General features: G+C 40.9%; 5 protein-coding genes and 2 long non-coding RNA genes across 8 annotated transcripts; 3 read left to right on the forward strand and 4 right to left on the reverse strand.

Annotated features, from left to right (window-relative positions):
* The first annotated feature begins 55,167 nt into the window (after positions 1-55,167).
* On the forward strand, positions 55,168-411,080 carry LOC134209478 (uncharacterized). 2 transcript variants are annotated; one of them, XM_062685461.1, is made up of 9 exons: positions 55,168-55,983; positions 129,513-130,891; positions 312,755-312,943; positions 313,075-313,955; positions 314,019-314,151; positions 324,561-324,794; positions 408,957-409,081; positions 409,386-409,584; positions 409,648-411,080. In XM_062685461.1, exons 2-9 carry the CDS (start codon positions 130,021-130,023, stop codon positions 409,695-409,697), a joined length of 2,682 nt encoding a protein of 893 aa, XP_062541445.1. In that variant the 5' UTR covers positions 55,168-55,983; positions 129,513-130,020; the 3' UTR covers positions 409,698-411,080. The 2 variants fall into 2 exon arrangements, with proteins under 2 accessions (XP_062541445.1, XP_062541446.1); XM_062685462.1 differs by having other exon boundaries at positions 313,099-313,955.
* Positions 66,968-110,329, forward strand: LOC134209067 (uncharacterized). Its single transcript, XM_062685048.1, has 2 exons — positions 66,968-67,772; positions 110,171-110,329. The coding sequence occupies exons 1-2, from the start codon at positions 67,440-67,442 to the stop codon at positions 110,327-110,329; spliced, it is 492 nt and encodes a 163-aa protein (XP_062541032.1). The 5' UTR covers positions 66,968-67,439.
* Positions 72,190-83,838, reverse strand: LOC134214609 (uncharacterized). The gene is made up of 4 exons (XR_009979849.1): positions 83,543-83,838; positions 82,828-83,473; positions 82,271-82,452; positions 72,190-72,577 (listed from the first exon to the last, which is right to left on the reverse strand). It is a non-coding gene; the product is annotated as an uncharacterized LOC134214609 (long non-coding RNA).
* LOC134218533 (sericin-2-like) lies at positions 80,023-80,601 on the reverse strand (the record flags this gene model as incomplete). Its single annotated transcript, XM_062697656.1, has 1 exon — positions 80,023-80,601. A coding segment is annotated over one exon (579 nt), but the record flags the coding sequence as incomplete, so codon positions are not given.
* Positions 411,081-420,927: 9,847 nt separating the features above from the next.
* LOC134209479 (uncharacterized) lies at positions 420,928-436,405 on the reverse strand. The gene is made up of 4 exons (XM_062685463.1): positions 435,887-436,405; positions 422,227-422,410; positions 421,988-422,159; positions 420,928-421,929 (listed from the first exon to the last, which is right to left on the reverse strand). The coding sequence occupies exons 1-4, from the start codon at positions 435,938-435,940 to the stop codon at positions 421,068-421,070; spliced, it is 1,272 nt and encodes a 423-aa protein (XP_062541447.1). The 5' UTR covers positions 435,941-436,405; the 3' UTR covers positions 420,928-421,067.
* Positions 436,406-460,286: 23,881 nt separating this feature from the next.
* Positions 460,287-461,051, forward strand: LOC134214610 (uncharacterized). Its single transcript, XR_009979850.1, has 3 exons — positions 460,287-460,341; positions 460,418-460,493; positions 460,568-461,051. It is a non-coding gene; the product is annotated as an uncharacterized LOC134214610 (long non-coding RNA).
* Positions 461,052-477,736: 16,685 nt separating this feature from the next.
* Positions 477,737-479,963, reverse strand: LOC134209481 (cuticle protein 8-like). The gene is made up of 4 exons (XM_062685464.1): positions 479,808-479,963; positions 479,506-479,649; positions 479,236-479,428; positions 477,737-479,167 (listed from the first exon to the last, which is right to left on the reverse strand). Exons 1-4 carry the CDS (start codon positions 479,811-479,813, stop codon positions 479,085-479,087), a joined length of 426 nt encoding a protein of 141 aa, XP_062541448.1. The 5' UTR covers positions 479,814-479,963; the 3' UTR covers positions 477,737-479,084.
* Positions 479,964-505,812: the final 25,849 nt, after the last annotated feature.

The following is a 505,812-nucleotide window of genomic DNA, read 5'->3' on the forward strand; positions in this document are numbered from 1 at the left end:
AGGTACACAAAATGACTGAGACAGATAGGTGATGGGTGGATTGAATAGGGTGAGACGGAGTGACATCGTGCGAAACGTTCGACGTATTCGAAAATGAACTTTTCAAACCTACTAAAACTTGTATCACCTGACTTGAATGAATTCATATGGCTCGACGATATAATGATACAAAATTCTCAAATTTGCTTTTTTATATTATGATGCGTTCTTCAACAACAGACTATATTGACAAAAAGACAGACTATTTATTTGACTCGTATAACTTTAGCATCAGACGTTACTTAAAACTCAGATATTAGGATGACGAGATACATTCTCCAAAACCCCGTTTCTTTCTGTAAAATAGAAAGGAAATTCTTAAGCGAATATGTCTGATTGACATAACAAAAATTGAAGAGAAGAAGAAAAAGAAGAAGAATAATAAGATCATATTGTATAATTTTCGGATGTTTTGTAATCATTTGTTGTCACGGATACTTCTCAGTGATTATTCCCGTCGAAGCAATGCTCTTCACATATCATTGTAAGAGTTTTTATCTAAATTAGGATCAGCATTAAAATGTTAAGAATGGCCTTGACCTCTCACAATTCAATTTGCTTTTACCCGATTCAGATTAGACTCATTATTTGATATGGCTGCTTGTAGTGTTGCACTGGTTAATCCGGCTCGCACTTTCAGACACATATTTGACTTTGTCCTCTCAGCGATCGGTTTATCTTTTTCTCGCTCGAATGGTGGTGTAAAATGACTCAATTGCATGTAAAATAATGGTGAACGCATGGTTGTTTGTTTTTCTTTATGGATACAGGTAAGGTAGAAGAATCGCAAATCGTTAAATTTGAGTGAATATGAAGGTATTTTGCTCATGTTTTCCAATGGAGCTTAATAATGGATAACTAATTATGAATATTGTAACGGTAATATTGATTCATAACTGTCATACAACACATTATATGAGTGATTTTATAAGTGAGGGTGCATTATACACTGTTCTCCCCTACCTGCACGGGATCTCAGCAAAATGTTGAACTTTTACCGAGAATCGCACAGCCGCACAGAAGGACCAATCTTCAAAAAGACGGTCAAAAACCATTTTTTCAAAATGATCCAAATTGATAACTTGAGTCATGGGTTGTTAGTAGAATACTTGACGATGATGTCTACATAGTTTTCAGTAATTTTATTCGGGTGGATCTTACCTTTACAGTCAATACAAGTTGAGCATGTTGTCGATTTTTAATTCTGTTAAATCTTGTAACATTTATCTTACTGCTTCATTATGTTGGCCACAACGTATACATCACCCAAACCTATTATATTTGGCACCATTACAAAGTGTAGTCCAAAAACTAATAAAGCCACGCATATACGTTCGTAAATTATTTTTGATCGCGCAGAAAGTACTCGGTCTTTATTATGTATGAAAATATTATTGTATTATCTTCTCACTGTATTCATTGTAAAATTCAACAGGGTACCAATCGTTATCCATCAATGAAATTCACAGTGTAGCTTCATTTTTTTGTCAGGAACTCAATCCTGCTGAAATTGGGTTCCGCCACCCTCCGCCCGCTCAGTTATTTCGGTTTGACTGACAGTGATCGTTTCGGTCTTGCCATTCAATTTTGATAAATATAGCAACGCACAATATGCTTTCTCTTCTCCTTCTACTTCTCATTTGCCCCTATACAATGGTGCGACATCAGGGGTCGAACACTTATTACGTAAGCGTTATTTTTGGGTTTTTCAACACCCCTCCCTTCATGTAAGATTTCTTACGTACAAATGATTTTTTATTTATAGGTAAAACGACAGATCCCCCTCCCCCATAAGGGCATGCGTAATTAGTGTACTTCCTCCTACTACCATTTGTTCTTGTCTCACGCATACTTTAATTAAGGACATTCCACATGATCATGAGTTTTTGCAGGCACTTGCGCACTCATTACAGGCACTAGAAAATATTGTTAAAGGAAATAGGACAAACTATCAAATCATGTAATGTTTAGTCGCAATGCAGGAAGAGTATATTATTTGACCCCAACATCTAATTTTCCATACTTACTCTGTAAAAAGGTCATGAGTTTTTCACATGAACCGTAATATCAAAAAACGATTTGCGCCTCTACAGCTTTTCTTTGTGTAGGGACGAAACAAAATCCATTCTATATGTTTACAATTTCTAATAATGGAATACATTTTCCGTTAGCACTGCAGGCGGCAGAAATTGGTAATTAAAGATAGCAGTTAATACCTATGAAATTGCTCATAGCAATGGAACTCTACACTGGCGGCACCAGCCATTGATATTTGATGACGCACCACTTGGTGCAAGCACGTTGTCTTTGAGAACGTTAGCGTGCTGGCGACGACAGGTGCCCCACCTCTCGTTCTGGTAGTGGATCTCTAGCTTACGGGTCGGTGATGCCGAGTATTCAATGAAATATCATAATATGTGGCCTGCTAGACCATTTTATTCACTTCTAACATTTTTGACCGTCTTTTTTGGAATTGGTCCCACTGTGAGCCGTGCCCCAGCAAACATGTTTTTTGCCGAGATTTCTGTCAAAATTGCTGAAAATCAGCAAACAATTTGCCGAAAATCAGCTAACAAACGTCATTTTTGCTGAAATATCAAACCGTCTAAGACGAATTAAGTACTGTCCATTTAATTCCACCAGTTAATTTTCGTTATCTTTGCAGATACGTATTTCGACCACAACTGTGTGGTCGTCTTCAGTGTCTTGTACTTGACTCGACGAAGTCTGCAAAGATAACGAAAATTAACTGGTGGAATTAAATGGACAGTACTTAATTCGTCTTAGACGGTTTAATACATTCCACTAAACGAGCTTAATATATTTTTCTGAAATATCAGTTTTTTACTTTGCTGGCGCACGGCTGTGCGGATTTTCGCCGAGCTGCAGAAATGAAAACTAAGTGTGTGGGACGGGACTTGTAAAGAGAAAAAACTGTAATGTTATCTGCTGTCACGAAACAGTCAACAGCTGTCACGAACTGTCAGATGCTGTCAGCAGCCTTTTGTTTGAAAGTATTGGTATCCCATTGGTACAGGATTTGGTGCCCCATGCATTTTCAAAAGAACGGGAATTTCGTTTTCCGTGCCCAAATCCTTTGAATCCCGCCCCTTCAAAAATGCATGGGGGATTTAATCCCGTGACACGTTTTCCGAACTGTAAACCAGCCTTTAACCTGTTTTTTGCCTTAATTTGAAGCGCATAGTAAACATCTACCAAAGAACCATTATTTCTTAGGAAATTCGTTTGCTTCAGCCACCACTAATGCCCGGACATGATGCAACGAACGGGAAATTCTAAATCTCAAACAATTGCAGCTCCATTCTTAGAATTAAATAGCACACACCACTGTACTACCACCGATTGATTTTGTTCGCTTTATCGGAGAAACTCCCATTCGAAAGTTCCCCAGTTTATGAGGAAGTGATAAGTTTTCTCTATTAACTTCCGCTCCGGTGCATTCGATGCGAATCCCAAAAATATAGAGAGAATGGGTATGTTGCACCGTTCTATGGTCGAAACGTATATGCTCTTGGCTGGTTGGTTGGTTTTTCCCATATCCTAATGATGTTTGCGGATGTTTCTACTGTAGTTGATTCCGGCTGGTCTGGTTGCCCGTATACGGTATTTGTGTGCGATGGAAATTCCGGTTCAAACAAAGGGGAGAAGAATTGAATTTTATTGCCGAAAACAATAATCGAAACGAGGAGAATGGAGTTTGGTGTTTTTTTATTAGGTTTAGAGTATCATGATGTATCGTCTTTTTTATTTCGGGTATATGAAAACACAAGACAACTATCACAATATGGATACCGTGGGGCATCGAAATCCGTGCACTTAAGCACCTTATTATATGAAAAAGTCATCAGAAAATAGGAATCGAATGTAAATCAAACGTTTGTCATTGACACAGGAGCATGAAGGCTTCTACTTTTGAAGTGTTTCACATTTGCTCATTAAAAACTACGAAAAACATGATAAAATAATGAATAAAATCAACTACTCCTGACTCGAAATCCGTCCACCGTGGACGGATTTCGAATCAAAGGATCAAAATCCGTACAGCTATTTTGTAACTAAATATTCAAATTGAAGCAGTCTGATTGACTATACCACCACTGTAAATAGTTCGATACGCACCTTGAGAAGCGATCCCTTCGATTTGTATTCAGCTCATCTTATGTAATAATTCGCAATCAGCAATTAAAACACAGTTACTTTTGGTGCAATTATGCTCTACCCGAAAACAAAATGGCGGCAAAAACTCCGCGTTTGGTGGGTGAAGATTTGTTTTGATTTTTGTTGTTTTAATTTTAAAGCCTTCTTTCCATTTATATGCCCTAAAAGCTTACTGCCAAGTATCTGAACAGGATAAGATAGATTATTTCTTAATTAATTATCTTTAATCCCCTTTAATTTATTGATATCTCATGAGGTGGACGGATTTCGGTGCTGTACGGATTTCGGTCCCGCACGGTATAACTTTTCATCATTTAAAAAAAATGTTTGCAAAACTAGCAACTTAATTATAGTTTTTGGTAATTTCTTATATACAATTGATAGAAAATCTTATAGCCGCTAGTTGTGTATAAAAGTTAATGTTGTACTGTTTTACATACTGTCACTTGTTATCTGGCCAAGTCACTTTCATTTTCACTCCCAGATGTCTATCACTGTGTATGAGTTTCCAAATCAATGCATTTAATACCTCACCCTCTCATGCAACTTTGAAATATGAAGTATCATTAATAGCGTTTCAAAATCTGATATACAGGTTCTTCTGTATATCTATATTTGATTCGAGCTTTGTCAATCCGGGCACCTATGTCTGAATGTCTCAGGGATAAAATCTTCTGATCAGATCAGGGGTTCGTCGCTTCATACTTTGGCTCTTAACCCGTTGAAGTCATTTGCATAAATGCACATATGAACCAACTAAATCAAATGAAAAATTTGACCGATTTTTTGTGAGACGGACTGTCTGAACTATTTTACATCTTTACATTTCTATGCCATCTAACGTCAAACAAATTGATACGAAGCAATACATCAAATCCAAATTGAGCTGCTCTCATCCATTAATCGGAAAGGACAGATTTATTCATCAGCTCAGATCGAACGTGACATTTTTACACGCAGTCAATTAATCTACTGAAACAGGTCCGGAGAAATCAGCTGGTAGTTGGCAGAAACAAGTTCATTCCGAGCACTCTGAATGCACTTATCCGATTCACTGGAGAGAACCGACGACGGGGAGAAAAATGTGCGACCCCATCCGCCGTCCGTCGTCGCGCCAGGCGGCCGCGAAATTGCAGCAAACTGTATGTCATTTGACAGAGGTTCGCAAGTGCATTATGTCATAGTTATTGAGGTGCTTGATGGACCCCAATGAATATGATATAGTGCACTTGCGAACCTCTCTCCAGCGCAGCGGTTGGAAAGGGTTGCAAATTCGACCAAATCGTTACCAAGGGTGATCCTGACCGCAATGCTGTTGTCCCATATTGCTTGGACAAACGGAGGTCAGGAAATCTTCTTTTGTTCTGTGGCTTTACATTCCAATTTATACTTGGCCTGACCTTTTCAACTTAGTATTCAATTAGCATTTCCTTGTTATTAAATGAAAGTTTTTCTATGGCCGCCATTGCATGAGTATGAATCTTAGGTGGCAAGTACAGTGGATGCACTGAATATCCTTTCTTGTAATTTTCCATTTGGACAAGCAGTACACCCATTTGGAAAAATAATAAATAATAAAGGTTACCACCTAGAAGTCGATTTTATGTGTTTTATAATCCTTTGTGTGTATGTATTGCTTAATTGCGGGCCGGAGGATGTGGACTAGCGTAAGGGTTTTGGTTTTAGTTGGTCCGGTAAAAAGGATTCTGTGACACCCATCCCCATACTACCTTAGTTAACCTCCTCAGGTGTCTGTTTGCAGTTTTCCGGTTAACCTTGCTAAAAAACCCTACAGCTTTTATTCTATTCCTCCTGGTTAGGATGGCCTTTACAGTTAGAATATTTGGACGGCATCTGTGAGTTGTTATCAGCGACAGAAAATGTTCGGCATGAAGAAACAAAATCTTATAACAAACCTGGTTTCTTGCACTCCCGACCATTGGTCATCGGAACATTCTCCCTTAAAGAGTTCCCATTTGATAGTGGTGGGAGTGCGACTTCTATGTTTTCCTAAGCAGCCAAAGTATCATCTGCATCGGAAAATTCCTCAACAGCTTGAATATCTGCGTAGTACCTTGTTGTTAAAAAGCGGACCCTCCCTTCACCAGCGGAATAGGCCTAACGCAGCCTAAGGTGAGCACTGTCTTCGCGGTTTGCTACCAGGAAGTAGCTTACATCTACTATCTTCTATCTTCTTCTTCTATATAATAAAAATGAAATGGTCTGTGTTCGTATCCGCATAACTCGAAAACGGCTGGATGGATTTTCTTCATTTCTTCAGCAGATATGTTCGATATCGTTTCCGACGGGTTTATATGATATTTTCTCATGCGAAAATTACGAGTTACATTGAGTAAATCGTAAAAAAGTAAAATTAAGATTCGTATGGAAATTTCGTACGAGCATATTCGCCTACTATGCAGGACAACGTCTGCCGGGTCGACTAGTCATTAATAAAACTAATAAAATATTGTTTATTATTGTAGGTCGGAGGCGTTACCTTTCCACATGCGTCATTGTGATCTCTCTCCAGTACTCGACTTGTCGATGGTATCGAACCGTTGAATAACAATCGTTTTCGGCACAAGGTTCGCAGATAAATTGCTTGAATTTCTTAATTCTATCCATACCGATCACCATTTTAGATTTCTTCAACTTCTCCGGATTCCTTAGTCCAAGATGTTCATAAGGTTGATGCCATAGCATAGTTCGAGCTTCTCAACCTTGCTGTGACGTCAGAGCAGTATCCTTCTTCCTCAACATACGAAAATAATACAAATTTCGGTCACCTTGTGTAATATTGCCTTTCTGCTTGACAGTTTACTCTTCTGATTCCACATTTTACCAGTTTTGTCAAACACATAATATTAAATTTGAGATTCGGAACGAAGATTACTTCTACAGCCTTGATTGGAACATGTTATTCTTGGATTACCAATCTGCCAGATAAACTTCCACCTTTCGCTGTTGTTGATTCATCACGTCAAATATCATGTGTCAACTTTCTTCACTATCAATCATCCAATCTAGTCAGGGTTTGCAGAAATTGCTCTCAAAAGATAAAGAACAACGATAAAAGAAAGGCAAAAACTGTTCCGAATCATAACAAGCCATGATTACAAATTTATTAAACTTGTATACTGCCGTCATACGCATATTTGTCCCATGTTTGCTGGGATTTCCTATATACATGGGACAGTTATGCGTATAACGGCAGTATACAAGTGCGAAAAAAACTTAATCGGATAGGCAGCTCCCACAGAAAAGTGACCTTAAGCTCATCGTTTAGGGGTAGCAGGACCAAGGGCTTGACGATCCCTCCAAGGCCAACTGCGACCTCGGATGTGGTGGGGTTCGACAGTGAGCTTTGTCTGCTCTGTGAGCTCTTCTATAAAAAGCTGCATGTATCCGCAAGCAGGCTCCACCAAAGCGACCGTGTGGCGCTCAAAGCGGACAACCCAATCCCTGGTGTTAGGTGGGACACTAAACAGACCTAACACGATGGCTCTCCGGCGAGAAAGGAGGTTTGCGCAGGCCCAATAATCCACCTTTAATATTTATCATTACAAACGATATAAGTCATTATACGACTCGATACAATCGGCAAACTTAGGCTCTCCTTAGCCTAGCGGTAAGATGCACAGCTATAAAGCAAGACCATACTGAGGGTGGCTGGGTTCGATGCCCGATGCTGGCCTAGGCAATTTTCGGTCTGAAAATTGTCTCGACTTCCCTGGGCATGAAAGTGTCATTGTGTTAGCCTCATGATATACGAATTCAAAAATGGTAAGTTGGCTTAGAAACCTCGCGGTTAATAACTGTGGAAGTGCTGAATGAACACTAAGCAGCGAGGCGGCAATGTCCGAGTGGGGATGTAATGCCCATAAAAAGAAAAAGAAAACAATCGGCAACGACCTAGGTGACGAATCTAGGATCACAAACTTCAAGTCGCTAGGTTTTGCAGGTTTTACGACGAATTATATCTCTGCAATTTCGACGTCGTAGCGCTACAGGAAATCGGCTGGACAGGACAGAAAGTGTGAAACATGTTGGAAGCCGGCTTCATAGTGTTGGGCAAGATGCGCCAATGCGTGATTGAGTGGCAGCCAATCAACGCTAGATTGTGCAAGCTGAGGATAGAAGGCCCTTTCTTCAACTATAGCATCAGCAAATTGCATTGCCCATACGAATGAAGACCCGACGACGAGAAAAAAGCTATGTTCTATGGAGAGCTGAAGAAGACATACGATGGAATATTGCAAATATTGTATCCAACCACTACCTCGTTGCGGTATGCATGCGGTCAATACTCTCGACGGTGTGCAACACGTGGCAAAGCCGAACGCTGCGGCTACACATTGGGCGGAACAAGACGATAGACTAGCTCAAGACTACGCGCAGCAACTGGAAGTGGCAGCTAGGTGCAGCTTTTTTTTGAAGATGGCTGGAGCGTACGGTTAACTAGGTTGGCCGCCGCCAAGGGCGCCAGCCCTCCCATTCTACTTAGTCACACTTGGTCGACAACTAAGAAGCTGGAGATCGAAGTATGTCGTGATCTGAGATGAAAACTTCAGTTTATAAAGAAACAAGTAAACACGTACAAACTATTCTATTACTAATTCAACGTGAAATGAAATGAATAATAAAACTGTTGTCATCATAGTCAGAATTGCAATGAAGAAGTACAAAAGAACATCTCAGCATTCGGTAATTATTGATTGAATTTTATTCGTCTAGTTAATTTTTGGTTGGAAACATATTTGGTCACACTGGAGCTGCCCGTCGCGTGGATTTTGGATAATTAAATTAAATTAATTAAATTTTGTGCGAGGGCATTCAGCTCCGAGGTGTCTTATCTCATCTCAGGACGTGATAGTGAAAAGACTTTTTTTCTCGTGTCAAATATTCCCCAATTTTTCAAGCTAAATTTGTTAAAAAGTGGTCAACGCATGGAAATGTTTTTTCCTTCTCACAGCCCATGGACGTTTTGAGAATATGTCTTATCTGGCGCAATCGCAGTTATCCAGTCAAGAACATCCTGTACTGGACACTGACGAGTTGTTAATACAGGTGTTTATCGGGTGCGGTTATTAGAGATGAAAATTTTAAAACCGACGTATAAGCTGATACGGAGAGGATGTAGTTAATCCATTTCCGTTCGTATCTGGGTGAGTACATATGGAAGGAAAGTAAGTAGCATTTTACCAGCTTTTTTATTTAATTGTTGTTTTATTTAATTGTTCAAACTGGGGAAACACGAACTCCTTCATAAAAATTTGTTTTGTTTTTATTTTCAAACGATCCAGTGATTTCGAAACATAAGAATAGTTTTAGTCATTTTTAATTTATTTAAATTATCTCGAGGATGAAAAAGTTTTAAGTTTCAAGTAAAAAAGTTTTCTTCTGTATATCAACATTTTTACCTGGAGCAAAGATTTGATTTGCTTTAGATATATCCTTAAAGAATTACAAGCATATCCTTCAAAATTTAAGAATTCTTCTCCAGATTTTGACGCTATAATATCTCCATATTCTATTAAACTGACTACATTTATGCAAAGTAAAAAGAAAATAAATCATATTCATTATGCAAGAATCGTTACCAGCGGTGGTTTTTCCATATACAAAATTTCCCCTAAACTTAATGTTCTTCACGTCTAGTTCTTTATCATGATTGTTCATGTGTGTTTTCTATTTGAAAATCCATTTCCGTTTATATAAGGAGTACATTTGGAAGGGAAATAAGAAAGTCATTTGAAAGGGTATAGCCATTGGAAGTTTCAATTTTCAGTTAAACTTATTTTGAAAAAAATGTTTTTCTACAAATGTGAGCTACAAAATTAAAACAACTACGGCATAAAACCAAACACTCACCAAAGATTTGATTCGATTGCGGAATATCACTCACAGGCAGTTTCAGCGTACTGGACTGCCTGAGCTTAAGGCACGCTGCAATCGAATCACAAAAATACCAAGGCCAGAATGGTGGACCTCAAAAATAACGATTTCTCGAATAAGATCCGCACTATCCAATGATTATGCTAAGCCCTTCTGGAAAATGACCAAAATACTAAAATCTAAGCCTCGGCCCATTCCATCTTTGATTCCAGTAGGCTCTAAGGATCGCTTGATAACTCCTGCAGAGAAGGTCGCTGAAATTGGTCGTCACTTCGCCTGCTCACACAATCTTGGGCAGAACATCGTCAGTCCACACGATTCCGTTCTTTGAGCTTCTCTCGATGATCTTTAATCAGAGTCTTCGGCTCAGCTACTTCCCATCGTCCTGCAAATCAGCGTAAGTCATCCCCATCGGGAAGCCTGGGAAGTATCCTTCCTCCCCCAAATGTTATCGTCTCATCTGCCTTCTCTCAGGATTATCCAAGCTATTCGAAAACGCTATTCATCACTGGTTACTCGAGTCTGCCGAAAATCTCAACATCTTGCTCAAGGAACAGTTTAGTTTCCGTCGCGGTCGGTCAACCGTACACCAACTGAATTGAGTTACCAAAGTCGTCAGACGGAACAAGTTTATTTGTTTATTTGTTTTTTTTTTGTTTATTTGTTTATTTATAATTCATCTGACATTCAACAGTCTTAATGAATAACATGAATATTAGCTTAAATTAGGTTCTGTCTTTTTAATCTATTCACAAACTGGGATGTGGAAATTCCGAAATCGAATGCAGCTTCAATCGATGAAAACAAACGAATCATGCTACATATGGGCTGATTATATCCAAATAGAGTGCGATGAAATCCAGTGTGCAGCAATGTCCGCTGTCTCAGCGTTCTTCCAGGTACGCGAAATCCAATCAACGAAAGGGGTATGGGAGCAATCGATTTCTCAATTCAGCAACTTTACAATAAAAGTAGCCTGCTGAATTTTCCGTCGCCGATCCAAGGTATCAAGACCAAGCAATTGGCATCGTTCGGGATAGGCAGGAAGATTCGCGGGGTCTCGCCACGGAAGATGTCTCAATGCGAGCCTGATGAATCGTTTTTGGATACGCTCGATTCTCAGATTCCATGTTACGTCGTTTGGCGCCCATACATGGATGAGCTTTCGAGAATTGACCTTACAAGGGAGCAATACAGTGCCTTTAGACAATGTGGATCAGTGAATTCCTTTGCAATTTTATTCACAAAGTTGACGATTGGCTTTGGAAATGATCGACGCATAATGGGCGTGAAAACTGAAATTTGAATCCAATACAACGCCCAGTTCTGTTATGTGGTCCAACCTCTTGAGGCAGCAGTTATCGATGTAGTAATCAAATATTATCGGATCCTTAGAGCGATGGAAAGTCATCACAGCACATTTTGGAACGCTGATCACAAGCTTATTTTCTTGACACCATAGAGCAAACCTATTAATCAGCGTTTGTAGATGAGAGCAGTCTTCAATACAGCGCACTACCATGTATATTTTCAGATCATCGGCATAAATCAGCTTGCATCTAAATCCGAGAGAAGTTGCTACGTCGTTGAAAAATATGACAAACAGTAACGGTCCCAGATTGCTTCCTTGTGGGACACCTGAAGAACAGGTGAACGGTGAAGAAATACCAGCTCCGTACTTAACTCGCAGTATTCTGCCAGACAGGTATGATGTATACCATGCAACGAGTCTATCCGAAACGCCCAATCGCGACAATTTCCGAAGGAGTATCTTGTGCTCAATTTTATCAAAAGCCGCTTTCAAATCCGTATATATAACGTCCACCTGCGCTTTTTATTCCATTGCTGTCATACAAGTAGTCGTGAAATCAAGCAAGTTTGTACTAACGGATCTGCCGGGCATGAACCCATGTTGCTCGTTAGAGATATAAGTCTTCGTTGCGCGCAAAACGTAGTCACTAACCATGACTTCAAATAGCTTTGAAGCGGCACACAGACTAGTGATTCCACGGTAGTTTTTGACATCACGACGATCTCCACTTTTGTGTACCGGAAACATATAAAAATGTTTCCAGCACATGGGAAAACCCCACTTTCAAATGATTTGTTAAAAACAAAGGCAAGCGGTTCTGCAACAGCAGTAGCACAGCGACAAAGTATAGCAGCAGGAATACCATCCATTTTTCAGCTTTTTAGCGGCTTGGATGACCATAGCAGGAGATATTTCGAAAGTATTCAGATCCACAGTAGTGTCCAATGGAACGTTTGTCGTAGCAAGCTCAGCCTCAACGTCAGATGATTCCGTCTGGAAAACAGATGCGAAGTGTCTGGCGAATAGATCACACGCTTCAGATTCACTTGTCGACTCACTATCCTCATAATTAACATTAGGAGTGACAGACGTATTCTTCCTCTTACTATTAACGAAGCTCCAGAAAGATTTAGGTTCACGACGTAAATTATTCTGCACTCTTAGAACATGACTTTTATACAGTGCAGCATTCAACCGTCTGTAATCGTCACTAGCGCGTTTGAAATTCAATCTTGCAAAGGTCGAATGATGAATTCTCAAGTAACGATGCCAACGTCTTCGACTGCGCTTTAGTTTTTTCAGTTGAGGCGTATTCCAGGGAGGGACCGCCGGTTTCCTTTTCATAGGAACATTTGCACTTAACCAATCACAGATTGCATCGCTGAATTTAGCAGCCATATTATTCACATCCTCACTGTCGTAAATAAAACTTCATTCCAGACCAAACAGGTGAGCAAGTAGGAGGTCAAAGTCAATTTTGCGATAATTTAGTTTTTGATCGAATCTATTTGCCTCTTGAAGAGGCAGTTGTCTGTTGCCAGAAACATCACAGCGGACGCTAAGTGGTGGATAGTGGAGATCGACTACTAGCAAGGGATCATCTGCAGCATGTACCAAAATACGACTGTGTATTGGAGCGAAAATCAAGTCGAGTGTACGGCCTAAACTGTTGAGTTGAACATTTGCATGGGATAGGTTCAGGAAATCCATTCCATCTAGCAAAGCGGTTCCTGCTGGGGTTACAGAAGATGAATTGTCAGGACGGATTCCGTTTGTCCGTTTGGACGGATTCAAGTTTGTCACAAAAACATGCGACATGGCCTTACTCGATGTGTAGAAGGTATTCGACAATGTATGGCATAATGGCCTGGTGTACACAAACTACAACGCTACAATCTTCCCAGCTACCTAGTAAAAATCATCAACAATTACCTGTCGGCCAGGACATTCCGGGTCTCAATCAGAGACTCCAGAACAATGGTAGTGTGATCAGAGCGCTGGTGGCAAAACTCCAACGAGGCCTGGATGCCCTGATAGAGTACCTCACCAGCTGGAAGATCTGTATCAACGCTGCGAAGACCCAGGTCAACACTTTCCCTCACTTAAAATCCCCTAAACATGTTCCGCCTGGGGACTGTAAAATCATCGTCAACGGAACGACTGTGTAATGGGCCAAGGAGGCCGACTACCTTGGCTTAACCCTCGACAGCAGGCTTATTTTCAGGCTACAGGTTGACAAGACAGTGACAAAGTGTAACGTTTTTTTTTTTAAACTACTGTACCCTTTGATCAACCGTCGGTCGTCATTGTCCCTGAAAAATAAGCTTGCTGTCTACAAGCAAATCATCCTCTCTGTGAACGAATATGGTATGCCGATCTGGGAGAGCTGCGCTAAAACCCATCACCTCAAACTTCAACCGGTCCAAAACAAATTCCTGAGGATGATCCTCAACACACCTCCCAGGACAAGAACATCCGAGGTCCACCGTCTGGTCGGGATGAAAACCTTACATGATCAGGCTCCAATTAGGGCGCTAATTTTAATCTAGGTTATCAAATTTTCAAATTAACTAATGCCTCCTAAAGGCAAACTTGAAAAATTAGACGTACGATAAACCTTTTTTTCTTTTATAAATTATAAATATAAAATCACAACAAAGCTGAAGGGCCAAAAGGCCAAACACTTAAACTGTAAATATTTGTTGTATACTAAAAAAAAAATGAACTGAATTAAATAAAAAAATCGACCAGCTATGGCAGCTAGTGCACGAAATACGGTTGATCAAGGCGACGATGGATCGGGTGATGTGCGTAGTTCGAGCTTCAGGGGCATTCTCGAGTCCCTTTGAAACGCACACAGGGTTACGTCAAAGGTGATGGTCTTTCGTGTCTGCTATTTAACATCGCTTTGGAGGGAGTAACACGACGGGCAGGGATTGACACGAGTGGTACGATTCTAACGAAGTCCGTACAGTTATTTGGTTTTGCCGACGACAATAGCTCGCCACCGTACCAAACTGACTATCTACAAAACTTTCATTTGACCAGTAGTCCTCTACGGACATGAGACCTCGACGATGCTCGTCGGCGACAAACTCCCTCTTTAAGTTTACGAAAGAAAAGTGCTGCATACCATCTATGTTGGGGTGCAGATGGCGGACGGTACGTGGAGTAGGCGAATGAACCACGAGTTGCATTAGCTGTTGAGAGAACCATCTATCGTTCACACCGTGAAAATCGGACGACTGCGGTGGGCCAGAATGTCAGACAGTAATCCGGTGGAAATGGTTCTCTACAACGGGAACAAGAAGGCAAGGTGCGCAGCGAGCAAGGCTGATCGATCAGGTGAAGGACGATTTGCGGACCCTTCGTAGGCTGCGTGTGTGGCGACGTGCAGCCATGGACCGCTGAATGGAGAATACTTTTATGTACTGCACAGGCCACTCTGACCTTAGTCTGAGCTTGAGCTTGAGCTTGAGCTTGATTGACTGCTCGTAGTTGCTACTCCATTATGACCAGATCAGCTGTTCTTGCACAGGGAACCAACAGATGTTTGCTTGGGACTAGCACACATCTTCAATGTACAAGTACTGGTGATCTCATTTGTTAGGTCATACTGGCGCCTGCCACGTCAGAATGCAAGTCAATGTAGGAAGGGAGGAAATGATGATGCAATCACTCGCCCACTGCAAGCCGAATATACCTCTGCACTTGCCACGAGTTCATGCGGAATTTGTTGGAATTTCTGGGTTAGGTTGGAGAGGCAGAGGTCCGTCTTGGTTAACGAGCTGCCAATGTGATAGATAGGAGAAGGTAACTGATGGAATTTCTAATTGGATGTAGGAAACGAGCTCTATAGTTCATTTCCAATTCTAGCAGATTACTGTTAGAATACTCAAGTTGAAGGTATAGGAAAAATGGAAACGGTATGAAAGTCCATTTCCAGTTCTAGCTATTGCTAGAACATGAGAAATATAGAGGAAGATACAAAGTAGGAGAATGGAACGGACCTGGGATTGAACCCACGACCTCCTGCGTATGAGGCAGAAGCAGTAGCCATATGACTACCAAGCCCGCTACCACTCTGACCTTAGTCTGAGCAAACAAAAATAAATGTATGTCCTAGGGGCAGAGCCGTAGCCTTGACTCCCAGCGCCCTTGACGAAACGGTTATTGGGCGCCCCTTACTTTCATGCAAGTTCAAAACAAAAAGCATTATAAGAGCTAGGATATTTTTGAAATCAAATTTAGCCTGGGTTCTTGCTCATTGCTCGATCCTGGGAAATGAGAAAGCGGACTCTTTGGATGAGGTAGGCGATATGGAAGGTAATGTTTACGATTGGAAAATAACCTTAGATGATTTTTTTCCTATTAGTTCGTCAGGAAACCTTGATCAGCTGGCAGCAGGAATGGGAAGTTTGGTAGATGGCTGTATTTAATCTGATCTAAAGGAACATCTCCGGGTCCGAAGAAAACAACCAAAGGAAAAGGAAAAGGTTGGCAGGTCTCTGTCCTTTCGGTGTTATCGCCCAAGTAAATTGTTTTGTTCGTTCCGTTACATAACCAAATTGCGAGTCTTTCTGATTCGCAAAACTAACATTAGTGCATAAGAATCATGAAAAATTGTAATTAAAACTTGACACCGTAATGCTTAACGGCAAATGAGCCTTCCAAATAAACGAAAGTATTTTTATTATTTTTTTCGCGTGGTGGATTTAATAAATGTTTGCTTTATGAATTCCTGCATATGTTCCAGTAAGTAGGAAGTAGGGATTATAAAAAAGACCAAAATATTTTCAATAATCCTTGTTTTATAAATTTTAACGATTTTCTGAAAGATTAAATAAACCTACGCAAATAAAAAAAACTGGATCCAATATCGCATGTGTTACCGACAAAAAATCCAGACTTCTTTGTTGTGAATTCACGCACTAGTGGATCGGACGTAGTCGCATCAAGAAAAACCCTACTTTGGAGTAGATCGAATGACCTTTGGAATTACCATTAGACCTTGGTCAGTGGTTTGAATTGGTAGAAGATAAAAATAGCGATTGGACCAAGACGAATCAAGAAAAAATCAACTCTAGGTTCGGATCAAGATATATCAATTCATGAAGTGGTTAGTTGGGTGGCATTGGTTGACGAGGTCAGGCCAATAAATTTAAACTTTGAAGTAGATCAGTTGCCATCATTACTGAAATCCCTTGACGCAGGTTCTCGGATTCAGCATGTTTTTCGTTAAGTGTTTTTTTAAGCTTTACCAGATTATATAGAAACAAATAAAAAAAAAAACAAATTCAAAATATAAGGCTTGCTGGCGTTTAATCATCTTTCTCTTGCACGCTCACAGAGCGGATAGGATTTGTTTGAAAACAAATCCTATTTGCTCTGTGAGCGTGCAAGAGAAAGGTGACTAAACGTCAGCAAGCCTTATCATCAAATATTCAACGGCTTTGCTCGTTTTTTACCATCATAAAAGTGTCTGATTTAGAGCAATCGAAAATGTATCAAATGCTATCGTTATGGTCCGTTTTTGAACCTCAGATAGTTTGCCTGCATAAAATGAAAGATTTCATCTTAAATTCAAACAAACTCCGAGTATCTATTATTTTGAAAACGGCTTAGTTTTCTTAGTCACGAACAAAAATTATACACGGTTTTTACAGTCAACTCTGTGTTTCGCCTTTGGCGTATTGAAGTCCTCATTTAGGGCTTCTTCCCCAGAAACTTGTTCCATTCTTCTTTTCAATTGTATTTTCTGTTCAATTCAAGTTCCATTTCAAGTGGTATCCAATCGCGTGAAAAGATTTGTCATCATTTTCAATAGTTCTGGATTTTGGCGCCCCCCTAAGGCCAGGCGCCCTTGGCGGGGGCCAACCTGGCCAACCACACGCTACGGCGCTGCCTAGGGGTAGTGTACCGGTTTTGGCCACCTTAGTGCCTAATTTGGCCAACCCTGAAAATTGCATGTTTTCCCATAACTATCGACTCAGTTTCCACAGCGAAGGAGCGATACATCTTCTGTTACAGCTAATAAAACCCTCGGAAATTACTTTATTTTCAGAATTATGCGAGAAACTGGAACATGACTGGAACATGACCAAAAGTGGTACAGCTACCCTTTTTGTCCTTCTCTCTCCCGGCACCACTGCGTTGACAGTTATAGCACAGATAATTTGTACTCAGCTATTCTACACTAACGGTCGCACATTCTTTTGATACAATTACACAAAGATTCGACTAAATCCATCTAAACTTTGGATTTGAAAGTGTGGGAAATAAACGCTCCATTTGAAAACCTTTATTTACCAATTTGGGCCCTCCTTAGCCGTGCGGTAAGACGCGCGGCTACAAAGCAAGACTATGCTGAGGGTGGCTGGGTTCGACTCCCGGTGCCGCTCTAGACAATTTTCGGCTTGGAAATTGTCTCGACTTCCCTGGGCATAAAAGTATCATCGTGTTAGCCTCATGATATACAAATGCAAAAATGGTAACTTGGCTTAGAAACCTCGCAGTTAATAACTGTTTTTTTTTTCTTGAGCAAGGGTAAACGGAAATCTGCAACCAGACACCTGAGGAGGTACTCAGGTAGTGTGGGGATGGGTATGTCATGTAACTCTTACCCGACCCACTAAAACCAAAACCCTTTCGCCAGTCCGTACCCCCGGCCCGCAATTAAGCAATACATCAGGGGGGGACTATTGAGAACGCTCACGCCTATGCTAACGCACTTGACGTCAATACACACAACATCGACTTCAAGGGTGGCTACCTCACCACCCGTCGATCGCAAGCTATGATAGTAACCTAACGGTCCGTATCATAATCTCGCGTTGGGGACGAGCACCCCGACAACAACCACCGCGCGTGAACCGCAATGACCTCTATATCTACATACTGAGGTCCCCGCAGCCCACCCGCGACATGTTGGTTGTCGGGATGAGCAAGGTGTTCACTGCATCACAGGTGCGCTTACTGCACTCGTAGGTTTTGCTCAAGACGCCACCACCGCTGCAGTTTCGACATGATCTGTTGAGATGCTGTGTTCACCGCATTCCATATAGCTTCTTCCCGGCACATCCTCTCGACGAGGTTGTCCGGGGTTGTATCCATACCACTAATAAGCAGCATGGTATTGCGTTCTACCTCGAATCGCGGGCATGCGAACATCATATGCTCTGCCGATTCTACCTCACCTACACATTCAGGACACTCCGCAGAATCTGCGAAGCCAAACCTGTGTAGGAATTTCTTAAAGCAGCCATGTTCAGACAACACCTGTGTTAGGTGGAAGTTGACTTGACCATGCTTCCTATCAACCCAGTTGGACACATCTGGAATCAGTCTGTGGGTCCAACGACCTTTGACTGCGGTGTCCCATGCTCTTTGCCATTTGAGCAACGAAGCTGCTCTCTTGGCACGTCGCACTTGCACCGAGTCCCTTTCGTTGTAGCACTCCACATCCTCCTCTAGGAGTGTGTCGATCGGCATCATTCCAGCTATAACGCACACCGCCTCATATGATATGGTGCGATATGCGCTCGCGACACGTAAGCACATCAGCCGGTGTACTCTGATCAATTTCTTTACATTGTACTCGGCTTTTAGTGCTACGGCCCATGCCGGCACGCCATAACGGATGATAGACAATGCTACGCCAGCTATCAGCCTACGCACTTGACTATGCACCGCCGATCTGTTGGACATCATTCGTGATAAAGATTTTATCGCCAATGAAGCCCGCTGACATGCATAATCGACGTGGCTCGTAAAATTGAGCTTATCATCGATCATCACGCCCAGATGCTTGAGAGACCTCACGGAGTTAACTGTGCAGGTCCCTACTCTTATCCTCGCCTGTTGTAGCCCATGACGGTTATGCACTACCACAACTTCTGTCTTGTGATGTGCAAGGGACAACCGCCTCGAGTTGAGCCATTCCTCCACTCTGCCAATCGCGTATGAAGCCTTCAGTTCGACTTCGTCGAGAGTGTCACCTGCTACTTCTAGCATTACGTCATCCGCGAAGCCTTCTATCTTTACTCCGGCCGGGAGACTTAAGCGCAATACTCCGTCGTACATAATATTCCACAGAACCGGTCCGAGGATCGATCCCTGTGGAACACCCGCGGACACTACGATCGACTTTTGACCAGCATCAGTGTCGTATAACAACACCCTATTCTGAAAACAGCTTTTCCGTATCCTGCACAGGTAATCCGGAACTCTCGATCGGTGCGTTTAGTCAGCTATTGCTTCCCACCTAGCATTGTTAAACGCGTGTTTTACATCAAGTGTAATCAACGCGCAGTACCTAATACCTCTTCTGTTTAAACCTCTCGCTATCTTGGCCGTATCCGTTACCGCTCGAATTGCTTCGATGGTAGAACGGCCCTTACGGAAGCCATACTGGTTGCTAGATAAGCCACCAGCACACTCTGTATAGGCCGACAATCTATTCAGAATGACCCTCTCTAGCAGCTTTCCAGCTGTGTCGAGTAAACAAATTGGTCTGTATGCCGAAGGATCCCCGGCTGTTTGCCAGGCTTCGGTAATAGCACCAATTTCTGCCGTTTCCATCGATCTGGGAAGTTTCCTTCGTCCATGCATCTCTGGAGGCAGCTCCTGAACATATCTGGATTGGCAAGAATGGCGTGTTTAAGGGCCAGGTTTGGAATACCATCCGGGCCTGGCGCCTTATTGAGCTTAAGTTTTCTTGCTGCTACGATAAGCTCTTCGTTAGTTACTAACGGTACCACGTCAACTGACTCGTACGGTGTAGCGGGCCAGTCCGATGGTTCATGTGTCGGAAACAGTCCCTCTACTATACTGGCTAACAGCTCTGGGGATCTTTCAGGAGGTGTGCTATTGGTCCTAGACATCACTATCCTGTATGCATCGCCCCACGGGTGTCATTCGCCATCCTGACCAGCTGTTCGAAGCAGGCTCGCTTGCTACCTTTAATCTCGTAGTTCAGGGCTCTGCTCACTGTCCCGAATACCCGTCGTCTATCAAGTCGCTCAGCGTCTGTTCTAGCACGTCGCAACCTTCTTTTAGCTTTAAGACAGGTTCTACGAAGATCTGCAATCGTGTCAGACCACCAGTACACTGGTTGTCGATTTCCTGGGGGCTGGGTCTTCCTTGGCATCGCCACGTCGCAAGCACGTGTAAGTACTTCCGTCAGGTCGTTACCGCTTAGTCCTGTAGTCCTACTCTCCCAGCGCAGCGCCTCCACCAACAGCTCTTGGTTGAACTGTGACGTGCGCCATCCGGGATCCGTTGCACCACCTCTTCTCGTCGTAGTTCTCCGGGTATACTCGACCATAAAACGTACTTCCTGATGGTCGCTAGAAGTATGACCCTCGTGGACCATCCATCTCGGTTCTTCAGTCCATCCTGCGCTGCAGAAGGTGACATCGATACATGAATCACCGCTCGGTCCTCTGAACGTTGGCACTTGACCTTCGTTCAGCAGAACTACGTTCAATACCGCTAGTGACTCTAACAGGATATGACCTCTAGCGTTAGTAAACCGGGAACCCCAGTCCACTGCCCACGCATTGAAGTCACCTGCTACAACTACTGGTTTAAGGCCAGTTAGCTTCGCCGCAAGAATATCAACTACCCTAGTGTACTGCTCTATACTCCATCTAGGAGGACAGTAGCAGCTACAAAAGTAAACACCGTTTACCTTTGCTATGACGAAACCCTCATCGTTAGGCGAAGATATTATCTTCTGGATGGGGTAGCGCCCACAAGTCCAGATTCCCACCATACCGGACTTGTCCGCAATCCAGCTGCCGTTTCCAGCAGGGATGCGGTATGGGTCAGACAGCAAGGCAACATCAGCTTTACACTCGATAACCGACTGTTGTAGCAGCAGCTGGGCCGCCTCGCAGTGGTTCAAGTTTAGCTGTGTTACTTGCATGTCTGGACCCTTCTAGAGGCCGGACAGGCCTGCGCACCGGTGAGATGCCTGTTGTCTGCCCCCGTAGGACAGATCAGGCATCTCGGTGCAGCCTGGCAGGTGCGAGCCTGGTGGTTTTCGGCTCCGCACCTACGGCACAGCTTACTACGGTCAGGTCCCTTACAGTCATAGGACTTATGACCGTGGCCAAGGCACCTGTAGCAGGCCTGATTGGGTTGGCTTGTGCTCAGCGAGCACACCGACCAACCCACCTTCAACCTTATCCAGCACCTTCTTGGCCTCAGCCATAGGTACTTGGAATGAGGCAACCTGCATTCCCGCAAAGCCTTTGCGTAACCGAATCGCGGATTCCTGGATCTCGACATTACACTGATCCTTCAGTGCGTCTACCAGGTCTCCGGCTTCGGTTATTTCATCCATGCCCTTGCACTGGATGTTCAGGACTGGGCACAGGGCTCTAACCTGGACCCTGTCGCCCAGGACCTCTTCCGTCAACTTTTATACTCGGAACTCTTCCGAGTAGCATCCCGCTTCAGGACGAGAATCATCTCGCCTTTGCGCGTTCTTCGGATGCAGTTGACATCCCCTCCTAGACTAGAGAGCTTCTCGGTGCCTCTCATAGTCTTTAGGACTTCGGCGTAGCTTTTATCGTCAGCCTTGACAATGATCGCTTCACCTCTATCCTTCCGCTTGCCACTCCCACTAGAAGGCGCACCCTTTTCCTCACGGGCTCTACCCTTCTTGGCGGTGGCTGGATCCTTTCCCTTGGTCGCACTCCTTGCGACCTGCTGGCGGCTTCTTTTCGCCTTTTAGGATTCACTACCTTTGACCATGGTAGTTCTTCCTCTCGGCAGTCCTCTGGTATCTTCCTAGGTGGAGGTACCATTTTCCTCTCGGTCTCCACTCGGACCTTTTCTGCGGTCCGTGCCGAGGCTTTATTAGCTACTTTCAGGTCCGCCTCCTGCGTGACCCTACTAAGCTTAGGAGTTGCTCCGCTGTTAGCCATACGCCGTTTAAGTTCTGCAGCCTGGCTCTCCGCCAGCTGCTTCCCTGCCTCCCTCCCTGCCCTCCCTGCCTCCTTCGAGGCCTTCTTGGCTTGGCTAACCGCCAATTCCTTTTCTTCAGTAAGAAGACGGATCTTGTGCTCCGCCTCCTTACTGGCTTCCAGCAAGGACTTCCACTCCGACTTCGCCTCCACGACTAGAGCGCAGAGGGTCAGTACGGCCTGTTTTAAGTCCTTACTATAATTTACTCGGTTGTCCAGGAAGGACATGATTACGTCCGAAACGTCCGTAATCACCTCCATCGTCTGGACTCCATCCTCGCCGTGGTTAGTCATCACCGAGTTAATGACTTTGGTCAGAGTGGGGCCGTCCATCTTAACATCCACCGGCACCTCTTCCGACCCACCACGTGCTCCGCCATCGCCTCCCCCCGGCGATCTTTGGGGTGACCGATCAAGGCCACTGCGCCTGGCGAAAGGGTTCTCCTTGTCGCCATTCGCCTCACCTCCTTCCTTCGATTTTGTAATTTTTAATGGGAAACTCATGTCTGTTGGGTCCCCCTTGCGGCTGCTGTCGAATCCTGTTGGTGTAGTCGCCTTCGCGATCCCATGGTTATCTATACATACCTTGCGGCATGCAGGGAGGCCATGCGAGGGTTGACACTTTCGTGTTCAGAGCCAGATCAGCGCTAGTCAGGAAGGAGCATCTGAGCCTACTCCCACTCAGCTACCAGCTGAGCCACAGGATTGTACCGCGTGCCGCAAGGCCTGCCACGGTTTTAGGGGACGGAAGACAGCCTGGCCATTAGCCCATTCGCCGTTTCAGGTCGGTGTCACCCGGCCTTACTAAGAGAATAGAATAACCAGACTACCAGCCCTTGCGTTCACAATATCTCAATATCCAAAAACAAGACCAATAACATGCAACCAGTATACCATAATCAGGATCTTACTGGGATCAATCCTGATGTGCCAATGGCACTCCCTGGGCTTGTGCTTTTGAAGCGGCACACAGTCGCTTTGATAGAGTCTGCTTACGGGCACTTGTGGTTTTTTGGGAGGGATTTTAGCAGAGCCCACTGCTAAATCCCACCACGCCCTAGGCAGTTCTCCCTGACTCGCAGACAGCTGGGGAGGGGTCGTCAAGCCCTTGGACATGGTCCATGCTGTCCCTTCTGTCCCTGCTGCCCCAGTTAATAACTGTGGAAGTGCTCAAGTGAACACTAAGCTGTGAGGCGGCTCTGTCCCAGTGTGGGGATGTAATGCCAATAATAATAAGAAGAAGATTTACCAATTTCCATCAATAGAGTTCAACCAATATTAAGAATCACGTTTCAGGCTAGTAAATACCTGAACAAACTTCACTCGCGGAATATTCCCACTTCGGTATCCGGCGGAACGCAGTACAAATTAACTTGAAACAATTTCAAATCTGTTCTAATTCTGCACATAAAAACATGTACCAAACACAAACACACTCCGCAAATATCCAACATAAGACCGAATAAATTCTGGTTCCAAATGGCACCAGCTAAACTAAAAAAAAAACTTGAAAGAAGAAACGAAAAATTTAGCCATCAAAAAATATAGAACATAACCGGCCGCGTACAGAGCCTAAAAAACTCAGAACATTTCCTTTGAAACAAAAAGAAATGAGAATTCTGATGATTTTCTTAAGGAAATGTGAAACAGTTTCATGGGGAAATATGATTGAATTTCCTTAAAATAATAAGCAGAATTTTCCATGTCAATTCAAAAAGAAAACCTTGGAGAAAGTCAGATGAATAAGTCATGAAAATTTGGCGAATTTTTACTGCTTATAATTTGAAAATATAGAAAAATATTATTTTATTGACTAGTCGATTGTCCTTGTCCTTGTATGATAATAACCAGTACTGCTTTAGATTCTGCATTCTGAACGCAACATTTAGATATAGTGGTACGGACACCTTCCAGCAGTGAGGCTCTGTAAGAAACGGTTTGAGAAATCATATGCCATGTTCCGCCGTGAGTCTCAATGTCTCGGCGTCTCAACTTGTGTGCTGTCGTGCCGTTTGCCATTCCATCGATCGAAATGCAGTATTGCCAATAATAAAATCAAACGACAGTAATTATCTGCATTTTCACTGTCGGTAATTAACTGTCCCGGGAGAAGATATGATTATTGCACCGAATGTCGACTAAGACTAAGACCCCACCAAAACCGTACACGACGATGATGAAGAAGACGGCAACCACGAGAAATCGCGTTTGATGGAACAGCACAATAAGGGCTGCTTCCTGTGCGCACTGATTGTCTTTTATCCACGTGCGGCGTTCCAGACGCTTAGTTAGTTACTTGCTACAAATCGTTTCCCGAAGTAAGAACAAAACAAACTGCACGAAAATCAACTCCATCTATGCAAAACGAGCAGCCATATAATCCAGGTGATAGAACACACCATTCGTTTAATTTGCTAGCTCGTTAAAATAGTTGTTCGGCTTCTTCGGTTGGGGGCATTGTTGGTTCCTCTCTAGGCCGTGCTGGACGGCGTCCTCTTCGTGGCAGGAGGGCCGATATACCTACGGCCAGCAGAGATCGGCGGGACAAGATTTGTGTTTGCATTCTGAAAACTTTTCTTCGTGTCTGCGGTTTATGACCCGAAACCTAGCGAGGATTTAGTTCGCAAGTCGTTACTAGTTCGCTGGCAAGAAGAAAAATGGTAACATTGTGCGACTTCAATAGCTTCCCATGTTTGCAGAGTCGTGCGCGTCAATAACCGGTAGCATACTTGTACAACCTTCGTTAAGCGCGTGTTTTCGTTACGCCGATTTGTACAATGGGTCTTATCGGTCGTTTAAGAAGCGAAGAGGTTCAGGGATGTTGTGGATAGCATGTTTTTGAATTACACCCCCTTTTTATGTTATTGGAAATATTGAATTTTTGTCCGAATCCCAAGAGCTGGTTTGATTTTTGATTTGATGATTTATTTTTCTACAAATGTACAGATTTTTTTATGTGGCAGTTTCATGGGAATGACTTCCATAAAAATACTGGAATTTCATTAAACATTCAGAAATCAAGTAGAAAAACCTTTTGGAATTCCAAAAAGAGATTCTTGTTAGTCCACATAAAATCAGGTAATTGTTGAATTATTTTGTTTCAATTATACATTACAATACAACTAAAATATCTTTGTCAGTTTTTCATACGACAATCAAAAGTTTTATCGGAACATCCTAAGACTCGCATTTACTCTAAATCCTCGCTTCAGATAAAATTCCCAACCACTCCAATGCTTCACTCCTCAAATCAAATACCATCCATGACTCAACAACAACGTCTTCCCCGCCGATCGATCTCAACATCCAAACGGAAAAGGTCGTGACAGTCTGCGGGCCATTATTGCATTGTGCGGTGCATCCATCCCTGAAGCTGACTTTCTGGCCCCGAACGAACGGCACTCTAATGGTAGAGTTCGGTTGATTTATGTAAATCTATGTAGCACACGCAGCAAGCAACACCGCATCGGTGTGGTGCCGACCGACGATGGGAACTGACCACCGATGGCCGATCTAGGGTCCTACGGGTCTTGCACCTCCCTCAGCCTTATCCCGAACCAGAACGTTCTTCCGTCGCTATTATTTCGCAGTTGCAATTGCATTTTCTGCCTTGGCACGTTTCTGAGGTGACGCCTGCCATCGCGCGCCGCCGCCGCCGTTGTCGTCATCATCGTCCCAGTCGAGAGGTTGATTGGTGAAACCGTTAGGTTTTGCTTTTTCTTCACGAAGGTCTGGTCCCAAGAGAAGGATTCGGCTTGTTACTGTGTTCTTGCTATTCTTCTCCGATGGGGAAGACTTCTCCTGGTTGCGAAAGCAAGGTCCAACTAAGTGCTAATCAAATAGACAAATAAATAATACTCGGTGGATTACGGTTGTCCTAAAACGACCGTCGGCTTTGGCAGCGTGGATCGGGGCGATTCAGACGGTTAAGGCGATTGTAAAATGGCGTGAAGTCACGAGGCTTGCATGTCACGGCATTAGATTTTGCAGAGAATTTCGAGGGGAGAAATATAAATGTGGAAGTGAAATAAAATTAATCTTTTGGGATCAAAAACGGGGTTTTATGTTTTCATCCGACGTTTCGGACACTTGTATTGTGCCTTTTTCAAGGAGTTAACTATGATCCGTTTTATTGTCACATTAGCCCTCAGCATAGGACCTATTTGTCACCACAATTCGTTTGCCCTGTCTTGTGTGAGGTAGGGCGGAAAATTTGAATTGACCCGGCTCGCAGAAACTTTTTGGTGCACTTTTCTGTTTGGTGCAATAAAACGGATCATAGTTAACTCCTTGAAAAAGGCACAATACAAGTGTCCGAAACGTCGGATGAAAACATAAAACCCCGTTTTTGATCCCAAAAGACTGAAAGCCAAAACCTCAAACGTCGCCATCTTAGTCGAATCAATTAAGAAAATAAAATTAATTTTAATATGAGGTGGTATTTGGGAATAGAATGACCTCCCGAAATAACCTGCAAGCTATCGGGCTTCGAAACACCAAACTACTTTAGAAGGATGTTTCATTCACAACAGAAAAGTATTGGAAATTCAACGGCATACAAAATAGAAATTAGGAATATTGACAAATAAATATTCGATAGTCAATTCAACAAGATTTAATTTCACAAAAACAGTATAAATTTAATTTTTTTATTCATTTCGATTCAACATAGTAGAAGATTGAAACATGCATTTATTTAAGTATTGGAAATATGTGCAGGAAAAAGTAGTTAATTCAACTAGTGTCAAAAGGGTATACTCCGTTATGCATATGTACGTTAGGCATAACGGACGTTAGGCATAATGGACTTTAGGCATAAAATGACCCAAAAAACAGCCTATGACATAAATAAGGCAAAATTATACCAAACGTCCATTATGCCTAGCGTTCATTATGCCTAACGTCCTTATGGGCCTCTTGAAAGGAGGCTTCCGGGCCTCTTGAAAGGAGGCTTCCGGACCTCTTGAAAGGAGGCTTCCGGGCCTCTTGAAAGGAGGCTTCCTGGCTTCTTGAAAGGAAGCTTCTGGGCCTCTTGAAAGGAAGGTTCCGGGCCTCTTGAAAGGAGGCTTCTGGGCCTCTTAAAAGCAGGCTTCTGGGCCTCTTAAAAAGAGGGTTCCGGGCCTCTTGAAAGGAGGCTTCCGGGCCTCTTGAAAGGAGGCTTCCGGGCCTCTTGAAAGGAGGCTTCCAGGCCTCTTGAAAGGAGGCTTCCGGGCCTCTTGAAAGGAGACTTCCGGGCCTCTTGAAAAAAGCGAAGACCACTTTATCAAGAAGACTGGCAACACAGCCTGAAATCGGGCGACATTGTTAGCAGCGCTGTCGGTGAGCCGAGGTGGTACTATGTATGTTTGTGTGAGTGAATTGACACTGTAACCTCAGTTACACGATCAATCAAAATACATTAAAACCATATTTAAATTATGCTAAAAAAAAACTCTCGAGAAGTACACTGAGATTAAACGTATTTCAATTTTATGAGATCAGCATAACTTTAAGCCAAATAATATTCGGAATTTTGTCTTGAGCTGACGATTAAAGTGCCGCGCTCTATATCAATTTCCGTACGGACCCGTTAATTTCCTTCACATTTCGACTGAAGACTGTTTTCATGATTTGATTTGAAACAATTTACTCTAGATTTTTCTTAATTTTTATCATTACCTTGCCTAAAAACCCAAAAGTTCGAAAAGGTTCTGCTATCCTAGACATAGTAGATAATGAACTCTTCACTCAGAGACTGAGTGAAATTGTATTGCCGTATCTTTTTATCTCACAAAAATCTTACTAATTTTTCGTAAAAAGTGGAACTGCTCAAATTTTGATTAGTTCCACTTTTTACGAAAAAATGAGAAATATTTCCGCCAGAAATTTCACTTAGTCTTTGAGTAATTTGAAACGGGCGTGTACAGAAATAGTACCAAATAGTTTTCAAAATTCTTAACTTCGAGAAAACCCGCGTTAGATGTTTTTCGCCATACAAATTTCCGGCGGTTAACTCATGCTGACTGTTTGCACATATACATTAGCGCCTGGCAGCTGCGAGTAGGAAACCAGTCATTGCTAATAATTCATTGAGAAAATTCAGATGATAGATAACAAAAATTGATGTAATATACAGAAACGGCAAATATTGAGAATGTTACTTCACTAGCCGTGATTATGCTACCTTGGAGCAAGCCAGAATTTTGACAGATTAATAATTTTCCGATGCAAATAAAACTCATTTTTATCGCTTTTCAGTTTTTGATGTTTCTACCGTTCCAATAGGTTCAAATTCGTTTTTAAATTACAACACTTTATTTTGTAGACAAACGGATAAGAACACAAAAAAGACCCCAAAGAAATAAGTTTAAAGCATATAAAACTAAGTAAACAGCCTCAATTTTAAGCTTACACTCTGACTCTCTCTCTCTTGATTGATGTTAAGTACTAAGGAACTGTCCATGCGAGATTTTCATACAAATAATAATTTCGTGTGTTGTTGTGTTTTTTTTGTTTTTTCTAAATTGCCACGAAAAACTCTTTTTGTTTCAAACTCATTTTCACGAGGAATTTTTCTGCCTGTACAAAACTGAGCTGATTTGTGATTCCGTGTGGTTTGTTTTGTGAATTGACAGCTATATTCCATTGCAAAAAAAAAGGTGAGGGGTTCAGCGACTTTTGCTTGTGTTGGTAGATCTTCAGCAAAATAAACATAAAAAAGAAATTTTGTAACCCGGCGAACCAAGCGGCGAGGGTTCGTGCTGCCGGTTGACTAATAGCCAGAAGCAAGGCAATTAACTAAGGGCATAATCGTGGATGGCCAATGTAAATTGATTGGTACTGGCGATTTACGAAAATAGTTAGTATACACGCTTTATGACAATTCTTTTGGCATATTGCGATCCCAAGTATTGTATCTGTATTCGCGATGTCGACACAATTTAGAGTAGAATTCTACTTTTCCCTACTGTGGAAAATATTTTTTCTAGAAGTAATTTGTTGACAGCTAACTAACACCAGCAGACATCGACTTCCCCCGCACCTTTATTAGATCCCATTTACTTTTGTCACCTAAGATCACTACCACACAGATAACAAGCTACCACTTTAACTCAGAAGAGGCTCTGTCGGCAATGAAGTTGACCGCTTGTATGGAAAAATGCCAGAGCTGCCAGTCTTCTTGATAAAGTGGTCTTCGAAAAAAGGCTACCGGGCCTCTTGAAAAAAGGCTACCAGGCCTCTTGAAAGGAGGCTTCCGGGGCTCTTGAAAGGAGGCTTCCGGGCCTCTTGAAAGGAGGCTTCCGGGCCTCTTGAAAGGAGGCTTCCAGCCTCTTGAAAGGAGGCTTCCGAGCCTCTTGAAAGAAGGCTTTCGGGCCTCTTGAAAGAAGGCTTTCGGGTCTCTTGAAAGGAGGGTTCCGGGCCTCTTGAAAGGAGGCTTCCGGGCCTCTTGAAAGGAAGCTTCCAGCCTCTTGAAAGGAGGCTTCCGGGCCTCTTGAAAGGAGTATTCAGGGCTTCTTAAAACGAGACGTTCAGGCCTATTGAAAGAAGTCCTCCAAGCCTCACTGAATTAAGCTTCCGAGTCTCTTGAAATAAGACTTCCAAGCTTCTTGAAAGGAGGCCTTCAAGCTGCTTGGGATTAGGCTTCCAAGAAGCGTAGAAGGATGCTTCCTATCTTCTTGCAACGAAACAACTGAGCTTTTTTGAAAAAAAAAAAAATCATATATTTAACATATTATTCAACATTTCAATTTTTTTTATTATAAATATGTTTTGATTAGAACTGTAATACGTCTGCCATTACGCATTTTTGTTCGAGGTACCCCCTGGGGCCAGCGAAGGTACCCATGTACCCAAGGTTGAGAACCGCTGTCCCAGGGGAACAATAGGTAGGGATTTTAAAAACTGTTCAGCAGCATGTAAGCATAAAAGCATATGGAGACGCATGGTACATTTGTGCGATGATTCATCTTATGACTAAACTTTTTATGCAAATTTCATAACATCCGTCTACTATGTCAAGTCTATGATCAAGTCTACTAGCATTTGTATGGAATTATGGGAAGCCTGAACCTAATTGCATGATGGGAAGTACATATTCTTGGTTCACATGTCGAATACTGCGATCAAGAAATCATTACAGTCAAACCTCCATGAGTCGATGTTCTATGACTCGATATCGACTCATGGAAGCAAATTGCGCCATATTAAAAAATATTTTCTGGGTTACTGCGATGGTCCCTTCAAACAGTTTTCCTCGGATTTTCTTTTCCACATCTCGATATTTCTATAAGTCGATGGTCCCTTCAATATCGACTCATGGAGGTTTGACTGTAGAATCATTTCAAACTGCAGGTTCCCGGGCGTCTTCTAAGAGTTTTTCACAATTCTTTCACGGTTGTCTTATCCATCTTATCTAGTTTTTTTGTGGTTTGCTTGTTTTAGAGATTCTCAATGTTTTGCTAGATCTGCTGTGATACGGATGCTGTAATGTAAAATGTAGAAAAATTCGATTTACCAAATTCAGTATGAGTAAAATTTGCTTTGATTCAGAAGATTAATTATTTTAATACAAAAGAACCTTATAACGGAAATTAATCCAGTTCGTCCCGGCAAGTTAAGAGGCCCTTGCGTATTAGGTGCAGTCCAAATTAGTTTGATGCAGATGCTCTAGGTTCTTTAAATTGTTCTGGAATTCGGATCAATTGGTTTTCAATGTCAACTACGCCTGCTATGCAATGAAAATCAACCCAGCATGTCAATACAACTTCTTAAATCCCATACGTATTATGTGCAGACCAAACAAAAATGATTATTATTATTACGTGGTCCTCTACGTATTTGTGCAATATACATTGCCGATAATTCTTCGTCGCAATTACCCGGTAGTGGACTGCTACCATGAATCCTATTGTTTCTGAGAAGAGTTCACGCTGTACCAGCCACGTATTCGACGCCGATTCCAGCTCCAGTTGATGGGGGTGCGTTCCATGCAACTCCTTCTGTTTCCACGATGCGATAATCTCATTGACAGTTTTGATGTCACAATTCAGCTGATGTAAGGCACACTGCGCCAGATGTATGGCACTGAATCCATGGTCAGCTTCACACACCGCGATAGAATTCGAGGCGGTTCTGTTTCTCCACGAAGTATTTTCGCAACTGCTGAATCTGGGAAACACATAGTGCTTGTATATCGGTTACGCCTCTGCTTCCTACTGTACGTGGCAGGGTGACTCTCTCATTGGACGAGGATGATTTTGAATCGCGCATGTGATGTTTGATAAACGCCACTCGTACTGCTCGTTCTAACACCGCCAAGTCAGTCTTGGTCCACTTCACCACCCCGAAACTGTTTGTCAACAAAGGCACGGCAAACGTGTTTATCGTCAGAAAAATATATTAAGCTCGTTTAGTAGAATGTATTAAACCGTCTAAGACGAATTAAGTACTGTCCATTTAATTCCACCAGTTAATTTTCGTTATCTTTGCAGATACGTATTTCGACCACAACTGTGTGGTCGTCTTCAGTGTCTTGTACTTGACTCGACTCGAGTCAGCAGATACGTATTTCGACCACAACTGTGTGGTCGTCTTCAGTGTCTTGTACTTGACTCGAGTCGAGTCAAGTACAAGACACTGAAGACGACCACACAGTTGTGGTCGAAATACGTATCTGCAAAGATAACGAAAATTAACTGGTGGAATTAAATGGACAGTACTTAATTCGTCTTAGACGGTTTGTGTTTATCGTGTTTATACTTCAAAAACTGTCTTCAAAAACTCCGGTCGTTCCGGATGTGGTTGTAGAACTCCCTTTCGTTGATGTTGAACATTTGGTTTTGCTCCTTCCTCTTCATAACGTCGCAATCGTTTAGCAAGAGCTATCAACTGCTGTGCATGGGTTTTGAGGATTGCAGTTATGTTCGCCTCAATGAGATCACGATATTCTCTGGGTTTCACAGTTTCAGCAACACTCCGAGCTAGCCTCTTTGATCGATTCCCCTGCTAGTAGTGTGTTAATCGACCAATCTTTGACCGCAGTGTGGCGATGCGGGTCTGCAGACGTCGCATCCACGCTGAATTTTGTACTTTGGGGCGAGCGCGTCCATCACTCTCACCTTGCGGGTGCGTTCGTAATCCCAACATCCTTACAGTAGCCACTGCAGCCGAATACACGATAAACTGCAGCTCTTCAAGGTTCTCCACGGTTTTCAAGTACTGTGACAAAGTATCCTGATTAAGGATGCTTACTGCATTCGTCAACCGAGAGGAGTACTGCAATTCGGGTATCCGATGGCAGGACCTGAGATCTGTCCCACGGACCTGTGTAACTGCTGTGCCCATATGATTGACTAGTTCGTCCTCTAATTGCTGTCGTTGCAATTCCATTGTTGGAGAGAAACGGGAAAACGTGGGAAATCAACAAAACAACTCCATAAGGATTTATTTAGCCTAAATTTATTTCCAATGTTCACATCGCCTTAAAAACATCAAAAGCGTGGAAATGTTTCAATGGGGTTTCCATTTAGCAGAGCATTTTGAGCTTTCACTTCTTCATACCAGTATCTGCACATGACCCCTCATCCCCTACAACACCAAACAATTGGGACGAGCATGAGAGTTTTCTACTCAACCGGTTCGACACCCAAAGCAGCCCTAGTCCGAGGCCGCCAAGTCATCTGATTCTGGTCCGGGGAGACACGAAGAGCCGTCCAAGGAGGAAGGGAAGGCCTTCCGAGCTGTTAGAGGCTCCCTGCTGATGACCCTTTTAAGGCTAGTGCCCCTTACATTTACAGGAATAACATCGCCAGTGTCAAACAGCCATAGAGGAAGCCAATTTCCTTCACCTCCTGTTTGCTGCAAGATCATGGAGAGATCAGTTAATCGCCGTTTGCACGAAAAGTTGTTAACTACACTTTTGATAGTCATCGTTAATCGTTAAGTCAGTAACCATATTGTGATTGAATCTGTCTATATATATTATATTCATATATTATTATATGTATTATATTATATAAGTAACTGTGATCGATGTTCAATGTGTGTTGCTCAGGTGAGACTCAAGTCTTCTCTTGGTGTCATGATCGTCGGTTTATGTAGCCTTGGAGATCCATGGGGAGGCAATTCCCGCGCCAGAGGCCTGGAGCTCGACGGAGACGGAGGTGTTTTTTTTACTAATTTTATTTGCTAATTATCTATTACATGCATTCATCTCTTAGACTAGGTGTTCCGTGTTTTCTTACCACTATCATCCTTATTTGCTATGTTACAGTTTTAGTTATTATTAATACATTTAAATTGCTTATGGCAGTTAGAATTTTTCCTCTGGTTGAATTGAACCATGTAGGAATTACAATGTTTTCAACTTAAACTAAACTTAACCTAATTTATACTAAGGGTACAAGTTGCAATAGAAGTTGCAATAGAAGATTGCAACGATTTTTGTCTAAAATTGGAAATTATTTTGTTGGACATTTGTTGCAATGTCTCAATATTAGAAATTCTATGGAGTTCATTGGTACTATACCACGGAGGCAACTTCAGAATCATTTTCAAAACTTTATTTTGAATCCTCTGAAGTGCCTTCTTTCTGGTATTGCAGCAACTAGTCCATATTGGCACAGCATACAACATGGCAGGTCTAAAAATTTGTTTATAAATCAAAAGTTTGTTCTTAAGACAAAGTTTTGATTTTATGTTTATAAGTGGATATAGACACTTAATATATTTATTACATTTGGCTTGAAGGCCTTCAATGTGATTTTTTAAAGTTAATTTTTGATCTAGCAGAAGTCCTAAATATTTAGCTTCGCTAGACCAATTAATTGGAACCCCATTCATAATGACAATATGTCTGCTAGAAGGTTTCAAATAAGAAGCTCTCGGCTTATGTGGGAAAATCAGATTATGGGATCATAAGTTATGGCTAAAGTACGTCTTTTCTCGCAAAAAAGCGTAAAAAAGTCAAAACTTATTGAGAACGGATTTGTTTTCAACAAGTTGCATTCAACGCAAAGTCCTGTGTCATTGCTTTCTATAGAAAATTGGGCTGGTCGGACTATGCGAAAAGAAGTTATGACTAAGGGTATGCGATAACACACTTTTTCCTAACGAAACGAAACGAAACAAAATTTAAAATGTCTATGTTGATTCGGATCGAAACGAAACGAAATATGGATTTACTTTCGAAACTTCGAAACGAAACGAAATCAAGGTTCATTTGATTCGAAATTTTTCGAAACGAAACGAAATTTAATTTTTTTTCCGCGGAATTTTGATTAAATTGGTTTTACATTATGTACGAAATTCAGATTTCACTTTTTCGAAGTCAAATAACTTTTTTACGACCAATAGAGTTATAATAACATAAGAGGCAGTTTGTGATAAATCACCGCATTCTTGCCGCATATACCATTGGCGATAAGGCAATAACCCAGCATTTATGCCGCTTTCACATCAGAAAGTATAAAAAAATATAGAAATTGTGGGATTTTTCATATACGGATCAAATTTGGTTTAAAAATTTTGTTCACTTAAGAATAATGTAATTATGCTGAAGCATACTTCATGTTGTCTTGTCAGCGTGGCTTTATAGTATTGAGCTAATTCAAAATCAGAAAATTAATGCTTAAATTAATTTTTTTATTTAGTGGGATACTCAATTATGCATCCACATCTGCCAGGCGCATACACAGATAGAGAATTGATATTCGAAAAGGGCGTAACAGCCAAAACTTTTTCCTTCTTATTATTCGTCTACATATATATATATATATATATATATATATATATAGCATACATTTGCTCACTAGAAGAATCCTGTGCATCTCTCTAAAATGCACAAAGATATGTACTTCAGAATGAATTTCACAGACCCATAGTCTTATATACAATCAGCTCGAAGAACTGAGCTATTGTCTGTGTGACCTTGGCATATGAGAACAGCTGTTATGGTCAGTATGAGCTAAAAGCAATGAGAACAGCTGTTATGGTCAGTATGAGCTAAAAGCAATGAGAACAGCTGTTATGGTCAGTATGAGCTAAAAGCAATCATAAGTAAAGAACTTTCAGCAATTTTAATGATCTTTCAAACCGTTCTGGATTTTTTTTTTCCAAATTCCATGCGAAATCAAGAAATGCCCACAAATCTTCAATGTTCCTTACATATTGTGGAAATAGTCAAAGAAGAGCTTAGCTTGATTAACTGTACACATCGTAATTGTTAATCATGATTGTCCGAGAAACAGTAAATATGCACAGCTCATCAACAAAATAGAATAACTTTTCTCACGAGCGACTCACAGATAAGGTTAAGGGCTTATTCGAAAGCGAATTTTCCAAGAAATTCAGTGAGTGATGTTTTATAGACATGAGACACTTCTGTATGTAGTTATTGAGCTGGTTTTGCCCCAATGTCCCATACATCAAAATATTTCATAATTTGGTACTTTTATCTTTCAAAAATTACACTGAAATTCTGTTTTTCTCTTCAATGTAGATCCATACATAGCACTATACATATTTTGTTGGAAAAAGTTGAAAATTTAGGGGATTTTGGGGTCAAATAATCATCAAACTGCATCTATGTAAATTTTTCATGTATTCTGTAAAAAAAATTATACCCAAGAAATCATTTGCACTATATTACGTCGAATGATCATTTAGGGTTAATATACGGTGATTTAAAAACTTGTAAGCGCTGATGTAGCTCTACATATGGTCAATTTTGGTGAAATCTACAGCCTATTGATTATTTAGATATTTACAGACAATAGCTGATATTATTGTCATAATTTTTTTTAACAGAAATTGATACCCTAAAAAAACAAATATCCATATATTACATTAAAAATGGATTTTTAAGGCATTTTGGGACAAATAAGTGAAAAAATTCAATAATTATGTATTTAAAAAAAAAAGCTTCTGAGCTCTGATCCCTTGGATTTTTTTTTTCAATGCAATCTACGAATATTTGTTATTTCTATAGTATCATTGACAAATTATAATTGAATCAATGTTACTCCATCATTTCTTAACCCAGAATAATTGAGCTATATTATTTTATAAGGGGAATTGGGGTGAAACGTCATGAGAAAAGAATATTTCCTATCTATTCCTATCTATTATCACATCCACTAATATATTTACTCTTATCTAGTTGTGCAAACGGGTATGGTTTGGGAATGATCGGCACTTTTCAGAAGCATTTAAAAAATTGGGTTTTACCCAATAAATCACAAAACAAAACACTTGCGAAATGATTTACTTCATTAGTAATTGTTTCGCAAAAAATTATTAATGTCTGTAGAACATTTTGGGAGAATAATAATATTTTTATTAATTTTTACAGAATACATAAAAAATTCACGTAAAGTGCAATTTAATACTTATTTAACCTCAAAATCCCTTAAATATCCAACTTTTACCAACAAAGCATGTATGGATCTATAATAAAGAGGAGAACACATCTTTAGTACAATACTTGGAAGATAAAAGCACGAAAAATATGATAAACTGTGATTTATGGGACATTGGGGCAAAACAAGCTCAATAACTACATACAGAAGTGTCTCAGGTATATAAAACAACTCTCACTGATTTTTTTGGAAAACTCCCTTTCGAATAAGCTCTTAATCTTCTATGTGCGTCGTCCGTGAAAAATGTTATCCTATTTTGTATAAAAAGTTACATTAAATGAGCTGTATGACCCCTAAATACCCTATAATTCAATATTTTTAATGAATTATATGATTATTTGTTATTTTCATTATATCATTGGAAAATATCAATTAAATTAACATTACTACATCATTTCCTTGCTCAGAATCATTGAGCTACATTATTTAATTGGAAATTGGAGCAAAAATTAAGGAAAAAGAGTATCTCCAATCACCTCCTATTTATGATCACATCAAGACCCTCATAATATGACTATTCTTGTCTAGCTGTGCTATCGGGTATGGTTTGGAAATGTTTGGCATCGGTGCTATTCAAAAGTTTTTAAAAATCATTTTTTACTCACTAAATAACCAAATAAAACATTTGTAAAATGATTTATTTCATTAATTTTTGTTCGGCAAACATTTGTCAATATCTGTTCAACACTTTGAGACAATAATATCAACACTTATCTGTAAATATTACTATTTTTTACAGAATACATGAAAATCGCACATAAAATGCACTTTGATGCTTATTTGACCCCAAAATCCCTTAAATTTCCAACTTTTACCAACAAAATATATTTAGTGCTCTTCTGTGGATCCACAGTGAAGAGATAAACACAATTTTAGAACAATGTCTTAAAGATGAAATGACAAATAGTTTGGAAACTCGCGATATATGGGGCATTAGGGCAAAACGAGCTCAATAACTACATACAGAAGCGTTCCACGTCCATGAAACAGCACTCACTGAATTCTTTGCAAAATTCCTTTTCGAATAAGCTCTTGATCTCTTCTGTAAGTTGTTCATGAAGAAAGTTATCAATTTTTTCCACCTTTGAAATCGAATTTCCCCATTGTGCATTGCATATCATATATATAATAGCCCTGTGTGTCTGTCCGGTGACTAGCCAACGAGACGCAGCACGCGGGGAAATTCTCACAAAAAAATAAAATATTTGCAACTTCAATTCTTTTTCACTATCAGATGCAGAAAACAAAACCAGTGACAACCTTAGACAACCAGACACAGCATTTGATGAAAAAAAAATCACAGACAACAGACGTTGAAAATTTTGAAAAAAAAAACGCTTGCCATGGGCGCTACTGCGTCCACAAATAAACTAGTATCCTTATGAGAGCATTTAGGGAAATCCAATAAATCAATAAAATAGAAACCTACCCATAATGTTGTAATTTATTCCCTAAACTTTTTAAATCCAACTCAAACTACAGTTTTGGCGATTATTTTTGTGTGTCTCATTTTTATCAAGTACAGTCTTCATCTGAATTTTGGTGACATTTTAAGCAAAATCGAACTACGTTCAACCGGTACCGGTGCTGGTAATTTATGTTTAAATGAAAAACGATTTTTTTAGTTTAAATCTCTCACTCATTGAAAAAAAAAGTTGTGATTTCGATTTCATTCAAAAAAAGATTCATTTTGATTTGATGTTTATGGAATACATGATGTTACATTTGTTAAAACTTATTATATTTTGTCTGCTAATTCAACTTGAGTTATAAGAAATATAAATGTTTGTGATATCCAGATAAAAATATTTATTATCATTGAGTTACTTTATGTACGCCAAAATCAACTGTTGTCAACTAAATATTAATATCTACTTATTCAGACTCATTATAGATGTCATGCTTGTTACCTCGCTGTGCATGGAAAAATAGTCTGGCATGTTGCATCATGAAGGGCACGATCTTCTACAAAACTTTAAAAAATATAATACTGAAGTGGATAGTATCTGCGAGGATATTGAAAATATGACGCACTCTAATACACATTGCATGTACTATTTTCTTCAAATTCGAAATCTGTTCAGATGTGACCGAGCTTGTCAAATAATTATAAAATTCAGCACCTTCTGCAAGCGCTCATTCTATGCCGAACTTTATGGATTTTCTACGCTCGAATCTTTAATTCATAGCTTCCAGACCAGCAGACAGGTGGGTATCCGGCGCTGTAGGTTCGCGGAAGGCTTGTTTATCCAAACCGCAACGTGAGCGCAACAGGCGTAAAATTGCTGCCTTTCCTTCGCATGGGTACTATACGCTCTCTGTGGTAGGTAGGTACGTACGCCATGCGATGCGACGCGACCCGATGCTCCGCGCGCCGCCCGGCCGGAAGACGAGGCAAGTGGGTGGAATTGTGCGTTCTCGCTCAGCTGGCGAGCGAAAGGGGAAGCGGGTGGCATAGGGAATGGCATCGGAGAGAGTAAAGTATTTGCACTCGAGTGCGTGGCGCGACCAGACACAATATCTCACCGCCGCCGCCATCGCCACCGCCATCGCCGGCTCGTACCGACAGTTGCTGTACTGATTGGTATTACTTCGAAGAGGATAAAGCGGCAAGAAAAATGTGTGTAACCGGCGAGACAGCGTGTCTGTATTATTTATTTATGAAAGTGTTGTGTTTTTGTTTATGGAGGCTTTCGGGAACTCTAGAAGCGTACGGGGAGAACGTGGCGATATCCGCCGATACCATGCCACGCGGTGATTAGATTGGTTCAGCTTGGAGCACTCACTGGATGCAGACGGCAATGTTCTTGAGTGAGAACCACGTGGTTGCATCGATGTAAATTTCGTGTCTGCAGTATTGTTAATTTATTGCATGCATGAGAGATAACAATTTGTTCTGAAATCAAAATCATTTCTTCAGCCATCAAAATAAATTATGAAGTTTAGTAAAGAATCTCATTCTCATAATGCCAAGTGAGTTGCCACTTGCCACGTGAGTTAGTCTCCCACAGAGAAACTTTCATCCTGTTGCTTGGAATCGCGTGCTCTCCTCCATTTTTGTATTGCTCCCAATGTGTTGCTGATACTCTTGAAGTGGATGATGACGATGATGCCACGCGACAAGTTGATATCGTATGGAGTTTTTTTGCCAACCCAACATATTATCACAAAAGCATTACAATCAACCTCGGAAGGGAAACACGTTTGTTTTTGACTTTCAAGACTTTTGGTTGAATTCACTGGAAATTTCAATCTATTTTTATTTTATTTTTATCTTTCTCATGCGACGTACGCCATTTGATCAGATTGTTTTAATTTTGTTAAGACTAATTTCACATACTCATGAATTCTCCCCATACTGGTCATGATTGCACATTAGTAACACTCGCATTTTTGTTCACATTGTGAAAAGCCTGTGACTGGATCAGATAGCTCAATTTATTGCATCTAATCCCAGAACAGTAAAATGGGCTGTACTATCTTGCTTATCTGTGGTAAGCTGGGAATGATTGAGTTTGTGGGCAGGATTGACAAACGATTTACAAAATCAACCAAAATGTAAATGTTACAAATATACGATCATGGGCAGCATAGTTTAAGCAACTATCTAAATTGCGTGGCAGTGAAATAGTTCTTGGATGAACTATGCAAAGACAATATACAATTGAATTGAACTTATCGAAGAAGGCCTTATGTCAACCTCAACTGAGAGCTACATCAATGGTAATCAAGCAATCGAGGCAAGTAGTTGTCAGTCATACAAGTTGAGCCATCAGAGCCAGGAAACTCCAGCTTGCCTATCATCATCATAAACTTCACATAAATCACGTTACTTTCTCTGTATATGTATTGATACCATCTTATGTAGTATCAAAGAAAGCTATTGAAAAGTCCTTTACCTGCATGGAATATCTTTTTGTGAAATTTTTACAATATTTGAAATTGAACAAAAATGATAAAAATTTACTAAATTAATGGTTTTTGTGTGGCCAGTGGAGATATATCAGCTTCCACACTGATATTCTTCCCTCCCCCTTCATACGGGAGCTTGGCAGAAGGAAGGTCGTGTGATATGTGCCATCTCAAATATTGCCCCCGGCTGGCTTTCAAATCGACTTCTATAAAATCTAACGGAACTATCAATTCTATACTTTCGCCTCTAATTCTATCATGAACATGTGCGTCTAAGTTTGGAAGATGATATTAGCATTTCCATATCATTGATAAAAATTTGTTTATTTCGCCTTACTTTAGAAGGCTTAAATCAACAATTGAATGTATTCTAATTAAAGGTATGCGATAACACACTTTCCTGGTGAAACGAAATGAAACGAAACGAAATTTAAAATGGCCATGTTGATTCGAAACAAAATGGAACGAAATAAAGATTTTCTTCCGTGATTTCGAAACAAAACGAAATCAAGGTCTTGTTTCATTCGAAATTTTACGAAACGAAACAAAACTTTAATTTTTTTGGCGGAAATTTATATTAAATTTAAATTGTATTTGTATCTATCAAACATTGTTACTATTACATGTGAATGAATATATAAAATTATCTTAACTTATCTATTTCAATATTTATTACATTTATTAAAAAAATACTAGCAAAATTTACATTGATTCAATTGCAAACCACACCAAACTGTGAAGGCTTGAGATAGGTTCACATTGGGTCTAGCTTTATAGTCGAGCTACTGATCTTGCACTAGGACTTGGTCATCATATTGCTAATATTCATCAAACAGATTTTCTTCCTATTCGAATTGATGAGCAAACATTTGATCCAGCTGTGCCTACTTAATTTGACTACATTCAGTTAAATGCGATAATTCCCATACATGCAGCTACAGTCAAACCTCCATGAGTCGATGTTCCATGACTCGATATCGATTCATGGAAGCAAATAATGCCATATTAAAAAATATTTTCTGGGCTACTCTGATGGTCCCTTCAAACAGCTTCCCAAGGATTTCCTATTCCACATCTCGATATTTCCATGAGTCGATGGTCCCTTCAATATCGACTCATGGAGGTTTGACTGTATCCAGTTTTCCACGAGCAGGGATGGTCGCCAACTTTCCTGTGGGTTAGTTTCTGATTCGATGTTTGTGAAGGTCATCTGCACCTACTGTGTCGTGCATTGTGACCAATGTGGTAAATAAAAAGATGTGGATCAACATCATCAACACCTACTTATTAATCCCATTGGTCAGAATGCTCGGAACAGTGGGTGCAGCTGACCTCCACAAACGTCAAATTTTGAAGTACTGCTTTCAGTTTTCAAACTGGAAGTGCCTTAGGATGTTGAATTTTGCCACTATTGATCTGTATCAAGAAATCAAAAGATTCGGTGTCAATTTGCTCACAAACAGTTTTTTTTGTTTTCTCGGAATTGTGAAAAATGGATATATGAAGTTTCTCAAACAAATTATTCAATTGGCCTTGAAAGGTAAAGGTTCCCCCAAACACACGCGACACGGCCATCGATACGCGATTCTATCGCTTGACAAATGCGATTCTGTCGCCGTTTCGCCATATTAATTTGGGCCACCCTAATGGGCATACATCGCAAGAAGGACACTTTTGAATGTTCTAATATTTATGTGAAAAAATAGCAAAAAATGGTTGGCCCCTTTGCAAAAGGTATTCTAGATCCATTTTGGAAAAAAAATGTTTACAAGCAACAGCAACCCAACGATAGTTGTCGCCGTCGCGGCGATGAAATCGCTTAGGTCTGGGGAGTCAATGTTTTTTATTCTGTGTTCTTCCTGGTCAAGTCACCACTCCACTATGGGGAATCAGGTGGCCGAAAATCAAAAAATCGACTTTCTCTGATTCGTAATTCAAGTTGACCTACTAAATGCTAATGCTTTGGAGCATTAAACCCCAGCATATCAGCACTCTAAGCCATATGGTTATCAAGATATAGGCATTAGAGCCAGACACTTTCTAGTTCTTGAAAAATCAATTCATTATTCAACTGTCAATATCTTCGGCTACAGTAGCTCTTTTCCAACTCTTTAAAAAGTTTTTGAAAGCTTGTTTCATGGACTTGCGAAGAACGGGTTAGTTATGGGAAAATAAGTAGTGAAACATCCGAAAATGACCCGGAGAAAAAAAAAAATTTTCATACAAAAAGTTCCATACAAAAAAAGTTTCTCAAAGTTTCGCTTAGCGACTACCACTACGACTTTCTTTGGACCTCCCAGAAGGCATTAAAACAAATTCCAGCTGCTTATGGCTGCAAATCTGCGATTCCGATCACTTTTTCGAAAAAAAGTCATTAATTTTGAAACATTAAATGTAATTATTCTCATAATACACGGCAGACTGTGATGGGCTGGATACAAATCCCATGCGTATGACAAAAGAGCATCAAGAACAGTTAAAATAGAGATAGTAGATAACACGAAAAGTGTCGTAGGCTTCGTGGTAGGCCGTGTACATGATAGCTTATGCAGCTATATGATACTCCATTTGGCGTAGGCTCACCAAGAGGAGGCAACTCATTATCTATCAAGTATCAAGCAAATAAATATGAAAAAAAAACAATATACTCTTGAGGGTTACGAAAATACTCTATGCTTCATTTGAAATTATTTCATAAAATGTAAAATTTTGATATTAATTAAAATCCAATATGTGAATACAAGAAGCAAAAATGTCTGTATCTAAGGACATCTTTCGATAATTATTGGTATGTACCTAGGTGAAATAAATAAACAGAACATTTATGAATGTCTATCTGAGTGCATAGTGAGCTGTGATTGCGAAGGTAAATCGTGTGAAGTGTTTGTACTTATTATTTGGTGAATCATGAATTATAGGCAACTCATTGAAGTATTTAGAGCTCACGAGGGGCGTCAGGTAGATCGCGTTGAAAAAGCTTTGGAATATATCTGCCAAAGCTTCGCTGTGGATAAACAAAAAAAGAGTCAACTCCATACAAAATTGAAAAATCTGCATTTGAAATTTGAAAAAAAAAATGGCAGGCCGCATCCCGGTCCAAAACTTACTTAAGCGCAGAAGAATTAATGGCGAGCTAATGGATCCAAGAGAGGATACCATAGAAAAAGCGCTACTGGGAGCAAGAAGAACTGCCTACAACAGAAGTGATACGAGTATGGTGAAAGTGATAGGCCATATTTTAAAAAACCGAGATCACGCTTCCAGAATGTACACTACTCTAAGTGATTCTCATGGAATGATGTCCGATGAAGAAACTTTTGAATATTTTCTCGATTGTGATATGAGTAAATATGTGTACGAACAAACACATAAAAAAAATCCTGCAAGATTTCCTACTTACGAAGTGATACCAAAAATGAAAGCGATATGTTCTCCTCCGCTGGATTCCATCGAAAAAACGGCAACAAAAATACAGGTAATGAAAGATAGATCATCTCCCTTGAAATGGAATAATATATGTATTCATATTTTTCTTTTAGGTTAGAATACAATCGCTAATGCAACATACTGTAGAACGAATAGTGAAATCATTGAAACACGAAATCAATCAATATATGGATGAAAATAACCAGGACTTTGTCGAAATGGTCCTTTTAAGTAGTTGGGGTATGGACGGATCTACGGGATACTCGCAATACCATCAATCATTCCCAGGTACGAATCAACAAGATGATTCAGATGTATTTTCAGTGACAACGACTCCAATACATTTGTATTTACTAAGTAATCGTAAACATATTTTCTGGTACAACTTGACCCCACAAAGTATTCGTTATTGCAGACCAATTATGCTAGAGTTTGTGAAGGAATCGAAGCAAGTTGTGATCGATTGCAAAAACACCATAGAGAGAGAACTAAGTGAATTAGTTCCAGTTAAGATCGATTTGGAGCAGGAGAAATATGTTTTGGTTGACTTCGATTTTGTCATGAGCATGGTGGATGGTAAAGTTCTAAATTACATAACTGGTACGTCATCTATGCAAAATTGCCCAATTTGTAAAGCCACTCCAAATGTAATGACAAGCCTAGAGGTATTATTTTTTTAAAGAAATACTTGTACATTTTTAGAAACTGTTTTGTTTTCAAATATTCTAGGAGTTTGAAAAGGATATACACCAGAGTTAGGGACACTTATTTATGGAATATCTCCATTACATGCATGGATGCGATTTTTCGAGTGCCTTCTTCACATATCTTACCGAATGGATTTTAAAAAGTGGCAGGTATCAAAGATATTAAAGGAAGCGTACTTGAAGAGAAAACAACTTATACAGAAAAGGCTTTATGATAGCTTTGGTGTGAGAGTCGACCAGCCAAGGCAAGGTGGAGCAGGATCAAGTACAACTGGAAACATTTGTCGACGAGCGTTTTCGAATCCAAATCTGTTAAGTGAAGCATTAAATGTCAACGAAGAGCTAATTCACCGGTTCTGGAACATTCTGATCGCGATAAACTGCCAAGAGCCAATCAATCCTGAAAAGCTAGACAGTTATTGTAAAGCAACCTACCGGTTATATTTGCAGCTGTATGATTGGTATAAAATTCCTGCTACGGTGCATAAAGTCCTTGCCCATGCTGGGGATATAATTATTCATTCACCAGCACCACTTGGAATGTTGACTGAAGAAGCAGATGAGTGTCAACACAAGCACTTAAAAAAAAGTCGGACTCATCATGCCAGGAAAGCCTCAAGAGAAGAAAATTTACATGACGTTTTCATTCGTGCTATGAACTCGTCGGATCCTTTGATAAGCTCCCTCAACTTAGGTAAGCGACTTCAAAATAAATCTAATCTGGAATATCCAGAAGATATTCAAAGTTTTTTAGTGACTGAAACTTCTTGCAATACAACAGATTCGAGTACAGAAAAATATACCATAGCAGATATTTTAATCGATCTTGAAGAAATAAATGATGATTTTGTTGAGGATGTTCATGTACATAATGAATAAATAAATGTTGTTGCAGTATACTTATATATCTTGAAGCTTTTATTGCATGGAGTTCGTTTAGCTTTAATAGAGCTTTATATTGTATTCCCTTTACTTGTTTTACGGGTTAAGAGCCTGAACCAATCTGAAAAATCCTACAAAGACAACCTGTTACGTATGTAGATGCAATGGCCTGTATTTGACGGAGTCCTTGTGCAACTTAGAACATCTGTACAACTCAATTCACATAAAAACAGTATACAATTTTCTAGTTTGAACTCTACAGGTCTGCGCTGCAATAAAATTCACATCTATAGACTGCTGTGTACATGAGACATTCGTAGATAAAAGGGATATATTCCATAGAGATCAAAGGTCTGTATTCCAGGGAGTTTGGAGACCTTAGAAGTAATAACGACCTGCAAAACAAGTATTTCACATCTTTTAGACAATAATCTACGATATAAGTGTGAAATATTGCAGAAATGAAATGAAAATATTTTCGGCCACCTACTTGTATGGAGCCGCCCCATAGTGCACTCTAAACGATAATACGATTGATCGCGCATTCCCAAAAAGCAGTAAAATTATATTGCCGGAAAACTCACGCAGATAAAACGCATTTTAACTGGTAGCTATCTGGAATCAACGCACCTGGCATCGACTAATCAACATTCTGGTATAGATAATGGGTGGAGGCGCGTGGTACATCGTAAGTTAGTGCCGCTAGGGCAATTTGCTAAATCGTCAGATGTTTCATCAAGGTGGAAAATCTCCATTTTTTGCCCCTCCCTCAGCGTGGAGAATTATCCACATAAATTTTCAAAAATTTGTATGAACCATTGACATTTGCCAAAACCTCCCTCGTCCCTAAACTGTCCATGTTGTATAAGGACGGCCCCGAAGTGCAAAACTATACACGTATTTGTTGATTCATGATGGGATGGCGCAGTAGAGGTTAATAGAAGAAAGGTCTATGTAATGTATATAATATAATCTTCAACACAGAATTTATTCAGCGGCGCTGCCGAAATTTTTGTATTTAGATGAAATTTGTTTCGAATTCCGCGAAATTTCGTTTCATTTCGTTAAAAGCAAGTTTTTGTTGGCGAAAGTTTTGGATTTTAGCGAAACGAAACGAAATCGAAAAACCAGGGGACTCATTGCGCATACTCTTTCGTATGACAGTTTGCATGGTTGCTCGTTCCAAGATGCCACCCTAGATTTCCGAAATAGAAAAATCAGACGAAATGTTTCGAAATACCTGAATATGTTCTGAATATGTTGAGATGTTCAATATTACCCATATCTTCTTCTTCTTCTTCTTCTTCTTCTTCTTCTATATACATAAAAATGAATTTCTGTCTGTCTGAACCTTATAGACTCGAAAACTACTGAGCCGATCGGCGTGAAAATTTGAATGCAGAGGTTTTTGGGGCCGGGGAGGGTTCTTAAAATGGTTCGAGACCCCTCCCCGTTTTGGAAAAGGGGGCTCCCATACAAATGAAACACTAATTTCTTCATAACTCTTGAATTAATCAAGCAAATGGAACCAAATCTGGCATGCGGAGTTTTTGGAAGGGAAGATATGTTTATGTGGTGGTCCGAAACCTCTCCCCTTCTGGAAATTCTGCATAACTCAAGAATTAATCAAGCAAATGGAACCAAATCTGGCATGCGGAGTTTTTGGAAGGGAAGATATGTTTATGTGGTGGTCCGAAACCTCTCCCCTTCTGGAAATTCTGCATAACTCAAGAATTAATCAAGCAAATGGAACCAAATATGGCATGCGGAGTTTTTGGAAGGGAAGATATGTTTATGTGGTGGTCCGAAACCTCTCCCCTTCTGGAAATTCTGCATAACTCAAGAATTAATCGGAAAATAGATCAATTCTAGGCGAAACGAAGTTCGTCGGGTCTGCTAGTTATAAATAACGAGCATGCGGAGAAAGACAGTGCTATTTCCCGCCATATACAATGCCCAAGAACGGAATTTGATAATACCGAACTGGCTGCCAGGTGAAAGCAACACTTCGAGACTTTATTGAATGGTGGAAGTTTATTTATTTATCATGGCAGATGGATGTTCCGCAAACGTGACCTTTAAATGGTCTTGTTGTGTAGTGGTTTTTACGCCTATCTTGAAAGTAGGAGGTTCGAGTCCTTCCAAGACACATGGATTCTTTTTCGCAAATTTCATATCAATTTGTCCATTTCGAAACATGTGTTGTGCACAGCCAAAATATTTAACAAAAAAAAAAAGATTTGTTGTCTGTGGTTGAAATCCACCTTTCTTCCCATAACTGACGTTTTACGAACCGAATTCCATTTTATATTCGATAATGTTTTGATGATATTCATAGCTTTAGAAGATCTTTTTTATTGTAATATAGTCTATTATTAATAGAAAAAGATTAACACTGAGAACAGAACCCTGAGGTATACCATTTTCTAATTCGTATGAAGATGAAAATATGTTTCCCTGCAATACTTCAAATTTGCGGTTTTTAAGAAAATTTATTATAAAACTCAACATATTCGCATCGATTCCTATTGATTTCAATTTGTTCAAAATTATTCTATACCATGTTAAATCGTAAGCTTTCTCCAAATCAAGAAAATATTGCATCTAGCAGCACAATCGAGACTTATTTGGTTGCAGCAACTCAAATGTGACTTAATTCGGTTACATATGGGTCACAGAAACTTTTGTGCAACATGTGTGCTGCTCGGTAAGCATGCCGTCTTCTCAAGAAAGATTGTTGCATATATCAGATTCTAGAATATTAAGAATATCAACCGTATAACGACCGCGACGGAAACCATATTGGGGATTAGATAAGATATTATTGGATACGATATACCAAAAAAGTCTTTTGTTGATAATTCTCTCAAGAATGGATTTTTACACCGGGTTTGATGATAGGGATCATAATAGTAAGGGTATGCGATAACACGCTTTTTCCTAACGAAACGAAACGAAACGAAATTTGAAATGTATATGTTGATTCGGATCGAAACGAAACGAAATATAGATTTACTTCCGAAATTTCGAAACGATACGAAATCAAGGATAATTTATTTCGAAATTTTACGAAACGAAACGAAATTTTATTTTTTTCCGCGGAATTTTTATTAAATTGGTTTTACGAAATTCGGATTTCACTTTTCTGAAATCAAATAACAATTTTGCGAAAAAAGAGTTTCTAGACCATTATTTGAAAATGGCGTAACAGCCAAAAATTATTCCTTTTGATTCTTTGTCCACATATATAGCTATATATGTAGACGTGTGTAGACGAATAATCAGAAGGAATAAATTTTGGCTGTTACCCCCTTTTCAAATGTTGGTCTAGTTATAATATCATTATAATAACAGAGTTCTAATAATTGTGATAAATCGTCGCATTCTCGTTTATGTACCATTGGCGATAAAGCAATACCCCAGCATTTGTGCCGCTTCAAAAGGAATTCATCGTGGAGCGTTTGCTCCCGAATCTGATCAATTTTATATCAGTTCAGTTTTATGTCAGTACGTATTTAAAAATATAGAAATTGTGAGACTTTTGATATACGGATTAAAATTTTGTTCAAAACCTTAGGTTCACTTAAAAATTGTGTGATTATGCTGAAGCATACTTCATATTGTCATGTCAGCGTGTTTTTATAGTATTGAGCTGAGACAAAATAAGAAAATGAATGCACAGATTTTATTTTTTATTCAGTGGGGTACTCAATTATGTATCTACATCTGCCAGGCGTATAAAGAATTTATATTACTAGACCAACAGGCGTAACAGCCAAAATGTATTCCTTCTGATATTTCGTCTATTCATTTTATTTATTTATTTATTTATTTATATTGAAGTTGAGCCTGAAATCTAGCTGGACGCGAAAGCTGACTCTTGTGGTACTGGCGGCAGACATATTATAATCGAAGACAGACGGACTTCTCGATCTATTGAACGACTTCATATATAGCATACATTTACTCACTAGAAGAATCCTGTGCACTTTTCTAAAATGCACAAAGATGTGAATTTTACAGACCCATAGTCGTATCGTATATACAATCAGCTCGACGAACTGAGCATAAGAACTGCTGTTATGGTCAGTATGAGCTGAAAGCAATCATACGTAAAGAACTTTCAGCAATTTTAATGATCTTTCACCTCGTATAAGATTTTGCTTTGCAAATTCCATGCGAAGATCTTGAAATGCTCACAACTTTGCAATATTCCTCACATATTGTCATAATAGTCAGAGAAGAGCTTAGTTTGGTTTCCAATTCATGGCCAATAACGATGCTGGTCACGTCCTTACAGTCAATTCGGGATAAGGAGAGGAAAATTAGTTTAACATTCATTCCCTAGTAACATTTTGGTTTTATGCTGGTTTTATAACACTTGAAGAGTAAATTATGGCCTTCAAGAGCGTTAGAAAACTTAAAATGTTACTTGGGACTGTTATAAGAGACCGAGGAATGCTCTAGATCTTCGTGTGCGCTACGGGAAAGGAATCATTGGGTAGTTGAGAAGTTAATTCATGTGAATCCATCTTGATAAACCACTAAATATTTATTGAAAACGAAGTTATTTGAAAACAAGAAGACGAAAACTGTGTTTAAAACCAATCCAACGCAACGCAAGATCAATGTACTTCGTTTAATCAGCTTCTACAACACGATCGATTCGACACTAAGTAATGTTGTGCTCTTCGATGCAGACATTAGTTTTATCACTTCGCGTTCTCTCACACTAGCTGGCGTGATCAGCATCAAAACTATCAATTACACAGTGGCTAAACAAATTTCTGCTAAGTGAGATAATTTGTTTTTCACTTCGCGCAATCATATTGTGCAAGTCAAATAAATATCACAAAATTTAAATTTGAATCTTGGAAACACTGAAGACGTTTTATAGAAGAAAACTATACATACGTATGGGCCCAGTAAACACAATATCGTATAACAAACAGCAAATGAAGTCGCATTTGCGTCCATCGGTAATCTGAATCGCATTGTATATCAAACTTTGTCAGATTATTGTCGAAAGATGTTGTATTGAATGCATCGTATACGATAATTTTTACCGTAGTGAAAGTCAATCGTAATTGTGCGAATAAAAACTCGTAATGACTTATACTCCTTGCAATATCATATATCAGTGCGAATGAATGTCTATGTGAATCGTAATACAATCGAAAACACTTCAGTCCAAATGGCTTGTAGAAGTTTCAAGCAGTTGTGATGATATAAATTGTGTAGTTTATGTTGGACAAAAATCCGAATCACTTCAAGATTTGCAGTATGATGCAGTGGTAGAGTATCCGCCTGCAAATCCAAAGATCGCATGTTCTTCGAGACTTGGTGTGCTGGTAAGATTTTTTTTATTTTTCATATTTTTATGTATAATCGTAATACTGGTCTCATGATGTCGGGAAAAATCGTATAATAAAACTCGTATGTACCTATATCGCCTCCACTTTGGTACGTATATAGCCAATCTGTGCATTATATACGATTAAGTTGGTTCTTATATAATAACCTATATCAACAGATATAGGTACCAAAATGTTGACTGGGGGGTTATGTAGTAAGCATTAATAGAAATTTTTCGTAAAAACTAAAGTTTGGAAATCAGCTTTATGATTTTATTCAGCGGCGCAGCCAAAATTTTTGATAATATAAAGTATGATTTTAGTTTAAATTTATTTCGAAATTCCGCGGAATTCCGTTAAATTTCGTTAGAAGCTAGTTTTTTCTAGCGAAATTTTTGTAATTTTACGAAACAAAACGAAATCAAGAAATCAGATTTCGCAGTGCTCAAATTCCGCGAAATTCCGCGGAATTTCGTTTCGAGCCACCTGAAACGAAATTTTTCGAAATACCGCATATGCTTACATAATAGAAAGTCTCCATTCGTCAGGAAATACTTTTTGTGTCCATATGCGGTCGTAGTTCTTTAACAAATACGTTTTATAAGGATGAGATAAATGCTTTAGCATTCCATAACAAACCAGATCGAATGCAGGGGAAGAACCTTTTGTTAAATTCAAAGCCGATTGAAACTCGAGTTTTGTGAAAGGTTTGTTGTATGGTTCAGTGTTATCTGTTATCTTGAAGGAATTTTTTTTCCACAATAGATTTATGTTTTTTTTTTCAAAGATGGAGAGTGGTTGTCAGAAGAAGAAACATTTGAGAAGTGCTTCCCTAGAAGCTCGACAATGTCCATTGGGTTCGAGATGATGGAGTTGTTATGTTTTATAGATGATATTTTATTGGTTTGATGTCTTTCATTGATGCTTGAATGCTTTGTGTAGAAATATAAGCTGTGATTTCTGTCTTTTAGAGCCTTTGATGTAGAAGAATTCCACCAAGGAACGCATTTTTGTCCACAATGTGAGATGTGAGTTTTTGTTTACAATGTGAGAATTCTGATCATCGATTTATTTGTCAAAAAAATGTCTATAAACTTGAGTTGCGAGAGCTTATTCCGATCAGTTGTTTCTAAAATCCAATGGGGTCGTATTTCATCTGCTATGCAAGTATTGAGTGGTGTTAAAAGAACTGGGATCTGACGAACTTCAATACACCACATCGTGCTCGTTATCAGACACGAAGTCACATATATGAATATCGAAATTTCGAAAAGAAGCTGCTTTACTCTATTTTAGGTGTGATTCTTGTAAGCAAAAAACGTTTGGATGAAACTTGGCATCCAAGAGCTTAATTTCTTGACAAATATTAAAAAAAGCCATTGCAATTCCATTAGATGATGAAGCTTTTAGAATACATTGCTAGAGAGGGAAACACCGATATGATATTCTACCACTGCCACTCGAGGACGATTGAATGCCTTTCTTTCGCTTGGCATCATTTTTAAAATCTACGAGATCATTCGTGTCTTAAGCGGGAGGGCGAGAAACTATAGTTACTTGATAGCTCATGACGTTAGTCCTGTTCCTATTATCGAGCACTGCACCAGGGTCCGATGAATTTGTCGATGCGAGTTGTCGAGTGTCTGCATGTCGCTGTGGTGAGACCGATAGGGAGCTCTGAGAATTCTGAGAAAAGATTCCTAGCTGGGTCTCTGGATCTGATCTAGAGCGTAGGCTACCTACCTGACTGACTCTAGCCACTTCGCTGTATGTGATATTGTTATTAGGAATTCTGATCTTGTACAACTGTCGAGCCTCCCTGATACTCACATTTTCGGTAACTTTCATTCGCGTTATTTCTTGTTCGGTTTCAAATACCTTGCATTTGATGATGATGTTTGATGTTTGATGAATGTCCGAAATACTGGCATTTGCAACACCTTATCGGAGGCGGAATGAAAAGATGCACAATGAGAACGTGATATCCAACCTTAACTGTCTCTGGGATACCGGTGGACTTGAATGTGATGACGTAGCTGTTGGTTAGGATTCGCTTCATGACGTCGACTTTGCAAACTCCTTGCTCCTGTGACTCTTCCAGTATCTCCTCTTCAGTAGCATATCTCAAATCTGCACACGTAACATGATGATGTCTTTCGTCTGATTCAGCTTCGGTTCTCTTCGACGGTAACCTCCATATCGAACAACATCTTACATCCAAGACGTTGGTTCGCCAGGCTGATATGTCTGGTTTTGACTAATAGCGCTCCGTCGCGTAGCTTGATGACGTTGAGTGGATCTCCACAAGCACTTTTGGTTCCTTATTGAACAAAGATTGAACTAACCTTCTCGAAAGATTCATATTTCCTGTCCACGCGTTTGATGATCACGAATTGGGAAGCGTATGAGATCATTTTTTTCTTTTTTTCCTCCTTCTTTTGGAGGGGCCATTTTGATGGGACGAATCCTTGCCGATTAGTTAGGTTATGTGAATTTTCACCGAAAACAATAAAAAAAATAACTCAAATGAGTTGCATTGGTGGAAATAAAAGAACGCATTAGTATCCGTTTATTATTCTGAAGAGCATGAATTATGGCATTATACTAGAACACAGTTTTTCGGCGAAACTGATACGGCTAATTCGTGTTACGTTGGACCGATCAAAATCAAGTGCTAGTGTTGTGGATGAAATTTCAACATTATTTGTTACTTTAGATGGTTTGAAGCAGTGATGCACTCCAATATAGCGCTCGAGGGAGGGGGAGCTGGTGGGCAAAGAAGCGGTGCCATTATCACAAGTTCGCATAGGGTACTGGGCGGAAGACATCGATATTATCAGGATTAATCGTCGTGGAAGAGGCTGTTGAGCCTTTTAAGAGAAAGACAGCAAGGATTGGACTCTCGATCGATACCAGCGAAACGAAGTAGGTACATGATCGCTGGCAATCAATGTGGGTTCATTACTGGTGGTGGTTTGAAGTTGTAGAAGAATTTGAGTACCTTGGAACTCTAGTGACGTGCGATAATGAAAAGCGTATTGTAGCTGCGAATAAGACTCATTACGGACTTCGTAACAAGCTTAAGTCCCGTAGTCTGCGAACGAAAACGAAATTTGCGCTGTATACTCCTCTGATTCTTCCGGTGGCTTTATACGGCCATGACACATGGACGTTAAAGGAGGCTGATCGGAGAGCTTTCGGAGTATTTGAGTGTAAGGTGCTGCGGACAATTCTCGACGGTAAACAGAAGAATGGTATCTGGCGACGTCGCATGAAGGGGTAGACTTAGCGGTGGGAAGACATATGTCAGATCGTTACGGCACATTCGTATTTTAGAAACCTTTTATACAAGAAACGTTAAAAACAATCACTTTAGATGTTCTGTAATATGTAAATGAACCCTTATGGTTAAAATAACAAGTAATAATTTGATTTGAATCTATTAATTGCTTGACTGTGCATATACTCAATGCATCATAACGTATTTGTCCCAAGAAATACTTATATGTATTAATTTTTCGAGTATCTACGTGTCTCGATGGGTTTCGAACTCACAACCTCCTACTCTCTAGATAACAAGGAAAACTTCACAACAAGACTATTTAATGTTATCGTTCGTATCCGTAGAGTCAATAAATTTTTCAATCATCATCATTTACTAGATGCCGGTATTCACAACTCGAGAATCCAACCCGTACTAATAAAAGCAGAAGCTCTCTGCTTACACAGTGCAGGCTCTCATGTGGCCCGTGACAACCATTAAAGCGATGATGATATGTCACAGGGTGATGGTACGAATGCAGTATGTCGCACAATTCCGCGTGCACCATCTTCCCTCGCTGCGACGATGACTATAACGACGCCGATGAGGATGGAAGGCAAAGCTAGAGGCTAAAAGCGGACTAAATGCCGATTTTTGCACTGACTGAACTGCGAGCTGAGACCCCCGTCCGCGCGCGTGTGAGAGATACACATGTTTGTTGCTGATGCTCGACGACGTCGCCGACGCCGTCGTCGTCGTGGGCCTGTAGACTGTTGAATCTTTTTAGCGTGCTGCCTGCCAGTAATCGCACAGTTTTCCTTCGACCGTTCGTGGGGTATAATCTCGAATCTCGTTCCTCGAGCGGTAGCGACAGCAGCAGCAGAAGCAGCACTCTCTGTTCGGGTTCGCGTAATACCGCGTCTCGTAGTTATAGTACGGTTCTTGTGTAGTGCGGTCGACATCGAAGACGACAACGACGACGACGGCTGGCGAGTGTTGGCGCGCGCGACCTTTTTTCCGAGTTTTGAACTTTACGTTCCGGGAGTTGCCGCGTGCAGTTCTACGGTTCCCCTGGAAGACGAATGACGGATGTCCGCCGTTCCAGCAGTTAGAGTGTTCTTGTTAGTTGAGACTTGTGATGGTGATATGTGCTCGTCGATTCTAACCGGTCGAATGATAGTGCGGAAGATTTCCTGGTACCAAAGCAGAAGACTATCCCAGTACGAAGATCAACTCCGTTTCAGTTATGTCAGCTGTTTTGTCAGAATGTAATGTGATGTGAGCTATTTCATGTGATGGATTTTCCCACTGGCCTTAGTTATGATTTGTGTTGACGATTTGAAGGCACAGCTTACTGAACTGTGATCGGAACGCCCAGAGACATTTCAAATCGGAGAAGATCGCGTGTGGTGCATTTTTCTGTTGCTTCTTTTTTCTGATTCCCGTTCATTCCACGTTCGTAAATGCGCGGATTTTCATTGGCGGCAGTGGAAGAAAAAACACCAAATAGCGAGTGACAGACGGGTGACGCAGGTTCTTCGATGCAAAATTGTTTGTGACGACGACGTGAAGATGCTGGTGGTAATCGTCGCCAAGTAGCTGAAAAGCAGAGAGCAACGAATGTGGTGAAAATTTCTTTTCAAGTGAGTTTCCATTCCCGGGAGAAGACAGCCTAGTATAGTACCAAATTATTGCCAGAAAAAAAATGCATTTCGTTCGACTCTTTTTCTGTGTTTCTTCTGAACGATTATGGTGTTTATTTAAATGTAGCAGTTCTCAAACATTTTTTAAATATTAATATTATATATAATTACACATGTTATCTATCATCGATATTCCCTCTAAATATATGATTAAAAGTATTTAATTGGTGGAGAAAAAATTGTAATATTTGGTGATTATTTGTTTTGTGCTTGTGCGAAAATGAATGTAACTAGGAAAATAAATGTTTTATGCGGATCATCAAGAAAGATATTTTTTCACAAATTTAGACTATCGAAATGGTCTCGTAAGTAGAACCAAATGCAAGAAACTGAAGAGGATCTACTATAGAGGTTAAATTACAACAATCACTTGTAAACAGAACTCAGAATGTGTGGAAAATTGATGCATTGCAAAGATTGAATTTTGACTTCCAAAGTTTCCCAGTTGAACAGGAAAAAAAAAATCTATCCATTCTCAAGTGACGTGTGGTCGTATAAACACCAAATATGATTTGTAATATGTTATTTTTTCTAGTTTTGTTCAATTACAAAATAGTAAGTTTTTGGATATATATCGAACAAAATGCTATTTGTTGGAAACATGTGAGACTTATTCGAAAATCAAAAATATCACGATTGTCTTCGGATCAGAATGTACTTAAGTTTATTATGGCGATTTACTTTTACAGGTTTTGAAACCTATGTCGGTATTCAGATTCCTTCCGAGATTACTTGCCGTCACCATATACAAGACATTGTTCGCAGATTTTGAGGGCAAATATAAAAATAGTCAGAATACTACTTTTGAAATATTTCTTTATTACAATACCATACTATCAAAACAATTCATCTGCTTTTGTAACATATCTGCTTTAGTAACTTTTGAAGGCAAACCAACACCTTCAATTCATTGGTGAAGGCTTCTGTTACCTGTTGATGATGTTGCTATCAAGATTCGTCAAATCGACGTTCGAATTTTGTTTGGAAAAGTAGATAAATCCTTTTGATAATTTGTCATGGATTTCCTCTTTTCTTGTTAACTATGGCATCTTCAGTTTGTGATTTCCGAGAGATTATCCAAATTGTTCAGAAAGAGAAAGAGACTAACACCGCTAGGTGGATTAATCAGCTTTTTTAACAACTTTCAAATGTTGTTCAAAACCGTAACAGATGGCACGCACTAATGAAGTCATTCCGAAGGTTTTGGATTTCGCCCTTTAAAAAAGAACAAAATCTAGACTATGTGGTCCTTCATTTTAGATACAAAAAACAATCCACTGAATTCAGGTCAGGATAGCTAGGAGGCCATTCTTCTGTCTTCGGAAAATCCGTCAAATGCTTATATACCTTTTTGCCTTTCTCGTATACAAAGTATACGTAAAGGCTATAGGATCACTCCAAAACCTATTTTGATAGAAGGCTCGGAGACCCATAGTGTTCTATACCAATCGACTCAGCTCGACGAATTGAGGTGATGTCTGTATGTGTGTGTGTATGTGTACAAAAATGTGAGCCACACTTTTTGGTACTTAGCATTATCCAAGATTAGCATTAACAGATTGCAATCGACGCGGATTGCGGTCTAGTTGTTTCCTATTGAAAATTGGCCCGATCGGTCATTGCGTTCCAGAGTTGTTCAAAAAACATTGTTTTTTGCCAAGGGTCCCCCCTTGAATTTTTTTTTCAAAGACATTTTTTTTTAAATACTGTTGCAGTGCATTCAAATAACCGCAAATAAATATGAATAGATGAAAAAGGTAAAATCTATCCCCCTAAAGTGCTGTTTCAACCTCTCTTATTCGCTCTTCTTATATTTTCAAGGCGCCAGAAAGGCACCACCAACGCTAGGTGGATTGATCTGTTTTTTTTTTATTCCGGTTTGGGTGCGGTATTATTTGAACTATTGTAGCATTGGCAATGAAGTTCCGATTGCAAAACAGCTCTGTTTTCAAGCCGTCTTCAGTGTCTCATAAGCAGTGTCAAGTGTGATGAAGTCGAAAAACGCATCTGTAAAGACTACAACGTGGTGGAATTAAATGGAACAGTACTTTAGATTTTAGATCATCTCCAGTAAATCTCCAGTTCGGTGCTTGGCACCAATTACAACACCATTTTGATCTATTAAAATTCACATGCGTTCCTTGAGCTACCTACGTGTTGATCACCTACGGTTAAAATTAATCTCGAAATTTTCGATCAACTGCCTGCGAAATATCTAAAATAAAAACTTCTTCTCAAAAATTAGAAATAGCCTGTAAAGAAATCATGGTATAAGCAATAAATAAATATAGAATTTCCCCAAATAAGTCAAAAGTTACATAAACAAATAAGAATTTTCCACAGAACAAAAAAAATAGCACTTTTAAAACCAAAAGACTAAATTATAAAACAAGAATTTTCCATAAGAAATCAAAATTATACATTGAAAAAAAAATAATAAATTTCCATTATTTATGGAATTTTTTTTTATGTATTATTTTGATTTCTTCCTTTGTCTTCTTTTATAATAGCAATGTTTGCTTTTAAAAGTGCAAATTTATTTTTATTTTGTGGAAAATTCCTGATTTTTTATGGAAATATTGAATTATTCAAGGAAATTTTATATTTATTTATTGCTTATACCATAATTTCTTTATTGGCAATTTCCTAATTTTTTAATGAAAAATTTCAAAATTTTTGTGGAAATACTATTTTGCTGTCCATGAGGAATTGGTATCATAGCGGTTTTGAATAAAGTTTCAAATCGATTACCTTTATCGATCATCGATGTACCGCATAAAAAGCCACGCGTCTCCATTAGTATGCTTGCACGTTTGCTCTAGTTTTTTTTGTTTTTTTTTTCTATCTTGCACTCTCTGGCTGCTCTCTGGTGCTAATAGAAGCACTGTGTCCTGATTGATTAGGCATTTTTGAACTGCATCCCCGCTGTAGGGGTGAAAACATCACGGTTCAGGAATTAAATGGTAGGGGATGGCCCACCAGGCCTTCTAAAGCTGTTTTCTAGTTGTAGTACCTAATATGCTGAAATATCGTATCATTTCGTTTTAAAAATTTGTTTCGAGAAATAGACTAATATGGGGGGAGAGCCGTCCACCGAGTCACCGAAGATTTTTTTGCCCCGCAGCCACTGTTTTTACCCGGCGCGTTGCTGTAATTTTCTGAACAAAAACTCAGAGGTAGTCCTCACTCAGAATTTTGGGAAGATGTCTACTCTAGGAATTATAGAGATTTCCTGCTTATTAAAAAAAAATCCCAGGAATTAAGCCGTTACAAATATTTAATTAACATTTTGTCCTCCGAAAGGTCAGGGGGATAATAAAAAATAAATATTAAAATGAAAAAAATAGATAAAAAAAAACACCTCGGATTTGTTAAAGAATGTTTTGAAAATCCTCACATTATCCGAATTTTATTTTGTTGCCCCCCCAGGGGGGGGGGGAGGAGACATAATAGTTTTTAAATATTTGTATCGGCCTTATGAAAAAAACATTCAAGATTCCTAAAAAACTCCATCTCTATGAATTCAAAAAAGTCCTTTCCGTAGAAGACTAAGACTAAGACTTCACCAGGAATTCTTGGGATTTTATTCTCCAAGAATTTTGATTTTTTCCACCTAATGAAATTTCGAAGATTTCTGCCTACAGTAATCCCTAGGCAGTTCTGACGAATTTCATCTACTAGAATTTTAGGAAATTCCTCCGCCAAGGGTTCAGAAAATTTGCTCCATTCAACCCCGATATTCTGGGCGATAATTGTGAATTCAATCTCTAGAATTTTGTTAATTCGAATTCTGGGAAGTTACTTTCTCACGAATTCTGGAGATTTGCTCTTCCTGAAATCCCAGGGATATTCCTCTCCCGTTATTCTTCATCAATTTTGTGAAACTTCTCCTCCAAGGATTCTGGTAATTTGATCTCTCCATCTCCCGATATTCTGGTAAACTCCTTGTTCATAAATTAAGAGAAACCTCTGCGCTAAGAAATTGGAAGAATCCCTTTTTCTGGAAAGGATTTCTACTCTTTTTCCATCTTCAAGAATTCTAGAAAATTCCTTACCCGAAAGTTCTGAGGAATTCCTCCCCCAGAAAAGAAGGAATTCTTACTTTAAGAACTTCGGAGAATTTCGAACCTCGGTATTCAGGAGAATACCTCTTTTATGCATTCTGGGGAATTTAGGCTAGATTTCTAAAGAAATCCTCCTTTTCAAGTTGTAAAGAAATCTTTACTCAGGAATTTCGAAGAATTTCATTTTAAGCAAATCTGGAGAGTTTTACCTTCAAAAATTTCATCTTTGTGGGTGATCACTCTTTTAAGATCTTTGGGCATTCCATCCCCCAGGAATAACGAGGAACCCACTCTCACTATCCCCCCACCCACGAGTTCGGGGGAATTGATCTCCTGATTATTTTGAAGAATTCTCCCCAGGAATTTAAGGAAGTTCCTTCTCCTGATATTCCGGAGAATCACATATCCAGAGATTTTGATGAGTTCCATCCACTTAAATTCCGATAAAGTTCTTCGCCAAGCTATTCGGTAATTTTATTCTCCCAAAATCTTGGAAAATTATGTATTTAGGAAATCAAGAGAATTCCTCATCTAAGAATTTTGGGGAATTCCTTAACCAGGAAGTTATTTCTCTAGTAAATACTGGGAAATTCCATCTCTAACAGTTATGATGTCTATGAGTTATGTCTTGCTGCAGATATTGTCATAAATTCTATTACCAGGAATCCTGAAAAATTGGTTATGATTTCCAGGATATTTCTTCAACCGTTCTGTAAATTCTTACTTAACGATTTCTAGACATAGTTATGAGGCATCAATTGTCTATGAGTTTGGAGACTAATCCACCCCCAATGATTTTTGAGGATCACTAACACCCCTCTTCTTCTCAATACTGATATTATTATGAATTCTGAGGAAAACTTCTCTCTGTATTATCTGTGGAAATCCTTTGTAGAATTCTGTAACATTTCACATCCAAGAATTCTGGAGAATTACATATTCAGAAATTTATTCTACAAGAATTCTGAGGAAATAATCCCATCAGGAGTTCTTGAAATATCTTATTAGATTGTTGAAGATGTCGTGCAAGAATTATCTGTTATCCTCTTCTTCCTTTGCATCCCGTACTGAAATATTTCTCCTCCGCAGCCTTGTGTTCCGAAGGATTTCGCACAATTATGAACTGCAAAGTTTTAAATCAAAGATGCCATTTCGTATTCGTATTTCATGAGGCTAATACAATGGTACTCTCAAGCCTACGAAAGCCCAAACAAATTTAACATATTTGACGGAGAAATTCGAAGAAGGGATGGAGACAAAACTTTTGGAAATATTACTAATTTTCTTTCGTCCGTTTTAATATTAAATTTTTGTCCCAATGTTTAGAAAAACTATGTTCTCACCTTGTTGGATGACAAGCATACAACGTGGCCTCACTCCGTCGTTCAACCGTGTGTGTGTGTGTGTGTGTGTGTGTGTGTGTGTGTGTGTGTGTGTGTGTGTGTGTGTGTGTGTGTGTGTGTGTGTGTGTGTGTGTGTGTGTGTGTGTGTGTGTGTGTGTGTGTGTGTGTGTGTGTGTGTGTGTGTGTGTGTGTGTGTGTGTGTGTGTGTGTGTGTGTGTGTGTGTGTGTGTGTGTGTGTGTGTGTGTGTGTGTGTGTGTGTGTGTGTGTGTGTGTGTGTGTGTGTGTGTGTGTGTGTGTGTGTGTGTGTGTGTGTATGTGTTTGCACGGAAGCCTTAGCTTCTAGCAAATATTATATATTAACAATATAGCCCACTCTTGCTAAAAACAGGCGAACGCGACGAAAGCGCTCCAACGGATGGCGGTCTAACTATCTATTCACAGCAACGCGTGCATCATTGCTTTTATATCAACGCGTAGAAGCGTAACGTAGCTTCCAAAAACATGACAACAAAACATAATATTAAACGTCATGTCACTCTTAACATCAGCCCGAGCCACCGTGAGTATTCTGGGTCTCTCTTCCTAACTAACAGGCTTTAACCCGACATGCTTTAAAAGTTTGTTGCCCAATGAGGACATTTAGAACTTGCGAACATAAAATTTCCCGTAAAAGCCTTTCGGTTAGCTTATGGAGTTACTACTCCACGATCAATTTTCAGATGTTTCGGATAGACATATAACAGATCAAATATTCAAAGCATAGGTGGACCAACAGAAGACGTTAATGGCCATCTTCAAGATAGTTGGAATATAACAAACAAGGCGGCATAATCTTTCATACATATTTATTCATACATTACAATAATTAGAAAAGGACAGGAAGCTCCCGATGCGTCTGTTCGGGATCTGCTGTGGCACATTGATTGATAAGCATGCATGAGGAAGGAAAGGTATGTAGCTAATAGTCAGTTACCGAGGAAGGAAGACAACTTTCCTTGTTGGGTGCCTTAGTTTATTTTCCGGAGTCTCACAGACCCGATCTTTGTATGGGAGTCTTACTAGGGTAACAAGTTACCAAATCGTTGCAAAAAAAGTAAAAAAGTCCAGTTGCGTCTAAGGTCCTGACATCTGTACTGGAATATCCCAGAGGTGACAAAGGCCATTAATGTAGACTTGGAGTAAACGTACGTCGAGACATCCTCTTCGTCTTGACTTCTGCAGATCATACCACCGTTTCACTTCACGAAATATGTATCTTCCACAGCTGCGGGAAAACCGGGTAAACGACAGCATTAGAGTCAAAGGCTCTCTCCCATTGTTTTTTCTTGTCACTTCCGTCTTTGTGTCTTCATTTTGATTCTCCTTACAAGTAGGAACAAATCCAAATCGGAGGAGCATTACCATCAAGTTGTAACAAAACGACTTGTTCTTGAACGTTTTGGTTTTCGAAGCGTACGCCATCATCTCGGCAAACTGCCTGAAAAACTTTACTGTTGAATTGAGTTCATGAGGAAGCAGTGACATTTCAATAACAATCAATAATCAGACCTATCTTGATAATTTTTACTGCAATGATCTGACTTTTTACCACCAGTTTGCGTTGCCGTCAATAAAAGTTGTTCGCTAGTAGCATGTAGGTATGTGATATATTCTAGAGTGGACTATTTTGTACTTTAAAATCTTAAGCCTTAGACAACTTTTCATGTAGAAATCCTTTACCGATTTTCTCATAACAAATTTTATTTGACAAAAGGGTGAAGCCTAGTTGACTATTGACCTGTGTGCCGATCTACTTTGAACCAGCGGCGGCAGCGACGGCTCGGATCGGCGCACATAGGGGTATTTTGCCAATCTAGCCGGAATAAAGTTGATTTTTGAAAAATGGCTTTTTCGTAGTGTAAAAATATGGGAAAAAAAATAGCTGAATAGTGTAGGACCTGCTATCTGTATACATTTTTAATTAGGATGATAATTTGACTGCTACGCTTTTTAAAACTTTGCGTTCTTTAACTAACATTTTTAATTTTGCGACTTGCTTTCTCATACCACGAAATTGATTATTTTGGTGTTCATTTTGTATAACCCTTATGGACTAAACACAATTGATACGTTTGCGTGCGTTTTGACAGTTTTGCCATGGGAAAACTGTCATAACGTACGCAAACGTATCCATTGTGTTTGGCCCATAAGAGTGAAGCCAGAGTAAACGCGAAATACGATGCGACGCGACGCGACAGTGCAATTTGACAGCCTGTTGATGATGATTGTTATTCTTTTTACGTGAGTCAAATCTTGCGCAAATTTGCGCCATTTTAAAATCGGGGACTCGAAAGTTGTGATACAATTGAGATTTTTCTGTGAAATGCAAGTTGTTTCCATGGGCGATTTCGACTAATTATATGATAGGGTAACCAACTTGATTTGAACCCCTACACATTTTGGACCCTCCTGGCGACATTTTCTTAATATCTGAACTAAAATCAATGCCGCTGCTAATTCCCCCATTGGCTTAAGAAAAATGATATTGTTCAGCATTTGATATTGTCTCACTGGTTTCCCATTCGAAAATAGCGATATTTAGATGGAATTCTGAGGAAATCAGTTTGCTCAAAAAGGCGAGCGTTACAATGCGTTACGCTTAAAAGTATACATCACTGAAAATCTCAGAACGCACACAATAAGTTTTTGTCAAAATTGTGAATTAAAAACGGCGGAATCTTCTCATTGGTGTATTCCAATCGAAAGATAAGACTTTGGTTCGGCTCTATTGAACAAAGTAAATTAGAAATTCGGCTTTGAAGAGGCTAAATTGGAGGTGTCCAAAATGTGTACATTTGGGGGTCCAAAATATATTGCACTGTCCACAACGAAGAATATTTTCATTTCAGAAAATGGTTAATCTCACCGGTTTGTCAATAACTGACGCCCATTTCGAGTTTCTATTTCATAAATAGAACTTTCATCTTTGAAATGATGTCATTTCCGTCCGAATCGAACTTGTATTTCAATTGATATAAGCATATATTGGGAAGCACTTCCTCTAGGGGTCCAAAATATTACAAAAGATTATTCATATTTACGAGATTTTAATCAGCCGTATCGCGCATGGGGTAAAACGACTCATAATGTATAACGACTGGAAGGAATGCATTTTGATGGTTGAGTATTCACAACTTTAATGTCAAATTCATTTTATAAATCCAATACAATACAAGTCTTTCTGTTATTATTTGACAAGTTGCTAAAAGGCTTCCAAGAAGGTTGTGATTTGTGAATGGCTCTAAAACAATAATATAAAATAAAACGATAAAAACAAAATTATCATTCAAAGTATTGAGACGTTAATCTAAAAATGTCTGAACAGAGTTCTAAAAAACTGAAAGTACACTGAAGTCGGTTTTTACACGAGGGATACGTTTCATGTAAATCAAAACCACGTAAATTCCGAAAACCACGGTAAATTCTAAAATCAGCGTATAACAGAAAACCGCGTAAAAATTATTTCGTCAAAAATCGATTTTTCACGGTTTTTATGGGGCTTTCGATCTTATCCATTTGCTCACTCACCTAATCAGTCACTCACTGCTTCACATGCTTCTTTCCTCACTAATTGATTAACTAGTTCTTTTACTAACTCACTCAATCACACGTTTCTTTTCGATCATTAAATTTTTTACACTCTCATAACCTGACTAAATCTTCACTCACTCACTTATTCATTGACTTGAATACTCACTCACTTACTCACTTATTTACTTACTTATTCACTCACTTACTCACTCACTCATTCACTCACTCATTTACTCACTCACTTATTCATTCACTTACATATTCTCTTAATTACTTGCTCATTCACTCACTTAATAACTCTCTCATTTACTCTCTTACCAACTCTCGCATTTGCTCACTCGCTCACTTACTCACTCTCTCATTTACTCACTCACTTACTCACTTACTATTAATTACTTGCTCATTTACTCACTTTCTCACTCCCTCATTTACTCATTCACTCACTTACTCACTCACTCATTTACTCACACTTAATCACTCACTCACTTAAGCAGTCACTCATTCTCTCATACGATTCTATCTACATTTATTGATTTTCGCGTCCGTTTACTCATTTATTCATACTCTAATGAACTTCTTCTTCCTTTCACTTGTTCGCTTACTCACTCACTCACTCACTTATTTGCTCAATCACTCACTTACACACTCAATTACTTACTCACTCACTCACCCACGCACGTGAGAAATCTATACCCTCGTCAACAAGCATTTTGCTCGGATTCTACATACAGTCATAAATTTAGTATACGGAAAATGTACTGGGGAAGCTTTTTACGTAATTTGTTTCAGTTTTTTTTTTTTTGCATTTGGAGCTAATAAAGCGTTTCGTTTATCGCTCGAAATAATCTACAAAAAAACAAAAAATAAGTGGAATTGAAAAACTCGTGGAATTTGAAATGACCGAAAAATTGATGAAAACCAACCGCGTAAAAAGCAAGCTCGTATATGAAGGTTATGTTATGCTTAAAATTGTTTTTATATCACAATAAACAAAAAAAAAAACAAAGTAATTTAAGTGGTTTCAACAAATAAAATAGTTTATTCCGGCTAGATTGGCAAAATACTCCTAAAATTTTCCCTCAAACAATAGGTACATAAATTTGAAAAAATCTTTCGAAACTTCTTAAAAAATATTCTGAAAATTCCAGATATTTTAAAGCATTCCTTCGAAAGTTCCCCAAAAATCCTTTCAGGTACTTTTTTAAGAATTCCTTATACATTTCACCAGAAATTTCTTCAGGAATACCTTTCGGGAGGGAGTGTAATTCGGAGTAAAAATCCTGAATCGTGCCTTCTTTAGCCTAGCGGCTACAAAGTAACGCCACGCTGAAAGTGGCTAGATTCAATTCATAGTACGGTGGTGTTTTTTTGCTACTTCCATATGGCTATGAGCATCGTCATGTTAGTTTTTTGACACAAAAGTGCAAAAATCAGTGAATCGGAAGTGCTAAATGAACACTAAGCTGCGATACGGCAATTTTTCAAATAGGGATGTAATGCCCACAAAGAGGAACAAAAGAAATTTTGCAGGAGTTTCCCAATTCAGAATTTCTGAGAAATGTATTATTAATTCTTCAGCACATATGTGTAAAGGAATCCCTAGAACTCCTAGAAGGATACAAGGAGTAGATAATTACTAACTTCCAAGAGTTGTCAGAGAGAGGAGTTATCTAGAATAATATCTGAGCTTATGTGAGTAATTCACCAGAATTCTCAGAGGGGGGATACCTAATATCTGAAGGAGGAATTCCTCTTGATTTCTGGGAGAGGGATTCCCCAAAATTCATGCGAGAAGAATTGTCATGAGATTTTGAAGTGTCAATTCCAAAAAAGGCTGAATAAGTACTCCGGAGAATGTAGCAGTCAGGAATTTTGTAAATATTTTTTGTACATAAATACCTGTAAATAGTTCTCATAAGATAGGTTGTAAGAAAGGCAATCTATAAATCGCCAATAGTTTAGGATAACAGATCCCTTAACATAGGCAAGCGGGCATTTATCAATTAGCCAGGCTCTCCAAGGTCGAGGCCATTTGTTTTCTGGATAAGGTGGGAGAGGGAAAGCAGCACAACTTTCGTGTCAGATTATCCATCGTACCAATAAGGTCACGATTATACACGAAGGGAGTCGGGAAATGACGTATTTCCGGTTGTGTCCGAGCCCACCTACCTTGATCTGAGGATTCACAGGCCCAATCATTTCGTCCGTGATCATCCAATAAGTTGGAAGTGTCCGCGTTGGTTTAGTAATGTTTCGTTGTGCATAAGTATGTACCCTTAAGTGACGTTAAGTGTAATTAATTAATTGAATAATTTGTTCGTTTCATAGTAGGCCAAGATTAAGTGTGCGTTGCAAGATTGTGTGCGGTAGTAGGAAACAATTATAAAGATAAAGGTAAATTGACGTGCTCATAGTGTGATGTTTAGTGCTTGTGCTCATATTGTTCGTCCAGCCAGATTGGCGTGTATTTTCCCACCCGCAGCAATCACCTCGTACCCCAGCGCGACATTTCTCCCCGACGGACGAAACATTCCTGGCGATCGTCACCTGCTAGAAGCGGACCGATCCGTCGCCATATCGGTCCGAGGGAAGGCCAGGGGACCTCCACGTGGACGAGATCCACCAGCCGGCAAGCAACCGCCATTCTGTTGCGTCGGCTTCATTAAGAAGCGTCATCGCCGGCATCAACAAGCCGGGAGCGTCGACCCCACCGGCAGGTCATCGACTGGGTCAGTAAGCCCATACAAACCGGTGAGTCAACAAACCTTTTTTTGATTGGAGTGCGGCGTCCGAGGAGGGCGCCGCGGAGGAAACGTTTTTTGTGCCAGTCGTAGACTGATGACCCAAATGTGCTGCTAAAGCCAAACCACATTTCGCGAGTCGCAAAACCCACCGACTATTGCTTGGGTCCGCCATCACGGACCCGTGAAATTCGTGCGTGAGCCCGTTTTTGCCACCACCGAAAATTATCGTCGAGTAGCAGGAGCGCAGGCTAGTTAGCAGCTGCGCTGCGAGATAAAATGACGTCACTGTAAACATCAAGCACAGAGCACACAGTCAGAATATAGAGAGAGCTAGGGAAGAGAAAACGCACACAAAATAGGAGATAGACATGAATGGAACGAACGAAACACAAACCCCGAACCAATATGTGCCCCTGTTAGTATAAGTAAATAAATAACTGTTATTCAAATAAAAGTTCTATTTGTCTCCCTAGCCAATTAGTTGATTAATTGTGTTTAACGTCACAGCGCGATATTGTTTGTTGTTTTTCCGTGTCCCGTCCTCTTTGCGAGTTTGATTGTGGTTTGTTAGGGACGATTCAAATATGACGTCCACTACTTTTTGAGATTTCTAGACCCCCCCTCCCCCCTCTGTCATGCTTTTTTGTATACCTAGTATATGCAGTGTCACAAAATCTTAGACCCCCTCCCCCCTAAAACCTGTGACATCATTGTTGAACGACCCCTTATGTTGCTTCCAACTCATTGATGGTTGTTGGTGAGAGGGAGAGTCTGCCGATGATGAGAGGCGCACTCCCACTTAGAGTGTATTAGGTTCTGGTGGGCTCTCACCGACTCTTTGAGTGTATGGTGTGGCTGTACGGTATAGAGGGAGGATAGGGTGGACCCGATTTGGCACTTTTCGTTGTTGCTGGCTGGACCGATCCATAAATCCTTATCGGGAAAATTAAAATGGACTCGCCTTGAGAGAGTCTCATCCGGGCAAATTAACTTGGGCCGTGGTCTCCTTAATGGAGTGGCGCTTAAGCCACGTGCTTTTTACGACGGATCGCTCCGTGCCGGCTACAAGAATTGCTGTAGAATTCTTGGAATTCTTGAAAGAGGAATTTCCCAGAGTTTCTGATGGGGAAATTCTATAAAAATTCTTAAGCAAGAATATTCTACAACTCTCGTAGAACGACTGGAGATTTCCTGAGAATTTAAGAAAAAGGAAAACCTGTGTGCTGGGAGGAGGTCAGAATGAAGTTCTATAAATTTTTTTTTGGTGAAAGAATTCCCCATAACTCCTGCAGGGGTCCTCAGAAATCCTGGGTAAAGAGTTTCCCAGAATTCCTAGAATTAAGTAAGAATTTTCTGATAATTCGAAAAAGCCGAAGTTTCCTTAAATCATGGAGAAAGACATATCCATAATTTCTGAAGGGGTAAATCCTCAGACCCCTGGGAAGAAATTCGCCAGAATGCCTAGAGAAGGAACAACTGCATTCTTGCAATATAAGTTTCCCAGAATTCCTGGAGAATAAATTTGGCAAATTTCCTGAGGGACGATTTTCTCAGATCTAAAGAAGAGGGTCCTCAGAATTCTTGATGGAGCAAATTTCTAGCATACTTGGAGTCACAGTGGTAAAAATTGTGTTTTAAATGGCATACTATGTTCAGAAAGTATATATTCAAGTATATATCAAGAAGTATCATTTGAGAAAAAAATATTTTTGATTAATTCATCTAAAAGTGAGATAGAAATTTAATTTTTCTCAAAATTGGTTGAAACAAAATGGCATCTTCGGGAAAGTTATTGTTGTCCGTTCATCTGGCATGCGAAAATAGTTAAGTCCATTCAGAAAAATACATTATTGGACAAAAGAAAAAAACTCTTGCACTGCCTGCCTGCTTAAGTGGCTGCTAAAAAAACGAGTCGAAGTAAGTTTCCATGCAAGTTTATTGCGTTTATCAGTTGAAGAAGTGCACAAATCTAGCATAATGTAACTAAAATATGCTTTATGCACTTTTATTTCTAAAGATCTCTTTACAAAACGATGTACTATCGCTGTGGGATTGAATAATTTGCGTGATAAAGCAATAGCAACGTTACATCCTGGGCGAACATTACCTCCTGTTACCCAATAGAAAAAAAATCGTTGGATTTGAAAAAGCTATATTTGCACCTTTAGAAATTGATATTTTGATAAATTTATTTAAGTATTAATTGCTTCCAAGCTGTTTAAATATGTCTAATATAATTACCTTTAGGGTATTTTTGAAAACAAGTAGAAATTTGGTCAATCGTCGATCATCCTAGCTTATCCATTATCCATCACACACTTAAATGTTTTTTCGTCGTTTGATGTTTTGTTTACCGAATTTAGTCGGTAACAGCGTATTTTTACAAAATTTCAATAAAAAATTGATTCTGTAATTTGTAAGAATTATTGACGAAAGCTATAAAAAACTGCAGGACAAACTGAAGAATATTGTAATCGACTCCTTCATCGGGGGCCTCAATGCACAGTGGTTAAAATCGTGTTTCAGTGCATTTTTATAAAAGTAACTTTATTATGCGATTTAGCGCACTGAAATTTTCGAGACATTTTATCAGTAGAATTCCGCTCAATCCAATCCTCAATGATCAATCCCCCTAAAAGTGAGATAAAAAAGTTTTGTTTCCACCTTACAACATAGGTTTATGTCTTCGCAAAAATTGCAGCAAGAGTATTCCTGAAAAACGTTGTTAAAGGCGCCAACCTGGTATTTTCAATATTTTTGTAATTTTTGGAAGTGGAAGTGGCTTCCGTGCCTTCAAAATCACGGTAGAAGCAATCAATAAATAAATGTAAAACTTTCCCACATGAATCAAAGTTCCAATAAACATAAAATTTATATTTGTCCAACGTTTCGACACGGGGTTGGTGTCTTCATCAGGGGAAAAATATTATGTTTGTTCCTTGTCTAATGTTTAGTCTTATTGTTATTGATTGTTATTGTAAGATTAAACATTAGACAAGGAACAAACATAATATTTTTCCCCTGATGAAGACACCAACCCCGTGTCGAAACGTTGGACAAATATAAATCTTGTTTTAATCCTTAAAGACTGCGTAGCCGTTTTGAGTTAAAATAAACATAAAAAACAAAATAGTAGTTTGTGCAACCAGTTGCAAAACTCGATTTTTTCTGCACTCGTAGTATTCATCCAACTCGGCAAGCTTAGTTGGATAAACGTACAACTCTTGCTGAAAAATTATTTTTTTGAAATTGTTGCAAAAACTACTATTAGGGTATCTGTTCCATTATTAATAACATGCACCTATATCCAAAATAAGAAACAAAACAATTAGCGCTCCAATTTTTTGTTTTCGAATGGTATTGATTTGGGTACAATGTATGAATTCAAGGAGCAGTTCCCCTCCTTAACCTGAGAAGGTTTACGCTGGACTGAAAAGCGTAGGTAGCGGAAGTTTTACACTTTATTTTAAGTTGAACACGTCCAATATCTGTCGAGACAAATGAACGGATGTGCGGGTCGGTTTTGAATTTTTTTTCGTGATTTTCAAAAACGAAGAACATTTTGCATCATAATTTGACTCCTCCTTGCGTAGGGTGAGAAACGCTGTCCCATGGCATTTTTTGCTCCGTCCCGGCAGTTTAAAGTGTCGTGAAATATACAACACGATGTTTTCGTGTTGTCGTTTGAAACAAGCGAACCGATTCTCGGCCGCGTAAATGTGCAGCAATGGAAAGCTGCGTAAGGATTTTATTGTTTAGAGTTGCACATGTGGCCAAACACACGCGGTTCTGGTGGTGTTGACAAAGTTAATATGTAGGTACCGCCCCGGTATTGCGTCCGTCCGGAGCGTGTACGCATATTTGTTCTCTGGGATGTTTTGATAACAATGTTCGCACCCGTCGTTGTTTGTAGTAATCGATGCCACTATTCGACAAAAATTGATTTAACACAATTACACATGTCAACGACCGGTCGAGGAATTGCGGCGATTTATGGTTTGCATATTTTGGTAGCTAGGTCAGGGCAGTTTTTGTGGTTGGGAGCGCTTTATGGGTTACGTAGCACTGTTTTATTTATTGTAATACGATTCAAATGCGTATGAAAACGGATTTTTGTTGACAACGAATGTTTATACAGACGCAGTGTTAAATTATTCACAGCAAAAAAAGTTGTTGAATATTACATCGAAATCGCTGCAACCAGCTGAATCCATCGCTTGTTGAATATTACACTGCGCGATGTACTCGACAGTCTGCTGTGTAATAAGCAGAAACGATGTAATTTCTTTCGATGTAATAAATAAAACTACGTAAACGATGCGATGTAACATAATGTGATGTACAACCGTCCGACGTATATATGGATTTTCCACATTGGTATTTTCGGGTTTCAATCATGACTTTATTTTTATTGATACATTGCACATGCAATAATATTTATTTATTCTTATTTTTCTATTATCTATTTCACAGTTACGGAAGAAAATTTATTTTATGTTCACAGCAGATTCTTAGATTGGATTTCACTGCCGGTAACCGGATCACTCATAGACCGGTGGCATTGCACCAAATTGCACGTCGATTGGAAGCCTAGACACAGGTTTTTACTACGAGCCGCTAGTATCAGCCCGCATGATTCGTTGCCCTGATCGGTCTATCCGTAGCAATTAACTGGGATGGTCGTGGGTTCGCGAGTAATCGTAAACACGAAAGCCGATCCGGTGAAATGGCATTGCGACAGGTGGGCAACTTCTCACTTGAAACACGCAGATCACAGCACACATCACATCACAGTCTTTCAAACTTCAGATGCTGAAATACAAAAAAAGTTCAGTTGGGCTAGTAGAAGCGATATTGATTTTAAGACGGTTCATTGAAGAGAATTTATAGTATGTTCTAGCATGTTCTGCTTCAAGGGAACATCCAGAACGCAATGTAAGATTTCTCAGAATTCAGAATGCTTAGAGGAACTATTAGAAGGATTTTCACGGGAAGGATTTCCTGGAAGTTTTTGACATGAAATTCTTTCGAAATGAAGTAGTTCGGTAGTTCGAATCCTTCCCGGTCTCCAAAGGGAATTCTTCTCGGATTTCGAGGAGAATCCTTATCGGATTTCGAAGGAAATCCTTACCGAATTTCGAAGGAAATCCTCACCGGATGCCGCAGGGAATCCTTCTTGAACGGCCTCTAACAATGGTACCTGATATATTAATAGAATTTCGTCGAATGCACAATGGGAATTTATATTCAACGACTGTCCTAGGAATTACGAATGCGATGGCAGGAGTATGTACATATTATCATTGCAACGTATGGTCACATGGCAACGAACTTCCAATAAATCTGTGTGCCGATTGAAATTTAATCAGCAGTGGCGTGATAGATCACTTTCAGCCGTTTGCGACGGCATGGCTGCGTGGGTTGTCGAGAAATGATTTCATGCTGCAAAAATTCTTCAAAGTTTCACCGAAGCTCCGCTGAAGGTCTTCCAGGAATTCCTCCGGTAGTTTCTCCAGGCATTCCTTCGGAAGTTTAGCTATTCTCCCGGAAGTTCTTCCAACGATTCCCCCGAAAGATAACAACATAACTATAACAATTTCTCCAGGGATTCCTCTGGAAGTACAGCAATTCCCTTGGAAATTCCTCCAGCAATTTTCGGGAAGTTCCTCCATGAATTCCTTCAGAAGTCCTCCAGGAATTGCTCCTAAAGTTCCTCTGGAAATTATTTCAAGAATTCCTCCACAAGATCCTTCCGGAAGATCCTCCGAAAGTTGATTCAGGAGTTCCTCCACCAATTCCTCATGAAGTTCTTCCAGGAATTTCTTCGGAAGATCTTGCCGAAATTACTCCGCAAGTTTCTCCAGGAATTTCTCCAGAAATTCCCCCGGAAGCTCCTCCATGAATCCCTCCAGAAGTTCCTCCGAAAGTTCCTATAGGATTTCTCTAGAAGTTCCTTCAGGAATTCGCTAGAATTGTTAAGAAAATTATTTTGAGCTTTTAAGTGGAATGTCTTCACTTGTCATAAGGCGAGTTTGTACAATCCCATTTAATTCCACGACTTAATTGTACCTTGACAGATACGTATTTCGACCTCAACAGTAAGATCGTCCTCAGTGTCTCGTACTGACTCGAGTCAAGTACGAGACACTGAGGACGACCTTACTGTTGAGGTCGAAATACGTATCTGTCAAGGTACAATTAAGTGGTGGAATTAAATGGGATTGTACAAACTCGTCTTATGACAAGTGATTCGCTAGAAGTTCCTACAGGAATTCCTGCGGCATTTTCTCCAGAAGTTCTTTTATGAGTTGCTCCTGAAGTTCTGTCGAGAATTCCTCCAGAATTCTACTTCTACTAGAGGAAGTTCTTTCAGGAATTCCTCCAGAAGTTCTTTCAGGATTTCCTCCGGAAGTTCTTCTAGGACGTATTCCAGAAATTCCTCCGGAAGTTACTTCATGAATTCCTCCGGAAGTTCACCCAGTTCACCAAAAGTTCTTTAAGAACTTCCTCCAGGAATTCATCAGGAAGTCCCTTCATGAATTCCTCCGGAAGTTCATCCAGTTCACCAAAAGTTCTTTAAAGACTTCCCCCAGAAGTTTCTCCGCAAGTTCCCGAGGCAATTCCTCCGAAAGTTCATTCACGAATTCCTCCGGAGCTTCCGTCAGCACGTTCTCCAATAATTCCTCCGGAAGTTGCTCCCTTAATTCCTCCGGGAATTTCTCCGGAAGATCTTACAAGAATTATTCCAGAAGTTCCTCCAAGAATTCCATCAAGAATCCTCCGGAAGTTCATTCAGGGATAGCTCCGGAAGTTGCTCCAAAAATAACTCCGAAAGTTCCACCAGGAATTTCTTCAGTAATTCTGCTACGGAAGTCCCTCCAGGAATTCCTCTGGATGTTCCTCTAGGATTTTTTTCGAAGTTCCTTCAGGAATTTCTCCGGAAGATATTTCAAGATTCTGCCAGGAATCTTCCGAAATTTCATCCAGAGATAGCTCCGGAAGTTTCTCCAGCGATTCCCCCAGAGCATTTTTTGAAGAAAGTCTTGAAGGAACTTCCAGATGAATTCGTGAAAGAACTTTAGGAGGAATTGTCTCAGGAACTTGCGGAGTAACTTCCGGAGGAATTCGTAGAGTAACTTCCGGACGAATTCCTGAAAAAAAAATTCGGAGGCATTTCTGGAGGAAGTTCTTAAGGAACTTCTGGTGAATTCCTGAAATAACTGCCGCAGAAACACCTGAAATAATTGACTGGAGAAAACTTCCTGAAAGAACTTCGGGAGCAACATCTGAAAGAAGTTCTGGAAGAACTTACGGAAAAGTTTCTGGACGAATTTTCGAGAAAATTCCTGGAGGAACTTCTGGAGAAATTTTTGAAAGAACCGGATGTATTCTCTCTGAAGAAACTTTTGGAAGAATTCCTGAATGAGCTTCAGGAAGAATTCCTGACGGAAATTCCGGAAGAATCCCTGGAGGAACTTCCGAAGGAATACCTGGGGAACTTCCAGAGGAATTTCAGAAGAAATTTCCGAAAGAATTCCTGGAGAAATTTCCGAAGGAATCACTGAAGAAATTTTCGGAGGAATTCCTGAAAAGCCTTCGGAAAAATTCCTGGAGGAAATTCCGAAGAAGGAACTTCCAGAGGAGTTTCTGTAGGAATTTACGAAGGAACTCCTGTAGGAACTTTTAAAGGAATTTCTTGAGGAACATTCCTCATGAATTACTGGAGAAGCTTTCAGGTGAAGTTCATGGAGGAACTTTTGAAGGAGTATCAGGAGGAGCTTCCGGAAGAATTTTTAAAGGAACTTTCGGGGGAGTTTCTGGAGGAAGTTCAAAAGTAATTCCCGTAGGAACTTCCGGAGGATTCCCTGGGGGAACTTCCGAAGGAACCCCTGGAGGAACTTCCGTTTTTTGAAAAGACCATTCTTGGTCACAAGTACTTTACCTACCGTTTTGGGACTTCCGGAAGAATTTCTGGACGAACTTCCGGAGGAATTCCTGCATGAACATCCGGAGGAATTCCTGGACGAACATCCGGAGGAATTCCTGGACGAACTTCCGGAGGAATTCCTGGACGAACTTCCGCAAAAGAATTTCTGGACGAACTTCCGGAAGAATTCTTGGAGGAACTTCCGGAGGAATACCTGGAGGAACTTTCGAAGGAATTCTTGGGGAAACTTCCGGAGGAATTCCTGGAGGAACTTTCGGAGGGATTCTTGGAGGAAATTTCGTAGAAATACCTGGAGGAACTTCCGGAGGATTTCCTGGAGAAACTTTCGGAGGAATTCCTGGAGGAACTTCCGGGGGAATTCCTGGAGGAACTTCCGGAGGAATTCCTGGAGGAACTTCCGGAGGAATTCTTGAAGAAACTTCCGGAGGAACTTCCGTAGAAATTCCTGGAGGAACCTCTGTAGGAATTCCTGGAGGAACTTCTGTAGGAATTCCTGGAGGAACTTCCGGAGAAATTCCTGGAGGAACTTCCGGAGGAATTCCTGGAGGAACTTCCGGAGGAATTCCTGGAGGAACTTCCGGAGGAATTCCTGGAGGAACTTCCGGAGGAATTCCTGGAGGAGCTTCCGGAGGAATTCCTGGAGGAACTTCCGGAGGAATTCCTGGAGGAACTTCCGGAGGAATTCCTGGAGGAACTTCCGGAGGAATTCCTGGAGGAACTTCCGGAGGAATTCCTGGAGGAACTTCCGGAGGAATTCCTGGAGGAACTTCCGGAGGAATTCCTGGAGGAACTTCCGGAGGAATTCCTGGAGGAACTTCCGGAGGAATTCCTGGAGGAACTTCCGGAGGAATTCCTGGAGGAACTTCCGGAGGAATTCCTGGAGGAACTTCCGGAGGAATTCCTGGAGGAACTTCCGGAGGAATTCCTGGAGGAACTTCCGGAGGAATTCCTGGAGGAACTTCCGGAGGAATTCCTGGAGAAACTTCCGGAGGAATTCCTGGAGGAACTTCCGGAGGAATTCCTGGAGGAACTTCCGGAGGAATTCCTGGAGGAACTTCCGGAGGAATACCTGTAGGAACTTTCGAAGGAATTCTTGGAGGAACTTCCGGAGGAACTTGCGGAGGAATTCCTGGAGGAACTTCCGGAGGAATTCCTGGAGGAACTTCCGGAGGAATTCTTGGAGAAACTTCCGGAGGAATTCCTGGAGGAACTTCCGGAGGAATACCTGGAGGAACTTTCGAAGGAATTCTTGGGGAAACTTCCGGAGGAATTCCTGGAGGAACTTCCGGAGGAATTCCTGGAGGAACTTCCGGAGGAATTCCTGGAGGAACTTCCGGAGGAATTCCTGGAGGAACTTCCGGAGGAATTCCTGGAGGAACTTCCGGAGGAATTCCTGGAGGAACTTCCGGAGGAATTCCTGGAGGAACTTCCGGAGGAATTCCTGGAGGAACTTCCGGAGGAATTCCTGGAGGAACTTCCGGAGGAATTCCTGGAGGAACTTCCGGAGGAATTCCAGGAGGAACTTCCGGAGGAATTCCAGGAGGAACTTCCGGAGGAATTCCTGGAGCAACTTCCGGAGGAATTCCTGGAGGAACTTCCGGAGGAATTCCTGGAGGAACTTCCGGAGGAATTCCTGGAGGAACTTCCGGAGGAATTCCTGGAGGAACTTCCGGAGAAATTCCTGGAGGAACTTCCGGAGGAATTCCTGGAGGAACTTCCGGAGGAATTCCTGGAGGAACTTCCGGAGGAATTCCTGGAGGAACTTCCGGAGGAATTCCTGGAGGAACTTCCGGAGGAATTCCTGGAGGAACTTCCGGAGGAATTCCTGGAGGAACTTCCGGAGGAATTCCTGGAGGAACTTCCGGAGGAATTCCTGGAGGAACTTCCGGAGGAATTCCTGGAGGAACTTCCGGAGGAATTCCTGGAGGAACTTCCGGAGGAATTCCTGGAGGAACTTCCGGAGGAATTCCTGGAGAAACTTCCGGAGGAATTCCTGGAGGAACTTCCGGAGGAATTCCTGGAGGAACTTCCGGAGGAATTCCTGGAGGAACTTCCGGAGGAATTCCTGGAGGAACTTCCGGAGGAATTCCTGGAGGAACTTCCGGAGGAATTCCTGGAGGAACTTCCGGAGGAATTCCTGGAGGAACTTCCGGAGGAATTCCTGGAGGAACTTCCGGAGGAATTCCTGGAGGAACTTTCGGAGGAATTCCTGGAGGAACTTCCGGAGGAATTCCTGGAGGAACTTCCGGAGGAATTCCTGGAGGAACTTCCGGAGGAATTCCTGGAGGAACTTCCGGAGGAATTCCTGGAGGAACTTCCGGAGGAATACCTGGAGGAACTTCCGGAGGAATACCTGGAGGAACTTCCGGAGGAATACCTGGAGGAACTTCCGGAGGAATACCTGGAGGAACTTCCGGAGGAATACCTGGAGGAACTTCCGGAGGAATTCCTGGAGGAACTTCCGGAGGAATTCCTGGAGGAACTTCCGGAGGAATTCCTGGAGGAACTTCCGAAGGAATTCCTGGAGGAACTTCCGGAGGAATTCCTGGAGGAACTTCCGGAGGAATTCCTGGAGGAACTTCCGGAGGAATTCCTGGAGGAACTTCCGGAGGAATTCCTGGAGGAACTTCCGGAGGAATTCCTGGAGGAACTTCCGGAGGAATTCCTGGAGGAACTTCCGGAGGAATTCCTGGAGGAACTTCCGGAGGAATTCCTGGAGGAACTTCCGGAGGAATTTCTGGACGAAATTCCGGAGTAATACCTGGGCGAATTTCCGGAGGAATTCCTGGACGAACTTCCGGAGGAATTTCTGGACGAAATTCCGGAGTAATACCTGGACGAATTTCCGGAGGAATTCCTGGACGAACTTCCGAAAGAATTCCTGGAGTAACTTCCTGATGAATGTCTGGACGAACTTCCGGAGGAATACCTGAAGGAACTTTCGGTGGAATACCTGGAGGAATTTCCGGAGGAATACCTGGAAGAAATTTCTGGAGGATCTTCCGGGGAAACTTCCAGGGGAATTCCTGGAAGAACATCCAGGGGAATTTTTGGAGGAATTTCCAGAGCAATTCCTGGAGAAATTTTCAGAGGAACTCTTGGAGGAGTTTCCAGAAGAATTCCTGGAGAAACTTCCGGATAAATTTTTGGAGGCTTCACCAGATGAATTCTTAGAGCCGGAGGAATTCTTAAAGGGACTTCCAGTGGAATTCCTGAATGGACTTTCGAAGAAATTCCTGGAGGGACATTTCCAGTTCAAGCGATTGCTGGAACATTAGAAAGATACTAAGTAAGAGAATGCAATTCCAAACCGAATACTATTGGGATTCCGAACTGGAGAAACTGTGGGTCTCCAAATGTAATCTTGCTGCGAATCCGAACGGAATCCTATTTTGATTCCGAAAAGAATCCTTCTACAATTCTGAAATAAATCTTCCTTAGATTACGAACGGAATGATCCACTGGTGAAAGCCAAATTCCGAAAATTTTCAAATTTTCAAAGAACCTTCGATTCTGTTGATATTTTGAAAGGGAATACTTCTATGCTTGTCATAAGACGAGTTTGTACAATCCCATTGAATTCCACCACTTAATTGTATCTTGACAGATACGTATTTCGACTTCAACAGTAAGGCCGTCTTCAGTGTCTCGTACTTAACTCGACTTCAAGTCGAGTCAAGACGGCCTTACTGTTGAGGTCGAAATACGTATCTGTCAAGATACAATTAAGTGATGGAATTCAATGGGATTGTACAAACTCGTCTTATGACAAGTGAAGACATTCCACTAAAAAGCTCAAAATAATTTTCCTAATACTTCTATGTTTCTCTTGATTTTTTGAACGAAATCCTTGCGATTCTGAATGGTATCCTTTTGACATTCCGTTCAGAATCCTTGTGAGATTTCTAACAGTTCTTCTGAGATTTCGAACAGCATCCTTGTTGGATTCCGAACAGAATCTGTCTGCGATTCAGAAAAGATTCCAAAGAATTCCCTTCGAAATCCCAAAAGCATTTTTATCGGAGGAATTCCTGGAGGAACTTCCGGAGGAATTCCTGGAGGAACTTCCGGAGGAATTCCTGGAGGAACTTCCGGAGGAATTCCTGGAGAAACTTCCGGAGGAATTCCTGGAGGAACTTCCGGAGGAATTCCTGTAGGAACTTCCGGAGGAATTCCTGGAGGAACTTCCGGAGGAATTCCTGGAGGAACTTCCGGAGGAATTCCTGGAGGAACTTCCGGAGGAATTCCTGGAGGAACTTCCGGAGGAATTCCTGGAGGAACTTCCGGAGGAATTCCTGGAGGAACTTCCGGAGGAATTCCTGGAGGAACTTCCGGAGGAATTCCTGGAGGAACTTCCGGAGGAATTCCTGGAGGAACTTCCGGAGGAATTCCTGGAGGAACTTCCGGAGGAATTCCTGGAGGAACTTCCGGAGGAATTCCTGGAGGAACTTCCGGAGGAATTCCTGGAGGAACTTCCGGAGGAATTCCTGGATGAACTTCCGGAGGAATTCCTGGAGGAACTTCCGGAGGAATTCCTGGAGGAACTTCCGGAGGAATTCCTGGAGGAACTTCCGGAGGAATTCCTGGAGGAACTTCCGGAGGAATTCCTGGAGGAACTTCCGGAGGAATTCCTGGAGGAACTTCCGGAGGAATTCCTGGAGGAACTCGCGGAGGAATTGCTGGAGGAACTTCCGGAGGAATTCCTGGAGGAACTTCTGGAGGAATTCCTGGAGGAACTTCCGGAGGAATTCCTGGAGGAACTTCCGGAGGAATTCCTGGAGGAACTTCCGGAGGAATTCCTGGAGGAACTTCCGGAGGAATTCCTGGAGGAACTTCCGGAGGAATTCCTGGAGGAACTTCCGGAGGAATTCCTGGAGGAACTTCCGGAGGAATTCCTGGAGGAACTTCCGGAGGAATTTCTGGACGAAATTCCGGAGTAATACCTGGGCGAATTTCCGGAGGAATTCCTGGACGAACTTCCGGAGGAATTTCTGGACGAAATTCCGGAGTAATACCTGGGCGAATTTCCGGAGGAATTCCTGGACGAACTTCCGAAAGAATTCCTGCAGTAACTTCCTGATGAGTGTCTGGACGAACTTCCGGAGGAATACCTAAAGGAACTTTCGGTGGAATACCTGGAGGAATTTCCGGAGGAATACCGGGAAGAAATTTCTGGAGGATCTTCCGGGGAAACTTCCAGGGGAATTCCTGGAAGAACATCCAGGGGAATTTTTGGAGGAATTTCCAGAGCAATTCCTGGAGAAATTTTCAGAGGAACTCTTGGAGGAGTTTCCAGAAGAATTCCTGGAGAAACTTCCGGTTAAATTTTTGGAGGCTTCACCAGATGAATTCTTAGAGCCGGAGGAATTCTTAAAGGAACTTCCAGTGGAATTCCTGAATGGACTTTCGAAGAAATTCCTGGAGGGACATTTCCAGTTCAAGCGATTGCTGGAACATTAGAAAGATACTAAGTAAGAGAATGCAATTCCAAACCGAATACTATTGGGATTCCGAACTGGAGAAACTGCGGGTCTCCAAATGTAATCTTGCTGCGAATCCGAACGCAATCCTACTTTGATTCCGAAAAGAATCCTTCTACAATTCTGAAATAAATCTTCCTTAGATTACGAACGAAATGATCCACTGGTGAAAGCCAAATTCCCAAAATTTTCAAATTTTCAAAGAACCTTCGATTCTGTTGATATTTTGAAAGGGAATACTTCTATGCTTGTCATAAGACGAGTTTGTACAATCCCATTGAATTCCACCACTTAATTGTACCTTGACAGATACGTATTTCGACTTCAACAGTAAGGCCGTATTCAGTGTCTCGTACTTAACTCGACTTCAAGTCTTACTATTGACCTTACTGTTGAGGTCGAAATACGTATCTGTCAAGATACAATTAAGTGATGGAATTCAATGGGATTGTACAAACTCGTCTTATGACAAGTGAAGACATTCCACTAAAAAGCTCAAAATAATTTTCTTAATACTTCTATGTTTCTCTTGATTTTTTGAACGAAATCCTTGCGATTCTGAATGGTATCCTTTTGACATTCCGTTCAGAATCCTTGTGAGATTTCTAACAGTTCTTCTGAGATTTCGAACAGCATCCTTGTTGGATTCCGAACAGAATCTGTCTGCGATTCAGAAAGGATTCCAAAGGATTCCCTTCGAAATCCCAAAAGCATTTTTATCGGAATTGAATAAGGACTTGCTTCTAAATATTAAAACGATTCGTTTTAGGAATCCCAAAACGATTATGAAAGGATTACTTTCGGAATTATAATAAAATTCCTACCACAATCCCGAAAGGATTCGTTTCACACTCGCAGGATTCCTTACGATTTTTTTAAAAGATTCCTTGCAAAATCTCTCTCTTGGGGACTTTCTTAGTTCTTTGGAATCCCAAAATATTAAAGTACAAAATACAAGGTGATTATGCCAACAAAAAAACACAGTCAATTCAACAAAATATGCCAATTCAATTATATAGGTCTAGATTGCTAGCTCAATAATAACTATATTTATAATAGAAAATATTTCTTACATACCCAGTGCTCTTAAGTTACTCTGGCAAAGCGGTAAAAAGATAACCGCTAGTTCAGTGCCATGCTGATAACGGAAAGATGTTGTCCTTCTTGCCTCGACCTTATAAAGCCTGATTGGTTCTGTTCTGCGACGAGAAGCGGTTCGAGCAACACAGCACCTGAATAGCGAAACATCCAGAAGTATGCTAAAATTAAAGAAATATTTTAAATATTTACATTAAACTGCAACCATTTTAACAATATATCGTGCGGAAACACAACTTAGTTAACAACACAGTTTAGTTAATGAGAAGACAACCGAGCAAAAGCCTGAAGGATGATCTCAGTTCTTTCAGCCATGATAAAACTCAACTCAAGTTCCGGTTCTCAAGAGAGAAACAAAATAGAATAATCCCATTTTCAATCTCCAATATACATACTTAATCTATTCCCTCTTGTAAAACCGGATTCAATAGATTTCATTCAACAATTTTTTTTGCTACCTTAATTTGTTGCTAAATTAAACGACGTTTACTTAAATAATAATTGCAACAATATTCCACCAAAAAGTGGGTACTCACGTGGTAAGGCTGGCAGAGCGGAGTGGGTCATACCAGGGATGAGCTGGTGTTCCTTGAAGTTGATATTATCGAATGCCATTGCTTGATTAGTTTCGTAATAGAACGGAGCTCCAAGAAAACGAAATGTAGTCACGTACCAACAAGCCTGTCGCGGGATTGTCAACTCAATGACCGTTACTGCCGCCTAGGATGTATCCGCTATCTATCGTCAGTTTACTGCCGTCGGTTTCTTGTGTTCCATCGTCATCTACAATTTCATCGACTTCTTTCTAGGTTAGTGGGTTTTTGGGCCATCCATGTCCGGTTTACCATCGTCCAATCCTGAATCCTTGCCCGGGGGCTTATGCGTAGTCTCAAAATTTTTAGTCGCCTGAACGGGAATGTTTCTTCTCCCATGTCTGACTTGCTATCGTCGTTCATCCCAATCATGCCGTTTTCAACGGGTCGTTTCTTGGCCTTCTGGTGGGGACAATTACCGATAGATAATACACTTTTTTTTGTATCTCTGGCACATTGGAATCTGGTTCCGATGGTAGTGTTTATGTGGCCACTCGCTTCACCTCATTGACGGATTGTTCACTTGATTCCTCTTTCTCGGGTGGAATAATTCATGTAAAACCGGATCCGACGCAAATACGATGTCGATCTATACAGGATGGAACGGAGGTTAAATTAGAAAGTTTTTTCATGTTTTTTCAATTCACAAAGTACTCACCCATTTTTCAGAAATTACCACGAAGAACTTAAAAACGTACTACTTAGTGTTTTCAACTTGGTTTTCAATTAAAGACGCTACAGTGACTTTAATATCAATACATATTAGATTCTGATCTGCTACCAAACAAAAATCGCAGTCAGAAACAAAATGGCACATTTCGGTTCCTCAAAGTGCGCGAACGAAAAATGAGAAGTGTTGCTAGATTGAAAATTATATCATCAACCAACACAATATTACATTTAATTTGTGTAATATGACACAAATTAAATAGCATCAACTGGTTGCATATAATTCTGTGTAATATTCACCATTTTACCATTTGAATATTACACAGTTGCAATGTAATGGAATTTGGTGAATTTGATTTCAGTGTAATATCCAGCTGATGTAATATTACATCGAAATGGATGATAATATGCATTCAAATCCCTACGTTACATCGGTTTTTTCGTACATTGCTTCGATTACATCGGTGGATATTACATTATTTTTTGCTGTGTTGTTGTTGATTAATTTTGTTAAAAATAAGGATTATTTTGACAGGGTTTTATAAAGTTTCCCTAAAGGATCGTACAATATTTTTGAATTTGCTCGAATCGCTCTCTAATGTTGGATTAGTTTCGAATCTCGAAAATTGGCTATTTCGTTATTCATCGTTAAAAAAATCACATCTGTACTATCAAACAACTGCCAATATTACCAAGCCAATAATATGGAAAAAATTATCAACCTGAGTATTAGCTTCTCTGATAACAATTTTTACGTCATACATTGTGACACTCTCCATAGGCTCTATCGAGTATTCATGAGACATGTCTGTTTGGGAGCTGGTCCTTACCTTCCTTCAGACGTAGACTGTGTTTGGATGGTTGGTTGATGATTTCTGGTAGCTGGGATAGACACAAGCTTTAGTGGATTTTGGCGGCATTCTGTTACTTATCCCTGTGGGTGTTTCGGTAGGTTTCTTTCCAGTTTTGTCCACAACAAAACTTCAATGTTCAACACAATTTATTTATTGTTCACTAGTCGACCCGGCAGACGTTGTCCTGCATAGTAGGCGAAAATGCGCGTTGAAAACGCCCCATGCGACATTCCCATACAAATCTTTGTTTTAGTTTTTCACAATTTACTCAACTTTAGTCATGATTTTTGTAGGAAGAACTATCATATAATCCCGTCGGAAACGCAAACGAACATATCTGCTGAAGGAATGAAGAAAATCCATCCAGCCGTTTTAGAGTTATGCGGATACGAACACAGACTATTTCATTTTTATTATATAGAAGATTACACATTACATTCGCAACACAAACTACTGCACTGCATTTATTCAATCTAAACATTTATTCTTGCCTTAAGTTTCCATAGATTTTAGTTTCAGACCCCGTCTGATCCGAAAGGCAACGTATTTAACTTAACACTATTATAGTGTTGACTTCGTGTCGGGGTAAGCTGCAATCGGCTTCAAGGTTCCCCCAAACACACGCGACAGGACAGTCACGACGCGATTTTATCGCCTGGCGACAGCGATTCTGTCGACGTTGATGTGGAAGCGTAAATAGATATATCATTGCCTGCAGCGACCAAGCTATAGAATCGCGGCGACTAGTTGTCGCCGTCGCTGCGATGAAATCGCTTAGGTCTGGGGGAGCCTTCATCCTTCTTATGAAGCGATTCACAATTGAGCTCGTACACAACAAGGGGTGCATCGATTGTTTGGTCGTTGATCCATAGACAGTATAGTTAGGTATTCAAATTTTGATTTTTTCGCTTCTTTATGCTTAAACGATGACATTTGCCATATTAATAATCATCCTAAGTTTCTAGCTAATTTAGTTGTAATTGGACTGAGCACGCACAGTTTGAAGTTTGGATGAAAATGACTATGATAACAGTAACTTTTGACAAAATTCGTTCCACAACGTTGTCCTTTAAGATCTAAAAATATATGAATACGTTGACAACATAGAAAAATCAGCAAAGGAAAATATCGTCTTTGTTGCGAAACGATTTGGTGCTGGGATGACAAGTTATTAGCCTGTTTTGGCTCAATTTAGGAAATGGGCATTCCGGAGGTCTCCAAGATTGTGGCTGGAATAATCCCGAGTGGCCCTCAAAATATCATTCCCAGCATTGTTTTGTGAAATCATGGAATTTGAGGTGTCCCACTACCTGCTTTGGCTCAAATTTGGAAATTGTCACCCGCGCAGAAGCCATGAACAGAATAACAAAACATGATACGGACTTGATTGATATAAGAGATAAAAGAACAGACATCAATATTAAAAGTTTGCACCGAAATATCATTTAAATATCAAGATATGCTATGGATAGAAACAAACTAATGGCACATGATATTGATCACATATAACAAATAGCACAACTTGATATCATCATAATATTTCAGTGCAAAATATTGATATTGTCGTCTGATCTTTTATCTCTTATATCAATCATGTCCATATCGTATTTTGCTGTGTTATCAACATTTGATTTTATTGAGCTATTTTCGTCTACTCGGGCACTTCTTGCGGGAACAATAATTCTGGAACCGTACTGAGGACTATCAGTATGAAGCAAAAGTTGGGATCAATTAGGATCGTAGGCAACTTGTTGCCAAGGAATCGGTTAAGAAATGTGGTTTTTACAGCAGTTTTATTTTTTGAAAAGCCTTCCCTGGTCTCAGGGGGTACCTGAGACAAAAATGCATGATGGCGGATATTGTATTGAACTTCAAAATAAAAATGATGAAAAAATCATTGATTTTCAATCTTAACACAGTTGTGATACAATTATTCATAATGTGCTTGTTGAATAATTCACAATGTCAACTTTTTAGAGGAACTACCATCCGAAGCGGCTTGTTTTGGTACTTTGAGAGTTCCTTTTAGCATAATAAATAACAAAGTGGAGCACAACGCGGGTTTTCTTCGAAATTGAGGCTTCGTCATCCACAACACATTTTGGCACATACACCCAGGTTTTTTTTTACGCCGTTGGAGTTCATTAACTTCTCGGTTAACTAGAATTTTTAGAGCTTTTCAAATACCATCTAATTTTTCTTTGATTTTTTGTGAATTTTTTCATGGGGTTAACTCATTGTTTCATTGACGCTGAAGGTCTTAAACGACTAAAACCATACCGTGTAAAAAAAACCTGGGTGTAGATGCTGTTTGAAATCCTTGAATTAAACATCGGCAAAACATACTTTTGCATATAAACAATAAGTACGGATCCATAAAAAAATGAAAAACGATCCATAAACAACATCTGAATGTTCCGTAATATGCTACTAGAAATCCATAAAATATTTCAGGAGATTCCATAAAGAATAATTTTTTGATCCATAACTAAGCTAAAATTGAGCAATTAATAGGAAAATATGTTCCATTAACATGATTAAAAAAAAAAACAATACAATTCTTGCTATTTTCCCATGAACGTATGACAAAAGACCCATAAATCTTTGGAAAATGATCCATAAAAAACTATATTTTGATCCATAAAAATTCAAATTTGCACCATTTTTATCGTGATGATGATCCATGATTTCAATGATATGATCCATAATTCTAGCCATTTGATCCATAACTTTGTTCAAATGATCCATAGTTTGGTTGATATGATCCATAAATTTTGCTAAATGATCCATAGATTTTAAAACATGTGTGGATCAATAATTATAGTTTAATTGGCCTTCTTTCAAAGCATGGTGGATCACATTATCAAAATTATGGACCATATGACCAAAATTATGGATCATCAGGAAAATTAAAATTGCGCAAATTTGAATTTGATCATAATATAGTTTTTATGGATCATTTTCCATGGATTATGGATCATAATATATTTTTTTATGGAATTTCCCGAACTATTTTATGGATTTATTATAGCGTTGTATGGAACATTCAGATGTTATTTACGGATCGTTTTTCATTTTTTTATGGATCGTTTTTGCACATTGAACGGTGCAAAGTAAGGGCTGCTTTAAACATCAATGTCTCAGTTCTAGAGTTGAAAAATATACCTTCGGACCATAACTGGATTTAAAAACAATGTTAAGTGGGAAGTATCGTGATGTAACGAAATCCGTACAACACTTAAATTCGTTCACTTTATGAAATATCTATGTATAAAAAGTGGTGTTTGAAGTAAATAATTGATAAAAAAAACTATCTTATTCTGTTCAAATACTTGACAGTAAACTCTTTTGCCATTGAAGTAAAAAGTAGACTTTGAAATTAAAACACAAATCAAAAACAAATCGATACCCAGTAAACGCAAAGTTTCTTGTGTCATATGTTTGCGTGTTGACCATAATTGTATCATAATGACTGTACTTAAACTGCAAATCGCAATGAATAGAGTAGGTATGATCAGCGCAATATATATCAAATGGATCCCTTCTCAAGGTGCGTATATTGAACTATCAAAGCGATGTTCCAGTGAACTGGTCTGCTTTTAACCCTTATGTGAGTGACGGGGTACCCGGGTACCCATTATGATATTGAAAGTTAAATAACTTTTTGTAGATAAGTTCGAATACTATGAAACTTTCTGACATCTCGTAGAATGTTGATACGAAGCGATGGGCAAAGTTTAAGGTCCAGGTTGCGATTAGAGCGCTTATTAGGGGTCGAAAGCTATTTATACCCCTTAAACGGGTGACGGGGTACCCGGGTACCCAATCATATAACAGAGGGCCTGTATATTTATATGAGTGTATGATTTTATGAATCTTTGCGTATGTCACTGGGACAAAGGCTCCTCAAGTGCATGTACATATTTTTGGAGGTGTGTGTGTTTTAGAGGCCACCGGGTGGCCACCTGGAAGATCCGGAACATCCGTAAAAATGGTCAATTCGTAAATTCCATCGTACAGCGACGGGATTTTTTTAGAATTATTTTTTACTGAACCCTGAGTATGGAATTGATGATTCGACCTACATACGGACCATTGTGTCCACTGGGTGGTCCCCTGGAAGATCCGGAACATCCGTAAAAATGATCAATTCGTAAATTCCATCGTACAGTGACGGGCCTTTTTTAGAATAATTTTTTGCTGAACCCTGAGTAAGGAATTGATGCTTCGACCCACATAAGGACCAGAGTGTCCACTGGGTGGTCCCCTGGAAGATCCGGAACATCCGTAAAAATGGTCAATTCGTAAATTCCATCATACAGCGACGGGATTTTTTTAGAATTATTTTTTACTGAACCCTGAGTATGGAATTGATGATTGGACCTAGAAACGGACCATTGTGTCCACTGGGTGGTTCCCTGGAAGATCTGGAGCATCCGTAAAAATAGTCAATTCGTAAATTCTATCGTAGAGCGACGGGATTTTTTAATAATTATTTTCTGACGAGTCCTGAGTATGGAATTAATGCTTTGACCTACACACGGACCATTATGTCCACTGGGTGGTCCCCTGGAAGATCCGGAACATCCGTAAAAATGGTCAATTCGTAAATTCCATCGTACAGCGACGGGACTTTTTTAGAATTATTTTTTGCTGAACCCTGAGTATGGAATTGATGCTTCGACCTACATACGGACCATTGTGTCCACTGGGTGGTCCCCTGGAAGATCCGGAACATCCGTAAAAATGGTCAATTCGTAAATTCCATCGTACAGCGACGGGATTTTTTTAGAATTATTTTTTGCTGAACCCTGAGTATGGAATTGATGATTGGACCTACATACGGACCATGGTGTCCACTGGGTGGTCCCTTGGAAGATCCGGAACATCCGTAAAAATGGTCAATTCGTAAATTACATCATACAGCGACGGGATTTTTTTAGAATTATTTTCTGACGAGTCCTGAGTATGGAATTAATGGTTTGACCTACACACGGACCATTATGTCCACTGGGTGGTCCCCTGGAAGATCCGGAACATCCGTAAAAATGGTCAATTCGTAAATTCCATCGTACAGTGACGGGACTTTTTTAGAATAATGTTTTGCTGAACCCTGAGTAAGGAATTGATGATTGGACCTACATACGGACCATTGAGACCACTGGGTGGTCCCCTGGAAGATCCGGAACATCCGTAAAAATGGTCAATTCGTAAATTCCATCATACAGCGACGGGATTTTTTTAGAATTATTTTTTACTGAACCCTGAGTATGGAATTGATGATTGGACCTACATACGGACCATTGTGTCCACTGGGTGGTCCCTTGGAAGATCCGGAACATCCGTAAAAATGGTCAATTCGTAAATTCCATCGTAGAGCGACGGGATTTTTTTAGAATTATTTTCTGACGAGTCCTGAGTATGGAATTAATGATTTGACCTACACACGGACCATTATGTCCACTGGGTGGTCCCCTGGAAGATCCGGAACATCCGTAAAAATGGTCAATTCGTAAATTCCATCGTACAGTGACGGGACTTTTTTAGAATAATGTTTTGCTGAACCCTGAGTAAGGAATTGATGATTGGACCTACATACGGACCATTGTGTCCACTGGGTGGTCCCCTGGAAGATCCGGAACATCCGTAAAAATGGTCAATTTGTAAATTCCATCATACAGCGACGGGATTTTTTTAGAATTATTTTTTACTGAACCCTGAGTATGGAATTGATGATTGGACCTACATACGGACCAGAGTGTCCACTGGGTGGTCCCCTGGAAGATCCGGAACATCCGTAAAAATGGTCAATTCGTAAATTCCATCATACAGCGACGGGATTTTTTTAGAATTATTTTTTACTGAACCCTGAGTATGGAATTGATGATTGGACCTACATACGGACCATTGTGTCCACTGGGTGGTCCCCTGGAAGATCCGGAACATCCGTAAAAATGGTCAATTCGTAAATTCCATCGTAGAGCGACGGGATTTTTTAATAATTATTTTCTGACGAGTCCTGAGTATGGAATTAATGATTTGACCTACACACGGACCATTATGTCCACTGGGTGGTCCTCTGGAAGATCCGGAACATCCGTAAAAATGGTCAGTTCGTAAATTCCATCGTACAGCGAAGGGACTTTTTTAGAATTATTTTTTGCTGAACCCTGAGTATGGAATTGATGCTTCGACCTACATACGGACCATTGTGTCCACTGGGTGGTCCCCTAGAAGATCCGGAACATCCGTAAAAATGGTCAATTCGTAAATTCCATCATACAGCGACGGGATTTTTTTAGAATTATTTTTTACTAAACCCTGAGTATGGAATTGATGATTGGACCTACATACGGACCATTGTGTCCACTGGGTGGTCCCCTGGAAGATCCGGAACATCCGTAAAAATGGTCAATTCGTAAATTCCATCGTACAGTGACGGGACTTTTTTAGAATTATTTTTTGCTGAACCCTGAGTAAGGAATTGATGCTTCGACCCACATAAGGACCAGAGTGTCCACTGGGTGGTCCCCTGGAAGATCCGGAACATCCGTGAAAATGGTCAATTCGTAAATTCCATCGTACAGCGAAGGGATTTTTTTAGAATTATTTTTTACTGAACCCTGAGTATGGAATTGATGATTGGACCTACATACGGATCATTGTGTCCACTGGGTGGTCCCCTGCAAGATCCGGAACATCCGTGAAAATGGTCAATTCGTAAACTCCATCGTAGAGCGACGGGATTTTTTAATAATTATTTTCTGACGAGTCCTGAGTATGGAATTAATTATTTGACATACACACGGACCATTATGTCCACTGGGTGGTTCCCTGGAAGATCCGGAACATCCGTAAAAATGGTCAATTCGTAAATTCCATCATACAGCGACGGGATTTTTTTTAGAATTATGTTTTGCCCAACCCTGAGTATGGAATCGATGCCTTGACCTATATAGGGACCATTGTGTCCACTGAGTGCTCCCCTGGAAGATCCGGAACATCCGTAAAAATGGTCAATTCGTAGATTCCATCGTACAGCGACGGAATTTTTTTAGAATTATTTTTTGCTGAGCTATGAGTATGGAATTAATGCTTTTACCTACACACGGACCATTTTGTTCACTGGGTGGTCCCCTGGAAGATCCGGAACATCCGTAAAAATGGTCAATTCGTAATTACATCGTAAAGCGACGTGATATTTATTAGAAGCAATCTCTGCCGCAACATGAGTATGGAATTGATGCTTTGAGCCACATGCGGACCATAGTGTCCACTGGGTGGTCCTCTGGAAGATCCGGAACATCCGTAAAAATGGTCAATTCGCAAACTGAAGCGACGTCACGCTGGGGTCATTAGACTTCTAGATAGCTATAGTATAGTGAACCTATCTCAAATCAACGGCATATTGAATGAGAACAACCGTTCTTTAGATCTCTGTTTTGTTAGCGGCCGCGACTTTGCTCCCTTTATTTGTTCAGCACCAACAGCTCTAGTCAAAGACGTTCCTCATCATCCTCCATTACTGATTAGTATCGAGAATGTTGTTCGTGAGAATACCACCAATTCATCCCTTGTACAATACGACTTTCGGAAAGCCGACTACGATAGTATCGGTAGTGTACTGGCTAATGTTGACTGGAATCATATTCTAAACCCCGTGGACGTCAACCTCGCCGCACAAACTCTTTCTCACGTCTTGGCATATGTCATTGATAGACACATCCCTAAAAATATTGTCCGAGGCGATTCTCGAATTCCGTGGATGACTAAAGATCTTCGCTTTCTGAAAGGATAAAAAAAAGCCGCTCTAAAAAGGTTCACTAGATTCCGTACACTGCCACTTAAACGTCATTATGTGAAACTTAACTACGAGTATAAGCGTTTGAGTAGCTCCCTCTTTCAACGCTATCAAAGGGGAATTCAACGGAAGTTCAAATCGAATCCTAGATCTTTTTGGAAGTATGTGAATGAACAACGCAAGGAGGTCGACCTTCCCTCTACCATGTTTTTCAATGGTGAATCGGCAAGCACAACACAACAAATTTGCAAGCTGTTCGCCGCCAAATTTGCCAGCGTATTCGAAATCGGGAGTATATCCGTAGATCAGATTTCCACAGCAGTGGCTAACGTTCCCTTGGCCAACCAAACTCTTAGTTTTGTTGATGTTGATAGAGAAAGAATCATGAAAGCCGCTTCGCAGCTTAAATCTTCTTATAAGCTAGGACCGGATGGCGTTCCATCGATTTTTTTGAAGAAATGCATTTCCTGGCTGCTGGATCCGCTGCTTAAAGTATTCCAGTGCTCTTTCGCGACCACCCAGTAGACACAATGGTCCGTATGTAGGTCGAAGCATCAATTCCATACTCAGGGTCAGGCTTGTAAAATGTCATCTGCATGTCATTTGACTAATTTGTTAATAACTTTCTTCAGAAGTAAAATTCACATCATAATTTAAGATGTACTCATAAAGCTTGAGTAGGGCTATATTTTTGTTCAAGGGTACATTGCTCTAAATATAACATCTAAGGCTGGAGAGTGAAAACTCTTCAAAATGTCACGTGTCATTTGACATAATGTCATTTGAATGACATTTTGCCTCCCACGCCTCAGATTACATATTTACAGCAATGTCTTGTTAGACAAAGTTGTAGGCACATTTAAGCGCTATAAGTTCGTCATATATCAAGAATCAATAGCTAACTTCTGAAAAAAGTTTCGGAAAAATTATACAAACAAATGCAAATGACATTTTACAACACTGCTCAGGGTTCAGCAAAAAAAACCTTCTAAAAAAGTCCCGTTGCTCTACGATGGAATTTACGGATTAACCATTTTTACGGATGTTCCGGATCTTCCAGGGGACCACCCAGTGGACACAATGGTCCGTATGTAGGCCAAAGCATCGATTCCATACTCAGGGTTCGGCAGAAAATGGTTCTAAAAAAATCCCGTCGCTTTACGATGGAATTTACGAATTGACCATTTTTACGGATGTTCCGGATCTTCCAGGGGACCACCCAGTGTACACAATGGTCCGTATGTAGGTCGAAGCATCAATTCCATACTCAGGGTTCAGCAAAAAATAATTTATAAAAAATCCCATCGCTGTACGATGGAATTTACGAATTGACCATTTTTACGGATGTTCCGGATCTTCCAGGGGACCACCCAGTGGACACAATGGTCCGTATGTAGGTCGAAGCATCAATTCCATACTCAGGGTTCAGCAAAAAAAAACCTTCTAAAAAAGTCCCGTCGCTCTACGATGGAATTTACGGATTGACCATTTTTACGGATGTTCCGGATGTTCCAGGGTACCACCCAGTGGACACAAAGGCAGGAAGTGGGTCAAAGCATCAATTCCCTACTCAGGGTTCAGCAGACAATGTTGCTAAAAAAATCCCGTCGCTGTACGATGGAATTTACGAATTGACCATTTTTACGGATGTTCCGGATCTTCCAGATTACCACCCGGTGGCCTCTGAATTCACACAGTTCTCTGAAACTACACTCACACACAAGCGCATACATAGACACAGCGATACACACCAACATACACACATACAAACACCCACAGACACATAAATGCCCATTGTAAGGCAGTTGGGTACCCGGGTACCCCGTCACCCGTTTACGGTGGGAAAAATCGTCACTCACATAAGGGTTAAACATTCAGTCTAAAAATAGCTGTACGAATTTTGATATTTTGATTCGAAATCAATTCACGAGAAACGGATTTTTTTTATTGTCTTTATTAAGGAGACTTCCAGAATTTGAATTCAGCAGATGTTGATTTTGTTTATTATTTTAAAATGTTTTTCGTAGTTTTTAATGCGTAAAAATGGATGTCGTATCAAGGAAGACTTTTACATGTGCACGAGCGCAGAGTCCCAAATGGTATCACGCTTGTGATGCGAACATCATTTATTATTTATTTATTCAGACTAAAGCCGAAGTGGTCTGTGCGGTATATAAGAGTCTACTCCATTCGGCTCGGTCCATGGCTACACGTCGCCAACCACGCAGTCTACGGAGGGTCCGCAAGTCATCTTCCACCTGATCGATCTACCTTGCCCGCTGCGCACCTCGCCTTCTTGTGTCCGTCGGATCGTTGTCGAGAACCATTTTCACCGGGTTACTGTCCGACATTCTGGCTACGTGCCCGGCCCACAGCAGTCGTCCGATTTTCACGGCGTGAACGATGGATGGTTCTCCCAATAGCTGATGCAACTCGTGGTTCATTCGCCTCCTCCATGTACCGTCCGCCATCTGCACCCCACCATAGATGGTACGCAGCACTTTCCTTTCGAAAACTCCGAGTGCGCGTTGGTCCTCCACGAGCATCGTCCAGGTCTCGTGTCCGTAGAGGACTACCGGTCTAATGAGCGTTTTGTAGATTGTCAGTTTGGTACGGCGGCGAACTCTATTCGAACGGAGCGTCTTGCGGAGTCCAAAGTACGTACGATTTCCAGCCACTATGCGTCTCTGAATTTCTCTGCTGGTATCATTTTCGGCAGTCATAAGTGAACCCAAGTACACAAATTCTTCTACCACCTCGATTTCGTCACCACCGATGCAAACTCGCGGTGGGTGGCTCACATTGCCTTCTCTTGAACCTCTTCCTATCATGTACTTCGTCTTCCACGTGTTAATGACTAGTCCGATCCGCTTGGCTTCCCTCTTCAGTCTGATGTAGGCTTCCTCCATCTTCTCAAAGTTACGTGCCATAATATCTATGTCGTCGGCGAAGCCAAATAACTGGACGGACTTATTGAAAATTGTACCACTCGTGTTAATCTCTGCTCTTCGTATTACCCCTTCCAAAGCGATGTTGAACAGCAGACACGAAAGACCATCACCTTGCCGTAACCCTCTGCACGTTTCGAAGGGACTCGAGAATGCCTCTGAATCTTGAACTACGCACATCACCCGATCCATCGTCGCTTTGATCAACCGTGTCAGTTTATCCGGAAATCCGTGTTCGTGCATTAGCTGCCATAGCTGGTCCCGATCGATTGTATCATATGCGGCTTTGAAGTCGATGAATAGATGATGTGTGGGCACCTTGTATTCGCGGCAATTTCTGCAGTACTTGGCGAAAGGCGAACACCTGGTCCGTGGTTGAGCGCTTACTCATAAAACCCTCCTGGCACTGCCCCACGAACTCCCTTGCAATTGGTGCTAGTCGACGGCATAAAATTTGGGAGAGTACCTTGTAGGCAATTTGATTGCGCGGTAGTTGCTACAATCCAGCTTATCGCCCTTTTTGTAGATGGGACACGCGACACCTTCCATCCACTCCTGCGGCAAGGCTTCCTCCTCCCAAATCTTGGTAATGACCCAGTGCAGCGCTCTAGCCAGTGCCTCACCACCGTGTTTAAACCGCTCTCCTGGTAGTTGGTCAACCCCAGGGGCCTTGTTGTTCTTCAGCCGGCCAATCTCCTCCTGGATTTCCTGGAGATCCGGAGCCGGAAGTTGCATGTCCTGCGCGCATTCTCCCAGGTCCATCACCATACCGCCATCTTCGTCTGCCACATCGCCATTCAGGTGTTCTTCGTAGTGCTGCCGCCACCTTTGGATCACCTCACGCTCGTTCGTTAGAAGGTTCCCGTTTATATCCTTACACATATCAGGCTGTGGCACGTGGCCCTTACGTGAACGATTTAACTTCTCATAAAATTTTCGTGTGTTATTAGCGCGGTACAGTTGCTCCGTCTCTTCACGGTATCGATCTTCCTGCTGGTGCTTTTTCCTCCGGAAAATCGAGTTTAGTCTGTTCCGCGTTCGTTTATATCGTGCCTCGTTCGCCCTCGTGCGGTGTTGCAACAATCTCGCCCATGCTGCATTCTTCTCTTCTACTAACTGCTCACATTCGCCGTCATATCAATCGTTCTTCTGATCCGTGGGCACCGTGCCAAGTGCAGCGGTTGCGGTGCTACCAATGGCGGATCGAATATCTCTTCAGCCATCTTCAAGAGACGCTGCGCCTAGCTGCTCTTCTGTTGGGAGTGCCACTTCCAGCTGCTACGCGTATTATTGGGCTAATCTACCGTCTTGTAGCTGCCCAATGTTAAGTCGCGGCGTCCGACTTCAACGCGTGTTGTACACCGTCGAGAGTTTTGAGCGCAGGCATACTGCAACGAGGTAGTGGTCGGATTCAATATTCGCACTGCGGTAAGTGCGGACGTTCGTGATGTCGGAGAAGAATTTACCGTCGATTAGAACGTGGTCGATTTGGTTTTCCGTTTCTTGGTTAGGTGATCTCCATGTGGCCTTGTGGATATTTTTGCGGGGAAAGAAGGTGCTTCGGACTACCATTCCGCGGGAGGCTGCGAAGTTTATGCATCGTTGGCCGTTGTCATTCGATACGGTGTGCAGACTATCCGGTCCGATGACCGGTCTATACATTTCCTCCCTTCCTACCTGAGCGTTCATGTTACCGATTACGATTTTGACGTCCCGCAGTGGGCATCCATCGTATGTCTGCTCCAGCTGCGCATAGAACGCTTCTTTCTCGTCGTCGGGTCTCCCTTCGTGTGGGCAGTGCACGTTGATGATGCTATAGTTGAAGAAACGACCTTTTATCCTCAGCTTGCACATCCTTGCGTTGATTGGCTGCCACCCAATCACACGATGGCGCATCTTACCCAGCACTATGAAGCCGGTTCCCAGCTCGTTTGTGGTGCCACAGCTTTGGTTGAAGGTAGCCGCTCGATGCCCGCTTTTCCACGTTTTCTGTCCTGTCCAGCAAATCTCCTGCAGCGCCACGACGTCGAAGTTGCGGGGATGTAATTCATCGTAGATCATCCTGTTGCAACCTGCGAAACCTAGCAACTTACAGTTCCATGTTCCAAGCTTCCAATCGTGATCCTGTATTCGTCGTCTAGTTCTTTGCCAATTATATCGAGTCGCATTATCTCTTATATTGTTCGTAATGATTGGTTTTCCAGGCGGATTATTGGGCCTGCGCAATCCTCCTGTCTTGTCGGAGGGTCGTCGTGTCAAGGCTGTTTAGCGTCCCACCTAACAGGACTTGTGCGCTTTGAGCGACACACGGTCGCTTTGGTGGGGCCTACTTGCGGATACATGCAGCTTTTTATAGGAATTCAACAGGGCCCACTGTCAAACCCCACCACATCCTAGGCAAGCCCCACAACTCGCAGATGGCCTGGGGAGGGATCGTCATGCCCTTGGGACGAAATCCGTACAACACCTAAATTCATCCACCTTATGAGATATCTATATGTATATAAAAGGGTGTTTGAAGTAAATAATTGATAATTTTTTTTATCTTATTATCTTGTCATAAGACCTTGTCCTGTAAGACATAAAACCTAAGACCTGTCATAAGAGTTTGTACCTTCCCATTTAGTTCCACCACTTGATTGTACCTTGACAGATACGTATTTCGACCTCAACAGTAATAACTCGTCTTAGTCGAGTCAAGTACGAGACACTGAAGACAACTTAACTTTGAGGTCGTGTACGGATTTTCCCCTGCATAACATCAAAGTTCGGCAATAAAACCAAATTTTCTCAGAAACGAAAACCAATGTCCAATTAATTCTAGAAATTTTAATTCATGTCCCAAACGATTTATGAAGATTTTTTCTTATGTTTAACTGATAGTTTGGTTTTAATTTTTTCAGGTTTTCTTTTTCTACTGTCAACATCGCCCAAAAATGATCAACAATTAATTTTCAAATTTCAACAGCTCTGTCGAAATACAAAAACTTTTGAAGTTTTACTGGCAGTATGAGAATAAACTTGAAAATTAAATAGAGAAAAATCTCTGAATAACGAACAGATCAAATATATTTTTGGATTGAAGTTAAGTAAAAAGTTTCCTGGAGCATTTGCATGTAACTTAAAAACTACGCCACAATTCCGGCTATAATTTGAACCTCCAAAAAATTTTTTTTAAGGTTTACCTCAAGCAATGACAAAGCCTCAGGGGGTACCACTCATCAAAAAGGTTGAGAACCGCTGGTGTATGTCATTGTGATATGTTTGATTTTAATGCTAGGTAGTGAACTTGTCTTTAGAAATAGGATTAAGATACTTCAGCATGTGTGGTGTTGAACCAAAGATGAATAAATAAATTAATAAAAACAATCAGACCCTTAGTAAGTCACACCACAGTTGTTGTTACTCATTGAGAAACAAATGGTGTTGCTAGAGTCGTTTGACCGAAATAGTCGTTTGGTTAAAAAGGGCTTTTTGGTCGAACGGGTCATACGTCCAAAAATGTCGTTTGGCCAAACAGGTCATATGGCCGAACATGTTGTTGTGCAGAAAGATACTTCTGATCAAAAGTTTCATTTTCGCCAATCGGGTCAAACGGAGGAAAAGGTCGTTAGCTGAACGGATCATAAGCCCATAAATATAATTTCATCATCATGTATCCTGATACTAAAAACTAACAATATGAAAAGTTTGACATGATCAAGAATAATCGAAAAGTGAGAACTAAGAAATGAGACGTCTCATTTTGGACTTCTCACTTCTCGCTGCAAATATTTTGCACAGTTAGGAGTAAGAAATGGGTAGTGAAAGTCTCCTTTTTTCTTCCTTCCCACTTCTCACTGTGCCAAATATAAAGTGCGAGGAGGAATAAGGAGCAAAAACTCGCATTTCTTATTCTCATTTCTTTACAACATTTCTCACTTTTCTCAAAGAGGAAGAAGGAGTGAGAAATTTCGCTTCTTTGACTTACTTCTCAAATATTTTATCAATCATTTTACACTTTTGACCTGAATATTATTCGGCATCGACATCTGACCATTGGCTCTTTCTGCCGAACTACAATTTCGGACAAACGACTTTTTCGGCCAAATTACATGTTCGGCCAAACAGCACTTTCGGCCAAATGACCCTGTCTGCTTAACTACCATTCAAGGCCAAACCGAATTTTCGGCTTAATGAATTATTCTGCCAAACGACTTTTTTGGCCTGTCGTATGTCGCGTTCGGCCAAATGAAATTTGATTAGCTGACGTTCGGCCTAATGTGTGGCTTTCGGCTGAATGACTTTCGGCTAAACGACCCTTTGCGTCATAGAATGCAAAGAGGTTGTTTTGTTCTTTGTTAAAACAAAGAGAAGTATAACCAGGCGGAAAATGGGAACATTAGACAAATTCAGTCCAATTTTCATTTGTTGATTCTCTTCAGAACCCACTTGACAGCCTTTGTTGTTTCAAAAAGATATGGCAAAAATAAACATGAGCTATCCTAGGGTTGCAAGCCTCTAAAGACACGTAGATTAAAAGAATGCCCATATACATTTTATTTGTACATTTATCTAGTTCTATGGATCATGGGGCCTTTTTTGGTGGATCATATTAAGCTTTTGAGGATGCATCTTCTTCTTCTTCATTGGCATTAGATCCCCCACTGGGACATTGCTGCCTAGTAGCTAAGTGTTCATTAAGCACTTCCACATTTATTAATTGCGAGGTTTTTAAACCAAATAACCATTTCTGCATTCGTATATCATGAGGTTAACACGATGATACTTTTATGCCCAGGGAAGTCGAGACAATTTCCAAGCCGAAAATTGTCTAGACCAGCACCGGGAATCGAACCCACCCACCCTCAGCATGGTCTTAGGTAGTAGGTAGTTTTCTCACTCTTTCTCATGAATGATATTAAAAACTAGAGAGCTACATCGACTCAACGTGTGCTGTTCCGTGGAAGAAGCCAACTTTGAATTGTTTTCACCATAGTCCTGGGTGAGTGAAAATAACATAAATGTTTAGTTGGTGAAACCTCATAGTAGGTGAAAATTCTACACGGGAATAAAGGTAAAGTACTCACCGGATTTTTTTTCGCATTTTACTTATTTATGGTATTTTCCACGCAAGGGTGGATTCGAGTGAAAGGAGCCGTAAGGTGAGTTGTATCGCGGTTCCGTGTAAGCTTTTTGTATCACCAAGTGCCTGAAGGCATATGTTTGCTGGTTCTTTTACTATCATGTTTTGAAATTTATTTATATTCAAATAGAAACTGGATTTTGAACTCCAGAACGCACGATTAGGATGATTTGGGAAATCGATTCGAATGGTGGAACCATGTTTGCAAGAAATATCGATCAAAACAATGCCGTAGGATCAATGACATGTTATAGTTAATATGAAGTCACTCGAGTCAAGGAGGCAACCAATATTCAAGGACATTTGCGTAGGAGAGAAAATGTTTCACTGTTTTACAACATTGCACAAAATATCGCGAATAAAATAAGCCACAAAAAGCAATAATCAAAGTGGATGCAATAATGCGCCATCAGTTGTCAGAGAATACCCCTAGAAACGATTTAGCTATATCGTAATATCCGAAGACATGTGTCCGATCAATGGCCATAACACCTTGTTGACCAAGAAAATGTAATCGTTGTGGTGACGACGACGACGACGATCTTTGACGCCGAACCCTGCACGTTGTTGCTTGGAGTAGTAATATTTATAGAAACGCACGCCGTAGATATTATAGGGGATCAGCAGCAGAAATAAAATAAATAAATTGGAAAAGAATGCTAAATATTTTGATGCAGAGAAGAGAGTCAGGCACGGATGGGGACGTCTTTTTTCTGCTTGGCCGCGGAGAAATCTATGTGCAGGTTGACACCATTCACCGCTCGTTTGGTCAGTCGCTTTTGCTCTCTGGTTCTATCATCCACGGTGGCAGATGATGGGGCCAGAGTAAGTTGTGAGCTGTTTTGATAATTACATTTGTCACCGAGATCATTATATGGCGTCTGCCTCGCCATAAAATAGCTAGAATTCCTAATTGGCTACATACGACTAGAACAGACATTCCAACCCGTAAACAAGCCGATGCTCACACGCTGCTATCCATCGATTACGCTTCGAAACCATTTCGATGTCGTCGCTTCATTACGCAATGTCTGCCGGTTTTCCTGTTTTTGAATAAAAACCGATCAACAAGTGATTCATAACTCATTCTTCGCCTTCTTGTCCTTCGTATAATTTTCGTTTCATCGCCGCAGGTTCGGGGAGAAGAGGTCTAAAAGCGACTGGTGATCTACATTACCTAGTTGTAGAATTTTAAGGGGTATCCCATCAATAAAGTATGTAGCTTCAATTGGGTATATAAATTTGAGAAAGATAAAATCTACAACAATGAAACACAATGTCAAACTCACAATGTTCCTAGTGATTAGTGTTCATTCAATAGAGACTTAGTTCGAAAATGAAACAGTTGCTCCGACTAATATGGTTTTTAGGTCATATATTATGACATAATTAGCAAAACATTTTGAAACAGCCTCAAAACTGCATAATGGCTCATACTCCCATAATGATTTCTGTGTTTACATTTATAATAGGTTCTACACACCAAGACTTTCCTCCACATTCACATAATACAGAGTTTATTCAATGCACAACTGCATTCATCGTCTTTGCATGTCGGTACCGCGCGCTGAGCAGCGAGCGACAACAACAAATTCGTAGTGTAAACAAAACTGAAAACCGTTCCCGACACAAACATCGTCGCATAAGCAAAGCAGTGTGCAGAAAACAAAAATTTGCTGATGCTTCCTGGTCCCTTTTCATGAGCTACATTCCTGGCTCACGACAAGGATGCTACAATAGGCTGGTCCACATGAGTTTCGCATCTCTCTTTATTAGAGTAGAATTCCATACGATAAGCTTAAGGTAGGACAATTTATGCAATTGTTTATCATGTCAGTTGGACAAGTAATCTTATGTCCAGCAAAATCGAGAAATGCTTTACCCAAATACTTCCTAAGCTAGACCCGAAAAGAAAAACATTAATATTATAGATAGGAATGTGAGAATCAATAGTATTTTCAACATTTAAATAAAAAACCCAATGATATTGCAAACAAAATGCCCTAGTAATACTAATCTATGATATACCATGCGCTTCCATACGCATCTACGCTCTGTTCATATCAAATCGAGAAAGGTAAACGGTACGTCGTTCCCTAATTATTGCTAACAGACGATTTGTGTCACTAACTAAGTAAAAACCATTAGTTAATATCTACTGTATCAATCCGAGAGAACAATTTTTTTATTGTTGCATTTTCATCCAAAACCAAACAATGCGTGTTTAAATGCGACACTCCATAAAGATAAACTGACATTACTGAAACTAAGAGAAAAAATCAAGCATTAATTAACGAAAAGTAGGACACCTCTGATATTTGTACCTTGGTACAAGGCAACAAGAAAATGATGTTTAGGTTGTAATGTCCACACAGTAAAAGGTCTTCAAAAAGTGCATGATATATATCACAACTCTTTCCAACAAGCCTTTGGATGTCTATGATGAAGGTATGTTATACCAAGCTTGCTGCATTTCAACACACCCAAGGCCTTCCAATACGTTCTTGAGTTCAGGTCGTCAGATTTACCATCATGTAGGAAAGTATGCCAGGTTTCACGCCAAGCTCAGGTCAGTTCTTGAGTTCGGGTCTTCAAATCTATAACCATAAAGAATTTAGCTATTGAAAAAAGAAAAAACTTTTCGAAATGTCGTCAAATTTAAAAATACACATAACTTTTGATATAATACGTATTCAGTCTTTTGTTATATTTGTACAACCGCCGTTATGTAGAAAGATTTTAAAAGGCTTCAAAAATCGGCCATAACCGAATTCAGATTAGACCTGTGCGCCGCCGTCAAAAATGAGTCGGCACTGCGCCGCCGTCAAAAATGAGTCGGCGCTGCGCCGCCGCATACAAATTTCCCACGCCGCCAAATATTTTTTACCACGCCAATAGCTATGGTTTAGTTAGCCAGTAGTTTCATAGGTTTCATACATTAAGTCAAAAAAGCATTTTTACTGGTAAGTTCACCCAACTGAGATTATATTAGTAAGTATTTCCTAATGAATTTCGAAATCCATTGACATTCAAAGAAATTGTCTGCTCGAAATTACCTGAATTAACCGAGGGACTTCCGAAAGAACTCCATGAGGAACATTCGAAGCAATTTTCCTGAAGAATATTAATGGAACTTTTGTAGGATTTTCGGGAAGAATACCTGGAGGAACTTCCAGGGGAATCTCTGAAGGAACTTCTTAATGAATTCCTGGTGGAACTTCTAAATGAAGAAGAGGAGAGGAATCCCTGGAGGGATTTCCGGAGGAATTCCTGGAGTGACTTCCGGAGGAATTCCTGAAGTGACTTCCGGAGGAATTCCTGGAGTGACTTCCGGAGGAATTCCTGGAGTGACTTCCTGAGGAATTCCTGGAGGAACTTCCTGGAGGGACTTCCGGAGGAATCCCTGGAAGGACTTCCGGAGGAATCCCTGGAAGGACTTCCAGAGGAATCCATGGAAAGACTTCCGGAGGAATCGCTGGAAGGATTTCCGGAGGAATCCCTGGAAGGACTTTCGGAGGAATCCCTGGAAAGACTTCCGGAGGAATTCCTGGAGGGACTTCCGGTGGAATTCATGAAGGGACTTCCGGAGGAATTCCTGGAGGGACTTCCGGAGGAATTCCTGGAGGGACTTCCGGAGGAATCCCTGGAGGGACTTCCGGAGGAATTCCTGGAGGGACTTCCGGAGGAATTCCTGGAGGGACTTCCGGAGGAATTCCTGGAGGGACTTCCGGAGGAATTTCTGGAGGGACTTCCGGAGGAATTCCTGGAGGGACTTCCGGAGGAATTCCTGGAGAACTTCCAGGGAAATCTCTGAAGGAACTTCTTAATGAATTCCTGGGGGAACTTCTAAATGAATCCCTGGAGGGACTTCCGGAGAGGAATCCCTGGAGGGATTTCCGGAGGAATTCCTGGAGTGACTTCCTGAGGAATTCCTGGAGGAACTTCCTGGAGGGACTTCCGGAGGAATTTCCGTAGGGACTTCCGGAGGAATCCCTGGAAGGACTTCCGGAGGAATCCCTGGAAGGACTTCCAGAGGAATCCATGGAAGGACTTCCGGAGGAATCGCTGGAAGGATTTCCGGAGGAATCCCTGGAAGGACTTTCGGAGGAATCCCTGGAAAGACTTCCGGAGGAATTCCTGGAGGGACTTCCGGTGGAATTCATGGAGGGACTTCCGGAGGAATTCCTGGAGGAACTTCCGGAGGAATTCCTGGAGGAACTTCCGGAGGAATTCCTGGAGGGACTTCCGGAGGAATTCCTGGAGGGACTTCCGGAGGAATTCCTGGAGGAACTTCCGGAGGAATTCCTGGAGGAACTTCCGGAGGAATTCCTGGAGGGACTTTCGGAGGAATTCCTGGAGGGACTTCCGGAAGAATTCCTGGAGGGACTTCCGGAGGAATTCCTGGAGGGACTTCCGGAGGAATTCCTGGAGGGACTTCCGGAGGAATTCCTGGAGGGACTTCCGGAGGAATTCCTGGAGGGACTTCCGGAGGAATTCCTGGAGGGACTTCCGGAGGAATTCCTGGAGGGACTTCCGGAGGAATTCCTGGAGGGACTTCCGGAGGAATTCCTGGAGGGACTTCCGGAGGAATTCCTGGAGGGACTTCCGGAGGAATTCCTGGAGGGACTTCCGGAGGAATTCCTGGAGGGACTTCCGGAGGAATTCCTGGAGGGACTTCCGGAGGAATTCCTGGAGGGACTTCTGGAGGAATTCCTGGAGGGACTTCCGAAGGAATTCCTGGAGGGACTTCCGGAGGAATTCCTGGAGGGACTTCCGGAGGAATTCCTGGAGGGACTTCCGGAGGAATTCCTGGAGGGACTTCCGGAGGAATTCCTGGAGAACTTCCAGGGAAATCTCTGAAGGAACTTCTTAATGAATTCCTGGGGGAACTTCTAAATGAATCCCTGGAGGGACTTCCGGAGAGGAATCCCTGGAGGGATTTCCGGAGGAATTCCTGAAGTGACTTCCGGAGGAATTCCTGGAGTGACTTCCTGAGGAATTCCTGGAGGAACTTCCTGGAGGGACTTCCGGAGGAATTTCCGTAGGGACTTCCGGAGGAATCCCTGGAAGGACTTCCGGAGGAATCCCTGGAAGGACTTCCGGAGGAATCCCTGGAAGGACTTCCGGAGGAATCCCTGGAAGGACTTCCGGAGGAATCCCTGGAAGGACTTCCGGAGGAATCCCTGGAAGGACTTCCGGAGGAATCCCTGGAAGGACTTCCGGAGGAATCCCTGGAAGGACTTCCGGAGGAATCCCTGGAAGGACTTCCGGAGGAATCCCTGGAAGGACTTCCGGAGGAATCCCTGGAAGGACTTCCGGAGGAATCCCTGGAAGGACTTCCGGAGGAATCCCTGGAAGGACTTCCGGAGGAATCCCTGGAAGGACTTCCGGAGGAATCCCTGGAAGGACTTCCGGAGGAATCCCTGGAAGGACTTCCAGAGGAATCCCTGGAAGGACTTCCAGAGGAATTCGTGGAAGGACTTCCGGAGGAATTCGTGGAGGACTTCCGGAGGAATTCCTGGAGGGACTTTCGGAGGAATTCCTGGAGGGACTTCCGGAGGAATTCCTGGAGAACTTCCAGGGGAATCTCTGAAGGAACTTCTTAATGAATTCCTAGGGGAACTTCTAAATGAATCTCTGGAGGGACGTCCGGAGAGGAATCCCTGGAGGGATTCCTGGAGTGACTTCCGGAGGAATTCCTGAAGTGACTTCCGGAGGAATTCCTGGAGTGACTTCCGGAGGAATTCCTGGAGTGACTTCCTGGAGGAACTTCTTGGAGGGACTTCCGGAGGAATTCCCATAGGGACTTCCGGAGGAATCCCTGGAAGGACTTCCAGAGGAATCGCTGGAAGGACTTCCGGAGGAATCCTTGGAAGGACTTTCGGAGGAATCCCTGGAAAGACTTCCGGAGGAATTCCTGGAGGGACTTCCGGAGGAATTCCTGGAGGGACTTCCGGAAGAATTCCTGGAGGAACTTCCGGAGGCATTCCTGGAGGAACTTCCGGAGGCATTCCTGGAGGAACTTCCGGAGGAATTCCTGGAGGAACTTGGAATTCCAGGGACTCCTGGAGGAAAAAAAAATTGGAGGAATCCCTGGAAAGACTTCCGGAGGAATTCCTGGAGGGACTTCCGGAGGAATTCCTGGAGGGACTTCCGGAAGAATTCCTGGAAGGACTTCCGGAGGAATTCCTGGAGGGACTTCCGGAGGAATTCATGGAGAGACTTCCGGAGGAATCCCTGGAGGAACTTCCAGAGGAATCCCTGGAGGGACTTCCGTAGTGTAAAAATAAGTGAAAAAGGTGGAGGCGATATAGGCGCATTCCTCCATTTGACTGCATGCAAAGTGCACGTATATGGCGTTCACTTTGTACACTTATTCGCTATGATATACGATCTTGTGTTTGCTGGGTTTTGCAGGGACTTCCGGAGGGACTTCCGGAGGCATTCCTGGAGGAACTTCCGGAGGCATTCCTGGAGGAACTTCCGGAGGAATTCCTGGAGGAACTTCCGGAGGAATTCCTGGAAAAACTTCCGGAGGAAATCCTGGAGAGACTTCCGGAGGAATTCCTGGAGAGACTTCCGGAGGAATTACTGGAGAGACTTCCGGAGGAATTTCCTGGAGAGACTTTCGGAGGAATTCCTGAGGAATTCCTGGAGGGACTTCCAGAGGATATTCCTGGAGGGACTTCCAGAGAGGAATCACCGGAGGGACTTCCGGAGAGGAATCCCTGGAGGGACTTTCGGAAAGGAATCCCTGGAGGGACTTCCGGAGAGGAATCCCTGGAGGGACTTCCGAAGAGGAATACCTGGAGAGACTTCAGGAGAGGAATCCCTGGAGAGACTTCAGGAGAGGAATGCCTGGAGGAATTTCCGGAGAGGAATCCCTGGAGGAATTTCCTGAGAGGAATCCCTGGAATGACTTTCGGAGAGTAATCCCTGGAGGGACTTCCGGAGAGGAATCCCTGGAGGGACTTCCGGAGAGGAATCTCTGGAGGGACTTCCGGAGAGGAATCTCTGGAGGGACTTCCGGAGAGGAATCCCTGGAGGGACTTCCGGAGGAATTCTGGAAGGAAGATCCAGAGAAATTCCAGGATGAACTGCTGGAGGATTTCTTGGAGGAATGTCCAGAGGAATTTCTTGATGAACTTCCTAACGAACTTGTGTAGTAGCTTCCTGAGGAATTCGTTGAAGAACTTTTGAAGAAAATCTGGGGAAAATTTGGCGCTTGAAACAGGTTCACGCCGACCCACGCCGCCGCCGATCACTAATGGCGTGACGCCGCCACGCCGCCGCCGATGGCTGATCTATCACGCCGCCGCCGGTAAAATTTTAATCGGCCCACAGGTCTAATGCCGAGAACTTTTGAAGGTATTCACTGCGTAGTTCATATGACCTAACCATTAGAACGTTTCGCATCTAATGTGCAGACCCTTAGAAATCATATGATCTAAATAAACCCTTTGATATGTTCAGCAGAAAAACCCGGGCTTGGTTTGAATTACTCATTACGCTTCTAAATGATTGTAGATCTGACATTGAAGCCGAGGACATTTTGGATGCCGTTACTTCATAGGTCTTACAATTTAAACTTCAGAACGTTTTGCGATTTCTAGAATGCCACTATCCGACATGCAAAACATTTTTGCAAAATCGTCTGATATGATTCTGTCTGTCAGCTCGAGGTCATGAGAATCGGTTAGCGCATTACTGATGTCGTTTTCGTTTTTGAGGTGTAGCGACACCGTTTAGTGCAGCATTTTGCACGGCAAAAACGAACGTTTTGAGTGCAGTTGGGTTTGTTTGTTATGGATACCTGTTGGATACCATAAAAAGAAAACAATAACAGCGTGAGAAACTTGACAATAAACAACACTAGACGGCACACGAAAACTAAAAATGAACATTTTCGGTGCAAAGTGTAGCACGAGTGTAGCTACACCGCAAAAACGAAAACGACATGAGAACGAGCACTTTGAACGAGGTGAGTGTCGTCCCGGCCATTTACGGATTAATTGGTTGCTGAGATCAAAACGAGTACAGTACCAGATGCTCCAATGTGTCAAGTTTGTGGAAGAGAATAAGGTGGTTGGGGGGGGGGGGTGTTTGTGAAAAATGCATTTTCAGTGCAAAACGAAAACAAACCGGCTGGCTCTCCCATACCTAAAGCCAAGAAGGCTGTAAGCTAGATAACCAAATTAAATTAAATTTATTTTCTCTGTTGTTTGTATTTCACACACGAATTAACGTCACGTTTGTTTCGATAATATGAATCAGTCAGTGGTCAGAAATTCCGAAAAGTACAATGCAATCAACCTCATCAACCTCAACTAAATCAACTAGAACAAACTATATGGATACATACATACATACTAATGATCAATACATAAAATGATAATATTGAAGCTAAAGTAAACGCGAAATGTTAGTGGGATTTTTATCAAGTTCTCGCAGTGCAAAATAGAGGCAAAATGTCTTAGCGTTACTTACATACCTACGATGTATCGTGCGTCTCCACACGGATCCACGTACTGTCCATATAAGAAAGCATTTAGCCGACGCATGTTGGATTGTGCCACCACAGTAAGGTTGGAACTGAATTATTCAGTTGTCGGAAATTAAATTTATTATATTTCGAATCAGTCTATTGCTACAAGCTACAACATCACGAGGACGGACGACAACGACGGTTACGACGCAGTCGCATGCACCGCATTTTCGATTAGGCAATTTGATCCGATGTGGCGCGCTGGAGGAATGTTCCTGGCCGTCACATCTGCACTCCTCCACGCTCGTTCCTGTGCAGCACTCATCCTCGCCACTTCAACACATGCAAGCGTCGGTTTGGTGGCGACATAGTCGGCGTGAATGAGTGCTCCAGCACTTGTTGCGTCACATATTACGTCGTTTAGGACGACATGTTATTCACTCGGCTTGGACCTCAGTATGGAAGGGGGCCAATCCTACACGTACCTTTACAGGGGAATACAATTTGCTGTTTACATTCTGTAGATTCAGGTTATCCGTAATCCGATACCGAGGAATTTGATGTACACTTACAAGCGAACAAATAACGTCCGTTCATGTCAAATGGTTCGTGAGACATAGGTCCCGGGTTAGTATGGACAAGAATGGCTTTCTGCTGTTGTTCGTCTGCGGTTGATTAAGATGCTATGCACATTGGTGTAATGATGTAGCAGTCAAAGTTCGAATAACAGGTTGTGTACGTACATATAATGTTATCCTAGCGTTAATGACTATGTAGTGGGCGCAACGACGTGCTTATCAAATTACATTATCTTACAAGGTTGGATTCTTTTACGAATCATTGTCATCAGAATACCAACCATCAACTTCTTCAGCTTGCAGACTGATAATTAGTGTTGTATAGATGGATTAGATCAAAATTCTTTTTTAATATCCCGTCTTTTTTAATTATATATAATTTGACATAATTCAGTCACATTGTTTAATCTAGTAAAAAATGTTCTAAGTGTCCACTCTTTGGCTAGAATATAACACGTTCAGAAAGAACGTGACCGACCCAATTCCAATGATGGTGGGTGAGGCAGTCCAGAAATCGTTACAATTGCTCGGTTGCATTCATGTTTCGAATCGAATCAAGGCCCTTCCGTAACGAGCAACCGTACCGAGAGCGATCTAATCCGCAAATTCATTTTTTGATCTAACCGCCTTGCAGCCTCTCAGAATTGAATACTGACCGAGTCAAATCTACCACCCAATATATTACTTCGGTGCCCGCGGTGAATGCGATTGCTGGAATGTGGTTTTGCCTTTGGTAGTAACCCGCCTGTAGGCACAAGTTCTCTTTTTAGTTTGGCGCTCTTGTAACGTGACATTCGGAATAAATGAATTTATAAACTTTTCACAGGCCACAACTTACGGACGAGCTCGCGTGGCTCGTGGCAGAACCGGGCAGGACCAGGCAGACCAGACAATCCAACGGCGTGCTGCCAGTAGCGCTCGCCGTCAGGCGTTTCGACGGCGGACTATTCTTCGCCGGCGACAACAAAGGATCACAATGGGATAAAATAATATAAAATGCTTGGAATCTCTCCGAAAGTTCTTGATTGTTTTCGATTCCGATAGTGGATGGAGTTTGGAGTTTGATTGATTTTTTGCCAATTAAAAGGTATGGTAATAGCAATTGGTGTTCATGATAGATTTAGAAGCAAAAGTATGGAGTTGATAGTTCCGTTAGGATACGACAGGGCATGAAGAATGTTTTTATAGAAGTATATTTGACATAATTCCCGTAAATAATACAAAATTTCAATAGGTATGCCGCATTATTCAATATACGAAAACAAGAATAGAATTTTTCAAACAAGAAAACAAAATTAAAGTTTTAATTCCATCCAAATTATTAAATTTCGCTGGAGTTAAACATAAATGTGACTTCGTAGGTATATTTAGGGAAGCAATACTTGAGCAGCGCCTAAGTATGCACTTTTTTGTCATCAATTGAGCTCCAGGAATGCATTTGAGCATTCCTTCAGGAATTCATACGGAATTTTCTCTGAAAACTCCTCCAGAAGTTTCTTCAGAAATTTTGTGACGGAAATCCTCAAGTTTTGTTCCAAAATTTAACATCTATTAGTAATTTCTTCGGAAATTCTTCCAGAAGCTTCTTCGGGAATTCATCCAGGAACTCTTCCTGAAATTCCTCCGGGATATTTTCCTGGATTTTTATCGGGAATACATCCAGAAATTCAGGATTTCATTCTGGAATTCTTTTTGCAATTCCTTCAGAACATCTTTCAAGAATTCCTTCAGGAATTTCTCCATGAACTCGTCCAAGCATTTCCCCGGCAATTCTTCCAGATATTTTTTTCCGGGAATTCCTTCAGGTACTTCTCGGGGAATTACTTAGGGAATTTATCCGAGAATTCCTCCGGGTATTTATAGGCAAAATCCTCTTGGAATTCCTTCGGGACTTTAGTCGAAGTTTACTCCAGAATTTCATTCGGGAATAAATTTAGGAGTCTCTCCTGGATATCCTCCAGGAGTTCTTCAGAACAAACAATTCCTCCACAAATTCATCTGGGAACTCTTTCAGGATTTGTTACGGTTTATTTTATCTTACTTGTTAGTGACAATCATCTGGGAATTTCTCCATTTACTCCTCTTGACATTTCTTTGGAAATTTCTTCAGAAACTTTTCCATGAATTCCTTCAGGACTTCGTTGTGGGAATTCCTCCGGAAGTTTTTCTGGGAGTTCTTCTGGGAACTCCTCCATGAGTTTTTCCAAGAGATTTTGAGGAAGTGGCCACATTTTGATCAGTACTGAAACGTGGCTTGTGACTCCATGAGTTTCATGATTTTTCTTGTCATAGATGTCATGATTTAGCAAAACAACCGTCTAAGACGAATTAAGTACTGTCCATTTAATTCCACTAGTTAATTTTCGTAATCTTTGCAGATACGTATTTCGACCACAACTGTGTGGTCGTCTTCAGTGTCTTGTACTTGACTCGACTCGAAGTCGAGTCAAGTACAAGACACTGAAGACGACCACACAGTTGTGGTCGAAATACGTATCTGCAAAGATTACGAAAATTAACTAGTGGAATTAAATGGACAGTACTTAATTCGTCTTAGACGGTTTAATACATTCCACTAAAAGAGCTTAATATATTTTTCTAGCAAAACAAGTTCGAAGCAATGTATGGTGAGGGCATTGACCCATCTGGCGACTCGAGAGTGCTGGTTCACCGTTGGAATCCTTTCGTTGTTTCTCATAATGTAAACAGATGGAATAACCCTCAGAAGACTGCTCTATGTATATGTTTTGCAAAATAATAAAGTTTGATTCGCTGCAAGCCAAAATAAAATATGGCCACTTCCCCCTGAAAATCAACATACTGAAATGTGACCAGTTGGGTCAAATGCCGTCAGAAGACAACCATTTGAACATGCCTTGCAAAATCATAAAGTTTGAGATGTCGCAAGCCAAAATACTTCAAACATGTTCCGTCTTAGAATTGTGGAATCACCCTCAATTGCACGGAACTAACCAGCATCACCGACTGTCTAGACTTGTCCCTCAGCAAACATTTTTTCAGGCAACAAGTTGAAAAAAAAACGAAGTGAAACCTTCAAAAGCTTGCTATCAACAAGCAGATCATCCTCTCTGTGATAGAGAACGACACGCCGGTCTGGGAAAGCTGAGAAAAAAACCAACATCTAAATCAGTAATGAGCTGAGGTTGAATTAAATAATCATTAAAATAGAGACGTAAAACACCATCATCTGAAACATCAAGGGGCTCAAAACAAATTCCTGCGAGTGATCATGAATGAATACCCCTCCCAGAAAATGGGCATCTGAGATGGTCACTGTCACTGTCTGGCCGGGATAAAAAAAATGAACGCTTTGGTAAGGTTATAAATCGGTTTAGGGTTCGTTGCTTGGTTTCTAACCAGCCCATGATTTGAGAGCTCATCATCAACTAAGTTATCTAATTCTTATTGCAAATTTATACTATAGATAGTAGTTTAGTTATCATATTTCAAACACATATGCCCCTCAAGCCCGGAATGGTAAATTTAATTTGAATTTAAAATATTATTAAATAACATTAACAAAAAATGAGATTCAAAGTTAATGAGCCAAACCGGTCAAGCACTTTAAATGTATGAAAAATTGCAAAACAAGAAATGCACATATGTAGTAAACATTGAATGTTATTACTACCGCAGGTTGATTGAATAGCAGCGGAAATTCTGTCAGATATCATTGAAAAATTAGTCGGAATTTTCCCAGCAGCACTATTCACGTTAATTTGATTGCTGCAATGCTGCAGTATCTCATAAAGGTACGAAAAAAATTGGGAATATGCGAGTGTTCCTATTCAAATTCCTCTTTGTTTCTCTTCCTCTTCAAATGGAAAGGGTCCGTTCACAAATTACATAACGCTTTAGGGGGTGGGGGTACCTGCCAGAGCGTTACAACCCACACAGATTTCAGAACTCTTTCATACAAAAAACGTTACGAGACGGTTGTGGGTGGGGGTTGAAAATGGTCAATTTTTGTAATTAGTGAATAAACTCAAAGTTTACAGAAGGCAGGTCGATTCAATCATTACAAAAATTGCCCTCCGCTCGTCCTTAAAAAAATGCTTTTCTATATCCATATTTTCAATGTCGACGTTTCCTAATGGAACTTTCCAATCTATACTTTCGTTTCTAATTCTGTCATAAAAATGTACGTTATATAGCTCATTATTAAAAATCATTTATCAGTATTGAGTTTATGACGTTGGACAACGTCTTACTCAAAGGTACTAGGTGTTAAATCAGAATCTAAAATTGGGGACCGTCACGAAATCATGTGAGATTTTGAACTTTAATGGAGCCTTTATATGTTGAAGGATTTTCGAGATTTATATATCAATCGGCTCCGCAACTCTTCAGCAATTTGTCATTTCAATGAAAGTTTTGATTATTGATGATAATCTATTGAAAAATTAAATTCTCGTCCTACCCAGTAAAAATATCAGAACAAACTAATCCCATTCATGCATTCCCAACACGGACATCAGAATGATGTAAGTTACGGGGCTCGTGACCCACCATTCCATTTTCTCCGGGCGAGTGGTCATGGAGAGCGGGAACAGAGAGCGCACAGAAGGATGGCGTTGGTAGCGGTCCTAGCTTTGTAGGGTGTCAGGCCATTTGACCGAATGCCGTCTGACCGAATGCCGTTTGGCCGAATGCCGTTTGGCCGAACGCCATTTGGCCGAATAGTTAAACAAATGACCTCAAATTACAAGTAGCAAAAAGTGAGAAATGAAACATGAGTAATGAGAAGTAAGAAGTGAAAAGTGAGATGTGAAAAGTGTGAAGAGAAAAGTGAACAGACAACTGAGAACAGAGAACTTCTTCCTTCTCTTTTCTTCTCCTTCTTTCTCCTTCGTCCTTCTTCTTCCTTCTCCTTCTCTCTCCTCCTTCTTCCTTCTTCCTTTTTTCTTTTCCTTCTTCCTCCTCTCTTTTTCTTTCTTCCTTCTTCATTCCTCTTTCTTTCTTCTTCCTTCTTCTTTCTTATTCCTCCTTCCTTCCCCCTTCTTCCTTCTTTCTACTTTCTTCATCCTTCATCTTTCTTCCTTCTTGCTTCTTCCTTCTTTCTTCTTCCTTCTTTCTTCTTCCTTCTTCCTTTTTTCTACTTTCTTTATCCTTCATCCTTCATCCTTCTTCCTTCTTCCTTCTTCCTTCTTCCTTCTTCCTTCTTCCTTCTTCCTTCTTCCTTCTTTCTTCTTTCTTCTTTCTTCTTCCTTCTTCCTTCTTTTTTCTTCCTTCTTTCTTCTTCCTTCTTCCTTCTTCTTTCTTTTTTCTTCCTTCTTTATTTTTCCTTCTTCATTCTTCTTCTATCTTCTATCTTCTTCCTTCTTCCTTCTTCCTTCCTCCTTCTTCCTTCTTCCTGCATCTTTCTTTCTTCTTCCTTCTTTCTTCTTCCTTCCTCTTTCTTCTTGCTTCCTTCTTTCTACTTCCTTCTTCCTTCTTACTTCTTCCTTCTTCCTTCTTCCGTCTTTCTTATTTCTTTTTCCTTCTTCCTTCTTTCTTCTTTCTTCTTCCTTTTTCCTACTTCCTTCTTCCTTCTTCCTACTTCCTTCTTCATTCTTCTTCTATTTTTTTTTCTTTCTTCTTCCTTCTTCCTTCTTCCATCTTCCTTCTTACTTCTTCCTTCTTCCTTCTTCCTTTTTCCTACTTCCTTCTTCCTTTTTCTTGCTTCCTTCTTTCTACTTCCTTCTACCTTCTTCTTTCTTCCTTCTTCCTTTATACTTTCTTCTTCCTCGATTCTTTCTTCTTTCTCTTTCCTTCTTCTTTCTCTTTCCTTCTTCTTTCTCCATTCTTCATTCAGAGAATTCAAACTATTCGGCCAAACGGCATTCGGCCAGATGGCGTTCGGCCAAATGACCCTTTCGGCCAAATGGCATTCGGCCAAACGACATTCGGCCGAACGACATTCGGCCAAACGGCATTCGGCCAAATGACCCTAAACCCATTGAAGGGGGTGGTTCCTGCATCTGTAGCAGTTAAGCGACAAACTATCGAGTGGCTATCGTCGGCGTCAGCGGCACTGCAATGAAATTTTCTGGCATGGTTCTGGATCTGGTTTTGTTGCAAGACCAATAAATTGGTTCTTTTCAGGGTCACAATTTTATACAAGGGAAGGTTGTTGTGTTGTTGTTCAAAGTGGAAAGCGCTTTGCAACGCCAGAAAATTGCCGTTCGTAGCAGAATCACGAGGGAGAGGCGCATCGGAGGGAGATGCTATAAATATTTATTCGCAAAGATAGCATCAGTGGACGCCAAGTGAAATTTTCTCAAGATATTGAAAATAAACCGATTCTCAGGATCACAATTTTGTGGAAGCGAAGGTTTAGTCGAGACGAATTTGGTTTAAAGAGCAAATTAAAATCGCTTAGTGACAGCAGTATGTTGCCGTCGGTAGTTAAATCACGAGCGCGTGTCAGAAGGAGAAGCTGCAAAAATGTATTCGCATGGATTCGAGTGATGATGATCGGCAATAACTCTTTTCACTTTTACTTTTAAAATCAAGTCGGTAATATCACTCTTCTAGTGATTATTGTGGCCCTGAAAAGGGCTTTTTGGTTTATTATATCAGTTTTAATCCGCTTCATTTCCTCAGCGACACCAAGCTAAATGTTACTCGGATGCTGTTGGCATGTGAGGAAATCGATCTATATAGGTAGATGTACTTTGATTTCCTCCGCCAGCGCTACCATGCAAGAGGAGGAGGAGGACGCTGCAGAAAATTATACAATACTTTTAGTTGACACTAAAATCGTAACCATAATGAACTACAATGCGTATTGTGTCCCTAGCAGCACACATGTTCCACTTAGGTTAATGCAACTCATATATAACCAGATTTAGTCACAAACAAGTTGCTGTAACCGATTTTGCCTGACTTTTGCTGCTCGGGGTTACAATAATATCCTTACGTTGTCCAACGTCTACCTTGCGGTCATGTCTTGTAAACAACCCGTCTGATTTTTTTCCGGAATTTTCATCAGAAAGATTTCTTTGGAAACTTCTTCAAAATTTCGTTTGAAAATTCTGCCATCGTAAATTCTCTACGAGCCAGGGTTCGTAATGCTCACTCAATCTCAGGAGCACATGATTTTCCCTCACGAAAGTTTTCGGGGAGAAATCACCTTTCGGGAAAGAAAAACAGCATGGAGAGTGATAACAATTTTTCGCTAGCTTCGATTGCCACTAAACGTTGGTTTGCTCTTTTTCTTTCATATTCGAGTCTTATCGTGACATCATCAATGCAAATGGTATTAGCTTATGTGGAACAAATAACTTATCGCTTCCATTCAGATAGCGTGGTGGTGTGGCTAAAGTAGGCGCATCCCAACAGCTATTATTGTTTCTATTCTGGGTTCGAATCCCGGCGCGGCCATACAATTGTGTAATTGTTCTGCGATAATTCTCGCGAAAAGTGAGTAAAAGGTAAAAGTAATGAAACGAAAAAGGAATTTCATCTAATAGGCAAGATGTTCGTTCATCTTCCAATGCTTATTCTAGAGAAAAGATTGATGGGTGAAAGATGATCCTCAACATAAACAACGAAACAAGATTTTCACTTGGCCCGAAAAACGCTTGCTTTGGTCTCATTGAAACGAAAAGTCGAAACTTTGCTCGTAGCACTTTTCATTTTTCATTTTCGTTTAAAGGTTTTGAAAATTAATCGTATTTAAATGAAATGTTAGCTAGAAAGCTATTTATTTTAATGCATTTAGCTTAGATGCCATAGAATGGTGGAAGAGTTCTGATCGTTTTCATTTTGAACGAGTCCCATTGTGCGGTCGTTGCACGTCTAGTCATTCTTCCGAACGAAGCCAGTGGTGCAATGTCGTCGTCCCAAATGCAGAGAGAGAGAGGACGGTGATTGTTTTACTTTTTTCCTCCACCGGTCGGTCGGTTAAAAATGCATCCAGTTTATAAAGGTTTTTAATTGAATTGCAAGTTGGTCAACTTGTGGCTCAGCGGTGGGTTTTTCGTTGGTGCCCTACCTCAAAATGATATACGTAACGCTGGTATGCACTGTGCATCGGACAGTGGAGTGTGCTGGCCCAAATGCAGTCTGTAGTCGCCGTGTGGCTGTTGCATCCGACGAACTTGAACCTAAATGCAGTTGGTGCCGTAGCAGTAGCCGATAGAAGGTTGAATTTGAAAAGCATGGAAAAAATACGATGTAAACGATGGAGCGAAAGAACCCAGCGTTAGATGGACGTTGAACGTCACTAGTTATAAGGGACAGGAAATATTTGCAGAGTAAAGTTATACCTTGTACCATTTGTATGCTTGTTATTGTGACACTAGAGCATAATGGAATTTAAAATGTGGGTTTCTAGTTTATTGGGATTTTCGATTTCGGATGTTTGGTGAAAACAATGAAAACTGTCTCGTGAAGAAAACTGTATAACAAAACCATTATTTATAAAAAATGTATTACTGTGTTTTGAAACTAACTAGGGGAACTGTCCCGATCTCCATCTAACTGAACATATATTCATCTCATAGCCAAACAAAAAAAATAAGGCGCCAATTTCTTTTTGACAACATACGTGCTCACTGCTGAAAAAAATCACAAAAATAAGAAATAAATCAAATACCTTTCCATTGTTTTGATTTTGATGGGATGAACATCGGAGCCATGAGATGAAATCCAGGAGCACTTCCCCTAGCTTTATCTCATTAATAAAACATAAAAAACTCGAACCCAAATCCAAACCTAAATCCAATATTTTGCTACTTTATCAGTTATACGAACTTATGCAATCAGCATACAGAATCTTTCTTTAGGTCATTATCTAGTTAAAGTTTGATGATTTGAACATACAGATGAAAAAAGAAGCGGGTAAGCCCGTCACATTATAAAATAACCCTTAATTTTGTTTTTTTTTAAATGAATTTTTCATAATTAATTGTACGGAAACGGCAGGTGTTACCGCCTGCCAGTTGCAATTTTGTTTACCCTTGTAAAACGACAGTATTAACATAATATTGGGTACCTTAATGCTTATGAAATCGAAAAAAAAGAAAAAATCGTACTCAGTTAAAAATTCTGAAATTTACACGCTATGGAAATATTTTAACTCAGATTTTTGTGTTTAATAGCTTTCAATTTTACATCCAAATTTTTCTTGTACGCAATATTGAATACATGCTCCATAGTAACGACGACCTGTAATTTTAAAAAGTGATGGAAAAATGAGTCGAATCGAACGGAGCCTTTTTGTTACATCAGATATGCTGTAACATTTTTATACTGTGTAGATTTTCTAGATCGGATCAACAAGCTGATCATAAGTATCTAGTAAGCAGGGTTTCAACTTTTCGTTTCAATGAGACCAAAGCAAGCGTTTCTCCGGCCAAGGGAGAATCTTTTTTCGTTGTTTATGTAGAGGATCATCTTTCACCTATCAATCTTTCTCTACAATTACCCTTGGATGATAGACGAAAATCTTGCCTATTAGATGAAAATCCTTTTTCGTTTCATCACTTTTACCCACTCACTCACTTTTCGCGAGAATTATCGCAGAACAATTACAAAATTGTATGGCTGCGCCGGGATTCGAACCCAGAATAGTAACAATAATAGCCGCAGGGATGCGCTTACTCTAGCCACACCACCACGCTATCTGTATGAAAGCATTAGGTTATTTGTTCTACATAAGCTACTACCATTTGCATTGAAGATGCCACGAAAAGACTCGAATATGAAAGAAAAAGAGCAAACCAACGTTTGGCGGCAATCGAAGTGAGCGAAAAATGGTTATCACTCTCTAGGCTGTTTATCTTTCCCGAAAAGCGATTTCTCCCCGAAAATTTTCGTGAGGGAGCATCCTGTGCTCCTGAGATTGAGTGAGCGGATCGAACCCTGCTAGTAAGTAGTAGTGACTAAAATAGAAAATTCCAATTGCTTATCGATAATAATCTTAAGTTTCAATGAAATTGACAAATTGCTGGAGAGTATCCGAGTCGGTTGATATATAAATCTTCAAAATCCGTCGAAAGATAAAGGCGCGCGTAACGCTCTCGATTTCCAAAAATCTAAATGACATCCAGTATAGTAAAGGGAGACGTAAGTCCTACGTCAAAAAACTTTTATTTCAAGACAAAATTTTCAAAACGACTTATCTGCTTTTGTAAACAAAAATTCAAACGACGATTTGACGAATCTGATAGCTCTCCCACGCAAACCAGCACCATCAACAGGTAGCGTTTGAAAATTTTGTCTTGATTTGTCATCATCAATCAACAAAATTTCTTAATACTATGGGCTTAGAAGTTGTTAAAATTTTCAATCGGGTATATAGGAAAAAATCCTTTTTGGGCATTATTCGATTTGCAGACCAAGTTCGGGGAATCTTGCAATGAGTATACACTAGGGTGGCTCAAATTAGTATGGGAAAAACTTTTTCCAATTTTTTTGATGGGCCGCCCTCTTATTCGGTTCTATTTGATGCCCTGATGCTCTGGACAAAATTTCAGCCAAATCGGTCAACGTTTGGGCGGTGCTAAACTCATTGGAAGTTTATATGGAAAAATGTATGCAGAAACATCCAAAAACAGTGAATTGCAGTTGGACGGCCCAACTTACGATGAAGAACTATGATACTCATTCAGAACTTGAAGAATTTAATACAGAATGTTATGCAAGAAACCGCGAGAAGATTAGAGTTTGCCCGGCTAAGTTATTAGTATTTCTCTGAAGTAGGGTTTGAGCAAATTTCGTTTCTTTTACCTTTGAAAAGAAATAAATTCACCCCTACAACACTCCAGTAAAATGGTAATATCTTTGCCTAATAAACTCTAATCTTCTCGCGGTTTTCAGCATAACATTTTGTATTTAATTCTACAAGAACTGAATGAGTATCATTGTTCTTGATCGTAAATTGTGCCGTTCAACTGCAAATCACTGTTTTTGGATGTTTCTGCATACATTTTTTCATATAAACTTTCAACGAGTTTAGCACCGCCCAAACGTTGACCGATTTGGCTGATTTTTTTCCCAGAGCATCAGGGCATCAAATAGAGCCGAATAAGAGGGCGGCCCATCAACAAATTTGAAAAAGTGTTTTTTGAGCCACCCTAGTATACACGAATGTGAAAATCAATGGATTGATAGCCGACTCCCAACTGGAAATACATCCAGGTAATATGTAGTAATGAATATCGATAGCGTTCCTACTTACAGGAAATAGTTTCTACCAAAACCATATCTTCCTAAGTTGGAGTCGTTACTTTATCTTCCCAACAAGGAGAGGGCAGTTAGTACCAGTCCGGCATCGCAGTTGACAATTCCAGCTTCCGCTGGGGAGATAATGCCATTACGTTGTAAACAGTTGTCCCCGAGAGTATACGAACGGGACGTTTACAATGAGCACTAATGCAGGTTCTAACGCTTCACTAGGTCTATGCGGCCTAATTTCGCCGAACGAGCTATCCGTTGGCTTGATCGCTTGTATGCTGTCTTATCGAACGTTCAACTCCGGTCGTTACCCAACGAAGAAAGAGGCAAAGTTTTACGGATGATATTTGCATATCTGTCGTCAATGCACGCTGGAAGTGGATTGCCCAATTATAATATATCTCAACCTCACAAGGCCCTAAAGCATGTCGATTATAATATTAATGGGCTTAGTCTATGAGAGTCTCGGCAATCCATTCGCAGAGACCAAACCAACGGTGGGTACTGGGATACAGACCGGGCCAGAAGTTAAACCCAGCATAGTCTTGCTTGGCAACGACGCATCTTCCCGCACGGCTAAGGAAGGCCTCTCAGAATATGTAGAAATAGTTTTCAAAAATTATGATGCTCAGGTGCAGGGCTACATTATATCTGACAGACGGGCCAGACATAATGAAGAGATTATCTAAGTTTACTTTGTTAAGGATACGTTTTTATGAATAATCTTTTATTTTTTCCTTTCGCCTTATACCGAGAAAACGTATTCATTTGGCTTTGTTTTTTTTTTTAATTTCTTTATTGAAGTGATTTTTTTTTAAATAATTGTAAAGCTTATCACTGCTTTCGCTTTGTACCGGTCAGCCGAATCCATTCAAAGAAGGCATTCCACCTCCCTTCGCCGAATACCGGGCAGGCGCGTTTTTTAAAGAAAGCATAATCAACACCTTTCGCTTCATACCGGGCAGACGCATCCATTTGAAGAAGGAGTTACCCTCCATTCACCTTATATAGGGCAGACGCGTTCTTTTAAAGAAGTCATTATCAACTCCTTTCGCCTTATTTAAGGCAAACGCATTAATTAAAAAAAAAAGCGTTACCCCTTTCGTCGCCTTATACCGGGCAGACTCAAATGAGCTGCACACAATTCATTACAGCACTTATTTGAGTGCTATAATGATAAATTAACATCAGAACAGTAGTTATATGCGGAGAATTAATATTCGAGTAACGCCTAACAATTTACTCTTTGTCATCATTATTTATTTATTTATTACCAGAAAGTCTTCTCCATTCACCTCGGTCCATGCACTTCCACCACGCAGTATGCGGAGGGTCCGCAAATCGCCCTCCGCCTGATCGATCCACCTTGCCCGCTGTGCACCTCGCCTTCTTGTTCTCGTCGGATCGTTGTCGAGAACCATTTTCACCGGATTACTGTCCGAAATTTTGGCTACGTGCCCGGCCCAAGGCAGTCTTCCGATTTTCGAGGTGGAACGATGGATGGTTCTCCCAACAGCTGATGCAACTCGTGGTTTATTCGCCTCCTCCGCGTACCGTCCGCCATCTGCATCCCACCATAGATGGTACGCAGCACTTTCCTTTCGAAAACTCCCAGTGCGCGTTGGTCCTCCAGGAGCATCGTCCAGGTCTCATGTCCGTAGAGAACTACCGGTCTAATAAGCGTTTTGTGGATAGTCAGTTTGGTACGGCGGTGAACTCTATTCGATCGGAGCGTTTTGCGGAGTCCAAAGTACGTACGATTCCCTGCCATGATGCGTCTCAGAATTTCTTTGCTGGTATCGTTATCGGCGGTCACCAGTGAGCCCAAGTACACGAATTCTTCAACCACCTCGATTTCGTCACCACCGATAGAAACTCGTGGTGGGTGGCTTACATTGACCTCTCTTGAGCCTCTTCCTATCATGTACTTCGTCTTCGACGTGTTGATGACTAGTCCAATCCGTTTAGCTTCGCTTTTCAGTCTAATGTAGGCTTCCTCCATCCTCTCAAAGTCACGTGCCATGATATCTATTTCGTCGGCAAACCAAATAACTGGACGGACTTGACTGAAAATCGTACCACTCGTGTCAATCCCTGCTCTTCGTATTACTCCCTCCAAAGCGATGTTGAATAGCAGACACGAAAGACCATCACCTTGCCGTAACCCTCTGCGCGTTTCGAAGGGACTTGAGAATGCCCCTGAAACTCGAACTACGCACATCACCCGATCCATCGTCGCCTTGATCAACCGTATCAGTTTATCCAGAAATCCGTTTTCGTGCATTAGCTGCCATAGCTGGTCCTGATCGATTGTATCATATGCGGCTTTGAAGTCGATAATAGAGATGTCGCAAATTAATCGATTACTTCGATTAATCGATTCATCGTTGTGATAATCGATTAATTTTGAATCGATTATTACCCAACGATTAATCGATTCAATAATCGAGATGAATCGTGAGTAATCGATTAGTTACTAATCGATTAATCAGAATTTTACGACATCATAAGGATGTCGAAAATTAATTGATTATTTCGATTAATCGATTCATCGTTGTGATAATCGATTAATTTTTAATCGATTACTATACAATGATTAATCGATTCAATAATCGACAAGAATCAAGAGTAATCGATTAGTAACTAATCGATCAATCGGGATTTTACGACATCTCTAGTCGATAAATAGATGATGTGTGGGCACGTTGTATTTGCGACATTTCCGTTCACCCATAAATCCCGCCTGGTACTGCCCCACGAGCTCTCTTGCAATTGGTGTGAGTCGGCAGCATAAAATTTGGGAGAGTACCTCGTAGACGGCGTTCAGCAATGTGATTGCACGGTTTAAACAGCTCTCCTGGTAGTTGGTCAACTACAGGGGCTTTGTTGTTTTTCAGCCGGCCGATCTCCTCTTGGATTTCCTGGATATTCAGAGCCGGAAGTCGCATGTCCTGCGTGCGTGCTCCTAGGTTCATTACCATACCGCCACCCTTGTCTGTCATATCACCATTCACGTGCTCTTCTTAGTGCTGCCGCCACATTTGGATCACCTCACGCTCGTTTGTAATAAGGTTCCCGTTTATGTCATTACACTTATTGGGCTGTGGCACGTGGCCCTTACGTGAACGGTTCAACTTCTCATAGAACTTTCGTGCGTTATTAGCGCGGTACAGTTCCTCCGTCTCTTCACGGTCTCGATCTTCCCTTTGGCGCTTTTTCCTCCGGAAAATCAAGTTTTGTCTGTTCCGCGCTCGTTTGTATCGTGCCTCGTGCGTTTTATACACCGTCGAGAGTTTTGAGCGCAGACATACTGCAACGAGGTAGTGGTCGGATTCAATACTCGCACTGCGGTTAGTGCGTCCGTTCGTGATGTCGGAGAAGAATTTACTTAATTTATTTTAATAACGTTGTCGATTTGGTTTTCCGTTACTTGATTAGGTAATTTTCATGAGGCCTTATGGATATTCTTGCGGGGGAAGAAAGTGCTTCGGATCACCATTACGCGGGAGGCTGCAAAGTTTATGCATCGTTGGCCGTTGTCGTTCGATATAGTATGCAGACTATCCGGTCTGATGACCGGTCTATACATTTCCTCCCTTCCTACCTGAGCGTTCATGTTACCGATAACGATTTTGACGTCCCGCAGTGGGCATCCATCGTATGTCTACTCAAGCTGTACATAGAACGCTTCTTTCTCGTCATCGGGTCTCCCTTCGTGTGGGCTGTGCACGTTGTTGATGCTATAGTTGAAGAATCTGCCTTTTATCCTCAGCTTGCACATCCATAAAAAAGTAATAAAAAATTGCACATCCTTGCGTTGATTGGCTGCCACACAATCGCGTGTTGGCCCATCTTTCCCAGCACTATGAAGCCGGTTCCCAGCTCGTTGGTGGTGCCACAACTTTGGTAGAAGGTAGCCGCTCGATGCCCGCTTTTCCACACTTTCTGTCATGTCCAGCAGATTTACTGCAGCGCTACGACGTCAAAGTTGTGGGGATGTAATTCATCGTAGATTATCCTGTCGCAACCTGCGAATCCATGCGACTTGCAGTTCCATCTTCCAAGCTTCAAATCGTGATCCTTTATTCGTCGCCTAGGTTGTTGCCGATTGTATCGAGTCGTATTATCTTCTATGTCGTTCGTAATGGTTGTTTTTAAAGGCGGCTTATTGGGCCTGCGCAAACTTCCTGTCTCGTCGGAGGGCCGTCGTGTCAGGGCTGTTTGGCGTCCCACCTAACACCATGACTTGGGCTTGTGCGCTTTGAGCGCTTTGACCCGGACACAATATGAATCATTTGCCTTGCATGCTCTGATATTTTTTAGAATACATTGCTATTTTTGTAATCGGAGTTAGATTTTCCAATATTTTAATAAAATCAGAAACTACGATAGCAAAAAAACGAAATTTGCTGTAGAAATAATGCAAAATTACGAAATGAAAAGTTAGTAACAAAATTGTTTTCTTTTTATTTAGCTGACAATTTTTTTTTCGGATCTTTGTCATTATTATCTCCGACAAAAACAAAGCTTTCTCGTTGGTTCTCTTTTGTCGCTTTTTTCGCATGCGCGTTTCAGAAAAAATGATTCCCTGGTTACATGACTATATTTTGCTGAATTAGCTCGTGGAAGTGCTCAAATGTGTATTCTTTGCGCCTAGTAATAAATGAAATAGTTTGATAAACATGACTTCAAAATTTTCAAAAGCAGGTTCATCTTGGCTTGTCGAAATATGCAATGTGGCACTATAACATGAAATCTGATTGCTCTCTGCAGCATCATGAATTAATGCCTATTCTCATTTCGGCCGGGCCGGACCGGGGCCGGGGTGAGAAAGCTTTCGAATTTATGCTGGGATATTTGCCAGTACACATTGCGCCGGGTTATCCCGGCCGGGTGAATTGTATACACGCACACTAATAATATTCGAATAGAAAACGAACGTCAAATTAAATTAACGAAAACAAAACAACTTTATCGATCCACATAAAGGCGATGGTGCCTTTCTCGAAAATTATAAAATGTAATGAGAAAAGCAGTTTGGTGGGGTCGAAATCGCGCTTTAGAGAGACAGATTTATTAGTTTCATCAATTCGCATTTATTTGAATTCAATTTAATGCAATGGAATGTTCGAGGGAATGTTCTGATATCCACATAAAAGTGAATTCAATTATTCCACAAAGAACACATCTTTATTAAAAGACTCCTCTGGGAATTCCTCCCAAATTTCTCTGATAATTCTTCTTGAGAAAATTCCGCTGGAAATACTTTCATTAATTCCTTTTTTGAGTATTTATCCGGGAATTTCTCTGGTAGATATTCCGAAAATTCATATGGAAATTCTTCCTAAATTTCTCTGGCATCTGCTCCAGAAATTCCTTCGAGCATTCTTGAAATGTCTCCTTAAATTCCTGTATTTCTCCGAGAACTCCACTGGGATTCTCCTGGTATTCCTTCCAGAATTAACGAAGGAATTACCGCAATAATTCCCAGATTTTCCGAAGGAATTCCCAAGAGAATTCTCAGAGTAATTTGGTAAAATTTTCAGATCAAATACAATTTGAGAAGAATCCCTGAAAGAATTCGTCTGAAAACCACTCTTACTATTTTCTCTAGGAATTCTTGCTGAGTTTTTCTGGCATTAGCTCCGAGAATTCCTTCCAAAACTCCAAAATTTATCATAGAAATTTTTCAAGAACTGCACGGGGAATTTTTCGGGAATATCTCTGGAATAATTCTTAACCTTCTGTCTGTGCTCAAAAAAACTTACGTTGTCTGTGCTCTGGGGTCAAATTGACCCCAAATTGAAATTGATATAACTTTTTTAATATTTGGCCAATTTTGGATTTTTGGGGCTGTTTTGAAAGATAATTTAATCGTTACCAAAGATTGCCTATTGGTGGGCGGGTACATCGCGGGGAGGGGTTTTAGTGAACAAGGGTATAAAACAGTGATTTTTTATGATTATTTTACTTATATCCGAAAATCCTTCCCATTTTGAACTGCACCTTTTTTTAAAAAGGCTATGCAGGAAGGCATGTGCTTGGCATGAGGCGTTTATAAGTTTAGAACTCGGCCGCCAGGAGGTGGTATATTTGAATTCATTATTTTAGACTACTCAAGATATTCTGGTATATAGAATTCTCCTCAGTGTAAATATTCTTATCGCACAAATTTAAAAATGGAAAGAAGTGCTCATTATATTGAGCACCGCTTTGTAGTGCTAGACATCCTGAACAATGTTGCCGAATACAACTTGGGTGTAGGTATGAGGGATCTTAAGCTAAAGCAATATTTCATATATGCAAGAATATTGCAAGTACACTAGCGTCGCCTATTTGTAAATTTCCTAATTATTTATTTCGTTACATGGCAGTCTATTCCCACCAGACGAGCTTTGTTACAGACGTCATCTTCACAAATTTCAAAATTTAGCGATAAGAATATTTACAATGAGGAAAATTCCATATATCGGAGTTACTTGAGTAGTCTAAAATAATGAATTCAAATATACCGCCACCTAGCGACCAAGCGCTAAACTAATCAATGCCTCATGTCAAAGCACACGCCTTCCTGCATAACCTTTTTGAAAAGGTGCAGTTCAAAATGGGTAGGATTTTCAGATATAATAAAATAAGCATGAAAAATCACTGTTTTTGTACCCTTTTTTACGGAAACCCCTCCCAGCGATGTACCCGCCCACCTATAGTCAATCTTTTGTAACGACCTGAAAGATGATTAAATTATCTTTCGAAACAGCCCCAAAAATCCAAAATTGGCCGAACATTAAAATAGTTATAGCAAATTCAATTTGGGGTCAATTTGACCCCAGAGCACAGACAACGTAAGTTTTTTTGGAAAAAGGACACTGTAGCCCATATTTTCAAGATTTTTCAAGCGAATTTGCACATAGGAGACAGATCTCGGCGAGTTTCACCAAACTACCAAAAATTAGGAGAATCGGTTGAAAACTAAAAAAATGGCAGCCACTCAAAGTGGCCTGGGGTCATATTGACCCCAGAGCACAGACAAAAGGTTAAAGGAATTCCCGGACAAGTTTGCGAAAAAAATTCAGGAGGAATTCCTAGAATTTTCAAGGGAACTTTAAGAATTTCCGAAGGAATTCTCAGAAGAATTTATCTTCGCAGAAGAATTTAGTAAGAATTTTCAGAGCAAAGAAATTTTCCCAAAGGAATTCCCGAAGAAATTTCCAAAGAAGTTCCTAGAGGAATTCCCAAAGGAATTCCCGAAAGAAATTCAGAGAAATTCCCAAAGGAATTTTCCAAAGGAATTTTCCAAAGGAATTCCCAGAGGAAATCCCAAAAGTATTCCCAGAGAATTTCCCGAAGGACTTCCCAGAAAAATTCTCAAAGGAATTCCCAAAGGCATTCCAGAGAAATTCCCAAAGGCATTCCAGAGAAATTCCCAAAGGAATTCCAAAAGGAATTCTCAGAGGAATTTCCAGAGAAATTTCCAGAGGAATTCACGGAGGAATTCCCAAAGGAATTCCCAGTGGAATTCCCAAACGAATATCCAAAGGAATTCTTAAAGGAATTCCCAAAGAAAATCCCAAAGGAATTCCCGTAGGAAATCCCGGAGAAATTCCTGGACGAATTTCTGGAGGAATTTCCAGAAAAATTCCTGGAGAAATTTCCGGAGGAATTCCTCGAGGAATTTCCGGAGGAATTCCTGGAGGAATTTCCGGAGGAATTCTTGGAGGAATTTCCGGGGGAATTCCTGGAGGAATTTCCGGGGGAATTCCTGGAGGAATTTCTTGAGGAATTTCTGGAGGAATTTACGGAGGAATTCCTGGAGGAACTTACGGAGGCTTTCCTGGAGAAATTTCAAGTAGATTTTCCGGAGGAATACCCGGAGAGATTACCAGATAAATTTCTGGAGGAATTCCGGGAGGAATTTCTGGCGGAATTCCGGGAAGAATAACTAGAGGAAATCCTTGGAGGAATTCCGAGAATAATTTTCGGTGGAATCCCTGGAAAAATGATGGAGGTATTTCTTGAAAAATTAGCGAAAGAAATCTTGGAGGAATATTCGAAGAAATTCCTGGAAGAATTTCCGAAGGAATTCCTAGAAGAATTTTTAGAAGAATTTCTGAAAGGATTCCTGAAGGAATTCCTGTAGGCCTTTCCGGAGGAATTCGACGGTTCATTTCCGGAAGAAATCCTGAAGAAATTTCCAGAGGGATTCGTGGAGAAATTTCCAGAAGAATCAATAAAAGAATTCCTGAGGAAACTCTCGAAGGAATTTCTAAGAGACCTTCTAGAAAAATTCTTAATGGAGCTCCCGGAAGACTTTCTGGTGGATATCCTCGAAGAATTCCTGGAAAGATTAGAGGAGGAATTCCCAGAGGCATTCACGGGAAAATTCTTGGAGGTGTTTTCGGAGGAATTGTTGGAATAATTGCAGGAAATTCGATCAAGGGAACTCCTGGAAAAATTCCAGCAGCAAATCTCAGAGGATTTTCTGGAGATATTTCCTGGCGAATTTATGAAAAAAAATCTTGAGAGAACTCGCGGAAGTCTTTCTGGTGGAATTCCAGGAGGGATGCCAAGAGAGATTCCAGGATAAATTCCCGGAGGCACTTGCGGAAAAAATCTTGTTATTGGGGGAGTTGTCAGGGAAATTATAGAAAGAATTCCTGGAGGAATGTTTGATGGAAGACCCGGAAGAATTCCAAGAGGAATTGCTGTAAGTGTTCGTAGAAAAATTTATAGAAGTATTTCCGGAGAAATTGCCGGAGACTCGTTGAAGTAATTCTCGGCGGAATTTTTCAAATGATTGTCGAAGAACTTGCTGCAGGAATTGCGCTTTATGGGAATTGGCAAGAATGATCATGAAGATTAAACTAGACTATACAATTTTGGTACAACTTGTGCTAAAAAAATCATCTTTTTGCAACTAGTTGCACAAACTACTATTGTATGTTACTTTATATTATATGAATTATCTCTTTTTCATCTGATTTCAGATATATCGCGAATTCATCTTCTACTCTCACATAGCTCGACAGAAGCTAATCAAATTGAGAAGCCGATGTTCAAAGAACCTACATTCTCCAGCATACCGTAACAGTGTAATAGCTCATAATTTAGTGGAAGCGTAAATAAAATCCGTGGTGCGTATTTTATGTGACAGGCATTGGTATTTTTGCATTTTGACTGGCGAGGAAAATACAAACAGAGTTACTTCCGTAAGAATCAAATAATAAAGTCACGGACACTTTTGACGGAAGTCCAGCAATTGGATTAATGACATAAAAATAGCTCACGTGGTACGCTATGTAGGTACTGGGGTCTAATATTCTTCCAGTCCGGTTCTTATGGAAGGGGAAATCAGTTAATAAGTTGTGAAGATTTCGTTCCGGGTGCAGTGTTAGACGACCTTGCATGGCGATGGAGATATGGAAGATCAAACTGTTCCGGTTCGGCGAATTTGATTAATACTATAAGGTAAAGTCGCACGCACCGTCGAGTTGAATGAAAATCAGCGACCAAATACAGTTCGAAAAACTGGAGCACAGCGGGGGAAGAAGATGTTGCCGCCGGTTTGCCAAGTTGCGACCTGTGAAAATGAGCGTTCCATCGTCGTCAGTCGCGGCAGGGCTAAAATTAGACAGTGGCATAAATTATGTAAAGTGTGCGGCTGCAGTCCAAAATAACGCGTCGATCGAGCCAATTTATCGCCCGAACTGCAAATCCCACAGTCGAGCGCCAGTTTTGCTGGAGAACTCGCTCGATAGTAGCAGCAACAACGGTAGCATTAGCATAAGTGGTCCCAGTGGTGACGACCTACTACAACAAGTACAGCAGAAGCGGCAGCAGTATCCAGAAAACTACAACAGCAGTCCCCAAAGTAGACCTCGGGGTCGTCGTCGCGGACGTCGACGGCCAAAGTGTGTCTGGATGTGGCGGCGCTGGTTCAACTCCCTTCCTTCCTTGGTTTCCTCTCTTCTAGTTTCCGTTCCCGCCAAACCATCCATCCATTCGTCACAGCTGCGAGCGCAGCAAAAGAGATGCAAATCCCAGAACTCCTACCGCCAAATTGGAGGCTGTAGCACCGGCAGCGGCATCATCGTTAGCGGCAGTGTTGCTAGAAATGTGCTAGAAGAAAAAGAAGAAGAAGAAGAAAATGGTAATCCCAGTGCGTTGATGGGTGATAGTGATTGTGAAAGTAGTGATTATAGCAGCAGCAGTGTCCGCAGCAGAAGGCAGCGATGGAAGCGGTCAGCGGCGCGGAGTTGTCACCAATCGTCGACAACATCGGTGCTGGGCCGTATCCTCGGTGGCATCGATGTGAAGTTGGTGCTGGTGATTATGGTGCTAATTGGCGTTATTGATTACTCGGAAGGTAATTTTCTTTGCTATTAGCTATATCTCATTATCCATATGTTTGTTCATGTCCCTATGCATGGTCACACGATATGTTTGCACTTTGCAGCTTATGATTACAGGGGACTAGCTAATGAGGCAAATAAGTAGGTAATTGAAAACGAGATGGATGGATGAATAAATATGACACTTGAGATTGCATTGAGAAGGTGACGTTGAAAACATTGTCTGTGGTTAGGAACGAGAAGTATAGCATCACCGCATGCAGAGGCTTAGCTTTGAATCACCTCGTTTTGCCTTGCTAAATCTTATGAACTTTTTGAAGCATATAAAAAGTTGAGTAAATTATACGATTGCCGTTGCTATTCGTGAAAAAACCTGTTAAGCATATCACGTTTTGTAATTTTTTTATTCCATGGAAAGCACGAGTCAGTTCGATGAGATAGGAATACGAAACTGCTTCTCCGATAGCTGTCCATGAAAATGTATCTAGAAAGATGTAAAATAGTCATGTTTTGTTATCACAACACCAATGCGCTTTCATATGATGCCTCAAATTGCTAGATACTTGTAGTATTGGAGTGCACGTGTACAGAGTTTTGCATGGTCAGAACTACGCGTTATTGTTTTTACTTGGATGGAAAATATATATCTCAGAAGCATGACACCTACCTGAGCTTTTGGAATCTACTTACGGAATGCACTTGGTCAGCTATATTTAAAATAAAATCTCCAGGTGGAATCGCTGGTTTAGAAGGAAATAATTGAACTTCTTTAGAATTCTAATACCATCATACTACTACGAAAAGAAAAGCATAATATCGCATTTCGAGGAAAAGTATATAATTTGAAAAAAGTGAATCAATAGTCAGTAATAAACCCAGAAATATAAAAATAAAACTCATGGCATTAAGAGAGAGAAAAATATGCAGAAGACATCATTTCTTAGTCAACATTAACATAGCTCTGAGAATTCGAATTGACTTGGTATTAAATCAACTAACGAGATGCCAATAAATGTCAATCTTAGAAATCTGAAATAAAATGCATAATGCTTGAGATTTATTGTTTAAATGATCATATCGAGTTAAACACCGCATTTCAACGTACTTTTTGTTCAATATGTACAAATGAAAAGTAAGAATAAATGATATCACAGTTCACCATTTCATATCAGAAAGACGAAACATGATCAACCTGTGGTGTTCAGTGAAGTGCACGTCATGGTGCCAGCGTGTAACCACGCGACGACCGATGACGACCCGTTCATCAGGTGCGGGAGGACGCCATCCGGAATCGTGGTTTACACTTTTTTTTTATTATTTTAATTATTTTGCTCAACGGGTCGAACCGACCGACCTGGTGCAATTTCCACCTTCCTGTTTTCCTTTTTTCTCTCGGTTTATCGCGTTCGGGTTTGGCGTGCACTTCGAGTGTTTGTTCGTTGCACTCTTGTCGCAAACGTTACTTGCCAACAACGCCGCTCAGGCAGGCAGTACCAGTCAGTGCCCAGTGGGGTTGGCTCAGGCAGGAAGGAGAATGCCCGTGTGTCGCTCCTTTATGGCCGCGTGCCGATATTTTCCCTCTTCTTAGGAGTGTTCATCTTGAAATTTTACGCGAAACGGAATAAGAGGCCAGAGGTGTGTGCGCCGCAAGTTGCATGTGCAACGGAGAGTGCAACGACTGACAGACTGCAAAGCGCGACGCATATTGTGCAGTGAATTAAATCCAACTACAAAACGAACGGTGCGGTGACGATGACTGAGCCACGCGAGTGCTCTCACAGTTAAAAATCACTTGGGGAAACTCTATGAAGAGGACCTGTCGTCGTGGAAGGGTGGACACTATCTCTATCGTCGTAATAATTCTCCACCCCTTCTTGCCTCAGCTGAAACTGGTGCCAATGTTTATTTGCCAAGTTTTATTACACGCGAGAGTGGCATCGTCCCCACTTTGGGACCATTATTGTCGTAGAGAAGCCACTTATTATTTACCGTCATTCTTGGGGATGTCATATCGCCGGAGAGATTTTTATGGACCTCCAAGTGGGGTGCCCACCGTCCAAGTAACGTGCTGTGTGCCCACAGTCGTGCCTCGCAGAAATATGATGTTTGAACATCAATTAAGGTTCATTGTCTGGTTGGGTTAGTTCTGCAAGCGCAGAGGCAATACCAGAACCATAAAATGATACGTGCCACTTTGAGAAATTTTACAATCTTCTGCGAACACCTTTTACACTGGCTGTAATTACACCAAATCTATTGAAATCAACGATTAAATCGGCGACGATCGTTTCGAACCGGTTCTCGGCGCCGACCTCAATCTGCATCGAATCATCACCAAACGACATTATCATTATCGTCGCGCATGTTCACTACAAATTGCATTGAAAAAAATCAAGATGTTCAGTTGAGGTAATTGAAAGAAAACGGCCAATCGGTGGCTGACTGCTTACGTACGGGTTGTGGCCCTGCTGCTTAGTAATAAGCTTGAGCGCTATATGCGACTGTTTGCCGGTCTCTGGAAAAGTGAGAATTCAGAAAAAAAAACTAGCAACCTACTGCACAAACAGATCGTTTGCAGGAAAAATTGAGAAAAGTTTCCACTCCTTTCGAAAACAAGCGAATAAATCAAAATGTGTTTGACTGGAGTTGTAAGTCATCGTAATCGGTGCATGAGCGGAGATTTATCGACAATCCTATGGTGATGTAATAGTTAACTCGATTTTTTAATATTAAATATTTGAACCACTTTTCTAGGCATAATTTTACTAGTTAGCAATCATTTAACTAAAATATGAACTATGAGAAGTGCTTTTAAAAACTTAAAGTCGCAAAAATGAAATCCTATAAGTTCTAAAAAAATTACCAGATGGCAGCTAGCCGAAGGTTTCAAATATTTCCGACCAGTATAGAAATGATGGTAGATGGAAATAATAAACATGAAATTTTCCTAAATAATGCAAAATTTCTTTAAGCGCATGAGAACTTCTCAAAAACCAATAAAGTATTAGAAATTCTAAACGAAAAAAATAAATTAAAAAAGAATAATTTTAATAAAAAAAATTCAATTGAAAAAAAAGAATTTTAATAAAAACCCTGATTAATCCATCAAGCGGTGTGGGGGCCTTTCTCGTGCAAAAAAATAGGTATAAAAATATAATTGAGTATTTTTTTGCGTGTTTTGGGCATAAAAAATAGTATTTTGGCTCAATCAAAGTTAATTGCCTATTTCCGGGGATTAAACCACCCGACTTGGACGTTAATTTACAATGTTATGAAAACTCATATGTGAATATGTACGTTATGTGGAAGATATTGATTTGGAAAATGTTAGAGGTAACCACTTCCCTTCCCTTCTTTTCCTTCGACGGAGGTCCTTCGTAGCTTAGTTGGTTAAAGCACCAGTCTAGCGTACTGTAGGGTTCGAGTCCCATCGAAGGGAATGTGGTTACCTCCAATACATTTTCCAAATCAATATCTTTCACATAACGTACATATTCACATATAAGTTTTCATAACATTGTAAAGTATTTTGGCCATAACTTCTGATCCCATAGTCCGATCTGGCCAATTTTCAATAGCAAACAATGGAAGACACAAGATTTCCCGTCGAATGGTGCAAGCAATTCAGACAATGCTAAGTTCCGAAAAGTGTGTCTACAAAACTTGTACACATACACACATACACATACATACATACGCACATACAGACATCGGGCTGCGAAATGGTGAGTTGACATCTGGGAATGAGCGACCTACACAGCTCTGGTCCTCACAAGTTCCAATCTCACGATTCTACGAGTCTCTCGATGACAATTGACCGCCAGCTAAGGGTTTTGTACTTAGCTGGTAGTGCAGTAAGGGCACTGTTGTCCTTCTGACATCAGCTTGAGTGAGGGGGTGCTACCAAGGGGACCATCGTCCCTAACCCCTAATCCCAAGACGTTAAGCGACCCGTGCCGAGGGGATGCATAGCCACCCAAGCAACACCTCTTGTTTCTCAGCGAGTAACAACAACTGTGGTGTGACTTACTAAAGGTCTGACGTATGCACAACGCGTCGTATTTGAGGCATTCCACGGGGGCATGTCAGTCGATCCTGAGCGACCATTTCGAAAATATTTGAAACTCTGCACAGTTTTTCAATTTCATCTAAATCGTCATTTTTCGATATCAAATCTTCATATTGAGTCACGACTAACTTTTCAAAAGGGTGTATGTGAAAATGGTTCAAAAATATTTAAAAAGCTGCACAGCAAAAACGGAATGTTCGATTGTTATGATTTTTTCAGCAAAGTTAGACAACTAAATGGTGATTCTTAAGAAAATGTGCACAGTAAAAAAATTTTTGCCTTTAAAAATATCATTTTGTCACAAAAACTCAAATATCTCAAAACCCTATCTTTTTCGAACGTATTTTTTTAGGAAAACGGTCCATTATATTAGCTATCTACCATAAAAATTTGGTGATGGTAAACTAATAAACAAAAAGTTATGACATTTCAAACATTTCACAATTTTCAAATTTAGTAAAAAAATTTTTTCTGTGTAAGTTATTTCGAGAATTGCAGTTTGATGCAGATTTTATTGTTAAGGGACGTGATTTAAACAAGTTGTTTTCATGATATTTTGATTTAATTATTCATAGCATCTATAAGAAACTTAGACACGATCCAGTGTTGTGATCAAAAGTATTGATAGTGTCATAATTTTCATTGCACGTGACTGGCGAAAAATTCTTTTAATAGTGTTGAAACCTGTTGATAATAACGTTGATAGAAACATATCAGAAATTACTATGTCTGAAACTTGATTATGCATATGTACAACATGTGATAGATTTAGTTCGGAAAAGGTATTGGAGGGTAACCGCCCCTTCGGTGGGGTTTGATCCCACGACCCCAGTTCGCATGACAGGTGCTTTCCCTACTAAGCTACGAAGGACCTCCGTCGTCCACCGCAGCTTAGCGGGTACTGATGAAACCAAATTCCCAGCACCAGGTACCAGCCGATCTCTCGCAATACATTTTCAGAACTAACTCTCTCAAATGTATTTTTGTACACAATGTCAACCAAGTAGGATGAGTATTTAATATTGTCCGGCTCCTACACACTTGCTTCATCAGCAACGGCGCTCAATGAAGTAGGGTTGTGTGAGGTGTGCCAGTTTGGTCGTCAGATCCCAACACGACCACACAAGCGAAGAGAGATCGCCACTCGAGATCAGTACATTCAAAGTTAATTGCCTATATGCCGGGTATTAAGCCACCCGGAGTGGAAATTAATTACTATGTCTGAAACTTGATTATGCATATGTACAACATGTGATAGATTTAGTTCGGAAAAGGTATTGGAGGGTAACCGCCCCTTCGGTGGGGTTTGATCCCACGACCCCAGTTCGCATGACAGGTGCTTTCCCTACTAAGCTACGAAGGACCTCCGTCGTCCACCGCAGCTTAGCGGGTACTGATGAAACCAAATTCCCAGCACCAGGTACCAGCCGATCTCTCGCAATACATTTTCAGAACTAACTCTCTCAAATGTATTTTTGTTAGTTCTGAGAGAGTTCTGAGAGAGTTAGTTCTGAAAATGTATTGCGAGAGATCGGCTGGTACCTGGTGCTGGGAATTTGGTTTCATCAGTACCCGCTAAGCTGCGGTGGACGACGGAGGTCCTTCGTAGCTTAGTAGGGAAAGCACCTGTCATGCGAACTGGGGTCGTGGGATCAAACCCCACCGAAGGGGCGGTTACCCTCCAATACCTTTTCCGAACTAAATCTATCACATGTTGTACATATGCATAATCAAGTTTCAGACATAGTAATTAATTTCCACTCCGGGTGGCTTAATACCCGGCATATAGGCAATTAACTTTGAATGTACTGATATCAGAAATGTTATTTTTAAGACAAAAGCTGCAAAATCAAAGATTTATATACACGTGTACGTCTATAGTTTACCTGCAAAAAATATACCTCTTAGAGAATAGACTTTATGATCGGGAGGAAACGGGTATCTTCAACAACAACAAATGCATGATAGGTACATACCATGACAATGCTCACGAAAAAGCAAAAAAATTACTACTACTAAGGTTGTTAAAGATCTTATTAAAAGTGATTTTGTTTATTGAAATATTACGAACAACATGAGTAGCCGCTTTCTCAACTGTTGTAGGCCGTTTGATGGAAAAAAGTGTTCAAAAGAGTTACGAAATCTCACCGAAAGCACCATAGATAAACTGAAAGCGACTGGTTATGCTCCAATGTCCACATTGAATACAAATTTACGCATTTGCACGTCCTGCCGTCTAAACGTTGACAAAAGAGAAATCTGTATATCATCGGTTGAGCAGAGCGCAGGAAGTTCGAAAACGACAGCAACTGAGGAATTGCCAGATGTATCGACAACAACTGAGGAATTACCAGAAGTATTAAGTGCTGAGAGCCTTGCCACCGTACCATCAGCGAAATCTGTTTCAACAAATCAATCGGAAGATGAGTGTATCCAAAAGGTCAACATCGAACGCTTTAACGAGGGCATAGCTGGGATAAAAGTGACTCTGATTAAATGGAGTAAGATGGACTACGTTTATTACCCGGAGAAAAATACCGTGAAATAAACGAAGCTGTACGAAGAAACCTCTTCAAATTAGGGACCTATTGATGTGGAAAATACAGACTACGATGAGGTAATTATAAATATGAAGGAAAGGTTCTCGAATGCAGCCACGACAAGGAAAGAAAAATTATTGATTTTGTCGATGCTGCCAAGTTCGTGGTCTATTCAGGATGCCATTGATGAGTTCAAAACCAATAGAAATACAGTAAAAGAGGCAAAACAATTGAAGAATAACTGTCTTTCAACCAAAAATACTAGGTCTAGTACTGCATTAACAGATGAGACAAAAGAAATAGTAGTTCAATATTTTGAAGATGATGAAGTAAGTCGAGCTATGCCTGGTCAAAAGATTATGTATCAGTAAAAAGATGGAAAGCGTCAAGCAATCCAAAAACGATTAATGATGACGACTTTGAAAGAAGCGTACACACGCTTCAAGGAAATTCACGATAATATTAAAATAGGTTTTCCTCATTTGCAAGCCTTCGGCCAAGGCAATGTAAGCTTCTTTCCAATTCAGGAACACATAATGTGTGTGTGCACAACCCATGAGAATATTAATCTTATTTTACATAGTTTGAAAAGAATCAATTTAACAAAGGATATTAAAATGTTAACTGGTAGTCTTTTGTGTGAAAATACAACATCAAATTGCTATCTACGATCTTGTTCGGATTGTCCAGATTCTTCATCATTGGAAAATACTTTATTCGCTGAGTTTGAAGAAAAATATATTGATCAGTTATCATTTGAGCAATGGGTGACCACGGATAGGTGTGACATAGAAACTATTGTAAAACCTGTAGATGAGTTTGTGTCATATTTTTGCTTGAAATTAGAAAGTTTAATCCCTCACGATTTCATTAAAACAGAACAATCCAGCTTTTTAAAAATACGAAAAATACATTACAAAATGGTGAATTTTTAGTCATTTGTGATTTTTCTGAAAATTACAGCTTTGTATTGCAAGATGAAGTGCAGTCCCATCACTGGAACGTACAACAAGCTACAATTCATCCATTCGTTATTTATTTTAATGGAAGTACGCAAATTGAACACTTAAGTTTTATTATAATTTCCGAAGATTTAAGACACGATTCAGTATCCGTAAACTTGTTCATTGAAAAATGATTAACTTTTTACGCGTTGATAAGCATAAAGAAGTCAAAAAGATATATTTCATGTCTGATGGAGCAGCGTCGCAGTACAAAAATCGTAAGAATTTTTCGAGCCTATGTCAATTTAAATCAATGTACGGAATTGATGCAGAATGGCATTTTTGCTACATCACATGGCAAAGGTCCTTGTGATGCTATTGGAGGAACAATAAAGCGCATGGCCACAAGAGCAAGTTTAGCCAAAGAACGTGAGCATCCAATTAAAACTGCGAAAGAACTTTTGATTGGGCAAATCGTAGAAAAGAAAAGATTTAACCAAATTATCATTTTGTTTTACTACTACTGAAGAGTACGAAATAAAGGCTTCAGAGCTCAGCGAGCAATTTAATAACGCGAAAACGATCCAAGGAACCCAAAAATTTCACTGTTTCATTCCATTGTCGGAAAATAAAATTAAAGCAAAACTATACTCAAACTGTGCTGATAATAATTCAAAAGTGTTCGATATTTTAAAAAATTTGAATAAACATAAATAAAAAATAAGTATTAATAAACTGTTTTCATGATATTATAACCCATACCAAAATTCAAACCCAAAACTCTTAGAGTTTCTATAACAACATTGTGTAACTGCCACATTTAATTTAATACTTAGGATAATATTAATTCATTTTTATTTATTTATACATATAATATTTATACATATAATATACATAATATCGATGAATACATAAATATTGAATATCATACAAACAACTTGTTTAACTCACGCAAGGCCCTTAACAATAAAATCAGCATCAAACTGCGATTCTTGAAAAAAAAAAATACACGGGAATTTTTTTTTGTTTACTATATGTGAAAATTGTGAAATGTTTGAAATGTCATAACTTTTTTGTTTATTAGTTTACCATCACCAAATTTTTATGGTAGATAGCTAACACAGAACGAAATTATGAAAAGTAAACTGCGCGTAAAACTTGCCATGCGGAAAATTACACTATTCTTCGCCGAAATGGCCCTCTTCCCAACAAGATTGCACACAACTTGCATGCAATATAGACGATTCACGTCAAATATTGTATACATTTAGGCTATATCCGTGCTGGAATTACGCTAATTATGACGTTCCATTTATGTGCATGATTTTTAGCGTAAATTTCATTGGATTTTTCTATCTGTGAATATAATGGACCGTTTTCCCTAAAAAAATTACGTTCGAAAAAAGATAGGGTTTTGAGATATTTGAGTTTTTGTGACAAAAATGATATTTTTAAAGGCAAAAAATTTTTTTTTTTACTTTGCACATTTTCTTAAGAATCACCATTTAGTTGTCTAACTTTGCTGAAAAAATCATAACAATCGAACATTCCGTTTTTGCTGTGCAGCTTTTTAAATATTTTTGAACCATTTTCACATACACCCTTTTGAAAAGTTAGTCGTGACTCAATATGAAGATTTGATATCGAAAAATGACGATTTAGATGAAATTGAAAAACTGCGCAAAGTTTCAACTCAATAGAAAATCATGAATTAAAAATTTTCTTAAATTTTGATGCTGTTGCTTGGAATCGCTTTGTAACTTCATTGTACCTTATACGGAACATGCAGGGGACTGTCAAAACTAAAATACTGCTCAGCTGAGCTCAAAGTGTTTTGCAACATTTGAGAAACATTGTCGTAACAGCAATGAACCGAAGTGTTATTAATTCTGCAACTTATCTGTTTTGTTTCTGATATGGAACACATCGAATTTTAAACCACCCAAGAAGTCAGATGAGTAGAATATTGCGACGCCTCTTAAACGGAAATGAAACATTGTGATTTTCTGAAACTGGGGAGTGGCTTTAATGTGACTCGATGTATTGCCAGTGTCTTCAATGCAATTTATTAGGAACAAACACCTATTTGAAAGATGTTGCGCGTGCTGCTTGGGCAGGGGGTGAAATAATGAGCTAGGCCTTTAACGGAGCCTGTGGGGTACCTGGGCACCCTCCACAGTAATTCTCCCTCACCGCGTCATGCTGGGCTCTGGCGTGGTGGACCTCTTTTCCCGAGCAACTCGTGGGACCAAAATGCAAAACCAAGTCAATTCTTCAATTAGTGGTAGTAGTGTAGGCGACAACCCCTTCGCAAGAGGTGGGTTGTTCAGGTCTCCGCTTAGGAGGTCAGAGGCAATAGTTGGCAGCCCAGTGCGCAGCGCCAGCGTGGGTCACTTTACCTTCTCCCCGGCTACGCCAGTAGTGGTTATGGACGGCCCATGGCTTGCGAAGGCGATGAACCGCAAACGCGAAGGGCTTTCGACCTTTGAGGTGGCGACGGAACAGCTGGACGCCATAATCGACTTTGCGTCATCGAAGCATAATATCAGCAAGGACCTCAAGGGGAGCTTGCTGAAACTTCGAAAGTCGATGTTGGACGCCAAGCTGGAGAGGGCGGTCGGGACGGCCAAGTGCGAACCCGTGAAATCTGGAGTCGAGGTCTACCCAGGCTGAGGCCCAAGAATTCGCGGACTCGGGAAAGGTCGAATAGACCGAGGGCGTGCCAGCGAAGACGGTGGTGCCAAAGTCTACCCAGACTTAGGCTCAAGTATTTGCGGGTACGTCGGGGGTGACTGCTCCAACGGAGCAGACACAAAAACGGGGGAGACAGTCTCCAGGGGATGAGCTCCCTGGGGACCGCTTCAAAACGCGGAGTGTTACTACCCCGAACAAGGGTAGTGGGGCTGGGAAGCTGAACCCCGGCCAGGTACCTCCAAAACCGGGAGAGGAAGGACCTGGAAACGTCCGTCCACCCAGGAAAGACGGTGGTAAGGGGTTACGGCAGGCTGAGAGCTCTCAGCCGCCCCAGACCAGGGAAATAGAGGGGGATGACGCCCCCTGGACCCTCGTCAAGAACAAGAGGAAACCGAAGACGTCAAGGGCCGAAAAGAAGGCCCAGGCGAATGAGGATAGCAAAAAGTCTAGGGTAGGCGCCAATCGCTCCAGGGGTGATGCCCTAGTCATCAAGACGGACAAGGCCAAGTACTCGGACGTCTTGAAGGCGATGAGGAGTGACGTCAAGCTTGGTGAACTCGGCGCCGATGTACGTCGAATAAGACGCACCCGGACGGGCGAGATGATCCTCGAGCTGAAGCGGGGCGTCTCGCAAAAGGGCGCCGCCTACAAGAAGTTGGCGGAGGAATTCCTAGGCGAGACGGTTAAGGTGAGGGCACTCACGACGGAGGTGAATCTGGATGGGATCACCGAAGTCGGAGAGCTCGTCACGGCACTGCGGCGACAGTGTGAAGTGGAGACGCCCACCGCAGCCGTTCGGCTACGGAAATGTCCGGCAGGGACACAGGTAGAGGGGATGGACAAAACAATTAGGATAGACAAATTTTGGGTAAAATTGGATGTGTTGCAACTACCTTAGTTATCATCCGATTTTGACAATTCAGGCATGCCTGAACTAGAAAATGAATGCAGTTTGACGGTATGTCCATGGAACCGACTATGACCACCGGATTCCGGAGATATTCCGGGTTTTTCGGAGGTAGGTTCAAAACCGTAAATTTAAGGTGGATATTAGGAGAAGTTGTGGTTGAAAATTTAATAATATTAGTAACCACAAATGAAGTAGGGCTCTTGCTGATTGGAACCATATATTGAGATTTGGAATCGGACCAGAATCAAGTGAGATATGGCCATTTCTTTATAATCGGTTTCGATCGATACTTATCAAAGGGGCAGGCTGTAAATTCTTCTTCGATACTAGGTCACTGGTCACAATGATAGTCACAACACGTTTTCTCGTTCGTTTCTGTCCCGGTTCGAAATCACGCAGTTGGTGAGTTTGTTTCACTCGACGGTAGACTTATCCCGTACAACTTAGAAGTTCTTCCATTACACAAGTGGAGACTGAAACTGTAATGAAATACTGCGTTTATTACGGAGACGACGTATATTATGTCCCACTTGATCGCGCACTCAAATTGAACTGACGAAATCTACCTGCTAAGCTATCTATTACGATATAATGGATTCTCTAATCTCTGAGCATTCAGAGAGATCAACTGGTTGTGTATATCAGATACAATTAGAGGCTGCAGTTTTCCTATTCGAGAGTGAGTTACATTCTCGCGCGCATCAGTTATGCTGATGCGCGTTGCAGAGTGGACCAAAATACAAAACATGATACCTTAATTACGAGAATTTGTATGCAAAAACTTCCAACATTTTACACAGGCCACAACTTCATTTGAATCTCGCTTTATGATAGATCGTCCACTATGATTTTATTCCAGAAGGCTTCTAATGTGTCAAGAATGAAAAACCAATTGAATAAACGGATCCTGGAGTCGCTGGGATGGCCCCGGGAACCTGTAAATGGGTACATTTAAGTTTTAGCACCAAAATCAGTCATTCGACGGCTATTTTGTCATGGTTTTCGATCAGGAAGCGAAGTATGCATATAAAATGGTCCATTGATGGCTCTTACCGCTTCCAGGATCTGCGCATTGGCCCCGGGGAACCTGTGGAAGGGGACATTTTAGTTATAGCACCAAAACCAGTCATTCGACGGTTTTTTCATGGTTCTCGATCAAGAAGTGAAGTATGAATATAAAACGACCTATTGACGGTTCTGACCGCTTTCAAGACCTACGGATTGGCTCCGGGGAACCTGTGGAAGGGGACATTTTAGTTTTAGCACCAAAACCAGTCATTTGAAGGCTTTTTTTTCATGGTTTTCGATCAGGAAGCGAAGCATGAATATAAAATGGTTCATTGACGGCTCTGACCACTTCCAGGATCTACAGATTGGCCCCGGGGAACCTGTGGAAGGGGACATTTTAGTTTTAGCACCGAAACCAGTCATTCGATTTTCGATCAAGAAGCGAAGTATGAATATAAAATGGTCCATTGACGGCTCTGTCCGCTTCCAGGACCCACGGATTGCCCCTGGGGAATCTGTGGAAGGAGACATTTTATTTTAAGCATCATAACCAGTCATTCGACGGCTTTTTTCTAGTGGTTTCGATTAGGAATCGAGAAATGAATATAAAAGTGACCATTGAGGGCTCTGATCGCTTTCTGGACCTACAGATTGACCCAGGGAACCTGTGGAAGGGGACATTTTAGTTTTAACACCAAAACTAGTCATACAACGGCTCTTTTTTCATGGCTTTGGATCAGGAAGCGAAGTATGAAGTAGGCAGTAATTAAACTGAAAAAAAAATGATTCGGGTAATATTTTTAAAATGATCCTGGCATTTCATATTTATACTTCGTTTCCTGATCGAAAAACGTTTATTTTCACAGATAACCCCGGGGCAATCAGTATTTCCTGAGAGCAGTCAGAGCCGTCAATGGTCCATTTTATATCCATACTTCGCTTCCTGATCGAAAACCGTAAAAAAGAGCCGTCGAATGACTGGTTTTGATGCTAAAACTAAAATGTACCCTTCCACAGGTTCCCCGGGGCTAATCCGCAGGTCCAGAAAGCGGTCAGAGCCGTCAATGGACCATTTCTTGTTCATACTTCACATTCTGATTGAAACCCATGAAAGCCGAGAGCCGTCCAATGATTGGTTTTGGTGCTAAAACTAAAATGTCCCCTTCCACAGTACCCCGAAGGCAATCCGTAAGTCCTGGAAGCGGTCAGATCCATTAATGGTCCAATTTATACTCATACTTCGCTTTCTGATCAAAAATCACGAAAAAATAGCAGTCGAGTTATTGGTTTTGGTGCTGCAACTTAAATGTTCCTTTCCACTGGTTTTCCGGGGGTAATCTGTAGGTCCTGAGAGCGGTCAGCGTCATCAATGGTCCATTTTATATTCATACTTTGCTTATATGAAAGAAGAGCTGTCGAATGATTGATTTTGGTGTAAAAACTAAAATGTCCCCTTCCACAGGTTCCTTGGGGGCAACCAGTAGGTCCTGGAAGCGGTCCTGCTGGAATCACTGGCCATGTTGGATGTGGACTTGGCTTATGTCGGTACCAAAAGTACCTACAGCTGGAACGGGGCCGAGTCGATTATCGACGTTACGTTCTGGAGCCCTGGCCAAACGAGTAGTTCGAACTGGAGGGTAGATGATGGCTACACTCACAGCGACCACCTGGCGGTTCGCTACAGTATCGACTATACGGCAAGCAATCAGCGGACGGAAGAAGGGGCGAGGCCTAGCCCTCGTATGTGGAAGACATCATACTTCGACGACGAGGTGTTTAAGGAAGCGCTCCGCCGCGAGCACAATACTCTCGGTCTGAACGACGAGCAGCTGGTAACAGTACTCTCGCGTGCATACGATGCCAAAGTCCACCCTAGGAATGGGAGGCCACCGGCTTACTGGTGGACTCAAGCAATTGCAAACCTGCGCCGCGCCTGCCGACGGGCAAGGAGCCGGATGCAGCGAGCACTCACAGGAAGAGGAGCGTGTTGAACGACGGGTTGCGTTCGTGGCTGCTAGAGCCACTCTGTTGACTGAGATTAGATCAAGCAAAAATGCCTGCTTCGAGCACCTGTGTCAAAGTGCCAACGCGAATCCATGGGGTGACGCCTATAGGGTCGTAATGGCCAAGCCACGTGGGGCGATAACCTTAGCCCCTACAGAGCGGTTTCCAGAGATGCATGAGAGGATCATCGCTGGGCTCTTCCCACGTCACGACCCAAGTCCCTGGCCTCACATTGTGGAGCTGCCATGGTGGCCGACGAGGGAAGGGTAACTGTGGCGGAACTTGCGGGGATTGCACAGTCCCTTAGTGTAGGTAAGGCGCCAGGACTGGATGGTATTCCGAACCTGGCCACCAAAGCGGCCATTGCTGAGCCTCCCGAGTTGTTCAGATCTGTCATGCAGATATGCCTGGACGAGGGAGTCTTCCCTGAAGCATGCAAAAGGCAGAGCTTGGTCCTATTGCCAACGGCGGGAAAACCACCGGGGGATCCGTCGGCATATAGGCCAATATGCCTGCTTGATACGGCGGGGAAGGTGCTCGAGAAGATCATCCTCAACAGGTTGTTGATACGCACGGAGAGTGCGGATGGTCTATCGAGTAACCAATTTGGCTTTCGAAAGGGTAAGTCGACCGTAGACACTACCCTAGCAGCACACATATTCCACATAGGTTATTGCAACTCATATGTGATCGAATTCAGTCACAATGAAGTTGCTGCAACCATTTTCGTCTGACTTGTGCTGCTCGGGTATCTTGTCGGTTACCAAATCCGCGGAGATAGCTATCCAGCGTAAGAGGAGGGGAGTTCGCTATTGTGCAGTAGTGACTCCAGACGTGAGGAATGCTTTCAATAGTGCCAGTTGGGCAGCTATTGCAGATGCGCTTCTGCGTCTTGGAATTTCCGAGTACCTGTACAAGATAACCTTAGGGATTCCGCAAGGTTCCATGTACATGTTCCATGTACGACGGTGTCTTGAGGTTGAAGTTCCCGGTGGGCGTGGTAATCGTTGGCTTCGCTGACGATATTACGCTGGAGGTCTACGGCGAATCGATCGAAGAGGTGGAGTTGACTGCAGCTCACTCGATCGCAATTGTGGAGGAGTGGATGAGTTCCAGGAAGTTAGAACTGGCTCACCACAAGACTGAGGTGGTTGTTGTTAACAACCGACAGTCGGAGCAACACGCGGTGATAAGGGCAGGCAACTGCGCGGTCACCTCTGAACGATCCATCAAACTCTTGTGGGTAATGATCGACGATAAGCTCACCTTTGGTAGCCACGTCAATTACGCCTGCAAGCGTGCCTCCACAGCTATAGTGGCATTGTCCCGGATGATGTCCAATAGCTCTGCGGTTTATGACAGCAAGCGCAAGCTTCTGGCCAGCGTTGCTCTGTCCATATTGAGGTATGGGGGGCCAGCTTGGGGCACGGCCCTGCGTATTAATTGCTGCAGAACGAAGTTAGAAAGTACGTATAGGCTCATGTGCCTAAGAGTTGCGAGCGCGTACCGTACCGTGTCGCACGATGCACTTTGCGTCATCACCGGTATGATGCCTATTGACATCGTTATCGGTGAAGACATAGAGTGCTTCGAAATACGCGGGACGAGAGGCATCCGTAGGACTGTCAGGTTGGCCTCAACGGTCAAATGGCAGCGTGCGTGGGACAGTTCCACTAAGGGTAGATGGACACATAGGTTGATACCGGAGATAGGTACGTGGGCCAAGAGGCGCCATGGGGAAATCACTTTCCACCTGACCCAGGTCCTTACAGGCCATGGTTGCTTCAGACAGTACCTACACCGGTTCGGATACTCGGCCTCGCCTGAGTGTCCGGTGTGCGCAGGTTTAGAGGAAACGGCGGAACACGTGTTGTTCGTGTGCCCGCGTTTTCGCACAATGCGTGACCACATGCTTGCCACATGTGGTCTGGACACTACCCCGGACAACCTAGTCCGGAGAATGTGTAAAGATGAAGTTGGCTGGAACGCCGTTTTTATCGGCTATCGTCCAAATCGTCTCGGAGCTACTCAGAAGGTGTCGCGTGGACTCGAGGAATGGCTAGTTCAGGCGCAAATAAGAGGTGGTCCAAGAGTTCGGAGTCGGCTTCATGGGTCATACCGGTGCCCTATGGTCGAACTCGATCCATTTATTGAACAAGTGGACGCGCGAAGAACAACATGGTATCGTCGCTTTAACGGCGTCGGTAAACCGGGCGGGTTCCGAGCCCGAGGACGGAAAGGGGTCCTCGTCAAGGCTGGGGCAGGCGTAGGCACCGCGTCGGCAAGTCCCTCTGTGTATTGGCGAATGGGCCCTATCGCAGTGGGGTCAATTTGGGGTGAACGCGGCATCATCATTCGTGATACCAGTCGTGCAGAGGGAAGCAGGCGCGAAGTCGACCCTTCTCACCTACCGAGGACATAGGGCGTGGTAAGGCCACCTGGAAAGCCGGCAATGCGCTGGCACGATACCAAGGTGTTCTTCTAAAAAAGCGGGACAAGGACACGCAGCTAACCTCTAGGGTGCGTTGTGCACAGGCCACTCTTTGAAGCATTACTTTCTGGTTGTACCGAAGGGACGATGGGCTTGGCGGCAAGGGAAACGGTTTAGCGGGTCGGGGATGCAGTCCTGCCTCCCTCGTTTGCTGTTGGAGGTGGTCCCTAACCCCACACTTCCTGGACAACCCAGGATTGAGCAGTCAAGTTCGTTTTTTGAGTAATTATGTGGTCTTTCGGTACAACTTTGTTGTACGAGAAAGGCAAAAACCAAACTTTCCATTGAAAAGAAAAAATTCCATAAATTAATCAAAATTCGCAATACCTAACTATGATTTTTTTTTAAATTTTCCTGATGAAAACATTATTTAAAACTTGTTTGTTGAATGTTTTCATGTGAAGACGAGTTAGCTCGAAGCAACGAACTTCCAACAAAGTCTTCCGTACATGTACACTTGGAGATCACCACTGGCGACGCCAGAGTTCTGGTAATGGTGGGGTACCAGCATTTTTAGCGTAATTGGTTCATTTATAAGTTGGCGTCAGTAGTAAGAACTATAATTGGAGGCGTTAATCAGGCAAGCGATGAATCAATTAAAAATGTCAGACAGTTTCAAATATTACGAAATTTTTATTATATTTTATCGGATACCAGCGGAAATTCAATTAAAAAATCCTTTTTAAAATTCGAAAATTTCAAAGCAAAAATCCTTTCAACAAAATTTTAGAAATTTCCGAATTTACTTCGGAGATAAATCCAGAAATTTCTTTGGAGACCCCTCAATCTTTTGAAAACCCAAAGAAGCAAATATAAAAGAAATTCTAAAATTTCTTCTGAAATTCCTTTACGAATTCTTTTAATGATTTCTTAACAGATTCTTTTAGATATCACTTTCGAAAAACCTTTCAAATTCCTTTAAAAACATCTTTGGAAATTCGTTAGAAACTTCCTCCAGGAAATCCTTCCTAAATTCTTTTAGTGAAACTAAATAAAATTTCTTCCGAAATTCCTTCAGAAACTATTCCCAAAAAAAAAAATGTATGAAGAAATTTTCTAAATTTTTGACACTTCCTTCTACAGCTCCACTAGATAGCCTAAAATGTAAAAGAGGAAAAAGAGCACTCTTGGTTTCTCATTCGTGATCCGTGAGCCGTAGTTGAATGTAAATATTGCGGATCTTTTCAAAAATTTCCATTTTGCGGATTCCGTAAAGTTCTTCCGCAGCTGTCAAAGTTCTACCGCAAGCCTTAAAATCTTCAATACACTGAAACAAAAATATGATATTTGGCGTTGTCATCGTAGAATGCCATGCCAAACAGCAGAGCGAAAGTATGAAGTGACAGCTGCGGTACTTTAAAAAATGAACCGTAAAGCGGAAAGTTTTCTCTGGAACAGCAATACTATACGGATACAAAAATCGAACATTTCTCACACTACTTAGACTGACGGATACCTGACATCAATTCATCAGAGAACGTCAAAAGGTTCGATAGATTGGAAAGACTTCCGGTGCGAAACACAAACAGTACGTACTTTCTCTAAAGTATCAATCAATTGTCATACCATGCACTGTTGTAACAGGCTTTGGAAGCAGAAAGCAATCCCGCATTACACGAAAAAGTTCTCAATGGGTATTTGCGCTTCTCCGTGCAAAAATAAAACCTCTATCCAGAACTAGTGCCAGCTGTTGATCCCCATAAATAAACATTACTTCACGTCGACGGTGGTGATGCCGCCGAGGACGACGACGATAAACGTATGTAGCTGGGATGGCAAGTTCTAAAGTGCAGTTCCTGCATCTATCACTGTCGGAGGCGGTAGGGCGGATTGGAGCGTCAAGTGCAATTTGTTCAGCTGCCACACTTCGGCTCGTACATTAGGCCAAAAGTCCGCGACACTCCATCTCGGCGGTAACGAACGCTGCTGTTGGCTCCTGTCAGCAGCGTGGCAATGAATTGATGGAAATTGACAAACTGACTGCAACAGAACCAGCTGCAGCCTGAGCGCCGAAAATGCATCGTACGTAGCCGCCTCCAGCGCCGCTGACGGTGCTGTGGAGTGCATTCCAACAAAAAATTGAACGGCAAAAAAACGGAATCAAAACAAGTAGAGTGCAAATAAATCTACTGCACGGATCAAGTGAGTAAGCGGTTTAACTTTGTTTATGCAATTGAAAATTGGCAACCGGAGCGCCCAGCTGAGGGAGCCGGCCTTGAGCTTGTGCCAATTTTGGGTTTCACTGGGTGTGTAATTTTCGCTGCGCTTGAACTGTTAAACGGAGGTAATGTGACGACGCACGTGGGGTTAGTTGCTCTAGACAGAGTATTGCACTTTTGCGTCGCCACTGACTGGATTGGTATGGCGGATATCGGCACGGAATAGATGATAAAAAGACACTCAAGTGTATGATGTGCGGAGTTACGGAGAAATGGTGTTCTGTTCTACAGATTCAGCAGTGTTAAACGTTTAGTTGCTCTCTAACATGTATTGAGCAGAAAGCAATGATTAATCATTCCATAAGCAAAGGATACTATACTGCAATTAACAATTGGGTAGGTATCCTTCTGGAGGAAAATGCGTGTTCAAGGTCGTAATCCGTGGCCAATTTGATTACACTCCTATCCTGGAGTGATCATATCCAAACAGGGGCCTGGCAAATCGATCAAAGTGCGATCCTTCAGTCTTAAGCAGAGCCAAAGGTTTGGGTTTGAACTCGATTGCAGCATATACATACCCGGAATTAATTACAACACATATGCTGATCTCATACAAATTGCAATTTACAAATATACAAATTGGATTTTTCCGGGCATATAAACTATTTTCTGGAAATGAAAAAAGAAACTCTAGTATGAACAGCGTTTCTGAGTTATATATAACGATGATTGCAGAAGACTGCAATTACGCGATGTAGTGTGATGCAATTCACACTTGTGCTCTTTTTTTTCCTCCCAGGGTACTATATCTTGAGGTTGCCAACGTTGTTTACCTCTTCACTTGTAGTCTGCGCCTTGGTACTACTCATTCGTAGCAAAGGAAATAATTTTCAGCACAATTTGCAATTTTGAAAAGCATTTTTCTTCTCTATTCAGATTCAACAAACTACTTCTGGGAAAATCTCGAAATGATCTGGACTGCTCCAAACGTTTGTTTGCAACTTTGTGCAAATGCATTCGTGAACCGGTACTGCCAGCAAAGTGCATTTTGTTTTGAAATAATTTATAATCACGCAATAAATAATGCCTCCTCGGGAGAATAAATCATCACTACAATCTGAGTTCAGCTTTGCGAGAGGAATGAAAAAAAGCGACAACAACGAAGACACGACCTTACAGAATATTTTGACTCATTCATTCTTAAGTAACCACCGCGACATCCAACCGGCCGGTTAGGGTAAAAATGGTGTCTTGAGCATGCGACTGTATTTTTAAACACATTTATTCCCATCATTCGACTATAATTTAAATTGGTTTTTCGGAATTCAACCTTTCTGTCTGATCATATAGCATTAGAGATTTTTGTGAGTTTTCAAAAAAGGGTTGAAAATTAAAATAAAGCCCAATGAACAAACTATCATTCTTACCCTAAGCAAGACGACAACGGGGACAACGACGACGGCGGCTGGCTGCGGCCGATGCGATGGTGATGATGCAATAAAGCAGTCAACTCGCGCTCTGACTCGGCTCTGCTGGTGGATTCCTCCTCACTCCCACTCATAAGTGGTCAGAGTGTCTGTCAGCAGTAGGGCCCGCGACCGTAAGTACGTAAGAAGTCATTTTATTACCCTTTAGAGCTGTATACGGAGAGAAAAAACGGCAGAATCACGAGAGATAGGTACACAGCACTTATTCAGCTGGTGGAAATAAAATTCGCTGCAGCGGATATTGTCAGACGGTGCGAAGATTATGACGACGTTTACGTTGCCGTTATTGCATCCACCATATCCGAGAACTAAGGTAATTGACTTAGGAAACAGATTCTGTGCCAAACCCAAACTAAGGAATAATTTGATAAATGTTTGTTAACATGTGTTGTTGTTCTCATTTTTTCATGTGATGAACTTATCAATAGGTAAAAATCACAATAATAAAGAAGAAGAGAAAGAAAATTCACTAAGAGAACTGGCTTCAACAGGTCTTAACAAGAGATCGCTGAGGGTTGGCGATAAAGAGGACCATGGTAGGTCGGAGGAAGTGCCCGTCAACGATGAACGGCGTCACTTTGAGAGAGGGTGGTCAAGGAAGTTATGACCAACCATGGAAGGAGGGTGACCCAAAAATGGATGTGATCCCAGATGGCAGCTAAATAAAATTTCAATTTAAAATTAGAAATTTTCCATAAACAATTAGGAAATTGCCAATAAAAAAATCAGGGTATGAGCAATAAATAATTATAAAATTTCCACAAATAAAACAAAATTTCCATAAACTATTAAGAACTTTCCACAAAACAAAAATAAATAAGCACTTTTAAAAGCAAAAATAGCAATTATAAAAGAAGAATTTTCCATAAAGAAATGAAAATGTTCCACGAAAAAATACAAAATTTCCATAAATAAATCAATATTAGCAATAAACAATTACAAAATTTTCCACAAAATAAATATTTTTTTTTCCATAAAAAAATAAAAAATTTCCACAAAATAATATGGAAATTTTGTTTTATTTGTGGAGATTTTATATTTATTTATTGCTCATACCCTGATTTCTTTATTGGCAATTTTCTATTTTCTTATGGGAATTTTCTAATTGTTTAGGGGGAGTATTTATTTTAGTCGATCCCAGATATCATGGATGTGATTATGTTTCTTTTAGAAAACTGGGGTATTACATACAGTGCTGACCCTCTGCGACCTATGTAGTGGTGGTGGCAAAGAAAGAGTTCAAGTTCCTCATCGATGAAAAGGAGTTGGCAGTGAGCAAGGCTGAGAAGGTTGCTAAAGAGACGGAATGTAAGATCCGTCCCGTTGCATAAGAGAAACAGCTAGCGAAAACCCATATCCAGCAGTTGTTTCGACGTATGGTCGTTACAGGTTCAATTCCCATGCTGGCTAAGACCATGCAGGTTGCCGACCCGAAAAGAATGAGAAAACCAGTACCACCTGTGTAGCCAAGTATCTTGAAAACTTTTCTCTCTAAGATTCTCAGAAGATGCCTACAGGCCAGAGAGCACAAAAAAGACCACGAAAGGACTTTTTTCCACTTTCGTTACCAACGCAATTACTGCCGACTTACCGAATTGATATGCAAACTGACTACTGCTGGTGAATAACCATGTATAATGAACTTATAGAAACCTTCACCTTTTCCAAGGTCTTCAAAAGAATTGATGTAAGACTGATCGGTCTGTAAGACTTAAAGCTATGTCCATTTAGAATCCGGAATAATAAAATCATCTGTATCTCGGTAACGGATTGACGTACAAATAAGGCTAATACATTAAAACAAAGGTAATTTACTGTACTAAAAATTATGGTACAAATCATTTCTTTTTGTTTCTAGTGAAAATTTGCACCTTGATCTTTATTCCTCTAATCAAAAGTTGCACACCTCCGAAGTCAACTTCCTTGGTACATTTGTTCCACATTTTGGTCATCTGTGTCGCGTCGCGAGTTATTTTCCACCCACCAGCTTTCGCTTCATTACTGCCCAAAATGTCTCGATGGGCCGGAGCTGTAGGCAGTTGCGTGGATTTATTTGTGGGAAGTTGCGTGGATATATTTTATCGATGAAATCTTCGTTATTATCGCGGTACCACTGGATGACTTCCCGGCTGTAGTGGCAACTCGCCAAATCTGGCCAAAACTTCAAGGGACCTTTATGGGCCTTATGGAAGGTAGACCGCGGTTTTTGAGACATTCCTCCTTGTACAGCTTCGAGTCCATCGTCTTATTCGTCACAAACACTTAGGTCTTTGCTCCACAGCTGCATATCCCTTGCCAAAATCATCTGTTTTTTTTGCAAGTTTGTCCAAAAAGCAAACTTAAACTTCGCAGGAACTACTCCTCGTGCCGTCACCATGTAGAATTTTTGGCTAGGAAGCTGTCCGAAATCCATTTTGACGTAGGTTCCATCGTCGATGAACAGGATTATCAACGTGAGTGTGCAGATTTTTTTTCTCCTTTCAGCTTCCATCTTGAATATTTTTTGACTCGCTGCACGAAACATCATGAAATTTATACCACAGCAAGTGGGCGCCTAGGTAGACAAACCGCTGTAAAAGAATTCTGGCAGCGGTCACTTCCGTGCCGCTGCAATACAATAAATGATTCCGGATTCTAAATGGACATAGCTTTAGGATGCGTCTTATCTGGCTTCCCTATTTTTGATATAAACATAAAATTTACCAGTCTTCACCTTGAAGCAATATAGATTAATCTCAGGATTGCCATAAATATCTCAATTGGCTATTAGTGTTAACGCAGGAAAAACACCATCTACTCCTGCAGATTAAAAAGTTGGGAAAGATCTAACAGCTGCTACCACCCTGGGTTCCGTAAATATTTCATCAGCTATTTTGGGCTTACTGTTCTTTGCTGTATCTGATGTACAACACTTACTAGGGCTCAAACGATTGAAGTTCATTTGTTCCACACAGCCCGTATAGACTCCATCACTGCGCTTCAGATTGCCAAGCTCAATAATGAGATCTTTTGCAAACGTTTTGTGAGGCCTTGCAATATCAGAAACACTACGTCAACTTATTCTCGTACTGATGCGGGATGCTACGCGTAAGAGTTCAGTATACGAACAGTTGACTGGGTGATAAGGTTCAATTGAGAGCCTTCTACTCAGTAGAGGTGATCCAGTGCAAAAGACGGAGATCTGTAAATAGGACGCACTGATCAATGTGGTTTTGCTTTGGAACACTGGTAGCCTCATTTGAAGAACCTTTGGCGATACTCCAGAATGTGCTGAATAAGGCCAAGCTGAAGATTGGTCAGGTGAACACAAACTTACTAACTCAGGTCTGTTTAAGGTGCTTCGGCTACGGTCATAAACCTTATGAGGGCCTGACCGAAGTAAGTTATGCCGGAGGTGTGAAGTTGAGGGTCACCAAACACGCACCTTTCAGACCACAGTACTTGGTCTGCGCTCCCTGCGTACACAACAAGCACCTTTCTGGTGGACTGGGCTGTCTGGCTTTTGGACGAACTTGGTCATGCAAATCGCTCAGTAGAACTAAAACCTGTCCACGTTAAATTTTGGACACCCATTTTCCAACGCGATTTTTAAACATTTTCACAAACTACGGAGACAATCCATTTACATGACAGCTAAATATATCCAGTTTATTTGCTGCATTCAGCATGTTTTAGCTCACGTCCAAATTGATGAAATGGCGACAAATCGATTAAACATAATTAAACTGTCCCAAATCTAACGTGGACAGGCTTTAAAACCACAATAGTCAGTCAATATGATATTGCTTTGCTGTCCGACCTGTACCGCATATCTTCTGGAAATGGTAGCTGGATGGCGGATAAGTTCCAATGTGATTCCAATGTGTGGGCAGAGGACTAGGGCTTCCGGTTTACTAACGTAAGAGGACACATCGAATAGGTTGGTCTATCTTTCGGAACGCTACAAGAAATTTTGTTTTGAATTCTGCTTTTGTAGGGGAACAACACCAAAGGAGGAGCGAGAATGCCTGCTGCAGATGCTGTCTTGGTCTGGCCTGTGTCTTGGCCTTACAAAGTATACGGAGCAAACGGTGAAAGCCATCCACAGAAATTCCCATACTATCTAGCAAAACTACAAAATGCCAAATAACGACGAACAGTATGCAAGTAAACTGTTATCCACGGTGGTAGCATATAACAGTGGTCACATAATGTAGGCATACATTAAGGATCAAATGAAATTTGAAATGGAGAACATAAATACTACTTTGAACTAGTTCGTAGTTTTAATTTTTTGCTGATTGTTCTTAAATTTAACAATACTTCTTTATTTGCATTACACCAACCATTGTGACATGTGCCGCCTCGCAGCTTAGTGTTCATTTAGCACTTCCACAGTTATTAGGTGCGAGATTTCTAGGCCAAGTTACCATTTTCGCATTCGTATACCATGAGGCCACGATGATACTTTATGCCCAGGGAAGTCGAGAAAATTTCCTAGACAAGACTGGAAATCGAACCCAGCCACTTTCAGCATGGTCTTGCTTTGTAGCAGTGCATCTTTCCGCACGGCTAAGGAAGGCTCCAGATCTATTCCGAATAAACCTTAAAAACATTTAAAACTGGCAGTAATTTTAGTATAACTTTTACTATTTTTATCATATGAAAAATGTTTTTATATGAAAATTTTCTTCGAAGCATCAGAAAAAAATGTGGTGCTTGGATTTAATATAACTTGCTTCAAATAAATAAAAAAAAACAGAATAGACTTTTAGGTTAAAAATATCCTCTTAAATAGTAAAAAAGTCAAATTTTCACCGAAGAAATATTTCAATCGACACAGATCCTTAAACTGGAGGAAACTATGATCTAACGGCTTAACATCCGAGGTGCATTCACTTTGCATAATAGTTGCCTTTAAACATAGCGTGTGATATTATGATATTATAATTAAAAAGTGTTTCCCTCTTCATTGTGAATTCACAAGAAGGCATCATACATATTTTCTTGGTAAAAGTTGGAGATTTAGGGGATTTTTGGGTCAAATAATGGATAGTCTGCACACCGTATCGAATGACAACGGCCAACGATGCATAAACTTCGCAGCCTCCCGCGGAATGGTAGTCCGAAGCACCTTCTTTCCCCGCAAAAATATCCACAAGGCCACATGGAGATCACCTAACCAAGAAACGGAAAACCAAATCGACCACGTTCTAATCGACGGTAAATTCTTCTCCGACATCACGAACGTCCGCACTTACCGCAGTGCGAATATTGAATCCGACCACTACCTCGTTGCAGTATGCCTGCGCTCAAAACTCTCGACGGTGTACAACACGCGTCGAAGTCGGACGCCGCGGCTTAACATTGGGCGGCTACAAGATGGTAGACTAGCCCAAGAATACGCGCAGCAGCTGGAAGTGGCATTTCCAACGGAAGAGCAGCTAGGCGCAGCGTCTCTTGAAGATGGCTGGAGAGATATTCGATCCGCCATTGGTAGCACCGCAACCGCTGCACTTGGAACGGTGCCCCCGGATCAGCGAAACGACTGGTATGACGGCGAATGTGAGCAGTTAGTGGAAGAGAAGAATGCAGCATGGGCGAGATTGCTGCAACACCGCACGAGGGCGAACGAGGCACGATATAAACAGGCGCGGAACAGACAAAACTCGATTTTCCGGAGGAAAAAGCGCCAGCAGGAAGATCGAGACCGTGAAGAAACGGAGCAACTGTACCGCGCTAATAACACACGAAAGTTCTATGAGAAGTTAAACCGTTCACGTAAGGGCCACGTGCCACAGCCTGATATGTGTAAGGACATAAACGGGAACCTTCTTACGAACGAGCGTGAGGTGATCCAAAGGTGGCGGCAGCACTACGAAGAACACCTGAATGGCGATGTGGCAGACGAAGATGGCGGTATGGTGATGGACCTGGGAGAACGCGCGCAGGACATAATTCTACCGGCTCCGGATCTCCAAGAAATCCAGGAGGAAATTGGCCGGCTGAAGAACAACAAAGCCCCTGGGGTTGACCAACTACCAGGAGAGCTATTTAAACACGGTGGTGAGGCACTGGCTAGAGCGCTGCACTGGGTCATTACCAAGATTTGGGAGGAGGAAGTTTTGCCGCAGGAGTGGATGGAAGGTGTCGTGTGTCCCATCTACAAAAAGGGCGATAACCCGATCAAGAATGCATAACAAAATTATAACAGGGGGAGTTATTTATTTCAGAAAAATAATGTAACAAAATGTGTTCTACTAGCTATTAACATCGAACATAGATTCAAGTTATGCTAGAGGTGATTACCTCCGCTTTTTCCCAACATCAAAAATTGTAGGCAATTATTTTGTGTAAATATACATAACTAATGTTGTTATAATTTTGATATGAAATAAAACTGGCCGAAGACACATTTTTATCGAATTATCTAATTATAACACACGTTGTTTTAAATAACAACCATTGATAGAATTGAGTTATAATTTTGTTATGTATTCCTGATCGGGAAGCTGGATTGTAGCAACTACCGCGCAATCACATTGCTGAACGCCGCCTACAAGGTACTCTCCCAAATTTTATGCCGTCGACTAGCACCAACTGCAAGGGAGTTCGTGGGGCAGTACCAGGCGGGATTTATGGGCGAACGCTCCACCACGGACCAGGTGTTCGCCATTCGCCAAGTACTGCAGAAATGCCGCGAATACAACGTGCCCACACATCATCTATTCATCGACTTCAAAGCCGCATATGATACAATCGATCGGGACCAGCTATGGCAGCTAATGCACGAACACGGTTTTCCGGATAAACTGACACGGTTGATCAAAGCGACGATGGATCGGGTGATGTGCGTAGTTCGAGTTTCTGGGGCATTCTCGAGTCCCTTCGAAACCCGCAGAGGGTTACGGCAAGGTGATGGTCTTTCGTGTTTGCTATTCAACATCGCTTTGGATGGGTAATACGAAGAGCAGGGATTAACACGAGTGGTACAATTTTCAATAAGTCCGTCCAGCTATTTGGTTTCGCCGACGACATAGATATTATGGCACGTAACTTTGAGAAGATGGAGGAAGCCTACATCAGACTGAAGAGGGAAGCTAAGCGGATCGGACTAGTCATCAACACGTCGAAGACGAAGTACATGATAGGAAGAGGTTCAAGAGAAGACAATGTGAGCCACCCACCGCGAGTTTGCATCGGTGGTGACGAAATCGAGGTGGTAGAAGAATTTGTGTACTTGGGCTCACTGGTAACTGCCGAAAATGACACCAGCAGAGAAATTCGGAGACGCATAGTGGCTGGAAATCGTACGTACTTTGGACTCCGCAAGACGCTCCGATCGAATAGAGTTCGCCGCCGTACCAAACTGACAATCTACAAAACGCTAATTAGACCGGTAGTCCTCTACGGACACGAGACCTGGACGATGCTCGTGGAGGACCAACGCGCACTTGGAGTTTTCGAAAGGAAAGTGCTGCGTACCATCTATGGTGGGGTGCAGATGGCGGACGGTACGTGGAGGAGGCAGGGGGCAGCAGGGACAGCAGGCACAGCATGATGTCCAAGGGCTTGACGACCCCTCCCCAGCTGTCTGCGAGTCAGGGAGAACTGCCTAGGGCGTGGTGGGATTTAGCAGTGGGCTCTGCTAAAATCCCTCCCAAAAAACCACAAGTGCCCGTAAGCGGACTCTATCAAAGCGACTGTGTGCCGCTTCAAAAGCACAAGCCCAGGGAGGGAGTGCCAACTGGCATGTGGAGTGTCCCTACTTCGGTAGGGTAGTGCGTGAGCTGCTTCGGCAGGGAGTGAGTGATCTGTTTGTGCTGAGGCATGAGTGTCATAGCGAGTCGCCGCCGCTATGGCCACCTCGAAGCGCAGCAGAAGTCTGAGTATGGACTGCACATGCTAAGGTAAGAGTGTCGTAGCGTAGTATCGTTGATTAGTCCCCACATACCGCTATCGACACCTCGAGGCATGGCAGTGGAGTGTTAGAATAAGTTGTGGAGTGTACCTACTTCGGTAGGGTAGCGCGTGAGCTGCTTCGGCAGGGAGTGAGTGATCTGGTTGTGCTGAGGCAGGAGTGTCATAGCGTGTCTCCGCCGCTATTGTCACCTCAAAGCGCAGCAGAAGTCTGAGTATGGACTGCACATGCTGAGGCAGGAGTCGAGGTATCCCATCGACACCTCGAGGCATTGCAGTGGAGTGTTAGAGTGAGCACCCGAAAAGGGTCACATGGAGCGAATGGTCTTTGGAGAAGCTGCTTCGGCGGCAGGGTAGCAGTGGGTTGTACCCACACACCTACAGTTGTGCACATGTGGTGCATGGGGAGTGTCCCTGCTTCGGCAGGGTAGCGTATGGTCTGCTTCGGCAGTGGTGTGATTGATCTGCTCGTGCTGAGGCAGTGTGTCGTAGCGCAATATCTGTAGGCCCAGGCAGTTACCGCTATTGACACCTCGAGGCATGGCAGCGGAGCGTCCGGGAGAGCATCCAAGTAAGACTCAAATGGAGTGAATGGGGTGCGAGCACCCAAGTCAGTCTCGCGTGGGACGAGTGCCTGTGTGAGCGATAATGAGTGAGTACGCTTAGTACTGCCGTCCCCCAGAAGTAGTACTGCGAGGTAGTTCCTGGGGAAACGATGGTGGAGCCCAAGGGAGTTTAGTCGGTATTACCGGTATGGTCGAGTCCGACACTCCAGTACACTTCCGTGTGGTAGTTTGGCAACTACAATGCACGTGTACTGGGTTAGTGTGTAAATGCATTCTCCCTTGTAAAAAAAAAAAAAAAAAAAAAACGTGGAGGAGGCGAATGAACCACGAATTGCATCAGCTGTTGGGAGAACCATCCATCGTTCACACCGCGAAAATCGGACGACTGCGATGGGCCGGGCACGTAGCCAGAATGTCGGACAGTAACCCGGTGAAAATGGTTCTCGACAACGATCCGACGGGCACAAGAAGGCGAGGTGCGCAGCGGGCAAGGTGGATCGATCAGGTGGAAGATGACTTGCGGACCCTCCGTAGACTGCGTGGTTGGCGACGTGTAGCCATGGACCGAGCCGAATGGAGAAGACTCTTATATACCGCACAGGCCACTTCGGCCTTAGTCTGATTAAATAAATAATTGGGTCAAATAAGCATCGAAGTGCATGTTACGTATTGTTTTACACCCGGTTCTTATTTTACACGGGTGGGTTTTAGTTGATTACGAACTTTAGCGTTGATGAAACTATGAGTTAACCCCATGAAAAAATTCACAAAAAATCAAAGAAAATTCAGGTGGTATTTAAAAAGCTAAGAAAAATAAGGTTAACTGGGAAATTAAAGAATACCAACCGTGTAAAAAAAATATTGGGTGTATATTTAGTGTAAAAATAAAGTGTCAATGTGGTATTTTGCAGGAGATGATAAGACATTTCCTTTTTGTTCCTTCTCGCCCAACTTCCCATAAGAAATATTATGGTGGTGTTTCCTCAGTGAGCTAGGAAATAATGAAGTTTTGTTTTTCAAATCAATATTTTTCAATTATACTTTGAAACAATTATTCAAACTAAACTCCACTATAGAACAATGTTTAAATAAAATACTCGAATATTAGTTATTTTTAATAGTACAATTGCCAACTATCAATTAATAGTAGTTTGTGCAACTAGTTGCAAAAAGATGATTTTTTCAGCACGAGTTGTACGTTCATCCAACGAGGCTTGCCGAGTTGGATAAATACTACGAGTGCTGAAAAAATCGAGTTTTGCATCGAGTTGCACACGCAATTTTTTGCAATGACGAAAAATGGGCTTTAATATGATAAATCTATACCAAAATTGTACAATCGAATCTGCTCCATCATTCATACCAATAAATTATGTTGCGGCAGAGAACAATAAGATTCCATCTTATCGTGCCAAATTGCATAGCTTGAAAACCTATGAAGCGATGGATGCAATTGCCTTTGGAAAATTGTGATGTTATGTCCAACAAACCATTTCATTTATTACAAGACGCTTAGAGTACACTATTTAAACACCCACCCAAACTAATTCAGCTAAATGTAGACATGTAACTACTGTCCCAATGTAGGTTTTTCATTATAGCACCCAAATGAGTACTATAATGAATATTATGCAACCCATTTGAGTTGCATAATGGTCATTAAAGCACCCATTCTGTTGGTATGGAAAAGTAGGCCGTTTTATCACTCAAATGACAACTTTAAACCAGGTATTATGATCAGGAATTGCAAAAAAAATATTACACCATCATTACCTAGCTCTTTACCATTCATAGGGGAACTCGGGCAAAAAGGCAAGAAAAAAGAGTATTTCCCGCCACCCCCTATCTAATACTACTTCGACAACAAAATAATATGACTATTCTTGTCCAATTGTGCTATTGGTAATGTTTTGGAAATGTTTGGCACCGGCGCTATTCAGAAATTAATTAACCAAATAAATACCAAAACAAAACATAAAGGAAACAAATATACTTAATCAATTATTTTTAAGCAGATACACCTGTGTTCAGAATAATAGCAGCGGAAGCCGTTTTTCATACAAAATGGTCAACTTTGACAAGCTGTAACTTGGTACCCTGATGACCGATTGAGCTAAAATTTTGGCAGTGAACTAAAAATATGTTGAAATTTACACATATTCAGTATCTTTTTTTTAAATGACGCGTTCAAAAACTACGCACTAGGTCAAATTGTTCAAAATAATAGAAGTTTTTATTTTTGATATATGTATTGGCGAATTCAAAAAACCAACTTTATTGTACGAGAAAGGCAAAAACATATTTATAGTATAGTATCATAGAGATAAAATGACGAAAAATTTGAAAAATCATAATAAATGGGACATTGGGGTAAACGAGCTCAATAACTACATGAAGAATTGTCCCACGTCCATGAAACAACACTCACTGAATTCTTTTGAAATTATCTTTTGAATAAGCCCTCGATTTCCTCTGTGTGTTGTTCGTGAAAAAAGTTATCATTTTTTTCCACCTTCGAAACCGGGTTTCTTCAAACTGCATTGTCTGATATTGGCCTCCGTGATAACCTTGTTGTTCGCGAAATTATTGGCTTGTTTTTTTTTAAGTTCTGAGTAACGTACAAGAAAACGTCTTGATCAACCACGCGTTGGCATAACATCTTTGAAGCCGGACTTGCGAACTTCTGCAGTTCTCTTCATCTCACCGGCACTGTATTGCTTCTTTTTATCATACATATTTACTAGAACATATTTACACAAGCACGAGGGACAAGCGCACAAGTTTTGATTTTTTTTAAATTTGATTAAACATAGCCTACTAACAGCTAGTATACATGGACAGCATCTGTAATCGTCTTCTTCTTCTTTTCAGTACGTATGTTGGTAATCGTTTCCGACGGGATTATATGATATTTCCTCGCACACAAATCATGAATAAGATACAGTAAATTGTAAAAAACTAAAATTAAAATTAGTACGGAAGTTTCGCATGGGCAGTTCACATCTAGACTAGTATACAATGTATCATGTAACACGCAAGTGGTTGCTGTTTGTTTTTAAAGTTCTTTTTTGAAATATCCTACTAAAACTTCTTTTAATATTGAATAATCTGATTGGCGATGCATTTTGAATTATTAACCAATTTCAAGTCTGCACCTGGCCTGGCCGTTTTAATTTTTGTGTCATATTTATGATATGCTGCAAATCTTAATGCTGACAAGAAAATGCTCGGGATTACAACTGACATTTCCAGGATGCTTTTAAATACTGGCTGTGCATGTGGTAAGACAAGACAAGATAGTTAGTGTTTGTTTGTGAGTAAGCGAAACAAAAAACCGTTGCAATCTTCTATGGCTGAAAGGCCCGCGTCAACTGCAAACAAAGATTTTTGACACCCTGGTGGTAAATCAGGTAAGTCAGAAGTAAAAATGTTATACAATATGGGACCCATTATGCTGCCTTGGGGAACACCAGCTCTTACAGGTAATCTATCAGATTTAGAATTCTGATAGTTTACATGCATTGAGCGATCTGATAAATGGTTTTGGATCAGTTTAATAATGTACAGAGGAAAATTAAAATACATCAATTTTACAATCAAACCTTCATGCCAAACACTGTCAAATGCTTTCTCTATATCAATCGAAATATTTCTGGCTGTGCATCCTTATTTAACCTCAGGTTGAGATTCAATAAGGGTTGCTGATTGACTTTCCGATAATTAACAACATGATTAAGCAGCCGTGATTTGCTCCTTATTTCCAATTTCATGCCCGTTCTTTTTCTACTTTCCTCGCGTAGCATGAACAATTAAACAATATTCGAAATATCGGAACTAATTATTAGAATAGAAGTTGCATAAGTCACATCACTTTCCATGGTGCATCCCGATCTATGTTTCCAATTACCCTACCCAACTAATAAAACTTTTTTTTGTCTTTATTAACGAGACTTTCAGCCCTAGATCACAATATATATTTATTTTGGCCTTTGCTTGCCTTCTATTTTGACTATCTCTTTCGTCAACTATCTTCCTCGCTTTCCATTTTGTTAGTAGAAAATGCATTTTAGACATAGCTAATTCTTTAAAGAGTGGTAGAAATGCTAGTACCTATTAGGTTGCGTTGGTAAGAAAATAGATCAGAGTGCGTTTTTATATGATATGCAGATTGTCCGCGAGAATCATTTTGATCTACTTGTGCGGTCGATATGTGAGGAGACTTTATTAATAACAATGCTGTACTTTATAGCGCGTAATTTGCGCTAGCAGTTCCGCTCACCGATTCGTGACCCAGCTCGAAAAACGGACAGCTCAAAGAGAACCGTCCGTCGCTTTTAAGATGCCCGGCGAAACCCAACCTCAGGGCGGGTTTTATTATGTGTCTGAGTTATAAGGGGACCATCTGTCGGGAATAAGGGAAAGATTCTGCCTCAAGGAACCCGAAGAAAAAACTGATGCTAACCGTCGTTCTACCAAAAACCCACAAAAACACCACTCACGAGTTATCCTCACCGGACGGACTTCTTCTCTTCCCAAATCGTATGACCGTCTAGGACACGTGAGTGCTGAGGCTGATTTACCGGGCAGCCCAACCTGGAGTACAACACTGAACAAAAATCAGAACAATCAGAACAATCAGAACGACGCGAAAAACATGAGAAATCCTTCGGACTACAATTATCGTTACATGGAAGCTTTACTTAATGGAAACGCATTTATTCAACGGAAACAAGACAGATATACATTTATTGCGGTTTCAATTATCCTAGGGTTTTATTCATATTCGTTCCTTCCTCACTCTCTACTCTTCACTTCCTTCTTCCCTCTTTCTCTTCCTAGGTTCCTACTTGTGTGCGGTTTTCTATTTTTGGATCTAGCGATGGCTAGCCTAGGCTATCGTTTGTGATTATCGAGCTCGTGTGTGTGTGAAGATATGCATGCATGCTTATTTTCTACTCACGGTACCGTAGTCCTTGCAGCTTCCCGGCCGGCAGGTGGTCCTATACCGACGAATGGTGGCCGGGGAGATGATAATGAACTGCGCTTAAGGGGATTCCAAGACGGACGGCTTCCGTGCTGGTGCTGCGAATCACGCCGACAACGGAGTATGGCGCTCGCATTCGACGCGGGGACGTCGATTTCGTGGACGGTTTCCACGGGTTTGGATTTACAAAAAAAGCCTTTGCTCTGCCGGAGAATCGAACCTCCCTTCCGAGATCTCCCCCGATCCGGGACCCTTGACGATGAAGCGTGGGGTCGAGAGCGCGCTTGGCGAAAAGTTGCGGTGTGCCGAGCTGGCCTGGATATCGATAGAATCGATCCTAGACAAGAAGCCGTCGAACGGCTGTTTCGACGCAATCAATTAAAAATCTCCACACAAACATCACAATGAATTTACCTTTTCTACACACAAAAAGTTGACCGCACGTCACCTTTGACCCTAATGTTGAACTTTGGGCTACACGGAAGGAACAGAATTAACGTTAATTTTAATCTTAAGACTTCTCACATTTAAACGTACCAAATTAAACACACCGCGACACTAAGTACATATAAGTACTAACTACTCGCACTCTCGCCTCTTCCACGGTTCAAGTCAAAGTGAACGAGTAGAAGTCCAAAAAGTCCTCAGATTAAATGCGTCTATCACGGTCTTCGTGGCCGGAAGTGCGTCAAATCCCCGAAGTGATTCAACGACCTTTTCGAACAATCAACCTTTCCTTCGTGTCACCTGAAGCTACATCTCTTTCACACTTATGCCGTCTGGATAATTCCCCTCATTAGCATCGCACATGCGTGCGGACCAGTTAAAAAAGAGAGAATGGTTCGGGATTGAACTTTGGACTTTTCGAGCTAGATCGGTTTCGGTGGTGGCTGGGGAACGATGGCTTGACTGTTATAATTTCCTAAGGCAACATTCTTGTATGCCAATTATGCGGATTTAAGTAGGGGTGCATTTTATTCGGAATGGGGACATTTATTATCGCAATATATTTTAAGTGAACTATGGGAATCAAGTGTATTTAGCATTGAACGAGCATTATAATAATGATAAACAAATTTAACACAAAGAATAAATTAACATTGAAGCATCCAAAATATGATAACAATTTAATATATTTATAATAATAGCAAATAATATACATTTAAATCTAAAAATAATATATACAAAAGTGACCATGCTACAACTTGAAAACATGCTTCAGAGACGTTTAAGTAGGGGGAAAGACGGCTTTGGCAGGTTTTGTTCTATTATTGGCAGGGGGTTTTTTGTCGACCAAATTTTATGAAATTTGGCCACAATGTTCTTTGATATGCAAAGAATGTTTAGGCAAAATTTGAGCATAGTCAGACATAAAAAACCCCCCTGCCAATAATAGAACAAAACCTGCCAAAGCCGTCATTCCCCCTATGTAGGAGTATCAAATTCTCTGTCGGAATTGAGTGAAAAAAGTAGGTCATGTTTGTTTGTTGCTTGAATGACAAATGTTTAGCATTCAGAGGTCACGTACAGTAGTGATTTATTTAGTAGGCAGAACGATCGGCCGGTCATCATGCAATTTGTTCTGCTTTGTGCGGTTAGCAGAACGATCGACCGATCATCGAAATGTTGTTCTGCTTTGTGCGGGTGAGTGCATTAATTAGATAGTGAAGATTCAGTTCGCGTCAGAAAGCAGAACGATCGGCCGGTCATCGAAAATGTGGTTCTGCTTTGTGCGGTTAGCAGAGAGATCGGCTGGTCATCGACATTTTTGTGCTGCTTAGTGCGGTCGGTAATTAAAATCATTAGTGTTCGTTCGATTATATTTTGAATTGATCAAACTACACGCTATACACGGCATACCGTTTACCAAAACGAACCCTGCTACAATACCTACCCCATATATCCAACATCCCAGTGATTTCTCGTGGAAGTGCAGATGACTCGTCGGCTTCCATCAAAGCGAGTATCACGTCAACAATTTCCTACCTATTCCCTTATTGACCTGCATTCGGACACGGCCAGCGCTGGTATTGCTTATTTTTGGGTCACCAGTTCTTACACATTGAAGATGATGTTAGTCTCAAACTTCATCTGTTGGTTCTCTGTGTAATTACAGCTGACTTGGCAATAACGGAGTAGCAATTGTGGGCGGTCAATCATGCTCATGCATGCTCTATTGCTCATATCCTACTAAAACTTCTTTAAGTGTATAGATGGACGGAGTTGAACGATGCACGGTATTTTCGATAGTTTACGTCCGATGTATTGCTTTATTGCTGGCCAGACTAGTGCAATGGGATTTGTTTTTTCCGGACTGGGAATTGAACCCAGTCACCTTCCTTTGTAGCCGTACACTTTACGGCACGGCCAAGGAAGGCCCCCTATATGTTGCTGAGTACCGTATTACTTTCGAGCAAGACAACGAAATCTATGCGTTTCTTTATTTGGTTATCATTGACTACGTGAAAGTCTTCCCCCTGCGAAAATCGTCTGTGCCATCCTCGCTTTTATGCGCAAACTGATGTTTTTTTCCAAGTTGAAAACTATCTTACGTGCTTACGAAACAGTTATTCTATTAATATACTAGAAACAAGTTAGTTGAATATTAAAAATCAAACAAAAATGGAAAATAAAACTCAAGCAGAAAAAACCGATAACAACTGTTCTTCTCCCATCTTAACACCATCTACGGCGTAATAATTTCTCTTAAAAATCCTTGAACCCTTTACGAAATTCTCACTTAAACACGAAACCGAACCTGCCTCAACACAAAACACACACCGCCGACCACGGTCGGTCGATGATGAATATTGGCCTAATTTTTCATTCTCACATACCCTCTTCCTGGTGGGGGGCCGCCCATCGTTGCCAGTTTCAGCGCGCGTAAGTCGACGTGTATCTTTTACAACGAAGTCATTAAGCGGGAAGAGAAGATGGTGTGAATAAGCTTTCCGATTTCCATCCTTTTCGCCGCCGCTATCACCCGACCCGCTTCATGGTTGGGCACAATACCCCAATGACAACGGGGCGAGGATGTCGAGGATTGAAAAACAAGAATCTGGTTCAGTGGGGAAAAACGATGAAAAACCTAGATTTCTGCTTCTGTGCCACGTTCGTTTTCAAGCGCGCACACCACTTCCTTGTAAGTCAACATACTTCCACTTGTGGTGTGAATTGCTTGCCTGCTTGGCCCTCATTGCCACTTGCTTTGAAATATGGAAAGAACTCTTGCACTCTTGCCTGTTCCTTTCAAGTGAATTCACTGCATTGCATCACTGCAAAGGAGGGCATGTCAGAGCAAGTTCTCTAGCTTCAGGCAAGGATGTTCTACATTTCTTTGCCTTTGCCCCACCGCTCACCAGACGATGTCCATCCCATCCGCCAAAGCCGCATACCAATCAGTTATCTGTCTTCCGACACATGCTATGCGGCTTGCCACGGCGTTACATCTTGGGAAATCTCCTCCCACCTCGGCCACCCGAACAACAGGCAAGAGTCTTCGTGTTCAAAACTACTAAATCACCAAGTGAAAAGAAAAGTGTCATGATCGTAACATTTTTCTCCACCTTTTGGTAGAACAGATTTTTCCCACCGTACGCTTGTGAGGGAATCCTCATTGAAAGATAAAATCTCAATTTAAATTCTCATTATCCCTTCGGGGCTCGAGGTTAGATGATGGCTACACGATACGGATTCGTGCGGATGGCGTTAAATTAGGTAAGAAATGTGGTTAGCACGGTGAGGAGTCAATGGTTTTTGAATTATTTCTAATATTTATGTAAAAAGTAGAAATAATTTATTAGATTTCACATTAACTATCGGTCGTTTGTTTCATCTGATAAAAGTTTCCATGCCGGTTGGGAGTTTTGGCAAGTCGCCAACATTTCATCATGACTATTATTATTTTATTCCATTTTCATATGTGTCATTGATTGACATCCCGTCTCCGACCATTGGAACTGTCGCATAAAATAATTTATAACGAATTGCTTGAAATAACTGTAGGCCAAGGATCTTTTCGATCATTTACTAATCTGGGTTCTATTATTTAATAGTTTGGATAATGGTCTATCAGCTTGGTTGATTCTTTACATGTTTGTTTGATTCTCTAAAATGATTTTACAACTGAAGGGATGCTTCTTAAATATGCTAGTTACAGTTTGAAAATGTTGATTTTAGTATAAGTTCAATTGTAGAGTTCATCAAAAGATTCCATACAATTATTGTGAAATTGTTAATATTTCATTTAATAAAAAAGGACAACACATATATCAGTAGTTCATATCTCAGTACGAGAAAAATGTTTCCGAATAATGTTCGTTATTTTGTAATATTGTGGTAGAAAAATAGAATTTAACGAAATAAGAGTAAGAGACTTAAAGAACGAACTTAAATAAACTACAGTCACCAATAACTAACTATTATCTTGCTTATCTCTAGCTGGAATCATAAATTTGGATTTGATTTGTATTTGAATTGGGTTTGAATTGGATTTGGATCGGATTTTAATTTAATTTGAATTAAACTTGGATTAGATCTGGATTGTGATTTGAACTGAATCTGGAATGGATTTGCATTAGGATGGGTTCTGGATTTCTTTTTTCTCCGGTTTATTTTGTGTTGGAGCCAGTAGTCTTGTTCAACCAGGCGTTTTGCCACACTTTTTGAATATTTCCATATTTGGTTTCTCTGTTTGAGGCATGTCCACTATTTATTCCGAAGAATTTTTGACTGCCGATTTCAGCAGGTTTATACGTGCGGACTTTTCATTCGCTTCCGGTTCAGTTTAGTTTTCCTTGGAAATAGCCACTATGGCCTTACGTCTTGCGCTGACTGTTTAACCAGCGTTTTCTAGCAGACTTCTTCACTTCATCAAACGTCGATTTTTTATTTGTATCATTTGTTTGAGAAACTGCATATATCCATGTTAAACTATTTCGAGGAAACAACAAAAATCTGTTTTTGAACAATTTGGCACCGAATCGATTTCGAGTTCAGTGCGAGATTTCTCTTGTTTCGGACAGCAGAACGATGGCACGATCGGACGAAATATTGTGTTCTGCTTTGCGCGGCCGGTAATAAAAATCAGTTCAGTGCGAGATTTCTCTTGTTTCGGACAGCAGAACGATGGCACGATCGGACGAAATATTGTGTTCTGCTTTGCGCGGCCGGTAATAAAAATCAGTTCAGTGCGAGATTTCTCTTGTTTCGGACAGCAGAACGATGGCACGATCGGACGAAATATTGTGTTCTGCTTAGCGCGGCCGGTAATAAAAATCAGTTCAGTGCGAGATTTCTCTTGTTTCGGACAGCAGAACGATGGCGCGATCGGACGAAATATTGTGTTCTGCTTTGCGCGGCCGGTAATAAAAATCAGTTCAGTGCGAGATTTCTCTTGTTTCGGACAGCAGAACGATGGCACGATCGGACGAAATATTGTGTTCTGCTTTGCGCGGCCGGTAATAAAAATCAGTTCAGTGCGAGATTTCTCTTGTTTCGGACAGCAGAACGATGGCACGATCGGACGAAATATTGTGTTCTGCTTGCGCGGCTGGTAATAAAAATCAGTTCAGTGCGAGATTTCTCTTGTTTCGGACAGCAGAACGATGGCACGATCGGACGAAATATTGTGTTCTGCTTTGCGCGGCCGGTAATAAAAATCAGTTCAGTGCGAGATTTCTCTTGTTTCGGACAGCAGAACGATGGCACGATCGGACGAAATTTTGTGTTCTGCTTTGCGCGGCCGGTAATAAAAATCAGTTCAGTGCGAGATTTCTCTTGTTTCGGACAGCAGAACGATGGCACGATCGGACGAAATATTGTGTTCTGCTTAGCGCGGCTGGTAATAAAAATCAGTTCAGTGCGAGATTTCTCTTGTTTCGGACAGCAGAACGATGGCACGATCGGACGAAATATTGTGTTCTGCTTTGCGCGGCCGGTAATAAAATCAGTTCAGTGCGAGATTTCTCTTGTTTCGGACAGCAGAACGATGGCACGATCGGACGAAATATTGTGTTCTGCTTAGCGCGGCTGGTAATAAAAATCAGTTCAGTGCGAGATTTCTCTTGTTTCGGACAGCAGAACGATGGCACGATCGGACGAAATATTGTGTTCTGCTTTGCGCGGCCGGTAATAAAAATCAGTTCAGTGCGAGATTTCTCTTGTTTCGGACAGCAGAACGATGGCACGATCGGACGAAATTTTGTGTTCTGCTTTGCGCGGCCGGTAATAAAAATCAGTTCAGTGCGAGATTTCTCTTGTTTTGGACAGCAGAACGATGGCACGATCGGACGAAATATTGTGTTCTGCTTAGCGCGGCCGGTAATAAAAATCAGTTCAGTGCGAGATTTCTCTTGTTTTGGACAGCAGAACGATGGTGCGATCGGCCGAAATATTGTGTTCTGCTTTGCGCGGCCGGTAATAAAAATCAGTTCAGTGAAGGATTTCTCTTGTTTCGGACAGCAGAACAATGGCGCGATCGGACGAAATATTGTGTTCTGCATTGCGCGGCCGGTAATAAAAATCAGTTCAGTGCGAGATTTCTCTTGTTTCGGACAGCAGAGCGATGGCGCGATCGGCCGAAATATTGTGTTCGGCTTTGCGCGGCCGGTAATAAAAATCAGTTCAGTGCGAGATTTCTCTTGTTTCGGACAGCAGAACGATGGCGCGATCGGACGAAATATTGCGTTCTGCTTTGCGCGGCCGGTAATAAAAATCAGGTCAGTGCGAGATTTCTCTTGTTTCGGACAGCAGAACGACGATCGCGCGATCGGTCGAAATATTGTGTTCTGCATTGCGCGCCCGGTAGGCCGGTAGTTAGTTTGTACTACTTTTCGCGCCCGATTCATGGCTAGGTAAAATCACTGTGTATAAAGAATGACACGGTCGTATCGCTTATCAGAGTGAATCCAGATCCAACGATGCCTACCAATTAACTGATAATCCTTCCTGTGGTTTTTGTGGAGACGCAGAGGTAAACACGGTCTTCAAATAGCAAAAACCACCTACTAATATTCCTTCCTTTTTCCTAACTGACTACAAGGACGTGGCCGGCGCCGTTATTGATGATTTGAATTTTAGAGTCACTGAAACTTGCACAATGAGAATGCTTGAACAATCCCAGTCAATCATTCAGTTGATTCTTTGTGCAATTTCACTGATTCTGGTCAATCACGGAGTAGCAACCATAGATATGTGTAGTCAGTCAAAGCTAAGCTAAGCTAAAGCTAATTTGGCACCGAATCGATTTCTCCGATACAGATCAATAGTTTTTGGCAAAACTCAATAACCTGGGCCACTTTTAGTTCGAAAACTGCAAGCAGTAATCCATAAGATGCTGGGTCATTAGGCTGAAGGCCGTTAGGCCAAAGGTCATTAGGCCAAAGGCCATTAGGCCGAATCGTCATTAGGCCGAACGGTCAGTAGACCGAATAGCCATTAGGCCGAATGGCCATTAGGGTGAATGAGCACTGGGAAGTGACTAGTGCGAAGTGATGAAGAAGTAGAACGGAAGAAAAAAAAGGAGGGAGAAGTAAGAAGGAAAAAGGAAGAAGTAAAAATGAAAAAAAAGGAAGAAGTAAGAAGAAGAAAGAAGAAGGAAGAAGGAAGGATGAAGAAGGAAGAAGGAAGAAGGAAGACGGGAGAAGATGGAAGAAAAGAAGGAAGAAGGAAGAAGGAAGAAGGGAGAAGAGAGAAAGAAGAATGAAGAAGGAAGAAGGAAGACGGGAGAAAGATGGAAGAAAACAGAAGAAAGAAGAAGAAAGAAGGTAGAAGAAAAGAAGGAAGAAGAAAGAATTAAGAAGGAAGAAAGAAGAAGGAATAAGGAATAAGGAAGAAGGAAAAAGGGAGAAGAGAGAAGGAAGAATGAAAAAGGAAGAAGGATGATGGGAGGAAGATGCAAGAAAACAGAAGAAAGAAGAAGGAAGAAGAAAGAAGGAAGATGAAAAGAAGGAAGAAGAAAGAAATAAGAAGGAAGAGAGAAGAAGGAATAAGGAATAAGGAAGAAGTAAGAAGGAAGAAGAAAGAAGGAAGAAGGAAGAAGGAAAAGAGAAGAAGGAAGAAGGAAGAAGGAAGAAGGAAGAAGGAAGAAGGAAGAAGGAAGAAGGAAGAAGAAAGAAGGAAGAAGGAAGAAGGAAGAAGGAAGAAGGAAGAAAGGAGAAGGAAGAAGGAAGAAGGAAGAAGGAAGAAGGAAGAAGGAAGAAGGAAGAAGGAAGAAAGAAGAAGGAAGAAGGAAGAAAGAAGAAGGAAGAAGGAAGAAGGAAGAAAGAAGAAGGAAGAATGAAGAAGGATGAAGGAGGAAGTGAGAAGGAAGAAGGAAGAAGGAAGAAGGAAGAAGGAAGAAGGAAGAAGGAAGAAGGAAGAAGGAAGAAGGAAGAAGGAAGAAGGAAGAAGAAGGAAGAAGGAAGAAGGAAGAAGAAGGAAGAAGGAAGAAGGAAGAAGGAAGAAAGAAGAAGGAAGAAGGAAGAAGAAAGAAGGAAGAAGAAAGAAGGAAGAAGGAAGAAGAAAGAAGGAAGATGGAAGAAGGAAGAGAGAAGAAGGAAGAAAGAAGAAGAAAGAATTCAGAAGAAAGAAAGAAGAAGGAAGAAGGAAGAAGGAAGAAGGAAGAAGGAAGAAGGAAGAAGGAAGAAGGAAGAAGGAAGAAGGAAGAAGGAAGAAGGAAGAAGAAGGAAGAAGGAAGAAGGAAGAAGGAAGAAGGAAGAAGGAAGAAGGAAGAAGGAAGAAGAAAGAAAAAAGGAGAAGAAGAAGGAAGGAAGAAGGAAGAAGGAAGAAGGAAGAAGGAAGAAGGAAGAAGGAAGAAGGAAGAAGGAAGAAGGAAGGAAGAAAGAAGAAGGAAGAAGGAAGAAGGAAGAAGGAAGAAGGAAGAAGGAAGAAGAAGGAAGAAGGAAGAAGGAAGAAGGAAGAAGGAAGAAGGAAGAAGGAAGAAGGAAGAAGGAAGAAGGAAGAAGGAAGAAGGAAGAAGGAAGAAGGAAGGAAGAAGGAAGGAAGAAGGAAGGAAGAAGGAAGAAGGAAGGAGAAAGAAGGAAGAAGGAAGAAGGAGGAAGGAAGAAGGAAGAAGGAAGAAGGAAGAAGGAAGAAGGAAGAAGGAAGAAGGAAGAAGGAAGAAGGAAGAAGGAAGAAGGAAGAAGGAAGAAGGAAGAAGGAAGAAGGAAGAAGGAAGCAGGAAGAAGGAAGAAAGAAGAAGGAAGAAGGAATAAGGATAAATGAAGAAAGAAGAAGGAAGAAGGAAGAAGGAAGAAGGAAGAAGGAAGAAAGAAGGAAGACAGAAGAAGGAGAAGGAAGAAGGAAGAAGGAAGAAGGAGGAAGTGAGAAGGAAGAAGGAAGAAGGATGAAAAAAGAAGGAAGAAGGAAGAAGGAAGAAGGAAGAAGGAAGAAGGAGGAAAGAAGAAGGAAGAAAGAAGAAGGAAGAAGGAAGAAGGAAGAAGGAAGAAAGAAGAAGGAAGAAGGAAGAAGGAATAAGAGGAAGGAAAAAAGAAGAAGGACGAAGAAAGACGAAGAAAGAAGAAGGAAGAAGGTAGATCAAGAAGGGGGAAGAAAGAACTCCATATTTTTCACTTTATGCTTCTTTTTGCTTATTCGGCCTAATTGGATCCGAGTGTGCCATGGTTGTGAACGCACGTAATTTTGTTTGCGCGTCGGTGTGTCTCGTGTTTGGCATTTTGCAAGATTCGGCGGATAGTGAATCGGGCTACGCCACCCAGCCGATTCAGTGTTCTATTGATGGTGTTTTTTTTTTCTATTGTGTTAAGTGGATATCGTGGATATTAATTACGATCGAGAAATGTATGAAACCCGAAGCGCGTGTGTAGTTTTTATATACAAATGGTGCACTAGCAAATTTAAAGTGCTGTTCCTACAGGCTTCGAACTGCAAGACGAAAGATTAATTTGGTGAGCGTGTTTCATGTTGTTTTTCCTTTGTAGGCTCTATTTTAAAGAGGGTGGTGGGATCGAAAGGGGTCATAAGGACGGGCTTGTGCTGTTCCGTTCGGTTCCGCTACTTTATTGTGCCTTTGGCGGATGCGTGTTTCGGCCTCGGCGGTGGGGCCGTCTTCGGTGTCTCGTGCTTGACTCGACTTCAAGTAGGTACGAAGTCGAGTCGAGTGCGAGACGCTGGAGGCGGCCTTGCTGTTGGGGTTGGGGTGCATATCTGTCGGGGGTGCAGTGGGGTGGTGGAGTTGGATGGAGTAGTGCAGGCTCCTCTTATGACAAGTAAATACATTCCACTAAAATCTAAAAATAATTTTCGTATCGAGAGAGGTATTCTTTCTGTTTACTTTTTTTACTTCTACCACAACTAAAGTCTTTTCTCACAACACGCCAATAAATCCCATACTGCCCATGATTTCATAGTTGACGTATCAACCATTCGAAATTTCAGCGAACAAAATTTATTACGCGTTTACTAGGATAATTCAACTGCTGCAACATCGTTACGTTGCTTGTTCCAATGCTCATTTAAGTGCTTACGGGTTGAAATATTTTAAATTTGCGATTTTCATCCCTAAGTTATTCGAAATACATGCGAAAGTGCAATTGTTGTTACGTCAACTATGGAATCATGGGCAGCATAACCTTTCAATTCTTCGATTAGTAGGTACAGTTGGGATAAAGTGCCTAATAGTGGACCCTCCAGCCATTTTTGCATTATTACAGCACAATGTAAACATTTTGTTATAAAATTCCATCGGTTGAACCTACATTACAGTCCTATGATATGATTACATGGATTGGAAATGCTATGGAAAGTAAAATTAGATGACTTTTTACAATTCTATAAAAAATAAACACGAGAGTGCCCATTATATGAATATTTTGGAGATCCATAATAAGAAAGGAGAACGTCCCGAAACGGAACATAAAAATCAAATGAAGTGTCGACTATAGGAAGCAATTTCTTATCATGGACTCCCAGGGGGTCTACTATAGGGCGAATTCAGTCAGACTTTAAAATGTTAATTTCGAAGAATAACGTCGAGTATTTGAGTATTTTATGTATGTATCGTGAAGAGGAGAGTCAGAGCTTGATATAAGATATCACAAAAAATTAATATTTTGAAAATTTCCACTCATTATGCCAGGAAGAGCAAAATTTTGCTACTGTGGGGTCCACTATTGGGCATTTTACCCTAGATCAAAAGAAATCTTCTCTGTGGCTTTGAACAGTGAAGTGCTTATGGAACAATTAGCAAGATCTGTAACACACACGTCATTTGGAATTGAGATAGTTGTAGATATTGATACATTATATCAAAATTCATTCATTCGATGTTTCAAGGTATCAATTCTTCAACAAATACACACAATAGAAATACTAAATCGCTTTATATCGCTGCAAGAATTTTGTCAAATTTTTACTCAACAATGTCAAACAATTACACATTCATCTTAACCGATAATAATTATAGACCAAATAGAATACTGGAACATGTTTATAACTTTTTTTTCTACGCTATCTATCTCAGGTTTTATTTTTTTACTGCTCCTTGAATTAATCTCATGTACCCATATCAATCACCATCAAAAACAATGAATTAAAGCTCAAACTGTTTTGTTTTCCTCTAAATGGCTCTACATTTCAAGATTTTGGCCTGTTTTTCAACATATTAGTGTATGCATTGTCCTTGTCACATAAGATACATTTATGCCCAGGGTGTCGAGAATGTTTTCCACCCGAAAACATGATAGACCGGGATCGACAATCGAACTTGCAATCTACGGAAAGGTTATCCCACGCATTTTCTCGCAAGGCTTTTTTCTTTTCAATAAAAAACGACACATATTGCGACGAAATCGCTCATTTTACAAATATGTATGATTGATATGGGAACATGTTATTGTTAATGAACCCAATACTCTACATGTTTTATATATTATTTCATTTGATGTTTCTTCCTCTCCGCTTTACATTTCTTACGTAAGTAGTGTAAGCTGTAATCAAAGTATGATATCTATCATATGTTCTTGCAGTGCAAGAACAAGAAATGAGCTAATACTCGTTTCTATACTAAGTAAAACTGTATCTTAATAATTCTGTCCATGTTGTAGTAGTATCTGTATGTTTATTGTCCACAGTTTCATAGATCATATCACATACCAATGTGAATCCAGACCTATGTTACTTTAATCCTTACCCATCCTTACCAACAACGTCCAACTCCTGTGACATTCGTGGAGATGCAGAGGTGTTCTCGGTCTCTAGTAACAACGAATGTCACACACACACACATTCCTTCCCTTCCCCGATGACCATAAGGACGTGGCCGGCGCCGTTATTGACTCTTTGAATAACAGAACTCTCGCATTGTGCACATTGATGATGTGAAAACATTCCTAGCCTCCATCTATTGGTTCCTTGTGCAACTCCGATCGTTCTGGTCAATCACGGAGTAGCAACTACGAATTGTATGGTCATCCTGCTCATGCTCATGCTCATGCTTTTTGCTTATTCGGCCTAATGTCCGTTCGGCCTAATAACCTTCGGCCAAATAGCCTTCGGCCTAACGATCTTCGGCCTAATGGCCTGACACCATCCATAATTGCACTTTGACGTAAACATAAGTAGTTTCTAAAAAAACGAAAAAAAAAAATCATATATATAAAAAAATCATATATATAAAAATTTTTCGTGTCTAGCTAGAATACGTATTTTCGGACGATGATTTGTTTTCAAGGGAGTATCCTCTAACTGGCTCAATGTAATTATTATTATTTAATCAGACTAAGGCCGAAGTGGCCTGTGCGGTATATAAGAGTCTTCTCCATTCGGCTCGGTCCATGGCTACACGTCGCCAACCACGCAGTCTACGGAGGGTCCGCAAGTCATCTTCCACCTGATCGATCCACCTTGCCCGCTGCGCACCTCGCCTTCTTGTGCCCGTCGGATCGTTGTCGAGAACCATTTTCACCGGGTTACTGTCCGACATTCTGGCTACGTGCCCGGCCCATCGCAGTCGTCCGATTTTCGCGGTGTGAACGATGGATGGTTCTCCCAACAGCTGATGCAATTCGTGGTTCATTCGCCTCCTCCACGTACCGTCCGCCATCTGCACCCCACCATAGATGGTACGCAGCACCTTCCTTTCGAAAACTCCAAGTGCGCGTTGGTCCTCCACGAGCATCGTCCAGGTCTCGTGTCCGTAGAGGACTACCGGTCTAATTAGCGTTTTGTAGATTGTCAGTTTGGTATGGCGGCGAACTCTATTCGATCGGAGCGTCTTGCGGAGTCCAAAGTACGTACGATTTCCAGCCACTATGCGTCTCCGAATTTCTCTGCTGGTGTCATTTTCGGCAGTCACCAGTGAGCCCAAGTACACAAATTCTTCTACCACCTCGATTTCGTCACCACCGATGCAAACTCGCGGTGGGTGGCTCACATTGTCTTCTCTTGAACCTCTTCCTATCATGTACTTCGTCTTCGACGTGTTGATGACTAGTCCGATCCGCTTAGCTTCTCTCTTCAGTCTGATGTAGGCTTCCTCCATCTTCTCAAAGTTACGTGCCATAATATCTATGTCGTCGGCGAAACCAAATAGCTGGACGGACTTATTGAAAATTGTACCACTCGTGTTAATCCCTGCTCTTCGTATTACCCCTTCCAAAGCGATGTTGAATAGCAAACACGAAAGACCATCACCTTGCCGTAACCCTCTGCGGGTTTCGAAAGGACTCGAGAATGCCCCTGAAACTCGAACTACGCACATCACCCGATCCATCGTCGCTTTGACCAACCGTGTCAGTTTATCCGGAAAACCGTGTTCGTGCATTAGCTGCCATAGCTGGTCCCGATCGATTGTATCATATGCGGCTTTGAAGTCGATGAATAGATGATGTGTGGGCACGTTGTATTCGCGGCATTTCTGCAGTACTTGGCGAATGGCGAACACCTGGTCCGTGGTGGAGCGTTCGCCCATAAAACCCGCCTGGTACTGCCCCACGAACTCCCTTGCAGTTGGTGCTAGTCGACGGCATAAAATTTGGGAGAGTACCTTGTAGGCGGCGTTCAGCAATGTGATTGCGCGGTAGTTGCTACAATCCAGCTTATCGCCCTTTTTGTAGATGGGACACACGACACCTTCCATCCACTCCTGCGGCAAAACTTCCTCCTCCCAAATCTTGGTAATGACCCAGTGCAGCGCTCTAGCCAGTACCTCACCACCGTGTTTAAATAGCTCTCCTGGTAGTTGGTCAACCCCAGGGGCTTTGTTGTTCTTCAGCCGGCCAATCTCCTCCTGGATTTCCTGGAGATCCGGAGCCGGTAGAATTATGTCCTGCGCGCGTTCTCCCAGGTCCATCACCATACCGCCATCTTCGTCTGCCACATCGCCATTCAGGTGTTCTTCGTAGTGCTGCCGCCACCTTTGGATCACCTCACGCTCGTTCGTAAGAAGGTTCCCGTTTATGTCCTTACACATATCAGGCTGTGGCACGTGGCCCTTACGTGAACGGTTTAACTTCTCATAGAACTTTCGTGTGTTATTAGCGCGGTACAGTTGCTCCGTTTCTTCACGGTCTCGATCTTCCTGCTGGCGCTTTTTCCTCCGGAAAATCGAGTTTTGTCTGTTCCGCGCCTGTTTATATCGTGCCTCGTTCGCCCTCGTGCGGTGTTGCAGCAATCTCGCCCATGCTGCATTCTTCTCTTCCACTAACTGCTCACATTCGCCGTCATACCAGTCGTTTCTCTGATCCGGGGCACCGTGCCAAGTGCAGCGGTTGCGGTGCTACCAATGGCGGATCGAATATCTCTCCAGCCATCTTCAAGAGACGCTGCGCCTAGCTGCTCTTCCGTTGGAAGTGCCACTTCCAGCTGCTGCGCGTATTCTTGGGCTAGTCTACCATCTTGTAGCCGCCCAATGTTAAGCCGCGGCGTCCGACTTCGACGCGTATTGTACACCGTCGAGAGTTTTGAGCGCAGACATACTGCAACGAGGTAGTGGTCGGATTCAATATTCGCACTGCGGTAAGTGCGGACGTTCGTGATGTCGGAGAAGAATTTACCGTCGATTAGAACGTGGTCGATTTGGTTTTCCGTTTCTTGGTTAGGTGATCTCCATGTGGCCTTGTGGATATTTTTGCGGGGAAAGAAGGTGCGTCGGACTACCATTCCGCGGGAGGCTGCGAAGTTTATGCATCGTTGGCCGTTGTCATTCGATACAGTGTGCAGACTATCCGGTCCGATGACCGGTCTATACATTTCCTCCCTTCCTACCTGTGCGTTCATGTCACCGATGACGATTTTAACGTCCCGCAGTGGGCATCCATCGTATGTCTGCTCCAGCTGTGCGTAGAACGCTTCTTTCTCGTCGTCGGGTCTCCCTTCGTGTGGGCAGTGCCAGTTGATGATGCTATAGTTGAAGAAACGGCCTTTAATCCTCAGCTTGCACATCCTTGCGTTGATTGGCTGCCACCCAATCACGCGTTGGCGCATCTTACCCAGCACTATGAAGCCGGTTCCCAGCTCGTTGGTGGTGCCACAGCTTTGGTAGAAGGTAGCCGCTCGATGCCCGCTTTTCCACACTTTCTGTCCTGTCCAGCAAATCTCCTGCAGCGCCACGACGTCGAAGTTGCGGGGATGTAATTCATCGTAGATCATCCTGTCGCAACCTGCGAAACCTAGCGACTTGCAATTCCATGTTCCAAGCTTCCAATCGTGATCCTGTATTCGTCGCTCAGGTCTTTGCCGATTATATCGAGTCGCATTATCTCTTATATTGTTCGTAATGATTGGTTTTCTAGGCGGCTTATTGGGCCTGCGCAAACCTCCTGTCTCGTCGGAGGGCCGTCGTGTCAGGGCTGTTTAGCGTCCCACCTAACACCAGGACTTGGGCTTGTGCGCTTTGAGCGGCACACGGTCGCTTTGGTGGGGCCTACTTGCAGATACATGCAGCTTTTTATAGAGGTTTAACAGGGCCCACTGTCAAACCCCATCACATCCTAGGCAAGCCCCACAACTCGCAGATGGCCTGGGGAGGGATCGTCAAGCCCTTGGACATAGTCCCTGCTGCCCTGAAACTGGCTCAATGTTTGAGGGAAGGAATTTCCGTTCAAAAAGCACGTGGTAGCTCTCTTTGAGGGAGAAAATAGCATGATTTAGCCAAAATTATTTCATTGTTCTGTTTACAATTGCTTAAGCATTTGCAGTAAACGGAGAACAAAAGATACTGGCAACGATGGCAAAGAAACTCATCACTCGTGCAGCAGATCGGCGAGAGAATAACAGCATCACCGACCAATCACGACTCGAGGAGATCAAAATAAACGAACTCCAGCTGATTCAGGATGATGACAACATGTGCGGTTTTTGGAACAACATTGGAAACTATCTTAAAAGATTTATTGTACGAAGGTTACAAATAAGCAGAATTCGAGTGATGATCTTGGTTAACGAAGAATGTGAAGTACACAAGAAAAATAAGACAAATATGACAAATAAGACAAATAAGACAAATAGGACAAATAAGACAAATAAGACAAATAAGACAAATAAGACAAATAAGACAAATAAGACAAATAAGACAAATAAGACAAATAAGACAAATAAGACAAATAAGACAAATAAGACAAATAAGACAAATACAAGCATACTTCAATAGTACATACCCTCGATAGTGCGTACCCTCGATAGTACGTATCCTCGATTGACCGTACATTTTACCTCGATAGTACGTATAAAAAAACTTTTTTTTTTCGTTCAATTTTCTGTACGATTTTAGTAAAAATTTGAATATGCTTTGATCATGGCACATGCGGGGGTCCTTCATATGTTAAGTAATAATTTCACAACTGATTTAAACATCATCGTGAGCTTATAACGAAATTAGTAGCAAAACTTTGAAAAAGCAGCGTGTCATAAATGCTTGCCAGTCTTACGTAACACATTGCGAGGTTTCTATCCCATTGAGCGAACGTAATTTATATTATAGCATGGTAGCTGCTCAATGCTCGTAGTCCCGTTTATATGGGAAAAAAATGGAAAACTGCCTAAACCATTTTTATTGTCAGCTGCGAACGCATTGATCAATCTTGATGAAATTAAATAGGGACACGGCAGGTATTTTCGTCTGTTCGTCATAGTCTCGAAAACCAATAAAAGAGACGCTTTTTTGTAAAACTCATACGTACCAAATCGTAAGCTTAGGAGGAACGTTCTGCTATAGTGGAGTTCTAGCAAATGTACGCTGCTTTCGTTGGTTTTAGCCCCTACGACGATGGACGGAAATACCTGCCGTGTCCCTAGCATGTAATTAGAAGAGTGGCTCTGCGGAATGCAACTTGTTGCGATAAAATAAGTTGAGTCTAAGTACATGAAAATCGTGTGAGTTTTTGAGGTTGAAAAAGTGACCATACAGACACACAAACATACACACACACATACATACACACACTCAGACATCATCTCGATTCATCAAACTGAGTCGAATGGTATAAGAAACTTTACTATCAGAAGTTCCTGTAAAAAGTTCGTTTTCAGAGTGAAATGATAGCCTTTCGGTACAACTTTGTTGTACGAGAAAGGCAAAAAGGCAAAACAAGTGTTTGCGAGTATTTCGCATGGTCTACTTCTTGTTTTGTGAACAAGATTCACAGATTTCCACCACTGGTCAAAACTCTTTCAGAATTACCTACAAAAATTCCTCTGGAAATTATTTAAGGGATTCTCCCGGAAGATCCTGCAGCCATTCTTAAAATTTCTACGGGTACTTCGCTTAAAATTTCTATAAAAAAACATCCAAAATGCCCTTCAATATTTTCAGAGATTTTTTTCCCAGGAATTCGTAGCAATATCTTAAAACAATAACCCCGAAAACTCTTCGAGAAACTCTCCCACTTTTTATTCCAGAATTTTACCCAAGTATTCTCCCAAAAAATCCGTCAATAATTTCCCCGGAAATTATTTCAAGAACTTCTTCAGAAATCTTTTGCAAAATTCTCCCGAAAAGTTCTTCAAGAATTATCCGGGAATTCGTTTCGGAATTCCCACAGAATTTTCTCAAGCTATTCTGTAGAAAGGGGGCCCTCCTTAGCCGTGCGGTAAGACGCGCAGCTACAAAGCAAGACCATGCTGAGGGTGGCTGGGTTCGATTCCCGGTGCCGGTCTAGGCAATTTTCGGATTGGAGATTGTCTCGACTTCCCTGGGCATAAAGTATCATCGTGTTAGCCTCATGATATACGAATGCAAAAATGGTAACCTGGCTTAGAAACCTCGCAGTTAATAACTGTGGAAGTGCTTAATGAACACTAAGCTGCGAGGCGGCTCTGTCCCAGTGTGGGGATGTAATGCCAATAAGAAGAAGAAGATTCTGTAGAAAATTCCTCCAAGAACTGCTCCGGGAAGAACTGCTTTTCCAGGAAGAATAGGAGTATCCGAAAGGGTTTCCCGAAGAATATCCTAAAGTAATTTTAGAAAAAGAAAATCGCTATTTATTTCTTGGTTTGAGTTTGAGTTTCGAAATATCTTCATGGATTTACCTATGGATTTACCTCGGTTAAAGAGAATATCTGAAACAAATCTAGGAGAAATTTGAAAATAAAAAGTTTTTTGAATGAATTTACCAAGGAATTTTCATAGGAAAGTATTTATGATTGTCAAAACAAATAATTAATAAAGTTTTGAAATAACTTCAAACTAAGATACGAAAAAATACTACTAAATACTAAAATACTATTTCAGAGGGCGTTCTTGAAGTAATTCCTTAGTTTCCTGAAGAACAATCCCACATTTTCAGAAAAAAATCATCTTTATGTTTGGCCGTGAATGTGTTCAATAGTGGCCATATTGCCAAAAATTATGCCACGTCGCCCTTTTTGGCCAGAGATCCACGCTAGTTGCAGTTTGTGAGTAGATCAACATCCAATGATTTAGGTTTAAAGTCATACTGGTCCGTTGTGTACTGTATCTAATATAGGGAGAGTTCATTGTAATAACGTGAGGTGATTTTCGATGAAGATTGAAGCTTCACACTTCGTGTGTTAGTTTTAGATTGGCAACCCACCAAAACACGTGTCACAAGATGAAACCGGCGTCAATAAATTCATTGGTATATTTTATTTCAGGATCGCATTTGGGTTTGTTCCAAATCTAGGTAGATCCTTTTTTTCATTTTTAAATATTATATTTTTAAACCTTAATTTATGTGAGTTTCGGCTCGTAGGCTGTTCATCAATTACCACTGTGAAATGGTTTGAACTAATTTTGTATTCATTGTAAAATGATGTAAATTCAAAATAAAAAAAAATTATATTTTAGTGAAATTTAGCTGAAGACTAAATGTTTTGAAAGAGCCGCAATAGCATATGGAGCTCCATGCATACCATATTGCACAAAATTAGAAGAGATCTTACTATCCCACAAAACGTTGAGGCTTGAAAGTTTGCATCATAAATCTACAACCACATTCCCATCATTTTTCAGAGATCACAATGAACTTAATTGCCCAGACAATCTTGTCCACTTATTCTTGGTCGACACGTTGCAACCATCTGGATAAATTTGGCCACACACGCTCGTTGAGGGGTCGTATCTGGAATGACGTGAAATAACCTAAACCAACAACTTGCGAATAAAAACAGCCAAACCAACCCAGCCATATTACGCAATCGTAGTATTACATTATCCGTGCTTGCCTACAGAGCAGCAACGAGCGTTGCGGTCGTCGTGCCTTTTCGCCAAAATTCTTTCTCGGCTGGCGGGTTTTACTGTTTTTGGAGAATGAGGCATCTTATGAAAACATTGCTTAAAACAATATAACAATTCAGATATTTTCGAATATTTTAGATTTTTATCTGTTTCATAAAGTCAAGTACAATTAAATGAAAATGTTGACATTGCTTTCTGAAAATATTGATAATAAATGTCAAGAGAATGTTATTGAGAAAGTTTGTTTCAACTCTATAAGTGGATTACCGGAGCGGACCTACGGAAAGTATTTAGGTCTGTCTCGACAACGTCCCATTCTTCTCACCCGCTGCCACCTGCTGGTGCGAAGATATCATCATGGAATCTGATTTTATGGGATTTGACCAACGCAATGCATCGCAAAAAATCCAAAGAGCAGAAAGTAACAGAGAAAGGCAGCAAAAAAATAATAAAAATTGGCGGCTAGCCGCGTGATACCGCCTTTCACGACGGCCATCGAAACGATATTCGATGGGTGTGAACAGCAGCGCAAGTGGCCAGGCGAAACCGGAGGAAAATTAGAATGAATTTGTTGCTGGAAGCTTCACAACACCGTCGTCAGCGTAGAAGCCGCCGTACGTCCTCTCGAGCCTGGTGAGTCGATCCAAAGCGCCACTTATGCTGGCCGTGCTCCTCGGCTTCCTCCGGTTGTTGCCGTCTCGTCACCCGCATGGCTCGTGCACACTTTCTGTCGCTGGTGGACGCATGTAGGCTAGCAACATCATCACCGCCGGAACGGCTCAGACGGTACTTTTATAAATATTTAACGAGCAGGAGAGACGACATTGCCAACGATGACGCCGCGCCGGCAAGAAACGAACGAACGGTAGGATTAGAGTACACACACCTTGTGAAGCCTGTTGCTCTTTTGCGGACCATGTCGGTGTACCTCCTGGCTCTGGCTGACTTTCCGTCATTACTACGGGTCAGAGATTTTCTGTTTCCCAAAGGACGTCCACCGTATCTGCTGTTACTTCTGTTGTTGATACTGGCGTTGCTGCTGCTGCAGGGCAGATTTGCACGTATAAGCACATTTGCATGCATAATTTGTGCAAATGGGACTATTTTGGGCATGAGAACACAAATCTGGCTGCAACTTCTTGGAATGATTAGCAGGACGTCCACAGCAGACATCAAGGAGACGCTCTTGTGCTATATAACGTATATAATTGCTCGTGGTAATGAAATTAGGGCCAGACGCGTTTGTGTAACATTTGAGTTGCTTTTTTCCTGCGAGGATTTTATCCGATTCATCTGAATGAGAATAAATTCGTCACCAAATAAAAAAGTTGTGAGCATTCAGGAACTGGGGAATAACGATTCATACATGTACGATATGTATACGATAAACCGTGATCTATGGTAAATATTCTAACTGTTGTGAAAGATTTCTACAATGAGGCATTATCCGAGCATGATAAATTATCTCAATAATACCTAGTCCTTTTATCGATACCCTACACCAGCGGTTCTCAACCTGGGGTACATGAACCCCTGAGGGTATCTTTGATGGTCCCAAAAGGTACCTATGATTGGAATGCGTAATGACGGATTTAAAATCTGAAAACATAAATGCAACATAATTGCAAATCGATAAAAAATCTTTGCATAGTTATTATACATGTAGACTAGAAGGGAAAACAGATCCTCTTGTTTCGACAGATCCGATCTGTTACTGTCACATTTCAAAAGCTAGCAAGTAGAATGTTTTATCTCCTCATTCCAGTACATGAACGTTATTTTTCTCCAAAATTGTGTACTAGTAATAGCCTTCAAGCAGGCGAATTTCTCAGAAGAAGATTTGACCCCTCTATCTATATTCTACGTTTTGGGTTGTTTATCAAATAATCAATTATTGTGAATGTTGATATATCAATTCTTTTCTACAGAATATTCTTTAGATACTTCTTGTTAAAACATTCAGGTACTTTTTATTAAAAAAGGAAGGGAAGATTTTTTTCTTCTTCGGATCAAAATTAAGCATTCCGAAAAGATCTTCAAAATGTCGAGAATTAAAATTTACCGAACAACGCACAGAGACGTTTCTGTTGGAACTCTTTAATAAATTGGAAGAACGCAGAGTGAACAGTATAATTTATTGATATTATCAAAACCTATAGAATCCTGCCCACCGCAACCAGCACAGTGTATGAGGGGCTGTTGGACTAAAGATGAAAAGGACAAGTGCCTAAAATCTAGAATGTAAAGTTTCGGAAGCTTCCATTTGAGAGGCATGAAGGCATTTTTCTGGAAAGCTCATAAGATTTGTTGCAAGGAACTTGAAAGCCTTCTTCTAAGCGTTTCAGAAGCCTTCTTCCAAGCTGCTCGTAGGCCTCCTTTCAAGAGGCCCAGAAGCCTCCTTTCAAGAGGCCCGGAAGCCTCCTTCCAAGAGGCCCGGAAGCCTCCTTCCAAGAGGCCCGGAAGCCTCCTTCCAAGAGGCCCGGAAGCCTCCTTCCAAGAGGCCCGGAAGCCTCCTTCCAAGAGGCCCGGAAGCCTCCTTCCAAGAGGCCCGGAAGCCTCCTTCCAAGAGGCCCGGAAGCCTCCTTCCAAGAGGCCCGGAAGCCTCCTTCCAAGAGGCCCGGAAGCCTCCTTCCAAGAGGCCCGGAAGCCTCCTTCCAAGAGGCCCGGAAGCCTCCTTCCAAGAGGCCCAGAAGCACCCTTCCAAGAGTCCCGGAAGCACCCTTCCAAGAGTCCCCGAAGCCTCCTTCCAAGAGGCCCCGAAGCCTCCTTCCAAGAGGCCCGGAAGCCTCCTTTCAAGTGGCCTGGAAGCCTCCTTCCAAGAGGCCCGGAAGCCTCCTTCCAAGAGGCCCGGAAGCCTCCTTCCAAGAGGCCCGGAAGCCTCCTTCCAAGAGGCCCGGAAGCCTCCTTCCAAGAGGCCCGGAAGCCTCCTTCCAAGAGGCCCGGAAGCCTCCTTCCAAGAGACCCGGAAGCCTCCTTCCAAGAGACCCGGAAGCCTCCTTCCAAGAGACCCGGAAGCCTCCTTCCAAGAAATCCGGAAGCCTCCTTCCAAGTGGCCCCGCAGCCCCCTCCCAAGAGGCCCGGCAGCCTCCTTCCAAGAGGCCCGGAAGCCTCCTTCCAAGAGGCCCGGAAGCCTCCTTCCAAGAGGCCCGGAAGCCTCCTTCCAAGAGGCCCGGAAGCCTCCTTCCAAGAGGCCTGGAAGCCTCCTTCCAAGAGGCCCGGAAGCCTCCTTCCAAGAGGCCTGGAAGCCTCCTTCCAAGAGGCCCGGAAGCCTCCTTCCAAGAGGCCCGGAAGCCTCCTTCCAAGAGGCCCGGAAGCCTCCTTCCAAGAGGCCCGGAAGCCTCCTTCCAAGAGGCTCGGAAGCCTCCTTCCAAGAGGCCCGGAAGCCTCCTTCCAAGAGGCCCGGAAGCCTCCTTCCAAGAGGCCCGGAAGCCTCCTTCCAAGAGACCCGGAAGCCTCCTTCCAAGAGGCCCGGAAGCCTCCTTCCAAGAGGCCCGGAAGCCTCCTTCCAAGAGGCCCGGAAGCCTCCTTCCAAGAGGCCCGGAAGCCTCCTTCCAAGAGGCCCGGAAGCCTCCTTCCAAGAGGCCCGGAAGCCTCCTTCCAAGAGGCCAGAAGGCCTCCTTCCAAGAGGCCCGGAAGCCTCCTTCCAAGAGGCCCGGAAGCCTCCTTCCAAGAGGCCCGGAAGCCTCCTTCCAAGAGGCCCGGAAGCCTCCTTCCAAGAGGCCCGGAAGCCTCCTTCCAAGAGACCTGGAAGCCTCCTTGCAAGAGGCCCGGAAGCGTCCTTCCAAGAGGCCCGGAAGCCTCCTTCCAAGAGGCCCGGAAGCCTCCTTCCAAGAGGCCCGGAAGCCTCCTTCCAAGAGGCCCGGAAGCCTCCTTCCAAGAGGCCCGGAAGCCTCCTTCCAAGAGGCCCGGAAGCCTCCTTCCAAGAGGCCCGGAAGCCTCCTTCCAAGAGGCCCGGAAGCCTCCTTCCAAGAGGCCCGGAAGCCTCCTTCCAAGAGGCCCGGAAGCCTCCTTCCAAGAGGCCCGGAAGCCTCCTTCCAAGAGGCCCGGAAGCCTCCTTCCAAGAGGCCCGGAAGCCTCCTTCCAAGAGGCCCGGAAGCCTCCTTCCAAGAGGCCCGGAAGCCTCCTTCCAAGAGGCTCGGAAGCCTCCTTCCAAGAGGCCCGGAAGCCTCCTTCCAAGAGGCCCGGAAGCCTCCTTCCAAGAGGCCCGGAAGCCTCCTTCCAAGAGGCCCGGAAGCCTCCTTCCAAGAGACCCACCTTCCAAAAGACCCGGAAGCCTCCTCCCAAGAGACCCGGAAGCCTCCTTCCAAGAGACCCGGAAGCCTCCTTCCAAGAGACCCGGAAGCCTCCTTCCAAGAGGCCCGGAAGCCTCCTTCCAAGAGGCCCGGAAGCCTCCTTCCAAGAGGCCCGGAAGCCTCCTTCCAAGAGGCCCGGAAGCCTCCTTCCAAGAGGCCCGGAAGCCTCCTTCCAAGAGGCCCGGAAGCCTCCTTCCAAGAGGCCGGAAGCCTCCTTCCAAGAGGCCCGGAAGCCTCCTTCCAAGAGGCCCGGAAGCCTCCTTCCAAGAGGCCCGAAGCCTCCTTCCAAGAGGCCAGGAAGCCTCCTTTCAAGAGGCCCGGAAGCCTCTTTCAAGAGGCCCGGCAGCCTCCTTCCAAGAGGCTCGGCAGTCCACTTCCAAGAGGCTCGGAAGCCTCCTTCCAAGAGGCTCGGAAGCCTCCTTCCAAGAGGCTCGGAAGCCTCCTTCCAAGAGGCCCTCCTTTCAAGAGGCCCGGAAGCCTCCTTTCAAGAGGCTGGAAGCCTCCTTTCAAGAGGCCTGGAAGCCTCCTTTCAAGAGGCCCGGAAGCCTCCTTTCAAGAGGCCCGGAAGCCTCCTTTCAAGAGGCCCGGAAGCCTCCTTTCAAGAGGCCCGGAAGCCTCCTTTCAAGAGGCCCGGAAGCCTCCTTTCAAGAGGCCCGAGAGCCTACTTTCAAGAGGCCCGGAAGCCTCCTTTCAAGAGGCCCGGAAGCCTTTTTTCAAGAGGCCGGAAGCCTCCTTTCAAGAGGCCCGGAAGCCTACTTTCAAGAGGCCCGGAAGCCTCCTTTCAAGAGGCCCGGAAGCCTCCTTTCAAGAGGCCCGGAAGCCTCCTTTCAAGAGGCCCGGAAGCCTCCTTTCAAGAGGCCCGGAAGCCTCCTTTCAAGAGGCCCGGAAGCCTCCTTTCAAGAAGCCCGGAAGCCTGAAAGGAGGCCTGAAAGCCTTCTTTCAAAAGGCTCGGAAGCCTTCTTTCAAGAGGCTGGAAGCCTTCTTTCAAGAAGCTGGAAGCCTTCTTTCAAAAGGCTCGGAAGCCTTCTTTCAAGAGGCTCGGAAGCCTCCTTTCAAGAGGCTCGGAAGCCTCCTTTCAAGAGGCCCGGAAGCCTCCTTTCAAGAGGCCCGGAAGCCTCCTTTCAAGAGGCCCGGAAGCCTCCTTTCAAGAGGCCCGGAAGCCTTCTGTCAAGAGGCCCGGAAGCCTTCTGTCAAGAGGCCCGGAAGCCTTCTGTCAAGAGGCCCGGAAGCCTCCTTTCAATAGGCCCGGAAGCCTCCTTTCAAGAGGCCCGGAAGCCTCCTTTCAAGAACGAAAGGACGAAGGACGAAAGGTCGAAGGGTCAAAAGGTCGAAGGGACAAAAGGTCGAAGGAACAAAAGGTCGAAAGGACAAAAGGTCGAAACAAAAAAACTGCGTCAAAAGGTCGAAGGACAAAAGGTCAAAAGGACGAAAGGTCTTTCTTTTTTCTCCCTTCTTTCTCATTTCTTCTTCTTTTTTCCTTCTATTCTCTTCCTTCTTCCTTTTTCCTTCCTACTTCCTATGTTTCCTTCCTTCAATTCCTCCTTTCTTACTTCTTTCTTCCTTCTTCCTTTTCTCCTTATTTCCTTTTTTTTCCTTTTTTTTCCTTCTTTCTTTCTTCTTTTTCCCTCATTTCTTCCTTCTTTCTTTTCTTTTCCTTCTCCCGAGAAGCACAAGTCAGACAAAATTGGTTACAGCAACTTGATTGTGACTGAATCTGGTCACACATGAGTTGCAGTCACCTATGTGAAACATGCGTGCTGCTAGGGCTCTTTCTTCATTATTTATTTTATCTTTCTTTCTTCTTCCTTCTTGTTTCCTGTTTTTCTTTTTTCTTTCTTCTTTCTTTTCTTCTTTCTTCCATTTTCCATCCTTATTTTTTCCTTCTTTCTTTCTTATTTCTTCCTTATTTCTCTCTTTTTTGTTCTTTATTACTTCCATCTTTTATCTTTATTTCTTCTTTCTTCATTATTTCTCTCTTCTTTGTTCCTCATTTTTTCCATCTTTCTTCTCTTTTCCTGTTACTGGCTTCCTTCTTCTTTCATTTGTACTGCTTCATTGTGTCTTCTCTCCTTTCTCTAACTACCTTCTTTCTTCCGTCTTCTATTTTCCTTTTTTCTTCCTTCTTACTTACGTCCTTCTTCCATCTTCTTTCTTCCTTTGTTCTTTTTTCCTCTTCTGTTCTTTTTCTTTCTTACTATATATGCTTCCTCTTTTCTTCTTTCTTCCTTTTCACTTCCTATTTACATCTCACTTCTTACTTCTCCGTTCCTCACTTCTCACATCACATTTCTCACTTGTCACTTTTTACTTCTTATTTCTTCCTTTCCATTTCTCACTTCTCACTTCTCACTTCACACTTCTCACTTCTCACTTTTCACTTCTCACTTCTCATGCTTACTACTTCCATCTTGCATCTCACTTGTCACTACTCACAACTCTCATCTCATTTCTTGTCTTTTTGTTCTTTCGACCTTTTGTCCTTCGACCTTTTGACCTTCGACGTTATGACACATATTCGACTTTTTAACCCTTCGGCCTTTTGTTCATTCAACCGTTTGTTCTTTCGACCTTTTGACCCTTCGACCGTTTGTCCCTTCGACCTTTTGTCCTTAGACCTTTTGACACAGATTCAGGGACCGATGAAACCATCGACATAGGGAGAGATATCGAGATATAGAACATCGAGATGTAGATAGTCGACTGTAGTTTATATACTACTAATGGGTAGTCAGCAGCAATGAATAAACAAGACTTTTTTCAAATTATGCAGCGTACGACATATTCAGGTAATTCAACGGTTATTTAATAAGGTATTTTATGAGACGTTTCGCGGTGGCCAGATTATTTACTTTTAATGTTATGTTTTGGTATGATTCTGCGTCAACATTTCGTTAGGTCCGAACACAAAATAATGTTTGTAACGTTTTACTTTTCATTCGTGTTTTCTTCAGCATTTCATGTTTAGAATGCAATGTTATGAATAATCTAACGACATGTTTAAGAATCATATGTAAAACCTTGTACTAAAGTCCTGGTAGTCGAAAAGTAAAATAGGTAGAATTGATGATAGGACCCATCGGAATGTTCAACCCGAAATTACCAAACAAACGGGCTCCCACTAATTGTCAAAACAGATAAATACGAGAAAAACAGCTGTTTCGATCTGTCTCATAAAATGCCTTATTCAATAAAACAAACGCTGAGAATAACAATGACTGGGTACAATCAAATATCACTTCAGTTTTGTTTCTATTGTTGCCCGTTTTCAAAGCAATTATGTATTTTTTTTTTTTGTGAACCTAATTGTATTAAGTTACATCGATAGAAAAAGTCATAGAAAATATAAACTCTTTTCAAATGATGGTCCACATTAACGTTAGATTATGTTAAATTGCTTCCTAAACAAATTTTTATACGTCAAAAATGTGTCGTTGGTTGATAATAGTGTTGGCACGGCTTGCAACGTAAAAATAATCAGTCACGGTTTTACGAGCAGTTTGCTTGTTTATTCGGCAAAAAAGCTTTAAAGCTAAAAACTAATTCTCGATTAACTTTTCAAAAGGACCTAAGTAACATTTTTTTCGTGAATTAATTTGAATAGCGCAATTAACAGAACAACATGAAAGCTTTTGATTGCAGTACTCAAATTAATTCATGAAAAAATGTTACTTAGGACCTTTTGAAAAGTTAAGCGAGAATTCATTTGCTTCACAATTTATAGATAAGTGTTTGCAATACTCACAATTCAGTGACTCTGGGAGTATCTAGTCTACGTCATAAACCGTTCTGTGAGCCCTGTGTCAGCCCTAGTTTAAGTAGTATGTAAGGTCTTAGTCATAAGTTCAACTTTAGTTTTAAGACTACTCACAATTACGTATTTCGTTTAACTTATTTAAGGGGTAATTCAGGTTTACACAGGAATTTAATTCAATAGATACTATCTTAGGGCAAGTTATGCATGTGACCTAACCTAGAAATACAACAATCATTATTCTCATTTTGCATGACAACGAAACTCCGTGATTAGCTCACTAAGATCATTATTTGAGCTTGTTTGCTAAGGTCAACAAACATTTTTCTGCTTAACTTCACTAATTTACTTTAACGCAATCAACGTTCGTATTGGTATTCTTTAGTTCTGTAATATTTTCTTCGTTGACGTCTCCCTGTCAATCATACGCACACCGACAGCGCCGTACTGACAAGTGATCCGTCATTTCTGCGGCATCCCTGTGGTTCCTTTTTGCTGTAACCCTACGTTCGTAACGCCTCCCGTTACAAATAGGCTACCTATCTGCAGAAAAAAAATCATCGATTTCTGAGATGAGTTTTTTTTTTGTAATATCGATTTTAATTTTTAAAACTATTTTTTTTTTCATTGTAGAAATCGGTTTTTTATTTTTTGGATATTTTTCCAAAAAACTTTAGTGAATTTCACGACAGTCCGCCATACAAAACTTTTTTGTAGGTCTCGTAATTTTAGAGTTACATCGATTAAAAAAATCAATGAAAAAAATTAGGCCCTCATCAAATGTTACTTTTGATAATTTTTAAAATACCAAGTATGCAGAGTGGCTTAGAAATACCATATCTTTATGCCAAGTTTCATTCGATTCTGAGATGGTGCTGCCAGGGTTGGCGTGAAATTCGTCAATAATGATGTTCTATTAAATATACCGTGCGTTGATTCACTGTACAATTCCACATGCTCTGGTCAATTATGTAGTTGAAACTTTGTCGTTTTTGAACTGATCACTATTTGGGCTAAAAGGCGGCTGCAGCAAAACCAGAATATCACATAATGCGCGATCGAAAAAAGACTGAGATACGTCTTTATTGGAACCTGGATCTACGCTGGAAGCCAGCTTCATGTTATCAACTTGCCGTTCTGCTTTTTGCCTTTCTCGTATACTAAGTATACGGTAAAGGCTATATGATCGCTCCAAAAACAAACTTTTTATAGAAGGCCCGGAGACCCATAGTGTTATATACCAATCGACTCAGTTCGACGAATTGAGGTGATGTCTGTGTGTGTGTGTGTGTGTGTGTGTGTGTGTGTGTGTGTGTGTGTGTGTGTGTGTGTGTGTGTGTGTGTGTGTGTGTGTGTGTGTGTGTGTGTGTGTGTGTGTGTGTGTGTGTGTGTGTGTGTGTGTGTGTGCGCAAAACTACTCAACAAAATGTCACTCATTTTTCGGGCACTTATCCTCAACCGATTTGCTCGTAACAAGTTGCATTCAACGCAGAATCCTGTCCCATTGTTTCCTTTTTGAAATTGGCCAGATCGAACTATGGGATCGAGAGTTATGGCCAAACTACAAATTCATACAAAAAAAATCGCGTAAAAAATGTCACTCATTTTTCGGGCACTTATCCTCAACCGATTTGCTCGCAACAAGTTGCATTCGACGTAGAATCCTGTCCCATTGTTTCCTATTTGAAATTGGCCAGATCGAACTATGGGATCGAAAGTTATGGCCAAAATACAAAATCATACGAAACAATCGCGTAAAAAATGTCACTCATTTTTCGGGCACTTATCCTCAACCGATTTGCTCGCAATAAGTTGCATTCAACGCAGAATCCTGTCCCATTGCTTCCTATTTGAAATTGGCCAGATCGAACTATGGGATCGAAAGTTATGGCCAAAATACAAAATCCTACGAAAAAATCGCGTAAAAAATGTCACTCATTTTTCAAGCACTTATCCTCAACCGATTTGCTCGCAACAAATTGCATTCGACGCAGAATCCTTTCCCATTGTTTCCTATTGAGAATTGGACAGGTCGGACTATAAGATCGGAAGTTATGACCAAAATACCTTTTTTCATAAAAATCACAAAAAATGTCACCTATTTTTCGGACACCTAACCTTAATCGATTCACACGCAACAAGTTGCATGCGACGCAGAATCCTGTCCCATTGTTTCCTATTGAAAATTGGCTAGATCGGACTATGGGATCGGAAGTTATGGCCGAAACACCATTTTAGCCTTTTTATACGAAAAGGCTGTATGTTCGCTCCAAAACCAAACTTTTACAGAAGGCCTGGAGACCCATAGTGTTATATATCAATCGATTCAGCTCGACGAACTGAGATGATGTCTCTGTCTCTCCCACTTCATACGGGAGTTTGGCAGAAAGACGGTCATGAGATTTATATCATAACAAATATTGCTCTCCGCTCGCGTGATGGGAATGACATTTTCGTTTTCTTTTTGTGTAGTCGGAGCTTCAGTTCAACTAACATCCAAAAGTGATATCCTTAAAATATATACGTGAAATAAAACAGGGTTATGTACGTCAAAAAGATTGGAAAAGGAAACAAAAATGTCGAAATTCTTATTAGCATATTGTAGATCAAGCTGAAAACCGAACCGAGGTCCCGCGAAATCGCATTTTCTCGCATTTCCGGATATTGCAACTGCATCGCGAGTAGTGCGCAACTGTGCCATAGTCGGGCACCACTCGCGATACAGTTGCGACATCCGGAAATGGGACAAAATATGATTTTCGGTTTTCAACTGGATCTACAATATCTTTGCCATAAATAATCTGATTTTCATAGAACGGACAAAGAAATTTGTCTTTTTTACCCTAGCCACTAGCTCATCTTTTTTCAAGCACACACATTTTACCAAGGTCGAGAAAGGCACCATCACCGCTAGGTGGATTAATCTGGGTTTTTCATAAGAAATCGTGAATTAGATCCATAATGAATCATAATGGTCTATCAAATCCTTATGCATAGAAGCGGAAAATAAATTATATGTTGTGCACACGTGTCGCTGAATAACGTGTCTCCCACAAGAAAACATGACAAACAATTTCAAGTTCAATTGATCTCTCACGTCTCATCGCCAGACCAGACACTAACAATTGGCGGCCAAAGAAGCGCATATTTCACTCTAAAATGCGTGGGTGCCACCCGAAAAAAAAAAACTCAATAAAATTGCCAGATTAAGGCGAGCATTCAACGGACGGAGCCCAGACAAGACAACTGACGAAAAAATACAAACCGTGAATCAGACAATCATTCCCCGTCGTTTAAAGCACACTACAATACACATCAAAGGAGAATATATGAACAACAGGGCGGGAAGAGTAAAAAAATCGCGCCAAAACAATCATCAGTGCGACTGGTGTCGCGGTCGTCGTCGTCATAATCAACTCAGCCGCGTATATCCGCGAATGCTATGCTGGAACGATCCATTCAGAGGTGATACTGCTGGGTAAGAGCATGCGATATTTCGATTGTGATAGTTTGAAGACGAATCAGGTCTGGAGGAAGAATATCTGTTTGGGTACTGCGCTTATTTTCATTTTCATTTTGAGTAGTGTTTTGTCAATTTGTCAAGTATCAAACATATTAAACATAAAACTCCTCAGAGGCAATCTTGATTTCTCCGAACGAACGTCTGCAAAACTATTCTTTTCATTTATCTTTCACTTTCTTTTTTGTGCGTTTACCTTCCTTAAAACAAGTTGGATTCGATATTTTCTATTGGAAGTCGGATCGGATCGGATTATGTGTGGGCCAATATAAAATGTTTATACACAAACTCACTGTTTTTTTGTTATTCCTGAACAAATTTTCGTGCAACAAGTTGAATTCGACTGGAAATTTTGCAATCAGTATAAAAATATTAATAATAATTATAGATTTATTTTACATGGATGCTGTTAGCCTGTAACACTTTGGGTTTTTAGTTAAGATTGGTGTTGCACTGAACGTAAAATAAACCTGTCATAAGAAGAGTTTAGTACTATTCCATTTAATTCCACCACGTTTGGTCATCTTTACAGACACGTACTTCAACTTCAACTGTGATGCTGTCTTCGGTGTCTCGCACTTGAATCAATTTCGACACTGAAAACGGCCTCACCGTTTACCTCGAAATAAGTATCTGTAAAGATTACAAAACAAGGTGCAATCAAATGGAATAGTACTAAACTCTTCTTATGAGAGGTGAAGACATTCCCCTAAAAGAGCTTAAATAAATTTCCTGTAAAATAAAAAGGGTTGTTTTTTGGAAAAGCGTATTGATTGGTGACGACCTTGTTTGGAATTGGTTTTGTATATGTTTATCACATCGAAACATTTCCATCGAACGTCGTATACCCTTAATCGCGGGACGTTCCGGTCAAGTGCACAGGGCGTGCGAGAATTGTCGCGAGCAAGAAACGAAAGAGACGCGCGCGGGCTTTGTGTAGCAACAAGATGAAATTTAAATTTAAATATTACCCCCTCTCTCGCCACAATATCGACTAGGTTATGGTTATTGGTGGTGCATTGACGGCCGCCAGCCAAGCCTTGCGGAGAGGATCAACAGCTGTAGGAAGTCACCGCCACGAATGGCCAGCACGCTGCGACGATTGCAATATGTTTAGTGGTTCGATGATTCGACAATTCTGGTCGATACCGAATTGCAAGAAGTGGTATGTTATTTATAATCCTCCGTATGAGATTCCAGTCGGTGCTGGGCCAGACAGCAGTGTAAATATTTAAATTATTGACCATTTTTGCGGCTAATATACATATTTTTGGTTGAGTTTTTTTTTGCATTTAATCGGAATCGGTGATGATTGTTTAGTGTACATATGTCTCGAGCAGTTGTTGTCGCGTTAAGAAGACTGTTTGCGGTGAATTGTGGCAATTATTCTCAAGCCGACATTGAACATGTATTCTATTGACCTTGACCTTGAGATAAAACTCATCTTGTGAAATTTATTGACTTTATTCAGATTAGAAAATCGAATCGCAACACGTCTATAGAAGAGAAACGATTCTTACAATTTAGTGTGGTGTAATTCTGTCATAAGTTCCAAACAGATGTGCTTTTTCTGAATTGAAATAATTTTAACGGTATATGTATACATACTATAGTGGCTTGTTCGTAAGACGCGCGGCCACAAATTAGACCAGGCTTGATTCGAATCCCGATTTGGTCATCTTATCTTCTTGACTTACTCCACCCAATCAGCAGCTATTAGATTTTCCTACAATTCTGTATGAGATGAGAACCTTTCAAAATCTGAACAGGCATAACAGGGCATATGCGACATTTTCAGTTTCTTATACAAAATCGAACTTTTTTATGATTTTATACAATACTTGTTCAAGAATTGTAGGTTCTCTACCATGCATCCTATCCTCGATCTAACGTCGGCTCCTGAGAATGTATGAACTCCATAGATTTTATTACTAATACCCTCATTTCCACCATTGGAAAATGGACCATAGGGTTTTTTTTTGACAAAAAATGTTTAAACTGAATCCGTTGACTCCTGATGATAGATGGAATACAATTTTCTGGTCCGAACCTCCATGTCAACATAAAAGTCCATCCAAATGCATTCTCTTCTGAGATTGTGCCAAGTTCACTTGGCAAACACGTTCAATCCTCATTACAATCCAAATACAACCCCGCCGTCATATCGTCACAGACAAGAATGCAGAACATTCTTCTTTTCCCCCAAAATTCCAGCCGCATCGAATCGAATTATGTATGTGTTCGGTCAGACACGCTCAGGCTGTCGAATGCATCACGCTTTCGTACATTTTCAAGGTCGTCTCGTGCCGCGGCGGCAGCGTCGGCGGTAAAGTCCCGCTTTGGTGTGGCTTGGATAAAGATAGACACTCCTACCCTGCCGCAAATCCCCTCAGCTCAGCTGTCGCAGCACCACACGTTGGTGGCCCAGAACGGTTCGATGTGTTTACTCACAACGCTTTCTTCGACTTATTTTCAAGACCGAAATATGTACTCCCAGCCGTTTCTTTGATGGTTGTCTTCGCACTCCCACCTCCACCCACTTGTTGTGGTGGGTTCCGCCGTTACATAATAGGACAAAATGGAAGAAGGGTGACCAAAATTTAAAAAATGTTGATAAAGGTATATCATTCTGTTCGACCAAATGAGGTGATGTCTGTTATGACTGTATGTATGAATGTGTGTATTAGGGTGGCTCAAAAAACACTTTTTCAAATTTTTTGATGGGCCGCCCTCTTATTCGGTTCTATTTGGTGCCCTGATGCTCTGGACAAAATTTCAGCCAAATCGGTCAACGTTTGGGCGGTGCTAAACTCATTGGAAGTTTATATGGAAAAATGTATGCAGAAACATCCAAAAACAGTGATTTGCAGTTGGACGGCACAATTTACGATCAAGAACCATGATACTCATTCAGTTTTTGTAGAATTAAATACAGAATGTTATGCTGAAAACCGCGAGAAGATTAGAGTTTATTAGGCAAAGATATTAGCATTTTACTGGAGTGTTGTAGGGGTGAATTTATTTCTTTTCAAAGGTAAAAGAAACAAAATTTGCTCAAACCTCACTTCAGAGAAATGCTAATAACTTAGCCGGGCAAACTCTAATCTTCTCGCGGTTTTCTGCATAATATTCTGTATTAAATTCTCCAAGATTTGAATGAGTATCATAGTTCTTCATCGTAAGTTCTGCCGTCCAACCGCAATTCACTGTTTTTTGATGTTTCTGCATACATTTTTCCATATAAACATCCAACGAGTTTAGCACCACCCAAACGTTGACCGATTTGGCTGAAATTTTGTCCAGAGCATCAGGGCATCAAATAGAACCGAATAAGAGGGCGGCCCATCTAAAAAATTGAAAAAAGTTTTTCCCATACTAATTTGAGCCACCCTAGTGTGTATGTATGTGTACAACATTTTTCAGATATTCACTGGCTGAATGACTCGCAATAGGTGCCATTCGATGGGGAATCCTGTTGTTTGCTATTGAAACATGGCCAGATCGGGCTTTTGTGATCCAGATCCTTTTGAGCTTCCGATCGAAATCTTTTGGAATTCGTCTGAGCTTCTGGTCATAACCCCCCCCAGAGAAAAAGGGTCGTTTGGCCGAAAGGGTCGTTTGGCCGAAAGGTTCATTTGGCTGAAAGGGTCGAAGAGACGTCACACTACTCACTTCGCGCTCCTTATTTTTTACATTGAGAAGTAAGAAATGAGGAATGAAAATGAAGACGTCTCTCTTCTTCCTCCTATTTTCTCACTTTTCAAATGATACTTTCGGCATAATGACCCTTTCAGCCAAATGACCCTTTCGGCCAAATGACCCTTTCGTCCAAATGACCCTTTCGGCCTAATGACCCTTTCGGCCAAATTACCCTTTCGAACAAATTATCATTTCGGCCTAATGACCCTTTCGGCCAAATGACGCTTTCTTCCAAATTACCCTTTTGGCCAAATGACCTTTTCGGCCAAATGACCCTTTCGGCCAAATGACTCTTTCGGCCAAATGACCCTTTCGACCAAATGACCCTTCCCCGTGTGCACTAATAAAGATCATGAGTTAAATTAATAGATTTTTTGAAATTCCTGATCATAATATCTGGTTTACAGTTCGTTTTTGAGTGATAGAACGGTCTACTTTTCCATACCAACGAAATGGGTGCTTTTATGAAAAACCAACATCAAAACAGTAACTACATGACTACATTTCACTGAATTAGCTCGATATTTTCAGCACTCGAAGTATTTATCCAACTCGGCCAGCCACGTTGGATAAACGTACAATTCGTGCAGCATCGTGCAAATCATCTTTTTGCAACTCGTTGCCCAAACTAATATTTGCCATTGTGGATTTTTGACAGTGTAGGCTACCGATCGCAATTCTTTTTAGCTTCTGAACGGAATTCTTTTGGGTTTCCTAAAGGAATTCTTTTTGGCATCCAAACGACTTTTTTATGGGGGTGGCTTTTTGGTCACCGTTGATTATGATGATTTATTTGCTTATGGCATCATGGGTTAAACAAACGCTAATAAAAGATTAAAAAAGGAAAGTTCGCAAAAAAACATAAACTTCATTTCAACAAACTTTTCGTCTTCGGAATAATAAAATCGTTTCAGCAGGATTCCAAAATGAGATTTTTTGTGCTTTCAGAAAAGTCCTTTCGCGATTCTGAAGAAAAATCTACTAGGACTCTGACCACAATCCTTCGAGGATTATTTTCGGATTTCCAGCACAAACTGACAACTTTCCCAAGGTCAAACGGGCTCTATTTAGAAGAAATATTTTGAAATTATTTGAAAAATATTTGAAAGCCTAAGATAATATCGTTCGGAAGCACAAAACGATTTGGTCTAGATGTTCAAAAGCACTCCACTTGGAAGTTCAAAATTATTCCGTTCGGAAGTCCAAAAGGATTTTTTTCTCGTAAGTCTTAAAAGCAAAAAGATTCCTCACTTTCTTTCAGGAGGTCAAAAGAAATATGTTTAAAAGTCCAAAAGATGAAATTCCAACGCCAAAAAGAATTCCATTCGAAGCCCAGAAAAAATCAGTTTGAAAGTTTGAAAAAAATCCGTTCTGAAGCTAAGAAGGATTTACCCAGAAGGAAGGATCCCAGAAAAATTGCGTTCAGAAGTCCGAAAAACTGCGTTCGAGAGCCCAAAAGAATTTCGACGTAAGTCTAAATAAATTCCCCTCGAAGCCCATTATTTTAAGAAGGATTCCAAGCATTCAAACGGAAACCTCTTGTGCTTCAAAATGGAATTCTTTTGGGCTTCTGAATGGAATTATATTGGGATTCTGAATGGCGTTCTTTTGGGCTTCCGAACGGAATTCCTTTGAACATCCAAACGGAATTCTTTTGAACTTTTGAACAAAATCCTTTTGGGCTTCTAAACAGATTTTTTTGGGCTGGAGACTTCCAAACCGAATTCTTTCGGGCTTCCGAACGAAATCTTTTGAGCTTCCGAACGGGATCTTTTTGGGATTCCAAACGGACTTTTACTGGGCTTCTGAACAGCACTCTTTTGGGATTCCGAACAAAATCCTTCAGCGGAATCTTTTGGGGCTTCTAAACGGATTTTTTGGTCTTCCGAACGGGATTCTTTTGGTCGTCTGAACAAAATTATTTTGGAATGGAATCATTGTGCACTGGGGCTTCCATTTTTCCCAAGAATCAACTACCCGGGAAATAAAATAATAATTTCCCGGGATTTCCCGGGATCCCGGGAAATGAAAAAAAAAAACTCTCTAAACTAATCGTAGTTTAATTTTGTCGATTTTGTAATTTCGAAAATATACATTCGACATCAGTGATGCTTGCTATTTTGTCCTCAAATGATTAAAAAGTTGTTGAATGCCTGAGGAAGTTTTGTTCAGTTCGAAATAAGTATCAGCTTCTGCTCTGGCTCAAGAGTTAGATCTACAGTGTCCTGATTAGCTCCGCTATGTGCTACTTTTCCATAATTTAAAAAAAAAACTTTTTCAGGTTGTATCAGCATTTTTTTCAGTTTTTGGATAACAACGACTTTGACAGATTCTCTTCTATTATTGCCAAAATATTCCTAACATGAACTATTCTTATAAGGGGTCGTACACTAATTACGTAAGCACTTATGGGGGGAGGGAGGGTCTGCCATTTTCTTACGCTCCATATGAATAAAAAAATATTTGTGTGGGAAAAATCTTACATGGGGGGAGAGGGGGTTGAAAAAACCAGAAAAAATATTTAAAAAAAATATTAGTATACGGCCCCTAATCGACGACTTTTTTTAGTGCATAGAATCATCTGGTCAACTTTGAAGGATAAACCATTTTTATTCATGTACGTCCACTGGAACACATTTTCGTCCACTTGAACACATTTTGTATTTAAAGCAAGTGAATGGAATATTTTAAATGAGAATTCTTCCATTCGAAATAAAAAAGAGCTTTCAGGCGAGTGCTAGATTGTCGTACTTTAATGATCCTGACTATAATTTTTTTTTCAGTCAAACTTTGCTTGTAATGGCGAACAGCACCTAAAACGCATCAAATTGCAAAAGTTTAGCGAGTATTTGTTGGAAGACAGTTGTAATGATCGCATACTAAAGTACTAAAATCAGTTTTTCCATCAAGATCTGTTAGTCCACCAATATTATAAAATATTTAAATGAAATATTTCAGAAATATCTCAAAATACAAACGAGTCTTCGAAATATGAGTCTGTTTGGGAATTGAATCAAAAAGGATTGAAGGTCTTGAAAAAAGCTTTGACAATAATAGGACAAACCTGCCAAAGCGGTCACTGCTATTGCCTGAATATCTGCGAACATTGGTAGCTCTGCTGTTTCACCACAGACACTAAATTTTTAATTCGACTTCACAACGATTACCGAGTTTTTTTTTCGGATTCTGGAGAGAATTCTTCTGAGCTTCCGAACTGGAAATTTTTTGACTTCCAAGCGAAATTCTTTAGGACTTTTAAACGGAATTCTTCTGAGCTTTCAAACGGAATTCTTTTTGGCTTACAAACGAAACTCTTGGGCATCTGAACGTCTTTAGAGCATTAAAACTTTTGGGCTTCTTTAAGGCTCCCGAACTGAATTCGTTTGGTCTTTCAAACGCAATTCTTTTTGGGCTTATGAGACGAATTCTTTTGAAATTATGAACGAAATCCTTCTGGGCTTCCGTATGGAATCTTTTTGGGCTTACAATCGGCATTTATAGTTCTCTGAACGATTTTTTTGGTTTCCCAAACAAAACCCTTTTGTGCTTCTAAACGGAATCATTTTGAGCATCCGAGCGGAATCTTTGTGGGCTTCTGATCAGATTTCTTTTATGGTTTCGAACAGAATTTTTTCGATCATCCATTCGACTTACAGACGGAATCTTTTTTGACCTCTAAACGAAAGTCTTTTGGGCCACTGAAAGAATTTTGTCTGGGCTTCGGAACGTAATTTATTTGGGCTTCTGAACACCATTCTCTTGGGTTTCTGTTCGGAATCCCGATCGGAAACGTATGAACTTCCGAAAGGAATCCTTTTGAACAAAACACTTTTGGCCTTCTGAACTGATTTCTTTTGGGCTACCGATCGGAATCCTTCAGAGCTTCCGAACGGATTCTTTGGGCTTCAAAACGGTTTTTTAGGCTTCCGAATGCAAATTGGGTTCCAAATGAATTCTTACGGACTTTTAAACGAAATCTTTCTGGGCTTCCAAACGAAATTCGTTTTGGCATCCGAACGCAATCTTCTGGGTTTCTGAACGGAATTCTTTAGGTCTTCCGAGTGAAATCCATTAGAGCTTTCGAATGTAATATTTTTGAGCTTTCAAACCGATTTATTGGGCTTCAGAAATGAACAGATTTTTTCTGAGCTTCCCATTGGAATCTTTTTGGGCTTCCAAACGGAAATCTGTTAGACTTTCGAACAACATCCTTTTGGACTTTCAAATGGAATCTTTTGGGCCTTCTAGAGAAGGGTTCAAGGTTTCAAAACTGATTTATTTTGGGATTCCATACGGAGTTTTTTGGAGCTTTTCAGTTCTTTTGGGCATTTGAACCAAATTCCGTTCTAATTGTTAGCGGAAGTTATTCTGGCATTATAATCTCGGATTTCTTTCGAAATCCCGAGACAAAATCGGTCTGAGAAAAAAAATTATCGGAAGCAATGCAATTTAGACGGAATCCTACAAAGTATTATTTTCGGATAACAGTTATCGAATTAGTTTTGAATCTCCAAATTCCAAAAGAATTCCATTCGAATTCCAGAAAAATTCAGTTTGATAGTTAAAAAAATGCGTTCAGAAGCTCAGAAGCATTTCATCAAAAGGAAGGAAGCCGCCAGAAGAATTTTGTTCAGAAACCCGAAAAACTGCTTTCGGAAGTCCAAAAGAATTCCGTTCGTAAGTCAAAATAAATCATTTACAAATCCAATTATTTTAAAAAGGATTCCGAGCGAAATCTGTTCAGGTTTCATAATGGAATTCTTTTAAGCATTCAAACGGAATTCTTTTAGGTTTCTGAACGGAATTATATTGGAATTCTGATTGGAGTTCTTTTGGACTTCCGAACGGAATTTCTTTGGGCATCCAAACGGAATTCTTTTAAACTTTCGAACGAAATTCTTCTGAGGTTCCAAACGGAACCCTTTTGGGCTTCTGAATGCAGTTCTTAAGAGCATTTAAACGAAATTCTTTTGGGCTTTTATGCAGAGCACTTTTGGGCTTCTGTACGAAATCCTTCTGGGCGTCCGAACGGAGTATTTTTAGGATTTTGAATGGAATTATTTTGGGCTTCCGCACGTAGTTATTTTTGGGGCTCCGAATGACATTTATTTGGGCTTCTGATCGGAATTCTTTTGATCTTCCATACGGAATACTTTTGGGCTCACAGACGGAATTCTTTCGGGCATCTGAACGTAGTTATTTAGAGTATTCGAACGATATTCTTATACGCTTTTGTACGGAATTATTTTGGGCTTCCGAACGAAATCCTTCTGAGATTTCAAAAGGAGTATTTTTAGGCTTCTGAAAAGAATTTCGAAAGCCATTCTTTTGGGCTTTTGAAATCATTTTGAGCTACCGAACGTTATATTTATGGGCATCATAATTATATTCTTTTAAACTTAAAAAAAATTCTTTTGCGCTTCTGAAAGGAATCATCCGGGCAGAGTCTTTTTGGGCTTCCGAATGAAATCTTTTTGGGCTTCTGAACGCAATTCTTTGAAGCATTTTAACGAAGTTTTTTTGGGTTTCTAAACAGATTTTTTTTTCGTTTCCGAACGAAGTCCTCCTGAGCTTCCGACCGGAATCTTTTTGAGGTTCCAAACGGACTTCTTTTCGGCTTCTAAAAAATATTCTTTGGGCTTCTGCACGCAATTCTGCAGAGCGTTTAAACGAAATTCTTTTAGGCTTCCAAACGGAATTCTTTTGAGTATCCGACTTCAAAACGAAATTTTGGACTTTTGGGCTTTTGAACGGTCTCATTATGGGATTAAAAAAATTTTTAAGCTCTTTCAATGCAAATTCTTCATGACAGGCATTCTGGACTTCCAAGCAAAGTCTTTTTGTGATTCCGAGAGTAGTTTTTTCAGGGATCCGAATAGAAATCTTTCTGGTCCAAGCGGAATCCTTTCGAGCTTCTAAATGGTATGGTTTTGGGCTATTGAACGGAATAAGGTTGAAAAATCGAACAAATTGTTTCGGAGCTTCTGACGAAATTATTTTGGGCTTCTGATCGAAATTCTTTTAATCTTTTGAACAGATTTCTTTTGACATTCCGAGCGGAAACTTTCGGAGCTTCCGAACGGAATCTTTTTGGGATGCTAAACGGAATTCTTTTGAGCACCCGAAAGAATTTTTGTTTTGGTTTTCTGAACGGAATTATTTTGGATTTCCGAGCGGAGTTTTTAGGGCCTTCAAACGGAGTTCTTATAAAGTTCCCAACAGAATTATTCTGAGCTTTCGAACTGGATTCTTTGGGCTTTCCGAGAAATTCTTTTGGGCTTCCTGTCGATTTCTTTTTGCATTTGCAAACGAAATCCTGCTGGACTTCCCAACCAAATTCTCTAGGGCTTCCGAACGTAATATTTCAGAGTTTTTGAACGGAAAAGCAGAATAGGTATTTTTGTGTTTTCAAACGGTTTTTTTTTGGGATTTCGAACGGAATTCTTTTTGGCATCTGAACAAAATTATTTTGTACTTCGAAATGGATTTTTGATGGGCTTCTGAATGGAATCACCGTGCGCTTCAAAGCAGAGTCTTTTTGAGCATCCAAGGGAGTTCTTTTCGGATTCTGAACAGAATGTTTCTGAGCTTCCGATCCAAATAGTTTTGACCTTCCTATCGGAATTCTTTTTGGCGTACAGGCATACATTTTTGCGTATCTGAACGCAATTATTCAGAGCATTTAAACAGAATTCTTTTCAGCTTCTGAACAGAATTCTTCTGGGTTTCCGAACGAAATCATTCTGAGCCTCCAAACGAAAATTTTATGGAGTTTCCAAACGGAAATCTTCTACGGTTTCTGAACAGAACCCGTTCGAGCTTCAGAACGAAATCTTCTGGGCTTCAGGATGGATCTTTTAAGACTTGCAAACGGAATTCGAACTTCCGAACGGAATCCTTTTGGGCTTCTGAACAAACCACTTTTGGGATTCCGAACGAAATTGTTTTTGGCTTGCTGGGAGGAATTCTTTTAGACCTCTGAACAAAATCTTCTTAGCTTCCGAACGAATTTTTCTGGGCATCCGAACAGAATCTTTTTAGGCTTACAAACTGTATACTTTTGAGCATTTGAACGATTCTTTTTGGGTTTCTGAATGGAATAATTTTGGGTTTCCGATCGGAGATTTTCTGGGGTTCCAAACAAGTTTTTTTTTGGGATTCCAAACAGAATTCCTTTCTGCTTTTGAAATGAATTATTGGGGACTTTCAAACCGTATCATTTTGAGCATCCGGTCAAAATATTCTTGGACCTACAAACGGTATCATTTGGGACTTCTAAACGGAATTCTTCTGAGTTGCCGAACTGAATTCCTTTGTGCTACCGAACGGAGACCTTCTGAGCTTCTGAAAGGATTTTATTGTCATTCAAAGGATTTTTTAGGCTTCCGAACCCTTTCTTTCAGTTTCTTAGGAATCCGAACGATTTTTTTTTGATTTCCAAATGAAATTCTTTCCGGCTTCCAAACGCAATTGTTTGGGTTGAAAATCCAAAAGGATGTCGTGCGAAAGTCCAAGAGAATTCCGTTTCAAAGTCCAAAAAGATTCCGATCAGAAGCTCAGATAAATTCTATTCGGAGCTCAGGAAGAACTCCGTTTGGAAGCCCAAAAAGATTCGGAAATGCACAATAACTCTGTTCATAAGCCCAAAATAATTCCATATGGAAGTTCAAATGAATTCATTTCTGAAGCCCAAAATTCGGTTTGGAAGCTCAAAAAGATTCCACTTGACAGCTCCGAAAGATTTCATTCGGAAAACCTAAAGAATTCCGGAATTCATATCAAATATCAAGCTTGTTTGACAGAAAAATACGGGTTCCGTTTACGTATCTTGACTTTCCAAGGCATAAACTGATTTATATTTATGAAACAAATTAAAAATTTGAAAATATTTTTTCCCGATTTTGTCACATTTCTCATTTTATCATTCGTAAATTCACTAGGGAGTAATAAAATCGAGATATTACTGTATAATGCAAGCGGGGAAGTGCCTTCGCTCCTAAAGCCATTTGGCTGAAGGCCACTAGGCCGAAAGCTGTTAAGCTGAATATGTTATTTGGCCGAGCAAACCATTATGGCCATTATGCATTAGGCCGAAACCTATCTGGTTGAATGCCATTTTAGCCATGCCATCGAACAAGTCAAAGTTTGATTGTCGTTTTACTGATTCATATTGCCGAAAATTACAATTGGCTGAAATCAGTGTGAATAGAGAAGGGAGACATCTTAGATTTCACTTTTCAATTTTCGCTTCTGTCAGTGAGAAGTTTACGTTTACGCTTAATGCTAAATATTTATTTTTATCTAGACCTTATTTTCGACCAAACGAAACCTGGCTACTAAATCTGGCCTATTTTTTGGTCAAATGTTTTCTGCTTGCTTGTTTGGCTTAACGCATTTTTTGGCCAAAAGACCTGTTTGGCAAATATGACCTGTTTGGCCATTTTCATCCGTATGATCCCCTTGACCAAATGATTATTTGGGGCCAAGTGATCTGACCAGCATGACACATTTTTTCGGCCCTATGATCTATAATTCGTTCGGCCAAACAATAATTTCGGCCGTATGAACCGTTCGATGAAAAGACCTTTTTCGGTTAAACAAGTTTCTTTCAGCTAAATTGCTTATTCGGCCAAACGTCTTGTCGTGAAGAAACGTCTTTGACGTGAAGAAACACCAATACTTATTAGTGAATAGGTCACTAAAGTCTCTGCAGTATGAAAGACGATCGTATTTGATAAGGTCGAAATACAACGGTTGTATGCAGCAACATTTTTTACAGAACTATCCCAATAATAGAAATATTATTTTCTATTCTGACCACTTTTCCATGCATCCCCGCCCTATAGTGCGTACGTAGATTATATAGAAGTTGTGGAAGACGATCCTGTTCTTCTCTTCTGAGGAGGACCTTTTATGGATAGGAGGCGAGCGCTGAATGAACAGTGCAGCAGTGCGAACGTAAGGGTATCCAAATATTCGGCAGACGGTTTTTTTTCTTCGATGAAGTCTGGCGACGAGAGCATGCTTGATGGCTCTTCGCTTTGGCTCGTCTTCATCCTTTTTTTTGCCGATGAAGTGAAGGACCGGGGAGCAACGTAGTCTGACATCAAACAGCCGTAGCATCCTTCGGGTGACAATCGATTTAAATTCTGTCAATCGATTATTATGTCATCACGGGCGGTGACATTGAAAGGAGTTCCACTTTGGTAGTTTATTTTAGTCGCTCTTGAGTTGGAAGGATTTATCCCCATCGTCGTACACTTTTCTCTCTTCTCCTCAATGGCGAAAGTTTTTGCTGGCGCTTCGCACGGCTTCAATACGAAGTCTTGCCGTAGGGTTTTCGTCTTATTTTTAAAAGGATAATCAGACTAATTAAATTATAGACGGCTGGGACTTTTTGGTCAACGCTTAGTATGAAAGCATACGTTCCTTTACTACCCTTCTAATCTTGGAGGATAATTGATATTATCAGTAGTCTGATTATTCGATTTAAGGAGCAATTATCTGAAGGCATGATCTTTGTTTAATATTTTTCAACAAGTATTTCATCAAAAAGTCAAAGTTATAATTCGTCACAGTATTGTATTTAGTTTCTACTGGTTGTGATGTGATGAGGACTTTCTGTGCTGTTTGTTTTTGAATGTCATTTATTTTAAAGACAAGACTCTTTTCAAGCGAATAAAACGTAGGTGTCTATACTGTAAAGCCTTTATATGCTTCATAGTTATAATCCCCTTGGGTATCATTCCAACAGACATTGAACGCAAAACAATCTGGTCGCGACGGTAAAGATGCGAAATTATTGTACTCGTTGAAAAATGCTCTACAATCATCTGACTGCTGTCCGGCAATCCCTCGGGAGCTTGTTGCTATTTTTCTCCTTAAAGATCGCATCTCTTGTGCGCTGCATTCAGACATAACCGATCCCATTGAAGGAACACCGGTTATTTTCGATCGCCGTTCAATGAAGGTAATTGTAGATCCGCTGCAGAAAAAATACACCCCAGAACCTCCTTTCCCATGTAGCTGATCGCAACAGGTCTGATGATCGACGGGATAATCCACCCGAAGGGAATTCCACGACGGGCGGCGGCGTGGCGCGATCGCTTTCCTATTTCAACCACAACCACTGTTCGATCAGCCACTCAGTCGGCCCTCGATCACGTAAACGATGCTGGTTTTCACAATGCATCTCTTTTAATTCAAGCCGGGGCAAAAGCATAAATTCGTTCGAAACGTGATAAACGTAAGAATTACGTTGTCGAGGTCAATATTCAGGGTGCGACGAAGACGCCACATGTCCGGTTGACAGTCGTCGCCGGTCGGATAGTTGTGAAACAGTTGGCGCCGATCACTTGCCACGGATGACCAACGTCCCAGACAGGCAGGATCTGATTCCATCGTCCAGGTTGGATACGTTAAAATGAGAAAAACAACGATTTACTAGCGGCGGCGAACGGGCCCGGTTGTCAATCGCGTGAGAAGGCTGGAAATTGGCAGCAGCAGTCGCCAAGGTGGCATACATTTGACAGCTGATGTAAGTGGCCTTGGGAAAGTTCATCTTCTTATTTCTCAACTAAGGCACATTCAGTTGTTGAGCCCATGTTATTTATAGATACAGATAGCTATCTATCAATTATTTCTAGCTATTACTATCTATTATTTCGCGCTCGGTAATACTGGGCCAAGATCCCTCCATTTTACGTTCAAGATGATACAAGATGTAGAAAACATTGCAGCTCATGTTGTAATATTCTATAAGCGTGAACAGGCAGGTGGAAATCACGTTAATACGTACAGAATTCTGTTTTCAATCGATTTTTTTTTTCGTTCGTATTTTTGGTCGTGTGGCTTCAATTTACCTCCTGAATAAATGCAATGTGCTTAAAAAAAATCGAAATTAATCAAAGAAAAATCAGATGGTATTTAAGGTACGGTTAACATTGAAGATGTGCGTAAAGCTGAAAAAATGTAAATCGTGTAAAAACAGAATCCTGTGTTCCTAATAGAAACAGTTGATTTGAAAAAACCAAAATTGCGCATTTATCAATGATAAGTTGGTATACCATAGGACTATACCTATACCAGCCCTGGATTCATTGAAAACAATGTCAGGGGACATATGGGAAATGTTACGTTTTCCATACGCTTTTTTTGTCTTTATTAGCGAGACTGGCTCGTCTTGGAGATCCAAGCAAGTTATGAAATAAAAAGGACGCGAAAAAAAATCTGACGTTTTTTCTGCCGCTTGTAGCTAATCACCCAAATGTAAAAAAAAACTAAGTGGAAGTGTAATGATTAAGGTTTTAAGAAAAGAGTGAATAAACATTGTTTACATATGATAATATATAAAATTTACGGTGAATAGTGAAAAACGTAAAACAAGTTCGCCATTTTGTGCCCGGTTCGCGATTGTGACGATTATGCTCATGCTGTTGAAGATTCATGGAAACTCCGGTGAGATCCACCCTAATTTAATATCTTTATATTTTAAAGGATTGACAAGATTTGATTTCAATCCTTATTTGTTAACATAAACAGAAAATCCTTTAATATAATTGAGTATTAGACATCAGATTACGATTGGTTTGAATAAAAGTTTGATTGAGAGGGGTGTACGTGGAGTCCACATGTGTTGTGTTGCCGTGGATCGCATATCTGTCCCATCTTTGCTGGCTTTCCTATTCATATGGGACAGATATGCGATTCTAGTGTATCTAGTGTGTATATATGTGGCAGTGTATCTATGTGAATCAGGTATTTATGTGAACCGATTATGGAAAAATGGAATTTTATTAATGATTATGCGCATGACATTTACATTTTTTTTTAAATTTGCTGATTTGTTCCCTATTTTATATTTTATCTTGTTGTTTTTAACGCTAGGAATTAGGGGTAAATTTTATAATCTTTGGAACTAAAGAAGGATTCCATATAGTTTCATTTCAAGCTCTGTCGTAGAATTTGAATTCCTAAAACAAAGGGGTGCCATGAGACTTCGCGGTTGTGGCATCATTTAGATACGACAAAAAATATTTTCTATTCATTCATTATTTTAATTTGTTTCACATGTTGATTTAATCTTGTATCTATATTTATCATCATTATGTCCTATATTTTCAATACATATACACATTAATTTTCAATCAACTAATTCCCTGCCCTTTGGTTCAGAAAGGGTAAGGGCGCGTTCTGCCAACTTGGTCGAGGCAGATTTCAAGTGTGAACAAGTTACTACATGGACGTTCTAAAGTGCCTGAATGAAATGTGTAGCTTGTGAGGAGCCCTTGAAGATGTGATGTTGGATCAGTATCTTGATATTAATCAGAATTTATAATGTAAATTATTATAATTTTTTTAATAACACTACTTTATTCCGTTACGTATTTAGTATACTTGAGTTTTAACTAAAAACACAATGTCAGTTTTGATCACAAATACAATGTCGGTAGTAATTACAAACTTATACTTATCAGTATTTTTACTTGATTCACTATCCTAATTAAAAACTCCGATATAATAATATTCATAGTTTATCGCGTGTATTCAGAATGTTTTGTTCAAAATTACAAGACCTAATAATGATCCATAATTTACATCCGCTGAACCATTCTGAACGGCCGTATTGAGAATATCACCTATAACATCTTCTCTGCTTAAATAACAGACGCGAGACGCCTGATGCTGGATTATCTGATTTTCCTCAATCTCTGGTACTTGGCTTCCCGGTGGAACTTATATTGAGTATCCTTCGGAAAGAATCTGTGCCCGGGATGGGGGAGTCAATTAAGGCAACATTCATTTGAACAGTGACTTGTCTTCGTGGGCGGGGACTCGAGCTCGAGTGTCGATTTCGGGAGTCTGGTGGCGCTCTCGCGCGAACCAGCACTGTCAACAGCGAGACCCTCGCGTGCGTGTTGATGGTATTGGTTTGCATGGGAGAGCTGTTGGATTCGTCGGGTCGTCGTTTGGGTCTTTGTTTGCGGCAGCGTATGGGTAGTTTTGAGACTTTGGTCTTGAAATGATATTCTCAAGCATTTTTCTTACATTATTTCTCCCTCCCCTCGGATAGGTTATCTTGCCGCGATGGGTGGGCTTATGCCATTAGCACTGATATGGCAAACAAAGACATATCCTGTCGTGGTGATATCACATGTTCACTATTTTTTGTTTAATGCCGCGTCACATATAATCTGGCATTGATGCACTGATTTTACGCATGTGCATGTGATTCAACGGACATCGTATCTTGGAGCCTTGAATGGTGGTGCAGACAGGTAGAGATCCTTTTCATCAGTAATAATGATCTCTGCTGTGCGGCAATACTTTTCAGAGGCGTTCCCTGGTGATGATGAGTCGTAGCCACGCTTAAACATAGCTAGGTAAGAATTAACCAGTAGAAAATATCATCAAGACATTCTGCATTTTTTCACGTTTGCTTAACTCTTAAGCGGTGCTTACTTATACGCTTGAACTAGGATACTCGCCTGAGAGGAGGTGACCTTTAGCAATAGAGACAATGAACTGACATCAAAACGTAACATAATCTACAATGAGTATAGAATTGAACTGAATAACGTAGGAAACATAAGATAACTAAGACAGACAGAGTAATAATGACACAGTGCGAAACATTCGACATAATTATGACTAGATTAACAGTAGATCCATAGACATAAAGATCTACCATAAGACTTCCTAACCCTATCAAATTCGGAGGCGATTTCGAAGCTTTTGAAGACCAACAGGCCCATAGCAACAGTATTCGGTGTTGTTAAGTTGAGAATTTTTGATAATTGCTGGACGCACGTTTCTGAAGTGTGGCCTGATAAATAGACTAAATAGATTCCAAAATAAATTTTAAACGAGTCATATTTATCAAAATCTAGTGCGTTATTATTGTTTCAAAATGCACTGAGTTTTCTCTCTTTGTCATCATATCTACAATAAGACTGACTCTCGCGATAGATTTTAAGCTTATTATTTTTTGAGCTTCATTTGTTTGATAGAAACTGCAAATTTTGAAAAAAATGACTGACTAGTTTTTGTTTGCGTTAACATTGTAGTAGGGATAGTAGTGATAATTGCTGATCTCGATGAAATTGTGAAAAAAATGGTTGTTGATATGAAAATGGTGATGTTGTGTGGTTATGCAAGTGTTAGTGAAAAGGTTAATGCACAAGTTGGTCTTGGTGATGTAGACATAGTGACAGAAGAAGCCAGGTTAAAGATAGAGTTGATTTGGGATGGGAACATGTTCGCAGTGAGTATGAAGAATGAAATGCAATATTGAGTTGAGGTGCTAGAAGGGGGAATTATTTTATAATTATACTAGAAATAATGTAAAATATTCGGTACATGTCCAATGAAAGCTAGTAGAAGTGTCGGTTCTTATATGATATATAACAGCGCTGTTTTGAAGATCGATTCATTGTGTGTGTGTGTGTTCATGACTGTAAATAAGATATTTGTGATGACAGGGACAATAGTAATTATGATAGTGATGGTGGTGAAAACGATAATAAATGATGCTACCGGGATTATTTTGTAGGAAGCTATTTGAATCAGGCCTTAACAGTGACCATTTGAGCAACGTAGCTTAGAAACGTCTGTTAATGATCAAAAATAGAGGCGCGTAGAAGCAAATTTAATCACCGGATCAACAGGGAATAGACCTAGTGTTAAGTTGGAGTGATGAGTGATAGTTATAATGGTGAAAACGGTGATAATGTTATTGAAGGGGACTATTTAATAAAACTATTTGGATCAGGCCTAAAACAGTGACCATTTGAGCAACGTGGCTTAGGAACGTCTGTTATTGATCTAAAATAGAGGCTCATAGAAGCAAATTTAATTACCGTGGGGAATAACAGGGATGGACCCGGAGTAGAGTTTGAGTCGAGAGACTGCCAACGGGTTACATGAAAAAAAAAGAAAAAAAAAAAATAAAAAAATATACACATTAATTTTCAATCAACTAATTATATTCATTTAATACACATAATAATTATGTTCATTCAATTCATTATATTAATTAAACGAATGCACGGACTAGAACGAAAATAAATATTATCCTAAATCAATAACTCTTTCAATAGAAGGACACCGCAAGATTGAATGTCCTTACGAAACAGAAAATAGAAGCCATGCTTATTCTTCATATTTTTATTATTATTTTGAATATTCATATATAATATTTATATTATATTATTATTTATTTTTAAACCCTTTTGTTATTTAATTGACAGCATCCGATCTTGATCTAAGGAAATAATAGTTTCGGCGGTAATTTGATTTTTTCTTTTATACAATACAAATAGATGCAATTTATTTATATTGTTTATAATTACATCGTTTATACTGGCAACTGAAAATGTATATATCAATTGGGGGTGTATTAAAGCTGCATTCGGAAGACGTTGGCAACATCCGTGTAGATGGATACTTTACTTCAAAGTTGTAATGAATTTGCCATTTCTTTGAGGATTTAGTGCATCTTATAAAATCTTGTATTATATCATATGCAAATTATTATTTTTTATCATATTATATTAAAACGTAGGTTGGATGAAGAAGATCCGTGATCCAACAAATATAAAAATAAGTAAACTCTAGTATAAAGCATATTTTTATTTGACCCTACATGACTAAAACATTTGAGTATTTCAGCATTCCATGGAACTCCTACTTTTACAAGGCGATCTTCACATTATTTTTGTAGGGGGAATGACGGCTTTGGCAGGTTTTGTTCTATTGTTGGCAGGGGGGTTTTTTATGACTGATTTTGCTCAAATTTGGCCTGAACATTCTTTGCATATCAAAGAATATTGTGGCCAAATTTCATAAAATTCGGTCGACAAAAGCCCCCCTGCCAATGGTAGAGCGGAACCTGCCGAGGCCGTCTGTTCCCCTATATAATTAATGATTAATCCGAGAAAGTGTAAATTTGTTTCTTGTCCACTCGTGATTCTCCAGTAAGCAGAACGATCGGTCGGTCGTCGAAATTTAGTTTTGCTTTGTGCGGAAAGCAAAACGATCGGCCGGTCACCGGAATTTTGTTCTGCATTGTGCGGGTGAGTTAACTAATCAGAAAGTGTAAATTTGTTTCTTGTCCAATCGTGTTTCTCCAGTAAGCAGAGCGATCGGCCGGTCGTCGAAATTTAGTTTTGCTTTGTGCGGAAAGCAAAACGATCGGCCGGTCACCGAAATTTTGTTCTGCCTTGTGCGGGTGAGTAAGTTGATCAGAAAGTGAAAATTTAGTTCGCATCCAGTTGTGTTTGCTTTAATTCAAACTACACGCTATACACGGCAGACCGTTTACCAAAACGAACCTTGCCACACTTCCTACCCCATATATCCAACATCCCAGTGATTTCTCGTGGAAGTGCAAATGACTCGTCGGCTTCTATCAAAGCGAGTATCACGTCAACAATTTCCTACCTATTCCTCAATTGACCTGCATTCGGACACGGCCGGCGCTGGTATTGCTTATTTTTGGGTCTTCAGTTCTTACACATTGAAGATGATGTTAGTCCCAAACTTCATCTGTTGGTTCTCTGTGTAATTACAGCTGACCTGGCAATAACGGAGTAGCAACCGTGGGCGGTCAATCATGCTCATCCTCATTAGCGAGACTGGCTCGTCTCGTAACCTTTCCATATGTGAGTTACTGACACTAAATCGGTCTGAATTGTGCTTCCAGAGCATTTTGAAAATAATTGATTTTATAAACACCAGAACAGGTGAAAAATACTCTGATTTCGGTTGAATTGACTGAAATAAAGAGAAGTTGTTAAAATACCAAAGGTATGAATATTAATCTTCCCTTATTGAAATTTGACATCTTGTATTGCTTCTGAGTTTGAACGAATAAATTAGGTCCGATTTATTTTGAATAATGTGCCTTTCCAAACATTAACTACAACCAAATGTCTGATTTTTTGCAAAAAAAAAGTATTTTCTGCCGGCTTCAGACGTAACAGCGGCGAATGATTCATCGCTGACGGTGAATTCTTTCTAAATCAAAGCACTGTCCATCTTTTCTAGTTTTTGTTGAAATCAATTATTTCCGATCACTAACGATAACAAAACCACAGTCAAAATCCTTTAAGAAAATTTCACTTGGAGTCTACTGACGCCGAAAACGACCACTTGATGTTTTATCGCTGAATTCCTATACAGACGTCATCCTGCAGCAAATAGCCGCTGACGGCCGCCAATGGGGCCGATTCCGATGCTATCGAATTTCCTGCAGTCATAATGAGATTGTGCTTTGTAACGTGCAGAAAATTTGATTCTAAAAAGGACCGATTAATTTGCAATAATGTTCCTTTCAGTCACGAACCTCATCAAAAGTGTAAAATAGTGGTCCTGAAAATGATCGATTTATTTTAATTATGCGCCTTTGCAATTGCTAGCAGCATGCTCAAAATGTCACTAAAGTGCTGCTCTCAAAAATCACCACTTGATGATTTCCACAAAATAACAAAAGGCGCCGTCTTGCGACCACCCTGATTGTGATTCTTTTCAGATATTTCCTGTCTGGTTTATTTTCACTCTTTCCTTGTTTTATGTCAAATTTTTGACCCTGAAAACGAGCTATTACCTTTTACTGCTGTGTCCGCTCGTCGCTTGATCAAACTGAAGATTCTAGCAAATCCGCAAATAATTACTTAATTTTGTCGTCTGTGCTTGCGATGCACGCACGTGATTGGTTGGCTTACCTGTTTGGTAAATAATTGAAATTCAATATGTTTAAATCACTATATCATTGAATCGCTCTGGATCGAATGGCCCAGAAGATTGAAAATATTTCAAGAAACAGTTGAGATATCAACGTTCAAAAACTAACATATTTTTGTGGCGCTCTTCTATTTTCGCAATCGCAAAGTGCACCTCGGTATAGTAAACACAGACGTAGTCTTAGGTCAAACCTTTTTGTCGGAAAATCCCAATTTAGTGAAGAAATAATATCGTAATGTTCCAAGTTAATCAAATAAATCTTTTAAAATCCAGCTTTTAACGCAGGTCATGCTACACACGTAACTCATTTTACAGTATTCGGTAAATTTTACCGAAATCTCAACAGCAGAACTGTTCGGTAACTTTTTTACAGATTTTTTGTAATTTTTTTCCATTGCTCAATTGTCAAAATCACCGAAAATCAGTAAAATTATTTACCGAACAGCTCTGCTGTTGAGATTTCGGTAAAATTTTACCGAATTCGGCGATTTATTTTAAGTGTGTATAATTTTGAATCACCTTTTTCTGACGTTTTCTAGGGACACGGCAGGTATTTTCGTCTGTTCGTCATAGTCTCGAAAACCAAGACGCTTTTTTGTAAAACTTATACGTACCAAATCGTAAGCTCAGGAGAAACGTTCTGCTATAGTGGAGTTCTAGCAAATGTACGTTGCTTTCGTTGGTTTTTGCCCCTATGACGATGGACGGAAATACCTGCCGTATCCCTATGTCAACTATAATTTTTCTAATTTGGTCTTTGAAATTAAAAAAAATGAAATTATTACTTTGATTGTTGCTTTTGACTGTGATTGATTATTGACGACGGTAGTTTTCGGCTCTTTCAGTCTTCATGACAAGCTAAAACGGGTTTTACGTCTACTTCCGACGTTTTGGTGTTCATTACACCTTCTTCATGGAATAGAATAGAGGCTTTGTTTTGTTGTACTTATGTGTGCCGTGTCCGACTTATTGCTGTCTGAGAGTTTAAATTGTTCATAAAGATGTTCATAACAACAGCAATATATTGGACATGACACAGTCGCTGTTATAATTTCGTTCCAGCCATTCAGGGCCACACATTTTGGCGATCCTGTCAGTCTATTTTTTGGATCCTGTCGCTATGGTTTGTGGTTTGCAAAATCACAAGACGCGTCTCGAAGACCGTCGGAAAATGGTTTGTGGTTTGCAAAATCACAAGACGCGTCTCGAACACCGTCGGAAACTCGTTTGTGGTTGCGCGTCTGAAAGACCGGTGGAAAATGGTTTGTGATTTATAAAGCTATAAAGCGTGTCTGAAAGGTGGCCGAAAAAAATATATTGTGAAACTACAAGGTGCGTATGGGAGACCAACGGAATCTAGAAAATCTCAAAGTTCTGCGAGCATTGATTTTGGTTAAAACAAATTTAGATTTCATGTAGCCACTTGACGGCATTAGTGTACATGAGACTACCAGTTGAGTAATGATGTAACGATATATGAGAGAAATCATTGTTTTGGTATTAAAACCATGATGTTGAGACAATTTTATTTTGATGAGCAGTTTTCAATGGAGTTAACCGGTTGCTCAAATGCAACCGATGTTCATCTTCGTCTCATTCAAATAACGAAGGAGAAAAACAAGCATTGCATTCTATACTAGAAGATTTTTTTGCGTTTTTAATGAGAGAAGAAGGGGAATGTGTGATTTGAGTAAAATGCCTTCAGCGTGTGTTTATAGATTCACACCTCAGCCCGTCAATCGGCGAGTAGCAAGCCATGACTCTGTCTCTTCGATTCAGATCCCGACGGCGTTCACACTCATCCACGGACAGTCGCTGTTATAATTTCGATCCGGCCATTTAGGGCCACACACACTGACGAAGGTGTAATAAATACCGAAGCATCGGATAGTAAACGTAACACCCGTTTTAGCTTGCCATAAATACTGAAAAAGCGGAAAAACACCGTCGTCAATAATCAATCACAATCCAATACAACAATCATGAATCAATGTGACAAAATGGCCGATATTACAAAAGTCCCTTTCTATAAATCAATGGAACACGACTACGGTGCCAATGTCAAGAAATTCTTACAGTAAAACATCAGGAAGATTCGAATGTTTAGGTAATTGTCTTTAGTTATATGATTTATAGATAAATTTACATCTTTTGGAGGCAATTCAACAGCTGTTAATAATTGACCAAATCATTAAAAAATATTGTTTTATGTCATGATGCAACGATATTAGACTCAAATGTATGGAAAGGAAAGGTCATTGAGTGGACAGCATTAATCAGGAATGTCTCCCGAAATAATGTATCGGGGCTGACTCGCGATTTGGGCGTATTTTATTTAGTAAACAATTATTTATTTATTATTTATTTAATCAGACTAAGGCCGAAGTGGCCTGTGCGGTATATAAGAGTCTTCTCCATTCGGCTCGGTCCATGGCTACACGTCGCCAACCACGCAGTCTACAGAGGGTCCGCAAGTCATCTTCCACCTGATCGATCCACCTTGCCCGCTGCGCACCTCACCTTCTTGTGCCCGTCGGATCGTTGTCGAGAACCATTTTCACCGGGTTACTGTCCGACATTCTGGCTACGTGCCCGGCCCATCGCAGTCGTCCGATTTTTGCGGTGTGAACGATGGATGGTTCTCCCAACAGCTGATGCAATTCGTGGTTCATTCGCCTCCTCCACGTACCGTCCGCCATCTGCACCCCACCATAGATGGTACGCAGCACTTTCCTTTCGAAAACTCCAAGTGCGCGTTGGTCCTCCACGAGCATCGTCCAGGTCTCGTGTCCATAGAGGACTACCGGTCTAATTAGCGTTTTGTAGATTGTCAGTTTGGTACGGCGGCGAACTCTATTCGATCGGAGCGTCTTGCGGAGTCCAAAGTACGTACGATTTCCAGCCACTATGCGTCTCCGAATTTCTCTGCTGGTGTCATTTTCGGCAGTCACCAGTGAGCCCAAGTACATAAATTCTTCTACCACCTCGATTTCGTCACCACCGATGCAAACTCGCGGTGGGTGGCTCACATTGTCTTCTCTTGAACCTCTTCCTATCATGTACTTCGTCTTCGACGTGTTGATGACTAGTCCGATCCGCTTAGCTTCCCTCTTCAGTCTGATGTAGGCTTCCTCCATCTTCTCAAAGTTACGTGCCATAATATCTATGTCGTCGGCGAAACCAAATAGCTGGACGGACTTATTGAAAATCGTACCACTCGTGTCAATCCCTGCTCTTCGTATTACCCTTCCAAAGCGATGTTGAATAGCAAACACGAAAGACCATCACCTTGCCGTAACCCTCTGCGGGTTTCGAAGGGACTCGAGAATGCCCCTGAAACTCGAACTACGCACATCACCCGATCCATCGTCGCTTTGATCAACCGTATCAGTTTATCCGGAAAACCGTGTTCGTGCATTAGCTGCCATAGCTGGTCCCGATCGATTGTATCATATGCGGCTTTGAAGTCGATGAATAGATGATGTGTGGGCACGTTGTATTCGCGGCATTTCTGCAGTACTTGGCGAATGGCGAACACCTGGTCCGTGGTGGAGCGTTCGCCCATAAAACCCGCCTGGTACTGCCCCACGAACTCCCTTGCAGTTGGTGCTAGTCGACGGCATAAAATTTGGGAGAGTACCTTGTAGGCGGCGTTCAGCAATGTGATTGCGCGGTAGTTGCTACAATCCAGCTTATCGCCCTTTTGTAGATGGGACACACGACACCTTCCATCCACTCCTGCGGCAAAACTTCCTCCTCCCAAATCTTGGTAATGACCCAGTGCAGCGCTTCTAGCCAGTGCCACACCACCGTGTTTAAATAGCTCTCCTGGTAGTTGGTCAACCCCAGGGGCTTTGTTGTTCTTCAGCCGGCCAATCTCCTCCTGGATTTCCTGGAGATCCGGAGCCGGTAGAATTATGTCCTGCGCGCGTTCTCCCAGGTCCATCACCATACCGCCATCTTCGTCTGCCACATCGCCATTCAGGTGTTCTTCGTAGTGCTGCCGCCACCTTCGGATCACCTCACGCTCGTTCGTAAGAAGGTTCCCGTTTATGTTCTTACACATATCAGGCTGTGGCACGTGGCCCTTACGTGAACGGTTTAACTTCTCATAGAACTTTCGTGTGTTATTAGCGCGGTACAGTTGCTCCGTTTCTTCACGGTCTCGATCTTCCTGCTGGCGCTTTTTCCTCCGGAAAATCGAGTTTTGTCTGTTCCGCGCCTGTTTATATCGTGCCTCGTTCGCCCTCTTGCGGTGTTGCAGCAATCTCGCCCATGCTGCATTCTTCTCTTCCACTAACTGCTCACATTCGCCGTCATACCAGTCGTTTCTCTGATCCGGGGTTTGATCTCTGATCTCTGATTTAGTAAACAAACATTGTTTTATTGATTCCGAAGAATGCACGCATGTTACTCCAAAACGAATTCTCTTATCTGATAGAGGAAAGCCTATTCTGTCGGAAACATGCGGAGGCTTTCTCAGAAAATGCTTGCTTTAGCAGGAAATTTGTCTTCCAATGTTTATTTACAAAATAAGTTAGGCCTAAATCGCAAATCAGTCACGATATGTGTTTCTACTCTAGTGTAATCAAGTAAAGACATTCTTCATCCTCACCCGCCAGAGTAATAATTACTGCTCGCTACGTTCCCACACAATGCGCACGTGTTGGTACTGTTCCAAGTTTGACGACGCGGCGTATATCATCTTCTTCTTCTTCTTGGCATTACATCCCCACACTGGGACAGAGCCGCCTCGCAGCTTAGTGTTCATTAAGCACTTCCACAGTTGTTAACTGCGAGGTTTCTAAGCCAGGTTACCATTTTTGCATTCGTATATCATTTGGCTAGCACGATAAAACTTTTATGCCCAGGGAAATCGAGACAATTTCCAATCCGAAAATTGCCTAGACCGGCACCGGGAATCGAACCCAGTCACCCTCAGCATGGTCTTGCTTTGTAGCAGCGCGTCTTACCGCACGGCTAAGGAGGGCCGGCGTATATCAATAATGAGTGATTCCTCTGAACTTTCTTGCATAAGGCACTTGTCTTTAAACTCGATGGATACATCCACCGTCCAGGTGGAGAGCACAGAAACGATTGACCAGGTTCAGGAATTGGCTGAACAGGGTTGTTCCATTTTTATGAAAGCCTAGCTTACCAACAACCAGGCGGCAGTCACAACCGTGATTGGTTTTTCGAATAAACGATAGTGGTATGTGATGACAATTATAGATAGTAGGATCTATAGATGAGCGAAAGCATGACTGAGTCGATTTTTTTTACCGTGCACGAGCGCATGTGACGTCACAGCCCTTAACGTTTCCATTGAAATCGTGACGTCATGCTCGTTTGGAGACACGTTTGACAGTTCGTTTGGAGACAGAGGATTTATCTTCGCTCATCTATATATTCCACTATCTATAATGACAATGAATGGTCTTTTCTCAAAAAGAAATACGGTTTCCCTGTAGTAACCGCGGGTAACGTAATTTTTGGTGATTATATTATGGCATTGCTATTTCGATATTTTGAGAGGCATTTTTATTATACTCAATACGGCACGAGCAAGGTACCATTACCGTGAGGTGGATTAATATGTTTATTTTCAGCAAAGGGATCTCGAACGACGTAGTTTCCACACTACTCTGTTGCAAGGTATCCTAATTCCATGGTCTTTATATAACCAAATATTACTGCCTATACACGAAACAGAGAATCCTTTAATCCATCTTCGTTCAAAAGAGCTCACTTTTAAGCACATTTTCTATTACATGAAGTAATTTATTTACGGCTGCATATGCTTCTGAATACGACCTATGCAAGTTATATTCCCGCTACATAAGTTTAAAATTCCTTTATTTTTTCTGCTTACGAAATGATGTCCGGCAATCTGGAAATAAATGTATTATCATAAATATAATAGCCCTGTTTGTCTGTCCGGTGACTAGCCAAACAGACGCAGCACGCGGGAAAATTCTCACAAAAAATTGACACTTCAATTCTTTTTTACTATCAGATTCAGAAAACAAAACCAGTGACCAAATTAGACAACCAGACACAGCATTTGATGAAAAAAATCACAGGCAACAGACGTTGATTTTTTTTTTACGCCGTGAATTAATGAACCATTTATATTTAAAAAAAAAAACACTTGCCACGGGCGCTACTGCGTCCACAAATAGACTAGTTTTATACATAATTACATATTATAAACTAGTCGAACCGGCAGATATTGTCTTGCATAGTAGACGAAAATGTGAGTTGCAAACTTCCCATGCGTAATTTCCATTCGAATCTTAATCTTAGGTTTTCACGATTTGCTCAACGTAACTCATGATTTTCGCATAAGGAAATATCATATACAGGCCGGACTCGATTATCCGGAGTGTTGAAAAAAAATGTCACTCCGGATAATCGAGCCATTTTTTGTTGTCGCTGAAAATTCAACTTTTGCTCGAAAAATCTTTATTCTAGTTATTTAAAAGCTACTAAAATATCCCGTTGGTCCGTTCATGGGTTCTGTCTACCGTTAGAGGTCAGCGCCGATCCGAAAATCGTCGGCGGCGGCGTTTGTCATAATTTTGGTCGGCGAAGGCTTGGCTATTTATTTATTACGTTCGTCACGTAAATCTTTTTACCAGGATATTTTTAGCGGTTATAGTAGCCGTTTTTTACTAAAATATTTTTAAGACATTAACGGGAGAATATTTTTATTTCGGAAAATCTAATGAACTATCCTAGGAGATTCTTCCAAGTTTTTCGAGTTTTCAACAGGAAATGAATGACAGGAAATTGTTTAGAAGTTTTCCTTTCCTATGTGGAAAACGGTTTAACGGTACGACCAAACTAGTCATTTGGCTGAAAAAGCCATATGCTCTAACAGGTCGTTTGGTCGAATAGGCCTTGTCGTCGAAAATTCCATTTGACCGAAACGGTAGTTTAGCAGGAAGGACAATTTGGCCGAAAATGTTATTCGGCTGACCGGATTATATGGCGAAAAACGTCGACCCGTTTGGCCATGCGCCACAAATGAGCTGTCGGAGCAAACGTCTTTTTCGGCAAAATTATCAGTTCGGCCGTATGATCTTCACCCGTACATCGCTTTCAGCCAAATGACATTTTTGACAAAACCGTTTTCGACCTTATGTCACCTCGTACGGCCAAGCAGCATTTTCGGTCGCACGATTTTTTTCGGCAGCTCGGGCAAACAACACTTTCGGCCACATATTCATTTTGGCCAAATGGCCCTTTTATGCTAAACGATCTTTTGGCCTTCTTGGCTAAATGACCTATTCGATTAGACGACTTTTCAGCCGAATGACCAGTTCGGCCGAACGACATTATCGGTCATATGTCTATTTCGACCAAATGCCAGTCGAGTTTTAGATTAATAACAAATTCGGCCAAACAACAAACGGCCTTTTCCCGTCAGACATTTGTTTTCAACAGGAAATCCTTGGAAATTTCCGTAGGTAGTTCTATGAGATTCCCAAACGAAATTCTTTATTAATGACCCGAGAAATTTCTGGAATTTGCACCTGGTGGGCTTCGTGGCCTTGTGGTTAGTGACGTCAGTCGTCTAAGCGTATTTGCAAGCCATGGAGTGTGAGTTTGATTCCCGCCCTAGTAAGAAGAAAACATTTCGTGAAGTGGAAAACGCTGCGCTGGTTCACTGGGTGCTGTGTGAATGTCCTGTCCGTTGTCTAATGCTAAGTGTTAAGTATTCAGTCTGTGCGACCTCTGGTCAAAAACGGTTATCCTGTCTTCATTTTTTTCAAATTCTACAAAAAGATCTTCCAATTTTTTAAGGAAATTTACTCAGAATTTCAACGGTAGTATTTTCGAGATATCGAAGGAAATTCTTAAGAATTTATAATAAAAGTTTTTAGTTTTACGAAAAGCTTTTTCGTTTTTTCGACCAAAAATTGTATGGAATTTTCAACAAAAATAGCTCTTTTCACGAGAAATCCTCTGGAGTTTCAACGGGATTGCCATAAACTGTCGGCGGCGACGGCGCACACCTCTAACCACCGTGTGGTCCTCCGGGAAATCTGGAGAATCGTTGTGTATGGATCACCTTGGCCACCGAGTGATTCTTTTGAAAATGAAAATATTCATTTCATCATTAGGAAAGATCCATTAATTACGTAAATAATGGCCATAAATGGCCATTTTCAACCCCCCTCCCCCCTATGTCACACTTTTTATATGAGGTATCTGAAAAATTGGTATGGATTGTCACACTTTAGGAAACCCCCTCCCCCTCTAAGCGTTTCGTAATTTACGGATGTTTCCCAAACACAAGGATTTTTCAGCGCCATTTGTTGTTACTATGAATATAGAACTGGTGTTTTAATCCATACATGGACCACCGTTAATGAAACTAATATTTGTTCATATAAATAAGGAAACGGTTTGGCACACCATCCCATAGCTCCTATTTCCATCCCATCAAAAACAAAGCAATGAAAAGAAATTTGATTTGTTTCTTATTTTTGCGATTTTTTCACCAGTGAGCACGCTTGTTAGCAAAAAGAAGCGACGAGATTGGTGCTGTATTTCTTTGTTTTGCGATGAGATGAATATATGTTCAGTGAGATGGAAAATGGAACAGTTCCCCTATATAAATATAAATTTCATATAAATATTGTTCACAAATTACGTAACGCCGGAAGGAGAGGGAGGGGGTCAGGCCGTGCGTTACGATTCATACAAACCAATTAAGCCTTCCATATAAAAAGCGTTACGAGGGGGAGGATGGAGGTCCAAAATCTTCAAATTTAGCGTTACGTTATTTGTGAATAAATCCATTCCGGATATTCCGAAGGATTATTTGGTGGCATGAATCACAATGTCAATGCTGTACTCAGAATGTACATACGAATGCTTTAAAAAATATCGGTGTTTTTAATTGAAATTCTTTCACAAAACCCGTAACGCTGAATTTGAAAATTTTGATACCCCACCCTCCCTCTCGTAACTTATGGAAGGCTTATTTTTTTTTGTTTACGGATCGTAACGCTTGGGCTGACTTCCTTTTTTCCCCTAAAGCGTTACGTAATTTGTGCAGTCCCTTAGGAAAGCGAGAAAGTCAGTATCATTACTATGTGTTTTGCACATATTGGATACGTTACGGATACACAAAGATAATATTTCTATTTTTGTAAAATGGGTTAAAATATTACTCCGGATAATCAAGCCATTTCCCCCGGATAATCGAGCCTCCGGTTAATCGAGCCTCCGGATAATCGAGTCCGGCCTGTAAACCTATCGGAAACGATAACGAACATATCTGTTGAAGGAATGGAGACCATCCACTCAGCCGTTCTCGTACGGATACGAACACAGACCTTCACTCAAGTCCCGGAAAACTGATGAATAGTTTAGTTTCAGAGCTCTAAAACGGAAGTGTTCGGAATATATTTAAGTCATGTCCGGGATTTGAGTCGAAACGGTAGTTCTTCTTCTTCTTCTTCATTGTACACATGACATGCCATGGTTGAATAACCCCTCATAAGATTTATGGCTAGCGTAAAAGGCTGGATAGATTATAATGCAAATTATTTCGTATAATTCTATTTGTATAATTATTTTAAGCAATAACACGCATTTCGAAACGAATAGATGATATTTGTACTTTATTCGTTTGTGTCCAGATAAGAATAGCATTTCATCATTAGGTGTATAATAGAGCTCCCCCCACTTGGCGGATTTTACGCCTGACTGCATCAATGCAGAACCGCACCGACCTCGCCAGAAATGCAGTAAAGCCAAAATCTTAATGTTCGCTCTTTCATTGAAATGGTATAAACATTGCCAGATTGCCGGAGCGCCGCCGACCGGGTGGCGGCGGCTGCAGTTGGCATGGCCATCAGTCAACTTCCTACGCGTGCAGTCTGTTTGTACTTCCAGCCCAGTCGCGTGTAGACGGGAGCGGCAAGATCTCCTGGCAATCGCGCAGCACAAACAAAAAATTGACATTGCGTGTTGCACAATCCGCATGTAATGTGTCAGAGCAGTTGCAGTAACGTCATTGCCGCCGGGGGTGGGCGGATTGTGTTTTTGCATTTATATTTTTTTCCCATTAGAGATGACTTACGTAAGTTCTTTCAGCGCGTGGTTATTCGGGATATCGAGGAGATCGATGCGCAATCGAATGAATTCGTTTATGATTGTGAGTGCTAAGATGTCCATCTGCTACTCGACATCAGATTCTGGGTTTATAGTTCAGTAAAACATGCTGTTGAACATCACATACTAGACTAACTGAAATGGCAATCTTTTAGTCGGTTTGTCGCTACTTCTTACTAACAAAATTGTCACGATTGCGGCCATGTCTGCTGCATTCAAGTAGGAGCACACCGTTCAAAAAGACTGCCGACCGCCGCCGTCATCACAAACGGCGACGAGCCTTCCGCGATAAACATCTTCATTCATTTCTGTGTGCTCATTATCTTATTTTGTATAACCAGCAACGAAACGTCGCACAGAGGTGGACCTTCGATGAAAAATCGGGAAAATCTTGAAATAATTGTTTTAATTTGTATTTTTTCAAATGTGGGAGGGATCAAATGAAAACAAAGAAGAATGAATATTTCACGGTTTTATAAAGGTTACTGGAAACACAGATCTAAAGAACTATCTTTTATTTTAAAAACGCGTGTTTCAACAAATATAACATTTAGTAATATAAAATCTAATTTTTAAAGGGGGAAACATCGATAAGTTAAACGACCTATGTATGAGTAGTAAAATGGATATATGGAGTTGATAAAAGACGAGTCTGAGATTGAGACCGGTACCACTGCTTATTAGACGAAAATATTAGCAACTATTCCATCCAGATTTTTACTTTTGCTATTTGAGCATCATTGGTTAAGTTGAATTATATTCAGAATTTCCCTTTCGTATAGTCCTTAAAGCATGTGTGAACAACTAATAGTTGTCACTGTATTTTATCAAACTTCATTTCTTTTTCTCGGATAGTAGATTTTTAACGTCCATAAATAAATCAGTGAATTTACTCATGTTTATTGCTAAAATAAACTATTCTCCAAGTCTTCAAAACAATCCGATCCATGCCACTTCGAGCTGTACCCCCAAAGCTACAGGTTTGGACCAACATGCTGGCAGTGAACAGAAAAAAATGAACATAAATCATAGACTGTGAGTTCGGGCTACTAACAAAGTTTAGGAATGGCAAAAGACGGAGACCAAGATGAGCTGTTCAACAGAGTGTGACAACAAACGTGCTCGGTGCTCGATGGCAGTTTTGTATGAGTTTCGCACTACAATCACTATACGTCTCGGCAGGGTTTGTCGGTGTACCGCAAATTATAAATGCGCGTTTGGAGCGAGCAGGCAGGTTATTAAGCTTCTGTTTCTTATCTTGGGTGTAATCTAAATATTACCTTTAGCGGTGATTTTCGACTGTTGACATAGTTCGGTAGAAACGATGTTGAGCGAATGTGTTCAAACTTTAATTAGGAGCGGGGTTCTATGTAAATGAACATAGATTTTCGTAGATAAAGCATCACAACAGATTATGGTTGAATTTGAGAACATTACGAATCAAAGAACATGCTAACTCGAGATTTCAGCACTTCGATAGATGGATGGGTATGGGGATGCATCCCTTACATTCACGAAATATTCGAAGAACACTTCTGCTGAACATGTGCTTAAACACATCGTAGGTAATACATCTTCTTCTTCATCATCGTCATTACATCCCCCACTGGGACAATGCCGCCTCGCAGCTTAGTGTTCATTAGGCACTTCCACAGTTATTAACTGTGAGGTTTCTAAGCCAAGGTACCATTTCTGCATTCGGTTATCATGAGGCTAACACGATGATACTTCTATGTCCAGGGAAGTCGAGACAATTTCCAAACCGAAAATTGTCTAGACCGGCACCGGGAATCGAACCCAGCCACCCTCAGCATGGTCTTGTTTTGTAGTCGCGCATCTTACCGCACGGTTAAGGAGGGCCCCTTGTAGTTAATAAATATAAAGGAAAAAAAATGAATAACACTTCAAGACTAGCGAATAACGTTAATAAATTGAAAACATTTTATTGATTTTCTAAATAATTCCCAATTTATATCACAATTTTGAAATACCTAGATCAAACTATTATTGATTTTAACCGTTTCTTATTTTGTTTCATTCCAGGTATTCCCAAGCTGCTATACAAGCAAGTACTCTCAGTGTGTTTCTACCTTAGTCGTTGCCATTGCACAATAGTATTGCATTTCATAAGGAATTTTATAAGTGGAAATATATTATCAGATGATTCGAATAGTACTAATTCGTCTTATGACAAGTAAACAATTTGCGATGACTTCCAAAGCATCAACTATTGTTTACAGCGTGTTGAGCAAAACACGAGCTATCAAATAGCAGTAGTGAGCAAACGTCCAACGTGATCGAGGATAGAAGAAAATAATGAAAACTTATCAACGCGGAAATTTACACAATTTTGATAGGATATTTACTCTTACTTTCATCTCCTTAGTGACTGAGTAAAATTTTATTTCCGTCTCCTCTATTCTTATGGAATTTCTACTCAATTCCCGTCAACAGCAGGGCTACTCAAAGTTTTGAGTAGTTCCGTATTTCATGGAAATTGATTAAAATTTCAGTGGGAGAAAAGTAGAAGGTTGTATCCGAGACACGACCGCCAATTTGACGAAGGATTTCGTAAAGAGTAAAATATGTATTCAATTTTGAAATTATTCAAATGTTTATTAACGCTGATGGGATCGTTACTGATATCATCGTTGAGAACTGCAGTCATCAAACAGTTGTGGTTTGCACTTTGAAGAAATTTTTTCTTGAAACAGTATCTATAGTGGGGAATATTGGCCGTGGAAGAACCGATTTATTTTCAATAATGCGCCTTTCCTCTAACAGCAACAAAACAAAAATCTCGAGTATAATTTGAATAATTTATATGTATTGCTACTGACGCTAACGTGAGCCACTAAGGCATTTTATGAGACAGATCGAAACAGCTGTTTTTCTCGTGTTTATCTACTTTGACAATTAGTGGGAGCCCGTTTGTTTGGTAATTTCGCGCCGAACATTCCGATGGGTCCCATCATCAATTCTGCCTGTTTTACTTTTCGTCTACCAGGGTTTTAGAACATAGTTTTTCATATGATTCTTAAAATGTATCGTTAGATAATTCATACCATTGCATTCTAAGCATGAAATGCTGAAGAAAAGATGAATGAAAAGTAAAACGTTACAAATATTATTTTGTGCTCGGACCTAACGGAATGTTCACGCAGAATCATACCAAAACAAAACATTAAAAGTAAATAAACGGGCCACCGCGAAACGTCTCATAAAATGCCTTCTTGATAACTAAGGGACGTCACATTTTTGCACCGTCGTCCTCCAACGAGCGTCTGAGAATCTGTTGTTTATGACAATTTTCTGTCGTCGTCGAGCCTTGACGAAAATTCAATCAAAACTCAATTCTGTCGGCGATAGCAGTCTTAATAAGGAACAAATACTTTGTTGCCCCTACATACGACGTTTCGGTTAATTTATTCAACATTCTTCAATAGGCTGACCAGATCATTTCGTTGGAAAAACGGGACAAACGCACTTGCAAAACGGGACATGTCAAAAACCACAAAATTCAAGAGCTGTGGAAATTTTAAAATTTATGGGCCTTATTTTCATTTTCCGTGTGAATTTTAGAGTAAATTTTTTACCACCATAACTTTCTACTAAGTATCTTAACTAACATTCTAAGCATTAAGTCAGTTGTGGAAAATTATTGACCAGAAAATATTTCACTCTTCGAAGGGGCGCGGACAAAAAACATGAAGAAACAAAAAAATTATGCATTTTTGTATAATAAAAGAAAAATTGGTATTTTGAAAATTTATTTTAATTCACTCTTAAACATGCATTAAGGTCTATTACTGACTAATATAAAAAACTTTTCCAAAATAGTCAAAGTATCCTTTCTGGTTTACAGTTCGGAAAACGTGTTACGGGAGTTGGTCCCTCATGCATTTTTCAAGGGAGGAAGGGGAGTTTCGTTTTCCTAGCCCAAATCCCCTTAATCCCACCCTTTAAAAATGCATGGAGAACCAAATCCCGTGACACGTTTTCCGAAATGTAAAACAATGTATGCAAGGGCATTAGAAAGATAAAAAAAATATCAAAAGACAAATTCGAAAAGAGTAATAGGGTGGGATTATTGACTTCCCGTGTCAAAACCCTTTTCCATGAATAAAAGAGAGGACTAATCTGCGGATAAGAATAACATGAATCTACACAAGGGAGAAACATTAATAAGAAATAGTTTTGATTAGTTCCATGAATATGGTTGGCACATGTGAATAAATATTAAATCTAATCAATTTATTAATCGAAATTGATTCAAATGATGCTAAAAGTAGCATTACATCTTTGGTAATCTTGTCCATTAAATACGTTCTCATATGCTTCCAAAAAGGCCCACACATATGGAAGCTCCTGATCCGTAAAATAACCTTAAAGTACGTGAGAACCGAAATCCGACCAAATGTTCACTCGTTTTGAAACTGAATGATTCTTAATTACTGTGCAATTGCTTATTGAACACTGCTGCGAGGCGGCAATGTCCCAGTGGGGCAGAGGCGCATCCACGTTCCGAATCGTGGATAGGACAAATTGGAAATGTCGATATGGGTCGATTTCTGGGATTAGCTTTAGATTGAATCGATTCGCACAAATTCATGGGTGTTACAATCTTAATTTTTTTTTATGAGAGTAGCATCACTTCCATCCGTTTCCACAGAGAACTGCATCCGTTACCCCAGAGGTACAGAGAACTCTACGACCTCTCATAGTTGCCACGGGAGGTTTTGGAGCTGTTAATGTGGAAGGTATAACAGTAGGGTTCGTTTCGGTATAACGTGAAACACAGAAAGAACTAAGACAAACAGATTAATAAAGGAACGAGCTTGCGATCGAGCCCACGATCTCCTGCTTAAAGGCAGTAGCGGTTGCCACAAGATCAATTTTAGTTTGTGTCCTGAATCGATGCACATTTTACCAATATTGCCGCTTAAAGCTTAACAGTTACTGTCCCATGTCCAGTCCATCCATATCAATTTGAGACAGATATCCTCGCGGTAGCAACTTAATCAGTTCTAAAAATAATCAGGACTTGAAAGCATCTTTTCGGACAGAATACGGTACATAATTTGACAAATTTCTTACCATTTTCAGGACAAATATTGTTTTTCCAAGATTGTGTAAGGATTGCTCAGAGGCATGACATACATCTTTGACATACATCTTTCCTACGATTATTAAACATTTTTTCAAGTAGAGGTCATGGATTACAGAAATTTGAATAAATATTCAATGGGCTCAATCAATTTATTTGATTTTTTTTATTAACATTCAGAAATGGATATGAATCTACAGATTTAAAGCAAACTTCCAAGAAATGGTATGATTGTCTGAAAATCTTTATGTGACCTCAGAATTTATGACGGAGCAGATCTGTTTGTGGTTCCTCAGTTTTCAATGAATCTTTCGAAATTTTTAGAAAACTTTTTCTGTGGGCTTCTTATAACCCATTTAAACGAACTTTATTTAACTATTATTGATTGTTGATTTCAGCAACAATATTTTTACCTCTGGAAAACTTTTAGACCAAAGATGTTTTCGATCATTTAGTAATCTGGGATCGATAATTTAGAAGTGTGTCTATTACTCATTCCAGAGGCTGAATTCTATAATGTGTAGTATGGTGAAATTCTAGTGCGAAGGTTTTCTACAACTCTGCCTAGTAGTTCGTTGTTTACACTAATTGCAGCAACTAAAACTAAATAATTGATATTTTGTTATCATCTATTGTAAGTTACTGCAACTAGCATTTTAACTTCGTTTTTAGTTGAATTCAAAGAATGACTTGTTAGGCAGAGTTGTAGAAAAACCTCCACGCTAAAAGTCCAGCGTACAACACATTTTGGAATTTAGCCTGTGGTATAAGTTATTGACAAGCTAGTATATGATCGAGCCCGGATTGCTAAATGATCGAGCACATCCTTGCTTTAAACATCCTGAGCGCTTTCGGGATTATAAAGTGTCTAAAGTCCTAAAGAACAATCAGAGCTCTATTCCTTTAGAATCCCCGATACGTCTATGATTATTCTAAACACTTCGATTAACTTTGAAATCACTATATGATAACGCACAGATTATTGCCAGTCAATGACTTCATATGTTCCTACCATAATCATGAGTAGGACAATGCTTTGACTGTCCCACCCAGGCAAATTCATGCGTAGGACATGTCCTACTTGTCCCACCCACTCCCGGCGCCACTGCAGTGGGGGATGTAATGCCAATGAAGAAGAAGAAAGCAGATTTAAAAAAAATATAAGATGTAAGATGTAAAGATGTAAGAAAAAAATCGAAAAAGAACTTAATCTGGAAATTAGGGTAAATGCCCAATAGTAAACCCTTCAGCCATTTTTGCATTATTACAGCGCATTTCGATGATTTCTGCTGCCTTCGGCGTCGTTGCGACAGTACTGTGCAGTCCTCGTGTCCTCTCTTCGTGGAACCCATATTCAACTAAGTGTTAGAGCTCAGCCCGTAAGTTGCACGATTTTGATGTCTGTGGTTGCGATGCACATATGGTCGGGGTTCTGCCAAATAACACCAAGCGCCAATGAAAAAATTCCATTTTTTTGCCGAGGTTATAGTATAACAGATTCAATTAATCACAAATCGCATCGGACATCGTTCAACGCCATAATTGAGGATATCCTACAACAAATCTACGCAAGAATTGACATAAAATACTTTCCGTTTTCCTTTTGCGAACAAAATATCACAAGATAGTCAAAAGGCCGCTTGGTGCGTTTTGGCTGAACCCCGATGTATGATGTATGAATGTAAAATTTATGTTAATGACAAACAATATAAGGTACACTGGGGGAAGTGGAAAAGGAAAAATCGATAGTGCATGTTTGAATTAGTGTAAAACCAGTTTAAATGATCTAAATGCGTTCAACCAAAATGGGCTATCAAAAACAGTCAATTTTGCACCAACTGTGCGGTAATTCATACCATTTTGGTGGCTTGAAATTTATGGAAATAGATTTTAAAATTAGGAGTTGTTTTTCCACTTACCCTAGTGGGATGGGGTAAGTGGAAAACCCATGTTACCTTGACCTTCAATAGTGATGAGTAGTTACATATAACTAAAATCAATACGATAATTGCTCTGAGTATCTTTTGTGGAATAATTTCATTACCTTAACGGAATAAATCCTCAAGCAATTGTCGTAATAGCTAGGGGAGGACTGGTTTTGCCTTCTCGAACACTAAGTGTACGTAAAGTCTATATGTTCGCCCCAAAGATGGACTTTTTAAAGGAAAAATGGGACTTACAGGGTTATAAACTAATCAACTTAGTATAACGAATTGAGATGACTGTATGTGCGTATTTGTATGTATGTGTGTGCGCAAAGCACGTACAAAATTATCAGCTATCCTTAAGCACTTGTCCTTAACCAATTTGTTCGCAAAAAAATTGCATTCAACGGCGAAATTTCTTATGAATAAAAATTAATGTCAATTATACAATATATTTACCTGTCAGTGCTATTTTTAACTTTCTTATACATTTTTTTCATATGTAAAACATGTGAAAGGCATCAATATCGATATGTGGATTAATCAGGCATTTTCTCATTTATATGAGTCCAATCACCACTGGAATCACAATGATAACAAAGAATGAACATATTAAGATTCACAGCTATCGAAATAAACCCTGGAGGGAAGAAGAAAATTTCGTTATTAGAACATTATCCACTTCCCCCGCATTGTTTGATACCTGGGGTAAGTGTAAAATCTTTGAATTATTTGCTTTCTTGGTACAAACCACTACCAATTGAATGGGATTAGTTTAATTGTATTATAATGGTCACCTGTGATATAAATTCACTTGAAAAAAGAATAATTGGTGCAAATAGTGTGTGGCATTGGACAGGCCTATTATCATGAACAGGCCTATCATGCATGTGTCAAATGACAGATCCTGTCAGTCATCGTGAGTATACACATTCACGGCCGGTCGATCCCATCTTCCTCGCGAGTGCAGCAGTACAAACATGATGGGTGACAAATATGCGCGATGTTGGGGCCGATGCCCACGTAGCGTTTGTTCAACGCTGTGTGCACGTGGCGTTGAAAAAACGCAGGTGTGCATCGGTGCGGCGACGCTGCGTTACCGCTTTTTCCCGATGCACACATGCGTCCTGTTAACGCTGTGTGCACGCAGCGTTGAAAATACGCTACGTGTGCATCGGGCCTTGAATTGCACAAATAGGAATTGATTTTATGAATGCAAAAATCAACTTTTCCTTAAACCTAAAATTACAGTTCAAGCGTTAACCGTGTTAGTGTATGTATTATACAAATTTCAACATAGTATTAGTGTGAGCATCAAAGTATATTCTTGCATAATGTTATGATGTGGTAAAAACTGTAAAGTATGTACAATTCCAATTTTTCAAGCCGATTTTTACACTTACCCCAGTGTGCCTTATGTGTTCAAGTACTAGAAGCTCCAACCATAGCACATATTAGGTTTATAGATGTTAAGAGTACGAAAGCGACAGACAGCTTTTTTTATTGAAAAAGACCCATTAAACGGGCTGAACGTCGGGCAATGTATATGTGGACCCGTTTCATTTTCAGACTGAAAAAGCCAGAAGACGTGAATGTGTCAATAAAGCATTTTAGGGGCACAAAAATTGGCAATAAACCACACATATATTTGTAATTTTTGAATGAGTGTTTGTGGTATTTCTCGGTGTTGCACTACCACAATCACAATTTTTCGGACGGAAAGAGACAGACGACACACCGCTCAACTTTTCTTGAGTTTTAAAAAGCTAATTCCGCGGTGACACTTTTTTTAGTAACAGGCTTGACGGTCACAAGGCTGCTCCTACTATATACGCCGTATATAGATACGCTATATATAGACTATATAGACCGTTTCCATATCTATCCTATAGGATAGATAGATAGATACCTTCAACTTGCCCATTCTGGCAGTAACTGGCATAATTAAAACTTTAAATGAATGAAAGCTCATTTCTGAATCAATTATTTCTCTTCTATCACATTGGCAACCCGATTACCATGACGAAGCTCTGCCAATATACCCTCAACCCCCAGATTCCAGTAAAATGGTAAGTTTAAATTATGCCGTATTGATCTTTCAACGTGAATTAGGCTATAGAAGCATCGAAAAACAAACAAGCTGAATGTTGATATAAATTGTGATAAATAATCCTAAATTTTACCAAGCAAAGTATTCTTTCTGAAGTTCATCAAACAAAATTAGGCGTTCTCTAGACAACATTTAAGAAACTAGCTGCGTGATATCATTTCTTCTTCTTCTTATTGGCATTACATCCCTCATTTGGACATTGCCGCCTCGCAGTTTAGTGTTCATTCGGCACTTCTACAGTTTTTTTGTGTCTTTATTAAGGAGACTTTCAGCCCGAGGCTGGCTCGTCTCCGCACTTCTACAGTTATTAACTGCGAGGTTTCTAAGCCAGGTTACCATTTTTTCATTCGTATATCATGAGGCTAGTACGATGGTACTTTTATGCCCAGGGAAGTCGAGTAAATTTCCAACCCGAAAATGTCCTGGACCGGACCGGGAATCAAACCCAGCCATCTTCAACATGGTCTTGCCGCACGGCTAAGCTCCTAAAGCTCCTAATATTCTAAAACTCTTAATATAATTTATAGATCAAATATCAATCAGGTTTAACCTGTCTCTGCCAGATATCTTTTTGATAAATCGTTTCCTAGCTGATGCGGGATTTTGCTCAGTTGTTACATAGAAAAAGACACAGATTCTAACACAAACGAAAGAGCTGGTGTGCAACAGCCAACACAATCAATGCAATCAGCAGATGCAGCGATATTATCTACCTACTACAGAAACAACACTATGGATAGTACTTTGCCATCAGCATCACGTTGCTCGTGATATGTTATTACAGTTTTCTTGATACCGACTGACACTGCCCAGGATAACATAATTGAAAAATAGAGCTCCAACAGCTCGGGCTACATATCCGCTGAAGAATTCCATTCTCATCCTCTCCAATTGTTTGGTGAAAGCAGCACCGTAAATAAATGTTACATGATACTTACGGCGAGTAGCTGCAGGAATGCACTCACCTAGACATGCAATCAAGATGAATGACGGAAGATTGGCTTCATAATAGATTCTTTTGAACAGTCACTCAATTACTGCAATATCCCCAATGCATAAGGCCGGTTCATATACCTTCCGACTACGGACTACTACATGGAGCATTTATTGTTGCTAGAGAATAGGAAAGTCACTCAGATTACTTACTGCCGGCCGAGGCAAGGCACCTACTCTCCAAAGGCTCGTGCCCTATCTAACTGTTGTATGAGGAAACTGTGCTCAAATTGAGTTTGACGGACTTTTCAAAAGCTTGATTAATGGGCTGCTGCCTATTACTAGACGGGCGGCGAGCGTCGCGTCGGTGGCCGTTCGTTGGCGTTCGAGCATGTGAATGGCTAAGTGTATGCAAACAGGCAGTCAGTCTGTGTATCGATTTAAGAGCTACTGTGGACATGATTAGCCGGAGTGCACCCCGCATGCAAATTAGCTGGGATAATTGAGGTTGAGATGCAATCAACCCGCATTCGAATGCAATTGAGTAAAAATGTGTTGACATGCAGCGTTGGAGATGTTCCCACTACTCGGCGGCGATTGAGATCTACGCCCGTCGGGTGAAATGCACAGATTTTTGCTTTCGTTGCGATTTTATATTTTCACAGTTTTGCGCGATTGCTATATTCTATAGGGAATGTTTGCTACAATTTGCTATAACTTTGAGCTATTTGTATGTTGATTTGAAATTAAATTAAAGGCACGTGAAATACATGGTGTAATGATAGAATCCTTATTGAGCTTATTGAGGTAAAGGAAACATATCTAATTTGAAATTGCACCTATTTCCATCCCTTACGTTAAATACATCTGCATTTTCATTCAAAATATTTGATTTAGACCATGTTTTTTTCTATTTTTATATAAGGTACCTTGGGGCAAGTGGGACCTAAAAAACTCAAAGGTACAGCCCAATCGGGTTGTACGCAAAGGTGACGTAGGGCTACGTAGCTATTCGAAATTGATGGTATTTGCCATAATAATTTGTGTCTCTTTGATGGCCTTTGAAACTCCAATCGTTTAATTATCATGACTCAACGGTCGCATCGCCGCTGAAGCCACTCGGCTGGCTTTCAGGGGAGGACATCACAATCCTAGAAGGCACTATCCTAAAAAATGTCCGAAATAAAGGAGAAATAAACAGAATCAGAAGTGGCGTAAATCAAACGCAAATATATTTATTTGCAACTTTTGGTTTTCGCTCGCGATGGAAGCGTACGTGGCAAAGTGAGGAGAACTTCAAGAATTAATTACATGCAGTCCTTTTCAGGACTTAAACTATTAATCCAAGAAGAGGTATTGGCATCTTCATAGGTTTGGCTGTCGTCGGCGGAAAGTGAAATTTTCTGGCAAGATTATAAGGTTTTGTTTCTGTTAGTCATTGAAATTGATTTTTTTTCCAGGCCACAATTTTATACAAAAGTAGTTCAATCCAAGATAAATTATCTTGAAAGTGCAAAACTTAATCGTTTACAGAATCACAAGCTCTCGGATATTATCTTGTTGAACGGAAGGGATGATGCAATAAATTTGTTTTAATGGATGAAATCACTCTCACAGCAACCAAGCTATCGCGCTAAACACCGATGCCACCGAAACAGTCGCTTGTCGGAACCTTGCGTTGAAAGTGACCGTCAGCCACTCGATGATTTTTCGCTAAGTCTCCACCATTTGGAATAAATTTTCAGCATTGGCACTGGTGCTGTGTCTGCTCCGCTGTATCAAATCTTGTTGAACCGCTCTTTGCGGAATCCCGAACAAAATGGCTCGCGCGCGCTGGAAAGCAGCTTTCTTGTGTTCAATATAATAAGCCCGTTAGCCCCGCCCCTTTGTCATCTAATATGGGTGTAAATATGATGTCCACTTTTGGGCCCTCCTTAGCTATGCGGTAAGGCGCGCGGCTACAAAGCAAGACCATGCTGAAGGTGGCTGGGTTCGATTCCCAGTGCCAGTATAGGCAATTTTCGGATTGGAAATTGTCTCGACTTCCCTGGGCATAAAAGTATCATCGTGTTAGCTTCATGATATGGTAACATGGCTTAGAAACCTCGCAGTTAATAACTGTGGAAGTGCTTAATGAACACTAAGCTGCGAGACGATTATGTCCCAGTGTGGGGATGTAATGCCAATAAGAAGAAGAAGATGATGCGCACTCGTAACGATTAATGAAGGGGCGGAGCTAATGGGATTAATTCATCAGATACAAGAAAGCTGCTTTCCGGCATAGGCAAAGATGCTTTCGAAGCATAGGAGAGAATGACAAATTCTAAGCATCTTGTGGAATTATCTCGCAAGATTCTAAATTTGGTTATGGGCTGTTGGTTATTTAAGATGCGTATCGTTGAGCAGAATAACAACAGAAATTTGACTCAAGCCGAAGTTTCTTTATATTACAAAACATTATCTCTTGGCATCTGTCGGTCCGAGCGACGTTCGCCGATGGGTAATTGCTGGAGATAGTTCTCACAAAGGTGGCGTCTGCACCGATTTTATACAAAAGCTACCATTTACGTAAATCAACGTAAAATCAACGTTTATCGCGTTACGTAATATTTGAACAGAACCTTATCCATAATGCGTATTATTGAGAAGAGTAACAACAGAAATTTGATCCAAGACGAAGTTTCTTCAATTACAAAACATTATCGCTTGGCATCTGTTGGTCAGAGCGCGGTCGCCGATGAGTGATTGTTGCAAATAATTTTTACTAAAATGGCCTTTTTATCGATCTGGCTTTTGGTATTGTTTTTATTAGTCATTGTAAACGAAGTCGATTTATTCCGGTCCACCATTTTATACAAAACAAAGTTGATCCGAGTCGAACTTTCTTCAAAGTGCAAAACTTAATCATTTTGGCGACGACTAATAGATGCCTTCGGTAGCAGAATCGCAAGCGCGCGTCGGCGACTCGGCGTGATGCAATAAATTTGAATGGATGGAATCACTAACAGAAGTCAAGCTACCACCCCAAACGCCGATGCCACCGAACCTATCCATTTCGCATTTTTTTTTATCCAGAAAATGCTGGTCCTGCGAAGAACCAATTTTCTTTCCCCAATGCGCCTTTCCAAGAACTAACTGACGCCACAATTTATAATAAATCGCCACTGGTGACGCGGGATCGCAACAGTGCTATTTTTGTAGTCAATTCTTTTTTCATATATAAAATGCTGGTTCGTTTGAGGTTGAATAATCTGCAGCAACACGTCGACGATCATCACCAATGTGAGGGTTTTCCGTTGAAAATTCATATAAATGTAAAGAAGCGTTGACTCATCCCTGATCGAATGATCTAAAAAATTGGACATCCATCGAGAAACGGCTGAGATATAAAAGTTTAGAGTATATCATATTTTCGTAACGGTCTCCGATTTTTTTTTTTTACCGACCATACCGGTAATACCGACTAAACTCCCTTGGGCTCCACCATCGTTTCCCCCAGGAACTACCTCCCAGTACTACTTCTGGGGGATGGCAGTACTAAACGTACTCGCTCGTTCCCGCTCACATAGGCACCCGTCCCGTGCGAGACTGACTTGGGTGCTCGCTCTATCGCACCCTCAAACACACCCTTACATACTCTGTTGCACCTCTGTCATGCCGTGCGGGTCTAACTTGTGTGCCCACCTTTCTCCTGCCATGTGGGTCTAACTTGTATGCCCACCCAAACCCTTGATTCATGCTCATACACTCCATGCTTGCACACACGCTAACGCTCCTATGGGTCTGACTTGTGTGCCCACCCTTCTCATGCCGTGTGGGACTAACTTGTATGCCCACCTTTATCGTACCATGTGAGACTGCTCACCTCTTTCATTCAGTTCGCGCTGACACATACTACTCGAGTCATTCGACCTAACACTCCCTCTGGCATCCCTTGTGGGACTCTTCGCTTAGGTTCCCACTTCTGACATATCATGTGAGTCTGACTCACCTCGTTCATGCCATATGAGACTAGCTCAACACGACTCAACTCATTCCTTTCGTACCATGTGAGACTGACTTGGATGCACCCCCACACTCCTCTGCCACGCCGCGGGGTATCAGTAGTCGTAGGAACCAACATTCCTGCGCTACTCCCAGCGCGGCGTGTGCAGTCCATACATACACCTATTCATTCACCCTTCTGCCATGCTTCGAGGTGACGATCTCGGTTGCCACCCGCTGCGCCATTACCTCTGCATGGGCAGACCATTCACACACTTATTCGCGTTCGGCACTTTCGCTCTAACTTACCAATCACAAGTTAGTCATGCTTGTCGATTGTTGCTCGGCGCGCCAGATTCTCTGCAAGCTGCAGGCAATCTGAGTGGTTGCAGTCGAGACTGCGTTCCACTTCTCCACCGCTTGACACATCCTTTGGATAAGATTATCCGGAGTTGTGTCCCGGCCGCAAACGTCTAGCATTGCTCTTCTTTCGACGTCGAAACCAAACCTGTGGTGGTACTGTCGGAAACAGCCATGGCCTGACAGGAATTGTGTCAGATGGAAGTGAACCTCCCCATGGGGTCTCCCCACCCAGCTTGATATGTTAGGAATCAGCCGGTGGGTCCACCTACCTTTCGAGGAGTTATCCCACTCGCGCTGCCATCTGGCAACCGAATTCACCCTGGTACGCTCGCGGGCTCCTCTGGTGCCACGTAGGTCAAAACACTCCTCGTTCTCCCGGATGACCAGCCCGACTGGCATCATACTCGCTATCACGCAGGATGCGTCGCGCGATACCGTGCGGTAGGCCGATATCACCCTGAGACACATCAAGCGGTAGGTGCTCTCCAGTTTCTGCAGGTAACTGGTTACCCCCAGTGCTTTTGCCCAGGACGGGCCGCCGTACCTAAGAATAGATGCGGCAACACCTGCCAGTAGCATACGTCTACTGGCGCACACCTTGGAGCTGTTGGACATCATCCTCGATAATGCCGCCACAGCAGTCGAAGCCTTCTTGCATGCATATTCGACATGGCTACCGAAGGTAAGCTTGTCGTCTATGATGACCCCAAGAATCTTCAGACTCCGCTTTGAAGTGATCGCGACGTCTCCCACGTGTACAACTGCATGTTGTGCCGACTTACGGTTGCTGACGATAACCACCTCCGTCTTATGTTGAGCGAGCTCAAGGCCTCTCGCACTCATCAAGTCCGCCACAGTGCTGTTCGCGTGTTCTGCGGTTAGCTCTACTTCGGGGATTGACTCCCCGTAGACCTCTAGGGTTACATCGTCAGCAAAGCCGACGATCTTCACACCAGGAGGGAACTTTAGCTTCAGAACCCCGTCATACATCAGGTTCCATAGTACCGGGCCCAGGATTGACCCTTGCGGGACTCCTGCGGTAATAGGAACACTTTTCTGACCGGCATCGGTCTCGTATAGCAGCACACGGTTCTGGAAGTAGCATTCCAAGATCCGGTACAGTCCCACCGGCAGGCTAAGCCGGTGTAACGAGAGCGCGATGGCATCCCAGCTTGCGCTGTTGAATGCGTTCTTCACGTCCAGTGTCACCAACGCACAGTATCGAATTCCTCGCCTTTTCCGTTGGATCGCTACCTCTGCAGTCTTGAGGACTGAATTGATAGCGTCCACCGTGGACTTACCCTTCCGAAAACCAAACTGGTTACTCGACAGGCCATCCGTACCCTCTGCGTACGGGGTGAGCCTGTTGAGGATGATCCTCTCGAGCAGTTTACCCGTCGTGTCGATCAGGCAAATTGGTCTGTACGCCGATGGGTCACCCGGAGGCTTCCCGGCCTTCGCCAGCAGTACCAACTTCTGCCTTTTCATCTCTCAGGGAAACAACACTCATCCAGGCATCTCTGCATAGTTAGCCTGAACATGTTCGGGTTCGCTATGATCGCTGCCTTAAGTGCACTGTTTGGAACTCCATCGGGGCCTGGAGCTTTGTTCATCGCAAGGGTGTTAGCCACTGCCAGTAACTCTTCGTTCGTCACCGGAGCCACCATTTCGGCCACACTCCCAGCGCCTTGCAGCGCAGGAGGAGGCCAGGGACTTGTGGCTCGGGACGGGAAGAACACTTCGATAATCCTCGCCAACCGGTCCGGTGACCGTTCGGGGGGTGAAGAGCCCCCTTTGGCCATCACGATCCTATAGGCGTCACCTCACGGATTCGCATTGGCACCCTCGCACAGGTTGTCGAAGCACGCTCTCTTGCTGCTCTTGATGGCCTTGTTAAGGGCCAGTCTCGCAGCTTGAAACACTTCCCGGCGGACCGCTCTTTCCTCCTCGGTGCGGGCTCGTTGCGTCCTACGTCTAGCATTGAGGCAGGCTGATCGTAGGGCTGCAATTTCGGCACTCCACCAGTATACCGGGCGTCTGCCATTTCTTGGCAGGGCTTTCCTCGGCATAGTAGCGTCGCACGAGCGTGATAGGACAGCTATCAGCGCATCCCCGCTTAGACTGTCGGTGTTGGCCTCCAGTCCCAGGGCCGCGGTGAAAACTTCGCTGTCGAAGTGATTGGACTTCCACCCACGGACCTGACAGGGATCACCCGCCCTCGGACGCTGCACACCATAATTGATCTTGAAGCGAATTGCTAGGTGATCACTATGGGTGTAGCCCTCGTCTACCCTCCAGTCCAGGTCCGAGACCAGACTGGGGCTGACAAACGTTACATCTATCCATGACTCGACCCCATTCCTACGGAATGTGCTACTGGCTCCGTCATTGACAAGCACTGCGTCGAGTTTTGCAAGTGCCTCGAGTAACGCTTGTCCCCTCTGATTGGTGCAGCGGCTGCCCCATTCCACTGCCCAAGCATTAAAGTCTCCCGCTATAACGAACGGGCCCCAACCTACTAGGTCGGCCGATAGCCTGTCGATCATCTGGTTGAACTGTTCCATTGGCCACCTTGGTGGGGCGTAGCAGCTTCAATAGAACACCCGTTGATCTTGGCTATCGCGACACCCTCCGCGGAGGAGTGTACAACCTCTTGAACAGGGTACCTTCCCGTTGTGCAGATTGCCGCCGACCTAGACCCGTCCGCCACCCAGTTGCCATTGCCGGCAGGGACGTTGTACGGGTCGGACAGGAAAGCGACATCGATCCTCGACTCCGAGACCGCCTGCCACAGCAGCTGCTGGGCAGGTGCACAGTGATTCAGATTCAGCTGGGTTACTTGCACGGCTTTTCCGATTGGCTTCTCCGAAGGGACACAAATTTGGTCTCCGATTTTCGAATGGGTAAAGTGTACCCCAATATAGAAAAGATAGACGTAGTCCTACGTCAAAACGCTAGTTCAGTAATATTGTTATCGCATACTCAGAAAACAGTATATTTCAGAACATAAACTCTTTTTCGTTATATGATTCCGTTATTAAAGTGTAGACGTGTTGGAAACCATTTACATATTCAATTACAAAATATATTAGTAGTGAAAGAAAATACAACCAATGTGCCAATACCTGACTTTCTGGAACGGACACTAATGCTAGGACTGAACTACAACGTTTCACTACGAGAGAAATTTCCCTACGTCAAAACAATTGCCGACAACGACAAATCGATCAGGTTCAAAGATAACGCTGATGATTCGAGCTGAAGTTGCAACCGCAATTTCAAACTTCATCAACTACAACAATCAACCTCGCCATCACCAACAGAAGTGGATCGTTAAAGATGTGTTGAATTGTGTCAACTATAGGATCCACAACATACAAATTGGCCCAATTTCTGTCGAACATCCTTGGGAAAATTGTTGGAAAAACGGACACCCACGTACTGACTGACAGCTTCACTTTTGCAACGGAAATATCAGAAGCACAGATAAATGAAGATGAAATAATGTTCTCTCTTGACGTCACATCGCTGTATACCAACGTACTGAAACTAATATGAAAAATGTAGATATAATGTCTATATTATTCCTAAGTCGTAGCATTTTCAGGTCATGAATGGAGGTTGGTTGCTTGTCGGACTTTTGTTTTTGCAACAAGAAAGGGTTTATATTGTTGGCAGATATGAAAATAAGACAACTGCAAATTTACTGTTTAATTGTCTGTTGTCTTGCTTTCCATTCGCTTACTTTTTTACCAAATGTGTTAGGTAGAAATGATAAGCAAATCTTTCTTCACTTTTCAAATGAATATTTCTGTGTTTAGTACATACATTATTGTTGAGGAGCAGTGTTGGTAAACACTCAATTTCTCAAATCTCATCCACGATTCAAATCAAGCGCGAGGCAAACCCCACCCTACTCATGGCCCAGAGAATCGTCCATGATTTGACTCGCTTTCGCACTCGCATTGGGTTTTGACACTTTTTGGGGCTAATTCATTTTTTGGCAAATGAGCGAAACGATGCTACTCTGCGTGAAAAACTCATGCGCGATGCTCCCCCGGCAGAATCGCGAGTGAGTCAGCTCGCGCATGAGGCTTCGGTGAGTGAGATTTGAGCATGATTCTACGTACACTGATTACTACATAAATCAGTACTTTAAAAGTAACGTTTTTGTTCAGGCGATGCGCAGTGTTGTAAATTTGTAGTCGTACGATATTGCCAATTTAATGGCTTTAAGGCTTTAAACTATTTTGCCTCCCTCACCCTCGGATTTTTTTTTTTGCCAAAAAATAATATTTTGAGGGGGCAGCAAAATAAAATTCGGATAATTTTGAGGATTTTCAAAACATTCTTTAACAAATACGAGCCGTGCGGTAAGACGCGCAGCTACAAAGCAAGACCATGCTGAGGGTGGCTGGGTTCGATTCCCGGTGCCGGTCTAGACAATTTTCGGATTGGAAATTGTCTCGACTTCCCTGGGCATAAAAGTATCATCGTGTTAGCCTCATGATATACGAATGCAAAAATGGTAACTTGGCTTAGAAGCCTCGCAGTTAATAACTGTGGAAGTGCTTAATGAACACTAAGCTGCGAGGCGGCTCTGTCCCAGTGTGGGGATGTAATGCCAATAAGAAGAAGGAAGAAGAAGAAGAACAAATACGAGGAGTTTTTTTTATTTTTTTTTCATTTTAACATTTATTTTTTTTTAACCCCTCCCCCCCTTGTCCTTTCCAGTAGGACAAAATGTTAGTTAAATATTTGTAACGGTCTAATTAAAATATTTAAATCGTTTTCGATGTCATTAAAAAATATTTTTGTAACAAGATAAACATTGTCGCTGTCGTCGCTGTCTGGAACATCTTTTGCTGGCGAAGATAGGGGATCTAAATGTCAATGAAGGAAAAATACATACGATTTAACAGTTAGGTACCACACATGTTTCGGACAGCAGAACAAAGGGAACCGAAGAGAACAATCTTTATCTGGTAACTAAAATATCTTTTATGCCATTCCATTCCAGTGTGGAATGGTTTAATGAATAAGCTGCGAGGCGGCAATGTCCCAGTAGGGGATGTAATGTCAAAGAAGAATAGATGTGCGTTTAGTGAATAGCGATTATACATTAGCCTCGGTATCACGCGTTTGAAGCCTCGATAAAATCCTTCCCTTTGAACTACGCTTGCGCAGAAACTTTAGGAATTATGGAAAATAGCCACCTTCAAAGTTCATTGTTTGTCCAATGCCACTGCTAACTTTGAAGAATGCTTTGACGAACTAATGGAAAAAACAAGCTTTTAGAGATTTGACTATCCTAAACCTTGAATTCCTGTGTGCCTACCTTTGCTAGCGAGTTTAACTTCTCATTGTCTGCACCAAAACACGCACCAGCTCTATCTTATCTTCTTTTCATCCTTCGAGCACTTTTCTCTCCTTTTTCACTCACTCACTCACTAATGTGTCCAAAGCGGCTTCGGGACAGAAGGTCGAAAGGCAAAAGGTCGAAGGACAGAAGGTCGACGGACAAAAGGTCGAAGGGACAAAAGGTCGAGGGGACAAAAGGTTGAATGGACAGAAGGTAGAAGGTTAATAATTTAAAAATCTTCAATTAGGGGGAATGACGGCTTTGGCAGGTTTTGTTCTATTATTGGCATGGGGTTTTTTATGACTGACTAGTCTCAAATTTGGCCTAAACATTATTTGCATATCAAAGAATATTGTGGCCAAATTTCATAAAATTTGGTCGACAAAAACTCCCCTGCCAATAATAGAACAAAACCTGCCAAAGCCGTCTTCCCCCTTATGTACACATGAAAAAGACAAAACATAATACGACATCAAGTTTGGAAACAGGCTTCTAAACCCAAATCTAGCTTAGAACTTAATCAATTTACAGTGAGCATGTAGCAGCCACCGGGCGCGCATTGTATGATTTTTTAAATTTTTTTTAGTTCTCGGGACCGTGTTAGATCGTGCTCTTGTAACACGTGTTGCTTCTGTCAAAAGAAGCACGTTCCACCATAATTTGCAGAAACTACTCCCCAGTCGAATAAGATTTTAAAGTGGAGACGATATACGTTCTTCTTCTTACAACTTGTAAGTATATCGCCTCCACTATAGCATCGTTTATGCCTTTATATGCCAGCGCCGGACACCTCCCAATACAGGACACTTCTAAAAAAAGCACTTGCAGACATCCCTCCATCATCTTATGTAGTACAAAAGAAAGGTATTGGAAAGTTCTTTACCTGCATGGTATATCAGATCCTCATGTTGTAAACTTTTAACAAAATTTGAAATTGAACAAAAATGTCAAAATTTTTCATGTTTCGCCTTATTTTAGAAGGTTTGAATCAACAATATTAAAATCAATCGAATGCATTCTGATTATGTTGAGATGGTCAATATTAATCATATTTTAAATAGCGTTCACGATTTGTTAGATATATAATGTATATGTGGTGCAAAATCAATTTCTGTATCTGATAGCTGTCCCCCGGGTCTGGACACTGAGTTTTTTTTATGTGATCAAATAGCCATTCTTTGCACCTGTTTTGTTGAACTTACTTCAATTCAATTGTTTTTTTCTTGCTAAGGTATCAGAAAGAAGAGGTGTGCCCCGCCGCGCCACGCCGCCGCTGGCAGTTTTTGCATCGACGCGCTGATCTATATTTTTCCACGCTGATTCAAATTTGAAGAAGTCCGCAGAATTTTCCGTGGAAATTTAGAAAATTCAATCGAATTTCCGTAGAATTTTCCGAATGATCCCAATATCATCACGTTGGGACTCCAAAGAATTTCTCGTAAAATTACCAACGATTTCCTAGAAAATTACCGTTGAAATTCTGAAAATTTCTCGGTAAAAACAAAGAGAAACTGTGAGTGGGAATTTCGAAGAATTTCTGAAATAGACCTTTTAAACCTAGGAGGATCGTTCGGCAGAAAAGTTTGGCCCAAAGCCACAAGGCTGAAAGTTGTTAGGCCGAATACCATTGACCAAAGTCTAGATGAAAGTTATTTGATCGAAAATGTCATTTGGTCGACGACCCTTCCTTGTTTTGAATATTTTCCCATGGAACTTTCGAAATTTTTATTATGGACAATGCAAATAACTTCCCGTAGAAATAAAAAAAATCCTTCCGAAAATTTCCTAGACCTGATCGGGAATCGAACCCAGCAACCTTCTGCATGGTTTTGTTTTATGACCCTGACTCGTAAATTACTTTAAAAAATCTTTAGAAAATGCCTCCAAAAATTCTTTCGCAATTTCATCCAGAAATTGTTTTAATCATTCAATCAAAAATTCCTTCAGGCATTCCTTCGAATATTCCTCTAGGAAATAAAATCGGAAATTCCTTCAAAGAGGGCATTCTAAGAATTGCTTCGCAATTTCCCTCAGGAATTCCGTCGGAACTTCCTCCAGAATTTCATACAGAAATTCCTTTCCTTCGTAAAATACTTTGGAGATTTCTTCAGATATTCTTTTAAAATTTCTTCGAAAATTCGATCGATTTTAATTATGTAATTTCATTAAAGGAACTATTTTAAACTTCTTAAAAAGTTGTTCCGGAAATATGTTGGGGATCTTAATCGGAAATTCCTTCAGATCTTCTTACGGATATTCCTTCTGAAAATTCGTCAAATGATTTTCTGATCCTTTGTAAATTATTTTACGTGTATCTTTAGAACATTCCTCGGAGATGTTCTAAGGAATTCTTTTGGAAATTCGTTTGGTAATACAGTTGAAGAAGAATAAGAATAAAACTGCTCAAACATAGCAGCCAAAAAACCGGTAGTATAAGTGTCAAACCGATGTTGTTGATGCAACCAATCATACACTACAACATGATTGACAACATATGCCATATTAAACTATATTTAGAAAACACCTTAAGGAATTGTTCTGGACATTCCTACAAAAAGTCCTTTAGAGGTTCATTTGGAAATTCCGTTATATATTTCTTTGGAAATTTTCATAAGTTCCTTTAGGAATTTCGTTGGAAATTACTTCTGGAATTCCTAGAGGAGATTATTTCCGGTATTTATTTGAAAATTCCTCCAGTAACTTCTCCGGAAAATTTTCGTTTCTTTTAGCATTTCTTCTACAAATTCCTTTGAACCTTCGGAAATTCGTTTAAAATTTCCATAGTAATTGATTTTGAAATTCCTTCGGGAATCTATATATATATATATATATATATATATATATATATATATATATATATATATATATATATATATATTTAAATTAATTTTATTATTTGATTTTTTTTTTTGAGAGTTCGTTTGAGAATAGGGGAAGTGGGGAAGGCCGGTTTTGGCCAACTTAGTGCCTAATTTGGCCAACCCTGAAAATTACATATTTTTCCAAAATAATCGATCAGTTGAAAGCAGCGTTGAATCGTGAGGGATATACCTCTTGTTGGAATTAATAAAACCCTCGCGAATTGCTTTATTTTTGGAGTTATTCGCAAAATTGGCCAAATTAGGAACATAGCCAAAACCCCTACCTTTGGAAATTCTATTTAAAATTTTTCTAGGAATTCCTTTTTGAAATTCCCTTTATGTTCTACTGCGAGAATTCCTTAAAGAATCCATTCGGAAATTCCTCCTGAATTAACTTTATAAATTCCTCCAGGAGTTTATTCGGGGGAATAATTTAGAAAATTACGCTAATAATTGCTAGGACACGCCTTGATTCCTTTGGAAAACCATAAGAAAATTTCTTTGAAAGATCTTCCTCAATCTTGAAATCGTCAATTATTTTGTATTTTCAAAATACATTCCTGAAGAATTTCTGAGGAAATTCTCAAAAGACGTAGTAGTCGTGTGGACGAAGAATTTTCCATGGCAATTTAAAAAAATCCCGCGCCAATTGGAATGAATTTCCTATGGAAACTCCTAACAAGTTGCCACTGAAAGCCATGAATTTTTTTTCTCATTTTGAAAAATCTCTCGCGGAAAATTTCTGGTGAAAACTCCAGTTCAGTGTAAATTCGACAAAATATTTTGTTGAGCATTCTAGTGTACTCAACCGGAACTTTCTGAGAATATTCCAAACAATTTCCTGTACATAATTTGGAACTATTGCTCATGAAAATTGTGGAAAGTTTCTTATGTAAATTCCAAACAATTTTACTTGGGAATTACAAAGAACTGCAAAGTAGTTCCTGTGGAAAATTCGAAAATGATTTCCAATAATGAATATTTTGGAAAAACTTAAACAATTTTCTGGAAAAGATGCTCCCGTTGTTTTTTTAAATATCCCGAAAAAAAATTGTGTCCGAATGTGCCCGTGCTTATGTGTCCGGCATTGAGGGATCTCCCCCTAAGAGCTTGTGTTGACTGGGGCGGCACGCATTGTGTGGAGTCTGCGAGTGTACGTTTGAGTGAAACACGGCGAGTCAAGTACGAGAGACTGAAGGTCGAAATACGTATCTGTAAAGATAACAAAACGTAGTGGAATTAAATGGAAAGTACTAAACTCGTTTTAGACAGTTGAAGACATTCCACTAAAAGAGCTTAAATATTTTTTTTGTACTTTCGACCTTCGGCCTTTTACCCATTTTTTTTGTAAAATTTGTTCATTTGTGCATAAGATAAAAATTAATTTACAAAATTATTACTTAAGCGTGTTGAATTACAAATTCTAGAGATCCTATATCTATAGCATTATTACATTGTGCAATAATGAAGACATATTGAATAAATATTTTAAATTTTTTTAACTTTTTCCATTTCATTATCCCTAATAGTTTGGGTCGCAGGAGCTCTCCTATCGAAAGTCTTCGCCATCCATTGAGCAATGATGAAATTTTGCCTTGCAGCAAACTCCAAGCTGCTTGGACTCGTACACATTCGCTGAGTTTGTGTTCAAGTGTCTCAAGTGCACCGTTGCAGTGCAGGCAGTTTTCTCCGTCGGCCCTGTTTATTCGGAACATCAGTCTCCGATGATCCAGTTTCGCGTTCACCAGAAGGTAGAGGGTGCTACGCTGGGTTGAAGACAGACCTCGCATTGCAATATTTGTCCAAATTTGTTGCCAATTCTCCGTTGGATGCTCACGCGATATTTTCGGTTCTTCTGTTTGCTCAACGTAAAATTTGTGAATATTATCGGCGGATGGATGTTCTTGGATCAGTGGAGGGAGTAAAGGATAGTTGGAAAGGATCAGCTTTAAACATGGACAGTCTGCGGGTGGGTTGGGATTGACTTGGGAGAGGAGGGATTTGTAAAAGGAAGGGAATCGATATCATTCATATGCCTGTTTAGGAGTAGAGCTTTGCATTTAAAAGCAGGCAAATGTAGTTGCATACCTCCAGATTTTAAATTCCGCGCGAGCTGATGCATTGGCACCCTTGCTGGAATTCCACGCCAGAGGAAAAAACCCATCGTCGCCGTCAGCTTTGCGGTGTGTACAGCATTCGGTGAGAGAATCGAAGCGAGATACCAGATCTTCGAAGAGATGAAAGTGTTGAGCAATATTACCTTTTGATGCAAGGTGAGCGTGCGCTGTGAGTGTAGATGCACTAGCCGAGCAAATTTGCCCACTAGCTCATTCCAATTTAGCTTATTCATCAAGCGAACGGAGTTTGTAAAGGTCACTCCCAAGATGCGAACAGTGTTTTCACTTCGCAGCCATGGTACAGTGAGTGGCATATCATTAGCGTACCCAACTGATATCGACGAGGATTTCGTCAAACTTAGCGTTCGAAGAGATGGAATGTTTCCCTCATACAGTCGAGCCTTGTTCTGCATGTGGAAATCACCGACACATCATCGGCATACGCAACCACGAGATCTGGCCCACCCAGCATCTCGAGTCGTTTCATCAGAGGGTGCAGGTATAACACGAACAGATGCATGGAGAGTGGGTCCCCTTGTCGAACCGATCTCTCGATTGGGAACGGTTCTGATAGATGTCCATTAACAATGAGCCGTGACGATGAGAGTTCTCCTATTTTGGTGAGCAAGCGTACGAAATTTGGATCGAAGCCGAGTGAGCACATGTTCCGAGCAATGAACGAGCTATCCACGAGATCAAAAGCGTGCCGAAGATCGAAAGAAGCCAGAAGTCCCCGTTGTTTTGCGGTCCTTGATAGCAAGAGTAGCTTGAAATATATTGCGACCAAAATTAGAGCATTTTTGGCTATCGCTGATCACATGGTGTGTTCGCATAACGTTTTCGAGACGCTGCTTCAGAACCCGGGAAAAAATTTTATAGTCGCAATTTAAGAGAGATATCGGGCGATATGCATGGGCCGTTTGATCATTTCCTTTTTTCTTCACCAGAACGATCACGCCGTTGACGAATTCGGGCTGGAAATCTCCGGCAAGCGCTTCATTCATGACCAATGTTAGTTCTCTCCATATAATTTCAAACGTTCTGAGGTAGAACTCACGTGGTATAGAGTCTCCTCCGGGAGATTTGTTCCGGGCTGCTCGTTTTGATTGCTTCGAAGATGTCAGCTGGTGTTATTTCCTCCATGCATTGGTTGTTCGTCGGATCGTTCTCGGGGATCACCCTTTCGCACAAAATGTGTTGTCATCCGCTTCTTCTCTCACATCAGCGGAATATAGCGCACGGTAGAATTCAAGCAGGTGCCTTTCGATGGTTTCGGATCTATCGATAATGTCGTTGTTGTCATCCCGTAGCTGTGTTATGGTCGTTCTTTTTCCGCCTTTCGCCTAGATGAAACGCAGAGATCGGCTCCCCGGATACAAAGGTCTCATTGATGCGCATGAATGACTGGGAGAAATTGCGTTGCATACCTAACATTTGTGCCTTTATCCGATTTATCACTGACAGCAGTGCTGGATTATGGTGATAGTTGTCGTATGCTTGCCGTAACTGAACATATAGTTGTTGATGTGCTCGATGAAAGCCGTCGAAAGCTTCCTTCGATTTCCACCGGAAAAACGATTTTATTTTCGGTTTCGCACACGACAACCACCACTGCATCCAAGACGGAAAATTACGTCGCTGCCAAGTCCAATATTGCCAGCGCACTTGGAACTCTCCTATATTTTCTGCGGTCAGAATGTGGGGACGGAGAGACCAGTAACCACGACCAGGTTCCCGTCCAAGATGTGGAAGACAAATTCTAGCGGTCAGTGCCTTATGATCCGTGAAGGAACAAACTTGTGTACGTTGACTGCAGATGGGATCTTAGGCTCGGGCTGGCGTACATTCGATCGAGGCGAGACGACGAATTATGCGTAATGTACGTATAACCAGCTATGTTCGGGCATACTTTTTCCCAAACGTCAAGAAGTTGAAGCTGCTGTATGATAGCGAGGAGAGCGGGGCTGGGATTGGAGCCTGTGGCATCGCATTGCCGCAAAACACAGTTGAAATCTCCTGCTAGCAATATGTGTTCGGTTGGATGACGAAGGTAATATGCCAACGTATTGTTGTAGAAGTGCTCTCTTTACGCACGCAGGGCTGTGCCGGACGGTGCATAGACGTTACAAAGTGTTGTACTTTGTACCTTCAGGGCGATTAGCCTCCCATATAGGCTCTTCTTGACGTTTGAAAATTGTATATGCTCTTTGAGCGCGATTGCTGTTCCCCTTCTAGTGTGATCTACATTGCACACAATGTTATAGCCTGGTAGAGCGAGCTGTTCATTTTCTACTTCTTGTAAAAAGCAATATCGATCTCCAGCATTCGAAGAAAGGTTCGGAGGGCATTTTGTTTGGTCGTGTTTGCTATGGTATTGATGTTTACTGTGGCGATGTTATAGCTGTTGAAAGCCTTTACAAAACCGAATCTCCCTCCTCGTTTGCCTCGTCCCCATCGTTGTGTCGAAGCTTTTTACCCGACGGACGACCACAACGACGCTTGCTGCTTGTTGAGCCCGAAGAGATGCCGGTTTCGTTTCCATCGCTAGCTGGACGCATAGAAACTCGGCTTGATGACAGAACGGTCTGTTGGAGCGCCGGCGGGGGCATGAGATTGCTGCTTTGCTCGACAAGACTTTCATTTGTCGGCTTTTGGACGTCCGTGGTTGTAGTTGTAGAGCTCGAAACGGGCGGCTTCGCGGCGGCAGGTAAATCGTTCGCGTTTGCTCTCTTTGTAGACAGCGGCTGGGATTGTACGTTCGTTTCTCTTGGCTTTGCTGTAAACAGCTTCGCGAACGACGGCTTGGGCTTCGATGGACCGGGCTTTGTGCAGTAGGAATTGATGTCGTCTCTTTTGTCACAATGGCGTAGGATTTCTGTACAAGTAGTTTCTCATTCTGTACACATGTGATGCCATTGAGTACGAATTCGATACAGTATTTACAGGTGTGTAGCTGCCCGAAGTAAACTATATTCGTCGTCTGCCCGTCTATTGTTATGTAGCTTTTGGTGTTGCGCTTCATCAACATTCTTACAATCCGAGTACCCGTCGGTAGCCCAGCGAAGAGATATTTGCTATCCCATACCTGGTCGCAGATTGAGAGCACCTCTCCGTAGGCGCTGAGAAACTCGGATATCTGCTCGTTTGTGATATCCTCCGACAGATCGGTCAGCTTCACCTCTACAGCCGCATCTTCGAGTGTGATACGTAGTTTGTAGACTTTGCCATCAACCTCCGTCTCGTGCTTGTTGTCGTGCTCAGCAACGATGTTTTGGGCTAGCTCCAGGTTGATGACCTTCACAAATGCGCAACCGAGTGCTCTACTTGGCTGCAGTCGGACAACTTGCTCGCGTTGTAGGCCTAATGTGGACCCAACAAAATCGTGAAGCTCTTCGAAAGACGGCTTCTTCGGCACGTTCGCATAATCAATGCGAAACGTGTTTTCGCGTCTAATGCTCATCGCAACACTATTCGCGACGAGAGAAGAACGCGAAACGATAGATGATGGAAAACTAAAGCGATAGAAAATATAATCGTGCGGCTTCCAGCAAAACGCGACTGTACTGCTTGGAAGATGAGCGCAAACAGCGTCATTCGACCTTTTGTAATTACTTTTCCGCCATGTTGTCAGATCCAAAAATGGTGAAGACTATTTATCCAGATTTGGGTACAATTGACTCACATTCATTTTGATATGTTTACGCAGATTACGCAGACTACAAACATCAGATAAAATGAAACATCCACTCAGTAGATTCTGGTATCCGAGTACAATACATAGGGCTATGAATTTCTAATGGTTTAATGTCAGAAAAGTTTTCCAATATCACAAAACATACCTCGCTATGAACTTTGAATTAAAAATCCACGCTTAAAAGGTTAGAGAAGGGTTATTCAAAATTCATAGCTGCCCAGAGCAAAGTTATTGGATACAACATTTACTACAGAGAAAGATAAGAAAATTATTTTGAGCTTTTTAGTGGAATGTTTTTACCTGTCATAAGACGAGTTTAAACAATCCCATTGAATTCCACCACTTAATTGTATCTTGACAGATACGTATCTCGACCTCAACAGTAAGGCCGTCTTCAGTATCTCGTACTTGACTCGACTTGAAGAAAATGATCGCAGCTACACTATTCATACTATGCGTAGGTATAATAGGAGTACTACCCGAGAAGTGGTGGAGATACGTGGACGACATTTTCAGCATCATCAACCGGAAGATCTACCCAGGATGTAGGAAGCGATAAACAACGTGCATAAAGACATCAAAGTCACCCACGAGGAGGAAAAGGAAGGTAAATTACCTTTCTTGGATCTACTGGTTATCAAGGGAACAAATGCAACATTAGACTTCGAAATCTACAGGAAGCCCACCAACACCATGAGAGAGTCATCCCATACACATCAAATCATTCGTATCAGCACAAAATGGCAGCTTTTCATCACATGATCCACAGGATGCAGACGATTCCCCTGAGCGAAGAAGGAAAAACGAAGGAGCTACAACACATCTTGGAAACAGCGAGGATCAATGGATACAAGGAAAGAACAATACAAGCAATCATCAACAAGAAGCAGAGGAACCTACGGAAAAACGAACTGACAACACTAACACCGATCGATGAACCGCTGAAGAGGGTATCGGTCCCTATGATCGACACATCACCCACCAGCTACGCCATCGACTGAGGAAATTCGGCATCGATTTAGTATTCTCCAGCAGAAGCAATCAACTGAAGACACTGTTGGGCTCCACAAAGGATAGAGTAGAAATGTTAAATAAGGCCGGGGTTTATCAAATTAATTGTTCACAGTGTGATAAAGTATATGTAGGTCAAACAAAAAGATCGTTAGATGTAAGGTTCAAAGAACATATTGCAGAAGTAAGTAAGGCTAAGAGGGAAACTGATAAGGGATTAAATTATGAGTTTAGGTCTAAGGTAGCTGAACATATATATAAGGAAAATCATTCAATTACGACATCAAACATTAAAATTTTAAGAAATGTCTCTTCTCCGTGGAAACTTGATGTTGCTGAGAGCTTGGAAATCTACCGACAGGTACAAACGCGGTTGTTGAATAAAGATCAAGGAAATGGTAGCTCCTGGCTCTTCAAGTTTATACCTAAGCATTAAGCGCATCAAGCGAGTAGAAATAAGCACCGTAGTAAGATAAGTACCTAGATAAATTATTATACCTACGCATAGTATAAATAGTGTAAGCTGCGATCATTTTCTTCAAGTCGAGTCAAGTACGAGACACTGAAGATGGCCTTACTGTTGAGGTCGAAATACGTATCTGTCAAGATACAATTAAGTGGTGGAATTCAATGGGATTGTATAAACTCGTCTTATGACAGGTACAGAGAAAGATTGAACACAGCATTCATTTAAGACAGTGAAATTAAAATTTAAATTTCCAATCATTCCACGTGGAGCCAAATCGGCACCCAAAAGGCGTTTCTTAGATTTTTTACAATTCTATACATAAGAACCTATTACATATTACCCTGATTTGGACTAATGTATAGAATTGTAAAAAATCTAACAAACGCCTGTTGGGTGCCGATTTGGCTCCACGTGGAATGGTTGGAAATTTAAATTTTAATTTCTCGGTCTTAAATAAATGCTGTGTTCAATCTTTCTCTATAGTAAATGTTGTGTCCAATAACTTTACTCTGGGCAGCTATGAATTTTGAAAAACCCCTCTCTAACCTGTTATATGATCTTTCTATGAATTATTAGATCTGTCATTGGAGTGAAAGTGAGGTTGTTCAGTGCAACAAATACGTACAAGAAAGGCAAAGAATTGCGGCACCACTAAACAGCTAAATTTATGCTCTCATTGTTGTAGGACGTGACCCCAAATCTGTCACTACAATTACATCGACCGAACCATGAAAGCTGATATCTTCCCCGCATGACGACGTCGACGGCACGGGCGGACGTCAATCGATGGCACTATTCGCGAATCACGTTCTGCTGTACATTCACATATAACCCACGGTAGCGAGAGCTACGTACCGTTCACCCCTCCAACATCGCAATGCACACGCAAATAGTCATTCATTGAGACGGTATCGTAGTGGAAACCACGTCGAGCTACTGAACTTACTGAACTCCATTCTAGCAAAACAACGATATGAACTCCTTTGCTCTATTATCCTCCCTACGATGACGATGGCGATGCACTGCCATGGCGTTCGCTGCTGGCAAATTGTCTCCCGGCATCTCATACAATAAACGAGGAGGAGTGCAGCTGCTGCAGTGACCCCGCATCCAAGACGACGACGACGCTGAATTGTGCATCAGATTGTGCATGGATTGATGGCTGGCAGTAGGGTTAAGCATTAGTTTTCGGTGAACTCTGATTTCCGTCAAGATTGGATATTTGCGTTACGTGTGTTTAGGGCCATTGGGACAGATAATGACCTCCGTAAGGATCGAATATTTTTTTGGTATGAAAACTGAATATGCTCATACAAAATGTTAAATTTTGATAAATAATTGGAGGTGACTATTGAAACTCACATCACCTAGTTAAAAATTACAGTCGCATCTCCACATCTCGATATTGAAGGGACCATCGAGATAGCGAGAAAAGAGGAATGGAAGGACAATTGGTCGGGGTTCAGCCAAAACGCACCAAGCGGCTATTTGACTGACTTGTGATATTTTGTTCATACAAGGACTACGGAAATCGTTTCATATCAAGTCAAGCGTACATTTGCAATAGGATGTCCTCATTTATTGGATTGAGGGATAACCGATACGATTTGCGATCAATTAAATCTGCTAAATGAAAGCTTGGGCTGAAAAATGGGTTATTTTTCGTTGACGCTTGGTGCATTTTGGCTGAACCCCGACCAATTAAAATGGGTGCTAGATCCAAAAAAGCTCGTTGCTATGAAAAACGACAATAAAACAAATGCCTTTTCTTATTATTGATGTGTTTGTTATTGTCCAACGATGGTCTAATAGCCTGAAAATTTGAACATATCGACATGAGGAGAGTGAATCCAGAACAAACTATGATCAAAACACATCGAGATAGAGAGATACCGAGATAGGTTATCGAGATGTAGAATGCCCAAATGTATGTAGATTGAAGGGACCGAGGAAAATATCGAAATATAGAACGCTTAACGCCTACAACTGATATTATTAAAATCCACCCCAAAACTACATAGATCTTGACAACAGTGTCGGCTAGGTAGTTGTGTGAGTGCAGAACTTGGTCATAATCATCAACACCAAGAACACGACTATCACACCTAGAACCTAGGTCAAGACTTACGGCATTATTTCCCATCCCAGGGAAGGCGCAACCAGATCATTTTTCTCTGAAGAAACAACTTCGATTCGGCCGTCCGACCTTATTATTTATTGTTCCTACAACGAAACGAATATAGGTTCGCAACCCCATCGCACGTTACTACGACCTGCACTCGTTCGGTTGCCTTTTCTGCTCATTTGCCCATTTGCGAAGATGATGACACGAGGGCAACCTGTTGAACATGAATATTCCACTCGACGCGATACGATGGATGACTCTTGATGAAGTGAAGCAGGAGGGCGAGTGCCTCCGGCGCCGCAATAATCGTCCCACCCTGCAAAAGGGAGGGCCGCTGGAATCGTTATTTAATTCAGTCCGCATCAGATGAATAAATCTCAGGATATTTGTTTTTTTTTATGATTCTACCGGATAGTTCATATCTTGGTGCATATCTTTCCGTTGATTTCGATTTATAAAGACCGGTATCAAGAACGAAGGCGACAGGATAATTGAAATCAATCAATAGATTTTATGTTTTATATTCAAACACTCGGCAACAAATCTTGTTTCAGGATTAACGTAGTAACTGTGTGCTTTTTGTTGCATATTGCAGCATTATAATTTTAAATTTTCTATATGGTCTTTATATACAACATGAATAAAAATAAAAGTAAAAAAAATGTAAATCTCATGTACCTATTAAATATTTCTCCATCGCTATAATTCCTTATAACACTAGGATTCATCCAAATTCTCAAATGCCTATATTTTTATCACCAATCTTTTAGCCAAGAGATGCATGACCTATTCGGCCAAATGACCCGTTTGGCCTAATGGCCATTTTGGTCAAATCGGCCAAATTACCCTTTCGGCCAAACGACCCTTTCGGCCAAATCAATGGGTCATGACTTTCGGCCTAATGGTCTGTTCGGCCAAATGGTATATTCGGCCAAACAACTTTCGGTCGCTTCCCCGAAAGGCATCATTACCGCTAATAGAATTATCTGGGTTTTCAACAATAAATATATTAATTTTGAAACCAAAAATATGGATCAGCCAAGAAAAAAAGATTACTTATCAGAAAATTATAAGGATCGTACCCCGTTTGGCATAAAGTCGTTTGGCATGTAATAAATCCGTTTGGCATAAAGTCGTTTGACTATTATGGTCGTTTTTTCATAACGGCCGTTTGGAATAACGGTCGTTTGGCATAATGGTTATTTGGCATAATTGCTATTATAGCTTTGTGATTGATAAATAACATTAAGCCATTCAGCTTCGTTGATTCTACCATGAAACATTGGACACATGATTGTATGACGTGGCAAAAGAAGAATAAAGAAGGTTCCTGTTAAAACAGAAATATTTCAAATGTTGACACACCTACTAGCAAGAAAAATCTTCTTTGAATTAATTTGAAATCGGAGTTTTATTTTTCATATAAGGAAAACCTGTCGACTGCGCATTTCTCCTTTTCATGAGTTTTTTTTTCTTCTTCTCGAATGGCTTTACATTCCAACTAGAACTTCGCTTGCTTTTCAACTTAGTTTTCTATCAGCAATTCCAATTGAAAGTTTTTCTATGCCCATCATTGCATGGATATGTATATCTTGTGTGGCAAGTATAACGGATACCCCAAGCAGCTCAACTTGTTTCACTACTAACATTTCACTGTGTTACAGCTATTCGGAAAGAAACAATATTTGCGTATGTGCCATCAAATATAACTCTCTTGCAATCTAAAAAGCGCAAGAGGTGGAGCCTATGGAAACATCTTTCGATTGCAGTAAAATTGCAATAATGTTGCAAAATACTACACAGATAGAAAAATTGGTTGAAATTTACACGAAAGTAATGCACATAAAGGGAATGCCAAAAAGAGGGTAATTTTAAACGATATTTTCGCATGAATGTATGCAATTTGTATTGCATTATGCCACTATTTATTCGATTAAGTGGCATAATGCTATACAAATTGCATACATTTAGGGTAAAAGTGAAGAAAAAGATTCATGTATGCTCAGAATAGTGTAATTTTTCGCGTCTGTATTTTTTACGCGCTGATTAGTTTTCATTATTTTTTTCTGTGTACAGCAAAAAAAATTAAATCTATCTATCTTCTATCTATCTATATCTATATTTATATCTATTATTATTATTTGTTTATATTTATATTTATTAATATATATAAAACTCAATGTTTGTTTGTATGTTCCAGCATAACTTCTGAACCCTTTGGCTGATTTCAACCAAATTTGGAGCACACATTCTATGTTAGAGATGCTCTTTGGAAAAGGGGGGTTGGAGGGGTATTGCTTAGTTATTGATCAACTCATTGTATCTTCTGAACCCTTTGGCCGATTTCAACCAAATTTGGAACATACATTTTTTATCTTAAGGAACGACGATAGGGGGGCTAGGGATGCACTTTGGAAAAGGGGAAAGGTGTGGCGGGAGGTGTATTGCTTAGTTATTCGTCAACTCAGTGTATCTTCTGAATCCTTTGGCCGATTTCAACCAAATTTGGAACGGCAAAACATACTTTTGCATATAAACAATAAAGACCATATCCATAAAAAATGAAGAACGATCCATAAATAATATCTGAATGTTCCTATAAATACTGCCATAAATACATAAAATAGTTCAGGAGATTCCATAAAGAATAATTTTTCGATCCATAACTAAGCTGAAATTTAGCAATTAATAGGGAAATATGTTCCATTAACATGGTCAAGAAAAACAATACAATTCTTACTATTTTGCCATGAACATATGACAAATGATCCATAAATCTTTGGAAAATGTTCCATAAAAAACTATATTTTGATCCATAAAACTGATGATGATGATCCATAATTTCAGTAATATGATCCATAATTTTAGTCATATGATCCATAATTCTGGCCATTTGATCCATAACTTTGTTCAAATGATCCATAGTTTTGGTGATATGATCCATAAATTTTGATAAATGTTCCATAGATTTTATAAAATGTGTGAATCAATTAATATAGTTTCATTGGCCTTCTTTCCAAGCATTATGGATCACATTATCAAAATTATGGATCATATGACCAAAATTATGGATCATATTACTGAAATTATGGATCATCATCAGGATAAAAATTGCGCAAATTTGAAGTTTAATGGATCAAAATATAGTTTTTATGGATCATTTTTTAAAGTTTTATGGGTCATAAAAATATTCTTTATGGAATCTCCCGAACTATTTTATGGATTTATGGTTTTATGTAAAATTCAGATGTTATTTATGGATCGTTTTTCATTTTTTCATGGTTCGTTTTTGCACATTGAACGGTGCAAAGTAAGGGCTGCCATTTGGAACACACATTATTTATCTTAAGGAGACGACGATAGTGTGGTTAGGGATGCTTTTTGCAAAAGGAAGGGTATGGGGGGAGGTATTGTTGAGCAATCGATCAACTCAATGTAAGTCTTGATCCCTATGACCGATTTGAACCAAATTTGTATCAACTATTGTCTGTCCTAAGGAAACAATTTTAGTGGATGTGGGTAAGTCATTTTAAAAGGGGGAGGGTGTGAGAGAGGGGTATCCAGTATTTTGCGCTCGATAATGGCGGATGAGTGTGTGCCTTCTTGACATTCGAGAGGTAGAAAATATTTACATATTTTAATCAATGTAGGCTTTGATTTATTGAAAAACATTGGCACTCATCGGGTATCAACAATCGTACAAAATGTCAAATATTTCCTTTACGGTATTCATGGGTTTGGTTTTTCTCTAGAAGCCACAAAATATGATTATAATTAGTGTTTTTTAAGGGAAAGAAAGTCTGCAACCAGCCACGTGGGTGATGCTGTAGCCAGGAAGTGTCAGAATGGATTCACTGTGTTCGACTCGTTAAAACCAAGTCCCTTTCCACTAGCTAGTTGCATCTATAGATAGTGGAATATATAGATGACCGAAGATAAATCCTCTGTCTCCAAACGAACTGTCAAACGTGTCTCCAAACGAGCAAGACGTCACGATTTCAATGAAAATGTTAAGGGCTGTGACGTCATATGCGCGCGGGCACGGTAAAAAAAATCGACTCAGCCATGCTTTCGCTCATCTATAGATTCTACTATCTATAGTTGCATCCAGCCAGCATTCTGGCAGCACCTGTGTCACAACACTCCTCAAGCAGCTGTTGGCTGACTGAAGGTACCTCGCTACCAACATCTCTTCAACATAAAAACACCATCTATACTGTGTGACGCTTACTGATCGTTAGCTCTGTTACATTTGGCTACAAACCAATATTAACTGTATCAACTCATTTTTGCTGATATTTGTGATATATTCATTTCCGTCCCAAATAAAACCAGTAGAAAACTCTGGAAAGTAATTGTTGCTCTGATTGCGGACTGTGACTATTATTTCGAATCGGTACGAATATATGTCTAATCCATTTTTAGTATTCTGAAACGAAACATGTAAGCAGCCAAGAGCCGTGATAACTAGGAAATTGTGCACAATTGGCCTTTTTTATTTATTTTAAATTCACAGCTAGTGTACCATTTTAAACCTAGGGGCAAACGTTATGACGGGTATTTATAAATTATTTATAAAAACTATATCCTTTGCAATTATTCACCTTGCTTGATTTTTGGTTAACTTGGAACCACTATTAATAATTTACAATCATGATTACGGGAAAGTCAGTCGCTAGGTGCTTCTGGTGCGATTACATTATTTGGCTACCGAGTCGGTGACGAGATCCACTGAATTGAATGGATGAAGAGAAAAGAAGTAGTTGGTTTGGGGAAGGGGGAGACGTTGGCGAACGCTTCGTAAGACATTCAAAAAAGGAGAATAGCCATTTTTGTGCATAAGAAAAGCATATTTTAGTGACTGAGTTGACCAGTAAAGAGTTTTTTTTAAGTTCCAACCGGAAACATTTTGAACTATTGTGGTCTCGAAGGAGACATTCGGGATGAAGTTCCCGTGCAGCTGAAGTGCAGGTGATTCGTGATCCAGAACATTTCCCCGACGTCCGAACGCCCTAAGACCCGGAATCTCAAAAAAGGTTTTGAGCAGGGTTCTTATATCAGGGTTCACTCACTTTGACAGTAGATGGGAGAGACTAGCGCGGGGGGGGGGGATTCATTTTCAGTGCAAAACATAAACAAACTCGGTGGCTGCCTCATATAAAAATCCAAGATGGCTGAATCATGTAATACTGCTACACCTGTTTGTATTCACCTTGGTCTGGGGATTGCTGCCGGATTCCTTCCGAAACGGAGCTTTGCGGTTCTTGGGCCAAAAGAAGGTCTTCTAAAGCAGTAGATTTCTTGTTAGCTTGCAATTATCCCAAGAGTTATCCTAAAAAGAAAACAAAATTATTACAAAAAATGCATAATCCTAATCAAATCCTTGAATGTACACAATGGAAAATATTTGACAATCGTTTGTTTGTTGATATCAGATGAGTGTGTTTTCCAAAGAGTTAAGACCTAGATTGATTTAAAAATTTAAATATTTTCTACCTCTTGAATGTCAAAAAGGCACTCACTCGGCCGCCATTATCGAGGGCAAAATACTGGATTGTTTAGTTATCGATCAATTCAGCATAACTTTCGAACCCATTTACCGATGACCACCAAATTTGGAACCCATATGCTCTGTTTAAGGAAGACTATATCAGACTGGCTAGGAGTGCCATAGCTGTATGAGAGAGAGGGTATACAGTCACTCTCAAAATTGAGCGTACAGCAAGGATTAGATGAATATATTCGAGAATTCCAAAGGAAATTTAATTGTTGGCTCGGTTGTTTTTAATGCATTTCAATATTCATCCCTTCCTTCAATGTATGCGCACATAAAATGGTTTAAATTTTTCTCTAAAGTTCATTTATTTGAAAATTATCTCAAATGCGCCTATTAGATGTGACAAAATTGAGCGTACAGCGAATGTTTTGCTATAAAATTTCTTATTATAAAAGCGATTAATGTCATTTAATGTTATTTTTCATGATTATATTTATAATAATATTAAACATTCAATGTTTTTGAATTAAACCATATTTTGGTCAAAATGGCGAACAATTAAGATGTATAAACAATGCTATTTAACAATTCAATGCTGCTGGGCAAAATAGATGCTTTAAGATATGGATTTCACCGGCATCGTGTCTTATATATGATAGATAATCGAAATCGAGCGAGACATATGATAAATTTAGGAAAAATCAGTCGGTAAATGATGAAAACAGATGTAAACATACAGAGAAAACGACAAATGTTGGGAATGGCATATTTCAAATTAAGTATAACTTTATTTAAAAGTCGATGTATAGGTAGCTTATAAGCTCAGGACACTCATTAATAATAATATTAATAAAAGAGCAGCACACGGATACATTATAAGATGTCATTTTATATTTGAAGACTCAGTAACCGTAGGGACAAATTTGGTTGAATCATTTAAATTCACCAAGATATCATTAAATAAGCTGCCGAACTCTTAAAAAAGTTTATTTTTACTCGCCACATGGAAATCATCCAATTGTATCCCTTATGGTAACAGATCGTGGAGTTTAATCCAAAATTAATTATGAAATTACGATTTTAAGCTATATTTTCAATATTCAATCAGAAGTGCTCTACGGGGTTGAAAAGCTGATTTTATGTTCGGTACCTTAACATGCACCTTGTACTTTTTAGAATTCGACTGTGAATGATTGGATTCAATAATACTACTCTTAATGATAGACCTGAGACAATAATCGAGCTTTAAAACAATTTAAGTTAAAGACATACTAAATTTGAAATATGTCATTCCTAACATTTGTCGTTTTCTCTGTATGTTTACATGTGTTTTCATCATTTACTGACTGAATTTTCCCAAAATAATCGTATGTCTTGCTCGATTTTGATTTTCTATCATGTATAAGATACGATGCCGGTGAAACATACAAAATAAAGCATCTATTTTGCCCAGCAGCATTGAATTGTTAAATAGCAATGTTCTTACCTCTCACTTGTTCGCTATTTTGACCAAAACATGGTTTAATTTCAAAACATTGAATGTTTAAGTAGCGGATGTTTATTATTATAAATATAATCATGAAAAAACAATATTAAAATACATTAATCACTGTACGCTCAATTTTGTCACATCTAATAGGCGTATTTTGAAATTATTTTCAAATAAATGAACTTTAGAGAAAAAATTTCAACCATTTTATGTACGCATACATTAAAGGAAGGGATGAATATTGAAATGCATTAAAAACAACCTAGCCAACAATTAAATTTCCTTTGGAATTTTCGAATATATTCATCTAATCCTTGTGTACGCTCAATTTTGAGAGTGACTGTATATAATATATATATTGAACGAATACAAACAAAATTTGTAAACACGTATTCTCTGCCCAAAACTATTATAGAGAAGCTGGGAAAAACTTTCGAAATGCGGGAGGTTATTGGGGTTGGGTATTGTTTAGAAAACGACTTAATATAAAATCCCTCTTATTTAGATCTTTTTTTTATTCAAGTGATTTTTTAATTTGAAATTAAGTTCATCACTGACCTTCTTATTTAGTTTATTCGAGGTTCTTTGACATTGACATTGACAAAAATTTTCATAGAAAGCATGCATTTTCTGGGTATTGTTACCCTTCATCGGAATCATGGTTTGCCCAGTGAAAAACTATGATTAATGTGTTTCCTTCTGGATGGGGGATGTGATTGCTTCTTTAAAAGTAGGCATTTTCCCGGAATAAGGCAATGGTGAGTGTGATCCCTTCTTTAAAAATGGGCGTTTGCCCGGAATAAAGCATCGGTGGATGTTTTTCCTTCTTTAGCAATTGACGTTTGCCCGGAATAAGGCTATTCAAACCAACGATCCCTTTTTCAAGATCAGTCAATGCTTCCAAAAGTCTTCTTTTAATCGAACGATGAAGTATCAATAAGTTAACACAATTACTCTGTTGACCAAATGGTTTTATCCTTTTCTGATTGTGAAAAAAAACTGAAAACCAAACTGGCAATTCCGAGCAAGGCCGGGTACATAAAGCTAGTAAAAATATAAAACTGGATTCGATTTATGGATCTTGTGATTGATAGTCCTTCATTCTACCACAGCACCATTCAACACTTCGAAGGGACTGCATGTTGACTCACCATAAAAACCATACGACTATGAAGTTTTGAACTCGGGTTTTGTGTTACTTGATTGCACCATCACCGGAAAAAAATGTGAGTTGTCAAAACGTTGAACGATGATAAATAAAACATGAAGACACACTCAACTTATCTGCAACTTAATTTTAACATACAAATACATTTTGAGAGACGCATTAAAGTTACATGGTAAAAAATATGCAACTTGATGATTTTGTTTCGTGTTTGCAACATAAAGTGCAGTATTCTATGGTCGTTTGTTTCCAAATGTCAAACACGTATTGAATTGCAATGTTAATGAAACATTGATCACAAATCGGAAGGTTATATCATTCAGCAGTAAATTTAGTCAAGATTTAGATACCTAATTCACAATAAGTAATTGCATTAACAGAAAGTTATAATTTATTCATTTCTTGGTTAAACTGATCAATAATACCCCGGCGATCAAAGAGACCCTGGATAATGGTACCTACACCCAACCAGCGAATGGCAGATTCTAATACAGTTCTGCATAAAAACCTTACAGAAATTGTATAATAATTTGGCATATACAATTTTGGAAGATTTTTGTTTTGTTTGTATTCATCAGAAAGTGCTGAACATATATTTTTAACTATTTATCATCGATAATTGGTAAAATGTTTAGAAATAGGTAAAGCAACCAATCACGTACATGCATTGCAATCACAGACATCAAAATCAAGCAACTTACAAGTTTGGATCTAATCCAAGATTTCACGCAGAGCGAACAAAGTAGCATGATGGCGCTGGTAGCATTTTTAACGGAAAGCCATCTCATTGGTAGTGGTCGTCGGCGTAGTTGCTGCAGATCATTCAACCTCGACAAGCAAGAATTTTATGAAAAGAGTTGATTGCAAGAATGGCAATGGCGATGCTGAAAATTTATTCCAAATTGTGGCGTCTTAGCGAAATCTCGTCGAGTGGCTGTCGGACAATAACAGCACGAACTTTAATTTCAACGCAAGGTTTGTCGTCAATTCATTTCAGATCAACTTTTTTTGTATAGAATGGTGGACCGTAAAAAAATCGATTTACTTTCCAATGACTAACAGAAACAAAAACAAATAATCTTGCCAGAAAATTTCACTTTCCGCCAACGATAGCCAAATCAATGTAGACGCCACATTAGTTGAAAATTTTGTTTAGCTGCTTCAATGTTTGAAAAAGCGCATTATATAAAAGAAAGGTTTTTTTTCCGGATCGTCATTGTCATTTAAACGGATAAATTTGAAAACTCTTTTTGGATAAAACGTTTAAGTTCTGAAAAGGACATTGTGCAATCAATTCTCGAGCTTCCTCTCACTTTTCCACCGGCGCTAAAGAAAACGAAACACGTATGCTTCCATCGCGAGAGGAAACCGAACGTTGCAAATAAATATATTTGCGTTTGGCTTCGCACCGCTTCCAATTTAGCTTATTTTTAGTTTATTTCGGACATTTTTGAGGATGGTGTCTTCTGGGATTCTAATGTCTTCCACTGAAAGCCAGACGAGTGGCTTCAGCGGCGATGCGGCATATGAGTCGTGTTAATCCCTTTTCCACGGTTGGAGATTCAAAGTCCATCCAACTGGGAGCTCCTATTCGGCTTCTTGATTCGGTTGACCCCCGATTAGTTCGCTCAATTTTAATAAACTATGATGACAAATACCATCCATTTCGTAAAGCACACGCACTCCACACACGCTCCGACATGTTGCACAACTTTTACTCCGCCGCCAAGAGATTCGGCTCGGTTGGAGTAAAGTCGGAGCGTCTGTGAGCAAGTTGTACGGCTGTTGAACAGTACAGACGGTCCAATTCTACCCCGACCGAACCAAATATCCTGGGGCGGAGTTAAAGTTGTACAACATGTCGGAGCGTGCATGGGGCGAGGCCCCTTAAGCCAATTGATTTTCCATATGAATGAATGGAGACGCATGGTAGCACATGCATCTCGCTAATTAACGCAGCTTACCAAAGAATCTTATGGTGAATCTTCGCCGAATTCACAACATTTGGCGCGAATATATTTGCATGCGTGTATTGTTTGTCGGACAGCATTGTTTGATACACTGGTGGCTACCACCTCAAAGGTAGAGTAAGTGCAGGCGTCGTTTCACGTGATCTGAGATTGATCACTGGGTAGACGCTGCACTGTCTTTCAGGTGGAAATATTTGCCATTATGTGTGGAGAATCAGTTTCCGTAGGATACCCGTTTACCCTTTATAAAAATCGGCGGGCTTTGCCAACAGTTCTAAGAATAGATGACAGTTCTTTCTAACTGTTTTGCTTACTCAAGAAGTATTTAAAATCCTGAGATGGGGTCACGATTAGATGCGATGGCATGTTGTTAGAATCAACCTTCTTCAAGCTTCAAGTAGAAGTCTTATCTGCAGCATATGTGCCGCACCCCCGACGACGGTACAGAATAAAGGTGAATACATCACTAACGCCTTTGAAGTATTTCATGCCGTGAAAATTCCACTTAGTAAGACAAATAATTCTGTAGTAATAAAGCATTAATTTAACGTTTGACGGCTTTGCTATTTGTCTTCATAGATCGCCACTTAAGGCAGTCTTAATTAATTCTCACCTAAAGCACGCAACAGCAACAGCCAGGCAAGCAGGCCCTACTGAAAACATCGCCAACTCCCACGATCGACTGATCTGTGGGGAAAATATAGAAACATTGCATCTTATTTATCTGTTATTTTTCTTAAATGACCCACCCGAGCAATCGCTGTAAATTCGATGAGACAAACCCCATTAGAACGCCTATTAACGTACAATGTATGTCTTCTAGGGAAGCAGCCTCCGATACTTCGGTGCAACAGTTATCCAATATCATTGTAGGTAGATATCTGTTTTGTTCCATTTCTGTCACCAACGGAAGCGGGGTGGTCCAGCGTGGCCGGTACTCGGATGAAATCTCGAATTTTAGTACACTGGATTTTGTTTTTACACGATTTACATTTCCTTAATCTTGCACCCATCCCAAACGTTTAACGCATATTAATTACCATGCGATTTTTCTTTGAATTATTAAGGATTTTTTGAAACATGTTGCAAAGATTTTGGTGGCAAACTGAAGTCATACGATCAAAACTATGAGCGAAAAAAGAATCCTGTGTATAGGCAACTTGCTAAAAATCATTCACTGATCAGCCTAGGCAGGTTTCATAAGAACATGCACAAGACCGGATAAAAGTGATAGTACACGCCTGAACCTACCAAATAAATTAATTTAAAAAGTAGCTGTCGAGTCGATGAATGGGTACTCCTGCAGATCACAAGCAATCAGTCTCCCTAAATTGTCTAGGACTTGTCAAGCTATATTCTTATCTATCGACTAGAAGCCCGCCACTGTGCGGTGTCAGAATCGATTAAAAACTACCCACCTTCAGCGTTCAATTAGACTTCGATTCATCGTCGCCCAACGTCATCCGGCCCCTCGTCCTGTAGCCGTTAACCGGAGCGTCAAATAGTAATTGGAGCGCGCCGACAAACAACCGCGTGCGCCAAGCCGGCCGACTTGTTGACGTACGTACGAGTCGCCTGTGCTGTGTAGTTTCCATTAAATTAAACTGATCACCGTGCCGCGTCAGTCAACACGTTCGCGGTTTGCGGTTCGACACAGAGGGATGATGCACGCTGCAAATTGCACTTCCTTCCCCTTAGGAGGATTGAAGAAAAGTGCAAAAACTACATCCACACTTCACACGCTGAACATAGCACAGCATATTGCTCGCGGAATCGAATGACGATGATGAACGCAGAACACGGAGGAGACGCACGGTCTGCCAAGGTTAATTGTTTGAAAAATGAGATGAACGTTGTCAATTTGCCCATCGAACTCTCGGCGAACGGCTGACACCGCACCGACATACGACATGGGCGGACGATTCGCGGTTAGGACGCGCTCGGTCGACCCTAATGAGAGTAATTTTAAATTGGCGCTGTGAACTTGACTGTTTATGCGTCGGAAAGCCTTGGAAGATGCAACGAATGGAGTTCATTCAGAAGTGTGCAAGTGAAGTTAAGCTTTGCAGTTTTGCGTTGAGATCAACCTATTTCTATGAAAATATGAATATTTCTTGGAAAATCTTAGGAATGGGTAAACGAATAACGGTCAATGTGCTCCCCAAACAAATCTTCTGATTTTACGATGATAGCAATTAAAAAATGTACACTGTTAATGTGTTTACCATTGATTTGAAAATTTGAATGAAAAACCTAGCGCTACCCTACAAAGATAGCGAACAGAAATGAAGCTGACACCCCAGTACTGACCCAGCGAAAGAAAATTATTACCTCCGATACATTTTTCGAAATAATCATTTGACATACTGTGCATATGCACATCGAATTTTCAAACATCGGTTAAAATGATAATGTTATTCTTATCAGCAAGTTTGTGTCAGTATTTTATTGTGAGAGGGAGAGTGAATAAAGCCAAATGTGCGAAGATGACCGCCGTTTAAATTAGTGTACTTGAGGCGGCCTACTTTTCCAATTAATTTACCGTTGAGCCCGTTGAGTATAGAAATCGGAACATGTACAATCCTTTTTCCATTCCGACCACTGACTGGGGTACATGTCAAACTCCATGATTTTACAATATAAGTACACTGAAGCACATTTAGGCGGTTTTCAATCCACCTCCCGGATGTTCCCGGAACCTGCTTCCTGGGAAAAGGCCACTTTTCGTTCAATTTCAGAGCCCTTCTTGTCAAACTTCATGATTTTACAACATGAAGCCAGTGGCGTAGCCAGAAAATTGGTCTGGGGGGGGTTTTCTGAACATTTTTTTTTCGAAAAAAAAATTTTCTTCCAAAACTTTTGCCTTTGGGGGGGGGGTTTTATACCCAAAACCACCCCCGTGGCTACGCCACTGCATGAAGCACATACATTTCAGCGGTTTTCGATCGAACTGGCCATCTTTCCGGTGTTTCCGGAACCCGGCCCCATTGGGGAAGGGACAATTATTAGAAACCATCTTCAAAATATACTTCGTTAATCTTCGTACATTAGGTAACAGACAAGACAATTTTTTACCTACAGTTCTACCTACACACCATATTTAAAGTTAATGAGCAATGTTTTTCTTCAGTCGATAACAAACACTGAAGAAGTTTCCAAGTAGGAAACGAAATGCGTATCTGCTTGTTGATACATAAAAGTTAATAGTGGAAGTAAATGGAAGAATAATAGTCTTTTAACCTTGTAGCATTTCCCCTAAGACGCTCTAAAATAATTATTCAAGAAGATAAGATTGCTTATCACATATAACTATAGTTACGAGCTTATTTCGAGTTATTATACTTGTTTTGAGTGCTTTTTTGGCAGCTTGTTGTAAGTTCAAAAATTTATGTTGATTTTATTGTTGATATTTTATAAATTTTTAAAAATAAATTTCGATTTTAAGGACGGCTACGCAGTCTTGAATTATTGAAACAAGATGTATATTTATCCGACGTTTCGACACGGTGATGGTGTCTTCATCAGGGGAAAAATACGGTATTTTTTCCTAGTCTATTGTTTAGTCTAACATTAACTGTTATTACTGCTGGGACTCCCTCTGAGCTCCGCTACCAGCTGTGGCCCTCTGAACACTGTTTTAGGGTCGGCTCGGATACCGATCGGGAATGCAGAAGACACTATACTCACTATTCACAGTATTTATTCTTTGCTCTGGTACTTACAATAGTCTGTGTGTGTGTTCGTGTATGGTTGGACCGGCTGGCGAAGGGCTGCGATGGGGAAAGATACGATGACGTTCGCTCATCCGAGATGGGGTCGAGCTTGGGAGGGTGCTTCGGCTTGCTTGGTGGGTTACCAGTCGGTGTTGCTTGGGCTGCGGTTCCCACGCGGTCGATCGAAGTGAGAGGGCGACGCCGAAGACTACAAGCAGCGTGCTACTGGAGAGCGCTGCCGACGGGAAGGTGGCACTATCGTCTGAACGCCTATGGTGATTGCAGACACTGCGCCCGAAGGGGGTGGCAAGCGGGTAAATCGCAGTCAGTCCAGGTTGTTCGTCGGGTCTCGTGCTCTACACGTGCCCTGGGATCGCCGTGCCTCAAATATCGGCTTTTCCGCCCGAAGCGAGCTATTCCGGAGCTTTGGCGAGTAAAACCAATGGGTCCTGGTTGGATGGAACGAATAAGGGGGTCCTAGTATTGGGCTTATGAGTCCTTGAGCTTAGCTGTTTAATCGTACCTGATTCCTTGCTATAAAACTCTTCTTCTACTTTCTTTCTTTTCCACTATATTTAACTTTGAACTCTTCTAAAGAAAACTTGCACTGTACGTCTAGTGACTTTGCTGGTCAACGTGGAAAAGAACGAAGCTTTTTAAAAGGACTATGTTCGGACCAACCTTTTCCTATTTCAATAGAAAATATACCTTTTCATTTTCCACTCTTTCCATATCGTATCAATGTTTCCCTTCAGCTCCTTCATCCATTGTGAGAGTTTTTTGTAAAGTGTATGTGAAATGTAGGTATACATTTGATTTAGCCGTTTACAGAACATGTTTTTAGGAAATACATTTATTAATAAATTGGCGATATCATATATTTAGATTATTCCTAGTCAATAATTATGCTTATCGGAGCATCCTATTAATTATGTATCATCAATTAGAATCAAATAAGAATCATTAATTTATTGTTTCGAAATATCTCATTGTATTGAATGCATTCATACCGAGCAGTAGTATGACATTGAGTTGCTATTCTGCTTGATTGAGTTCTTGCTCCACTCTCTTGCTGCTTAGGCCTTTCTCTTAAGGTGAAACTACCTAAACGGTAACACTACTTTACGACCCCCCTCAAAATAAATCGTTGACGAAGTCAAGTGTGAGATTTATCAAATGAAGCTGGTATTCAAACGTACATCGTCGTTGCTGGAGGATTGACGTGATTTCTGTTTGGCTATATACTTTTATTCGTAAAAATTATTGCAATTTTTTTTTCGGCGATTGATATAGTGATTGTTAATTATTCCGGAGCTATGGCATGAGGACTTTGTGTTTCTTCGAGACGTAACGCAGAATGAACCGGTTCGAGAAAGTTCTGCTGTGCATCTAATTGAAAGTGGGCATTTTTCGGTTTTACTCATTCATCTGTGTTATTTCAACGACGCGAATTACTCTTTACAAAATACACAAAAACCTCTAATTATGATCTCTTGTGAAAATGGCTAAACTGTTTATGCAGTCGATGCACCAACTAGACGAGCAGTTTGTGCTTCATTAGCTCACGTTTCTTAAAGCTGTGACCTTGACCTTGACCTCGACTGAATGTGAACTAATCCTAAGACTACCTAATTTATCATACTGTGAAAATTTTGTCGAATTGTAAATCTTCAACTTCAAATCTAGTTTATTGGAATCCCTGGCTTTAAGTCAGCTGCTGAAAAGATTCCTAAGTTTTTTCCAGACTCATCTTCGAGTTCATATGAGCTCGTACCACGCTTGGAAATTATCCTACATGGAATATAGGCGGGCCCCAATTTAGCATTGAAATTTTCACCTGCTGCAGATTGGGCAAAACTCCTTCGGAAAACCTTTTGACCTACTTTATAGTTTGGTGCCGGCTTATGGTACCGTAAATTGTAGTTGTGTGCACTCCTATCATGAGCTTTCCTCAAATTGGATATGACCAAATCGTAGACCTTCTTGTCTACATTCAGCCGGTTTTCGTGTCTTTCGCTCTCCGAAATGTCTCTGGTGATAGCGTTAAGCCTGTGCTCGTCACCTCTGGCAACAATTTCGTGACCAAACAATATGCGATACGGCGAGAACCCTGTCGATGAATGTATGGTGTTATTGAGAGTGTGTTCTACTTCGGATATTTTTGTATCCCATGTTTTCTGATCCCACTTTACGTAAGTGCGGATACAGGAATTGGTTGTCCGGTTTAACCGTTCTACAGGGTTGACCTGGCTATGATGCCTAGCATTGGTTCAATGGACAACCCTGTAGCTATCGAGAAACTCTTTAAATTTCTTGCTAAGGAGACAGCTAGCGTTATCACTGATTAGGATTTCCGGTACCGAGTACCTACGAAACCAGTGCTCTCCAATTAGTTTTATAACAATACCAGTACTAATCTTTTTCACAGGGAAGAGCAAAACCCACTTCGAAAACAAATCCATTAGCACCAGTAAGTGACTATTACCTAATTTGCTACGCGGGAGGGATTGAATAAAATCGATGGCGAGGATTTGACAGGGCTTTGTGCAAATTCTCTGTCTTCCCATCTCAGGGATGTTGAGAAACGCACGCAGGCTTACACTCTTTGCATGTGTTGCATTTTTCGACGTACTTTCGGATACTCGATGCCATCCGAGGCCAAAAGTATCGTCGACGGATTTTATCCAGCAATTTCTCATATCCAATATGGAATGCTTCGTCGTGTTCGGCTACGAGAACTTTCTCACGAGATCCTCGGGCACACAAAGCTTCCATTAAAAACGTAGTCTAGTGCTTCAGTTTTTGATGGGACAAATTTGTATAGCTTACCATTTTCTAATTTATAATCTAGATTTCCATCAGGACTATCACGGACTTGTTCAAACAGACGGGAATACCATTCGTCTGTTACTTCTATTGCTTCCACCGCGCGTGACAAGGCATCGGGGATAATATTATCTCGACCGCGACGATGACGTATCTCCATATCATAGCTCTGGAGCTCAATGCTCCAGCGGCTCAGTCTTGAGGAAGTTCTCCATTTACCTTTCATGATATGTGTCAAGGCAGAGGCATCGGTCACGACCGTGAAGTGGGTGAAGTGGTGGTATCATCAATTAGAATCAAATAAGAATCATTAATTTATTGTTTCGAAATATCTCATTGTATTGAATGCATTCATACCGAGCAGTAGTATGACATTGAGTTGCTATTCTGCTTGATTGAGTTCTTGCTCCACTCTCTTGCTGCTTAGGCCTTTCTCTTAAGGTGAAACTACCTAAACGGTAACACTGTCTGGTGAGGATTTTTCTGGTACATAACTTTGATAACACACAATTTCAAAAACATTGACACTAACAGATAACGCGAATTTTCTTTCGGATACCGCCTCATTGCAAACCCCCTTTTTTCCGTCTATTGACTCGAGAATGCCCCTGAAACTCGAACTACGCACATCACCCGATCCATCGTCGCTTTGATCAACCGTGTCAGTTTATCCGGAAATCCGTGTTCGTGCATTAGCTGCCATAGCTGGTCCCGATCGATTGTATCATATGCGGCTTTGAAGTCGATGATTAGATGATGTGTGGGCACGTTGTATTCGCGACATGAGCGTTCGCCCATAAAACCCGCCTGGTACTGCCCCACGAACTCACTTGCAATCGGTGCTAGTCGACGGCATAAAATTTGTAAGTGGCGTTCAGCAGTGTGATTGCGCGGTAGTTGCTACAATCCAGCTTATCGCCTTTTTTGTAGATGGGACACACGACACCTTCCATCCACTCCTGCGGCAAAACTTCCTCCTCCCAAATCTTGGTAATGACCCTGGCAGCGCTCTAGCCAGTGCCTCACCACCGTGTTTAAATAGCTCTCCTGGTAGTTGCTCAACCCCAGGGGCTCTGTTGTTCTTCAGCCGGCCAATTTCCTCCTCGATTTCCTGGAGATCCGGAGCCGGTAAAATTAGGTCCTGCGCGCGTTCTCCCAGGTCCATCACCATACCGCCATCTTCGTCTGCCACATCACCATTCAGGTGTTCTTCGTAGTGCTGCCGCCACCTCTGGATCACCTCACGCTCGTTCGTAAGAAGGTTCCCGTTTATGTCCTTACACATATCAGGCTGTGGCACGTGGCCCTTACGTGAACGGTTTAACTTCTCTTAGAACTTTCGTGTGTTATTAGCGCTGTACAGTTGCTCCGTCTCTTCACGGTCTCGATCTTCCTACTGGGGCTTTTTCCTCCGGAAAATCGAGTTTTGTCTGTTCCGCGCCCGTTTATATCGTGCCTCGTTCGCCCTTGCGCGGTGTTGCAGCAATCTCGCCCATGCTGCATTCTTCTCTTCTACTAACTGCTCACATTCGCCGTCATACCAGTAGTTTCTCTGATCCGGGGGCACCGTGCCAAGTGCAGCGGTTGCGGTGCTACCAATGGCGGATCGAATATCTCTCCAGCTATTTACAAGAGACGCTGCGCCTAGCTGCTCTTCCGTTGGGAGTGCCACTTTTAGCTGCTGCGCATATTCTTGGGCTAGTCTAGCGTCTTGTAGCCGCCCAATGTTAAGCCGCGGCGTCCGACTTCGACTTCGTTTTACTTTTAAAAATCAAAATGTTTACTCAAGCGCATGTCATGTATCGGACAAAAGTCTGGGTTCACGCAATAATAAGTTTGGGGTTACTCTCCTGATATGCGTTTTAAGTCAATTTTAGCCGAATATTGTCTGAAGTACAGTTGTTGACCTTTTGTTTGGAAACTCACTTTTTTAAATATGTATTGTTATATCAAGATTAACCTTCCTACAGTGCTCAAAAATTCACTCTTAGGATGTTCGGATCATATATGATCAATATATGATCAACTCGAATTTGACATAGCAATATCTCAGGCATTTCTCAGCGAAATTCACATGTTTATATACCCAAAATGATCGTCAGCTCATCAATTTCTCGAAATCATCGGCCACACCTTCTTCTTCTTCTCATTGGCATTACATCCCCACGCTGGGACAGAGCCGCCTCGCAGCTTAGTGTTCATTAAGCACTTCCACAGTTATTAACTGCGAGGTTTCTAAGCCAAGTTACCATTTTTGCATTCGTATATCATGAGGCTAACACGATGATACTTCTATGCCCAGGGAAGTCGAGACAATTTCCAATCCGAAAATTGCCTAGACTGGCACCGGGAATCGAATCCAGCCACCCTCAGCATGGTCTTGCTTTATAGCCGCGCGCCTTACCGCACCTGGTAGACCAATTGGGCTGAAATACAAAATGATTAGGAGGACTTTTGAACATCCGGTTTGGTCATATATAAATTGTATGCATGTCCTCTAACTAAGTGCCTGTATGGATATGATGTAAGAAAAGCTTACAAAATTCTTAGATTCTTATACAATATTTGTATTAGAATCTAACATTTCCGCATATGCTCAGTTTTTATACAGATTTTGGTTAATTCTTATACAGAATTGTTGGAAAATCTAACAACCGCCGGTTGGGCGTATTACTCCATACTGAAGGGACCATCGAGCATATAAAAGAAGTCGAGTCAAGTACGAGACACTGAAGACGGCTTTACTGTTGAGGTCGAAATACGTATCTGTCAAGATACAATTAAGTGGTGGAATTCAAAGGGATTGTACAAACTCGTCTTATGACAAGTGAAGACATTCCACTAAAAAGCTCAAAATAATTTTCTTAACATATAAAAGAAGGTGAAGAGCAGCCTACATTTCAATAGAGAACACATTGAGTAGGAGAGGGTTCACTGTATGATTAATATAAAAAAAAAAACAAAATATATAGAGATGATGGGTTGACTATGTTCAAACAATATAATGAACTATATTTCACGGAGAGTGAACGGACGTGGACATCTGCACATAAAATCTGGATTACTGAATGACATCACAGCGCGTGAGACGATCTACTGTTCTGCTTCTGTTTCTACTGTACACGCTAAGCTTCCAATTAATAGATCCTAGATGGTTGTTAAAATTCTATGTGGGTTAATTGAAGCTTACCTGCCACAAGATGAGTTAGTACCATTCTATTTAATTCCATCACTTTGAAGTGGTGCAATTAAATGGAGTCGTACTAACTCGTCTTATGATAGGTAAAGAAATTCCACTAAACAAGCTTGAATAAATTGTTTCCAACTCAAAGCTTTTATTTTTTCGATCAACCAAGTCACCTATTCTGATCTCAAAGATATTAAACATCTTTGCAACCTCCACTCCCGAAACACCTATAAACGTGCAATATTTAATGAAACAACGTCGAGCCCACATTACGCCCAGATATCAATTAGGAGTGACTTGTTACAAAAAACTTTGCAGACTTTATTGACGGAGACGGCGGTATCCCCATGCCGCTGTGAGGATGAAACTTTTCCGTTGGTCCTGCCGCCTTCGCCGACACCCTTAGTCTTCATTATTCATTTTCCCAAGGTACAGCTTCATGATTCTCTAATATTTGACTGCTCCAAAGTCGCGTCGAGACGAGACGACGATGACGACGGCATGATGACGAAAACATTTTCCCCGCCAAAATGCCTCCACTTTTCCATTTGCCGCACAGGCGCCCCTTCCGTCAGGCGGCAAATATGTTGTGTAATAGATTTGAAATTTTCAATTTATTCCCATTCAGCCGGGAGGCGTATAAAAGGGAAAACTTTTCCGTCTGCTACGCTGCTGTGAGCTACCTCTGCGACGAGACCACTGAATGGAGGGAAAACTTTTAAGGCCCCAGCATTTTCCCCACCCGGTCAGTCGCAGTCGACGGCTGGATCGTATCCGGTCCCAGAATGGTCCCAACTGAAAGCAGGTAACTGGGTGAGTGAGTTTGTGGAGTAGTGTGGAATGATGTCAGTTCGGAATATTTGCTCGACTTTCTTTGATCCGATTGAGAGCCCACAGTAGGGGTTGTCAGTGTTGCGAAGAATTAGGACAGAATAAGGTCGACGATGAGCCGTGGAGGCGCCTGGCGTCCCAAATGATAATGGTCTGCAGTTAGACAGTTGCTAGCGGCTCGTCATCGGAAGTTATTACTCAGATTATTGTCAAAGGCAATTCATTCACTCAATTACCAACGGCGAAGAGGACGACCTAACGATGGAGACCTTTTGTTGGTTTTACATAATTTTGAGCCTGTCTCGAAGCAGTGCTTCTTGGGGTTTAACACTTGACTGCAAGAAGACGTAAATTGCGTTCTAAGTGACTGCAGGGAAGATTTGTTGCTGCGAGGTAGATTTATGACCGGTGGAAGAGGAGAACTCATAAAGTATATTTCATTTCTCCCCGAGTGGGACTGAGGTTGCATTCATTTGTGGAGAATTCTCGTCACGTTTCAGCGTGGTTTTTCACTGACAGTGGTAAATCAAATCGCGGATGCGAACTCGGTGGTTAACATTAATCATATTAAGGAATGACTAAACTTGGTTCAAATTCTAAAACGTCTGCGTCTGGTTTCAGGCCGCGCCCTGCAATTTTATGCCGTTTTGTTATTATTCCATGAGTAAGAACAGATAAGTCATTTGAACAATGCTATGGCATCTCTTCTCATTTGGTCCTACCAATGCACTTCTCATATCTAAGATATTATGCTCAACATAGTATTTCTTGATTTCTTGTGCAAAAGGTAAAAACAGACTACAGGAATTTTTGCAATTCTAACCTGTACAATATTGTGCGAAAAAAATGACACTCTTTATGTCTCCTTTACTCAATCTAAAACAATTTCATTATTATTTGTCAGTGTTGTTACAATTATGTTGAAATTGTGTGTTCTCGAAGTCATGTAGCAGAAAAATCCATATCAGTCAGTAATCTTTAGACTAAACCATAGACTAGGACAAACAGAGTACTATTCCCTGATTAAGACACCATTTCTGGGCAGAAGCCAAGAACAGAATAACAAAACATGATATGGATTTGATTGATATAAGAGATAAAAGAACAGGCAACAATATCAAAAATTTGCTCTGAAATATCATATATGGATAAGAACAAACGATATGCTATGGATAAGAACAAACTAATGGCACATGACATTGATCACTTATTACAAATAACATAACTTGATATCCTTATGATATTTTAGTGCAAAATATTGATATTGTCGTCTGTTCTTTTATCTCTTATATCAATCATGTCCATATCTCATTTTGCCAGCTTATCAACATTTGATATTATTGAGCTATTTTCGTCTACTCGGGTTGCCGTGTCAAAACGTCGGATAAATAAACATCTTGGTCTAATCCTTCAAGACTGCGCAACCATTCTTTAAATCGAAATTATTATTTTGTTTTTATCTAACGGCTTCAAATCAATATTTTTAAAGAAATTTACTAATGTTCGAAACGTCGACGTCGACGTCTGGTCGAATAGAACGTTTGGCCGAATAGGACGTTTAGCCGAATATGACGTTTGGCTGAATAGGACATTTGGCCGAAGAGGTCATTTGGCCGAATAGGACGTTTGGCTGAATAGGACGTTTGGCCGAATAGGACATCCTCATTTCTCACTTTTCATATGACCTATTCCGCTAAACGTCCAATTCGTCCAAATGTCCTTTTCCACTAAATGTCATATTCAGCCTAATGTCCTATTCGGGCTAATGTCCTATTCGGCCAAACGTCCTATTAGACCAAATATCCTATTCGGCCAAACGTCCTATTGGCCCAAATGTTCTATTCAGGCAAATGTCCTAATCGGCCAAATGTCCTATTCGGCCAAACATCTTATTCAGCCAATTGTCCTATTCGGCCAAATGTCTTATTTGGCCAAATGTCCTATTCGGCAAAACGTCCTATTCGGCGAAATGTCCTAGTCACTTAAATGTTCTCTTGTCATAAGACGAGTTAATACAATCCCATTGAATTCCACCACTTAATTGAATCTTGACAGATACGTATTTCGACCTCAACAGTAAGGCCGTCTTCAGTGTCTCGTACTTGACTCGACTTACGAGACACTGAAGACGGCCTTACTGTTGAGGTCGAAATACGTATCTGTCAAGATACAATTAAGTGGTGGAATTCAATGGGATTGTATTAACTCGTCTTATGACAAGTGAAGACATTCCACTAAAAAGCTCAAAATCATTTTCCTAACTTAAATGTTCTATTCGGCCAAATGTCCCATTCGGCCAAACATCTTACTCGGCCAAATGTCCTATTCGGCCAAACGTCCTATTCGATAAAACGTCCTGTTCGACCAAATGGTCTGTTCGGCCAAATTGTGTATTCCGCCAAACAACTTTCTGCCTAGTGGCCTTGGGCCAAATGGCATTTGGTCCAACGGTATTCGGCTAAACGGCCCTTCCCCCAACAGATTTCATCGGATGCGAACCAAATGATCTATTCGGGCAAATGTCATATTCGGCTAAATGTCGGACGCGGAATCTTGTTCCATTTTTCGCGCATTCATCTCAACCGAAAGACTTAGACTCGACGAGGAATTCCGCATTTCAGTTTTCGATAAGCTTGATCGGTTATATGGGTTCAAAGGTTTAAAGGGTTCAAAGTTTGTGGTTAAAATACACTTTCATGCGCAAAATACGTTTATAAAACTCATTATTTTTTCGGGCACTCATCCATAACCGAATAACTTGGTTCACTACCATTTTTAATGATAAAAGCTATCGCACGTTTACCTAAAAGTTAGAATTCGGTTGCTCGGACGATAGGAAAGATAGAGAATTATGAGTTCTGCAGTTTAGTCCAAGGTATCTAACTAATTGCCCACTTTTTGGGAAGTTTCCGGCTCAACCCACTCGTATTTACAAACATTTAAAATACATCGTAGATACCTGTAAAATTTTTAACTGTCTAAGACGTGTTTAGTACTTTCCATTTAATTCCACTAAGTTTTGTTATCTTTACAGATACGTATTTCGACTTCAACTGTGAGGCCGTCTTCAGTGTTTAGTAATTGACTCAACATTGGTCGAGTACGTATCTGTAAAGATAACAAAACGTAGTGGAATTAAATTAAAAGTACTGAACTCGTCTTAGACAGTTAAAGACATTCCACTAAAAGAGCTTAAATATTTTCTGTGAGTTTTTAGCAAAATCTCAAGAGCAAAATTGTTCGGTAAATGTTTTTACAGATTTTCGGTGGAACAAAGAAAAAAAATCACAAGAATAAAAAAAAATGTAAAGAAAACTGAAAGGCAGGGTGAACTTGTGCGACTAGAATATAGATGAAAAAACTCTCCCAAACATCATTTTGAGGCCTGTTTCATTGGCACATTAAAAAGTTGGTTAGGATTATGCAAAGGGCGAAAAATTAACAATGGCAGGTATTGCTTTTAGTAGCTGCAATCTTCCAGGAATGGCAGTCAGAAGATGAGTTTTGAAAAAAATAATCAGGGCTTTCGGTCATTTCCGATCCAAATTACACCTTCTGTTAGGGACGTATTGTTCGAGTGGTTCGGACCTCTTTTGAGCAAACTCCGTTAGTTGTGGTACATGAAGTTGCTAAAAGTTAAATTTTTTTATTATAATAGGCGCTGAAATCTTAATAAGGTGCATATATACATCGAGTCTAACCTCCAACTGTCTATCTCACAAACAAAATACGTTCGATGCTTTTGCAACCTAACACCTGTAGTGCATGTTTATTAATACTAGTTATTTTAATGTTATTTTGTTGTTGTACTCACTATTTAAATGTGCTGTTCTAATCCAATAATTTTAATTCAACGAATATAGTGTAAGTTTAGTGTTGAGTTTGTCATTCACAATCTATCTCAATGTGCTCAATTGGTGTTTTTCCTATATCTGCTTCGATTTTTCATCCCACCAACTTCTTGACATCGACCGGTGTTGCTTTTACAGGCTTGTCCTGGTTCCGCTAAAGATTTCACCGGTTGCGTTACTCCCCTTGAACTTAGCAAGAGGAAGTGGTTTGGAGTTAGTGCTTCCTCCTGGTTTGGATCCACCGGAACAAAGGTTAGAGGTCTAGAATTCACGATCGATTCTGCCTCCACGATAAGAGTCCCGAAAGTTTCCTCATCTGGAATCCTAGTAGTATACATAGCTTGCAGGGCTGTCTTGATAGATCTAACAAGCCTCTCCCATGCTCCGCCCATGTGTGGCGCCGACGGTGGAATGAAGCACCATCTCGTAGTAGAGTTGGTGAACGTCTCTGCAAGCTCAGCATTAACATTGGTCAGCTCTATTCGTAGATCATTACTGTCAAAGCTAGACAAAGCTAGTACCATTATCGCTGTGAACTCCGTACTGAGCGAGTGAACCACTTCTAAGTGCTCGGCGCGGATGGTCAGGCACGTAAATAAAGCGACCCACCTTTTGACGGTCGCCCTACCTACGCGAACTGCTAGGGGGCCACAGTAGTCCAATCCTACGTACGAGAAGGGTCGCGTAAATGCTTGTGTTCTCGTCTCAGGAAGCGGCGCCATTCGCGGCACAGAAGGTGCCGTTTTTTCTCAACCGACATAAATTGCAGCGTTTCGCTACAATCCGTATCAATGTTCGAAGTCCGGAAACATGATACCGCTGCCGCATCTCGTTCAGAACGGTCTCTCCGTTTGCGTGCAAATTTTTTCGATGATACCATTCCACCAGCAGCATCGTAGCCCAACTATTCTTGGGAAGAATGATAGGATACATGGTATCGTACGATACGAAAGACGACTTAGGAATGCGGGTCTCCGACCGCAAAATTTCGGCAGCTTCTACGAAGGGACACAGCTGATACAACTTGCTAGTAGTATTACTTTTTTTTACCGCAACTGGTGAGCTCTGCTGTGCCATCTCAATAGTACGAATTTCTTCCGCATACGCTTCATTTTGAACTTGCTGCCAGATATTAATTTCAACCTCAGCCAGCTCCTCACGAGTTAACGCCCCATATTGCAACTGTTCGCCTCGTAGTATCTTCTTAAATTATTCAGATATCGCAGAACATACGCCGTGGTACACCATAAACGGTTTCACATAGAAAAACGAGACCACTCGATAGTACCAATTATTCTGACTTCTTGGTGAACCTCACAAGTCCGGATCTCGTCTGTTGTCTCATATTTACTCTGCTTATCTACTGGCCACTCGATTTCTACATGATACAAAAAATTCAGGCCCCCGAAACCAACGGCTATGCGGTAAAAAGCAAGGACCGTTTCCCCACTTTGTGGCGTCATCCGCAACGTTTTCCTTAGATGGGACCCAGCGCCACTCCTGTTCGGTTGATTCAGTTAGGATTTCTTCAACCCTTGTGTGCCGATCCGGGAAGTAGCAACGAGCAATGCGAATACAAACCAATTGTTCACACAACTTTGTCCACTGCCACAAGCGCTGACACAGCTTCTCGGGGATAGGTTCATCCCACTCTGTCTTCGCTCTCCAAATATCCTGAATTAGAATCTTGCCGTGAATGACAAAGAATGACATGAGTCCTAAAGGGTCAAACAGACTCATCACCACTCGGAGAACTGTGCGCTTGGTCGGACGCTGCTGATCTACTAGCATAGTATGAATAGCAGAGCTGAATAGCTGAACTCATCTTGCTCGGGGCTCCATAGCATTCCGAGAATCCGTTCCGTAGCACTGGTTCTATCTAGCACGAGGTCCTTTTTTGTTGCTGAACTGGTTTCACCGACTCGTCTGAGTACTTCTCCGGAGTTTGACATCTAGTTTCTGATAATAAACCCACCCCGAAAATGTACGGTCCGTACTAAGGGTATGCGATAACACACTTTTTCCAAACGAAACGAAACGAAACGAAATTTAAAATGTCTATGTTGATTCGGATCGAAACGAAACAAAATAAAGATTTCTTTCGATACTTCGAAACGATACGAAATCAAGGTTCGTTTAATTCGAAATTTTTCGAAACGAAACGAAATTTTAATTTTTTTTTCCGCGGAATTTTTCTTTAAATTGTTTTTACATTATGTACGCAATTCTGATTCATTTTTTCGAAGTCGAATAACGACCAAATAACGAATAGCGACCAAATAAAAGAAAAGTCAATCTGTGATGAATCGCCACATTCTCGCCGCATATACCATTGGCGATAAGACAATACCCCAGCATTTGTGCCGCTTTCAAAGAAATTCATCGTGGAGCGTGTGCTCCCAAATCTGATCAATTTTATATCAGTTTTATATCAATAGGTATATAAAAATAAAGAAATTGTGGGATTTTTCATATACGGATTCATAGTTCACTTAAGAATTATGTAATTATGATAAAGTATACTTCATATTGTCTTGTCAGCGTGGACTAAGTACTGACTTAGTCAAGATTAGAAAATGAATGCTAAGATTTAATTTTTATTTAGTGGGATACTTAATTATGTATCTACATCTGCCAGGCGTATACGCAGATAGAGAATTGATAATACTAGACCAACATTTGACAGAGCGTATCAGCCAAAATGTATTCCTTCTTATTCTTCATCTACATATAAAGCATACATTTGCTCACTAGAAGAATCCTGTGCACCTTTCTAAAATATACGAAGATATGTATTTCCGATTGAATTTAACAGACCCATAGTCTTATATACAATCAGCTCGACAAACTAAGCTATTGTCTGTGTGTTCTTGACATATGAGAACAGCTGCTATGGACAGCATAAGCTGAAAGCAATCTTAAGTCATTTTAATGATCTTTCATCCCAGATCTTGAAATGCCCACAAATCTGCAATGTTCCTTACATACAGCGCCATAGCGTGCGGTTGGTCAGGTTGGCCTCCGCCAAGGGCGCCAGTCTTTAGGGGGCGCCGAAATCAAGGATTACGCTATAAGCAAAAGACAAATTTATTTAGTTTAGGGTTGGTACAATGGTAGAGATATGTCTTATGACAAGTGAGAGATATGTGGAATTATCTAGAGCAAGCCAAAAATATTGCATTTTTTCCACACCAACATGTTATATGGATTTGTTTTAGTTTTGACTGCTAATCCGATTTCTCAAGGACTAATCCGATTTCTCCGAAACCGGCTACAAGAGGTCAGTAGAGATAAGAAAAAAACAAAAATATAATATTTAACAAGTTATTTGACAATCATGGATTTTGATTATCAACATGTGAACCGGATTATTTAAGATTTTAGCTATTACATATTAGGGCCACCGAGGAATTTCCGGAACCATAATGTTTGATAGCAGTGACTATTCGCGAAATGTAGAACTTATTGAAGCAGTGCAGCATACATTCAAGCGTTTTTATATAGAAAATTCTATTACCCTTATGAACCATGTCAGAGAAGTCGCATGCAGATCACATCATTAACTGATCGTCGGCGCGTCCTTGATGTGTCTACGCTTCATCGATTTGTACATGGTTCTATTCACTGCAGCATTACTAGTGACCTCTAGTTTTGGTTTCCCACGCATGGTCTACGTCAGTTGGATCTATTCTACATCCCTAGATCAAGGACAAACCTGGGAAAAACTGCACCTCTTTCTCGTTTATGCCAGACTTACAACGAGGGCTACAACGAAGTGGACATTTTTATGGAGCTTTCGCAATTCAAAAGGATTAACCGAAACTAGCAGCTTTGCTAAGCTTTAAAACTTTATTGTATTGTGGTCCGAATTTTGGGTAACCCTGTAGCACACTTTGCAATGAATAATATATGAGATAAATAAATAACTTAATTAACTAATAAAAGGACAATTCACACTCAAATTCATTGGTTTGAATTTATTCAGCTTTTTTAAGTGGACATCTTTAAAAGGTTACATTCATAATAAACCGATTGACAAAATTTAGAGGTGCCTTTTGTTCTTATATCCGGAAGTAGTAGTGGTAGAAGTGGTTTAGTGGTATGGATTTTTGTGTAATTTATATTTCAGGTAAGTTTCCCGTTTTTCGGTTTTTTTTTTCATTTTTTCTTATTATAATCAAATGTATATTGGTCCTGAGGTGGACGGCAATTCCGACCATTGAACAACCCACTGCATAGTTGAATTTTATCAACACAAATATGTACAGGAAGTGATTTCAAACTATCTACAGACACAGTCTGAGTTAAATTTTCCTTGATCCAAACAGATCCGTTGGCGATTTTGACCACCAACCAATCTACACTTCTTCCTTCTTCCTTCTTCCTTTATCCTTCTTCCTCCTTCCTTCTTCCTTCTTCCTTCTTCCTTCTTCCTTTTTTCTTCTTCCTTCTTTCTTCTTCCTCCTTCCATCATCCTTCTTCCTTCTTCTTTCTTCATGCTTCTTTCTTTTTTCTTCCTTCTTTCTTCTATCTTCTTCCTTCTTTCGTCTTCCGTCTTCCTTATTTCGTCTTCCGTCTTCCTTCTTTCTTCTTCTTTCATCATTCTTCCTCCTTCCTCCTTTCTTCTTCCTTCTTCCTTCTTCCTTCTTTCTTCTTCCTTCTGCCTGCTTCGTTCTTCCTTCTGTTTTTTTCCTTCTTCTTCTTTCTTCCTTCTTTCTCCTTCCTTTTTCCTTCTTCCTTCTCCCTTTTTTCTTCTTTCTTCTTCCTTCCATCTTCTTTCTTCTTCCTTATTTCTTCTTTCTCCTTTCTTCTTCCTTCTTCCTTCTTCCCGAGCAGCACAAGTCAGACGAAAATGGTTGCAGCAACTTGATTGTGACTAAATCTGGTCACATATGAGTTGCAGCAACCTATGTGAAGCATGTGTGCTGCTAGGGTTACTTCTTCATTTTTCCTTCTTCCTTATTTCTTCTTCCTTCTTCCTTCTTCCTTTTTCCTTCTTCCTTATTTCTTCTTCCTTCTTCTTTCTTCCTTGATTCTTCTTCCTTTTTCCTTCTTCCTTCTTCCTTCTTCCTTCTTCCTTCTTCCTTCTTCCTTCTTCCTTCTTCCTTCTTCCTTCTTTCTTCTTCCTCCTTCCTTCTTCCTTCTTCCTTCTTCCTTATTTTTTCTTCCTTCTTTCTTCTTTCTTATTCCTTCGCCCTTATTTCTTCTTCCTTCTTCCTTCCTCCTTCGTCCTTCTTCCTTCTTCCTTCTTCCTTCAGCCGTCTGCCTTCTTCCTTTTTCCCTTCTTCCTTCTTCGTTCTTCCTTCTTGCTTCTTCCTTCTTCCTCCTTTTTGCTTCTCCCTTTCTATTTCTTCCTCATTGCGTACTACTCATTTCTTACTCCCCAGTTTTCATTCCGCCTAATGACCGTTCGGCCTAATGACCATTCGGCCTAATGACCTAATAATGGCCTTCGGCCCAATGACCCAGCACCTTCTAATTTTACTTTTGATGCATTTCAAATTGTCAAATTGTTGTTAAATTTTCCTATTTTTATAATCAAAAAAGGAGCGCCAAATCATGGTTTCGGCAAGGCCGTTAGCAGTCCACGCTACGGCTCTGCTTACATATTGTGCAAATAGTCAAAGAAGAGCTTATTAGCTTGATTAACTGTACACATCGTAGTTGCTAATCATGATTGGCCAAGAAACAGCAAGTATGCACACTGCACAGCTCACCAATTAAATAATATTCTTGGGATACAAAAAAGTTATTCTTATTGTATAGGGTAACGGTACCAATAGTGGAGGTATTAGTAGATCCACAAAACAAAATATTTTTGAGAAATTGATAATTATGGGAAATTTACAGCTTTGATATCTTAGTCAATAGATAAACTAATAAATTTGCTAATAAAAATGAGATAGATGGCATTTAACATCAACAATAACCAAATTTTGCTTGCACCACTATGGGTACACTGTTCCTTTAGGGGCGGTAAAAATTAATTTTGGTTCCCATAGTGGTGCTATCCATTGGTTTCTTTTGAGACTCGTCACTATTGGTACAAGGGAGACAATTTTGTTGAGGAAAATCATTGTTTTCACTATGATAGCACACCCTATCAACTGAAACCATCTTAAAGTGTATAAATATGATAAATCGTATTAAAACCCCACTACCTCCACTATTGGTGCTACCTCCACTTAGGGTCTATTCACAAATTACGTAACTCAAAAATAAGAGTTTTTGACCCCCTCCCTCCCCCTCGAAGCAAAAAGTAACATTTTTGGTACCCCCTCCCTCCCCCATGTAACGCGTAACTGTGAAAATTTTAAAGGCAGATTTTTTTCCCTTCTCTGAAGCATTTGGGTTTTGATATTTTTGGAACACTGTTAGAATAGGGACAGCACATGATCAAAAATTAAGGATATTAAGAATGCAGCTAGCAGAAACGAAAATATAATTTGTGATCATAACCATTTACATAGTTTTGTGGTATTGAGAAATATAATTTTTGCTAGGTATTTTTACGTAAATCAGTCCCGCTATGTCAGCATGCTTGATTTCGATAATGACTAATATACGATAACGATAAACAGCAATTACTTCAATCAGTGAATAAAAAAAGACATTCAAATAAATTTTTATTCGCGTTATGCGTAACATTTGGTAGTACCCACCCCCTCCCCCACCTTTTAGTGTAACAAAGTATAACGCAAGTTGGAACTCCCCCTCCCCAGAAGCGTTACGTAATTTGTGAACAGACCCTTAGGGTACGGTTACCCTACTTGCTTCGGTGTTTCCAATTCATGACCAATAATCATGCTGGTCACGTGCTGATAGTCAATTTAGGATTAGGAGAGGAAAGTTAGTTTAACACTCATTGGTATAAAAGACCAAGGAATGCTCTGCTTCTCCGTGAGCGCTACGGGAAAGGAATCGTTGGTTAGTTTAAAAGGTAATTCGTGTGAAACCCCTTGGTAAATGGTAAGTGACAAAATATGTATTACGAAGTTATTTTGAAAACAAGAAGACGAAAACTGTGTTTCAAATCAATCCAACGCAAGATCAATGTGTTTCGTTTAATAATCTTCTACAACACGATCGATTCCGCACTAAATAATTTTGTGCTCTTCGATGCAGACATTAGTTTTATCACTTCACGTTCTCCCACACTTGTTGGCGTGATCAGCATCAACACGATCGATTGCACGCTGGTTAAACAAATTTCTGCTACGCGAGGTAGATTTTTTTCACTTCGCGTTCTCCCGGACTAGCTGCCGTCCCACGACCAGCATCCACATGATCGTTTCCGCATTCATATAGAAGAAAACTACATACGAATTTGTCGACTAAGAATGATGTTATGCAGTAAGCGTTAATAGGAATATTGTATTATGTTTATGTTCAGCGGCGCAGCCAAAATTTTTGATAATATAAAGTATGGTTTAAGTTTAAATTTGTTTCGAAATTCCGCGGAATTCCGTTAAATTTCGTTAGAAGTTATTTTTTTTTCTAGCGAAATTTTTGTAATTTTACGAAACGAAATCAAAAAATCAGATTTCGCCATGCTTAAATTCCGCGAAATTCCGCGGAATTTCGTTTCGAACCACCTGAAACGAAATTTTTCGAAATACCGCATATGCTTAGTCCGTACATCCTTCGCCAGCTGCACTGCTTCGTCTATTGTGTCTGCACTATACAGGTAGTCGTCGACATAATGTTTCCTTTGGGAACGGCCGCCCTTGGGGACTCTACCGCTTGAGAGGAAGCATTCAGATGTTTAACATACTGGGCGGAACAACCATAATGTACGTTACTGGTTCGGTTTCTGTATCATCTCTCCACAACAGTCGCTGAGCGTTCCTGTCCTCTTTTCTTATTTGAATCTGATGGAACATCTCTTTGATGTCGGCGCAGATTGCGTAGCTTTTCTCCCGGAATCCGAACAGTACCACAGGTAGAGAACTAATCAGATCTGGTCCATTCAACATCATGGAGTTTAGTGAGACTTCTTCCACTATAGCTGCTGCATCGCAGAATATTCGGAATTTATCCGGCTTTTTGGGATTCAGAGCAACGCCTAGTGGTAGATACCAGATATTCTGAGGGTCAGCTTCCTTCATTTCCGCTTCGGTCGCTGGATGTATATACCCCTTTTCTTGGTATTCAATCATTTGTTTCTTAACGCTGTTTCCTATTATCGAATTCTTTGCCATTCGTCGCTTTAAACAAAGCATTCGTTTCTTGACCATTTGATAACTCTCGGGAAATTTAATCGTGTCGTACTTCCATATGAGGCCTGTTTCATATCGCTGTCCGACGCGCCTCGTAGTATGCTCCTGAATTCGATTAACTCTCTGAACTTCTTTCGATTCCGGACAGTCAATGGCCTTCACTCCCAGGCTTTCGATGAAGAAATATTTTTTACCAATTCATGGAGAGAAGCGTTTGTCTCACAACTGCAAATGTGAAAACTTAGAGCTCTCTCGCTTGCTCCGGATACCGATCCATAGATGGTCCATCCTAGACGAGATTTGGCGGCAATTGGTTCTTGTGGGTTCCCTTCTCTTATTCTTAAACTAGCTCCTAGATGCGAATGGTCATTGCCGATCAGTATTTTCTTAACGGCATTTGCATAATCCTCGATAGGCAATCCTTCCAAATAGGGATACTTCGCCACCATCTCTGCATAGCGCATGGACTGCCGAGGCAGATCCAGTCGGTTCATGGTTTGTGCATCGAACAGCTGGTATCGGTAATTCTTGCTGCCTCCGGCTATCTCCAGGCTAACCTTCCTCGAGTTCTTCTCAAACCTCTTGAAATTCGCCGTCCATTGAAGACATAACGGGCTAGGTTCTCCGTCTACCCCTATTCACTTGATGATATCCTCCTCAATCAGTGTTCGCGATGATCCCTCGTCGAGAAAAGCGTATACCACGATAGAACGATTGTTAGCGAATAGTGTTACTGGAAGAACACGAAATAGACTGGAACGAGCTGCATGATGATGATTCATAACTCCACGAATAGGTTCTGATACTTCTGAACGGGTTCGAGTCGAGGGTAGAAGAGTATGATGTTTTGCTTGACACCCTTCTATATCAAACGACTTTTTAGGCTTGCATGGTCGTTTCCCATGAGCGCCGATACAAGTTCGACAAAGTGAATAAGCTTGAATAGTTTTCCACCGCTCATTTACCGTCATATCAACAAATTGCTTGCATTCCCTGACCTTATGTCCTGGATTTTTGCATACTAGACACACAATAAAATTTCTCGATCGTCCTGAGTGTCCTTGTGTCCCGCTCATCTTCGTCGCATCGTTGATGTTCTTTGATCCGGCGTGTGCTCCCAGAAAATTCTTTTTTCTGGGTTTCTCCAGCTTTGCCTTCTGCATTCCTCTTGGTTCTATGTGTACAGTCACGTTCGCTGCGGCAGTCACAAGTCTTGACATAAACCGAGCGAAAGTTGTTACCGATGCTTCCTACTTAAACAGCGCTCAATCCAACTATAAGTTGGCTGGAAGCTTGTCAACTAGCTCGTACAGAAGAGTAGGGTTGTTGTGATGTGCTTCTTGTTGTCCCATTTCTACGTGATCACATAGGTTTTGGACCGCCATGCCGAAGCCAATCAGCGTCTCCAGTTTATCCGATTTCGGCGCGGGCACCTCACGAACCTTTTTCTCCAACATGAAAATAAGATGTTACGGCTTTCCATACAAGGTCTCCAACGTACCGATGACATGAGGGACTGCAGCAGCAATCGACTTCTAACCGCTTCCAAGGCCGTACCCTTCAAACAGCGTTGTAGACGTATCAAGTTTTCCGCATCGGTGTAGCCGCAAGCCTGTGAGGAATTGTTGAAGCAACTGATGAAAACAGGCCAGTCTTCTGGATTCACAGAGAATAACGGAAGATCTCTTAGCATTACTTGCCTAGCCGCAATCTGGGTTGCAGAAGGCCCATCTACTTGTAGGTTTATGGTGGGAAGCTGTTTTGGAACTGCTCCAGTCCCAACACACGTCTTCGCTTTCGGCAAGGCCTGTACCTCAAATCCGTTGCCAGCGTCACCGGCTTGCTGGTGGTTACTTGCTGCTTCTTCAGTGAGGCGTGACGTCGAATTTAGCGGCTGGGACACAGGTACATCAGAAGCCGCCGTAGTCGGCGTAGTGGTCATTTTCACATTGCGTTCGCCTCGTGTCTCATTCGCTGCAGGGTATCGCATCGTCGAACAGGCCCCACCGAACTGCAATTGACTTCTCCACTGTCTTACCTTACTACTGCTGCTTTGCTGAGAACGTACGCTTCGTTCCTCTTCTTCCACTAGCTCTTCCTCCATCAAATGAATCCTCTCTTCTTCATATTCCCGTTGCAATTCAAGCTTCTTCCGTTCCAGTTCTCCTTCATTCTGCAGACGAGTAAGCTCGAGCTTTCGCTCCTGCTCACGAAGTTCCAGATTAAATGCTTCTCGGCTAGGGCTTTCTTAACTTCGAGTTTCTCTAGGTTTAGACGAGCTCGCGCACTCACGTTTGAAACGGACGATCTTCTGGACGTCAGAGATATGCTATCAATGGGTGGTATTAGCTCTACGCCAGTTGTAGGCTGCGACTGTAGCAGCGAAGTGGAATTCTCGCATTTGGGGCAGATAAGGTGATTATACAATCAAGCCATGTGGTGAATTTCAAATTCACCACACGGTTTTCTACTCCTACTATCAAAAGTTCAAATCTAGCGTAAATAGTTTCGTACAATGCTGAAATTAAAGTCGATTGCTTAGCATAAGTAAGCAAACGATCTACAGATGTTTCATCTCCATGGACGTTGTGGTTCTCTCAATTCGTGCTCTTGAAGAATTACTAGAAAAAACACGTGGTTTTCAAGATGGCCGATTTGTGGCTTTGTTGTATAACCACCATAAAGCTCCTCTCGCTGACGCTCTCATCCATTCTGACGCATCCGAAGTGCCACCAAGTATCACATCGGTCACATTGGACCATGGCATCATTTTTCTGGACGCCGCATGCCCCGCAAATGTCCATTCTCTTATAATCGATAACAACTCGATCTTTTAGATTGTTGGGGACGTATTGTTCGGATGGTTTGGACCTCTTTTGAGCAAACTCCGTTAGTTGTGGTACATGAAGTTGCTAAATGCTGCCCTTCTCGTACAACGAAGTTGCACCGAAAGGCTATCATTTCACTTCGAAAAAGAACTTTTTATAGCAGCCTCGGAGACCCAGAGTGTTATATACCAATCGACTCAGCTCGACGAACTGAGCACATGTATGTCTGTCCGTGTGTATGTATGTGTTTATGTATGTGTGTATGTTAGGGTGGCTCAAATTAGTATGGGAAAAACTTTTTTCATTTTTTTGATGGGCCGCCCTCTTATTCGGTTCTATTTGATGCCCTGATGTTCTGGACAAAATTTCAGCCAAATCGGTCAACGTTTGGGCAGTGCTAAGCTTGTTGGAAGTTTATATGGAAAAATGTATGCAGAAACATCCAAAAACAGTGATTTGCAGCTGGACGGCAAAATTTACAGTCAAGAAAAATGATACTCATTCAGTTCTTGTAGAATTAAATACAGAATGTTATGCAGAAAACCACGAGAAGATTAGAGTTTGCCCGGCTAAGTTATTAGCATTTCTCTGAAGTGGGGTTTGAGCAAATTTCGTATATTTTACCTTTGAAAAGAAATAAATTCACTCCTACAACACTCCAGTAAAATGCTAATATCTTTGTCTAATAAACTCTAATCTTCTCGCGGTTATTAACATAATATTCTGTTTTTAATTCTACAAGAACTGAATGAGTATCATTGTTCTTGATCGTAAATTGTGCCGTCCAACTGCAAATCACTGTTTTTGGATGTTTCTGCATACATGTTTCCATATAAACTTTCAACGAGTTTAGCACCGCCCAAACGTTGACCGATTTGGCTGAAATTTTGTCCAGAGCATCAGGGCATCAAATAGAACCGAATAAGAGGGCGGCCCATAAAATTTTTTGAAAAAGTGTTTTTTGAGCCACTTTAGTGTATGTGTGTGTATGTGTGTGCGTATGTGTGTGCACAAAAGCTAAGAAAAACATTAGACAACTTTTCATATAGAAATCCTCAACCGATTTTCTCGCAAGTTGCATTCGACAGGGGACAAAGCCTAGTTGATCACTATTGAATTTGATAACGATCGACCGTTGCGTTTAAAAGTTATAAAGAAAATATTAATTTGAACCATATTAGCACCATATAAGGTTGGTGTCATGGCTAAATGCGAAAAAGGCAGTATCACTTCTCGGTGAATTAAGTTGAGTTTTTATTATAATAGGCGCTGAAATCTTAATAAGGTGCATATATACATCGAGTCTAACCTCCAACTGTCTATCTCACAAACAAAATACGTTCGATGCTTTTGCAACCTAACACCTGTAGTGCATGTTTATTAATACTAGTTATTTTAATGTTATTTTGTTGTTGTCTTCTTCTTCTTTTTATTGGCATTACATCCCCACACTGGGACAGAGCCGCCTCGAAGCTTAGTGTTCACTAAGCACTTCCACAGTTATTAACTGCGAGGTTTCTAAGCCAGGTTACCATTTTTGCATTCGTATATCATGAGGCTAGCACGATGATACTTTTATGCCCAGGGAAGTCGAGACAATTTCCAATCCGAAAATTGCCTAGACCAGGACCGGGAATCGAACCCAGCCACCCTCAGCATGGTCTTGCTTTGTAGCCGCGCGTCTTACCGCACGGCTAAGGAGGGCCCCCAATTTTGTCACTATTTAAATGTGCTGTTCTAATCCAATAATTTTAATTCAACGAATATAATGTAAGTTTTATAAATTTAGTGTTGAGTTTGTCATTCACAATCTATCTCAATGTGCTAAATTGGTGTTTTTCCTATATCTGCTTCGATTTTTCATCCCACCAACTTCTTGACAACGACCGGTGCATGTTTACCGGAACGATCACCTCTAGACGGACAAGCAGCGGTTCCCAACACCTTCCGTTTCAACTTACCCCGCATTTCAACTTGCCTCGGTCTACCTTATTCCAATAAATTTGAAAATGAAAAAGAAAATTACATAAATTTTCGGTGATAGTTTTTGTGACGTATAGTTGAAATATGTCGAAGCATTTGCAGTTTCTACCGGATGTAAATAAATGCCCATCAAACTGGCCATTGCAGAGGATATCTTCAAGACATTCGCTGTCTGTCTCCAATGGCATCTCGCATTCGCACACGATTTTGCAGTGCGTCAAGGCAAGGTTACTGGTTTTATACAATATTTATTTTGAAATAGGGACACGGCAGGTATTTTCGTCTGTTCGTCATAGTCTCGAAAACCAATAAAAAAGACGCTTTTTTGTAAAACTCATACGTACCAAATCGTAAGCTCAGGAGAAACGTTCTGCTATAGTGGAGTTCTAGCAAATGTACGCTGCTTTCGTTGGTTTTAGCCCCTACGACGATGGACGGAAATACCTGCCGTGTCCCTACACGGAAGAAAAAAAGTACCCAAAATTGAGTACTTTTAAACTTACTTTTGAGTTATTTTTTCTCTTCGCTTTCATCCACTCTTTCTTTTGTTGTCAAAAACAAAAGAGCCAAACAATCCAACGACGCCAGTTCAATACGGGAAGCCAATTTTGAATTTTATTACCTGAGGTCGAAATTGAGTGAATTAAACTTAAATTTGGGTCAATAAATTTTCCGTTGGGTACTTTCTCAACATGGGAGTAAAGGCAAACTACTTCGACCTTACTTACTCAATTTTGGCTTCCCGTACGGATGTTCGAGGTTGGGTGAATTAAACTCACTATTGGGTAGTTTATTTCTTCCGTGTACCTAATTTTGATTAGCTTTACATCTGACAGTTAGCAAATTCGATAGTCAACAATAAAAATAGTTTATTTTCATCGTCGTCTCAAAGCGTTTGACAGTGCGAAGTTTGAAAATGGGTTCAGTAGGATTATCACGGAAACCTAAACAATTGTGGAAAGAGCAAACGAATTGATATGATAAAAGTGTGTATGTGTGTTCAAAAATGAAACACACTTTTTGGAACATTGCAACAAATTACATTTGACGGAGAATGCGGTCTGTTTTTTGCTATTAAACCAGAACCAGACCGGCATTTGACAAAACATTGCTTTTCGAGTGAAAATAATTCATAAATGCATGCTAACAAATGCAATGGGAATAATGGGATCTATCACTATAAAAAGCTGTTATGATTGTTCTATGGCGCTTTTCTCGAAAGATTTCATATTAAACGAGAAAGGTTGCATAGGTGATACACTTTAACTACGGTGAATCCAGCTTCATGTTTTAGCTTACCCCACCCAAATCACAATGCATCTTTCTTGTGGTAATTATGACGATTTAGGGGTATTTTTTTAATCGTGATTGACGAGATGTAGGAGTACATATTCTCGTTAGTCATGACCACTCGGAAGCTGCAGTAATCGCGAACGTGGTCAATGATTGTACACACTTAAAATAAATCACCGAATTCGGTAAAATTTTACCGAAATCTCAACAGCAGAACTGTTCGGTAAATAATTTAACTGATTTTCGGTGATTTTGACAGTTGAGCAATGGAAAAAATTACAAAAAATCTGTAAAATAAATTACCGAACAGTTCTGCTGTTGAGATTTCGGTAAAATTTACCGAATACGGTGAAATGAGTTAAGTGTGTATGCTACATAATAAATGACTACGGTCCAGTTTCCAAATTTCGGGCAGCGAATCCGTGAAGGTCCAGCCTGTTTCCTCCAGCTATATGATCGCCATCGTCATTGCATAACAAAGCAGACTATATTTCCTTCAAAATGAAATGCATCAAAAATTAAAAGGCGCGCCCCTTTTTCTTCCTTTCTACCCACTCGATTTTGTGCTGTTGAAAAGTGGCTTCTTTAAAGCCATTTAAACTGAAATTTAAATTCATCGTTCGCTACATAAGCCGCCACTTCGTGTCATAAATTAATTGAAAATAAAACAATGTTTTATGCTACTTAATAATACTTTGAATGGGCCATCGCTTGAAACGCATGTAGTAGATGGGGTGTGATGTCTGCTTCGTATTTGGTATATGTTTACTGCTGAGTGGTGATCAAATTCATATTCAAATAATCCACTTTTTGCTATACATTGACCAATTTCCAAATTATAAAAACATCAAAATTTAGTATTTCATATTTCCCACTGATTCAAGTCCATGACATACTAGAGTCCGATGATGTTACCACTATGTATCGCGTTTGACAGATCTTCTGCTCGTTATCATTATTTTATAATTTATATTTTTATGAATCTAACTGATGATTACTGTTTCAATTTTAGCACTCAACGGCACTTAAAGAAACTATAAATTATTCCTTCCATTGAATACACTATGAACGACATAATCCAAAAGACAAACATTTACTAGTTGACTTGGTCACAGGTTTGAGGCCGAAATAGATAAAAAAAATGGCTTCTAAAAACACCACTACAAAATATCTTGCTATATAATAAATAATCAAATCTAACAATACTGTATAAAATCGTGATGTATGTATAATACAATACAATAAATATACAAGCTTTTTACCTACTTACTGTATTAAACTAATTTAGAATTATAAGATTTTAAGTCAATGATTGTTTTAAAATCTCTTATATTTGAATATGCTTAGATTTTCCACAGTGTTAACAAGGTTCAAAAACAGAACTGTATTGAAATCAGTCAACCGCTGCTGATTGGGTAATGTTTTGACTGTTTTCAGAGACAGCAATTATTACTATCCTTCACACTTTTCAACATCCTTCTCATTGTTGATCAGATGCGCTTGTTTTAGATCCATGCAATTGTCATCCTAGTTCATTTTTATAGTTTGAATTTCTTATTAAAGGCTTGAGTTGAAGCTACTAGTTTCGTTATCCCAACCTTTCTTAGATATAAGAAAAATAATGAAAATACAGCGTATTACGCAGACGCCATTGCGCTGAGCTGGTAAGGTGCACCCACAAGCAGTGTAGTAGTGCATACGTTGAGACCTCAGGTCGGTAAAGGCACGGAATTGTCATGCCGAAGGTAATGGGCTCGATTTTCGATCCAACCAAGGGGATCATTCAGGTTGTAAAATCTCACGATTTCTCTACGCATATCAGCACCATTGCCACATATTATACGCACGGCATCGAACGCTCCTAATTGATAAGTGCATCTAAAATATTAGGTTGAGAGTCGGCTACAAACCCATAAGCAGTGAGCTTGCAATACGCCTTGAAGAAGATTCATTTGCAGTGTGCAAAAAGGAGGATCAACTTCTGCTGATACGTCGCAGTCAAGAAGTCATAAAGTCTGACAGTGACGAACAATCGAAATGGAAGATTTATGGACTGGGCCTTTTTGCGTTTAGTCCGTAGTCTACGGGGCGATCGCACACGATCGGAATGGAAATTCGATTTTTACACTTTCTGCGGCAGTTGGTGGCCACGGTAATGATGATGAGGATGACGATGATGAGGCGAGTTCTAAACAGTCGTAAAGTTTCAGTTTTTATCGGTTATGATGAACTTGTTTAGGTTCCCTGACAATGGCATACAGGAATGCGCTGAATGAAGGGCCAAATAAAGCTGATTGATTTATTTTTTGATTCTTTGTTGGATATTTCAATCAGTGTGAACATTTGTTAGATCTGTTGTGATGAAGCTGATTGATTATTCTATGTGATTATTATTATTTTCTCTTCTGTTCCCGGAACCAAGTGTCGAAGCACATATTATTAGCAGAAGAACCAAAACAAAAAATTGAACTATTTGATGGTGAAATACGTTGAAGTTTGTTTGGTTCACTCCATACTATTACTTTTTTGGTATCAGGCCCAGAGTTCGCAAAAATCGCTCTCATTAGATAATGAACAATGATAAACGAGAGGCGAAAACTGTTTGAAATCATTACAAGTCATAAAAACAAGTTTATCAAACTTGTATTTAAGTGCGAAAAAACAAAACTGGATATGCAGCCCCACCGAGAAGTGATGATAAAACGCATTGTTCTAGCTTATTTTGTCTTGGGGATCACATTTTTTCACACAGCTGTGTGAAACAAGTTGAAATGCATCATCAAAACCAATACCCCCCGCGTTTGGAGCTTATTAAAACGAATTTATCATGTGCTATAGCCTCCCGAATCAGTTCTTTATCACGACAGCGATAAAGTATGCTGCATATCGTAAATGTACACCCAGGTTTTTTTTTACACGGTTTGGTTTTGGTCGTTTAAGACCTTCAGCGTCAATAAACCAATGAGTTAACCCCACGAAAAAATTCTCAAAAAATCAAAGAAAATTCAGGGGGTATTTAAAAAACTGTGAAAGTTCAGGTTAACCGAGAAATTAATGAAATCCAACCGTGTAAAAAAAAACCTGGGTGTATAGGGAAGACTGGGGAGACTTGATCCCCTTTTCTGATTTCCGATTTATCACATCTAAAAGTAAATAAACATACGCGATTTCCACACAGATTCTCTAAGAAATATAGTATTCAACTTTACTGATGTATGCCAGTCCTTAAATTATTGGTGTTATTGATACACAATCGATTTTTTGGAGTGCTGTCAAAAATCGACTTTTAAAATATTCGGGGGAAATTGATCCCTCTCCAAGAACTTTCTTTGATAAAATTAGAAAGGTGCCCTTAGATTTTTTAAAATATTTTTCCTTCAAAATACGCGGAATTTTCGAATTGCTGTGCGTATCTTCTTCTTCTTATTGGAATTACATCCCCGCACTGGGACAGAGCCGCCTCGCAGCTTAGTGTTCACTAAGCACTTCCACAGTTATTAACTGCGAGGTTTCTAAGCCAGGTTACCATTTTTGCATTCATATATCATGAGGCTAACACGATGATACATTTATGCCCAGGGAAGTCGAGACAATTTCCAATCCGAAAATTGCCTAGCCCGGCACCGGGAATCGAACCCAGCCACCCTCAGCATGGTCTTGCTTTGTAGCCGCGCGTCTTACCACACGGCTAAGGAGGACCCTGATATCTACGCAATAAATAATTTTTCCTGCCAACCCATCATCAAATCTGTCAAATCTACAGAAAATTAGAAGCCTTACAACAGATTTATATTTTTTTCGAATTTTTTCGCCAAATTTTTGTATGAGGGATCAAATGTCCCCATATTGGGGCAATAACTTCAAACCCAAATATCATAAAACTTTGATGGAATGTAGACATTTTCATCAGTACAGATCATTGAGCATCCCAAGTAGCACACGCAACATCTTTCTAAAAGCACCTTGTTTCTATTCAGTTTCATTGAAGGCATTGGAAAAACATCAAAGTACGAAAATGTTGCATCAAGTTTATGGCTTTGTGCTGTGGAAAAACGAAAGCATTTGCTCATTGTTATGAAACGTTGTTCAAACTTTGCGCGGCCAATAAAAAAAACCTTTAGGAAGGTCAAAACATACAAACCGCCCCGCAGAATACATAAGGTTGTCAATCCAAAAAATTACTCACCACATTAAGGTCATTTATCTAGAGCAGCGGTTCTCAACCTTTTTCATGAGAGGTACCCCGTGTACGTGTTTTTGAATTCATCGAGGTACCCCCTATTTTAATAAGCGTAACTCATGAGATTTTCTTCTTGCATCTTGAAATGACGTTTCTGAACCTTTTGAAAGTAGACTTCCAAGTCTCTTGAAAGAATAATTCCGAGCCCCTCTAAAGGGAGTTTCCGAGGCTTTTAAAACAAGGCTTCCAAGCCGCACGAGGGTCTTACGAGCCTCTTGAAAGAAGACTTTGAGGATCTTTAAATGACGTTTCTGAGCCGTTTGAAAGTAGACTTTTTGAAAGAAGAATTCCCAGTCACTCGATAGGAAAATTCCGAGCCACTGGAAAGCTGGCTTCCGAGCCTCTGGAAACTGGGCTTCCGACCCTTTTGAAAAGAGGCTTCCAAGCCACTCGTGATGGTTGGTTAAAAGGATTCTGAACCCCTCGAACGGAGAATTCTGAGCCTCTTAAAAGGGGGCTTCCGAGCCTCATGAAAAGGTCTTTCCAGCCTCTTGGAACAAGGCTTTGGTCATCTTGAAATGACATTTCTGAGCCTTTTGAAAGTAGGCTCCTAAGCTTCTCGAAGGAAGAATTCAGAGCCCCTCCAAAGAAAGTTTTCGAGCCACTTGAAAGGCGGCTTCCGAGCCTTTCAAAAAAAGGCTTCCGAACCACTTGAAAATGGGCTGGCAGAAAAAAGAATTCCGAGCCCTTTCGAAAGGTGCTTTCCGAGGCTGATAAAAGGGGTCTTTCGAGCCTCTTGAAAGGAGGCATTAACCATCTTAAAATGACTTTGATGCGCCTTTCGAAAATAGGCTTCCAAGCTTCTTGAACGAAGAATTCCGAGCCCCTTGATTGGGTTTCCGAGCCACTTGAAAGTGGGCTTCCGAGCCTCCTGAAAGGCGGCTTCCGGGTATTTTGAAAGATGGCTTAAAACTCTTAAAAAAGGCATCTGAGCCTTGAATGAGGGCTTCCTATCTGTTTTGAAAGGGGGCTTCCGAAAAGAGGTTTTTCGAACCATTTCAAACGGGGCTGACTGAAAGAAGAATTTCGAGCCCGAGGAGGTTTCCGAACCTCTTAAAATGGTGCTTCCGAGCCACTTGAAAGAAGGTTTCCGAGTCTCTTGAAAGTGGGCGCCTGAGCCTTTTGAAAAGGGGTCTTCCGACCCTCCTGAATCTGGGTTTCCGACCCTTTCGAAAATAGGCTTCCGAACCACTTGTGGGTGTTAGCTGAAAGAATTCGGAGCACCTCGAAAGAAGGTTTCCGAGCTTCTTAAAACGAGACTTTCGAGCCTCTTGAAATGACGTTGCTGAGCCTTTTAAAAATAGGATTCCAAACTTCTCGAAGGTAGAATTCGGACCCCCTTTGAAAAGGAGGTTTCCGAGTCTCTTGAAAGTGGGCTTCTGAGTCTCTTGAAAGGGGGTTTCCAAGTCTTTCGAAAAGAGGCTTCCAACTCTCTTGAAAAGGGTGCTTCCGACCGTTTCGAATAGAGGCTTCCGAACCACGAACCACTGAAAGAAGAATTCTGAGCCCCTCGAAAAGAGGTTTCCAAGTCTCTTGGTTTCTTCATCTTTCTTACTTCTTCCTTTATCCTTCCTTCTCCCTTCTTCTGAGTTTGCAGTAGCATTCGAGCAGTTTTAGTCGTTGCGAAAATGATGAAATATCTATTTGGTATTCAGTGGCTATTGCGTAAGTATTGAACTTTGCTCAGGTCGAAACAAGCGCGATCTTCAATAGTTTGCAGTAGCCATCGAGCAAGTAAGTACAGTGCGTATGCTATACGTCTCGAGTAAGTACAGAATGCTGCGCGTCGGTTCGGTCGTTCAAAACGCGATTCTCCATAGTTTGCATATGCTGCCGGGGATGCATACACGGAGAAAAAAAGTACCCAAAATTGAGTATTTTTAAACTTACTTTTGAGTTATTTTTTCTCTTCTCTTTCATCCACTTTTTCTTTTGTTGTCAAAAACAAAAGAGCCAAACAATCCAACGACGCTAGTTCAATACGGGAAGCCAATTTTGAGTTTTATTACCTGAGGTCGAGATTGAGTGAATTAAACTTACATTTGGGTAAATAAATTTTCCGTTGGGTACTTTTTTAACATGGGAGTAAAGGCAAACTACTTCGACCATACTTACTCAATTTTGGCTTCCCGTACGGATGTTCGAGGTTGGGTGAATTAAACTCACTATTATTATTATTATTTAATCAGACTAAGGCCGAAGTGGCCTGTGCGGTATATAAGAGTCTTCTCCATTCGGCTCGGTCCATGGCTACACGTCGCCAACCACGCAGTCTACGGAGGGTCCGCAAGTCATCTTCCACCTGATCGATCCACCTTGCCCGCTGCGCACCTCGCCTTCTTGTGCCCGTCGGATCGTTGTCGAGAACCATTTTCACCGGGTTACTGTCCGACATTCTGGCTACGTGCCCGGCCCATCGCAGTCGTCCGATTTTCGCGGTGTGAACGATGGATGGTTCTCCCAACAGCTGATGCAATTCGTGATTCATTCGCCTCCTCCACGTACCGTCCGCCATCTGCACACCACCATAGATGGTACGCAGCACTTTCCTTTCGAAAACTCCAAGTGCGCGTTGGTCCTCCACGAGCATCGTCCAGGTCTCGTGTCCGTAGAGGACTACCGGTCTAATTAGCGTTTTGTAGATTGTCAGTTTGGTACGGCGGCGAACTCTATTCGATCGGAGCGTCTTGCGGAGTCCAAAATACGTACGATTTCCAGCCACTATGCGTCTCCGAATTTCTCTGCTGGTGTCATTTTCGGCAGTCACCAGTGAGCCCAAGTACACAAATTCTTCTACCACCTCGATTTCGTCACCACCGATGCAAACTCGCGGTGGGTGGCTCACATTGTCTTCTCTTGAACCTCTTCCTATCATGTACTTCGTCTTCGACGTGTTGATGACTAGTCCGATCCGCTTAGCTTCCCTCTTCAGTCTAATGTAGGCTTCCTCCATCTTCTCAAAGTTACGTGCCATAATATCTATGTCGTCGGCGAAACCAAATAGCTGGACGGACTTATTAAAATTTGTACCACTCGTGTTAATCCCTGCTCTTCGTTTTACTCCTTCCAAAGCGATGTTGAATAGCAGACACGAAAGACCATCACCTTGCCGTAACCCTCTGCTGGTTTCGAAGGGACTCGAGAATGCCTCTGAAACTCGAACTACGCACATCACCCGATCCATCGTCGCTTTGATCAACCGTGTCAGTTTATCCGGAAAACCGTTTTCGTGCATTAGCTGCCATAGCTGGTCCCGATCGGTATCATATGCGGCTTTGAAGTCGACGAATAGATGATGTGTGGGCACTTTGTAACACCCGGTCCGTGGTGGAGCGTTCGCCCATAAAACCCGCCTGGTACTGCCCCACGAACTCCCTTGCAGTTGGTGCTATTCGACGGCATAAAATTTGGGAGAGTACCTTGTAGGCGGCGTTCAGCAATGTGATTGCGCGGTAGTTGCTACAATCCAGCTTATCGCCCTTTTTGTAGATGGGACACACGACACCTTCCATCCACTCCTGCGGCAAAACTTCCTCCTCCCAAATCTTGGTAATGACCCAGTGCAGCGCTCTAGCCAGTGCCTCACCACCGTGTTTAAATAGCTCTCCTGGTAGTTGGTCAACCCCAGGGGCTTTGTTGTTCTTCAGCCGGCCAATCTCCTCCTGGATTTCCTGGAGATCCGGAGCCGGTAGGATTATGTCCTGCGCGCGTTCTCCCAGGTCCATCACCATACCGCCATCTTCGTCTGCCACATCGCCATTCAGGTGTTCTTCGTAGTGCTGCCGCCACCTTTGGATCACCTCACGCTCGTTCGTAAGAAGGTTCCCGTTTATGTCCTTACACATATCAGGCTGTGGCACGTGGCCCTTACGTGAACGGTTTAACTTCTCATAGAACTTTCGTGTGTTATTAGCGCGGTGCAGTTGCTCCGTTTCTTCACGGTCTCGATCTTCCTGCTGGCGCTTTTTCCTCCGGAAAATCGAGTTTTGTCTGTTCCGCGCCTGTTTATATCGTGCCTCGTTCGCCCTCGTGCGGTGTTGCAGCAATCTCGCCCATGCTGCATTCTTCTCTTCCACTAACTGCTCACATTCGCCGTCATACCAGTCGTTTCTCTGATCCGGGGGCACCGTGCCAAGTGCAGCGGTTGCGGTGCTACCAATGGCGGATCGAATATCTCTCCAGCCATCTTCAAGAGACGCTGCGCCTAGCTGCTCTTCCGTTGGAAGTGCCACTTCCAGCTGCTGCGCGTATTCTTGGGCTAGTCTACCATCTTGTAGCCGCCCAATGTGAAGCCGCGGCGTCCGACTTCGACGCGTGTTGTACACCGTCGAGAGTTTTGAGCGCAGGCATACTGCAACGAGGTAGTGGTCGGATTCAATATTCGCACTGCGGTAAGTGCGGACATTCGTGATGTCGGAGAAGAATTTACCGTCGATTAGAACGTGGTCGATTTGGTTTTCCGTTTCTTGGTTAGGTGATCTCCATGTGGCCTTGTGGATATTTTTGCGGGGAAAGAAGGTGCTTCGGACTACCATTCCGCGGGAGGCTGCGAAGTTTATGCATCGTTGGCCGTTGTCATTCGATACGGTGTGCAGACTATCCGGTCCGATGACCGGTCTATACATTTCCTCCCTTCCTACCTGTGCGTTCATGTCACCGATGACGATTTTGACATCCCGCAGTGGGCATCCATCATATGTTTGCTCCAGCTGTGCGTAGAACGCTTCTTTCTCGTCGTCGGGTCTCCCTTCGTGTGGGCAGTGCACGTTGATGATGCTATAGTTGAAGAAACGGCCTTTAATCCTCAGCTTGCACATCCTTGCGTTGATTGGCTGCCACCCAATCACGCGTTGGCGCATCTTACCCAGCACTATGAAGCCGGTTCCCAGCTCGTTGGTGGTGCCACAGCTTTGGTAGAAGGTAGCCGCTCGATGCCCGCTTTTCCACACTTTCTGTCCTGTCCAGCAAATCTCCTGCAGCGCCACGACGTCGAAGTTGCGGGGATGTAATTCATCGTAGATCATCCTGTCGCAACCTGCGAAACCTAGCGACTTGCAATTCCATGTTCCAAGCTTCCAATCGTGATCCTGTATTCGTCGCCTAGGTCTTTGCCGATTATATCGAGTCGCATTATCTCTTATATTGTTCGTAATGATTGGTTTTCTAGGCGGCTTATTGGGCCAGCGCAAACCTCCTGTCTCGTCGGAGGGCCGTCGTGTCAGGGCTGTTTAGCGTCCCACCTAACACCAGGACTTGGGCTTGTGCGCTTTGAGCGGCACACGGTCGCTTTGGTGGAGCCTACTTGCGGATACATGCAGCTTTTTATAGAGGTTTAACAGGGCCCACTGTCAAACCCCACCACATCCTAGGCAAGCCCCACAACTCGCAGATGGCCTGGGGAGGGATCGTCAAGCCCTTGGACATAGTCCCTGCTGCCCTGACTATTGGGTAGTTTATTTCTTCCGTGTAGTGAGTAGTGTCTATGCTCGGTTCAAAAGATATTTTAGTTACCAGATAAAGATTGTCGCTGTCGTCGCTGTCCGGAACATCTTTTGCTGGCGAGGATAGGGGAGCTAAATGTCAAAGAAGGAAAATCCATACGATTTGACAGGTATGTACCACACATGTTTCGGACAGCAGAACAAAGGGAACCGAAGCGACAATGTTTATCTAGTAACTAAAATATCTTTTCTCGGTTCATATACATGTCGAAAGATCTGGTATCGTTATACTTTGTGCGGTCAAAACGTAAATCAATTGATATGGGTTTGATCATGTTCTTGGCCTGTGTACAGGTAGTTAATTTGTTTTACTTGATGCGGTCGAGTCATGGTTGGTTAAAATCATTGTGTAAAAAGAATGGCACGGTCGGTCCAACGATACCTACCGACTAACTGATAATTCTTCCTGTTCGTTTTGTGGAGACGGCGAGGTAACCACGGTATTCAAATATCAAAAACCACCTACTAATATTCCTTCCCACTTCCTGACTACAAGGACGTGGCCGGCGCCGTTATTGATCATTCGAACATTTGAGTCACTGAAACTTGCACACTGAACAATCCCAATTAATAATTCAGTTGATTCCGTGTGCAATTTAACTGATTCTGGTCAATCGCGAAGTAGCAACCATAGATATGTGTAGTCAGTCAACGGTAAGCTAAGCTATCCTTCCTTCTCCCTTCTTCTTTCTTTCTTTTTCCTTCTTTTTTGCCGTAGGACTACGTCTGTCTTTTCAATATTGGGGTACACTTTGCGATTTCGAAAATCGGAGACCGTCACGAAAATATGATAGACTTTGAACGTTAATATCTGAGCCGTTTCTCGATGTATTTCCAATATTTTTGGACTTTTCGATCAAGGATGAGTCAACGCTTCATTATATTGTTCCGAAAATACAGATTTTCAACTATTTATTATTGAAAGTTGGCAAACAATTTAGAAATAGTAAAACAACCAATCCGGTGCATGCATCGCAAGCACAGACATCAAAATCAAGCAACTTGCGGGTTTGGAACTAATCCTCTGTTTAAACAAGTTTTCACGCAGAGCGGAAACAGCAGCACGATGGCACTGGTAGCATATTTAACGAAAAACCATCGCATTGATGGTGCACTCTAACTTTTACCTACTCAGTGACTGAGTAAAATTGTATTACCCTCTCTTTTCTTCCCACGGAAATTTTACTCAATTTTCATAGTTTTGAGTTGTCCTGCATTTGACGGAAATTGAGTAAAATTTTCGTGGGATAGAAAGAACGAGCAATACAATTTTACTCAGCCACAAAGTAGGTGAAAGTTAGCGTGTGGTCGTCGGCGTCGGTGGTCATCATTCAACCTCAACAAACCAGCATGTTATGTGAAGAAAGGGTTGATTACAAAAATGTCATTTGTTGCGATCCCGCGTGATGGCGATGCTGGAAATTTATTCCAAATGGCGGCGTCTTACAGAAAAGTCATCGAGCTTGGTCGCAGTTACTTATTGGAAGAAGCGCATTGAGCACTTTTCAGTGGATCTTCTCAGGACCAGCATTTTTTTGAACAGAAAAAGTTGATTGCAAAAATGGTCTGTTTCGGTGGCATTGCCGTGGAGATTGGTTGCTGTTAGTGATTTCATCCATTCGAACAAATTTATTACCTTATCTCCCTCCGACGCGCGTTTGTGATTCTACTACTTTCTTCGTCGTCAAACGATTTAATTTTGCACTTTGAAGAACATTAATCTCGGGTCAACCTTCGTTTGTATAAAATGGAGACCAGAAAAAATCGATTTAATTTCCAATGCATAAACAGAAACTAAATAAAATACTAACAGAAACAAAACCAAAGAATCTTGCTAAAAAGTTCACTTTCTGCCGAAGACAGCTAAATCGATAAAGACGCTACTTTAGATGAAAGTTTCTACAGCAATCACCCACCGGTAGGCGACCGTCACTCAGACCGACAGACGCCAAGCGAATATGTTTTGTACGATGAAGAAATTTCGTCTTGGGTCAAATTTATTATGTTGCTCTTTTCAACAAAACGTATATTGATACAGTAACACTGGCGAGAAAATTTCACAGGATGCTTAGAACTTCCAGTTGCTCATGCTTCATGACCGCTCTCTGTAGAATCTTGATCTTTTAAGAATCGTCATTGTAGTTCAAACGAATAAATTCGAAAACTTAAGCCGAATAGTCTGTTTGTCTAGGTTAAGATTTTTCCAACGGTCAATACCTCTTCTTGGAAAAATAGTTTAAGACCTGAAAAGGACTGTGTGTAATAATTTCTTGAAGTTCCTCTCACTTTGTCACCGGCGCCATAGAAAACGATACACGTACGCTTCCATTACTGGCGGAAACCGAACGTTGCAAATAAATATATATGCGTTTGGTATCGCGACACTTCCGATTTTTCTTATTTCTCCTTAACATATTTGAGGAGTCTTCTAGGATTTTGATGTCCTTCACTGAAAACCAGTTGAGGGGCTTCAGCGGCGATGTGACCGATGAGTCGTGTTAATCCCTTTTCGACGGCTGAGACTCAAAGTATTCGGCTTTTTGATTCAGTTGACCTATGAGCAGTTTGTGCTAACAAAGAGATACAAATTATGATGGCAAATACCATCCATTTCATATAGCTACGTAGTCCTACGTCACATTTGCGTACAACTCGACTGGGCTGCACCTTTGAGTTTCTTTTCTTCCTTCTTCGTTTTCTCGTCTTCCTTTTTAATGTTTCCATCTTCCTTCTTTCTTTTTCTTTCTTCCTTCTTCCATTCTCTTTCTCTCTTCTTCTTTCCTCCTTTTTCCTTCTTTTTTTATCCTTCTACCTTCTTGTTTCTACATACTTCCTCATTCCTTCTACCTTTCTCCTTCCTCCTTCTTCTTCGCTCTTCGTTTTTTCCCTTTTCTTACTTATCTGTCTGCTCTTCTCTTCCGTCTTATTTATCACTTCCCCATTTCTCACTTTTCACTTATGATATCTCACTTCTCACTTCAAGTTTTTTGTTGCTCACTTTGCAATGCTCACTTATCTCTACTCCCTTCCAATTACTTACTTCTCATTTCACACTTCTCACATCTCATTTCTCACTTCGCACTCCTAATTACATCCAATTTCTGACTTGTCACTAATTATTCTTCACTTCTCATTTCTAACTTCACACTTTTCACTTCCCTCATCTCACATCTCATATCTCTCGTCTTGCTTATCATTCGGCCTAATGACCTTCGGCTTAACGGTCTTCGGCGTAATGACCCTACATTCTTTATCTGTATCTTTGCGCGTATTTTAACCTAATCTGTAAGGTCGTCTTCGATGTCACTGGTCAACAGTGTTTCACTCCTTTCAACCATTTTCAGTTCACTTGAAAAAAAAATCTTCGCTGAATTCAGTAATGTATTATTTTTTTTTGTAGCAAGTCCAGTTTTTGAGAAACACGGGTTTTAATTTTCAAAACTGCGTATATTCATTAAAATTTGGTCTCTCTGTTCTGTAGAGCGGGTTTTTAGTTTTTAACTTTGAGAATGAGGTTTGAATTTCATAGAACGAGTATTGCATGATCCAAATAAGTTGTTGAGTTTTATTTGACACGTTCATTCGTTGTGAAAAACGGAATTTAGTTTACAAAAGTACATAATATACATAATATATCTTACTTACATACAGTACATAATATATCTTCATTGAAATTTGGTTTCTCTTCTCTGTATTGTATTGTCATTGACAATTATTTTCATTATTCTGCGTTGCTTCTCACTATGATGTTTCTCACTATGAGAATAAACTTTGTATTTCTTAGAATAGGCCTTGCAAAATAAATATGGATTGTTGAATTTTATTAAGCAAAGCTCATATGCATTCTATAAGACCCGTCCTACGGAATTAAAACTTTATTTTTAAAGTGAGCAGCTGAAATTCAGTTTTGGAGAGCAGAGAAATAAAATTTCTTTGTAAATACCCTCTTTTGTGAATTAAATTCCATTTTTACAACAAATGTACTTGCCAAATGACATTTAAAACCCCTATGCATTCTACACGTTCTTTTCTATGAAATTCAAATTTTATTCTCAAAGTGCGAAGCCCAAATTCAGCTTTGTAAAGCTGAGAATCTAAATTTCATTGAAAGTACGCTCTTTTGTGAATTGAATTCCGTTTTTCATAACAAATGTGCTTGCCAAATGAAATTTAACAACCCAAATGCATTCTACACGCTCTTTTCTAGAACTTCAAATTTTATTCTGAATGAGAGAAGCCCAAATTCAGCTTTGTGAAGCAGAGAATCAAATTTCTATGAAAATATGCAACTTTGTTCCATGCAACATATGAAGCAATAAACCTGTCCTAATAACATTTCCAACCGTGTTACTTTTAAGAGTTCATTAAATTATCTGCTTATCCCTCAAGTAAGAGTTTGCAAATCTTCCTATAAAGTGAAGAGTGAAATGGATTGAGGAACTTTTTTTTACTTTTGCGAAGCACTCGACCATTTTAAAAATAGGGTGAAGAGGCCACTACTATTGTAACCGTAAGTTTTAGTTTCATTCGTTAAGACTAAGTTGTCAGATGAATAATAAATAAATATATAAATATGATCTTTCATGCCTTCCATGATCTTACGACATGTTAAAAATTTCATTTGGCCTTCCGGCAGACCGATTTTTGGCCTCAGCTTTACTCAATTACTGAATCCGTACTCTTTTTATCCTTCATTACAGCCGGAACCTGCTGGCTGCGACGGATGGAGAGCACCGGCAAATGCAACAAGTTGTTCGCTCGCAACGTTTCCCGGGAAAACTGCTGCCATGCCGGCACTGGTCTGGGGTACAGCGACCGGGACATTACTGACGTGCAGCTGTTCTTCGTGAATGCCTTCAAAGACGGGATGGATTGTGCGTCTTGTTTGGGTAAGCGCCACCAATTGGAGGGACACGAGGCGATATCACCTCCAGTTTATGTTTCACCCTCCAATTGTCGTTTTCGTTCGAGCTACATTTCCTCCAACCGCTGAATTGAAGCACGCCCGATAATCGTATAGCGAATGGTTTATCTCTATCCACAGATAGCTGTGAGAAGGCGATGTGCGGAGTCAACAAGCGCTGCGTCATGAAGAAAGGGCGACCGAAGTGTGTCTGCGCACCGAACTGCAAGGCCTCCAAACAGGGCAAACAGCTGCCGAATCAGAACATCAAAGTGATCAATCTGAGCGACAGTCAACGAAACCGAAGACAGTATTTTTCATCCGGACCGCGAGCTGCAGCCTCTCGGATGGGACCACCTTCCTCAAGGTCCGGTGGTGGATCCAACAACAAGCGTAGCGTCCGTCTAGTGAGCGATGAACCATCATCCCGCCAGCATCATTCAAGAACTGTAAAAACTAGCCTAAGTGAGAAAACATTAAGCCAAAGAAGTAGTAACGGTAAGGTAGCTAACTCTAAACATAAGGATAATTTATTGGAAACTGTGACATTAGTAAATAGTAGAAGCCGAGGGGATGGTGGTTCTCATAAGGCGAACCGCACCGAAAGGCTATCCGATCGAATGGTACTGATGGCGGACGGCCCGGTGCAAGTCAATAGCTACGCTCGAAAGAGTCGATCCGAGTCGAAACCAATTCTGGTGACAAGCTCGAGTGCCAATGTGCGCCACCGAAACCGAAAGGTCTCATCGAATGACTTCAACCAAACTCTAGAAGGGTCCTACCGACCCCAGAGCGAGTCAAAACAGCAACATCACAGTCGAGACTTCGGGAAACCTCGGTTGTTGAGGCTTGATCCGTCCGACAAGGATAATCGCACCGTTGACGCCCGGATCATTCGACGGCGACCTCCCTCACATCTGGAAGAGATGTTTTATGTGCCAGCGAATCGTCGAAGTCGAATGCGTGTGCACGATTTCGATTTTGGCAATGAGATTACGGTGAATTTAAAAGAAACTAATCCAAACAGCGGTTTTCAAACGTTTTTTTTTATTTATTCACAGCAACACGTAGGATTCTACAATCCAGTATGCGGAACCGACGGTAAAACCTACAAAACCGAGTGTCAGCTGAAGAAGCGAGCATGCCGGCAGGAGAGCACGACCCTAGTGATGGCCTACAAAGGCCACTGTCAGAGTGAGTATCGCATTTACCAACCAGCAGGAATGCAACTACGGCCAAACTAACGGGGCAATAAATGGGGCGTAAAATCGTCGAACAGTTTTGCAATTTCTTACAATAACAACGTGCGCGATGCACACCCGCGAGAAACACGCGCCCCACAAACGACGACAAGACTGATGACACCGTGCAACGGTTTTGAGCGATTTACGTATGACGTTCAAGATGTTACGCGAAATTTGTAGTGCATAGCACAATCGGGTCTTGTGAGGCAAGCTCGGTTATATCTGTTGGTCTTTAGAAGTCCTCTTTGCATAACCGCACTTCGGTCAAGCTGTAAAATTATTAGCGCGATTCCCGACGAAAATTTGGCGCTTGCATGCCATCAGGAGCAACGGTTCTCATGCATTTAGATACGAACGGTGATCTTGTTTTGGCAGCGCGTGGCGTAGATTGAGTGTTAACTCGTTAAATGATGCCAGTACATGAAAGGTGCCTCAACGTTATTTTAATGCGAGTTTGTCGAAAGATTGTTGTGATGCTGCCTTTGTCAGTTATCGTTCGTGTGCATTAAAATGTCTTATGCAACAGAATTTAATTTAAGGCAAATAGGGGAACAGACGGCTTTGGCAGGTTTTGTTCTATTATTGGCAGGGGGGTTTTTGTCGACCGAATTTTATGAAATTTGGCCACAATATTCTTTGATATGCAAAGAATGTTCAGGCCAAATTTGAGCAAAATCAGTCATAAAAAACCCCCTGCCAATAATAGAACAAAACCTGCCAAAGCCGTCATTCCCCCTACCTAATTAAATTTTGGAGAGTGTACATTACAAATTAAATTACACTGGATTCTGTTTTTACGCGATTTACATTTTCTCAATTTTCTACTCATCCTAAATGTTTAACGCACATTAATTATCATGTTATTTTTCTTTGATTTATTCTGGATTTTTTGGAACATGTTGCGAAGCGTTTGGTGGTAAGTTGAAGTCACACGATCAAAAATACGAGCGAAAAAAAATCGTGTAAAAACAAAATCCTGTGTAATATTGTTAAGAAAATTATTTTGAGCTTTTTAGTGGAATGTCTTAAGACGAGTTTTTACAATCCCATTGAATTTCACCACTCCACTTAAGTACTGGATTTAAATGGGATTGTACAACCTCGTCTTATGACAAGTAAATTAATATGATAAAAGCATTGATCTGAAAGACAATCAATATTGGATTTCCATAAAACTAATAAATGTTGAGGAGATCTTAGGTTGGTTTCTTCTATAAGTGCCATCATCATGGGCTTAAATGGAGGTAAAATGCGTCAATGTTTCATAAACGTAAAACGCGTAAAAGATGGATGAATTGTAAATTTCCCTTTTTGATCGATTTTCTTGTACGAACATCTGAACCTAAGGGGCAACCAACTCTAAACTTTGCGAAAATATTACTCATTGTCCCGCAATAGTATTTCGTGGTATTTCTAGTATCCATGGTTTTCGTCAAACAACTGTACGGTTGCTAGTTCGGTTGTTATGGCGTATGTCGGTTAGTTAATGAAATACAGTGCTCCCACGTTTTGAAAACAACTTTTTTCTACCTTCTATAGATTCTAGAAAACATTCAAACCGCATTATATATTTCTAGTGCTATAAAACCAACACAGGAGCCCCAAAGATAGTTCCAAAAGTATTGGTAATAGAAATAGTTGTTCAGGGATTTTTTAGAAATTGAAAAGAAACTGATATTATGTGTTTCATAAAACGGGGTGGACTGTATTTACTGGGTGGCGTCGTGTTTCATGCTTTCCCAACCAGGGCTCTTCGATCAATTTATCGTGGATACGACGTAGTTTTTCGCTAGTATTTGTTAGTATTTCTGGATACTGTCGAAAGTTTAGTGTTAGTTGCCCCTTGTCTGAACCTCTGAAAGATGGATGGAAAATAAATCGATCTTCGATTTCACAGAGAATTGCTCAATTTTATTATTTTTGCCTTTCTTGTACAACAAAGTTGTACCGAAAGGCTATAGGATTATCCCAAAACAAAACTTTTGATAGAAGGCCCGGAGACCCATGGTGTTATATGTCGATTGACTCAGTTGGACGAACTGTGGTGATGTCTGTATGTGTTTTTTTTTTCTTCCTAAGCAATGGAGGGGGAATCTGCTCAACAGACATCCTGGGTTGGACGTCCAGGAAGTGCGGGGTTAGGGACCACTTCCATCAGCAAACGAGGGAGCCAGGATGTAGTCCCCGCTAAACCGTTTCCATTGCCACAAAGCCCATCGTTCCTTCGGTACAACCAGAAAGTAACCCGACTAGAAGAGCATAACAGAAACTGAACACAATTTTAACATATTGTGATATTTATAACTTATTTTGATACAATTTTGTTCTTAGTAGCCATTGTCTTTAAAATGTTCTAACACGATTTTATCATAATATGATTTAAAAAATGCTTAACACCGAATAGCCCAACAGTAGGCAATTAAAATAGATGTAGCAAAGTCTCTGCCTAATTCGTAATGTTGTTAGTTTCAATCAAACATTTCTGATTGTTGATCACAATCTGGAGACCTATCACGACCTGTAAAAAAATTTGGGGTTGTATACAAGACATTTTTTTTCTTTGAGTTTGTCTGTCGTCTTAGCCAGTCGACGAATCGATTGATATATAAATCATTAAAATCCATTGAAAGATAAAGGACCTATTAGTGTTACAAATCTTACACGCAATAAAATGAACTACTCAAAATTGAGTCGAATCCGATTGCACTTAAACTAGGAGTCTGTTTGTCGTAAAATGCACTTAGATGGATAGATAAACTTTATTCGCATCTGTCGTATTAAAAATTGATGGAAGGCCAAGCTTAACTTTCATGAAATCATCATTTTATTGAAGTAGTATCTTTTACTCAAATTTTGAGTTGTCCCGTTTTTAATGAAAATGAGTTGGATTCGACTCAATTTTGAGTAGTTCATTTTTAGCGTGTACATGATTTCGTGACGGTCTCCAGTTTTGAAATTCTCATTTGACACCCTGTATCAGAGTCTTCCCCTTAGACGTAGTTTACGTCAAAATTCCAACTGCACAGTAAACAATATATTTTGTATCTGATTCTGTTTTAAATTTCTAACAAAATATGTTATTTTTATGGTACAATTGTAACAAAATTTGATAGTTTTTTGTTTCAAGTAGTGTAATTTTTGACAGAAATTTAGATATTTTAACATCCTGCACCATGTTTCTAACAAATTTTGTTATAAAAATTTAGTATAACATAATAACATATGTTGATATAATTTTGATATGACCTTCTAGTCGGGAATGCTTCAGACCTTCTAGTCGGGAATGCTGAGAGTCGTTGCAGCACAGAACATCGTAACTCACTTTTTTAGAAGAACACCGTGGTATTGTGCCAGCGCATACGAACAACACGTGTTCTGCCATTTCCTCTAAACCTGCGCACACCGGACACTCGAGCGAGGCCGAGTGTCCGAACCGGTGTAAATACTGTCTGAACCAATCATGGCCTGTAAGGACCTGGGTCAGGTGGAAAGTGATTTCCCCATGGCGCCTCTTGACCCACGTACCTATCTCCGGTATCAACCTATGTGTCCATCTACCCTTAGTGGAACTGTCCGACGCACGCTGCCATTTGACCATTGACCATTGGCCAACCTGATAATCCTACTGATGCCTCTCGTGGCGCGATTTTCGAAGCACTCTATGTCTTCACCGATAACGATGTCAATAGGCATCATACCGGTGGTGACGCAAAGTGCATCGTGCGATACGGTACGGTACGCGCTCGCAATTCTTAGACACATGAGCCTATACGTACTTTCTGCAGCAATTAATACGCAGGGCCGTGCCCCAAGCTGGCCCCCCATACCTCAGTATGGACAGAGCGACACTAGCCAGAAGCTTGAGCTTGCCGGCATAAACCGCAGAGCTATTGGACATCATCCGGGACAATGCCACTATAGCTGTGGAGGCACGCTTGCAGGCATAATTGACGTGGCTACCAAAGGTGAGCTTATCGTCGATCATTACCCCCAAGAGTTTGATGGAGCGTTCAGAGGTGACCGCGCAGTTGCCTGCCCTTTTCACCGCTTGTGAACAACAACCACCTTAGTTTTGTGGTGAGCCAGTTCTAACTTCCTGGAACTCATCCACGCCTCCACAATTGCGATCTAGTGGGCTGCAGTCAACTCCACCTCTTCGATCGATTCGCCGTAGACCTCCAGCGTAATATCGTCAGCGAAGCCGATGATTACCACGCCCACCGGGAACTTCAACCTCAAGACACCGTCGTACATGACGTTCCATAACACCGGACCCAGTATGGAACCTTGCGGAACCCCTGAGGTTATGTCAACGCGCTTCCGACCCGCCTCCGTGTCGTATATCAGTACTCGATTCTAGAAGGAGCTTCCGAGAATCTTGTACAGGTACTCGGGAATTCCAAGACGCAGGAGCGCATCTGCAATAGCTGCCCAACTGGTATTATTGAATGCATTCCTCACGGCAAGAGTCACTACTGCACAATAGCGAACTCCCCTCCTCTTACGCTGGATAGCTATCTCCGCGGATTTGGTAACCGACAAGATAGATAGACCATCCGCACCCTTCGTGCGTATCAACAACCTGTTGCGGGTGATCTTCTCGAGCACCTTCCCCACCGTATCAAGCAGGCATAATGGTCTATATGCCGACGAATCCCCAGGTGGTTTTCCCGCCTTTGGCAATAGGACCAAGCTCTGCCTTTTCCATGCTTCAGGGAAGACTTCCTCGTCCAGGCATCTCTGCATGACAGATCTGAACATCTCGGGAGCCTCAGCAATGGCCGCTTTGATGGCCAGGTTCAGAATACCATCCGGTCCTGGTGCCTTACTTACACTAAGGGTCTGTGTAATCCCCGCAAGTTCCGCCACAGTTACCCTTACCTCGTCGGCCACCCTGGCCCCTGGCAGCTCCACAAAGTGAGGCCAGGGACTTGGGTCATGACGTGGTGATCCGCGATGATCCTCTCCAGCATCTCTGGAGACCGCTCTGTAGGGGCCATCGCCTCACGTGTCTTGGCCATTACGACCCTATAGGCGTCACCCCATGGATTCGCGTTAGCACTTTGACACAGGCCCTCGAAGCAGGCTTTTTTTCTTGATATAATCTCAATATTCGATAATCGACTCGGCCCCGTTCCAGCTGTATGGCCAGTGATTCCAGCAGGATCTGCCCCCGTTGATTCTTGGAACGGCTTCCCCATTCCACGGCCCATGCGTTGAAGTCCCCCGCTATCACCACCGGCCTACGCCCCATCAAGTTAGCCGTCAAACAATCCAGCATACGACCGAACTGCTCGAGTGATCATCGAGGAGGCGCATAGCAGCTGCAGAAGAAGACCCCGTTGACTTTGGCAATGACGAAGCCCTCGCGTGTCGAAGACACCAACTCTTAGACTGGGTATTTCCCCGTTGCCCATATCGCCACCATTTTAGAACCATCTGCGACCCAATTACCGGTTCCAGGCACTTGAACCAAACTTCGGGTTGCTCGTATATGTCCACAGGGCACACCGACCATCCCACCTTGACGCTCCCTAACTTGACTACCTTGGAGGCGTCCGCTGCAGATAGCCGAACCAATGCTACCTGTATCCCTGCCGGACCTTTCCGTAGCCGAACGACTGCGGTGCGCGTCTCGAATTCACACTGTCGCCGCAGTGCCGTGACGAGCTCTTCGACTTCGGTGATCTAGTCCAGGTCTTTAACCCTTCGGTTCACCTCCGTAGTGAGCGCCCTTACCTTGACCGTCTCGCCTAGGGCTTCCTCCGCAAACTTCTTGTAGGCCTTTGGCCCTTTTGTGAGACGCCCCGCTTTAGCTCGAGCATCATCTCGCCCGTCCGGGTACGTCTTATTCGACGTACGTCGGCGCTGATTTCACCGAGCTTGACGTCACTCCTCATCGCCTTCAAAACGCCCGAGTACTTAGCCTCGTCTGTCTTGATGACTAGGGCATCGCCCCTGGAGCGATTGGCGCCTACCCGAGACTTCTTGCTACCCTCATTCGCCTGGGCCTTCTTTTCGGCCATTGAAGTCTACGGTTTCCTGGTCTGGGGCGGCTGAGAGTTTTCAGCCTGCCGTAACCCCTTACCACCGTCTTTCCTGGATGAACGGACCTTTCCAGCACTTACCCTTAATTGATTTGCTCGCAACAAGTTGCATTCGACGTCGAATCTTGTCTCATTGTTTCCTATTGAAAATTGGCCACATGGGACTATGGGATCAAAATTTATGGCCAAAATATTTTTTACTCCAGAAACGAGTAAAAAAGTCTCGCCCATTTTTAGGCACTTACCCTTAATCGATTTGCATTCGACGCAAAACCCTGTTCTCAAATTGTTACCTATTAAAAATAGGCCAGATCTATGGGATAAAAAGTTATGGCCAAAATACTCTTTTTACTTTACTTTACTGTTCGTTACTTTTAACTGATTTGCTCGCAACAAGTTGCATTCGACACAAAATCCTGTTCCATTGTTTCCTATTAAAAACTGTTCGGATCGAAAATTATGACCAAAATATGTTAAGCCTTTCTTGTATACTAAGTATACGTAATCTGTTCGCTCCGAAACCAAACTTTATATAGGACGCCTGGAGACTCATAGTCTTATATACCGATCAACTCAGTTCGACGAATTGAGGTGATGTCTGTGTGTGTATGTGTGTATGTGCGCAAAAACTCTAGCTCACTTTTTTGGTAGTTACTCTTAGCCGATTAACTCGCAACAGGTTTCATTCGACAGGGAATCCTGCCCCATTGTTCCCTATTGAAAATTATCCAGATTGGACACCTTTTTTATTGCAAATCGGTCCGTTAGCACTATGGGCTAAAAAGTCATAATTTAAACCCGTGCAAAAATTTCACTCATTTTTCGGACAACTTACCTTAACCAATTTGCTTTGTATTCGACGGAGAATTTTATCCCGTTGTTGGCTAATAAAATCAGCTCGATCGTACAATTCACTAATTTTTGGGGCACTTCAGCTAATCGATTTGCTTGCTTTTGATTTTTTTGGCTTGATTTTTTACCTTTCTTGTACACTAAATGTACCGAAAGGCAATTATTCAGAAAGGCCCTTCCAATTGCTTTTATTTATTTTTATTTTTCCAATAGTTATTATTCGTAACTATTGTTAAATTATAATTCTGTGGACATTAGCATTAGCATTGTTACGGTATAATTCTTAGATTGAACACTAGTGATACTCATGTTTTACTTTTGAGATCCTTATCTAGAATGCTATCAGAAATCAAGAAGGGGAGTGGTCCTTGTTTCCAGTCTCAAACAAAAACAAACAAAAGCATGAGGATTACTACTCCTGGCCACGCCCATCTTCACCGTAACTAGGGAGAGGAAGGAAGTATTGATGTAGTAACTTAACGAGAGGCCACCGACTTAGCGACACCCTCATAAGTACCACGGAGTTGGATAATGATGAAGGTAATCGTTGGGTCAGGATTTGCCTGTAGCTGGCAATGTAACCGTGGTAGATCTTACCCCGTAACACACCACGTAAAGGTGTCTGTTAAATTATAATTCTGTGGACATGCCTGAAACGTTGGAGTGATATTCTAACAGTGACAATTTCGATTGCTTTTGGTTGTTGTGTACCAGGGATGTTGGATCAACGATTATAGCCGTCAACGTTAACCTTCCAAAAATGCAACGTCGACAGCGTTGCGTTGAATTTTTGACAAATCAACGTCAACCTAATCGAGAAACGTTGAACCAACATTAACGCCAACGTTGATCGTATCCTTCATTTTCACCCAGTAGTGGAAAATTTTCTATTTTTGTTTCTTTTTGTTTAACCTTCCTAGTGCATTGGGGTCCATTTCGACCCAAGCACACTGTAACGAGACCTTAAGGCATTCTCGTTCGTTGAGTGATCCGTGAGATCCGCGTCACCCAGACATGTCAATCAGCAACATGTAAGGGAAATCAATGCGATGACGGGGCTGTCAATAATGACTGGCAAGTTTAACAACGTGCACATGCAGTGATGATTGATTAACAAATTAAAGTCCTATATTTGCCTTTCAACTGAATTTGAAACCTAATAAACTTAATAAGCGTTAAAATTAGCATTGAAACAGTTAGTGCAGTATATATTAGTTAAACAATTCTATTAAATAAGATAAAAATCTGAAAAAATCTGACTTTTCCTAACTTTCGGAAACTAAGATTCCGTGAGAAAATCAGCTACGAGCAACATCTAGGAGAGGCGCCACAAAAAAGTGATTATTGTGCATTGGGATCCATTTGAACCCAAGATTTGATCACAATCACAAAAACTCAAATTTCAATCGATTTTCGATCTTTAGGTACAAAACGAAAGCTGTAGGTTCCTTTAACTAGCCCATGACCACTCTAGTCCGCGAGAAACCTGTACTAAAAACGTACCGGTTGAACTTCTCAATTGGGTAATATTGATGCTAATATCCTGTCCAGATTATAAGCATTATTACTATATATATAATATGAAACGAAAAAATAATATGTAAACTTTGACATCAAGATACTGCTTATCAAATGATAAAGCACTATTTCTGGCTTCTATCAAAACAGAGCACAGATAAAAATATGTTGTGATTTTAAATGTATTTTCATGCACATATTTGGAGCATGCAAATAAACGTAACATTCAATCGATCTCACTATTCTTTTAAATCGAAATGAATGTAAACGGTGCTTGCTTGTAAAATTCAATCAAATTTAATAGAATATCATATGTTAATTCGTTTGATGGGATAAGCTGCAATTTTACACGTCGTTGAATTTTAAAAATTATTTGCTGTGAGCGCATTTGAATTTCTGATTGATTATTTGTTCAAATAAAAATGTTAAAATTCGATTACTTTTAATATTACACATGGTAACATTCGAAAAATGATTATGTTTAAGTTACAGTGATGTCTCGATTTTTATCACGTCCCAATTTGGCCTGCCTCCTATTTCGTCTATCATCAATTTGTTGACAATTACGCCTGAGTTTTGCCACATTTTTGAACAAAATTTTATTCTCGGAAATAATACTGAAAACAACTAACGATTCACATCGTATGTTGCTTATTATCCAAGATGTCTGTCAAGTCTTCTGGAAGTCTATATCTTCTCTATATATAAAAATTAATTTCTGTCTGTCTGAGCCTTATAGACTCCGAAACTACTGAACCGATCGGCGTGAAAATTAGTATGCAGAGGTCTTTTGGGCCGGGGAAGGTTCTTAAGAAGGTTCGAGACCCCTCCACTTTTGGAAAGGGGGGCTCCCCATGCAAATGAAACTCCAATTTCTTTATAACTCGAGAATTGATTAGATAATAAATCAATTTTAGGTGAAACAAAGTTCGTTGGGTCTGCTAGTAATAAATAAAACCTTGTACTGTCGATAAATGTTTCAATGCCAAGCCATTAATTGATTTATAGTTGTGAAATAAATGAATGCAATTAAATATGATGGAAATATCCCCATTAATTGCTGTTTTGACTTTTTTTTTTACTTTTTGCAATATATTTTATGATGAGCGAAAAAGACCACATCACTGCTAGGTGGATTTGTCTGGGATTTAAAAATAACTTTTTCTTTTTTAATTATATAAAAATTTTGGAACTATTCGGAACATTTTTTGTAAATTATTTGTTGAAAAATAGTTGACGTAGGTCAATAGCCAACTAATTCCAAAATCATTTTCTTACTCTCATTGTTCGAATAATCATATTTATTGTCGGTTCTATTACCTAAGCCTGTCCACGTTGAATTTCGGACACCTATCTTCCAATGCGTTTTTTTTTTATTTTTTACAAGGCACTGAGATCAAATTACTTATCAGTTGAATCTCTCCGCTTTATGTGCTGTTTTTAGCATTTTTTCATTCTCGTCCAAATTGATAAAATGGCTAAAAATAAATTGAACATTATCTTATCATTATCATTATCTTATCTTATCTATACAGGCTTTCATAGAAACAAGGTACCATTGTCCGAAAATTTGGAGGGAAAAAATCAAAAATTACATTTTTTGTCGTATCTTGGGGGAAAGACGGCTTTGGCAGGTTTTGTTCTATTATTGGCAGGGGGGTTTTTGTCCACCAAATTTTATGAAATTTGGCCACAATATTCTTTGATATGCAAAGAATGTTTAGGCCAAATTTGAGCCTAGTCAGTCATAAAAACCCCCTGCCAATAAGAGAACAAAACCTGCCAAAGCCGTCATTCCCCCTACATTATTATCAGACTAATTAAAAACAAATCTCAAAAATAGAGGGCAAAGCATCACTTTTGTAGCTTTATCATAAAATCGATATCTGTATTTTCCATATTAACCCTAATCGAAACCACATATCCGCCGTTCTCTTTCCAGCCTCCTGCCGGTTCGTTCAGTGTCCGGATGGAAAACATTGCGTCGAAGATCAAAACGCCACGCCACACTGTGTGACCTGCACCATGGACTGCCCGCCGGTGGAATCGCGGTCAACGGCCAAAGCGGTCGTCTGCGGAACGGACGGGAACACCTATCGGAACATCTGCGAGCTGAAGCGGAAGGCCTGTCTCACCGGTCGGGCCATTCCCGTTGCCTACCGGGGACGTTGCATTGGTAAGTATCGAACTTTCAGTTTTTCTTCCCTCTACGCTGGTCATATTTTCTCCCGGTACGGCTGGGTTGGGTCCGAAAGCAATAATTACCGGGCACGCAATGCTGCTGCAAGTGTCAAAACAAGATCTTAAATTACTCGTCCCTCTTGGCGACGTCGTCGACCCAGCCAACAACGGATGCGCTGCTCAATGGTCGATGCTCTTGGCCCGTCAGACTAGTCGCTTCCCAGTGGGTCCGAAAGAGAAGTCGAGTGCTAATGAATGGCGTTTTCGTCATTCATATGAAAAGGGGGTGTACACCGGACGAGAGGCAGAGCAAGCTACTGGTTTTATTTAGCTGTTTTATGACGAATCTTACACACAATATAAACATAATCATAATAAATGACCAGGTAGGAACCGACGAGAGGCGATCTTGAATGAATGACTGACGGTTTGGCATGCAACTGCGCGCGTTGATGATCGTTGGTAGCAGAGCAAAATCAAGATCCTTAACTGGCTACAATGTGATACTTTCTATGCTCGAGAAAAAGTGATCCCCGGGGCGGCCGCTGAAGGGAAGGTTATTAAAAAGTAATTTGAACTGAATTAGTGCGCGGTCTAATTGCATACTATCCTACTTGAAGATATGGTTGAGATTGAAGATGGAACTGTGGCAACTTTGCTCATCAGACCGAAATGGAACTTGTTCTACGATGTAAGTCATAGGTGTAAGTAGGTGTTCGCCTACAATAACATGATAATACAAGATGTGATCTAAAATAAAAAAATAGCATATAAGGCTTCTGCAGTATATAAGAGTAGTTTGTGCAACAAGTTGCAAAAAGATGATTTTTTCAGCACGAGTTGTACGTTTATCCAACGAGGCTTGCCGAGTTGGATAAATACTACGAGTGCTGAAAAAAATGAGTTTTGCAACGAGTTGCACACGCTATTTTTTGCAATGACGAAAAATGGACTTTAATTTGATCAATTAGTACCACAAATGTACAGTCTAATTTACTCCACATGATCATTCTTGCCGATAAATTATGTTGCTGCAGAGAACAATCAGATTCCATGTTACCGTGCCACATTGCAAAGTTTGATAAGCCGTGAAACGATAGATGTGCTTGCCTTTGGAATTTTTTGATGTCATGTCCATCAAACTATTTCAATTATTACGCGACGCAAAGAATACACTATTTGAACACTTAACCAAGCTCATTCAGCAAAATGTCGTCATGTAACTACTGTTCTGATGTTCGTTTTTCATTATAGCATCCAAACGAGTGCTATAATGAATATTATGCAACCTATTTGAGTTGCATAATGTTCATTAAAGTACCCATTTCGTTGGTATGGAAAAGTGTCATCACTCAAAGACGAACTGTAAATCAGATATTATGATTCAGGAATTGCAAAAAAGTTATTTCCATTATCAGTGGCGCCGGGAGTGGATAGGACAAGTAGGACATGCCCTACGCATGAGTGTTCCTGGCTGGATTTATGGTAATAACATATCATTTAGGTTACTATTCTAGTTACAAAAATGGTTGACAACGATTATTACAATTATAGCAGGTTGAATTGGAATATTTGAGACCCACGGGAAAAAGTTGTGTATAAACATGAGAGGATTTTAAATCCAAGACACACAGACATCTCTTAGATCGAAGGAAATCTGATTTGCAAGAGATTCTGAACTTATGAAAGTTAATGAAAAAATTCATGAAGTGAGTAATAATTGCTTCAAACCATTAAACACTTGGAGAAATTTGTGCCCACTACTGGAAGCTTGTAAAGATTTTCTACAATCAGGATCGTTCCATGATGGACCGTGCATAACATAGCATCGTTACAATGTACTTCGTAGAAAGGACACCAGCGATACTATTTCCTTTAAAATCTCTATCCAGATTGCTATCAGAAATCAAAACGAGTGCAGTCTTTGATTTCATCTTAATGACAAAAGCATGAGGCAACTTATAAGTACCACGGATTTGGATAATTGGAAAGGCATTCGTTGGTTTAGGATTTGTCTGTAACTAACAATGTGACCATGGTAGAACTTATTGCGTAAAACACCACGTAAAGGTATTTACCTAGCGTTACGGATAGAAGCATTCTAGAATGGGCTGTGAAACAAAAAGATCGAAGACAAGAAAGGTCGAAAAGACAAGAGGTCGGATAGATAAAGGTTAGAAGGAACATATATTCGAATGAACAAAATCTTCAATTTTATAAACATGAGGACTGAGATAATATTTTCCATAATAATTTTAGAATAATGTGTTTAAAGTGAAATCTAGCTCACAACATTTCTCAGAGATTTCTCCGCTTTCATTATCATTAATTAACAGTGAGTATGCAGCAGTCACCGGATCCTTAGTCCTAAGACAGTGAAGTAAAATAATTAGCGCTTGACGAAACGTGCACTTGTAGCACGCGTCGTTTCTGTTGAAAATATTGCGATTCTTAACAAGCCACTGGAATGAATGGAGTACGTAATGCAATGCGCTATCTGGGTTTTGTTTGGCTTCTTTTCTAACGGCAATCATGAAGATGCAGAAGATCGCTCGACCTCTTCTAGTATTGATTGTCGAATTATTTTCCTCTAGAAACTACCAACTACGTAACGAACAATCATGCTAATTGGAAATGCAATATGTATTCTGAAAATCGAAAAAAAAATTACTAAAATGGAAGACAATTTTACAAATTAATTGTTCTGTTATAAAGGTCTTTTGAAGTCCTGATTTTTGGTATTTTGAATTAATAATATGTAAAATGTGCTTGGATTTTTCAACACCTGAACGTTTGTTCTTAACGGCATTTCCCCTATTCGTCCTACCCGCGATTTGGAACGTGAATGCGCCCCTGTCCATTACACTCGATTCATAGTTGCAGAATCATTTTCATCGGATTGTTGTCCGATTTACATTAAGTAATGTTGACATTTATTGTGCATAATGTTCTCGAATCTTTGAGTGTATTCCTTCTCTTCATTATTGAACCGCATTCTAATTAAATGATTTGATAATTAATATATTGTTAGAATCAATGATAAATAATGAACACAATTGATTGGAGTGCGGCTTAGTAACGGCAAACCTGGTTTTCGTCCCTAATTGTTCAAAATCAGTGCAATCGAACAGTGCAGCTTCCCGGAAACAATCCATGTTTGCCTGATCTAAGATATCAATAATAGAATAGCAATGTGCCTATACCCATCTTACTTCTCAAGCGACCAACACATTGTATATTTAAGTGCAGGTGTTTTGATCCAACAAGTAAGGAATTGAAAATTAGAACGGTTCAGAAATTTGAAACGAGAAGTTGGAAATCCTATTATTTTCCAATATTTTTGAACTGTAAAATATTTAAGGGGAGAGGAAGCAATAGCCAACCACGCAGTCTACGGAGGGTCCGCAAGTCATCTTCTACCCGATCGATCCACCTTGCCCGCGGCGTACCTCGCCTTTTTGTGCCCGTCGGATCGTTGTCGAGAACCATTTTCACCGGGTTACTGTCCAACATTCTGGCTACGTGCCCGGCCCACCGCAGTCGTCCGATTTTCGCGGTGTGAACGATGGATGGTTCTCGGCGAACTCTATTCGATCGGAGCGTCTTGCAGAGTCCAAAGTACGTACGATTTACAGCCACTATGCGTCTCCGAACTTCTCTGCTGGTATCATTTTCGGCAGTCACCAGTGAGCCCAAGTACACAAATTCGTCTACCACCTCGATTTCGTCACCACCGATGCAAACTCGTGGTGGGTGGCTCACATTGTCTTCTCTTGAACCTCTTCCTATCATGAACTTCGTCTTCGACGTGTTGATGACTAGTCCGAACCGCTTGATGGCCTCTGCATATTTTCCCCAATCGATGCGCTTCGTGAGGTCATATGAGAGGTCGATTGGAAATCGAGACTTCGATCGGCAAATGATCACTACCATGAGGATCTTGAACAGTCCAACGATAATGAGTTCGAACAAATGGAGGAGTAACTCGATTAACTTCTCCTGTATTCAAAATTGACATATCGTCGACAGTCGTCGCAGAGGTCATATATCACTGTTGAACTGCCGTACATCTCCCCCCAGCCTGTGCCGTGATGCGCGAGAGATCTCTACGAGATACGATTTGCTCGATATCAACGAATGATGTTACAAACGGGAAAATGAAGGTTCACATCTGGAGTTGGCAATGTTTCACATATGTAGTGCAAACACATGGTATTGTAATTTGTTGACTAAAAATTTGAAAATATCTAAATTTGGAACAATACTTCGACAGTTCCAATGTAGAATCGAAATTATATGGGCCTTATTGACGAAGTTAGGCATCGAAGGTTACGAATGACTCGAGGAGGGGCATTTTTTAAGCCAGCTGCTTCAGGAGAGGAGTCAGAATAGGAAGAACAGCTTTGACCATGTTCTTCACGGGGTCGGAAGCATCGAGGAAGTTAAGGATAAGCTCCACGATGCCAGAAAGCGTGAACATTGAAGTACCCGGAGGTTGATCCGTTCGTTCTCTATGCTTCTTTCTGATTTTAGGGATTTTAGATGTTTCCAGAAGCGGAGCAAACTCTAATTCGTCCTTATATGAAACCACAAAATTCGAATGTTTCTGAGCATTCCCGGCCGCCTGCAATTTTACCATGATGGATTGGGCTTCGCTTAGAGGCAGAGTTTCCTAGGCTTTTTCGAGGGTCACTAACCCTATTCTAACATTTAAAAAAACTATTTTTCATAAAATCGTTTTTTTTTTAAATGAATCGATATTATTTACAATAAACCAAATATGTTGAGTGGTCTCCAGTAGCATTGTGAGCAAAGACGTAAGATTGGCAATCCGGAAATTGTGAGTTCGATTCTCGGGTCGATCCAGGATGTTTACGGGTGAGAAACATTCTCTACTACCTAGGCATTGTATATCCTTTGTACTTGCCACACAAGATACATTTCATTCATTTATTTAGTTAACATCTAAACAGATAACACTGAATCAACAATTTGACGCCACAATGCACGGTTCGAGGCCGCATCTCTCTATCCTCGGATACGCCCCACGCTCGCCAAGTCGTTCTGCACCTGGTCTGCCCATCTCGCTCGCTGCGCTCCACGCCGCCTCGTACCTGCCGGATCGGAAGCGAACACCATCTTTGCAGGGTTGCTGTCCGGCATTCTTGCAACATGTCCTGCCCATCGTACCCTTCCGGTTTTAGCTACCTTCTGGATACTGGGTTCGCCGTAGAGTTGGGCGAGCTCATGGTTCATTCTTCGCCGCCACACACCGTCTTCTTGCACACCGCCAAAGATGGTCCTAAGCACCCGTCTCTCGAATACTCCGAGTGCTTGCAAGTGCTCCTCGAGCATTGTCCATGTTTCATGTCCGTAGAGGACTACCGGTCTTATTAACGTCTTGTACATGACACATTTGGTGCGGTGGCGAATCTTTTTCGACCGCAGTTTCTTCTGGAGCACAAGATACATACTCATGCAGAATATTAAGTTGAAAAGCCTTCCAAATTCCAGTTGGAATGTAGATCCATTGAAGAAGAAGATGTTGTGTGTTGTAGTGTAATAGATAAACTCGATTTGAACAAATCGGTATTAAAAACATTTTCATCTCTACAAACTCAATTTCTTTCAAACAGAATTTATCATGGATCAAATATATAGGTCCGGTATCAAAGAATCACCATTAACTAGTAACACAGGTTCCGATACACCTATTTGTTATATCCATAAATGAATAATTATGTTTCAAGATTTAAATTGATTCGCGGTTTATGTCAAATGTTAATATTCGATTTTGATGGTTGTAAGCGATCCTACCTTCAACATTCTTAACAATCTTTTGCCGCTTGTTTTATTTGTGCTTTAGCTATTATCTACTTTTTCGCGTTTCAACAGAATAACATTTTATCGGTTCTAGCGAACACCGGTACAAAAATAATGTTTAAAGTTGGTGCATATGTGATCCGATTTCCGAATCTATTGACCAGGAGACTGGGGAGACTTAATCCCTTTTTCTCTTTTCTGATGAGTCACAGCCATTTTCTTATGGCGCACCGAAAAAAAATTGAGTAACATATGTATCACCATGAATTTTGAACCGCATGTGGAATTGTATTTGTGGCACGAACACAAAAAAATATTCTTGACGAAGTAGGCTGTGCTCACAGACTGGCGCATTTCAAATTTTCTGTCACAGTTTAACTTTTCTCGATTTTTTTTTGAATTTGAAAGTTTTGGCTTAATGTGATACGTCCTCTAAAGTGTTTTACGCGTTACATGTTACAGTGGTGGATGTTCATTTTGAGGATCACTGTAAGAGTTCGAAGCTTCTTCAATTAAAAATATGGGCGGTGCTGATTTTGGTCTCCTAATACGGATTAATTTGGTGAGATTGTTTCAAAATGTTGGTTACTATGATGTTTCTTATGACTAAAATTTTCTCATTATCCGATTGATAATGGTACCATAAACAGGCGGGGCTTCTTGTAAGCAAAGTGATCTCGGACTGGTCATGAGGCAGGCAGTCTAAATCTAACTGTAAAGTTATGTGAAACAGAAAGTTTTCTTCCGTAACATCACCGCCACCCTAATGGGCCAAACACAATTGATACGTTTGCGTGCGTTTTGACAGTTTTCCCATGGGAAAACTGTCAAAACGCACGCAAACGTATCTATTGTGTTTGGCCCATAAGGAGGTTAGTTCTTTACGCACGCACTATTCTTGAAATCAATTTTAAATATTCACATCATGTCATGTCTACTCTATATATCATATATTTTCAAAACAAATCGGGAAAAACATCTAACCGGAATAAGACGACAATTTGATATGTGTTATAATGCTCATAAATGCTCTGATGTTATCCGTTCTAATGATGTCTTACCTAACAGCCTACGATTAAGAATTGGCCCCCACGATCGACCGTTCAGCACTGACGGGTTCTCTCTTCATCTGGGATGTACAACGTCTAGCACTATGAAAGCCCCGAAGCCTCCCAGCATAGTCCAGACCATCCAGCCTGCGCTCATCAGTCATCCCGGTCCTGTGTCTGGGGCAGGTGTAGGGGTCTTTCAGCCTGCGCTCACAGGCAAGTACAGTGATCCTAAGAACTTTGCACGCTCTGATGATGTTCTGTCCTACAGCACTGGTCACAACCTTACTCACCTTCAATCAAAATCCAGTATCTCGATCTCATCACTTCTGGGGCGCACAACGCTTAGCAATATGGGAGTCCCGAAGCTCCCCATCACAGTCTAGAGCATTCAGCCCGTGCTTATAAGTCGTCCCGGTCCTGTGTATGGGTCAGGCGTAAGGGACTTCCATCATGTGCTGTCAGACAAGTACAATCAAACAGCGAACTCTATTTGCTCTGATGACTTACTGGCTCGTAGCCCAGACAAATCTACTGCGGTCCCGCTCCCGAATACAGCTGATCATCAAATCCTAGTTTATTATCAAAATGTGGACGAATATTGATGAGTTTTTCGTCGCAGTAACAAACCAGGAGTACGACGTCTTCGTTCTGACAGAAACATGGCGGCATGGGCATCAATTCCGTCCAGTTGTTTGGCCAAAAATATATCGTTTACCGCAAAGATCGTGATCCAAGTATTTCAGGTAAAACACGTGGAGGCGGTGTACTTATCGCTGTAAAGGAAAAGCTTAGATCGTCTCAATGCATCAATGTCGTCGACTCTGATGTTGAACATATGTGGGTTGATGTTGACTGTAACGACAACAAGGTTTGTTTCGGTGTCGTGTATGTCCCTCCAGATCTGGCCAGAAATCGCTGCAGTATTGAAAAACACATCAGCTCCATCTCGTCCGTGGTGACATGATGGATACCTCTACGCCGAGCCATCTGACTCTGTATCTGCTAGCATTGCGTTTATTGACGGTATGAATACGCTGAACTTAAAGCAGTTGAATGTAGCTAAAAACTGCCTGAATCGTACGCTCCACCAAACGTTCTTGTTAAATACTCCTCGGCTATCTGCGGATCGCTAAGATCGATCATCAACAATTCATTTTCGCAAGGTATTTTTCCCGAGTGCTGGAAGAAATCCATCATGTTCCCGCTTCGAAGATGGGGGACAAACGGGATTTTTCGAACAACCTTGGTGTGACCTCACCAACGGCAGGATCTAAAGTATTTGAAATTCTTATGTGTAATGTGAACTGTTTCGGGCTGCAAAAATGTACATCTCAACCGACCAACACGGGTTTTACCCGGGCAGATCAACGTCAACAAGTTTTGTTCAGTTCACCTCAATATGCTTGAAATTTATTGAGAAGGGTGTTCAAGTGGGTTCTGTGTACACCAACCTGAAATCAGCTTTCTATAGAGAGTCAATCACCGTATCCTGCTCGTCAAGATCGGCACTGAATCTGATCCATTTTGCAACAACTATGGAGTGCCACACGTCAGTAATTTGGGCCCACTTTTGTTCTCCTTGTTCTTCAATGACGTCTGTTTCGTTGTATCAGAAAGCTGTAGAATAGTGTACGCTGATGACTTTAAAACATACAGGGTCATCAAGACACACGATGACTGTCATTTACTACAAACCTTCATCGACCATTTCGTAAGCTGGCGTAATCGTAACAGTCTGACATTGAGCGTGAAGAAATGCACAGTTATCTCGTTCTCTAGGAAAAGGTCGCCAATTCTCTGCGACCTCCACATTGGGAGCGACCTACTGGAGAGGACGAACGTCGTAAAATACCTCGGCGTTATGCATAGCTCAGAACTGAACTTCCGTGAACATTTCAATTACGTAATTAGGCCGATACAAATATTTAAAAACAATTATGTCTCCTCCCCCTAGTTTTTTTGCCCAAAAATTATATTTTGAGGGGGCAAATTCGGAAAATTTTGAGGATTTTCAAAAAATCCTTAACAAACCCGAGGAGTTTTATTTATTTTTTCCTTAGTTAGGCGAATAGAAATCTTGGATTCATTTTCCGAATTTCTTCAAAATTCCGAGAACCATACTGACGACGTTTATTGTACTTCAGTCTAGTTCGATCGGTTTTAGAAGCAACTGCCGTGCTTTGGAGTCCTTGTCATCAAGTTTGGACAGACAGGATTAAAAGAATTCAATCCAAATTTACAAGATACGCTCTGTGATAACTGCCGAGGGGTAACCCCAACGACCTACCATCCTACGAAAGCCGATCATTAGGAATGAACACTCTCCAGAAACGAAGAAACAACATGAGGACCAACTAAAACTCTTCTGGGTGAGATTGATGCTCCCTGGATTTTGGCGCAAATTAATTTGAACGTCATTCCTCGGCTTCTCAGACAACGGAGCTTCCTTGGACTACAACAACATCGAACTGATTACGCGCAACACGAGCCCATTAGAGCCATCTGCAGGCTTTTCAATTTATGTTATGATGACTTTGACTTCAATGTTAGTTCTAGTGTCTTTCGTAACCGTGTATTAAATTCTAATGTGTTTAGTTTATAGTGTTTTGTTCATGTGGACAATCAATTTGATAATAATAATAATAATGATAATTTATCACATCAAATACCTAGTTAATGCTCGTAATCTGAATAGGCTACTAGGAAGCTTTTAGTGTACAAACCACGCGATGAACTTCTGATACGCTATCAATGACTAATTTCGTTTCTTTTATCATTCACGTACAGCATTATGCTTGGCATTTTCCTGCCAGATTTTGAAGTTTTGTTGATTCCTTTAATGCTCTGTCACCGGATATTGAGGTTTCCTCATTAACCAACTTGCAATCACTGACCACCATAGTTTGTCTTCATCACTGTTAAAATAATTATGGCAAAACTAACTCGAAAATTTGAAACATTTTTTTTCCAATTATAGTGGAATCTACTATAGCGTGAAAAAATGGCATCCTCTCAAAACATAGTCTAGATGTATTCTGGAAAAAACTAAGTGGCTTTTGGTGACAACGTCTATATGTCCAAAAAGCGTCATTGAAATCGGAGAGGGTGCTGCCAACATTAGTTCGAGTTGACGCAAAATACGGTGCAGATTTATGTCCAAGCATTCTATATTCTCTTTGAATCAGTCTTTGACATGACCTCATGGTGAATTCCCACACGTCAACCCCACTCCGGTGCAATCTAGTTTCTTGACAGGCAACAATGTGTATCACCTTGAACATAAACAGCTCCAATGCAATCGGAAGGGCATCAAAAAAGAAGGGAATACGTAGCAGTTCGTCTTTGAACAGCGTAGCAAAATGTTTGCAAATTTCCGTTCATTATGGGATTCTGCTCGAACAAAGCTTTCGACAACAGCTGTACATAGTTGGAAATTTTGGTCAAATGAAAGAACGGGAGGTAACTGTTTCTGGTTGCTAGATTTTATGCTCTTTCTTGGAGGTTTGTTCCCATTTACTTTTTAAATGCGGTCAATTTTAATAAAATTTTTGCACATATATGCAGGTATTAAAACTGATATGGTATCAAATTGGACAGGAGAACGCTACGTACGTTTGCTAACCACTTGTGCGTATATTTATCAAGGAATTGTGTTTATTCTTCAGTTTATCAATTCGATTCGTGACAATGGAGATAATTTGACCATAGTCGTATGGGAAGCATTGAAATTTTCGGTTTGGTTTGCGGCGGCTTTGAAGCTTTTGATTTACGTTATTTTCCGCGAATCGATCGAAGAAGTGCGACGTTTCATTAGCAGCAGCCGTGTCACCTCTGGTGACAAGGACTACGACACATTGCAACAGCGGAAATTCAACCAACATGCAAGAACAATGATAAGACTAATATTTGGCTTCATGTTCGCAACTTATTTGTTCCTTTCGATACCCAATCCTGCAACAGAAATGGCACTTGGGCTACCGCCAGAACTGCTGGTATTTGGAAAAGGAGTAACCTACTTCTTGTATTTCTTTGCGGTGAACTTTATCCCTTTCGCGGTCTACCCAAGATTCCTTACCAATTCCACGACTTTCTACACTCTGTTACTGGGTATGCGAACAAAACTTAATTTGCTCACCCATCGTTATGAACGGATTCTGAACCAACCGATTTTGGAAGCAAGTCAATATTTTAATCGCATGGATCGAATGTTGAAGGAGGCTCTTGAACATCACATGCAGTATTGGAGGTAATAGTCATATCTACATACAAGTAATGATTTGATGTCAGGTGAACTTTCACATTTCAGGCAGTTCGAAATTCTGAAAAGTATCATAGAAAAAACATTTGTGTTGGTCCATTATTACTCGATTTTCACTATCGGAGCGTTCTTCTACGTTGTAAAGGATACTGGACTTAACATGTTTTCAGCAGCTGTGGCATCCGGGGCATCATTTTTACTAGTGGAATATTATTTGCTGTGTAGCTTAATTGATTCTATTCAAGATGAGGTAAGCCGTATTCGAAAAACAACTTTTCTAAAAGTATAATTCCTTTTTCTCGAAGGCCGATTCTATGTGCGACGTGATGTTTGAGCTTAGTGCTAAAATGCCCCACAGCCGGGAGCACCATTCTAAGTATGTTCAAATGCGTACAACACTGATGATCATATGGATCAGCATGCAGCATGGAGTGACAATGAACTGCATTGGACTTTTTGATATTTCCATTGCAGCATTTGTAGATTTAACCAACACAGCGTACTCGGTGTTAACGTTTCTTATCAGCATGGAGTAAATTGTCATCAGTAATACGCATGTCCGTTTGATGGATATTTAAGGTTATGATCATCAAAAAATGATCCTTTTAATTTGAACTACATTTATTAGTGGATAAAAGGAGTATATTCAGAAAGCATAGCAGAACTGTAGAACAACTATGCATAGAATTGTTTTGGTGTTTTAAGTGATCAAACCAATAACAATTATCGATGTTTGTGATGGCTTGGTCAGCTATTTCACACTTTTTGCTAACAGCAACACACTTTATTCATGAAATAAAATAAACAGCACAAACTACAAAAATAGCAACGGTACATATATGAAGTACATGGTTAGATTTTCTAACAATTCTGTATAAGAACATAACAAAACCTGTAGAGGAACTGGGCATATGCGAAAATGCTAGATTCTTATAAAAATATTGTATGAGGCCTTACAATTTTGCATTTACTTACTTACTTATGGATCCTGTACACCTTCGGTGGTGCAAAGGGCCGACTTGAAAGATCTCCATCTTGAGCGTTGCCCGGCTATCGCTTTAACCTGTTGCCAGGTTAGATTTCGGTCGACTTCTTTTATTTCTTTATTGAGGCTGCGACGTCATGACCCTCTGAGTCTGCCTCTGTTCCGATGTCCCACCTGATTCCAGTCTAATGATTGTTTACAGATTTCGTTTCCGCCCCTACGTTGCTATCGCGGCCTCTGGTGACAACAATCACACCATTGTTCCCGAAGGCTATTGTTCTTGCACTTAGTGGTGCTCCACCAAAAAACAATAGCTGGCTCCGCCAGTGGTAACAACGACGATGGAGCTCGTTGTTTGAGATCCAGTTGTGAGGCCACCATGCCCGAATTATATACCGCAGGCATCTTTTGATGAACACCTGCAGCCGTTGAGTGTTCTCCACTGATACACACCATGTTTCGCTAGCGTATAGCAGCACAGATTTCACGTTAGAGTTGAAAATTCGTATTTTGGTGCGTTTACTTATCTGTCTGTTTTTCCAGATATTTCTTAAACTCGCAGAGGCAGCCCTTGCTTTCTTGATCCGTGCGCCTATGTCGATCTTGGTACCGCCGTCAGACGCCATTTGGCTACCAAGATATTGGAAGCTTTCAACATTCTCCACTGGTTGCCCGGCTACTGTGAAACTGGAAGGAGTCACCGTGTTTACATCCAACGATTTGGTTTTGTTGACGTTGATGACTAAACCTGCCGAGGAGAAGCGCTCGGCAAGGTCGTTGATCTTACTCTGCATATCAGAGCACCGTTGCGCGAGGAGTGGAACGTCATCAGCCAATTTGAAGTCGTTTAGGTGCTCCATGGTTAAAGGCTGCCATAACAGCCCGCGGTTAGGTTCACGGTCAATCGCATCTGCCAGAATCTCATCGATTACGATGAGGAACAGTAACGGTAATAGAATACATCCTTGCCTCACACCAGATACGACCCGGATAGGGTCGGACAAGACCCCATTGTGCAGCACTCTACACGAAAAGGCCTCGTACTGTGCTTCGATGAGGCCGATGATTTTCTCAGGAGCTCCCTTGCGTCTCAGGGCGCCCCACATATTCTCGTGATTGAGACGGTCGAAAGCTTTTTCGTAGTCAATGAATACCAAGTAAAGGGACTCTTGGAATTCGTTGACCTGCTCCAGAATGATGCGAAGCGTAACAATATGGTCCACACAGAACCTTCCGGCACGGAATCCGGCCTGCTGCCACCGGAGAGTCGCATCGATCTTCTCCTGAATCCGGGCTAGGATAATTTTGCATAGAACTTTGAGAACGGTACACAGCAACATAATGCCTCGCCAGTTATCGCATACAGTCAGGTCACCCTTATTGGGCACCTTCACTAAGATACCTTGCATCCAGTCGACCGGGAAAGTTGCGGTGTCCCAGATATTACGAAATAAACGATGCAGTAGTTGAGCGGATGTCATGGGGTCAGCTTTGAGCATCTCGGCTGATATGCGGTCGACCCCTGGGGCTTTATTCGATTTCATGCTTTGGATGGCTGTTTGAATCTCTAGCAGTGATGGAGCTTCGGTATTGACGCGTGTTATACGTCGGATCATAGGCAGATCATGCCGAGGTGGTGATGGCCTGGTTGGCACTTGAAAAAGTTGTTCGAAGTGCTCGATCCAGCGTTTCAGCTGGTCAGTTGGGTCGGTCAATAACTGATTATTCGCGTCTTTCACAGGCATCGTTGCATTCATCTTCGCCCCGCTTAAGCGTCGTGAGATATCGTAGAGGAGGCGAATGTCCCCGGTTGCGGCGGCTCTCTCTCCTTCGTCGGCCAGAGAGTCTGCCCACGCTCGCTTGTCCCGTCGACATTAGCGTTTTACTTCCTTCTCAAGAGCCGTGTATCGTTGACGGGCTAAGACTTTGGCTCCTCTGGTTTTCGATCGCTCTATCGCGGCTTTGGCTTCTCTTCGCTCCTCTATCTTCCTCCAGGTCTCATCGACTAAAGGTATTGCCTTGGAATATGCCCCTCCTGATGCTGAGAGTCCTGGACCGTAACACCTTTTTTCCGTCGGTAATGTGTAGGGATGTGCTCCACATCCCCATAGCGTGCTGCATTAGCCTGATGACGTTACCGTCTATCTTATACAACTGCAGTACCTTAAGAAGGTACGAGTGAGGTACTGAGTCGTACACCCAAAAAACAAATCTGACAATTATTGTATAAAATCTGGGCATATACAATTCTGTAAGCTTTTTATACAAATATTGTATTAAAATAATACAAATCTGTATTATTTCAATACAACAATTGTATTAAAATCTTCCGAAATTGTATATGCCCAATTATTATACAGTTTCTGTAAGGTTCTTAGGCAGAACTGTATTAAAATCTGCCATCCGCTGGTTGGGTGTATGCCTTTTTATAGTCGATATACGCCATGCTCAGGTTTCTTTGCTTGTGGGTGGCCTGCCCAACAACGACTGCATCAATGATGACCTGATCCTTGCAGCCTCGTGTGTTACGTCGACAACCTTTTTGTTCCTCGGTCATCAGCCTCGGTTGTTGACGTCACAATGGTTCTGCACCCTCCTCGCTATTACCGATGACAGCACTTTGTACAGACTCGAAAGGCACGTTATTGGTCTGTACTTGGCTGGGTTCAAAGTGTTCCGATCCTTCGGCAGAAGATAAGTGACACCCCTAGTGATGAATTCCGGTAGCTGCCCGGGGTTATCTAGTACCGTGTTGAAGCATTCCGCCATTCGCCCGTGGACCGTTGTGTGTTTTTTATACCAGAAATTATGCACAAAATCGGGTCCTGGTGCAGCCCAATTCCTGGTATACCGAGTAGCCTCACGTATGTCTTGGGCGGTCACGTTGATAGCGGTCATGTCTCCAATTCCACCACAATATTGCTCTTCTTCTGCCATCCACACCCCATCGCCGTTCCCAGAATACCACACATCGCATAAGAATGCACGATCAAAATCGTTTACCGATCCAAATTTCATCAAAATCGCATTGTTGTGCGAAGCTCATCAGTTAAATAATAAATTTACCCGCACAGTAGGCTATTTTACGAGTTTATTCCAGCTTCATTTATTGACATCGCATATTCCTGCAATCAAACTCAAATGAAATCGGATTATCCGTCAAACAGAGTTTGTTATCACAAACTACATCGCAATGTATAACGAAAAAATTCGCATAAAAATCGTGCACATCGCATACACTAGCGTGCAACGTCGGATAAGAAATACACATATATCGCCTCCACTTTTGTACGTAAAAAGCGTTTTCGCGACTGGTAAGCGATGAAATTTGTGCGCATAGGCATCGCATATAAGAAAATCAATTCTATTATGCATGCATTCTGGTTGTCTGGGTTGTGTATGACGGGGTTCTCCCATAGATTGGACCAAAACTGCGTGACTTCTCCAATCTCCGGAAGGCCCTCGCCAAAGTCGGCTTTGTCGTTTCGGATGTGGTTGTAGAACTCCCTTTCGTTGATGTTGAACATTCGATTTTGCTCCTTCCTCTTCGAACATTCTCCATAACGTCGCAGTCGTTTAGCAAGAGCACTCAACCGCTGTACATGGGTGTCGAGGATCTCAGTTATGTTCGCCTCGGTGAGATCACGGAGTTCTGTGGGTTTCACAATTTCAGCAACATTCCGAACTAGCCTGGTTGATCGATTCCCCTGCTTGTACTGTGTTAATCGACCAACCTTTGACCGCAGTGTGGCAATGCGGGTCTCCAGACGTCGCATCCACGCGGGTTTTCGTGCTTTGGGGCGTGCGCGTCCATCACTCTCACCTTGTGGGCGCGTTCGCAATCCCAACGTTCTTACAACAGCCACTGCAGCCGAATACACGATAAATTGCAGCTCCTCAAGGTTCTCCACGGTTTCCAAGTACTGTGGCAAAATATCCTGGTTAAGGATGCTTACTGTACTCGTCAACCGATAGGAGTACTGCAACTTGGGTATCCGGTGTCGGGACATGAGGTCTGTCCCACGGAACTGTGTAACTGCTGTGCCCATATGATTAGCTAGTTCGTCCTTCAATTGCTGTCGTTGCAATTCCACTGTTGGTCCTGGAGCGCCGGGTGCAATCGAATCGCGACGGTTACTTGCGATTGATGCATCCAACCCAACAGAACTCCTTCTCGACGTATCGCTCGATCTTGCCTCCTCCTCCTCTCCTAATTCCCTCTGCACTTCCCGCTTGATGTACTCTACGTCTTCTGGAGTCAGCATATTATGTGACATAATAGCTCTCTGGCGTGTGTACAACTTGTTCTGGTCAAGCTGGGGTGCAAACCGAGGAACCTCTCATTGAACATCTCCAGCATCGCCGGTCTGCCGGACATATCCGTCTCCATCCTGGTGCAAACGTAGTAGCAACGGATCACGTACTGATTCATCTCCCTTGTCCACATGATCCGTTGCCGTCGGCCGCCCGCTAACGTGAGTGATTGACGTCGATCAACCACAGCAACATCAGCATTGCCTTGGTGATTTCTTCTGCTGCCGTTTCTGTATTGCCTTGTCGGCACGGGCTGAGCCCGATGACTAGAGGGTCGCTGTTGCACCTCTCCTTCCTCTAGCCGCTGGCCGCTCGCTCTGTCCCCCGTTCCAGGACCAGCTCCAGTAGGGGCTCCCTCCTCGGGCAATCGCATGGGTGGTATTGTTCTTGAGCGTAACTCCATGTTTGGGTGTGCTTTCATTCCCGGAAGCTACGGGTTCTGTAAAGTTATTTAATTATTTACAGTGCTAAATAGCTAGGTTCAAGCGCCAGTGCTCGCCCGAGGGTGGTTTTTCATTGGTGCTTAGGAATTGGGCCTTCAGCTCCCACCTACTCGAAATGGTGGTTTTTCATGGACGCCCAGGGTATTTCACCTGAGCTCCCACCTATTTATATATATTCCATTTTTTATATAGGGTTTCTTACCCCATTCCCGGCCTAACATGCATACGACTGCATTATTTAATTGATATTTATGACAGGAAGCAACTTTTCCTGAATTTCGTGTGACGTGCAATACTGCAATGGGATTCACTTCTGCTTAAAAATAGCTTTTCTTGTTAAACATCGTTTGAAAAAGCTTTTATTTGATTTAAATTAACGAGGTCCAGCACTAATTTCAGTCATAGCGATTTCATTTCCGGCCCACTTCCAAACCGGTTCCCGGCCTAAGCAAAATTTCGCTCAATCTGCCAACACCTTACTCTCATTCTCTCTCGGGACGGTAGAAAATGCGACGTAAACAAAAATATGCACGTTCAACGCCGACATGATGCCAAATAGTATTATTTATAATAATTTATATTTGGTTGAAAAGATATATTCACTCATCCAAACTACTTCCAAACGCTTAAAAACAATTTTTTTTTTCACTTTTTGAAATCGAGAGAATTATAAATAACATGATAGCGTCAACGTATTACATAGTTTTCCTATGAACGATGAAGGATTTTTTTCATACTAAAAAAGACTCCTGGCCTTTTGGCAGCACGGTGCAGCTAGAAGTTCTTATGCCGAGGTGAATTTTTGTTCGGTTTGAGGATACATTTTTAAATGTATTTTAAAATGTTTATATTAGTTCTAGTGAAACAAACAAATAGAAAAGATTAAAGTGCGTGAGTTTAGAATTATTGTGTGGTGATTAACAGCTTCAAGCAATGATTGTATCGAGAACTGTGACGATTTTCAGGTAGGTGTTTATATGGAAATACCGTTTTGTAAAAGTGGAAAGATTCACTCCGGCTCAGTAGTGTAGCAACGGAGAGTGATTGCTCGGAATGCACATTTTTATCTTCTATAATTGGACCAATTAGGAGTGAAATAAATGGTTGAAAAATATTGAGTATTGTGCGAAATAAATGGGGAACTTTTTTAAAATTATCAACCATAAACCTACGGCTTCCAAAAAGTATAAATCCTTAGTTTTCTGTGCAGTGAGCCGGGAATCGGATCCATAGGCCAGAGTAGTGTTTTACCCTAATCGGCCAAGGGTTTTAGAAGCTACACGAAGTTATTCAATATCTTTACAATGCCTCTCGAGCAGCTTTCGCTGGTTTCTACGGACAATCCTCACGGAATCCAGATTAAACCCACATTTTCAAGGTCGTTTTTCATATTTCACGCATGCTGCGACGCAGCAAAGCTGAAATAATAAAAATGACAGTTGTGCGTTGCTTTCGTATTGAATGGTATACCCTTGAAAACGCTAAGGGTATACGATAACACAATTTTTCCTGACGAAACGAAACGAAATTAGAAGTGCAACTGTTGGATCGGAACGAAACGAAACGAAATTCAAATATTTTTAGAGTCAAGGTCGTAGATTTTTTCTCTAAAATAAAATTTTGATGCGACAACATTAAAAAATTCGGAAAATTATTAGGATTTTCAAAAAAAATTTCAACAAATCCGAGGAGGTCTTTGATTTTTTTTTTCATTTTAATATTTATCTTTTATTACCCCCTCCCCCTTGACCTTTTCGGCATCAGTAGAAATTTGTTTTTTTAATGTTACGGCCTCATAATAAAATCAGCAGTGATTTAAATCGTTCGGGGCTGTCAGTTGAAATATGAATCTGAAACATTAATTTTCCCAGCAGCTTTTCTAGATTCATTTTTTATGTGAGTCAACTGTCAAAAAAATAAAACTGGTATAACGCTTAGTTCTATTTTCTGCAGATTTGAACGGATCAATCTACTTTGCAATTACGGAGCCTTTCTGGCCGCAACATAATTATTCCATTAAATTGAAAATTTAAAAAACATGAATGGAACACTGCTGGGGAAACGAGCGAGTCTGTTCTATTTTGCTCCAGATTCAAACTAGAATAGTGGTCGAAAATTTGGAATGAAACTGAATCACTACTCACTCTTAGGGCAAAATCAGCAATGCTCGTTTTGAATATGAATCTGAAACATTTATTTACCCAGCAGCTGTTCTAGATTCATTTTTTATACCAGTCAACTGTCAAAAACTTAGAACTGGCATAACGCTCAGTTCTATTTTCTGCAGATTTGAACCACGAATGAATCACGAGTTTCAAATATTTTTGTGTATTAATGTGTCATTTGTACGGATCAATCTACTTTGCAATTACGGGGCCTTTCTTGGCAGCAACATAATAATTTCATTTAATTGAATATTTCAAAAACAGCCAGTTCGCTCTATTTTGTTCCAGATTCAAACTGAATCACTACTGATTTCATTCTACATAATTGTTACCCAAATGCCATAGGGAAAATCTGGCTTAATTTTACAAAAGGACATAGGTAAGTAACAGATCACTTTGGATCTATTCACCATTTTCAAAAGTATTCCACTCACCATACACAACGTGAGAATATTCATCGCTTAATATCGCTCAATATTTCCAACAGATTTCATATTGATTAGATCTGTTCACCATTTTGAAAAGTATTACAGATTCAAAGTGCCACCCCTCCATTTCAATTAACATCTTAAATAAAGTCTCCAGGTAAATTTTCGACAAAATTCATGAAGATTTATAGAATCTGTAAAACTTTCCAAAATGGTCTTTTCAACAGATCTAAGCAGTTGATTGCAATACAAAACTCAACTTTTTCATATTTTTTACTAAGGTCTGTTGGAAATATAAATTTGTTTTTATTTAAAGTAATTTTTTTATGATGAGGGGCATTTTTCATCCATCACTTTTTTTATGGAGTTAGCCTTGGAAGATAAACGAAAATCGTGACTGCTAGATAAAAACCTATTTTTGTTTTATGACTTTTTCATAAATTCTTTGGTGCGTGGGATGCGCTGACTAGCAACAGTTTCACGCTATCTGCATATAGGCATTAGCTTACAGTGGCCAAACGACATGAATTATGTGGAACAGTTTACTTGCCACGCATTTCCTAGTGCCCCGGAAACGTTACGAATTCCATGATGAATCTGTAAAGCCGTTATTTCTGCAGCTCAGTAAAAAAAATACCGGTATTTGCTGATTTTAGCAATAGAATGAAACAATTAATTGCATATTATTCGGCAACTCGGCCGTACGACAACCATTTTTTTTGTTAAATATCTTGGCTGTGCATATGCACAGCACATGTTTCGAAATGGACAAATTGATATAAAATTTGCGAAAAAGAATCCACGTGTCTTGGAGGGACTCGAACCCTCAACCTCCTACACTCTAGATTTCATATCAATTTGTCCATTTCGAAACATGTGGTGTTCATATGCACAGCCAAGATATTTAACAAAAAAAATGGTTTTCGTACGGCCGAGTTGCCGAATAATATGCAATTAATTGTAATCAAGTGTTGGTCTTTCACCGTCATTAGTCGTCTGATCAAACTCATCAAAAGCTTTAGCCAAGCAAGCCTTTGGCACAGCAGAGTGCGATTGATTCGCATTCTATACCAGTCCGCCCAGCCCGTTGTTGGGGGCATGGAGTGCGATCCTCTCGTTTAATAACAATGTGTACTCGCTTGACTGTGGATATACAACAGTAAAGCACATGTGGAGATTGGACAAATAAAGCATCCGAAAGATATTCAATTTGCAAAAAAGAGAGCTAACCGCGGTGGAGGTTGGCTCTCGGATTCTGATTGCTTTTCCGCAAACGTGACCTTTAAGTGCCTATCTAGAGAGTAGGAGGTTGAGGGTTCGAGTCCCTCCAAGACACGTGGATTCTTTTTCGCAAATTTCATATCAATTTGTCTATTTCGAAATATGTGCTGTGCATATGCACAGCCAAGATATTTAACAATAAAATGAAAGCTAGGACATGATATAACAATTCAATTGAGACTGCCTTGTTACTATTCAGTTGGTAGCTCTGAAGAGGTGATCGCCAGTGTAACCTAAATAATTTGACACAGAATCTTCTAAATACAGGTCTGCTCGATTATACGGAGTATCGATTTTATTTTCACTCCGGATAATCAAGTCCTCCGGATAATCAAATCCTCCGGATAATCGAATCACCATAAAAAAAATATATCTGCAATTAAAAAACCAATGTTTTATTTTACTTGCAGTGGTGTAGTCAAAAATTATTTAGAAAAAAAACCCTGAATAATCCACCTGCGACATCGGCGACTTTCTGGTGTATTATGGAAAAATAGTATTTTTATTAGTATTAGTATTTTTTATAACTTTTGAGTCCATAGTCCGATCCGGCCAACTTTCAATATGAAATGATAAGACAGGATTTTCATTTGAATGCAACCTGTTGGTTGAGAATACGTGCAAAAAAAAAATGGCTGGACTATTTACGCGCCTTTTGTACAAAAAATAGTTTTTTTTTCATTACTCATTTTATGCCTACCACTCGAACGCAGACCTTTACGATTATTGCTGAATATTAATTGTTAAAAGCAGCAGCACGTCCAAACTAACAACAAACTGCCCTACGGAAAACGACTGTGACAGAAAATTGATACGATTTTGAAACAATTGAATAATCTGGATCTGAAGGATCTAGAAAATGTGAGAAAATTATAGATTTCGGAATCAAAAATATCTGAAGGTAGAAGTTTAGGTCATGACAATGATCTCAATCGGAAAGATATGAATCAGTTCCAGAAACCGAAATAAATGAGATATCAGAAAATGTCTCAAATCTGGAGCATTCTTAAATCTGCAAATATCTAACAATCTACTAAATCAGAAAAACTTCTGAAGCGTCACCATCTCCATTTCATTGCTTTCAAACAATGATTGTTTAAACTGAATACTTTCAAAACGCAACGGAAAACGAAATACTCAGTAGTCCTGCGAGGATTATTTCGCTTATCGAAGAGTTTCCACAACTAGAAGAGCACAAATCGAACAAGCGCCTCATAATACATTTCATATTTCATACACAAATCAGTTAATTTAAATAAAAATGGCTTTATAGCTTTATTCAGCGGCGCAGGCGACTTTTTTTTATTTCATGGAAATTGGAATTATTAAAAATTAATTTCCAAATTCCGCGAAATTCCGTTTAATTTCGTTAAATAACGATTTTTCAGTCGAAATTTTTGAAATTTAACGATACGAAACGAAATCAGAAAAACAGATTTCGTCATACTCAAATTCCGCGGAATTCCGCGGAATTTCGTTTCGAATGCCCTAAAACGAAATTTTTCGAAATACCGCATATGCTTAGAAAACGCGAGTACTTCTTAATTTGTATTTCGTGAGGATTCTCCTTAAACACCACACACCACAACATCTTGCTCGAGGAACAGTTTGGTTTCCGACGGGATCGATCAACCGTACAGCAACTGATCTGACTCGCCAACGTCCTCGGACGGAACCAGTTTGTCTTTAAAACCTCCGCCAATGTCTTACTCAATATCGAAAATAATTTGGTTTACAAACTTCAACGCTAGGGGAGATTTCCATTTGAACATCCTCAACGACTCGATCAAGCTAGTTGAAATTTAAGATCCACATTTCGACTCGTCAGTTAATTGTTTTTCTTTTCTGTACATACATGCGAACTACAAAGTTGCATATTGAGAAATGATCTCACGATAGTTTGTAACAATTCGTATATCATAGTTCGCAAATGACCCTCAGTGTTGGTAATGGCACCGCAAATAGGTCATTAAAGATTACAAGCATCATACATATTAGCTTACCTCTTGCGCCTATTCCCCAAGTAAGAACTTTTCAACCCACGATCATGCACACCAGCAGCTATCGACAGAGTATACAATTACTGTTATTATCATCACTGCCAATTGAGACAGAATACATCCGACCACAAATCTCCTGCAACATTACAACTTTGATTGTCCGAGAACACACTTCTAGGTGCCGTTCGTGCTGATCTTTCCAAGAAGCTTTACATAGCATTACTGGCACCTGTAAGATGTAAGAACGCTTCAAGCGACCGCTTGTCTGCCCAAGATCAGTTTTGCTGCACGTGGAAAATAAATTAAGCACCGTCGTGCACGCCCTGCTACAATCGTAATGGTTCTGGGACCTAGGCTCAATCGTACACCGCAAGGCGAAATTGTAATACATTTTACGTCCGCTTGAGCCCCGCAATCGCATTCTGTCCGGAGGGCAATTTCCTACCGCAGACCGACTGCCCCAATGCTGGCGCTCCTTAGTGGACTTTAATTCGATTTTATTCCACAAAGGATCGTATCTCAAGCCGGTAATAATCATTTACGATGAAATTTAAGCAGTTTTCTTGAATAATTTCATTTGAATAACCAGCCCATGAACATAAATTTAGGCACCGGTTTCTGTTCTCTCAAGTCACTAGAATTACCAACTTATTATTCGAATGAGTCAATTTGCAATAAGCAATTACTTGGACGATGATCACCTCCCTCATCACCATCAGCTAGTTTCTAGCCTGTCAAGAGCATCTATGAGTTGCAATCCGACTCGCAGGAAAATGCCATCGGGGTGATGATGTGTAAATTGCATAAGCCAATAAAGCGAAGTGACAGCTGTTCGGTTTGCATTTCAACGACCCAAGCTCAGCCAGTCGATAGAGTCAAGTTTCCCCTTTGGCGCAGACTGCTTGTTGCCACAGTAACCGAATATTGTTGTAAGTGGTGCTGCCACGCTGCTCGGAACTAATTATTCAGTGATGATCACGTGTAGTGATCATCTTGATATCGCTGTTCGGCAGCCTCCTCCCCAAGCGCTGCGACGATGACGATACAGGCTAGTCTTTCTGGATTGGAAGCGGTTCTATGTGCAAACTTGCTGGTAGAATGTGTTGATAATTACCGAGCCCTGTCAGTCAATTTGAAACGGATGATTGATCGCCTCAGCTATAGCTCGACCAGGCAAGCGGACCGGCATCACAGCATTTGCGTTACACATCGCTGCATTAATTATATTAGCGTGTGTTGCGCAATCGCATAGTTGTTGTCGCCGTCCTGGATTGACTGATCGAAGGTCTTGAATAGTTTTCTTTTAATCAGCTGGTTTATTTGGCATTTCTTAAGTATACTATTTTACAGTTGATATCGCCTTATGATTAACGGTTAGTAGAGGAGGGAAATGGACTCGTGGAGAGATAGCGATTCGTGGCGTCTTGAACAGTTTATGGAGATTTACTGAGTAACGACAATGATTCCTGTAACGAAAACTAGGAATTATATAGGGGAAAAGGTTCAGTTGTGGGCACCTTTTTGTCTTTGATCCACAACATTGGCCCTAGTTGATCTTATCCGACATTTGTATACCAATGGAAAGCTAGACTAATAACCTTACTACTAGCGAAAAAAATAGTTTGATTTCATCGGTTCGAAAAAAAAAATTGACAATTTTGCAAATTTGACATTTTTGAACATTTCAATTTTGTGGTTCGGTTGTGGGCACCCTTGAAAACTCAGCTAAAAATAAAGAAGCATGAATAGAAACCACCCAGATTTGAAGGAAAGCAATGATTTATTCATTCTAATAACCAGGAGGCACTAAAAAATCAGATCAATCCACCTAGCAGTGATTATGCCTCCATCGGTGCATTTGGGAGGATATTGAAAAATTCAAATAAGAAAAGTCTAAAATATCCCTTTAGGTAAATGGGTTTCAATTTTTCATTAATTTACGTTTTATTGATAAACCTCACAGTAAAAAAAATCTTGATTAATCACCCTAGCGGTAATAGTGCCTTTCTCGTTCATTACAAAAATTAATATTTTGACCATAAATTTTGATCCCATAGGAAACAATAGGACAGGATTCCCCGTCGAATGCAACTTGTTGCAAGCAAATCAGTCAACGATTTGTTCCAAAAAGTGTGGATATAATAACTAGACATACCCAAAGAACAAAAATATGAATTAAACTCATTATTTCAATCAATTATGTCTAAATAATTATAAAACTGCATAAAAACGTCATTTGAAATAAGTTAGGGGACGACTAAAACGATATTGAATGATTTGTCAATAAAATAAGGGTGCCCATAACCGAACCAATAAAGGTGCCCACAACCGAATTTCGCAGCCTTTTTGGAAAATGAAGAAAAAAAAAATTCGCGCTGAAATTTTAATGGCAATCGTCATTGAGCCTTTACTGTATAAATATGCATTTGAACTCACTTTTGGAATTAAAACCCTTCAATTTATGACACTTTAAAAAAGTCAAAAAAAACTTTCGTGTTGTTTTTTTTTGTAAAAAAAATTGATTTGTCCCTAGTTTAAAGTAGAGATCCCAATCCGGTTTGATATTGAGCACAAAACATCATGTTACAATAGCAAACTAATAACGGTTATGAGAATGACGGTTTCTGTTATCTGTCAAAAGATAGTAGGGGTGCCCACAACCGAACCTCCTCCCCTACATATAAGAAAATTCGAAATATTTAACTCTACGCAGTTTACAGTGCTGAAAACTGTTGTGACTGAATAGATTGACATGAAACTTAGTGCAGTTATACAATCCACAACTTCGAACAAATATTCTTGCGTTCTGTTGTCGATGGTTTATTAAATTCTTAAGCTATTGTTCTTGCATTTAGTTTCGCATATGAATGAGATTTTTTTTATAGTTTAATATTTCGCTGAAAAAAAATATCATCATTAGCAATGATCAACCATGATAGATATGGAATATGCTCCCGATAATAAATAAAAATCAATGAGGTGCAGGCTTGCGTACTTCCTACAGACCTAGAGATACATTTCATTATCTTCTATTTATTGCTTTCTTTCGAAACCGTCACGCTTATTGGATATGTTACACAGTCGGATTTTGTTCTGATACGCATTACTAACCCCCTTCTTCCAAAGCACTTTGCTCTAGATTAGTTTTTAATTGAAGCATTTTCACTTTTATTCGAATGCTTTCGTTGTTTCCATTTCGAATCATACTTCTCAAAAACGCCAAAGAACACGAAATAAGTCTGATCCCAGAAGATAGCAAAATGAAGATCGTGTATGTATCATTCCTTGGGGGCACTCGTGCGAGGTGCAAGCATGATATGCATCAATCAATCCTCCGCACTGCCCCATTGCCTTCCGCTCGCATCGCAGTTCCCGAGAGGCGCTTGCTTGCCTATTTACTCATACTGTGAATCGGAAATTTGACCGAACTCCACCCGAAAAGCGGCAATGGAAAAGCATGTTAGTGGAAAACCTCCACCGGTCATGAAGTGCATGTCCAAATGCAATCTGCACCAGCAGCTAGGCAAGGCAACCTGAATCGGTAGAATCCGTCTGCTTTCGACCAGCGACCGTCGCCGTCGTCATCATCATGTAGCAGTATCATGCAACTCAGTAACTTACCTACATCGAGTAGTTACTCTGCAGAGGAATCGGAATCGCCTCTGGAAGAGCCACAGAGTGTAGGTCCATAAGCTTGTTCCGCTGTTTTCATGACTGTGTACAAGCTCTTTATTTGCGATTTTCATTGTGGAGGTAGTTTTTCTTATCCCTTAGAAGTGCTAGAAAATCTTTTTACATTGAAGGCCTTAGGGAGTGCGCGATTCATTGTATTCCTATTCGGTACGCAGTAAATTCTTTGTGCGGCCGATCTTTTTATCGATTGCAGCGTCGCACTCTAGGTCGATTACAGTTCGAGCTTGATGGCTCTCTTCATAATTCATGAAAACCTGAGAATGAAAACGCAGTACAGTCGACTCTCTACATCTCGATGTTCTTTGTCTCGATATCTCTTTCTACATCTCGATAACCTCACTATCTGGATATCTCGATATCTCGATGTGTTCTGATCATATTTTGATCAGGATTCACTCTCCTTTTGGTGATATGTTTAAATTTTTAGGCTACTAGACCAGATTTGAACAATAACAAACATATAAAGACAGTAAACGACATTTGTTTTGTTGTCGTTTTTCATAGCAACGATCTTTTTTGGATCTAGTACCCACTTCAATTTTCCTTCCATTCCTCGATCTCTCCCTATCTCGACGATCCCTGCAATATCGAGATGTGGAGAGGGGACTGTATGTATACATTTATACAACCATTCCAGCAAAATGTTCTATCTTTTCATATTTATAAACACTGATCCCAAGACGAATCGATTTGTGAGGAAATCTTGCAAATCGGTCCATGCGTTCGTGAGTTATATTGGCTTAAAGCAAATGCAAACTCATTGTTATATATAGAAGAAGAAAAAGAAGATAGATAGATAGAAGAAGATAGAAAAAGAAGATAGATGGATAGATAGAAGAAGAAACAAAAAGAAGAAGAAGAATACTAGAAGAACCTGCCCGATCTTGCGCGGGTTGTTTTCTTTCCCGACCTGTCAATTGTTTAGTTGATTGGAGCGTCTCACTCACTAGATCGATTTCAATTCGAGCTTTGTGGTTTTCTTTCAAAATCATGACACGTAGTATTTTTTTATTTGTTCAACTTTCCCAGCGAAATGTTCTATCTTTTCATATTTATAAACACAACTGATCCCAAGACGAATCGATTAGTGAGAAAATCGTACAAATCGGTCAACCCGTTCATGAGTTACAAACTCATTTTTATACATACAGATAAGAGAAGAAGAAGAATAAGATAGAAAGAAAAGAATATAGAAGAGAAGATTAAAAACTGGCACGTTCGCATCCCTTATCAGAGTGCATCCAGATCCATCCATGCATACCAACTAACTAATAATTCTTCCTATGGCTGTTTTTGAAACACAGAGGAAAATGAGAAATTCTCTTCGTAAACCTCCGTAAACCTGTCGTCGGGGAAACCAAAGAACTTAACACAGGAAGTAAACTTCAGTCTTAAAACTCCATCATAAATAGCATTCCATAGCACTGGGCCCAGGATAGATACCTGAGGGACTCCTGCGGTGATAAAAACATTACTTTAACCAACATCGGTTTCGTATAATAGTACGCAATTCTGGAAGAAGCTTTCCAATATGTTGTACAGACCCGTTGAGGATGATCCTCTCAAGCAACTTCCTCGTGGTGTCCAGTAGATAGATTGGTGTATACGCTGAGACGTCACTAGGTGGCTTCCCAGACTTCGGTAATGGCACCAGTTTCTGTCTTCCACCTATCGGGGATACTACTCTCGTCCAGGCATCTCTGCATGGCTGCCCTGAACGTGTCAAGGTTCGCCATGATCGCTGCCTTTAGATGATCGCTGCCTTAGAGGTTTGGCACTCCGTCGGGCCCCTGAGATTTGGTCGTGTCAAGGAATTCATACCTCTCCTGCTCAGACGAGTTTGTTGCATCATTCACCTGGCCCTAAGGCAGGTTGACTGAGGGTCTGCAATCGCAGCGCTCCACCAGTACGCTGGAAGTCTGCTGTTCCTCGGTGCTGCTCTCCTTTGCATACTGGCATCGCAGGTGCGTGAAAAAACAGCTGTCTCTGCATCCCCGATTAGATTTTCGGTTTCTCAACTAAAGGTGGTTGCAACATGCTTACTTACTTCCCAAGCTTAAGTCGTAAAGAAGTTCGCTCAACTTATGTCCCGCACTGTACCTTAATCGCTGGGATGATATCCTCTGCCTCGGTAACTTCGTCCAGCTGGTTACACCGGAGAGTTACCGCGGTGAACAGGGACCTCACCTCTACTCCCTCTTACGGAACATCCTGAGTCAGCCTTTTGTAGGCTATACCGCTCGCTTGTGCTCCACGCTTTGTACTTCCTAACCCAGTGACGAAAGACTTTCGGCACCTCGTATGTGCTTAAGAACTTTAACCAACAAGGCCTCGCCTCTGTCCCTCACTTTTTGTACCGGGTGAGGCACCTTCCCTCTCTTCTTGTTCTTACTGTCGAGTCGCCAGGAATTTCTGGTTCGCTGAACAACTTGATACGATTTGGGACCTCGGGAGTGACGCTTAGTCCCAGAAGGAGACCAGCCTAGCCCCAAGCTGCTGGTCTAAATCCAACGGCAGCCTCCGGGGTGGGCACACAAGGCCTCTTTAGTCTGCCTTGTCCCAACGCGTATCCTCAGGGTCGTATATCTTTACGGATTGGTCTCTGGGAGGAATCTGCTTCCCTAACTTACCTTAAACACTCAGTAGAACTTAAAACAAGAACAAAAGGGGACTAGACAATTCGGCTCGAACAAACAATTTAGATTTATACAATACAAATTTTGCACAATAAGTTTATTTAGGAACAATAACTGGACTTAACTGTCGTTGTGGCCATGATGAACGTTGGTCGACATGTGGTTTTCTCGGGACTTCACGGTGGTGGGGAGCGACTAGCTGGTGGCGTTTTGGCTGCGGGTGGTGGGTAGCTTGCTCCTCACTCGATCCTTGAACACGGGACCGGTTTACTGGGTGACACTAGGCCTGTATTAACGGTTGGCCATCGAATGTTCCGCGGATCCGGGGAGTGGTACCGAGCGCGCACTTTCTCTTCTGGTCAGGAATCCAAGCGAGTACCGACACTTTCACTTGGCAGGTTACAGTCTTGGCGAATCGTCACTAGGTCCTCCGAACACCGGAAGGAACCTAACCTGCCACTTCTGACCAACACACAAACACTGCAGTCTATTGCACCACACTCGCTTGGTTCTTTGTACGGTGATAAACTAAGTCGACCTAACGCGACCAGCACTAGCTTTGGGCGTGTCGTACACTGGCCGTTGTGGTGCGGTCGAACAAAGTTCCGTACGGAATAAACTTAAGTCCAAATATCTACCGTGACGATGTAGCTGTACACTTTGGACGAATACTGGTTACCACACTGGTCAACCACGCGGAACTACAGATACGCAAATGGACGGGCGTAAACGGAACGGTCACCAAACGTCACTCCTCCGGATCGGATTTCAAACTTCTCTCTCAAGGCTTTCTTCTAGCTTATTTATACCCAGTCCCGCCATCGCATTTTAATGTTGGTTTCTTCGCTCAACCGCCATACCAAATAATTATCGCCGGTTGGCGATTTTTTGGGACTGCAATATTTACATATGGCTGACGAGACGAACATTTAAATTCAAATCTTAACGAAAGAAAACAAAAACATAATATATACATTCTATTTGAACATTAATCTACAAAACTCAACTTCTACGTCAGCCAAGGGCTATTAAATATACAATAAACGTTCACTCAAACATGAAAACACGGAGCCTGAACATTTATTATACATTTAGACATTTACTTACAATATGACATAAAAAAACCTAGATTAATCCACCTAGCGGTGATGGCGCCTTTCTCGCGTAAAAAGGTAATAAATGTAGCCTTTACGCTTACACCTCGATGATGTACAAGAAAGGCAAAACAGTTACACCGTCTAATGTTATGATAGAAAATTTACACTAGTAGACGACAGATGGCGCTGCCAAAAGTTTCTCGAATTTCCTATGTTCGAATTTTGACTTTCGGACAATTTAGTACTATGTACATAGTACTATGAAACTGAACGAAGAGCATACTTACGCCTAAATGCGTGCAACACGAGCATCTTTATAGTACGATGAAACTCTTAATGGGAAGCCACGGATAAAATATTCATAGATGCAAGGCATTTTTCATAACACATTATTGTTCTATGTGACTATGTCTCATCACTATTTTAATATTATCTATTTTTGCAATTTGTAATTATTATGAAATTCAATAGTGATCAACAGCGTTTTAGTCTCTGTCGGATGCAACTTGTTGCAAGAAAATCGATTAAGAGTTTCTATGTGAAAATTTGGCTAATGTTTTTATGGCATTTTGTGCACACACACACGCACACACATACACACACACACACGCACACACGGACAGACAGACATTTGTTCAGCTCATCGAGCTGAGTCGAATGGTATATAACACTATGGGTCTCTGGGACTTCTATCAAAAGTTCGATTTTGGAGTGAAATGATAGCCTTTCGGTACAACTTAGTTGTACGAGAAAGGCAAAAATACAATTTTTCTAGTGAGCCAAATTGACCAAGTGTTTAAGGCTATAAATTGTAACCTGGGAAAGTGACTGGTCACAATCTTCCCGTCACCGGGGGAAAGGGTCTTATCACCACCATCGCACCATTCATCTAAATAGTCTGAGAGATACTGTAATTTTTCAAAAAGAAACGGTTAACGTACATGCGACTACTGCTCCATTAATACAATTGGTGAATTGATTTTTCATTGCAAGCAGAGGAACTCTTTTCCACGAATTGAGTAACTCAATGGAGTGAGCCTGTCCAATTCTGTCAGTTGCGTCAGATTAAATGCTCTACCAGTCAACGAGAGATTAGATTACAGATCGAGAAACATTGCTAAACCGCTTGGAATATCGCCATATGCTTTATTTGAGGAGATCAAATTCATTGTGTCGTTCATCCTCCTTTTATTATTTTACTACCCTACGGTATCTTGTTGGGTAAAATACTCATTCATTCAATTCTCTTATTCCAGTGACACATTTATCTCAATCATTTTCAAACACTCATTCCATTCACCATCGTTCATTTAATTTATACTGTCATTCTTCTCATTCACTCCTTATTTCCAACCATCCCTAATTATTCACTAAACTACAAACTATTTTTTTGGGGCCCCTAATCTAATGACAGAAAATATATCATCGATTCCTGTTATTTTTTTAACCGGATCGAGATTATTTCCTTGTAATAATAGACCTAGCTACTCCAAAACGTCTTTCTTGAAACTTCCTCGAGATTCAAGGAAAAACACAGAAATAGCGTGGAATTGCTTTGTCTACATTTACCGTGCATAAAGCATTGGTAACCATATGGCTGCGTACTGACATTCAAAATAAGCACACCTTGCGGCTTGCGTGCTCCCTGTCCTGTCAAATTTACTGATGACGTTCGATGTCTGATCCGATGAACTGACAGATTATGACAACGATGAGAATGCAATTAATACGGCAATGCAATGAAGGATGCGGATAAATTAATTTTCCAGGTAAGTATATTTTAATAAATTGGTTGTTCTATATTTTTAGAGACCGCACACAGCAAAAGTTGAAACTATTATTCCAACATGGAAAAAGGCACCAACAGTGTACAAACCGGAAAAAATGCGACGATGATGAATGGGGGACAGTGACGTGATTGAAGGTTATTGCCAAAACGTGTTTGGTGCAGCAGAGCGAATATTCGTTAGATCAGCCGGGCTTCAGGTGCGCTGCTGGCCATGTACCGAGGTTTTTCCCTTCCAGTGACTCCAACAGATAAGAGGAAGTGCCTATTTTCGTTTTGACTCGACACGGAAGATACTGAGGACCATATTTAGCGTTATACCGCTCCCCGGCATTCGACTGCTTCATATTTCGACGATAAATAAGCTGACCGGGCTGAAACGCCGATGCAAAGTTACGATGACGCAAGTTATAACTGTGGCGAGACGTATCGTGGGACTTTTTGAGATTTTGGCTCACCAGGTCGTAGATCCGAGAGAATTGAATCTTCCGGCGTTCAACTAATTCTGCCTCGCTGAGTGATTGTTGGTGGCGGTTAAGTCGGTGATCGGTTCCGACTTCGGAGAGTTCGTGACCATGGGTCACAAAGTACGGTGTAAAACCTGTCGATGAGTGGACACTAGTGTTTATGACCATTTCAATTTCCGTAGCTCTTGTATCCCATAAACGTTGGTCTTCTTTCACATATGTTCGGATTGCAGCATTGATGGTGCGGTTTATTCTCTCTACGGGGTTGGCTTGCGAATGATACCGTGAGTTTAACCAATGCACGATTTGGTATTGATCTATGAGAGCTTTGAAATCTTTCGACACGAAGCAACTCGCATTATCCGTAATGATGATTTCTGGAACTGAATTTTTCAAAAACCACTGTTCTTTCAGTATTGTACACAAACTATTGGTACTTATAGATCTCACCGGTTGAAGCAATACCCACTTTGAGAAGTAATCCGCTACCACCAATAAGTACTGATTACCGCGACGACTGCGAGGAAGAGGGCCAACGTAGTCTGCTGAAATAATCTGCCAAGGGCGCGAAGCTAATCTTTGTTTCCCCATTTCAGGTACCACCGGAACGGAAGCCCCCTTCACTTCTTTACATGTACCACATTGCTGGACATATTTACGGACTTCTGAGCGCATTTTTGGCCAATAATACCGTTGTTTGACCCGAGTGAACGTCTTTTCGAATCCCGGATGAAAGCAGTTATCATGACAGGATTGCAAGAGAGTTTGAATCGCATCTGGAGTAGGAACGATCTTCCATTCGAAGCGGCTGTCGTGGAGATCGTCGCGAGCAGTGACGAATTTCATCAAAACTCCATTCTCCACACGGAAGTCGACGTAGTCGTCGGGATGATCCACCACTTTTTCCATCAACGATGAATGCCACGATGCAACCGGGCCTTTATGGACTACAGCCACGCTACGGGACAGAGCGTCTGGTACGATATTGTCCTTACCCTTGCGATGGAGGACTGTTATATCGTACTGCTGAAACTCCAAAGCCCACCTGCTGCAACGGGATCCAACTTTCCACTTGGTGCTTAAGATATGGGTGAGAGCAGACGAATCGGTAATCAAGGTAAAGTGATACCCTTCTATATAGCCACGGAAGGCCTCAATGGCTTTCAGGGCTGCCAAAGCTTCTTTTTCGGCGGCATGATAGTTTCTTTGGGGCGTCGTGAGTTTGTGAGAATAGTATGATATTACTTTCTCCCCGTCAGCCTGGTTTTGGGTTAAGACCGCCGCCACAGCGACGTCGCTGGCGTCGGTTTGAATAGTGAATTCGCGATCGAAATCCGGGCTGCCCAGAATTGGAGAGGCAATTAGCATTTCCTTTATCTGGCAAAATGCATTTTCAGCAGCATCATTCCATTTGATGATTTTTAGTTTAGTCTGCAAGAGATCTGTTAATGGTGCTGTTATTCCGCTAAAATTTGGAATGAATCTTCGGTAATAATTTACCATTCCAATAAATCTCCGAAGTTTCGTCACTGTGGTGGGCCGCTCGTATTCAACGATAGGCCGTGTTTTATCCGGATTAGTCCGGAGACCATCGACAGTGAGAAGATAGCCCAAAAACGGAATTTCCGTAACACCAAACCGCGATTTGGATAGATTTATGCTGAGATTGGCGGACTTCAACCGTCGTGCTATTTCCTTGAGTAATTGAACGTGGTGTTCGAACGACTCGGACACCACGACGATGTCGTCGAGGTAAACAAACACGAAAGGTTCTAGATCCCCGTGTCCCAGGACTTTATCCATCAATCGGGCCAACGTGGCCGGGCTATTGATCAGTCCGAATGGCATTCTAGTGTACTGGAATAGTCCTTTTCCTTGCACACTGAATGCAGTGAATTTGCGGGATTCCTTATGCAACGGAACCTGCAGAAACGCTTCTGATAGATCAATGGTGGACAGGAACCGTGCCTTCGGAAGTTGGCCTAAGATGCGCCCCGGGTGAGGCAATGGATATGCATCCCGTATCGTCCTATCGTTGATCTTTCGTGCATCTAGGCACAGTCGAACCTTGTTCGGTTTGATGACCGGAACACAGTTCAAAGACCAATCGGAGTTGCTTCTCTCCAGAATTCCTAAATCCAAAAGACGTTTGAGTTCCTCCGCCACGAGAGACTGTGTTTTCAGGGGACATAACGTACGGGAACTGACGTACAGGGCTTATGTTTTCCACTCATCTTTAAGCACTACTTGATGAGTGGCTTGATTGGTCAGAGTGAGACTATCTTCCCTGGCCACTAGGAAAAGCTTTTTGATTTCCTCGATAGTTTCACCTTGCTTTTCATTGAGATTCGTCTCACAGTTACTCGTCTCCGTCATAGCAACCAACTCGGAATCTGCGATTCTGACGTCGGACAGCATCGTGGGAACTATTTGGAATTTTTCCCAAAAGTCCATTCCACAAATACAGTCGATGTACAAATTTTCGACCACCAAAGTAGAGATTAGTTTAACACGATTTCGAAATTGGAAAGGTAATTGAGCTTGACCTAGTACTTTTAGTTGACTCTCACACGCTGAACGAAGCTGTATCTCCTTTAAAGAACGACCCAACTTCACTTTTTTTAATTTTTTGAAAATATTTGAACTAATCAAAGTGTAATTGCTACCACTATCCAACAAAGCGTTTAGCAATAGTTGGTAAATTTTAACCGAAACATGTGGGCGGTTGTCGTTTTCATATGGAAATGTGATCTCGCAGACTTCTGATGTATCTTGATATAGGCTTGCATCAGGCCGCTCCCAATGCTGGGGTGGCTTTTGCAAGTGACAGAGTGTTTTATCTACGCTGGCGTTTATTGCGAGCGGCGATTTTCGCCCGCATTCCTGCCGTTTTTACACAGTATGGACAAAATTGGTAGGAAACCCGAGTAGCCCACAGTTGGAACAGTGAATTACTCTTGGTTGACGACATACTGGGGCCTCATGACCGATCCTCCGGCAATTGAAGCAAGTATTGTTCGGAGGTATGGTGTGCCTGTTGACTAGTTCCTCTAAAGTCAGTTGTGGCCGTAGCGGGTATGTAGACGGTCCTGCAGTTGATTGCGACGTGGATGGAGATGAGTTTACGACGGGATTATGAGATGATGTGGCTGGTGGAGGTAACGATGGACGAGGTGGAGCAGCGGAAGGACGATTTTGAACGTTTTGAGAATTGTTATTTACATTGCGTGGATTTCGGTTCTGCGACTGTTGGTGTACAACAGAAGCTGTCTGCCCAGAGCCTGAAGATTTGGGCTTTGGTTTTGGGCTGCTCTCCACGGTATGCACCGTTTTCTCCGCCCCAAACACTTTGTTATACGCTGAGAAATTCAGTGCGTCTAATTTTTGACCTGCCGCGACTAGTGTTTCGAGATCGGTGATTGGTATGAACGTCATTTGGCGTTTATAGTCTATTCGCATATTTTGCTGCAGAATCTGAACTTTTCGTAGTCAGGTATCTGCATGCTCATAGTTCGGAATAGTCTTTCGATCTCGAAGTAAAATTCGTGGAAGCTCTCATGTTTTTGTTGCCTACGCTGGTAGATTTTCATCTTAATAAGAGCATCTAAATCTGGGTGCATATAGGTTCTCTTCAACTCAAATATTAAATGCTGCCAGTCGAGCAATCGATTAGTGGCTCTTTGACTCATATACCATTTGAGTGCCGAGCCGGTAAACAAGTGGACAGCGGATTCGAACAATTCCCTTTCTGAAATGTGTTCTGCCATAGACAAAGCCCGAACGTGTTCTAGAAATTCGTTCAGCTGTAACCCTTGGTCGTCACCGCTATACTTTATAATATTCCACTTTGACACAGGTAGAGTGTGTCGGGGTTGGAACGAAGGGGTGTACGAATAGTTCTGGAAAGGATGTGATGCTGTGTGTGTTCTGTTAATCCCTGCCTGAGCTGTTGGAAGCGAAGTTGGATAATGGGCACAACCTGTTTGATTCTGAGCTTCATAAACTGGTTCTGAACAGAATCGATTTGTATTGGTAACGTTAGGCGGACGATAATTGTTAAACGCTGATGGTTGCCAAGAAATGTGGTTCGTGGAAGCCGGCGGAATTGTGGGTACTCCAGGTTGGCAGACTGTTCATAGGATGGGACGGGTTATGTATCGAGAACGTTGACCCTTGTCCAGGATTGTTAGTGTCAAACATACTCCTGAATGGATTTTGAGAGGCGACGGGTGAAACACTCCAAGAATTCACCGTTTGAAATTGTGAACTAGGATATTGAGGCTCAATTTCGTCTTCGGGCTCGGTTTGGGTACCTATTACCCGAACCTCTTTCTGACGTTTTAGCTCAAATTCTAGATCGACAATTCTCTGCTGTAACGAATGCACCCATTCGAGATCTTCTTGACTGAAGACGGTGGTTTGTCGATTTTCAACATTGGCCACCTCTGTGACAGAGTGGTCGACTGTTTGTGCATTAGTGGCAGTAGTAGCATTATCCTGTCCTCGACTTAGATTCCCGCCATTATCGTTTATTGTGGAAGAGTTGGTGTTTGAAGTGGACTCGATTAGTAGCACAAGCTCTACCAGCGCTGACTGTAAGCTTCCAAAAAGATTAGGAGAGCTACGTGAACCTGTAAGAATGGTCATCATTCGCATTCCAATATGGACCAACCGACTAATACACATTTTATTTGTGTCTTCGTCTTTGGACTGCCTTACCAAGTTCCGAAGCTCTGAAAATTTTTGCATACATATTCTCACCTCTTTATCCGCATCACCCACTATCTTTTGCTGCCATTTGTCTACTGATCCTTCTTTCTCGGCTTTCATCGTGTCGCGCAGCATTTTACGCTTACGTGCTAGATCACATCCTACAGGAATGATAACACCTCGAGATTCGAGTTCGAAATCGAGCTCGTCATCGTAAAGAAATTCAATTCGTAGTTCGTAGTACCACTTTTCAAAAGTCAGCCGCTTGATCATATGTAAGATTAGACGCCGCCATTATGCTATACTCAATCTATACTCTACTTAATTGTGAAAATAAATTAAAGCGCAATTTTTTTTTTTTTTTACAAAATGAAAGAAAAATTTCAGGAAATCATGCAACAAATAAGTATTAGAAAAAAAAACAGCCAAACTGCATAAAGAACAATATTTACAATAAATTGAAAAATATTAAATGAGAAAATAAAGTACTAAATAAGGATTAAACTAAATGAATACACCACCCTGGTGACACTGTTTAAGGATAGTAACAATAATGAGTTTGAACGGTTTATTTGAAATGAAAATGATCACCTTGCACTGAAAAAAATAATGAAAAGTAAACAGCGCGTAAAACTTGTCATGTGGAAATTCACGCTATTCATCGCTGAATTGGCCCTCTTTCTAACAAGATTGCTTACAACTTGCATGCAATATAGACGATTCACGTCAGATATTGTATACATTTAGGCTATATCCATTGTGGAATTACGCTAATAATGACGTTCCATTTATGTGCATGATTTTTGGCGTAAATTTCAGTGGATTTTTCTATCTGTGTGATTTAATCTAAGAAAACGTGTTTTTCTGTTTTTTTTTTCGATCTGTAATACTAAATTATGTTTAGGAGGTTTTATCATCACCCGCAAAGCTTCAATATTTACTCAAATGCAGTATGCTCTCAGAATATTTAATATGCTAGCCCTGGATTTGAAAATTTATCATTATTATTTTTATTTTATTTTTTTGAATTATTCAAATTTCTTCCAGAGACCGTGGAAAAAGTGCTTTGTATAACAAAGAGCTTTTTATTAATTTCAATTTTTTTTTCGCTGGGCGCCAGTGATACGATTTGGGACCTCGGGAGTGACGCTTAGTCCCAGAAGGAGACCAGCCTAGCCCCAAGCTGCTGGTCTAAATCCAACGGCAGCCTCCGGGGTGGGCACACAAGGCCTCTTTAGTCTGCCTTGTCCCAACGCGTATCCTCAGGGTCGTATATCTTTACGGATTGGTCTCTGGGAGGAATCTGCTTCCCTAACTTACCTTAAACACTCAGTAGAACTTAAAACAAGAACAAAAGGGGACTAGACAATTCGGCTCGAACAAACAATTTAGATTTATACAATACAAATTTTTCACAATAAGTTTATTTAGGAACAATAACTGGACTTAACTGTCGTTGTGGCCATGATGAACGTTGGTCGACATGTGGTTTTCTCGGGACTTCACGGTGGTGGGGAGCGACTAGCTGGTGGCGTTTTGGCTGCGGGTGGTGGGTAGCTTGCTCCTCACTCGATCCTTGAACACGGGACCGGTTTACTGGGTGACACTAGGCCTGTATTAACGGTTGGCCATCGAATGTTCCGCGGATCCGGGGAGTGGTACCGAGCGCGCACTTTCTCTTCTGGTCAGGAATCCAAGCGAGTACCGACACTTTCACTTGGCAGGTTACAGTCTTGGCGAATCGTCACTAGGTCCTCCGAACACCGGAAGGAACCTAACCTGCCACTTCTGACCAACACACAAACACTGCAGTCTATTGCACCACACTCGCTTGGTTCTTTGTACGGTGATAAACTAAGTCGACCTAACGCGACCAGCACTAGCTTTGGGCGTGTCGTACACTGGCCGTTGTGGTGCGGTCGAACAAAGTTCCGTACGGAATAAACTTAAGTCCAAATATCTACCGTGACGATGTAGCTGTACACTTTGGACGAATACTGGTTACCACACTGGTCAACCACGCGGAACTACAGATACGCAAATGGACGGGCGTAAACGGAACGGTCACCAAACGTCACTCCTCCGGATCGGATTTCAAACTTCCCTCCTCAAGGCTTTCTTCTAGCTTATTTATACCCAGCCCCGCCATCGCATTTTAATGTTGGTTTCTTCGCTCAACCGCCGGCGGTTCTTTTGGGACTGCAACCCGCATAGCACAAACATTTTAGTACAATATTTACATATGGCTGACGAGACGAACATTTAAATTCAAATCTTAACGAAAGAAAACAAAAACATAATATATACATTCTATTTGAACATTAATCTACAAAACTCAACTTCTACGTCAGCCAAGGGCTATTAAATATACAATAAACGTTCACTCAAACATGAAAACACGGAGCCTGAACATTTATTATACATTTAGACATTTACTTACAATATGACATAAAAAAAAATACAATTTTTCTAGTGAGCCAAATTGACCAAGTGTTTAAGGCTATAAATTGTAACCTGGGAAAGTGACTGGTTACAAACTGTCGCAGGTTGGCAAACATCACCCTGAGATTCAGTAGCATGAGCTGCACCAGCGCCCTTCCCTCGTTGCTTCGCTCGATTGGGTACCCTCTTTAAGCGATTGTAGACCTTCTCGGGGCAGACAGTGCCGCTGCTCGTAGCGACCAACCGCTGCGCCACTTGGCTCTATGGACCGTACGATGTTCGGCGTTAAGAGCCCCGTATATAGGATACGTTTTTGTTGCGTTTGACACATTTCCCAGGGGAAAAACCTCAAACGCAACGCAAACGTATCCTATGTGCGGGGCTCTTTACCCCCGAACTGTCAGGCCCTCGTTGGCTTTCAAGGCAAAGTGAATCGCCTCTTGCGTTCTCTTCGTACCACCTAGTAAGGAGAAGGCTTCGGAATGTGAGCCTACCTCTACCTTCTCGCTTCCAACCTCTTCGTAATAAGTGCGTATTGTACTCGCTTTACAGACTGTCGCAGTATCAGCCAGACATCGTGAATGCGTACAAAACAGGGTGAGATTGAGCTTATATTGCTACGCGCACATACATTTTAGCGCACGCGAGTGTCACGAAGCTTTTGTACTTTACATTAACATTGACAAGTTTCAACGGGAAACTTCCTGCATTTCAACGAGCATTTGTTCGAAATTTCAATTTGTGGATAGGGAAAAATTTGGTCAGCAACACGCAACGCTGTCGCAAAAATATCGACGGCGGCAGCGACGCACAGCCCTGTTCATGAGTTAGTAAAGTGTAAATGATGAAAAAACCTCAAATTCCCCCCAGATTCCCCAACTCCAAAATATGCAGAGAAATTCATAGGTATTCCCACGTTTTCCCCCATTGAAAATGGCGGATTTTTCAAGAAAAACAGTAATATCTGTGTAATTCACAGTGTATTAACTCGGCTGTGTAACCAAAACGAGCAGTTTTTTATTCTTTAAAACTTTGTAGAAGATGTCATTTCGATAAAAATTAAAACTAAAAAGTTACAGTCGAAATATTGATTTTCTGGGGTCACCCTAACATTATTATTTGAAATTATCATAACAAATTTTACAAACGACGTACAACAATGGTTTTTTGAGCAAAGTGCCTTAAAATTAAATAAAGAACAACTTCCTAGAACATCATACAATGCTTACATTAGAAATATAGAAGTTCAAAATTTTATCTCAAAATGTAGTGGGACCACCATATTGCAACAAAAGTCAAATTATTTATTTATTTATTCAGACTAAGGCTGAAGTGGCCTGAGCGGTTTATAAGAGTCTTCTCCATTCGGCTCGGTCCATGGCTACTACACGTCGCCAACCACGCAGTCTACGGAGGGTCCGCAAGTCATCTTCCACCTGATCGATCCACCTTGCTCGCTGCGCACCTCGCCTTCTTGTGCCCGTCGGATCGTTGTCGAGAACCATTTTCACCGGGTTACTGTCCGACATTCTGGCTACGTGCCCGGCCCACCGCAGTCGTCCGATTTTCGCAGTGTGAACGATGGATGGTTCTCCACGAGCATCGTCCAGGTCTCGTGTCCGTAGAGGACTACCGGTCTAATGAGCGTTTTGTAGATTATCAGTTTGGTACGGCGGTGAACTCTATTAGATCGGAGCGTCTTGCGGAGTCCAAAGTACGTACGATTTCCAGCCACTATGCGTCTCCGAATTTCTCTGCTGGTATCATTTTCGGCAGTCACCAGTGAGCCCAAGTACACAAATTCTTCTACCACCTCGATTTCGTCACCACCGATGCAAACTCGCGGTTGGTGGCTCACATTGTCTTCTATTTAACCTCTTCCTATCATGTTCTTCGTCTTCGACGTGTTGATAACTAGTCCGATCCGCTTAGCTTCCCTCTTCAGTCTGAAGTAGGCTTCCTCCATCTTCTCAAAGTTACGTGACATAATATCTATGTCGTCGGCGAAGCCAAATAGCTGGACGGACTTATTGAAAATTGTACCACTCGTGTTAATCCCTGCTCTTCATATTACCCCTTCCAAAGCGATGTTGAATAGCAGACGCGAAAGACCATCACCTTGCCGTAACCCTCTGCGGGTTTCGAAGGGACTCGAGAATGCCCCTGAAACTCGAACTACGCACATCACCCGATCCATCGTCGCTTTGATCAACCGTGTCAGTTTATCCGGAAAACCGTGTTCGTGCATTAGCTGCCATAGCTGGTCCCGATCGATTGTATCATATGCGGCTTTGAAGTCGATGAATAGATGATGTGTGGGCTGGGCACGTTGTATTCGCGGCATTTCTGCAGTACTTGGCGAATGGCGAACACCTGGTCCGTGGTGGAGCGTTCGCTTATAAAACCCGCCTGGTACTGCCCCACGAACTCCCTTGCAATTGGTGCTAGTCGACGGCATAAAATTTGGGAGAGTACCTTGTACCAATCCAGCTTATCGCCCTTTTTGTAGATGGGACACCTGAGACCTTCCATCCACTCCTGCGGCAAAACTTCCTCCTCCCAAATCTTGGTAATGGCCCAGTGCAGCGCTCTAGCCAGTGCCTCACCACCGTGTTTAAATAGCTCTCCTGGCAGTTGGTCAACCCCAGGGGCTTTGTTGTTCTTCAGCCGGCCAACCTCCTCCTGGATTTCCTGGGGATCCGGAGCCGGTAAAATTATGTCCTGCGCGCGTTCTCCCAGGTCCATCACCATACCGCCATCTTCGTCTGCCACATCGCCATTCAGGTGTTCTTCGTAGTGCTGCCGCCACCTTTGGAACAGCTCACGCTCGTTCGTAAGAAGGTTCTCGTTTATGTCCTTACACATATCAGGCTGTGGCACGTGGCCCTTACGTGAACGGTTTAACTTCTCATAGAACTTTCGTGTGTTATTAGCGCGGTACAGTTGCTCCGTCTCTTCACGGTCTCCTCCGGAAAATCGAGTTTTGTCTGTTCCGCGCCTGTTTATATCGTGCCTCGTTCGCCCTCGTGCGGTGTTGCAGCAATCTCGCCCATGCTGCATTCTTCTCTTCTACTAACTGCTCACATTCGCCGTCATACCAGTCGTTTCTCTGATCCGGGGGCACCGTGCCAAGTGCAGCGGTTGCGGTGCTACCAATGGCGGATCGAATATCTCTCCAGCCATCTTCAAGAGACGCTGCGCCTAGCTGCTCTTTCGTTGGGAGTGCCACTTCCAGCTGCTGCGCGTATTCTTGGGCTAGTCTACCGTCTTGTAGCCGCCCAATGTTAAGCCGCGGCGTCTGACTTCGACACGTGTTGTACACCGTCGAGAAATTCGAGCGCAGGCATACAGCAACGAGGTAGTGGTCGGACTCGATGCTGGGTCATTAGGCCGAAGGCCATTAGGCCGAACGGTCATTAGGCCGAATGGCCGTTAGGCCGAATGGCCGTTAGGCCGAATAAGAACTGGGAGTGAGAAGTGAGTAGTGCGCAATGAGGAAGAAGTTGAAAGGAAGAAGGAGAAAGGAGGAAGAAGTAAGAAGGGAGAAGGAAGAAACAAGAAAGAATAAGAAAGAAGGAAGAAGCAAGAAGAAAGAAGGAAGAATGAATAATGAATGATGGAAGAATGAAGAAGAAGGAAAAAGGAAGAAGGAAGAAGGAAAAAGGAAGAAAGAAGAAAGAAAAAAGAAGAAGAAGGAAAAAGGAAAAAGGAAGAAGGAATGAGGAAGAAGGGAGAAAGAAGAAGGAAGAGGGAAGAAGGAAAAAAGTAGAAAGAAGAAGGAAGAAGGAAAATAGAAGGAAGAAGGATGAGGGAAGGAGGAAGAAGGAAGAAGGAAGAAGGAAGAGGGAATATGGAAGAAGGAAGAAGGAAGAAAGAAAAAGGAAGAAGGAAGAAGGAAGAAGGAAGAAAGAAAAAGGAAGAAGGAAGAAGGAAGAAAGAAGAAAGAAGAAAGAAGAAAGAAGAAGGAAGAAGGAAAAAGGAAAAAGGAAGCAGGAAGAAGGAAGAAGGTAGAAGGAATGAAGAATAAGGAAGAAGGAATACGTAAGAAGGGAGAAGGAAGAAGGAAGAAAAAAGAAAAAAGAAAAAAGAAAGTTGAAAAAAGAAAAAAGAAAGAAGAAGGGAACAGGAAGCAGGAAGAAGGAAGAAGGAATAAGGGATAAGGAAGAAGGAATACGGAAGAAAGGAGAAGGAAGAAGGAAGAAGGAAAAAGAAAGAAGGAAGATAGAAGAAGGAAGAAGGAAGAAGGAAAAAAAGAGAAGGAAAACGGAAAAAGGAAGAAGGAAGAAGAAAGAAGGAAGAAGAAGGAAGATGAAAGAAGGAAGATGAAAGAAGGAAGAAGAAAGAAGGAAGAAGAAAGAAGAAAGAAGAAAGAAGAAAGAAGGAAGAAGGAATAAGGAAGAGGGAAGAAGGAAGAAAGAAGAAAACGGAAGAAAAAAGAAAGAATAAAAAAGGAGGAAGGAAGAAAGTTGAAAGGGAAAAGGTAAGAAGAAAGAAGGAAGAAGGGAAAAGGAAGAAGGAAGGAGAAATAAAGAAGAAGGAATAAGGAAGAAGGAGGAAAGAAGAAGGAAGAAGGAAGAAGGAAGAAGGAAGAGGGAAGAAGGAAGAAAGAAGAAAGGAGAGGGAAGTAAAAAGAAGGAAGAAGGAAGGAAGAAGGAAGAAGTAATGAGGGAAGGAGGAAGAAGGAAGAAGGCAGAAGAAAGAAGAAAGAAGGAAGAAAACGGATGAAAGAATAAAAAAGGAGGAAGAAAGAAGGTAGAAAGGGAAAAGGGAAGAAGAAAGAAGGAAGAAGGAAAAAAGAAGAAGAAAGAAGGAAAAAGGAAGAAGGAGGAAAGAATAAGGAAGAAAGAAGAAGGGCATGGGCAGGCTGCTCGTTCTTTGAAAACACGCGGTGGAACAATATTGAATTCCGAAAAGTTCGTCCTGAAGTCAAGTACGAGACACTGAAGGGTCCGACAAAGTACATGGTTGCGGGTAGAGATAGAGGTAGACCATAGTGCTTTATGGGGATATGTTTGAAGTAGTGTTGAAAAAAACTCAAAAATCATGAACATGTTCAATCGTGAATTGAAGGAATTGAAACGCACCCAACTCCGCACATAAAAACTCATGGCTGAGTTGCATCATTGTATGATTTCTTTTGTTCTCCTTCGTTAAAAACAGTGAATCGACGACGATACAACAATGTATAGTCTTGTTTGTGTGAACAATAAATTGCTGCCAATTGCAAATGAGTGAATCGATGCGTTTAGCTTGAAAAACTAAAGCATTCCTTTAAATTCGATGATTGATCGATGATTGTGATTTGTGAATGATTTGTTGAAGAATTTGTTTACGTTGGAACGTTTGTGACATGTGACAATGACATTTCCCGTAACGTTAAAACACTTATTGCTGCTGCGAATAGTGCCTTCTACGGACTACGTCCCACAACATTCAAACGGTAACAAAATTTACTCTGCATAAAACTGTGATTCTACCAGTGGCTTTCTACGTACATGAAGCATGGACGTTAAAAGAGGCGAACCAAGAGAGGTAGGTTCCAGAGTTTCCAAGAGAAACGTGGTGCATACAATACATGGATCGTTACTAGAAAATGGAGTGTGATGCAGACACATGAATCACGAGCTGTTTCAATTAAACAAAGAAGAAAATAATGTATATCGTATAAAATACAGCAGACTTCAGTGTGCTGATCACTTAGTGCGAATGCCAGAAGAAAGAATAGCGAAAACAATACTCAACAAATAACCGGATAGAGGCCGGCAACTTCGTTGAAGGCCACGAACACGCTGGTAGGACCTCGGGACCCTAATTGTTAGGGGAAACTGGAGGATTGTCGCCTAAGACTGAAGATTATGGAGCTCTAGCCAACCAGGTATCCAAGTATTCAACGTGCTGTGGTTTTTATATCTCTTGAATTAGAAAATTCACAGAAAGTACCTACGTAAATTATTTGAGGTTTGCTTATTTTTAAGATTCCCGATGAGTGGGAATATTATTCAATAAATCCAAGTTTACTTTGATCAAAACATGTTAATATTTTCTATCTCTCGAATGTCCAAAAGAACTATCCGAAACTTGAAATTCGAAATCCTTGTTTAAGCAGCAATTTGCTTTCCAATGTTCGTATCGTCCCGAAACGAGTTTACTCACTCGTGAATGTTCGATGAATGAATTTTGAGAATGATTTAATAACGTTAACAGCACAATATACAGCACTTTTTTGCAATAGTTAGGCTGCGTCTCATTTCCCGAATCAAACTCAATTTAAGTGCCAAATTAAGTAAAAGTGACATTTTTTGTCAGACATCTGTCAAAAGCAATTTAATGTCTGTCAAAAGTAATCTTGTTCTATGAGTCAGGTTATTTGGCAGTTGTTGACCGGTTTAACAGGAACAGGTTCAATTTAAGTTTAATCCGGAAAATGAGATAGAATCGCAAAGGCTTAAAAAATATGGAATTTTTACTTTTACAAAGAACCCGTATTTTTTATCTCAAATGTGTCAAAAACTGGTTAAAATTTACTGAGGCAGATCTAGAATATATTATTATAGCATTCTAGAAGGAGTTCCAGATGTAGTGCTAAAAAAGAATCCTAATGCAACACCATTAGAACTTGCAGAAGGATTTTCAGTTTGAATACTAGAACGAGTTTTGGAATAATTTCCAGGAAAAATACGAACGAAATTCCACGAAGAGCTCCAGAAACATTCCTGGATGACTTTCAAAGTGAAGAAGTAAATCCAGAAGCAATTTCGCACAGGAATTTTCGAAAATAAATTCAGAAGGCATTCCGTGAAAAATTTCCGGAGGAATTCCACAAAAACTTAGATTTTGCTGTACTACTGTCGGGAATACCGGGCGCTAAGCATTTGTGATTGTTACTTTTGAGCTTGAAAAGCTTTTTGTTCTATTAGCTAGTTATCAGTTATTTTTATTAGAATTTGTAGAAATCTTCAAATATTTCCAAATAATTGTAAGAATGCTCTTCAAAAATTGTAGGAGGTTTGAATGCAGTTTTTAAAGCACGTGTGGTAATATCTTTTAGAAGTCAAAAATTATTTCTGAACCCGCATTCTGACCTTCTAGAATCATCTGCCAGTGGAAGCCCTTTGGTATTAGGTAAGGGATGGATATGAAAATCATAAGATACTGCAGGTGAATTAATTCCGGTTTTTTGACATGATATTCGACTTGAATCCGAACCCTTCCAGCCCCCACCATCCGATCATCTCAAGCACAAAAGCACAAACGTTCCCTAAACGATCCAGTTTGATAGTCCAGCAGGGATGGAAGCACGACGGCGGGAGATTCTCTTCGCTTTCATTCTTCGATCAGTCTGGCATAAACAAATTGCATAAGATAATAACAATAAAAATGCACCAGCTCATGCAGTGGAGCTGGGGCCGTTCCTCGCGATGGTGGTATGGGGCGGTGGGACAGGGAAGATGCAATCCGGTGCGAGGGGAAAACAGTCAAATCATTAATAAGTCTAGACGTTGTGCAGTTTTTATTTGATTTTATTGTGGTGGCTGGCGGATTTCGCCCGCGACTCTTTCGCGCGATGATGGCCCCAGCAAACGCGAACTGGTTCCAGTTTCGGGCCTCGGATATTCGGGCTCGCCTTTGGATTGTGGATGAATTTTTTGGGGAATATTTTTGACAATCGTGAAGGAGCGGCTGTCCGGGGACTTGAAGCAGCTGCACATTTTGAAGAGCTGGATGATTGAGCGTGGATGGCTCTTGGCAGAGCATTTATCGTTCGGTTAATTGATTAAAGGATGGAATTCCAGAAGAGATATGCAGGTTTTGAATGAAAGCTGACACATAAGATATTTTTTTAACCGAAATTCGACAGTTGATCAAGTATAGACTATTAGATGTAAGACTTTACATTCGTTTGACGATGTTCAAAGCTTTAAAGAAATAATGTGCGATAATTGTTTCGGCTCTTCATCTCGTAGCACATATACTGCCCAAAATCACATATATGTCCCATATGAATAGGAAATCCATCAAAGATGTGACTGATATGCGATCATAGGCAGTAAATTTCATCCTATTAAAAGCAGTAGAACGCAAGTTAACAAAAAATCAATGAAATTGGTGCTTCATTCATTTCTTTCGACATAACATGTATTTATTACAGTGAGAAGAAAAATGGAAAGTTCGGTCCATTCTCTTCTTCCTTTTTTATTGTTGGCATTATATTTACATATCAGGCTGATACGATGATATTCTGGGAAATCAAAAAATCTCCCATCTTGGAAATTTTCTATACCGAACTAGGATAGGAATCAAACCCAGCTACCTTTACCTTTGTAGCCACTAATCTCACCGTTCTGAAGAAGCCCCCATGTGCATTTTTCTTATAATATGGTTCATTTGAATACGAAACGATAATAGAATTTGAGGGAGATAGACATGTCAGATTTATGTTAAACAATTCTGAATCCAAATCACACAAAAACTGGTAATTTCCAACGAACCTCGTCACGTTTTTGTAGTGGAGTTCTTGATTTTCGTTACACAGCGTGAAACCCGCCCTCGCCCCTGAAGACCTGACCTAATTCATAAGAGTAAAAAAATATAAAAGCACAAATCACTGTCTTCGACCAGAGGTCGCACAGACTGAAGCATTAGATAACAGACAAAACATTTACGCAGAACCCGCAAACCAGTGGAAAATTTTACGCACTACGAAAAGTCTTCTCCTTACTAAGGGGGAGATCGAACCCACTCCCTTCCTCTACCTAAACTTATATGTATTGCACACTACAATGCATAATTAATTATTCAATCAATTCGCATCTCCAATAGCTATGTACTACCTAAAGTACCGCATGAACAACTTGTTGCTCGATCTTAATCAAATTTATGTGACAATCCATTATCTCTCCAGAGTGTGTGCTGCACCCAGTCGCACTTCTTCAAAAGATCAACTGCTCCGTCGTGTTCCGACCAATCCCCCCCGCTCGTTTCTTCATCTGATTCTCAACTAGTGGGTATTTAATAAAATAAGTGCTTTGTTTAATTTACGTGCCGCTCGCAGTGAAGACTATTTCGCCATTCATCGAACCCGGCTTGGAACTCAGCTACTCCGGCGAGGTGTTAATTGCTTATTTTCCACACCATTATCGGCCTTGTTGCTCGATGGCAGCCGGTTGCTGTGACACGACGTCGGCATCGCTTCCGATCGATTATTATTAATAAGTGATCGTTTATATAATGGTCATAATTAACTTAACGTCAGGCGCGATGAAGTCCTCGTTTCGGAATTGACTCCAAGAAAAGCGGGAAGAATTTCTTTCAATTGAACCGCACACCGAGTGGCTGGCTTGCGGCTGTTGACGCAAGTGTAATGAAAATGTCACCGGGTTGGAGTTATCCTTCAATCCGGTCGAACCCGCGGCGGCGTTGCATTCGGTTAGGAATGCGAATTCTCTTCATATTCCATTCTGAACCATGTCGGGCCATATTTTAGCAAGCGTCGCACAGCTGTCGAAATGAAGTTGTCACGGTGTTGTCAACTAAGCTGCGGTGGCTTTTTACAAGGCAAGTTAAAAACCGTGGTTCGAGCTTGAGAGAACCGTAATTTAAAAGGAGGTCTTCCTTTGCATAAAGCAAGTTCGATTAATGCAGTTGACATGAAACATGAACTGACTGTCGCATAAACAAGTCAAAGAGCGAATCGATATGCTGCCGTTCGTTGGTTGCAAACTTCAGCCGATAGATTTATTGATGACCCGTGCTGTGAACAAGTTGACTTAATTTCTATAGATGGTTTGATCTAGAGAGGGTTTCGGATTACCGTTTTTATAGAACCAATGTGAAAAAATGGTTATCATAGTCTTTTCTTGATTAAAAAATCCTTTTTGTGGTCAAATCAACAGTTTGTTTTTGACTTTTCCCGTCAAAAAACGTGCCTATCTCGTTTTAGGGTATCAGTATAATTCTCCTCCTCCTTAGCCGTGCGGTAAGTCGCGCGGCTACAAAGCAAGACCATGCTGAGGGTGGCTGGATTCGATTCCCGGTGCCGGTCTAGGCAATTTTCGGATTGGAAATTGTCTCGACTTCCCTGGGCATTAAAGTATCATCGTGTTAGCCACATGATATACGAATGCAAAAATGGTAACTTGGCTTAGAAACCTCGCAGTTAACTGTGGAAGTGCTTAATGAACACTAAGCTGCGACGCGGCTCTGTCCCAGTTTTGGGATGTAATGCCAATAAGAAGAAGAAGATAATTCTTGCCTTGTATTCCCCAAAAATCCATACTTTTTAAAGCCTCTAACTATTTTAAAAATCGAACACAAAAATAGAAAAAGTGCTGCACGTGTAGGGTATCCAATCATGGTTTGAACCAAATGGCGGGTTTCAGATGAGCCGGCAGAACAAAGTTGATCTATTTTATTAAAGGGACATGTTAGAACTGTGATTTCTAGTTTATATGGAAGCTTAGTTCATTATCTTTCTAAAAACATCCTGGGTGCACATATTTATGCTTAGTTTCATTGAAAAAACTTAATAATTACATAACTTTGATTCGTACCATGGTTTGAACTACACTGTTCATGGTTTGAACTAAATTCGTACCATGGTTTGAACTACTGCAGCAGCCAGCAGCTCCTAAATATAATACTAATCACATGCATGAAACGCTGAGGAAATCTATAGAAAAGCAAATTCGTTTTACTATTCATCTTCTCGCATTAGATTAGTAACTCGAAACGTGTGAAAATCGTCTAAATTATCGATATAAAAATTGCGATTTTTTCATATTGGAAATGTAAACAAAATGCTCCAGCTAGGCGCATGCAGCGCTCCTAGCGGACAGCAGCAGAACATGACTGCATTTACAAGTTCAAACCATGATACGAATTTAGTTCAAACCATGATCAGTTTTTACCTTGTATAAATGTTACTGTTTTAACAATTTAAAACTGTTTATTAATTGTATGATGATGTCAATCGATTACAGATAAAAATAGCGTTTTTTTGGTATATTGATCTCACTCCTGTGTCATAAAATGCGTCCTTTACGAGCTTTTTGAAATTATGCCACTGGTGGGGGGGATTTAGCGCAAATTCAGGATGTTTTTAAATCGCTTTATTTTATTACTTAAACAATATGTACGAATGTTTAAATAAACTCTATCACTTCCAGTATACCTAAATATGCCATTCATACTGATGGTAATTTCTACTGATTTCAAAATGGTTCAAACCATGATACGCTTTTCACTAGTTCAAACCATGATTGGATACCCTAACCAAGTCTGAAAATTTTACCCGATGTTCGTCAAAAGCTGCGCAAATCTTGAAAAACAACTCGATGTTTTATATCTCGATATTTTTCCCTATGTCGATGGTTTTCTTGGTCCCTTCAATCTAAATACATTTAAGCATTACACCCGATTCTGTTTTTACACCGATTTTTTTTACAAGGCCGTGTAAAAAAATCCCATACAAAATATTTGCAAAGTTGCTCCATTTTGCATGATTCGTCGAGAAATCATAAAACTTTTTTTACACGGAACGCATCCCCCGTGTAAAAAAGAATCGGGTGTATACATCTCGATAACCTCCCTATCTCGATATCTCTCTATGTCGATGTGTTCTGATCATATTTTATTCTGGATTCACTCTACTTATGTCAATATGTTCAAATTACTACTACTAGACCATCTTTGAATAATAACAAACATATCAACAACAAGAAATGACATTTGTTTTGTGGTCGCTTTTCATAGCAACGAGCTTTTTTGGATCTAGTAGCCATTTCAATTTTCCTTCCATTCCTCGATCTCTCCCTATCTCGGTGGTTCCTTCGATATCGAGATGTGCTGAGGCGACTATACTTAGAGGGGGTGGGTATATGGGTTCTTTGGGAAAGTTAACCTTGAATAAAATAACATATCGATTTGAGCGCATAAAAATTTTTGAAGTAATACACTTATCACATCAATAAAAGTTCAAAAATGAGCAAATTTCAAACAAGGAAGGAAAAAAACTTAAGAAACCCGGAATGTACGATTGGTCAACGATCCCCGATGTTATTCCATCGGATCACACGCCTGTAGGGTTCGCCCACGCTTTTGGATCTAATCCAAATACAATGTGTTCCTCTCTCATCAATATGCATCTAATTTATTTTATACCTTCGTGATGATGATGATGATGATGATGATGATGATGATGATGATGATGATGATACTACCATCTATTAATTTATTTTATCCCTTCATATCTACAAAATGGATCACTAAAGGGTCGCTTTTTTCCTCGCTTATTCTGCGAGATAGCTTAGATATTCTACCAAGTGGACACAAAGGACACTATTTTGGACAAGCAGCCATGGTGGGAAAATAACGATTTACCAAACCGACACTCTACCAGGAAAAATCACGCAAAGTCCCAAGGTCAATCACGCACAATGACAAATTATGGGTAGAACCATCCCAGCAAGGAACAGGGAGCGTGAGGAAGACAAGTCTTCTTTTGTGTGTAACCCGTCGCTGGTGACCCAATCGGCAAAGCTCAGTTGTGTGTCCAGAAACACCGACAGGAAGGTCATTATAATTCCCCTATCCATAAGACAAGAACGATGAGAAATACTGGACAGGAAATTCGAGCAAGGAACGGAGGAGTGAGGAATACAAGCCCTCTGTCATCCTGCCATTCAGGACTCTACTTCGTCCTCTGCTAGTAGGAATCCAAGCCAACCTCCACAACCCGAAATATCCACCTTCTGCAACGCGAATGGTAATCCAGCCTCTAAGACATTACCGTGATCCAGCAGTGCGCGATGTGAAGAAAGCGTCTAGAATAGTCGTTAGACCGGACGGGTTATACTACCGAGAATCTCGTGAAGTCGGTGATGGGGTCGGAAATGCCGTTTGACCGAAATGGTTTGGCAGAAAGGGTAACTTCGTCGAAAATGTTACTTGGCCATCATACGACCATGAACGTCGTTTGCTGAACGGGTCATATGTCCAAAGAATGTGAACTGATTAATGATAAATAGGAGGATGGTAGGTCATTTGACATAAAGTCGATTGACATAACGCCGTTTGGCATAAAGGTCACTAGCCATAGCATTAGCATAGCATTAGCATAGCATTAGCATAGCATTAGCATAGCATTAGCATAGCATTAGCATAGCATTAGCATAGCATTAGCATAGCATTAGCATAGCATTAGCATAGCATTAGCATAGCATTAGCATAGCATTAGCATAGCATTGGCATAGCATTAGCATAGCATTAGCATAGCATTAGCATAGCATTAGCATAGCATTAGCATAGCATTAGCATAGCATTAGCATAGCATTAGCATAGCATTAGCATAGCATTAGCATAGCATTAGCATAGCATTAGCATAGCATTAGCATAGCATTAGCATAGCATTAGCATAGCATTAGCATAGCATTAGCATAGCATTAGCATAGCATTAGCATAGCATTAGCATAGCATTAGCATAGCATTAGCATAGCATTAGCATAGCATTAGCATTAGCATAGCATTAGCATAGCATTAGCATAGCATTAGCATAGCATTAGCATAGCATTAGCATAGCATTAGCATAGCATTAGCATAGCATTAGCATAGCACGGTCTGTCGAAGTAGGCTTCTTTGCTCTCTATGATGGTCTTGTTTAGGTGTTCAATTCTTTATAATTATTGTCGTTTCATACATCAAAGTAGAGATGTTGTGTATTATGGCTCCACCCCACTACCTCTAAAAGGAGTAAGAGTGCCTTTCTTCAATAGAACGCATTTTTCCCGGTGTAAAGCACTCAGAGGAAATAATACCTTCCTTAAATGGACGCGTTTACCCGGTATATGGAAAACAGATGAGATGATGCCTTCTTCAAATGGACACGTTTGCTTGGTATAAGGCACACAGAGGTAATAATGCCTTTTTAAAAGTAACGCGTCTGCCCGATATAAAAAGAACAGAGATAATGCCTACTTTAAGTCAACATGACTTCCCGAAGACAAACAAGATCTCCCTATCTCGCTCACACACACACACCCTTACTTACTCACTTCCTCTGCATCACTAATCATTACTCACTCACTATTACTCTCACTCACTTATCCATTTTCACTCATTCGTTTACTCTCAACCACTCACTCTCTTTTTCTCGCTCACTTTTACTCACTCACTCACTTTTACATACTCATTTATTCACTCACTTTTACTCATGCACTCCCTGTTACTCACTTTCTCACTCTTACTAACTCACTTACTCCCTGACTCTCTCTTAGTCACTCACTCGCTTTTGCTCATTCGCTCATTCTTTTATTTCACTTTTACTGATTGTACCCCGACGATCTTGCTACTGACCCAGAGGTAAACAAAATAAGTAGAAAAGGCAGAAAATAAAAATTTCATGTTTCTTCGAGTAGTGTTTGATACAATCTTTAATTCAAAACAGTACAATTCAAAGTATCTCCCTTATAATGTTCAAGCATTAATAATTATAAATAATTGAACATATTATAGATAAGCTCGGGAATCGGTGAGTACACAACTATTATGCCAAATGACCATTATGTCAAACGGCCATTATGCCAAACGACTTTATGCCAAACGACTTTTATGCCAAATGACCTACCACACTTTTACTTGCTCATTCTATCTTACGCATTCACTCACTGTTACTCACTAAATTTTACTCATGCACTCATTCTTACTCACTTACTCACTCGCTCCCTTTTACTCACTCACTCACTCACTTTTACTCACTTGCTCACTCTTGCTCACTCTCTCACTCCTACTCACTCACAAACTTACTTTTACTCACTCTCACTAACTCATTAACTCTTACTCACTTACTCTTACTCGTTTACTCTTACTTACTCACTCACCCACTCAGCCATTCGTCGATTCCAAGCCCACGCTTCATCCTTAATCCGTTGCTTTTAATACAGCGACCAAGAAACAACTTCAACCTTCTAACTAACGTTGACCGCAAATGCCTCCGGCTCTCTGCATGAAACGTGCATAAGAACGTGCTGCATAATCTCCCCCTACCCTTCAGGGCTCTTAAAGGGTGCGGGTGTGGGGTGTGGAACGGGATTTTACGGAGTAGAGTACACAGCTCAAATAACAATTACAGTAAAACCTCCATCATGAGTCGATTTTCCATGACTTGATATTGTCAAGGCAAATTATATCATACTAAAAAATAATTTCTGGGACCATCACCCCTTCAAACAGCTTCTCAAGAATATTTTATTCCACATCTCGATATTTCCACGAGTCGAAGGTCCTTTCAATATCGACTCATGGAGGTTTGACTGTATGCCAAATGTCCATTATGCAAAACAACCATTATCCCAAACGGGTATACCCCGTTAGGCATAAGTACGTTAGGCATAATAGACGCTAGGCATAACGGGCGTTAGGCATAATGTACGTTAGGCTTAATGGACGTTAGGCATAAAATGACCCAAAGAACAGCCCATGACATAAAAAAGGCAGAATTATGTCAAACGTACATTATGCCTAACGTCCGTTATGCCTAACGTCCATTATGCCTAATGTACTTATGCCTAGCGTCCGTATGCCTAACGTACTTATGCCTAACGTCGCGGACCCATTCCAAACGGCTGTTATGCCAAACGACCATGATGCCAAACGAGGTACAATCATTGGGAAGTGAGAAGTAAGGAATTACAAGTGAGAAATAATATCTCACTTCACTCTCTTCATTTCTCACTTGCTGTAAAAAGTGTTAAGTGACAAATGAGTAGTGAGAAGTAAAAATGAAACATCTTACTTCTCATTTCCCATTTCCAAATCGGTCGTATTTTCCGTTCGGGCAAATGACTTTTTCGGCTGCATTACCTACATGACCCTTAATGCCTAACAGGGAATGTAAAGCAACAACATTGTCTTCTCCTGTAAATGTTGGTACAGACTCAACTCGCAAAAAGCGTTTGTCGCAAACTGCAACAGAATAGGACAAGGATCGTCTGCCGCGCATTTAGAAAATTAGTCGGTTTTCGATGATGTTTTCGGTTAAAAATGTATCAGTCATTAATATTTAGACCTAAACATAGCCATCTGTGTGTTAACGTTATTTGTGTTTTACTTTTGAAATATAGAAATTATTACAGTTTGGAAAGTTTACAACAATTACCTCTCCATGTTTGTTGGAGATAAAATGTCTTTATCCTCTGCAGATGAGGACAAAGACTTATCGCTATACTATTTTGCTGCATGTTTTTTTTTAATTTTTCAGCGACAAATTACACTTCTTGATGCCAAATGACCTATTCGGCCAAATGACATTCTCGCAGAATGACCATTTTGGCCGAACAGCCTCATTCGGTCAAACGACATTTGCGTGACCCCTTCTGCCAAATGACAATTCTGGCCAAACGTCCTTTTCTGTCAAGTGAGCTTTTCGGCCAGCTGATCAATTTAGCGGAACGACATTTTCGACTGTATGTCCATTTCGGCCAAACGGCTTTCGGTTGAACGTTTTTCGGTCCCATGACTTGTTTAGATCCAACTTGTAAAATGTCCTAATAGGCCCGAGTGACTATGGTACCGGTTTGTCAAAAGCGTACACTTTGTCCTGATTCATATACAGTAGGGTGCCAATGGAATGTATGGGAAAATAATTGTCATCGAATTTCAAAAAACGACATTGCTCACAAGTTTCATTACCCCAAAATATGACCCAATGCAAAATTTGAGCTCAATCGGACATGATTTAGAGGTGCCTAAAATTCATCAAAGTTTAAAAAATTTTACCCATGAAAATTTTCCCAAAGGAAAAGTCGAAAATCGAATTTTTGTTTTTGATGCCAAATAACTTAAAAATGCATGAAACTTGGGAAAATTTTCATGGGTAAAAATTTCAAAACTTTGATGAGTTTTTAAATGTCTAAATCATGTCCGACTGAGCTCAAATTTTGCATGGAGTCATATTTTGGGGTAATGAAACTTGTAAGCAATGTCGTTTTTTTGAAATTCGAAAATGTCATTGTCATTGGCACTCTACTATACAGTCGCGTCCAACCGGCGGATGTTAGATTTTCCAACAATTCTGTATAATAATCTACCAAAACATGTATAAGAACTGAGCATATGCGAAATTGCTAGAATCTTATAAAAATATTGTATAAGAATTTAACAATTTTGTAAGCTTTTCTTACATTTTTTGTATAAGAATCTAACAATTTCGAATATGCCCAGTTCTTATACAGGTATTGGTATATTCTTATACAGAATTGTTATAAAATCTAACAAACGGCGGTTGGGTGTGTGAATGGAACACCGTTACAAGATCTTTTAGAAGATCTACGGTAGGAAATGGCTAACTATCACCTGCCGCGATCGAAAGCAGATCAAGCAACATTCGTCATTTCGCTGCAGTGGATTGTGTCTCCTTTTTGAAACATCATCGTCGTTCTTCACAAACTCTCGCTAGGCTAAAGCTGAGAATGGGTTTGCGCTAATCACCGTGGATTTCATTAATTGAAATTGATTGGCTTTTTTCGGTGACGATGAAATCAAAAAGGCATTTTTCACGTTACGCGTTTCGGCCTACTATTCTTCAGCCATCATCAGACGTAATTCGCTAATGCGACCATTTCCCTTCCTAGTTTAGTTTGACCGAGGAAGCCGAGTTTAGTTTGACCGAGGAAGGGAAATGGTCGCATTAGCGAATTACGTCTGATGATGGCTGAAGAATAGTAGGCCGAAACGCGTAACGTGAAAAATGCCTTTTTGATTTCATCGTCACCGAAAAAAGCCAATCAATTTCAATTAATAAAGCTGAGAATGCTGGAGGAGATGCGAAGCATCGAGCGGTGGAAGCAAAGCGGCAACGAGCAATTGTAGCGGAGGATGCAAAAAAGATCCATTTCCAGTACCGGAGTCCATGCTGAGATCCATACCGGCATTCAATGCAACAGGAATTGGTCATTAAGTTGCCTTATTTATACACTACCACTTCTATAATATGCCCTTATATCACAATAGATCTAACAAATGGTCGCAGTGATTAAAATACCCAAAAAGGAAAAAACAATTGCCCTTCTTCTACGAAATCGTCAACAAGCCTCTACCATCGATCAAGTCCCGAGCAGCAGGCATTAAGGACAAGCATCACAGAATCAAAATTTAAAAGTACTCGCGTTTTCAAGGGCACACCACTCGATACGCAAGCAACGCACAACTGTCATATTTATTATTTCACGAATGCTGCGACGCAGCAAAGCTGAAATAATAAAAATTACACTTGTGCATTGCTTCCGTATTGAGTGGTGTGCTCTTGAAAACGCGAGTAGTTTTAAATTTGGATCCCGTGATGCTTGTCCTTAACGGATCCCTACAAATTTTGATATCTTACATAGGTATCAAGTTCATTGAGATACTATTCATGAATTCAAGTGGCTCTGACAAATACCTTAGTCATACGAGGTATTGATTTGGTGTTCAATACTTCACTTGTCTTATGCAACGTACACACCAGTCAAGCAGTTTGACGAACATTGACTCCGCCCCCAAGAAAACGCTTCGGTTGCTGCTTTGTTTGAACGTGTGTGAAGTTGTTCGAACAACCATTTGACAGTTGGCGGCTCGGTTGGAAAAAATTAAAACGGTTTGATTTTGGTTTGAGTTGTCGGGGGTGGAGTCAAGGTTCGCCGAACATGTTTGAGCATTTGTAGTGAAGTTGCACAAACCCCAATATATTTGTTGATGGTTGGTGTTCAAGTTGGCGCTTCGGTCGTTCGTGAGTGATATTGTTGGTCGAATAAATTGATTGTTCGTGCCGCTGTTGGTAAAACTTGATGGATGTTTGAATAAACGAGAGGTGGAGTCAATGTTGGTCAAACTGCTTGACCGTGTGTACGTTCCATTAAGTCGAGTTAGTGCTATTCCATTTAATTCAAACCAAAGCTCCATCCAAGGTAAGGAGCATTTGGTATTGAATACTCCAGCCAAGTATTTTGAAGTAGTGAAGTATTCTATGATGATTCTGCTTAGTGTGCAAATGCAAACATTTCTTGAACTTCTCTCGTGATTCTCGCGCGACGGTTTCAGATCTATTCCTCTGCCTCCGGTGTCTACGCAAACATAATTGACGTTGCCAAGCCAAAAGTCAACGTTGCTTTTCCAATCTGTTCGAAACTCTACCATCAATGTCTGAGCTATTAATACTAAAGTTCAGAGGGATTTTTTTTTATTCTGTTTTGCTCAAATTTGTTTATGGGTAGCATAGATTGCCCATTCAAAAAAATTAACAAAACATTAGCAAAAGCGAATGTTTAAAACTAAATGTTTAAATGGTCTTCAAAATCTTACATACGTTAGGAAATCAAGCAAATTTTAAAATTCTAAAGGAATAGTTTATTTGTATACATGTAATAGTGATTAAAGTTTAAATGATCCCTGAAGTGATTAATCCTCATATGAGTCATGTTCGGAATATGATTGAAACGGATTCATCGATTTGAAATGCTGTAACAAATCAATTAGTTGTTCCTAATTTATTACCTCAAGCATTATAAATCGTTTTAAACACAGATGAGGAAAAATATCAGCCTCTAAAGGTATGAAGGACCAGTTTTTCTCCCAGGATACAAAATTTCATACTTAAAAAGGCTGATAACCATCTGACATGGATGTACGAGGGGCCATAAAAGAGCAGCTTCTGAATTGACATCATTATCCTTTGCAGAACTGAAAGAAGAAGTGCTTTTGAATCGACTTACACTCGTTGTCAACCGGACACACATTACGGATGCTGTTGTGCTATCCCCGTTCAAACATCAGTCATGACTACGATTATGCTGGCTTTCAGAGAGGGAAATCGTAAAATCCATAGAATAACTAGACCAAGCAAACAGTCACTGACCAGCTAAAAGGGAAATGAAGCAAAAAGAAATGTTAAAGTATGAAGGAAAACACTCGTCTCTATGCCATTCATCATCATAGCCATCGTCGTCGTCGTCGTCAACAGATTGCGGAGATTCCGCATGCCAACCGGTAGTGCTCGTTGTTTGCGATTCTTGCTATTTTTATATATCCGGCTTCACCAGTTCCATGTCTTCGGATTTCCAACAGACGCCACCGTCGTCGTTTAGCATCCAATCAGCGTCAAGTGTCTCGCACCGTTTAGCCAGTTGGAGATCCAAATCGCTGCAATACGCACTTCATGTTGATGGTGACCGTATTGATAGCGAAACATACATTGAACATTTTCGTGGAATGCTCTGAGATTCGTTTACTGCACAGGGCAAGCACACTACCAATAGGCACTTCCATACTATAACCTTGTTACCAATGAGATATGTCGATATGATTATGGATGGTGAAGCAATATGTTGGTCACTTACATGTCGAATTATTCCCTGGAAAAACGTCACCATTGAATGCAGTCGATTGAGAGGATGCGACCTTGTCGCCACGTTATTATGACACCTTTTTTAGTGTCGGAAAAGGTATGACGACTTCCATACCTACTTCGGTAAATCAGCGATAATTCAAATAGACATGCTTCGAATTGCGCATCAAAACATGCTCGCCCCCTATCAAACATCACATAAAGGATATTGTGGCTTTGGCAGACTATTATTATTGGCAAGAGATTTGTAGGTGTTTTTTTATAATATGCAGGTCAATAAGTCTTAGAAACCTCATGCCAATAAACCAGCCTCGTTAAACCTAGCTCAATTTTCCTGGTTTCCCCTGTTGGGCTGCTTTTTTTTCGTTCTCTGAAATAAGTTATGCTGTCCCCTGCGTTCGAACGAAGTGCGCTTCATCATCCATCCTGTTGCAGGTGTCAATGCGTGCTGCCAAAGTAATTCGTTATTTTATTATGCAGTTGACAGTCAGCCTGTCGGTTAATGGTGTTTGGTTACTTCACCTGCGTGTGCGGTTCGAACTTGCGTTTAAAATGCTTCAACCAAACCACGGCGCATCATCCGAAGAAGATGTAAACCTAACAAGTCGGGATTTCAAATACCAGACTGAGATCAGGGTCTTGTGCTATTCACTGAATTACATTCAAAGATAATCGTCTTAATCGCCTTTGATGAATTGAACTTTTGGATTGATGAGCTACATGGAACCTGTTATTCTTTATTATTGAAAAATAAGGGATTTAAATATCACTAATTAGCTTAAGATTTTTAGGCAGGTACCTATTTGTGGTCCCTTTTGATCAATTATTATAATTGTATTTGAAAAAAAATATGGCCTTACGATCTCACTAGCTTTAATTTGTTTACCACTAAGAACAGCCATCTTGATATAATGTGCGAGGTGAACCGGCCTAGGGCCGAAAACCTCGTTAATAAAGACATGCCGATCACCGTATAAGTTTGAAATTGTTTGCCTTATTTCTTGTACAAGCCTAAGTGGGCGCTCAACCAGCGTGAAGTTTATATGGGAATTGGCTAAATGTTTGTCAAAATGCGTCCCAGATGCCACTGTAGTTATTCGTTTGCTTAAATGTTTGCATTACTATGGTAAGAAATATTTGCGATTACCTGCATAACTGGTTCCAAGAAATTTGTAATGCAGATTCTGCATGGTTTATTCAATCAACAAGATTTTTGGGATACTCTACCCCCACTAATTTCTTCTGCAAGAATTTTAGGGAATTACTCTCCCGAGAATTTGATGCATCCTTCCTTCAAGATTTCGCTCTTCCTACTTCAGATATTCTGGAGAATTTCTACATCAAGATTTTTTGGTAATTCCTTTTTTACAATTCTGAGGAAATCTTCCCTCAGAAAATCTGTAAAATTCTTCTCCAATAACTCTGGGAGCTTCTGGCACGGAGCAAGAAACTTGTTGCCTCCAGCTAACATCGATAACACTTTCGTCACTCGTTTCAATAGAGGCGACAACACAGACGAGATGAAAAGGTCAGCATTTAAGCTTACCGCAACACGCTTCCGGAACCACGAAATCCGCTATTCCAATTGTTCCGTTTCCGTTCGGGCATTGGCAAGCAAACCCATCGTTATCTGCACAGATTCTACTAGCGTTATCGCTGCTCACCTGGACAAACAAACATACCACAATGGATCAGGTAATTCATTCAATAGTATGACTGGCGGGGTCTACGACCCAATTTTCCAAAAAGAGCGAATAGAGGCAAATATAACAAATATATAACAAATCCTGATTTTGCAATGGAATTTATCAGCAAATGATCAATCATTTAAGATTTTCGACTAAGACTAAGTCGAGTCAAGTACGAGACACTGAACACGACCACACAGTTGTGGTCGAAATACGTATCTGCAAAGATTTGGAGAGTACTAAACTCGTCTTAGACGGTTGAATACATTCCACTAAAAAGAGCTTGAAATATTTTTTGCAGACAAACTCACGCCATACTTAATTTCAGAGGAATTCCTTCTTCAGAATTTAGAGAAATTTCTTCCGAGGATACTGGAGAATCGCTCGCCTAGGTCAGCTATTCTGAACAAATCTTTCTTACAAATTCTGGAAAATATCCGATCAGTGTTTCTAGGGAATTTCTTCTTTTTTCTTTCCTTTCGAACTTCTAGGAAGTTCCTCCTTTCCTATAAAGTTCTTATTAAGAAGTCTGAGAAGTTTCTCCTGTACCCAGTAATGAATTGAACCCAGTCGCCTTCAGCGTAATGCTGGATTTTTGAACGAATTATTTGTAGGAATCTATGGTGAACCTCAAAAAGAAATTACTGGGGAAAATTGTAAAAAAGCTTCTGAATAAATTCATGGATAAACGTTACGTGATTCTTCTTATGGTATTCCTGCAATTAATAAGGAATAAATCTCTGGAAGTTTCTGCTAAAAAAAGTCTGGAAGAGATCTACAGGTTGTCTGGAACAATTCTAGGCCTACATTTAAAAAGGGTGTTACAGCCAAAATGTATTCCTTCCAATTTCTCGTTTACGTACACATCTATAAACATAGACAAAAAAACTGAAGAATTTTTGTTGGTCTAGAATTATACAGAATTTCAGAGAATTTCTCCAATAATATCGAAGCAAAACTTCAGAAATTTTGAAGGAATTAACTGGAATTTCCAGAAAAAATGTTCAGAGCTCCCAGCATAATTCTTAAACGTCCTTTTAATAGGATCTCCTTGAGAATTGAATGGAACAATTAAGTTTCAACCCTATTTTTAAAACAAAACTAAACACATAACGTTTTAGCTCGAATCCAAGCTGAGTCAGCTTGAAAAGGATTTTTTTCAACAAACAACAGAAGTTATCGTCATTTATTGCAAATTCCTAAAACGCACACTTTCTTGCCACAATACAGTGTGTACTGAATTAAGTCCAAAAATTTAACCCTCATTTTCTGAAACTCTCCCTTACTCGATATTGAAAGGACCATCAAGTTAAGGAGGTATCAAGATAGGGAACACATTCATATTTTTTCCTCATAATATAAAATATTTTTCATAACATGTATATGATTTAAGGTCCTTTGTCCGAATGCTTTTTGGCCGAAAGGGGCATTGTTGGAAGAAAGAGTCATTTGGCCGAATAGTTAAAATTGTTTCCCTATAAAGGGAAGAGAGAATTGAGATTTTCAAAATGAACAGTTGAAAGTGAGATCTGAGAAGTGAGAAATGAGATTTTCGAAGTGAGTACAGGGTAGTGAGAAGTGAGTACTGAGAAATGGAAGTGAGTACTTAGGGACCGTACACATATTACGTAAGCACTTATGGGAGGAGGGGGAGTCTGTCGTTTTCTTACGCACCATATAAATAAAAAATCATTTGTATGAAAAAAATCTTACATGGGGGGAGGGGGGTTCGAAAAACCCAGAAAAATTGCTTACGTAATATGTGTACAGTAGTAGTAAGATGTGTGCAGTATCAAATGAAAAGTGAGTAGTGGGAAGTGAAAAATGAGATGTGAGAAATAAGATAGTTGCGAAGTGAACAACAGGGAGTGAGGAAAACAGAAGCAAGAGGCGAGAAATGGGGAATGCTAATTAGGATGTAAGAAGTGAGAACTGAGTGATGAGATATAAAACAGAAATAATAAGGTATAAGGAATGAAGGAGAAATACGAAGTGAGAAGGAAGTAGAAAAAAAGACGAAATAAGAAGGAAGAAGTAATAAGAAGAAAGAAAGAGGAAGGGACGAAGGAATAAGGAATAAAGAAGGAGAAAGAAGGATGAAAACCGGAAAAAGGAAAAGGAAGAGGAAAGAAAGAACAAGAAATAACGAAAAGGGTAAAGGGAAAAGAAAGAAGGAAGAAACCATCAATCGCCAACCGGTGAGATATAGTCAAGTTCGTGGAGTTTGAATTCCGTCCGCCATCGGCCACCGCCGATCCGTCATCAGCTCAAGCCAGAAGCATCGTCTGATCCCGCTAGCAATCGGTACTCGCCGAGTTCAAGCGCACCGAGCCAGTCTACATCGGCATAGGCCAGAGTTCTGAATTGGGCCACATATTCCGTTACCGGGGGTCAACGAACAACTAGTAGAGTGAGCGCACATGAATATTTCCTAAAATTATCGAAAATTAGATTTTTGTTTTGCTAAAGTTCGAGATCAAGTTTCTTTGTTGTAAACATCGAAGTTCTAGAAATTCTAGTAAGACTAGGAAGAGAAAAAACCAGGAAGGTTTTAAGATGCATTTTTGCATCACACTTCATAGTGTGTTAAGGCTTAAGCTTTATTTCTGTTCGCGACGGAAGATAAGCAGATAAGCCGTACCGTCTGGTTGAGTACGATTTGGTCTGGTGTGGGTGATTACATGCCTTCCTCTATTGCAATACCGTGACATGTTTGACCCCCGGTATCTCATTTTGTTATTGTTCTACTCTAACAGAAAGATTGCAGTTGGAGTTTGAAGTTTTCAGTATCTTTTATCGTATTGTACCGTTTCGTTCTTGAGAACTGGACTACCCATGGCCAAAATACAGTTATATTAAGGGTAATTTCACAAATTTCAATTCTCACATCCCACTTCTCACTAATCAGTCCTTAGTTCTCACTTTTCACTTCTCATTTATTACTTCTAGCTTCTCACTTTTCACTTTTCCCCTTTTACTACTCATTCCTCGCTTTTCACTTCTTACTGATTACTGCTTACTTACTGTTTTTCCCTTTCTTTTCTCAATTCTCATATCTTACTCAGCCTTACTTTTCACTTCATACTTCTCACATCATACTTTTTACTTCTCACTTTTCACTCCCCAATTTCACTTTCAAATTCTCACTTCTTTCTTAGAATTTCTTATACCATTTCTCACTACTCACTTCTCACTTATCACTACTCACTTCTACCTTATCACTACTCACTTCTTAATTCTCGCTTCTTACTATTTAATTTTCACTTCTTTCTACGATAAAAAAAGGAATAAAGCGGAAAAAGGTAGAAGGAAAAACGAAGAATAAAGGAGAAAGAAGGTAAAAGGTAAAGGAAAAGGAAAAATAAACAAAGTAGAAAGAAGAGGAAATAATGAAGAAGAAAGCAAACTTGGCACTTCTCACTTTTCAATTCTCACTTCTTACTTCTTACTTCTTTCATTCTTCTTACTTTTCCTTTCTAACTTTTTTCTTCTGATTTTACACTTCTCGCTTCGATTTCCTCATTTCGTTTCTGATAACATCAAGTCAGCGAGGTGAAAATGCATTGGAAAATTACTTCGACTTAGAGAATATCGAGTAAAGGAGGTATCGACTTACGGAAGGAACGCAGTATGGTAGACTCAAGGGACTTTGAATTTCATCGAGTTATGGAAAATATCGAGTTACAGAACATCGAGTTAGGAGAGTTCACTGTACTACTAAATATTATTTTCGATGATGCTTACCACCATAGCCGCACGAGAAATACAAACATTTAAAAAGGAGTGACCTTCAGGAATTGTTTAATGTATAATTTTGATCCACAATGATCCACGCCGCCGTTCTTGGAAAATAGCATTCGCACCGATTAAAGGTAAATCGGCGCACAGGTCTAAATTTTGAACATGAGTTGCTCCGTGATTGACCAGAACAATCGTAATTGCACAAAATTCTAAGTACTAAGGATTTGTTCTCCTCCTATTGGTTTTTTACTGGCGCTGGCCACGTCCCTACGGTCTATCAGGGATGGAAAGGAATTGATGATTCAATCACTCGCCCACTGCAAGCGAAGAACAACTCTGCAGTCTCCACGAGTTTATGCGGAATTTTATTGAAATCGGGGGGTTAGGTTTTGTGGCAGACGTTTGCTTGGTTAACGGATTGATATTGTGATAGTAATAAAAATGGTATATTCTTATTGGATGTCAATATGAGTTATTCGCTCATTTCGAATTCTACCTGTTACTAAAATAAGTCAAGTGACAATGGGTCAAATAGGGGTGACAATGGGTCACTGTTTCAAGTACTTAGAATGCTTGTAGAGCAAAATGAACGTATCTGCAGGCAAGAAGACTAAAATATAAGAGACCTTTTTGAACAATTTTGCTATCCGACCTCCAGGCTGCTGGTGAGAGCGATGACCCATTCTCACCCCCCAGACCCATTGTCACCCCCGATGGTGGTACAAGGATACAATATCGAAACGGTATAAAGTCCATTTCCAGTTTTAGTAATGGCTAGAGCATAAGAAATATATGTAAAAATACAGAGTTGGAGGAATAAAACGGGCTGGGATTGAACCCACGATCTCCTACGTATGAAGCGGAAGTGGTAGCCATATGAACACCAAGCCTGTCATATAGGAGGAGATAACCCAGCGCCGGCCTCCTCGCAATGCCGAACAATTCTAGAAATTATTCAGACATCTTGTGTAGTAGGGACCTTCCTTAGCCTTTCTTACTCATTTAGTTCTTGCAGAATTAAATACATAATGTTATGCTGAAAATTGCGAGGAGATTAGAGTTTCTCACGCAATGTTATTAGCATTTCTCTGGAGTTTGTTTTGAGCAAATGTTGTTCCTTTTCCACTAGAAAGGTAATAAAATTCACACATACACAACTACAGTAGGATGTCTGCCTGATAATCACTAATCTTCTAGCGGCTTTCAGCAAAAAAATCTGTATTTTAGTCCGCAGGAACAGAATGAGTATCATAGTTCTTCATCCCCAACTGTGCTACTAATTCCAAATGACTGTGTTTTTGTGTTTCTTCATATATTTTTCAATATTTACTTACAATGAGTTTAGCACCGCCCAAACGTTGACCAATTTAGCAGAAATTTTGTCCAAAGCATCCGGGCGTCAAATAGAATGGAATGAGAAAGCGCCCCATCTAAAAATTTGAAAAAGTGTTTTTTGAGGCACCTTAATAATGATAGATGACATTTGGAAGAGTTTTATTCTGCTATTCTCGAAACAAAAAATAGTCAAGCAATCATCATCATACGAAACCTTTTTCGACTCAATCCCAATTCGTCAGATTTATTACCTGTAAATCAATCCGATTCTCGTTTGACACATGTTTCCAGCGACGAACTTTGAAAAAATGTATCAACACTTTATGGATCTCAAGCAATTAAACACTCGACCCCTGTCAAAACAAAATTATCATGTGCCAAAAACAGATTGGTTCCCATCGACGATGTTCAACGAAGGTGCGACTTTGTGCAACATTGTTGCCGACAGCTAAAAAAGGCATCAAATTACAAATTAATAACGATATTATAAGTATCCATTTGGAACTATACAAAATCTACGAGGTATTCCAATCAAAGTTGTGCCGAAAGGCTTTCGTTTCACTTCTAACAATATATTTATAGGAGGCTCAGAGATCCAATAGACTAAGATCAACGAACTGAGCACACGTCCAAAGGTTCTTTCCGTGTTTGTGTTTTATATTTATATTTTCTTGCAATGTATCATTTGATTATGATCGGGCATTGCATTGAAAACTATTGAAGGAAATGGTGTTTCGAACATACATACAAGGTGGATGAATTAATTTGGATTTTCAGATTATCGCGTCGCTTTAAGTCTGTCGTGACAATAAGTTAAAAATTTATCAATAATTTTGAAACCAATTTTGAACAAAGCTCATCTGTCACTTTAGTTATATGTACAATCGCACATTTCGAACGAGCAAAACATTCATAGGCAACTCGAAACATGGTGGTACTATTCTAATAGGACTTTACCAATAATTTACTTCTACCTATACTTGTAGTCATTCGTAGAAAATCTGTGTTGTTGTTGCAGTATGTACATTGAAAACATGAGACATTTGCCAAAATTGACCTATATTTTGAATGTATATGCAAATAATGCAAAAATGATAGCTCTGTATGCAGTCATCGAAACCAAAACAAGAAACATGATACACAAACTCGTGCTGATGACGATCGTCTGGAGAAGATAACGAACGTGCGAGATCATAAATTTGTATAACACTGCGATAGCAGACAACTTTATCGGTTGATTTCGTCTGGCATCTTGATCGTTTCATATGCAAAAATTATGTCAGCAAGATTGACAGGTTTTCACTGCAGTCTGATCATAAATTCAACTTTCCGACGTACACTGGTTCACAAAAACAGTTCAGGCTATAAGCACTATGAACTTTAGCCGCATCCGGACGATATCCATTGACGGATTTGAGAAAAAATATAAACGATAATCAACACTTTACATGAGGATAAAACTGTGGATCTAAGTAGCACAAAGTAGGTAGTCTCAAAAGGAAACACCAATTAAAAACTTATATCTTAAACATAAGTTGAATACATTCCAAACCACAACCTTACTCAAAACTAGTGAAAAACTGCAAAAGGACATAAAAAGTCCTTCCGCCGCATCCGTCCTGCGTTGCTTGATGGCTGACCAGCATCATAACCATCATCCCGTAAATGACCATAAATGGTAATTTGGTTCCTAATAGCCGGTCATTATTCCAACACGCCCTGATTAAGCGCGAAAAATCGATCAGGTTTCGACGATCGTCAACCAGCCTGCCGCACTTGTCAGCAGAGAGCCGTGTGCGGTTGTGGTGTGGCATGAGGTGAGATGAATAATTTAGCATCGCCGCTGCTGCCCGGAGGCTTCCATGACGATGTCGATTGTCGTCGACAACGTATAGCTGCGATGTCTGCATCCGTTGAGAAGGATGTAGACAACTGACGATCGGAAGTCGACCCGATCTGGTCAAGGTCGTCGTCATTGTTGCCGCTGAATGGACCAGCCGCCGCCACGCAATCTAGGCGCTTTAGTGGCGCTCGGGTGGTGGCTATTATCACAATTAGTGTGTTGTCAATGGGTGTACCTACTAAATTGGTGGGTTTGAATGATGTGGGTAGTGCGGATTGGAGGTTGAATACTTCTGAAGAATATTACAAAATAATTTAATTAGGGTTGAAAAAAACAAGCGGTATGGAATGCTTCAGATTTTCTGTAACATATACAGCAAAATGTTGAATTCAAAGATGTAGGGGAAAAGACGGCTTTGGCAGGCTTTGTTCTATAATTGTCAGGGGGGTTTTTGTCGACCAAATTTTATGAAATTTGACCACAATATTCTTTGAAATGCAAAGAACGTTTAGGCCAAATTTCAGCATAATCAGTCATAAAAAACCACCCTGACAAAAATAGAACAAAACCTGCCAAAGCCGTCATTCCCCCTATCTCCGTTTCTTGTAAATAAATAATGAAACAAATGCACATACTGAATAAATATTTTTCGGCGCTATTTAATTTATCCTTGATTCAAACGAAGAACCTTGAGCAACGGTTGTAGCATTTCAGGATGTGCTTGGTCACAAATATCACAGACATCATCTGCATAAAGGCAATACGGTGATCCCTAGTTCCAGAAACCGTCAAATTAACATGAATCAATAAGCCACCAAGAAGCAGACGGGGCACGATTCGATCAATTCATGCCTTTTAACAATACCGGTACGAAGAAAACGTCATGAATTGTGCATTTAAAACCGATCAAAAGCTCGTAAAATTTTTAATATGGCGAAGCGAACAGTATGCGCCATAAAACAAATCGAAATATCGTCGCATCTGAGACGGCAAGCGATCAATTAATTAAAAACCTATCCGTAGCCGGCTTTGCGTTTTGTTTTCAAAAAGAATCGTTGTGATGGAAATATTGCGACAAATAAACAATCACAAGTTGAATTGAATTAGGTTTTGTTTCCTGCATGGAAGTTTTGGAATACCCACTAAAGGAGGCAAAATCCACCCATTTTTGAAATTGTACTGAGATGTCATAAAATCGGTATTTTTTTCATAGTCAAAAAAGAGTGTTTTCCCCCAATCAACGAGTGTCCAAAAGGTTAGATGGGTCAATTAGACGCATTACGAATATTCGATGGGTGCAGTCACCATTTTTCTATTTTCTGTTTTCAAGTTAAAAATTCATTTTTGTTTGAAAGACGAGTCGAGAAAAACTTGTCACTATGTGGAAAACGATACTGAGGACCGAAAACATGTGTTTTTGGTATGTATCAAGTCATTTGTGCTAGCATTCGTGATTTAATCGTATTTTGAACTACAGCTCGACTACCCTGTCTTAATCGACTGCAATGTTTGATCCTGCAATGAAAAATCAGCAATAGTAGTTTAAAGCAAGGTCAAAACAAATGCACTTTTTGAAAACACTGTTAATTACGATGTAAAGATTATTGTTCAACATTTATGATGTTAAGACTTCATTTTCATCTTATTGGTTACTCCCCGTATCTTCACGGTACGAACTATACACACTTTACACTCAGAAATGAGAAAATACGAGAATAATATAAGATTTAATCATTTTATTTATAAACGACGGACTAGTCATCAACACGTCGAAGACGAAGTACATGATAGGAAGAGGTTCAAGAGAAGACAATGTGAGCCACCCACCGCGAGTTTGCATCGGTGGTGACGAAATCGAGGTGGTAGAAGAATTTGTGTACTTGGGCTCACTGGTGACTGCCGAAAATGACACCAGCAGAGAAATTCGGAGACGCATAGTGGCTGGAAATCGTACGTACTTTGGACTCCGCAAGACGCTCCGATCGAATAGAGTTCGCCGACGTTCCAAACTGACAATCTACAAAACGCTAATTAGACCGGTAGTCCTCTACGGACACGAGACCTGGACGATGCTCGTGGAGGACCAACGCGCACTTGGAGTTTTCGAAAGGAAAGTGCTGCGTACCATCTATGGTGGGGTGCAGTTGGCGGACGGTACGTGGAGGAGGCGAATGAACCACGAATTGCATCAGCTGTTGGGAGAACCATCCATCGTTCACACCGCGAAAATCGGACGACTGCGATGGGCCGGGCACGTTGCCAGAATGTCGGACAGTAACCCGGTGAAAATGGTTCTCGACAACGATCCGACGGGCACAAGAAGGCGAGGTGCGCAGCGGGCAAGGTGGATCGATCAGGTGGAAGATGACTTGCGGACCCTCCGTAGACTGCGTGGTTGGCGACGTGTAGCCATGGACCGAGCCGAATGGAGAAGACTCTTATATACCGCACAGGCCACTTCGGCCTAAGTCTGATTAAATAATAATAATTATAAACGACGTTTAAACGAACGATAGTATAAACTTTATACTATGAAGCATTAGAATGTATACTATGCATGAATATTGCAAAATTAAACTCCATTAGTATTGAGGAGCTACCTGTCAGAAAAAAATCACGTTAAGTTTTCGAAAGTGTGAATTTGAATAGAAAAGTAAATTCCTGAGATATTCCCCCGAAAAAGATTTGTGGAATTACATACTTTTAAGTTTTGCTGAATTCCTAGATACTAGAATCAATCGGACATGTACATCGTCACCCTATTTCCTGACCCGATACCAGTGGTTGTTTGGAACTTTTGCTCAGAGTAAGGTGACTACGATAAACATATTAATTAACCTGTAATCGAGTCTGCAATAACTAAAATAAATATTATTTATAGGCAACATAATGACCGCGGTGATTTATCCAACTACAGGCAGGAACCATCTCGAAACCTTCAGGAAGAATCTCATCACAAAAGATGATTCAACAAAAGATGATCCCTTCCTAGGCAATTTAATATTTATTGACGCCATCCGTGGTATATACATTTAAGAACAAGATGAACATGTTTTGTCATGTTATGCTTTATGTCCAATAAAATTTCAATATTTAACTCATTCTACAAATTTTTAACCAACAAAGCCCAAACAAAAACAAAATTATCTGATGCAGAATCCATCTCGAAAATCTTTCCATATTATACTTTTTCCACATAAGTGAAAGTTATACTAAGCTTGTTTTGTCGGCAGTTAAACTTAGCCGGGGTCAACCAGGCGAATAGCCATTTAGTATGACTTCAAATCTATTTAGTTTAAATTTGTTCCAGAGTGTAGGTTCCATAGACGAGCGCAGGCACTGTTAAGTCATCTCGATTAAATGTGTTTCCACTTTTTCACAGTATACCACGTGAATTTGACGTCACACGCTCCGTTGCTTGGATTGGAATCTTGACGTCATGCTCGTTTGGCTACACTCGCCTTCGCCTCAGCTCGTCTATGGAACCTACACTCTGGAATATATATTGGATGTAGTGGATTTTTTTTTTGCTGGGAATCAGAACTGTTATAGTATTACCATGTTTTAATGCACGTGTTGTTTAGTACCAAGCACAACTTTACATATGGTCACTCATATGACATGACTCGTATCTATCCCGGGATCATGTGGCTTATGAAACCAATGGATATGGATGAGCAGACTAAATCTCTATGATTTTATTCTTCTTCATTCACCACCGCTGCACTAGCAACCTCAGACATCATCGGCCTCTAGCCGTGAACTCCGAGCGATGCGATGGGCGATTGCATCCATCGCAACCGACACCACTTCATCCGACCATCATCAAGCACAGTATGACAAAAAAAAATGCGCCCACTTCTTTCATGCATATTCGCAGACCCACCACCCACCGACAGTTTTACCGCTGGTGGCAGCATGCTGTCGCTGTGTAGGTAAACACAGCGAACGAACGAAAGAAACGAAAAATGCGCGAGCAAAAAGCACCTCAGTACGAGCTGCTTGCATATATTGTAATGACTCGCACACGGCAGGTACTGCTTCTTTTATACACAAAAAAAAAACTCCCGGTAGACCCGAAGGCCCGTGACATACCGCACTCTGATGTCCGTGTTAGGAATGCACGGGATTGGTTACATATGAAATTTCTACTGGTTTTGATAAGAATTGAAATGTTCAATAGCTTATCGTTAATAATCTTAAGTTTCAATGAAATAGGCAAAATGGTGGAGAGTTTCCGAGTCGATTGATATATAAATCTAAAAAAATCCATCGAAAAATAAAGGCGCTAGTAACGTTCAAAATCTTCCCTTCCAGCGTAACGCTCTCGATTTCCAAAAATCTAAATGACACCCAGTATAGTAAAGAAAGACGTAAGTCCTACGTCAAAAATGGAGCTCAGAATCAAGCGCGTTGAGCGACATAATCCGACGTTTACACGACATTTGCGAAAGAACCTTGCACTGCTCCCACACTTTCGTTGCTGTTTGTTATGATCAATTTTGACAGGTTACCCACGTGCTTTTGTTGCTGACATTGATCTCGGCTAGGCGTCGCGACGTGTCGAAGGGTAGAATCGGTAAAATAAAAAGTTATTTTAGTTACCAGATAAAGATTGTCGCTTCGGTTCCCTTTGTTCTGCTGTCCGAAACATGTGTGGTACCTAACTGTCAAATCGTATGTATTTTTCTTTCATTGACATTTAGATCCCCTATCCTCGCCAGCAAAAGAAGTTCCGGACAGCGACGACAGCGACAATCTTTATCTGGTAACTAAAATATCTTTTGTAAAAAAATATGGCTTTGCAAGAGAAAATAATTGCCAGACAGTTAGAATTATTTATTGATGTATTCGATAGAGGAAAATGTGATTTAATGAGATTTAAACACGTATTGCAAATGCATTGAGCAATGTATTATTAAGTTACAAACACACAGTAAATGAATTAAACCAATACCTTCGTCGGGGGTGACAATGGGTCAAATGGGGGTGAGAATGGGTCACTGTTTCAACTATTTAGAATGCTTGTAAAAAAAGACAGGAACACCGTCTTCGACCAGAGGTCGTAAAGACTGAACACTTAACACCTAGCATGAGACAACGGACAGGACACATGGACCAGTGGAGAATTTTTGATCACGAAAAGTTTCCTCCTTACCGGGGCGGGAATCGAACCCACACTCCATAGCACATGCGACTAGACGATTGACGTCGCTAACCGCACGGCCACGAAGCCCACAATAATAGAATATAATTAGGAAAGCTTTGATCACCGCGTGACTTTATCGAAATTTTATTGGCTTTTTTCGGTGATAATTATACTGCTTGTTCTCTCATATGGCCCTCTGCTAATCTTCAGTTTCTACTCATTTCACACTTGCTGCTCGCTTGGGCTTGGTGGTCATATGGCTACCGCTTCTGCCTCATACTCAGGAGGTCGTGGGTTCAATCCCAGGCCCGTTCCATTCCTCCTACTTTGTATCTTTTCATATATTTCTCATATTCTAGCAATCGCTAGAACTTGAAATGGGCTTTCATACCGTTTCCATCTTCTATCCCTATATCTACAACTTGATTAGTTCTAGCAGATTCGTTTCGGCATCCAAATAGAATACTACACCACCCTTTCATAACTATTCACATTGGCAACCCGTTAACCAAGACGAACCTCTGCCTTAACTTAACCTTAACCCCTTAACTTAACCTTATCCTTAACCCCTAGATTCCAACAAAATTCCGCAGGAACTAGTGGCGAGTGCAAAGGTGTTCTCAGCTTGCAGTGGGCGAGTGACTGCATCATCAATTCCTTCCCATCCCCGATGACCGTGAGGACGTGGCCAGCGCCGTTATCGACTAACCAAAATACTAGAGCTCTCGGACTGTGCACATTGAGGTTGGAGAGCAAATCCCATGCTTCCATCCATCCATTCGTTCCCTGTGCAATTGCGATTGTTCTGGTCGATCACGGAGTAGCAACTACGAAATGCACGGTGAAGTGAGAAGCGATAGGCAAACAGTAAGAAGTGACAAATAAGATGTGATCAGTGAAAAGCGAGAAGCAAGTAGGGAGGTGAGAAGTAATAAGCGAGATACTTTGTGTGAAAAATAAGCAGCAAAAAATCATGAAGAGGAATATGACACTTGATAAATGGGATGTGAGTAGTGAGAAACGTGACGTGAGAGGTGCAAGGTACAAGAACTGAAATTGCAGAATAGAGGAAAAAACGAGAAGAGAGACAAAGGGAGAGTAGTAAATAGTATGGAGACTACTCAGAATAGAGTTTTTTTCAGCATAGATTTTTGGGCATCCAAGAAATCCCTGGAGTTGGAGCAAAAGATCTACAAGCGTAGATGAGGATCAATCGTACTGTTTCAATTATGATGGCACATGTCCTTCTGGATGTGTAGAATAGAATGAGCCAACGTAAGAGATTCTGGGTCATTCAAGAAATCCCTGGAGTTGGGCCTTAAGATCTACACGCATTACTAAAGATGTATCGGACTGTTTTAATTGCGATACGTGCCCTTTTGGATGTGAAGAATAGAATAAGTCAGCGGCAGAGGTTCTAAGTCATCCAAGAAATCCCTGGATTTAGGTACACAGATAAACACACGTAGAGTAGAGTGGGGCAAGAGTACGCACTTAGTTTTCAATCGATCATGTGGCCCTTATGAAGCAAGCTTCTGCATTTCAAATCAGTGTCCATGATTCATGTACTCTTCCTTTATGTTACCCAGTGGAAAAAATATTGAAATTATTGAGATTCGTTTTAGTAGAACCCTTATTGCAAGACAAGTGAAAAACGCACTCTTACCCCACCGGTGGGGTAAAAGTGCGCATCGGGTGGGGTAAGAGTACGCATTTATCCAATCATGTGCTTTAAGTATATATTAACACAAATAAGAGTTAATAACATTTAATTGATGTTTAATGAGCATATATTAGGGAATGTTCAAAGATTACGTAACTCTTAAAGGGGGAGGGGGTCCTTAAAATGTGCACTTTCATACTAAAAACCATTGTTTTTTATATACACTAAAAACTACAGAGATTAAAATATATATCAGGTTTCGCGTGGCGCATACAAAGGCATTTTCCTTAAAGAAAGTCCACCAATCACGTAACGTAAAATTTGGCTATTTCATCACCCCTCCCCCCCCCTATCTTACACTATTTGTATGAATCCTCTAAAAATTATATGGATCGTCACACATCTCACAACCCCTCCCAGCTAAACGTTGCGTAATTTCTGAATGTTTCTTTTGATTAAATGAAATTATCATTTAGATGAAATTGTGTTTTCGTACTATGTTTAGGTGTACAACAAGTCCTAATACAATTTCATTATTTCGCTTCAGTGCTTTGTTCGCTAAGTCCTTTCTAACACCAAATTACTTCAACTTATCCTAAAAACTTGTGATAATTTCAAATTCTGTCCCTTTTTTCTTAGTTGTGGACCTTTACGCTTTGGAAGAAGTCTTATTTCGGCCGGAGATACGGGTTTGACATCATAACTTGAAGATTCATATGCGTACTCTTGCCCCACCAGTTCTTGCGTACTTTTACCCCACAGTCCCAAAAATTATTTAAGTAATGGTTTTGACTTCTTGGAAAACCAACCGGATTGGTGTTCTGTACAATAAAGTACTCTATACAAGAGGTTATCGAAATGGTATAATGTTCACCTGATTGAACGTATATATGGTAATGAAATACTAGTTGCGGAAATCCAATTATTTTTAGCAAAATGACCAAAAAGTTATCTAACTCCATATCTCCCTTGTTGTTTATTCAAATCGTTTACAATTACACATGATAATAGTTGGCCAGAATACCTGTCAAACTGATGCAGTGCTGCTAGTTTATCTTTTTTCATTACTTCAAAAAATCGAAAACGTACTCTTACCCCACGCGCACTCTTGCCCCACTCTACTCTAACTAAAAATCAGTCGGACTGTTTCAGTTATGGCACATGTCCTTTTGAGTGTGTAGAATATAATGAGCCATCGTAAGAGATTCAGGGTCATTCAAGAAATCCCTGGAGTTTGGCCTTAAGATCTACACGCGTCACTAAAGATGTATCGGACTGTTTCAAATGAGGTTTTTGCCCTTTTGGATGTGTAGAATAGAATAAGTCCACGGCAGAGGTTTTCGGTCATCCGAGAAATCCCTGGAGTCCTCAGATCTACACGCGTAACCAAATATGTATCGGACTGTTTTAAATGTGGTACGTGACCTTTTGGATATGAAGAATAGAAAAAGTCAACGGCAGAGGTTCTCGGACATCCAAGAAATCCCTGGAGTTAGGTCCTCAGATCTACACGCATAACTAAAGTCCTTTTGGATGATTAGAATAGAATGAGCCATCGTAAGAGATTCTGGGTCATTCAAGAAACCCCTGGAGTTAGGCCTTAAGATCTACACGCGACACTAAAGATATCTCGGACTGTTTTAAATGTGGTACATGCCCTTTTGGATGTGTAGAATAGAATAAGTCAGCGGTAGAGGTTCTTGATCATCCAAGAAATCCCTTGAGATTGGCACACAGGTCTGCAAGAGTAACCGAAGATAAATCGATAGATTTTAAATGTGGTACATGCCCATTTTCAATTATAGAATATGATGTATTTACGGTACAGGTTGTCGGTTATCCAATACATACCTAGAGCAAGGCCTCAAGATCTACTACAAAACAGAAGAGAATTGCCCTTTGTGGTGCATAGGCACAGGGCATGTATCATTAGAGTGATTCAAATTTTGACTTTTCGCTCCCTATGCTTAAACGATGACATTTGCTGTTTTATTAATCCTCCTAATTTTTGCTGATTTGGATGTAACTAGACTGAGCACGAGCAGTTTGAAGTTTGTATGGAAATTACTATAGAAATCGTCACTAAAGCAAAAGACCGTTCCGTGTTGCAAGCCATCAAATATTCAAATGTAATCGACCCGATGACTTCATAGAATACTTCCTTAGTTAAAGGCCAGTTGTTGTTGCGAAATGATCTGACTTTTGTAAACAAAGTTATAAAGAAAATAAAAATGATCACTATTGATATGTTATTCTTTTACGTGTTAAATTGAATTTACCACGATTCAGTATTTCCCCAATTACTTTTCTTACAAGCACAGAATCGTTTCGCAACAAAGACGACCAGTTTCATTGCAACATTTTCTATGTTGCCAATAAAGTTGTATATTTTTAGAACTTAATGAGTAACGTTACGGAACGGTTTTCCACGAAAGTGACTGTTTTCATAGTAATTTTCATACAAACTTCAAACTGCTCGTGCTCAGTCCAGTTACATCCAAATCAGCTAAAAATTTAGGAGGATTAATAAAACAGCAAATGTCATCGTTTAAGCATAGGGGAGCGAAAAAGTCAAAATTTGAATCACTCTAATGTATCATATTTGAAACAATGCAATTGCTCTATGGTTACTTATGTAGATCTAAACGCCTTATTCCCGGGATTTTTTGGACAACCAAGAATTAATACTTCGGACACATTCTATTCTATGGATCACAAAGGGCATGCTCCATATTTGAAACAATCCAAGTAACGAATGTAGATTTAAGGGAATATTCCAGGAATTTCTTGGACGACCAAGAACCTATGCTTGGAACGCGGTCTATTCTATGCATCACAAAGGGCATGTAGCATATTCGAATCAATCCAATTGATCTATGGTTACACATGTAGATCAAAAGGCCTGATTCCACGGATTTCTTGGATGGCCAAGAACGCATATTGTGAGCACATGATATTCTATGCATCACAAAGGGCAGGTGCCATATTCGAAACAATCCAAGTAACCTTTGCTTACGCATGTATACGTAAGGGCTTATTCCAGGAATTTCTTGGACGACCAAGAAGCTTTGCTTGGAACGCGTTTTATTCTATGCATCGCAAAGGGCATGTACCATATTTGAATCAATCCAAGTAATCTTTGGTTCCATTTGTAGACCCAAAGGCCTATTTCATGGATTTCTTGGACGACCTAGAACCTATGCTTGGTACGATTTTTTGATGCTCCTATAGACCTTATGGCCTTGATCCAGAGATTTCTTGAACTATCAAGAAACTATGATGTGAACACATTCTATTCTACGTATAGCAAAGGGCATATATCGCATTCGAAGCAGTCCGATAGATCGTTGGTTACTCATGTAGACCTTAAGATCTCATTCCAGGAATTTCATGGAAGCGTGATACATGTACCGTGAACATAAAATCGTGATTTGGCTCCGTAATGCACAAGATTACATGCGCCCACCAAATCAGTTAAAGAATAAACATATCTTGGCAACTAGTTACACGTAAAATTAGCAAAAAAAAAAAATTAACGTTCCATAAGCTTTCATTGCAGTGGAAACGAGAATAGGACCTTTCATAAATTGATACTTGATTCTTCTGTCAGCTCACTGCTGTTTGTTTACATTTTTAGGCTGGCGCGTTTTAGCCTCGGGGTGGCGCGTTTCAACCCGCATGGTTTGAATTTGCACGAAAATACAGCGCTTCCAAATGAAAATGTTTTCTCGGAATATAATTAGTTTTTCGTCCAAATTTTTATTCCGTATTATAGATGGTAAGTTAAATTAGTGGTTAACACATTGGAAGTACATAATTTCGACCATTATCATCGTTAAATTCGAAGATTTGCTTAGGGGGCGCATATTGAACGTCCCTCCCCTACATATTTCATCGTACACTCTACACAATGCTCGCCCAGTGGTTTCTGCATATTATGGTAGATTGACAGAAGCAACGTGTGCTATAAGTGCACTATCTATCAAATACTAATAAATCAGCTTCATCGTCCCGAGAACTGATAAAAATCATACAATGCTCGCCGGGTACCTGTTGCATGCTCTGTACTTTTCATTTGCATTTAGAAGTGAGAAATAAGAATTGAGGAGTGAGAAGTGAAACATGAAACGGTATTTTAGTCCAAATGACCTATTCGGTCAAACGACTTGTTTGACCACAATGAACTGATTTTCCAAACGACCTTTTTGACCAAATGGTTCTTTCCGCCTGATGGCATTTTCATACAAATGAATTGTTTGATCAAACGACATTTTCGGCCAAACGACCTTTTTAATATCTTTATTATCGTGATTTCTTATTAAAAGATAAATTCATGTCAAACGGCCTTTTCGGCCGAAAAACCTATTCGGCTTTATGTCCCTTTCAGTCTAATGTCGTTTTCGGCTAAACCGGTTTTCGGCCTACCATCCATTTTGGCCAAACGGCTGATTCGGCCAAATGGAATTCAGCTGGATGGCTTTCGACCATGTGTCATTCGCCAACAAACGGCGGCAAGGTGAAATGTCAAACCTGAAGGTAAATCATGCGCGCTGTAAAAAAAATAATCAGTGTAATTTAAAACGACCGTGCAGAGCATGAACGATGGGAATGTTATCGGTGTTACGTCTGTTTGTCTGTATAATAAGTTTCGGCCAAACGACCCTTTCCCAGGCGAAAATCAGTTGGCCGAATCATTATTGCATGTATAATGTAGGCACACGGACGTGGAAAGAGCAAATGCAGCGCTTTGTGGAATCCTCAAAAAAATGGTGACGCCTTTTGCAAAAACATCGCCAGACATCCAAAGACACTGCTTTTTTCCATTGTTTTGACTCTTGTTCTTTTTTAAATCACAGTTGCCATCGATTTTCAATTGTTTCACATTGTTTCCGTGTAGACTTAGCACAAAAAAGTGTTTCAAATTTGCGAATTTGTAAACTTAATTGTTATTTTCATTATCCATTTTATAATGGGAATGCAAACAAATTATATAATTATCATGGAATCAATAATCGAGCAGCGCCTAACAATATACCCTTTGTTACTAACAAACGCACCTCGCAAGAAGCCTTTATCAGAACACAAACAGAATATGTCTTCATATGAATAATTTTCCTTGCATGTTCCGATACTTCCAAAAATATTATGGTATTTTGTTAATGAAGGTTGCATTTTCGAATACTTCGATAAAAACAGAAGCTACGATACTTTCGTGTATTGGGTGTTCTGGGTGGTTAATTGTCTTAGGCCGAAGACAATTCGAGCGTACTTTTTATCTACACGGGGGTAAATGTATTGACCTTTAAAGTTTTACCAAGCTGTCCAGATGTTGAAAGTTCGATAAAATTCACCGAATACTGTAGCATAACTTGATTATTGGTTTCAATAGTAATAAAACTCTCCGACGCGGACGCCGCGGCTTAACATTGGGCGGCTACAAGACGGTAGACTAGCCCAAGAATACGCGCAACAGCTGGAAGTGGCACTTCCAACGGAAGAGCAGCTAGGCGCAGCATCTCTTGAAGATGGCTGGAGAGATATTCGATCCGCCATTGGTAGCACCGCAACCGCTGCACTTGGCACGGTGCCCCCGGATCAGAGAAACAACTGGTATGACGGCGAATGTGAGCAGTTAGTGGAAGAGAAGAATGCAGCATGGGCGAGATTGCTGCAACATCACACGAGGGCGAACGAGGCACGATATAAACAGGCGCGGAACAGACAAAACTCGATTTTCCGGAGGAAAAAGCGCCAGCAGGAAGATCGAGACCGTGAAGAAACGGAGCAAATGTACCGCGCTAATAACACACGAAAGTTCTATGAGAAGTTAAACCGTTCACGTAAGGGCCACGTGCCACAGCCCGATATGTGTAAGGACATAAAATGGAACCTTCTTACGAACGAGCGTGAGGTGATCCAAAGGTGGCGGCAGCACTACGAAGAACACCTGAATGGCGATGTGGCAGACGAAGATGGCGGTATGGTGATGGACCTGGGAGAACGCGCGCAGGACATAATTCTACCGGCTCTGGATCTCCAGGAAATCCAGGAGGAGATTGGCCGGCTCAAGAACAACAAAGCCCCTGGGGTTGACCAACTACCAGGAGAGCTATTTAAACACGGTGGTGAGGCACTGGCTAGAGCGCTGCACTGGGTCATTACCAAGATTTGGGAGGAGGAAGTTTTGCCGCAGGAGTGGATGGAAGGTGTCGTGTGTCCCATCTACAAAAGGGCGATAAGCTGGATTGTAGCAACTACCGCGCAATCACATTGCTGAACGCCGCCTACAAGGTACTCTCCCAAATTTTATGCCGTTGACTAGCACCAACTGCAAGGGAGTTCGTGGGGCAGTACCAGGCGGGTTTTATGGGCGAACGCTCCACCACGGACCAGGTGTTTGCCATTCGCCAAGTAGTGCAGAAATGCCGCGAATACAACGTGCCCACACATCATCTATTCATCGACTTCAAAGCCGCATATGATACAGTCGATCGGGACCAGCTATGGCAGCTAATGCACGAACACGGTTTTCCGGATAAACTGACACGGTTGATCAAAGCGACGATGGATCGGGTGATGTGCGTAGTTCGAGTTTCAGGGGCATTCTCGAATCCCTTCGAAACCCGCAGAGGGTTACGGCAAGGTGATGGTCTTTCGTGTTTGCTATTCAACATCGCTTTGGAAGGTGTAATACGAAGAGCAGGAATTAACACGAGTGGTACAATTTTCAATAAGTCCGTCCAGCTATTTGGTTTCGCCGACGACATAGATATTATGGCACGTAACTTTGAGAAGATGGAGGAAGCCTACATCAGACTGAAGAGGGAAGCTAAGCGTATCGGACTAGTCATCAACACGTCGAAGACGAAGTACATGATAGGAAGAGGTTCAAGAGAAGACAATGTGAGCCACCCACCGCGAGTTTGCATCGGTGGTGACGAAATCGAGGTGGTAGAAGAATTTGTGTACTTGGGCTCACTGGTGACTGCCGAAAATGACACCAGCAGAGAAATTCGGAGACGCATAGTGGCTGGAAATCGTACGTACTTTGGACTCCGCAAGACGCTCCGATCGAATAGAGTTCGCCGCCGTACCAAACTGACAATCTACAAAACGCTCATTAGACCGGTAGTTCTCTACGGACACGAGACCTGGACAATGCTCGTGGAGGACCAACACGCACTGGGAGTTTTCGAAAGGAAAATGCTGCAAACCATCTATGGTGGGGTGCAGATGGCGGACGGTACGTGGAGGAGGCGAATGAACCACGAATTGCATCAGCTGTTGGGAGAACCATCCATCGTTCACACCGCGAAAATCGGACGACTGCGATGGGCCGGGCACGTAGCCAGAATGTCGGACAGTAACCCGGTGAAAATGGTTCTCGACAACGATCCGACGGGCACAAGAAGGCGAGGTGCGCAGCGGGCAAGATGGATCGATCAGGTGGAAGATGACTTGCGGACCCTCCGCCCCAGTAACATTTTGGTTTTATAATGGTTTTAAGGCACTCTTGTAGAGCAAATAATGGTCTTCAAGAGCGTTATAAAACTAAAAATGTTACTTGGGCGTAGACTGCGTGGTTGGCGACGTGTAGCTATGGACCGAGCCGAATGGAGAATTATTTTTTTATTGACTTTATTAAGGAGACTTTCAGCCCGAGGCTGGCTCGTCTCCGCCGAATGGAGAAGACTCTTATATACCGCACAGGCCACTTCGGCCTTAGCCTGAATAAATAAATAAATAAATCTCTCCGATTCTTATTTAAAACTGCGAGTATCCCTTATTAAAAGACGAGATGCTATTGCGCTTTTTGCACTTTATAAGAGTTCTGCGAGATTTTTTTTCTCACAGTCATCTTTTTCTCACACTCAATACACTCAAAAAAGTTTGATTTTCCGTGTATAATATTTGAGTGTGAGTGCCCAATCTGAAAACAAATAGACGTCAAATCATGGCGGGAATCGATTTAGTGTACACGCTTACATGTGACTAACGAGTAATGGGTTATAATTGGGTAAATTTCAGTAACAAAAATCGATCAACCCGAAATGAGAGTGGGTGTGAGAAAAGAAGCGGGCAAATCACAATCTACACATAACTCTTCAAATTGGTGAAATCGGCAATACTTTTTTTTATTTAATCCACCTCTTGCTTGCAATGTACTATTTTTTTGTATCAACCTGTACTTTGATGATTGGGTTGGCAGATCCGAAAACATTTTGAATTGACTTTTGTCTTTGCTGTGAGATAAACACTAACAGAAAACAGAATAAAATCCAAAAAGTAATTCGCACCCTCATGCTAAAGTGCCTTTCCCATGCCACATCGAAAAACTAACTCTAAATGATATGCGTTTTGGTTTTAGCTTACTTCTTCAAGTCATCCAAACTCTGGGAATCCAACTCGATCGTAAAATGCATCGTCCCGGTCATCAAAGGGAGAAGGGATTGATATCCCGAAAAAAAAAATCAAATTGATCGTCTGTCTGGTCTGGGACACAGAGGCATGGCCCAACAACCATCATCTGCAACGATCTGTCCGGCAGCATCCAAATTGTGTCCACCGTCGTTAATTTGGGTATAAATTTCGCAACTCGCCAAACCGCCAAATGCCCACGCTTGCGGGCCCCAAATTGACAAGGGAGTTTTATCGCTTTACTGCCATAGGTCTCGGCTCAATCGGGAGAAGCATTTAGCACCGCGAAAACCTTTATAACGTAGAAAGAAAATCATTCAAACGGTGGAATTCATCGATTCATTAGGCATTTTATATCCATCATTTCAGAGACCGCCACATGCGATACCATCAAATGCAAGGACCGACAGCAGTGTCTGACCGACCTGCAAACCCATAAGCCCCGGTGCGTGAGCTGCAGCTACAAGTGCCCTCGCGCCAAGCGACTCCAGCAGGTAAGCTCAGGTTTTCACATCACTCCAAGTATCATGTCACATCACGTGACATTTAAGTAAATTCGCTTTCTTGTCCCACAGTTGATATTTAGCGCAATATTCACTTAGATAAAGTTATGGAATTATTTGCGATTGAATTCCTAATTAATTTTCTACAAATTACGTTCTAATCTGTTCATATTATTCAATGCCAATTTTGCACAAATATATCCTGACAATTAATTGACATAATTTAAAACTTATCGTAAATCAAAGAGCCCGGATCAAGAAGATTCATTCGTTTTGTCTCGATTTGCATCCACAGACTCGGACCCGTCAGTTCGGCGGTAGCAATGGCGACGGCCAGGGTCAGCACAATCGACAGTCGCAGCTCCATCAGCAGACGAATATCAAACTGTGTGGAACCAACAACCACACCTACCATTCGTGGTGCCACATGTTGCGAGACTCGTGCAACACCGGATTCTACATTGATGTCCAGTACAACGGGGTATGCAGCTTTGGTGAGTTCTTCAATGTTAAAATGTTTATCGTTGAGAAATTAAGTTATCACGTTCTCATTCCAGATAGAAGAATCTCATCCTCTACCATTTTGACGCATTCGACCAACCCATAGCACCGTCCAATGCTACGCAAGTTGGGAACACTGGACGACTTGGATCCCGCCGTTTGGCAACTGCTGGCTTGAAACTTATACCAAAAATTGAGCAAACAAAAAAATTTCGCAGTAGTTGATGTTTCAAAGATGTAAAAAGTAGATTTTAGCATTCAGTGTCTATATTTATGAAATAGTTCCCTCGAAGTAAAGTCATACAAAGGCACATGAGTAAGATATCGTTGTAAAAATATTTCATCGATCGGTTTTAATCTCCTAGTGGGTAGTGTTTGTGTATAAAATGATCTGATTGAAATGGGATTGTATTGAGTACATTAGGTGCCCAAGTGGCAACATCTATTTATGTCCACTATAAAATAAAAAATAGAGTATCCCACTGATAAGTCCTTATTTATTGCCTTCTATATTTAGGACATCCCATACCGTAGATGAATAGTGGCTCAGTAGCTTCATTATTTTTCTTTTCATTTTCACAAATTATTTATTAAAGTCTCCTCAGCGGGGCACTATTTATTAGAAGAGAAGATTTCGATGCGAAACGAACCAAAAAGTAACAGATAAATTTACAAAAGGAAAACAGTTTTAGGATCTCTAAAATTAGTCTATTTAAACTACAACAATCAACTCGGTGCTGTTCTCGAACTTGTCGAAATAAAAACTTTAGGATCTTTGGTAACGAATCCAGACTTATGCACTACAAATTCCATTCATCGTTATTGAGTAGACTAATGTGTTATGGTTAATCAATTTACTAACTGAAATTGCACTGAATAGAGTTTCCAAAATTAGAGATAAAATTGAAGTTAAATCAAACAACTTCCAGATAAATCTAGATCCTGTTACTGTGCAGTTGTAAAAAGTACTAACTTAGGCAATTTAGAAAGAGGTAACCTAAATCTGTATTAAACGATTGACTGATTTTAATCTAATGCAAAACAAAACAAACCTTGCGCTCATAGCGGACGGCCGTGTAAACGGTCACAAAATTTACCCACTTTTACACTAGCGAAAATTCTATTTACCTTTATCTGAAAAAGGGTTATGAGACTTAACAAAATACAAGCACATATTTGACAGCAATCTAAACATGTGGATTTAACCAGCATTCATTCATATTTACTGTTGATCAAAAAACGGAACAAGGTTCTCAAAAGTATTCTTCTTCCCCAGAGTTTGGGATAAGTCAATAAGTTTCAATAACTCAAACTATACTCCGTAGAAAACTTTGAAACAACTGGAAGGAACTAGCAAATGCCCATTGTTCAACCATTATAGTGAATTGTACTGGTTTTAGCGAACAGACATTGTAGCATCCACAACAACAGCAACAGAGCAAGCAAAAAACTAGACGAAAATAAATGTTTATTAATGTTGATACAAACAAACGCATAGCTATGGTTTTTCTTTTTGAACGAAATACGACCATGCAACATATTTTTACGCATGTCTGTCCTCCAACTTTCTTCATATAATAACAGTGTAAATAGTCGTATTATCAGCAGCTGATTGTTTACCACCTGATCAAACTAGAACGAATTTAGTATCGTTGTTGGCGTATTGCCCTTTGCTGTATGCATTAAACGCATAACATGAACCTGGAGGTGCTTCCTGGAGTCACTTCTTTAAAGCACCGTTACTGAGAGCTCCACTTAGAATACTCATCAAATGTGGAACAAGTAACACACTTGTCAGATTCATAGGAGTCTATATCAACTATGTACATTTCTTCAGATCTTTGTCTTCCTTGTTATAATCCACCTCGAATTGACTTCACCAACGACAGTTCCTCAATTGAATACGATCTGTCCATGAAACACGACGAACGAAACTAACGAATTATCCCCTGAAGATGGTACTAATCAGTGTCGAAACGTAGGGGTCTCCATTAGCCTTGCGATGATAGGCGTAGGATTGCCAATCCGGAGATGGCGAGTTTGATTCTTGGTCCGGTCTAGTATGTTTTCGGGTTGGAAACTTTCTTGACACCCTGGGCCAGGGTTACTGATCCCTTCATAGCATCTTTTATATTTTTTAAACATTTTTTTCTGAAAAGAAAATGCATTTTTCACACACCTTTGAAAAACCCGAAACAGGACAGAAAACTAGAAGCATTTCTGCATCCGATGTATCCGGTTTTATCAAAATCGACTTATTTAAAGCAAAATTAGATTACACAGGATTTTGTTTTTACACGATTTTTTTTCGCTCGTATTTTTGATCGTGTGACTTCAATTTGCCACCAAACTCTTCGCAACATGTTTCAAAAATCCAGAATAAATCAAACAAAAATCAATTTCGTCAAATTGTCGCCTATCTCTACCTTTTTGTCTAACACTCCTGTACTGTACATACGTGACTTCTCTAGGCATTAAAAATGACTAGCCCAGACCGGGTCTCGCCACCTTCAGCATGTTCTGCTTCTTGGGAATGCATAATTTTGTTGAGCTATAGAAGGCCTGGATGTACATCGCAGCATTATAACTTGAGAATCTGAAAAATACATTACAGATATGTAATATATTTTTCAGATTCTCAATTCTCAAAAGTTAAATCAAAACTTATGTCATATTTCTGAGAACAGGAGATCAAATTTCTCAGAAACTGACAATTAATAATATCCTTTTCATTCATGGAATCTCGATGTAGATATCTCATTCAAGTATGATACCTCTGCGAAAGTTTAGAAAAATATCATTTTCTTTGCTGTTGTTCGGAAGTTCAACATCGATATGTTGAAGGTCAACTTGATGGTTTACTATACACGAGGCTGATAGTTGGATTAATTAGACCGAATAATCTATTATTATTATTATCTTTATTGGTGAGGTTTTCGGCCCTGGGCCGGTTCACCTCGCACCGAATAATCTAGATTATTGCTGCAATCTTTGTTTCTTGAGGGATCAATATCATAACCCTAGGTACCAATTTAGTTTAACATTTAAACTATACAATCTATTGCCTACCATATCGTTGTTCTGCGTTTGAAAACTACGGTGTTAAGGGGAAACACAAATTGGCAGCAAACCACTACATAAATCCGTGTTTTTCGAATGAGTGTTTGGTATTTCTCGGTATTGCACTATCACAATCACAATTCTATGAAGCACTGAAAGAGACAGACGACACTCCGCTGGTGGTCAATCATTCAGAGAGCTCTTCTCATTGCCCAATTTTGTTGAATTCCTCAGGCGTAGCAGACACGGTTCGCTTCAGATCGACCGAACAATATCTTTCCCGGAATCGCGTGATTGCAGAAGAAAAAACAGCCAAACCAACAAATAGTTTTCACAACAGACTCTCTATATTTACGGACTAGTACGGACTGAATGTAAACATAAACAAATACATTACAAATATATATCCTCACTTATGATTTGTCAGTTTCAATTTCACACACGTTTAACGCTACTCAAATTCAATAAAGTTTACACTACTGTGTCATTGTCGTCATAGTCATAGTGAAGCCACCACTTTTATGTATTATCTGTGCCTCTCATTTTTCTACTCCTCATATCTCGGAGCTAATCAAATTCTACTGTTTTAGGTAGTACAAACCTCCTTCTTTTTCCCCCACAGCAATCACGTTACTACCATCCATGATCCGACAATCATCAGGTCCAAAAACTACACTATAGCCTTCGTCAGTCATCCGGCTAATCGACAACACACATCCAGATAACCCAGGGACATACAGCAACTCCTTTAGCTTGATTTCGACGAATTCTCCTCATTCCACGACCTACAATTCTCCTACGACCACTACCCGTTGCCATAACTGTTTTTCCGTCTGCTAACAGTATATTCTCTTTCCCCAGTGTTCTGCTCATCAGACTTGCTGCTGAATTCGTCATATGCTCCGTACAACCTGTATCGATGACCCATCTTTCTTTGCGAACTATTTTCCTTTCGGTTGTTGTCGTGAAACACACTCCACGGCTGCTACTTCCGCTACCTGAATTCTGGTACACTGCAGAGTTCATCGTCACGCCATTGCCTCGCTCTTTTGCTCCACCTTCTTTGTTCCTATGCAAAACAGGGCAATACCACTGGATATGACCTTCCTGATTACAATGGTAACATATCCTCAATTTCCTCCGGTCAGCTATCCGCACAGAAGATTTTCATAGCCTTTTCGCTTTCATCCACACGACTTTCATCCTTCCTTCGCCATTCATCCAGTAGTTTGCCTTTGACGTAGTCCAACATCAAGTCTTCTTCGGGCGACCTTCTAAAGCAGTAACAAGCGGGTTGTACGGTTTCGGAAGGCTGGACAACAGAATCGCAACAACCAGATGCTCCTTCAACGCCTCTCCCATCCTAGCCAAGCGGTGCACTAACTCCGAAGCCTCCACCAAATGATTAGACATGCTTCCACTCTCATTCAGGCGCATTGAACAAAGTTTCCGCAAAACATGAATTTTGTTAGACAAAGATCCTCGCTCGTGATAACTTTTAAGTTTATCCCACATTTCTTTGGTAGTAGCAGTATTCATGATGTGACTCAACTGGCTGTCCTCCAACGACAATCCGATGATTGCTCGGGCTTTCTCGTCTTTTCTCGTCCATGCTGATGTAATATCAGTCGATTCCGGCTTAGAGTCTTTCACAGTCGTCTATAAATCATCCTTCATTAACATTAGCTCCATCCGAAATCTCCATGTTGCCCAGTTGGAATCATCTAACCGATCAAAAGTAACCTTAGCTTCCGTCATTATTAATCTTTTGAAATTCAATCTATCGTCAAACAAAAAAACACTTTCTGGACCACTGTGACCACAATTACACTCCTCAGTTTAAGTCTGTCTACAGTTCAGTTCAACATACTCAATACATTCTCATCGGTGTCCAATATACACACAACAAACACAAAGTAACGGTGGCAAAGTTTCTACACAACAATGGCGAAAAATCACTCCTCCTCGAACAAAGTTCATCAATCCTTTCCAATATCCGTACTGTCCTTTTTCGTCAAATAGTTGGCCAATTAACGCATCATCGGGATAAACTTTCTTCAATGCCTTTCTCCCACCGGGAGATAACAACATCAATAACAAATAAACACTAACTTCGACCGTTCACAATGAACAATATCGCACGAACAAAAAATGTCTTTGCGAAAAGACACTTTTTCTGTTAGCTTTCTCTGCATAAACTGGGCACATAACCTGTTGAATTCCTCAGGCGCAGCAGACACGGTTCGCTTCAGATCGACCGAACAATATCTTTCCCGAAATCGCGTGATTGCAGAAGAAAAAACAGCCAAACCAACAAATAGTTTCACAACAGACTCTCTATATTTACGGACTAGTAGGGACACGGCAGGTATTTTCGTCTGTTCGTCATAGTCTCGAAAACCAATAAAAGAGACGCTTTTTTGTAAAACTCATACGTACCAAATCGTAAACTCAGGAGAAATGTTCTGCTATAGTGAAGTTCTAGCAAATGTACGTTGCTTTCGTTGGTTTTAGCCCCTACGACGATGGACGGAAATACCTGCCGTGTACCTACGGACTAAATGTAAACATAAACAAATACATTACAAATATATATCCTCACTTATGATTTGTCAGTTTCAATTACACACACGTTTAACGCTACTCACATTCAATAAAGTTTACACTACTGTGTCATTGTCGTCTTTACCAGGGGGCTGTCACTACCTTATTTCAACAAATCTGTCTTGAGCCTTAAGACAAGTTTATTTTAGAGTCCAGTTTTCAAAGAAATCAATCGGTTTCTCAAATGCAACATGATTAATGTTCATCTTCGTCTCGCACAAATAACTGAGGGAAAAAATCAATGCATCCTATGCTGAATGATCTTTTTTTGTCTTTTTCTATGAGAAAAAAGGGGAATGCAGGGTTTGAGTAAGTTACCATCAGCGTGTGATTATAAAATCGGTAAGCAGCAAGCCATGACTCGGCCTCTTCCAGTCAGATCTCCGTGGCGTGCACACGCACCCATGAAGAGCTGCTGTCACCGCATTTCGTTCCGGCCATTTGGGGTCGCACAATTGTGAACTTTTTTAATTACTCACTAGCAGGTGTTGAAAAAAATCAGATCATGAGTAAAAATCGAATAAATTCATGCCAACTTTGTAACAATATACGTATTTTGACCAATAATTTAGTATATTTCGGCCGGTTGTACTAAAAATTAGTAATTAAAATAAAACAACAAATACAAGCACTATTCCCGAAAAAAAACATTCCACGTAGGACGGAATGGTTAAATAAGCTTCACCCTATATTATGTTGCATGTTTCAAATTATAGATGGCACTTGATTTAAGCTAAAGCCATGTCATGTAATAATACCTACGGGCGGAAATTCGTTAACATTGTCATTTGGCATACAAAAGAAGGATCGAGACTCTGATCCCTACAGGCTTGAAGATACTCGGCCTTTTCGTTTGCGGAGTGGTCGGTGAACAGAACGTATCTATAGTAGTGTCACAGTTTTTTAGAAAGTGGTAACCTTTGAAGTTACTGAAACCAATTCGCTAAATTTGAATACTTAATCATTCTGCCTGAATTAAGTAGAAAGATTCGATAAGCAAGCCTGTTCAACAGGCGGCGAGTCTGGGATGAGGGCTTGGTACATCCAGAAGAATTTTACGTTGCTAGAATGGTTACCTGAAGTTTCCGCTTCGAAAAACTGAATATTTTCAATGCTGCGTATCCCTTTTCCGGTCGTGAGAATTTGTATGTATAGGGGTATTCTTTTATGAAAGAGCTATTAGCCGTCTCGATACTTAATCAGCGCAACCGTGAAAGGCTTATTAGACCATTGAGTCCATGTGAATTGAACTAGTAGGGCATTCAATCTGACAGGTGGTCTCTCCCCGGAGAGTGGCGCATAAGCCGCCTTGTTTGCCAAATCAATCGAGTTGGCCTGGTTCACGGTTACAACTTGATACTCTACTGCGGCCTTATCGAAGATGCTTTCTAGATAGTTGAAATTTGGCGTTCGTTGATTCAAAGTTTAAAGATCTTCATCGCTCACCAATGGGAGACAATTGAGCGAAACAAAAAACTTGGTAACCCAACAATGTAAATTCTTCTCCGACATCACGAACGTCCGCACTTACTGCAGTGCGAATATTGAATCCGACAACGGTGTACAACATGCGTCGAAGTCGGACGCCGCGGCCTAACATTGGGCGGCTACAAGACGGTAGACTAACCCAAGAATACGCGCAGCAGCTGGAAGTGGCACTCCCAACGGAAGAGCAGCTAAACGCAGCGTCTCTTGAAGATGGCTGGAGAGATTTTCGATCCACCACTTGGCACGGTGCCCCCGGATCAGAAAAAACGACTGGTATGACGGCTAATGTGGGCAGTTAGTAGAAGAGAAGAATGCAGCATGGGCGAGTTCGTCGCAACACCGCACGAGGGCGAACGAAGCGGGCTTGGTAGTCATATGGCTACTGCTTCTGCCTCATACGCAGGAGGTCATGGGTTCAATCCCAGGTCCGTTCCATTCTCCTACTTTGTATCTTTCTCTTTATTTTCTCATGTTCTAGCAATCGCTAGAACTGGAAATGGACTTCCATACCGTTTCCATTACTATTCCTATACCTTCAACTTGAGTATTCTAACAGTAATCTGCTAGAATTGGAAATGAACTTATGAAGCTCGTTTCCTACATCCAATTAGAATTTCCATCAGTTACCTTCTCCTATCTATCACATTGGCAGCTCGTTAACCAAGACGGACCTCTGCCTCTTCAACCTAACCCAGAAATTCCAACAAATTCCGCATGAACTCGTGGCAAGTGCAGAGGTATATTCGGCTTGCAGTGGGCGAGTGATTGCATCATCATTTCCTCCCCCTTCCCTACATTGACTTGCATTCTGACGTGGCAGGCGCCAGTATGACCTAACAAATGAAAAAATTTATATTTGAAGCGGGCTGGGTAGTCATATGGCTACTGCTTCTGCCTCATACGCAGGAGGTCGTGGGTTAAATCCCAGGTCCGTTCCATTCTCCTACTTTGTATCTTTCTCTTTATTTCTCATGTTCTAACAATCGCTAGAACTGGAAATGGACTTCCATACCGTTTCCATTACTATTCCTATACCTTCAACTTGAGTATTCTAACAGTAATCTGCTAGAATCGGAAATGAACTTATATAGCTCGTTTCCTACATCCAATTAGAAATTCCATCAGTTACCTTCTCCTATCTATCACATTGGCAGCTCGTTAACCAAGACGGACCTCTGCCTCTCCAACCTAACCCATAAATTCCAACAAATTCCGCATGAACTCGTGGCAAGTGCAGAGGTATATTCGGCTTGCAGTGGGCGAGTGATTGCATCATCATTTCCTCCCCTTCCCTACATTGACTTGCATTCTGACGTGGCAGGCGCCAGTATGACCTAACAAATGAGATCACCAGTACTTGTACATTGAAGATGTGTGCTAGTCCCAAGCAAACATCTGTTGGTTCCCTGTGCAAGAACAGCTGATCTGGTCATAATGGAGTAGCAACTACGCGCAGTCAATCATAAAAAACAAAAAAAAAAAAAAAAAAAAACACCGCACGAGGGCGAACGAGGCATGATATAAACAGGCGCGGAACAGACAACAATCGATTTTCCGGAGAAAAAGCGTCAGCAGGAAGATCGAGACCGTGAAGAGACGGAGCAACTGTACCGCGCGAATAACACACGAAAGTTCTATGAGAAGTTGAACCGTTCACGTAAGGGCCACGTGCCACAGCCTGATATGTGTAAGGACATAAACGGGAACCTTCTTACGAACGAGCGTGAGGTGATCAGCAGCACTACGAAGAGCACCTGAATGGCGATGTGGCAGACGAAGATGACGGTATGGTGATGGACCTGGGGGAACGTGTGAAGGACATAATTCTACCTGCTCCGGATCTCCAGGAAATCCAGGAGGAGATTTGCCGGCTGAAGAACAACAAAGCCCCTGGGGTTGACCAACTACTAGGAGAGCTATTTAAACACGGTGGTGAGGCACTGGCTAGAGCGCTGCGCTGGGTTATTACCAAGATTTGGGAGAAGGAAGTTTTGCCGCAGGAGTGGATGGAAGGTGTCGTGTGTCCTATCTACAAAAAGGGCGATAAGCTGGATTGTAGTAACTACCACGCAATCACATTGCTGAACGCCGCCTACAAGGTACTCTCCCAATGCCGTCGACTAGCACCAATTGCAAGCGAGTTCGTGGGTCAGTACCAGGCGGGTTTGATGGGCGAACGCTCCACCACGGACCAGGTGTTCGCCATTCGCCAAGTACTGCCGAAATGCCGCGAATACAACGTGCCTACACATCATCTATTCATCGACTTCAAAGCCGCATATGATACAATCGACCGGGACCAGCTATGGCACGGATTTTCGGATAAACTGACACGGTTGATCGAAGCGACGATGGATCGGGTGATGTGCGTAGTTCGAGTTTCAGGGGCATTCTCGAGTCCCTTCGAAGCCCACAGAGGGCTACGGCAAGGTGATGGTCTTTCGTGTCTGCTATTCAACATCGCTTTGGAAGGAGTAATATGAATAGCAGGGATTAACACGAGGGGTACAATTTTCAATAAGTCCGTCCAGCTATTTGGCTTCGCCGACGACATAGATATTATGGCACGTAACTTTGAGAGTATGGAGGAAGCCTACATCAGACTGAAGAGGGAAGCCAAGCGGGTCGGACTAGTCATCAACACGTCGAAGACGAAGTACATGATAGGAAGAGGTTCAAGAGAAGACAATGTGAGCCACCCACCGCGAGTTTGCATCGGTGGTGACGAAATCGAGGTGGTAGAAGAATTTGTGTACTTGGGCTCACTGGTGACTACCGAAAATGATACCAGCAGAGAAATTCGGAGCCGTATAGTGGCTGGAAACCGTACATATTTTGGACTCCGCAAGACGCTCCGATCGAATATAGTTCGCCGCCGTACCAAACTGACAATCTACAAAACGCTCATCAGACCGGTAGTCCTCTACGGACACGAGACCTGGACGATGCTCGTGGAGGACCAACGCGCACTTGGAGTTTTCGAAAGGAAAGTGCTGCGTACCATCTATGGTGGGGTGCAGATGGCGGACGGTACTGGAGGAGGCGAATGAACCACGAGATGCATCAGCTGCTGGGAGAACCATCCATCGTTCACACCGCGAAAATCGGACGACTGCGGTGGGCCGAGCACGTAGCCAGAATTTCGGATAGTAACCCGGTGAAAATGGTTCTCGACAACGATCCGACAGGCACAAGAAGGCGAGGTGCGCAGCGGACAAGGTGGATAGATCAGGTGGAAGATGACTTGCGGACCCTCCGTAGACTGCGTGGTTGGCGGCGTGTAGCCATGGACCGAGCCGAATGGAGAAGACTCTTATATACCGCACAGGCCACTTCGGCCTTAGTCTGAATAAATAATAATAATAATTAGTATGTAGCAAATCATGGTAGTTAATTATTAGAAAGTGCAGCCCTTGAATCGTGAGTCTTATTTATATTCTTCATAATATAAACATAAAATATGCAATTGTACTTCAAAGGATATGAAAGAAATATATAAGCGACGAACCCCTAAAATGAAAAGTTCACATATTTATGATCTAATAATCTTAGATTATTTTTATCAATCGAAAATAGATAGTCACTAGTTGTGACCTTGCTAATGAAACTCATAAGCATTAAGATACAGTGATATGGAAATGCTAATATCATCTTCCAAACTTGGACGTACATGTTCATGATAGCATTAGAGGCGAAAGTATTAAGATACAGGTTTTATCGTCAATCAGTGTTATCATTTGTTGGCGTTTTCAGTTATACATTTGCTTGTATCAAATTGCAAATTATCTTTGCTTTATAATTCGCATTCAAACGCAAAGTTTGCAAACCCTAAAAAACAACATTATTATTAGAAAAACACGCATTAACTCCATAGTAAAACTAAAATATACATGAGAGAAAAACTTCGTTGAAAATGAAAATACCTTTACTGGGGAGATATTTGATTCAAAAGGGCATAAATCGAGTTCAACTACTTTGGAAGCCTGAGGAACAGATTAAGTGTGCTCCAGAATAAATTTAAAAGTGATAGTATATCCTGTACATATTTTAAATGCTTTTTTTGTTATCTTCAGACTATCTTTGATAGCCTCGCCCATTATCATGCCAGTAACAATACCATACTCCAAAACATTATTTTAAACATTTATTTTCATCATCCTTAGCTACAATAAATTATTGATCAATAAATACAATAAATAACCTTATCCATAAAAAAAATCGTCATTTTTTGGAAACTCTCAGTTCGGCATTTTCGGAAAGATTCCGCTTCTCACCATTATATGAAATTGGGTTGAATTCGAACATTTCCTCCCCCAACTTCACTTCAAACAGCGACTTTATTGCTGCTAACGTTCGCCTCCTTCAGTACCGATTCCGGAGTGGTCGTCGTCAATCCATAGATCATCTCGCGTTTGCGGCTTTCCAGAAACTCCTCCAACCAATCGGTGTCGTCATCGCGCGTCTTGAGACCATGCTTCCTTCGCTTGGTGGTGCCGATGATTCGCCGGCGCTTCGTGGTGGGAACTCTATGCCCCGACAGGTAATTCGACGCCCCTAAACCGTTCAATCCCGTGTAGCCGAGAGGTAGGGACTGTTGCTGTTGCTGCTGCTGCAAAAACAGCTGAGACGTATCTTGAAGTTGCTGTGCTTGTTGTTGCTGACCGAAACGGTTCCTGTTGAACCATCCAGCGAATGGATTGTTTTGCTGGAACTGGGACTGGGCGTTACTAACGAAATTTCCGAATGGATTGTTCTGTGTGAACTGCTGGAAACCATTTTGAACGTTAGTAGCAAATGTGTTTAAAGGGTTTTGCTGCGGAATGAGATTCGGAAAAGTAGATTGCAGGTTGTTGTAGATATTGGCAGGGCTTAAATTAGAAGGAAATTGATTGAAGAAATTCGAAAAGAAATTTCCGTTATTTCCGTTCGTTGAGGAATCATAAGACACGGGTCCAGGAGGACCAACGGATATATCCTGCATTGGGAAATTTGGAGCGATCCCATTGGGGTATTGGACTAATCCTTGCGACGGGTTAAACTGTTGATTTTTGATGTGACTGAGAATAGCTGCATTATATTGAGGGTCAATGAAATCCGGATTTATAGCTGGGTTGTAGGGCATCGGTGATCGACCTGGAAAAGAAGCAACTGTTTGGCCATCTGCTCTCCTGATCTCGGTGGTTGCACTGAAAATAGGGTAGTATTTAATATTTCCAAACATTAAAATGTCTTTACATAAATTACCGATAACCCAGAAAATCTGCCAAGAACCGAGTGATGATTACACTGCCGTCCGGTTGCATGTACCCATATGAACCTCGGACGGTACCGTTCTGCAGCTTTTCCTCATCTCTAAATTGCACATTCCCTGTTTGTGGGTCCTCGATTTCATATCCGAAAGCATATGTCCCGGGGCCTGAAAGGAGTGAATGGATTCAACGGGTCAGGATCCAGAAAAGAAATCAAAAACCGTTTACTCCTACCATATGGGTTGGGGATGTTGTACGATGGGTATTCGATGCTTTGCATCCGAGGCTCAACAGATGACGGAAACTCGCGTACAAGTCGCGCCGTGCGATGTTTTGATGGTGGATGTTGCGCGGCAACGTGGTGGGTGCTGTTTGTGCTGCTAGCATACGTACAGGCGACGATCAACGCTAGAGTAATCTATAAAATTGGAAACAAGAAATAGATAAGTGACAGGATTGCTTTTAAAATTATTTAAAACAAATTTCATAATGTTCCATATGTCACTTGAATGACTTTTCAGCAAACTAAGTATTAAACTTTTCGTTGTTCGATGATCCTCAGAATAGATAAATACTTAATGTATCTCCAGATCAACCTTGTTGGAACACGGTTTTAGAACAGACGATTTTCCTGAAGAATGGGTTAGAATCTCATTATTGTATGCGTAAGAGTATTCACGATAGTAATATGAATACAAATGTACGAACGATAGTTGTCGATGTTTTTTTAAAAGCATGAATGAATTGAGTTTAAACGCTTACACTAGAGCTTGAGTTTAGTGTTCATTTACTTAATGGATTTCAAAGTATGAGGCGTTAATATTGTATGGCCTATCTTAACCAATAAGGAAGCAAAGAAAGAGGAAAAAGATATGTATCTGGGTAATTATTTTCATTCAATATTGAAATGGCATGATAAATTCAATTAATTTATAAAATTCTACAGAGCAAAATCTTTCTTCACTTAAACGGTTTGAAACCTGTGTATCAAACTTTTCCATAAAGGAGAAAAAAATAGTTAAAGAAAAAATGATTCACCCAACTAACGAGTCCTGTATTTTAGTCCGGTATTTCGAATCATTTCCACACACACTGACTCCTATTCTGATGACTAGATTTTTTGACTTTCTAAAGTGTTGAAATATGTTTAAAAAAATTTCTGGGATAAAACGCAATAAGAATGCTACTAAATGACCTAATTACATGAGAAATAAACGGTGAACGCATGGTTGTTTGTAAACCTTTAGCGTTTGAAGCGAAAATCTAACAAGCGAAATAAATCTGAAACATGTTGTGCATATTGTATAACGAAGCTTTTATAGAGACGAGGTCTTGATTCAGGCCTTTTATTCACTAAGTTGTAGGTACGAATCTGGCCTGAGCGGAGCTATTTATTGCATTTTCCATGTTTTGATAACAATTCTCAGGATTTCGGAATTTTGCAACCGCCGAGGAATTGTTTAGTACTTCTAAAAGCGTAGAATAAGATTTTTCTGATACGTTTTCAAGGGAATATTTCATTCAACTTACTTCGCGATATTACTTGATAGACATGCCGAGAATCTGAAGTGATGTTCTGGATTGCATAGAGATTTCATAATTCCAGATAGGGAGGGGTTTCGCCCTTTTCGGAGAACCTTAAGATCAACGGGGTTTGATTTCAATTTACGAATAACGGTTGCATGAAGAAGAAGAAGACGTAAAAGGGAAAGTACGGGAAAGCAAACGGATATGTTTTAAAACCCTTTAAAAAAATCTAGAAGTAATTTAATTAAAAACGGTTTGCAGTACGGGGTTGGACTTTTCTTTTACTACATATGTATAAAGTGCAATATCACACAATAAAAATCAAGAAAGAAATGATGTGTTAGTTATACAATATAAGAAAAGTCCAACCCCTGATTTACTTCTAGAACTTTAGAGATAAAAAAAGGTGCAATTTTTAATAAATATCATCCTTCGACTTCTTCTTCTTCATGCAGCCTTCATCCTCCAATGGAAACAAAGTGTTTTTTAGAATATGTTGCGCGTGCTACTTTGGTATGTAAAGTAGACCTGTGCGCCGCCGCGCCACGCCGCCGCCGCCGGTGGTTTAACTCGCGCCGCCGCCGCCGACGACGATTTTGGGTCGGCACGCCGCCGATCATAATTTTGCCACGCCACACAATAAAAAATCAATTAACTTAAGTCGAGTCGAGCCATCACGAGACACTGAAAACGGCCTAAAAATTGAGGTCGAAATACGTATCTGTGAAGAAATACAGCGCGTTGGAGTTAATGGGAATAGTACTAAACTAGTCTTATGATAGTTCATTAATGTTGTTAAGATGTCTCTCGACATAATTCAATATCAAATCTTAAATTAATAAGTTGGTTGATTAGTTTGAGAGTTTGAATGAGGCCTTCTCTAGTATAGCTAATAATACATAAATTGTTATATTGATCTTTGGAATGCGTTAAGCCAAGGCCTCATTCAGTCGGGCACCTAAACTTGCAGGTGACTCGCAAAATTGGTTTGTTGTGGTTCATAAACTTTTGTGGGGCCTGGATACATGCCCAAAGCGTTCCCATTCTTAAAGGATCTGGCATTGGTGCAGGTAAATTATTGCAGTTTAGAAATGTTAAGTTAAGTTGCACATTAGTAATTTTGACAATATTTATTTTTATTTATTTAAATCAACTTATTAAATCAGTTTTCTTTGTTTTTAGATTTGTGCTATTAGGATAGTTGGCTTATAATGCAAACTGATTTAGTAAAATATTTAAATCCCAACTGTAAACGTTTAACCGATTTTTTTGTTCCGACCCCCGAATAAGTAATTTATATTTTGAAATCAATTAAGTAAGTAATTTATATTTTGAAATCAATTTCTGAATATTACAAAACCACTTGCTGAGCATCAGCAAAGCAAATATTGCTGTGCAAATATTACGAGCATCAGTTAAAAGCGGTTCTTATTTTTTTATTCACAGCTATTGTAACCCAGAACTGGGGTGTTGTCTCGCTGCATATTATTTAGTCAATTTAATTAGTTAAAACGTCAGGTATTTTCAAACATTACGAAAATTTAATTTTATTTTATTGTCTTGAAATAATTTAATACTGTTTTGTAAAATTCCTGAAATTTCTGAGAATATCGTTTAAACATTCATTTATGAATTCCTTCGAAAAATACTCCAGAAAAATACTTAAGGAACTCCTTAAAAAATTCCATTCGTTTTTTTAGGAGATTTTGAGGATTTTTTCGGAAATTTTTCGTTTTGAAATTGTTTCGGCAATTAGGCCGATACAAATATTTAAAATCTACCTCCTCCTCGGATTTTTTTGCCAAACCCCCTTGCCCCTTGACCTTTCGGAGATCAGTAGGACAAAATGTTAATTCAATATTTGTATCGGCCTTATTTCATGAATCGCTAGAAAAAATTCTTCAAGATATTCATACGCCTTCATCTTTCCGAAAGTCTTTTAGTGTTTGTTGTTTATTTTTAGATTTTTTTTTTCGAAAATTCAATAAGTAACATCGCAAACAACTTCATTTTCAATAAATTTCAAAGGTTTTCCTGGGAGATCTACCGAAAAAAATCTGGAGAAATCTCCGAAGGAAATTTCGGAGGTTTTTCGAATAATCTTTTAAAGAAGTCCCTGGAGGAATATCCGAAGGAATTCTGGGCGGTATTTTTTTGATTATTTAAGAAATAAAATTCTGGAGGAGTTCCCAAATAAATTATTGGAGGCGTTTTTGAAGAAATTTGGTTTAGGTTTAGTGCCGGAATTTCCAAATAAATTGTTGAAGGCATTCCCAAAAGAGAACCTGAATTGATTTTCGAAAATAAATCTTAAAGGAACTTAAAAAGGGTTTTTGAAGGTAAAATACTTCTCTAAAGAGTTTCTACAGGAATTTCCAGATAAATCCATAAAGGTATTTTGAAGTATTTTATGATGGAATTTCCGAAGGAATTCTTGAAAGAAATTTCGAAGAAATTTCCAATAGAATTTCAGAAAAAATGCCTACTGGTACTTCTGAGTAATTCCTAGATTTCTTCAAGAATTCCTTTGGAATTTTTCCCAGTAATTTATTCGCAATTTCCTCCAGAGATTCCTTTGAAGATTCGTCCAGGAATTCCCTAGGAAATTGCCTCAAAAAGATCTACAAAAACTCCTCCGGAAACGAATTCCAGAAAGTTCTTCGGAAATTCTTTCGGATATTCCTTAAAATTTTCCTCAGGAATTACGTCAGAATTTTCTTACACGTATTTCTTTGTTTAAGAAAACCATAGGAAATTTGTTGAGGTTCGTTCTTCTGAAAATTCCTTTAAAAATGTCGTAGGAAATTGATTTAGGAATTTCTTCATAAAATCCTTTAGGAATTCTTTAGTAACTCTCTTAGAAATTCTTTTGGATGTACCTTCAGAAAATCATTCGCAAATCTTTTTTGAAATATCGACTGCAAATATTTCAGAATTTCTCTAAAAATTCCTTCAGAAATTCATTTACAGATTCCTTCGGAAATATGTTTAGTCTTTGAAAGTTTGCTTAGGTTTTTTTTCGGAAATTAATATGGAGGATTATTTTAGGAATTCCTCCGGATTTTTTAGAAAAAAAAAACGTTGGAAATTTTTAAGAAATTCCTCTATGGGTTCCTTAGCAAGTTCTTTGGCATCTTTTCCTGAAATTCCCATAGGAATTCTTTCAGAACTACCTTAAGTAATTCCTTGGGAATTTCTACGGGTAATCCTTTGAAAATTCTTCGGTAACTTAAGGAAGAAGTTCTTGGTCATTTCCCTCAGTAATTCTGTCTCAAACCTAGTAACATTTTGTTTTTATGCAGGTTTTATAACACTCTTGAAGAGTAAATTATGGTCTTCAAGAGCGTTGTAAAACTTAAAATGTTACTTGGGAACATTCTCCATTTCTTTTGATTTTTTCGGGAATCTCTTCAGAAATTCATTCAAAGAAATTTCTTCGGAAATTGCTTTTGGGAACCATTCGGAAATTCTTCTAGGTATTCCCTAGAACATTTTTTTCGAAATTTACTGAAAAGATTCTTTTTTTTTTCTGCGGGAATCCCTTTGGTTCCCTAATGTAAACTTTTTTTGATGTCGGTGCTTCCAGGCAAAATTATAAAATACCTATACATATAATAAGCAAGGCCTGCGTGCCCAAACCTTTGTTCCTTATGACGAATAAACGAGTCTACTTTTAGCAAGGAACAAGCTAGTTCGGTTTTGTATTTCCTTGGTGTGGTTTGTGGGAAGTCCGTCTTTGAATCAATAGTGAAGTTGGCCAAGTTCGGACGTAGTATTTTTACACTAAGTTATTTTGAAAATTACTTCAAAAATTTTGCCAGGAATGTCTTTACAAACTCTTTTCGCTATTCCCTCGGAGAGTCCTTTTTGAACCCCTTCAAAGATTTTTTCAACAATTTCTTCGGAAATTGTTTTAGGATTTTTTTTCGGAAACTATTTCATTCCTTAATAAATTTCCAAATGAAATCCTGAAAGAATATTCTATGGTTTTACCTGTGGTTTTACTAAAGGAATTTCCCAAAGAGAGTCTTAATGGTTTTTGAAAAAATGCCTATATGAGTTTCCACAGAATTTCGTATAGGGTTTTACAAAGGAATTTCTAATGAAACGTCAAAAAAAATCATAGTTTCCTCCGGAAATCTCTTCAGGAACCCACCAAGAACTTTTTTTTGTCATATTCAACCAAACTTTTAAGGAAAATATTCAATTTGATAGGTCATCGTGCCCCAGTCTTACTCAGCGAGAGCTCATTTTAGTTATGTTGATCATCTATTGAGATTCGTGCATACAAGAACGCGAGGTGGGAAGTAAACTGTCACAATTTTGATCCACTGAAGTCGATTTTTATACGAGCGATTCGTACCGTGTGAATCAAAACCGCGTGAATTAAAAAATCCGCGTTAAAATTGATTTTTTTGGCCATTGATTTTTTCATCCACGCCGGCTCACGCCGTCGCCGCCGATAAAAGCCAACAGCGTGCCGCCGGGGCAAAAGTGTGGTCGCCGCCGCCGCCGATTATATGACCGGCGCACAGGTCTACTCTATATAGGGTTACTGCTCCTGAACTTCATCTCATAGCTCCGATATTGGTCTCACGAAAAACGAAACAATGAAAAGGTATTTGGTTTGTTTATTATTTTTGTGATTTTTTCAGCAGTGAGCACGCATGTTATCAAAAAGAAGCGACGAAATTGGTGCCGTATTTCTTTGTTTAGCGATGAGATGAATATATGCTCAGTGAGATGGAAAATGGAACAGTTCCCCTATGTAACCAGAGACTATAATGCAAGTAGCAGAAATACTGAGATCACTTTCAACGGATGACTCGTTATTCGTATTAGCAACACTGGTACCGTATTCGGCAGCAGATCCAATCCGCCCACCCCATTGCCAGGTTTACGGAGAACGTCGCAGCAACTGCAAATAATACACATAAGTATCATTTTATTAACGTAGAACTACCTACGTCTGTCTTTTCTATATCGGGGTACACTTTACGATTGCAAAAAAATAGAAAAACGTCACGAAAATATGATAGACTTTGATCGTTGATATCTCAGCCGTTTCAGGATGGATTTTCAATTTTCTTGGACCATTCGATCAAGGAAGAGTCAACGCTTCATGAAGCCGAATTTTACGTGTTTTTTACCCGAATTGCTCTTCGTGCGTTTTTTTTTCACTCGAATTTTGGGATTTACGCGGTTTATTAAGACACATTTTGATATTTACGCGATTTTTACGTTGTTTTTTTATTTACGCGGCTCATATTATTCGCGTGAAAGCCGACTCCAGTGTGTTACAATATTTATGTATAATAATACAGTAATATCCCGATTTTATCACCCACCTGGTGAATTTTGGGGTGATAAAACAGGGTATGTGATAAAATTGAAAAAAAAAATATTTCCAATTTTTTAATTAATTCCACTACTATGAATAATTTTTTGCCTTGGAAAGGCCAAATGCGTGAACGGTACCCGTTATTTCTTGTCGAAATAGCTTACAGAATATTTCCCAGGTACTTTGAAGTCGTTCGTAATAAACTACAGGCGGTGAAAGTCAATGTTGTTTGTGGTATTATTTACGAAAATAAAAATAATGACAATTTTTTTTTGGGGTGACAAAATCGGGTCGAAAACGTGATAAAATCGGGTCGAAAACGTGATAAAATCGGGGGTAGACAAATCGGGGAGTGACAAAATTGGGTCAATACTGTAATTACTATTGAAAACTTGCTAACAGTTTAGCAATTGTTTTCAGTGATTCAGTCAATATCGTAAGTGGATCGCAAGCTTCTTTTTTCATAGCACTACTTCCAAATGATACTTCGCCTGCTTTTCAACTTAGGGGAGGAGGTTCGGTTGTGGGCACCCTTTTGTGTTTGGTCCATAACTTTGGCCCTGGTTGATCTTATGTCGACATTTGCATAGCAATCGAAAGCTAAACTTATAACTACTAGCAAAGAAATTAATATGATTTCATCGATTTAGAAAAAAAGATTGACAATTTAGAAAATTTGACATTTTTGGACATTTTCATTTCGTGGTTCGGTTGTGGGCACCCTTGAAAACTTAGCTAAAAATAAAGAAGCATGAATAAAAACCACCCAGATTTAAAGACAAGGAATAGTTCATTCATTCTAAAAGCCAGGAGACGCTAAAAAAAACTCAAATCAATTCACCTAGCAGTGATGATGCCTCCCTCGGTGCATTAAGGAGGATGTTGAAAAAATCACATAAGAAAGGTCTAAATAGCACTTTAGGTAAATGGGTTTTAATTTTTCATTGATTTACGTTTTATTGGTATGCATCACAGTCAAAAAAATCCTAGCCTATCACCCTAGCGGCAATAGTGCCTTTCTCGTTCATTTCAAAAAATAATATTTTGGCCATAAATTTTGATCCCATAGTCCGATCTGACCAATTTTCAATAGGAAACAATGGGAAAGCATTCCCCGTCGAATGCAACTTGTTGCAAGCAAATCGGTCAACGCTTTGTTCCAAAAAGTGTGTGTATAATGACTAGACATGCCCAAAGAACAAAAATATTAAATAAACTCATTATTTCGAACAATTATGTCAAACTAATTATAAAAACTGCCTTAAAACGTTATTAAAAATAAGTTAAGGGACAAGTAAAACGATATTGAATGATTTATCAATAAAATGAGGGTGCCCATAACCGAACCAATAAAGGTGCCCATAACCGAATTTCGCAGCCTTTTTGGAACGAAAAGAAAAAAAAATCGCGCTTAAATTTTGATGGCAATCGACATTGGGCCTCAAAATAGATTAAATTCACTGTGTAAATACGCATTAGAACTCACTTTTTGAATTAAATCCTTTAATTTATGACACATTGAAAAAGGCCAAAAAAAACTTTCGTGTTATTTTTCTTGCGCGAAAAATTTATTTGTTTCTAGTTCAAAGTAGAGATGCCCATCCGGTTTGATATTGAGCACAAACATCATGCTATTATAGCAAACAAATGACGGTTGTCAGAATGACAGCATCTCTTATCTGTCAAAAGATACATAGGGGTGCCCATAACCGAACGGTGCCCACAACCGAACCTCCTCCCCTAGTAATTTAGTAGCATTTCTTTAGTTATTTTGTTTATTTGATTTAATACTCTTTTATTATAGTTATTCGAGTCTGGTTTAGTTATTAATTGGAAGCTTTCTATGCTCGAAATTGCATTAGGATGTATCTTGAGAGGCAAATATAATGGATACACTATGCCCAGGGTGTCGAGCATGTTTTTTATCAGTCAGGAAAAAAAGTCAACAAGCCGGGAGCGTCGACTCCACCGGCAGGTCATCGACTGGGTCAGGTTACGTAAAACCCACAACAAACCGGTGAGTCAGCAAACCTTTTTTGATCGGAGTGCGGCGTCCGAGGAGGGCGCCGCGGACGAACGTTCTTTTGTGCCAGTCTTAGACTGAAGTGCTGCTAATCTTTCTCAAGTCGGAAAACCACCGACGATCGCTTGACACCATCACGGGAGCACCATCACGGGACAACCATCACGGACCCGTGAAAATGCGTGTGTGAGCCCGTTTTGCCGCCACCCAAAATTATCGTCGATACCAGGAGCGCAGACCGATGAGCAGCTAAGCTGCAGAAATCAGTGACGTCACGTTAAAGAGTAAGCACAGAGCACAAACGAATAGGGATAGTAAGAAATGAGAAACCGCACACAAGCTAGGGAGTAGAAAATGAATGAAAACACATACTAAAACAAACGAACGATAAACAGCCCCTGAACCAACATGCAATCCTGTTAGTTTTAAGATAATAAAATTATGCCTTGTAAATAATATGTTTCTATGTGTCTCCCTAGCCATATAGGGTAGAGTTAATTAATTTGTTAATTGAATAGGGGTGCTGCCCAAATGGGCCCGCTCCCTAGTTAATTGATTGTGTTAGCATTAGCATTAGCATTAGCATTTAGCAGTTCGCACAAATTCGTAGGTGGTACAAGCCAAGACTATTGTATGAGAGTAGCATCACTTTCATCCGTTACCACAGATATTGATTTGGGACTAATCACTAACTCTTAGATGGAAGCAATGCACTCTCCAATAGTCGAGATCTGTCCTGGCCACGTCCTTGCGAATGCTGAGGAAGGGAAAGGATGGTTTGTTGGACACCTACTTAAGAAAGATGCAGAGAACTCTACGACCTCTCATAGGTGCCACGGGAGGTTTTGGGATTGCGTGGAAGGTTATAACAGTAGGAATCGTTTTGGTATAACGTGAAACACCGAAAGAACTAAGATAGAAATACAAAGTAAGAAAGGGACGAGCCTGGAATTGAACCCATGACCTCCTGCTTACAAGGCAGAAGCGGTAGTCACTAGACCACCGAGCTCGTCTCTAGTTAATTGATTGTGTTCAACGTCACGAATTGCGAATTGTTTGTAGTTTCGTGTCCCGTCCTCCAATGTTGAGTTTGACTGTGGGTTGTTTATGTTTCTTCCAGCATATTGATGGTTGTTGGTGAGAGGTGAGAGTCTGCCGATGATGAGAGGCGCACTCCCACTTAGAGTGTATTAGGTTCTGGTGGGCTCTCACCGATTCTTTGAGTGTGTGGTGTGACTGTAAAGTATGGATGGAAGATAGGGTGGACCCAATTTGGCACGTTTCGTTGTTGCTGGCAGGACTGATCCATAAATCCTTATCGGGAAAATTTAAATGGACTCGCCTTGAAAGAGTCTCATCCGGGCAAATTAACTTGAGCCGTGGTCTCCCTTGTGGAGTGCTTAAGCCACGTGCTTTTGAACACGGATCGCTCCTTGCCGGCTACAGTTTTCCACCCGAAAACATCCTAGATCGGATCGAGAATCGATGCGATCTGGGAAATTTTCTTCGGCTCGTTTTTGCTGATTCCCAAGTGTCTGTCGGAATAATGCAAAGTCCGACCCAACCCAACTGACGTGAAGGAATATCAATTATTATCAATAAACTGTCAAACTTCTTTGTCGCGTCTTATCTGACTTCCTCCATAGGATGACCACGAAACGCCTTTGACGGCCCAGCTGTCACGGGTTTTCTGTAATGAGCCATCGAGATTTTAGACTGACTTAGTGGCGGATGCTTAGTATCTGTTCCAGTTTTCGTTGGTGATGATTGTAGAGGTACACTATCAGTCAGGGTTTTGCTGAATCATTTCTACGATAATAATTGGAATTATCATTTGATAACTTTTCAGGTGTGAAAAGTAGGCAAGTTGTCATCGGCGATAGTAGTAGTAGTAGTAATGGCCGTGTAGTAAGGAAGCGGCAGGAAGATTAGTCCACAGAAGATGGTCGAAGGCCAGTGACTCGACCGAAACGTCCAGACAATTTGGCAAACTTTTTTTTTTTATTTCTCGCCGAAGATCAATCGATTATCAACCGAAACCTAACGTGAATTTATAAAGAAGCCACAACCGAACTGATCAAGCGTGAATCAAATAATGAACCATCCTGAAAAGTAATCTGAGTAAGAGCAAATCAATGTGCAGCGTAGTGCGTTCTCTAGAATTTGATCCTTGGAAATTACGCTTGTGACTTGGTTGTATACTGCCCTTATTCGCATGAGAGTCCCGTGTCAGTTTTCTCCGACTTGAGTAATTTGCCGTTGAATTATTCAAACTTCTTTTACTTCTTTATCGGTATATAATGCTATGGGACATTCAAATGGACCATATTTAAGTTTCTTTTTTTCTACTCATTTAATCCAAATCTGGAATGTGACTTTCATGCGAATAAATATAAAGATGAGACAACACAAGTGGCATTTGGTTTTCAAATTATAAAAATGCAGGAACACTGTCTTCGACCAGGGGTCGCACAGACTGAACACTTAACACCTAGCATTAGACAACGGACACATAACACCCAGTGGACCAGTGGAGAATTTTTCGATCACGAAAAGTTTCCTCCTCACCGGGTCGGGAATCGAACTTACACTCCATAGCACATGCGTCTAGACGATCGCTCAGTCGTCGCTTAACGCACGGCCACGAAGCCCGCCTAACAAAGCCTACTATTTTATCAGTTTCCTTTAAACAGGGGACAATTTAAAGCTAATTTCTGAAAGAAAATCGAAATCGTCAAAATTTTACACGGGACTCTTATGCGAATCCTGGTAGTATAGTCACCTTTACAACCTCGTGCATCTTGAGTCTCACTGAGTATATATATATGCATATAAAAAAATAATTTCGGTATTCAAAATATTTATAAAAATGTTTCGTAAGGGGTCATTCAAAAATGATGTCACAACTTTTAGGGGGGGGGGGCTCTAAGATTTTGTGACGATACATGCACTAGGTATACAAAAAAAGCGTGACAGAGGAGGAGTCTAGAAATCCTGAAAAGTAGTGGACATCATATTTGAATCGCCCCTAAGGTTGCTTATTTTGTATGTATAGCTTTTGGCCCGAACTAGCAAACATTGCAAACGGATTCAAAATTTATCAAAGGGTGATTCTTTTACAGCACTTCAAAGTTCAACTTTAAAAAAAAACATTTCAACTTGCGCTGGTGTACCTTACTCAAAAAATGAATATGATAGAAGGCCCGGAGACCGATAGTGCTATAAAATTTCAATCACACATTCTAAACATGTAATACTATGCAAACATTCCAAAAAACAAATATTGGGTTTTGGTTAGCCATTTGTTCTAGCTACTCTATTGTGCGTCGTCGGTGGTGGTTGTCTTCTGGAGGAAATAGACAAATGGAAAACAAAAATAATAAAAATCGACACACAAACTCACATCATCACAAAGCTTCATTGATCTGTGAGTTGAATTTTATGACGCTTGAAATCGTAGTAAAATTTTAAGCATTTAAAGTCAGGAGAAGAGTATAAGTCACAAATTGGCTCAATTCCCTTTTTTTAACCAAACGTGTGTAATGTTTGCAAAACAAATGAAAAAGTCAGTATTTAAAGCACCACTAGATTAAAAATTATAATGTACACAATGAATCAATACAATTTACAATCTTGATTGGCACACCCTAGTAATATTTTAACATCTTATTCGCTAAATATCTCGGCTTCAATTACACACTCAAAACTTCGATGTGCAATAAACACTTTGTTTGCCAGGCAAATTTGTTTCTCTGCGCCAAAAACCGATTGATACAGGTTCCAGCGAACCTCCGCTGCGTCCCGTCACTCAACAAAGACGATCGTCCTCTTCAAGATGATGTCAATTACAAATGAAAGCAAACAATCTTCTCAAACCAATTGCTTCCAAACAAAACCACTTTCCGGGGGCTGGTGGGCGAGATTTGCCTTTTTTTCACAACCGAAGACGACGGCGACGATCGACCGACGTTTTTCTGTGAGAGTGACCGAATTATCGCGTAAATATTGTTGCACCTGGGCGGATGCAGGCCGCTCCGTCCCGATCAATCGCATCAGCACATCACATCGAATGCAAGCGCCGGCCGCCTGCCGCCAACCGATCTGCGTGAGTCGATCCACCCACCCTACAATGGGTCACAAACGAATGGTAATCGAATTTCATATCGTGGGGCGGTCTTTGAATAACCTCACTGCACTGTACAATGAGTTATTAACTTTTCGTAGCCAAATTTCTTTGTGACCCATAGCGGCGCCCACCCAATCAAGTGCCCAGCGGCAATTGGCATTATCGCAGCAGGAGCGAATGGATCTTGTAGCGGCGGTCAAGCATTTTAGGAGTGAGGTTGATAGTTTCCCACTGACTCAGCTGGACGATCATTTAATGAGCCTCATTAAAACAGCGTCCACCATCATCTGCCAGCCGATTTGTATTTGGGGTTAATGGCCGCAACTTCCTGAATTTATTGACGGGTTTCACGTGATGTGTTCTATAATTGTGGTTCTGGTGAGGTGAGGACGGTGAAGCGGTGCTGCCCAAAATTGGAGTGGATACGTTAGTGACCCGGTGACGAGATTTCATCCAGCGTGAGTGGAACTTGTTTTAGAGACGGAGATCGTGCGGGAAATAGGTCACTGTACGAATTAATCAATTTACAGTTGAGTCCCCTGCAACACGGTTTTCTTCTAAACATAGTTGGGAAATATGAGGGGATTTATTTTTTTTTCTATTGCAAATTCGGTCTTCCATAAAGTCACGAGCTTCTCTTTCGCATTGGAAAAATGTGTTTCGCAAAAATTTGATGCGATTTCACGGGTAATAACGAAACAGTAACACTACAGAAAATGTCATGAAAATATTTTCCTTGCTTCAATATCATAAAATGTCACCATTTTTCACTGTTCTGAATAAATAGTTCTAATTACATTTGTTCTTCTCATTTCATAATTTGCACCGAGTAGCATTTTCGTATACGAAAAATTATTTCTATATCACATGCACTTACAGTGATTTGCGTGAGCATCTTCATATTCCCAGCACTCGATTCCACCACAATCATTATTAAAATCACGACTTCAGTCTTCAAATTCGTCAGCGGAGACAAATGAGTATTCCTTATAAGCTGCTGGTTTGTTGAACGATATTAATGCAATTATTCACTTTCACATCACATAGAATGCCACCGACGTTTATTGGCCCGGATCCAGAACACACGAAAATGTTCACTTGCGATCAAATGACCTCCTGACGGGTCCTGCTTGCGGAAGTCCTCTCACCGTTCGACTGGTTCAATCCATCCGTTTAACAATTGTATTTATAATGCGTATGACCGGACACAAGCGCGAATTGCGCCCGGATCTTTCCCAAACTAAAAAAGCTATGGTCAAATTTCAGTTTTCGCAACTTTGCAATGAATCTGCCAGCGACGACTGAACTGACACAGTGGCTATGTAACAATGTACGCCATTCAAAAAAGGTACATGCTAATAGAATGGACCGAGGTGAAAGAAAGTGAGTTCTTTCAGTACCGTACACAAACAACGAGATGACGCTATGTCTCAGTGAGGAGTGAAATTTTAGGTTTTTTAGATTTTAGGTTCCACCGTTGCGGTGGAGAGCACCAACTAGAAATTGAGAAACAAACAGAAACAGCTTTTGTCATTCAACTTTGGTCGTTTTGGTGGCTTGATTACGTGCCCACTTAACGTTAGTGAGATGATTCGAGTCACAGTTGTGTGGAAACAAAGACTTATTCTCCTGACTTGGATTGGATTCCCTCGTACAAATTTAATTGCCAGCACTTCCTGTGTTGTGTCTGACTCATACTGCAATTATGCTATCAATTTGTACAAGCTTTAATTAACATTGTATGAGGTCTGGACGGTCTGGTAGAGAAGCAAGCGATATTTTTTTTTTCATATTACATCGCATCAAAGAAACGTTCGACGAATTTTATGAACTAACGATCGTCTATCATTAAATTTTATGATTTCATGAAGACGACATAACCAGATAAGTAATTGCTAAGAAAATAATCATGAATATACGGAAAGTCATCAACTCATGAAACACTAATTTCTCCATATTTGAGAAGAATTATTTCCATGTTCCTTTAACAGTCATTTCTGTTCTATCGATCATGAGATTCCCACAGCCGTTATCATGACTGATGGTTGTCTTCTCGGGCAGAGCCATGAACAGAATAACATAACAAGATATGGACCTGATTGATATAAGAGATAAAAGATCAGACAACAATATCAAGATTTTGCACTAAAATATCATGAGGAGATCAAGTTATGCTATTTGTAATAAGTGATCAATATCATGTGCCATTAGTTTGTTCTTATCCATAGCATATCTTGATATTTAAATGATATTTCGGTACAAATTTTTGATATTGTTGCCTGTTCTTTTATCTCTTATATCAATCAAGTTCATATCTTGTTATGTTATTCTGTTCATGGCTCTGCCCGGAAAGACAACCATCAGTCATGATAACGGCTGTGGGAATCTCATGATCGATAGAACAGAAATGACTGTTAAAGGAACATGGAAATAATTCTTCTCAAATATGGAGAAATTAGTGTTTCATGAGTTGATGAATTTCCGTATATTCATGATTATTTTCTTTGTAATTACTTATCTGGTTATGTCGTCTTCATGAAATCATAAAATTTAATGATAGACGATCGTCAGTTCATAAAATTCGTCGAACGTTTCTTTGATGCGATGTAATATGGAAAAAAAATCAAAACATTATTGTCTTAACCCGATCGGCCTGCCATTTCGTCATTTTTTGTCGTATAGACCTGATTTTATCACTGTTATACTGATATGGTGACACCTGTTCCAAAAATGGCCAACAACAGGTTTTCCCGAAGTGTCCCTTTGGGAACCGCCAATAAGGGCAAGATCAATATTTTTTCTCCATTTAAGCAATATGGGTATCAAACTTCAGCATTTTGCAAGACAAGTTGGATTATGACATCCGGGAATGGTTCTGGTCATATTGGCCACCCTGCGATCAGTTTCGAGGCCCTAGTGCAAGCATTCGGAAGCATCAAAATCGGCCATTTTCAAAATATGTATCACAAACTATGACAATCAAATCTCAAACTTCAGCATTTTGAATACAAGTGACATCCAGATTGAAGGTGTGCGTCGCCGCCGACATTTTTGCATCCGAGCGCCGCCATGCCACGCCGATGGTCTATAATTTTTGACGCTGATTCAAATTTGAAGAAGTCCGCAGAATTTTCCATGGAAATTTCGAAGATTCAGAGGTATTTCCATAGATTTTCTCAATTGAATTGATCCCTAGAAGATCACGTCAGAACTCCAGAGAATTTTTCGTGTAAATACCAATGATTACCTTCAAAATTCAATACAATTTCTTTTTTTAAAACTTCGAGTGTAAATTTCAAAGGATTTCCCGTTGAAATAAAAAAAAACAACTCGGAGAAAAGTTCTTTGGCAGTAAGCCATTATACCCAAAGCAACAACCCAACAAACATTGAAGGTGAATATAGCGCTTATATGACCAAAAATAGTCCTCTATAGCTTATATCGATGGTTTTGTGTAATACTGTCACAACTCAAAATTTTGCATTTTTGACATTTTGATGGCAAAGCACGGAAATAGTATGAGTTTTCTCAGTGAAAATTTTAAAACGACATTTCTTAACATTTATAGATTTCGAGTTTTGCCTGTATTGTCGTTTAACCGAACAAACCATTCTGAAGCCCATCTAGTCTAAAATTATTTTCCCGAAAATGTAATTTGGTCGAACAATTCCTTTGGTTGATAAAAAACAGTTGGCCGTATAGCTCCATTGGTTGAAATGGTCGTGTGGCAGAAAGGGCCATTTGGACGATTGTCCATCTTAAGATGGGCCTTCGGCCTGAAGAGTCGTTCTTTTGAGTTGGTCATTTGGCAGAAAATGCCGTTTGGCCGAAATGGTTGTTTTGCAAAAAGGTCATTTTCGGGCCAAATGGCTCATTCTGTCAAATGACGATATCTATCAAACGGCATTCTCGGCCAAATGATCTACTCGGTTACTGACTTTTTCGACCACACGACCATTCCTGCCAATGGCATTGAACTGTTAGGGCAAACAACTTCTCGGCCAAATTACAAGTTCAACCTAATGTGCCTTTGCGCTTCCAGCCAAATGTCATTTTTGGTCAAACCATTTTCGACCTAATACCATTTCGTACAAACGGGAATTTGGCTAGATGACTCTAACCTTCATCTATTGAGGTGCTGAGTAAAATTGTATAGCGGTCTTTTTTATTCTCACGGATAATTTACTTTGTTTCCGCCAAAAGCAGGGCTACTCATATCTATGGAAAGGTGTTTGGCCAAATATGTCATTTGGCCGAGAGAACCTTTAAGCAAAAACCCGTCTAGCCGGAAAAGTTGCCAGGCCCAAAAGGTTGCCAAAATGGTCGTTTATTATTTGGTCAAACAGGTGGATGTTTTTGACCATATAACCCTTGATAAAATCCGTTCTGTAATCTCGGGTACTTATTCAAAAGGACGTATGTGACGTTGTAAACAAAGATTCAAACGTCGATTTGTCCAATCTGATGGCGCTCCCACGCAAACCAACATTACCAATAGGTAGCCGAAGGCTTCCTCTACCTGTCTGTGGTAACGGTTTGCGTGGGAGTGCTATCAGATTCGACAAATCGACGTTTGAATCTTTGTTTACAAAATCACATACGTCCTTTTGAATAAGTACCCGAGTAATCAATATTTGCCCGTTGGACCAAATGACCCTTTCTGTCAAACAACCATTTCGGCAAAACGACATTTTCGGCCTTATAACCTATTCGGCCAAACGACTTTTCAGCCAAACGATGTGTTAGATAAGGGTGCTGTATTCCATTGTATAACCGTTTCACCCAAACATTACTTTCGGCCAAATGCATTTTGGGAAATATTTGACGAAATTAGCAAGTCCAGACACCGAATTTCGGATAGCAAGAAATCGTCCAAAGTGTCTGATGCAGAATTCATTCGGACCAAATTTGAACCATTTGATATTGCACGTCACACAGAAACATATTTGACGAAGAAAGATAGTTTTCAAAAGATAGTTTTCATAGTTTTCAATTCCCTCCAAGACTGCGAAGCCAAATATTTCCCAAATAAGCTTAACACTACAGTCGAGCGAAAAAGAAAATTTCAACTTAACGTATTATTCGGCCAAATGGTCTTCTGACAAATTATTTTCAGCCAAACGACACTTCTTCTAAAGTTTGCTAAAGTTTGATACTCGTATTGCTATAGCTTGTAATATTTTGAAAATAGCCGATTTTGATGCCTCCGGACACTTCTCCAAGGGCATCGGAACTGACCATTTGCCGCACAAGCCCAAGTCCTGGTGTTAGGTGGGACACTAATCAGCCCTGACACGACGGCCCTCCAACGAGACAGAAGGTTTGCGCAGGCCGCATGGAAAACCAACAATAACGATCAATATAAGAGCTAATACGACTCGATTTAAGCGGAAAAGACCTAGACGACGAATAAAGGATCACGATTGGGAGCTTGGAACATGGAACTGCAAGTCGCTAGGCTTCGCAGGTTGCGACAGGATAATCTATGATGAATTACATCCCCGCAACTTTGACGTCGTAGTGCTGCAGGAATTTTTCTGGACATGACAGAAAGTGTGGAAAAGCGGGTATCGATCGGCTATATTCTATCATAGCTGTGACACCACCAACGAGCTGGGAACAGGTTCCATATTACTGGGAAAGATGCGCCAACGCGTGATTGGGTGGCAGCCAATCAACGCAAGGATGTGCAAGCTAAGGATAAAAGGCCGATACTTCAACTATAGCGTCATCAACGTGCACAGCCCACACGAAGGGAGACCCGACGACGAGAGAGAAGCGTTCTACGCACAGCTGTAGCAGACATACGATGGATGTCCACTGCGGGACGTCCAAACCGTCATTGGTAACATGAACGCTTAGGTAGTAATGGAGGAAATGTACAGACCAGTCATCAGACCGTCTGTCTGTATACCGTATCGAACGACAACGACCAACGATGCATAAATTTTGCAGATTCCCGCGGAAAGGATGTCCAAAGCACTTTCCTCCCCCGCAAGAATATCCACAAGGCCACATGGAAATCATCTAATCAAGAAAAGGAAAACTAAATCGACCACCTTCTAATCGACGGTAAATTCTTCTCCGACATCACGAACGTACGCACTTACCGCAGTGCGAATATTGAACCACTTTGAACCACTGCCGACCACTACCTCGCTGCAGTATGTCTGCGCTCGAAAATCTCGACGATGTACAACACACGTCGGAGTCGTCCACCGCGGCTAAACATTGGGCGGTAGACTAGCCCAAGCTGGCGCAGTGACACTCCCAACGGAAGAGCATCTAGGCGCAGCGTCTTTTGAAGATGGCTGGAGAGATTTCAATCCGCCATTGGAAGCACCGTAACCGCTGCAGTACGCACGATGCCTCCGCATCAGAGAAACGACTGGTATGACGGCGAATGTGAGCAATTACTTGAGGAGAAGAATGCAGCATGGGCGAGATTGCTACAACACCGCACGAGGGCGAACGGGCGCGGAACAGACAAAACTCGATTTTCCGGAGCGTCAGCAGGAAGATCGAGACCGTGAAGAGACGGAGCAACTGCACCGCGCTTATAACGCACGAAAGTTCTATGAGAAGTTAAACTGTTCACGTAAGGGCCACGTGCCACAGCCCGATATGTGTAAGGACATAAACGGAAAACGAGCGTGAGGTTATTCAAAGGTGGCTTCAGCACTACGAAGAGCACCTGAATGGCGATAAGGCAGACAACGGTGGCGGTATGGAAATGAACCTAGGAGCACGCGCGCAGGACATGCGACTTCCGGCTCCGAAGCCCCAGTAAATCTAGGAGAAGATCGGTCGGCTGAAAAACAATTAAGCCCCTGGAGTTGACCAACTACCAGGAGAGCTGTTAGAATATGGTGATGAGGCACTGGCTAGTGCGCTGCACTAGGTTTGGGAGGATGAGGTTCTGCCGCAGGAGTGGATGGGAGGTGTCGTGTGTCCCATCTACAAAAAGGGAGATAAGCTGGGTTGTAGCAACTACCAAACACATTGCTGAACGCCGCCTACAAGGTACTCTCCAAAATTTTATGCCAGCGACTAACACCAATTGCAAAAGAGTTCGTGGGCAGTACCAGGTGGAATTTGAGGGTGAATGCTCTACCACAGATCAGGTGTTCGCCGTACGTCAGGTATTACATTATCTATTTATCGACTTCAAATCCGCATATGATACAATCGATCGGAACCAGCTGTGGCAGGTAATGCACGAAAACGGATTTCCGGATAAACTGATAGGTTGATCAAGGCGACGCGACGATGGATCGGGTGATGGGCGTAGTTCGAGTTTCAGGGGCATTCTTGAGTCCCTTCGAAACGCGCCCTGGAGGGAGTAATATGAAGGGCTGCGATTGACACGAGTGGCACGATTTTCACGAAGTCCGTCCAGTTATTTGGTTTCGCCGACGAAAAAAAGGAAGAGGCTCAAGTGAGGGCAACGTAAGCCACCCACCACAAGTTTGTATTGGTGGTGACGAAATCAAGGAGGTTGAAGAATTCGTGTACATCATGACGCATCATGGGAGGAAATCGTACGTAATTTGGACTCCGCAAAACTCTCCGATCGAATAGAGCTCGCCGCCGTACCGAATTGGCTATCTACAAAACGCTTATTAGACTGGTAGTTCTCTGCAGGCACGAGACCTAGACAATGCTCGTGGATAACCAACGCGCACTGGGAGTTTTCGAAAGGAAAGTGCTGCGTACCATGTATGGTGGGGTGCAGGTGGCGGATGGTGCGTGGAGGAGGCGCATGAACCACGAGTTGCGTCAGCTGTTGGGAGAACCATCCATCGTTCACCGATGGGCCGGGCACGTAGCCAGAATGTCGGACAGTAATCCGGTGAAAATGGTTCTCGACATCGATCCAATGGGAACAAACAGGCGAGGTGCACATCGAGCAAGGTGGATCGATCAGGTGGAGGTCGATTTGCGGACCCTCCGCAGACTGCGTAGTTGACGACGTGCAGCCATGCTGCCGTAATCTGAAAAAGTGACGTATGTGCCATTTTACAACATACCGCCATCGGGGGTGACAATGGGTCTGGGGGGTGAGAATGGGTCATCGCTCTCACCGGCAGCCTGGAGGTCGGATAGCAAAATCTTTCAAAAAGGTCTCTTATATTTTAGTCTTCTTGCCATCAGATACATTTAATCTATTCTACAAGCATTCTAAGTACTTGAAACAGTGACCCATTCTCACCCCCATTTGACCCATTGTCACCCCCGACGACGGTACATGTTTTCCATTTTGCTGTTTAAGAGTTCGATGAATACTACTTGTTAACACCATTTTTGTAAAATGGCGTATACGTCACTTTGCCAGATTACGGCAGCATGGACCGTGCTGAATGGAGAAGACTTCTATGCACTCCACACGCCACTCCGGCCTTAGTCTGGTTATAAATAAATAAACGCCCAAGGTTAGCATACGAAAACCGAAAACCTTCCATGTTGTAAAATGAAAAAAATAATTTTTTCATCTCACTTTTAGAAGGTTTGACCATAAGGGAGCATCCATAAATTACGTAACGCTTAGAGGGGGAGAGGGGCTGAGTGAAGTGTGACCGTTCATACAAAAATTGTAGGTGTTTCATACAAAAAGTGACATGGGGAGGAGGGGGGTTTGAAAATGGTCGATTTTTTTCGTTACGTAATTAATTGATCTTCCCTAAGGCTCTATACCTCCAAATAAGCGCCTCTACTTACTGATAATTATCTTAAAGATGCAGTGGCGTAGCCAGAAAATTGGTCTGTGGGGGGGGGTGCAAAATTATCCTAGCCCGGATTCAGGAGAAGATCGATGCGACTCTCCGGCGGCAGCAAGCGGGATTCCGTGCCGGAAGATCCTGTGTGGACCATATTGTCACGCTCCGCATCATTCTGGAGCAGGTCAACGAATTCCAAGAGTCCCTTTACTTGGTATTCATTGACTACGAAAAAGCTTTCGACCGTCTCAATCACGAGAATATGTGGGGCGTCCTGAGACACAAGGGGGCTCCTGAGAAAATCATCGGCCTCATCGAGGCACAGTACGAGGCCTTCTCGTGTAGAGGGCTGCACAATGGAATCTTGTCTGATCCTATCCGTAGCTGGTGTGAGGCAAGGATGTATTCTATCACCGTTACTGTTCCTCATCGTAATCGACGAGATTCTGGTAGATGCGATTGACCGTGCACCAAACCGCGGGCTGTTATGGCAGCCTATAACCATGGAGCACCTAAATGACTTCGAATTGGCGGATGATGTTGCACTCCTCGCGCAACGGCGCTCTGATATGCAGAGTAAGCTCAACGACCTTGCCGAGCGCTCCTCTTCGGCAGGTTTAGTCATCAACGTCAACAAAACCAAATCGTTGGATGTAAACACGGTGACTCCTTCCAGTTTCACAGTAGCCGGGCAACCAGTGGAGAATGTTGAAAGCATCCAATATCTTGGTAGCCAAATGGCGTCAGACGGCGGCACCAAGATCGACATAGGCGCACGGATCAAGAAAGCAAGGGCTGCCTTTGCGAGTTTAAGAAATATCTGGAAAAACAGGCAGATAAGTGAACGCACCAAAATACGAATTTTCAACTCTAACGTGAAATCTGTGCTGTTATACGCTAGCGAAACATGGTGTGTATCAGTGGAGAACACTCAACGGCTGCAGGTGTTCATTAACAGATGCCTGCGGTATATAATTCGGGCCTGGTGGCCTCACAACTGGATCTCAAACAACGAGCTCCATCGTCGTTAGATATACATATAGATATATTAGTTTTAGATATACAGTGTCTTCGGGAAAAAAAAATCATATTTTTTGATGATTTTTTTCCATGTATTGAAATTAGGATGGTACCTATATTTCAAAAGTTCATAATATCAACTTTTTAATTTTTCGGTATAGAACTTCGCAATGCTCCACAAAGTTGTAGAGCATTTAATTTTGAGCAACTTTGCCGAAGAAACCATTTTTCTATCACTTATGATTCACAAATTATGGGCTTTATTATGAATTATGAGGGTTTTTTTTCTAAATGTGGCCCATACAAAGTATCCAAATCAATACATAAAAATATATTCAAAGAAAACCGATTTTCGTACGGAAAGAAATGTTAGATCGATCAAAGTAGGCTGGTCGACAGAGCGCATGTTTTTTTTTTTGGTTTTCCGTTTTTGACGTTACAGGGTTAATTTGCATATTTATTGTAAAGGTTTAGTTACTTACAATTTCCTTTTCTTTGTTTTCTCTTATTGGCGATACCACAAAAATGCAACTAAAACAAGGTAGGGCCGTAACAAACATGATAATTCTGAGTGACGTATTATTCAACCCTACGCGTATAATGAAACGTAAGGGGCAAGCCAGAGATGCGATGCGACGCGACAGTGCAATTTGACAGCCTGTTGATAATAATTGTTATTCTTTAACGTGAGTCGCGCCGCGTCGCATCGCTCGTCGCGTTTATTCTGGCTTGCCCCTAGAGCATTTTCTCGGTTTACCTCGTGCGAGGATAGTATTGACGTTATATGTTTAAATTCATACTGAATGTTTACATACGTGTTGAAGCTGCCATGTCTTATGTGTTTTCAAACAAAAAATCAAGCTACATGCATATTGTTGGTAGTGGCCTAATTTTCTGTTTGATATGTGGCGTTAAAAGTACGTCACTTTTGAAATAAAGTCTTGGAACAAAGTCTACCTTGTGTTGATTACATTTTTTCGGTATCGTCAGTAGGAGAAAGCGAAGATGACCGGTGATAAGTTACTTAAGGTCACTCCTGACGGAATCCAATTTTCAAAGTACTCGCGTTTTCAAGGGCACACCATTCGATACGGAAGCAACGCACAACTGTCATTTTTATTTTTTCACGCATGCTGCGACGCAGCAAAGCTGAAGAAATAAAAATGACAGTTGTGCGTTGCTTCCGTATCGAATGGTGTCCCCTTTAAAACGCGAGTACTTTGAAAATTGGATTCCGTCAGGAGTGACCTTAAAGCTTTATATTACTATATTACTTAAAACTAAATCTCCATCAGATGTGAAAATCTCATTGCTTTGCATTAAAATTCGAAATGTTATGGAAGGCAAGTAATAGGAAAAAGAGCATTTCTTGAACGCAACAAATTTGGCTAAAAGGTTTTAAACATTGTAAGAAATTCCGGAACGGAAAACCTCGAAAAGGCGCAAATCTTCCTCAAGCACGAGATCAAAGTTGTTAAAAAGGGGTGGGTGGGGGTTGAAAATAGTCTTTTTCGGCGTTACGTAATTTGAAAATGAACAATGTAAAGTCAAAAAACCCTGCGCTCTGTCGACCAGCCTACTTTGATCAATCTAACATTTCTTTCCATACGAAAATCGGTTTTCTTTGATTCACATTAAGAAATTTCAAAGGCACATCTTTTTATTGAAGACCCATGGACCTATCTCGATATTTATCAAGTTATAGACGTTTTTTGATTAAAAACATATTTTTTTTTTCAAAATCAAATAAAACACTTTAAACAAAAAACGCTCTCTCATTTTTCCCACCATAAACGAAGAAAAGTGCGAGCTTTCGAATAGAACTAATAGATTGAAAATCGGTTTGCTCCATTTTGAAATATTTGCATATGAAAAAAACATGTTTTTCATAGAAAAACTCAAATAACTTTTTTGTTATAAGAGATAGATCCATGGTTCTATAACAAAAATGTGCGTCTTCAAAAGTTCTAAAAGTGCTCGGAACTAAGTTTTTGCGAGAAATGGATGTATAAAAAGTTATGGGAAGAAAACCGATTTTTAGGGACCGCCCTAACGTATTTATTGAAAAAGCTCATAACTTGTGAACCATAAGTGATAGAAAAATGGTTTCTTCGGCAAAGTTGCTCAAAATTAAATGCTCTACAACTTTGTGGAACATTGCACAATTCTATACCGAAAAATTAAAAAGTTGATATTATGAACTTCTGAAATATAGGTACCACCCTAATTTCAATACATGGAAAAAAATCGTCAAAAAATATGAAATTTTTTTCCCGAAGACACTATATATCTAAAACTAATAGTTTAGGCGCAAATATTTTTGTCTTGCTATATTTGACTGTGGGACCATTGTGCAATGTTGAACAGTTTTTCGGAATGGCATTAGCATGCTTCAATCCATCTTTGGTCCCGGATGATTGATGAAGCTGAGCTGACACTTCGACTGGAATCCCAATTCTTGATTTCAAGTCATCAAGCTTTGTACGTTTCATGTTCAGATCTGTCGTACCATTTCTGTTCTTGGAATCGTACGCTGCTTCGTTAAATACAATCAAATCAAACTTGATTTTAAGAAATAGTTTAACACGGCGAATACCGAGATCAGATTTGAGTAAATCTTAAAGTTCAAATCGCCATAGGGTAAAAGACCCAATAGTGGAGGAACTAAGCACGATCCACCACTATTCGTTCGCTTACACCACGCCTATACTTTATTTCGCTTACCTTAAGTACGTATTCGGAAGCTCATCAAATATATTTTAAACGAAGAGTTATCCGATCGCTGCATAATTTATCTTTCTTACCTAAAATGATACCTCCAATTATTGGTGCAGTGTTCCAATAGTTGCGGTATTTTTTAATTCGTGTTCCTATAGTTGCGAATCCCATTGTTTTCCTATAGGACTCGCAACTATAGGAACACTACCGCAACTATTGGTGCAAAGCAGAGAGAAAGATAAGGTATTTTAATGATACTTTACCGATTTTGATGCAATTCTCAAATTGTTTTCTTCTACTTCGTGTAATGACAGATCAACAAATTGATAGAATGCATGGTTTGCTGCGTTTAATACATATATTGGGTAAAAACAGCACTACCGCAACTATAGGAACACCCACGACTATCGGAACTATTGCCCTATCTGGTGGAACGGTTCTTAAAATTCTTTTATTAATCTTTTACCCATCTCATACAGTTTCATCCTACTAGTGTTTTTCGTTTCTATAAGTACTCAGTTGTTCCCTGGAATTCATGAGTCAGAACGTTGTAAATTGAAAAGGACTACTATTGTAAAACAAAACATAACAGATATTTCTCAAACGATCTGGAATCGGCCTTTATCATAAAGGTGTTCAAAACTATTCCAGAGGAGATAGATAACATAATACAAACAATACAATTGGTCTAGCAGGTCAACCACGCTCTGTACCAAACCGACGTCAACCCACCAAGCCCACACATGTCCATAGAGCCTTTAGATATAACTTGCATTAACTTGCAAATGGTTGAAATATAGTCATTTTTAACGCTGTTTTGTATTGTTTTCCAATATATTAGACCCTTCCGAAGGCATCTAGAGATGATCAAAAAGTTCATGTGACATTAAATTTTCCTTATGGTATGGTAGGGAGCTTTGCTAAAATTTATTGACTCGCGGCTTTCCTGGGAAAACTTGAATACTCCTAGTAACGCAAAACACTAATAGGATGAAACTATATGAGATGGGTAGAAGATCAATAACAGAATTTTGAAAATCGGTCAATAGGCTGCTGTGATATAGCGATTTAAATTTTAAATTTTCTCAAATCTTATCTCGGTATTCGTGGGTGGTATCAGACAATACTGTTTCAAATGTAGATATTTATTGTTTGGTTTTGTTTTTTTGTTTGCTTATGTAGAATGGCCAGGTCGGACTACGTGTTCAGCAATTATGGCCAAAATACTATTTCTATACTATACCGAATGTATTATAAAGACATCAACACCACTAGGTGGATTAATCACGCTTTTTCGGCCTGAAGGTACACAACCTGAACACTCTCTCTTCGTTATAAATCTCCAAAACAATGCCGACAATTGATAATTCAATTAGGCGAATTTACCTACTGACCATCAACCAAACAATTCCACACTAACCAACCGTTATTGCACAAAATCTCCCCCTCTTGCCCCCTACAAAAGAGGTTCCATAAATCATTGCATACGATGGCCCACAATCTTAAAAGGTTCGGAACCGCTTTCTCAACAAGGCCGTCGCCGATGACAGGCCACAGCGCGCACAATGATTCATGTGGGAGAGATGTAGCTGTTCCTGCTCGATGATCTTGGCTTTCTGGGATGGAACAAGGGGACAATTTTCGGCTGCTTTGTTTCTTGCGTGGGTACAATTTTTCTTTCTTGATTCATACGTTTTTAATTTGCCTTGCGATACCGAAGAATAGTTTGCATTGACAAATTTATACGATGATAAATGGACTGCGTGATAATTGTTGAAAAAATGCTGAATGGTATCTATTGGATAGTGGCGGGTAGGCAATGTTATAGTTCCACAGTGTATAGACATGGCGTGGATCAAATTAACATCAGAATAACATTGATCCAAACTAAAAGCAGTAAATCTAGTCAGTGTTGATTTTATAAAACCGGGTATCAGACGACCCGCGTTCATGGTTTTTGTAGAACGTGAACGATTTTCACCAAAACTTCGAATTAGCTAGAATAATTTGTTTACAAAATCATGTACGCCCAAATCACAAACGCCGCAAATGGTCCAGATATATGTATCTACAAGGTCTTTGTGTTAAGTAACTCAAGCTTACAAGCGTATCCCATATTTGTAGTTAATGAATTATTAGTGTTTGAAGCACATGACTACATAATACTTCCTTCAATTTTAGCACCTCGTCACATCAGTGCCCTAATTGAGCTGAAAAGAAAGTGAATATAGGCATCCTATCAGCTGTGTAATACTATAAGGTTGCTGGTGATTCACTCGAATGTAGCATATTCTACACAAATAATATTATCATGACATCACATGAATAGGGAATAGGGCTGTTGCCAATGAATTATGAACCATTTGTATAAAACTTTTGCGTTGGTTGCGTTTTTCAGATATTACACTTTGCATGATGAATGATATTCGAATCTCTTCTTATAATCTACTTTATTTTAAAGATGCATCGTTGTCCAGGGCACATTGTATTTTTTAGTGTGTCGAACGAGTTGAACGCTGCTCCCGTTGTTGTCTCAAAATCATACGCAATAAAAAGTTATCGGCGAAACCAAAAAACTAAATGCGCACGATACTTTGGTATATTCACGTCAGCAAAACCAAATGGCTGAACGGACTTCGCAAGAATCGTCATCTGTTGCATAATATATTCTTCTATGAGGAGGAAGTAACCTAGACAGTTCGGAGAACATCAATTTGGTAAGGTCGTAAACTGGCGTTTAGAGTCACTCCTGACAGAATCCAAGTTTCAAAGTGCTCGCGTTTTCGGGGGCACACCACTCGATACGGAGGCGGCGGACAACTGTCATTTTTGTTGATTCAGCTTTGCTGCGTCGCAGCATGCGTGAAAAATAAAAATGACAGTTGTGCGTTGCTTCCGTATCGAGTGGTGTGCCCCCGAAAACACGAGCACTTTGAAACTTGGATTCTGTCAGGAGTGACCTTAAGCAAACTGAGTGGCATTGCCTGTCGTAAGACGAATTTATTACTATTCCAATCAATTTCACCATGTTGTTATCATAACAGATACGTCTTTCAACTGTAAGGCCGTTTTTAGTGTGTCTCGTTCTTGACTCGAGTCAAGTACGAGGATCTGAAGACGGCCCTACAGTAGAGGTCAAAATACCTTTACTATTCAATCAAGCGAAATGGTGTCTTCCAGACAATTCATCAGTAATATAATGCGCTTCTTTAGAAGTATTTAACGTAATGATCAATCCCTCTAAAAGTGAGATGAAAAAAGTCTATTTATCCTTCAAGGTTTGTGTCTTCGCAAAAGTTGAAGCAAAAGTTTTCCAGAGAAAGTTTGACTAAGTTCGTAATTTTATTATTTTGACGACTTACTACTTTTTATGCCAACAAGCTTTGAACATGTTCATCGTATATAAGCATATAAGTAGATGGATGGAGACGCATGGTTCATTGGTCCATCAACACCTTGTGACTGAACTTTTTGTACGAAAATTGAAAGTTAATAATATTGGGCATGCCAATGAAAGCCATTTCCATCGAGTTGCGATCAAGAACAACCTATCCTGAGGTCAACATGGCCTACTTTAAGTATTGATATTGGAAATTTATTTTTGATTAAACATACCTTACATTCGCTTACAACTCGACAGCTCAGTGAGATATTGAATCTATTTCGATAACTTCCCGCATAATAGAACACAGTCTATTGTTACAATTCATATTATCACCGATTTATATGTTGACTTTATAACTTGCCTCAATTTGCACCACATGCAATTTTAAATTCAGGGTATCACGTGCAATTAAAATACAATAAACCATTTCATTATAATTTTATATACTTTGTATAACTGGTGCTACTTTTTCAAAAAACATAACCAAATTGAATTAGAACTATTACGGAAATATTAATGACCTGTACCAGCACCTTTTAAAAATGATGTACCATTCATTGAAAACATAGATTCATTGCGATGCCACGTATACATTGCTATTATATATGTTCATTTGATATAACTACGATATTCGTTCCAGTTAACTATTAATGTGTGCGTCTCGAAAAAAAAATAATTTTCACAACTTTTACCACCCTAACGGCAGCCATGTTGGACTTGATGAAAACAAACACGCGATCTCAATTAATAAGTCCGATTTTTTCGCTTTTTAGGATTTATTAATAAACCTGAGTGATCAAGTGATTAAGTGAGTTCATAGATAATTCGATAGAATAATATAGTTTAATTTGCATAACTTTTCTGAACAATTGTAGATCCAATTTCTATCTGAAATGGTAGATGAGCAGCAGTTTCTTATTGTTTGCTAATAAGCATAACAGGTACGTACATCTCATCAAATTCTCAACTTTCAATGTGGGAAGATCCATAAAGTACGTCACGCAAAAATTGGTGATTTTCAACCCCCCCTCCCCCCTTAATCACACTTTTTGTATTAAAACTTAATAAATTTTGTATGAGCTGTCACGCTCCTCGGTACTCCCCCTCTCCCCCTAGGAGCGTGACGTACTTTGTGGATGGCCCCAAATAATGCATACCATATGACCACTTCAGACAAAATTAAATTCCTTTAAAACCCAGAACTCTCGCGAGTCGACTGAGTAGAAGAAATGTTCGGCCATAAAATGCAATACTTTATATTTCACAATTCCATTCAAAATAAAAATGAATGAATAAAATCAGAAATTCAATTGAACGCATGTTTTTATTACGATAAAAAATCTCATAATACCCCGTCCTCACCAACAGTAAATGTTACAGTACGAAGAAAATTCTTTATTGTATGATCATATTGTTCGTGCATTAGCACCCATACAATTGTTTCCTTGGAACAAGGATTATACAACACATAGTAAGACTTAATGTACACCGAAAAATATATACTGGGAAATTCCAAATTTTAAATGTTAATTATACTTAACTGCCCAGTACCCAAATAATAGATTTGGCAGTTCCAATACAACTTTCTGTTGAAATTGTATGTAATACTGTTAGCTTATCATTTCAAGGTACAATAATCTATTATATTGTAATAATCTAATTATATCTAAAAATAATCTATTATGTCTTATATTGTTAATTATCACCATAAACGATCTGAGTAATGTTCCGAATACGGTTTAGGATTATGCCGATAGCCCTGAGATGCGTATGAGATTGTCTGCCACAATTTGCCGCTTGCCAAGTAACGGTTTAATCAAATATGACTAAAAATCCTTAAAAATTGTTATAACTTTTTGATTTTTTGAGTTTTCAAGCCGCAAAAGTCACCAAACGGTGTATTTTTTATTTTTTCTAAACTGTAAATCTGAAAGTCTCTATTATAAAGACACACAAAAATAACTCTGTAAAAAAATGTAGAAATGAAAATAAAAGAGACATAATGAAAAAATATTTTTAAGAGGTTTTCGACATAAAACGTAATAAATCTTTAAAAAAATGAAATTGCGGACTTGGCGTCTTCGAAAAAGTTTTACAGGATTTATCAGGTATCAGAACGTCGGCTCCAGGGGCATGTTCACCTCAATTTGGGAGATTTGTGCCATCGCCTTACAGCCTTTTGCATCACACACCTGACGTAAAAGTAACTGAACAATAAGGAAAGGAATATGGATGGGAGAATAAAGGCAATGTTTGGAGAAGGGCCCTTGGATGGGGCATACAACGCATAAGCGTACAAGAGCTTATAGCTTCTTACCACAACGGGTTATGAACAACAAAATACTCTGATCTGCACTCTGGTTCAGGTTTCTGAAGTCAATTTCACTAAGTAAGTGCTTACCAAATATTTGGAAACGCAATTGCGCATAGACTGGGCAGTTACATATTAGATGATAAGAGGTTCCATAAATAATTGAATTCACAACTATCACAAACATATGATTCAACGCGTAGAATATTTGCCATGTGATAGTTCAGTCCACAGTGACCTGTCAAGGCCTTGACTAACACACTACAATTCTGTTTAGACAGATTAGCTAAATAGCTTGCTACTACCGGAGATATCTCCCGGATGTGCAATTTTGTTTGATGACATGAATCCAGACTACTCCAATGACATTTGTGCTGAGTGACAGCCCAAGAGTTGATCAAAAGCTTCACACAACACTTGGATATTGGAATAGCTGGCTCAGAACCAATAAAGTCATGCGATGCTCCATTACGAGCTAACTCATCAGCCAATTCGTTTCCAGCTATGGAGAAATGGCCAGGTACCCATATAAGGTGTAAAGTATTTACTGAATTCAGTTCCTCAATTTGAGTTCGACATGCGATTACTAACTTCGACCTTGAGTTGGCCGAGGCGAGAGCTTTAATAGCTGCTTGGCTATCTGAACAGAAGTAATATTACTTTGCCCACAGTGCGCAGATTGCACTCCACACGTGATGGCAAATATTTCCGCTTGAAAGACAGTGCAGTGTGTGCCCAGTGAATGTGACTGTTCCAATCTCAGCTCACGCGAATAGACGTGTAACAAACAATGCTGTCCGACATACTTCTCTCCAAATAACCAGATGTCCACTCATCCCGCGAGGGGAATTGTGTTTAAAATGTAAGCGGTAACACCGAAGTGTGTGTAGAACTGCGGTTTACAGGATTCTCTTCCATAAAACAGAGTACCCATGGTCGGTAAGTACAAGAAAATGCTTCTTGTTTGAGATGTATGTGTAGTGGGGCCACGTCGAAGAGAACTTCGAGAGCAGCCGTGGGAGTTGAAGAGAATGCACCAGATATTGCCATTAGGCACATCCTTTGAAAATGGCCTAATTTAGACTGAATTGTCTTCACTTCCCCCTTTTGCCACCACACAAGACATCCATAAGCCAAAATTGGTCGTACAACTGTTATGTAAATCCATTTGATATATTTGGGTTTAAGACCCCAAGTTTTACCAAAGATTCGTCGGCATTGGCCAAAAGCCATACACGCCTTTCTGATTCTGAACTCAATGTTAGGAGTTCAGGAAAGTTTTGAATCTAAAATTAGACCCACATACTTTACCTGATCAGTTACATTGATTTCAGAACCAAAAAGATTTTATTTATTTATCATCAGACTAAGGCCGGAGTGGCCTGTGCTGCACATAAAAGACTTCTCCATTCAGCTCGGTTCATGGCTGCACTTCGCCAATCACGCAGTCTGCGGAGGGTCAGCAAGTCGTCCTCCACCTGATCGATCCACCTTGCCCGCTGTGCACCTCGCCTTCTTGTTCCCGTCGGATCGTTGTCGAGAACCATTTTCACCGGATTACTGTCCGACATTCTGGCTACGTGCCCGGCCCACCGCAGTCTTCCGATTTTCGCGGTGTGAACGATGGATGGTTCTCCCAACAGCTGATGCAACTCGTGGTTCATTCGCCTCCTCCACGTACCGTCCGCCATCTGCAACCCACCATAGATGGTACGCAACACTTTCCTTTCGAAAACTCCCAGTGCGCGTTGGTCCTCCACGAGCATCGTCCAGGTCTCGTGTCCGTAGAGAACTACCGGTCTTATAAGCGTTTTGTAGATAGTCAGTTTGATACGGCGGCGAACTCTATTCGATCGGAGCGTCTTGCGGAGTTCAAAGTACGTACGATTTCCAGCCACTATGCGTCTCCGAATTTCTCTGCTGGTATCGTTATCGGCGGTCACCAGTGAGCCCAAGTACACGAATTCTTCAACCACCTCGATTTCGTCACCACCGATAGAAACTCGTAGTGGGTGGCTCACATTGACCTCTCTTGAGCCTCTTCCTATCATGTACTTCGTCTTCGACGTGTTGATGACTAGTCCAATCCGTTTAGCTTCGCTTTTCAGTCTGATGTAGGCTTCCTCCATCCTCTCAAAGTTACGTGCCATGACATCAATGTCGTCGGCGAAACCAAATAACTGGACGGACTTCGTGAAAATCGTACCACTCGTGTCAATCCCTGCCCTTCGTATTACTCCCTCCAAAGCGATGTTGAATAGCAGACACGAAAGACCATCACCTTGCCGTAACCCTCTGCGGGTTTCGAAGGGACTCGAGAATGCCCCTGAAACTCGAACTACGCACATCACCCGATCCATCGTCGCCTTGATCAACCGTATCAGTTTATCCGGAAATCCGTTTTCGTGCATTAGCTGCCATAGCTGGTCCCGATCGATTGTATCATATGCGGCTTTGAAGTCGATAAATAGATGATGTGTGGGCACGTTGTATTCGCGGCATTTCTGCAATACCTGACGTATGGCGAACACCTGGTCTGTGGTAGAGCGTTCACCCATAAATCCCGCCTGGTACTGCCCCACGAACTCTCTTGCAATTGGTGTTAGTCGACGGCATAAAATTTGGGAGAGTACCTTGTAGGCGGCGTTCAGCAATGTGATTGCGCGGTAGTTGCTGCAATCCAGCTTATCGCCCTTTTTGTAGATGGGACACACAACACCTTCCATCCACTCCTGCGGCAGAACCTCATCCTCCCAAACCTTGGTAATCACCCAATGCAGCGCTCTAGCCAGTGCTTCACCACCGTGTTTAAACAGCTCTCCTGGTAGTTGGTCAACTCCAGGGGCTTGTTTTTTAGCCGGCCGATCTCCTCCTGAATTTCATGGAGATTCAGAGCCGGAAGTCGTATGTCCTGCGCGCGTGCTCCTAGGTTCATTACCATTCCGCCACCGTTGTCTGCCACATCGCCATTGAGGTGTACTTCGTAGCGCTGCCGTCACCTTTGATCACCTCACGCTCGTTCGTGAGAAGGTTCCCGTTTATGTCCTTACACATATCGAGCTGTGGCACGTGACCCTTACGTGAACGGTTCAACTTCTCATAGAACTTTCGTGTGTTATTAGCGCGGTACAGTTCCTCCGTCTCTTCACGGTCTCGATCTTCCTGCTGGCGCTTTGTCCTCCGGAAAATCGAGTTTTGTCTGTTCCGCGCCCGTTTGTATCGTGCCTCGTTCGCCCTCGTGCGGTGTTGCAGCAATCTCGCCCATGCTGCATTCTTCTCCTCAACTAACTGCTCACATTCGCCGTCATACCAGTCGTTTCTCTGATCCGGAGCCACCGTGCCTAGTGCAGCGGTTGCGGTGCTTCCAATGGCGGATCGAATATCTCTCCAGCCATCTTCAAGAGATGCTGCTTCTAGCTGCTCTTCCGTTGGGAGTGCCACTTCCAGCTGCTGCGCGTAGTCTTGGGCTAGTCTACCGTCTTGTAGCCGCCCAATGTTAAGCCGCGGCGGACGACTCCGACGCGTGTTGATCACCGTCGAGAGTTTTGAGCGCAGACATACTGCGACGAGGTAGTGGTCGGATTCAATATTCGAACTGCGGTAAGTGCGTACGTTCGTGATGTCGGAGAAGAATTTACCGTCGATTAGAACGTGGTCGATTTGGTTTTCCGTTTCTTGATTAGGTGATTTCCATGTGGCCTTGTGGATATTCTAGCGGGGGAAGAAAGTACTTCGGACTACCATTCCGCGGGAGGCTGCAAAGTTTATGCATCATTGGCCGTTGTTGTTCGATACGGTATGCAGACTATCCGGTCCGATGACCATTCTATACATTTCCTACCTGAGCGTTCATGTCGCCGATGACGATTTTGACGTCCCGCAGTGGGCATCCATTGTATGTCTGCTCCAGCTGTGTATAAAACGCTTCTTTCTCGTCGTCGGGTCTCCCTTCGTGTGGGCAGTGCACGTTGATGATGCTATAGTTGAAGAAACGGCCTTTTATCCTCAGCTTGCACATCCTTGCGTTGATTGGCTGCCACCCAATCACGCGTTGGCGCATCTTTCCCAGCACTATGAAGCCGGTTCCCAGCTCGTTGGTGGTGCCACAGCTTTGGTAGAAGGTAGCCGCTCGATGCCCGCTTTTCCACACTTTCTGTCCTGTCCAGCAGATTTCCTGCAGCGCTACGACGTCGATGTTGCGGGGATGTAATTCATCGTAGATTATCCTATCGCAACCTGCGAAGCCTAGCGACTTGCAGTTCCATGTTCCAAGCTTCCAATCGTGATCCTTTATTCGTCGCCTAGGTCGTTGCCGATTGTATCGAGTCGTATTATCTTCTATGTCGTTCGTAATAGTTGTTTTTAAAGGCGGCTTATTGGGCCTGCGCAAACCTCCTGTCTCGTCGGAGGGCCGTCGTGTCAGGGCTGTTTAGCGTCCCACCTAACACCAGGACTTGGGCTTGTGCGCTTTGAGCGGCACACGGTCGCTTTGGCGGAGCCTACTTGCGGATACATGCAGCTTTTTATAGAGGTTTAACAGGGCCCACTGTCAAACCCCACCACATCCTAGGCAGGCGCCACAACTCGCAGATGGCCTGGGGAGGGATCGTCAAGCCCTTGGACATAGTCCCTGCTGCCCAGAACCAAAAAGATATAATGGACGAATACCATTACGATTACTTTTTTCCGTGAAAAGAACAATAGATGTTTTATTCGGATAGACCGAAAGGCCATATTGGCGACACCAACTTTCAACTACCTGAAGAGCATTTTGCATCAGGTCGAATAAGGTAGTAATGCACAAACCCACTATCAATGTTAGATAGTCGTCCGCAAATCCATAGGTAGGAAAACCACCATTATTTAGTTACCTCAATAGCGTATCTGCAACGAGATTTCACAAAAGTGGATATAGTACTCCCCCTTGAGGGCATCCGCAGACACTTAATTTCCTAATCGCTGCTTGACGTAATGTCGAGTAGAGATGTCGGTTTTTAAGCATCTGGTGACTCCATTTGGTAATAATATTAGGTAGTCCATGACAACGTGCGGCTTCCAATATTGCATTGAAAGACACGTTGTCGAAAGCACCTTCAATATCTAAGAAAGCACCCAAGCACGATTGCTTTCGAGCGAATGCTTTCTCGATATCGTACACAACCTAGAAGAGTCACGGTGGACTTTCCAGATTGGTAAGCATGTTGATTAACATGAAGAGGCATGTTTGCCAAACAGTCATCACGAATGTGATGATCGATAATACGTTCTAAGCATTTCAGAATAAATGAGGTCAGACTGATGGGTCTAAAACTCTTTGCTTCTTCATACGAAGCACGTCCTCCTTTTGGGATAAACTTTACCGTTACATGAGGCCAGGATATGGGAATATACCCAGTAGCAAAACTGCATACTAAAAGCTTTTTCAAAACATGTTTGATATGCTCAAAACCTCTCTGAAGTAGAACGGGATAAATCCCATCCTCCCCTGTAGATTTGTAGGGAGCAAAACTGTTAAGTGCCCATTGAATCGATTCAGTAGTTATCATTCTACGTGCTTGAGCCCAAGACCCATAGCTACATGAAAAGACATCACGAACATCCGAACATATTTTATCGACACACCCAGGGAAGTGCGTATCAAATAAGCGCTCTAACGATTCTTCATCAGAAGAAGTGTAGTCGCCATTCGGCTTGCGAATTTCGCCAACTTGGAAATCCTTGGATCTCGCAAGAATTTTATTCAATCGACTGGCTTCACTCAAATTGGAAACATTTGCACAAAGGTTTTTCCAGCCGGACCGTTCAGCAGATCGAAGAGCCTTCTTGAAAGCTTTGCGAGACAACTTGAAAGAATCCGTCCCTGCTGAATGGCGTCTGTTCCAACTCCTTCTGCACTGCTTCCTGAGCTTAGCCAAATCGGAATTCCACCAAGGGGTTTTGAGGTTTTTACAGAACGTAAAGGGCAAGCTTCTTCGAAAGCTTCCACGATGTGCAACGTTGTAGTATCAACTGCATCATCCAAGTCGGTAGGAGTTTCTATAGAAGGTAGATATCCATGAAATTTGGTAGAGAGCAACTCTGTATAAAGATCCCAGTTTGTTGAACGAGGATTTCTAAAACGCAAGGTCTGCGAAGTAACATTCAAATGATCAAAGTAGATGTAGCGATGGTCAGATATAGATTCCTCATCTGACACATGCCAATTCGTCAACTCGTGACTTCTATTGGAGCAAAGGGTTATGTCTAACACCTCTGCTCTATTAGATACCATAAAGGTTGGGCGATTGTCTATGTTAAGTAAACTAAGTTCGGTACTACTTAAGTATTCCATCAAGCTCTCAGATTGATATCCGAGCTACCCCAGATGAAGTGATGAGCATTAGCATCACTGCCGACAATTAGCGAAAGGCCTTTTGAAGTGCAATATATGACAACTCGTTTGAAAGCATCCGTAGGGGATGGTTCATCATGTGGTAAATAAATCGAACAATAGACGTATTTCCTGACGGGGGTTCCGCCAGTTGCATCAATTGTGACAGCACATACTGTAACGAGCCTTCGGGTCGTTACAATTATTGTAAATATTCTAATTGTTATTATTGTTCTTAGTTTCTTGTTAAATGTTTTCGTTTATATTTACGGTTACAATAAATTAAATAGACTAAAGTTGAACAAATTTCGAGAATTAAAAAAAGATAAACCAGCCTAATGAGAAAAACGGAGATTCACCGCGGTATAGTTCATTGTGTTCATTTTCTGCATTCCCCTCAATAAAATGGTTAATGAGATCTAAGCCAGGTGGTGAGATACCGTGGAATCAAACTGCGTAAGCCACCCAAGATTGCTTGATCCCGCAAAATTTGCATATGAGCTTCGGCGTGCATCGACCTGTTGGGATTCCTTTGAAGATTTGTTGACCTTTTCCGAAGTCCCTCTCACATGGACAGAAAGGTGGCTAATTTAGGCTGTTCGTGTGAAGAGACGCGAACATGCGCGAAAATGATTGATAGAAGCATGAGAGCAGCCGTCGGTATCGCGAAATTACCTTCGTGATTTCCGGTGACGAAATTAATTCGGCGGTTAATCTGAGGATTATTGAAGTGATCAGATTCACTTCGAACTGATCCGTGGAAGAGGCAGGAGTGGCCCAAGTGTTCTCGCGCCGTGGTAGTTTGTGTAAGGTAAAAGTGTTTTCAATTAGTGGATCTTCAATAAAGCCTTTCCCAAAGAAATTAAATTTTAAAACCTTTCCCTCAGATAGCGTAGCTTATTAGTCGTGTGTGCAAAAGTTAAACGGTGTGTTATCGTGTGTGCTGGTGGTTGATAACGACAGGTAAATTGTGCAATTTATTGGTGGAAATATTGTGCTGACACGTGCAACGTGCAACGGTCGTCTCGTGTATTTAGATCCGTGACCACGCCGCTACGACGCCCGACAACCCACACCGAACCATCGAGGCCATTCTTGACCCCACCATCAGATTGCGAGGTTCTCCCGGGGCACGCCGGAAGAGGGACGCGATCGCCAATCAACGCGCCCTAGGCAGGGCATCACCGAAGAAGAAGAAGAGAGAAGGCAACCGTTTTCCGTTCCGTTGGTGACGACCGACGGACATCGACGCACGTGCCGCGTCGCGCCTTAGATGAGACCGTAAGTTTCGATCCGGAGCAAAGCCATCCGTAGGCGACAACCGCAGTCGCAGCATCGTCAGCTAGCCCAGCTAGCCCAACCGCCAACCGCCGGCGAACCGCGATGTAAGATTCATCCCATCCGTTCAACGAACAGCCGTAGCAGCATCAGCATCTAGGCAAGCCGCCGACCCGCCGGCGATCAGCGTGTAGTTTTACCGCCATCGTCCGCAAGTGATCACATGGACGCCGCGTAAGTCGTCCATTCTCAAAGTGAGTACTCATTTCCAAACATAATCCATGCGCATGTGATTTACCGCCGCAACATAGCCAATACCTGTTGCTAGGCGAGGACACGGTACCGCCGTAGAATATGTTGAGGGCCGATTAAGAAGCACAATAGTCGAGGCGTTTGCGTAGCAAACGCACTGCACGTTTTTCTTGCTGAGTGAACCACACCAGGAGAGCACACACGATAGGAGGCTAGGGACCGAATAGGCATCAATGGGAAAGGTGTAGAATGGTAGGAGCGAGGAGATAGGCAGACGATGAAAGCGAGAAGAACATTAGTGTCTGTAAATTGAAAGCTCTAATAAATTCTGGATAAAAGCTCCGTTGTATTTTTGATGTAGTGAAACGTTTCAATAAACACTACCGGCAATAAATATATGTACGCTATTCGTTATTTGTGGTCCCGATGAAGTGAAACTGGTTGAGAGTATTTAATGTAGTTCGTTTTCGTTATAGTTCTTTTTGTAGTATTTTTCTACTGGGGAGGTTGGCTCCGAAACCAACCGGGCAACTCTGAAATCCGACGCGATTGGGTTGAGGAGAAATTTGGTCGCTTTACCAGTGATGATAAACCCCCTCCATACTGTTTCATCACTGGCCGACGGTTGTAATTGGGTAACTGGCAATTATTTTGTTAAGCCGTTACTAGTAGCGTCCTTCACAGGCGCAATTTAAGTTAGCCACCTGTCTTCCATCCAAAATTGGGAAAAAAGGAACCTTCGTTCTCTGAGGGTCTCAACGGTCGGGCACATTTAGACACGGTCGATGGTCTCCTACGGGAGTGGCGCATAAGCCATCGTACTTACCTACCTAAAAAGGGGAAGACGGTCCGGCGTACGGTTATAACTGGCGCCCAACAATACAAGGCTTTTTTGTAGTATTTCTTTCGTTAATTTTTGTTGTTGTCATTAGACTTGGTTTGTTGTTTGTTTCATAGTTCATTATTTATTTATTTAGCTGTAAATTTATATTTTTGTTCATATAATAGTGTTACATACATTTTCTTGTTATTTTCTAATTTATATACAATTTAATTATTATTTGTTCTATAATTTAAATCTAAAATACTATTCTTAAATAATCAAAATGAGTCGAGTATTCCCTCAAGCAGAAGACCTCAACCAAGAGGAATTAGATTTTGAACTCCAGATCCGTAACCAACCTGAAGAAGTTTTTGAGCTTGATTTGAACGCGAAACAGAGGCATTTGAGGAATCTATTCAAGAATGACCAAAAAGATGGACATAGTTATCGTTCACCTTATAACATTGTTGGTGAATATCCGCATATCGAAGGTAGAATTTTGAATCTGGAGAAAGCTTTAGAAAAGAGAGTGGAATCCAAATACGAATCACGGGTACTGCACTATTGGTACAGGGTCAAGTGGATTCAGGTAAATGGGGAAGAAGAAAAACGAAAGAAGAGAGAGTTGGTTCAAATGATAGAAAAAGTAATGTCACGGTATCAGTTCGGTCCACCGCAATCACCATTAGTTTCACAGATCAACACCATCATTCAGGGGAATTTGGACCAGGCTAGTGGAGGACATATGCAGACAAGGAATTCGAAGCTTAGTCTACAACTTCCCGTACATTCTCCGTCTGTCGTGGAACAAGGTCGTGGTTCGCCAGGAGGGGACATTCCGATGGGACCAAAGGGAGCCATTCCGAAAGTCCCACTGACTCGGAATGGAGGTCAGAATGCAGTGGTCGAGACTAGTCCGAACGGTCCACAAGGGAATACCACAGATCCGTCAACGCACATTTCGGTGCCACGAGAGGAATGGGAAGAGATGCGAGCAATAATAGCAGACTTAACGAGGAAACTAGCGCAAAAGGAGAGTCATGGTTCGAGAGATAATCCTTCGGTCAGAGTCTCTAATCGAGAACCACTGCAAGATGAACCAGCAGCACAGGTGAGAAGAGCGGATGGGGGCAGCCGAGCAGCTTTCAACTACCACGGTAGTGTTGACGAAGAAGACAGCGAAGATGACCAAAGATGGCCACGCCAAGAATGGGGACGCAGGGTTCCTCAAACAGGCGGCCGTGAATCAGATTATAGCTATGGTGGAAGTTGGAACTACGGCGCCAATGAAGGGCGAATGAGAGGTCAATTCGGCAGATACGCAGGACAAGGAAGGGTAGAGAAATGGAAGTTGAGATTTACAGGGGAACCACGCTCAGCGATGACTGTTGAAAACTTCCTCTACAAGGCGAAAAAACTCGCCGAGAGGGAGGGCGTAACCAAGGGTATTTTGCTGAGGGACGTCCATATGCTGTTGGAAGGCGCCGCCTCAGACTGGTTTTTCACGTTTGTCGATGACCTGACCACATGGGAAACGTTCGAAACGTCAATCTCCTACCGGTTTGGGAATCCCAATAAGGATCAGGGAATACGTTCCAAAATACACGAGCGGAAGCAACTGAGAGGGGAACCGTTCATAGCTTTTGTAACGGAAATTGAAAAATTGAATCGATTATTATCCAAACCACTATCGAATCGAAGGAAGTTCGAAGTGATATGGGATAATATGAGACAACATTATAGGTCCAAAATTTCAATCGTGAAAGTTAACGATCTGCAACAATTGACAAAATTGAACTACCGTATAGACGCAGCAGATCCCCAATTGCAGTTCCAAAATACGGAAGGGACATCAGGGTTTCAGCGCCGAGCAATCAACCATTTAGAGGCAGGTGGAAGTGACTACGACAGCGACCAGTCCGTGAACGCTATTAACACGCGGGTGAATAGGAGTTTCCCCAAGCAAATAGGCAGACGGCAGAGCAACCAACGAGAACGACACAAAATTCGTCAACGGCATTGAACTGCTGGAACTGCCAAGGTCAGGGACACGGTTGGAGACAATGTTCTCGGCCGAAAGTCGTATTTTGTTACGGATGTGGGAACCTAGGAAGGACTATTCGTAGTTGCGAGCGATGTGCAAATAGCTCACACGCTGCAGCAATCAATCAGGGAAACGAATAAACGGGGCGATGCGGGGAATTCGTCAAACCCGACTGAGAAGGAAATTCCCGAACAGCGGACAAATTACAATCCATTTTCCCAGATTTACCACATAAAGTTTCACAGGACAAAATGTCCTCACATTAAAGTTAAGGTTTTCGAGTTAGAGCTCGAAGCTTTACTGGACTCGGGGGCTGGGATTAGCATCCTCAACTCCTTAGAAGTGGTCGAAAAATATAATTTAAAAATTCAGCCAGCTGCCATTAAAGTTTCGACAGCTGATGGCTCGATGTACAGTTGTTTAGGGTACGTGAACATTCCGTTCACGTACAAAAAGCTTACTAAAGTAGTACCCACTCTTGTAGTACCACAAATTTCACGACACTTAATCCTTGGGGTAGACTTTTGGGAAAGCTTCGGAATTAAACCGATGATCGACGTGGGTAGAGGGTTGGAGGAGCTTGAAACAGTTGGTCTTGGTGGCAGCGAACCGACATGTTTCACTATTGAACCGTCTGGTGATCCGCCAACTCCAGAGAAGACAGAAGACGACGATTCGCTGGACATCCCGGTATACGAGGGACCGGTAGATTCCGTTCCAGATCCGGATTCGATCGAAACGGAACACGAACTGTCAGAGCCAGAAAGGAAACAGCTCACCGAGGTGATTAGATGCTTTGAAATGACGTCAAGCGGTAAACTGGGCAGGACACACTTGATCACCCACGAGATCGAGCTTCAGGAAGGGGCCAAGCCGCGGAATCCGCCAATGTATAGATGTTCACCATATGTGCAGAAGGCAATCAACGAAGAAGTGGAGAGGTTCAAACGACTAGATGCGATAGAGGAGTGCTACAGTACGTGGACCAATCCGCTGGTGCCAGTACTCAAGAAAAATGGGAAGGTGAGAGTCTGTTTAGACTCACGGAAAATTAATAAGCTGACGGTCAAGGACACTTACCCAATGCGGAATATGCAAGACATATTCCGACGATTGGGTAAGGCAAAGTTCTTCTCAGTGATAGACCTCAAAGACGCCTACTTTCAGATCCCTCTGAAAGAGGAGAGTCGCAATTTCACCGCATTCCGAACCACCGAAGGAGTATTTCGCTTCAAAGTGCTGCCGTTCGGCTTAACGAACGCGCCCTTCACGATGGCAAGATTGATGGACAAAGCTCTTGGGTTCGACCTGGAACCGTTTGTCTTTGTGTATCTGGATGACATCGTCATCGCATCCAGTACATTGGCAGAGCACTTCCGCCTGTTACGCATTGTGGCAGAGAGACTCAAAAGAGCAGGACTGACAATCTCTCTTGAAAAGCCAAGATTCTGCAGAAAACAGGTGATGTATCTGGGTTATCTGCTCAATGTAAACGGTGTAGCGATCGACGCAGCGCGGATTCAACCCATTTTAGACTACGCCCAACCGAGATCGCAGGAAGATATTCGCCGCCTAATGGGATTGGCAGGCTTTTATCAAAAATTTATAAAAGGCTACAGCAAGATAACTGCACCAATTACAGATCTTCTCTCTAAGGAACATAAGAAGCTGGTCTGGACCAAGGAAGCGGAAATTGCTTTCTGGGAACTGAAATCAGTTCTCACCTCAGCGCCGATCCTTGGAAACCCAGACTTCACGAAACCGTTCACTATCGAGTCGGACGCTTCGGATCGAGCCATTGGAGCGCCCTTAGTGCAAGAGCAGGAAGGGGTAACGAGAGTAATTAGCTATTTTAGCAAGAAACTCAACCGAACTCAACGGAGGTACGCAGCAGTAGAGAAGGAGTGCTTAGGAGTGCTGGCGGCAATCCAACACTTCCGGCACTACGTGGAGGGGACAAAGTTCCGGGTCATCACCGATGCCAGAAGCCTCCTATGGCTGTTTAATATCGGAACCGAAACCGGAAACGCTAAGCTCCTCAGGTGGGCTCTCCGAATCCAGGCATACGATTTCGAGTTAGAATATCGCAAAGGGAAGGCGAATATAACTGCGGACTGCCTGTCGAGGTCGTTTGAAGTGGACACTATCGTCGTTTCCCAACCCGACGCCGAACAGGAAGATCTTATGGAAAGGATCCAGGCGAAACCCGGCAAATACAAGGACTATCGCATTATTGATGGGAAAATCTTTAAGTTCGTCAAAACCGGAAACCGTCTCAGCGATCCGAGATTCGAGTGGAAATGCTTTCCTCCGAAAGCTGAACGTTCCGAGATCATCCACCATGAGCACGATAAAGCGCACTTCGGCTACGATAAGACGTTGGCTGCCGTAAAACAACGCTACTTCTGGCCGAGAATGAACATCGAAATCCGGAAGTTCTGCAAGGAATGTTTAAAGTGCCAAGTGAGTAAAGCCGGAAATATAAACGTCACGCCACCTTTGGGTTCCCAAAAGCCTGTGGAATACCCCTGGCAATTCATAACGCTCGATTATGTAGGACCGTTGCCTCCATCCGGGAAGAATAGGAACACCTGTCTGCTAGTGGCAACAGACGTGTTCAGCAAATTCGTGCTGATTCAGCCATTCCGAGAAGCCAAGGCTCAATCCTTGGTGGACTTTGTTGACAACATGATCTTCCGCCTCTTTGGAGTCCCGGAGATAATATTAACGGACAATGGATCCCAATTTGTGTCCAACCAGTTCAAGAAACTTTTAGCGGATAATAACGTCTCCCACTGGCTGACCCCTGCGTATCACCCTCAGGTGAACAACACAGAGAGGGTGAACCGAGTAATAGTCACGGCGATACGAGCAACCCTTAAGAAATCGCATAACCACTGGGCTGACGATATACAGCTGATAGCAGACGCGATCAGGACCTCGGTCCACGAGTCCATCAAATTTACGCCATATTTTGTGGTCTTCGGACGGCAGAAGGTCTCTGATGGTGGAGAATACGCCAAAATCCGCGACAACCACGTTCCACACGATGAAGACAGACAGCAGATTGAAGACAAGCGAAAACAACTGTTTGAGGACATCCGAGTGAACCTCAAGGCCGCTTACGCTAAGCACGCGAAAAGCTACAACCTAAGAGCTAATGCACAATGTCCTGCCTACAAAGTCGGAGAAAAGGTGTTAAAACAGACGTTTGACCAGTCAGATAAAGGGAAGGGATTTTGCAGAAAACTTGCCCCGAAATACGAACCGGCAGTAGTGCGGAAAGTATTGGGAGCGAATACCTACGAGCTGGAAGACCTGACTGGGAAACGGATGGGAGTCTTTTTCGCGAACAGGCTGAAGCGTTGGTACGGTCAGCTAACGCCCTAATTCTTCTCTTCTCAAGCTATGTAACTCCTACAGAGGAACTATAAACACTATGTTTAAAAACACCTATATGGTCAAAGCATACGGACAGTTTCGAAGGACTCGCCAAAGGAAAATCTTCGGATGGAACTGAGGTTGAGGGTACCGATCTGAGCCTAAACATTACCAACACAACTTCTCAAGCTATGTAACTCCTCCTGAGCAACTATTAACACTATGTTTAAAAAAACACCTAAAAGGTCAAAAGCATACGGACAGTTTCGACGGACTCGCCTAGGGAAAATCTTCGGATGGAACCGACGCTGAGGGTACCGATTCTGAGCCTAAACCATACTATACAACTTCACCAGCTATGAACACCTTCTAAAGTGACTATAAAATCAACAACCGATTGCAAAAATACCAAAAAGGGCGATAATTTCCATAAAACGATACACGCTAAAAATGAACTACTCAAAATTGAGTCGAATCCGACTCATTTTCATTAAAAACGGGACAACTCAAAATTTGAGTAAAAGATACTACTTCAATAAAATGATGATTGCACTTAAACTAGGAGTCTGTTTGTCGTAAAATGCACTTAGATAGATAGATAAACTTGATTCGCATCTGTCGTATTGAAAATTGATGGAAGGCCAAGCTTAACTTTCGCGAAATCATCATTTTATTGAAGTAGTATCTTTTACTCAAATTTTGAGTTGTCCCGTTTTTAATGAAAATGAGTCGGATTCGACTCAATTTTGAGTAGTTCATTTTTAGCGTGTATTTAAATATCTCAAAAGTGACGATCAGACGAGGCACTGCTTCACTGAACTTGTAAATATTTGTAAATATTAGTTTATTAGTATATTTATGCCCTATCCTTAAAATTTAGCTTTAGATCGTAAATTAGTTTATGCAAATTAGTTAAAATCTACTCAAGTTCGCTTACAAGTCTCGTTTGTTAGTTTGTACATCCTTTTGTCGAAGTCAGTAGTCATGTCAAGTCATTGTTTTGTATTCACTTTGCTATCGTCTCACGTTCGTTGATAGTTTGTAATTTATCGATACCTAAAAAAATGTAAATATTTAGTAATGTCTAGAAAAGGTTTGGTTGATTGATAGTCAGTTTACGAAAATGCTGGATATTTCAATCCGTTTCTCAGTCTTTCCTTATTTCCTTATTGTAGATCCTCCACGTAAACATTTCATGCATTGCTCCAGTCCAGTTCCATCCATCTATTTATATTGCTCTGCTTTGTCGATCCATCATCCTAGCTTATTCCATAGTCCAAACATCAAGTTCTTCTTTACCGATCCAATAATTTGTCCGTGCAGAAATAGCATCATCCTCCTTATAGTATGCGTAACAGTCCATATCTCTTTATCCTTAGCATCCCATCCTTTATCCATCCATATTCATTCATCGTCAGGTTTATCCAAAAGCTCCTCTGGTTTATCTGACTGGTCGTCGTCTCGTCCGTGGCGGTTGGACCAACACCGATACCTGCGAACGAAAAGAACAAACAAACCAACTCACATCGATAGATTGGAACGATAATCCATCTATACTATCCTGAAACAGTAGACCAGTAGTGCAGCTCCATTTCAACGCTTTTTCACGGTATTTCACAGAAGACTTTCACACATGGCGTTTGTTTACGTCCATCGTAAAATACAAGTAGTTGTTGATGACATGTGTGATAGACCGGCACAGCAGCAGATGTCAAGGAGACGGATTCTGTAAACGGTAGTGTCGGAGTTTGGTTTTGTATGTGTGCGAGGAATGAATGATGAATGTATGTAGCGTTTTTTTTCTTCGAGTGTTTTTAGTCAGACACAGATCTTGGCGTTTGAAAATGCTCGTAAGAGGTTTATTTATGGTTTATGTCGCAGTGAGTATAATACGCGGCTAATTGTCCGTGTCAACGAATTGTGACATAAATCGGTTCATTTCGTGGATTGAATCGGAGTCTCGTTTCTCGCGTAAATGCTGGGGTAGAGATTACTGATTCAACTCCCGGTAACGTTCACTTAGGTGGAAATTTTCGTAGGTGCATCTTCGCATATCGGCTTTATGTCCTGGTTTTGGAAGATGAACCTCGGTTTAGGCTAAGTTTTAAGCTTGCTCATAGTATAGTCGACTACTATGAGTTGAAGCTGAGAATGTATTGGTGATGTTTGAATGAGTTTTTTTTGTATGCATGAATGTGCGTATGAATGAATGTGGTCATCATCAACGAAATCCGGTTTTCTTTCCTTGGTCCAATAGACTGATCCATAAATTCTGTTTTTCGGGTTCAAGTTCAAATTCAAAAATATTCAGTTTGCGTGGGCGATAAATACTAATGGTATCATATGAACGAATTTTCGCTGGAGACCGGAGACCTAGAGTCGCTGATGGTCAGTTGCAGAGGAAGTTTGTAATGAACTTCCGACTATAAACAGAGATGGAGTTGAATTCGTTCAACGATGAAACTATATGACCCCGAAAATTTAAAGCATAGTTGCCATTAGAAATTTTGAGGCCTACGAAAATTTGATTGGCCTTTGTTACTTGTTAGCATTGCCAATCAAATTTTCGTAAATTTAGGAGGGAGTGATGTAACGAGCCTTCGGGTCGTTACAATTATTGTAAATATTCTAATTGTTATTATTGTTCTTAGTTTCTTGTTAAATGTTTTCGTTTATATTTACGGTTACAATAAATTAAATAGACTAAAGTTGAACAAATTTCGAGAATTAAAAAAAGATAAACCAGCCTAATGAGAAAAACGGAGATTCACCGCGGTATAGTTCATTGTGTTCATTTTCTGCATTCCCCTCAATAAAATGGTTAATGAGATCTAAGCCAGGTGGTGAGATACCGTGGAATCAAACTGCGTAAGCCACCCAAGATTGCTTGATCCCGCAAAATTTGCATATGAGCTTCGGCGTGCATCGACCTGTTGGGATTCCTTTGAAGATTTGTTGACCTTTTCCGAAGTCCCTCTCACATGGACAGAAAGGTGGCTAATTTAGGCTGTTCGTGTGAAGAGACGCGAACATGCGCGAAAATGATTGATAGAAGCATGAGAGCAGCCGTCGGTATCGCGAAATTACCTTCGTGATTTCCGGTGACGAAATTAATTCGGCGGTTAATCTGAGGATTATTGAAGTGATCAGATTCACTTCGAACTGATCCGTGGAAGAGGCAGGAGTGGCCCAAGTGTTCTCGCGCCGTGGTAGTTTGTGTAAGGTAAAAGTGTTTTCAATTAGTGGATCTTCAATAAAGCCTTTCCCAAAGAAATTAAATTTTAAAACCTTTCCCTCAGATAGCGTAGCTTATTAGTCGTGTGCAAAAGTTAAACGGTGTGTTATCGTGTGTGCTGGTGGTTGATAACGATAGGTAAATTGTGCAATTTATTGGTGGAAATATTGTGCTGACACGTGCAAGGTGCAACGGTCGTCTCGTGTATTTAGATCCCTGACCACACCGTTACGACGCCCGACAACCCACACCGAACCATCGAGGCCATTCTTGACCCCACCATCAGCTTGCGAGGTTTTTCACGCCGGAAGAGGGACGCGATCGCCAATCAACGCGCCCTAGGCAGGGCATCACCGAAGAAGAAGAAGAGAGAAGGCAACCGTTTTTCCGTTCCGTTGGTGACGACCGACGGACATCGACGCACGTGCCGCGTCGCGCCTTAGATGAGACCGTAAGTTTCGATCCGGAGCAAAGCCATCCGTAGGCGACAACCGCAGTCGCAGCATCGTCAGCTAGCCCAGCTAGCCCAACCGCCAACCGCCGGCGAACCGCGATGTAAGATTCATCCCATCCGTTCAACGAACAGCCGTAGCAGCATCAGCATCTAGGCAAGCCGCCGACCCGCCGGCGATCAGCGTGTAGTTTTACCGCCATCGTCCGCAAGTGATCACATGGACGCCGCGTAAGTCGTCCATTCTCAAAGTGAGTACTCATTTCCAAACATAATCCATGCGCATGTGATTTACCGCCGCAACATAGCCAATACCTGTTGCTAGGCGAGGACACGGTACCGCCGTAGAATATGTTGAGGGCCGATTAAGAAGCACAATAGTCGAGGCGTTTGCGTAGCAAACGCACTGCACGTTTTTCTTGCTGAGTGAACCACACCAGGAGAGCACACACGATAGGAGGCTAGGGACCGAGTAGGCATCAATGGGAAAGGTGTAGAATGGTAGGAGCGAAGAGATAGGCAGACGATGAAAGCGAGATGCACATTAGTGTCTGTAAATTGAAAGCTCTAATAAATTCTGGATAAAAGCTACGTTGTATTTTTGATGTAGTGAAACGTTTCAATAAACACTACGGGCAATAAATATATGTACTCTACTCGTTATTTGTGGTCCCGATGAAGTGAAACTGGTTGAGAGTATTTAATGTAGTTCGTTTTCGTTATAGTTCTTTTTGTAGTATTTTTCTACTGGGGAGGTTGGCTCCGAAACCAACCGGGCAACTCTGAAATCCGACGCGATTGGGTTGAGGAGAAATTTGGTCGCTTTACCAGTGATGATAAACCCCCTCCATACTGTTTCATCACTGGCCGACGGTTGTAATTGGGTAACTGGCAATTATTTTGTTAAGCCGTTACTAGTAGCGTCCTTCACAGGCGCAATTTAAGTTAGCCACCTGTCTTCCATCCAAAATTGGGAAAAAAGGAACCTTCGTTCTCTGAGGGTCTCAACGGTCGGGCACATTTAGACACGGTCGATGGTCTCCTACGGGAGTGGCGCATAAGCCATCGTACTTACCTACCTAAAAAGGGGAAGACGGTCCGGCGTACGATTATATATATATATCTCTGGTTGTTAGTTCAGAGACAAGTGTAGCAACAATAGCATTGCTAACAAGCACACATGCACGCGGCATTGATCGAGAGTTTGCCATTTCTTTACTGAAAGCAGCAAAAACCGGGTTCACTACGTTACCTAGGTAGAAGCTACCCTTGCGAAAATAGGGTTCCTGCACCAAAGCCACTTGGGATTTGCCATTTTGCATAAGTCTACAAAGATTAATAGTTGCTGTTCTTTTATGCTGAAGATTGATTTGAGCTATCTTAACTGAAGCCATTGCAAATTAAGATAATGCACTCCACAACTTCAGCATTAATATGAACAGCAACGATGAAACCAAATTGGTATCTTATCAAGGAAGTCAAAGACGAAACACAGAGTACAATGTGTATAACGCATAAAGCGAATCCATATAGGTGACAATTTGTTGAACAACTAAATAAAAACATGCTCATAATCCCACCATTATTTAACCTCAAGTTGAGATTGAATAAAAGTAGCCGATTATTTCGGAGAAGCAAAAAGTCAACTACGCCATAGCTCCGGTTAGCGCAGTAAGGGCTAGATACTGTGAAGGGTGCCCTGGTGCTTAGGCTCCGTTAGCGGTTAGGTTCTTTTTAGACCCCCCCTAACCATTCATTCGTAGGCACGGTAAGCATAAAGCCGAATCACACCAAGAATTTGGGGTCACCTGTATGGTGCACTTCTACCACCGAAACAGGCAATCCGTAGCGTTATTCTTAGCCAGATAACTGGCTGCCGACACCACACAGCTACTAAGTTAAGTTTTACAGGAGGACTTTTGCTACATTTTTTGTGAAGACCAAAACCTTGTGCGTTCTAAAGTAGAAAAAAAAATTTCGTCTCACTTTTAGGGGGATTGATCATTAAGCTGAATTCGCATAATAACGGTACTATTAAATAAATGCACTGGGAAATATTAACCACTGTGCGCAAAAAAGATCCGCGGGCCATTCCACTGGAATTTCACCTGCTTTTTAACTTAGTATTCTATTACCACATCTTCAGTTATTAATTGAAGGCTTTCTATGCCCACCATTGCATTAGCAGAACATGTATCTTGTCTGGTAAGTACAATGGATATACTACGTGAGTAGTAGTGAGTCGAAAATGATTCCCTCACGAAAACATCCTGGACCGGACTGAGAATCGAACTCGCCATCTCCGGATTGGGAATTCTACGCTTTTGTACGTAAGGCTAACTGGAGAACCTTTACCCTGGTTTTAATGATCGGGTGATAAAGACACTGTAACTTCTTTGGCGAAAGAACCAGAAACGATGATACGGAAAAGAGAGAAGAAGAAAAAAGAGTTGGATAGATTTTTTTTATAAACTTAATTTGAGTGATTTTTCAATGATTAAAGAGCTCACCACTGAGTTGAATAGAAGTTATGAAATTGATTACAAATTGAATAGTTTGGAACTAAACTTTAAGAGGGTATTGGTCATTAGGCCGAACGGTAATTAGGCCGAATAAGGAGTGAAAAGTGAGAAATGAGCGATAAGAAATCAGTTCCGCCATCTTTCCTCTTTCTTATTTTTACTTCCTACTTCTTCTTGCTTGTTTCTCCTTCTTTCCTCTTTATCCGTTCTTCCTTCTTCTTTCTATCTTCTTGCTTTTTCCATCTCCCTTCTCATGTTCTCCTTACTTCTCCTGTATCACTTTTTACATGTCACTTCTCACTTATGGTGACACGGGGAGGCACTATACACCGTGTTATTTTTCTATATTTTGTCTCTTTCTAGCATTATCACCTCGTAATTTTGGAGCGACGTATTTCGGTTTTCAGTTGTTTGATGTAACTGTAAATGTATTGGCATGTCGATTGCGAGTAAGCACGCGCCGGTGATACTTTTTCCAAATTATATTTATTGAAAGAAAAGAAGAAAAATTAAGCATTCAATGATGAAAATGATGACGATTTGATGATTGTTCGTGCTTCCCGTATCACCTTATAGCTTCTCATTTCTCATTGGTCATACCTGACGGCCATTCGGCCTAATCACACACCACCCTATGGCGACAGGTCCGAAAAAGCAGTGAGATAGGAAGGGTAAAGTTGAACTAATATTATATACAAATGATGAAGCTGCACGCTTGCAATGATTAACATAATTCCGTGTTCCATACGCACAAAAAGGGCCTCTCCTGGACAAAACTCCCATGTTACCCATTTTAGAGTAACCGACGGCTTATAATTTTCTATGAGTTCATTTCTCACAGTTATATTATTTCAATTTGAAGTGACTTTTTCACACTTACTTGTTAGGAGACTTTCCAATTGTTTCGATGTACAAAACAAAGTGCGATGTTTCCATATTCCACTAAAAGAGCTTTATATATAATTTTCTGAAAGTGCGATGATTATAATCACACATTTCTATTGTTTTGCCATAGAAATAAAAGCAAAGTCCTTCAAAAACGTTGTTTTTTGCTAGATGCGTACGCTATCATGGCGATTTGAACGGACATTGTCAGTGAAGTAACTAACACATATCATGTGCATGTCTCACACAAAATTTTCACACAGTTATTTTGTAATTCAGTCATGACGTTGCCGTAATGTAAAAATCATTCGTGCGATGTGTAAATTACTTCCAGCGTATGCATAAAAAAAGGGTGACAGTTATTCAAAGGAGAGAAGGAACAGAGCTATCGTTCTGACTGAATCCCTAAAGGAGGTTAAAACGAGTAACATTTCTAAGGACATCTCAGGTACCGAAGAACAGTTAGACGGTTATTTGACCGCTTTAATCCGAACACTTTTTAATTTGAGCCCTGTTCGTTTGCATGTCATTCGACATGTTCGACATGAATTCATGTTCGACATGTCGTTCAATTAAAAATGGGACTCATCTTCTATTAAACTTTTGGTTACTCTATGAGCATCAGAAAAACTGATTTTTGGCTACACTTAATATGAATGAGGTACTGGTCATATCATCGGCGGAGCACGGTACAAGAGTACATAAGCTGAAAAAAACATTAAAACGTAAGTTTTTGTCACCCAATTTATACTTTCAGCCGGAAGTACAATCAACTGAGAAACGTCAGTCTAGGAGAAAAAAAATTACTGTTTATCTCCATAATATAATGATAATTCCATTCATGGCTCATCTCGGAACGCAGGAAGTGCAATATCATGTGACGTAATATCCGGTTTTGTTATAAAACGCCATTATCGGTGTCGGAGTCAGATCGCTAAACTGAAAAAGTACGGAAGCAATATTGACGAGAGCTCACAACCTGCGGATGACAGTTCTGTATTCAATTCTAGATTTAGTATCTAGATGGAGCATCCAGTCACAGAGTTACGATTTAGAGTTGCGGCACAGGCGTGAGAAGGATAACGGCATTCTTGACACCCCATTCCGTACTCTGGAGATTGCGGAAGTCCTTTCCAATGGAGACGCAAGGTACTCCAATTTATTCAGGCACATGGAAAATTCACCTGAAGAACAGTTGAACTTCAAAATCGAGAACCAACAATTGGCTAAGCTAGACCCACACAAAACCGAAGTGCTTAACTATCGCCATGAATGGATGCTCTGTTTTCCAGAGAGCAAGGGATAGGCAGCATATCGTCTTTAAGATGTTCATTAAAACCAGTATTTAGCTTTTAAAAATCGATCTAAGAACGTTTTAGGCTTTTAAAACTTTTAACCCGCAATCTCACCCTTTTCACATTTCGAAGTTTTTTCTTCAGTTTTTAACCATTGCAATAATTTCTAGAAATTGAAATTTCAATGCCAATATTTCACCACATTGAATATAAAAAATTCAAATTCCATGTTGACATATTTAATTTCGAAACCATTTTTTTTTTATTAAAAATTTATGGAAATATTTTAGAATGTATTATTTACCACTATAATCTTCTGTTATATTTGGTTTAGTTGGGGGAATATGTCAGTACTTGAAGTACTTGAAGTATTAAAGACTTAAGGACTAGCCTCCCGGAATCCAAAACTAAATCTACTCGCGTTTTCAAGGGCACACCACTCAATATGGAAGCAACGCACCGCTTCTAATTTTAACATTCCAGCTTTGCTGCGTCGCAGCATGCGTGAAACAATAAAAATGACAGTTGCTTCCATGTTGAATTGTGTGCCCTTAAAAACGCGAATAAATAAACAAAACCACGAAGGACAAAAAAACAATCTTGCAATGATTTGTTTTTTTTTAATAAATTTAATTAGGAAATTTAATTTAAAACCACTCTTAAAATCGTATTGACATTAGACCAATGGACCAAAATCAAAAATATTTTAAATTTTGTACAGTTATGAATTACAAAAAAATCGAAATACTATGGTGGGCTTGGGCATTCAAGGTTTGAAGCGATTACATTTATCCAGTAGCCTTGCAAGTAAAGGCGAATTACTAATCCGGAGATAGCGAGTTCGATTCTCGGTCCGGTTTAGGATGTTTTCGAGTTGGAAACTCTCTCGACATACTGTCGATACATACTCATGCAATGCAATTGGGGGGCATAGAAAAGCTTTCAATTAATAACTGAGAAAATGCTAATACAGTCGCCTCTCCACATCTCGATATTGAAGGGACCATCGAGATAGGGAGAGATCGAGGAATGAAAAGAAAATTAAAATGGGTACTAGATCCAAAAAAGATCGTTGCTATAAAAAACGACAACAAAACAAATGTCATTTCGTATTGTTGATGTGTTTGTTATTGTCCAAAGATGGTCTAGTAGCCTATAAATTTGAACACATCGACATAAGGAGAGGGAATCCTGAACAAAATATAATCAGAACACATCGAGATAGAGAGATATCGAGATGTAGAAAGCCCAAATGTATGTAGATTGAAGGGACCGAGGAAACCATCGACATAGGGAGAGATATCGAGATACAGAACATCGAGATGTGGAGAGTCGACTCTAGAATACTATGTTGACAAGCAGGCCAAGTGTTAGTGGGAATGTAGAGCCATTCAAGAAGAAGAAGCGATTACATTTCGTGTTGTGTTTTGTAATGTCCCAGTGGAGGTTGTAATGTCAACAAAGAAGTTGTTGTAATTTTTAATTATCAGTATAAAAACTCTTATGATGAATGGAACTTTTCAATTCTAGATCCAATAATTGCTTTCCTACTTTCTTGCAAGGGAAATTTATGGTTCTTACATTTGCGTTAAAGTTATAATTCTTTATGAAAAGTAAATTTTGCAATCGTATAATGAACAGGCTAACAGATTGACCAAGCAGCATTCACCGCTTGGGGAACTTGCTTTTGTGAATGGATGACCGCTATGCATGAGCCAACATAGATGGATATCCAAGTATAAAGATACTGATGTGGCAACCAAGTCCGGCACAGTGCGTGCGCTAAAAACACATTCGGATCGCAATATTGTCCCAATATAAGTACAGCACAAGTGCAGCTGAAGGCAGTTTTTACCTTTTATGTTTATGTTTACAAACTGAAGCAACAACGAGAGATCGATTGATATGTAAGTAGGTATTTATAAATGGACAACTACGACCTTGTAGCCGTTCAACCATAGTTGGGGATTAGCAATGATTTCGGATTTTTCTAGAAGCAAGTAACCTTGATGCAATGAGAGCAAGAAAAACAAGTCTGAGTGGTTTATGATTTTTAATAAAATATTTTTTATTTCTGTATGTACAGTTTGAACTTTTTTTGGACTTGCTACTCTATGCTGGATAGGGTAACAATATTTTCATTGGATGTTTATTTTTTTAAAAAAATAATACACATTTTCAATATAAAACAATTCTCGCTTTTTCGATTCCTTTTGATCTCGTATTTAAAGCAGATGACTAAGGGGGAGAGATAGATTCTTCCTAACTTCTTCACGTAGTGTTTGAGATTTTTTGCGAGAAGAAGAACCGAACTAGTGGAAGAGTAGTAAAGTGTAACAGTGTGTAGATAGAGTAAATAGGTGTAGAATCAGTACGACAGTATTAACAAGTGAAAGAAGATCAGTATGAAAGTAACAGATATAGAACAACAATTATCACATTCAACACCGGGGGACATAAGTCGATCACCAGCACTCAAACTATAATGGAATAATTGGACTCCTAGCAGGATGACTTGAAAATAAGTCTCCTTTATCACGAATGGTTAAGCTGGAATGTATGCTTTGGGTCCAATGTTTGACTTGCTTTAGAGTGGCAATCATTTCCCGCCGATCGTTTTGGTTCGCTTATTTTGCAATAGATGGCAGTACAGGTTGCAGCTTCATGTTGCGCTACATGTTTCCTCTTGGGGAGAAAAATGGTAACGCAATCGCAGTATGACACATCATATTCGCGATGTTTTAGCTTTTCGTTATTATGGCTGCATGTAGACGCAGCATTGTTGCATCCCCTCAACAAGTGAGTGTTGCGACTCTTCTCGGGAGAGACTTCGCACCCGAGAGAACAACTCGACCGAGTAGCACGTGCCAGACGTGATTGGTTTTTGGTTTGGCCGAGAAGTGCGCCTGCAGTGGTCGCGGTTGTTTGTTTACATTTTGTGTTGCGTTTTGAATCCGGTTTTGTTTCGACCGGGAAAGTGAAAGTGTGTTTGTGTTTTCACGTTTCTGAGTCGCTCCGCTGCCGGTGAAAAGTGAAGAACGGAAAAGTGAGTGAAGTAATCACGGAAAAATGTGCCGAGCTTTAGGTGATGGAAAGCTTGAGGTTTGAGGCGCGAATAATTCGATAATTACTTAACAAAAACATAAAAACGATTATACATTTCGATGATAGAGCGGGTTTTACATGTGTGTTTGTGTTGTGGGCTTTGTTTATGATTTGTTGGTATCTTAACGATTTATACGAGTGAGTAGTTTTACTGCTTGCAGCAGTTCGAAGTTTGGGAGCTTCTTAACGGAGACAGTTTTGTGAGAGTGACTTAAACGGATAGAAAAAGCTAAAGTGGTTTTGGTCAAACCGCACTCAGCTTAACCTTCCGATTGTAGCGAACTTAGTGAACATAGTGGCTGAGGACTGGAGCTGGAGCATGGTACGCAAGTGGGGCAGCAGCTACAACCTTGTGAACAGCTGGAGCTGTAGAAAGAGAAAAAAATAGTTTAAGCTAGATGCTGCCGCTTCCCGTTAGATAAAAAACAACTTACCGGACTTGTGCACGACGGCGTTGAATCCATTGTGGTCATCGGCAGTGTAGTCAACAGTGCGCACGGAACCGTCTGGTTCGACGAGGGAGTATTGTCCCTTGACAACATCACCGTCGCGTTCTTCAGCCTGGGACTTGATGTCACCAGTATGGGGATCCTTGATTCCATAGTTGAACGAGTACTTGGGGTAGGCCTGTTTACAAACGAATCAGTCAATCATCAAGATTTCTTGATTGAACACCACCGTTTTGATCACTATGATATACTTACGACTGGCTCGGCGACGACATGTTTCACAACTGGAGCAGCGTGCAGGACTGGGGCAGCGTGCAACAGAGCTGGGGCACCATAGTGTCCGTATTCGATGGGCGATGCACTAACGGCAACAGCCAACAGGGCAATGGCAACGAAGCACTGGAATGTATGACAAAAATCCGTTAACTCACTATCAACCCATTTGATTTCACTTATAGCTCATTCAGATATCCCAAAGTCCATTAGAATTTTAAGAAATTCTTTCACAGCTTGTTACACCAACTCCATAAAACTATTTCACTTGTAATTAACCGTACCTTCATGGTAACTATAGAAATTGTTAAAATTCTTTCGAGCTAGAATAAACTGTTGTCACTTGGTGTGCTCTGGGAGACACTGTACTGCAAAGAACCAAACTGAACTGATGACTATTGGAATGGCCATAACGTCTTTTATACCGATTGGAAACTCTGAAAATTTGTGTACCTCGTGCAATGCAGCTGCTGCTATTGCTACCATGTCTAGAATATCAGCACGATGGTTCCGCCACGCCGGAGACGAGGAAACCTGAAGGGAGGACAACGACGACGACGACAACGGCATCGAATGTTTCATTCGAAGGACCAACTATCCGACCCACCACCGTGCCCGGGAGGGGGATGCTGAGAGCTGCACCACCAGAGCAGCAGAAGGAAGAATCGAAACCTAGCCCAACTTCATTCAATTCGTGGACCCGAAAACGACCGTACGTGCGCTCGCGCATGGTTTGAGCCGCCCCGGCATCGAGCGCGCGTGCAGCATAACGAAAAACGTGGGAGAGTCACTCCAGCCGTGCACGTTGGCGAAGAACGCGAACGAAAGCGAGAGTGAGAGAACCTGCGGCAGGACGTCGGCAGTAACGAAGGCGCAGAACCGTCAAACGATTTGTGGAAGTTCTGCCGACCAGCGAACGGGGCTGTTGTGCTGCTGAGTGTAGAGCATATCACATTTTTAATTCAAGTGATCTGTTGGATGCTGGAGTGCATGTGCAGTTAAATTAATGGAGGCTGAAATTTAGCTGGTGGGCTTTAGTTCGATGTTTGGCCAGTGAATGCAGCTATTTTTGAAATAATTTCACTAGATTAGTGCAGTCTGGGGCAGTTGAGCTCGATCGTGAAATATTGTTACATAGTTCTATACACAATTGTTTTCATGTTATGTCCATTATACGAGTTTGTGTAGTTTTGAAGTTATTGTATAAAGAGTGGATTTTTTGATTGTACAGTGAAATACCAACGACAAATAAAGTAATAATCATAACATACAAATCTGTGTTACAGCGACATTGCTTGGATAAAAATTGTTCATGTTGTGAAAATGTTCTCAGATAAGCTTGGAGCCCTTAGATCAGCTTAAAATCAAACACAATCAGCCATAATACAAAACAACATACCCGCGGAGTTTCTTTAAAAAACAGAATTGGTGAAATTTTATTTATTAATACATCAGATTGCTGAACCATACAATTTTCACAACATTTTTGGAAACCCGCAATATTTTTGCGAGTTTTTCAGTAAATGTTAGAAGTACTAATGGAAAAAGGATGTCTTTTGTTTTCCACTAGTAATACATGTTTGGAATTGATTTTTGATCAAATTTTCGATATACCTTTAAGTCGTTCAAGGAAAAAATAAAATGTCATATATCACGAAACTGGAAGTCAAGTTTGATTCATTCCATTCTATATGTAGATGGAATAAAACGAACTTGGGTTCTAGCCTAGTGATTTAGGAAATACTTAATGGTGTTATAGATGCTTGAAAGTATTTTTTTTGCTGATTCTTATTTGGATATCAGAACAGTTTTTAACCATGGAAATATCCAAAATTAATAAAGCCCCTAGCAGTGATGGTGCCTTTTCCTACACTATACAATATTTTGTTTTTAACTTTATTAGAGTGATTTTTAAGTTGTTTACAAAGTTCATCACTTCACTATAAAACATATTGAGAAACGCACATAAGGATGTTCAAAACAGCAAACAAACACCAGATCCCATTATTTCCATTTTTCGTTTACTCTCTATTCTATCAATTTCACGATTTTGATTTTTTTTCTAAAATGGACCCTTAGGAAGAAAAATCAGTGATTTGATGATCAAAATGAATACACCACTAGGTGTTTCAATCTGCCAAATTCACGATTCAGCCATCTTGGATTTTAGTATGGGAGAGCCAGCCGGTTTGCTTTCGTTTTGCACTGAAAATGATTTTTTCACCCCCGCCTTCTTCTATTCCACAAACTTGGCAGATTGGAGCACCTAGTACTGTATTCATCTTGGTTTATATATTTCTATTTCAATGTTAGGATCCTCTCTAGTGTTATGTCCGAAGCATGAGGAACGTTAACCCAGGTTACTGGGGTCGGTAAAATTTTACTGAGTATTTGGACTGCTGACTAAGTCGGTAAAAAATCAAATGACCGTTACAATTGATCACATTATTGTCTACTAAGTAATCAATTTAGTAGACAAAACTGATTTTTTAGCAATAATAGATCTTAACAATAAAAGACCTGTGCTCTTTCGGAATAAATTTACCATGGTTTGAGCTTTTGGTTGATTTTTAAACTTTTAGCAAACAGTTCGGTAGACCAAAAATTACATCATTTTCGCACTGGAAGTGTCTCAAGAGGCTGAGTTTTGAAAAAAAAACTATTGATATGTATAGAAGAAATCCAAAGATTCGGTGCCAAAGTGTCCAAAAACAGTTTTTGTTGTTTTCTTGAAATTGTGTAAAATTGATATATGCAGTTTCTCAAACAAATGTTTCAAATATACTCAAGCCACATTACTTCAGTACCTAAGACCTCAAGTTTGGGCTCTGAGGTTTGGCACATTCGGATTTCTCTTCATACCTTCTACGTGTGGCGCAAAAAAATGTTTTCTATATCAATTACCAAAACTGGAGAAAATAACTTGTCTACAACGAGTGTAATTGTCGCCTAAAGTTCGGAAAAAAGCAACAAAAGAGAATAGCGATAATTTTGTGTCCTTATCTGCAGAGGATAAATACAATTCTGCGTTCTATTTTACCTGCAACAAATTTGGTGAAGTAATTGATGTGAGCTGTTAAGAAAATTATTTTGAGCTTTTTTAGTGGAAGTGTTGTGAACTGTTTAAATCGCGATATTTTATATATTTCAGAAGAAGAACACTAATATTGTCAGCAGATGGCTATGTTTATGTTTTAAATATGTTTTAAGTTGATAATTAATAAATTTTTAACCGAGAACATCATCGAAAACCGACTAATTACCGAAATACGCGGCAGACGATCATTGTCCTGTTCTGTTGCAGTTTGGGACAAACGCTTGTTGCGAGTTGAATTTGTCCCAACATTTACAAAAGAGGGAATGAGGAACATTCTCCGCTTATCTATATTTAGCTTCAGATAGTATACCAAACGCCTGCGAATACCTTGTAAAAATATTCAAAGAAAATATTCATGAAATATCAAACGGATGCAAAAGATTAAAAAAAGTAATGGACGATTTTGAAACATCGCAAGCACAAAGCGCAAAAATTATGTTTAAAAAATCTCTCACTTGTTTAATAACTTTGATATTGCCTTGGAAGATGATAATATAAAAATGGAATCTGCAATGAATCTTGAGCTTGATGACCGCACAATTCGTAGTTTCTACTCCTAGATTGATCAGAACAATGAAAAAATTCACCGGGAACCAATATAGTTGGGGCTTGGGATTAGCTTATCAATGTGCACAGATCAAGAATTCAGAGAGTCCTTACGGTCATCTGGAAAGGGAAGGAATGTTGGTGTAACAACCGTTGTTAATAGAGACCGGGATCACTTCTGCATCTCCACATTTGCACATGCAGGATTTTAGTTAAAACGGGATAAGTGGTTGCACGGATCAGGATTCACCTTGGTAAGTGACGAGATCCATGTATCCTCAATTAGATAAAAACAAACATGTTTTTTAATTAATTTTGATCGGCAAGGATATTTGCTTGCTTTAATCAATTTATGTACATATATTTGACAAAGTATTCTCTTGAACTGTCCGAGTGGCAATGGTGAAATACTGGATAAATTATGCAACTCTCAAGACTCTGAAGGTGGGCTAGCTTTAGAAAATGTATACATTACTTAGTCCTGAACGAACAAGTTTTTCAATCAAAGTTACTAGTTATCGAAGCTAAGTTTGTACATGTTCCATTATTCCAGGAATGCCCAAGGTACGCCCCGTGGTTGCTTTGAGTGACCCCAAGAAACGACCTCTGGGAAGATGTTTAGGCCTTTATGATGGAAATGGATACTCCTTTATAAACTTAAGTGGCCTTACAGCAACTTAACAGCCGGTACCGGCAATAAAGGAATAGAATACTGGCGATGTAACACTTCTAAGAATGGAAACAACAATCACAGGGTTATGGGAAATGCACATAACATTGTTCGCTAAAAAATATATGTGCGAAAATGCTCAATATTCCTTAAATCCTGACACTCGTCATTAATAAATCAACTTTATCAATGCCAAAGAAGCACCACAACCAATTCCAAATGATGTTGACGAAATTCGAAGCAGAATACGAAGATTTCTTGTATTATTACGAATTTCGTTGACTAAGCTGTGATGCCAGACTTGGGGGATGTATTCTCTTAGAAAGAAGCCCTTCAGCAGCAATTCTCAAGACTATTCGCTGTTTTTCTAGAACCCAGTAACAAAATGTCCATTATCTCATCATCGTTTAATGATGTGAATAAAGTACCTGAAATGTTTCAAATGGAGATCATTGACGTCCAATGCAACGACAAGCGCAACACCTCCCATGAGATATTTTCTCTTTTCGGAGGCACATATCTATGCACTCTTTTCAAGAATGAAAGGAGTAAAAACTTGTAATCTTGCATGCGAATCTTAATCAGCGATTGCGAATACAATATGCGTCGATTATTGGAGAGTACAAACACAAACATATTGTTTTTATTTATTTTTTTAAACTTCAGTTGTTGACTTTGACCGTAGTGTCAAGTTTTGAGATTTTTCGGCTATGCAGTCTGGTTTATTAGAACAAATTTTTAAATTTTGTCCAACGTTTCGACATCGAGTTCGATGTCTTCTTCAGAGAAAATATTGTATTTAAGTGTGCTTAGTTTGATTAGCTACATGGAATTATTAATATTACTTACAAATTTTGATTGCTCTTTGTTAAGTGTGATGGGTGTTCTGTAACGGTCAATTTGATTTTCGGTCGGTATGCATCACTATGAAATACAGTATAAAGTATTTAAATTTGAATTTTTGTAGCTAATCTTATGTGGTCTAATTACTTATAGGTTTGATTATTATAACTATTACGGTTATGGGCACTGTAGTTCTTATGAAAGCTTTATTGATCTAAGAAAAGCAAAGTTTCCAAAGTTTCAGTTTGGAAAAGGCCTGTTAGATGCAGGTTCGCTTGATTTTGTTTTTGTCACTGAGGTCGTTATAACCCTTCCGGTTCCAAACCCCCCTATTGAAAAATTGTTCACAGCTTTCACCTAAAGAAGCGGAATTTATTCAAGTTTTATGAGTTTTATGGATTTCCAGGATTGGCCACTTAGTTCCAGAGTTACTCCGGATTTAAAATGGGTGTTAGCTTTTGGTTATTTCTCAGAACGCATCCCAATCAGGAGAGAATAACAAATTTATATCATATTGTGTTACTTAGTTCAACAGTTTTTCTAACATAGGTTGTTATAAACTTGGTTCAGGATGTTGTTAAAATAACTACATTTTCTAACAAAACAATGAAACGTAACTAATTCTGTTATAATTTTGTTAAGAAAAACTGGCATTGATAAAGTTGTATCATAATTCGATTATATCAACGGTTGTTATAAATAACTGATGTTGTTACAATCATGTTATAATCTTGTTTTGCCTTCCTAGTCGGGATACTTTTTTTCCTGTTCGGGTGTGCCACTGCGACCAGTTATTAGATCTCTTGTAGCATTTCCCGTATCCTTAGTGTATAAAAGCATGTCGAATTACTCCATTACTATTGAGAAGCAATGAAGTATCGGTTTAGATACAGTTCTTGTTTCGTTTTCCCAAGAGTACATGACACGGTCCCGCTATATAGACCCTTCACAGAGAGAAATCTCATTACTCTCATTACAGAGAGTACTAAATACGATTAATCCTTGAATTACCACAACTTATTGCCCTAGCTTGAAAAATGGATTAAGCTAGGACTCGGTTTGGTAGATCTTACACCGTAAAACACTACGTAAAAGTGATCTACCAGCTTTACGGGATGAACGCATACCTACGGAGTATAACGGAAATTATTATTTCAGATATTTTGATTGAAAACGCCGCATAAACTATTCCAACTTTGAATAGGAATTTGACCTGTCTGTATTTTACGGAGATATGCGAATACCATCCTTAAACTTCATGATTTAATAATTTATGGCAATCTATGGTGGTTTTATACTTCCTGGACCGTATTTGAACCGATTGGAACTAACAGTAAACAGTTTTACCGAAAAATTCGATTTTCGACTTTTCCTTTGGTACCCCCTTGGAAAAATTTTTATCGGTAAAAATTTCAAAACTTTGATGAATTTTTGGGCACCTCTAAATCATGTCCGATTGACCTCAAATTTTGCATGGGCTGATACTTTGGGGTAATGAAACATGTGAGCAATGTCGTTTTTTGAAATTCGATGACAATTTTTTTTCCCATACATTCCATTGGCACCCTAATATCTAGGATAGGATGAGACAATTAAATATCGACCGCCTTGTTGTTTCCTTCGACGAGGTGGTGTCCAGTGCTTCCGATTTTTTTTTTATGCAAAATCAGCCAAAAATTATATGCAAAAAAATCACGTTTTCTCGTTCATTTTTTCCATTTCTCGTAATAAAAAATGCTACGTACTATCAGCAAAAAGTTTTTACATGGAAATAGATGAGTTTTACAGTGAAATGAGAGAAAAGTTGGTTGATAATGCTTCAAAAAGAGTGTTTCAAATAAGCATAACCCTTGAGAATCATGCATACATTATTTGCAGTCTAGCATAAATTCATTTTACCCATAAAATCAAAAAACAAACAAATTTTGACACAAATTTCTTTAAAATAAACCATCAACATGGCTAAGATAACAACAAGCTGCCCTTTTAAAAATGTGATGCCGTCGATCGAAGTAATCGATTGTCATTTCCACCTAATCAGCAATCAGTACGATATTGACAGAAAATCGGTACGATTTTTAATAACTAATTGGCACATCCTGTCCTAACCTAATATGTTGCCAAAAACGGGAAAAAAATTCATACAAAATTTCATTTTTTTTTTGTTTGCATGATTGAAGCTAAATACTTTGAATATGTACTACAAAGTATGTGGAGTATGTTTGAATTTGAATGATGTACGTGCATCATAATTGACATTTTTGCGATATTATTCATAACTCGGAGATTGTAGCTCAAACAAAATTGAAACAAACTAATGAGCCAATTTCATAATACATATTTAACAATAAATAATACTTGAAATTACCAATAGCGTCGGCCACGTCCTTACAAAAATTTGTAATTATAAAAAAAAGTTTCTATTGTAGTCCATTTAGTGCTGACTTCAATCTGACATCTCATATAAATTTTAGTCCACCAAAAATGCTTGTTTTTATCATAATTCACTATATAAATCAAATAACGATTCGACGGATACAAGATGTCTAAATGTGCTACAGTCAAACCTCCATGAGTCGATATTGAAGGGACCATCGACTCATGGAAATATCGAGATGTGAAATAGAAAATCCCTGGGAAGCTGTTTGAAGGGATCATCACAGTAACCCAGAAAATATTTTTCAACATAGCAAAATTTGCTTCCATGAGTCGATATCGAGTCATAGAACATCGACTCATGGAGGTTTGACTGTACAAATTTTGAATTCTTATATAATGGATTCTGATGGAGGCAAACTTTCATGTGGTCGGTGTGATTAAGAGTAAAGTTCTGTGCACATTTGTCGCTGACATTATGGAAAAAATGAACGCAATGCACGTTCCATTGTTTTAGAAAATAGTATCGGAAATCTGCATTCTGCACATTGGTCAAGCGTATTCAATGTAGTGTGAGTATGGGTTAACTACACTCGACTCACTAAAACCAAATCCCTTTGCACTAGTCGGTCTCCTAGCACTCAACCCAGAAATATTTCAGGCGACAATGATTGATCCATGAGCACAATGTGCACCTCGCACTACGAGTGATAGTGTGGCCAAGTGGAAGCTGGAAGATCATTTGCGGCATGCCATCTCTGACACTCGACAGCAGTCAACCTACGGACAAACTGATGCTCGCTACAGGTCATCGCACTCCAGTTCTCCATGCACCAGTTTCATTATTATAAATTTGAAAAGATGGAAGAATCCTACATCAGACTGGAGAGGGAAGCAAAGCAGATCGGATTACCCAACAAACATTGGAAGCTGAAGAAGAGCTTTTTTCGTGGCAAATAAGCTTCTTCAGCTAAAAAACTAGCTTGTTCAGTTTAAATTGCTTGTTGGGTAGTCATTAATGGGACGTACACACGGTCAAGCAGTTTGACCAACATCGACTCCACCTCTCGTTTATTCAAATATCCATCAAGTTTTACCAACAGCGACACGAACAATCATTCCACCAACAATATCACACACGAACGACCGAAGCACCAACTCGAGCGCCAACCATCAACAAATATATGGGGGTCTGTGCAACTTCACTACAAATGCTCAAACATGTTCGGCGAACTTTGACTCCACCCCCGATAACTCAAACCAAAATCAAACCGTTTTATTGTTTTTCCAACCGTTTTATTTTAACTGTCAAATGGTTGTTCGAACAGCTTCACACACGTTCAAACAAAGCAGCAACCGAAGCGTTTTCTTGGGAGCGGAGTCAATGTTCGTCAAACTGCTTGACTGGTGTGTACGTTGCATAACACGTTGAAGACGAAGTAGGCTCAGGAGAAGACAACGGCCTTTCACCATGAGCTTGTATCAATGGCGACAAAATCAAGCTGGTTGAAGAATTCGTGTACTTGTGCTCACTTGATCTCCGATAACAATACCAGCAAACAAATTCGGAGACGCAACGTGGCAGAAAATCGTGCGTACTTTGGACTCCAAAAAAACACACCGATCGAATAGAGTTCGCCGCCGTACCAAACAGACTCCTTCATTAAACCGGTGGAGGTAGTCCTCCTTGGACACGATAGCTGGACAAAGCTTGTGAAGGACCAGCGCGCACTTGGAGTAAAAATGGTTCTCTCCGACAGGCACAAGAAGGGGAGGTGTGCAGCGATTAAGATGGATTGATCATATGGAAGACGATTTACGGACCCTCCGTAGACTGCGTGACTGGTGACGTACAACATTGGCCTTAGACTGAATAAAAATAATAAAACCACAGGTGACGCATCACTAGCCTATCGAAGCAGCTAGAATTACACCAGCGATTTCACAGAAGGTCCTCTACTTCTGATAGGGGGAATGCCGACTTTGGCAGGTTTTGTTCTATTATTGGCAGGGGGTTTTATGTCTGACTGTGCTCAAATTTGGCCTAAACATTCTTTGCATATCAAATAACATTGTGGCCAAATTTCATGAAATTTGGTCGACAAAAACCCCCCCTGCCAATAATAGAACAAAACCTGCCAAAGCCGTCTTTCCCCCTACTTCGCTATCACAAACAGAACACTCAAGAGTAGGCATTGAAAGTGTGAATGAGCATTGCACTATGGTCCAGGATACAGATTTACGCGGAAAGATGAATTTTACGCCAAAACTATATTTTTACAAAATTGTTCGAAATAGTAAGGCCATCATTATGGTTTTACCAAAAAATAGGGTGGCCCATCATATAAAAAAATTAGAAAATATTTTTTTTTATTTCTTGGAATATTGACATGTTATGTTCTACAAAGTTGTAGCGCAGCTAATTCCAATTAATTTTGCTAAAAAAACTTTTTCTGTAGCTCTTAAGTTGGCTGATTTAGAGCAATTTTACCTAATTGGATTAGGGTGTACCTGAAAAAACAGTATTTTTAATCTAATTTTTTAGTTTTAGATTTCTCGAAAAAGTCGTCTTCAGGTGACTTTTAGAGCTCGAAAAAATGCAACTATTGATGGGTAAATATGCACAATATCTTTTTCCGATCAAAAGTTATAATCGTTTTTCTGCCAAAATTACATTTTTTTCATAAGTTGATATCTCCGGTTAGGGCAGACCAAAAAAATATGTTCACACGGCATTTGAAAGATAAATTATTATTCTTTATTATGTCAAAAAATTGGGGATATGTTATTTTTATATCTCATGTTTTACCAATTTTACTAAAATCATGTTTTTTCAAATAAATTAATATAACTCGACAACGGAAAAAGATTCAGACGATATTCTTATAGCAAAACACGCGTTTCGAAAAGCCCCAAAAGTCTTCAGAAGATGACATTCGTAAGAAATGAAAAATAAAAAATCTACAGCTCTAACACTTTTTATAAGTTTTATCATTATCATCGTGATAAGAAAATTATTTTGAGCTTTTTAGTGGAATGTTTTCACCTGTCATAAGACGAGTTTATACAATCCCATTGAATTCCACCACTTAATTGTATCTTGACAGATACGTATTTCGACCTCAACAGTAAGGCCGTCTTCAGTGTCTCGTACTTGAATCGACTTGAAGAAAATGATCGCAGCTTACACTTTTTATACTATGCGTAGGTATAATAATTTATCTAGGTACTTATCTTACTACGGTGCTTATTTCTACTCGCTTGATGCGCTTAATGCTTAGGTAAACTCGTCTTATGACAGGTGAAAACATTCCACTAAAAAGCTCAAAATAATTTTCTTATCAAAATGGCATCCAAGCGGAACGAGCGTAGTACTTTTATAGATTTGAAGAGGAGGATCGCAGGTATTCTTAAGGACGTGGCCTTCCTTAAGAAGTGCCAAAAGGAGAGGCTGACTCCTGTCAGCCATAGGATTAAGATGGGAGCTCACATCCCAAAATCTATCAGTAAGAGGGCGGAATCGGATTTGTTGAAGTTGTCAATCAAGGGGCACAATGCCAAGCTAGAGAGGTTGAACTTGGAGTGCTACAACCTACACCTCAAGCTGGCAAAGGAGAACCCAGATTCTTTCGACATATTCCTAAAGAAGCGCAGAAGCGGGCCGAAGAGTGTGAAGCGGACAGGAAGAGGAGACTGCACAAGAAGAAATTGACCATTCTACGAGGGAAATCAGCGACGGAAGGTAGAACGACTAACCCCACAGTACAAATGATCGAGGGATTCGTTGATAACCGTTCGACACAGCAGTTTACGGAGGAACAATTAGCACACCTCAACAAGGGGTTGGGGTATGCGACAACCCAGAAAGCGGATCTAGAGCAGATAACCGTGGATACTGAGACAGCGATTTCACGAAATGTTGATCAACGGGACCAGAATAGTGTGAGAAACATCGTAGCAGACGCCATCAAAGCAGGACATCATGGGACATCGAACAAAGACGAGAGGAGGATTTTAAAGGAGTTAAAGGAGAAACCAGTTTACTACATGAAGGCGGACAAAGGAAACGCAGTGGTGATAATGGACAAAGAGGACTACGATGAACAGATGACGACTAAAATCAACGGAGGACCATACAGGCATTTGAGAGTGGACCCACTACCCGGACTAATCCGACTTACGGATAAAACGATAAAGGAATGCAAGACGATCATCAGAGAAGCCCGCGTTAAAATGACGAACCCTGTGTTACCAAGGATCAAAGGACTACCAAAGATACATAAGCCAGGTACAGAGATGCGAGAAATAGTTTCATCAGTGGGTTCCCCTACACAAAACTTGGCCAAGTGGTTAGTCAAGGAGTTCCAGAGTATGCCGAAGCCGTTCCCCAACAGATCAGTTGTAAACACCCAGGAGTTCACCAAGAGGATATTGGAATCAGGAAACATCGGAGAAGAGGACATCATGGTATCATTCGACGTAGCGGCATTGTTCCCAAGCGTTTCAGTGAAGGATGCTCTGAACCTTTTGGAGGATTGGCTACTAGGACAACGGACGGATACAACATGGCGAGGAAAAGTAAAGATGTATCTCAAGCTTGCAAGATTATGCATGAATGAGAACTACTTTACATTCCGTGGAAGCTTCTACAAACAAACAAAGGGTGCACCTATGGAAATCTGCTATCACCGTTTTGTGCGAATTATTCATGGCGAATTTGGAGGACAACCTAGAGGAACAAGGAGTACTACCCGAGAAATGGTGGAGATACGTGGACGACATTTTCAGCATCATCAACCGGAAAGATCTACCCAGGATTTTGGAAGCGATAAACAACGTGCATAAAGACATCAAATTCACCCACGAGGAGGAAAAGGAAGGTAAATTACCTTTCTTGGATCTACTGGTTATCAAGGGAACGAATGCAACATTGGACTTCGAAATCTACAGGAAGCCCACCAACACCATGAGAGTCATCCCATACACATCAAATCATTCGTATCAGCACAAAATGGCAGCTTTTCATCACATGATCCACAGGATGCAGACGATTCCCCTGAGCGAAGAAGGAAAAACGAAGGAGCTACAACACATCTTGGAAACAGCGAGGATCAATGGATACAAGGAAAGAACAATACAAGCAATCATCAACAAGAAGCAGAGGAACCTACGGAAAAACGAACTGACAACCCTGACACCGATCGATGAACCGCTGAAGAGGGTATCGGTACCCTATGATCGACACATCACCCACCAGCTACGCCATCGACTGAGGAAATTCGGCATCGATTTAGTATTCTCCAGCAGAAGCAATCAACTGAAGGCACTGTTGGGCTCCACAAAGGATAGAGTAGAAATGTTAAATAAGGCCGGGGTTTATCAAATTAATTGTTCACAGTGTGATAAAGTATATGTAGGTCAAACAAAAGATCGTTAGATGTAAGGTTCAAAGAACATATTGCAGAAGTAAGTAAGGCTAAGAGGGAAACTGATAAGGGATTAAATTATGAGTTTAGGTCTAAGGTAGCTGAACATGTATATCAGGAAAATCATTCAATTACGACATCAAACATTAAAATTTTAAGAAATGTCTCTTCTCCGTGGAAACTTGATGTTGCTGAGAGCTTGGAAATCTACCGACAGGTACAAACGCGGTTGTTGAATAAAGATCAAGGAAATGGTAGCTCCTGGCTCTTCAAGTTTATACCTAAGCATTAAGCGCATCAAGCGAGTAGAAATAAGCACCGTAGTAAGATAAGTACCTAGATAAATTATTATACCTACGCATAGTATAAATAGTGTAAGCTGCGATCATTTTCTTCAAGTCGAGTCAAGTACGAGACACTGAAGACGGCCTTACTGTTGAGGTCGAAATACGTATCTGTCAAGATACAATTAAGTGGTGGAATTCAATGGGATTGAATAAACTCGTCTTATGATTGCAAGATTTACGAGAAAAGATGAATTTTCGGTCTGAAGCATACTTTTAAGAAACAAAATTTGTTCTACAAAGTTGTTCTGGATACTTGGGCCCTTATTATAGAGTTACCGAAAAATAGGGTGGGCCATTTTATAAAAATAAAATCTTTTAATTTTTTTACTTTGCGAAATATTGATATAAAATGTTCTACAAAGTTGTAGCGCAGCTTTTTCCAATCAACTTTGCTATATAAACTTTTTATGTAGCTCTTAAGCACACTTGTTTAGAGTAATTTTACTTACCAGGATTAGGGTGTCCTTCAAAAAACAAGATTTATGATCTGCTGATTTCATTTTTTATTTTTCACGGATGTCACCTTCTGAAGACTTTTGGGGCTTTTCAAAACGCGTGTTTTGCTATAAGAATATTGTCTGTATCTTCCTCCGTTGTCGAGTTATATCAATTTATTTTATTAAATCAAAAAAACATGATTTTAGTAAAATTGGTGAAACTTGAGATAAAAAAATAAAATATCCCCAATTTTTTGACATAATGAAGAATATTTATTTCTCTTTTAGATGCCGTGTAAACATATTTTTTTGGTCTGCCCTAACCGGAGATATCAATTTATGAAAAAAAAGGCAATTTTGTCAGAAAAATGATTATAACTTTTGATCGGAAAAAGATATTGTGCATATTTACCCATCAAAAGTTGCATTTTTTTGAGCTCTAAAAGTCACCTGAAGACGACTTTTTCGAGAAATCTGAAACAAAAAAATTAGATCAAAAATACTGTTTTTTTGAGGTACACCCTAATCCAATTAGGTAAAATTGCTCTAAATCAGCCAACTTAAGAGCTACAGAAAAAGTTTTTTTAGCAAAATTAATTGGAATTAGCTGCGCTACAACTTTGTAGAACATAACATGTCAATATTCTGAGAAATAAAAAAAATATTTTCTAATTTTTTTATATGATGGGCCACCCTATTTTTTGGTAGAACCATAATGATGGCCTTACTATTTCGAACAATTTTGTAGAACAACAGTTTTTTCTAAAAAATATAGTTTTGGCGTAAAATTCATCTTTCCGCGTAAATCTGTATCCTGGACCATAGTGCATTGATCTATTGCAATCGTAGCATCCATAGCCAATGAGCGAACTGCCTCGCTCAGATGGATGTCAAACAACGAGTAGGAGCGATCGTTGCTGTGATAAACAATGAGCAACATCGTCCAACAAGCCAAGCCATGGTGAGGTATCCATGTAAGCAAGGTTTACGCATTAGTACCTCGCTTTTCTTTCAAGGTGATAAGATAGACGAGAGAAAGTATCTACGCCTCCCATTCAGTGTGCTAGAGTTCCAGACTCATAGAGGTCATCATTTTTAGAATGCTTAAATGGCTTCTTCTATCAGCACACCGTAACGACGCTCATTGTTCTATTACCAAGTGATTCGCTTCACTCAATAGGCTTCCATTGGTTATCGTTGAAGATCATTAAACGGTAAATCATCAAACGTCCAATTTCAAAGATCTTAGGAAGCTCATAACTTGCTCCGCGGAAGAGCATCAAGTTGGCTTAGATTAACCCGATTTTTTCTCATGATCTGATTTATTTTCAAGGTCTGCTTGAGAGCCTTACGATTACATGATACCCAACTCTTACCATTACTGTTGAGCTGTTGGCAAACATGCTTGAATCAAAAGGCTCGTTATGCAATTGACACATCAGGAAACTGGAAAAGCCAACAGTGTTCTGATATTAATCGCTAGACAAATGTGCGTCAATTTTAAACAATAGGACTCTTTGAAATAAAATTGTTGCTTATTATCTATACGGGAATGCAGCAGAAAGGCGGATAAAATGACACTTCACTTCCACTTCACAATTGCACTACTTTTATCATAAGTTTGTGTAAAAAAAAAAAAAAAGACAGAAACACCGTCTTCGACCAGAGGTCGTACAGACTGAACACTTAACACCTAGCATTAGACAACGGACACATAACACCCAGTGGACCAGAGGAGAATTTTCCGATCACGAAAAGTTTCCTCCTTACCGGGGCGGGAATCGAACCCACACTCCATAGCACATGCGTCTAGACGATTGACGTCGCTAACCGCACGGCCACGAAGCCCACAGTAAGTTTGATACAAGTGTTTATTTTACCTGCATACATGGCATGTGGTAAATAACTCTTCCTAAAGCGATGTAAACCGAAAATTTTACTATTTACCCCTGCAACATCTTTGAGAAGGTTGTCCTATTTGCTGCTATTGTTTTAACCAATGTTATGATAAATTTATTAAGAACTAGTTGACCCGGCAGACGTTTTCCTGCATAGTAGGCGAAAACGCGCGGTGAACTGCACATGCGAAATTTCCATACGAATCTTAATTTTAGTTTTTCACGATTTACTCAACCTAACTCGTGAATTTCGCATTAGGAAATATCATATAGGGGAGACTGGGTAGACTTGATCCCCTTTTCTGATTTCCGATGTATCCCAGCCAAAACTAAATAAACATACGCGATTTCCACACAGACTCGCTAAGAAATATAATATTTAACTTTACTGATGTATGACAGTCCTTAAATTATTGTTGTTATTGATACACAATCGATTTTTAGAGTGCTGTCAAAAATCGACTTTTAAAATATTCGGGGGAAATTGATCCCTCTCCAAGAACTTGCTTTGATAAAATTAGAAAGGTGCCCTTAGGATTTTAAAATATTTTTCCTTCAAAATACGTGGAATTTTCGAATTGCTGTGCGTATACGTGAACGATTTTTGTTATTGAATTCGACAGCACATGCAATTTTAAAATTTGGGGAGACTTGATCCCCTTTTTATGATATCTACGCAATAAATAATTTTTCCTGACAACCCTTCATCAAATCTGTCAAATCTACAAAAAATTAGAAACCTGAGAATAGATTTATATTTTTTTGAATTTTTTCGCCAAATTTTTGTATGGGTGACTAATGGGGGATCAAGTGTCCCCATATTGAGGCAATAACTTCAAATCCAAATATCCTAAAACTTTGATGGAATGTTAACATTTTCATCAGTACAGATCATTAAGCATATTTATGGCTTTGTGCTGTGAAAAAACGAAAGCATTTGGTCATTGTTATGAAAAGTTGTTCAAATTTTACGTGACCAATAAAAAAATCTTTAGGAAGGTCAAAACATACAAACCGCCCTGCAGAATAAATAAGGTTGTCAATCCAAAAAATAACTCATCACATAAAGGTCATTTGTCTAGAGGATCAATACTAAAAAATACACTAGAACAAAACTACTTTAGTCCTCGATAAAACAGGGGGTGATCAAGTCTCCCCGGGGATCAAGTCTACCCACCTTCCCCTATGCTGAAGGAATGAATAAAATCTATCCCGCCGTTTTCGAGTTATGCGGATACGAACACAGACCATTTCATTTTCATTATATAGATAATTAAACTAAATTAAAGCTTACGGAAAAATGGATGAAAATTACATCAGACCCGGCATCGTTTTTTTTATTTTGGATAGTAATAGCTATTCGTTCGGTCTCAAAACCAAAATGTTGGCTCAGGTACCTTATTTCATTTCGAGGAAAACTTGTGCATGGTTAACATACGCCTTAATAGTATTTTAATGTAAATATAGGCAACTGTTCATTTTACCACCTCTCCCCCTGTATGAGAACCAGCATGAGAAAAAAAAATCAAAATCTGTTCAAGTTCTCCTACAATGTCAAATCATATAACGAGCTCAAACACATAACTCCAAAATACGCTCCCTGTATCTGCATAAATGAACAACCCATCAATTTTAAGCCATTAATTTTACAGATGGGACTGACTAGCGATTCACGACAGTTTAAGGTTTTAATGGCAGTATAAGTTTATAAGTTTAATGGCAGTTGTAGTTTCAAATCAACTCAAAACAAATAAGTAATACGCCGGTCCCGTTCATGCATATAAAACTTCAAATCTTTTCCTATCTTCGCGCCACCCCCGAATCACAACCAAACCACTCGGAACTCTGCAACGATCCCCAAATTACCGAAAAGTTGCTGACAGTCACACCGGAGCCTGAGCCCCTAAACACTACCAAAACTCGAACTGCTTCACTCAACATAAGTATCAGATAGGTATCAAACATTAGTTAATTCGTTAATGTGAATGAAAACTTTATTTTAATGGTTCTCCTCAACTCGAACTCCATTCAACAGGAATTCTTCGATTGGGTTTGTTTTACTGATGAATGATTTTTTTTCTTTCACCAAAACACTAACGCGCACTTCAAATTTTATTCATTCTAGTTATCTTTAAATTATTTATTTTACGAGAATCTTATATTGAGTAATTATCAAAATCTAAAAAAAAAGTGATGGAAGCAAGAAAGAATATTTTTGGAGTTTTAATTGAAATTTTTGGGATTTCACGGCATGGGAGTTTTCACGGAGCGTTCTTTGGAGTATTATTATAAAGGGAAATTCTACGAAATTTCTACGAAAAACTTATTGGAATGTAGACTTGACGTTCTAGGAATTCTGAAAATTCTTCGGTTTTCTTCAAAATTGAACCGGCGTGAAGAATTATAGGTAGTCAGATGCGTGACAGATTTTAAACAGTGGCGAGCCGATGCAAAAGTGTCGGCGGCGGTGGCGCACACCTCTAGGGGGAATCAAATTCAACAGAAATTAAGTAAATTGGCTTAGAAATTTGGTTTCAGGAGCTGTGGACAGAGGATTAAATTCGATTTTTGTTTTGTTGGATTTTGTTCAGTTTGATTTTGTTATGTTTGAAATTCAAATTTTATTGTAATGTTTACATACTGAAATGGATTTGAATAGCTGAATTGCTTAAAACGTGGTTGATTTCCATATTTTTCCAATCACATATGATATTTTGTAAATTTAGGAAAAGTCTACGTAGGCTTCAAGGGGTGAGGGAGGAGTTTCGGAATATCTACGAAAGTCTTCTAGGGGGGAGGGGGGATTTATGAAGTGTGAAATTTCGGTCTACGTGGTTTGTGAACAGCCCCCAAGCACGGCATTTCTTCTTCTTCTTATTGGCATTACATCCCCACACTGGGAAAGAGCCGCCTCGCAGCTTAGTGTTCATTAAGCACTTCCACAGTTATTAACTGCGAGATTTCTAAGCCAGTTTACCATTTTTGCATTCATATATCATGAGGCTAACACGATGATACTTTTATGCCCAGGGAAGTCGAGACAATTTCCAATCCGAAAATTGCCTAGACCGGCATCGGGAATCACACCCAGCCACCCTCAGCATGGTCTTGCTTTGTAGCCACGCGTCTTACCGCACGGCTAAGGAGGGCCCGCGGCGCGGCACACTTGATCTAAAAAAACGGAATCTGCAATGAAACTAACCCAAAATTTCTTCACGTCACCGTCAACGTTCAATAAACTATTTGAATTTCCTTTTTACTCGTTTCTATTGGCACCCAGAAAATTTACCTTCATGTTATTGGTTAGCGTAAATTGCAACAGCAACCTCAGCTCAACTCCATATGTACAATGACCCAATTTATGTTTTCTCAGAACCTGTCACAGAAATCGATTCCAATTTCCACGTTAATTGCCTTTACCCTTCGTAACGATTCCACGAAATCGATCAGAATAAACATTCCCGCGCAGCTTGTACCGATTTTTGCCATGTAAGATCGCATCACTTCGTCACCAGCAACATCGACTACCAACATAACCTTGCACAAAGCTGTCGCGCAGTAGGTACGGTGTGCAGCAACAGTGGAACCCCTGCCGAGTAGTTTATTCCCAGAAGGTACGTTTAATCACAACATGACTAAGTGCAGTCGAAAGAACGAAAAGTCTTCCAACTCCGATCGCACGTTTGTGACATTCTCGCCGTTGTTCTATGCTACCTCGTCCCTGTCCGATACGCGAACGACCACCAGCGCGCTTTGCTAGCATAAATCTCGCATCGTTTGCTAAATACAAACTATGTTTGCCGATCAAGCAACGGTTACTGCTTCGACAAGGATCGCGCATAAGATCAGCGGAAAACAGCTGTTTGTGGTCACGTTTCCACAGCGAACACTGGTACTTGCTTAGAATGTTAATTATTTTCGTGGAAGTACCAACCTACCGCCGCATGGAGCGGCACTAGGACCGAACCCTGTTAAAAAAAAGTTCTACGACGAACTTGTGCTCCGTTCAAGATCGAATCGATCTGCCGTCAATCTCCGATGGTGACGTTAAAGTGTCGTTATCAGACCCAAGACGTAGGATCGCAGCGCCAAATCGAAGAAGGTAATTTGTTGGCCCTCATGGTCGCCCACGACGGAAGTTGACGTGCCTAATACCTACCTATCTGCCTACCAACAAGTTGGGCTCAAGATGGGCTTGGAATCGTGCCGTTTTATTGTTCTATGTTGATTGGTTGGTCTGATTCAAGACACTAATGACATCAATCACTGGGAAGAAGGGCTTCATGCTTCAATTAGTGGTTTAGAGTGGTGTATGGTGTTCAGCGGGTAGCGTTCGTATTCATTTGATCATAGTTTTATTGCTTCCAACGAAGCTGCAGAGGAGGAGTACCTACATTGTATGGTTGCGTATAATAATCCAATTAACGGAAGTTGGTTGTAAAGTTTAATTCGAACGAATTGGGGTTTCATTTATAAGTGAAGGTTGCAGGGTGTGATGTTTATCAGATTGGAATTAGTGAAGGTTGATTGCCAGTGAGAGGATGATATTTCCGTCGATATATATGGCTTTGGTGGCATCGTTGAAGGAGTTTGATATTTAAGATGATATTTTTGAGGACACCAGGCCCGAATTATAAATTGTAGATATCGGTTGATGAATACCTGTAGCTTTGGTGTGATTCTGCGGAAACACACCACATCTAGCTAATACATCAAAGCAGATTTGACGTAAGAGTTGAATATTCAAATTTCGGTGCGTCGACCATTTTCATTTGATTTATTTAGTTTACATCTAAACAGATAACACTGAATCAACAATTTGACGCCACGATACACAGTTCGAGGTCCCATCTCTCCATCCTCGAATGCGCCCCACGCTCGCCACGTCGTTTTGCACCTGCCCTGCCCACCTCGCTCGCTGCGCTCCACGCCATCTCGTACCTGCCGGATCGGAAGCGAACACCATCTTTGCAAGGTGGCTGTCCGGCATTCTTGAAACATGCCCTGCCCACTTTCTGGATACTGGGTTCGCGTCGACCAATTAAATCCAAATATTGCACAAAATAACAAAAGCAATTCTAGCCTTCTTGATCCGTACACCTACATATGTCGATCCTAGTCTCACCGATCGGGATTATGTTTCTGTGTACCATTCTCAAAGTCATATGCAAAGTTATCCTAGCCTGGTACCAGGAAAACACCGTATGCCGCCTTGAAATCGATAAACAGAGGGTGCGTTGAGACTCGATGTTCAAGGCATTTTTGAAGGATTTGTCGTTTAGTAAACATTTGGACCGTTGTCGAGCGGCCGTCAACGAAGCTGGTTTGGTAACTTGTCAATGAAAGATAACAATTGGGCACAGACGACGAAAGATGATGTGGGATAACCATTCAGGATGGTGATCGCTCGAAAATTCCCACACTGCAGCTTATCGCCTTTTATTTTGTACTAGTTGACCCGGCAGACGTTGTCCTGCATAGTAGGCGAGAATGTGCATTCCGAACTGCCCATGTAAAGTTCGCATAGGAATCACAATTTTAGTTATTCACGGTTTGCTCAACTTTACTCGTAATTTTCTCATAAGGAAATATCATATAAACCCGTCGGAAACTATGACGAATGTTTCTGCTGAAGAAATGAAAAAAATCCATCCAGCCGTTTTCGAGTTATGCGGATACGAACACAGACCATTTCATTTTTATATACAGGGTGTTCGGTTCCTCAGTGCAAATATGTTGGGGGCTGATAGATCATCATATTTGATGAAAAAAATTGTTCTACGCATATGCTCAAATCTCAAAGACTACTGAGTTACCCTATTTTTTACTGTTTTCGTACATAACTGCCTTAAATTGATCATAACTCTGAAATTATGCTAAATAACCTAAAGCTACTATCTCCATTGGAAAGCTTATGAAATTTTCTACATGTATGCTGCCTTTTAACTACGGAAAATTAGCTTTTATAACATTTGAGAAGCGAAAATGTGAAAAATTGGTATCATTCTAATGGTTTTCCTTAATTTTCCGATAAAATACGTAGTTATGTGCACTGTTTTGTTTGACCAAAACATACCTTTTGAAATACTCTACCACTCTGTCTTTGATCCCAACTTCCTATCTCGTTTCAATTCGCTGCAATTTCAATAATAACATATCATGTTGTGTCCTGAATTAACAGTTCACAAAATCACGAATGTAGAACCACTGTGCTAATGTTGACGTCTCTATACCACGCACAGCACACTTGATCATCGCGCGGAATGTCTAGTACTGTGGCGGTTCGCATGTTACGACGGAGACAAGTATGCAAGTGGTACATGGAAACGATGAAACCATCTTCTAAAGAATGATGTACAAGTTAATGGTTAATTATGCTTTTGATATGTTTAATGGATGATTGGAATTGGTTTAGGGGATTTCATAGTAATTTGTGCCATATTCGAAAGGTTCATTGGAGTAATCAACAGTTAATTGTTATTTAGGACTTCCAGCGATAGAAACGAAATAAAATATTTTCACACAAATTGATAAAACTGTGTAACCACAACAAATTGTTCTTCATTGATGAGCTTTTCTCCCAGTATTTGATTCATTTGAAACAATATTTGGATATTCCTTGAAAAGTATGAGCATCATGAATAAATACCTTGGCAAACTGGTATTTCCTGGAGTTCATTTGAAGAATTTTGGAATCTTTTAACAGTTATGAAGATTCTTGTATTTTTTTATTCACTTATTAGTTAATTAGTGAACTTAATAGTTTGTCACACAATTTTTGTGTTAAATCATTTATTTGATAACTCGTTATCGATTGGTTTCGTTAATTTTCATATTGTTAAATTGCCAATTCCTTAGTTCCATAATTCAATAACCCGTTAATATGGCTGAAAGGATAACTGTCAGAAGAAATGAAAATTAAAAATTAACTTGCTATCCCGATCGTCATATCATTTATTCGTGATTTCGTTAATTCGTTTATTCTTCATTTATAATTTCCAAACATTTCTCCAGCATAATCCGTAAATAACTCCTTAATTTTCTCTAGCAATAAATCCAGGAATTTATCCGCTTATCCTTCAGGCATACCCCAGAAAATCTTTTAAAAATGCCTTCGAACTTTTTTTATTGCCCCAATATTCCTCCCGAAATTTCTCAAGGAATTCTCTCACATATTCCTTCTGGATTTCATATGAAATTCTTTCAAAAAATCTTCTGTAAATTTATTATTTAATTCCTTTAAAAAATATCCCAGAAATTGTTCCGAAAACTCCCCACAAAATTTCACCAGAAATTCACCCACAAAATTCACTGGAAATTACCCAAGGAACTTCCACAAAAATTCCTCCAATACTCCAATACTCCTCACTAAATTTCGCAATGAATTCCATCGAAAATTTCGCCAGGAGATCCACCGGAAATTCTACCTAACATTCTTCCGAGTTTCCCAATGATAAATCATTAAATAAATTCCGACATGAATTCTTTGATGAAATTGAAGGGTTTTCCGTTAAAAAAGCACGTGGTAGCACTCCCTGAGAGAGAAAATTGCCCAATTTTTTTTATCTTTATTAAAGAGATTTTCAGCCCTAGGCTGGCTCATCTCTAATTGCCCAATTCAGATCATCCTTCGGAAGCTCCTCCAGGAATTCCTTAGGAAGATCCTCCAGGAATTTCTTCGGAAGATCCTCCATTAGTTCGGAAATTCCATCAGGAATTCGGAAATCCCTTCAGAAATTTCTTCGGATGTTCCTCCAGGAATTCCTTCGAAAGTTCCTCCAGGACTTTCTTGGAAGTTTCTCCAGGAATTCTTTCGGAACTTCCTCCAGGAATTCCTTCGAAAGTTCCTCCAGGATCTCCTTCGGAAGTTCCTCCAGGAGTTTCTTCGTAGATTCCTCCAAGAATTCCTTCTGAAGTTCCTCCAGGAATTCCTTCGGAAGCTCCTCCAGGAATTCCTTCGGAAGTTCCTCCAGGAATTCTTTCGGAAGCTCCTTCAGGAATTCCTTCGGAAGTTCCTCCAGGAACTGCTTGGGAAGTTCCTCCAGGAACTCCTTCGGAAGTTCCTCCAGGAATTCCTTCACATGTTCCTTCAGAAGTTTCCTCGGAAGTTCCTTCAGGAACTCCTTCGGAAGTTCATCCGGGAATTCCTTCTGAAGTTCCTCCAGAAATTCCTTCGGAAGTTCCTCCAGGAATTCCTTCGGAAGTACCTTCAGGAATTCCTTCGGAAGTTCCTCCAGGACTTCCTTCGGAAGTTTCTCCAGGAATTCCTTCGGAAGTTCCTCCAGGAATTCCTTCGGAAGTTCCTCCAGGAATTCCTTCGGAAGTTCCTCCAGGAATTCCTTCGGAAGTTCCTCCAGGAATTTCTTCGTAGGTTCGTCCAGGAATTTCTTCGGAAGTTCCTCCAGGAATTCCTTCGGAAGTTCCTCCAGGAATTCCTTCGGAAGTTCCTCCAGGAATTCCTTCGGAAGTTCCTCCAGGAATTCCTTCGGAAGTTCCTCCAGGAATTCCTTCGGAAGTTCCTCCAGGAATTCCTTCGGAAGTTCCTCCAAGACTTCCTTCGGAAGTTTCTCCAGGAATTCCTTCGGAAGTTCCTCCAGGAACTCCTTCGGAAGTTCCTCCAGGAATTTCTTCGTAGGTTCCTTCAGGAATTCCTTCGGAAGTTCCTCCAGGAATTCCTTCGGAAGTTCCTCCAGGAATTCCTCCGGAAGTTCCTCCAGGAATTCCTCCGGAAGTTCCTTCAGGAATTCCTCCGGAAGTTACTTCAGGAATTCCTCCTGGAGGAACTACCGGAGGAATTCCTGGAGCAACTTCCGGAGGAATTCTTGGAGGAACTTCCGGAGGAATTCCTGAAGGAACTTCCGAAAGAATTCCTGAACGAACTTCCGGAGGAATTCCTGGAGGAACTTCCGGAGGAATTCCTGGAGGAACTTCCGGAGGAATTCCTGGAGGAACTTTCGGAGGAATTCCTGGAGGAACTTCCGGAGGAATTCCTGGAGGAACTTCCGAAGGAATTCCTGGAGGAACTTCGGAGGAATTCCTGGAGGAACTTCCGGAGGAATTCCTGGAGGAACTTCCGGAGGAATTCCTGGAGGAACTTCCGGAGGAATTCCTGGAGGAACTTCCGGAGGAATTCCTGGAGGAACTTCCGGAGGAATTCCTGGAGGAACTTCCGGAGGAATTCCTGGAGGAACTTCCGGAGGAATTCCTGGAGGAACTTCCGGAGGAATTCCTGGAGGAACTTCCGGAGGAATTCCTGGAGGAACTTCCGGAGGAATTCCTGGAGGAACTTCCGGAGGAATTCCTGGAGGAACTTCCGGAGGAATTCCTGGAGGAACTTCCGGAGGAATTCCTGGAGGAACTTCCGGAGGAATTCCTGGAGGAACTTCCGGAGGAATTCCTGGAGGAACTTCCGGAGGAATTCCTGGAGGAACTTCCGGAGGAATTCCTGGAGGAACTTCCGAGGAATTCCTGGAGGAACTTCCGGAGGAATTCCTGGAGGAACTTCCGGAGGAATTCCTGGAGGAACTTCCGGAGGAATTCCTGGAGGAACTTCCGGAGGAATTCCTGGAGGAACTTCCGGAGGAATTCCTGGAGGAACTTCCGGAGGAATTCCTGGAGGAACTTCCGGAGGAATTCCTGGAGGAACTTCCGGAGGAATTCCTGGAGGAACTTCCGGAGGAATTCCTGGAGGAACTTCGGAGGAATTCCTGGAGGAACTTCCGGAGGAATTCCTGGAGGAACTTCCGGAGGAATTCCTGGAGGAACTTCCGGAGGAATTCCTGGAGGAACTTCCGGAGGAATTCCTGGAGGAACTTCGGAGGAATTCCTGGAGGAACTTCCGGAGGAATTCCTGGAGGAACTTCCGGAGGAATTCCTGGAGGAACTTCCGGAGGAATTCCTGGAGGAACTTCCGGAGGAATTCCTGGAGGAACTTCCGGAGGAATTCCTGGAGGAACTTCCGGAGGAATTCCTGGAGGAACTTCCGGAGGAATTCCTGGAGGAACTTCCGGAGGAATTCCTGGAGGAACTTCCGGAGGAATTCCTGGAGGAACTTCCGGAGGAATTCCTGGAGGAACTTCCGGAGGAATTCCTGGAGGAACTTCGGAGGAATTCCTGGAGGAACTTCGGAGGAATTCCTGGAGGAACTTCCGGAGGAATTCCTGGAGGAACTTCCGGAGGAATTCCTGGAGGAACTTCGGAGGAATTCCTGGAGGAACTTCCGGAGGAATTCCTGGAGGAACTTCGGAGGAATTCCTGGAGGAACTTCCGGAGGAATTCCTGGAGGAACTTCGGAGGAATTCCTGGAGGAACTTCCGGAGGAATTCCTGGAGGAACTTCCGGAGGAATTCCTGGAGGAACTTCCGGAGGAATTCCTGGAGGAACTTCCGGAGGAATTCCTGGAGGAACTTCCGGAGGAATTCCTGGAGGAACTTCCGGAGGAATTCCTGGAGGAACTTCCGGAGGAATTCCTGGAGGAACTTCCGGAGGAATTCCTGGAGGAACTTCCGGAGGAATTCCTGGAGGAACTTCCGAAGGAATTCCTGGAGAAACTTCCGGAGGAATTCCTGGAGGAACTTCCGGAGGAATTCCTGGAGGAACTTCCGGAGGAATTCCTGGAGGAACTTCCGAAGGAATTCATGGATGAACTT

The sequence above is a fragment of the Armigeres subalbatus genome, chromosome 2 (assembly GCF_024139115.2).
Source record: "Armigeres subalbatus isolate Guangzhou_Male chromosome 2, GZ_Asu_2, whole genome shotgun sequence".
In the NCBI taxonomy this organism is placed as follows: Eukaryota; Metazoa; Arthropoda; class Insecta; order Diptera; family Culicidae; genus Armigeres; species Armigeres subalbatus.

What these genes read in the sequence shown, in the direction of transcription:
- LOC134209067 (XM_062685048.1), top strand. Translation starts at nt 67,440, where the DNA reads ATGTTTAGTGCTTGTGCTCATATTGTTCGTCCAGCCAGATTGGCGTGT. An exon ending in CAGTAAGCCCATACAAACCG is followed by an intron (nt 67,773 to 110,170) that starts GTGAGTCAACAA and finishes AACTTTTCACAG; the next exon opens with GCCACAACTTACGGACGAGC.
- LOC134209479 (XM_062685463.1), bottom strand. Translation starts at nt 435,940, where the DNA reads ATGATTGTGGTGGAATCGAGTGCTGGGAATATGAAGATGCTCACGCAA. An exon ending in CAACATCCCCAACCCATATG is followed by an intron (nt 422,160 to 422,226) that starts GTAGGAGTAAAC and finishes CACTCCTTTCAG; the next exon opens with GCCCCGGGACATATGCTTTC. An exon ending in GCAGATTTTCTGGGTTATCG is followed by an intron (nt 421,930 to 421,987) that starts GTAATTTATGTA and finishes CCCTATTTTCAG; the next exon opens with TGCAACCACCGAGATCAGGA.
- LOC134209481 (XM_062685464.1), bottom strand. An exon ending in ATGTCGTCGCCGAGCCAGTC is followed by an intron (nt 479,429 to 479,505) that starts GTAAGTATATCA and finishes GTTTGTAAACAG; the next exon opens with GCCTACCCCAAGTACTCGTT. An exon ending in CGCCGTCGTGCACAAGTCCG is followed by an intron (nt 479,168 to 479,235) that starts GTAAGTTGTTTT and finishes CTCTTTCTACAG; the next exon opens with CTCCAGCTGTTCACAAGGTT.
- LOC134209478 (XM_062685461.1), top strand. Translation starts at nt 130,021, where the DNA reads ATGAAAATCAGCGACCAAATACAGTTCGAAAAACTGGAGCACAGCGGG. An exon ending in CGTTATTGATTACTCGGAAG is followed by an intron (nt 130,892 to 312,754) that starts GTAATTTTCTTT and finishes CCTTCATTACAG; the next exon opens with CCGGAACCTGCTGGCTGCGA. An exon ending in CTACCGGGGACGTTGCATTG is followed by an intron (nt 324,795 to 408,956) that starts GTAAGTATCGAA and finishes CCATCATTTCAG; the next exon opens with AGACCGCCACATGCGATACC.